At 40.6% G+C, this 576,716-nt stretch overlaps 1 protein-coding gene and 2 pseudogenes across 1 annotated transcript; 1 reads left to right on the top strand and 2 right to left on the bottom strand.

The window, feature by feature from the left end:
- Nucleotides 1-3,077: 3,077 nt before the first annotated feature.
- LOC136880859 (kinesin-like protein CG14535) lies at nt 3,078-356,025 on the bottom strand. The gene is made up of 15 exons (XM_068229150.1): nt 355,988-356,025; nt 354,976-355,162; nt 151,475-151,735; nt 118,820-118,913; nt 77,576-77,773; nt 44,181-44,399; nt 39,974-40,112; nt 30,183-30,345; nt 27,020-28,316; nt 24,014-24,147; nt 22,304-22,439; nt 19,183-20,107; nt 15,444-15,685; nt 10,589-10,759; nt 3,078-3,313 (listed from the first exon to the last, which is right to left on the bottom strand). Exons 1-15 carry the CDS (start codon nt 356,023-356,025, stop codon nt 3,162-3,164), a joined length of 4,356 nt encoding a protein of 1,451 aa, XP_068085251.1. The 3' UTR covers nt 3,078-3,161.
- Nucleotides 186,317-186,435, bottom strand: LOC136881347 (5S ribosomal RNA; annotated as a pseudogene).
- Nucleotides 356,026-356,976: 951 nt separating the features above from the next.
- Nucleotides 356,977-358,518, top strand: LOC137502184 (uncharacterized; annotated as a pseudogene).
- Nucleotides 358,519-576,716: the final 218,198 nt, after the last annotated feature.

Below are 576,716 nucleotides of genomic sequence, written 5' to 3' on the forward strand. Positions count from 1 at the left end.
ATATAGATAGCCCTACCTATACGAGATTAGAAAAAATTTATGTGCAAATATTACAAGGAAGAATTAGTATTCAAGTTATAATATCTTGTCAAGTTTTCACATGGAGGTCAGTCACTTTTTTTGTTATTTTAAAAAACGTTTCTATAAGATTCACCAATATACGCAGAAATTTGTCTTTAAAATAATATTACAATAAAATATTTACTCTTCATTGACCCTAAATTCCACATAGCTACAGCCTCAAAATGCCATCAATTCCCTTTAACGAATATCATTTGGAAAGCAGACAGTTTTGAACGTTTTCCAATCTGTGAAAATATATTTATGACGCGAAGAATTTCTTCTACAATGAATAAAAGACGTTTGTCATGAGCGTCGTTATCACTGTCATCACACTCGAAGGCAAACGAATTTGTTGAGTAATAATTTGTATTATAACTTTCAATTGTTTTGAAATCTTATATTTTTAATTCGCTGTGTGATCAGTATCTGGAGTATTTGAGGATTACCTCCTGGAAGTAGTATTACTAATCTAGCACTTATACTCAGTATAATTCAAATAAAATATTTCTTCTGAAAATCGTTTGTTGATACGTTGCAAAAACATGTTTTGAGATTGTTCATCCGTTTCGGGTAATACCATTTGAAAGCTAAAATGAAACGTGAAATTTAATTTAGTAGCATGCCATTTCGATAAAATTCTCAATAACATTTTCAGTGGTAAAACAATCGAATTTATTAAGCAGAAATATATGTTCCCAACGCACCCGAAGAAAGAGGAATGTAAAGCGTAAGGTAGAAGTTTATAGAAAATGCTTTATAGACCATGCATGGAAAATGTTTCGCGCTACCTCTTCCATAGTTTTTGAACATGCGTTTTATTTGTACTGTACAGTACTCTGTAAGTCTGAACTTTTGGTTTTGCAAATAAATATTACCAAGATCAAACTCGCAACGTCTGTCAGCTACTGTGACTGAGCGTTGTATAAAACTCGCTGGCCACATCCTACACACGCCAGAATACTATCTCCCAAAGATGGCTAATAATAATAATAATAATAATAATAATAATTTATTTTACGTCCCACTAACTACTAATGACGGTTTTCGTTGAGGCCAAGGTACCGGAATTTTGTTCCACAGGAGTTCCTTTACGTGTCAGTAAATCTACCGACACGAGGATGACGTATTTGAGCGCCTTCAATAGCACCGAACTGAGCCAGGATCAAACCTGCCAAGTTGAGGTCAGTAGGTCAATGCCTCAACCGTCTGAGCCACTCATCCCGGCCCGCGAAGGTGGACACCTCCTGGAGGAAAGAGGATAAACGCCAACTCCGAAGATCTTGGAGTCGAAACATTCAAAGAAGGTATCAGAACAGTTAACATTTCTTGGGATGATGTTGAAACTGGACGACCGGCAACGCGAAAATACAGACTGTTCAATGTGCTTTACATTGGACCTTATTGTTGTTATTATTATCATTATTATTAATAATAAAATAAATATAGTTTTCTGACCTGGTCTTTCTATGATGCGTTACTAACGACACGCTAAATCTGTTAGCTGCCGTCGTTGGTGGCCGGGTTTGATTCCTTGTACTGCCAGAGAATTAAGAATGGCAGGAAGGCTGGTGTGTGGTTAAAATGGCACGTGCAGCTCACTTCCAGTGGGGGCATGCCTGATAAGTTACCACCTCGGGACGAGAACATGAGTTTAGAATTTTTATGTGCTAAATTATAAACTCACGTTCTAACGCCTAATTATCTAAAGAATATCGATCTGTATCACTAATTTTGGTGGACTGTATTACGGTAATTAACGCATATATAAAGGGATATACTGACAAGAAAGTAATAATACAGTTTACTGAGAAAAAATCATTTTGCTGCGTAACATTTCTGTATTGGTGATAATATCTTTAAGAGGATATATTTTAGATCTTTTTAAATGTATTTCATTGAAAAGCAATTTTCTTCCTGGATACATCTCATAAGACAATAAAGAAAAAATATCTAATTTATATTTCACGAGATGTCTTACTTTCCGTAACATGCTGAAATATTGTTGTTAGAAACTATTCCATAATATTGAAGTTGCAGTTCGGGATACAGATCTCTAAAGAACGAATCCACGTGATGTTTCAGGTGACATTTCGAGCAGGGTAAGAAAGTCAGCTGAGAAAAGAGATTCCAGTACACTCTCTTGAGTACCGTCGACTTGTTCGGGTTCCAGAATAGCATCGGATGTTATGCATATTTTTACTTTAGGCGTATCTGAGTTGTCTACTGATGTCTATTGAAAAAAGTTACTGATAGGCCACTCACAAGTCAGAATAAGTAAAGTACAGTATAGTATAGTATCACGGACGAAGAATGGTTTGATTATTGATTATTTTCATGGATCGTATTTAAGTAATTCTTAATGAAATTTTACGGATATATTATCCACCGGTCAATACAATAAAATGTTACCAGTAAAATTGAATGGCATGCATAAACATTTATATCTAAGGACACGTTTTGATCGTGTTAAGGTCATCTTTAGTTTGAAGTAATAAGACATTCCGTTACATATAGAATAGTAGTACATGATGATAAAGCTAATAGGAGAGAAAAAAATTAACAATGAAAACTAAATTTAATTTAAAATATGTGTCATGCATGAATCAAGTGGACTGTTTTCAAAGGAAATATAAAATATACTCGGTCGTCTGTCGGAACAGAGTGAAATTTAAACTCCGTATTTCTTCAATGAAGAATAAAAATATTGATCAGGTATCTGAAGGTAAATAAAAATACCAAGAACGAGAAAAAATTGAGGAAACTGAATTATTAAATGAAATGCAGAAACATGTACCCACTCTCCCTCTCTCCCCCAGCCTTCCAGAGCTGAAGATGACCTTAAATCAGGTCGAAACGTGTTCTTAGACATAATGTTTAGACAGGCCATTTAATTGAGCGGTAACATTATTTTTGGTATTGAACAGGTGGACAATATATCAGCAAGATGTTATTAAGAATTTTAAAAATATATTTACGTCAATACGGAACGGAACCGAAGATGAAATTTATCACATGTAATTGTGGAATAGTTTTCAGAATTTCAAACTATGTCACAGAAAACTAACAGCTTGTTTAGCACAAATAATTAATTGGGATTCTCAGTCTCCTGGTTTTGGAAGGATATCAAAACAGGTGACCATGAGGATGTGGGATTTGCAAGCCTCCACTCTCTTCCTTAGGATGTCTGTTTCTCTCTGTAGAGCCTCAATGAAGCTAGGGTCTCGATGGTTCATGCTGGCTTCCACATGGACTGAAATCATAAGAACAAGAGTGAAAATATAAATTCAATTCAATTGGTGAAACATCTCAGAAGAGTGTTTATAAGCTGAAAAGAAGCAAGAGAATAAAACAGGAAATTTATTTATTTGTTTTTCTTTTTTACTTTTTCCTCAATTAAGTGTTGTTGCTAATAACTACTCCATTGTGCATTCAAGGAGGCATGAAGTGCACTCGAGGAGATTATCAGTGGATATCTTTACACCACATTCCAAACGGACCTTTGTGACGGACCCCTTCATCATTATTTATGAGCTTCATGTCCGTACTGATAGATTACACATACAGGCCTATGGAAAAGAAAGGATTCCACCTGATCAATACAATTTATTTTACTTGTAGTTCTTACAATACCGGTTTCGGCCTATTTAGCCATCATCAGCTGGCTAATGTTGATGTTTTGCATATATTACATTACAATATCTGACCTCAAGGTCATTTATATTTACGTACCGCAATTTAAACGATAAATCGTAACTTTAGACATATCCGGATATGCCAGTCAAAGATGGGAACTGCCTTCAGATATTGTAATGTAATCTACGTAAAATACCAACATTAGCCAGCTGATGATGGCCAAACAGGACGAAACCGGTACTGTAAGAACTACAAGTATAATAAATTGTATTGAACAGGTGGAATCCTTTCTTTTCCATATATGTAGGACCCCTTCATCTACAGTGGCTTGTGAAATTCATCAAGTTTCTTTGTGTCTAAGCATGGTATGTGACTTCCGGTGTGTGATATACAGGGTATATCAGAACTACGCCGACAGAAGGAAAAAAAAAAAATCAGTGATGCTATTCATGTTATATTAAGAACGATGGTGCAATCGGATTGTCGGAGAAAATTTTTATTTTCGAAGAAATGAGATTTTGTTTGCTATTTGCTTTACGTCGCGCTGACATTGATAGGTCTTATGGCGACGATGGGATAGTAAAGGCCTAGGATTGGGAAGGAAGCGGCCATGGCCTTAATTAAGGTATAGCCCCAGCATTTGCCTGGTGTGAAAATGAATAAACCACGGAAAACATTCTTCAGGGCTGCCGACAGAGGGGCTCGAACCCGCTATCTCCCGGATGCAAGCCCAGGGCTGCGCGACTCTAACCGCACGGGCAACCCGCCCGGTGGAAATCAGATTATTTTGTTAGTTTGGCGAGCGATTCAAATTGACGAACTCTCCTTATTTGTTATGACAGAGCACAAACCGCTATCATACTTAAGGGAAGAGAAGGGAAGGGAGGGGAAGTGGAGTAAATGATGGAGACAGAGATAATGTTCCGCGCGTATGCACAAGTTTCCTCGTTCGACTCGCACACGATTATTCTGGTCTCTTTCAGGTAATATCCACAGTTAGTTTTATTAAACAGCCGTAACTGCACACACTGTAATTAAGACCACGGTAGCTAAAAAGGGACGGTAGGTGGCATGTGCAACCGGCCGGGGTGACGTCAGCCGACCGTGGACCGTCTGCCAAGCACTGCAACTTACTGCAAATCAGCGTGCCGAGCACCCCGCTTATGTTCCTCATCACAATTACGTGTATGTTGTAATTAAAAAATTTCACATCAAAAACACTAAGATATTGCATAGAACTATTAGTTTTATTATTTTGTTTGTGTGCTTTCGTAAATATTGCAGATATACTTTTAAATCCAGAATAGTGAGACCTTTTGCTAATATGTTTAAAAATCATTTTTAAATCTTCCAATATACCGTAAACGTTAGTATTTACAGTTCCCAATCCTACACACGTACATATTAAATAAATCAGAACTTAACAATCAAGAAATAATATTAACCGAAACAGGCTGTGGATTTTCAAGGTCTAAATATTATCGGCACACTTTATCTTGGTGCATTTACACCCTAGTGCTGAATCGGTCGACCTCGGCAATCTTCGAGATTCGTACTGGCAACTTTTGAAACACAAACTATGAATTGCTTAAGCATCGTTGTGTGACATCTGGCGTACACTTTACGTACTAGTACTGTTGTTGTTTACACAGCAAAGCCAAACTATAACATTCATGCTAGGAACAAGATTCGCATCGAGAAATGTTATATAATGTTACGTAAAGTTATATAATGTGTATGTGACATAGTTGTTGGTTTAAGATAATAACGGTTTAGAAACTTCATATCGATAGATCATATTCTCGATTCAATTCAGATTTCATTTTCATTCAGTTGGCAGCACTATCGGAACCGGGACAGCTCCCTCCTTACTCGTCACCCCCGTACACAAATGCACCAAGATAAAGTGTGCCGATAATACAACACACAAGGTTAAATACTGCATGTTGTTACTTTTCCTGAAAATAGTAAGCACTGTACCAACATCATCGCTTTCTTATTGCTAACAAAATATAAAATAATACTAAACGTAATAATAATAATAATAATAATAATAATAATAATAATAATAATAATAATAATAATAATAATAAATATCCAGTAGAGCATGAAGGCCTATTTGTCAAAAGTATATTAGGGCTGGGATGGTTTTTACAGCCTGCCACCACACAGCACGGCATTTTAACAGCACAAAGATGACAGAATACACTGGAATTCATTTCATTCACGAACGATATGCACAAGTTCGCAAGCCTCGAAAGTAATTAATTAAAGAAACAATGCGCAGACCGCAGACGAACAGCAATGCACCGAAATTCACTGCTTAGAATGACATCACCGACACCAAAGAGTATATAGACTGATATTAACACGCCAAACAATACGTAGTATAATGGGAGCGACGGTCCAGTGACGTCACGCAAACGGCAGTCTACTGCGCATCCGTCTCGTGACCCCTACCGTCTCTCTTCTAGCTACCGTGATTAAGACACACTTGTCAGGTTAGGAATGTACACATCGTTTCTCCTCTCATCTGTTGGTTGCAGTAATGTTCTTTATTATGTAACATGCTCGAAGATGAAACGCTACCGCCCCTCAACTTTGTAAACGGAATGTAATACTGAACGAAGGAAACAATATGTTCAATGGTTTGATTACAGTAGACGTTCAATATTCCCCGTCCTACTTCGATGCACAGTTCACAGCGGCGCAATAGTGATTTTTGGACTCTGTTCAGGATGTGTGGTGTGTCGCGAAAGACCTGGAAAGCTGCCTGTATTCTTGCTACAAGTTCAACTTCTCTTTCTAAGGGGTTCGCATAGTAGTAAATATGTGCAGAACATACTGTACTCTGCCTAATGAGGCTGGGAAGCGACTGTGCGAAACAAACCAGAAACTTGTGCATTCGCACCTCTGTCTCCCACTTCCCCTCAACAATCTGACGCACAGCAACAGCCAGCGGCTGGTTTGCTGGCATAGCAAATATGGCAAGTTCGTCAATTTCAATCGCGCACCCGGATGTAACCACATTTTCTCCGCCCATTCGATTGCAGGCATTGTTTTTAACGTAACGCGAAGAGGGCCCCTGATTTCTTTTATCGGTATAATTCTGATTTTCCCTGCATACGCGCATGCGTGATTATATCATTTTTATTTGCCTCCCGGTGTACAATTACCGTCGTTTGGTTAACGAGTATTTCGAGGAGAGAACCCCCATGGTTACCCGGGAGGTCTAAGGGAAGAACTTCCATCCCTAGTTTAAACCTATGTCTTCATTTCTGAAAGGTGCCCTTAATCACAATGGCAGTGGAATATACCACGTGTTTCACAGAGAAGAACTATATATCTGCTTCCACAGTTTTATTTCTTTATTTTATTAAACGTTCATGTGCTGGTCACATCAAAAGAAAGAACTATACCAACTGTGACTAATTTATTGGCATTTTTCTAGAAGTTTAGTGGCATTTCCTTTCCACTCTAGCCGTGCAAATTTAAGGTGCCTTGTTTAGTATTGTGGGACTTTAATCATAACATTTTCTCTGATAAACTGATTCAATGAGCCATCACTCTGATCAATGAGATGGACCGTAGTTGCCTCTTATTTATTTATTTATTTATTTATTTATTTATTTATTTATTTATTTATTTATTTATTTATTTATTAACTTATTTGCTGTTAGTGTATACATTTAGATCATTAAAGCTTTCATTTCTAAAGTGAGATGCAACCAACGAGAGAAATTCGTGCCATCCGTGCAAAACAGGTTTGCAAAATGTAGGCATTTCCTACGAGACACTTAACGATTTCCTTTAATCGTAATTTGTTGTTGGATTCCTTCTGAAACATTCGTTACTAATGAACTTTGGTGTGCTTTAGTATTTGTATTACTTTTTGAATAGACATGATATGGGCTTTTGGGCTTATGCCCTGTCAGGAAAACAAGGTGAAACTCTTTATTTTCGCAGAGAACTTTGTTCTGCGTCTTCAGAAGGAACGCTCGACTACTCACGGGGAAGACTTCTACAATAATGAGGGTTTGAATTAGAGATGGGCACTATCGACTGATAACTATCGAACTAGTCGATAGTTTAAACTATCGTAACAGTCGACTACTTTAAAAACAAGTCGACTGAATTCAGTCGCAGTCCCCGTCACACATCTCTCCACGTTTTACTGTCCAGTCAGCACAAAACAAGTCGACTGAATTCAGTCGCAATCTCCGTCACACATCTCTCCACGTTTTACTGTCCAGTCAGCACAAAACAAGTCGACTGAATTCAGTCGCATTCCCGTCACGGATCTCTCCACGTTTCCCTGTCCAGTCAGCACAAAACAAGTCGACTGAATTCAGTCGCATTCCCGTCACGGATCTCTCCACGTTTCCCTGTCCAGTCAGCCCAAAACAAGTCGACTGAATTCAGTCGCATTCCCGTCACGGATCTCTCCACGTTTGACTGTCCAGTCACCACAAAACAAGTCGACTGAATTCAGCCGCACTCCCGTCACAGCGACGCGGAAGCGAATGGAACTATCGGTTTATGGTCACATCGGATATGTAATAATTATATAATGTTAACTTCATATGTACCTACTTAGTATGGCGATTTCCTCTTGTCGTTTATGTGCTCTTTATTTCGTTACATATTTATTTATATTAATTATTTTATTCGAAAATAAGGCATAACTATAAAATAATCTGCATAACTATAATAATAATCTAGAAAATACAGTAATAGTATGTTTGGCTATTCTCATATATATCTTGATTGTGTACTACAGCAACAAGTTATACATATCATTATTGTTAGCTTTGTTCGGGAATAGAGCCTCGTTGTCGTCTTTCTACGTTTCACTGTCCATTTAGCACCAAGAAAGGCCATTCGTATTATGTTGGTTCGTATTAAGGGCATCTCTATATTTATTAGCCCCGTGTACGGACGAGTGCGTAAATCGGATTTTAATCTGCGCAACTGTGAATTCCTCGATAGTGTGATTATATAATCCGGGATTGGGGTATGCGCCCAAGGTACAGTACTATTGTGGCATTTGCCAGGAATAAATGTAGAAAACCCCATGGAAAACTGCATTAAGGATATGGTATCCGCTGTCAGTGAATGGAATAAGAACCTGGGATATCCAGGTGGTGCAGCTTCTTATTCCTAATGTGGAGCGGAGTGGACTCCTCGGTTGCGAACGTGAATACATTTGTAAGTCACTCAATATTAATTTTTTTCTAATGGGTGTCTATACAAGTGATCTCTAATTATTGGTAAATTGCGTTAAAATGAGTCGAATTCGTAAAAGTACGACTCTCCTCTTTTGATACGGAAAGTTTCGACTGGAAACATTCGAATGTTTTTCATGGACTGACTCCTTGCGTTATATCAAGACCGACTACAATATATTATTGTAGTCGGTCTTGGTTATATGAATACTTTCATTCGACTGAAATCATTCGACTGTTCAGTCTTCTCGACAGGAGGCAATGAATACTTTTGTTCGACTGAAAACATTCGACTATTCAGTCGATAGTTCGAAGGGACTATCGCCCGACTAGTCGATAGTGGTCTTCAGTCGATAGTGCCCATCTCTAGTGAATTTAAGAATGCTTCACCGTTGGAGCTGCCGTGGTTCGCTCATTCGTCACCAGGTGGCTCCCTGTATGCTGGCACAGCGCTCCAACAGGGAGCTGTCGACAACATTAAGTTCCAATTAAGACGTTCTATCGCACCGCACGTGCGGGAGAAGTATCAGAGAGCAAATGGGACGAATGTGGTAACAGACACTCTCACATCATTATCATCCTCCAGTTTTCTCCACGCACTTTCTCTCCATACTTCACCTCTCTTCTATTCTGTCCTGGTGTCTTTATTGCATTTCATTTTACGTTATTAGTTTTTATTTATTTCTGCTACCACACACAGTAGGTCGTCTTTGCATTAAGACAGAACGGACAATGCCGAAACTTGATGAATAAAGGCCAGCGCTTCAACAACAACAACAACAACAAACACCAACAACACCAACAACAACAACAACAACAACATGTCCAACAAGCATAGTTATTTCCATTAAATGATTTATTTTTCTGTGAAATATACAGTGAAACCCTATTTCCTACTTATAGTCTAGTGAAAAAAACGAGTCTTTTATACAACTGGACAGTATAAGCAACAGAGCATGATTTATCATTTCAGTAAAACAGTTAAATAGTTCATAACTTTCCTACGAAGAACATGCAGTCAGGTTTTTAAAAAAAAAACTTCCTGGAAAACTTGATACTTGAACATTTGAAACTGAGCTGAAGTTGAAATACGAGAGACTTGCTCAATATTACTATACTAAGAGAACTGCGAACATCGGGCACGCATTTAAAGTGAAGGAATCATTCTAAAGTTGAAATAGGGCAACAGATAAACAGGTTTCCGATATCAGTCATTTATTGTTTATTACCAGTTTCCGAATACACTAGTGGAGAGTGGCAAATATAATTGTGTACAAATTCAAACCCCCCCCCCCCCTCTTTCATCACTTATTCCCGCAACCACAGTGAGCTGGAGTCTGGAGGGTAATTGACAGAAATGATTTCATAGTACATTTATTATAAGAACAATTATTAGTTACCGGTAGTACACATTGACTTAATCATATAATACAACCTAATAGGAGTCAAATACAAACCCAGTTCAAAATAGGTTAAAGTTAGAATTCAATCTCGTGACCACACTGGAACATTATAAATATGATAATGCTTGTAGTTTCAAGGGGCCTAACATCTAAGTCATTGGCTCATATTAAATATGATGTTTTGCATTTATTGTTTGATTTAAATCAAGCTACTGAAAATCTACACAGATATGATAAGGATTACACAAAAGGAAACTCACTTACGTTCGTAGCTCCATCTATTGGAGGGTATAAGTAGGCGATGTTTGGCCGCTTTTAGTTCCTTCTTGAGGTCGTCCTGTTCTTGTCGCAACTTTCTAATTCTTTCTCCTCGCACCTCAGTCCACCTCCTTTCCAGCCTCTCCACATCTTCTCTACAATATTGTAGAACAGGCACTGAAAACATACAAACATGCCTGTATCACCGGTCAATCAATCGCGTTGGGCACTGAATTTAGTGGTATTCAGTGTTGTTTTAAACAACAATCAACTGTGTTAATTCCCCCTATAACTCGTACTTACTGGTTTAATTTGGAAATTTTTTATAAATATTTATAATAGTTCTTTTAAACCCGTCCTTTACGAGCTAGTTGTTATACCGGCTACTTATTCACAGCCGAGATGAGTGGTAACAGAAAAGAGCACACCTCAGTTTCCAATAGTCAATCAGTTCAAAAATTTTGTAAATTTTATTGCGGCTAAAATAAAGACAGTTCAGAAAAGAACTGTACCAGCGGGAACGGAATCTGAGAGATCTACAAGTTTGATCATCCACCGGTTATACCTTAGGCAGAGATAGGTTTTTTGAACAAGTGCAAATTTTGTACATTTTTCAAATGAATAAATTATTAAAATTATTGTTCACGCCTGATGGACAGGTACAATCTTCAAACTTCACAGGCTTGTCTAAGTTGAAAAGGTCTGTAATTTTAGCCTGTAACTTTCTGTCATACCTTTCTTAGTTATACCATAGATTGAGCTAGAATCTTAGATTTGGTCTAATTTTCGCACATTTTTCATGTATTATTATTTTCTTCTTCTGCTTTTCCAACACCTGTGGGGTCGCGGGTGCGAACTATGCCACACATGAGGATTTGGCACTGATCTATGGCCGGATGCCCCTCATGACGCCAACCCCATATAAAGGGATGTTATCACCATTGCGTGTTTATATGTAGGTTGGTAGTGTGTTGTTTTTTTGTTTTGTTTTTTTTTGCTAGGGGCTTTACGTCGCGCCGACACAGTTAGGTCTTATGGCGACGATGGAATAGGAAAGGCCTAGGAGTTGGAAGGAAGCGGCCGTGGCCTTAATTAAGGTACAGCCCCAGCATTTGCCTGGTGTGAAAATGGGAAACCACGGAAAACCATGGTAGTGTGCTGTGTTGTCTGAAAATGAAGAAGAGAGTGTTGGAACAAATACAAATACCCAGTACCCGAGTCGAGAGAATTAATCAGACGTGATTAAAATCCATAACCTGACCGGGAATCGAACTCAGAAACCTGTGAATCGAAGGCCTCAACGCTGACCGAGGAGTCTGACTTTTCACACACTCTTTAACCTTTTACAGAATTGTAAAATTTGGCAGAGTTATGGCAGTTGGTTGTGCAATATGCCTAGCAGATTTGATGATTCAAACTACCTATAAGTATGTAAGAAAATTAAATAATACGCGGATGTACAAAATGTACCTAGAATTTAAAAAGCTACTTAAGGTATTACCGATCGAGAAACAATGGAAGGTCATGGCATCAAACTAGTAGATACCTCAAAATCTGATACAGCTGGTGACATCCGTTTTTTTTATATGACTTGCAGTTTAGCCACAATGGAACTCCAAAAAGGATCCTAACCAAATTTAAAGTTGCGTCCGCAATTTTTAATTTTTCGTGGGTAAGTTATTGAACATTTGCAATTTTTTGGAATTTTCCCGTCGGTTACCGGATAAAAGCTATAAGTTTGCCGAATTTCAAGTTTTTATCTCATCAGCAAATGGATAAACATTAGTGAGCGAGTCAGCCATGTGGATATAAATCGTAGCATATAATAATTCGTTTTGTTCTGTTCCATTCTTAAGCTTTTATATTATTTTTGAAATGTTCTATGTACTATGTACTGCCTTTTATATCTGGAGGTGACCTCTGTAAAGGGCAATGTTGAAAAAAAAATATTTGTAAAAATCATATTTCTAAGTGTAACTAATATTTATTTATTTAACCTGTAATATCTTATATCCCTATTGATAGTTTAGAAGTGAACACGCTGAATATCAGAGCGGACACGGGTGTCCGCTTGCAGAGGTTAAAAGTAAGTTTTCGGTCCACAGAGCAAAATTTTAAAAAAAGAAATAGAAGAAGAACCGGCGCCCAACGTGTTAATATTAGTTTCGTTACGTTAGTGAGATCTTACTTTCAACAGTTTGAAATATCACCTTCTTTTCGAATAGCGTAGGACTGCCTATGACTCATATTTCAGCTGGAATTGAGTTCCAAGAATGTTTGGTACCAGGTATAAATAAGTTGTTGTGTATGTTACTGTGGTAAATGGGAATGGACAAGAAGCATCGTGTGTATGACCTTGAGGAAGCTCCACCTGAAGAGGAGTTGTATTTAAAGTTAATTCTGAGTTAGCCTGGTTTGACTATTTGCAGAATAATGATGAAAAGAGAAAGCATGGCACTTACGTCGTTCAGTCAATCATAGTCAAGACAGCTGGGAGAGGAAATGAGTGTGGACTCTGATATTTAATACGAATCGAGGGCAAAGTATTGTAGGCTCACTGTAGTTCACATAAATATTGGTGATGTTTTACTCTGAATTAACTGGAATACAGGGCCAATTGATGCCCGACTGGAGTAAACGAGATAATTTTTTCGGTGATAAAAATTAAACATTTGAACTTTTTTGGAATTTTTCCGTCTCTTACAGGAAAAAATCCATCAGCGAGACAAATTTGAATTTTCTATAATTGCAGCTTCCATTGCAGTATCATTTATAGTTGAGACAGCACGGAAGCTACTGAGATATGGAGGATGCTGAGTAGTGACAATTTGACATGGTAATCTCTTTGGCTCGACTGCAGACAAGTCCGATAACTCTCATAATCAGCTTGCGTGATCGCTCCACGTGACTTCCACCGCAACACTACTAAACAGTGAATGCACTTTATAATTACTCGCTAACACTGACACCAACACAGCTGACCTCCGTAACAGTAACAACAACCACGACTGTAACAATTAACCGACACTCTCTCAACCGTCACATCTCTGCTCCAAAAACACTATTCCAACATCAACTACTTCTGTCCATGGCGTGGCCGCTTTATATATCTGGCAATGAAGTACTGGCATCTTCGGAGTGTGCTCGGAGTAGAAATGTTCTAGTTTCACCTGCCCTAAAGCCGGCAAGGAGGTCCCCGACCTGACTCACTCATTCCTCCAAGGAAATACTAAAGGGGGCATCGAGAGGTCTGGCAATAGAATGAGCACGTAACAATACGTCTCATTCTGGCGCCACCTTCGGTTTCTGCGGCTTTCTTGTATCCACGTAATCTCTCGTGGTGCTATTGGAGGATTCTACCAGCTTGCGGGCTGACAATCTAGCATACAAATATCACTTGTATTAATTACAAGTATAACGATGAAGAGGTGGAACTATATGTTTATGTGCTACTATCCTTTTCTGACAGAGAATCAAAATCATGGAAGTACAAAACATAATAGTTATCTTGATTACTGTGAGTAACAACAAGCCCATCATTACTAAAAGCATGAACAGGTGGTAAAGGAAATCAAAGAGGAATTTGGAAAGGGAATCGCAATTCAAGGAGAGGAAATCAAAACTCTCAGATTTGCCCGTGATACTGATATTTTATCTGAGTCTTTTGAAGATCTGGAGAAACTACTGAATAGAACGGGACACATTCTTGGAGAAGGAGTGAATGAAATGAATAAATATCCTCAGCCTGTTTCCAGTCATTCAACCGGGTCATTTAGCGGCGAGGATAGGAACTGTGCCGGCTGACGAAGCCCGTCACACTCTTCTAGGGCAATGATTAATGACTGACTGATGAAATGAAATACTGGAGAGTGTCGCTGAAATGAAAGACGAGAGGAGTAACCGGGGGAGAATCTGTCCCACCTCCTTTTTGGCATAAACCCCACATGGAATGATTGGAATTTAAGCCTCGGTACCCACCGTTGAGAAGCCAGCGCGCTATCGTCTGAGCCACGTAGGTTCTACTCTTGGATAAGGACTACAAGATGAGAATAAGTAAATCCAAAACAAAAGTAATGGAGTGGAATAGAACTAAGTCAAGGTTTGCAGTAAATGTTAGATAGATGAATATTTTCACTTGGGTAATATAATGACTAACGAGGGCAGAAGTAAGGAGGACATAAAATGAAGACTACCACAGGCAAGGAAGACCTTTCAAAAGACAAGAAATTTGCTCAAACACGGACAGGAATTAGACGGATGTTTTTGAAAACTTTCATCTGGATTGTGGCATTCAATGAAAGTGAAGCATGGGGAATAATTAGCTGCAAAAGAAAGAGAATAGACGCTTTGGAAATCTGGTGTTACAGAAGAATGCTGAAGGTGAGATGAATAGATCGAATCACGAATGAAGAGATGCTGAATCGAATTGGTGAGAGGAGAATTATTTGGCGAAATTTGACCAGAAGAGGGAGAGCCCAGTTGGAAACATTTTAAGACACCGAGGACTTGTTCAGTTAGATTTTAGGGAACTCTGGGCATTAAGAACAGGAGGGATAGACCGAGGAATGAATATGAAAAACAGATTAGAGTGGATGTAGAATGTAGGAGTTATGTATAAATTAAAATATTTTCACAGGATAGGGAGGCATGGAGAGCGGCATCAAGCCAGTCCGTAGACTGATGACGGAAAAGTCCACAAATACCAAACAGTAATTTTTTTGCTCAGACGGTTTATATTTTTTCGTAAATGTCGTAAAGTGTTCGTATTTCTTGAATTAGTATTCACGTATAATATAAACAGTTGTAGTATCGTAGGGGAGGGGGGCTGATTATACACATCTCCACTGTACACATTATTTACCCTTATTAACACCTCCAGGATCATGTAGCTCAGACTGCGATCCATTATCTGAGTCCTGACTGGAGACAAAACTAGAACTCTCACTGTCTCGAACAACACTGTTATAGCCCGAGCTCTCGCACCCTGGCCGTGACGAACACTTCAGTTGCAGTGGTAGAGGGCTCACCTTGCAGGGTCGTGGACTCCCAGAGTCATGTCCACTGTCATATCCTTCAGGCGCCAAGTGTGGAGATGGCTTCAGTCTGTCATGACAAGAAAAAATACATGATAATACATTTTAAAATTCTGACGAGGGAATTAACGCAAGTTGTGATCACGATTGTGATTTACATTGATGGGAGTGACATGTAGCTTATAAAACTGCACGCATTACGTGCCATCCTCAGTTATATGAGCATGTACAAGTTCACTCAACGAGTTGAACAAAGGGTAATAGGTGACTGTTGCTAAAAAATTTGAGGCTGAACATGTCCTAGACGTTTTGGATGCTTTAAACAGAGGTTCTATTAAGAGATGGTGGTCTTGATGAACACTTGCTGCGAACAATCCTCCGAATCTCACAGCTTTTCAACGTTAGAAGTTTGCTGACATGGTGTCTGAAACCTGTCTGGTAAGTAAGAAGCTTGTGGCTTTGAGTTTCGTTGAGGTGGTTTAATTTTGTTGAAGCACACTCCCAGTGTGCATGCGCCTTTTCAAACCACATACCAGCCGTCTTGTCAACTATAAATCTCTGCCACTACCGGGAATCAAACTTGGTTAATAGCGCTAACCGTCATGCACAGGAGAACGGCGAAGTAACCATATCCAGCTGCAGTCCAAGAATAAGGAAGTACACGAAGACCGGAGAAATTGTGCATTAAACTCACCAACAATGAAATCGATTATCTCATCGATGATGAGAAGTAAACATTGTTAAGGATGACGTGACCTTGAGTCCACTTCAGTACCACCTTCGCTACGGAAATTGTAGCACATAGAGTGGCGAATGGTAATGTGCACACGTAGAAGGGGTGATCCTCACCGGAGGTCAGATAAAATCTACGTAGTAGAGTCACTAAGTTCGTGGACTGGCCGTCTAGTATCGCTGTGGTGCACTATAGTGGAGAGTTTTCACCATAGGATGTTGTCATGACAGTTCTTCGCTAGTCCCGGGAAGTGGCAGTTGTGTGCATACAGTATAAGCAGAACTGCGGTCACTGTTGTGAATGGTAGTTGAATGCCAGCAGCGGAAGTTGAGAATATCCTAGTTTGTGCAATGGGAAAATTTCAAGTTCTGCCAAAAATTAGACAAATCCGCTATAGAAACGTTTGAGATGATTAAATCCAAATCGCCAGGATCACTAGGATGAGAAAAAGACGCGAAAAGGCATTTTAAAAGTATGTGTTCCTCGAACTGTTAGCGCTAGTCGAAGAACGTTCATAGGTGTACACTGTAACAGTATATCACGGTATGTGCCGAACGAGTCAACCAAAAGAAGAAACTCTTTCGCTGCCTGTAGGAAGGCGTCTAGAAAAAATTGCATCATGATTAGACCAAACTTCGAGAACATTTGAACTAATTCCTTTTTTGCCTCTATCATGCGGAACGTCTAAATATTTTATACAGTACTGCTGTCACTATTTCTTAGTCAAGTGACTTGGATGTGATCTATTTCGACCACAGCTTACATATCGTCACTGCGCCTGCGAAAACCACTATGTGATAATGTTGTGGGATAGATACTGGCCGCAACACATACACCACAAAGAGCGAAAATACTTTGAAGTTCCTCGCATAATATTAAATTTTAGATGACAGAACCTACCTGCCAAAGTTCTAAGCTAAAATATTTCACGTCGTGGTCTTCGCAGTTCCTATTGACATATTTAGTGTTTTCATTTACCGGTATTTATTTATTTATTGGTAATTTTTATGAAGAAGATTATATGCATGGGGATTTTGGTAATTATGATATGATGTTAGGAATTGTTGCTGGTTGGAACGCACAACTTAAATTACGATAATACATACGCTTTGTTCATTTGGTATTTCTTTCACATAAACCTCAATTTACCTCCAATCGCGATCGCAACTTACGCCAACTCCCTCGTTAGTTCAAAGTTTTGTTTACTGATAATTTATCAGTAACATAGAAGTACAATGAGACTTTACCCCTGTGGTTTCTAAAGTTTTGAACCAATATAACTTAAGACGTAGACTTTCACGATCACTAAATGGCATTATAATACTTAATTTCGATTAAACTTCTGTCGTTTACAAGGAAAAATATTTTATTCGTAGAATCATTCGTGAGACGATAGCAATTGCTAAACACCCGAATAATTTTAACAAATGTGATGGCTATATACCGAGCAGTCCATGGATATCCTCCATAGTTAACTATCCAACATATTTATTCTTGATTCTGGAGGCCTTAAAATGAACTACATTTCTGACAGGGTCTCTCTATTTTAAGTCTGGCTACTATAGAGTGACACACGCCAATAAAATCTTTCTTATTGCTCTGAAGACAATCCTGGTCACAGGTTCGAAACGCATGAGCATATTATAAGCATCACACGACCTAATATCCTCATAATAAAGTATTATAATGTCAATGTAATTTATATCGTGATACTGAGTTGAGCTTGAGTTGATAAATATAATCGGATTAATATCAATGTGCTCAGAAAAAACACTAGAAAGCACGTTAGATGTTACCTAATGGGAGGACTGTTTAGTACGTTGGAACTTAGACAAACTATAAATATGCATTTTCAAATCACAATTAGTCTGTGTGTCTGAATATAGAGAGGCAGTAAAGGCAGTCATGTGATTTCTTATAAAACATTTGATTTTATAAATTTCACTTTCAATAAGTAGATTCTCCACCCCAGCGTGAAAACTCTACCACCCTGAGCATCGAATCAATAAACTTTCCCTTGGTAAATTTATAAACAGCCACAAACAGTATATTCATCTGATAATCATCTGATTCCAAAGTAACGGGAAGCGCTTGTAATGCTGCACTCGCCACTTGATCATACAGAAGACATTACCAGTATCTGACGATATAGTAGGCCAAAAAGTGGAAAACTGTTATGCATTAAAATGGAATATCATGCCAACTCTACTTGCAGGTTGTAATTTTCATTCTCTCATGTTCTTATGAAGTAAAAAAGGTCGCCCTCCCTTTGGCATGTTTATAAAATAACAATTTCGCTTTAGCACTTTGTTTCGGGCAATTTGCAATGTAACTGCTATGTATTTAACCCAATATTACTCATTTTACATTTTACGATGTTGCACACTAGAGGAAGAAAAAGAAATCAATAGTAACAAGTTTATCAACACTGCATAGTGAATTTGTGCTGTGAAACATAGACGCTTCTCCTAGCACGTTCAATGTGTTCGGATCTTCATCATACCTTCAGAGACTGATAGTTTGTATTGTGAAACCTGTAACAATTATACACTATACATGATAAAATTTGGTTATAAGACTGGTTGTAAACATGTCGACTTTCACTTTCTGAGTGGAATGCAAAGGTGAACGAAATGGCCTACTTCAAAAATATGACGTGTTCGATGGAAACAGCGGACGCTTATACGGAAAGCTAGATATTGAGTTCAGAATGATTTATATTTACTTGTATATTACCTCACATACTGGAATGTAAAATTACATCCTCCTCTATTTAACACTGAAAGCTCGTTACAACTAGATCAGAAATATAAAGTTCACCTGAAAATCCTAACCTGGAGCAAGCCTTATCGAACAGGCGTCGATGCAGTCGAGATGAGGCAGATGAAGGTAGCGTTGGTGGAGGAGTTGAATGCATTTCGTCCTCATCACCATCGCTATTTGCCTTCCCTGTCACCGTACGAACGTCATCTCCAGGTGAAACATTTTTCCATCCCTCAGTCTCTTCCTCATGGTCAGATGTTGATGCTCCGTTGCCAGGTACTCGTTCAACCTCCTTCAAGTTGGGATTCGACGCTCCATCTGGATGCCTCAGGGAAGAAATATTACACCCACCATTTGGAATTTTACTACAGAACTGGAATGGATCATGATCACAAATAGTACCACTTCCAAATCCATTGCGCGTTGTAAGGTGGTCCTTGTTATGAGATGGAAGAGAAGGATAAAACAGATTTGAGCTACTAGTTCGATTGAAACTCATTTTACAATTATCACAGATTTTACTTTGATCTTCTGAATGTTTATAATGGTTATAAACAGGCTCACTGTAAATGCTGTCGTTCTCAGTATAACCCATTTCGGCACTGGGTGGGTCATTAAGACACGTGTTTAGTAGCATATCAGAAAGCGACAAGGATTGATAACGTGATGGAGGACGGTACTGAGGAGATTGGATTTGGCTGGCCACTTTAGGCACAGTTGTACGGCTCACTTTATTTTTATACATTTCGTGTAGCTGAGCAAGACGGTCGAAGTGGTTCTGTTGCTCTATTAGCTTCCGGTGATCCATTTCCGCACGTTGCTTCCTCTTCATTTCGTCCGAATACATCCTGGGATTAGAGTGACGTTCCATGTACAAATCGGGAAGATCTTGGAGACTGAAGGGCCGATTGTAGAAGACATGATCCGGAAGAGGAGGGAGACCATATCTGTGGTGGGACATAGACCTCTCCATATCAGTAGCCACGGACATTGAATCTGTAAGAAAAAAGAAACATATTACACCACCATCATGACCTAAAATATAAGTTGTATCCAAACAATTGTAACAGTCGTCGGAGAGTAATTCCTGGGATCAAAATAAAACAAAAAAAGGTAACTATGAACATATGTCCTGCAATGCGTTGTTATAAAGTTAGGGTACATGCGATCGAGTTAGATGACGTACACGTATGCACAGAAATGGTGTTCCGGCATAAAACATCGACACTGCACCACCCCTGTACTGAAAAGGGGGAGGAAATGAAGGGGCATGTGTTGAAGGGCACTCCATTACTGAAAAGGAGGGGAAGGGATTAAACGGATACAATAGGGTTGAAGACACAGTGTGTGTATTGCTGTACAACTGTCACTGTGCCATTTCAATCACAACAGTCTTGTAGCGGGCTGTCTACCTGCAGCAATGCGTTAAGCGAGGAGGTAGGACTTCATGCTTTGTTTAGATCGGGACACCATTTCTGTGCATGCGTGTACGATGGGCACATGTCAAAGTGTCCGCCCTCACATCCTCAACATGAACTGGTAAAGCCGCTCAGTGATATCTGGGTCCTGGTGAACAGCTACGCAGGCGTTATTGAGACGCTCTTCCAAGTCGTTGATGTCGCTAACTAGAGTAGCGTACACCACACTTTTCATGTGCTCCCACAGATACAAGCCGTGTGGACTAAGGTCAGGAGACCGGGCAGGCCAATGCACTGGACCTCGCTGGCCCGATCCACCGTCGTGGGAAAGTGGTATCCGGACACCATCACGTAGGCTGAAGTGCGCTGGAACCACAACATGCATGAATCACATGGTACGGCAAATTGCTAGGGGCACATTTTCCGGTAATACAGACAACGTTTCCCTCAAGAAGGTCAGATACGCTGGTTCATTCAGTCGTTAGGGTGGCTTATATGGGCCTATCAGTTGATCACGGATAATATCACACCACACATTGCTTCGAAAACGCTGTTGATGATAAGCGATAACCGAACCATGTTTTTTTTTTCAACTGCCCAAATGCATATGTATGCAAGTTTATGATTCCCTCTCTTCCAAAGACGACTTCATCGGTAAACAAAACGGACGACGGATGACCAAAAATCGTTCTGACAGTGGCCGTGTGCAAAGTCTGTACCTCAGTAACAACGCATTGTGCGATACATATTCATAGGGTTTTTTTCTTTAGTTTTGAACTGTATGGGAAATAAATCGTAGAGTAACGACTTCTACGAAACAACTCACATTAAATGACACAAGGTGATAAATTTATCGGCTTATGCTGCCTAAACCATTCGAGATATCAACGAACTATTTGCGTACGATTTTTTTTTTTTTTTTTTTTTTTTTTTTTACAGTTTGCTTTACGTCGCGCTTGTACATATATGTCTTAAGGAAAGGGATATGAGTGGGAAGTACACGGCCTTGGCCATAATTAAGGTAAATCCCCAGCATTTGCCAAGACTGAAAATGGGAAACCACTAAAACCATCTTCAGGGCTGTCGACTGTGGGATTCGAACTCCATTTTCCGAATGCAAACTCACAGCTACAAACCTGCGCGAAGCCACGAGCTTGGAGGGGAAAGGAGTGGAGGAAGATCGTTGAATTTGAACTATTGCTGTGCTACTGGGAGTAAAATGAAGCTGTGTTTCACTAAGGTAGTCACCCCCTGGCCTTCTGAGAAGAGAAGGACAAGCGCGCACAAGAGCATTCAATCACCAGGAGCCGACGTGACTTCCCTCTCACTCATGCTGAAGCACGTGGACTCGTCCCTATACAAACTCATTTGGAGCACAGGTAAGGTTTTGTTTCATCAAATAGGTGCTGGCCTTCTGACCCCATCTTGGCATATTCGATCCTGACTTATCCCGGTGGTATTTGAAGGTGCTCAAATACGTCAGCCTCGTGTCAGTAGATTTACTGGCACGTAAAATAACTCCTGAGGGGCAACATTTCGGCACCTCGGCGTCTCAAAAAACCTAAAAAGTACTTAGTGGGACGTAAAGCCAATAACATTATTTTATTAAGTTCGAATATTCGGCCAGATTTGTGACACTGACGCCGAGCGTATAGCGATTATATGGTCAATTTCGCTGTTCTATGGTATGTATGGCTACCAAAGTCAATTCCTCAATAAAATAAAATACATTGCGGACAGTTATTTATGGTGAAAGAGAAGTAGGACAATTTACCTGTGAATGTAGACACAACGGTGAGGTTCTCTTGACTGAGAATACGTAATGGATGCTCTTCGATACTCTCCTGATCTACTTCTGGTAGAGGGTTCTCTATCTCACCCATACACAGTGCAATGTCCTCTTCAGTAACCTAAAATACACATGCAAAAGGGAATGTTACTTTTAAAGCAATCATAAATATGATATTTAGCTACCTATAATATATTACAAGCACACTGATGATGCATTCTATATGAAGGAAATATAAAATAAACCCCGGCACTTTTTAGTTTTGGAGATAATAATTCCTTAAGTATATGTGGATATTTCTCGATTTGAAAAATAGTCTTCGAGAGAAAATTGAACGATTATCTTATAGATGAACAGTCTGCTCGATCATACGTTTCCTTTTGTGTCGGTTCGGACATTATCTTCTCAATATCTGGAATATAAAACCTATTACGGTCCCAGGCTTTCCAAGACTGCTATAGTACAATTATATGGTCAACAGATACGGGAGTGACAAGTGGTCAGCGTGTTGACTTACTCTGCGATATTACTCGACTTTCTGACTGGATTCGCTGTTTCTCATACACTGTGGAAAATAATTACTACACCCTAAAGAATAAAATTCAATTGAAACGACGGTACAGCAGAATGTTTCGTAATGAATCGAGAAATTCTGCCACGTTTTAATAACAACTGTTTCTTTTGAATCACTATTTTTCTCTTTATGAAATTAATCATGTAATCCAAAAAATATATTATTATCTTTTGAAATGTGTCTGGCAAGATAAGTAGTAAAAAAAATGAAATGTCGTATGGCTTTTAGTGCCGGGATATCCCAGGACGGGTTCGGCTCGCCAGGTGCAGGTCCTTCTATTTGACACCCGTAGGCGACCTGCGCGTCGTGATGAGGATGAAATGATGATGAAGACAACACATACACCCAGCCCTCGTGCCATTGGAATTAACCAATTAAGGTTAAAATCCCCGGCCCGGCCGGGAATCGAACCCGGGACCCTCTGAACCGAAGGCCAGTACGCTGACCGTTCAGCCGACGAGTCGGACAAGATAAGTAGTAAGTTATACAGTATGATATAGATATTCTACAAACATTGACTTGACATGTTTTTGGAATTACCCAGAGTGTAAAGCATCGTAAACCACCATCGTTCGTAATAAAAACATCTATGCAATATTATTCAGATTAGTGAAAGACTAATAAGGTATTTCCAGTTCTTGAAGTGTTGCCAGGAGTATTTTAGAGAAATAGGTCAGGTCAAACATTATTAGATATTCAAATATTTCGTAAAGATGTAAATTACGGCAAGGAAAATTCATATCAATAATAAATATATTTCGAGGGATTCTGTTGTGTCAGTTTTAAACGTGCTTGCGAATCCTTTCAATATGACTCTGGAGTTCGATGACCAAAAAGCACGGATAGTGGTGGTGTTGATTAACGTTTTAAATGGAAGTTCATCTAGATAACCACCTCTTGTCATCCCAACTTGGAAGTATTTTAAAAGGACTGACTATGCAAGTCTATGCTTACTCTTCACTTATCCATGTAATATAGTACAGATATTTATATGATAGATTGTTTCGTTTGACTAAATTATCAGTCTAACTCTAATTCTATAACATGTGAGACATTCAGAAAGCCTTTCTATTCTTATAACAGTATAATTTAGAAATAAAACAGAACAAGACAAGAAATACCTGAAGACACGAGTCCCTCATAGGAACTGCTTCATATGACTCCTCCACCTCAATGATTTCAATCTCGTCATCATAATTTTCTTGTTGGTCCTCGAAAATTCTCAGTCGCATATCCAATCTTCTCTGTGATGTATCTGTTAAAAAGAGTAATAATCGTCATAGACACATTTTTAAATGCTTAGTTTAAAACAAAATAACATTTACTTTTTAAGACTTCCATTCATTAACATCTGAAAACCTATCCTGTCTACTACTCACATAGTGACTGTTGGTAGTTAGAATTTCAGGGGCTTTGATAAGGAAGTCTGTCTCTCTCACTCTCTCCCTCTCTCCGAACTGGTAAACTGCGTGTTTGTGATATGCATTCCACTTCTGACATGAAGGTTTTAGTCAGCCTTCTCTTTCCAGTTATATTCCTCAAGTTCCGTTTCAGACCCTCCAAATATCCTTAAATGCATCGTAAAACTAGGAATCGAACCCTGAATTATTATACTATACCCTAGAACACAGCAGTGACATAAATTAAAACTAAATTGATTCGTATAAACATCTCAATGTATATGAAATATGTTATCTAAAATTTACATACTATCTATATACAGGGTTTCTCATATAAACTAAGACCGTCGAAGCGGCATTTTTACTCTCCCATTCGTAAACTGTAGTATGGGATGCGCGCGCATAGTTCTTGACCTTACAAGCAGCCTGCACGAGTTCGATCTCGTGAGCATCAGTCGCCAGTCTGAATCTCAGCTGTTAACGTGGTGCGGCAGTTAACACTGCAAGACCGTTTTCCTGTATGTTAAAGCTCTGGTTTCATCTTCATGGTCGTATGAACAGTCATAAATCTCGCTATTGGTGTGTAGAAAATCATAACGGTGTTTATGAAATCCCTCATTATGACTGGGGTTTGGTGTGCTGTTAGTGCAAGACGAATAATTTGGACTTTTTTTCCGAAACGATAGTAAACGTAGAGAAGTACCAAGATGACATTTTGACGCCGTTCCTTCATCAGTAAACGGAGGAAGAAAAATTGCGTGGGGGTTTTCAATAAGATTCAGCCCTCCTCATACAGCAGAAGATTCCCTTCTTACAATCTCGGAAGTGTTTGCAGACAGAGTGATCAGTGCTGGTCTGTTTACCCCTCGTTCTCCAGATCTAACAGTGTGTGATTTTTACTTGTGGGGTATACAGAAAGAAAAAAGTGTATCGGATAAATCCTCACACATTGGAAAAACTAAAAGAAAACTTTACGAATTAAATCAGAAGGATTACAGTGACAGAACTCACCCGCGTCAGCCAGAATGTGGTTACCAGATACAATGACTGTCTAACCCAGGAAGAACGACACTTCCAGCATCTTTTATAAGGTAAGATATCATATGAGACTGTATACACGCTTAAAGCAGGGCGGCCGCGCGTGACATAAGTTCGGCTGAGGCAGCTGCCGTAGCGCAGGGTGCAAACACCGTGCGTTGGGTCTTAGTTTATATGAGAGACCCTGTATATATATTTTCATTGTATATTCAGCATTCAGTACGCAAACCTTTGAGAACTGTTAAAATTAATGTAATCCTCAGAAAAATTTTTAAAATTCATAATTTAAAGGAACTAAGCACGCGCTTCATTAATCGTCTATTTGGAGCTACATCTGTTGCTTTGTTCACTTAAATAGAAACAGAGTGTAGCCATCGTCCTTCTCGTTCTCCTCCCTTCCCCCACCCACCCTCCTCACTCCCTATTTGACTTATTTCCATTCCTCCTACGTAACCTATATTCCATCGCCTCACTTGACGCCACTACTGAAACAGGTTTATACGTAGAGCTTCCATCGAGTTCTTTCCTAGTTTTGGATTTATCTCCTCATTTCGAGTACCCCTATGCTATTGATCCTATCTGTTTATACCAGCAACTATTCTCGTTACCTTCATGTCTAATATCCTCAATCCAGCCAGACTTAACTCTTTTACAGTAAATTTGTTCTGATAATAGACCGATGCAAATATAATTTCGTCTAAAAGCATATTTTTAATAGTTCTGCAAAATATAGTAAAATAATACTTCAAGTAAGAGGTAACATAGGCTCTACTGGAGAGTGGGGTTGTCCAAATATCATCATTAAGATTTACTATATAATTGGCTCTGTTCTTTAAGTAACTACTTACTGTAGTATAAAATCACAGCAAAGAACCAGCATTTGGGTTGTTAGGCCTTGTGCGTGTGCAATGTTTTGGCCAGAATGTGCCATTTGGGCTCATCAGTTGGACTGGCATGTTGCTCAGCAGTGGCAGACTACTACTGCTAGTTTTCATTCTATACCACGAAGGGAGATTTGAAATGGTGATTTGAGGTGCGGAGAAGGTGAAGGGGTTGGTATCCGTGGCCTATGAAAGTATTTGTTCCGACATTCGCCTTAGTGAGGAGAATGGAAAACCGTGGAAAACCATTCTATGGTCAGCGGACGGTGAAATGTCAGACTGCCAGGCATTTAAAACTAGCCGCTGTTAAGCCGAAGTCTACCCTGTTTAGTGAAAACTGATTGGGGGGTGCACAATTTTCATTCCGTACCCTGTTGGGGTCCGGCGGGCCCCTAGACGGTTACGCCTTCTTTCAGATTAGGAGATTTGTGGTGATGATGTGATTCGTCGAGAAGGTGAGGTGGGTAAAACCGTGGCTGAAACTAGGAGAACAGGAAACCACGGAAAGCTATTCTCAGGACACCCGACGGTGGGGACCAGCCCCTCCACATCCCTAATGCCAGGCTAGCCAAAGCTAGCCGCTGTTAAGAAGAAGCCTATTCTACTTGGTAGACTGATTCCATATTCCCACCTTGTTAGCGCATACGGATAGGCAAATTCTTAAAAAAGGATGAACTCTCCGTAATCAAAAATTTGTAAACCTTATAGGCCTAACAATCCAAAAGCTGGTTCATTTGCTGTGAATTCACGATCTGTGTCCGTGGAAGCCTTTATTGGCTACGTGCAGTATTACTGAATATATAATTACCTTTGCACATTCCACTGTTGTGAGAATCGCACAGTACAGGATGTACATCCTCACTGTATTCATCCTCCTCTTCTGACTCCACCTCCTCTCTTGCCTCTTCGTCTTCATTTACATCCTGTTGATGCTCTTCTTCTACCTGGCCATCACTTGCTTCATCAACTGCAGATTCCACTTCACTGTCTTCGTTTGGAACTAGAATACCCTCACTACCTATCTCACCACTATTTTGACAATCAGTTGTTATATTTTGTCTTACTTGCTCTGTCCTTTCAACAGTTTCCCTTTCCAACTCTAAATTCTCTTGTTCACACGGTTCTTCTGTTCTAGTTTTCTCAGTTACTTCTGAAACCTCTAAAGAATCCACTTTGGTAATCACCTGAACATCTTCTGAAGGGGTAGCACCACATCTTTCTACATTCTGGATCTGACTGCCTTTGGTTGAAGGCTGTTGGGAAGCACCTGTAGTCGGAGGTCTCTGAGAATTCAGACTCTTGGATGGCAACTGCTTCTCAGCCTCTACAGTCTGGTTTTCTACCCACTTTCGAATCATACTTTTCTTATGACTGTCCATGAATCCGTAACTTCCACCTGAATGTCCACTTGCTGACTGTTTTAGAGTCTGCAACGGGCCATCAATCCATGTTTCTTTCTTTTTATGTCCGTCTTTCAGTAAATTCCTTGCCTCTGCTACTTTGGACTTGGATATCCTCGGTCCATCTATCCACTGTTCGTCACTCGTTGATACAGAACTTGGGACTGTTATTTTAGAATTTTGGGACGGTATTTGTTGATCTGCTGCAGTAGCTGACACTATCCTGTTGCCAGAATGTTTATTCATAGTTCTAACTGGGGATGACTTACAGCTAGTATTATGATTAGATAAGGTTCTTCCGGCACCAGGTGAATGTGTTGAAGTTTTTGAACTGTTCCTATGGGACGGACTACCTTCAGTTACACTTGGACAATTTTGTTGACTAGAAATTTTGTTCGGTGCTGAAGTCGAATGTTTTCCGGTATGCGTTGGAATATTATTATTAGTGGGCTTATTTTCAGCACTAGATCCTCTGAGAGCCTTTCCCATAGCACAGCGGTTGTCACCAGAATTGAGACTGGGAATGTAGACAGGTGGATGTTCCCCATCTGTGGCATCATCAGACGGCCCCACGTAGATGACAGTGTCAGCGGATTGTTCACTGCTCGATGGATCCACATCACTGCTGCCTGTTGATTGACCATTTTCTTGTGCTTGAAGTCGTGACACTTCTTCTCCTGTGTTTGTAGCTGATGCACCTATAAACTGAAGAAGAAAACAGTTTTTAATAATTATAATTTCAATGAGCAAGGCGAGACTGAATTAAATAACACTGTGTTAAGTTTTAATTTCCCCTTAAATATAAGAAAAGCAACAATAAAATCTACAAAAAATAATAATACATTTCATATTTGACAAGATATTTGATTACTTCTGATAAAACAGAAACCACTACAGCATGGATTAATGAAACGCGGAAAGATATGGAAAGGTTAAGCATTTTGGAGGTTCACATAATGGACAGATATAAATGTACGTACGCGGTGAAAATATGAAAGGGTTTCAAGCGGAAAGAACGAAAAAGACCGGAAGAACCTGGACAGAAGATCAACAATTTTACAATATGCTTTATGTTGTACCGACCCAGGTAGGTCTTATGGCGACGATATGATAGGAAAGGGCTACGAATGGGAAGGAAGCGACCGTAGCCTTAATTAAGTTACAAACCCAGCATTTGCCTTGTACGAAAATGGGATACTACAAAAATTCATCTTTAGGGATGCTGACAGTGGGGCTCGAACCCACTACCTCCCGAATGCAAGCTCACAGCTGCGCGAAGTAGCGTGAACCTAATTGATCAATTTACTTGTAAAATAAGAATAAGAATAACGTTTTAAATTTCTTATTATTTCTTAATCCGTTTACCCTCCAGGGTTGGTTTTTTCCTCGGAATCAGCGCGGAATCTTACCTCTAGGCCCTCATGGACAGTGTCCTGGAGCGTGAGAAATCGGGTCGGGAACACAACTCGGAAGGATGACCAGTACCTCGCCCAGGCGGCCTCACGTGCTATGTTGAACCGGAGCCTTGTGGGGGGTTGGGAAGATCGGAAGGGGTAGACAAGGAAGAGGAAATGAAGCGGCCGTCGCCTTAAGTTAGGTACCATCCCGCCATCTGCCTGGTGGAGAAGTGAGAAACCACGGAAAACTACTTGGAGGGTGGCTGATGTGGGAATCGAACCGCCCCCTCTCTTCTCAGTTGACCTCCCGAGGCTGAGTGAATCCCGTTCCAATCCCCGCACCACTTTTCAATTTTCGTGGCAGAATCGGGAATCGAACCGAGGCCTCTGGGGTGGCAGCTAATCGCACAAATCGCTACATCATAGAGGCGGGTTTTAAATTTAAAGTGATTAAAATGAGAACACCAAGTGATCTGTACTGGAAATCATCAAAGATATCCGTTAGGAATCAATCGTCGTTCCTCGAAATACCGATATGTGACACTGTTAAGGGGACAAATACTGACCTGCAGTACATTTATCACAGAACGAACATAGTTCATGCAATACTGAATCTTAGATAACAGAACCTCTCTGGTCAGAGTTCTAAGCTGAAGTATTATCACATAGCGATTTTCCTACACGCAACGACGATATATATTGTATTTATTACTTTCTCAAGAAAACTATTGAAATGTCGTATGGCTCTTAGTGCCGGGATATCCCAGGACGGGTTCGGCTCGCCAGGTACAGATCTTTCTATTTGACTCCTGTAGGCGACCTGCGTGTCGTGATGAAGATGAAATGATGATGTAGACAACACATACACACAGCCCCCGTGCCGTAGGAATTAACCAATTAAGGTTAAAATCCCCGACCCAGCCGGGAATCGAACCCGGGACCCTCTGAACCTAAGGCGAGTACGCTGATCGTTCAGCCAACGAGTCGGACAAGAAAACTATTAATGGGCTATCATTCGAGTAAGGAATAAATGAAACTTTTGATGATGAGGTTCATTTTCCATTATTAATTACTTCTATATATAAAATAAAGTTATTTTATTAGTTCGATTTCCAAAGAATAATTTTACTTGAACGATAAACACGATACATTTTATCTACAATATCAGTTTTACCTTTATCTTGCGACGACGCATTCGATGGATCCGAGATGCGAGCTGAACTGTTGACAGCGTGTCTGTGTAGTGCTGAGCGTAAGGAGACACGTGAGCGATCATTGCCGCATGACATGTTAACGAGCTCAGACACTCCTTCAACAGCTGAGTGATCTTATGTTCTCTGAAACATTAAATAAACATCGATATTAACAAAGGGGGAAGAAATTACTTATGTACAAATTAATAACAATAGTAATAATAATAATGAGCCTCCATGGCTCAGGCGGCAGCACGCCGGCCTCTCAACGCTGGGTTCCGTGGTTCAAATTCCGGTCACTCCATGTGAGATTTGTGCTGGACAAAGCGGCGGCGGGACAGGTTTTTCTCCGAGTACTCCGGTTTTCCCGTCATCTTTAATTCCAGCAAAACTCTCCAATATCATTTCCTTTCATCTGTAATTCATTTATCATTGCACCAGAGGAGTGCGACAGGCTTCAGCAGTCGGAACAATTCCTATCCTCGCCGATAGATAATGGCTTCATTCATTTCATTCCTGACCCGGTCGAATGAGTGGAAACAGGCTGTGGACTTTAATTTTTTCATTTCAATAATAATTGTACCGGGCGGTACACCTCTACTCTGTTTATTTAAAAGTTGCGCCAGTTGAAACTCCTCTTCTGGAGGAAGTCTGAACTTTATCTACACTATTAATCTACTAATTTCTCAGAAGATGTCACTACCTGGAAATTTTTGAGTTTGTGAACTGTGTCATTTTTGATGTGGTTTTGTTTCGCTTGAAGTAAGAAGTGTGAACTTTCTCTTCTAGAGGACACTACTGAAGATCAACAATAGTGCGACCTAGTGCGGAGTCAAAGAACTATTTTGTTGGAGAAATTTTTATTTCAAGAGTTTGTTCTTTGTTAAATTTCTTTCTGTCATTGTTTAAGTTGGCTGTATACCCCTCCTTTTCCCCTTAGTTTGGATCTAGCCAATCCCGAATTTCTTTAATTAATTTTCCACCAATAATGTGTTTCTTTTTCCTCTATGTAGGGGTTTCTTTTCCCTAGCCAATAAAAACATTGTGGGCGGGTGTTTTCATTCCCCTAACGCCTAGAAACTTCCGCGAGAGTATATAAACTGCTGATTTTAGGGTCTCTGGGCCACTTCTGTTCCATCTTTCAGTGTATTAAGTACATAGCAGGAGGCGGGAAGCGCCTCTTTCCTCGGCGGCGGTCAACAATAAGGTAATGGCCGATTAATAAATTCTTTCTTTTCTTGCTCAGCAGTTTAACTTTCGGGGCGGGTTCTAAGCGTTCAACCATGTAACCTTTTCCTAAAATGTAAAAACAACTGGTATCTATTCTATTTTAAAACGACATATCGGGATAGAGAGTGCTTAACCCTCTCGATTTCCCACTCACATTGTCTTGAGGTGAACTTATTCTCTCAACCAATTCTTCCGTAATGTAATGTAAATTGCTATTAAGTCACCTCTGTAGTATGGGATTAGCCCTTGTAATAACGGCCTAGTGCCAAAGTAGGTTTTAAAATCAAAATGTATTAGGATTGCAAGTTCGCCTCCTCTCAAATTGTTTTAGAGGTCATTCAATTAACCTGCTTTTCATTTAATAGACCTCAGTAGATTGGGTATTTTTACCTCTGTGTATATGTCCTTGGAGGACAGCTTAAAGGTAGAATTCTGAGTGGCCTGTGATAGGCTTGTATTTTAAGGGGAAGTAACCCTTTCTTGAAAGTTGTGGTTTCTGCCTCAAGGAGGCTTTTTCGATGTAATTGGAAACTGGTGTTTCTGACAGGATTGGGGGTTTTCGGCCCCTTTGTTGAATGGTTTATATTGTAAAGTTGGGCTCATTGCTCAAGACTTATATATCTGATTCTTGAAGCCCCGAAGGGGGTAACCGTGTAAGTTGTATATTTCGAATCGTGTTTCTGCTACTAAGTACCTGTTCTATTTGTTGTTACTTAATTTTGAAAAGAAAATATAACCTGGTTAAATTTTACTTAGTTTCTCTTCCGTAGCTTGAGACCCGTTCACGCCCGCACCTTCTTTCTCCTCTACCTACCACTAAAACGCGGTAACAAGTGGTAGCAGAGCGTGGTTGAATGGGTCTCAATTTAGCCCCTTTTGACGGCTAAACATTGTTTGTTCCGAACTCTAACCATTTTCCCAGTTGCTGGAATTTTTTGAGTTTTTCAAAATTGTTCTGTCACCATGCCCGGCCCTCGCGATGTTCTCCTTCTTAACTATTTGCGCAAGGAGGAGTTGATCTATGAATTAACTATCAGAAATGTGCAATCTGGAGGCACGGTTGCAATCGACACTAACAAGCTTAGAGAGTCCCTTGATTTGCCCATTTCCATCCCCAATTTGGGAGAGAAAGAAATTGACGACTCTCTTTCCACGATCACGGAGAATATTACTGGGCTAGCTTCTGTAGTTAGTTTTTTTATGAAAATGATCCGTCTCCAAATCAAATTAAGCGTGTGCAAGGCAGGCTATATCATTTTTCGAATAGAGTTAATGATCTGTTGTCTCTAAAGGTGAATGACGTTCAGAGGAAGGAAGCTAATACGCTCCTTGAAACTATTTCTGAATTGTCTAGTAAAGTCACTCTATTGTTAACTGGGGAAGTTCCTCCCAAATCTGATCAACCCACCATAGTGAATCCAGGTAGTGAGGAAGCGCCTCCCAAGGGAGAAGTTAATAGGATAACCGTTGCTGCTCAAACTATCCCTGCCCCATTGGACAACGAATCTGAACATCGTGCATCATTGAGTAACATCCGTTCTGAATTGACTTCCTTGCCATTGAAACCTTTACCTACTATGTCACCCGGATTTAGTAGCTTGCCTCATCCATTAGCAATGTTGCTCAGAGGTATATCCAAGTTTTCGGTTAATACCACCAGTGACGTAATTTCATTTTTAAGATTTCTAGTGGAATTTCAGGATCATGCCCTTGTGTTTTCTCTTTCCCCATGTCAAATTTTGCAAATTATCTATCCTTATGCTATTGGTGTTCTATCTGACAAAATAGTTAGAGCCATTGCCGAGCAATCTTCTATCGAGGATTTCCATGCCCATTTGCTAGCTAACTTCATCCCGGCTAGGGCCAGGTCCTCCCTTATTCAGAAGTATTATTATCGTGTACAGCGTTTGGACGAAAACTTGGCTGATTTCATACAGGACATTAAGTTTTATACTAGGGTGTTTGCTCTTCACTTCCCTGAGGATCAAATTGTACAAGCTATTGTGGAAGGTATTTCACCATCCTATAGGTCATATTTGTGTTTCGCGGCGTGCCCGCAAACTTTCTCGGAACTTGAAGCATTGGCAGTCTCAGCGGAAGGAGTTAGATACGCCGATTCTTTGCGTGTCGCGAAAGAACCCCCGCCTTCCTTTAGTAACACTCGGCCTCCACCTCGCCGACCAGTCAATCCCCGTAAATGTTATGCTTGCGGGTCGCCTGACCATCTGCGGAATAAGTGTCCTCTGATCAAGTCAAGTGGGACAAGGAATGGAGCAGGGTCATCACAAGGCTGTTTTAAGTGTGGGGCCTTCTCACATATCGCCAAGAATTGCCCAAACTCAAATAGCACCCCCTCCTGCTCAACTTCTGGTGCAAATTTCAGCTATGCCAATAATAAAAAGTGACTAGTGGCGCCGGCTGAGCCGACTAATCCATCTTCCCGAGACTCAGCCCCTAGTAAACAGGTTGTAAATGCAGAGAACGATCAGCCTTCAAGTTCATCTTTTGAATGCCCTAAAGAATGTCTTAGGATTGCGGCGGATACCCCCGCACCTGTTCCTTTTCTTAAGATTGAGGTAAATAACGAGCCTATAACAGCTCTCTTAGATTCAGGTAGTGTTTGTTCGATTATTGCGGCTGAATGGTATTCTAAATTGAAAGCTGTTTGTAAACTCCCTGACTATGACTCATCTCCTGTTAAATATGTTTCGGCTAATTCATCTCCATTAGAAATTCTAGGTTCCTTACATGTCAAAATTCGGGTTTTTAAATTTACATGGAAAATCAAATTGTTTGTGGCCAAGCATTTGTCTTGCCCCATCATACTGGGAGCGGACTTCATGTCTCACACGGGTCTTGTGCTCGATCTTCAGAGTAAGTCGTGCACATTCAAATTTGCCTCTAATTGTAAAATCCCTCTATTAAAGTGTAATTCTGCATCATGTTCATCTATTTCGCCTACCCAGGATGAGATGTTGTTAGACCTTAGACATCTACCTGAGGAGCAGGCTGATAGTATTCGTAAATTGTGTCAGTCGTTTCCCGAGGTGTTCTCTGATACTCTTGGTGTTACTGACCTTATTGAATACAAAATTGAGGTTACGGATTCGATTCCTGTCCGTTTTCCACCGTATAGGCTATCTCCACCTAAAATGAAGGCTCTGAAGGAAATCATCGATCAGATGTTGAAGGACGGTATTATTAGGCCCTCTAAGTCAGCGTATTCTTCGCCTATTTTTCTAGTACCGAAACCCCAAGGAGGCTTCAGGCCTGTCATTGATTACAGGGCTCTCAATCGGAAGGTGGTGTTACAATCTGTGCCCCTTCCCGACCTTCATTCTTGTTTTTCATGGTTTCGTAAGGCCAAGTTCTTCACCATCTTGGACTTAAATCAGGCCTATAATCAAATTCCCCTTGCCGAAGAGTCTAAACACCTTACAGCGTTTGCCACGGATTGGAATTTATACGAATACAACCGCGTGCCTTTCGGGCTCCCCACGGGGGCAGCTGTGCTCACTAGGCTACTAGATAGGGTCTTTTCCGACATCAAATTTGAGTACTTATATCACTACTTGGATGATGTCGTCGTATTTTCCGAAACCTTTGAAGAACATCTAGACCATCTGCGAGAAGTTCTCAATCGCCTTCGTAAGGCTGGGTTAACTGTTAAGTTGTCCAAGGTTGCCTTTGCTAAGCCCTCTATGTCATTCCTAGGGCATATTGTGTCACCCGATGGAGTAGCAGTCGATCATTCTAGAACACAGGCCATCCGTGATTTTAAACCTCCCAAGGACATTAAAGGTATCGCCAGGTTCATCGGTATGGTGAATTTCTTCAGGAAGTTCATTCCTAATTTTGCTAATAGAGCGGCGCCCTTAAACCTTCTACGTAGGAAAGGCATCAAATTTGAGTGGGGACCTTCTCAACAAGCCGCTTTTGAAGACCTTAAATTAGCTCTCTGTAATGCCCCTGTACTTGCTATGCCTGATTTCTCGAAGAAATTCATCGTCCAAACCGACGCGTCGTCGTCGGCGGTAGCTGCAGTCCTTCTTCAAGAGACTGAACGAGGGAGGCGACCCATCGCCTATGCGTCTAGGACATTGTCAGCTCAAGAAGCAAAGTACTCCATATATGAGCTTGAAGGTTTGGCAGTCTTATTCGCCTTAGAAAAGTTCCGTCTCTATCTGGAACACGTCAAATTCGATCTGGAGACAGATAATCAAGCCTTAAGCTGGGTCTTAGGTAGGCCGCGTCGTACTGGTCGTATAGCCCGTTGGGCCATCCGTATTTCTGCCTTCCAATTCGATGTACGACATATCAGAGGTACTGAAAATGTTGTTGCTGATGGACTCAGCCGTTTGTTTTCTAACGACGTCGAGACCCATGAACCTGTCGACAGTTCATCACCTTCCGAGTCCATACTATCTGAGGTTAATGCCATCCTAACAGATGCTCCCATGCTCTTTAGGGATATCGAGAAATACCAACGTGAAGATCCGACGCTGGCTCCGATAATGGAAACCCTTTCTTCTGGGGAACATGTCGTCCCTTATGTTCTGAGGAATGGTGTTTTATGTTGCCCTTCGAGGCATGACAAGATGATGAAGGTTGTCGTTCCAGCTGTTCTTGTGCCTATGATCTTCAAGTATTATCATGAGACCCCATTAGGAGGGCATCTTGGAATCTTTAAATCCCGTGAAAAAATTCGTGAAATGTTCATTTGGAAAGGTATGGACGGTGAAATCCGTGAACTTGTAAAAGCTTGTAAATCTTGTTTGCTTAGTAAACCCACCATGTCCACCAAGGTAGGCCTTTTGTCTTCGCATCAAGCGTCGCGCCCCATGGAACGCCTGTATATCGATTATGTAGGACCCTTCCCCCAGTCAAAGGGTAATGCTAACAAGTTCATCTTTGTGTGCGTAGATGGCTTTACTAGATTTTCTTGGTTATTTCCGACTAAGCTGGCTACCGCTCAGTCCACCATTACTTGCCTAAATTCTATTTTTGCTTCTTTTGGTCCGTGCCAATACATTGTATCTGATAATGCTAAAGCTTTTACATCAAATCTGTTTCGTAAATTCTGTTTTGACTTGTCCATCTCTCATGTAACTACATCTGCTTATTACCCTCAACCATCTCTGGCTGAACGGGTTAACCGTAATCTCAGGTCCGCACTTATTGCCTATCATCATGAAGATCATTCTAGGTGGGACACGTCCCTGCATTGGTTAGCTTTTGCTTTGAATTCGGCGGTTCATGAATCACACAAATTTACTCCAGCTTCTTTGATGTTTAAGTTCGTTCCCAACACGCCGCTCTCTAACCTCTGGTCTCTGAATGACATTCTGCCCGAGACAATAGATCCGGATAATATTAAAGATCTTTGGAAGAAGGCTAAAGCCAACCTTAAGGTATCTCATGAAAAGGTTAGGGAAAGGTATGATCGTGGACGGAGACCCACCCCTTTAAAGGTAGGTGACCAAGTAATGGTCAAAAATTTTGTTCCCGCGGGCAAGCTTGCCCCCAGATTTCATGGGCCTTGTATCATTCTCGATTTTCTTACGCCGGTTACCTTATTGCTAAGTAATCCAGCCACCGAGAGGATATTTAGAGTTCACCTGTCCCAGGTGAAACCGGTGTAATTTCTGTGTTAACTTGCTTCATATTATTTTGAAAGGATATGAAGGTTATATTTTTTTTTTTTTTTTGAGTTTCACTTTTAAGGCATTCTGCCCCTTCTGTAATATTTTGGTTTTAGATGTAAGCCTTGTGTAAAACCTGCCCCGACCCGTTAAACTGCCATCCTGTTCTTGCCACGGCCATTACCACGCTCCCGTCTCCTGCTCCACCTTACACTGTGGCTTCATAATAGTAAATGCCATGGATATCTACACGCCGCTGGCCCCTCAACCTCTCCACAAGCCTGTACCCTCAAAGAAGATGATTGTCCAACACAATTCTGCCGCCTAGCTTTAATGTTTCAGCGCCCCCGCAGCCGCGCAGCGCCGTGCAGCGACTGGGGAGGGGGATGGGCCCCCTCCTCTCCAGCGAAGACGACATGTGCCCGGCGAGCCGGAGCTCTCCTCCCGGCCAAGGCTGATGTGCGGCGCACGACCTGCTACTTGCCCGCAGCCTGTATATGTTCACCGCGGGCGCGGCGTGTTTCAACTCCTCTGCTCCCCTCATAGTGCGGGCGAGCGGTATCTCAGGGTACTTGAGGGGTCCGAGCGGCCTCCTTTGGACGCCAGCTGCAACGGCCGGTCTGGCCACCTCACTTCATCAACATCAACTACATGAACAGTTACTATAAGTAATGATTACACTTGGGAATTCAACAACAATATTTGGTGGACATTGCCAAATTTTTCATCACTTTCAAGTATTAAAAGTTTATCTTCAGAAATTCAACTTCTACAAACAGAAAGACTTTACTTCACCTGCAACAACAAATTGTGAAACTGAATCACACAACATTCTGAAAATCTTGTAATCTATTTTCATATTCACTTTATAACTTGGAACTTGTTTCAAACTGATTTCATGTGTCACCCCTGGAGGAACTTTTGGGGGGGGAGGTCTGTACCGGGCGGTACACCTCTACTCTGTTTATTTAAAAGTTGCGCCAGTTGAAACTCCTCTTCTGGAGGAAGTCTGAACTTTATCTACACTATTAATCTACTAATTTCTCAGAAGATGTCACTACCTGGAAATTTTTGAGTTTGTGAACTGTGTCATTTTTGATGTGGTTTTGTTTCGCTTGAAGTAAGAAGTGTGAACTTTCTCTTCTAGAGGACACTACTGAAGATCAACAATAGTGCGACCTAGTGCGGAGTCAAAGAACTATTTTGTTGGAGAAATTTTTATTTCAAGAGTTTGTTCTTTGTTAAATTTCTTTCTGTCATTGTTTAAGTTGGCTGTATACCCCTCCTTTTCCCCTTAGTTTGGATCTAGCCAATCCCGAATTTCTTTAATTAATTTTCCACCAATAATGTGTTTCTTTTTCCTCTATGTAGGGGTTTCTTTTCCCTAGCCAATAAAAACATTGTGGGCGGGTGTTTTCATTCCCCTAACGCCTAGAAACTTCCGCGAGAGTATATAAACTGCTGATTTTAGGGTCTCTGGGCCACTTCTGTTCCATCTTTCAGTGTATTAAGTACATAGCAGGAGGCGGGAAGCGCCTCTTTCCTCGGCGGCGGTCAACAATAAGGTAATGGCCGATTAAAAATTCTTTCTTTTCTTGCTCAGCAGTTTAACTTTCGGGGCGGGTTCTAAGCGTTCAACCATGTAACCTTTTCCTAAAATGTAAAAACAACTGGTATCTATTCTATTTTAAAACGACATATCGGGATAGAGAGTGCTTAACCCTCTCGATTTCCCACTCACATTGTCTTGAGGTGAACTTATTCTCTCAACCAATTCTTCCGTAATGTAATGTAAATTGCTATTAAGTCACCTCTGTAGTATGGGATTAGCCCTTGTAATAACGGCCTAGTGCCAAAGTAGGTTTTAAAATCAAAATGTATTAGGATTGCAAGTTCGCCTCCTCTCAAATTGTTTTAGAGGTCATTCAATTAACCTGCTTTTCATTTAATAGACCTCAGTAGATTGGGTATTTTTACCCCTGTGTATATGTCCTTGGAGGACAGCTTAAAGGTAGAATTCTGAGTGGCCTGTGATAGGCTTGTATTTTAAGGGGAAGTAACCCTTTCTTGAAAGTTGTGGTTTCTGCCTCAAGGAGGCTTTTTCGATGTAATTGGAAACTGGTGTTTCTGACAGGATTGGGGGTTTTCGGCCCCTTTGTTGAATGGTTTATATTGTAAAGTTGGGCTCATTGCTCAAGACTTATATATCTGATTCTTGAAGCCCCGAAGGGGGTAACCGTGTAAGTTGTATATTTCGAATCGTGTTTCTGCTACTAAGTACCTGTTCTATTTGTTGTTACTTAATTTTGAAAAGAAAATATAACCTGGTTAAATTTTACTTAGTTTCTCTTCCGTAGCTTGAGACCCGTTCACGCCCGCACCTTCTTTCTCCTCTACCTACCACTAAAACGCGGTAACAATAATAATAATAATAATAATAATAATAATAATAATAATAATAATAATAATAATAATAATAATAATAATAATAATAATAATGTTATAACTTTATCATTTCAGTAACTACTTCTTTACGGTTTTAAGGGAATCCCAAGTTCCGGGATTTTGTCGTACATGAGTTCCTTTACGTGCCAGTAAATCTTCCGACACGAAGCTGGCATATTTGAGCACCTTCAAATGCCACCGTACTGAGCCGGGATCGAATCAGCCAATTTGAGCTCAGTAGGTCAGGGCTCTACGACACGCTATTTGCATGCGGAGCAAATGAACTAAATTAATAAATAACAAAAACAACGTGTCGATAGGTCGACGATTGATGAGAATATACAAATGAAATGCGGCGGTGCTGAAATACTTCATTGGTATTAAATTCATAATAGTAAAATGAACCATGCACTTTTAACACTGCAACTCTAAAATTTTAATCGTTTTGTACTTACCGGTGCGGTAAATGCTTCTGCCCGTTGAAGATGGCCAGCAACACGTTTCCCAGACCGGACAGAGGAATGCCTCCACTTGCTTTCCCTCGCTCACAACTTCCAAGATCTATGAGGTGAAGACGGCTTCGTCCACCAGCCACTAGCACAAGGATTACACAACAGTTATTGAATTTGAAAAACTACCGATCATTAAAACAGATTATCACTTTAAGTAGTTGTAGTTATAGGTCATAAGCATATTGAAAATTATTCAGGTACAAGATATCTCGCCTAATAGTGTACTACAGGATGGTCGGATACAACGTGAACAGGGTATATGAGTGTTAGAGGGTTGGTCATACTGATAAACAATTGAAAAAAATAATTAGACATCTCGCGCCGTTGTCACTTTATCAGCTGCAGAAGTCAGCCAATCAGATCGCTACCCGGACGACTTCAAATGGGCTCTTCGAGGCGGTGTTGCTAATTCTGCACGTGGCTTATGACCGGCTTGAGAGCACCAATAGAAGAGATAAACTTCTCCAGGGGAAGGACTTGAACAAGAACCTCCCTGCTGATAGACTCGGCTCATAGCAAGCACACTAGGGTGACATAGGCTGAAACCCACAGTGTGTTAGAGTTTGTGCAGATTTAGCAACACCGCTTCGTAAAGCCAATTTAAATTCGCCCGCGAAGCGATCTAATTGGCTAACTTCAGCAGCTGATAAAATGACAACAGCATGAGATATCGAATTTAAAAAAATATATATATCAGGGTGACCAACTTCTCAACGTTCATATACTCGGTTCACATTGTTTCCGACCACAATTGTATACGAAAAAGACAATAATGTTAAATTCTAAATAATCATCTCTGAGTAAGGTCTGAAAGTCCTTGGAGGAATGGAATACCATCAATACGTATCATACCCATAATTTCGACACTAAATGGAAATTTGAGCGTATCTTATTCTATCTCCAGAAGGTAAATGAGTGCTCATTTATAGTGTATTTTAAGTAGACCCCACGACGCTGTGCTTCACCAGAAATTCCATTTTTAAATTTCTCGTCTTCCTGCGGGGGGGACGACGACTACGACTACGACGACAACGACGACGACGACTTAGGTTCTTCCAGATGAATGATGAACACCTGTCCGTCTCGAGTAGGCAGCTCACTTTAAGGAATGTAGCAGACTGATTTGTCTGTAATGTTTTTGCAATTGTGCGAATATGTTACTGTACATTCAGTGACGTACTAAACGTGGACTTGTTTCCAACATTATGTGCATTTTTAACAAAAGAAATCAATGACATTAAACATTGGATACTAGAATCTAAGCGAAGTTCTCTGTAATGTTAATCCGAAGTTTTTGAAGGTATTACTGGGAACGGAAATATTCGTTGTCTACTGCAGGGCCTCTCAAAAGCCTAAAATCTCACACGTGCAAACCGAGGCGCAGATGTTCTGTGCACCGTGCATCGGTCCGACTCGGCTCGAAACCAGCGTTTTTTCTCGGGGCGACTCGCTAAGCTCTCGGAAAGAGAGAGACAGAGCTATTGCTTAAAATCTAGGAGTGGGGGTCTACACTCTGGTCATCCCAGCGAAGGCGTCTCTAACAGGTTGCGCCGCGCAATGCACCGTTGCACGCACCCTGAGAGGCCCTGGTCTACTAACGGCTATAAGGCAAAGAGTTATAGAAATAATCTTCTTACTTTCTCGTACCGTTTTAGTTTTTAACTTCACTTGATACCGATCAACCTTTCCCTTGGCACTGACACATTAAAAAAAAAATATCGATATGACTGTATGTATCTCCTACAATGGGCATTAAAGGAAAAAAATATGTTTTACTGTCGCAGCCTTTATGTTAATCGATGGTAAGTGGAGTTCATTGTAGAAACCACCTGAGTATATTCCGATTTTTATTGGGCAGTTTTAATCTACAAGACCACGTTACAGGCCGAGAAGAACTGTAGCTTTTAGTAACAGATCTCCCAGACAGTCACTTTGAAGTGTCGGATCTGTTTCTCATTCTCTTCTAATTAGTGCTGTCCCATTGCACTTCCTCTAAAACCAGTAACCACCCCCACCAGCGGCACACAGAATTTTGAAGAAAATTAGCCTATATAATTCAAATCATTACCTATCCATACGAGATTTCAATGAGCAATCCAATATGAAGATTACCCTGACATACTGTAACGTGGTTAGCTCTGGCAGCATAGATATTTTTTCTAATCTACGCACTACTGTAGGGCCTACTTCTAAATTGACAGTTCGTAAAACACGTGAGCAATACCTTCCCTATATTGCCAGAGCTCTACTGCTGCAAGAACAGCTGATGCAATACGAACGCGTCACACGGCCCGCGTAAAATGTAATACTGCACTCAGAAAAACTAATGAATAACGTGTGAAAACAAATTCACAAAAGCTACAAAAGCATCCGGCACTAAAATGAGAATGCATTCTTAACAATAAAAATGAGTAAGTAGCTAACAAATTACTCGCAGCTAAGAGACGGCACAGGAAGGAGGTGATGGTTTACAAAGGAAACACTACCCATATCTCGAAGTCACTTTCATTGTACTTGTCTTTCTCGAACTACACTGAGACATGGTATACACAGATCAACTAGATACACTAACCAACAAACGGATGTAAATAAAACTACACTTATACTGAACTACTACACCTATAAACAACTATCACCGGACGAGTTGGCCGTGCAGTTAGGAGCGCACAGCTGTGAGGTCGCATTCGGGAGATTGTGGGTTCGAACCCCACTGTCGGTAGCCCTGAAAATGGTTTTCCGTGGTTTCCTATTTTCACACCAGACAAATGCTGGGGCTGTACCTTAATTAATGCCACGGCCGCTTCCTTCCCATTCCTAGGCCATTCCTGTCCCATCGTCGCCATAAGACCTATCTGTGTCGGTGCGACGTAAAACAAATAGCAAAAAAAGAAAAAAACAAAAAAAAAAACTATAGACTATTGTACTAAATCATGCTAATCAAAACTCTAAACTACACTATGGTAGATAGTAAGACTAGAAATAGCAATGTGAACAACAAACATTACTAAAGAAAATACAAAAGCTAAAATACGAAACACGCCGAGAGAGATAGGCTAACCACGTGGTGAATGTAGGCCTACACAATACAATAGGCAACTAGGTGTCGAGATCCCATTTAATCGATGTAAATCAGCATAAACGGCAGCTTGGGATTGGTTGGATGTCTGTGTTTTCAATCAATCAATCAATCAATCAATCAATCAATCAATCAATACTGATCTGCATTTAGGGCAGTCGCCCAGGTGGCAGATTCCCTATCTGTTGGTTTCCTAGCCTTTTTTAAAATGATTCCAAGGAAACTGAAAATTTATTGAACATATCCCTTGGTAAATTATTCCAATCCCTAACTCCCCTTCCTATAAACGAATATTTGCCCCAATTTGTCCTTTTGAATTACAACTTGATCTTCATATTGTGATCTTTCCTACTTTTAAAGACACCACTCAATCTTATTCGTCTACTAATATCATTCCACGCAATCTCTCCACTGACACCTCGGAACATACCACTTAGTCGAGCAGCTCGTCTTCTTTCTCCCAAGTCTTCCCAGCCCAAACTTTGCAACATTTTTGTAACGCTACTCTTTTGTCGGAAATCACCCAGAACAAATAGAGCTGCTTTTCTTTGGATTTTTCCCAGTTCTTGAATCAAGTAATCCTGATGAGGGTCACATACACTTGAACCACACTGTATTTCCGCGCACAACCACCAGATAGAGCCAAAATCTGCCAAAACGTCAATTTAGAAGCAATAATGTTTAGAGTATAGGGCAAGAAGCTTTCACATCCCAGTATTCATATGACATAGCGATCCTCTTTCATGGTTTAACCTTCAGCTGTATCTTACTAAGAAAATATGCTGTACTTGTTTTACAGTGCATGCACTACAGAATGTTCTGGAAGTTCTTATAATTATTCATTGCTGATGCAGAACAATATTGTTGGTAGGATTATAAACTATGCACTATTAAATTTCTACCAGTTTAATACATCACTACTCCACATTTTCAATACAAAGCTGCAATTACATAAATAATAATTATAATTTATCATAAATTTAGTACAATTGTATTTCAAATGAATACCATGTTATTTATCGTCGTAATACCTAGATGCTGTATTATATTCCACAATATTTTTCCAGTACTCACCTCCTCCTCTGCCAGCCACGCTATACTGGTACACATGTAAAGTGTATAGCAGATGAGAGTCCTTCCCTTCAACTTGTCCGAGACTCCGAGTGTTGAGTGCAGCATCAAGGTAGAAGGCAGCCTTTTCAGCCGAAGGAACACGAAGTTCACTCTGATTCTGAAGTTGTGTGCCAAACAGAGGGTCATCTCGCAGGTACACGCCTGGAGACTGCTCGGAATCTGAAAGAAAGGTTAACTCTGTTGATAGTCCGGAAATGTAGCCTAACCATTTAAAAAAGCAGACATGCCAACTTGTAAAAGTAAATAACGGGAGATTTTTTCAGGAGATTTTTTGCTGCATATCCCGACATGTTACGACACATCACTGATGGCGTAACTTTGAAGAATATTTAACACATTATACTACTCAATTACGTAATTTCTCTTATTAATTACTTTATAAATACTCCATGTATCTGAGCTTCAGACCACGACTCTTCATTGTAACTGCCTTAGGCCTCTTCATACGTACATTTGTGAACTAGATTTATGCTCGAAGCACTGACCTTGTTGAACGGGTTTTAAGATTTAATTTTCTTCAGAATTCTATTTCGGGAGGCTTTGATATGAACTGAGATTTTGTCCTTGAAAATATGCTAAATAATAGCTCCACGGTCGGCATTGTTATGTGGAAACGATAAAATAAAAAGCATTACGTCAGAGATTCCGTCGTATTTAAGAACACCACCAGCTGATTGCAACTGTCTTGCCAGTGCCTACTTAACATCAATTCTCTCCATCTTTTAAAGAACAAGGAAAAAACCTGGATTTTCTAAAATTACAGGAATACTAAATCTGTTCTCAAAATCGGGAGATAAGTCTCTGCGATCAGGAGAGAAGGAGGAAGAGCAAAAAGTAGAGAGCCTCCCGCTTAAATCGAGGGAGTTGGCACGTCTGCAAAAAATTGTAATGCGGTTTCACACAAATAATTCGTAAAAGAATAATCTTCACCACAGGTTTGTCATAGGTGATTTATTGGTACGAGACTAATTAGAATATGTGACATTTATTTCCTAACAACTAATTAACAATAATTTAGTCACTCAGTATATTTTGTATTACACTAAGTTTCCCCCTATAGTAAGGCTTAATGTCCAGAGATAGCCCAGTATGTTTCCTTCTATCTTAAATTGTTCGTAATATTCAAAATGTGATTTTACTGATAATACTTCGGACTTTGAAACTCGACATTTCCTGTAGAAGCTATGGAGACACAGCACATTATTGTGGAAAAGAAAACGTTAAAAACATATTGAAAATGAAAACCTACAACCTGTTTTCCAGTCATTGACGGGTCAGGGATGTAATGAATGAAACATATACAGTATAGGCTGTTATTACAATGGGGTCGCCACTCACAAGATGATTTCTTAATGACTGATAAATGCTATGAAATCATAGAGGAGAGTGTTACTGGAATGAAGGATGACAGGGAAAGCCGGAGTACCCGGAGAAAAACCTGTCCTGTCCCGCCTCCGCTTTGTCCAGCACAAAACTCACATGGAGTCACCGGGATTTGAACCACAGTATCCAGCGGTGAGAGGCCGACGCGCTGCCGTCTGAGCCACGGAGGCTCTTTTAAAAACATGTTATGAAAGATAATTCAATTTATACATATGTATTTGGTGTTTCAACGTCACCCCCGCGGTATAGGGATACCGTGCCTGCTTTTTACCCGAAGGCCCCGGGCTCGATTCCCGGCCAAGTCAGAGATTTTTACCTGGATCTGAGGTCTGGTTCGAGGTCCGCTCAGCCTACGTAATTATAATTGAGGCGCTATCTGACGGTGAGATGGCGGCCCCGGTCTGAAAAGCCAAGAATAACGACCGAGAGGAATCGCCGTGCTGACCATACGACAACTCGAAATCTGTAGGCCTTCGGGCTAAGCAGCGATCGCTTGGTAGGTCATGGCCATTCGGAGCTGTTGACCAATGGGGTTTAACGTCGCACTAACACATCGAAAGTTTCCAGCGAAGCAAGGGTGGAGAAGGGCTGGGATTGGGGAGGTAGGTGTGACAATGAGAAACCATGGAAAACCATCTCCATGGCTGCCGACGGTTGGATTCGAACCCACCATTTCCCGAATGTAAGCTCACAACTATGCAACACTATCAGGGCAGCCAACTAGGTCGGTAATAAACTGATCTAAATTGATTGATTGTGAATTGTTTGTACTGTATACGGCAACATTCTGTAATTGTGAGATAATAATCATTTTGTGTGGCTATTTCTAGCCGAGTGCAGCCCTTTTAAGGCAGACCCTCCGATGAGGGTGGGTGACATCTGCCATGTGTAGGTAACTGCGTGTTACTGTGGTGGAGTATCAGTGGCGTGTACTGAGGGCTATCAAGGCTATCAGTGAAGCCCAAACCTCAAATGCGAACGATGGAAATCTAAAGCACATTATAATGTAAGCATCTGACACATTGTTCATTTACAGACCTTGAAAGCAATGAGAAAAAACGCCGCACATATTACTGAGAACAAGGCTTCGGAGACTGATACTGCACCCCAGACTGTCGTCCCTCTCCCCTCCACACGCTGCACGCGGCTTGCTGCTGTATGGCTGAGAGGTGCGCGGACCGGGGAGGATAGGTTTGCTAGGCTTCGGTCCGTCAGATCGCCACTGCTAACTATCAACCATGCGTTACTCATCGTATTTACTTCCTCACTTCATCCTTCTGACTTAATTATATAGATAACAGAGTGCTGGTATTTCACCCCCGTTTACTCTTTGTAGAAAGACACTGCAGGGCTGCTGTTATAGGAGAGTAATATAGTTTTATTTTTATATGGGAAGATCTGCTAAAATGAAATGCAATCGTTCAGGTTTAGTGTTCTCTTTTGTTGGTTGGAATCGAACCCATGATCATGGGTCAGACACCACCACTGATCTCCTGAGGAAGCCAATTAACCAGTGAACGATGGGTACGACCGCTGTAAAATTCAACATTTTTATTTAATAATAATAATAATAATAATAATAATAATAATAATAATGGTGCATGGCATCTGTATAGGTTTGGTGGTGACCTAATGAAGATAAAATGAATGATGAAGACGTCATAAACACGCAGTCCCTAAGCCAGGAGAATTAACAGTATGAGGGGGATGATTCTGAAAATTGAACTGGGGCCATCGGACCAAAGGCAAGTATTTTATCCATTTAACCACAAAGCGGGACTTTAATTTGCTAAATTTCAGGCTACTATCTCGACTGATCAGGTGTTGAGTATTGGCAATGGCAGAGGCCAGGGCAATAGCTTGTGAAGCAGCTTTGACAACACAGCAGGCTTCTCCGTTGGCTATCGGCTGCAGCTCAAAACGCTTAAGGCTTGACGTTCACTAAACCAACTATCGATGAGGGGTAACCTAAGTCTAGTGGTAGCCATCGTCTTGATCCCAGCATACGCCACTGTGGAGGATAGTGTTATGTGTTGTATGCGAGTTGCAGGGATGTTGTGGACAGCACAAACACCCAGCTCCCGGGCCACTGGAATTAATCAATGCAGGTTTAAATCCCCGACCCGGCCGGGAATCGAACCCGGTACTCTATGAACCGAAGGCCAGTATGCTGACCATTCATCCAACGAGTCGGACAATTGTCAGATGAATCGATAACTATTACGAATTGTATTTGTGGGATGAAACGTGTAATTGTGAGATGAATCGTAACTATTACGAATTGTATTTATGGGATGAAATGTAATTGTTACGAATTGTAATGTTGTGCTGAATTATAATTGTGACAAATAAATTGTGGCCATTTCCCTGGATCCAATTTGAAAAAATCGTGTCCATCTAGGCTACATATTTTCACCCAGTATTTCTTGGTGGTAAAAAGAAACCCAATTAGACTACCTTTACTAAGGGTAGAAACTAATTCAAATAAAGAGTGCAGTTAGGCACAATAGTAAACTCCAAGTCTGAATTAAATAACTTTCGATGTGTGAACTTTTTAATATTCTCTCAAGAATTCCTGCTGTGTGCACTTTAATAGCAGAGAGTTATGAACGGATGATTTAACCTGACATTTTCTTGTATGACAGAGGTCTATGCATACAGGACTGAAACCACATTATCACCTCTCTTCACTTTTATACCGATGAGTTACAAATAATGACCACCACCCTAATATGAGTTGATCCTCCACGTGGTTTTAAAACCATTGGGATAATTTTACTCATGGACTCCAGGTATGTCTAAATGAATGAAGAAATGTTTAGGGCTGTAGGTTACCAGGATGTGTTTGAAGTATGTGGACCTGTGACGCAACAAATATTTCCCATTATACAGACAGAGATGAAAAAATTGCACCTGAATAGCTAGACATTTTCTTGAATGTGGAATATCTTTAAATAGTATCCGTCACTTGAGGAATGAGCTTCATCAGAGATCTTTTGATAGTTGGTGGCATCTTCCTCATACAGGCAAGAGGGTAGAACTGTATGAAGACTATTCCATGGCTAGTTCGTGGATGACCGAGCGAGTTGGCCGTGCGCGTAGAGGCGCGCGGCTGTGAGCTTGCATCCGGGAGATAGTAGGTTCGAATCCCACTATCGGCAGTCCTGAAAATGGTTTTCCGTGGTTTCCCATTTTCACACCAGGCAAATGCTGGGGCTGTACCTTAATTAAGGCCACGGCCGCTTCCTTCCAACTCCTACGCCTTTCCTATCCCATCGTCGCCATAAGACCTATCTGTGTCGGTGCGACGTAAAGCCCCTAGCAAAAAAAAAAAAAAAAGAAGTTCCTGGATGAGTGAAAACAGAGACCTTTCGTATTCCAATGATTCTAATGTGATTAAAATTACTTGCAACACATCGGCAGTGAAAGTAGTTCCGAGGCAGTCACTAAACACCATCCAATGGCGCTGTGCGGGGTGTGAAGAAGCGGAGACACATTTAGGAAGAGTTATAAAAAATAATACTCGACATCACAACTTTCGTTCTTACACCGTGACTGCTCTACAGCAAGTTCAGGAAAGTCTAAAAAGAACTTCACTGCATTTCGGAAGAGGGTTCAACTAAGCGTTGGGATATTGTTGCCATTAACCCGCAAGGAGAAAAAAATATCATCCAATGGTTCTCACAACAAGCTTTGAGAAGAGCACACAGTAGACGCCACTGGTGGACCAAGAGAGGAAAGCTGCTTACTGCCTTTGTCTCCCTCACATATGTGAAAGCTACAATACCATTGGATACACATGGGAAGTGAAGACTCTTCTCTTGGGAGCCAGCGGAATCTCCTTTAAAGGCAAGCTGCTTTCCCAAGAAGCTACGATCCACTCTGGCGGGTGTACAATATTCACCCATAATGATTCTTTTTCCATTTTAACTATGCATTAGCATTTCTGTAAGTCGTATTTCAGTATATACGTTCTTCTTAACATGCTTATGTTTTTGGGCTGGGGGTCTATCTAGAATTAGCCTCATCAATTATTATTCGACACCATTGTAACCATAGCAACCACTGTTCGTCCATGTATACTAAATCAGTAGCGTCAACTTCTCACCGTGCGCTTTCTTTATGTAACTAAGAGCTTGAGAACATCTCGTATCAAATAAACCCCGCTCTACTGCTCTGTCCAGGATTCAAATACTTGAACTGGCCGGAAAACGAATCCTGGGCCTAGGAATGAGAGAGCCACGCTAACTCTACAGCACAGGGTGTCTGTTATTATTATTATTATTATTATTATTATTATTATTATTATTATTATTATTATTTCAGATATGTCTCTTTATCTCTCCTATGGGTATACAGGATGTTTCAAAAATAGAGGGCATTATTTCAGGTATTTGTTATATGAAGAGAACGAAAATAGTTCATTACATGTGTCCGGGAATGCTTCATATCCGAGTTATGGCCTTCACAACACTGAACTTAACCGGAAAGTTTTTCTTTCCGCAGGTCGTTGCCGTGAAAGGAGACATTAAGAGGACATTCTGACGGTTCATTCCGAGGCGCAGGTTACATTCAGTGTTGTGTTTTGCGTTCGTCTGTGCTTCATGTACTCAACTCAGCATCTGGCAGAGATGCACTTTATGTACGGTAAGGCGGACGCAATGTTGCGCTGGCTCGTCGTTTGCACCAGGAGAGGTACCCAAATCGACGATGTCCAAATCGGAGGATATTTGTACGTCTCTATAGCCGTCTGTGCGAGCATGAAGAATTTCACTCTCATGGTTTGGGGAGGGGACGACCACGATCTACAACTCCAGCTGTCGAGGAGGAGATTCTGGACGTTGTGGACACGATACCTTCTATCAGCACACGAAGGATAGCTTTGCAAGTGAATGTTCCTCATACGACTGTCTGAAGACTGTTGAAAGAGTATCAGTTGTATCCTTATCATTTGCAACTTGTACAGGCCCTGTCACCAGCAGATTAACCTGCACGAGTTAGGTTCTGTCAGTGGTTCTTGCAGCAGTTTGGTGCAAATCCGAACTTTCCTGCCTTAGTATCATTTACGGATGAAACATGGTTCACACGAGATGGCATTACTAAGTTCCACAATCAGCATGTATGGACACATAAAAACTCACATCCAACTGTCCAATCTCATCGCCAGGTGCGGTTCTCCATCAACATGTTGGCCGGTATCATTGGTGATCAATTACTTGGACCCCATGTACTTGTAAACAGACTTACGGGGCAGGCGTACACAAACTTCCTGGAAAACGCAATACATCATATTTATGACGACACTACACTGATCTGTCGTCAACACGCTAACTTCATGCATGATGGCGCTCCTGCACACTTCAGTTATACGGCTCGCCGGTACTTGGAACGAATGTTTCCTGATCGATGGATGGGTAGATGTGGCCCGATTGCTTGGCCTCCACGCTCACCTGATTCGAACCCTCTCGATTTCTTCTTGTGGGGCCATTTAAAACATTGCTGTATTCGTCTCCGGTGCCTGATATGGCAACTCTTCGGAATCGAATTGTGACATCGTGTGAGGACAGACGCAATACTCCTGGAGTTTGGAATCGTGTTCGGAGGTCAATGAGACATCGATGTAAGGCCTGTATTCAAGCAGGAGGTGGACATTTTGAAGATCTTCTGTAATGACAACGACCTGCGGAAGAAAATCGTTCCGATGAAGTTCAGTGTTGTGAAGGTCATAACTCGGAAATAAAGCATTTCCGGACACATGTTGTAATGAACTATATAGATTGTCTATATATAACAAATACTGTACGTACCTAAAATGATGCCCCATATTTTTGAAACACTCTGTATATATATATATATATATATATATATATATATATATATATGGCTTGTAGTGCCGGGAGTGTCCGAGGACATGTTCGGCTCGCCAGGTACAGGTCTTTCGATTTGACTCCCCTAGGCAACCTGCGCGTCCTGATAAGGATGAAATGATGATGAAGACGACACATACACCCAACCCCCGTGCCAGAGAAATTAACCAATGATGGTTAAAATTCCCGACCCTGCTGGGAATCGAACCCGGGTCCCCCGTGTCCAAAGGCCAGCGCACTCACCATTTAGCTATGGAGCCGAACTCTCCTATGGGTGAAGTCAAAGGATGCACTATCTACACCGCCTGCATTTCGTAACAGGCTATTAAGAAGGGAACAAGCAAAGAGCCAGTACTCGCTCTTTTGTCTTGTACGAAACCGAAAATTTACCTACGATTCAATGTTTTTTCATGCAGTGGAGAAAATATACGAGTGAGAAGATTTCTGTGTCGCACATGTGGAGCTAGCCCTATTTTGTGGCTGGATGCCCTTCCTGACGCTGACACTATGTGAATGCAGGTGTTCACTATTGCATGTTTCTCTCCCGGCTGGTGGTGTGATGTTGAAGAGGAATGAGCTGTGATAAACAGAACAATCCGGTCTCCGAGCCGTAGGAATTAACCATATACGGTTAAAATCTCCGCTACGGCTGGGAATCGAAGCCGGGTCCCTTTGAAATGGGGGCTAGTAGGCTGACCATTCACCCACCGACGCAGACTTGTTGCAAAATTCCTACACTCTATACGTATTTAATGAATTGGTTGATATCAGGAATATTTGGCGGCCAGGATGGAGCGCCAAGCTTCTTTCATGCTCCTTAAATATTTGTTTTTTAAATTTGCAAGTTGCGTTACGTCGTACCGACACAGATAGGTCTTATGGCGACGATGGGACAGGAAAGGGCTAGGAGAGGGAAGGAAGCGTCCGTGGCCTTAATTAAGGTACAGACCCAGCATCTGCCTAGTGTGAAAATGGGAAACCACGGAAAACCATCTTCAGGGCTGCCGACAGGAGGATTCGAACCCACTATCTCCCGAATACTGGATACTGGCCGCATTTAAGCGACTGACTTATCGATCTCGGTCTTAAATAATTATCAAACAACCTCTGCAATGTAGAGGTTTGAACAATTCTGCTGAAAGATTCCACTTCCATGTCAAAGACTGTAATCAACCTGCTTTCAAGGATGCTTTGGAATGTGAAATGCGACAATATACTGTGCAAACAAATAATATTTGAGCGGAAATACAATTTCTATATTCCAGTAATGTGAAAATCTAAAAATTCTGATTTGCGTCTGATACTAAAATCCTTGACAAACTTTGGTTTTAACTTATATTATGAACTGTATCGAAACCAAATTTCAGGTGAAATTTGTGACATAAGAGACTTTTTATTCTTCTATGTAACAAAACAGCACAAAGTACAGGAACTTTGAAAGCAAATTAACCAGGCCCTGAAAATGTATAAGAAGGTTAATATTTAATGATAGCCTCTGAACACTTAGATATGATGGATCTAAACTGTAGTATATGTCCAGCTCTGCCAAACCATGCGCATCATAACCGGTACACTTCGTGTTACACATGTCCAGTGGTTACCGGTGCTTAGTAATATACTACCTCCACATGTCAAAAGACAGAAAGTTCTATCTTGCCTTTGGTCTAATAAGGCACTACTAATTCAGGAAGATGTCAAACAGCAAAGCACACGTCTTGAACATCGACAAGCTGCTTGGAAGACTTCCATGCAAATAACATCCACCTACTTCAACTCCACCATCAACTGGTTAAAAGAGTGGCCCCTCTCTCCACCAGGAGGAATAGTGGATATTAATAATCTGTCCACAAACTGGAGTAGGGTAAATCGCATCAGATGTCGAATGGGTAGAACATCATCTACTCTACACAACTGGGCATGGTCAGATTCTCCTTGTTGTTACTGTGGGGGGTTTCAGCAGACAGTGAGGCATATCGTACAAGAATCCTCATTTCGAGCTTTCTCAGGCAACATAGAAGACCTCACCAACACCCGAGGCAGTGGTGTGGATAAGTGGACTGCATATTTACCTGTACGTCAGCCTGCATTGCAGACACTTACTGTGCAAATACATTTCTATATGGGTTGTTTAACTGGATTAATTAAAAATTATCTTTCAAAGTTGTTGCTTTGTTTGTTATATTTCACATTAACTGTACAATTAGTTTGCAATAGATTCTCATATATACATCATACGCCAAATAAGAACTGTAACATTTGTGAACTTCTGACGACATTACCACAAATTTGTGTACCGAATTTACAGTGGATCAAGGTTCTATTATTTTGTAAACACAGAAAACATACATACCTCCGTTTGTTTTAAGTGTAAGCATATCAATCTTTTCTCTATAAATAAAGGCGTTAGCAAAACGTTTGTAAGAATGTTTTTATTGGTTAACCTTCACATACAGGTAAACATGACTAAGAATATTGCGTCATTAAGAAATAAATATAAAAACAAAACTCATTTTGTAACTATCCATTAAAAATGAAGTGTTAAGAGATATAAACAACATAAACTAGGCATATAACCCCCCCCCCAATACTCTGTTCGAAATCATCAATGCTGTTATTGAAAAAAACAATGATACGAACAACCAGCAGCTGACAATATATTTCAATTATGACGACTGTAATGAATTTTTAACACGAGTCACAAATGGGGAAAATTAATTGGATTGCATACCAGCACAACTGTCACGGATTGTGAGAATTAAATGAAATGGATGGAATGTAAGGGCACAAGCTAATCCCAGTCAGTGATTCCCGAGGTCAGTTTATTTTTCCGTTGTAGCTCAGGCAATAGAGTTCTCTTGACGGATAAGCTTTTATTTTGGATGATTTAATTGGTTAATTTTAAGGCACCTTTTCCGAGTGTGGAGATTTTCCCGTGTCAACATTTACAGGAGGATGTCATCTGTAAAGAGAAAGTGATGACTGCCGAACAGATGCGGAAATAGCAGCGTGGAATAGCAGAAGGTTGAGTTAGGAATGGTTGTGGAAGTAAGGAGAGATTGAAGAAATTTACTAAGAAAATGAATTTAGTAAACAAGTCAGCTAAGAACAATGTGATGGCAAACATATTGACAGTCATATGAATTTTAGAGTAAAATGGGAGAGAGTGTATAGGTACTTTAAGGAAAAAACAGGTTCCAGGAAGAACATTCCAGGGATCATTAATGAACAAGGGGAGTGCATATGTCAGGACTTAGAGAAGGCAGAACTAATTTGCATTAATAATAACACCCTTTCTTTCTGTGTACGAATAGTCAGTCTGTCTTGTGTTAAGCATCATTTCATGCATAATTAGCTGGCATCCTTTATCTTCCTCTCGGGCTGTTGTTTTTCAGTTATAATCTTCATCCACACCACTGTAACACGAGTAATAATGTGTCTACATCGCAGGACAGAAAAAAAGAGCAGATGGTGGCGATTATTGTTTTAAGAGGAAGTACAACTGGGCAACCATCCTCTATTAACATTAATCAGAGGGAAAAAACTTGAAGGGATCCGACACTTCGAAAGATAAAGGTATCGGTCAAAGAAAGACAAGGGCCTCGAAGTACGTGAAAATGGCAGGCTCCCCAGGCCTCTACATGTAATACCGTCGGAGTCGGAAAAGAAGAAGCGTTCACCAAGGGAGGTCAGATAGGATAGATGAAAGTGAGGAACCAGGCACTGGCAAGTGGAAGCATGCGAACGTGATTCTGGTGCTAGCATCACTCAACGTGACTGGTGCTGCAACAGTGCTAAGGCCCTCGTGGTCGCCAGCCCACAGGCTGGGGATACCATGGATGCATACTACGAGCCCCACACACAGGAGGAAGGAAAAAGAACAATCTCGCTATGGCAAAAGACTACGTTCATTAACATACAACAATATGTCCTTATCTGTTGTACTTAGCGCATCGAATTTGTTCTGCTCCCAAGCGCTTTTTAATGAACCAGGACGTACGAGTCTTGTTCAATGAAAATAACGGAACTGCCTCTGTGGATCAGCGGTAGAGTGTCGGCCTCCGGATCCCAAGATAGCGGGTTCAAACCCGGCAGAGGTAGTCGGATTTTTGAAGGGCGGAATAAAGTCCATTCGACACTCCATGTCGTACGATGTCGGCATGTAAAAGATCTCTGGTGACACATTTGGTGTTTACCCGACAAAATTAATTAAATCTCAGCCATAGACGCCCAATAGAGTTTCGGTTTACTCGGTCTGCCATCTAGTGGGGGCCTAGGGTAAAACGGAACGTCGAAATTGACGAGCAGACAGCCAGATGGCGTCAAATTGAAATGTCTGCACACGGTAGCTGAGGCCATACGATTATTATTATTATTATTATTATTATTATTATTATTATTATTATTATTATTATTATTATTATTATTAACGGAACTTCGAAAATCCTGTGCAAATCCGAAGTCTAGCGGTTTCGAGCAAATGGCGCTGTGGAACTCAGTGGTACATTTTCTAAATAGCTGGCCACCTGCCGCGCATTTCTAAAACAAAGTCTATTAAAACAAGAGTTTTCTCTTTACATAGCTCAGACTTGAAAAATAATGGTGTTTCTGTATCGGTCGTGTCCACAGTAACGAGGAAATACACTTGTTAATTTCCCGTCATGTCAGTCTGTATGTATGTACTGTACATTTTGTTTGTATGTATGTATGTATGTATGTATGTATGTATGTATGTATGCACCGGCATCACGAGAAAATGGATGAAGGGAATTCAATGAAAATCGGTATGTAAAGTTGGAGAACGATGCACTACAATCTAGGCTATAAATAACTTTATTCACTCTGAGAGAAATGGTAGTTTAGGGGAAGGCCTTAATTTAATTCTCAAATATTTATGTTATGAATGGTCCTATCGATAAATACTACATAGCTAATATTATACAGGATTAAATGTACGAGCATTTATGCCTTATACATGTTTACCGTACCGGCTATGATAACAGAGGTATTCGTGAATTTCGATTTTTATTGCCAAGTCCATATCAAGGCCGAACTACGAGAAAATGGGTGAACAGAATTTAATGAAGATCGGTATGTAAAGCCTGGGAGTAATGTGCTACAGTCTAGGACATAAATAATTTGTATTCACAATGGATGAAATTGTAGTTTATTTTTTTAAATTCCTAGAATGTGTTATTGGTTATTTGCCGTAACAAAAGTTACTGGTGATGGTTTTTGTCATGATTGTCTTAGGGTGTAAAACCGCGAGGTCAGCGGTCTGTTTCGGCAGGGAAAAATGTGAAAATTATAAAAAATATGAGAAAAATCGTAAAGGAACGATGCTTGTTGAATGAGACATGAAGGAAGGAAGGACTGCCTTCACATTAGATGCTCTAATATCCCACAGTGGGAAGAAAACTAAATGTGAAGGTCTACAATATCGAAAACTCATAAAACTGATCAAAAATAACATTACATTGAAAATGTTATTTTTGTGATGTGATTTGTCTCGTCTGCTGCCGTTCATCTCCGATAGATGGGATGACTGCTGTGTCCCGAGTATAACAGCCTGTCTGAATATCGGAAGAAAGTAACTGGGGAGTTAGAGAACTTTGCACATTCTACATGATCGTCGCGTCAACGACGCGTACTTAAGCTAGTAGGCTATATTTTGAGATTGTTGAGGTGTCTGAATACTATGAGCAGCCTATCCACAACATTCGCTTCTGATTCAAACCGGGGAGAACGTTTATAGAGACACAAGGTGGTGAGGGAGAAATTCTCCAAACTACCTGAAGATCAAATAAATCACCGCAAGTATTATCCCAAATTCTTGGGATGTTTGAGAAAAAATATCAGGAAGGAAAGATCAGACTTGTGAATTAACAACTCCTGGAACCTTCACCATGACAACGCATCAGCTCACTTATCACTGTGTTTTCACATCCAACCTACTCACCTGACATAGCCTCGGGAGAGTTTTACCTATTCTCGAAACTGAAATTCACTTTGGAAGGACAACAATTACAATCAAATAGAAATATTGAAGTGGAACAGCAGGAGGAAGAGCGTGGAGTGACTCTAATTGCCTCCCAGGACTGCTTCTAATAAGTAAGAGCGGTAATGAGATCGTTATATTAATGGAGTAGAAGAGAACGTCAAAAGAGACAAAGCTAACTAGGATGCAGGTAAGCCCACTAAACAGTTACTTTGAACAGTTCATTTTTTAACGTGCTACAACACGCAGTCGTTGAATATGTATTTAGCGTGTGGATTTCAGTGACGTGAGTGTCCGAGGCAATTTTCGGCTCGCCTGGTATAGGTCTTTCTATTTGACTGTAACGGGCGACCTGCGCGTCCTGATCTGGGATGATGATGATAGTGATGATGGTGATGATGATGGGAAGAGTAACACCCGGTGTCGGCACATGGTCTACTCCTACGGTTCTTTTTCTTCTTCTTCTTCTTCTTCTCCTTTTCTTCTTCTACTTCTTCTTCTTGTACTGGTTATCAATTTGAGATGTTGGCGATCAGCATGGCAACACATCGTTTATCCCTAACTGATTAGTAAAGCCCCCCCCCCCGAACTTGTACTGAACGAAGTTCTGAAGTTCTTCAGCCAAGATATTCTCCTCCTTATTTCCTTCTATCCTCCCCTGACTAAGCTCGATAGCTGCAGTCGCTTAAGTGCGGCCAGTATCCGGTATTCGGGAGATAGTGGCTTCGAACCCCACTGTCGGCAGCCCTGAAGATGGTTTTCCGTTGTTTCCCATTTTCACGCCAGGTAATGAAGGCCACGGCCGCTTCGTTCCCAGTCCCAACCATTTCCTGTCCCATCGTCGCCATAAGACCTATCTGTGTCAGTGAAACGTAGAGCAACTTCTAAAAACATAAAAAAAAAATCCTCTCCTGGCGAATCAAATATAGTAAAGCAAATTTTTGCGTATCTCTCATGATACTGTATCCCCTAAATACTCCAGTTTACGACATTTTAGTGGAGCCTCTGTGGCTCAGGTGGCAGCAAGCCAGCCTCTCACAGCTGGGTTCTGTAGTTGAAATCCCAGTCACTCCATGTGAGATTTGTGCTGGATAAAGCGGAGGTGGGGCAGGTTTTTCCCGGGTACTTCGGTTTTCCCTGTCATATTTCATTCCAGCAACCTCCCCAATACCATTTCATCTGGCAGTCATTAATCATTGCCCCAGAGGTGTGCGACAGGCTTCGGCAGCCGGCACAATTCTTATCCTCGCCGCTAAATGGGGGCTCCATTCATTTTATTCCTGACCCGGTCGAATGACTGGAAACAGGCTGAGAATATTCATTTTCACGAGATTTTATTGTCAAAAGAATGTATTTCTGATTTCCTAATTTTTTTCCAGAACAGTGTCACTGCTGATGAGGTCTGTCCAAGAAATCCTGAGCATTCGAAAAATAATATTTCATAAGCTTTCTGTTTCTTATTTGACAGTACTGGGGAGACAAAGCATCTTAACAGACTTATTTTACGGTGGAGGAATAGCTCGCGGCACCTAAATATCTTCAACATCCTCAGAAATGCCGCCGTGGACTTTTCTAATCGGCTTAACTTCTCTATTCGGCTTAACTTCTCGATCCGACGAACGAATCACCATCAACAGCGTCATATGCTCTCACTGCGGAGAGGTTTGGAATTTAATTCAGGCTTTTGACATGCAATCTAATTATTATAAATTGTATACCGCCATTTCTCCTGACCTGCCGGCCAATATTCTGAGGATGGAACTTTTTTCTACGGACGGAACTCGAACTGGCTAACCACAGTGCCAGACCATATAGACTTGATGCCTTAACGATCATGGCTACCAGGCCATATTCCCTGTAGAAGAGGTTTCCGACGTAAGTCCATAAGTGGAAGTTTAATACTTACGTCACATGGGAAACAAATATAGGCCCATCATCTCTGATAGTGGACAAAAGGTCTGCGCACGCAATCGAGGGAGCAGGAGCGATCCCGTCGCGAGCTATGAGTACAGCGGGATATGACTCCATTCACACTACAGTGACGAGTCACTGTAATTCACACTGGTGCGTCACTCTCCCGCCTACATGGCGGGATTTCTGCGAACCATTTTCTGTTCGCAGCATGCAGCGTTTTCCCGCGTCCCGCATTCATTGTGACAGTAGCAATGGAGACTGAACTGTTGACAGAGTGCGTTAAGAAACATCCAATGCTTTGCGATATGAGTAATGAAGATTACAAGAATGTAAGGAAGAAAAATATGTTGTAGGATGAAATAGGAAAAGAATTGCATATACCTGGTAGTACCAATTCTTTAATATCATCACTGTCTGTTTATAACTTCTTTTCACACATTTCCCCGTTCGTAAACTTCCAGATACATGTACAGTATGATATATATTAAAACTATCCATACGCTGTTATTATTATTATTATTATTATTATTATTATTATTATTATTATTATTATTATTATTATTTCCGGCTCCATGGCTCAATGGTTAGCGTGCTGGCCTTTGGCCACCGAAGTCCCGGGTTCGATTCCCGGCAGGGTCAGGAATTTTAACCATAATTAGTTAATTTCGCTGACACGGGGGCTGGGTGTATGTGTCGTCTTTATCATTTTTTTTGCTAGGGGCTTTACGTCGCGCCGACACAGATAGGTCTTATGGCGACGATGGGATAGGAAAGGCCTAGGAGTTGGAAGGAAGTGGCCGTGGCCTTAATTAAGGTACAGCCCCAGCATTTGCCTGGTGTGAAAATGGGAAACCACGGAAAACCATTTTCAGGGCTGCCGATAGTGGGATTCGAACCTACTATCTCCCGGATGCAATCTTTATCATTTCATCCTCACCACGACGCGCAGGTCATCTACGGGCGTCAAATTAAAAGACTGCATCTGGCGAGCCGAACTTGTCTTCGGACACTCCCGGCACTAAAAGCCATACGCCATTTCATTATTATTATTATTATTATTATTATTATTATTATTATTATTATTATTACGCCTATTATTATTATTATTATTATTATTATTATTATTATTATTATTATTATCAAATACATTTCAATTGTGAGATATCCCGGTGGATATATGTTCTCACGCTATGGGAACGACGTTACATGGAAAGATAAATTACCTAACGACCATATAGAACTTACGCCTTGACGATCATGGCTACCAGGCCATACTCCCTGTAGAAGAGGTTTACGAAGTAAGTCCATAAGTGAAACTTTAAGACTTACGTCACATGGGAAACAAATGTAGGCCCATCATCTTTAATAGTGGACAAAAGGTCTGCGCACATCAACAAGGGACGCGGGAGCGGGAACGATCCCGTCGCGAACTATTATGACTACAGCGGGATATGGATCCATTCACACCGTTGCGTCACTCTTCCGCCTACACGGCGGAATTGCCGTGAACCATGAAAGCAAGACATTGGAAGAAATTATAACGAAACCAGGAATTTCATGATAACGAAAGGAGAAGTATAAAAAAAGCAATATACCAAAACCATTTTTATTTTCGTAAAATTAAAATAATTTTTTCTACAGCATTTCATTCCCTGCGTATTTCCGCCATGTCATCGTACTGTGGATCCCCTCTACTGAGACCAAGCCTGTCTATTAAAGCAGTTTTATTGCTGGGCAACACAGGGTCACATTCAAATGAACATGAACTAGTATGTGATGGAATTCGTGCTTTATTTTTTCCCCCTAACGTAACAAGTTTGATACAACCTATGGATCAGGTCGTTTTGGAATGTCTAAAAAGAACGTATCGGCACCGCCTGCTACATTCACTCCTGGAAGCAACAGAACGTGAGAAAATCATCACGAACTTTCTCAAACAGATAGCCATGAAGGACGTAATGTATTGGACGAACTTCACAGCGACCACGGGATTGTAGGTTTCGCTCCCGCTCCCGCTTCCCGCGTTGGTGCGTGCAGACCTTAAAGCAATCACTTTTGATACATGATTATAAGGATTAATGGACTACAGTTAACGTAGCACTGGATTACCTAGCGTGTCTCAGGACTGCACGCGGGGAATGCTACAATTTAACTGTTTCATATCCACAGAAATATTTTAATCAACAGCTCGTATCTGAATTTACTACCCGAGACAATTCAGTTATGATCCTTCATAATTGCAACCAGACCAGAGAAGGTTCCTTCAGTGATTCTCTCCAGAACAATGGGAGGTATAAAGACGTAATTAATGCACAAAAGTAATTACGAGACTGGGGAGGCCCATAACGTATAACACATTCAGATAATGGATAATTAATGGAACCTAATAGAAAGCGTTCTGTACAAAGGGAATTCTGTAATAACAATTCATAACAGAATTGTATCATACACAAACTTGAGTATTACTGCTCAAAGGCATGCGAACCGTAAAATATTATAGACTAACGTGCTAATAATAGATATGAGTGTTAACAGAATGCTTAATCGAGGTTATACATGCCTTAAAATCGATACGTCATAAATTAATCAAATCCCAGTTAGGTGTGTCTATGTGTTGGCGCGGAATAAACTGGAGAACTACTATACGGATATTAATGCGGTTTTCACTGTTGTGTGGAAGATTTATCGAGAAAGATTAAAATGTATGAAGCTCAAGAAGAGGTGATTTTCTTGAAGAAAATCAAAGAAAGAACGTCCATCCGAGGGTTTTCTTGGCTTACACTGCCTAAACCGTCAACAATGGATTCTAAGCATGTATGGAAGGTCTGAGTAGCATCAAAAGCTCCCACCCCCAAAGAAAGTCTGCGATAATACGGTATATGCCTATCTATAAAAGATAACCCTCAATAGTTACTTCATGTTATAATACGCAGCAAAAGAAAATCAACTAATAAGAAACCACCTCCCTTATATCAAACAATTCTTATTAACCTCAATAACCTTATTAAGATAAAATTTCCTTTACAAAACTTTATGTACATGCATGGTTTATTGAAAGAGTACGAATGGTTTAAATATTGAACGAGAAGAACGGAACGAGTCGTGGAAAAACGCCTTATGGAGATACATATATCATAAGGAAAATGAAGTAAAGTGATCTACAAGATATTCTTCCAAGGCCGATCACGATAAACTCAAAACATTATTCCTGTGTGAAGTCGGGTTGTATACCTAATTAAAATATGAAAGACAATATTGCTCATGAATTTGTTTTTATTTCATGTTAATGACCTTCTCGCTTTTATTACGTCTGATATCAGTATCGTATATTTTGGAGACAAATATTAGAAATTTGCTGCAACTTGTGTAGTTGTAGAATGTACTTTCACCGCCTATTGTAGCATACTGGTACGTTGGTCATTGCAACTGAATCTAGCTGCAGTGACGTATTAAAATGATTACAAAGTCCAAAGAAGGCGACGCTCTGGCGTCCGATTGACTTCAAGATTTTTAATTTATAAACATCAAAAAAGTCTGTGATATACTTTACTCGCTTTATGTCGCACCGACACGGACAAGGTTTATGGTGACGATGGGACGGGTAAGGGCTAGGAATCGGAAGGAAGTGTCTGTAGCCTTTATTAAGATACAGCCTGGTGCGATACCCATGTATAGAAGAAATTTGTTATTTAACGACTTTAGGCTTCGTAATTTATCTTTGAATAAATTGACTGAATGTCCCTACGTACTTAAATTCTTTGACATTGACAATAAGTTTACTTCGACTTCCAAAATAATCTTAATATCGACAGTCTTAGTTGTATTGGACTAAACACATTTAAACAGCCTATCATTTTTCTTAAATTCTTCCCGGTACACTGTGTTTTATCGCTCCTCGACACCTCAGAAGGCGAAATGGTCTAGTTCAAGAGTACGGAACACTGCTGGAAAAAAAAGTCTGTGATGGGTCTGCTACTCGAAAACAGAAGCAGTGTACCCAAGTATATGTGGGGAAATCCTGAAAAAAGCTTGGAATCCAGAACATAACGCTGGAAAAAATATACTGGATATTTTAAAACTCTGAATGGCTATTTAAAATCACCAATGATACTACTCCTATATGATGATCGCGTAGTGTTTCTTTTCTTTTCAATATTTTTGCGACCGGGCGAATTGGTCGTGCGGTAAGGGGCGCGCGGCTGTGAGCTTGCATCCGGGAAATAGTGGGTTTGAATCCCACTGTCGGCAGCCCTGAAGATGGTTTTCCGTGGTTTCCCATTTTCACACCAGGAAAATGCTGGGTCTGTACCTTAATTAAGGTCACGGCCGCTTCCTTCCAACTCATAGGCCTATCCTATCCCATCGTGATGGTGGTGGTGGTGATTATTGTTTTAAGAGGAAGTACAACTCGGCAACCATCCTCTATATAACACTAATCAGAGGGAAAAATGGAAGGGATCCGACACTTCGAAAAATGAAGATGTCGGTCAAAGAAAGACAACGGCGTGAAAATGAAAGACTCCCTAGCCCTCGCAAACCAAGTTGACCAAGGGAGGTCGGATAGGATAGATGAAAGTGAGGAGCCTGGCACAACTAAGTGGAAGCAATGCCAGGACTCAGCTGAGGGCCCCGTGGTCGCTAACCCACACTCCAAAGTTCAGAGCCCCTGGGGCCCCTTTTAGTCGCCTCTTACAACAGGCAGGGGATACCGTGGGTGTTATTCTACCGCCCCCACCCACAGGGGGAAAATATCCCATCGTCGCCATAAGACCTATCTGTGTCAGTGCGACGTAAAGCCACTAGCAAAATTTTTTTTTTCCGATTTTCTGTTATCGACTAAATGGTGAAAATTCAGGAACCTCATGGTCATTTACGGTTTGTGGACTGATATCTTTTGAATATACAGGGTAGTCGGAAACAACGTGGACCAACAGCATGAACGTTAGAGTGTTGGTCATGCTAACACGTAAATCGAAAAAAATACGTCGATGTCTCTCGGCATTGTCATTTTATCAGCTGTTGGATTTAGCCAATCAGATCGCTTCGCGGGCAACTTCAGATAGGCTTTGCGAGGCAGAGTTGCTAAATCTGCACATGGCTTATGACCGGCTTGGGAGCACCAATAGAAGAATAAACTTCTCCAGGGGAGGGACTTGAACAAGAACCTCCTTGCTGATAGGCTCTGCCCATAGCAAGCACGCCATGGTGGCATTGGCGGAAACCCACTGTGTGTTAGTGTTTGATGTTCATTTCTCTGCATGGGTCTCAAGCGCGACCGAGCCATGAGCAAATTTAGCAACACCGCCTCGTAAGCCAATCTGCCGGGAGGTGTCCGAGGACTTAGGCTCGCGGGGTGCAGGTCTTTTAATTTGACTCCCGTAGGCGACATACGCGTCGTGATGAGGACGAAATGATGATGAAGACGACACGTACACCCAGTCCCCGTGCCAGGAAAATTAACCAATTATGGTTAAAATCGCGATCCTGCCGGGAATCGAACCCGTGGCTAACCATTTAGCCATGGAGCCGGACAGTGGAGAGATGGCGTGGAATGGCATTAGTAGACGAATAAGTTTGAGCGGTGTCTTTAAATGTAGGAAAGATCACAATATGAAGATAAAGTTGGAATTCAAGAGGACAAATTGGGGCAAATATTCGTTGATAGGAAGGGGAGTTAGTGATTGGAATAACTTAGCAAGGGAGATGTTCAATAAAATTCCAACTTCTTTGCAATCATTTAAGAAAAGGACAGAAAAACAACAGATAGGGAATCTGCCACCTGGCTGACTGCCCTAAATGCAGATCAGTAGTCATTGATTGATTGATTGATTGATTGATTGATTGATTGATTGATTGACCCTGTATAGGCCTATAATGGACTAATAATTATAATAGTGATATAAACAAACCCTATTTTTCCAGTCATTATTACCTGAATATGCGAAGGCTCTAACAACATGACGAGACATGACACTTAACTCTCCACTACCACCAGGACCCCCACCCACAATGGTGTACTCTGTACAAGAAAGAGAGGGCAATAGAGAGATAGAGAGTTTTGTTTATTTAATGGCGAGGCTCGGGTGCGACTCCGGGGAACGCGGCAATGAATGTGGTCATAGTTTGTACGATTTATCTCCCAATGCCGGTCGTATTGTTTACATGGGGTAGTAAGTTCGGGAACTATCCCCCACAAAAAGCAATACCATTTGTATTAAAGCGTTAACCATAATTCAATTCTATTCAGTATTTTTCAACTCTCTGGAGGAAAGCGGCAGCCCTCCTATGCGTGAGTTAATTTAAAATCGGATTGCCACTGATTCCATGTTTGTTTATTGTCCATTTTGTTGTTTCGTGACGCATAGGAGGGAAAACGGTGCATCACACTGTTATGGGCTGCAACAGTGCCACAACTCAAAAAATACAAAATACGAAATCGGAGTTATTGCAGATTCCAGCATTGTACGCAAATTTGTTTCATTATTATAAGCCACAAACTTGAGCCTCGGGAGCTCAGGCGGAAGCGCGCCGGCCTCTCACCTCTGGGTTCTGTGGTTCAAAAAACCGGTCACTCCATGTGAGATTTGTGCTGGACAAAGCAGAGGCGGGACAGGTTTTTCTCCGGGTACTCCGGTTTTCCCGGCCATATTTAATTCCAGCAACATTCTCCAATATCATTACATTTCATCTTTCATTCATTAATCATTGCCCCGGAGGAGTGGGACAGGCTTCGCCAGCCGGCACAATTCGTATCCTCGTCGCTAGATGGGGGCTTCATTCATTCCATTCCTGACCCGGTCGAATGACTGGATTCCATTATAAGCCACAAACTCCCGAGATACTCCAACATAATCTAAAAAAGAAAGCAATGAAACAATAGTGAAAGATCGTAAAATATCCAGGTTGTGGCTTCGTGAAGGAATATGAAGGAGCTGTCTATAAATAATATTTTTATTATCTGAACTTCTGTCAAGTCAGTTAGTACTGCTTGCTCTATATTCCATACAGTGTCGTTGTTTGAGTAATCAGTCCATAGACTGGTTTCATGCAGCTCTCAATGCCAGCCTATCCTGTGATAATATTTTCATTTCTACGTAACAACAGCAACCTACATTTGCTCTAATCTGCTTGTCGTAATCATAACTTGGTCTACCTCTACCTTTCTTATCACCGACACTTCCGATTATAGATACGTTTATTATTCCCACAGGGAACCTGATATATTTGTCCCGAATGAGTAAATTTATAATACCAATATAACTGTTCCGTTATTCGACCTTATACATTTTCCAGCTAACTCGTTCCTGGTTGCCAGCGTTTCGCCCCAGTGTGCTAAGTTGGGCTCATCAGTTGATAAATAGCACACCTACCAAGACGCATGGCTAGTGCATACCGTGGAGGCTACGGCGTAGGCTATAAGGAGCCACCGGCAATGCCAAGACTTGGAAGTAAGGAGACGAGTTACTTTACAAAGTGGTATGTTGCGAGCTGTCAATAGACAGATGACCTGAAATGACGTTAGTTGAGACTAAGCTTGAGTGGAGCTTTTAACAGTGGGAAAAATCATAATATGAAGATAAAGTTGGAATTCGAGAGGGAAAAATGGGACAAATATTTATTTATAGGACGATGAATACGGGATTGGTTAATTTATTAAAAGAAACGTTCGAGACATTTCCAAGTTCTGTGATAATAATGTCATTGGTTTTTACGCTCCACTAACTACAATCTTACTTTCAGTTACAGTTCATGTTTCAGTTACATGTTACAATGACTGTACAGTGTAGTTACTCGAAGTGTTCGAAGTGTCGACTGCTTTCTTGTTCATTAAAAACAATTGCGCTTCTACCAAATTATCTAAGAACTTTTTTAATGATGTATTGGTACCTTTTCTTAACTAGGATGATGTTTAAACACAACCAAGTCAGTGGTGGCTAGTTACCACAAATTCTAAACCATCTCGCAAACTGCTCGTTTGTGGACCCATGTTTACTAGGACTTTTTTGCTTTTAGTTTCGTGTACTTACAGCTGTTTCAACTTGCGCTATTAATTATGATACACCCTGTATAATTACGGGTTTTTCCAGGCGTAAGGGGTGGTATATAAACTGTTGCAACTTGCTTTACGTCGCACGGACACAGATAGGTCTTATGGCGACGATGGGATAGGGAAGGACTAGGAGTGGGATGGGAAACAACGGAAAACATCTTCAGGGCTGCCAACAGTGGGGATCGAACCCGCTATCTCCCGGATGCAAGCTCACAGCTGCGCGCTCCTAACCGCACGGCCAACTCGCCCGCTGGTATATAAACAAGCCTCCAATCAGGAAAGAGGCATTTCCGTCAATAGTCATGGTACCAGTTGTAAGAAGTCAGTCAGTACAAAAATTAAGCAATAATTATAACAATAATAATAATGTGTACGAACTTACTGTAGTCCTAGAAAATTCAGTCATGAGTACAGCACGGAAGTTAGACAAAATGATTTTCATTTTTAACCGGATCGACATATTGAAGTGTCACATAGATACGAACATATTTCCGTACATTTGGGAACGGTATGACCAGTTATTCTGCCTTTTTTGTGCCTATTTTAGCTTCCGTAGGCTATTTGATAGTATAATGAATTTTGTAAGTTGCTGTCGATATTTTATGCTGTTATTTACGTATTAAAATGAACCAAGGAAAATGAAGAATATAATTCCAATGTACTGTATTAATAATAAAGAAAAATGATTTGAATTTAATAGGTAACAAATAACATTTACACAAACTATATTTTCATATTACACAAATCTCTACCGAAAACTCGACAAGTAAATGGTCAAGAGGGTTGCTAGGTTCCGTCCTTGATACGTAAAATTAGGTGTTGGTGGTGGTTATTGTTTAAGAGGAAGAGCAAATTTGTAACCATTCTCTGATAACACTAATCACAAGGAAAATGGAAGAGGTCCGATACTTTGAAAAATGAAGGCATCGGCAAAAGAAATGAAAGGACTACGAAGAGCGCGAACATGAAAGACATGAAAGTCTTTCCAGGCCTCGTAAATCTAATACCGTCGAGGTCGGAAAAGAACAAGAGTTCACCAAGGGAGGTCAGACAGGAAAGGTAAAAGCGAGGAATCTGTCACAAGTGGAAGCAACACCAGACTCAGCAAGGGGTACCGTGGTCACCAACCCACATTACGAAGTTGAGAGGCCTTGGTCCCCCTTTTACTCGCCTCCTCTTACAACAGACAGAGGTACCGTTCACGTTATTCTATCATCTCCACCCACAGAGGGATGTAAGATTGAGTATTAAAATGTGATGTAGACGTCTGCTACGCAGTTTACATTAAAGCAAGGCCTCCCAAACTCCCAAAATCCTCACGCGTGCAAAACGAGGCGCAAAGGATCTGTGCACCGTGCATCGGTCCGACTCGGTTCGGTTCGGACCAGCGTTGTCTCGGGGCGACTCGGCTAAGCTCGGATCAACTCGGCTCGGATGAATGAGCGCTGCAGAACGAGTGAGGAAGGGGAAACAGGCGGAGCGAAAGAGACAGACGTAGGAAAGAGAGACAGAGCTATTATTCAAAATTGAGGAGTAGTGGATCTGCACTCTGGTCAACCAGGCTTAGACATTTTACCTTGCACCGCGCAATGCACCCGTGCATACACCTTGAGAGACCCTGTATTAAAGCATATTAATTATTTTTGTCATTATACAATGACTGACTGAGCGAATGCAACACCAAGGAGGAGTGGTTCGAAAGGGATGAAAGTTGGGAAAAAAAAACAGAGACGGCACGGACGAATAATTGATGTTTATTTCAAACCGATATGCAGGTTACACAATGCGCACGGCATCGACTCAGTAGGTTGTAGGATCACAGCGAGCGGCGATGCACGCAGAAACACGTCGAGGTACAGAGTCAATAAGAGTGCGGATGGTGTCCTGAGGGATGGTTCTCCATTCTCTGTCAACCATTTGCCACAGTTGGTCGTCCGTACGAGGCTGGGGCAGAGTTTGCAAACGGCGTCCAATGAGATCCCACACGTGTTCGATTGGTGAGAGATCCGGAGAGTACGCTGGCCACGGAAGCATCTGTACACCTCGTAGAGCCTGTTGGGAGATGCGAGCAGTGTGTGGGCGGGCATTATCCTGCTGAAACAGAGCATTGGGCAGCCCCTGAAGGTACGGGAGTGCCACCGGCCGCAGCACATGCTGCACGTAGCGGTGGGCATTTAACGTGCCTTGAATACGCACTAGAGGTGACGTGGAATCATATGCAATAGCGCCCCAAACCATGATGCCGCGTTGTCTAGCGGTAGGGCGCTGCACAGTTACGGCCGGTTTTGACCTTTCTCCACGCCGACGCCACACGCGTCTGCGGTGACTATCACTGACAGAACAGAAGCGTGACTCATCAGAGAACACGACGTTCCGCCATTCCCTCATCCAAGTCGCTCTAGCCCGGCACCATGCCAGGCGTGCACGTCTATGCTGTGGAGTCAATGGTAGTCTTCTGAGCGGACGCCGGGAGTGCAGGCCTCCTTCAACCAATCGACGGGAAATTGTTCTGGCCGATATTGGAACAGCCAGGGTGTCTTGCACATACTGAAGAATGGCGGTTGACGTGGCGTGCGGGGCTGCCACCGCTTGGCGGCGGATGCGCCGATCCTCGCGTGCTGACGTCACTCGGGCTGCGCCTGGACCCCTCGCACGTGCCACATGTCCCTGCGCCAAACATCTTCGCCACAGGCGCTGCACCGTGGACACATCCCTATGGGTATCGGCTGCGATTTGACGAAGCGACCAACCTGCCCTTCTCAGCCCGATCACCATACCCTTCGTAAAGTCGTCTGTCTGCTGGAAATGCCTCCGTTGACGGCGACCTGGCATTCTTAGCTATACACGTGTCCTGTGGCACACGACAACACGTTCTACAATGACTGTCGGCTGAGAAATCACGGTACGAAGTGGGCCATTCGCCAACGCCGTGTCCCATTTATCGTTCGCTACGTGCGCAGCACAGCGGCGCATTTCACATCATGAGCATACCTCAGTGACGTCAGTCTACCCTGCAATTGGCATAAAATTCTGACCACTCCTTCTTGGTGTTGCATTTGCTCTGTCAGTCAGTGTAAATAGATATTTAATTATTTTACTAGTTCCTAAATATTAAGAGCTTATTTGCCTGCCTATTTTAGCAAAAATAAATGCCTGAACGTCCGGGCTCTAGTCACGATTCTTCCTAACTGACTACGCCATATAATTCATATAATGTTTTGTTGTACATATGGTACACACAGTGCTTATATATTAAATCATTTAGAGGGAACAATGGAGCTTTCTTCATCCACACGTAGTTGAACCTTCCAAGCCAAGAAGACGTTCCCAAACCACTTGGGGAAAACAATCATCTAACGATTAACAGCCAAGAGTCCTATGTTCCTATTCGAGTCACAACATAAGGATAGGAAATAGGACAAACATGAGAATGCAAAAGAACAAGAACATCCCACACATCTTCATACACTGTCATCTTCAAATAGACTCTCTTTCCTTCATTAATTAGGCCAAATCAGTTAAGTAGGAACGCCACCTTAATTTATACTCACGAACTGTCATTGCTGTGGATCCCCCTTGAGATGCTAGTAATGAATCAGAGTTCTTGGTCTCCATTTGAATTCCAAGTTAGTACGGATGAAAGAACGCTCTGTCTTTACGATGTCATACCACTCACCGCAAACAGACGCCTGACGTCTTGATGTTATCAAGTTTGTAGCTGAGTTGATCCGCGCCATATTGGTACGAGGGAAGAGATCAGAATTCTAATGTTGAAATTATCCGGCTCATAAACCGTGGGTCGCCACGGAACAGGTGGAGAGGGGTGAGACGGCACTGGGAGAGGCAAGATGAGCGATCCAGAACAAAGGGGATGGATGAAGAGTGAGGAGCGAAATAGCTCGCGTATGGAGAAGACTGAGTAACATGTCTTTAAACAAATGTCTGACGGCACATAACAATAACAAAGTTTAAGAGTTTCTTATCGTAAATCCATTTCTTTAAGTGGGAACTTTCAGTGATATTATCATTGCACGTACTACAAAACAGTCCTCCGATATGTACTGCACACATCTGGACATACGACACTTCGTTGTAAGTTATACAAAGAGGAAACGTCCAAAACCAAACCAAACTACATGGCACTAGAGCCATTGAAGGACCTTGGCCTACCAAGCGACCGCTGCTCAGCCCGAAGGCCTGCAAAATACGAGGTGTCGTGTGGTCAGCACGACGAATCCTCTCGGCCGTTATTCTTGGATTTCTAGACCGAGGCCGCTATCTTATCGTCAGATAGCTCCTCAATTCTAATCCCGTAGGCTGAGTGAACCTCGAACGAGCCCTCAGGTCCAGGTAAAAATCCCTGACCTGGCCGGGAATAGAACCCGGGGCCTCTAGGTAAGAGACAGGCACGCTACCTCTAAACCACGGGGCCGGCGAAGAAAGGTCCACGCAGGTTTAATTGTGATATTAATAGAGGAATTACCACTGTGAATAGACAGATCTAAGGAATTTATACAGCGTGGTCGGAAATCACGTGAAACGAGTATTTGAGCGCTAGAAAGTTGGTCATACTGATAAAAAACATTGGGAAAAATAATTAGATATCTAGCACCGTTATTATTTTATTAGCTGCTGAAGTTAGCCAATCAGATCACTTGAGGGTGACTTTAGATGGGCTTTGCGAGGCGGTGTTGCTATATCTGCACGTGGCTTATGACCGGCTGTAGAGCGCCAGTAGAAGACAAAAACCTCTCCAGGGGAGGGAATTGAACAAGCGCGCTACGGTGGCATTGGCTAAAACCCACGGTTTGATGCTAATTTCTCGGCATGGCTCTCAAGCCCGACCAAACCACGTGCAGATTTAGCAACACCGCCTCGTAAAGCTCATTTGAATTCGCCCACGAAGCGATCTCATTGGCTAACATCAGTAGCTGATAAAATGATTACGGCGCGAGATATCGGCGTATTTTTTTTTTCAAATTACTTATCAGTATGACCAACGCTCTAATGCTCGTACACTCGGTTCACGTTGTTTCTGATCATCCTGTATATCGTCGTTGCGCCTGGAAATACCGTTATGTGAGACGTTGAGGGATAAATACTGATCCGCATCACATATATCACTTACAGCGAAAATCCTGAACCTTAGATGACAGAACCTTTCTGGTCAGAGTCCTAAGTTGAAAAATTACCACATAGAGGGTTTTCTCGGCGTAACAACGATATGATGATGTTATTTGGGTCATCAGGCCGTAGAATGGCTTGATGCAGCTTTCAATGCCACCCTATCCTTTGTTTACCTTTTTATTTCTATATAACTACTATATCCTACAAAGCAAAGTCATCTCCGTACAGGCCATGAAGGCCCTTGGAGGGGTGGAAGGTAAAGGCTTCCGCAGTCCGTAACCTCGACACTTGATGGGGTAGAGTGGTTAACTCGGCGCCCGGCGACCATGTTCACCTCCGAAACTGGAAATCTCGTTTCTTTAGTTCTTCGACCTCCTGACGGGGAATCGAACCCACGTCCTTCCGGGTGAACCGAGCACGCCTTTATCACCTCGGACGGGCAGCCCCTGCTATATCCTACATCTACTCTAATATGCTTGTCATATTCATGCCTTGGTCTACCTTTACCGTTCTTAACGCCTACATGAATTAACTGAGCAAGTCCTGGGTGCCCTAAGATGTGTCCCATCATCCTATCTCTTCTTATGCTCGCCCCCATAGCATAAAGGTTGGCACTGTTAGCTGTCGTCCTCGGAGGCTTGTATATAATGTATATAGTCTTCAATGAAGCACACTTACGAAACAGTTGAAAACATTAAGTTATTCGCATGTACCGAAGGCCAGTTGCCGATGCATCGAAACTCACAGAACAAAGAGGAAATGACAGAACACTGAACACTTCAGCACTTGGCGGCACACTGCCGGTATCGACAGACAGCTAGTAGGTGAAGGGCGAAGGGCAGTGCATAGTGGCGCTCTTGACGGGGTAGCGAGTCCCTGTCTCGGTCTCGCTTGAGAGTGTTTCGGAACAACTGACACTGGGTGTTCCGGCACAGCGGAACATAATTGTGCAGCGGCAGAGTGTGCCGAAACAAGGACATAATGCCCAACCCTAGTAAAAACTCTCTCCTCAGGGAGTTCAAGAAGGTAATGAATAACCCCGTTACCAATACACGGCGATATCGACGATGTCCATCCGAATCGTCTAACATCTCGAAATCCACCAATAAGAACTGCACCGAGATCGATAGCTGCAGTCGCTTAAGTGCGGCCAGTATCCAGTAATCGGGAGATAGTGGGTTCGAGCCCCACTGTCGGCAGCCCTGAAGATGGTTTTCCGTGGTTTCCCATTTTCATACCAGGCAAATGCCGGGGCTGTACCTTATTAAGGCCATGGCCGCTTACTTCCGATTTCTAGACCATTCCTATCCCATCGTTGCCATAAGATCTATCTGTGTTGGTGCGACGTAAAGCAAATAGCAAAACAAAAGAAATAAAAATAAAATAAAATAAGAACTGCAATAGAACTGAAGAAAACCAACTTCAATATACAGTAACTAAGGAATGGCAGAGAAGACAAGATACTAGGCCTGAGTCAACTCTGCCAAAAATTGGTTCAACGTTGCCAACTGGATTTGAGATTCCTCGTAAAACCTTGACAGGATACGATCGAGTCATGGTAACTGCGCAGATTTCCACTACAAAGGGAAAAGATTTCCTAAACTTAACTACGACTGTGGTGCCTCTAAGCAGACCAAACCAAAACCAAATCCCTTCGCACTACAGCCCTAGAAGGGCATTGGACTACCAAGTGACCACTGAACAGCCCGAAGGCCTGCAGATTACAAGGTGACGTGTGGTCATCACCACGAATCCTCTCGGCCGTTATTCTTGGCTTTCTAGACCGGGGTCGTAATCTCACCGTCAGATAGCTCCTCAATTCTAATCACGTAGGATGAGTGGACCTCGAATCAGCCCTCAGGTCCAGGTAAAAGTACATGACCTGGCAAGGAATCGAACCCTGGGTCTCAGGATAAGAGGTAGGCACGCTACCCCTACACCACGGGCCCGGCTTCTAAGCAGACCATCAAACATAATATCACCGAGTATCCAAAAATAAAGTACATTGGTGACATCAGTGATTTTGCTTGTGCGTTTCCAGAGATGATTATTTACATAAACAACCTGGACATAAAGATACAGTTTGCTTTCCAATCATGTAGGCCTATGTATGTATTGTATCCGTAAAGCCATACACTAAATAAATAAACCTCGGGTCTACTAGGGGTTCTTCAGTCGCTTTGATTACAGAATACTGTAATGTATTCGAAAAGTCGGCAACAACAGGGTTGATCCCGGAACCAATCAACTACGAGTGCATAACGGCTAGTTAGAACTAAAGACCATGCATGCTATCAGATATTAGTACTCCTACTCTTCGTCATGTGAACTGAAAAAGAAAAAGAATTACGCTCAAGGGCTACTGTGCTACACAAGTAGATAGCAAACACTCCCTTGTCCTGACGAGAATGCCATCGAATGCAATTGACAATAATATCAGCGAACGTAATAATAACATAGTACCACATGTTCCCTATGCAATTGTTGTTCTGTTGTGATATAACACATCTCAGATCTTGAGGGTGTTCGAAGCATCTGGTGTGTTCTGCCATTCCCTAGCAGTAAGTGTTTATGTTTACATCCACGAAAGCGAGCGGATTTCTTAAATATAAAGGGATGAAAGTGAGTGAAATGGGGAGGGTTGACGACTGGGAAGGAGGTTGGCCGGGGGAAGTGGGATGAGGGCGAAGGAAACGAGGTAATTTTTAGCGTATGGGATTGCTGAGTGGGGAGAATTTGAAGGGAAAGGATATTTTTCCTTTCTTATTAGCTTTTCTTTGTTTTCTTCTCCTCTTCCGTCAAATCACCCTTTCTAGTGTTTGGGGAAGTTTTCTCTTAAGATCTCGTAGAAACTTCCAAATACAATTATATTGTCAGTTTCAAAAGACATTCATATGTAAAATAGGTTGATCACAATATGGTGCAGTTGAAGTCCAAGGATATTCCACTACCGGTTAGGAGGGTTCAGACTATTGGAGCCCTAGTCTACGTACAGATACATTATACGAACTTCCAATAGTGAAAGTATTGAAATTATGCCTTTCTCAAATTTGAAATATTAACACGAATATGTTTTTGTTTTTGGCTAGAAGTCTATCTGGAAGTAGCGTCATCAATTTTTTCTGACGCCATTGTAACCGTAGCAACCACTGTTTCCGTCATCTATGTAGCCTATCCCGTGGCCTACCCTAGGTCAGTAGCGTCATCTATGCGCTGCTGTAAGAACTCAAGCTTCGTGACAATGAATACCATTTATTATCTGTCGTACTTGGTGGTGAGGCATAAGTTGATATCATGCGACTCAAAGTTTTTAGCATTATAAGGAAGTCGAAATTATGCAAATCTTACTTGGAATTCCTTTTAGAGGATATATTTCATTGCTATGTCTAGGAACCCACCATCCCACCCCGAGAGGTACATTTACTTTTATAAACTAACAAAGAGCAGCACTCGCCATTCGCCATTGCTAAAGTAACTACTTGCATTCCTATTGGCCAACGTGAAAAGAATGTGACATCATTGCCATCAACGATGACAATTAGATTGCATTACCAATCCCGGCTGATTAAAAGCACAAATTTAAAAAAAAACATGTAAAGGAAGCAATGTTAAAAAAAACAGAAATAATTTTATATGAAACTTACCTTAAAGCAGTGACAGATACAGTGCTGCGGAAGCCTTAAGGAATTCATGCACCCTCGAATCCCGGGGAAAGGAGTTATTAAATAGGGATTTGCCTGTCGCCTTAGGCGAAATAGAATGCACCCTTATCGCCCTACATAATGCTATAGAGGATGGTTGCCTAGTTGTACTTTCTCTTAAAACAATAATCACCACCACCACCACCACCACCACCACGGGGATCTTACGCCCCTTGCTTGGTCACAGTCTAATGGTTTTGTCACTAACTGGACCTAACCAACCCAAACCAATGATTTCTCCACCACCCGGACCTAGCCAAAACAAACCAATCACTCTGTCATTGACCCGAATTATAAATTAATTCAGCTATTCGTCACTGTCCAACATACAATGCGCTCCTATCGCCCTACAGAATCCTTACGCCCCTAGACCCCCTTTGCTTGGTCACAGTCCAATTCCAACTAAATAGGTTGGCAGCATTGTACTCACGTTCTCAGCGAGAAGTAAACAAACGACAGTCATTCCGCGCGCAGCTGAATGTAGCGAGTAATGGGTAACACGGCGTCGACTATTGATGGTGGACATTTGAACATCGATCTGAAGTCAGCACCTGGTCAAGAGTTTCTCTTCTTCATTCCTGATACGTTCACCCTCGAATTACAGAAAGACCCAGCCACTTCCACTACGAGAAGTAATAGGCTCCTACGTGCACCGATGCTGTGCTCCGCCTCCACAGAAGACAAACATGTTCGACTGCATTAACTGTTTTAACAATGACGATTTGACCTCTTCTTCGTCAGCAATTAGCTCTTTAGTCTTCAGAGTAGAAACATATATTTTTACACGTTTGTAAGTTGCACTATAGACACCCAGGTGTAACGGTTTTTTTTTGACAATTTTTTTCATGTCACACCGACACAGATAGGTCTTATGGCGACGATGGGATACGAAAGGACTAGGAGTGGGAAGGAAGCGGCCGTGGCTTTAATTAAGGTACAGCCCTAGCATTTGCCTGGTGTGAAAATGGGAAACCACGGAAAACCATCTTAAGGGCTGCCGACAGTGGAGATCTCCTGGATTCAAGCTCACAGCTGCGCGTCCCTAACCGCACGGCCGACTCGCCCGGTATGGTTAGTTATTAGCTGCCAGAAATTTAAGAATAGCAGGAAGGCTGGTGTATGGTTGAAATTATACATGCAGCTTGCTTTCATTGGGGGTGTGCCTGAAAAGAGCTACACACAACCACGGCATAAGGATACGAGGTTACTTTATTAGAATATTCAAGGAAGGGGTGGGGAAGCGGTGAGTTAGCGGGAGGAATATAGTAGAAAAATAATTATCATAGTACTCGACTCACCTGTAGCATGACCCGCTAGGAGATCTTTGAGATGTTGTGATGGTCCTGATACCTCGACGGCGGAAACTCGAACCGAGAACCGCGCACCAGTCTTCTGCTTCTGTTCGTTAATTCCTCGGAACAGCCACGAGATGGCGCACGGGATGATTCCCAGCGTGTTGACGGATTCCGGACTTCCTACCATCGTGTACGTCTTACCTAAAAGAAAATTATAAGCATTCAGTTCTTTTTTGCCCAACATGTGATCTATATTAATAGCGGTGCAAGGTTAAGGCACACAGTGAAATACAATAACTGAAATTAACATTATCCTTTTCAGCACTGCTGTTTCACGGTGAATAAACGTCAGTGGCGGCTGGTGGTTAAAAGGTTCAGTGGTGCACAATTTTTACCAATGATATAATATGCTTACAGGCTAATTTTCAAATCTAGATACCTCAACAATACTTTTTATTATTAAAAATAAAACAAACATTTTTATTTTCAGGAATATTACTACAACGCATCAACATTTTTTCATTTAAAAACTATTTTACCATATTGAAATGAAACACCTTGAGGTAGCCTAATTCCGGTATTGAAAAAATATCCTTTTGTAATATATCTGGTTTCGAAATTAAACGTCGCGTTGGCCTACCCATTCGTTTCACCTCGGATTTTCCCTCGGCATTCCGTTGCGGAAACGGGCTAGACGTTAAAGACTGCACCGAATTCATGATCTGGCAAAATACCAGTAACTGATAAAAATGCACAATAATAAAAACACACATGCTGACACGAATATTTACACAATGAAATCAATAAGCTACTTAGCTTGTACGCACATAACAAAGCTCACGACTATACTGAAAGAAATGGCGGTGTTTATTTTCAAATTTAGAGACATTAGTTATATATCCAACCACGGCCGACTTGATGCGTCGCTCTAGCCAGGACGAATAGCTCTAGCTAGCTCCTTACTGAGCGCAGCGAGGGATCCAACCGGCCGTGATCCCGCAGATGAACTTCCATCCGGTGTCGCTAGATGACACTCCTGTTCTATAACAGACTTTGCTAGTAGTTGGTTACGTAGGGGCACGGCTGATTTGATGCTTCGCTCTAGCTATCTCCTTAGCGCAGCGAGGGATCCAGTCGGCCGTGGTAGGAGGAGTCAGGTTGATAAACCTCCATTTAAGCAATGTATAAGAAGCCACGCCTATCTTTTCCTCTCCCCGCGCACCCCTCTAGCAGCCCAAAAGCACACTTCTAGCAGCCCCGCGCACCCCTCGAGCAGCCTAGTTTTCATCCTACCACAGGTTGACTTCCCGCTGCAAACTTTGCGGCTCCTGCAGTGAACCGGCTTGTAAAGTACCCTGTAGTCAGTATTTGCTCTTTCAAGCTCTTGAAAAGTTTGTCTTGTTGAATGAAAATACAGTAGTTGAGAAATCCAAATGAAACTTTACTCAAAATAAACATAAAAATTTAATGGGGGTAGCGCAAACCTGCAACCTTATGGAGAAACCGCCCCTGATAAACGTTCTTTTCCCGGCTATATCATGAATGCACTGCCTGCTCGATCTGCATCCGATGGCTGCGGCAGTGCATGAATGTAAACAGCTATGAAAACATTCTTCTTCTTCTTCTTCTTCTTCTTCTTCTTCTTCTTCTTCTTCTTCTTCTTCGGCTCGTTGCAGAGCAGGCTTCGGCCTGCAAGTGGCCACGGCTGGTCCGTGGTCCAACAGCTCTACACTCCGACAGACCGTCAGACCGACCGAGCAGAGGAGGTGTGGTCACGAAGTGGGGCTGATCCCCACAGTCGGCTGTCCTGAGAGTGGTTTTAGGTGGTTTTCCATTCTCCTTCACTAAGACGAATGCCGAGACAGTTGCTAGTATAGGCCACTGCCGCCAACCCTCTCACTTTCTCCCCGCCTCTCCTTCACCGTAGCAAATCTCCCTGGCCTGCGAGACGGCGTTACCGTTTAGGAGGCCCGCCGATCCCTTCAGGGACACACCCTTACACACTGGTGATGTCACGGCTGGGAACTGCGTCATACATCTGGAAATGGCACGGTAAAGGTATAAAATGCTCCCTCGGCATCAGATGTGTGATCTTAGAAATCTTATTTCGTATAATAGCTGGAGGAGAGAAGTGTTTTCATTGCCAATGCTAAGGTCCCACCGACCTGTCCCTCTAAATATACTTCCCTTTATAGCAATTGATTACAGCTTATGCGACAGTTTCCATCCATCCCGAGTAAAGAGCCATTGACACTGGCTTAAATATATTAAATATATTTTCATTCTCAGAATCCAACGCAAACATATTCCGTTACCATATACCGAATAATAACAACAACAACAACAATAATAATAATAATAATAATAATAATAATAATAATAATTCATTTGCTGTTGAGCCAATGGTCTGACACGAAACAGTACATCCACTTCACCGGAGCGAACGCACTTCGAGAGGGTCTATGCCATGCTGCCCTGACGTGTTAGACCGATGGGTTGCTTCCACCAGCCGGGACGTGCACAGACCATAAACTATTACACACACACACACACATTAGTTAACAGTAGGTAAGTGGTAGTGGAGGTGATTGAGCCAGTCCCACGGTCTAGGGGTAGCGTGCCAGTCTCTCAACCGGAGACCCAGGGTTCGATTCCCGCCCATAACATTGCGTACTGTCGGAAATGAAATAGGTACGATCCAGAGAGAATGATTATAGAAAAAGAACATACGGTGGGGGAATAATGGTAATGAAACTACGCAAGTTGTTTGAATATGCCTGTAATATGACAAATCCTTTCCTGTACCTCCGTACAAAGGTCACAGATTTGTCGACATAATCCGCAAAGTTATTCACAATGTCGATAGTATAAATTGAGCGTCATTTTTCCTTCACTATGGAGAGTTACGTCGTGTTAGTAGATCATCAATAAATCGTTCAGCTTTACAGACCACTTTATCAATGTATATGGTATGAAAATCTATGGCCACTCCTTTCGTCATTCATAGGCTTTCGAGCATTTGCAGATTGACGATACAACTTTTCCAAACTTGGAGAGAAATCATTTTCTCTCCGTACACAGACACAATCCTCCGGTGAATTGTTCTGTGCTTTTTGCTGCTGAAGAGGTATCACAATACGGACCTCCTCTCAACATCACTTATTCAGTAACTTCACCACATAGCAACTGTCACTGTGCCAACTTGTGTGTGTTGTCTATCGGTGAGACTGCAAACTATCAGATAGGGCCTAGTAAGTTAGAGTGAGCTCCAATCCTTTCTTTCTGAGTAATAAATCAGGGAACATTTGTAATCCTCGTATTATATGTCTCACAGCTAGGGAAGGAAGTATCAACACCATAAATTTGCCAAAAGGAGACTACAGATTTAAGGAACGCTTGCTCTAGGATGATGCCAGACCTTTACTGATGCACCTTCAGATGCGTATGCAAAATAAAAGACACCGCATGAACGCAGCTCTCTTCATTCCAAGTTCTATGCACACAATTGGGCATTGCAAAAAAATGTGACACTTATACACCAACCTTTTTATTTAACATGCATCACTATATTCTAGAGACAAGAAAATGAAGTTAAATCCTTTTCGTAAATGTGTGTAAGACCCCATCTGTTTTAGGGGACTGCCTAGCCGGGATGGTTAAGGTGTATTCAGTTCATCCGGAAGGGCATGTGTTCGATTTCCCGACAGGAAGTGGAAAAGTGTAATAAATGAGACCTCCACTTCCGGAGCGGCAAAAATGAGTTCCCGGTTAATTTCTGGGAGCAAAGGAGGCCGGGTATATTGCTAAGCACTGAATCCCACGCGATGCCGAGGTTACGGATAGTGGAATCCTTCACCTTCCACTCCTCCAAGGGATATCATGGCCTGTACGGAGAAAACTGTAGTTATTTTAGTCACCTAACTATACCCACCAATGTTTTGATTCAAGCATAGCTATGCTCTGTACAAGTCCTTGAGTTTATATAAACACAACAATTTTTATAACATGCGACGTAGTTAATTTCATACGTTCGGTGTTAGAACTTCCATCCCTATTGATAACTTAACCAAATATCTCCATTGCGCAACACTAACAGACGACTGATCACAGTTACATCCGGCAATTACCAAACTTAACTACCGTTCTCTGCTATGGAAATGGAGGGGATTTCCAACAAATCTGAAAATCCATATATAACCTGCATGGATAAAATTAATTATAGTAGTTAATCCCACTTCAAATTGAACAATTAAATTTGCTTATAAATTTGTCATTTGGCTAATAAAAACAAAGCAAAGGTAGAAAAAAGTAAAAGAGCGTGTATGGGAAGTGTGTTGGGAGTGGGGTTGACATCCCCATCGAGACTAAACTACGAGCTGATGAGGGAGAGTTTCTTCATTGAAGATCTTAGAAACCAACTGCAGCAGCCAAATACACACGCACCCTCAATATTTTACAGGTAAAGAAGAATGACATCTGGAACGACTTTTATTCAGCTGACGCAATGATGACAGAAGAGTGGAAGAAATCAAAATATGAATTAAGACATTTAATGATATGTTTTGAGGTTCACGTTCCCACTACAAAGTTTGTATTATTAAAAGAATTCATAACCCTAGTGAGGACTGCAGGTGCGAGTTATGTGAAGAATAGCGTGCTGGATACCATGTAAGACAGTGTAAGAAGATATCAAAATAAGTTCTGTTTAGATTGAAATATACTGTAAACCTTCTAATTGCCATTCGGGTGCAATAATAACAATAATAATAATAACAACTAAGCATACGACTCCATTGACTGGCAATCGCTCTTCCAAACACTGAGTAAATACGGACTGGACAAAAAGACTCAAGAAATCATCAGACTAACTCTCACCAACACAACCTCCCATGTAAAATTCATGGGAAATATACCTAAAAACATTTCAGATCAAAACCGGTTTTCGACAAGGAGATGGACTTTCCCCACTACTCTTTAACACAGCCCTCGACATAATCATCAGAGGATGGGAACAAGCTCTAAAAGCTCAAGTAAATTGGCAACCACTAGGTAAGGGTTATTCTGCCCGAAGGCAGGTCCGAACCTCCGCAGAGGTGTTCCTGAGCCGGAGTTTACGTGCGGTAGGGTGGCCAGTTCCTTCCGCTCCTCCATTCCCTTACCCCCACCAACAGCGCGTGGCAACCCATCCAACTCCTGACCACGCCCAATGTTGCTTAACTTCGGAGATCTCACGGTATCCGGTGTTTCAACACGGCTACGGCCGTTGCAACCATTAAGTATGACAATTTTTTAAAAAAAATCTCGGGTCTCGCTTTCGCAGATGTTCTCGCGATCCTAGCAACAAACGAACAACAGGCAGTCAGCCAAATCGAAACCCTCAAGAAATGCTCAGAAAAATTCGGCCTACAAATCTCCTCCTCAAAAACCACGGTCGTGTACAACCACCGCAACCTCCAGAATTTGAACACGAAATTTGGCACAATCGAAGAAGTAACTGAGTTTCGATAACTCGGAGAAATTGTGGTACCAACAGGAAAAGAACAGAAGGCCCTCGAGGTCCGCATCCAGAAAATGAAGAGACCCCTCGGCCGAAGACTAAACATCTACAACCAAAATGCCACTCAATCTTCACCAAAATTCGACATTACAACAGCGTGATCAAACCTGAAATACTATATGCGAGTGAATCATTGGATCTCCACAGAAAAACATTACTCGACGACATCCTGAAAGAGGAACGTATCATCAGAAAAATTATCGGCCCAAAACTGACTGACGAAGGATGCAGACTGCAATCTCGTACAAAAATCGAGGAGCTCTCAAACCTTGCGGCCGACGACAGAAAAAGACGTTTGGAATTTTACGGACACATCAAACGCCTTCCAGAAAATTGACTGACAAGAATCCTACTAGAGGCAACAGAAAGTATCAAATCAAATAGGTGGACATCGGAAATCCGCCATGACCTGCAAAAATCAGGAATCAAAGTGGCCGACATTGCAGACCGAACCTGCTACAGAACTAAAATCAGCAAGTGGGAAGTAGAGACAGAGAGAAACCACAAGAAGAAGACAGGAGCTAAGTGGACCAAAGAACGAAGAACCAAGAGAGAAAAAAAGATGGCTGCCTGGCAAAGAAGGAAATGCACAACTTGTAAGTGAGCTTTGCGTGATCAGTTTTCTGGTCTTTTTCGGGTCTAATAATAATAATAATAATAATAATAATAATAATAATAATAATAATAATAAAAATATTATTAATAATAATAATAACTTGAAATAGTCTACCAAACGTCACATAGGCCTACGATCTAAGTTACAAGAAAAAATGCCCCTCCCAAAATACTAAGATACGTCACTATGAAACGGTTCTGAAGCCATTAGTTATCCATGCATCCGAAACCCTATTCATAAATGCCAATAAAGGACTCCTCGAAGAACTGGAGAAAATGGAGCGCAGAATAATTAGGGGAATAATGGAATCCGATTACAAAAATGGCATCCAAAGAAAAAGATCCAAAAAGGAAGTCTATAACAACATAGAGAAAATTAGAGACACGATCCGCGAAAGCCGGGCACGATTTTATGATCACCTCAAACGAATGGAGGGAAACAGGTTGACAAAACAGATTTTTAACCTGTTTGATTCAAAAACCTAAGACCACGATGCCTTGGTTTAATAACATCAAGAAGACCTTCAAGTGCTACAGATAAAACCGGCAGAAGTCTTTTTTCGAAAAACATTAATGATGAACGGGCTAAACCGAGACGAACAACGGGAAAGAAGACACGGTGTCCCCTGGACGGAGGAACGGAAACAGACCGACTCAGAAAGAATGAGGGAATTCTGGGCTCAAAAGAAAGCAAAGTTCACTACCAAACGTAACAAGAGTTAACGTGGTCCTCAAATTCCCTAGCGAATAAATAATAATAATAATAATAATAATAATAATAATAATAATAATAATAATAATTAATGTATGAAGGCTTTCACGGCCGGTGTCAATATAATAAAATTCTTCCGGGCTGTTATGCCGTGGTCCACTCCTCTCGCTTCTCCCAGACGTTTCGACTACTGCTGCGGTAGTCATCTTCTGTGGCGTCGTGTAGATACGCTCTCCTGTATCCCGCTGGCGACTGCAAAAGTTGTTTGGGAAGCAGCTGTATTTATATGTAAGTGTGTGGCCTCCAATTGGTTCGCGCTGTGCAAACCGACATCTGATTGACTATCTGAAAGCACGACCTCCGATTGGGTCGCGCCGAGCAGCTTGACGTTTGGTTGGCTATCTGAACACACGACCTCTGATTGGTTCGCGCCGGGCATGGATTCTGACTGGGTCGCTCCGAGAAGTCTGTCGTCTGATTGGATCTCGGAGTGCACGACCTCCGATTGGGTCGTGTCGAGCAATGGATCCTCTGGTTGGTTGACTGTAATGTCCCTGATCTTAGTAAACTTCGGCCGTACGTTATATAAAGGGGTGTACCAGGCCTTGCTGAGTTTCAGTCCTTCCTCCTTTCTATTAAAGTTATCTGGATGTTTATGTATTTCGATTGCTTCCCTGTAGAGACGGGCGTGAAAGTGGGATGTTGTGGCCAGTATGTCAGTATCCTCGTAACGGATCTCATGATTTCCGTCAAGCAGTGCATGCTCCGCTACTGCTGATTTGTCGTATTGCCCCAGGCGACAATTCCTTTTGTGCTCCGTCAGGCGAGTATTGACACTTCTGCCAGTCGTGCCAATATAAACAGCTCCACAGCTGCAAGGTATCCTATAGACCCCAGTAGATGTTAAAGGGTCACGTGGATCTTTGGCAGAACGTACCATGTTCCGTAGCTGTTGGGTCGGCTGAAAAATGGTTTTAACTTCGTGACGTTCAAGGAGCCTTCCAATACGATCCGTGACGTCCCGTATATACGGCAAATAAGCGATACCTTTCTTCCTGGGTTCTTCTCGCTTACTATTCGCTGGCTGTCTTCTGGGGTGGAGTGCTCTCCTGACCTCTTGTACCGTGTAGCCATTAGTTTGTAAGGCTAGATCAAGATGCCGTAGTTCCTTCTCGATGTACTCTGGTTCACAGACACGAAGGGCGCGATCCACCAAAGTCTTCATCATGGCGCGCTTCTGCCCAGGATGGTGATTCGAATTTTTGTTTAAATATCGGTCTGTGTGTGTTGGTTTTCGGTATACTTGATGCCCTAGGGATCCATCATTCTTCCTCTTCACCAGCACGTCCAGGAAAGCTAATTCTCCATCCTTTTCCTTCTCCACAGTGAATTGTATACGAGGATGAATACTGTTCAGATGGGTAAGAAAACCGTCAAGTGCCTCCTCTCCATGTCCCCATATTACAAAAGTGTCATCAACAAAGCGGAACCAACAGCTGGGTTTATTTACAGCAGTCTGCAGGGCTTCCTCTTCAAAGAACTCCATATAAAAATTAGCAATAACAGGGCTAAGTGGGCTTCCCATGGCAACACCGTCTGTCTGTTCATAAAATTCATGTTTCCATTGGAAAAATGTCGTCGTAAGTACATGTTCAAATAAAACTATTGTCTCCTCTGCAAAGAGATGTTGAATATGTTCAAGAGTATCCTTGATTGGTACCATAGTGAACAGCGAGACGACGTCAAAACTAACAAGTATATCCCCCGGTTGTACTCGCAAGTGTCGCAATCTGTTTATGAAATGGGCCGAGTCTTTGATGTGCGAGTCCTTAGTCCCTACGTAAGGTTTCAGTAAATTGCTTAAATATTTTGCGACTTCATACGTTGGAGAGCCAATGGTACTAACGATGGGACGAAGAGGGACGTCTGGCTTATGGACCTTAGGAAGACCATATAGTCTTGGACACAAGGCTTCTGATTTCTTCAGAAGAACAGAAGAAGCTGAAGAAATCAGAAGCCTTGTGTCCAAGACTATATGGTCTTCCTAAGGTCCATAAGCCAGACGTCCCTCTTCGTCCCATCGTTAGTACCATTGGCTCTCCAACGTATGAAGTCGCAAAATATTTAAGCAATTTACTGAAACCTTACGTAGGGACTAAGGACTCGCACATCAAAGACTCGGCCCATTTCATAAACAGATTGCGACACTTGCGAGTACAACCGGGGGATATACTTGTTAGTTTTGACGTCGTCTCGCTGTTCACTATGGTACCAATCAAGGATACTCTTGAACATATTCAACATCTCTTTGCAGAGGAGACAATAGTTTTATTTGAACATGTACTTACGACGACATTTTTCCAATGGAAACATGAATTTTATGAACAGACAGACGGTGTTGCCATGGGAAGCCCACTTAGCCCTGTTATTGCTAATTTTTATATGGAGTTCTTTGAAGAGGAAGCCCTGCAGACTGCTGTAAATAAACCCAGCTGTTGGTTCCGCTTTGTTGATGACACTTTTGTAATATGGGGACATGGAGAGGAGGCACTTGACGGTTTTCTTACCCATCTGAACAGTATTCATCCTCGTATACAATTCACTGTGGAGAAGGAAAAGGATGGAGAATTAGCTTTCCTGGACGTGCTGGTGAAGAGGAAGAATGATGGATCCCTAGGGCATCAAGTATACCGAAAACCAACACACACAGACCGATATTTAAACAAAAATTCGAATCACCATCCTGGGCAGAAGCGCGCCATGATGAAGACTTTGGTGGATCGCGCCCTTCGTGTCTGTGAACCAGAGTACATCGAGAAGGAACTACGGCATCTTGATCTAGCCTTACAAACTAATGGCTACACGGTACAAGAGGTCAGGAGAGCACTCCACCCCAGAAGACAGCCAGCGAATAGTAAGCGAGAAGAACCCAGGAAGAAAGGTATCGCTTATTTGCCGTATATACGGGACGTCACGGATCGTATTGGAAGGCTCCTTGAACGTCACGAAGTTAAAACCATTTTTCAGCCGACCCAACAGCTACGGAACATGGTACGTTCTGCCAAAGATCCACGTGACCCTTTAACATCTACTGGGGTCTATAGGATACCTTGCAGCTGTGGAGCTGTTTATATTGGCACGACTGGCAGAAGTGTCAATACTCGCCTGACGGAGCACAAAAGGAATTGTCGCCTGGGGCAATACGACAAATCAGCAGTAGCGGAGCATGCACTGCTTGACGGAAATCATGAGATCCGTTACGAGGATACTGACATACTGGCCACAACATCCCACTTTCACGCCCGTCTCTACAGGGAAGCAATCGAAATACATAAACATCCAGATAACTTTAATAGAAAGGAGGAAGGACTGAAACTCAGCAAGGCCTGGTACACCCCTTTATATAACGTACGGCCGAAGTTTACTAAGATCAGGGACATTACAGTCAACCAACCAGAGGATCCATTGCTCGACACGACCCAATCGGAGGTCGTGCACTCCGAGATCCAATCAGACGACAGACTTCTCGGAGCGACCCAGTCAGAATCCATGCCCGGCGCGAACCAATCAGAGGTCGTGTGTTCAGATAGCCAACCAAACGTCAAGCTGCTCGGCGCGACCCAATCGGAGGTCGTGCTTTCAGATAGTCAATCAGATGTCGGTTTGCACAGCGCGAACCAATTGGAGGCCACACACTTACATATAAATACAGCTGCTTCCCAAACAACTTTTGCAGTCGCCAGCGGGATACAGGAGAGCGTATCTACACGACGCCACAGAAGATGACTACCGCAGCAGTAGTCGAAACGTCTGGGAGAAGCGAGAGGAGTGGACCACGGCATAACAGCCCGGAAGAATTTTATTATAATAATAATAATAATAATAATAATAATAATTTTTTCCGAGTTTTGTGGATGTGCAGAGGTGAAAGAAGGTGCGGGGGTGAACAGGTCTCAAAATACGAAATTAAAGTTAAGATAAAATTTAACAACGTTATATTTTCTTATCAAAATCGAGAAATAACAAGAATGGCAGGTACAGAGTAGCAAAGCAACCAATTCGAGAGTGTACAATTAGAGTGTTACAGGATTTGGGCTCCGAGAGCCAGACACACAGTTCTTGAGCTATAAGCCCAACATTACGAGATACAGGATTCAACAAAGGGGCAGAAGACCCCAATCATGCCCAGGAGCTCTTGCTCCCAATTACACAGTAAAGCCTCCTCGAGGCACACAGAAATCAAAATTTTTGGAAGAGCAACCCGCTCTCAAAGTTCCAGCCTATCAAAGGCCACACCAAATTCCACCTTCAAGCTGTCCTCCAAGGACATATACACAGGGGTAAAAATACCCAACCTACTGAGGCCTATTCAGTAAAGAAACAGGTCAATTACATGGCATCTAAAATACCAACCTGAGAGGAGGCGATCTTGCACTCCTACTACACTTTATTTAAAACCTACTTGGCGCTAGGCCTCTAATGCAAGGGCTAATCCCATACTAAAGAGGTGACTTATAGAAGGAGACAATTTACATTACATTAGAAGGGGAGAAACGGTTGTGAAAATAAGTTCACCTCAAAGCAATATGAGTGGGAGCTCGAGAGGGTTAAGCACTCTCTATCCCAATTTGTAGTTTAAAAAGATAGAATTGATACCAAGTGTCTTTACATTTTAGGGAAAAGTTACATGGTAAAAGGCTTCGGACCTGCCCCGAGAGTTAAACTGCTGAGCTAGCAAGAAAATAATTTATTAAACGGCCATTACCAGGTGGTTGAACTGCTGTCCGAAGAAAGAGGCGCTTCCCGCCCCCTGCTACGTACTTTACACACTGATAGATGTTACTGAAGTGGCGCGGAGACCCGAAAATCAGCAGTTTATATACCCTCGTGGAAAGTTCGAGGCGTTTCAGGAATGAGGACACCCGCCCACAATCACTTTATTGGCTATTAACGAAAACCCCTACATAGATGAAGAAGAAACACATTATTGGTGGAAAATTAATTACAGAAATTCCTTATTGGTCGAATTCAAAACTGGCGGAAAGAAAGGGTTAATATTGCCAACTTAAACAATAACTGAAAGAAATTTAACAAAGAACAAACTTATGAATTCAAAATTTCTCCAAAAACACAGTTCTTTCACTTCGCACTAGGGTGCATAATTGTAGTCCTTCAGTAGTGCCATCTGGAAGAGAATGTCCCCACTTCTTACTACAGGCAAAACAAAAATACATCGAAAACGACCCAGTTCAGAAACTTCAAAATTTACAAGTAGGACATCTTTTGAGAAACTTGAGAATTAACACAGTAGATAAAGTTCAGACTTCCTCCAGTAGAGGAGTTTCAACTGGCGCAAAGTTTGAATTAGCGGCGTGGAGGTGTACCACCCGGTACAATAATAATAATAATAATAATAATAATAATAATAATAATAATAATAATAATAATAATAATAATAAAGGCCGTGGGAGGGGTGGAATGTAAAGGCTTCTACTGCCTGTAACGTCGGCACTTGGTTGGGTAGAGTGGTTAGCTCTACTCCCGGCCGCCTTTGCACCCAGGAATTAACCTGGTACTTATTGTTGGTGTAGGCTACGTGAACCTCAGGGCTGTGTGCACCTCCGGAAGTGGAAATCTTGTTTCTTAAGTGTTTCAAGTTCCTGACGGGGAATCGAACCCACGTTCTTCTGGGTGAACCGAGCACATCTTTACCGCCTCGGCGAGGCAGACCCTCATTCGACAGATGATGTACGAAATACAATGTATGTGTAGAGTAAGGCAGATTCAACACTTTGTTTTGACTTTCCTTCATTATTCTGCAACCGTGAAAAGAAGCCGAAGAGTTCAAGTTGTCTTAAACTCATGAATACGTCTATTGAAGTTTGACATCAACTTCTAAGTATATCAGGTTGCAATTTTAAGCAATGTGCATTGAAAATTCGTACGAAGAGATAACTAGATGATACAGCTTCACACGTTGATGATGAACAACCGTCACGATGCCTCTCACCATATCATCGTCAGACCGTTGTACGGCAATTATTTTCACTCACTTCGAAATATTTTTTACTAGAAAACACAGTATTTTATTTTAACATTAATATGATTTTAGGTTGGGCTGCTTTCTAGTGTATATACAGTAGGTACACATGGTGCCGTGTTTTAAACGAGTTTCCACTGTCTTTGACTGTTTTTTCGTATTAGATCATAGCAAAGCCCCTTACACACGGATCTTACAGCTTGAATTTATCCGAAAATGTGTGTAAAGTAACGCGACAAAATGTGTGACGGTAGTGTAACCATAGCAACCGTGCAGGCAGTGATGTAAGGTATGGATGGATGGTCAGACAATGTTACCTAGCAGGCTATGTCTTATGGCTGGTTGCCAGCTGAAATTAGCACCCGTTGATGGATGGCCAAGACCGGAGACATATTTTTGATCATTTGATTTTTGCAAAAAGATAAGTGGTTTCTTTTTTTCTCAATATTATTTATGGTCATAAAATTGTGTGCTTAATCAGCGATCATTTTGATGGACGTAGACCTTAAGAGGTGGGGATGTTTGATGACAGCGCATGGGAATGTCGTGTGCTTAATCAGCTGCCGTATTGTTGGTCGTAGTTCACAATGCTACATATTTCTTTAGAATCATCGAACTCTTTATCTCCCTTGTGGTTGGAGTGAAGTGATGCATGTCGAAAGAGGCTACTAGGAGGGGAACATCCGAAGAATCTGTACTCGCTCTTTCATCTTCTAAGCTCAAAGACATATCAATGGTTCTAGCATGCATTTCCAAATAGCGGAGAAATTTACATCATGGCTTTTAGTTCGGTGCAACCCAGCAGTCGCACATTCTTTTGGTGATCGACCAAGATTAGAGTTGTAAAGGTCAATGGTCTCGCATTTCAAATTTCAGGAAACAATACATTACTATAATTTCTTTTTTTTTCTTCTATATATTTCTACAGATTTTAAACGATACCACTGTAATGTTTTACCTTATCGAACACCTGATACCGACGTATCCTGGGGGCCAACAACAATTGCATACTAGCAGTATTGCATAATGGAATCTTAGCCTGTGAAAATTGGAAGCTTCTCACGCCTTCTTTATGGTGTTCGAAGTTTTATATAATATAGCACTGTTGAAACGTGGCAACGAGACTCGAAATCACCTTTGTTTAAGCTCGAAGGTTTCCGAAGGAGAAACGCTGAAGACTTTCATTAACCACAACATTGGCACAAAGTAGTATCAGGTCGTTAGCTGTATGCCCGGCTCGAAGCTGGTTGTATTGTATCTGTATACTGTATACTTTGTATTTACCGTCAGTTCATGAATGTTCATAGTGTTTTTAGAACCTGCTTCAATTTAACTTACACTATTAAATACAAATACACGTGAGTTAGGGAGCCTTCGTGACTCAGGCGGCAGCGCGCCGGCCTCTCACCGTTTGGTTACGTGCTTCAAATCCCGGTCACTCCATGTGAGATTTCTGCTGGACAAAGAGGAGGCGGGACAGGTTTTTCTCCAGGTACTCCGGTTTTTCCTGTCATCTTTCATTCCAGCAACACTCTCCAATATCATTTCATTTCATCTGTCAGTCATGAATCATTTGCTCCACAGGAGTGCGACAGGCTTCGGCAGCCGGCACAATTCTCAACCTCGCCGCTAGATGGGGGCTTCATCATTCCATCCCTGACCTGGTCGAATGATTGGAAAACAGGCTGAGGATTTTCATTTTCACACGTGAGTGAGTACAGTACGACTCCTTGACTGAATGGTCAGCGTTGAGGCCTTCGATACAGGGGACCCCGGATTCGATTCCCGGCTGGGTCGAGGATTTTAATCGCGTCTGATCAGACCTAATTCTTCTGCCTCGGGGACTGGGTGTGAGTATTTGTCCGAACACAACACACCACACTAACAACCACCACAGGAGCATGCAATTGTGATCACTGCCCTCCATTACTGGCGTCAGGAAGGGCATCCGGCCGTAAAACATGGTCAAATACACATTAGCGATACAGTTGGAACTCACAACCCCACAGATGTGGGAAAAATTGATGGTAGAAGAAGAAGAGGAAGAAGAAGAAGAAGAAGTAGAAACGTGAATGAGTTCAAATATACTGGGTTTGATTGCCTGCTTGAATTTTAAGATATGATTGACTCACTTATTGCACCTATTTTCTTATAAGATGTCAATTCTGATATGACAACACGTCAATTGTGAGAGTGGAGAACGGATACATCCCTTTGATCATTATTGCTGGAGTCAGTAATTAGTCCTTGTGGAGGGGAATTGTATAATCCAAGTTAAAACGAGAACTTTGGGAATTAATGACGTTTTTATGGGTATTGGTCACTCAGTGTGGTTGCGAGGGATGGAATGCTCCTATCGATCGTCGTGGTAGCGAATCAACAACGTAAACATTGGTAAAGCATGGAAGGATGGTAGTGGGGGTGACTGTTTGATAAAGTTAATTTACAGGTAACCGCTACTCTCGTCCAGTAGAGCGTGCCGCAGTTCCCAATACTACAACTCAAAACATTCATTTTCTAACTTATTTCAGAAACAATGTTTAGCTACTGCTCTTTTGTGGATTCGTAACATTTTAGTAACCACAGCCTTTAAATATTAAAATGCATGAGGAAATTTTTACGGCGTTTTTGCAAGAGATGTGTTTACGTTAATTTCCTGCTATCCGGTTTATCACAATATCCAAAGGAACTCCTCGGAAGAAAATAATTCTCAGCCACATCATTAAAGGAATAGTATTTCTTGCACTTGTCAAAGAGAAAATTATCGGAAATATAGGTATTAGTATAGGGGGAGAAGAAATAGTAACTTTAAGTATTTGGGAAGTATAACCAGAGATGATATGTATTGCACGACAGAAATTAAGAAAAGAATTGCCATAGCAAAAGAAGGCTTTAAAAAAAAAATCAAAATTACTTTGTGGACCGCTAAACAAAGATTTGAAGAAAAGACTTGCTAAGTGTTATATTTGGAGCATAGCGCTATGTGGCGCAGAGACTTGGACATTGCGAAAGGAAGATGAGAGATGATTGGAGGCACTAGAGATGTGGGTATGGAGGAGAATAGAATGAGTGAAATGGGAAGACCGGGTAAGAAATGAGGAGATATTACGAAGAGTTGGAGAAGAACAGAAGTAAATCACTAGAAGGAGAAAAATGAACTGCGTCGGACATTGTTTGAGGAGGGACTGTTTACTAAAAGAAGGAATAGAAAGAATGGTGAAAGGCAAACGAGGAAGAGGAAGGAAAAAATATCAAATGTTGGATAATATCAAAGTAAATAAATATTCGGACATGAAAAACTTGGCGCAGGACAGGCAACAGTGTAAGAGGTTCATCCCATGACAAGACCTACCATAAGGCATACCTGGATGATCACGATGATGATGATGATGTAATGGATGGTATAATCATAACTAAGGTTCGGACATTAAGCAAAAGTCATATTTTATTCCTGAGGCCATTTTACCCGAAACCTGAGAAATAACCGTAAATAACGGGTTCCTGGTCTCGTTTAAAGCAACTTTATGTTGCATATAAATGCTCAGAATGCTTGCGTAAGATTCATCTGTGGATTTCATTGCGCTGACCATGTTATACCATCGTACACGCGGCTCGGGTGGCTTCGCCTGCAAGAATGACGCACACTTCATACTCTTTCTTTTTGTATAATATTCTTAAAACTTCTCAACCAACCTATGTCCGCGATCGCATCAAACTCCTTTCCACAGACCATAACAGAAAATACCCCCGATCCTGCAGCACCATGTGTTTATACCTTCCTGTACACAAAACAACAATCTACACGAAATCATTCACCATTACCGCAGCCCGACAATGGAATCTCTTACCAGTGGACGTTAGAAGCTTGTCCACAGCTCAGCTTTTAAACATGCCTGTTTCGAAATACTAGGTAAACATGCATGAATCATCAAGTTTTAACCCGAAAACACCTCATCCTATTTCCTCTTCATCATTATTCCCTCTTCCTTTCACATATTATCATCATCATCATCATCATCATCACCATCATATTCTTCTTCTTCTTCTTCTTTCTTACTAATCTCGGTATCTTCTTGAAATATATATGTCTTTGAAACTTTCATTTAAGTAGTATATCCATACTCATTATGCATACATTTTTAATGTACTCTACGTACTATGTGTATTATATAGACGATATGATTTGTCTTTATGTATGACATGATTCTCCCTTAATATCACTACGTATGATTATTTTTTATTAATACTATTACTGTTATTATTGTTAATATGGTTTTCATATTATTGTCATCAGTAGTTATTACTAACAATGTTCTAGGTTAAGACTGGTTGACTGTAAGAAATGGAATACATCCCTAACTTAGCCAGAATAAATAAAACATATTATTATTAAACATAAACATATTCTGGTCATTTTTATTGCATTGGTCATAATTTGATCATTTTTGTGATATAGAGTCATAATTGGTTATATTTTGAGTAATACTGTTTAAATTGAGGCGTCATTTTAAGAAAGTACAAGTTATCTACGTTGATTTTCAAACACAAGTTTTCAAAATAATAGTAGATGTATTTTTTTTTTTTTCGAAACAGATTGGTAGCAGAGTTAGAAGGCATGATTCCGAGAAAGAGATGTTGTACGACCGTACGCCGACAGGTACCAAAAAGCGTGCTAAAACTTCATGTCTTTTTACGAAAACAGGATGAGAACTGCGACTCAGGGTTAGGATAAAGAATGAAAGTTTTAATTTACCTACTGCAGCTCTGCCAGTTTGCATGATTAAATGTGTCTGCCCTATTATAGCTTATCACATTTTAACACGTTTAGTGTAGGTAATAATTTATTACTTGCTACCAATCCCTAAAAACTCAGTCATATTTTACCTTTGGGTCATATTTATGCCCGAGTGCACCAACCTCGGTAAAGAGAATACCACGGTAAACTTCACAATTTTACCAGGGTAAAGTCGTATTTCTGTTGCACCAAGCTCGGTTTCGAGTTTACCGACATTTTACCGCGGTATAATGTTTACCGCGCGTGAGCGAGCGGTTAACTAAGAAAACCGCGTTAAAGTTTATTTGTGCTCTGTGGTTAAAGATTCCAAGATGGAGCTTAACAACTATAGGTTATATCTCCAGTATCTTAATCAGTTTGAAAGAAATGAAGGGAGAATTATAGAAGAGAGACGCGATTTATTTGAAGAATTAAGCGATGTTTCGTTCCAGAGAAGATTGAAATGGTGAACAATTGGAATGCCCGACTGGGAGAAACTGTCCTATGTCGCCTAGAAATCGTCTTTTAATAGCGCTGCGGTTCTATGCAACTGGAACATTTCAAGGAGTGATCGGTGACGTCTGTGATGTTGACAGAACAACTGTATGCCGCATAATACACAAGGTTTCTGATCTACTTGCGTCGTTATCGCCACAGTTCATTCAACTTTCACTTACGCAGCGAGAACAAAGAGAGGTTATGGAAGGGTTTCATACAATAGCTGGGTTCCTTGGTGTATTGCGGGCGCTGGACTGCACTCATGTGCGAATACAGTCTCCCGGAGGTGAAAATGGGGAGGTATTTAGAAATAGGAAAGGTTATTTCTCGCTAAACATGCAAACTGTGAGCGATTCGAACCTCACGATACGAGATATTGTAGCAAGATGGCTAGGGTCGACTCATGTTAGCACAATATTTCACAATTCTCGGCTGAGAGCGCGTCTCGAGACGAGAGAAATAGCTAATGGCTGTATTTTGGGTGATGGAGGTTACCCATGTAAATCCTTCCTCCTTACACCTGTTCAGAATCCCACCTCCCCAGCAGAACAACGATATAACAGAGCCTATATTGCCACAAGGAATGTTGTCGAGAGAAAATATTGTGTGTGGAAAAGGAGGTCCCCTTCCATGTCTTTAGGACTTCGATGTAACATTCAAAACATGTCGAACATTACTTTCCATTTTAAGGAGTCGATAACTTGCTTGCGCTGTCACAAAATTTAAACACGAGGGACAAGTGACTGTCGAAACGATCACTGCCGGCTGGATAAACTAAAGACAAGTGACTATCGAAATGATCACCGCTTCCTGAATACTACTTCGAATTCTTCCGAGGGGAATAATAGCGAGAAAATCAAGCGTCTAGAAACCGCGGTAACGAAACCGGGCGATAGTAATGGTACACTGCTTTTACGACAATACCACGGTAAAAGTTTTACCACGGTTTCGTAAAGGCTGATAATTACCGAGCTTGGTGCACTCGGGCATTAGTGAGATTTTAGGTTATATTTAGCTAGTACTTATGGCATATTTAACTAGTTTAAGGCCATATTTAGCTAGTTTCAGGACATATTAAGCTAGTTTTAAAATCATATTAACCAGCAATTATGGCATATTTAGCTAGTTTTCAGGTCATATTTTGCTAGTTTTAGGATATATTTAGCTAATTTTAGGGCACATTTAGGTAGTTTTATGACATTTAGCTAGTTCTATAGTATACTTAGCTAGTTTAGGACATATTTTAGCTAATTTCTAGGGCTTATTTAGCTACTTTTATGACATATGTAGCTAGTTTGAGGGGACGTTTAGGTAGTATTTATGGCGTATTTAGCTAGTTTTCGGGTCATTTTAGCTAGTATTTATGGCATATCTCGCTAGTTTTCAGGCCATATTCAGCTAGTTTTAAGTATATATTTAGCTAGTTTTAGAGCACATTTTGATAGTTTTAGAACATATTTAGCTACTTTTAGGGCATATTTGCTTGCTTATTTTGTACTTCTTTAGGTGATAAACTTTCAAGCTCTAATCATAATATGAATTAAATAAACGATGTTCAGAAATATTTTCTACAATTTTTCTTACACAGAGTGGCCTATCTAAGTTTATCACCGCAAATATCTCCTTGCTAGTGGGAGATAGCGATAGACAGTCTCCACATAGATGAATAACAATAAAGAATAAATAAGGAAATGTACACGTCCGTTGCCACGATTGCAACGAGACTGAAACTCTTCCTCATGTTCTTGGCTTCTGCCGAAACGGGAAGCTCTTAAGAAACAACAGGCACCATAGACTGAGAGGAATGATAGCTGACTGATTTGGAAATACAAAACAATTCGAAGTATATGAAGAATTAACCTGTACGTCAATTGAACGTTCATTTCATCGAGGGGAGATTGTAGTCATTGAGAGGGAAGTCCAACAAAGGCGTCATTACCGATTCAACAGTCAGATTTGAGCGAGATGAAAAGCAGTCCAAAGAGGTTGATACAGAAAAGAAAGACACTATTAGCCTTGCTTTTGTGACTTGGAACACAAGTATACAATTAATAACTGGAAAGTTATGGGTATGTTGTTTGGTGCGCGCAGAATAATCACAGATTTCTCTGTGAATATGTTATAAAGGTTTCGACTCCTTACTATAGTAAGTGAGAATGAATCAACGTGTAGTAAAGCTAGCGCAGTGAGCTCGCAGTTGCGATCAACAGTATTCTGTGAGAAGGAAGTCAGCTCCCAGACGAAACTATCTTTACATCGGTCTGTTTTCAGACCAACTTTGCTTTACGGGAGTGAAGGCTGGGTTGACTCAGGATATCTTATTAATAAGTTAGAAGTAACAGACATGAAAGTAGCGAGAATGATTGCTGGTACAAACAGGTGGGAACAATGGCAGGAGGGTACTCGGAATGAGGAGATAAAGGCTAATTTAGGAATGAACTCGATGGATGAAGCTGTACGCATAAACCGGCTTCGGTGGTAGGGTCATGTGAGGCGAATGGAGGAGGATAGGTTACCTAGGAAAATAATGGACTCTGTTGTGGAGGGTAAGAGAAGTAGAGGTAGACCAAGACGACGATGATTAGACTCAGTTTCTAACGATTTAAAGATAAGAGGTATAGAACTAAATGAGGCCACAGCACTAGTTGCAAATTGAGGATCGTGGCGACGTTTAGTAAATTCACAGAGGCTTGCAGACTGAACGCTGAAAGGCATAACAGTCTATAATGATAATGAATGTATGTATGTATGTATGTATGTATGTATGTATGTATGTATGTATGCATGCATAATTGGCAACATATAACTTTAAATGGTGCGAAATTCCTAACGAAGGAAATTGTGAAGGTAAATTTAAATCCATTTTATTCTTCATCATTTCCTACTATTAGAATTTGCATTTGGCAGCCAAGTCTCAAAACTGGTCATAATATTCCCCCATGAGAGAGAGAGAAATACAAACAACTAAAGAAGAAAAAGAAGGTAGCCTTACTTATGTTTATCCGGAATAAAAATGTTATATGGAAAATGACAAAAATGAATTTCACTTAGATTTTTCAAATCGGCAAATAACGAGAAAAAACCCTGACGAACGTACATATTTTCGTACGGAACGCCCTCCCCCCTCCCAAATTACCACACAGTTTTGTCACATTCTTGTAAGATCCCCGCCCCCCTTTCGAGTGAGCGTATTTTTTGGATGAATCCTAGTGGATGTTCTCTCTTAAAATAATAATAATAATAATAATAATAATAATAATAATAATAATAATAATAATAATAATAATAATAATAATAATGACAATAAAAATTATAATATTTTTATTTATTGTCATTATTTAGGGCAATGACTTCGGCAGCCGGCACAGTTCCTATCCTTGCCGTCAGATGGAGGCTTCATTCATACCACTCCTGACTGGAATCAGGCTGTGGATTTTCATAGGGCCATTAGAGACCATGTCAAATAACTATAAGGCATTTCTGGAATCCTTTTTTGCAGTTCAAAAGCGTTGCATTTTTCCTTTGGCCCACTGTTTTCTCTCTTCTGTCCAGCCGCTCTTCTGCTTTTACTCATAGTGAAAGCCCTTAAAGTTGTTAATCACTGATCCGTATTTTTATCGGTTAGAGATGCCCTCCTGATTTAGTCCCATGCTCTTGTGGTCCTTCCTTACTTCCTTGAAGCATTTATCTGAGACGTTAGGTCTGTTGTGCAATACATTAAAAATTAACTTCGTTAGTCGAGTTGCATTCATCGTGAACAGATGTCCGTAGAATTTCAGTCGTCGTTTCCTAATTTATTATTGTTGGTTTTACGTCCCACTAACTACTTTTACGGTTTTCGGAGACGCCGAGGTGCCGGAATTTTGTAAATCTATCGACACGAGGCTTGTCCTATGATTTTATAAATACTGAAGCAGCGACAAAAAGTTCTCTTTTTTTCAGACTGGATGAAATGGCTTCATAGAATAATAAGATTAGCATGGAGTATTTGTAAGGTATCTTCAGATTGGACAAAGGCAGTCATTAATTGCAGCTATCTCTAAGCAAGGAAACAGAAAGGATTGCAACAACTATCGAGGTATTTCATCGATTAGTATACCAGGCAACATAGGCATTTTTTTTTTTTTGCTATTGGCTTTACGTCGCACCGACACAGATATGTCTTATGGCAACGATGGGATATGAAAGGGCTAGGGCTGGGAAGGAAGCGGCCGTGGCCTTAATTAAGGTACAGCCCCAGCATTTGCCTGGTGTGAAAATGGGAAACCACGGAAAACCATCTTCAGGGCTGCCGACAGTGGGGTTCGAACCTACTATCTCCTGAATACTGGATACTGGCCGCACTTAAGTGACTGCAACTATCGGGTTCGGTATTGGCATCTTGGAAGGAAGGGTGCGAGCAGTGGTTGAGAGGAAGCCGGATGAAAACGAGTATGGTTTCAGACCACAGGCGGGCTGTCAGGATCAGATTGTCAGTATGCGCCAGGTAACTGAAAAATGTTACGAAAGAAATATACAGTTGTGTTTATGTTTCGTAGATCTAGAGAAAGCATATGAAAGGATACCGAGAGAAAAGATATTCCCCATACTGAGGGACTATGGGATCAATGGTAGATTATTAAAATCAAAGACATTTATGTTGAGAATTGGGCTGGCAATGCAAACGGTCAATGAAAAAATGGGCGGAGAATTCAGGCCCTTATCATGTAATCATTATGCTCGTGAAAGGGAAACTTGGAGCACTTCGTCGTGGTTAAGAGAACAGTTCCTTAAGGGAATTTAAATGATATTTGAGGAATTCTGTCACACACATGTTCGTAGGCCACGTTCAGGGATGAAATCATTTCCATACTCATACATGTTTCTTTTTGTTTTTTGCCAGTGGCTTTACGTCGCACCGACACAGGTATGTCTTATGGCGACGACGGGATAGGAAAAGCCTAGTAGTTGGAAGGAAGCGCCCATGGCCTTAAATAAGGTACAGCCCCAGCAATTGCCTGGTGTGAAAATGGGAAACCACCGAAAACCATCTTCAGGGCTGCCGACAGTGGGATTCGAAGCCACTATCTCCCGGATGCAAGCTCACAGCCGCGCGCCTTTAATCGCACGGCCAACTCGCCCGGTACCCAGACATGTGGCAGTGACGGAAAGGCGTACTGACGTGTGCACGTTTTCAAATGATCTATCTTAAAGTGAACCTCTCTCTCTCTCTGTTTGTGTGTATGCAATTGAAGGAAATTCAGGTAGACATTTGAATCAATGCATTGCGATCCGTCAATGTAGAGTATGCGTGCCACCAGCCGGTCTACCTGTCGCCTGCCTTCAGGCTGTTAGGAGAGACCGTTTTCAGCACGGCACTAAATTAATTGGACGATAACTAAATACATACAAAGACTAGGCGCCAGAAGTCGTTATTGAATATTTCTCTCCATATCTAGAGGATATAATACATTACGTGTGACGTCGCTAATGGGGCTATGGCTCTTTTGTACCCGTGATTTATGACCAAGATCACGCCATGGAAATTGCGTGACTATCCCTTGAGAAACTGGACTGAATTTATTATTTTTAGAAGTTTAGCTCAATTATTATAGCATATTTTAGGTCATTTAAATGGCCTCGACTTGGGAAATGTCAGATTAGCTTTTTCGGATATTAAAATGAAATATTGCAACGTTTGATAAATGCTTGAAACCAAGAAACTTTTACCCTCACCTAAGTGCGACCTACAAGGGGAGCGAGTCCAGTGATAGAGCTGTCACCTCATAGTAACTGGATGAACTGCAAATGATTCCGCCACCACTGGCATTGGGAACAGACGCTGCTGTGATAGTCTACATGTCCCTTCCATCATCTTCGCCGTACGAAGATCCTCTTCTCAATTACATCTGTCAATGAAAGACTTCACCTTTATCCAGGAGAGGGACCCTCGTGAGATACTAGCAGCCGGATCAGTTGAACTAACGGTTCTTATTTCTGTTCTGTTTTTGTTTGCCAGTGGTTTAACATTGCACTAACTCAAGTAGGTTTTTCGTGACATTGCCGTGGTTAAGGGCCCGTACCATGAAACAAATTCGCTCAGTCCAAGGTTCATTGTAACGAGATGTTACTCCTTCTTCTCTCCCATTTTTCCTCCGGACTTAGGACTGGCAATGCAGACGCCAATGAAAAAAATAAATGTGGAGAATTCAGGCCCTTACCATGTCATCATTGTGCTCGTGAAACGGAAACTCGAAGAACTTCGTCATGGTTAAGGGAACAGTCCTTTAAGGAAATTTAAATGATATTTGAGGAATTCTAAATAAATACGTCACCAGATTTTATGTAGCAAGAACATCCATTTCCGTGTTAAGTTTGAAGTAGAGGAGAAGCTAGATTTAACGCTGTTATCGAGGAACATGCTTTATGCCACGTTATAGATTAACCCCGGTAAATGGAAAATGACCTATTGAACCCTTGAACTTACCATTCCATCGTTGGTCGGCCACGGCTGCTACAGTAGAACAATTTAGAACTCTTAAATCTTGGGTCATTGCGGGAATAAATTCGGTCACGATCTTAACCAAACGATGGGGTTCAGAAGAGAGCCTAACTACTTGAAATGAGGAGCAAAAATGTGCTTACTAACTTTTATTAAACTGAAAGAGCACGATAACATCGTTAATTTAATATGCATTCTTGCCACAAAAATATAAAAAATTTAATTATTGATTTTTTGAAAAGTTCCAAACACAGTCACATTACATAACGTCACTTCGTTTCTTCCAATGTCGAAGAGTTGCTTCGGAGAAGCTAATATGTTAGTGGACAGCGAAACTGAAAAACTGAAAAAGGGAAGACCTGAAAACCGGGCACCTATCATTCCAAACGAGAACTGAGAGTTAATCCACACGATCCGTGGAAAATCTGACTTTCAACAAGTAGAACGCCTGATTTTCTCTTAATTAAGGTTATCCACCAGTCAAATACCCTTCACGGACACGGAACATCCGCCGAATGGACCCTTAATCGAACCAAACTGACTATCAGTTGCTTTGGATAGGTTGCGAAATATTATGGGAAAGCATGGTGTTCACTCCAAGTTAATGGCATCATTCACAATTGAAATAAAATTCCACCATGTATTTGTCATTCATGACACCCTTAAGTGATAAGGTAATCCCGATGCTAAACGTGCATCACCCCAAACAGCTGTTCGGAAGGAACCAACAACAACATGATCCGGGAGGATCTTACGTTAAGTCGTTCTAAAGGAACAAAACTGCGAAATGCAGGAAACACTTACTAATCATGCATTTAGAAGAAATGCCAAACACTGAAGTTAATCAAAAAGTGAAAAGTCACTTGAAAATATTATTATTGAACCGATTTTCAGGTTAGAAATGGGTTTATTATGCTTAATAAATTTACCAGTCCACGCTAAAATTTACTACAATTTAAGGAATTATTTCCCTTGAAAAACAATGCTACCAGTACAGATCTCTCTATTTACTGTCTGTCCCAACACACTACCTGTAAAGTGATTACTTACTTACTCTAACTATGAATAAGAATGAAAATACGACAAGATGAAAATAATATAAATTACTGGCTGACGAATCGAAACCGCATTCGCAACTCAAGTCTCATTCTAAAACACTGAGTGTCAATATGCACACTATCAACGAAAACGGACGTCAAGACGAGGAAACAATAAAGTCCGTAAAAATAAATTAACATCTCGAAGTCATACAGCCTAACACGCACGAAGAAACATAGTAAAAATATTTAATCTAGATCGGGTCGATGTCCCACACTTGGACAGCCCTCGTTTGCCAACAGCAGTCCCGTTATCTCAATGAGAGCTTCGCATAGACCCTCTACAGTAAATCATATCGTACTGTAACCGCTACCTTCCTCCAGGCCACTTCACAAAAGAAACAAAAGAAAAACATCTACACTGAGACTTGAGTGTGTACAGCTACCATCCCAGACCTATCGTCGGGCTCACTTGAAATCTGTACACCCTAAACCTAATCATTATGTACATGATGCCTTCCAAATTCTATCGTCGGGCGTGACCTAGGACGTCTCATCATCAATGACTCCAAGAATAAACACGTGACGTCCTAAATCTATCGTCGGGCGTCAAAGTGGGTCGTACTACGTCTCCCTTAACATATCAGGCGAAATGCAATTCTCAAACAACTCTGATATTTAACACTAGATTTCGTCAAACAACTACGCACGACGGAACCCACGTCTCTATTATCAAATGAATGCAAGTCGAAATACAGCAAGTGTCTACCTCTCGAAAAATACAGTAAGTGTCTACATCATTATAATATGTGAACTCAAAAATAAATAGACGTGACGAACGGTTCTCCACCTCGAACACAATCTCAGCCTGTGCACTGAAGTATTAGGGAAGCAAATGAAAATTCCCAACACACGTGTACCCTTTTAGTGGACGCCTTCAAAATAATAATCATCACCATCGCATTCGAAATTCTCAGATCGCCTATCATCAATTCCAACCATCTTATCCATGACCTCTCCAATGAACAAATTAAATATAACCCAACCGTGTGTCCAAAGTACTCTTTGATCCTGGAGATCGTTCATTCTCTTATCATCCATGCGGGCTTTACGTAACATAGATCACTGGATGTGTACTACCCAGCCTTTAACATTTTACAAGAGTCGTTTTCACTTGGAATCTTTCTATAAATTTCACAATGCTTCACATCATAGTCATCTCAAATTCGGATTGATTGCGGAAAACAATACAGCCTGCCTCACACAGCCTGTTCCTAAATACTTCCTCTACAAAAATACAGCTTGTCTCAACACTCTTTCTCCTCGCTTTCCAGCGGTATTACTTCCATCTATCTCGTCTCCACATACATATCAATTCATCGCTCTCAATTCCTTTTCCTTCAAGATCCTTTTTCATACATCGATCCCCTGGTGAAAACGACAACCATTATTAAACACATCTCTTACTTTACTATTATTAAGACTTTCGGACCTCAAGAATCCCAGAGCACACATCGACCTTTCGCAATTCAAGTATACACGATGTCTCAAAATTTCCTTCCCATTAATGACTGTGACTCTAACAAATTTTATTGACATTATCTAAATATGCCTACGATCCTTGTAAAAATAACTGGTTAAATGTAATTTAACAGAGAGGAATTTCCTTATCCCGCGGTAAACATTATTATTATTATTATTATTATTATTATTATTATTATTATTATTATTATTATTATTATTATTATTATTATTATTATTATCGACCAGCATTTCTGAATGCAACTGACACCTGAAATTACGATATTCGCCACGACAAATTTACACTTATAACGTTCACAAATCCGCACTTTGAATGATATCTCATCTCAACACAAAATTTTAAGCGTCGCATTTTACCGTTCTTGACATGAACTTTACACACTGAAATTTTCACACGCTGACCAAAATTTACAACGCCTTTCGCCTGATAATTACGAATATCACCCGACAATCATCTGGAAATTTTGTTTAGGACAGACAGTAACTAACTAACTAACTACAACATAATATAAAATAGACAGACCTGCACATTGGTAACATTCTCAGCATTCTGATTACATCATCACCAGCAACCTCGTACTTAGCCACTCATTTTCACAGATAACATTTCATTTTCAAAAACTCACTCATCCAAACACTACCCTTCACACACACGAGATTAAAATTACCATATAAATAATGCACTTTCTCTGTAACTTGCACCACGAACTTCCCTCGTTCTGCAGTCGACTATAACTGTCTGATGCGTTTCCCAGAGTGGTTTCTCTCCCCGTTGTTTCAATAAGAACAGGTGTTCGGCCGATAAGGGAGTAGAACTATTTTGAATCGCTTCCCCCAGACCCTCTTCACTTACAAGAGTACACGAAATGATAAAAATAAAATCTGCTGTGTATTTTTCAACCAGCCTACACCTTCCCAGTTCGTCTGCAAACGTTCACAGCTTCTCCAATCACTTTTCTTCTTAACTAAGTATATGGACCTTAGCCACGAACATGTATTTAATTATTGTCGGTCAATCTGGCGCGAATTTCTAATGACGACGGGCACAAGCTCCCGCGGCTCCAAGTTCCAGATCGACACTGAAAAATCTACGGTGGGGGGGTTTCTTTTATAATTTCCGGAAGGACGCTATCCCCTCTATGAGGCTTGGTGGTGTAATCTGCTAAATTTGCTTCTAATAGACCAATTTTGATAAGATTTGTCCCAGAACTCCGGACAGACTTGCACTTATGTTCGATGTTAATTTTATAAATTTTCTACACTCACAACAGGAGAAATAAATTGTTTCTGCCCGTGCGTTTCGCGCGTTTTCTTCCTTCCATGACCTTGGCACGTGTAGCTAGTTCGCTGGTCTCACGCTACCATGTACTTGGGCTTAAATGCACTTAAAATTTTCCCTGGTGGCTCTGTCTTCACGGAGGGTGTATGAATAATTTTGCTTATTTATTTCATTATTTACTACATTGTCAAAATCCCTCGTTGTGCAGAATTCCATGAATTAAAAGAATTGTCGGGCACTCGAGCCCCGCCGAGGTGTCCCGGCAATTCACGAGCTCGCCGGGAAGGAAGAACCTCCCCACGCAACATCGGGCTCTTGGGAGCACAAAATGGCTGCCCTCAAACATACAGTAGTTTCTGAATACCAAATAAATATTTGAGACAAATAAAAAATTTTCTCACCGTAGAATTATGGGTTCACTATAAGGCGACAGATTATTGGAAAATGTTTGTAGAAACGACAAGAAACGAAAAATCCAAGGATACGAATACAATTTCTGTTAGTTAATTGCATCAACATTTTCTTCTTCTTCTTGGATGCTGGTGATATGTATAGCAACGAATTCCTTATCTGTAAATGATAATAAAATTTCCTCCCAATTTGTATAAAACCATGTTCTCAATTCTACAGTCAATCATTTCTCCCCCTTCCAGGTCCTGTATTTCTCACTGTCTTCCCCTGAAAAAATTAATTGTAGTAAAACATATCTTCACTTTGTCCTCTTGATATGCACTGAATACTCCAATTTATACAATTATTTTTACATTCAAAAATTCCCTTCTGCTTTTTTATTATTTCTATAGCGGTGTCATTGCAGATGTGTAGACGTACTTGTGTGTGGTGAACATTTTTGCCTAATTTCGTCATTTTTTAAAAGTTATTCGGTATATTTTCCGTTTTTAAATTCCGTCAATAATTTCGCTAAATTTTATTTCCACTTTACAACAATAAAAACGTCCGACCTGTTGGCTGAATGGTCAGCGTATTGGCCTTCGGTTCAGAGGGTCCCGGGTTCGATTCCCGGCCGGGTCGCAGATTTTAACCTACATTGGCCCGGGAGCTGGGTGTTTGTGTTATCCCCAACATCCCTGCAACTCACCCACCACACATAACACTATCCTCCACCACAATAACACGCAATTACCTACACATGGCAGATGCCGCCCACCCTCATCGCAGGGTCTGCCTTAAAAGGGCTGCAAATCGGCTAGAAATAGCCACACGATATTTTTAAAAATTAACAATAAAAGTGAAACCAAAAGGTAGTTTTGCAATATTTTGAGTAAAATATTAATTTTATTTTTACATGAGTACAAAAACATGAGAGTTATGTTTTTGCATATATCAAAGCGTGGACACTTGGAAAAATGTCATTCTGCCACTTTAACAAGCTAGGGTGCTATGCCTAGTCTACGTACACAGCAGTCTGAAAAATATAGTCATACCATGAATTCCACATTATTGGGAGTCATAGCTGTTCTCTTGTCAGATGTTCTATTACAATACGTTGCAAATGACCTCTCAGTATCAACGTCACTGACTGGGATCCATAAATCCTCCACTTCAGTTTTCAAAATATACCGGGTGTATGCATAAGTCTCTTCCGGTTTCACTAACGTAAGAGATGGCGACAGCGAACAGTACGCAGCGTATGAATTTGACACATACGTCAGTTTGTTCGTCTGACATTAACCTACTAACACACACAAGCACGAGTCCGCCAAACACTAGCGTCTGTGTTGTATCGTTCAGTTATCATATCGACGTTTGTGCCTCAAAAAGAACGTCTGTGGCACGCATTGCTTTTCTTATTTAATCAAAAGAAAAAAGGTTGTGGAAATTCCTCATTTGCTGGTAGATACATATGAAAAACACGCTCCTTCGATTGGAACATTTGGGACATTGTTTCGACAATTTAAACATGTTGCTTTGTGTCTGGTGGTACCAGAGCGGTATTGTGTATTATGAACTCTTGAAGCTCGGCATACCCGTTAATGCACAACGCTATCGCCAACAAAGGATTAATTTAAATTACGCATTGATCGAAAGACGACCAGAATGGGCCAGAAGACATGGCCAAGTGATTTTGTTACACGACAATGCTCCGTCTCACACAGCAAAACCAGTGAAAGACACCTTGAAATCGCTTGGAAGGGACATCCCTCCGCACCCGCCGTACTCTCCCGACCTGGCGCCATCAACTCATCGCATCAATGGGGCACGCGCTCGCACAGCAGCACTTCAACAATTTCCAGGATATTGAAAAAAGGCTCGACGAATGGTTTGCCGCAAAAGACAAGCAGTTTTTCTGGCATGGTATTCATGACTTACCTGAAAGATTAGCGAAGTGTGTAGAAGCCGGTGACCAATATTTTGAATAAACAAAAAAAATGAATTTCCCTTGAAAATTGCGTGTTTTCTTTACCACAAAATCCTGCATAAACTTAAGCAAACACTTGGTACCCATATTCTGATTTCATGCAAAGATGAATGGCAGTCACATCAATATTTTTACCTGCTCTACATGAACTACAAACTAGATCCCTAAATACTGTGTATGGTTAGCCAAGGTGTGTGACAAATTAGTTACTAGTTGACGATGGGTAGAACAACAGAAATATCTAACCTACAGTTTAAAGTGTGTGGGCTATGTACTCTGGTCGTAGCTGCAAACATTTATATGAAGAATTCATCGTCACTGAGGAAATAAGAATTAGTTAGGATGCTCACTTGCTCGTTTCTTCAATCGCAGTTTTACGGATATGCCGTATTCCGTTTAGCAGCAGTTTTAGAACACTTAATTAGCCATTCAGTAGTTAAGCCCGTCTGTTCTTATGCTCTTCAATATACTTGCACATTACATACTGCGAAGATGTTTTAAACATATACGACGGTTCACGAAAAACTGACATCTCAAAAAGAAATATGTTTTAAACGTGTGTACTGCACCATGGTTTACAATAAACTGACGGATATAAATTCCAATCAATTTTGGGTCTCAATAACTCTACTGTAAAATAGGACGATTCTGATGTTGACAGTTCTCGTAGGATGGGGAGTTGCTTTATTAGCTGAGAGACTTCATCATTTTCGAAATCATCTTTCATTATGATTCCTTGATCAAAGAGTTATTCCACATAATGTTGTAAATTATTTTTTACCATTTTGCTTAAAGGCACAGTAAATAATATCGCGTTTTCAGCCAAATCTGTACAATTCCACAAAAATTTCCGGCTTTCCGAAAAATAGAAGCTTCTACTGATGCGGTCTGTCCAAGAAATCCTGAGTATCCGAGGATACAACATTTCATAGGTTTTCAGTTTCTGACTCGGTCTCGAAAGCCAAGAACAACGGCCGAGAGGATTCGTCGTGCTGACCTCTCGACACCTCGCTATCTGCAGGCCTTCCGGCTGAGCAGCGTTCGCTTGGTAGGCCAAGGCCCTTCAAGGGCTGTAGTACCATGGGGGTGGGAGTTTCTGACTCTATGTCTGCGTCAAAGTCCTGGCCTCAACCCCCGTAAAAAAGTACCCGGAAGACATTACATCTCTAACGTCCTATTTTACAGTAGAGTTATTGAGACCCAAAATTGATTGGAATTTATATCCGTCAGTTTATTGTAAACCATGGTGCAGTACACACTTTTAAAATATATTTCTTTTTGAGATGTCAGTTTTTCGTGAACCGTCGTAATTGTTAATAAACTTAACCATGATAGGTTAATATTGTGTTTGGTCCGTATTGACTGGTCTGAATGTACAATATAACTATTTATAATAGTTTATTTAAATCCGCCTTGATCAATACACTCATTAAATGAAAGAAACATTTATTAAACCATACATGTTTCGGGAAATCTCAACCATTCCCTTCATCAGTGGTTAGATCAAAGAATAACATAATATGACACAATCTTTTGTTTTACAATTTGAAGGAGTATTGTGTCCCAATACATCATGTCAAAGAGTAAAGAGAACTTATGAAATATTATAAAAATGATCAATACATACAATTTTGGTTGAACTGAATGAGAAACACTATACAAATTTATGATCTTCAAGTTTTTCTTCTTTTCTTCTTCTTTTTGTTCCTTAAATGATTATATGCTAGCCTAAACATGTATGGTTTAATAAATGTTTCTTTCATTTAATGAGTGTATTGATCAAGGCGGATTTAAATAAACTATTATAAATAGTTATATTGTACCGTCGTAATTGTTTAAAACATCTTCGCAGTATGTAACGTGCAAGTATATTGAAGAGCATAAGAACAGACGGGCTTAACTACTGAATGGCTAATTAAGTGTTCTAAAACTGCTGCTAAACGGAATACGGCATATCCGTAAAACTGCGATTGAAGAAACGAGCAAGTGAGCATCCTAACTAATTCTTATTTCCTCAGTGACGATGAATTCTTCATATAAATGTTTGCAGCTACGACCAGAGTACATAGCCCACACACTTTAAACTGTAGGTTAGATATTTCTGTTGTTCTACCCATCGTCAACTAGTAACTAATTTGTCACACTCCTTGGCTAAATGATCAGTGATGAGGCGTTCAGTTCAGAGAGTCGCTGGTTCGATTCCCTGCTGTGTCGGGGGTTTTAATAGCGTCTAATTAATTCTCCTTGCTGGGAGTCAGGATGTTTTTGTTTGTCCTAACACTTTTCATATTCAGACAAAAGACCACACAACCATCCACCACAGAAACACGGAAAAGTGAATACATCTGGTGGTAAAACAGGACCAAGTCCTCGCTTCCAACACAGTTCTAACACGCGACCCCACGGGTGTTGGAAACGTAAAAGAAGAAGAAGAAGAAGAAGAAGAAGAAGAAGAAGAAGAAGAAGATGTAACTAGTTTACCCGATATCGAATGAGGGGGAGGTAACACTATTCAAGAATCGTCGAACACGACCTGATATGTTAAAATTTCAATTGTGACTAATTTAACCATCAAACTGTCAGCTCATGTTTGTGGAGCGTTTATTGTGGGGCGACGTCTTAGACAATGTCGATAATTATTCATTCTCACAACCACACATGACTAAAAAAGTAAGAATATGTGCGTTTTCTGGTTGAAGTTATTAGCTTCATAGTAAGTATACAGGATTAAATGAGAATGTTATACCGTGATCACTTTTTCTTTAATTGCTATTCGTTCGGGGTGTCGAGCTATGAAGATCTTTTGCCCTACTTGCACCGTATGTGAGGAACCTGCGTGTATTATGTATATGTGAAAGGTGGAAGTATAAAGTGTTGAATGTGAGGAAAGGAACGTTAAGGACGACACAAATACCCAGTCCCCGGACCAGGGATATTAATCATTTACAATTAAAAGCCTCTGACCCGGCTGGGAATCGAACCCGGGGCCGCCGGGTGACAGGCGGACGCGTTGCCCCCTACACCGCGGGGCCGGACTACCGTGATCTAACGGGATGGTAGAAAATGATATATGGAAGGCATACGTTGTAAAACACAATACTATCATATAAGATAACACAATAGGTTAGAATACCCACCGCAGTACAGTGGTTTGCTTCTGAATACTGTGAGGCACTCCTGTCGACCTGTTGTGCAAACACAACTGGACGAAGGTCAGAGCAGTACAGTATAGTGAATCACAAGTACACGACCTGATTCGGAAACTTGTTGTTTACAAACGCTCAACACGTATGCGACGCAAAGCAAAGCTCAAAACATTAACTTTGGTCCTCCTGGACAGTAATAGGACGTTCACAGTGTTCTGTTATATCGTAGCTGTTCCGTCCTCTTAGAAAATTTATACAGAGCGCGCACTTGTCCGCGTCTCTATTGAGTGTCCAGAATGCATTTTGGTTTCCGGCAAGAAAACGAGACAGGCTCGAACAAGACAACATGTCGGCTAGAGGGGCATTCGCGGCCACATGGCCTCCAACTTAATCAATAGCCATCCAAGCATTTCAGTTTATTGTTAATGTGTAAATAATTTCTATGCAGTTTGTTAATCATGTTTAATTGTAATAAAAGTTTTATTTACGTGTAATATTAATACATGACTCGGCCCTATGGTCTTATCACGTGCTTAACCAAACTACAGTCCACTACCAGAGTAATCATCGCTGTTTAGTAATACGACATGTGTGCTACAGCATTCAATTCGTCATCCAACATTTTGGTCCATTTCCGGGCCCGATATTACACGGTAAAAGTGAAACGCGTGTGAAATAACCGCAGCATTGGAAACATACAATGCAACGTGGGACTCTTCAGTTTACAAGGTCAGATTCCCTTTAATTACCTTTTCCTTGCATTATTTACATTTGTGTGAGCCAGTGCTTTACAATGGACGAGAACGAAATCGCAAAGCTGATCAAGCAACGGGGTTATCTGAAAGGTAGAATCACAAAAATCAAAACTTTCGTCGAAAAGTACGACACTACTCAAAACCTACCAGACATTAGGGTTAGATATGATGCACTTATTGATTTAGAAAGCAAATACGATTTAGTTCAATCGCAGCTTGAGGTGGAGGATAGTAAACGAGATCATGGGGTAGATAGAGATGAAGTAGATGACATTGTGTACAGTTTGAAGGCAAAAATGCAGGTATTATTGTCGCCAGACCAACACGAAAATGCCGGTAGTACCAGAAGTAACACTTCCAATTCGTCGCATGAAAATATCAACATCAAATTACCCGCGATTAAACTACCCATGTTTAGTGGTAACTATGAAGATTGGATGTCGTTTGAAGATAATTTCAAACTATTGGTGCATGAAAATTCCAGTCTAGCAACCATTCAGAAATTTCACTACTTACTAGGAGCAGTTCAAGGTTCAGCTAAAGCATTAATTCAGAACCTTCCAACTACTGAAACAAACTATACGGTAGCTTGGAACCTATTATGTGATCGGTTTCAAAACAAGAGACTAATAGCAGCAAAGCATGTTAGAGAAATCTTAAACATTGCAACAGTGGAGAATGAAACCGCTGAAGACCTCAGGCAGTTCATCGGCACATTCTCAAGCAACTTACAAGCACTTAAAGCATTGACATTAGATACTCCTCTCGAAGAAGTAATATTATCACAACATATTGTTGATCATCTTGATTATGAAACCAGGAGGGGCTGGAAACTAGAAGCAAACGCCAACAAAAATTCCTCCCTCAAACAATTAACATCTTACATTGAACATCGCTGCCAAGTCCTTGAAAGCATGCAAACATCTGTCAGTCAAGTCAAGGTGCGCGGTAGTAAAGAAAGCTCACACAAGAAACAACCGTCGTCCTATACACATGCTGCATGTATTAACAATCAGTGCTCTTATTGTAAACAAGGTCATGCACCAGGACGTTTTGCATGTGAAGCATTTCTCAAGTTAACAGTGTCAAATCGCATTCAATATGCTCGTGACAACAAACTCTGTTTAAATTGTCTTAGAGCATCACATAAAACGTCAGAGTGTACATCCAGTCACTGTCGCAAATGCAACAAGGCCCACAACACATTACTACATCTTGAAAATCACAAGTCTAGTACAACTAACGAAACTACTTCTAACAACAAGGTGGTATTTGCCAGCGTTCACACAACCACCAAGAATGAACATCCATGTACTCGAAACAAACCATATGTGTTGTTATCCACAGTTATTGTCAAAATCAAGGATCACAGTGGTAAATTTCGCAAGGTTCGAGGACTCTTGGACAGCGGCAGTCAGACTCATCTCATTACTACAGACACTGTCAGCAGACTAAATTTAAAATGTAAAAAAGACACCACTTCTATTGTAGGCATTAACAATTCTTCATCAACTCTGAAACACAGTGTGGATATTCACCTCCAGTCCACAACATCAGATTTTAACACTAACATAAATTGTTTAGTGGTTCCTGCCATCACAGGAGAAATGCCTTCCATGGAGTTAGACTACAAATCGTGGAACCTACCTAATGACATCACACTAGCAGATCCTAAATTCTACAGTCCAGGCAAGGTAGATTTAATCATTGGTGCAAAGATGTTCTTTAACATTTTAAAGACAGATGGGAAAAAACGTGCAGGTGATTACCCGGTATTGCAGGACACTCATCTGGGTTGGATAATTTCTGGTAAATGCCCTCAGTCAAACAGCCATCCTGCATGCAACACAGTCACTTCTCTCTTTGTCAAAAAGGAAGATCAACTCGACACGCAACTTCGTAAATTTTGGGAAATAGAAGAATTGCACACTAAACCTAAAACTCAGGATGAACAACAGTGTTTACAGCAATTCGAGGAAAACACCACACGCACTCCTGAAGGAAGATTCGTTGTCAGGTTACCTCGTAAAGAAACTCGATCACCCTTGGGCAATTCTCGTGATATGGCAGCACAACGATTTCAACAACTGGAAGCAAAATTCAAGAAAAATCCAGTATTGCATGAACAGTATGCAAACTTCATGTCCGTGTATGAACAGTTATCTCACATGAGGGAGGTATGCCTACATGCAACAAATGATTCTGAACATTATTACTTGCCACACCACGCAGTATTTAAACAAAGCACAACTACATCAGTCAGAGTAGTTTTTGACGCATCAGCCAAAACTACTACTGGAGTGTCGCTTAATGATACATTGTTAGTAGGGCCTACTATACAACAAGACCTTTATTCCATTGTGTTGAGATTCAGGACACACAACATTGCATTTACGGGAGACATCACGAAAATGTACAGACAATTTCGGGTTCATGAAAATGACACGCAGTTGCAAAGAATTATTTGGAGGGAATCGCCACAAACAGCTATCAAGACTTACGAACTATTGACTGTCACGTATGGTACAGCTTCAGCTCCATATTTGGCAACACAGTGCCTCAAACAATTGGCAGAAGATGAAGCAACTTCATTTCCACCAGCATCACGTTGGAAGACCTTTGTAGCAAATAGGGTAGCTCACATTCAACAATCAACGAACACTAGTGACTGGCATCATGTACCATCACAAGATAATCCAGCGGACTTGATTTCTCGAGGCGTCAGACCAGCAGATCTGCAAAACTCAACCATTTGGTGGTCAGGACCCGCCTGGTTGTCCACTTCTGAGTTAAATTGGCCGCAGAACAACAATGTTGAGGATTCGCTCGCCATAGCAGAGCAGCGACAATCATCCACACTATTAGTAGTGACACAAGCTGAAACTATTATTGAGAAATTCTCATCATTAATAAGACTGCAAAGAGTAATAGCTTATTGTTACAGATTTTTGCATAACACTAAGCATGCCAGGGACAAGAAAATTGGACCTTTAAATGTTGAAGAATTGGAACATTCATTAGAAGTCTGCATTCGTATTGCACAAAACGCAGCCTTCTCAGAAGAGATTGGAGACCTGAAAAACGGAGGCGTAGTCTCTAAGAAGAGCCAGACAAGGAACCTATGTCCCTTCTTACACAACAATATTCTAAGGGTCGGAGGCAGGTTGAAGAATGCATCGATTCCGTTTTCATCCAAACATACAATACTGTTACCATCAAAACATCACCTGACGACTCTAATTGTCAAACATGAACACTTACAACAAGCTCATGCAGGACCAGAATTGTTGTTAGCAATCCTTCGTCAACGTTATTGGATTCTGAATGGCAGAAATGTAGCCAGACAGCAAGTGCACAAATGCGTAACATGTTACAAATTGAAAGGCGTAACTAGTCATCAACTCATGGCTGACTATCCTGAGCATAGAGTTCAACCAGCACGTCCATTCAGTGTTTGTGGCATTGATTATGGAGGTCCTGTTCTACTTCGCCCAATTAACAAGAGGAGCAATGTCCGTATCAAGGCATACATCGCACTATTTGTTTGCTTCACGACAAAGGCTGTACATTTGGAAGTAGTCAGCAGTCTTACTACAGATGCCTTCTTAGCCGCACTTCGCCGTTTCATAGCCAGAAGAGGAAAGCCCGCAGGTATCTACAGTGACAATGCTACTACGTTTATTGGAGCCGATAGAGAATTAAAAGATCTTCACCAATTCATAGCATCACCGCAGCATCAAGAGGAAGTTGTAAGCAATCTGGCAAACAAGGGTATCAACTGGCATTACATTCCACCTCGTTCACCCCATTTTGGAGGATTATGGGAAGCTGGCATCAAGTCAGTTAAATATCATTTGCATCGAGTTGTTGGAAACTCATCATTAACATTTGAAGAACTTAGTACTGTGCTCACACAAATTGAAGCCTGTTTAAATTCACGTCCACTTACAGTCCTATCCTCAGATCCGACTGACCCTCAACCCTTGACTCCAGGTCATTTTCTTACTGGTAACAGTTTGAATTCCATTCCTGAATCCAATCTGACACTTGTACCCAGCAATAAACTTTCAGCATGGAAACGGTTGCAGCAAATGGTGCAACACTTTTGGACCAGATGGCATAAGGAATACTTAACCCAACTACAAAACAGGCCAAAGTGGGCCTCCCAGCAACCTTGTATACAACTTGGAGCAGTGGTGGTTATCAAGGAGGACAATTTACCCCCGCTTCAGTGGAGACTAGGTGTGGTTGAGGAACTTCACCCAGGTCTCGATGGACTTGTGCGAGCAGTCACCATAAAAACTGCTCATGGAAATTTCAAGAGACCAATAGTGAAGTAGTGTTTTCCTTTTTATGACAATATGATTCCTTACAGTGTTAGTGAGTTGATTGGTGTATAAAGTTGTATTTGTAGTTATACTGTACAGTCATTTAACAAAATGAACAATTCAAAAACTCTCATTGTGCAGCTGTGAACAAAACAAACAATGCATCAGCCTGCACACCAGTGTACAGTTCTGTTTCATTTTATCTATGTTAATTAGTGATTGACGTTCATTTAAGTGCAACATTTATTATTATGTATTTGTATTCTGATGACATTTTGTTTTATGTTAGTGTTATTTTCATTGAAACTGTATTTTGTCTTGATTGAATGCAATCAACAGAGGGGAGAATGTTCCATCCTCTTAGAAAATTTATACAGAGCGCGCTCTTGTCCGCGTCTCTATTGAGTGTCCAGAATGCATCTGGTTTCCGGCAAGAAAACGAGACAGGCTCGAACAAGACAACATGTCGGCTAGAGGGGCATTCGCGGCCACATGGCCTCCAACTTAATCAATAGCCATCCAAGCATTTCAGTTTATTGTTAATGTGTAAATAATTTCTATGCAGTTTGTTAATCATGTTTAATTGTAATAAAAGTTTTATTTACGTGTAATATTGATACATGACTCGGCCCTATGGTCTTATCACGTGCTTAACCAAACTACAGTCCACTACCAGAGTAATCATCGCTGTTTAGTAATACAACATGTGTGCTACAGCATTCAATTCGTCATCGAACAGTAGCAAATACACTTCCTATACAAAACCTTATGTTTTCGGTATAAATTTCCCTTGTAATCAAATTTACATTCATGGCGAAGCATTTATAATGAGATTCAGTCTGACTTAAGCGAAGCAACCGAACATTCTTCTACGTAATTAAGTAACATTTTGCAATAGGTAGAATAGTATTGCAATACGAAGGGTCGTACAAGCTACGTGGGTAGACAATATACAAATGAATCAACAACAGAACGTCGTGTATTTCAGCGGTCTAGCAGACCACACCTCATAAGTTGGGAGCTTACTTTTTTTTTCTCTTTGCTTTACATCGCACGGACACAGATAGGTCCTATGGCGACGATGGGACAGGAAAGGCCTAGGAATGGGAAGGAATCGGCAGAGGCCTTAATTTAGGTCCAGCCCCAGCATTTGCCTGGTGTGAAAATGGGAAACCACGGAAAACCATCTTCAGGGCTGTCGAAGTGGGGTTCGAACCCACTATTTTCCAGATGCGAGCTCACAGCCGCCCCTCCTAACCGCACGGCCAACTCGCCCGGTGGAGGAGCTAATTTCACTTGGTACTTACTATTAATTGAATAATTTACCTACTTAATTCTCAAAACGTATTTCATATTTGGTAGCCTACAGTCTCATCAAGAGCCAGGCAATTCGGATGATTTGACGAACGGATGAAGAAAGGCGAGGCTATATTGGATGAGCTGTTTAAATCAACTTCTACACCTCCGTTAACCCTCTACTGCCCAATGTGACTTTGAAGTCACACATCATTCTGTACACATTTTCTACTGTTAGAATGCAATTGAGCCACTACTTCCCAGTGTAACTTTCAAGTTACAGTATGGCTGTGTGATTTTCAACTGTTTATAGTTTAATAGTTATATGCATAAGCCACCAGGAAGCCCCAAATGTATGGTTGGGAGCATTTCCCAGGGACATGGCGGATAGCTAGTTTTACAATTAAGTTTTGTGTTATTACTAACAAATTATATGCATAAAAAATATAGAAACCAAAGGTAAGCATCTTGGATATCTTATGAGACTGTTATTTTATAAATTAGTCAATTTTCACATATCAGAACATTACTGCCCAGTGTGACCTGGAAGTCACAAACCTAATTTTTGAAAATCAAAAATGAAAATTCAATAAAAACTGCATTTATGTGTAGTTTACAACATATTTACTTAGTATATGGCAGAGAAAATTTTTTTAAACACAACAAAATAATTTGGGCAGTAGAGGGTTACAATTTGCATCCTTCTCTGAGATGCCCACTAAAGTATTAGTCCGGATGATATGTACTGTATATTCCTCACTCAGGAAGTATTCGGACTGTATACTAGTCTCACAGAGCTGTACTTACCAAGTTTGGCGTGTCCAAAACAGAAGAGACATCCATCTGTTCCGTTGATAACAGCGTGGATAACATCGGTAAGAGCATTGGAGCAGATTTCGGTCTGAAACAAGAGAAAAGAGTGAATAAATGTTTTTGCAATTACTCCATTTTGGGTCAATTAGGATAGGAAATCCTGTGATTTACTTGGAGAAGGGATTAAAGAGAATCGGGCTCCTAAAAAGCGATTGAAATATTTATTTTAGATTTCCATCCAAAATTAACGTGAAATTTCCCGATATAGATTTTCTACGTAGTTACATTTGTTACGATCAGTTAAGATAATTCATCTACAAACAAGTGTCTTACTTTTACCAAATTATAGTTAAAATTATTCCAATCTAGTTGCAGAAGTTAAGTTAAAGAGAAACTGGATCAGGTGGGCAGTTTTAACAGCAATAATAATAATAATAATAATAATAATAATAATAATAATAATAATAATAATAATAATAATAATAATGAAAATCCACAGCCTGTTTCCAGTCATTCGACCGGGTCGGGAATGGAATGAATGAATGAATGAATGAATGAATGAAGACCCCATCTAGCGGTGAGGGTAGGAATTGTGCCGGTTGCCGAAGCCTGTCGCACTCCTCTGCGGCAATGATTAAGGAATGACAAATGAAATGAAATGATATTGGAGAGTGTTGCTGGAATGGAAGATGGAAGGGAAAACCGGAGTACCCGGAGAAAAACCTGTCCCACCTCCGCTTTGTCCAGCACAAATCTCACATGGAGTGACCGGGATTTGAACTACGGAATTCAGTGGTGAGAGGCCGGCGTGCTGCCGCCTGAACCACGGAGAATAATAATAATAATAATAATAATAATAATAATAATAATAATAATAATAATAATAATAATAATAATAATAATAATAATAGTCCGACTCCTTGGCTGAATGTTCAGCGTTGAAGCCTTGAGCTCAGAGGGTCCCGGGTTCGATTCTCGCCCGGGTGGGGGATTTTAATCGCATCTGATTAATTCTTCTGGCCCGGGGACTGGGTGTTTCTGTTTGTCCCAACACTCTCCTCTTCAAATTCAGACAACACACTACACTACCAACCACCACAGAAACACGCAATAGTAATTACATCCCTCCACATAAGGTTGGCGTCAGAAAGGGCGTCCAACCGTTAAACAGGGCCAAATCAGCATGTGCGGCGCACTTCGCACGCGCGACCCCACAAGTGTGGGAAATGTGGTGGAGGGATGATAATAATAATAATAATAATAATAATAATAATAATAATAATAATAATAATAATAATAATAATAATAATAATAATAATAATAATAATAATAATGGAAAGATCGGAAAGGAAGCAAATATGAAGTTATGTCGTGCGAAGAAGATGAAGATAGCCGTGATGATGTGTGACCTCCGGAGAGGCCAGATGTTGGTCTTACTATTTAGAGGCCATGGGCAATGATAATGATGGTGATAGTAATGATGAAGCAGAGACAGTGTGAAAATTGGTGATAACACATAGTCTGCTCTTGTCGAATAACCTCAAAAATACGCACATGGTTTAACATCTCAATCAGACGCGCGAATCACTATCAACAGAAACATTATGCCTTCATTCTATATGAAAACTGCAGAGAGGTTTGGAATTATATCCAGGATTTTGGGGACACAATCTAGTGATTAGAAATATTGTATATAATAATGACAACCGGAACAACAACAACAACAACAACAACAACAACAGAAATTTTATAGGTTTAACGTTACAGATCTTAACGGACGCCGCGTGTCAAAATTACGGCATGCAGGAGGAAGTTACAGACGTAGTCAGATTCAAATTTCTCAAATGTTATCTCGGTCAGAATAAACCTGCTATCACCGAGTACCGAGCTCGATAGCTGCAGTCACTTATGTGCGGCCAGTATCCAGTAATCGGGAGACAGTGGGTTCGAGTCCCACTGTCGGCAACCCTGAAGATGGTTTTCCGTGGTTTTCCATTTTCACACCAGGCAAATGCCGGGGCTGTACCTTAATTAAGGCCACGGCCGCTTCCTTCCAATTCCTAGGCCTTTCGTATCCCATCGTCGCCACAAGACCTATCTGTGTCGGTGCGACGTAAAGAAAAAAAACCCCTGCTATCTCGGGATAAGAAAGACAAAAACTGTGCCACTAGTGTTGCGACTTGTTGCTAGATGTCCTGTGTTATGTTATCAGTGGTCCGGCTGCATGGCTAACTAGTAGTCAGCGTGCTGGCGTTTGGTCACAAGGGTCCTGGGCTCGATGCCCGAAAGGGTCGGGAATTTTAACCATAATTGGTTTATTCCTCCGCCACGGGGACTGGGTGTATGTGCCGTGTTCATCATCGTTTCATCTTCATCACGACGCGCAGGTAGTCTACGGGAGTCAAGTCGAAAGCCCTGCACCAGGCTTCTCCGGACGCCATACGCCATTAAAAATTATATCTGTTCTAAGAACTAGCTGGCCGGGGTAACAAGCCTGCCTCTCACAAAGAGGCACCGAGTTGGGTTCGTTTCCCGGCCATGTCAGGGATCCTCTTTTTCATGAATTTGAGGGCTGGTTCGAGGTCCACTCTGCTTATTCATATTCATAGGCTGTGGGCCAGTTTCCACCTTTCGAAGAACTGAATTCTACAATACTGTCTGCTCCAAATTCCACACAAGTATCTCTCGTAAACGATTCGTTAGATGTAAATAAATCAATCGCTATCAATTTGAGTTTAATTTATTGAAAGACCTATATATGATCATTTCATTTTTCAAAAGGAAAATTTGGCACCTTTTCTTTAAATTTTGACATGAATTTATTTAGGTTTCAAGTCGAGAAAAATCTGTTTCTAACCCACAGTTTACGTAACACCTCTTGAACGGTGGGCGCCCATCTCTTTCACAAATTAGTAGGAGTGAATGAATAGTTTTACTGTTGTTAACTTTGGTGATGATGATGATGCTTGTTGTTTAAAGGAGCCTAACATCGAAGGTCATCGGCCTAATGCTAACTTTGGATAATTCAACCATTCATACTTAGCTTCCTCATATTTCATATATTTCTTCGAATTCAAATGGAAATATCCGTCTTGCATTCCTTGACGATTTCAGAATAACCATTTAAAAAACATTCTCTTTATCTCTTTTGCTCTAAAAAGTTCACAACGTATTTCCAGTCATTCTACCTGGTCAGGAATGGAATGAATTAAGCCCCCATCTAGCGGCGAGGGTAGGAATTGTGCCGGCTGCCGAAGCCTGTCGCACTCCTCTGGCGCACTGATAAATGACGGACAGATGAAATGAAATATTATTGGAGAGTGTTAGTGATAAGAAATAAGACAGGGAAAACCGGAGTACCCTGGAAAAAACCTGTTCCGCCTCCACTTCGTCCAGTACAAACCTCTCATGGTGTGACCGGGATTTGAACCACGGAACTCAGCGGTGAGAGGCCGGCGCGCTGCCACCTGAGTCCTGGAGGCTGCTCTTTTGCTCTAATATTACCACATTTAACCTGCGTGGATATACCGTCCCAGTCACATTTGTCTGTTTTATTTTCTTTCCTCGGAGAACTCGTGGAATGGAACAAGTATAGTTATATTTCTCAACAACGTAGTCATTACTTTCTTTTTAAAAAATTAATGCAATAAAAATTTCACCTTTCTGCGATTTACACTTGGACTACACTGGTCATCGTAATGAAACAGTAGAATGAAATTGGTTGGAGACACAGTAATGGGCATTTTTGGCATGAGTAACGATCGTTTACAACAGCTTCCATTTTCTACTACTAGGCCCTACTTCCATCACTGCAATTTTCATTGTGACTGGGTCATGTTTCTTCAATCAATCACTACTGATCTGCATTTAGGGCAGTCGCCCAGGTGGCAGATTCCCTACTGTTGTTTTCTTAGCCTTTTCTTAAATGATCGCAAAGAAATTGGAAATTTATTGAACATCTCCCTTGGTAAGTTATTCCAATCCCTAACTCTCCTTCCTGTAAACGAATATTTGCCCCCTCTTGTCCTCTTGAATTCCAACTTTATCTTCATATTGTGATCTTTCATACTTTTAAAGACACCATCCAAACTTATTCGTCTACTGATGTCCTCCCACGCCATCTCTCCACTGACAGGTCGGAATATACCACTTAGTCGAGCAGCTCGTCTCCTTTCTCCCAAGTCTTCCTAGCCTAAACTTTGCAACATTTTTGTAACGCTACGTTTTCAACTCATGAAGGCATAAGCAGGTTGGACATTGCGGTTAAATGATTGGAAACTGTGAAAGTATCTGCTGTTTACACAAAGGGACTTGTAGTATATAGAATAACAATAAAAATCAGGACTAAACAAAATGAACTATGTTGTATCCTTTTAGTCTTTGAAACTTATGAATGGCCTGAGTCATGGAATGGACATCCTGAGATCTAACGTAAATCCATGTCAACGTAAAGACAAGTAATGATTTCGATTTCCTTATTTGTTGCTTATAGTTAAAATATGTAGGATTTTGAATTCGTGGGATCGCCTATCCTGTAGTTGGGAGCATAATGGATTTTAACTAACATCCTTCAGTAAAGGTTCCGCGTGTGTTAGTGGTGTCTATGTTAATCTCAATTACGTGACAGTTTACAGAGACACGACAAGTTTTACTCAATGTGTTCGCTTAAGCCTAGAAAAGGACAACTTTTGCCCCCTGAACTGTGTAATGTGCATGGTCAAAGAAATACTGTTCCTGAGTCTGATCCTGGAGAAGCAGTTTCAATTGTCGTTCGTTGAGTTTGAGAGAGAGAGAGAGAGAGAGAGAGAGAGAGAGAGAGAAAAGAAATACGGTGTTTTCTTTCAATTGAAGCCTGGACACGAATTTTTAAATGGACATTTTAATGATATTATTAAAACAACCAGCCCTCTGTATACTATGGGATAACTAAATTACCATGCACCAATATCTTGTAATCAAAAGACATCTATATAAGGATATATTGCGAAATGCCACTCACTTATTTACTTATCGTGAAATCTCGGAAACGACAGTACCGATGAGAGTGAAAATTTGTACAGAGATTACTTTTGGATAACAAGTAACAGCTAAGAAAGCATATAAATATCGATCACTAAGGGGGTAAAAGAAAGGAAGTAACACGAATGGTGGGCAATGATTTGGAGTTATAGTGCGTGGGCTGCTCTAACAGTTCATTTTTATGCTGCTTGAAAATTTTCGTATCACTTATCGTGGCTTTTCTTTGAGTTGTGACAGACAGAAAATTCCCGTACGGAGAACAGACGATTCCGCTAATTAAAAATCAAAATACCTCCGTATTTAACCATAATCAGCAAACAAGTATCCAGTATTTGGGAGATAGTAGGTTCGAAACCCACTGTTGGCAGCCCTGAAAATGGTTTTCCGTGGTTTCCTATTTTCACACCTTAATTAAGGCCACGGCCGCTTCCTTCACACTCCTCGCCCTTCCCTGTCCCATCGTCGCCATAAGACCTATCTGTGTCGGTGCGACGTAAAGCAACTAGCAAAAAAAGAAATCAGCAAACAAGAAAATCTAAGATATTGTTTGTCTTTATGTGGAAATGAATTTAAGTTAGATCTCAGGATGTCCATTCCATGAACAGATCATTAAATTTCAAAGACTAAGAAGATACATCATAATTCATTTTGTTTGGCCCTTGATTTTTATTGTTATCCTTTACACTTCCTTCTCTGCCTCTTCTTCACTTTATAAAGAAAGTGAAGAATATGGACATTTCTCGAACAATTTATATGACTGCGAACTGTAGCTGTATCTATTCCCTTTAGAACAATTTTACATCCTATAATAAATGTGTACTATGGTAAGCTGCGTCAGTAAGGATCCATTCTAGTGTATTCTGTACATCTGTATGACAACGCTCATGTCTACCCTAGCCTGTTCTAGTATTTGATGTCCCTACCAATGGCAGGAACCTGTTGCCATAGTATCACAGAGCGCGGGAAGTTGTGGTCATTATGCATACTGATCCACAAGTGTTCCGCTGGTAGATGCGGCTAATGTGGCATCTGTGTCTACTGTAGGTGTGTGGGGGTCTTGAAGTATTATCAGCCTGCGCGGAACATGTATTGCAAACATCCCAAAACGCAATGTGTTAGAAATTTTCCCAGTATTTTTTTCTAAATCAAGTTAATCATCATCAACATCATCATTATCTATCCGAATGAATCCGGGCTGTACCGCATCATTGTACTCAATCCCTCCGTCACTCCTCAGCACGCGTTATGGGCTGCGTTGTCTTCTGATACACTTCTTAAGGCGCCACTCCGGAGATAAAAGGAGATTTCTATCTAATGCATAGATTTTCATGAAACTTTGTGGGAATGCCACTTACATAAAAGTAGAGATATCACGAACAGTTCTTTCATATACGATTAATAGTTTTCCAAAATATTTTTTTTGAAATTTTTATGCCATTTTCTTCATGAAATGTAATTAACGTGTTAATGTAAATTCCTAATTAGGTAGATAATACTTCTTTTAAAAGCACAACGTATCGATTTTTCTGTACATAATTTATGTAAGGAGATATATCGTACTAAAGTTGGTGTCATTTTTACGTTCTGAAATTTTTTGGACTTAAAAATCCCTACTACTTGAAAAAGTTCTTCATCAAAAATGCCATACGCATGTTTCCTAATATAGCTGTGAGACATAAGCCATACAAATTTTGTTACATTTGGCAGAATATAATGAGAGAAAATTGGGATTTCAGTGTAAAATTACAATTGGCAAACAAAGCATTCATACAATGATATATGGTTTTAATTCGGCGGAATAACTTCGCGACAAGAAATAGAAACTCAATCCTTTCAATTTCAATCATTAAACAATTTCACGAAAATGACTAACATATCGAGTTTTGTCTCCGGAGTGTCGCCTTAATGCTATTTTTTATAGCCTTGTCTCATTAACTCCTTTTATGGATTTCGCAAGAGATGAGGTGCCATAATTTTATCCTGTACGGGTTCTTTTACATGCCAGAAAGTATACCGACACGAGGCTAGTGTATCTAAGCACGTTCGAAGAACTGATCTAGAATCCAACCCGCCAAATTCGTCTAAGATAGCCGCCAGTTTACGGTCTCAGCTACTCAACTCTGCCATGAAATTTCATGAACGGGTTCATGCATTTTTAATCCTCAGCTGTTCTTTCATTGGTGTCCCAGATAATCATCAAAGTAGTTGGTGGGATGCAAGAACCAATAATTGAAACCGGGATGTGCTGATGTGTCTCTGTGATGGCGGTTTGATGTCTCTGTGATGGCGCTTTGATGCCTGTATCAACGCTAACGACGTAATTTTTGAACATTCATTGTAAGAAATAATTTCGTCTGGTATACTAGTACGTTATATTTATGTGTGATTCCTGTAATTAATGTAATCATTGCCCCAGAGGAGTGCAACAGGCTTCGGCAGCCGGCACAATTCCTATCCTCGCCGCTTCATTCATTCCATTCCTGACCCGGTCACTGACCGGAAAGCAGGCTGTAGGTTTTCATTTCCTGTGATCAATGTACTACGTAGACTTGTAGAAAATGAGGTCTAACATGGAAATACAGCGTTTCCGGACTCTGGACCATACAAAATGTTTTCTTCTTCTTTTGAGGAATGTGGCCTGAAAGTTGGCCCTACCTTATTATTATACCCTATAGGCCTATAAGAAAGGCCATATAAATATACAGTGTTGATATAGTCGCCTTTAAACCTAGCGACAAGGATGGATTTTTACTCTATCCTACGATCCGATTCGAGACACACGAGGAACAACCCGACGTAGTAGATTCGGAAAAGAAAACGATAAACACCTCCACAACTTAACAAACATAGATGTCACTGCATTTATGCTGGATGCAAGGGGGTACAGTTCTTAAGAAACTGGCCATCGCCATGAGGCATTTCCACATAATAAACAAAACAATGCCCAGCTGGGGAATACGCACTACAAAGGAATCTGTTTCCATCTTAAGACATCTACACTCCTTTCGCATAGTTTTCTGGATGAACACGATTTACCTACCCGATCTCACATGTAGAGTCACCTGAGGAATTCCTTATGTCTGATTTCGTTTTCTTCGCACTCATAACAACTATAATGCACTTTATTTTGCAGTGAATACTGGTTTGTTGGCCTCACTGGTTTGGGGAAGAATAATCTAATCATCATTATTATCATTTCTTATCTCCAGCAAGCCGGGTGCGGTTGTATACAAATCTCCTCCAGTTTGTCCTGTCCATCCACAGATGTTGCTCATAAATGCGACGACAGTCTATATCTCTGATTTCAAGGTTCTTGAAAATCTGCTTCTCTCAAACATTATGAGGTGTTCTTCTTGCTTTCTTTGCAGAAACACTGCGGTCGAAGTATTCTCCAAGAGTCCTATGGGAATACATCATTTTCATGTGACTGTAACACTGGGCACTCTTCACTTCGTGTCTCTTCATCAAGCTTCTTTGCAATTCAAGCTGTTCTCGGATTTCCACCTTGGTGATTTTACCCATTTTTGTTTTTTGAAGACAAGTACGAGCGAACTTCATTTCTGTTCCCTGAAGACGACTCTTTGTTCACACAGTAAGTGCTGCTGCTTTCAGACCTTGTGTCAGTACACAGGAAATACCAGATACATTTTGTAGAAACCGATCTTGAAAAAATAACGGAAATGTTTTATCCCAAAGTATCTGACTGATGTACAGCGTGATAGAAGTGGAAGCTTTCTGTATTCTGTTGTTAACCTCTTGATGTTTGGTACTGTCTGAGGCCAGAACACTACCTAAGTACTGGATGTTGTCTACAATATCCATCTCCTCATCTCCAATTCTTAGGCGAACAGTTGGAGAGTTTCTACTTATCACCAAAGCAACTGTCTTGGTTTTGCTTATTTTAAGACCCCAGTTTGTAAAAGTTTCATACCAAAGATCTAGTCTAGCTTGTACTTTCGCTTCAGTCTCTCCCCAAACCATTACCTAGCAGCAAGAACCAGAGCATTAGTTGTTGGATCCTTTGTTTTGACTCCTTTTAAACTTCATCCGTATGATTATGAAGAGGAGTGGTGAAATACAACGTCCATAATGAACTCACTCTTCGTTTCGAACCAACTTGACCTTCCATATTCCCATATTTGCCTGCGTGGTACATGGTCATATGCTTTCTCGATGTCCTGAAAAACAGTTGTAAGCGTTTTACCTTTCTCCCAAATTTGCACATAGAGCATTGTGGTGGTAGAAATTAGGTCTATAGTTGATCTATGAAGTCTTAACCCATGCTGTTCCTCCTCAAGTGTAGTTTCAGCATATTTTCTAATGCAGCTTTCAAGGTTAGATTGTTCGATTTTGAGGTCATGTGACAGTAGAGTTACACTTCTCTATTCGGTACATTTCCTCCTATCACCTTTTTTTTCAGCAATGGTATGATGACTACTTGCTTCCAGTCATTAGGTATTACGTTCATTTTCTAAATTTTGATGATTATGGAAGAATTTCTCAGCCTCACAGTAGATTCTGAAACTGACCTCTAACTGCATGTTCCCCTGGGTCAATATTTTTGATTTCTTCTTCAAATCCTTTATTACTCTTGGCTGATTACGGTAAACTCAATGTTTAAGATAACCCCACAAGAAAAAATCTGATGGCGTGAGGTCGGGAGATCTAGGAGGTCATCACGTGTGTGGAATGTAACGCATGAACTATTGCGACATCACTCTGATACTTCACAGGATAAAATCTCATAGTCCCAGAATCTACGCAATATGAACAAGGATTTGCTATTTTTTTAAACCACTACTTTTATATGGATCACTCTACATCTCCACTTGTTACAAATGTATGTCTGTGGTTTTAAGTCATTACGGAGAGAATTGGACTCGTAGCATGGGTCGTGTATCAGTAAGACAGTCGATTTCAAACCCACCGTCCCCAGTCTTCTTTATTTTTCACTCCATGCGAATGCTGAGGCTGTAACTTAATTAAGATCATGGCCACTTACTTTCGAGTCTTAAGCATTTGCTGTACTAGCATTACTAAGTGTGGCGTTAAGTGTCCAGTAAATAAAATTAATCTGATTCTGCTATTCTTATCAGTTATCACTAACAGTGTCAAACAAAGGCTGGTAAATACTCTGGTTTTCCCCATCTCCACATACGCAGCTGAAAATTGGACAATTAATAAAGCTGTCAGGAGGAAGACTGAAGTGATTAGACAGCCGAGGTTTAAGAGCACCGAACGAACACTTCTGTCCTAGAAGAGCTCAAGATCAAGGAGAGGCTCTAGAAGAGATTACCCAGGTCTATTTTTCGATACGGTGGCCGCATATCAAGGGGAATTGGAGACATGGAAAAGATGATCTGGAGGGAAAAGTGCAAGAAACAAAGACCCAAGGAAGAGCTCTAGCAAGCTGGATTGACCATATGAAGAAGTTGGTTGGGAGGTCTCTATTGCGCCCTGGAGGGGGTGTGATAAGCGTCATGCAATTTTAATTATTTATGGAGGAATATATATTTCAATTTCAGAAGCGAGAAGATCGTACTTCGTATATTATAAGTACAGACCAGGTCGAGAGGATGTTGTGAAACCTACACGGACTGTTGTCCCCAATAAGATTAAGAAACACAATGAGTGACAGAATTAGAATTGTCAGAAATTGTGACGACGAGGAAAGAGAGAGGATAATTTGTTGCCAAAGTTTTCATAGCCCCGGGCGGAATAGGTAGTGGCAACAGCGCAAAGAGCCGGGTGCAAATTTCTGAGAAATGATGGCAGGGTATCTCCATGTACTAGCGGGAGTTGAACGCGGGGTTGGCACTGGAAGAAAAAAATATGAGCCTTCCCGGTCCCGTGGTGTATGTGGACCAATAGTAAAATTCATCGACCAGTCGCAGGTACGCCAACTTCGTATTGTAAGAAGCACTAGCGAGGCTAACTCCGCGGATTAAACTGATAGAAGCGAGTGAGTTATCAATTCAGAATAAGGTGGAATTTAGGAGCCTTATTATATTATAAAACTTATAAAAAGTTAATAATTGCGGGAGATTGCATGGTGTAATTCTGAAAATTCATGGACGCTATTTCGCTGATTGGCTGGAGGCAAAGGACTCCACAATAGAGTGCGAAATCCCGAGCCGGGATACGGCAGCTAAATTCGCAAATATATCCATTACCAGCGAACGATAATAGTTGAGAATTGGTATAGAGCCTTTGAGAACATAATTACATCATTGGATATCAAATTTAAGCCACGGGCCGAACCGCAAATGGTCGTATGAAGATATCGGGACTGCGCGTCCCAAGATGACCTCCGGTGAACTCGGAAGAGAAAGGATACAAGTATAAATATGAGGTCGTGGACAAGGACTGACAACTACTTCTGACAAAGTGTCGGGGCTGATACCACGCCTGGGGTGCGTGACAACTTCTGATATTTTGTTCGAGCCGTGATTACGACAGGGAGCGTGTGTGTACTTACTCGTGGAGTAGGGTTCGAAGTATTATATTGTTACATAGTACAGTGATTCATGACGTGATGTAGCTCATATTACAGTCTTGAGCAGTATACTAGTATGAAGTGTTTCAAATAGACAGGACTCAGTAAAGCATAACTTACGGAGTGTGAGATTCTACCAACAGATTAGGAAGTACGTTACGTGAGAACGGTCACGAGGGTTCGGTGTATTTCACCCAGTAATAGTCGATTATAAACTGATACCTGGCCAGCTACACGAACGTGAGACGGGAAAATCAAGTGCGCGCCGGGCCGTTCGAATGTGATATCGAGGTGTCACAAGTTCCTTAGTGCCGGGGAAGGAATGAAGAATATGTGTATGAATTAGGCGGGTCAGATAAAGGCCAGAAGTGTAAAGTTTCAGTTCAATATTCGTGTGTGTAAATTTGTTAAAATGTTAAAAATTTAAATCTTGAAAATTAATATGTGTAAATCTGAAAAGTGCATTGGATTACTTCTTCAAGTTGGCAACCAGTAGGATGCAGGGCTAAGACTTGACGGGGCCTGTGCTCTTCGTCCAGCTTAGCAGACTACAAAAAACAGATGAGTAACCTTTTAAAATATTTGTAGATTGCTATCGTTAGGGGGAGGAAATCATATTAATTTATCATGTAACTTAACTGTGAAACGAGCCGTTTCCGGCTCGTGTAAATTGAAAGAAAGATAGACAAAGGGACAAATTAATATGTACATAATTAGATCAAGCACTCATCATAATTTTGATTATTAAATAGAGTAGAGTAGGATTGATTTGATCATTCAAGTGCTTGAGTTGTTTGATATGATATGGAGCACGTTTCAAGTAAAGATAATGTTAATATTCATTTAGAGGTGCTTCCAAAGTGTTTTTCCGTTATCGGATGTTTTATAGATATTAAGACATGTTAATATAATCCAGAGGTAGGGTTGCCAAGTGATTTAAATTGTGGGACGGAATGAAGTCCATTGATTTGTTTGTAAATACCGCGAAGTTCGCCAGTGGACAGAAATAATAATAATCAATAGAAGGGTCGGAGTAGTTACATTAATATTGGGTAATGTGTAAAGGCGTGTTAATAATAATCTTTGAGAATAAAGGCACGGGCCTAGTTGGATAGAATGATTGCAAATTAAAGTAATTTAAATGTGGAGATCACATGTGCCATGAATAATTAATTTGGGCATTGAATCCGATTTTAACACTAATTGTTGATTTAACGTTTTTCGACTCCATAATAATCATAAATAATTTGGTAGAAACGAGATAGGTACTTTGATAATATGGTAACGCTATGTTTGAGGCCCAGAGGGATTTGAGCCAAAAGTTGAGATTTGGATTTTTATGGGACAGAAATCCGGCCCGAAATGAAAGTGAATTGTACTGATGTTAATGAAGAAATAGATGGATCTTAAGGCCTACATAGAGGTTGTATTTCTATACCGGTGTATTGAGTGGCAGAATAGAGTCCACACACCGAGGGTTAATTAATGAAAATGTTTTGAAGAGTTCCGATGGATAAATGGACTTCAAAATGGAAAAGGAAAGAATAATTTAACACTTGCAGAGATTGGAGGTATTTGTCCAACTGCGAGGTGTTATGGGATTTGAGAATTGTCTTAGGAGCATATGGTCTCCATGAATTAACGACAGTACGAAAATAAGGTTGCGGGTTCGAACACTATCATGTCCCGACCGATGTGAATTCGGATCTTGGTGATTTCTGTTTGGGAGAGAACGTATGTGACTAAATTATAAAGATGGGGAATAAAAATAAAGATTCTCGAAAGCATAAGAATATTAATAATAATAATATTCCAAGTAAATCATGTCTGGATTGATTAGTGCCAAAATAAATCGGAATTGTAAAAGGGGTTATGCGTTAAACATATTAAGAGTGGACTACCGTGTAACAAGCGAAATTATTTTTTTAAATTAATAATAATAATAATAATAATAATAATAATAATAATAATAATAATAATAATAATAATAAATATTTGAAGAAGGAGAAGAAGAATAAAAATGAAGCTACTTTTTATTTATTTTTAGACGAGAATAATAAGAGCGAGAAGTTGAAGTATTATAGCGAGGATGATTACGGGTTACGATAATCATGATCTCCACTATTAATAATAATGTTGATAATAATAATAATAATAATAATAATAATAATAATAATAATACTTTTTATTATTAATTTTATTTTATTTCATTTTATTATTTCGGATGCTGATGATGAATGATACTAGGGAAGTCAGCTGGCGAATTAACGTAATAATGTCAAGTTGTTGTGAATAATAAGTTAAGTTAATAGTTGTAAATTGAAGGCAAATCCCTACATCTGGACCATTAGGTTAGAGTCTCTTTGTCGTTTCCTTCAACTAACGATTAGCATATCTTGGTTAGGAACCCGGGGAGAGTTTGTAGTTTCCCGGGTTGGACTCATCTCAATCAAAATGGAGGCGATAACATAGTTCATGTGATCGTGCCCACTTAGCCAACAGGTAATTGGTCCACGACCAAATATGGTCATGGTGTAAACGAAGGTAAATATGATACCGTCAGGTATCAACGGTTCCAAAAGGAGAAACAATGAGAATCTCTCTGCTGCCCATATACCCTTCACAGGGTGTGATGGCATGTCATGTGCGGTTGCAGAACCATCCTGTGCTAGATGCGTCGCTTGATATAGTGTACCCGCTCAAAGCGGAAGGGTGGTCAAAAGTGATAAATATTATGTAATCATTTTTCAGGAATAATTTGCCAAGTTACCGGCAAATCAAGGGTTAACAGATTTTGATTGCATGTAAAAATTAATTTGTTTACTTAAATAAAATGCTCCTTTAGCATTTGCAAGGAAACAGTTCCAGGTTCTTGTTCTTGCAGAATAGTAAACCCTTGGTGACCGTTTAAATATCCGTCCCCATCCCTAGGATGGAGCCTTCATAATTTCCCTTTGATCTGAATATATATATAATTTGTGTGTTTTATGAGGAGCCTAAAGTTAAAGATTAGAGTGTCCCGTTCAACCCTGTAGTACTGATTGGATGGCGCCCTTACATTTAGTTTGAGAGCTTACATCTCAAAATATGTTTTTATTGTTTATTAGTTGCGATATATTCGGACCGTAACACTCCCTGAGATAAATGCTGGTTGGGACTCAGGCTTTGAGCGGGTACACTATATCAAGCGACGCATCTAGCACAGGATGGTTCTGCAACCGCACATGACATGCCATCACACCCTGTGAAGGGTATATGGGCAGGAGAGAGATTCTCATTGTTTCTCCTCCAATACATTTAGGGTGAGAATTCGTTTTACAAGTTCACTGTCATAGGCGTGATGCATAAAGTCTGAAATCATTTACCCCAGATAATAAAACAAGATAATTCAAAAAGTTAAAGTTCTCAGGGGAAGATTTTTTAAATGCGAAATCACCGATTCACCAAATGCTGTCAAACCATTCTGCGTTTTTGTTTAATTTTGTTTAATTTAAAATATTAATGAAGGTTCTGCTTTGAATCTATGTTCTATGTCCTATGTTGACTAGGCATTATTTTCTGATGTGAACCAGTCAAAACCAAAGTGGCGTAAGACACATATGTGTATTGTTAGCTGGTAAGATTTAACAAAGGTAGTTGCGTAAATTGACAACCGATAATTCATTTAAAATATAATATCCACGTACACAATACCAACAGAAAATAACCTACACTCAAGACAAACTGACTTATCTGGTTGAAGCCACTTTTATTAACAATGTTCAGAATATTAACAAAATAATTCAACTTATTCTGTTCTTACCGGTGACTGTCTTGCATTCCTGAATAGTATGGAAGTAATATTTGTGTATTTCTTCAGTATTATGATGAAATAACCTACCTTGTTAGTACCAAAAGATAAAGAGCATTGATCTCAATAGGATACTACGAAAGTTTAAAAAAAGGCGAAAAACTGACTTATCTACATTTTTTCCGGGATGAGTGAAAGTTAAATCCTCCAGTCTTTGAAAATTGGTCTGAAGGGAAGCTTTAGATATTCTCTCTTGCCGTTAACTTTATATGGGCAGACTTTATAGTCTTAATCTCGCGTTTGTTAAGAATTCAGACACCAGAGGAGACAGACGACTGTATAAATTTCATTGTAGTAATAAATCTGTCATCGCCTGACTAAGGAACATTGTTAACTCTATATCAAAGTTATAATACGTGCATCTTCTTCTTTATGATTTTCCAAAATAGTCCAGTTTTGTCGAGGTGACTGTTAAAACTGCGAGAAGGGTGTGCTGGGGAGAGAGCGTTCCCTTGATGACGGTAAAACTTTAATAGAAGAGACGAATTGCTGATCTGAGATACTGGCTTACAAGGTGTAAATCCTCACCATTCGTTCGTGTTACGGGATATCGCAACATCAAGACACCTCACAGTCGATTTATGGCCGTCTCTACTCAATTCCCCTCTCGCCTTCACCCTCCTTCCTCTCTTAGAGGAGCAGAGCAACAAGGACGCTAATGGACGTTACGCCGTCGTCGTGTCGTGCTTAATGCAGACCGACCCCCTTATAACCACAATTACCTCCTTGCTATGCATACGGCTGATATAACAGTGTATGTCTGATGAAGCGCAAGTTACACTAAAATTTATGCCTCATAATGTCAAGTCTGATAATTCAAGTTGTTACTAATTAAATAAAACAACTCCTCCGAACAGACTACGAGGGTTTACACACAGAACTACAGCTATAGGTCATTCCATGTTAAGAAAACAGTATTGAACTTATGACAACAGGGTTGCCACATCGAACGGCTCTGCTCAACACCATCACGGGAAAACCGTGACATATATATTGTGAAACTCAGTACTTAAGTTCAAAATAACAGAAGAAAGAAACAAAGCTGACATTTTAAAAATCTAAGGTACTAGGGTTGTAAAAGGGGATGATGGGGTGTATTTATATTTTACAGCAACATGGATAAACTACTGCATATTAAACCACAGTACTGAAGTTCAAGGCAAACTGGGAGAAAGTAGACAACCTATAATTTGTATAGCGTCGGGTTGGGGGGGTACAGTTAATTCCATTTAATACATTTGCCCAGGCAACGCCGGGTACTACTGTACCGTCATACCGCCCCACGAATAGAATGGTGACAATTGACTGCACTTCTGAAAAACTGGTAAAATGTGGCAAAAAATGAGCTTAAGGAACAAAAGCTAAAGAACAAAACCAAGCACAGATAAAAATCATAGCGAATTCGTGGATCAGTGCAAGTTATGCCGAAAGGTATCGCTGCACAACACAGCATCAACATTTTCAGTCTCAACTTCTGTACAGTAAAAGAACATTAGAACACACACAGAAATACACAGATGACTTCTCTACAGCAGAGATAAGCTGCCGGCGATTCACAGCATAACTGATTACGCTATGCATGTATCAGAGCAAACTCAGAAGGAAAATGAAGGAATGCAACAAAGTGATGGCTGTTTCCGCCATTGTGCTTCCTCCCTGCAAATGTATTTATATGGCTGTTCCCGTCATTGTGCTTCCTCCCTGAGCATGTATTTATTTGGCTGTTCCCGTCATTGTGCTTCCTCCCTGCGAAGTATTTATTTGGCTGTTCCCGTCATTGTGCTTCCTCCCTGAGCATGTATTTATTCGGCTGTTCCCGTCATTGTGCTTCCTCCCTGCGAATGTATTTATTTGGCTGTTCCCCTCATTGTGCTTCCTCCCTGCGAATGTATTTATTTGGCTGTTCCCCTCATTGTGCTTCCCCCATGCGAATATAATTATGAAATAGAAAAGCTTCAGCAGTTATTTTAATAATGTGAAGTACATTATAATATTCCTTAATCACGAGGTATTATGAGTGTCTAAGAGGGGGGTGTGTTCACTCCATAAGAGCAGTACTGTTTTCTTAACGTGGAATGAGGTATAGTGACAGTGAACCGTGTCGTATTATACGTGCAATACAAAGGCGAGATTACATAAATCACATTTCTCCTAATTCTACGCACTATACGTTTCCACTACCACTATCAGCATCATCATCATTTGCTCAACACAAAAGCTGGTGGACAACATGGAAGTAGTGTATTGGCAATCTTCTTTCAGCCAGAAGTTTGTTTTTCAGGAAAAAGTCATACGTGTCTGATGCTATCAAGGAATATTTCTCTAGGTCTTCCTCTGAGAATTATGCCTTATCAGGTGACCGATGAGTTAAATTTCTCTTTTCTCAATGATATCAACGAAGCTCGTCTTCAGTCTTCTTCCTTTCCGACATTCGTTGCCAGCACCACATTTCAAACGCTCCTAATCTACCCTTCTGAGCCTTTCTGCTTGCAAGCTAACGGGGTCCAAAATATAGGTTATCGGCCTCTCATAATGGTACCTATCGCTTGGAAAGTTGAACCATGGTATTTGTCATGGTGCGGTACTAATCAAAAGTATCGTAGACTCGTGGTATTCCACACACTATGGTACTACTGACAGGTAGTGAAATTCGCACATGTAATACAGACCTATGGTGTTCCGCACATAGCGGCGCCATTTACAGGCAACGCAAACCTATGGTTTTCATCACATAAGTGTACTAACCACAGGGACTCGTACTATCCCGTGGTGTTCCTTATATAGTGGGTACTAATCATACGCCAGCCAGAACCCTAGTGTCGCTCATATTGTGCTACTAATCACAGGTACCGTAAAAGCCTGATCGCGCGGTGCTACTGCGTGCTACTAATCACAAACCTATTTGGTACCTAACATAGTGGTACTACGCGCAAGTAATAGCGACCCATGGTGTTCCCCGCGTGGTAGTACTAATCACAAGTAGTTTCATGGTTCTAATCTAATCATCCCATGGTCGCCCCTTTTTGTCGCCTCTTACGACAGGCAGAGGATACCGTGGGTGTATTCTTCGTCTGCGTCCCCCACCCACAGGGAGTGTGAAATGTTCTATTATGATATGATTCTTTGAAACATGTCTATGATCCAATAAACGAACTATGGGAGGACGAGATCGGCAAACTTGTGTGTTTTAATCACAGGCAATTCCAGGCTTAAGTCAGTATCAGAGTATTTCTCATTCCTTACGCAAAGAGTGACGAAGTGACAGTAAGTATTCGTTATCCTTGTCTCACTGTAATGGCCGGCTCTGTGGTGAAGGTGTACCATGCCTCTTACATGAAGGACGCGGGTTCGATTCCCCGCCAGTGTTAGGGATTTTTACCTGGATGTGAGGGCTTGTTCGAGGTCCGCTCAGCCTACGTGATTACAACTGAGGAGCCACTGACGGTGAGAAGCTTCCCCCGTCAAGAAAGCAAAGAATAACGACCGAGAGAATTCGACAACACGACACCTCGTAATCCGCAGGCCTTCAGGCTGAGCAGCGGTCGCTTGGTAGGCCATAGCTCTTTGTGGCTGTTGCTCCATGTGGTTTGGTTTGGTTCGGCCTCACTCTAATGGATATAAGTTTGAATAAATTGTTAAGGTATTATACTGCCTGGCTCCTTTACTAAATGGTGAGCGGATTGAACTTCGGTACAGAGGGCCCTGGATTCGAATCCCAGACGGGACGAGGATTTCATCTGTGTCTGATTAATTGCTGTATGTCGGTGACGGGTTGCATGTGTTTCTCTTAGTACACTTATATTTATCTACATACAAAACTCAATTCTACCAACCACTACAGAAACACGCAATTGTAAATTCAGTCCTCCACATAGGGTTGGCGTCAGGAAGGGCACCTGGTCGTAAAACTGGGCTTAATCTACATTCGAGCTGTCCTCAGATAGTTAAAATATGGCCAAGAAGAAGAATCAGTTGAGCTGAACTGGTAAGGGAAACTCCCTCCTATGCTCAAAGTTGTGGGATACTATTCCTACACCGATTGGGGCGATTGGCATTTAAAAGTACAAATGAGACTCGTGGAGGTTTTTAAAAATTTCAATTAGGAATATTGATTTCCTTTGTGCTGCCCTTCGTAGGGAGAGAAGATACTGTAGATAGACTATAACTATTGACATTTATCTGATGGAGGCATTGCACAAAGATACACTTCTTTCGATACGCAGAGAGAGAGATTCCTGATACACGCAGCAAAATTATTGATTGTGGTTAGAAATTAGGCAATTGTTTTCACGAAGTAGTCACTGCCAAATCTTAGAAAGAATTTCAGTGTTTCAATGCAGTCATCCCTAACTGAAATTATTTTTATAGACACATCTGTGTCCAAAAGTGACTTAGGCAACAAATTAGAAGAAATATAGGTAAGAGAAGGAAGTAAAGAAAAAGGGAAACGGAACATCAAATGACGTTAGGAGTAGAAAGAAGGAAAGGAAAGAGAAATGTAATAAAGGAAAAAACGAAAAAACAAAAAGTAAGGGGAGGAAGGAAAGAGACACGTAAAAAATATACAAAGCAAAGTAAAGGATGGAGAGGAAATAGATGGAAAGCAGATGAATAAGGAAGGATGTAGAAACAAAATAGCACACAAAGTAAGCGAAAGAACCAAAGAAAAGCTTAATGAAGAAAATAACACAAAGAAAAAGAAATAAAGAACAGGAAAAAGGAAGGATGAAAATAATGACACTAAAAGAGGGAATAAAACACAGAAAATGTAACAAACGAGCAAACAAACAAAACGATGCAAATGAAGTAGAAAAATATCATGAAAAAAAAAGCAAAATATTGCCTTAATATTATTGTTGATTCTCCATGTGAGATTTGTGCCGACAGCTCTGCACTTCGGCCGGCCGACAGAGCAGAGGAGGAGTGGCCACGGCTCTATCCTGACTGTACGACTCTGTACTCGAGAAACGGAGACATCGTCGGCTGTCCTAAGAATGGTTTTTCGTGGTTTTTTTCCATTCTCCTGCACCTAGACGATTGACGGGACAGTTCCTAGCATATGCCACGGCCGCCAACCCTCTCACCTCTTTTGCACGTCTCTTCCGACACAAATCTCCCGGCCTGAGAGACTGCGTCACCGTCTAGGAGGCCCGCCTCCCCCTTCAGGGGAGGAATGAAAACATTTAGTAGTAGTGGTTGATCTGTAGGGGCTGCCTGGTTGAGGCGGTAAAGGCGTGCTCGGTTCGCCCGAAAGGATGGGGGTTCGAATCCCCATTAGGAAGTCGTAAAATTTAAGAAACGAGATTTCCACTTCCGGAGGTGCATATGGCCCTGAGTACCAGGTTAATTCCTGGGGGCAAAGGCGGCCGGGCGTAGAGCTAACCACTCTACCCCATCATGTGCCGAGGTTAACAAGGGTCTCTATGGCCTGTACGGAGGTGACTTAAAGTAAAGTTGATCTGTAACTGTTTAAATAACGGCACGATTATGATTAACACAAAGACACGCGCAAGCGGCCATATTTTTATTTTCAAAACCTAATGAGACATACCTATGCACGCAATATACCCTATGAAGGAGTTGGCGGAATTGGCTCCACCTTTTTGTAGGTTACTGTCTTTTCCATGCGAAGAACAAGTATAACTGAAAATATGAAACATAATTAAAATTAAAATGAAAACATTTAGTAGTAGTATTTGATCTGTAGGGGCTGCCTATACACATAATGAATATATATTCAGCCAAACGTGGGTCAATCCTGTAGAGTGCAAAGCCGATTAGAACCAAATTAGTAGCACAGATTTATACAACTTGCAAGATTATTTCTAACAAGTGGAAAAATAACTAGTTTTTCATAACATGTAATATTTAAAACGAAAGATAAACAAACCAAAAAAACATGGCGCTGCAGCCCTGAATGGGCTTGGCTAACCAAGCGACCGCTGTTCAGCCCGAAGGTCTGTAACTGAAGAGACCTTTATTCCAGACTTGTAAAACCATGTTTGCTATTATGATCGATAGATAGCTCCTGAAGTGATCTTAGTCTGAGTGCACCTCGAGCTAGCCCTGAAACCCATGTAAGAATACCCGACCTATCTACATATCGAGCCTGGTGGCTCCGGACAAGAAACAGACTCGCTAACTCTAAACCACGAGACTGATACTTGTAATATCTACACGAAATATGTTTTTTTCTGCACAGTTCAAAGGTTTGCCTTATGCCGGGTGGGAAAAATTAAACTGGCCCAGAAAATGTTAATAGGACTGATGCGAGATTGACTCTTGTTAAAAAACAGCACAAAAAATGTTGGAAATGGCCACATCTGAAGAAATGGAAATCTGAGGATGCAAAAATTCTGACTCCACTTCACTCAGAAACTACCGGCAGAACTCAACAAGCAAAGATTCGTCTGGACGCTTTAACGTATGCACACAGTAAATTTGTAAGGATAAATACAGATGCAGGTCCTTTTTTTATGATGTTTTGACACAGCGCTCTCTTAAGTCCCACTCGCACAGATGAACTGCGTTGAGATTTCGTCGGACTTCATTCCAGGCTTTCCTTCACTCGAGCAATGCTTTCTGGTGTTGGGAATCTTTTCGGATAGTTACGGTTCTTACTCGCTACAGAGGCCATTTCACCCATTTTCCCACTAAGTTTTGCATTGCAGACTTTGCTGGAGGTTTTGCCAAAACACTTCCAGGCTTAAACTCTTGCGCAAACAATTCCGCACAGGTTTTTTCCCCCCCAAGAATCGTGCTTCACATAACACTCGACAACGAACACGCGCTGTTTTATCGCGAGCACCATTTTGTGTTGCATTCAAAATGGTCAGTAAATACGTCTGCTGCTCTCACTCACACAGCGACGTACTCGGGAGATGCGCACGCGCAGAAATGTGACAGCAACCGATTGGTGCATCGAAATCACGGTTTCCAGCATTTCCTGTGATGGGCAGATTTTACGTTCATTAACAAGGGTCAATTACGCGTCAGTCTTATACATACTTTGCGGGCCAGCTTTTCTCTATCCACATTCGAAACTAGATTTATATCAATTTTTGTCTCTGTTTGTTATGATACCACGGGAAAACGACTTAATAGAATTTTTCAAAACTCTGCAAAGTGAACTATCACAAACGTACGGTTGGGAGAGTTTCATATATCTGAATTGCAATAAACGCATACGTGACTGCCACAAATACACAAAACGAAGACAAATTTTCTCCTCCCATTCGTTGTGCACTTGACATTGTTGGTATCGTTAGGGGTGCACAGCTGTGAGCTTGCATCCGGCAGATAGTGGGTTCGAGCCCCACTGTCGGCAGTCCTGAGGATGGTTTCCCGTGGTTTCCCATTTTCACACCAGGCAAATTCTGGGCTGTACCTTAATTAAGGCCACGGCTGCTTCCTTCCCACCCCTAGGCCTTTCCTATCCTGTCGTCGCCATAACATCTATCTGTGTCGGTGCGACGTAAAACAAATTTAAAAAATATAGTTGTAGGCCTAAATGTCGGAAGCAGCAAGGTGGATGCTGGATACAGTCCTGTCAGCATAATCCTTCGAACGTATTGCCATGTACACTTATTGGATACGTTATGACAATGAAAATCTACAGCCTGTGTCCAGTCATTTGTTCGGTCAGGAATGGAATGAATAAAGCTCCATCTAGCGGCGAGGATAGGAATTTTGCCGGCTGCCAAAGCCTGTCGCACTCCTCTGGGGCAAAGATTAAGGACTGACCGATGAAATTATATTGGGGAGTGTTGCTGGAATGAAAGTTAAGGGAAAACCGGAGTATCCGGAGAAAAACCTGTCCCGCCTCCGTTTTGTGCAGCACAAATCTCACATGGATTGACGGGGATTTGAACCAAGCTACTCAGCGCTGAGAGGCCAACGCGCTGCCGCCTGAACCACGGAGGCTGCATGTTATGAACATAAAGTGTAAAATTTGTAATCACTACTAGTTTATCGCTGTGTATCTCCATCACGAAGCAGAACAGGGCAGGCATTGAGGCCTTAAGGCACGTACAGAGTAGTGTTACGAAAATTTTGCAAAATTTGGGCTGGGAAGACTTTGTATAAAGGAGACAAGCTGCTCGATTATTAAATGTTATTGTTTCTACGTCCCACTAACTACTTTTTGACGGTTTTCCGGAGACGCCGAGGTGCAGGAATTTTGTCCTGCAGGAGTTCTTTACCTGCCAGTAAACCTATCGACACGAGACTGACGTATTTGAGCACCTTCAAATACCACCGGATTGAGCCAGGATCGAACCTGCCAAGTCGGGGTCAGAAAGCTAGCGCCTCAACCGTCTGAGCCACTCAGCCCGGCAGATAGACTAAGTGGTACGTTCCGAGCTGTCACTGGAAAGATGGCGTGGAATGACATTAGTAGACTAATGAGTTTGAGTAGTGTTTTTAAAAGTAGGAAAGCTAACAATATGAAGTTGGAATTCAAGAGGACAAATTGGGGCAAATATTCCTGTATAGGAAAAGGAGTTAGGGATTGGAATAATTTGCCAAGGAAGGTGTTCAATAAATTTTCAAATTATTTAAGGAAAGACTAGGTAAACAGCAGATTGGGAATCTTGTCCCCTGGGCGACTGCCCTATATGCAGATCAGTGGTGATTGATTGATTGTTTGAGTGACTGATCGATCGATCGATGCAACAACTCCACCTCAGACTGGTCTCTCTCCACCGCTACAATGCCACCTCGGCCAGTTCCATATGCCATGCAAGCTAGGGTACCCTTTTTGGTAATTCGCATATCTTTCTGCAGGCACTTTTGTGGCATTTAAGATATGTCCATTTTACAAAAATCTCTACCTGTTCGAATTTTGAACCAATTTACCGAGTCAGTTAAGTTCAGGGATAGTCAGTTGGTCCCCTAGGTTATACAGGGCGTTCTAAAAAAAGTATACATGTTCCTAGAGAGGGTAGTATCTGACAAAATACGAATAAACGTTCCTAAAATTGTATGTCCGGAAACCAATACCTGTTGAGGTATGGGCCAGCTAAGTGGAATCAGGATATATAAAAGCATATTATAGAACAGAAGTTACCAAATATACGAAATATATTTCACGAACTGTGTAATTATAATGAAGGAATAGCTCAAAGTAAACCCTATATCAGCCAAACGAACAGATGCCTATGCTAGCGAACATACAAACAACAGGTATGTCATTACTAGCACCGCTATTTCAGTCACTTTCATGTTGTCAAAGTCAAGGATGAGACCAAGACGGCCAGTGGAAGTAATAACTTTTTCTATCCCATACTAGCACACTAGGTCTCGCCACAAAGGTATTAAGGATATTAAGGAATTCAAATAATTCTTGGAAATATTCAGTATCCCATCAAAAATAGACAATGAACTTAGTACATATATCCCTTAAGACACGGTTACCAATAATTTTTTGACTCTCTCTGGTGATATAGTGCGAGAGAAACGCACCAGAAAGCAGAGTATGTGAGACATTTTGTGGGAATGTTATTTCCTCCCTTGAACCCAATCCACGTGGATATTATCCCTGGCTGGCGGCCATACGCTGAGGCAGCGGTCCTTTCTTTATACCCTCAGGGCTTACTTATCGGACATCTCCACTAATTCTGTAGAGAAAATCTCCAGAGTCTACATTTATTTCAGATGTTGCTCCATCTGCTCCACCAATTTTTCGACTTCAGGAATTGCAGAGTTCTTTTATCACTACATTAATGTAATCAGGCCTTCTAACACTTCTTCTGACTGTAAGATATCATTTGATTCCATATGTTTTAAATGTTCATGCCTGAAGTGACGAATTAGAATGACTCACAAGAGATATACATTCATTTACATTTCCGTTTGGAAAAAGAGAAATTTTGAAAAATAATATTTTCGTATTTTCTCTCTTTTTTCTTTTCTTGTCTTTCCTCAGTTGATTTAGGCTCGGCAGTGTCTGTGGATTATGCTCAGTTTTACGGACAAATGTCCTCCCTAGCGCTAACCCTCTGTGGAGGGATATAATCACTAGTGTGATGTGTGTATTAAGACGATTAGAAATATACAACCCCCGAACTAAAGGAATCAACCAAACGCAGCTAAAATCCCCAAAACGTCCGGGAATCAAACCTAATGCCTGATGTATACCTTCAGTTTTTTTTTCTTTCAGTTCAATATTTCACAAGAAAAGTGTCAAATCTTGCCAAAGATTGCTCAACATTGCTGAAGGTTTGACAAGATTTGAAACGATTTGGCAAGGTTTAATATCTTTCTTTTTTTCATGGAGGAAAGGCAAACACCAGTTGAGATTCTTGGACTAGCAGTGGGATACATACTTAAAAAGAAGATAAACGTGCAATGAACCATAATATATACGAGGGAAATAACAATGTGGTTACCTTCAACATAATTTTTGCAATGAATTTATTGCTATAATACCATTAGCAGAAGTTATGTTATATTGCACTTACATTAATAAAAATGATAACATTGCAACGGAAATTCATGACTTATTACTGGACCCCGGTTTCATATGCAGTAATAGGTTGGAATGTAAACTAATTTGGTTAATGGGAAGTGTCCTCTGGCCCACTCTTCCGTAATCTAGTGAGAGTTACATAAAATCCAAGAATTTTGATGGTCCGTACCCCTACTGTTTATGCAAACCACATAGCATAACTGTTGTGCAGGGTAATCTATACCTGTTCCCTCTTCAGTAAGTTTGCATTCTAACCTATTACTGCATAAACATCCGGGCCCTCGCTTATTACATGAATATGTATTAGGAATTCTATGATAATAATAATGCAAACATCGTAACCAATCGATCGTTGCAGACAGTGTTTACTTATAGGTTACAGTACAGTAATAAACATAAAAGCTGTCCACTTGCTTGAGATATTTCTCTTGCAATCTCCTCGTATGCTGCCGGTTTATTCATTTTATTGTGGTACTCTAGGGAGTCCAGTGAGTATAGGGAGGGATATTAATAATAATAATAATAATAATAATAATAATAATAATAATAATAATAATAATAATAATAATAATAATAATAATAATCGCATGGCTTCAGCTACCGTGTGCAGACATTTCGATTCGTGGCCACCTGGATGTCTGCTCGTCAATTTCGACGTTCCGTTTTACTCTAGGCCTGCTAGATGGCAGAGTAAACCGAATCTCTCTTGGGTGTCTAAGGCTGAGATTTAATTAATGTTGTCGGATAAACACCAAATGTGTCAGCAGAGATCTTTTACACGCCAACATCGTATGACAAGGAGTGTCCAATGGACTTTTTTCCGCCGTTAGAAAATACGACTACCTCTGCCGGGTTTGAACCCGCTATCTTGGGATCTGGAGGCCGACACCCTATCATTGATCCACAGAGGCAGCTATAGGCAGGGATGTGCTCCATACTTAGCAATTAATACACACAGAACATCCTTTAATGAAGAAGAATACATTTTTGTTGTTTGAATTCCCGTCCTGGCAATCCCAGCATGCCTAGCGGCATAGCGCGCAATGTTAATATTCGAATTCCATTGGTCAATTTTGTCACCAAGACTTGGCAATTCTTTGAATGATTAGAACATGTTTTCATTCACTTTTGAAGACTTCTCAAGACTTGTTAAGTATTACAAGCGATTTGACAAGTAATCTTGTGAAGTATTGAACATTCTTGTGAAGTCTTGTGAAGTGTCATGAAGTCTTGTGAAGTCTTGTGAAGTCTTGAATTTGGCACAAAACGATCATTTACAACAGGCTAAAGACACTCTGAATCGAAAGCCACTAAATCGGCCATTCAGCCACGGAGGACGTCCTTTCTATAACACATTTACCCTACTAAAAGTCCATTTTCGATCAGACCATGAAGGACGCAGGAGAGGAAGGTTAAGACTTCCAATACTCCTAACCTTGGTTGTACATGGGACAGAGTGATTGTCTGTAAGCCGGACAGGTTTTTCCGCAGTTTAGGATGAGTAAGCCTCAGATTCTCTCCAGAAGTAGAAATCTGGTTTCAAAATGTTCTACATTTCTGACGGGGGAATGAACCCACGTCTTTCCGATTGAACCGAACACATCTTTACCAACCCGACTATGGAACATCTAGTCATCATAATCTTTGCGTTTTCCCCCTTATGTGATGTCTGCCTTCATGCAATGTTTCCTCCACTTCACTTGTTTCAAAGCGTTCCGGGGGCTGAGTTTTGTGAACTTCATGTCATCTCTCACCCTGTCCAGCCAGCGTGTTTGAGGTCGCCCTCGAGGTCGGTGACCCTCTACGTTCAGTTGAAGCAGTCTTTGAAGCTTCTAGGAAACCTCTAATGATCATACATATCTCATTAAATTAATATTTGTAACCAAGTCAATTTAAAATTAAAGTCATTTTTAGAGGTGCCTATTAAAATGCTTTTACTAGCAAGACCTAGTGTTTACAGTGCACTATATCTTCTTGTACGGGCTAGAACAAATCTGATACTTTCATTGACCTGTCTCAGTCTTATCCTTGGCTTTGACAATATGAAAGTGACTGAGGTGTGAGCCATCCCAGTAATGCCATTCCTTATGCAGCCAGTCCCTGCTATGAATGGTGTGAAAATGTCGCTCATAGGGTCGGTTGATGCGATCATTTCAATGGTCTTGGCAAGCTGACCAGTAGTAGCAACTTCTGGCTCAGTAAGAAAAGTAACGGAACACTAACCCACTCCTTATTTCTCTAGTACGCCTATTAACTGACGACTAGATCACCTATGACGGCCGATGGTGGAGCGCTGAGGAATGAACCGGCCTCCGGGGTGAGGAATAATAATAATAATTTCGTGTGGCTATTTCTAGCCGAGTGCAGCCCTTGTAAGGCAGACCCTCCGATGAGGGTGGGCGGCATCTGCCATGTGTAGGTAACTGCGTGTTATTGTGGGTGAGGTTAGTGTTATGTGTGGTGTGTGAATTGCAGGGATGTTGGTGACAGCACAAACACCCAGCCCCCGGGCCAATGGAATTAACCAATGAAGGTTAAAAACCCTGACCTGGTCGGGGATCGAACCCGGGACCCTCTGAACCGAAGCTCAGTATGCTGACCATTCATCCAACGAGTCGGATGGGCTGAGAAATAACATACATAATGTCTAAAATATAATATATCTGTATTAGAAAGAGAGAAACCTGGAAAAACCCATTACCGACAGTCGATACCATGGCCAACATTCCAACTTTCTATCTCTTAATATTGCAGTTTTCCCGTTTAATCGTGGAACATAGTTAACATAATAAGCTCTTAAGAGCAGCCTGTAATCACTGCCAACTCATGTCCAGTTAGAATTAAAATAATAATAATAATAATAATAATAATAATAATAATAATAATAATAATAATAATAATATCATATGTAAATGGCATATGGATTAAGAGGAAAATTACATAACCGTACACAGCAACAGGTAAATGTACTGATGGCGCACGTAGCAGACGCTTGAAATTCTATGGTCACATCTGTAGAATGGACAACAATAGATATACCATACTAAAAAACTATTAACTATAATCAATTCAAAGAAGGTTTAAATCAATGGGCAAGAAGAAATTAAGCAGGATTTAAAAGAAATAAACGCTATAGAGGATACCATAACAAATCGCAAAGTCTTTGGAATTCTGGTTGCAATCACAGATTCGTGGAAAAAAACTATAAAAAAATACTGGAGAACAGTGGACGGAAGAACGGATAAAATACCATAACGAATTCGTGAAGAGATGATGGGAGGAGTAGAAGTACTGTAGAAGAAAAAATCATCAGACCAAGTTCATAAGTTCAAACGTGCGCTTTAAATTGGGCATAACGAAATAATAATAATAATAATAATAATAATAATAATAATAATAATAATAATAATCGCATGGACTAGGCTACTGCGTTAAGGCATTTTATTGTGATATCATTTAGGCTGCATGCACTTCAATTTCGACGTTTCGTTTTACTCTAACAGAGGGCAGAGTAAACAGGCTTTTTGTTGGATGATTTATGGGCGAGTTTTCATTCATTTCGTCCAATTGACATCAAATCTGTCACAAGATATCTTTTTATATTAAGACATCATTCGATATAGCGTCGATTTTCTTTGTTTTGTTTTTTCACCTTTCAGTTCGACTTCCTCTGCAGGCTTGAACCCGTGATCTTGAGATTGTGAGGCCAACACACTCCACTGATCCACACAGGTGGCTATAATTAATTACCTTCATTACCATAAAACTTGGAAACTATCTTTCCTGGTGATTTCTCCGCTTTCACCTACGCTGAAGTATTGTAAATGTTTCTGGTAATGGCCTGTAGTGGGTAGTATCTGATCCAGCACGGGAAGGGTCGATCTGTCAAAAGCGGGTTGTCAAGGATGGCCTGCCCTGTGTATCTGAAGTGATAAGCCAAGGTACAGAAGTGTCCAGTAATTGGGTTCGTTACGTCACATCATGCATAGGACAGACGAGAGGGAATGCTGCTGCAATTATTGCTCGCTCAGACATTTTACAACCGAGCACACCGATCAGTCTCATGCCAGAACAGTTTAATTCCGAACAATCACGGGGAATCCTCTCGGGAGGTAACAGAAATTGTATTTTTGACAAGAGGCTCTTGGTATTACGCAGAAAATAATAGAACTTCCGAATTAACGCACGTTTTCACAGCGCAATGTTTCAATTTAATTTAATTTAATATTTACTCTTGATTGGCGACGGTCATAACTAGCGTTCGAACGTTTATGACCTAAAATTGTACAAACTATGCAAGCAAATATGCCATAAAACTATTTAAATATATCCGAAGAAGGGTCACATATGACATCGAATTTAGTAATAAGTAGCAAATATGCCCTAAAAACTAAATATGCCCGAACAAAATGTGGAACGGAAATGACGTCACAGATGTTTCACAGCAACGGTGACCTTGAGAGGTGCACAGGCTGTAGATTTGTATAAACAGAATGTGTTGAAATAGAAGGTACTAGTTTAAGATACGTAGTGTAGACCACGGCCAACTAAATCTACGCTGTATCAAGCCGGCCGTGGTGGTACTAACATTAAGATGAATAGCCTCCCTCTTACCCTACACACTGTACAACTAATATGTAAATCCACAACCTCCTGTTATGGCTGGTGATTATCTGAAATTAGCAACAGTTGATTGGTGACCATGCCCGAGACTCGTAAAATACATTTATGCTCGACGGTGCCGAAATATAAATATTATATGCCAGAAAACTGAATCTCAATCTGGCTCATTATAGTTCAAGTTTCATTATGATACAGGTTCTGCACCAATCAGAGTTCATATTTTCATTATAATACAACTGTTTGACGAATTAGGTAAGGATAGCATCGCACCTGCGCTGCACGCACTAGCTTCGCACTTATTTCCAGAATCAAACATGCCGGACACACATCAATGCACCTTCTACTTCTAATATTCCACAACCACACAGAAAATTCCCGAAAATTCACTTCACCAACTGTACAATAAAGGATTTGTATTTGAAATAAAGCTAGGTTATGATAACTTTCTATCATTGAAAACATATGACATTGTCAAGGTCTCTGATCCACTCACGGAATTATTGCCATTGCCATTATAGGCTTGTTACTTAATGTACTAATTCATGGTCATCTAATTTTCCCATTGCAATATAACCAACACTAATGCTCACATGCCCATTTCACGTTGTTTCTCACCATCAGTATGACAAAGCAAGCTTGTCATTTTGTCAGATGATTTGTATAAAGATAATAGCCGCGAGTTTAAATTTAACGTGGAATCCAAATCATTGGGATGCGATTTTCCATTTCAAGAATCCCGAGTGGCTTGCCGAGATTTAAACTACGCCATCATGGTAACAATCCAGTGACAATCCTACTCGGATCATACGACCTTACAATATTTCTCTTATATTACTAGGTTATCTCTTTATAGGGAAGTACTCTGGGACATTTCAAAAATATTTTAGTTGTACTATTTGTTGTCTTCGGGATGTGTAGAATGTAAAATGAAGCCATAAGAGATCCTGAAGGTGCCTAGTTCGATGATATTGGGTGGTACATGTATGTACCGGAGACCATTCAGTGAAATTTTACACAGAGTTCAGTGGTACACATATGTGCCACTTTCTCATCGAAGAAACAATTGAATATAATAACTGCGAAATAATGTGCATCAACATAATATAAAAGGCAGTATATTACAAAAAGTAATAAAACCCTAAACTTCTGTTTATCTCACAATGATCACATTTTATAACACAATTAAATTTTTTATTGAATTGTTACTTCAAGTCTACATTTCTTAAACCAGAACTACAACTCAGTTTTCGTTGCGTGTGTACACTCTTCACATTATAACATCGTAGCGGCAAATATCCTGCAGGAAAGTACTTTGCCATTCAAATCAAAGGTATTCAATCTACTTATATCAAATGAGTAATCTATATATATATAATAAGAGTTTTGTCTGTACATTGCTCAGAATTTGAAAAGAATGGTATTTCTGTATCGGTCATGTCCATAGTAAGAAGAAAATGTACTTTTTACTTTTCCGTAATTTCTGTCTGTCTGTCTGTCTGTCTGTCTGTCTGTCTGTCTGTATGTATGTATGTACACGCATCACGAGAAAACGGCTGAAGAGAATTTAATGAAAACCGGTATGTAAAGTCGGGGGATGAGTCACTACAATCTAGGCTATAAATCATTTTATTCACGCTGAGTGAAATGGTAGTTTAGGGGAAGGCCTTAAATTTATTTGTCGAATATTTATATTATTAGCGGCCCTATCGATAAATACTATATAACTAAAGTTGTATAGAATTAAATTTCCAATCAAGTATGTCTTTACATTTTTACATGTCCTCGCACACTCCCGGCACTAAAAGCCATACGCCATTTCACTTCGGTAAACAATCTCTAGATAGTTGTGCAGTTAATAAGTTTATAACGCCTAAGTAATTATAAAGTAACTTGCTTTGGCATGAGTTGAATGCAAATAGAGTAAAATGTATTTTAACCTCCAGTGTTGGCAATGCACAACTTTCCCGCGAACTAAAGCTCTTTGGTACATTTGTGTATCACATTTTAAACACATGAATGTCGCAGATGCGTTCTCGCGGGAGCTGCGATAATTAGTGAAGAAAACAACTTCAGACCACTAAGTCTCTAATGAAGACATGTTTCATGCAAGATATGAGCCTTAAAAGCTAATATGTACCAGTAACCTATAAAGGGTTATTAGGGTATCTGTATACTTTTCTACTGATTCCTTACCTGAGAGTCATCCTGGGAGAAGATCGCATCGAAAGCGAACATCTTGGGGGCAGCTACACCCACACGGCGATCCTCAGGAGCGGAGGATCCTCCACACAGTGCTGGGTCGAACAAAGTCACCTGTTTCTTCCGGGCGTCGATACTGAAGAAGGAAGACGAGGATGAGAACTGCGTTGTAGTCGTAGCAGGGATGCCATTCGCATCTGAAGTGGAGGTAGTTGAAGGATTCGACCCACCACATACTCTCAACATCACCTTCACCTAGAACATAAATAAAGAAGAATGTTGTGGACTATTATCAATGGATCAATGAATTAAACGGAATTCCATGCAGATAGATACGATTCTGAAATATAAACGTAAAGCCTAAAATTACAGGCCAATCAGTTTGACATGTGTTGCATGTAAGTTTTCAGAAAGTATTATTTCTAATTATAGGCTATATATTTGCGAAATTAATAACTGGTTCGATAGAAGGCTCGGATTTAGGAAAGATTATTCCACTGAAGCTCAACTTGTAGGATTCCAGCAAGATATAGCGGATATTTTAGATTCAAGAGGTCAAATGGACTGCACCGCGATTGACCTGTCTACTGCGTTTCATAGGGTAGATCACGGTAAACTACTGGCAAAAATTGAGTACATTTTGTCTAGAAAAAAGGGTGACTGAACGGGTGGCTATATTTCTAGAAAACAGAACTCAGGGAATTTGAGTAGTTGAAGCATTATCTGATCCCGAAATCACTACGAGAGGAATTCCTCAAGGCAGTATCATTGAACCTTCATGTTTTCTTTTATTTATATTTATTAATAACTGGAATCAGAGATAACGCTTCTTGCTAATGATGTTATACTGTACATAGTAATAAATAAGTTACAACATTGTGAGCAACGGGTAAAATACCTCGACAATGTTGTGAGATAGACAGCAGGCAATGGTATGATAAATGGGGTTAAAAGTTAGGTTGTGAGTTTCACTAATAAGAAAAGTTCTCTCGGTTTTCATTACTGCGTTGATGGGGTGAAAGTTATTTATGGGTACCACTATAAGTACCTAGGTGTTAATATTATGAAAGATCTTCATCGGGGTAATCACATGAACGGGATTGTAAATAAATGATACAGATCTCTGCACATGGTTATAGGGGTAGTTAGGGTTGTAGTAAGGATGTAAAGGAGAGGGCTTATAAGTCTGTGGTAAGACTCCAACTAGAGTATGGTTCAAATATATGGAATCCTCACCAAGATTACTTGTTACGAGAACTAGAAAAAACCCAAAGAATAGCAGCTCGATTTGTTCTGGGTGATATCCGATCAAAGAGTAGTGTTACAAAAGTGATGCAAAAATTTAGGCTGGGAAGACTTGGGAGAAAGGAGACGAGCTGCTCGACTAAGCAGTATGTTCCGAGCTGTCAGTGGAGAGATGACGGCTAATGACATTAGTAGACGAATGAGTGGTGTTTCTAACAGTAGGAAAGATCAAAATATAAAGATAAAGCTGGAATTCAAGAGGAAAAATTGTGGCAAATATTCTTTTATAGGAAGAGGATTTAGGGATTGGAATAATTCACCAAGAGAGATGTTCAATAAGTTTCCATTGGCACTGGACGACTGGCCTAAGTGCAGATCAATGTTGATTGATTGATTGGATTGATTGACCGATTGACTGATTGATCCATGTAAGAAAGGGTTGCGTGCGGTATGCTGATACGTTCTGTTTTTCAGTGTTTCCCATGAGTAAGGTATTGTGTAGAGTTGTAGAAAATGAATTCTAACATATAAATGAAGCTTTTTTGGACTCATGTCGATATAACACGTGTGAAGAATGTGTCCTCAAGGTTTGTCCGTACCTCATTGTTACATACGGTATACATGGAAGGTAAATGACATTTTGAGAAAAATTAAAATTAAGTCGGATAATATATTAAATGCAGTACTGTGTCCTTATTCCTTTTTGAGCGAATATACATGGCGCTGGTGAAGAATGTTACGCACACCAATGATTCCATTACAAATCAGCTCAACCTCAGAATCAGATTATCACCAATATGCAAACAAAGAATTTTACAATACTTTGAACACACTATGCGACGTTTGAATGACAACATAGGAAAACTGTTCATTCTGGGAATTTTTCTCGGCAAGAAAGACCGTGGGCGAGTTTCTATTTGATGCTCAAATATTATTAGGAGTATAACTGGATTGAACGTATTTGGAGCAGAACGTCTGGCCGAGGGCCACAAGGGATGGAGACAATTGACCAAGAGCCTTCCCTGAGATCACGATCCTTAGAACTGAGGGAACAATGAGAGAGAGAGAGAGAGAGAGAGAGAGAGAGAGACGGCGCATAACCGTGCTCCTATCCTTCGGCACCCAGCGTCTACCACACAAGTTTCAATACCTTTTTTCCACACGTCTTCTAGGACTGAAATCAATAAACGTAAATCTTATAGGCCCTTGCTGTACCATCTCTACATCATTGAAAAACCTTGTCTGGCACGGGTCCCGTACGGCTGCTCCATATTCCAGGAATGGCCTCGCGGTGGACTGTCCAGTCCCTTCCTTCGGGACCTGCTGCCCTTAATCAACCTCATCACGAAATGTAAGGAAGTATATTTTTTATCAATTACACTCCTTTCATGAGTGTCCCAGTTTAGATCTTTATTCAGGTTAGGGTTGCCACTCCTTTAAAGGATAAAAAAGGAAAATATTTCAGTCACACATTTTTTAAATAACTTATACCTTCTTCTTCTTCTTCTTCTTCTTCTTCTGCTTCTTCTTCTTCTTCTTCTACTTCTTAAGACGCCGTCTCCGAGCGGAGGTTGGCGATCCACGTAACTAGTTCTGATCTTAACAGCGCAGAATGGAATGCCATTTCTGATGTACAGCAGGGCCATCTTCGAAAGTCTTTCAGCCATGAATTTCTTCTTCTCCCAACAGATCTCTTCCCCTGTATCTTCCCTTCGATAATAAGCTGTAATAACTTATACCTCTCACCTCTCATGATATGTCCTAGGTATTGCGTTTTCCTCTGTTTTATGCTGCGCAGCAGTTCTTTTTGCTTTTTCATCCGACGAAGGACCTCGACATTTGAGATTTTCATTACCCAGGATATCCGCAAGAGACGACGATACTGGAACATTTCGAAGGCATCAATACGTTTTTCTATGATTGGATCCAGAGTCCAGCTTTCACATCCATATAGGAGAACAGAAAATATATAGCAGCGGATCATACCTTCATCATGTTTATTAAATGCTATTTTCGATCATAAATCACTCAAAAAAATCTTATATGTCTTGAAACTGTAATTGCATCGTAACACTTTGCTATTTCGAAACATTTTGACTTTATCTAGCAACCTACTGTTATTTTTTAGTAGGTTAAAAAAAACATTTTGCAGGACATGCCGAAATTTATCACAATTTGAAGCTCTGATTTTATGACTTCGGATTTCTAACATCCGAACATCATACAATCACATGAATAGAACCATTTCTGGGTGGCCGTGAAAGCCATTTTTTATATCCGAACATCACTCCATTTGATTATTTCAGGGGATTTCAGGATAATAAGAAAGTCACTGATTCTTTTAGACTAATACGCTTTTCACTAACATTTCTCCCTTCGTTTGTCGCAGGAATGTTTTACGGCTGTTTCTGAACCTGCGAATATACATGACATTAATTTATTGCCGCAAACGAAATTTGTATAACTGAGGCAAAAATATCAAAGATAATAATCAAAACACTGCGTATGTTTATCATGTTAAGGGGATTAGTTGTTAAGGGTTCTAGTATAAACAAGAGCCAAATGATAAAAAAAAGGAAGAAAGTGTTGTACGGGAAAATAATAAAACGTAAGGCTAAATTAACAGTTAAAATACTTGAGAATGCGGGAAAAACGTACAACTTGGCAACGCTAATTCAGCTGGACTTCTCAGAATTTACGCAAGAGCGTCCAATCAAAGACAATACTGAAAGCCCCCTTGCTCAAGCTTATGAAACTGCATTTTCCTGAATTAGTTTTCAGTTTGTTAGTGAGTGCCCAGAAATTCTAATGTGGTAACCTTGGGACTGGCGACCTATCTCCCGTTGGAGACAATTCTATATCGCGTTCTACTCACCCCTTTATGTGCATTACCTCACTAGTACTCCCCTACCTGGCTTCGGCCTGAGTAGGATTAACGGATATGGCTAATGTAGCAGTAATGGCAATTGACAGGTGTCAATCATCCACTGAGAGTCATCAACGGGACAGTTGCCCGCTTCTGATGGGGAGGACCATTTGAATTGCAAAGTCTCTATTTATCTGACCACTAGGGGTACACACTCTTTTAGGGGCAAAATACAGAGTTGCGGGGGTTGAAAGTAATCCAATTTAAGTCTGGTTCAGTTCCCTAAACCCAATCCTGTGCATGTGTATGATTATAACATACATTGCATACGAGTTACAATACAAAGTTCAGTTCTGGCGAGATATAGCGTTAGATACAGATTTCAATAATTTTAAACTAAGAAATGTAGAACTAGACGCGACCGTGCTAGTTACAGAAGATACGTAAGCCAAAGATTATCGAACTAGGGTCCGCGGTAATATTTCACAGGGGTTTCACAGACACTTAAGAAGGAAATGTGGTATCCAAAGTACCTTTGGAAAAAACGTATGATGATAAATATGTTACCAGTGATGTTTTTACGGCCCGTACTTACAGGCATGATACTGTACAGGCTTTTGGGCTTATCCCGTATCAAGAAAATAAGGTGAAATCCTGTGCGTTTCACAGAGAACTGTGCTCTGGGTCATCAGAAGAAAACCTCGATTGTCCGCGAGAAAGGCTTCTTAAGCAATGACACTTTGAAATTTAGACGTTATAATAGAAGTGGAAATGGTACGTTCATTCGCCACCAGATGGCTCCCCGGACGCGGCACAGCGCTAGCGTTCGAAGCGGAAGCTGACCGAACCATCAGAATCAGTATACATACACCGGTCAATGTCATATGTTACGTACACATACTATGTGCCCCTCTTAGACTGATGTGTAACCGAACGTGTCGTACGGGCCATATAGATGTAGCTTGCATTCTGGAGATCGTAGGTTCGAAACTCATTATCAGCAGCCCTGAAGATTGTTTTCCGTAGTTCCCTATTTTACACCAGACAAATACTAGGGCTGTTATTATGGCCACGGCTCTTCTTCCCCAGGCCTCCTCTTTAAACAGTAATCACCACCATCACCACCACTTGCCTTTTCTTATCTGATAGTTGCCGAAAACTTATATGATTAATATATAAAAACCACATACAACCTACCTTTTAGTTTTTACTATGATGTGTGTTTACTTAGCAGTAAATATAAGTGAATCTCTCCCGGTTGATGTATGTGACAGCCCTCTGACGATTGTGGCAAGTAATTCTGACATGTATATAGACAAAGTGACCTATAATTCCATGGAAACTAACCCATGTATATAATAAAATATATCGGTGCCAAGAATTGTATTCAAGTTGACAATTACCGGACTGTACCTTTGTCAGTCTCAAGCAACAAGTCTCTTGAAAAGCGAAACCTTATTTTAAGTTTTATCACCCAGTACATGTCAAGTGAATTGCTGCGATTTAGCAGCGGGCGACCCACAGAGAGGCCGTCAGACTAATCTTCCTTCTCGCAATCGTCTCAACATAATAATATAAATTATATGTTTCATGGTACCTACATAACCTCTGATTGTGATTCACTCATCTCATTTGAGGTTAAACAGTTCTCTCGGCAGTGTTTAAAAATGGCCGGTTCAACATCAGTTTTAGACAGTGTCTAAGTGATAAATGACGTCTCTGCAATTCGGCACCATACTTAGGTATTGTTTAACCGTAGACATCGTCTAAACACCGTTTCTGCCATCGGCCCAAAACGTTTGGGAAACACTGCCCTAGAGTATGATGAAATGAGGCCTCTTTGAAAAAAAAAAAAAAAAGAGTCTTCTATGTCTCTATCATGGCCATCCATCACTACTTGAGATCACAGCCTTCACGGTTGCTAGATAACATCACGTCGCATATGTTGTATCGATTATTTCGTGACGCAATTTTTCCGATGACTCCCAGCTATAAATATATTTATGTCATAACGGAATATTTCGCGGTGACTGATAAGAGAGTCATGTGGATAAGCTGACCTTCAGCTACAGCAGATAACATAGCCCTGTGAACGTGATACAAGTACTCAATTTAAACGATATTTTGTCACACATACTTCCGGGACAGCTTATGTGATATATCGGTGACAGAAAAATTTTCATCTACCTGTTACCTACGGGGATGTTAAAGGTGATAAACCATACTTTTTATCATAATATATGTATGACCACAGTAGAGAGAATACCTACTGTATCTAGCAACTATGCTTGTCAACATTATAACGTACCCTCACCGTAAAATATGGCATATCTGTCTACCTGTTCTCCGGCTTCTTCGGCTGTCGTCGTCTGCTAGCTGTTGCTCCGTTTATTTCCACTTTAAACACCGTCTTTATAGTCTACTCTGTCTCCTCGCCATGTTGATTGTGTTCTGTACGTTGCTCCCTCCCTTACCTGCACCGTTCTACGTCATCTTACCACGTCACCGATCCTTCTAGACCTTTCTCTGCTGACTTGCTATTCCACTATATAAGGGAGTGTGATTGCCCAGCTCGGGCTTGTTTCACCGTCTCTAAAAGCGGACTGCTTACTCCTGCACCTCATCCTGTGTTTTAGATTCGGCCGTGTGACGGCACAGCTTTAATCTCGCACCTAACCGACACAAAAGAGCAAATCGGCTGACACCACGATGAAAGTCGGCCGCCCCAATATATCCACCTGCATCATCCTGGATGTCGACACTGCAATTTCCATAGACTCAATCCTCTCCGATCTCCGCACGACTGGAGTCTACCATGCTATCCGGCTATATGACGGACTCGACCCAGTATCTTCCGTTCTTCTCTACTGCAACACTCCAGCTGCACGTGATCGCCTTCTTCATACTGGAGCATGAATCTGTCGTGGCCTCCATAGAGTGGTCACTTCTCCTGAACGTCTTCTCACCGAGCTCCAGGCCACTTCATCTGCCAGCGCTGCTTCGACTACCGTCTCCACGCCACCTCCATACTGAAACCGTACAGTGCCCTGTACAGCTCATTGAAATCATAGGTGCCTTTCTACCCTGTTAAAATCACTTCTAAACGTCGCGTCATTGGTAGGATTAAGGGCGATGGGGATCGAGCAGCGTCCGGTCAGAACGGAACCCGCGAAAGATCGCCTGGAAAACAAAGGGAAGGTTGGACAGGAGCCAAGCCCCCGTGAAAAAGCCCTCTCAACTCGCAGACAGAGTTGGAGATATGACGCGACGCTACAGTAGTCAAACACGCCCCGAGGTGTGGCCTAGTTTCCCAGGGATCCAAACTAACAGAAGGAACTTCCGGCTTTTTATGCACGTTTCACGGGTGCCAACGTTTTTTGGCGCGTAAAAATTATAAGATATTTTGATCTAGACATGGGAAAATTATGGGAGGCACACCAATGAATAGAGCTGAATTTTCTGCGTATCCCAGACTAAAAATATGGAATACTTTACTCCAGGGACGAAAGGAGGTCACCAGATGTCCAGATTTAACAGACTGCAAACACGTGTGGATGTGAAGCGTCCCCCAAGCTAAGAATCGCGTTCAAAGATGACTCCACCTCTCAGATGACGCTAATGGAATAATTAAAGGCGGGAGTGAAATTACGTGAAAACTGCCGATCGTCGGCTGATCACATCTGGTACAAATAAGATAGGAGAGAGAGGATTACAATACGCACCATTTAAATGTTTTGAATTCCTGGGATGAAAGTAGCTGGTGTCCTTAATGAACCGTGAATCGTTTACGCCCATCGTCTTCCGGTGTGTAGACCATAAAGGCTGGGCTGGCCCTCGCTGGAGACAGTTCCTAGCGGGTCGCTGAGAGGGGACAGTGTGTCACATTGTGCTCCAGTTTTTACAGTCCGAAACCTATTGACCGCATACTAAGACAGTGTTACTGTGTCCGTCGCTGCCGTGAAATACAAAAGCCTTAGTGAAGTGTAGACGGGAAGCCATGCGAGCCTTGGCGAATGTCTCTGTGCCGCATGTCAAGTAATTAAGCTGCGAGCATAATTTATAAACGAGTAGCGGGAGTCGGCTATGGACAATACCGGCCTAAATGAGTCCGTGGTATTAATAAATTGGGATCACCCAAAATTGCCACTGTAAGTCAGGGTTCTCAAGTCTCGTGAGCCACCCGATTCATGCTGTGAAGGTATCCGCCTGTATTTAGAATGACCTGCCCGTTTATTGTGTAAATTCTGTGTGTGTGTCGCGGTAAACAGAGGACCGTGTGACGAGTTGTGGAGTGTTACCCCTTTGGATTACTCTGAGATTTCAGCAGTGAACGAGCTATCCAGGATGTCGGACTTGCGTGGACGAGGATCGAAGGACAGCACGCCCAACTCCAGCGCCGAGGCCATGCAGCAGTAAGCTCCGCCATGGGTCTCCCGTGGAAGGAAAAACCACGGCCACCAAACAGATGAGTGATGTCAAATATAAATTTTTAGCACGTTAATGTAGAACCGGTGGTAGGATGAGCTTTCCTTTCTAATACCAAAATGTTGTAAAATAATGCATGTCCTAATATGGAAATTTTATTGCTTGATCATGTTAACGTAAAGTTCAAGGGAGCTAACCCCCCGGACGACCCTTTTGTTTTTTCTTAATGATTAGTTTTTCGTGAGGGGTTCTCCTTAGTAATATCTAGAATATCCTAGCAAGTATGGGAAACAAGGATAGGAGAGTATTTGAGTTCCCCTAGGGGTGGTTGGAACAATAGTGTGGAGATCCAGGAAAAACCATGTCTAAATGTTGTTAGTTAATGTCCAAGATGGCTAGCGTATATGCTGGGGAAACTCATGGGTCAGTCAGACAATGCATATGTAACGTACACATATAATGATTGCATGTGCAACAAGAGAGAAGAGATCCTGACCGAGAGAGGTACATAATTGTGTTATTTAGGTATAATTGTGAGGGACAGTTCGCGAGTTTCCCGTGATTCTTGATTATTTAACCAGAAATATGTGGAGTTTTTTAGTCTGCAACCGGGATGCGACCCAGGGAAGCCAGAGTCTTATGTATGGTAGGAATATAAATATATATATAGAGAACGTTTGGGCGGTGAGCGGAAAGAATGAGAAGCGTGGAATTGAGGAATCATGAGAGTCCTATGCCCAAGGAAAGGAGATATGCGATATGAGACGTAGTGAGAGGGCCGAATGCCCAGATAGTTTTACGATGAGATGATTCGGAAGTGATAGTGCCCACAGTCGGCGCTCTACGGTAAGAATGAGAAGGTAAAGAATAAATGAGTAATTCTTGGGAATTCTGCAGTAAGATGAATAAACAAATGAAGTGGGCCATAGGTATGTGTCTCAGAGAAAGGAGCGCTGGCCATGGTAATTGAGAGAAGAATCCGGCGTTGGCAATGAATGAGGAATGGTAGTACTAAGCGAATGACCATCCCTTCTTTTTTGTGAGTGTTTGCTCCTCGCCCTTCGCGACAGAGCGGTCTTCCCGTGCTATTTTAATAAGGCTCGAGGCTCTGGGCCACCATACCGTGCTTGCTGGTTTGTTTTAAATGGTTCGGCTAAGAGCACTTCTGTCAATGATAATATCACGGTGATTTAGAAGGTAATTAATAAATGATTATGGATCCCCCCCAATATCCGGTAATATGTGACCGTAGCTAGTTTAGGGATTTTCAGGAATATACCTCTCAGTCGGAGTCACCTAGTTCTAGCCCAGGTCAGATTGGGCTGGGGCAGAAGATACTGATAACCATGTTTTTCTTACAGGAATAGCTCCCTTTATGCATGACGTGTATATATGTGTGTGTTTAGTATTTAATGTGCATTTATTTTGAGTTCAAACAGAACCGATGTTCAACGTTGTTTTGTCTTGGTGACAGATAAGGGAAGTCCGGGGTTTTAGCTAAATGGTATGTGTGTTTTGTCTATGTACTATGTAGATATCACTGATAATATGGAAATCATGTAGTGCAGGAACCGGTTAATTACGTGCTAAGAACAGGATGTACTATGTATAGGGACATCAGCTCATCTCACGGTGAGATCGACAGAATATTAAAAATGTAATGAAACGATATGAACTAATGAGGGAAAGATGGACGATAGTGGTCGCAAAACCTCAATTATACCTTTGTGCAGACGACCCCTTCAGGCGAGTCAAAATTTAAAGTGTCAATCATTTTCTTTTCCTCCCGTATGCGGAGAATTCATTGTATAGGATTGTAGGTTTTTTATGTCTTATTTTGAATAAATTAGTCTTCGTAACCCCTATTATATGATTCTTGTCATTTGTAGCGGTGCTAACCAGTATCCAGTAGACAGTTGAACGCAGGGGATCCTACTTTGAGATTAAATAAAGCTCCATCTTAAGTATTTGTTCTTTTTTTTTCTTTCGAACGTACCACCCCCAAGTGCTCGACCTGCCGAGGCCAGCACAGAAAGTAGGGGGGGAGCGGTTCGAAGCTCGTTAGGTATTTTGAGCCACTCTTCACTCTAGTCTCATTCGTGGGTGTTTACCATGTTATGTGGAGGCATTCTTATGCGCGGGTCATCCATTTGAGGCCAGGAAAGGTGTGTAATACATCCCCCGCCACCATTCCCACGCCACGACGTTCGTTCTTCCCATGCACCACCACTACCACCACCACCACCACCACCACCACCACCACCACCACCACCACCTCCCGAGCACCCCACTCTTTCTTCACAACTCCTACCACTACTCTGGTTACATCCCACTCAACCCCTCTAATGACCGCTACTCTCCCCACTCCTCCCAGCCCTACCCACCCTCTTCAACAACCCGCATCTCTACCCTCACCTGCAGCAGACACGGCACGTCTCTCGTCATCACCACCACCAACAGACTGCACTTGCGTCATCCGCGGCGTGGATCCACTCCTGCAAGCCGAAGACATCGCCCAGGCACTCCGTATGGCAGGCACGCCTATTCGACGAGTATCCCGGATCTATCACGCTTTCGGACCTTCACGCCTCGAGCGCCTTCACCTACCGACCCCTGCGGATGCACACCACCCCATCGCCACTGGACTACATCTTCACGGCCGCTACCATCACATCGAACCGTCTCGCTCTCCTCCCCAAACTTCTAACTGCCCTACCACGTCCCGTCGCCGTCCCCGGCCCACTCCTTCTTGCCCAACATCTCGACCGCCCAACCTCTTTACCCCACCATCGCTCCTCTTCCATTCCTTACTCACTGCTTTGTTCAACTTCTCTTCCTTCTTTCACATCCTCGCCCTTCACCTTCCACCTCCAAACCTAGCATAAACTTTTCCTTTGTGTCATCTCAGTTGCACAGAATGTACCCTACTCCTTACACTGTAAATCGTGACTATTCTCTCATATGCTGTACCACTGTATCTCATTGTAAATAAAGCTCATTCTATCTTTACACCCCCTTAGCCAAGAGGACACCTCCCCGCATCTCCTTTTCTAGTTACATATCATATTTCACCCACCTCCTTCATCTAACGCATCTCCTTTCCCCGTCCAATCTCCTGGCCAGAGGGAGGGCGTAACCCTTCAGGTGGCCCGCCCCACCCCTTCAGGGTGGGGAATGAAAATGTTCTCGAACGAGCGAACGAACCCAGCTCGCCAGTCAGGCATCGAGCAAGAAACCTCGTTGTGGAGGGAGCAAATTCACTTCGATCTGTCTGGTCCGCTCGTACAGCTGTGCTAGTCAACGTCCTGCTGCGTGAGTAATAATAATTTGTTCTAACTCTCAAGGTTATACAGGAACTTTTACTTTGGCCTTCAGCCAGCTGCGGCAATTTTAACTTCTCGCCGTCGCCAAAATGCATTTTTCTATGCCCTTTTCTGAAAGATTTCTTGGCATAGTAGACTGAAGGCGTGCCTGATCTTGTCCTATATATTTTGTTACGAGTAGACTAAAAACTGGGAAAATCAAATGACAGTGCTTTTGGGAACACTGTATACCTTATTTTGGTGCAGCATACGTACTTAAAGAAAAGTAGACGTACTCTCCTTCCCTTTTCTCCCCCCATTTCCTTTTTTTTTCAGTACTAATAATCTTATTTTTTATAGTTCGTGAAATGTTTCATGTCTATACAAATACTCTGTGTGTAACCCTGGTGTTATTTGTAATTTATCACGGTGGCCTATTAGGTATCTAAGCTAACAACGCAATCTTTGCTATGGCTTTTATTATATTTGTGCTTAGCGCCACTTTTCTTTTGATGGCGATATAAACGCTTTATTGTTGTATTCACTAGTCATAACTCTAGTCACGATCCTGAAGCGATAAAATTTTTATACTGCTGTTAAAATAGGCAATAACGATCTAGTTACATATCATCTTTCACCCACCTCCTTCATCTAACGCATCTCCTTTCCCCGTCCAATCTCCTGGCCAGAGGGAGGGCGTAACCCTTCAGGTGGCCCGCCCCACCCCTTCAGGGTGGGGAACGAAACCTTTTTGCTTGATTGATGTTTCCTCCAGTGCAAATACTGAAAGCGTGAAAACTTAATATTTTTATACTTCTGTTTAAGTAAATGATAACGATTACTAAGATTTGTCTGCTGTTTTAGTCAAAGCTTTCGCTTGAAATATGTTTACTGTAGTGAAAAATTATGAGGGGACAAAAATAGGCTATGTTTGGTCATTTTACTGAGAATCTTTCAAAATATAATATATTGTTAGTTTGTTGCTGAGAAAGATGTATCAGTTCTTATTTTCCTTAAATCTTTTTTCCTTTTTTCAAACCTGTACCTACCACTGTTTACTCTGGATCACCAGTACTGCTTTCGCGTTACTCTGCTGATTGATCAATATTTGGTCTTGTATCCCGAACTCGCAAACATATGCTTGGTGTGTGATATTGAATAGAGGATAGTATTGTCCATGAAAGTCTCTTGCGCGTTGCAAAGACAATACTACCTTTGTAGTTGATGTTTCCTGGCTTCATTTCAGATGTTTTTCTCCGCCTTTCCATGTACCTTGAGTTCAGCCTTTGCTATTTCAAAATTTGAGTGTCAGTTTAAACAGCTTAGGTAAATGTTTGTTCTATTATAACTATTTTGACCCTATGTGTTAAAGTGTGACAAGTTTGGTAAGAGTGCTTTCTCCTTTTCAAAAAATTAGCCCAGCCATAATACCTGCCACGCACCTTTACGAGAACTCCTTATCCCATAAGTGCCCACTTTATTATATAATCCATACTTATAATAATAACAACTAAACCATTACAACAGTTAGCTAATGTTTCTTACGTAGCACGAATCGATCAGGGCAGTCCTCAGCGAGCAAATGAAGCCCGTTTGAACACATCACATTTTTTTTTTCGAGATGTACTTGGCCGATTTTCGAAATCATCACGGTGCTGAATTTGTAATATTTTTAGATTTAAGGCTATGCATACAAAATAGTGTGCTACCGTTCAAAAAAACAAAGTTAGCACCTTGATCTCAGAAAATATTAATGTCATAAAATTGTACTGTACGTTCGATCATTAGCCCATTGTTACCAATACTGAAAGTGAAAACAAATTGTCAATATCTTTAGTCGTTCATGAGTTATTTGTGGTAGACAACTTGGCTGAATAACACTGTAGATGTGAGAAATCTTTGTATTAAGTTCATAAATTTCTTATTTGTTGCTAGCGAAGAAACTAAGAATACAATATGTCTCAGTTTTTCAGTTCCATTTTCTTCAATCTTCTTTGCACTTAGGTATTGTAATGAGTACCAGCCTCCAGTTGTATGTTGTACTTGTATAATATTATGAACACTCGTCATATAAGTTAGTAATTTTATTTTTAAACCTACATTAAGTACTGTTCAGCATTGGTATCCCGGAGACACGACACGGGTAATCACATTCCGTTTGTTAATTTATTGCACACATGTTAACAATCTTTTTCCTATGCATTATTCAAACTTTAAAATTATAAAGATGAATAATATTGTTCCCTGCTTCTAATGTCCCGAATCTTCTAAAAAGTACTACCCGACATCGTCATCATTTCAACAAGGAAGTATTTCCAAATTGGCCGCCCGCGACCAAAGAGTGACCGTGACGATAATCATATGCTCGTGCTTTCTGTGAGTGAATCACAAATAAAAGTCAGAGATATTTTTGTGCCACAGATACGCCGGTCACAGTTATTATGTAATATCATTTAAGCTCATCTCTACCGTCCAGCTCCGTGAGTAAATGGTTAGTGTGCTGGCCTTTCGTCACAGGGGTCCCGGGTTCGATTCCCGGCAGGGTCACGACTTTGAACCATAATTGGTTAATTCCCCTGACACGGGGACTGGGTGTATGTGTCGTCTTCATCATCATTTCATCCTCATCACGACGCGCAAGTCGCCTACGGGAGTCAAATCAAAAGACCTGGACCTAGTGAACCTAAGTCCTCTGACACATCCCGGCACTAAAAGCCATACGCCATTCTAATTTTAGCTCATCTCTAGTTGTGTGTAGTATATGAGTTGCAGATATCTTGGAGGACGGAAGAAATCTTCACCCCCGGGCCAAAATGTACTCATTTAAGATTAAATTCCCCGACCTGGCCGGGAATCGAACCCGGGACCCTCTGCACCAAAAGCCACTATGCTGACCATTAAGCCAAAGACCCGAACACGGTTTAGTACCGTTATGTAACAAATATTTTGACATCGACAAGTACAACTGTAGGAACTTGCTGTGCGTTCCTTCGCCTTTAAATTGCAGTGTAGATGTGCACGGGAGATAGAAGACAGGAGCATGATTGATGATGGAAAGTACAGCACCACTTTAAATCTCGCCTAGTAACACCTCCCCTTTTCTCTCCCGTCATTCCATCACTTACTCACTTTATTTCCTTACTTATATTTCACCGCTATAAAGTGCACCTCGTAAAATTTCAGTCAAGAGGGAAAAAGTTTCTCTAGTGTTACATATTTCTTTTGCTCCTGCATCAGGCTCTTCACATGAGTGAGATATGCAGACGCTATTCCTTTAGTGGAATATTGTGCATCCTGGTGGTGGTTTGAGAATGGTAATTTACTAAATGTGAGCTTGAAGCTCAAGGATTCCCATGACATATGGGCTACGGCAGGCCATTCCAACTCAGCGTTTGAGGGTTAGGCTACGGTCACACATGCGCGATTTCCCGTTGCGTTACTGTGTAATTTTGACGCATCTGGACGAGATACAAGGTGGGATGATGATGGTGGTGATGATGCTTGTTGTTTAAAGGGGCCTAATATCTAGGTCATCGGCCCCTAATGGCACGAATTGAGACGAAATGGAATGACAATTTAAAAGTCCAAAATCATGCACTGACCAGAATTCAAAAAGTGATGATGAAAAATGAAAGAATGAATGAATGAATGAATGAATGAATGAATGAATGAATGAATGAAAACGAATTTTAAAAAATCAGTGGATCCGAACCGCAATGCCCAACCTTCCCAGAAACAATCTTAAAATAATAGTGTATACTGACCAATGGACTGCTTCTAAAGTCCTGAATCAGTGATGCTTGTTGTCTACTGGCCCTCATAATGGTACTTACCGGTAGTAAAGAAGAACCATGTTGAAAAGAAATGACGTATGGCTTTTTAGTGCCGGGAGTGTCCGAGGACATATTCGGCTCGCCAGGTGCAGGTCTTTTGATTTGACTTCCGTAGGCGACCTGCGCGTCCTGATGAGGATGAAATGATGATGAAGACAACGCATACACCCAGCCCCAGTGCCAGCGGAATTAACCAATGATGGTTATAATACCCGACCATGCTGGGAATCGAACCCAGGAACCTGTGACCAAAGGCCAGCACGCTAACCATTTAGCCATGGAGTCGGACAAAACCATGGTATTTCTCATGCTGCGGTACTAATCAAAATTACCGTAGACTCACGGTGTTCCACACATTATGGTATTACTCACAAGTATTGTACGTGCACAGGTAACATAGACCTATGGTGTTGCTCACATTATGGCGCCACTCATAAGCAACGCAAACCCATGGTCTTTCTCACATATGTGTACTAATCACGGGAGCCGGTATTCCTGCGGGGTTCCTCACATAGTGGGTACTAATCACAGGCAAGGTCCACACCCGTGGTATTCCTCACATACTGGTGCTAATACAAACCTATTGTGTGCCTAACATAGTGGTACTACTCGCAAGTAAAGGCGACCCATGGTGTCCCCCGCGTGATGCTATTAATCACAAGTGATGATGATGATGCTTGTTGTTTAAAGGGGCCTAACCTCTAGGTCATCGGCCCCTAATGGTACGAACTGAGACGAAATGTTATGACAATTTAAAAATCCATAATCCTCCACTGACCAGAATTCGAAAACGTGAGGACGAAGAATGAATGGATGGATATGAAGTTAAAACAATAAGTGGATCCGACCCGTAATTCCCCACATTCCCAGAAACTAGCAATAAACAATAGTATTACTGACCAAGGGACTGCTTCTAAAGCACAATTCGATGATTCTTGTACTCGACACGGGTCCAAAATCCAGGTCGTCGGTCCCTCACAATGGTTCTTATCGCTAGGAAAGTAGAACCATGGTATTTTTCATGTTGCGGTACTAATCAAAAGTAGCGTACATTCGCGGTATTCCATACATTATGGTACTACACACAGGTAATGAAATTCGCACATGGAATACAGACCTATGGTGTTTCGCACATTGCGGCGCCATTTACAGGCAACGCAAACCTATGGTTTTCATCAAATAAGTGTACTAACCACAGGGACTAGCGCTATTCAGGTGGTGTTCCTCATATAGTGGGTACTAATCATAGGCAAGCCAGAACCATGAGGTCGCTCATATAGTGGTACTAATCACAGGTATTGTAAAAGCGGGCAACGCACTCTTTTGCTACTAATCACAAAGCTATTTGGTACCTAACATAGTGGTACTACGCGCAAGTAATAGCGACCCATGGTGTTCCCCGCGTGGTGGTACTAATCACAAGGAGTTTCATGGTTCTAATACAATCATCTCTTGGTCGCCTCTTACGACAGGCAGGGGATACAGTGGGTCTATTCTTCGTCTGCGTCCGCCACCCACAGGGGGTGCTGCAAGGTGGGTGTCCACACTTGCGTGTTTGCACGGCGTGATTTTATTAGTGAGTTGTATATTGTGAAGCACCAAAGAAACGCCATTGCTCTGTATATGAAAGGAATCCCATTAAATAATAACCCCATTGTCGCGCTATGTGCTGCGTTGGTTGTTCATTGTCCTCGTTGTCGTCGTCAGGTTAAATATAATAATGTTATTGGTTTTACGTCCCACTAACTACACTTTTACGATTTTCGAAGACGCCGAAGTACCGGAATTTAGTCCCGAAGAAGTTGTGCCAGTAAATCTACCGCCACCAGGCCGACGTATTTAAGCACCACTTCCGAGGTGAGCTTGTGGTGATTATTGAAGATGAAACACAACTGGGCAATCATCCTCTATTAGTACTAATCAGAGGGAAGAAATGGAAGTGGCCCGACACTTGGAAAAATGAAGGCATCGTCCAAAAAAGGACAAGGGGCACGAAGCGAATGATAATGAAAGGCTCCCTAGGAGTCGCAAATCCAATACCGTTGGGGTCGGAAATGAACAGGAGTTGACTAACGGAGGTTGGACAGAATAGACGAAAGTGAGGAGTCCGTCACAATTAAGTGGAAGGAATGCCAGGACACAAGCTAAGGGCCCCGTGGTTGCCAACCCACGCTTTAAAGTTAAGAGCCCCTGAGACCCCTTTTAGTAGTCTCTTACAACAGGCAGAGGATACTGTGGGTGTTATTCTACCGCCCCCAGCCTCAGGGTTATCACTTCCGAGGACAACCTTTTCTGAGCTAACGAAAGTCATAAAGAATTCCTCTAAAATATTGATGCCTCCTCTTGACACTGACCCTGAGAGGTGTCTGCATGACTCTCCTGATAAATTGTGCAGCCATTAACCCTCAACCCTGTCTTAATGGTTCCTCCTGTCTTCTTAACTTCTCACTTCCTTGTAGAGTTGTAGGAGCATGTAAGACGAGTGGACATTTCCCCGCGGTAGACATTGCGTGCGCTGTCTGTCAACTGTCAAATAACCTCAGACCAACCCCCATCCCTGCCCCTACATTCACGTGAAGCTCTAATTGTAAAACGTTTGGTGGATTTATCTTTCATAAGGTCGCTCCGTGTTCATGAGAAGAAACCGTTACGTAGTGCGAATTATTTAGAAAGAGCTTTCGCGATGTATAAAAAACAACGTTAAGATTAAGAAGCTGCACAGTGCGAGGATCTGAGGGTGAAATCTTGACACTTGCAATGACGAATATAACTGACATTGCCTTGTGTCAATCCTCTCCGTCTACAGACAAATATTGGCACATAAGCCAAGCGGTATTTTCCTCAATTAGAAATCCGTTTAGGAGCCTCCGTGGCTCAGGCGGCAGCGCACTGGCCTCTCACCGCTGGGTTCCGTGATTCAAATCCCGTTCACTCCATGTGATATTTGTGCTGGACAAAGCGTAGGCGGGACAGGTTTTACTCCGGATACGCAGGTTTTTCCTGTGATCTTTCATTCCATCATATCATTTCATCTGTCAGTAATTAATCATTGCCCCAGAGGAGTACTGCATGTATCGGCAGACGGCACAGATCCTATCCTCGCCACTAGATGGAGCTTCATTCATTCCATTCCTGGCCCGGTTGAAACTGGGAACAGGCTGTGGATTTTTCATAGAAGTCCGTTTACTACGCAAATCATCAAGCACTGTTACAAAAATATGTCAGTCCGCCTCTGTGGTGCAGTGGCTAGTGTGGTTAGCCGCCACCCCTGGAGGCCCGGGTTCGATTCCCGGCTGTGCCACGAAATTTGAAAAGTGATTCGAGGGCTTGATCGGTGTCCACTCGGCTTCAGGACGTCAACTCAGTAGAAGGATAGGGGTTGGGGGTTCGATTCCCTCCTCAGCCATCTTCGAAGTGGTTTTCCGTGATTTCCTACTTCTCCTCCAGGCAAATGCCATGATGGTACCTACCTTAAGGCCACGGCCGCTTCCTTCTCTACTCATTATCTATCCCTTCCAGGGCCTATGTTGAGCTTAGCAGGTGAGGCCGCCTGGGCGAGGTACGGGTCCTTCTCACCAGTTTTATCCCCCAGACCCAAAGGCTCACGCTCCGGGGCACTGCCCTTAGGGCGGTAAAGGTAAAGGATCCGACGGAAAACCAGCTCTGGAAGGTAAACGGATTACGAAAGAAAGAAAGAAGGAAAGAAAGAAAGAAAAGTATGTGAGATAACTGAAAGTAGCAGCGAGAAATGTCTAAAGAAATTATTAGGTGTCACTCGAATCCAGGCGAAGAATTTTTTTCGGTTATGTCGGACCGACACAGATAGAAACGATGTGATAGGTTGGCCTTAATTATGGTACCGCCCAGAATTTGATTGGTGTGAAAATAGGCAACCACGGAAAACTATCTTCAGGGCTGTCGATAGCGGGCTTCGAACCCACTAACTCCGTAATGCAAGCTGACAGATAGGTGAGCTAAACGACGCAGCCACTCACTCAGTCCCCAGCTGAATAATACCCGGTTACAAGTTCACAACTGCTATGAAGTAGCACCCCTGCGCAGTTATGTTTAGGAGTGACGAAAGTGTTCGAGAGGTGAACAACACGCTATTTCGTGCTTCATTCTGGGGAATAGATCGTCCGTATGATATCCATACTCAAGTGTTTCATATCTGTGTCGAGGAATGGCGGTCTGTTGGGGAGGAGCTCATTTGAATCCATCAGTACTCACAAATACGCACACAAGTTACTGACAGATGCCGATCTGAAGTGTCACAGAGGCAACAGCACGACAGACTGAGGTGATGATTCGAACCCTTATGAGACAAAAGGTAGAGAACATGACACTCGCACATGTATATATTTATCTATATGCTGTATATAAGCCAACGGCCGTAGCCGTGTTGAAACACCGGATCCCGTGAGATCTCCGAAGTTAAGCAATATTGGGCGTGGTCAAGATTTGGATGGATTACCACGCGCTGTTGGTGGGGGTAAGGGAATGGAGGAGCGGAAAGAAACTGGCCACCCTACCGCACGTAAACTCCGGCTCAGGCACACCTCTGCGGAGGTTCGCCTTCGGGCAGAATACATCCTTACCTTACTCTACATAAAATAATATGTCCTGACTGACTGATTCATCATCGCCGAGCCAAAACTACTGGATATGAAGAAATGAAATTTTGAGGATACATTTATATTACAATGTAGATGCTCACTAAGGGGGTGAAAAGGGGGGATGCATTTTAAAATGAGTATCTATATCTCAAAAACTTAACAGTTTAAAGACGTGAAAGTTGGTATTTGGAATATTCTTTAGAAATAAAGAAAAACTTTTTGTTTTCTGAAAATCCACTTAAGGGGGTCGGGTAGTGAAAAGAAGTGAAGAAAGCGATGAATTATTGTTATGAGGATACTTATATATCAAATACTGAAGATGTTACAGATGAGAAAATTTGTATTTTTTTATCTCTTGTAAAGGTACGTTTTAAAAATAAAGTAACGTATTTACTGTCCTGCAAAAACACTTAAGTCTTGGGGGTTGTAAAAAGGACTGAAAAAGAGGTTGAATTCTTTTTACGAGGATAATCACATCTCAAATATGGAGATGTTGCAGACATGACAATTTGTATTTGGAACCTGCTTTAAAAATAAAGACGCGTGTTTTTTGGTGAGGGAGGGTGTGGAATCAACTTAGGGGGGAGGGGGGTATAAAAGAAGTTGAATTATTTTTATGAGGATAAAAATAAAAAGTGCACTTAAAACAATACACCCCTAAGGGGGTACTGTCTAGGGAGAGGGGGTGAGGAATGATGACAACAATATGCATTTATATGAAAACTTTTGAATTATAAAGTTATAATTTTAAATGGTATCCTAGGTATTAAATAAGAGAAGGTTTGAAACAAATTTAACCGCGCAGAGAGTTAAATGGGGGTTAGAACTGAAAACAATTAATTTCATTCCTTCTTCCGAAACGGTTTAACGTACGAAGACAAAATTCCAAATAGCGGTAATATTTTAAATCTGTGAAATAGGAAATATATTTTAACATTCCGCCCCTAAAGTAAACGAAATTATCCATTCCGCCAAACCCGTTTGACGCACATAGCTGTAATTTTACGAGAAGGATCTTTCCTTCATGTCATAGGTGTAAAATACCGTATACTTCAAAATATTTCTCCCCTAAGGGGTTTAGGTTGTGGTTGACCATCAAAAATACAATATCTATTCTTTCGAAACCGTTTTGGGCACGAACTTTTTTTTTAAGAAGGGTGGTCTTCTATATACTAGATGTTAATAAATATTTAATAACATTGACCCCTCAAAAAAAAGTATTCATTCCTCCATTACTGTTCGACGTACAAAATAAAAATTTCACATGTTGGTCGTCTTTAGATCCTAGATGCTCAATAAGATAGGGTTTTTAACATTCAAATTCTTCCGTATGGGGTTCAAATGAATGTTAGATCAGAAAATAAATAATCACTACGAATTGAGGGAGTATTTTACAGGGTCGTCTGTCAGTGTACTCTCCAAAATATAAAACTTATAACTTTCAGTTTAAAACCGTAGCGAGCCACAGGTATCGTGCTAGCTTTTTATAATTTGCTTTACGTCTCACCGGCAGAGGTACAGTAGGTCTTTTGGTGACGATGGGATAGGAAAGGCCTAGGAGTGGGAAGGAAGTGACCGTAGCCCTAATTAATGTACAGCCCGAGAATTTCTCTGATGTGAAAATCGGAAACCACGGAAAACTGTCATTAGAGTTGCTGACAGTGGGGTTCCAATCAACTATCTCCCTAATACAAGCTGATAGCTGCGTGAACCATACCATTTGGTCACTTGCTCGGTTTTGCCTAATGTGCTCCTGTACTTTGCCTATTCGAAAGATATCTGTAATCCTGCCTTTTCTGTGGTTTTCTTCAGAAATTATATCTCTTTGATCTCATTCTGCCGAGAAGACCATGTACTTTGCATTGGTAGGCCATTCAAACATGCCCAGCCTTCTTGCGGCCTATTCTCATACTTTTATGTGTACTATACTGGCATTATTATAATGTTAAATTAAAAATTATAAGTTTGATAAAGTAAATCTTAAGCTTTACTTGCATGATGTCAAGTTTCTGGGTATTAATGAGCAGATGAGTGCATGCACATGAAGAATTACTATGCATGATGAGCATGGTGGGATGTGCGCTGCAGGGAAGAACAGAGTAGAGCCCAGCGGTGATAGGTCATGAATTGTTCGTTCAAGCTTCTGGGAATCGATAAAAGAGCACATGGCCTACTTCAGCAAAACGATATTGTACACGTCTGCTCTTCATTTAACAGGAGAGTATCAGTTCGTGACCTAAAACACTTGGAAATTATTTTCTTTGGACGCAATGAGTAACAGAAATCGAAATAAATGATAGGAATTAAAATTCAGTGTTCTGCACAGTTTGTCATAATATTCGCAATGCACGGATAAACCCAGTAACTCCCGTCGTCTCCAATGACAATTAAGTTCTTCTCAATCTTAAAGTATGGTAATGCTGATGGAGTAATCTAGTTTCATTTTAATTTCTATAAGCAAAATAAAATTCACTACAATGTTTACAAATAGCAGTACTAAATATTCGATTCACCACCTTATTTGGCCAAATTAAACAATCTATCCATGCCGGGCTGAGTGGTTCAGGCGCTGGCCTTCTGACCCCAACTTGGCAGGTTCGATCCTGGCTCAGTCCAATGGTATTTGAAGGGTGCTCAATTACGTCAGCCTCGTGTACGTCGATTTACTGACACGTAAAAGAAATAGTGCGGGACTAAATTCTGGCACCTCGGCGTCTCCGAAAACCGTTAAAATACTTCGTGGGACGTAAAGAAAATAACATTACTATTCAATCAATCCGTGTGTTGTTTATATGAGTTTTCTCTTCTTTGCCGAACACTTTATTACGCTTTGCCCTTCTGAAACACCTAAACTTATAATGTAAAGTTAGTGTCCGACTCCTTTGCTGAATGGTCAGCGTTGAAGCCTTCGGTTCAGAGGGTCCTGGGTTCGATTCTGTCTGGGGGACTGGTTGGTTGTGTTTGTCCCGACATTCTCCTCTTCGTATTCAGACAACCACCCCAGAAACACGCAATAGTGATTAAATCCCCCCCACATAGGGTGAGCGTCAAGAAGGGCAACCGGCCGTAAAACATGCACAAATCAGCACGTGTTACCCAGTTCGCACCCGCGACCCCAAATGATGTGAGGAAGAGCGGTAGAAAAAGAAGAATATGTAAAGTTAGTGACATTAACATTGCCCCGTGGTGTAGGGATAGCGTGCCTGCCTCTTACCCGAAGGCCCCGGGTTCGATTCTTGGCCAGGTAGGGAATTTTACGGAGGTTTGTGGATCTGGTCCTGGATCGAGGTCCAGCCACCCTACGCGATTACAGCTGAGGAGCTATTTGACGGTGAAATGGAGGTGCAGTCCTTGAGAAGGGCTGACATGATTCGTCGTGCCGACAATTGCAGGCCTTCGGGGTCAGCAGCGGTCGGTTATTAAGCCATTAAAACTTGTGTCCGGGATTTGAGACAACAATATATAGCAAAATACTTAAGCTTTGAAACAAAATTGATAACATTATTTTTCTTTTTGCTTTACGTTGCACCGACACAGATAGGTCTTATGGCGACGATGGGACAAGAAAGACCTGGGAATGGGAAGGAAGCGGGCGTGGCCTTAATTAAGGTACAGCCCCAGCATTTGTCTGGTGTGGAAATGGGAAACTACGGAAAACCATCTTCAGGGTTGTCGACGGTGGGATTCGAACCCACTATCTCCCGGATGGAAGCTCAGCCGTGCACCCCTAACCACACGGCCAACTCGCCCGGTAATTGTTTTCGGAATATAATGTTATGGTGATGGTTGTACTATCAGTTAATGTTTTATAAGGATTTAAGTCTTCAGACTGGCCAGAAAGTGAACCCAGAAGTTCGTTGTATAATGTGAATTGAACTAAAACCCTCTCGATTCTTTCTTAAACTAATCGGTAACAAAATATTCTTATACCGGGCGAGTTGGCCGTGCGGTTAGGGACGCGCAGCTGTGAGCTTGCATCCGGGAGATAGTGGGTTCACACCCCACTGTCAGGAGCCCTGAAGATGGTTTTCCATAGTTTCCCATTTTCACACCAGGCAAATGCTGGGGCTGTACCTTTCCTATCCCATCGTCGCCATAAGACCTATCTGTGTCGGTGCGACATAAAGCAACTAGCGAAAAATATATTCTTATGGAGACATTCATGCAAGGCTCTAGAAAGATACTACTACTTAACTGTTTTAATTTCTTCCAAGAAGGGGGAGGCGGGCCTCCTAGACGGTGACGTCGTCTCTCAGAACAGGAGATGCTCGCAGAAGGTGAGACAGTTGGTGGCCGCTGCCTATACTAGGAAATGTCCCGAGATTCGCTTTAGTGCAGGAGAATGGAAAACCATGGGAAACCATTCTCAGGGCAACCGACAGTGGGGATCTGCTCCTCTCCGTCTCCTGAATACAGAGCCACGGTAGAGCCGTCGTCAGAGTAAACCGAACCTCTCTGGGCATCTATGGCTGAGTTCTAATGAATTTTATCGGATGAACACCAAATGTTTTACCAGAGATCTTGTACAGGCCGACATCGTACGACATGGAGTTTCAGCCTTAAAAAATCCGAATACCTCTGCCGGGTTTGAACCCAGTATCTCATGTCTTAAAATATGCTTATACGAAAGGCCTATCTCTAAATCTTCTCATTTTTTGGTGTAATATGTTCCACATCCATTAATGTAATTTGATACCTGGAGCGTTGGCTTCCTTTCGTTTCTCAGCCTTTTAAACAGGTTTTTATATTCCTATGTAGGTATATTCATAATGTGGAGAAGAAATAGGAGAAATTTAAAACAAATCAAATTTTACTGAAGTTTTGGTATCCTCCGTTTCATTATGTCCATCCAATCAACCCTCGCGCTTCTTTAATCTCTCACGTCCACGAACAGATATAGATAGATATGGTTTATTTTAACTGGCAAAGTTAGGGACACGTTTCCCTGTCTTACACTTACCCAGTAGAATACATAAATAACATAAGAATTATATAAAATACTGAATAAATGAAAAAAGAGACGAACAAATTACTATGATACTATGTTATCCCACTGCACATAATAATATCTATTATAATACACAATATAAATTAACATTTTGCTTCCTACGAAGAAATTAACATACAACATACAATGAATTTAATAATAATAATAATAATAATAATAATAATAATCTAGATAAATCTACTAGTATTTACAATTAATTTGTATAATACCCCAGTACAACAATGATAATAATATAGATGGCGTTGCGTTCCATAAACTACTTTTACGGATTTCGGAGTCTGCATCGTGCCTGAATTTTGTCCTAGGAAATAGAATTCCTGTAATTCCCCTCGTACGTATTTAAATATGAAACGTTGGATTCATAAGTTACGATCCTTTGCAGTCTTCAGTGTGGTCGTAATGAGGTAAACATTAGAGAACGCAGGCAATAAAGGAGAATTTCAACTCTGTCTCCTAACTACAGGTTACAGCTGCAGCATCAGTGTCTGAGTAGCTTGCTGTTTACTTTCCATTACGTGCATTGCGGCTAAGCTTTTCTCCCTCTGCAGACATCATGAACATTTAACGACGGGGAGTGATAACAGGAGTCAGGTGCTCGGTAATTATAGGGTTAGGAGATCCGGCCTTGTGTTGAGAATCTAGCCTGCGTATCTAATATTCAACTCACTGATACCTGTACCAAGTGCTGACTCCAACGTCAACTTTGTGAAACTCGTGCTCTCATTTACATTCTACAAGTAATAATGATATTGTATTTACGTCCCATTTACAACATTCTGACAATTTCCGGAGACGCCGAGGTACCGGAATTTTGTCCCGCAGGAGTTCTTTTACGTGCCAGTAAATCTATCGACACAAGACTGATGTATTTGAGCACTTAAAAATGTCACCGGGCTGAGCCAGGAAGGACCTGTCAAATTGGGGTCAGAAGGCCTGCGCCTCAACCGTCTGAGTTACTCCGCCCAGCTACATTCAACAAGAGGGGTAAAATTATCGGGCAAAATAACTATTTGATTAATTGCAATTAATTTCAGGCCTTTCGTGCACTTTGTGTGGTGGACGTGGTGGTGGTGATTATTATTATTATTATTTTAAGAGAGGTACAACTGGGCATCCATCCTCTATTAACACTAATCAGCGGAAGGGATCCGACACTTAGAAAAAATGAAAGTATCGGCCAAAGGAATACAAGGGCTACGAAGGGCGTGAAAATGAAAGACATCGTAGGCCTCGAATGCTCTAATACCGTCGGGGTTGGAAAAGAACAAGAATTGACCAAGGGATGTTGGATAGGATGGATTAAAGTGAGGAACCTGGCATAAGTAGTGGAAGCAACACCAGGACTCAGCTAAGAACTCCGTGGTCGCGAACCCACACTCCCAAGTTAACAGCCCCTGAGGCAACTAATGACATGAAATGGCGTATGGCTTTTAGTGCCGAGAGTGTCCGGGGCCATGTTCGGCTCACCAGGTGCAGGTCTTTTGATTTGACACCCGTAGGCGACCTGCGCGTCGTGATGAGGATGAAATGATGAAGACGAAACATACACCCAGCCCCTATACCAGCGAAATTAACCAACGATGGTTAAAATTCCCGACCCCGCCGGGAATCGAACCCGGGACCCCTGTCACCAAAGGCCAGCACGCTAACCATTTAGCCATAGAGTAGGCACCTTTTACGGCTACCTTGGGTGTTATTCTACAACTCCCACCCACAGGGGGAATATCAATTGTGTGTATTGTTGTGTTTCTAGGAACTGTCAGACAATCAGGAGGAAATTATCATCATTTTATTATGTACAGCTCTTTCGCTGAACGGTCTACACAGTGCTCTTCGGTTCGGAGGGCCTCGGATTCGATTGCCGGTCAGGGCGGAAATTTTAACCTTAAATGGTTAATTCTCCTGGCTCGGGGACTGGGGGTTCGTACTGTTCCCAACATCCCCACAACTCACACACCACACACAACACTGTCCGCTACATTAACACGCAGTTTACTATACACGGCAGATGCCACTCGCCCTGATTAGAGGGTCTGCCTTACAAGTGTTACAAAAGGCTAGAATTAGGCAGAGGGGCTCTAAACTTGGGAGCGTGGGTTGGCGACCACGGGGCCCCTAGTTGATTCCCGGCATTGCTTCCACTTACGTGTGTCAGCTTCCTCTCTTTCGTCTGTCCTATCAGACTTCCTTTGGTCAACTCTTGTTCTCTTCGACCCCGACGCTATTAGGTTTGCGAATCCTAGGGAGTCATTCATTTTCACGCCCTTCGTGGCCCTTGTTTTCCTTTGGCAGATACCATCATTTTTCAAAGTGTCGGATTCCTTCCAATTTTTTCCTCTGATTAGTGTTATATAGAGGATGGTTTTCTAGTTGTACTTCCTCTTAAAAGCAATAATCACCACCACCAGCATGTCTCATCAATGGCGACAACACGCTGCAGAAAAGCGTCTCCTTCGTTGCAGTATCTGTCCAGATGGATGCCAGCCAGTGCATGTCGGTGCCATTTCTGTACGTCGGTGAGCTGATGTGGAACCCAACGTGACGAAGTTTTCCTCTTTCATCAGTAGGCTACGTGCCACACCGTTTGATGACTGCGGCCAATCTCTACGGATAATTCCCGGACAGTCCATCGATGATTTACGGAAATAATACCACTCGCAATGTCCATCTGATCTTGAGGAATAGACGGCCGACCTGTGCGGTGCAAATCCGCAGTCATATTCCGACCCGCACGAAAGCCTTGACCCATCGTGCAACTCTCCTTCAGGCCTCTACAACATTCTGACGCATTTTTGCCACGGGCAACCTTGATTTTAATCCAAGAACGCTGATCACCTTTTGAAAACATGCTTCAGAATGGCAACACCACTCAACTAGATTCCCGTCAAAATTACACTACACATCATCAAACGCTCCCATGTCGTATTTCCGAATGACTGATCTTTTGCAAGTTTCTTGACTTCTTCTTCTTCTTCTTTTCTTCATGGGTCCTCTAAATATTAGTTCCTAATTTGCGTCGACCTCTAAGATCTTTTGCTACCATGTTTTTCCTTCATGCCCACCCAGATATACCCGCTCCCTTCACAAAGCTGCAGGTCTTGGGTCTTCTTGAATTTTTTCTCCCACTTCACCTGGTAGTCCTAGAGTGGAAAGTCTGATTCTACCCAGCGCCTCAAAATTGAAAAGTATGTGTTCAGCTGATTCCTCTACTTCATTGCATTTCCTTCATATGCTGTCTCTTATTACTCCAGATCTATATAGGTGTGTTTTCAGATGGCACTGTCCTGTCTACAGTCCTACTACCCATCTTATATTTTCTCTGCTGAGTTTCAACAGTTCTACAGTCCTACTACCCATCTTATATTTTCTCTGCTGAGTTTCAACAGTTCTTTAGTATGTTTCTTGTTTGGTCCTTTTATCAGTTCCTTTGCAAGCCTGCATCCTGGACCATTTTTCCAGTTTTACATTTGTTTCTTTTGCACCCATTTTCCTATGTAGTATCGGGCTTGTCCACAGAAAGTCCCGCATACAGGTTCTGGGTCTGCAAGATGTGTTTCTGCCCCTTTCCCGGCCAGTTCATCTGCCTTTTCATTTCCTTCTATACCTGCATGCCCTTAACATTGTCGTACTTTGAGAGCTTCAGGAGAAGTGAGTGACAATACCACACAAGTCTGGATATTATCCGGACTGCTTCTAGTGCTCTAACGGCCGCTTGGCTGACCGTAAAAATGAAGATGTTCTTATTAAGTTTCTGGACTACATTGCCACTCATTTATTTACAACCCTCTTATGCAATAGTGCGACTTATAACTGCTAGTACTGCTTGTGGGTGCGGGATGTAGTTGAAGGGCACACCTACGGTATCCGCTGCCTGTCGTAAGAGGCGAATGTAAGGGGGCGACCAAGGGATGATACTTTTGGATCCAAGAGACAATCTGTGATTTGTACTACTACATGTGCCTGGTTATGCTCCCTCTTAAAGCAAGAATCGCTACTACCTGAATTCGTACCGGTACTGCCTCCAGCTTGATCTGTTATTAATATCATCGGGAAGGGTTCCTCGGACCCAAATAAAAATAAAGGCCAAAAAGGTTAACTTAAAAAAAATTGATAAAACATCTCCGCCCAAAAAAATTATACAGGACTCTCTTAAGGTACGCGGCAGCTGTAATAGCTTATATTATAAGAAGTCTATTATTCAATAAATTTACACACTTGTTACCTATAAAATCAACATAATCAACATAATCATCCATAAGACAAAACTAATTAAATAAATCTTAATTCTATTATTCTGCCAATCCTGGATTATACAAAAAAGGTTGATCCATATACAGCGTCACTAATAGTAAAAGGAGCTCATTATAAGGTGAGATAAGTCGTAACATAGTAGATGTACTGGAAGGTGTATCTAGAATGCAAAATAAAGCTTAAAGTGGGTGTAGGTAAGGTAAGGGTTGTTCTGCCCGAAGGCAGGTCCGAACCTCCGCAGAGATGTTCCTGAGCCGGAGTTACGTGCGGTAGGGTGGCCAGTTCCTTTCCGCTCCTCCATTCCCTTACCCCCCACCAACAGCGCGTGGCGACCCATCCAACTCCTGACCACGCCCAATGTTGCTTAACTTTGGAGATCTCACGGGATCCGGTGTTTCAACACGGCTACGGCCGTTGCCACTATGGGTGTAGTACCATTATAATTATGAAGGACACGATGAGTCTGTGTTGCCTGTGGATTGTCCCATACACCATGAGTCTACATTGCCTAAGATTAGTACCACCATGTCTGACTCGTTGGCTGAACGGTCAGCGTACTGGCCTTCGGTTCATAGGGTCCCGGGTTCGATTCCCGGCCGAGTCGGGGATTTTAACCTTAATTGGTTAATTCATACGGCAAGGGGCTGGGTGTATGTGTTGTCTTCATCATCATTTCATCCTCACCACGATGCGCAGGTCGCCTACTGGCGTCAAACAGAAAGACCTGCAACTGGCGAGCCAAACCCGTCCTGGGATATCCCGGCACTAAAAAAAGCCATACGACATTTCATTTCAGTACCACTATGCGAGCTACACCATGAGTACACTTGGCCTCTGATTAGTACCTTTCTGTGAGGAACACCATGGGTCTATGTTGCTTGTGAGTAGTACCCTCATATGAGGAACGTCTTGGGTCTGCGTTGCTTCTGAGCAGTGCCGTCATATGTGACATACGCTGGGTCTACATTATCTGTGATTAGTACCACCATGCGAGCAACACCAAGATTCTTCGTTACTTGTGATTAGTACTACTACAGGAAAAACATCATGATTCTATTTAACCAGTGATTATTACTATTATGAGGGGCCGGGGAACTGGATTTTGGACCCCTTTGGACCCGCATCATCCCATAAAATAAAGCATTGTGAATCGGATCCAATGGTTATTTTGGATTCATGGTCATTTTTCATCAGTATTCGTTTTAGATTCCATTTTCATTATTTTTAATTATCGTTCGTTTCTTTGCACAGCGTAACATTAGGGCCGATGACCTAGCTGTTAGTCCCCTTTAAACAACAATCATCAACATCAGAGAAATCTTTTTAAACTCAATGACTAGTGGTATTCAGATGTGAGTGTATCCGGAGGCAGGGCAGGATATTCACCTCACATATGGGGTTGTGTAATAGCACAGCTAGTAACATTGATTTCCTTTCAGTAGTTCTATGGGAACTTACCTCAATGTGGTGAATTTATTCATAACAGGTACGGCTACCGAGTTTCAGGTTGAAAGTACGGCCGTGTAAAGAGGGGGAGTGTGTAACCGCAGTGAAGTAGGCAAGTCGCAGCCGCCCGTGTCGCGAGGCAAGGAAGAGCTGTCAGATGGGAGCTGGTGAACGTGGTGCATTATGGATGAGGTTAGAAGTCGCGAGGTGACGGTAGACAGCTGTGTTAGACAGAGCGGGGGCGAGACTGTAATTACTGCTACTACTATTGCATGTTACAGAGCTCAGTCTTCGATCTCCGTGCTGAGAGGATGTTTGAAGGGAGGGAATATTTCATAGGATCTGCGTGGTTATGAAGTGATGCAAGAGATTGTTGTTGTTGTTGTTGTTTTGGTCATCAGTCCCTAGACTGGTCTGATGCACCCCTCCATGCCACTCTATCCTGTTCTTGTCATATTCATACCTTGGTCTACTTCTACCGTTCTTACCGTCTATACTTCCCTCCAAAATAACTGAACATGCCTGGGTGTCTTACGGCGTGTCCTTTCCTTCTCTTCTTCTCGTCAGATTTCGTCTAACCGTTCTTCTCTCACCAATTCGATTCAGTATCTTTCCATTCGTAATTCGATTTCCCCAACTCACCTTCAGCATTATTCTGACACCACATTTCATTATGTTTATTTTTGAGCTTTCTTTCTTTCTTTCTTTCTTTCTTTCTTGATCCCTTCACCCTCCAGGGTTAGCTTTTCCCGCGGACTCAGCGTGGGATCCCACCTCTACCGCCTCAAGGGCAGTGTCATGGAGCGTGAGACTTCGGGTCGGAGGAATTCAACTGGGGAGGTGGACCAATACCGCGCCTAGGCGGTCTCACCTGCTATGCTGAACAGAGGCCCTTTGCTGGGATAGGAAGATTGGAAGGGATAGACAAGGAAGATGGAAGGGAGCAGCCGTGACCTTAAGTCAGGTACCATCCTGGCATTAGCCTAGAGGAGAAGTGGGGAACCACGGAAAACCACTTTGAGGATGGCTGAGGTGGGAATCGAACTCCCCTCTACTCAGTTGACATCCCAAGGCTGAGTAGACCCTGTTCCAGCCCTCGTACCACTATTCAAATTTCGTGGCAGAGACGGGAATCGAACCCGGGCCTCCGCGTGTGCCAGTTGATCACAGAAACCACTACACCACAGAGGCGGACGCCCACGGTTCATTTCCGTACAATGCCGCGCTCCAGTATTCAAAAACATCTTTCTAATTCGTATAACAATGTTCGAAATGAGCACATTTATTTTCTAAAGAAAGGCCTTCTTTGCCTGTGCTAGTCTGCATTTTTTGTCCTTCTTACTTCTGCCACAATTTATTTTACTACCGAAGTAACAATACTCGTCTACTTTCTTTAAGACTTTATTTCCTAACCTAATATTTCCTGCATCATTCGTTCGACTACACTCCATTACTTCCGTTTTGGACTTACTTATGTTCATCTTGCACACCTTCTCCAAGACTTTGTCCATACCATTCAGCATTTTCTCCACCTCTTCTGCAGACTGAGAATAAAATAATATCATCGGCAAATCTCAAAGTTTTGATTTCCTCTCCTTGGATTGTATTACCTCTTCCAAATTCCTCTTTGATTTCCTTTACCGCTTCTTATATACAGTAGATTATAAGAACGTTTTTGACTGCAAGGTAATGCACACTTTCTAAATGCTATTAAAAATACAGGGCGTTAATTTTAACACTTGACCGATGCGTTTGCCAGTCCGTCACAATCTGCTCGTGCAGCACGCACTCTCGGAATCCCCGCTTCAAATACTGTGTATATGAATTGTGCCGGCTGCCGAAGCCTGTCGCATTCCTCTTGGGCAATGATTAATGAATGACAGATGAAATGAAATGATATTGGAGAGTGTTGCTGGAATGAATTACAGGGAAAACCGGGGTACCCGGAGAAAAACCTGTCCCGCCTCCGCTTTGTCCAGCACAAATCTCATATGGAGTGACCGGGATTTGAACCACGGGACCCCAGCGGTGAGAGGCCGGCGCGCTGCCGCCTGAGCCACGGAGGCTCTAACTTCGTTGCTTTGTGTGCATAAAAAATCTAAATCCCTACTTGTGCTAATATCGGGAGAGATTTTTTCGACCGTTGTTCAAGATTTGAATGAATTCCGTCTAGTTTTTCTCTGTTGAAATTGTTCGTTTACGCTTGCGTTTCTTGTTTTCCCCTAACCCACCACTGTAAAATTTATTTGCAATTTTGCGAATTGCTGTTCTAGGAGATGGCACTTCGCCAGGGAAGTTACGAACAAATTCAACATGCACCCGACGAACAGACTCGTATTTAAAACTATTTTTACACACGAAGATGCGCTACTGTGATGAAAGCATCTTTTCAAATGAACAATCCAGGGCTTCGAACTTCGACTGAGCACTCGCCATCGTAGGGTAAGGACCGGCTTTCATGGACAGAACCGGTGCTATCGCGCGCCTGGCAGCGGAGAACTGAAAAGGTCTATCATCGGTCAAGAGTTAAAAATAAAGTACTGTTCTGCCTATTTCTCTTGTTCAACTGTAACCTCAATAAATCTCCTTTAACGTAATATTGCACTAGACTAATTTCAGGCCTCTCTATCAACTGTGCACATAAAATTACACATTTCGTTTGCAATGAGAAACAAACCAACGTTTTCCGTTGATACTGAACGTCGCATGACGTATCCGATTTGCGTTCTTTGTCTGGGCTTCTTTTAGCTACATATTACACAAATGCAATTGAAAATATCTTCCTAACCACCCAGTATAAGAAGGAACATAAAAATTGCATGCAAATCCGGGAACTTTAACAAGCCTGTTGGTAACCCAAAATTACACCCGCTTTCACAGAACTGCAATTCATACGACAATCATTCGTTTGTTTGGTCCTTTGTTTGTTTGTTTGTTTGTTTGTTTATGATCTAGCTACTCTTATTTAGAACGCCATTCGGTCGGTTCTGTGTCAGAAAATTCAACGTCAATGAGGCGTGGTTTAGATGGTGTGTACATTTTATGTGCAGTAAAATGATCTCATTGAAGCGGTAATGTTCATTAATATCCCAGTTAAAACTTCCTTATGGTATTTTGATATGGTGTAAGCGCACAAAACTAGGTTACCATTGATTTGGATATTGCATGGTTATTTACCAACAAGACATCAATGATGAGTCGTCGTTCCTGTAACACATTTCACGTATGAAATGCCTAAAAAAATATATATCCTCAAAAAGTATGGATGCGGTTTTCTTTCTCTCCAAGCCTTTAAACAAACAAAGCACTTTTGAGCCTCTTCTAATCAACTGATAGCTGTCCTCACGGGGTTTAGTTAGAGTATTACATGGCCAGCATGACGGGTTGTTAATTATTTTGACTGGGCTCAGCGGCTCAGACAGTAGAGCGCTGAACTTCTGAGCACACATTGCTTGACTGGATTCCATTTGAGACTTGTGGTATTTGAAGTTGCTCTCATGTGAACAGATTTGCTGTTGCAAAAAAAAAAAAAAACAAAAAAAAAACCTCGGGTGAGACTACATTCTGGCACGTCGGTATGTCTGAAAACCGTAATCGTAATTAGTGCGAAGGAAAACCAATAGTTCAGTAATAATAATAATAATAATAATAATAATAATAATAATAATAATAATAATAATAATAATAATAATAAACCCAAGGCGCAACAGCCCCGAAGGGCCATGGCCTACCAAGCGACCGCTGCTCAGCCCGAAGGCCTGCAGATTACGAGGTATCATGTGGTCAGCATGATGAATCCTCTTGGCTGTTATTCTTGACTTTATAGACCGGGAAAAGGAAATTGAGCCAACGGCACGCGGTGTTTCACGGCAGTCATCCATGCAAGTACTGACCACGCCCAATGTTGCTTAACTGCGGTGATCGGACGAGAACCGGTGTATTCAACATGGTATGGCCGTTGGCAATAATAATAATAATAATAATAATAATAATAATAATAATAATAATAATAATAATAATAATAACTGCAGAAATACTTTGGAACTATTAGTTTGTTATACACTGAAATCACATAATATTCAGAGTATGTGTAAGTATGTTGAAGACTATTTTCCTTGAGAGTGTCTATTGCATGAAAAATAATTTATCAATTTCCTTCATGTCGCACCGACAAAAATAGGTCTTATGGCAACGGTGGGATACGAAAGGGCTAGGCGTGGGAAGGAAGCGGTCTTAAGGTACTGCCCCAGCATTTTCCTGGTGTGGAAAAGGGAAACATTTTAAAATTTAAAGTTGTTAGAAGTCAGTAACGTATCCATATTTTAATATTTTGATTTAAATTATGGAAGGAAAAATAAATTTAAAATGATGGTCCATACAGTAAATATAGTACATATTAGCGCTTCAGGATGAGAGACTGATATTGAAGAAATGGGTGAAGAGTTGTTGAAGAATAGTGTTGTTTGACGTATCATTATTTCTTGTTAATCTTTAATACAAGATGTAGTCGGCTTTTAAATCATTCTGAAATATTTAGTTAAATCTCTCTTCCAAGTAAACTAATAATAATATTATTTGCTTTACGTCCCACTAACTACTTTTAAGGTTTCCGGAGATGCCGAGGTGCCGAAATTTAGTCTTGCAGGATTTCTTTTATGTGCCAGTAAAAGTACCGATGTATTTAAACACCTTAAAATAGCACCGAACTGAGCCAGGTTCGAAAGGTCTGCCTGGCCGAGGCGGTAAAGGCGTGGTCGGTTCGTCCGGAAGGGCGTGGGTTCGAATCCCCGTCAGGAAGTCGTGAAATTTAAGAAACGAGAATTCCACTTCCGGAGGTGGTGCACATGACCCTGAGGTTCGCTCAGCCTACAACAAAAATGAGAACCAGGTTAATTCCTGGGGGCAATGGCGTAGAGCTAACCACTCTACCCCTCAAGTGCCGAGGTTACAGTTAGTGGAAGCTTTTACCTTCATGGCCTGTACAAAGATGACTTTGCTTTGAGCCAGGATCGAACCTGTCAAGTTGGGGTCAGGAGGTCAGTGCCTCAACCGACTGAGCCACTCAGCCCGGCTCCAAGTAAACTGTTGCACCTTATATGAGAAACTATTCTTCAAGAAATTTCTAAGCGTAAAATACGTTGAAAGCCTATTGTATTATATCAGCGGCAAAATAACTCTAGATTAACATGAGATATGATGTGCTGTGTTTCGTAGAGCTGTGTGTTGCTCAGGTAACGGTAACTCTGGCCAATGGGACGTAGCACTTCCCTGTGATGTTTCCATGGTAACGTCCGCCTGAAACCACCGTTCACAGCAGGCTGCCGCATTCTTTAATCTCTGTAAAGCAGGTACTGTGCCGCGAGTGGTCTGAATTAAAACAGAATAAAGTGAAAACAATGTTCAAAGGAAATGTATTCGAAGTGACAGTGAAGCAACAAGACCATCAGTCTCCAAGGAAGTTTGTATGATTACCTGGAACCATCATCTTTACTCATAGGTGAAAATCGAAGGATAGCGATGTCGAACTGTTCGTATGAAAATGAAAACAGACAAGTATTTATTATCGAGGGACGTTCAGACATTCTACAACACTTAAAACTTAGTTTCAGAGAACGCTATATCCCACAGTTCCTAAAAAGATAACCCTTTGGGGGTGTGAAATTCTGGCTAATGAACAAAATGGCATATGTAACTAAGCATATGTGTTTTTCTTTCTGAAGCGAAGATCTACAGGGTGAAGCTGGTACACTACCGACAAACGTTCGGAGGTTGTTCAGGGATACCTTCTGAATATACTGGTGCAAGGGATACATGGTCTCCGGTGGCTAGTTTAAATAAATAAATAAATAAATAAATAAATAAATAAATAAATAAATAAATAAATAAATAAATAAATAAAAGAAAGTTGCCTTGTAAAACACATACAGGTTATGCAGGGACAATTCTCAGTTTAACTCATCAGATGAGCAGGTTCTGAGGAGGATTAGGATAGGTTATTTCCTAGTTTATTTCGTGAGAACGTATTACTGCCTATTGTACACTTGTGTAGTCTTACTTCCGAGTGGACGCAATTGTGTTTTTCGATATCAACAATTCGCGAAAGCGTATTATTACATTCTTGATACTTATACAGGTTTTCCCCAGGGAGGGTTGAGATTCCTTCTTTGTGAAAGCGTACTTCTGCACATTTCGTTCTTGCATAACTTCTCGTCTGAATGTTTGTTGAGGTGTCATTCATGTTCTTGAGCTTCTCCCGACGTGAAAATCCTCTATTACAGAATTAACTCTTGCGTGTCCTCTTTTCACTATGTGTTCCGTGATGATATATAAGATCACCACTTCATGTGAACGTCTTAATGTCTATTTCACCTCTGTCTTGTTGCTTCCCGGAGTGATCATAAGATGTACCATCATGATTCCCTCTTGGTGGAGGCGTACTATTGTATGGTGTATATTTCATCGCTGTCCTGAGGACAAACTGTAAAATACTTTACACTTGCGCGGCTTCTTTCCAGAGTGTGCGCGATGATGCTTTTTATGTTCATCACTTTATAAAAACCACTTGTTGTATTCTTGGTACCAGTGGCGTGCGGTGAATTTATTCATTACCCCAGCTGCAAAAAGGTGTTTTTTAAATATAAACAATCGTATCCCCACTACACTCTCTAAAGTCAACATTACCATCTTATAAGGCTGATTTTTTCGTGGAAAGTTCTACCCGAGAAAGATCTTTCAAGAATATTTTCAACCACACGCTCGCACATACTTCCAAATTGATATTGACGGCAGTGGTGACACCATAATAACGTAATCTATAGCAGATTTTAAACAATGTACTTACAGTTTCATCCGCTGACGCTTCGTGATAGTACAGTCATGGTTTTCAAAAAAATACACTGGGACTAACTATTTTTTACTTAAAAAGCCTAACCTAATCAGCAAAATTTAACTGGTATTTTACCGTCGTTGAAGTTTTATAGTTTCACTCGCATACTAAGTGTACGTGCATCAACGACAAACGAGGGAAAATATTTCTCACGACATATAAACACACGTTGTATTCATGAAGAATGCCACAGAACTCGGGAAACCTTCACCTTAATCCAAGAGGAACAATACAAAAATTCACTATATACCACCATCACAGACAACCATTCGCGCTTAACTCTGTGTTCATGCTGGGCAACCTAAATATTTTTCTGCGGCTATCGGAACACATATTCTACACGTGTCATCAATGAATTGCTCGAAAATACTGTTTACATGCCGAAACCCAAGACTAAAATATATTCTTGTATATTACAATTGATTTCATATACTGGCTCTTTTTTATTAGCAAGAAGATGTGCAAGTGGCTATATTGTTAAGATGTTGATATTTTTCTTGCAGACTCTAGTGTGTGGCGCTGAATACTTCGAGTGTCAAGTATTAAAACTAACACCCCTTATCTAAGCTAGCTGGCCTGTCGTCGTAAATTGCTGCCAGGGGAGGGGCCACAGCTCCGCTTCGAGGAAGCTTCAAGTGCATGCGTCACCCAAGCGACCTTAAATTTCGCTGGGGGGTAGCTCTCTATCGCGCCGGCAACAAAAGCCAGCTCGCTGGAGAAGATGAACTGCGGTAGTGCGAGCGGATTGTCGAGACAGCTGTACTTGGCTTGACTTAGATGTTCGCAATTTTGTAAGAATTATAAAAAGCGTTCTAAGGAATAATTAGAAAATGTCAATACAAAGTTCCTTGCCCCAGAAGCGATGGGGTAGATGGGGTTCAGTGCACGCCACTGCTTGGTACTTGTACTATTTTATCTCGGAGTGATCAGTGGCTCATTACAGAGTAATAATTTACTTACTATTTATTCACTGTTTTTTACCCCAAACATCTTTGTTTATGTGAAAATACCTTCAAATCAGTCAAGGTAAGGTAAGGGTTATTCTGCCCGAAGGCAGGTCCGAACCTCCGCAGAGGTGTCCCTGAGCCGGAGTTTACGTGCGGTAGGGTGGCCAGTTCCTTTCCGCTCCTCCATTCCCTTACCCCCACCAACAGCGCGTGGCAACCCATCCAACTCCTGACCACGCCCAATGTTGCTTAACTTCGGAGATCTCACGGGATCCGGTGTTTCAACACGGCTACGGCCGTTGGCAAATCAGTCAAAAAGCCTGCAATATGCAATAACCAAATCGTACAACACAAAACACAAAGCAATGCAGAAGCGTGTAAAAATATGCAATAACCAAAACGTACAGCACAAAACACAGCATAATGCAGCAGCCCTCTCACGAGACACGTACACTTTCGTCACAGTGCGCTGAATCTGTTCTGTCAGTGTACTGTTGGTTGTTCTGATTATGGTTTTCTGTGGTTTCACTTCCAGGCAAATGCCCGGACAGTTCCAATTCATAGGCCACAGCCGTTTTCTTCAACCTCCTTACCCTATTTCTTTCACCATCATCCATTTCATTTTCATTAGCTCCTCAACTGAGGTTAGCGTTAGGAAGGGCATACCGTCGTAAAACGTGCCGTATACATTAAATTCACCTCTTCGCCGATCCCGTATCTAGAAACAGGACTACGGGACTTAACGTGCTTGAAAGGCCTGTGGCCTGCTCGACGACCGCTCCTCAGCCCAAAGGCCTGCAGATTACGAGGGGCCGTGTGGTCAGCACGACGCATCCTTTCGGCCGTTATTCTGGGCTTTCGAGACCGGAGCCCCCATTTCACCGTCAGATAGCTCCTCAATTCTAATCACGTAGGCTGAGTGGACCTCGAACCACCCCTCAGGTCGAGAGAAAAATCCCTGACCTGGCCGGATATCGAACCCGGGGCCTCCGGGCGAGAGGAAGGCACGCTACCCCTACACCACGTGACCGGCAGAAATATAATATGCTAAGGATAATTATTCCTCTTATACCTCTTTTCCCACACCTGTGGGTGCAAACTGCGGCGCGCATGTGGATTTGGCCCTGTTTTACGGCTGGATGCCGTCCCTAACGCCAACCCTATGTGGAGGTATATAACCACTATTACGGGTTTTTGTGGTGGTTGGTAGTGTAATGTGTTGTATTATGAAGAGAAAAGTGTTGGAAGAAACACAAACACCCAGTTCCCGAGCCAGAAGAATTAATCCGAAGTGATTAAAATCCACGATCCGGCCGAGAATCGAACTCGGGATCCTCTGAACCGAAGGCCTCAACGCTGACCATTCAGCCAAGGAACCGGACGTATAAAACAGACGTCATCACGTAGTTGCTCTAGGGAGCCGGTGTTACATGCTCCGGTCGGGGCGGCTGTTTGTTACGTGACAAGAGAGCAGCGGACAGGCGGGTTGCATACCGTGGCGGTACTGTACTTGCCGCTCGGAAATGTTACCATCTGAACAACAGCACTGAAATACATACCGGTACATAAAGAAATCATCTCTGAGGAATTATGAAACATTGTAATACAAATAGAGTTGAGCAGGGTAATGTGAAAATATGTACGTACATCCTCAAAAGTGGTATTTTTAAGTTTTTTTAGTAACGCTATCCTTTCTCGGCCTTCATATTTTTCATACTTGTCGACATGATATAAGGAACAACAGCGCTGAAAATTAAATTTTTTAATGTAATTCAATATTTTGTTACATATTAAACATTTTGGGTGTTATTTTCTTGAAGTATCAAATACTCTTCTTCCCAAGAAGGTTTGAAACTTGTTGGCGTTGATGGCCAACGCTACGCTGAACTCTCTTCCATAGTAAATGCAACATTTACCGACTAGGCTTGAACGTCGTGTGGTGTGAGGATAAAGGCGGGAACACACGTGAGTTCGTCGTGTCGTAATTTAACCTGTCCAGAAAGATGTGCTGTACCTTTGCGGCACTGATCTTCAGTACGTACTACGTCATGCACTTCCCCTACTTGCTCGCTAACCTGCTCTCGTTCCTCAAGAGCGGGGAGCAAACTGGCTCCAAAGGCATTTCGCTCTCAGTTGACAAAATGACTACCGGTGCGAGATATCGAATTAATTCTTTCCAAATTATTTATCAGAATTACCAACCCTCTAACGCTAATATACCCGGTTCACGCTGTTTCCGACCACTCTGTATAATTTCATGTGGCTATTTCTAGCCCGGTGCAGCCCGTGTAAGAGAGATCCTCAGTCGAGTGTGGATAGCATTTACCGTGTGTTTTGCCGGGATGATGGGGACAGTACGAACACCCGACACCCGAGCCAAAGGAATCCGATTTAGAGGATCCCGAGTTCTATTCTCAACGTGATATTGGATGTTTACCTGGTCTGGTTACATTCCTCTTATTCGAGGACGGGGTGTCTGTGTTTGTCTCAACACTTTGCTCTTAAAATTCATATAGCACATCGAACTACCAACCACCACAGAAACACTGACTGATAATGTCCCTCCTAATGGGGTTGGCCTCAGGAGGGGCATCCGGCCCTCTGTGTGGGAAAAGTAGGTTATTGTTGTTACGTGCCAGCCCTGTTTATTTAGCCCCCTTCGGCATTTCTTGGAAGGAACTATTGAGTCAGCTAGGAGCTACCAGCATGACAGTACAGTGGCAGCCTCTCCTCTATATCGCTCTCTTCGTCTGGTTTCCCCATGTACCTTGTGGAACACGAAATGAGAATCGAAACAGACTTTCAACGTATTAGGTCGTGTTACATACATGTAGTACGTGTTGAAGACATGTTAAGTACAGAACAAAAATGGCCATCCGGACACCAGTGGGATCCGAACCGCGAAATCGGGAGGTTGTGGGTTCGGATCCCACTGGTGTCCGGATGGCCATTTTTGTTCTGTACTTAACATGTCTTCAACACGTACTACATGTACGTAACACGACCTAATACGTTGAAAGTCTGTTTCGATTACAATGCGGTCGTGAAAATTCAATATTCAACGAAATGAGAATGTTCTTATTTGGGCCGAGCCCTGAAGAATCTAGTACTCTATCATCAGGATATATAAAGGAGGCTGGTCACGAACAGTCAGTCAGTAGTTAGAGCAGGATGGCAGTAGTGCTGTCTGTCGGTCGGTGTTGTTATGGTAGGTGTCCTACCGGAGCCAGTGTTAGGGTATCGTCGGTGTTTGAGTGTCGTTGGAGTACGGTGTGTTTACTGCCTTGCAGTACTGAGTGGAGTACCGTATGTGCACCAACATGGAGTCAGTGTGTAGAACAACTGGTGTAAGTAGAATTGGAACAGTGTTAATTGTCGTTGTTGTGAGGAGTATTGTAGTGCTAGTTAGCACTGTTGAGCTGTTCTTATGTGGCCACTATGTAATTGTCAGTGTTAAGTAGTTCACTGTGTGGGGCAGCTATGCTGTCTGTGAGTTAACGGAATTTTCTGCGTGTGAGTTACCGGAATTATTGGGAGTCGGGTGAAGGAATAGTCGTCGTTTATGGTGATAGTCAACAGCCCTATATTCGAACCTGTCTACGTGCGGCTGCTGTGCGGAGGGACTGAGCGTGCGAAGCCAAGTGAAAGGCGAGCCGTCAATCAGGATTATCATCGTCAGGTAATACCAGCGAGCCGGACTACCTACTATGAAGAGGACAGAGACTTTGTAAATAGACAGTAATTAGTGGAGTGTGGTCGTGTGTGTGTATGTGTAGTGTTTGGGTCATTCTGAATTAAATCAGATCGATAGAACAGTGAATTAATAATAATAATAATAATAATAATAATAATAATAATAATAATATGTCCAGTTATTGAAAAACCTATTGCAAGTTAAATATGATGTAATGAAAGGACATACATAAGCAACTCCAATTAAGGATGATTTGTTTGCTTCTTGTGAAATTTATGGCGCGTCCATGTCCACATAAAAACTGACTACTTTAAGCTATGCGTTGTAAAATTTGATGGTATACAAGATAATATTAAGTTCTGTGTTATTGAGTAGCATTTATTAAGCCATAAAATGGAACCACCTGGGGCTCCCTCACCTGGCACTGTATATATTCTTCGATGTTAAAATCGGTGGTTCATTCACCCTATTATTAATTTTTTTTTTTTTTTTTGCTATTTGCTTTACGTCGCACCAACACAGATAGGTCTTATGGGGACGATGGGACAGGAAAGGCCTAGGAGTGGGAAGGAAGCGGTCGTGGCTTTAAATAAGGTATGCCCCAGCATTTGCCTAGCGTGAAAATGGGAAACCACGGAAAACCATCTTCCGGGCTGCCTACAGTGGGGCTCGAAACCACTATCTCCCGGATGCAAGCTCACAGCTGCGCGACCCTAACCGCACGGCCAACTCGCCCGATCATCCTTTTACTAACAAGCGGACAATCCCTACTCGTCACCACCGATTTCGCTCAAATTTATAGAACATGCAGGGCTTGGCTAGAAATGAAAGTACCCGAAGTGGGAACTCCAGATGGCCAAGCGTATAGAAAATAAAAATGAAAATAAAAATGTTGACGCGACTCACGCACCGTATAAGCAACTTACATTAGTGCGCACGCCGAGCAGTAGTTGGCGTAGCGGTAAGAGCTTGGAGTAGTAATTCGATGGTCGTGGGTTCGACTCGCCATGTGGAGAATATTTTCCTCAATTTTCATATTATTCATTTATTTTAATTTATTTTACTTATGCAAAAGGCGTATAGGACGTCATTTTTTAATGAGCGCACAATTGTAGAAAATTTGGAGTTGCGAACATTCCTGAAGTGTTCAAACAGAAATTATTCTTTTTTTCTCCTTTATTGGCTATCTCCCCTCCATGGGGAATGTGCCATAAACGTGAATAGTCGTTTCGCTGTAAGATTCATTTACACCTGACAAGTGAAGGTTGCTCCTGGCGGCTGGACACAAACAAGAGATTCTTTGCGCAGGTAGACAATGACAATGAAATCCCAAACTTTTTACCTTTTCTATGCCTTTTGCGTATAAATAAATAAAATGAATTATTCACCTATTTGCGTAATTGGACGAGTAGGGAATGCCCCCTTGTAAGCGCTGATATATTACATCTACACACAGGAAATGGAAGCCACGGAAGGAGTGAAAGATAAAAGCTTCCACTTTCTGTTACCTCGGAAATAGATGGGATAGATTGGTCAGCCCATCCCTCCTAACACAATTTTCTGGCGCAGGCTGTGTGAACCATAGGACCAAGTACCTATCCGGAATGGTTTTACAAAATATCTATTTTCTACATTGTCTGAATTCGTAGCACTGGATCCTACTTGCTGGACTGAACATGCCTTTAACCCTTGCGCTCGGCAGCCTTTACGAATACATAAAAGGCATTTCAAAAGTTGTAAACTGAAAGAAGAGAGCATTAGAAAATAATACAAATTGCTATGTCGTTATAATGGACATTGGGTACGAATGGGATGAGCAACTTTATGATGAACCTGTGTATACAGTGGTTTGTATTCAACACGTTGTCTATATTTCCGGAGCGCTAGTGTTATTGACGCACGGGCCACTGTAACGTCATCCTTCCAGCAGAATGCCGCTTACCAGCTTCACACAAACTCCATTGTACCAAAGCAGTGGACTCCTCTTCATTAAATATGGATGGAGAAATGGCGACTCTGATATTTTTATACCTCATTTCGTTTCAAGTCAGAACAAATGACATTGATTCTCACAGATAGCAGAGAAGTGCCGAACCTTCACGACGACCATGAGCTGATTATGGTCGGCAATATCAGTACAAGGGAAAAGAGGAGCGAGGTTGTTTGCTGCTGGGTATTCATTGAACAAAAATGTACTGTTAAATTCCAATAGGAAGTCAGTTAAAATTATAACTACTTTCTTTGTTTCTGGTGTGAAAATGGGAACCACGGAAAACCATCTTCAGGGCTGCCGACAGTGGGATTCGAGCCCACTATCTCCCGGATGCAAGCTCACAGCTGCGCGCCCCTAACCGCGCGGCCAACTCGCCCGGTTAACTTTTTTAGAACTCAAATGCTCAAAAAACACTTTTGACTTGATCAGCGTCAAACTTTGCACAAACGTGTGTCCAGATATTGTTCATAATTTTCAGCATTCATTTTTCAAAAATGGTTTCAGGTATAATGAAAAAAAAATGATTTTAAGGTACGACCTCACTTATACACGTAAGTGGTTTTTAAATGCAAACTTCTGATTAATAATTGATAAAGTACTTCAAATTAGTCCCTTGATATTCCTCAGCTTGGCAACCTTCAAACATGGAAAATAATATGTGGTGCACCTGAATCATTTTGAAATTCTTTTTTCTTTTGAAACAGAGCTATAATTTCGAAACGAATAGCTTAATTTGAACCAAATATCGATCTTTCATAATTGAGGATTTTTTGGCCCACGTAGGGGTAACTCACACTGTCGATTAAATAAACTCACAGAAAACATACATGCTCCACACAGTGCACTTCTTGTCACTGACAGCTAAACAGCAACAGCTCAATAGTGTTAACCAGCACTACAATACTCCTCACAACAATGACAATAAACAATGTTCCAATTCTACTCACACCAACTGTTCCACACACTGATCCCACGTCAGCGCGCACACACACACAGTACTCCTTGAGTACTCCAAGGCAGTACACATACAGTAGTAGTCGCATCGGACACTCATAACGATGTGATTAATGAGTAAGTATTTAGACCAGTGGTCCCCAAAGTGGATGGGAGTGTATTCGGGGGCGTGTCGAAAATTGAAATTTCGTATGATGATACAAACTGCATGTCATTTGTTTAACAATGTTTGCTATCCACAGAATCTCCATATGCCAGGTGAGAAGGTGCTAGCATTAGGGCCTAGAGACACAACAACATACCCAGAGAGGAAGCTAGGTGGACCGAGGTTAGGGAGCTTTCTATCTGTAAATTCATCCGTCTTTTATTCAATGGTAACGACATATTTACAGTACCATAACTGAAGAACATTTTCAAAGTAATCCAATTAACTCCTATTGGCCTCGTATATACAACCGAGAACATAATATCTTTTACCCACAGGTAATATAACAGAAACACAATTAGTACTAGAATATAACATTTGAAAAATACATACTAAAAAGAAACGGCCTTCAAGTGGCCATAGGCCCCTGGACTACGAACCCGGCACATTCACACAGCACAGCACACACAGAAGCATAACTCTAACCCAATTACACACCCATTCGCGGCCACAAGCATTAACCTTTCACTCAATATACACATGCAACATTCACTCACGACTTACGCTCCGATGTTTGCAGCCCAGAAGCCGCGGGTTCGAAAGAAACCCCCAAAATAGATGCTCTAGAGAGCAACAAATAAATAATGAGGATCAAACGCTGGATACAACCAGCCACCAAGACTTCGCTTGAGAAGGGAAGAGGAAGGGACAGGAGGGCGAACAACCAATGTAGAAACAGAAAACTCATAGCGCAGGCGCACTTCAAGTGTCTGTAAGAGTCTTTTGAGTCTGAGAGCGTAATTAGAAGTTTCTCGTTATACTTTTTTAAAATACATGAAAACATCTGTGATACAGGCAAGAAGATCTTCCACTCCTATTCAAAACAAACATACTTTCATGGAAACACACCATCTTACTTAGAATTTCACAAATGCTGACCAGAAAGGCTACCAATTATAATCGCAATATTGAAAGATGTGTTCTGACAGTTCATAGAGGGTGGTCCATTTACTGCCTGCCTGGGAGGGAAGAAGGGTGTAGGGGGTATGGTTGCCGTGGAAACGTGGGTGGACACATTGCGGTTGGCATGGAGATAAACCTGCTAACCAGCGAGTTGCCAAACCTTTCACTTCTTAGTTATCTACAAGAGAACGCAGCGATTTGAACGAACGAACAAGTGAACCAGATGCGAGGGAAAGGAGAAAGGAATGCAGGAAAGTGGCATCACCATGCAATAGCACATGCAATGCTCCTCCCTCCAGCCCTATTCATCAAAACACTTCTTTTAATATTAAGGGTATAGACTCTGCCAGCACGAATTCGGGAATTAGGTATTCGACAAGAAAAAAAGTGCGTTAATATCAAGACGATTACGGTACCTAAAACTAGGTTTCACTAACATTCTTATGAATAACCAGGAACGGCCACAATGTGTTCTTTGCTTGGATGTTTTAGCCAACCATAGTTTAAGCGTTTAAAACTTACAAAATACTTCCAGACAAAACATCCAGAGCATGTGAGTAAAGCTATCGATTTTTCTGAGTGTCATGGGCAACAATTGGAAGTAAATATCAAATTTCTAGGAAAGTATGCTACATTCCTAAGAAAGTACCAAGAACATCCCTAGAGGTTTCAAATAGCAACTAGCATCATTTCCTGTCACAGGCCACTAATTATTATTATTGTTATTGTTATTATTATTATTATAATATTACGTTCTTGTTAGCCAGATTTTTGCAATTCTGAAGCGTAGAGGGGAAGGAGGGAAGGAGAGAAAGAAAGAGGTGAGGGTAAAGTGGGGACGCGAGAAATCATATGCTCCAGAGGGAGGCGGGGGCGCAATAAGTTTGCGGAGGACTGATTTAGACTATGACCACATAGTTTCCTCAGCGCTGAGAAGCAGGAATTGAACTGCCTGTGGAGGCACCACATCCTATCGGGAAAACAACTGCACCTACAAGCCAATCCAATAATTCCTCAGTGATACCGCCTCGTTGGTACGTAGACCTTTCATGGGATCTTCGACATACTAGAGTTTATACACCTTTCGAGAACCTGATAAAATCTTCATTATCGGACTTCTAACACTGCAAAGTAGCACGGATAGCACACCAAGAAGTTTCGAATTGATAGTCACAGTTGGACACAAGATGTTACAACTTTGAAAGCCGATTCTAGTTTTTGTGGCGCTTCCGTTGACTATGTCTGGCCACTGGAGTGGCATACCAGGTCTTGTTTATTACTTTCCATGATCTCTAACCTCTAACCTATCTTTAGCGTATGGTCAACGTCACATTTTATAAGGACTCTAGGGGTTTCCTGAGTCCTTTAACTTAAAGAACGGGAGAGAAATTAATTCCAGTTTTGCCCACTGTCGAACATAGAATGCGCTGATGTGCCACCTCTGAATTCACATAAGTTGGCAAGCCTGGTGTATTAACTGTACGTTATCCGAGCTGCGGCATATTGGATATTTGATCTATCTTTAGCGTGTTGTCAACGGAAGTTACGTTTTATCCTGGTTTTGATTTCAACATACGGATCCCATTCTTGTGTTAGGATATTTTGGTTAATTCAAGTTCGTTGTAACAGAGTAACCACTGCTATCAAACATGGCATTTTACAATTTACAATTTCTTTTAAGTCGTGCAGTGCTCTTACACATTACAACACTTTACCGCTGCTACGTTTTCACACATTTTACAAAAAATTGTTCCGTCAGTAATCTTTCACATAATTTCTTAATTATACACCTTCACTGAACTTCACCTTCGCCATGATGGGGTTCAATGCAGTGTTAGAAGTGTGACCAATCTGCTGAAATTCGTTAGTGGTGAAAGTGGAAGGAAGAACTGGGCAGGAGATGACATGAGATTTCCACGATTGCCAATTGCTTCTGAGCTAGATTTATCTGGAGTGACCTTTTCAAAGGCGAAAACACACTATCGTCACGTCCCGTGAGCTCACGCGTATCATGTCGCAATCCAACCTGCCCAGAAAGATGTTCCAAAAGACGTCCGTACAACAGCTCATTCTTGAAATCAGGTGTTCTGAACCTGCTACCTGTCTGTTCGAGAAAAGAAAGAAAAATATATGTACTGAGAGGTTCCTAACTGCATTGACTAACTTTACAAATATTGATATTTATATATATAACTGCATTTAACTTGAAAAATCTGAATATCTGCATTTATAATGGAACATCTGAAAATTAACATTCATTAAATAAAATACACACTCGTCGAACCCTGTACTCACACTTACTTGTTACCTGCTTACTTACACATACGTTATTTGAAGGGCGCCAGCTGTCACTCAGTACAGCAATAATAGAATGAGACTCTTGACTATCTCTAGGGTGTGGGGTAATAAGCTTACTTTTGACAACATACCATATAAGTTCTGGGAAAAGGAGATTGGCGTTCGGTTTCCCCATTAATTTTGAGGTTAAGATATTTGACTGTAAATGAAATAAAACTATGAATTCGTTTGATAGAACAATATATATTCTTTAAATAATATATCAAAAAAATAGTGAGTCTTGTTGCGATAAAACAGATGAGAATGTGAAATTATGACATTGCAACTGAAAGAAACTAGGCATGAATTTGAATTCTTCTTGACCGGACATTTAACAATTTATACGAAATATTTCCCTCACTGATTCACTTGACTGTACCTTTAACACTTTGAGTGTAATTACGACGTAATCCATTGCTCTGGTGTTTACTGTAGATGTGTCACGCCTAACGTGGTGATACATCCTTGAGACTGCTTCTTCTCCATATCCTCTGACTTCTTTGTAAGTCAATATGGTATGACCTCTTGGCAGGTCCAGGGTTGCCCTCTCTGACTCCTTGGTAAGCCTTGCGTCCGCGTCTTCCACTAAGTGACGGACCAACCATTTGGTCTCACTCTCTCAATGACCAATAATGGCTCACTGAGTCTTCACCATCTCTCGTTCACACTGGTTGGCTGACCACCTAAGGCCTCTTGATCTAGTAGACTACTTCACTGTACTGCATCCGTATAAGTAATGACTGACGCTACAATATGGAGCTACCTTATATAGACGTTGGTTGACACAGCTACGTAATCTCCAGAAATAACAATGACATACTCCCACCTACGCGACAGATATTACATACAGTGGTGAAATAGCCCTGCGGCGATTGAGTCCGTGCGCGCATTGCTAAATAAATACAATGACGTAGCCAAGGCGCGGCGATGACTTGGCAGAATCTCCACTGGTGTCGCAATATAACAACGTCACTTCCAATCTCTGATATATACAACAATTCTCACTGTACAGGTATTGAGTGTTATACTACACATACGTATATATGTATACATCTAAGTGCAATCTTGCAAGCAACAGGCAATTGCAAAATTGAATAAAACGGATAATTACAATAATAGTACAATATCACAGATAACATAATAATAATACTGACATAATAATAATAATAATAATAATAATAATAAAATACAGATAAAATCATACAATAATAAAAATACAGATATCATCTTGTAACGGGATTTGAACCGTTACAGTACAACATTATTTTAAAATTCTGTGTTTGAAACTCGACACAGATAATAAGTTCCTTGTTAACGACGCGTGAATTTAAAGAAAAATGATTAAATTATAACGAAATATGACCGACAAAGAGAAGTCTTATGGAGAGGAAGGGTTATGAAATGACTAGGAGTGGGAAGGAAGCGGCCGTAGCTTTAAATACCCTAATTACCCTAATTAAGGTACATCCCCAGCATCTGCCTGGTGTGAAAATAAGAAACCACGGAAAACCATCTTCAGTCTGCTGACAGTGGGGTTCGAACCCACTATCTCCCGAATGGAATCTCACAGCTAGGAAACCCTAACCGCACTGCCAATTCGCTCGGTGACATGACATTTCATGTACAAAAACCTTATCGTTCCTCTTGATTTTACTTTATATAAAATCTGAAGAAATGAACTCAACTAGTAAAGTCGCAGAGAACCACTTTTATCCAATTCCTCACCATTCCTTTCCTTACATCAAAGTTAAAAGTGCCTATTTCAACATCTCATAAGATAGCCATTTTCCCCGTAATCTGATGTCTCTTCTGCGTCCTTCTGCTCTTTCCTCCATCTCCCTAAAATGGTCCAAGTTTTTCTGCCATCAACCTCTCATATTAAAAGGATTCGTCGTTCCAGTTTCATAAAACTGATGTAGGTTTTGAAAAATGAGAATATAGTCTGCTGTGGAGTTCGCTTTCTCCCTTTCCCATTGCAGTGCATGTTGCTGCCAGCGTGCTCACTGACTTGGAAATGATGGGTAAGTCCCCTGTAATGCCTGGATGAGCCCATTTTCAACACAGCTGCTACCTGCACATTCTCGTCCCAATAATATCGTATTATATATTTTTATTGGAAAAAGTCAGCGAATTGGAAATAAATTAAAGCGCATTTTCTACGTGTCACTGAATTCGAGGTTTATATATTTAAAATACCAACGGACTGAACGCTGAAGGGCATAACAGTCTATATTAAAGATGTATGATGCATATGCTCTTCTTACGAAAATAATTCGTAATGCTGTTTGGATCATCATTCAATAAACTAGTTTTAAGTGGGAGTTGCAACTAACGGTAGCTTAAATTTTGTAAAGTTCAATTTACTATTAACGAAGCAACTGTATTTTTTTTTTTGCTATGGGCTTTACGTCGCACCGACACAGATAGGTCTTATGGCGACGATGGGATAGGAAAGGCCTAGGAGTTGGAAGGAAGCGGCCGTGGCCTTAATTAAGGTACAGCCCCAGCATTTGCCTGGTGTGAAAATGGGAAACCACGGAAAACCATTTTCAGGGCTGCCGATAGTGGGATTCGAACCTACTATCTCCCGGATGCAAGCTCACAGCCGCGCGCCTCTACGCGCACGGCCAACTCGCCCGGTCAACTGTATATTAGGCCAAGTTTAGAAATAATTAAAAAAATGTTTCTTTTTGTTACTATCCATTCATTTAGGGGTAATGTGTTTGCAAATAAGAAGGAATTTCGAAAATAATTGATAGAGTGTAATATTTAGAGCATGGGACTTTTTCGAACCCAGCATTCAGTTTCACGTCACCGACATAACTACGTGTTAAATATCCCTTCCAAAGCACTGAGACATACCTTTTCGATAATTCGTCAGTATTCAAAAATAATGAAAGTGATATGTTAAGAATTTTTTTCTAACAGGAAATAATTTCAAAACTCTACCTTCCATTAACCGAAAAACAGGTTTTATACATCACTTCGCAAAGCCTACATCCTTGGGTCCGCTTCTTGAAGATATTTGTATCCATTCTGAAATGAAAGTGACCGAGGTATGAGCGATGCTACTGTAATAATACCATTCCTTATGCAGCCAGTCCCTGTTATGATTGGTGTGAAAATCTCGCTCATAGGGTTGGTTGGTGCATGCATTTCAGTGGGCTTGGCAGACTGATATGCAATAACATCTTCTGGCTCGGTGAGGAAAGCAACGGGAAACTACCTCACTCATTTCCCTAGTATGCCTCTTCAGTGACGCCTAGGCTGTATATGATAGCCTTTGTTGGAGCTGTGGAGGAACAGACCAGCCTTCGGGCTGAATACCCAACATACATACATACATTCTGGAATGCCCCTTTTGTATTACTGTGTGATCATTAATGTGGAAAAATGGCATTATACGAGAGAAATAAAATCCAAGCACTTGGCCTAAATGGGGTTAGAACATGTTGCATATTGATATGCCTATGTCACTTATCCTGGGGAATAACGAGATAAGCCAAAAAATTATTCTCAGGGGAAGCATTTTTTTAAACAATAGGAAACCACAGATTCTTTTTTTTTTTTTGCTAGTTGCTTTACGTCGCATCGACACAGATAGGTCTTGTGGCGACGATAGGACAGGGAAGAGCTAGGAGTGGGAGGGAATCAGCCGTGGCCTTAATTAAGGTACAGCCCCAGCATTTGCCTGGTGTGAAAATGGGAAACAACGGAAAACCATTTTCAAACCACAGATTCACCAAATGTTGTCAAACCATTCTGTGTTATATGAAACAGTTTTTTTAAATTAATGGTTTTGGTTGGATTTGAAAATGATTGAGTATCTGTTTCGGATCTTGAATGAAAGAGGCTTGTCGTACATTAAAAAGGCATTATTTTCTGATGTAGACCAGCAAAAGACAAAGGGTTTAAGTCACATTTGTCTATTGTTAGCTAGCAAGGTTAATAATTCTTTTTAACAGAAACAGCTGTATAAATTCACTGTCAATATTTTTTTTTCTTCTTCTTCTCCTTCGGAGAATCTGTCTTGAGACAGGTATCGAATGTACATCCTCCATCGTTCTCCGTCCTGAGCATCTTGTTTTAGTGGTTCATAGATTCTAGCATGTTTGCCATCTGTTAACATTCGAAACTTTCTTATTCCCCTTCCTCCATCTATTTTTCCCTCCATCACCCTCTGGTGGAGGCAATTTCTACGTAGTATGTGACCCAACCAGGATATTTCCCTCTTACCGTTTTCATCAGGTGTCTCTTCTCTCCTACTCTTCTTGGCACTTCATCATTTCTCACTTTATATGTCCAATTCACTTTTTCCATTCTTCTCCACAACTATATTTCAAAAGTTTCCAAATATACTGTATCTTTCTCTCTTAATGTCCACGTTTCAGCTCTGTATGACACCACAGTCCACACAAAATACCTTGCAAACCTCTTTCTTAAATTAATGGGGATTGCCTTAGGTCAGGGATGGCGAACCTATGCCACGCGTGTCACTAGGTGACACGCGAACACGATTTCGGTGGCACACCACATGCATATTAACGATTTTATGTACGTCTTGTACTATAGATTATACATATCTCGTGCATCGTGTGGTCATATAGTGTCAGGTATAAGAAATAAATACCGAAAATGTAAATTCTAGTTCCATTCGGACATGCATTATGGCAACACTGATAGGTCCGGAAGTCAAGTGAGATAAATGTCAGATGCAGCCGACGAGCCATTTGCTCACCCACATCAGTGAAGTTTAACTTGTTTGTGGTTGCCAGCATCGCGTAATTTTTCTTAGTCAATTACTGTTTACTGTTTTGAATTTTGTAAGACAAATAGTTGCCAAGGGATTATCCCAATTTCGAGATTTGGAGAAACTATCACACTTTATTTCAAAACCTCATACTGTATTGCACAAATGAGCGATATGAAGGTCAGTTTGTTGAGTGGTTCACAGTTTAGAAATGGACTTGACTGAATTTCAAGAAAGCAGCAGGTACATGGCTGAACAGATTCGTACAACTTGGTGTAACATTGATGAAAATCGAGGTTGATAGTGAATACTCTCTCCAGAAGCCGGAGAACTTAATATTTGACCAGTGGAACAGCCTGCCACAAATGATGTTTTCGGCCATGAAGAAACTTGCTACAGTGCTACGTACTTTGTTTGCGAGCAGCTGTTTTCTACAATGAACGTTGTGAAGTCAACAGTTAGAAACCGTCTTGGTCCAGATCTAATAGTTTCTCGTGTGTTACTGAAGGAAAAAGGTTATAAACCTAACATAAATGACATGACTACTAAGTATATTTGCGGTATTGGCAAAATATGACCATGAAGCATGCAATGAAATGTATTATTTTTACAATGTATATATGTATAAGTAATAACGTATTAAGAAACACAATTTTGAATTAGGGATGAAAGTCGGTGTAGGTGGTGGTGGTGGGGGAGGGTGGATGGTAGCAATTACAAACGAAAATAATAAGTGGCACAGTAGACAGTTGAGAATAATAAACCAGACTTAAAATGGCACCCTAGTTGGAAAAGGTTCGCCATCCCTGCCTTAGGTGATAAAAGCCCCTCACTATTCATTTACAAGATAATAATGTTCACGTCCACAACAACCACAAAAAAGTATTACGCAAAAAAAAAAAAAAACCGACTCATCTACTTGAACCCACTTTTATTAACCGTAGGCTACTCAGAATATTAACAAGTTAACTTATCTGGTTCTTGCTGGAGACTGTTTTGTATTCTTGGTCGAACAGAGTGGCTCAGACGGTTGAGGCGCTGGCCTTTTGACCCCAAGTTGGCAGTTTCGATCCTGGCTCAATCCGGTGTATTTGAAGGTGTTCAGATACGTCAGCCTCGTGTCGGTAGATTTACTGGAACGTAAAATAACTCCTGCGGGACTAAATTTGGACAAATCGGCGTCTCCGAAAACCGTACAAGTAGTTAGTGGGACGTAAAGCAAATTATATTATTATTTTTTATTCTTGAATATTCTGGAAGTCAAATTTGGCCATTCCTTCAGTATTATGACGAAATGACTTATCTTGTTAGTGTCAAAGAGTGGAGAGCATTAACCTTAGTAGGTTACTGCAAAAATTAAAGCAAAAAAAAAAAAAAAAAAAAAAAGAAAACGAAAAATTGGACTTTTCCAATTTTTCCCGGGATGAGTGAAATTTATTTATTTATTTATTTATTTATTTATTTATTTATTTATTTATTTATTTATTTATTATCCCTTTGCTAATGATTTAACGTCGCACTAACAGGCTGAAGGTGTTCGGTGACAGAGAGATGAGAAAGAGCTAGAATAGGGAATGTACCGTCCGTTGCCTTCATTGTGTACATCTCCAGCATTTGTTTGATGTACAAATTGAAAAAAAGGAAAACCATCGTCAGGTTTGCCGACAGTGGGATTCGGACCACCATCTCCCGTATTTAAGTTCACAGCTACGTGATCTTAACCGCAGGGGCAGCTCGTTCGGTAACAGAATATGCTATTCACCTTCCCAGAGGTTGCCCAGTAGACAGAACATTTCGAACAAGAGTTATAGTAGGCCTTTATCTTAGAACAGGGCCTCTCAAACGCCCAACCTATCACGAGGCGCAGGGGTGTCTGTGCACCGTGCATCGGCCCGACTCGGCTAGGTTCGGGCCAGTATTTTGTCTCAGAGCGACTCGACCAAGCTGGGCTAAGTTCGGCTCAAGGGGCGGACAGGCGAAGAGATCAAGACAGGCAGGCGTAGGGAAAGAGATAAAGACAGCACTATAGCTCAAAATCAAGGAGTGGGGCTCTGAACTCTGGTCAATCTAGCGCAGTCGTCTTTTGCACCTTGCACCGCCCAATGCACCGGTGCATGCACCCTGAGAAGCCCTGTCTTAGAATCAGGTGGTAAATAAGATTTATATATGTCAGTCATGTAGGGAAATGATTTTCAGGCTCTGATAGGCTAGAATGCAAACGTATTTGAACAAGGCGCACGTATGAACTATCCATTCTACGGGAACGTAGGGGAGGGGGATACCTTTTAGGGGTCCTGATATTTAAGATCGCTCATATTTATGCAAATCTCACTGCAGAGCCATTCTACAGATAGAAAAAAAACTTGCGCCTTGGTTAAATATATTTGCATTTTAACTCATTATAGTTATACAAGTTAATCCCCAAAATAGTAACTGAATCCTTCACAGCTCCTGAAACCTCCATGCTCACAAGTCCGATATGAACAGCGTACAGAACTGTGCAAATATGGAGGTCATTGTCCTCTAACTCCAACCATAAGACGCACTACTTTTATTGATATTAACTTTTATTTTGCTTTATATAAGGCATGATCAAAAAGTTTCCGTTTGTGGGCATTGCTGCAGCGGACGTACAACGTAGCGCGACTCCGATGCGGGTATATAAGTACGAACATATAGGCAATGATGATGCTTGTGGTTTAAAGGGGCCTAACATCTAGGCCATCGGCCCCTAATGGTTACGAAATGAGGCGAAATGTTATGATAATTTAAAACTCCAAAATCCTCCACCGATCAGACTCGAAAATGCAAAGACGAAGAATGAATGGATGGATATGAAGTTAAAACAATCAATGGATCCGACCAGCAATGCCCCACATTCCCAGAAACTAGCGTTAAATAATAGTATTACTGACCAAGGGGCTGCGTCTAAAGCACAATACTGAATCGAAGATGCTTGTAGTCGAAACAGGTCCAAAATCAAGGTCATCGGCCCCTCAAAATGGTACTTATCGCTAGGAAAATAGAACCATACTGTTTGTCATGTTGCGGTACTAATCAAAAGTAGCGTAGACTCGCGGAATTCCACACATTATGGTACTACTCACAGGTAAAGAAATTCGCACATGTAACACAGACCTATGGTGTTTCACACACTGTGGCGCTATTTACAGGCAACGCAAACCTATACTGGCAACGCAAACCTATGGCAATCCTCACACAAGTGGACTAACCACAGGGACCCGCACTATCCCGTGGTGTTCCTCACAAAGTCGGTACCAAGTATAGGCAATGCAGAACCATGTCGCTAATCTCATGGTGTTGTGCATATAGGGGTTCGAATCACAGGTACTGTTAGAGCCGCCAACGTACTCTTATTGCTACTAATCACAAACCTATTTTGTACCTAACATAGTGGTACTACGCGCAAGTAAAAGCGACCCATAGTGTTCCCCGCGTGGTGGTACCAATCACAAGTAGTTTCATGGTTCTAATTGGATCATCCCTTGGTCGCCCCTTTTAGTTGCCTCTTACGACAGGCAGGGGATACCGTGAGTGTATTCTTCGTCTGCGCCCCCCCCCCCCCCGACAGGGGGTTGTATGTTTGGTCCGCGAGAGCTATTTTATTTCTATCAAATCCGCCGGCAAGCCGGTTAGGACCCCTCTGTCCGCCACCTGGGACGCGCCACGTGGGTGTATCACCTCTCCCACTGCGACTCCAGCGTAGTAGGTTTGTGGACATGTAGGCGAATGGATTAGTGTGGAAATCGTGTCATGTCGATGTGCATGCGTTAAACGCGGCCACGTGAACTATGGCAACGTTATTACCAAATGCGTCCAAACAGGACCAACATGCTGTTATCCTGTTCTTCGCTGCCGAAAGTCTAACACCGGTGGGCATCCAACAGAGAATGAAGACTGTGTATGGGGCACCATGTCTGTCGAAAAGCACCGTTGTGGAATGGTGCACCAAGTTCCGTTCGAGTCGCGTTTTGACAGAAGATGCCGGTCGATCATCCATTACATACATCAACGCGGGCGGTGGGTGAGGCGATGAGGGTGGACCGCTGCATAACCAATCGTGCCTCAAAAAGGCCTTGAAGGCTCGGAAGAGGATGTGCAGCGGACGGTTACGGACTTCTTCACGCAGCAGGACATAGCGTTTTACCACACGGGAATCTTCAACCTGGTTTGTCGCTGAGATGAGTGCCTCGATGCTACGGCGATTTTGCCTGATTGGCATCCCGATTCAGAACTGCATGGCCGCCGAACGGGAACTTGTCGCCCCTTATGATATGGAATTGTGGGTTTGCGGGTGTCGCATTTATCTTTGAATTTCAGAGGTCTCAATCCTAATTGTACGGTCAATTATAAAACCATGAGTCGAGCCGTCTGGAATGGATATCATATTTATCTGCTCACGTGAGACATTAAGCGCAAGTCCATGTACTTTACGAGTTCGTCATTATAAGATACATATAAAGCATCAGCGATCAAAGTCTAATACGGTGATAGCGAGTATTTCTAAGGACTTCATCATGTTTTCAGGCATCCAAAACGTGTGCATGCGTTTCTATTTTGCTGTGGCAACGGTGAAAGAGATTGCCATCTTCGAACCTCCCCGGACTGAATAAACTTTAGCAATGATTTTGAGTGAACCCCTCCATTCATTTTTCGAAAATCCCTGAGGATTTGTCACCCATCTGTTGGGTGCAGTATGTTCTTTGAAAAGAACAACTACTTTGCCCTTAGTAGGTAAGGAACACCGCCTTTCATATTCAGGGGTAGGTCTTGTCTCAGCCGACGGATACTTACAAGTTCTGAATCGAATATTTATTGTATGCAGACATTGGTGTTGCGACATGGATATTATTAGCACTGATCAGGGCATGGCATACATTAATGTGTTGGAGGTATGCTTCCCAGGTAGCTCCGTAGTTCTTTGGGTAGTTCTAATATTTCTTTCAGCGTGGTTCTTATTAGTACATCAGCATTCAAGGGAAGTTTCGCTGGTAGTCTTTGCAATGGTGATATCTGAGGAGGAAACATAAGAATAGAAAATCTTTTTTTAAATCCTAATAATTACTTGTAAACATGTTATCGAATTTGCATAAACACGTTGAGCATCACATTGTCTAGTTTGAATGATTCTGCAAGACCACGGTGGTAAATCGAAAAATTTAAGACACGAAATGTCCACTTCTGGACTTACACATGCCCATGATGTTCACTCAGCCTATACCAAAAATGAGTACTAGGATAATTCTTGGGACAATGGCGGCCAGGAGTAGAGCTAAGAATTGTAACCCAGCAAGTGCCGAGGTTACGGATAGTCGTAGCCTTTACCTTTCACCCCCTTCAAGGTCCTTTGTGGCCTGTATGGAGAAGGATTTGCTCTTGTAAAACTACGAGGTCAGGGCTTGAGCAAAGTTGGAGTTTCGCGAATGTCTCGATGAAAACGAACAGTGCTTCGAAATTAAAGTATGGACAATGACTAAGTAGAGCCTGCATGGCTCAGGCGCCACCGCGCCGGCCTTTTACCGCTTGGTTTCCGTGGTTCAAAGCCCGGTCACGCCATGTGAGATTTTAGCTGGAAAAGCAATGTCGGGACAGGTTTTTCTCCATGTACCGCGGTTTTCCTTGACATCTTTTTTTCCAGCAACCCTGTCCAGTATCATTTCATCTTTCAGTCATTACTCATTGCCCCACGGGAGTGTGACAGGCTTCGGCAGGCGGCACAATTCCTCTCCTCATCCCTAGATACGGTTTGATTTATTCCATTCCTGACCTGGTCGCATGACCGGAAACAGGTTGTGGATACTGTATTATAATGACTAAAACATTGTTATTGTAAATACTCGTCTCGTTATCCGCTGTCCTGCAATAAATAAACTTTTTCAACAGCTGCGCACAGACACTAATTTGCATTCACATGCCATAGTCTTATTACTAAGCGTACTACGTCATAAGAATTATTTTTTACCTACCGTGCCACATATATGTCCGAGTTGTGGGTAAATAACAACGCAATTTATGACGATATCAAGCAAGGCATTTCACTGAATGGGAACAGGATTTGCAGATGAATACAGCGTTTCGTAGTTTAATGTGAGCGTGCCTATATATAGTTTTCCATTAATTATTCTTTAATTGCTCTTAATTAAGAAATATATTCATGCCGAAGACTTTCAGAATATCCCTTATTAAAGTGCGAGTACGGCGTAATTTCCTTTTTGAACGACGTTCAGTGAATTCAGACGTCCTCGTTTTGTTCTAGTCGGTCGGTGGATTTAATTAAGAATTGTACTCCGTTACGGTCACGACTGCTGGAGCACAGGTTAACAATATAACGTAAAGTCACGGGTTACGGTATGAAAAAATCTGGTCCAAAAGCTAAAACTTATATGCTGATGACATGATGCTGGGGCTTTCCAATAAAAATGACCTACAAGGAGCTCTAGGAGCTGCAGAAATGAGTAAAGAAAAATCGCCCCACCATCAATTTGGAAAAGACAATCCAAATGGCATTCCGGAAAGGAGGAAAAACACTCTTAATGGAAAAATTGCCAATCATTGTTGGTACCTTCGAATTGCCCTGCAAACTACTACAATGTAATTTAGGTATCATATTCAAGAAAGAACTGCAACAGCCATAATAATAATCCCAACCATAAAGAATCTTTAAGCTCTAACACCACTAAATCTCCAATACTAACTTATGGACTAGAACTGATCTGGGATCGTCTAGACATCAGAGATTTTGAACAAATAGAAAGGAATAAAACCCGCTTTATCAAACATGCACTGATAGTGGGAAGATCAACACCAATAAGAATGGTTTATGTACTAGCCAAGGATACATTTTACGCAGAAGACCTGAGAAACAAACTGTTACTACCAGCTAAAGAAAATGAAAATCTACAGCCTGTTTCGAGTCACTCGACCGGGTCAGGAATGAAATTAATGGAGCCCCTATCTTGCAGCGAGTATAGATTTGCGCCGGCTGCCAAACCTGCCGCACTCCTCTAGGGAACTGATTAATGACTGACAGTTGAGATGATAATGGAGAGTGTTGCTGAAATGGAAGATGACAGGGAAAATCGGTGTACCCGGAGAAAAACCTGTCCCGCCGCCGCTTTGTCCACCACAAATCTCACATGAAGCGACGGTGATTTGAACCACGGAACCCAGCGGTGAGAGGCCGGTGCACTGCCGCCTGAGCTACGGAGGCTACACCAGCTACAGGACAATATACAAAACATCTGGAGAGAAGAGAGGCTAAGAGTAAAGAGATGGACCAAGACTTATACGCTACAAGAGTAATGATGGAGAGAAAATGGACGGAAGAAAATCAGGTACTACGACACGCCGTGAGTATATACACAATTCACGGTTTTCATCACAAATATGCGCGACAAAATCGTACCACAATCCCAGCGAAATTTGTGAATGTAAGATGTGCAACTGAGAATGTGACAAATACGACCTACAAAGTACAGCAAAAGAAACAATGACATTAACTGAATACAGTGAGATGTAACTATTTTGTTTGGCCTGCAATAAATTCTTTCAGACTTTAGAGCGAGTGTTCTCCTATTCCATTTGCTAATCGTCCACTACCAAAGTGTTCAGTGTCTAATAAATCTTGTCTACGTCAACCTAACCTTCTGTTTCCTCCTTCACATAAACACGTAATGGCCTTTATTGAATTTACCTCGTCAGATTATGCCCACATTTATACTGACGGTGCAAAGTCTGAAGATTCTGTTGGTTTTTTACAGAATTTTGTGTTCAAACACAGAAATATGACTTTTCTTCCATTGAAGCATTCATCTACACCGCTGAATTTCTCTCCATCTGGGAGGCACCGTATTACACATAATGAACTTACGGCACCTTCGAAAAAACACACGAATACACTATTGCGTCCATGACATATTAGCATAAGGCCACACAGAAATCAGATTTAAGCTGGGAGCAGTAACAAGGGAAAACAATAAGGAAAGCAGCGTTGAGCTGAGCTGGACAGGAAGAAGTACTTCAACAGCAATTGTACAGACAACATGCCGCTAGTGCTATCACGATTTGCGAGGTTATTATCGCTAAGCGAGGTTTCTCCTGTGTGGACTGATCTGATTGACAGCCAGATAAATTAATTTACGACGGAAAGAACTCGGTGATTTTAATAATTTGCATTAAGAATTACGCAACTGAAATGAACGATTTTTTAAACACTTGTGATCTGTCTGTAGAGACATTTGATAAAATGACACCCAGGTTGCAGAGAATGGAACTGAATTACAGAAAAACCATCACAGCACAGGAGAGGCTTGTTGTTACCTTGAGGTAAGTAAAATACCTGCATTTCTTCTATTATCCTGGTCTAGAAAGCCAAGGATAACGGCTGAGGGGATTCGTTGTGCTGACCACACGAAACCTCGTAATCTGCAGGTCTTCGGGCTGAGCAGCGGTCGCTTGGTAGGCCAAGGCCCTTCAAGGGCTGTAATGCCATGGGGTTTGGTTCTTCTATTGTATTTAAAATATTTTATTGATGAACTAAAAGAAACACAGTTTTGTACAAAGTAAGACAATACGGATATTAGATCATTAAAGAAGTATAGTTTAACAAAGGTATAAAATGCACATACTGAATAACGTATGGATGGAACTTCGTAAAAATTAAGGAAATTAAACGTCAATACAGGAAACTCGGTCCATAAGAAAATTACTTTACTACAGAAATGTTATTATTGCATTTTTTGATTAATTGAAAGGAGCATTGTTCCATACAAAGAAAATACCTACAGTATATTATTGTCCACTGTTTTGAACATCATTAGCAACCTCAGTCAGGTAACGTTCCTGTCTTTAAAAACTGATAAATTCAATTCCTCTGTTCCAAAAGACATATTGAGCTCGGAACAAAACGTTCACAGCTGAGCAACAAGAAACAAACGTATCTGACTTGAAGCGGCGTTGGACGATAAACGTTTAAAGCAGTAGATTCGGTTCTGCTCTTTGTCTGGCGATATCCATGTTTAACTGCTGGCTTGAAAACCACGCGCTCAACTACCCAGGAACGCCTGTTAATGCTTGCTGCTTAAAGACGCTTTCTGTGTGGTTTTACCCTTAGAATTACCGTTCGTCGCTAGGAAAGTGTGTGTCATTCTTATGGGTGAAAGGACACTCAGGACTTTCATACAATGATCTGCTCGACAGCCTGGACAAATAAGGAGCACGCACCGGCTTATTCCTTCTATTACGTTTCCAGTGAACTGATCTGTACTTAAATAGCAGAAAGAAAACTTAAGTTGAACAGGCAGCTCTGTGGGAACTGGACAGCTCAACACAGAGGTCATTACTATGCCTCCATTCAGCCAGCTTTTTCGCACAAACCATGGCATAAAATCATCAGATGGATCAGAGGCCAAGTAACTACCATCATCCGAATGAGATTCAACCATATTTCATTCCCCGCTCACCTCAACAGGATTAGAGTCCTCCAATCAGCGCAGTGCCCGTATAGTATTAGACACACAGGAGATGAGAGCCACCTCATCTTTGAGTGCAGTAGAACTATATCTTATAGCACAGAGTTGTTCGACACCCTTGTGCACCTTCAGGTTACCGTGCAATAGCAAATTATCTGACGAAAACTTTACAGAAACAGAAGTGTTTATCTCAGGTGTGTTCTTTCTTACTTTTCGTTCTATTCTAGACCCCATCTGTGAAATGTTCTGAGAACAAAGGCCATCAATAGAAAAAACTCTCTTTCAGAAAGTGAATAGCACAAGGAAATCCTACACTTCGCAATCAAAAACTCTACCTCTATGAGTTTGTTCTTTCGCATGCCTAGCAGAAACTATCCTACCTGCTATTGCCTATTAAAATTAATAAATATACCCACTATATCAATATCTCCTTGATTCCTTCAGGAACTCTTTTATAAACCTCGGGTCTTTCAGTTTATCCCTTTTATAGGAAAAAGACTAATAATTCCTGTATCTATTTCAATCTATAACTACTAGGTTTACTACGACAGATTGATCCAGGAGCTGACCTCCAAGCGATGCGATATCTGGTCTGAGTTTTATTCGACGGAAATCATGATGCCATCAGATTGGATGAACTCTCAACTACGAGCTACGACACGGTCACTCGTTTTGTGGTACACGGGTTTCATCACAAGATCTGCCTAAGGAAATTTACCACGAGCGAAATCCCCAGTGTATCTGCGGTCTATGCGGTAGGAATTGTGATAGCTATCACACCCTTATCCGTCCTCGGATAAAAGAATCGCTGAAAAATTTCTGTTGCGATTAATAGTTACTTTCCATTGATTTTTTAATAATTCCTTGAAAGATTCTTTGCTGAAATTTGCAAAATATCCTAGTTCAAATTAGGCTCATGTCATTTTACTGTAACTGAAAGGTTTTGTGAACTGTAACTTAATTTAGTTTTATGGCCATTGTCTGCAATAAAATATTATTATAAACCTAGGTCAATCTGGTGAGTTGAAAAGTAGGGCTCTTAGAAAAAGTAGTGCGGAACAAAATGATGTCAATTCACATGAACATTCCAATTACTGCCAAACACTGAGGGTTCACCAACACTTACAAATCTCTTTTTTAATGAACTGATTATGATTCTTCATCTTCTTTAGAGACGAACATTTCCAAAATCTGTCCGACTCCTTGGCTGAATGATCAGCGTTGAGAACTTCGGTTCAGAGAGTACCGGGTTCGATACCCGGCAAAGTCGGGATTTTAATCGCGTGTGATTAATTCTTCTGGCTCCGGGAATGTTGTTCCAATACTCTCTTCTTCATATTCAGAAAACACGTCACACTAACAAACACCACAGAAAACACACAATAGCGATTATATCCTTCATCATAGAGCTGGCGTCAGGAAGGGCATACGGCCGTAAAACAGAGTCAAATCAACTTGTGCGACACAGTTCCCACCCACGACCCCACAACTGGGAAAATCTGTAGAAGAGGAAGATTTCCAAAATCTCAACACTGTTCACATTAACGCTTGGAATCTTTAGATAGTGGATGCCATTTTATTTAAAAATTGCTGCTCATTTCCCTCACCGGGTCTTTTCATAAAATTCATGGTTGATGGTTCTGACTGTAACTTGGTGCGGTGACTTGTCAGTACGCTAATAAATTAATCACGTTCACACTCTCGAGATTAACATTTTCATAATTCCTTTGCTCCCCTCTTGTGGTGCTCACTGAAGCTCGAACATTTTCGAGGAGAAATTATTGCACGAATACTTGAGAACGGTGAGGTAAGGGGCGTGACCGTCTTGAGTGAGCAGTGAAGGTAGCGTTCAATATGAAAGTATTTCATTCCAAGGCGAGAGCATAAAAAAAGTGTGATAATTCTGAGGGAAAAGCACTTTAATGAATTTGAGCCAGAATTTCTTTTATTTGAATCCAGGAAACTATGAGTATCCTCAGCCAGTAATGCCAACAATAGGTGCATGTCCCCAACGATGGCCATACGTTTGATCCGGAGACATTTCGTCCAATTTTAAGATTCGGAATAATAATAATAATAATAATAATAATAATAATAATAATAATAATAATAATGTTTCTGGCTTTACGTTACACTAACTACTTTAACGGTTTTCGGAGATACCGATGTGCTGGAATTTAGTGCCGCAGGAGATCCTTTACCAGTCAGTACATCTACCGACACGAGGCTGACGTATGTGAGCATCTTCAAACACCACCGGACTGAGCCAGGATTGCGCCTGTCAAGTTGGGGTCATAAGGCCAGCGCCTCAACCGTCTGAGCCACTACTCCCGGTTATAAAATTTATCCATAAGATAAATTCGTTCAAATATTTGTATCTCCTGTGACATTGTGCTCAGTGTATTTTCGTTCAAAGGTAATTATGTTAGGAGTATTTTCGTCCAGCCGGCCTGGTGGGCATCGTGCCTGTCTCTTAACCGAAAGCCCCGGGTCCGATTCCAGAACAGGTCGAAGATTTGTACCCGGAAGCTGCTTCGAGGTGCACTCAGCCTACTGGATGTGATTACAATTGAGGTGGGATAGCGACCCATGTCTAGAAAGTCAAAAATAACGGCCGACCCCACGACAACACATCATCTGCAGGCCTTGCGATCGCTTGGTCCTTTGGGGCTCTCGCACCATGGGGTTTGGTATCTTTTCGTCCAAAATTATATCACCAACATAACAACCTACTCTTTCAAAGAAACTCTTAACAATGTACAAAGATGTGAGAAATTTAACGTGGTTTTCATGAATATTCCTTGCACAAATATGTGTATATATATTCCATATTTAATTACATCATCTTCCTAATGCAGAACTCACTTTCAAATTTGAAATAATGAAAACCTACAACCTGTTTTCCAGTCATTGACCGAGTCAGGGATGTAATGAATGAAGCAGATATAGGCTGTTAGTACGATGGGGTCGCCACTCCCAAAGTGATTTATTAATGAATGATAGATGCTATGAAATGAGAGTGGAGAGTGTTGCTGGAATGAAGGATGACAGGGAAATCCGGTGTACCCGGACGAAAACCTGTCCCGCCTCCGCTTTGTCCAGCACAAATCTCACATGGAGTGACCGGGATTTGAACCACGGTATCCAGCGGTGAGAGGGCGACGCGCTGCCGTCTGAGCCACGGAGGCTCCTTCACTTTGAAATTTATAGCTCTGAAATATTTCATTCCCAAGTCATTGTTTTTACAATCCTGATAATTGTGAACAATCTATTCTAGCTGGGTTTGGTTCCACACGTACTTTTTCTTCAAAAGGTATTTATTTTGTACATCTCCGTATCTAACAGTGCAATTGCTGTGAGAAGCAATAACTTAGGATGAGAAGTTAAAGAAGAAAGGCCATTAGACAAAGTAATGTTGAAGAAATGTTAATCGGACTGGACACTAGCACTGCATGGACAAAATAACATTTGAAAAATATCTTCGCGTTTAATACTATTTGACATAAGATATTGGACCAAACGTCTAGGAATGGTTCCACGCGTAGGGATTTGATTTTTGCTGTTGTGCGGGGTTGTAGGGACGGATTTCTGAATCCACCTGAAAAGCTAGTGAATTTTTGTACAAATAATGAGATCGAAATTATGAAATACAGAATAAATACATTTCACTTCAACTACATACTGCGTTCATGTGGATAGTGCTTAATGTATCGAACGTTACGAAGACATTTTCAGTCGGACAAAGTGAACATGCATAATTTACTTTCCACTTATTAGTATTGCTGAGTACATGTAGAATATGTCGAAGAGATGTTACAGTAAGTACCACCCGAACACCAGAAGGAACCGAACCGATTACCTCCAATTACTCGCTGCATGTTCCACGTACTGAGGTACAAGTTTGGCAATACTGCCAGCACAACTGTAGAGTGAACATTAAATATGCATTTGAACTGGACCACAGTGTTCGACAAGCACGCACTCTACAGTTCTAGTGGGAGTTGTGCCAAATCTCCTCACGTATACTTCCAAACTTGGTGAAACGCTGCATCATCCAAGCTATCAAAGCCTTTGATACCCAATACTACCAGACACGAAAACAGCCGAATACCACACGACTGGTTCGGCTTCGCATTGACAGCATGTGCTGAATGTGACAATCGGCTGTTGTCTTGAATCGCTGGTGAGATAGCTGCTTGGCTAGTTCCGTGACAACATATACGGATAGATCCACTACATCGACCTAAGGTGAACAAGGATACCCCTGATCATCGGAGGTATTTTCATGACTTCACTCACCAATATCCGAACACGCAAATTATCTTTATGCACGGTTCTAAGATACCAGGTGTGTAAGTCTTTTCCGGTTTCACTAAGAGATGGCGCCAGCGAACAGTACGCAGCGTATGAATTTGACACATACGTCAGTTTGTTCGTCTAACATTAGCCTATCAACACACAGAGGTTGAGTCCGCCAAGCACTAGCGTCTGTGTTGTATCGTTCAGTGATCATGTCGACCTTTCTGCCTGAAAAGGAACATATGTGGCACGCACTGCTTTTCTTCTTTAATCGAAAGGAAAAAATGCTGTGGAAAGTCGTCGTTTGCTAGTAGAAACATATGGTTAACACGCTCCATCGATTAGAACAGGTGAGACATTGTTTCGACAATTTAAACGTAGTGATTTCAATGTAAAAGATAGCACGTTTGTGGTCTACCAAAGCGCGCACTAAAACGAGCAACTGCGAGTGAAGCCCGGCGAAACCGTTAGCGCACAACGCCATCGCCAACAAATGATGAATTTAAATCACGAATTGATCCAAAGACGACCGGATCGGCCAGAAGACATGGCAAGGTGATTTTGTTACACGACAATACGCCGTCTCACACAGCAAAACCAGTGAAATAAACCTTAAAATCGCTTGCGTGAGCCATCCTTCCGCACCCGCCGTATTGCCCCGACCTAGCAAAATCTGACTGTCACCTCTTCGCATCAATGGGACACGCGCTCGCAGAGCAGCACTTTCTGCAATTTCGAGGATGTTGGAAAATGACTCAAGGATTTGTTTGCCGCAAAAGACAAGCAGTTTTTTCTGGCAAGGTATTCATAACGTACCTGAAAGATGGGCGAAGTGCGTAGAAGCCTATGGCTAACATTTCGAATAAACAGAAAGTGAATTTCCATTGAAAATTACGTGTTTTACCACAAGAACCGGAGAAAACTTATCCATACAACTGGTAGGAGAGAATGTTGGAAGATCTTTCGTTTCCGATTGTGTAAGCAACCAAGTCTCGCTTCCCAGTGGAGGATAGATAACTGAAGATCTGTGCTCTCTTACCTTCTAAAGAGGGAAGATCCCCCTCTCCCATTCTTTCAGTGTGTTCTGTTGGTGAAAAATTTACCGTGGACCTCGTCGTCACAGAGTATGTTGATCTATCTGGCCTAAGACGGAACCTCGGCCTACACATTCGAACCCATACCCGCCGATGAGAAGAATACTGCTATATCGTCATTATGTGTGGGAGTGGATTAATAAAGTCCATATATATTTCAACGTTCCCTGTTGGTGTGTTTGTGTTCTCTTCGGCTTAAGAACTTTTATCAATTCGTTCCTTGAATAAGTATCGTATTTTATTTTAATTTTTATTTCCGTATAGCTATTGATGATGCTTGTTGTTTAAAGGGGCCTAACACCCAGGTCATCGGCCCCTCATAACGGTACTTATCACTAGGAAAGTAGAACCATGGTATTTGTCATGTTGCTGTACTTATCAAAAGTAGTAGAGATTCGCGGTATTCCACACATTATGGTACTACTCACAGGTTATGAAATTCAACATATAATACAGACCTATGGTATTTCTCACATTGCGGCGCCATTTACAGGCAACGCAACCCTATGGTGTTCATCACATAAGATTACTAACCATAGGGACCTGCATTATCCCGTGGTGTTGCTCATGTAGTGGGCACTAATCACAGGCAAGGCAGAACCATGGTAGGTATCATCTCATGGTCCTGCTCATATGGTAGTACTAATTACAGGTACTGCAAAACCCGACCGCACGGTGCTCCTGTGTGCTACTAATCACAAACCTATTCGGTACCTATCATAGTGGCACTACGCGCGACCCATGATGTTCTCCGCGTGGTGATACTAATCACAAGTAGTTTCATGGTTGCAAGACAATCATACCTTGGTATCCCCTTTTAGTCTCCTCTTACGACAGGCACGGGATACCGTGGGTGTATTCTTCGCCTGCGTCCCCCACCCACAGGAGGTTGTGTGTTTGGTCCGCGAGAGGTATTTTATTTCCCCCATGTCCGCCGGCAAGCCGGTTAGGACCCCCCTATCCGCCACCTGGGATGCACCACGTGGGAGTATCACCTCTCCCGCTGCTACGCCAGCGTAGTAGGTTTGTGGCCATATAGCTATTAAGAGAGGATAGTTTCCTAGCTGTACTTCCCCTTTACACATTTACCACCAGCACCACCAGCAGCAGCAGCAGCAGCAGCAGCAGCGTAGAGCATCTGACGCGAAATCAGAAAATTGTAGGTTCGGTTCACCACAGGCGTCTGATTGGCCATTTTCGTTTTGTACTTTAGATCATTTTTGCTATTTTGTTTTACGTCGCACCGACACAGATATGTCTTATGGCGACGATGGGAGATGAAAGGCCTAGGAAGTGGAAGGAAGCGGCCGTGGCCTTAATTAAGGTACAGCCCCGGCATTTGCCTGGTGCGAAAATGGGAAACCACGGAAAACCATCTTCAGGGCTGCCGACAGTGGGGCTCGAACCCACTATCTCCCGATTACTGGATACTGGCCGCATTTAAGCGACTGCAGCTATCGATCTCGGTGTACTTTAGATCACTTCCTGCAAGTACTACAATATGTGTACTCAACATGACCTAAAAGTAAAAACTTATTTCAAGTGAAATTCGATCGTGAAAATGAAATACTCACTTAAACCACTGCAATTTCACTAGTTACTTCGAAGTTCTTCCGATACTTCGAAAACAATAAGAAAAATGGTGGTGTCATAATGACATTCTTGGATCTGAAAAGATTATGATTATAATATGTACACCCTTTATAATATTCTCGGGAAATAGTTCGACTTTAAAAATACTCCAATTCATTTCCAAATATGTAAAATACAACTGAACAAACAGAATTGAAAAGGGGCGAGAGGAATTGAGACCGGGAGTGTAGTGATCCATTGGCAGCCCTGACTGTAAGCTCTGTACCTGCCTGGTCCCATCCCACACTGTCACAGTGAAGCCTTGCGGACTACAGGACTAATTAGTTCAGTTAAGCCCGGCTACAGTCGGACACAGACTGTCATCGCACCCTCGTCAGATTTTAAGAGATTAAAGCCTGATGGACATAACGAGGTGAGGGAACTCATCAGCAGACCTACAGTTCTTTTTATTATTTTATTTGCTACCACAATCAATAATGGAGTTATTAGTGGAGGGAAAACGAAAGATATCCTGGAAGTGATTATAATACGTAAACCTGTCGAATTTTAAAATCCTGAATTCATCTTCATGGACAGTCCAAAATCAAGATGTTATACTAATTTCAAGGGAATAATATCAAAGATTATAGATTTAATTACGAACATTTTCTTGTTAACAAATATCCAAATTTATCATATAATCTTGGTTTTTGTTTGTTTGTGGCAGATTTTCTTAGAGTATTTGTAGGAGTTTGACACAGCAACAACTGATTCATGATCAGACCCTGACATACTCTCATCTACCTATGTATAGCCGCTTAAGAAACAAAAAAAATGAGTGGATGGTATATTATTAAATATTTTATACACTTAATTCTGATATTATCAAAATATTATTTACCAAAAGCAAAGTAAAGTCATCGCCGTACAGGCTATGAAGGCCCTTGGAGGGGTGGAAGGTAAAGGCTTCCACTATCCGTAACCTCGGCACTTGATGAGGTAGAGTGGTTAGCTCTACGCCCGGCCACCTTTGCCCCCAGGAATTAACCTGGTACTCATTTTTGGTGTAAGCTGAGTGAAGCCCAGGTCCAAATGCACCTCCGGAAGTGGAAATCTCGTTTCTTAAATTTTACGACTTCCTGACGGGGATTCGAACCCCAGTCCTTCCGGGCAAGCCGAGCACGCCTTTACCGCCTCCGCCAGGCAGCTCCTAAATTTTACGACTTCCTGACGGGGATTCGAACCTACGTCCTTCCGGGCGAATCGAGCACGCCTTTACCGCCTCGGCCAGGCAGCCCCATATTATTCACCAGTCATGTAAATAAAAATCCTATGGATATCCATGACGTACGTTATATCTACAGGTTAAGTTGTTTCTGAGAAATTATCTCTTTTTTTGGACCAAGTCAGTTGGCCGTGTGGTTAGTGTCGCGCAGGTGTGAACTTGCATTCGGGGGATAGTGGGTTCGAAACTCACCGTCGGCAGCCCTGAAGATGTTTTTCCATGGTTTCCCATTTTGAAACCAGGAAGATGTTGGGACTGTACATTAATTGAGGTCACGCCCACGACCTTCCCAATTCCAGACCTTTCACGCATGTTTAATCCGTTTAAATTTAAATAATAGGCAAATGGTTACTTCTATCACCTTATAAACTCCAGCATGTGTGTCTAAAATTAAGATTTTTACAACAAGAAAATTAGGCCATATGTATTATGTTTATGCTTCCGGAAAATTCCGCTTTTACATGTTACAGTAATTATTCCAGAACAACCGCCGGCCAAGTGTTGTTCGGCGGGGTATTTGAGCTGTTCTTGGTGAGTTCTGCTAATTCAGACTGGAAAATAGTTTGTACGAAGTTTACAGCTTAAAAATTACATGTCAACGAGGTCAAATCAGTCATTAACATCACCACTATCGACCTGTCACTTGTGGGTACGTAGTGCTTGTATGTAAATACTATTGGAACAAGTAATCTGGTACCGTACAATTTTAATTTAAAGAAATGCTATTAATATAATAACGCCAAGCACAGCTGTGTTTGATTCTGCTCATTTTTAGTAACTAGTCTACCGTATACTTAAAATTTGCAGGGTCCCTCTTCTCATTTACTATGCAAAGTAATCTGTTCATGTCTGTCTCCTACCTTGCTGACGTGAAGGGGAGAATGGATTTTGCTGGACGTTTCAAGTACCACGAGATAGAGAACAAAAGGGAGGATTCCAGAGAGAGAAGTGATGCAAAAACAATGAGTTAACACGACAGGCGATATTACCAAGGTATTTACGAAAGCTACTGTGCTCTAATGGCATGAAAAATGTTTGTATTCTTTACGAAGACGAAAGACAATGAGTTGAAGGAGGTGGGGGATGGAAACATATTAAATATCCTTAAATACTACTGCTTTACTACCACTCACATTGTAATTGTACAATGTAAATAATACCTATGATTCCATTTTAATGTTACCAGGCTACATGATTTTATAAATATTTCTTTTAATTTTATGATATCATATTTCTTATCTATATAAATAAAGTTGTAGGGTTCTGCTGTCTGTAATTTCGTTTGTTTTGCCAACTTTTTCAGATGTTTCTCCGATTTAGGTCAACACAAGAACGTATCAGTAGTTTTTAGCTTTCGTGTCTGTCTGTCTGTTCCACCATCGCGGCGAAACGGCTGGATAGATCTAGACTAATCTTCATATATAGAGATACTCGTCCAGGGGAAGGTTTAGATATGCATATGATTTAAAAATCACTTAATAGAATGTGGGTTTATAGGGAAATCGCAACAGTTTTCTTCTATTTTCTCTTATAGGCCTAGTAATGATTTTCTATAAAATCCGTGGACTACATGTGAAACGTCTTTTCATTTTAAACAACGTTTGTTATGTACATAATTTCTCTTGATCACTGGACACTTTCCTTTGAGGCAAAATTCGGGCCCCGGAAAATATCGAAAAATGGAGGTGATTTCAAAGACAGTTCAGACCTTCGTTTCGTGGTAACTTCTTTCTAAACGGTAAGTCATTTCACAAAGGAGATTACTCAATTACTGCTCAATTTGGAGAGATCTTCAACTTTGGTCCTATGCCTTATTGTCGTACTGTATCTTGATTCTTTATACTTTAGATAACGCAGCATTTCTCAATTATAATCAAATCTCTCCAACTCGATAGTGAGCGGTATTAGGAAAGGGGGCCTGTCATTATAATGAAAACTGTCCATCCCTATTGTGAATGGCAGTTGGCAAGTGAGGCTGCCGTTATTGTAGTAACTCCAGAACTCGATTGTGAATGGCAGTAGGAAATGTGGCCTACCATTACCATAAAAATTTCCCCAACGTGTGTCTTTCATTGGAAGCAACGTATGGGGTCCCCACAATTTTGTTTCTCGGATAGCGCTAAGAAACATGCAAATTAATATAATCCTACTCACTGCATGTACATTAACTTACGTGGAACTCCGCATACAAGATAGAATACCGTAGCGGAGCACGGGTACATTCGGTATTTCTTAATATTCTTGTAATTGTCTTTTTCGCCTTGACTGTGTTAACGGGACTGTCAACCTCACACCTCATTCAGAGTGACAACAATCAAAAATAATTTCCCTATGCATTTGTCTGCCTCCTTGGATGAATGGTCAGCGCTGAAGCTTTCGGTCCAGACGGTACATGGATCGATTCCCGGCCGAATCGTGTGACTTTTTTCTTCTGGCTTGGGGACTTGTTGGTTGTATTTGTCTGAGCAAACAACAGAAAACACACTACCAAGCCGTACAGAAACACGCAATAGTGATTACATTCCTCGACATACGGTTAGCGTCAGGACCAAACAGGGCCAAATCCATATGTGCGACACAGTTCGCACCCTGGACCCCACAGGTGTAGAAAATGCGGTAGTAGTAGTAGTAGTAGTAGTAGTAGTAGTAGTAGTAGTAGTAGTAGTAGTAGTAGTAGCAGTAGCAGCAGCAGTAGTAAAAGAAGAAGAATACGGTGGAGGAGAAGTAGTAGAAGAAGATGATTCGTAGTTTCAATTGTGTTACAAAATGGTGTCAAATTTCGTTTTGGAAAAATTAAGTGATTGTAAATATCAATAAATGAAACTCATATTGGTAATCTATACTAATATTATAAAGAGAAAAATGTCTGTATATTTGTTTATAACGGACAAAGTCAAAAACTACTTAACCTATTTTAAAAATTCTTTCACCTGTAGAAAGCTACATTAACAGTGTGTAACATGGGCTGTATTTTATTTTAAAAACAATCAGAGATCGCTACGATAATTTTAATAATATGACCCAAAGTATAAAAAATTAGCCTATAAAAGTCATTATAGGCCAATATAGATGAAATATCGAATTTGTTGCAGAAGGACGAGGCAAAGCTCATTTTAAGCCTCAAGACGCGAAGAACAAAACTCGGTAACGTCCTGCGGGCCCCGAAAATCACGTTTAGGGGCCTAAAACCAACCGTTATGGAGATATTGCCATCACACTACTCGACTATAGGAATCAAATGAAGAAATGACCAGCCGTAACCATGGCAACGCCAGTTCAAGGATTCTACAGTAGCATACAGGCCTGGTGCTTGAAGTAGGCGCGTGCGTAAATGTAGGCTAGACCAAGGAGAGATTCTGCTACACATATTATTGCCTGGAAAAAAGCACTGTGGGGTAACCGACCCTTATGGGTAGAGGTGGGGAGGGGGCGGCATATAAAAATAATCGAAAATATTATCGAATCCATACGTTTCGGGGTCGCTGATATGAAGAGTGACACTTTGCATGCCGTTGAAGTCCAAGTTCAGCCCCCATCGGCATGGAGGGTGAGAAGCGGCGTGGGTAAAGTCCAAAATGGCCCAGATTACAGATTTATGTGTGTGCACCTCTATGGACGGGAGTGGAAAAGGGGGGTGAAGTATCAATCAACGTCAGAATAACGAAATCTACACAAATTCGCTTCACACATAATTAACAGGTAATAAAATACCTAAAAGTAGACAATCAGTAGAATGCCCGGGTAGCGCTGGTTAATATAGCTAGGTATTGATAATATCTCCGGGTGATGACCATCCATCGATACTTCACATCACAGCCTGCAAGACCACATCGACTCCGATAAGACAGCCAATTAAGTCGCACAAACAAGTTTCATCTTTGTTTCTTACTAAAAATACGTTCGGCTCCATGGCTAAATGTTTAGCGTGCTGGCCTTTGGTCACAGGGGTCCCGGGATCGATTCCCGGCAGGGCCGGGAATTTTAACCATAATTGGTTGATTCCCCTGGCACGGGTACTGGGTGTATGTGTCGTCTTCATCTTCATTTCATCCTCATCATGAAGTGTAGGTCGTCTACGGACGTCAAATCAAAAGACCTGAACCTGGTGAGCCGAAGTCCTCGGACACATTCCGGGCCTAAAATCCAGGCCCTAAAAATATCATATCTTTAAGTTTCAGTCTGCACACTTACAAGGTTAATTAACAGAATAATGTTAAATCTTCAAAAAGCGTGAGTGAAATAAGTACTCTATTTGCAATATGGTATTTGTGAAGTGGGACTGACAGGAATCTTTCTTCTAATGTTTACACAGTATGTCAGCAAGAAATAAAATAATAAGTGAGGAAAGAAGTAGCCTGCGAGATGATGATGCTTATTATTTACCGGCTATAAGGCCCTAGAAGTAGCAAGAACATAAACGGATCAATGATATCGCACACGGTCTTGGCTAATAAATGAGATGTTCTCCCTGGCCTTCCAAACTGTAAAAATCGTTGAGTGTGATACACCCAATTTCTTGGAGACCCTGACGTTTGTTTGTTTACAGACTTCGTAATCGAATTTTCTTCAATATTAAACACTTTCCCTTTCCTTTTGGGGATCATTGTATCTACCTAGGTGTTAATATAAAGCAGGGCCTCTCAGGGTGCATGCACTGTGCACGGTGCAAAAGACGACTTCGCTTGGTAGACCAGAGTGCAGACCCCCCACTCCTTGATTTGGAGCAATAGCGCTGTCCCTCTCTCTTACCCCACGCCTGTCTCGCTCGCTCCCCTTGTCTCCCTCTTCCTCACTTGCTCCGTAGCGCTCCAAATCCGAGCCGAGTTGAGCCGAGTTGAGCCAAACTTAGCCGCATGGCCCAGAGACGAAGCGTTGGTCCGAGCCGAGCCGAGCGGGACCAATGCACTGTGCACAGGAGCTCTGCGCCGCTGTTTGCACGCGTGAGATTTTGAGCGTTTGAGAGGCCCTGATATAAGGAAAGATCTTCATTGGATTAATCACATAAATGGGATTGTAAATAAAGGGTCCAGATCTCTGGAAATGGTTATGAGGGTATTTAAGGGTTGTAGTAAGGATGTAAGGGAAAGGGCATATAAGTCTATGGTAAGACCCCGATTGATGATGATGATTATGATGCATGCTGTTTAAAGGAACCTAACATCTAGGTCATCGGCCCCTAATGGTACGAAACGTAATGACAATTTAAAAGTTCAAAACCATCCACTGACTTTAATAAAATATATGATGAAGAATAAATAGATGGATATGAATTTAAAACAATCAATGGATCGGACCCAGAAACTAGCATAAACAATAGTATTACTGACCAAGGGACTGCTTCTAAAGCACAATCCTGAATCGAGGATGCTTGTTGTCTAAAGGGGTCCAAAATCCAGGTGAACTTCCCTTATAATGGTACTTATCCCTAGTAAAGTAGAACCATGTTGCGGTACTAATCAAAAGTAGCGTAGACTCACGGTGTTCCACACATTATAGTCTACTCACAAGTATTGTACGTCGCACAGGTAACGCAAACCTATGGTGTTTCTCACATAACGGCGTCACTCATAGGCAATGCAAACCCATGGTGTTCCTCATCTAGGTGTACTAATCACGGGTGCCGGTTTACCCGTGGTGTTCCTCATATAGTGGGCACTAATCACAGACAACGTAGACCCACGGTGTCGCTCACATAGTGGTACTAATCACACGCAACGTTCAGACTCGTGGTGTTTCTGAAAATGTTACTAATCACAGACTGAAAACCCACAGTGAACCGCTCTTTGCTGCTACTAATCACAAACCTATTGTGTACCTAACATAGTGGTACTACTCGCAAGTAAAAGCGACCAATGGCTATCCCCGCATGATCGTACTAATCACAAGTAGTTTCATGGTTCTAATTCAATCATTCCTTGACGCCTCTTTTGTCCCCTCTTACGACAGGCAGGGGATAGCGTGGGTATATACTATTCTTCGTCTGTGGCCCCACCCACGGGGGGTAGAGCCCAAAAAAAAAGAAGGAGGGACCCGTCACTTCGAAAAATGAAGTAACGGATGAAGAAAGGCAACGGCACGAAGGGCGTGAAAATGAAAGACTCCCTAGGCCTCGAATGCTCTAATACCGTCGGGATAGGAAGGGGACAAGAATTGATCATGGGAGATGGGACAGGATAGATTAGAGTGAGGAGTCTGGCACAAGTAAGTGGAAGCAATGCCAGGACTCAGCTAAGGGCCCAGTGGTCGCCAACCCACGCTCGGAAGTTGATAGCCCCTTGGGCCCCTTTTAGTCGCCTCTTACGACAAACAGGGAATACCGTGGGTGTATTCTTCAACTGCGTCCCTCATCCACAGGGGTAAGAACCCGACCAGAGTATGGTTCCAGTGTATGAGACGCTCACCTGGATTACTCTGTTAAAAAACTGGAAAAAATCCAAAGAAAAGCAGCTCTATTTGTTCTGGGTGTTTTCGGATAAAGAGTACCGTTACAAAACTGTTGCTAAGATTGGGCTGGGAAGACTTGGGAGAAAGGAGACGAGCTGCTGGACTGAGTGGTGTGTTCCGAGCTGACAGTGGAGAAATGGCGTGGAATGACATTAGCAGACAAATAAGTTTCAGTGGTTTCTTTGAAATTAGGTAAGAACACAATATGAAAATAAATTTTTAATTCAAGAGGACAAATTGGGGCAAATATTCGTTTATATAAAAGGGAGTTAGGGATTGGAATAACCAAGGGTGATGTGCAATAAATGTTCAATTTCTTTGCAATCATTTAAGGAAAGGCTAGGGAAATAACAGATAGGGAATCTGCCACCTGGGCGATCGCCCTAAATACAGATTAGTAGTGATTGATTGGTTGATTTATTTAATCACACTTCCTTACTAAAACGAAAATCTACTGAAATCGAGAGTTTGAAAATTTTTACATTATTTTCAACAATCCCCAGACGCGTAACAAACAAAAATCAACATTGTACGTTATAGTCGATACGTTTCTCAGAAAATGTGATATTAGTACGCCGTTTTATGCGATAAGTCGTTATAGGCGATGTCGCAATAAACGGTTTCGACTGTATGTCCGTCAGTCATGGCCATCCATCAATACTTCACATCACAACCTGCAAGGTTGCTAGCTAACATCGCGTCGCACATTTCGTACAGCTAATTTCATGATGCAAATGGTTCATATTTATTTCGAAATCGGTCTGATTTTTGCCCCAAGATGATCACGAGAGAAGCTAACATTAAAATCAAGTTCGTAGAGTTCATGGTCCAAAATTATTTTCTAATAGCACATGATGATATTAAATGCGTAACATCACACAAATATGTTACAGAAATTGAACCTGAAATATTTGTCCCAAATGAGTAAATTTATAATACCAATACAACTGGTCCATTGGTCTATTTGAGGTTCCGTATGGAAATCGATTTCTGTAACATCTGATGGCCTAGCAGGCATCACTTTTTGAAACAGATACAAAGTCTCTCATAGTGCACTGGCACTGCCGGTGGCTCTAAGTAGCCTACGCAGTTTCCTACACGGTATGCACTTGCCATGCCTCTTCGTAGGTGTGCTTGTTACCAACAAATGAGCCCAAATTGGCATACTGAGCGGAAACGTTGGCAACTGGAATGAGATAGCCGGAAAATGTATTATGTCCAATAATGGGCCAATTATTTTTGTATCATATAAAAAATCAAACGTTTTTAAGGACTTTGGGCATGAAGATAAAAGGACTGGGGTGGTACCTACCTTGGCCGCAATATTAGGGTACAAAATTTGTTAGTGCGGAAATGTAAAAGTTACGAAAAACGGTCTTGAATACTGCCGATACGATGGTTGGGTTCTATACAAACGAATACTACTTTTACAACCCAGCCGCATCCGCGTCGGTCGGCAGGTGATGAAGAACGAGAGATTGATCGAAACATCTTAGGGGTGAGTTCGACATGTACATTTTGCTGGAGAAATCATGAAAAATTCAATGCTAATGCATTCTGTTTGAACGTCACTCTTCAACAATTTTATACTAACGTGTTATCGAAATTATGCAACTGAATTTCATCATGAACCCTCGCTTTTGTACCTCTGTCAAATAAAGGGTGGCAGCTGCAACCGCCCAGAAAAGCCGTTCTTAGAAAAACAATTACTAATAAATACGTGCATACATACATTACATTACACATATTCATTGTAGACTGTTATCCTTTTCAGAGTTCGGTCTGCAAGCCTCTGTGAATATGCTAAACGCCGCCGCAATTCTCTATTTATAACTAGTCCTGTGACCTCGTTTAGTTTTAGATCTTTAAATCTTTAGAAACTGAATCTAACCAACGTCGTCTTGGCCTCCCACTACTTCTCTTACCATCCATAACTAAGTCCATTATTCTCCTAGGTAACGTGTCACTCCATTCACATCACATGACCCCACCACCGAAGCTAATTTATGCGAGCAGTTTCATCCATCGACTTCATTCGTAACTTAGCCTTTATCTCCTCATTTCGAGTAACTTCCTTCCATTGTTCCCACATATTTGTACCAGCAATCATTCTCGCTTCCTTCATGTCAGTTACTTCTAGTTTATGAATAACTTATCCTGAGTCCAACCAGCTTTCACTCCAACAAAGCTGAAAAGAAACCGGTGTGAAGATGATTTCGTCCGGGAGCTGACTTCCTAATTACTAACAAATATTTCAAATGAACCCTCCGCAATGGTGCTGTCAATGTCGATTAATCTTTGGCGTTCTGTTCCAAGAGACAGGTTTGGACTCGGCTGCAGCTGGTGGAATTTGAGGGTGTTTAATCCTTTCAGTGCCAGACCTAGGTCTAGATACTCCAGATATGCCCAGAGTGCAAGACCGATGAATTTTTCAGGTTCATATTTAAGAGATTATACGAAGTACAGTTACTCACATTTTCACCTTAAACTTCCCAATTTGTTACTAAAAGCATGAATTTAATAATAGTATGGATTTATACACTTCAAATTATTCAAATAAATTCAAAACACTAAAATTTGACATGAAAAAGGCAAGATTTCAGAACTGATAATATAGATATCAGAATTCAGTTCTTATATGTAAAATTACAACTATACTGCAATTCATACATCCAAGGGGATATGAACAGAAAATGTAATACATAATCGTTCTGTAGATCAAGCGTTGTTCTGTGTTGAACGTATACACGGCACCTACGAATGTCGTCGTCAATTTCACGCTCTCTATCAACACGCTGTCGTGCAGTTATATAATTAGCATTGCTTCCGCCTTCAACTTGAGAAGAAGTAATAAAATATTCACCTGAATAAACATAATCCTTACAATTAGTTAAACTGTTCACAAATTTCTTGTTATTGTGCTCCAGTGTTTATCAGTGTCAGCACTCTACGCGTGTAGCGGGCCAGTATTCTCAAACCAGTAACAACGGTACTGATTAACTGTAGCCCATGCCTCCTTAAGCGAAAGAATAAAGAGGGAATGAAATATATTAAGATAATTAGTCTTAAAAAGGTACAAAAATGCAAAACGGGGAGAAAAGGGAGACAGTTTAATATATGGTTGTGGTGGCAGAAAATTACTGTCAGCTGTGAAAGTACGAGAATAATGTAGGGTTAAAAGTTCTTCCAGATGTTTACTTATCTCCCTTTGTTTTGAATACAAAGTAAATGTCTTGTTTTGAAATTTGTCTAACACTTGTAGATGCTGTAAAGGCAACCTCTAAAAATAAAAGTTCACCAGTAAAATGATTTTACGAGCCACATTTACTACATTCCTCATCAAAGGAACAAGAACTATTCAGAGAAATGTGCACCTCTTTTAAACGCCGTCACTGGCTACATAAAACTGTCAGCCGCGAAACCCTTACATTTTTTCATTTTCCTTCCTTCTCTTCTACTGTGATACTGAATATTTCTCTGCATATTATTTGGAGTCCTCACATTATTTCCGAATAAGATTGAACTCATTATGCCCCATGCTATTTCTAACATCATCAGTCTATAGACAGGTTTGATGTAGTGCTTTGGTCTACCCCTACTGTTATCTCCACCAACAGTTTCCTCAAAAATTAACAAAACAAGTCCTGGATGTCTCAAGATGTATCTCAATAATCATTCTCTCCTCCTCGCCAATTGTTTTTCACTCTCCAACTCCATCCAGCATCTCTTCATTTGTGAACATCTACATATAATAGCTTCAGCATTTGTCTGTAACACCATATTTCAACAGCTTCTATTATCCTTTATTCTGCACTATGTCTGATGAGAGTGCATATTATGTCTTCCCTAGTTGTTAAAATATATTATACTACCCGGCTGGCTACTTGGCTAAATGATCAGAGTTCTGACCTTGAGTTCATAGGGCCCCGGGTTGATTCCCGGCCAAGTCCAGGATTTAAAGTGCATGTAGTGAATTCCTCTGACTAGGTATTCGCACTTGTATTCAAACATTTCTCTTCAATTACACTCAATACGTCGCACTTGCAATCCTACAGACGCACGCAATGGTGAGTGAATACATCACTCTAAATATAGTTGCGTCAGGAAGGGCATCTGATCAGAAAACTGGGCCAAATCCACGTAAATTAGAAGAACACCAGGAAGAATAAGAAATAATGATGCATTTCATTTCTCGCCTTAGGGCTGCAGTACTTCTCGTCTTAAGCGGTATAGCATGTGACCTACTCAGCCCGGCGGATTTAGTTTCGTATTTATATGTCTAGAGTTTTACAATAAATCTGATTACTTCATTAAACATGAAATATTCCTGGTGAACGTAATATTTCAATTAAGCTATTCCTAGTAAGAACTTTAAATTGCCATTATTTCAACAAATATTTCAGGTTGCACATTTTCCACCTTCGGATGGCTCAGTAGTATACTGTAGTTAGTTAGGCGTTTCTCTCCTACATTGAAGGTTGTGCAATTATCGCCCATTCAGGTGTCATTACATGTCCCTTTCAGACCTGTGTCATCATATTCACCGGAACGTAAATTATTATTATTATTATTATTATTATTATTATTATTATTATTATTATTATTATTATTCACCCCATTAGGACTACGCAGAGTACTTTAAGTCGTGGGCTTAAATTTCTTTGTCCCCATATTTCTTCCATTCTTTTTCTGTAGGCTTCCTTTATTTTTTCAGGCCAAGTTGTTCCGGTATTCTTCTTTCGTCTTTCCTCGTGGTCAAGTTGTCATTTGTGAATTTTGGATCAGAAGATTACCCGGCTGTTATTATTATTAGCCCTTGTACCCGTTATTTCCTGAAAAAAAACACTTCCTGATATATCTAAGATATCATTAAACACAGCTTTCACTATCAATACCAATGACTTATCTTTAGAAGAATTTTTGCTTCTTTCCTAGTGGTTTCACGTCTCATTAACACATCACAGATTTTTCGGCGACGCAAGAACAGGAAAGGGACAAGGGACAGGAACGGGAAGTAGCAACCGTGGCCTTAATGAAGGTACAGCCCCAGTATTTTTCTGGTGCGAAAACTGGAAACCTAGAAAAACCATCTTCAGGGCTGCCGACGGTGGGATTTGAACCCACAACAGCTAAGCAACCCGAAAATTTCTGCCAACTCACTCAGCTGGGAAGGAAGAAGAGAAGGAGAAAGAAGAAGAGGAGAAGGAGGGGGAAGAAAGAGGAAGTAAATCCTGGCTTAGTCGTTTAGACAGTTTCCTGAATCCAACTTACTGTGTTCGATATCGATTCACTATTATGTCTCTCTGTGGTGGTTGGTAAAATATTTTGTTGTATGAAGATGAAGACGAAGAGGAACAACACCGAATCAGAAATTAACCATAAGCTGTTAAAATCCTGGCTGGGAATAAAACCTTGGTTTCTCTAAACAGAAGGACAGCACACGGACCACTTATTTTTTTCCAAAAAGACAACCTCATATAATCATAACATTTTCAAAGCTTGATCTTTGATTAATGGACTCTTGACAACAGATTCATTTCCCTGTCATGTGAACTTCAACCCCAGTTTTCTGTGGAAGGACACACACACTCGTGAGGCATGTGGAAGTGAGACAGAAATCCGAGCTAGAAACTGACAGGGAGCCAGGCGTGAGAGGCGTAAATTTTTCATTTCTTTGTTTTAGAGCTGTCACGTTTTTGTTTTGTGGCTAGCAGCATCTTCTCTTTGTTTGCGCGCAACATGAGACTGCAACAGACAATGAATCATTGAATACGGCTCTCTTCTGCGTAGAAATAAAACCACAAGGACCGAAAGGGCGCGCTATTTTGTTACATTCATCGCACCTTAGATTGGCTGGTGACGGAACGGGTGAGAAACATTGTGTTACTCCGTACTCCTCTTAATTCAATATCTAGTTTGCGAATAAAGCGGAGTGGCCTCCTTCGTTTGAATATGTTGTTTCCATCCCGGCATAGTCCGGTAGTATTTAAGGTGGTCAAATAATCCAGCCTCATGTCCGCAGATTTACTACGACGGTAAAGAAGCCTTGCAGAGCAAAATACGGCACCCCGATTTTCCAAGAATCGTAAAAAAAGTAGTTAGTGGGACGTGAATTCAATGAACGTTGCTATAGAACCACTGATAAAACATTACTGGTAATTTAAAAAATTAAAAAAAAATGTTGGTTTCCCTTCCGGAAAATCAAAAGATTATAAATATGTACCGGTACTTCAATAATGAAACTCAAATTTATAACGATTGAATTATTTGCATCTAAAGAATCAATTTGGAGAGTTATGTGATTTGGAGACGGCAAGTGTAGGATTATTTACAGGGGTTAGACAAGACTGTAATCTTTCACCTTCGTTGTTCGTAGAAAATTGCAAGGAGGTATTCAGTTAGGTGGAAATGTAGTAAGCAGTCTGGTCTATACTGAAGACTTAATCGTAATGGCGGATTGTGCCGAAAGTCTGCAGTCTAATATCTTGGAACTTGAAAACAGATGCAATGTGCATGGTATGAAGATTAGCCTTTCGGAGACTAAATTTATGTCAGTAGGTAAGAAATCCAAGAGAACTGAATGTCATATTGGTGATACAAAGCTGAAACAGGAAGATAATTTCAAGTGTTTAGGATGTGTGTTCTCCGAGGATGGTAGTATAGTAAGTGAGATTGAATCAAGGTGCAGCGAAGTTAATGCAGTACCGAGCTCGATAGCTGCAGTCGCTTAAGTGCGGCCAGTATCCAGTATTCGGGAGATAGTAGGTTCGAACCCCAATGTCGGCAGCCCTGAAAATATGGTTTTCCGTGGTTTCCCATTTTCACACCAGGCAAATGCTGGGTCTGTACCTTAATTGAGGCCACAGCCACATCCTTCCCACTCCTAGCCCTTTCCTGTACCATCGTCGCCATAAGACCTATCTGTGTCGGTGCGACGTAAAGCAACTAGCAAAAAAAAAAAAAATAGTTAATGCAGAGAGCTCGCAGTTGCGATCAACAGTATTCTACGAGAAGGAAGTCTGCACCCTGACGAAACTACTCTTACATCGGTCTGTTTTAAGACACACTTTGCTCTACGGGAGTGAAAGCTGGGTGGACTCAGGGTATCTTATTCATAAGTTAGAAGTAACAGACATGAAAGTAACAAGAATGATTGCTGGTACAAACAGGAGAGAACAATGGCAGGAGAGTACTCGGAATGAGGAGATAAAGGCTAACCTAGGAATGAACTCGGTGGATGAAGCCGTTCGCATAAACTGGCTTGGGTGGTGGGGTCATGTGAGGCAAATGAAGGAGAATAATGGAGACGACAATTACCTAGGAGAACGATTGACTCTGTAATGGAGGGTAAGAGAAGTAGAGGGAGACAGTGGTTAGACTCCGTTTCTAACTATTTAAAGATAAGTAGCATAGCATTAAATGAGGCCACAGCACTTGTTGCAAATAGAGGATTTTGGCGAAGTTTAGTAAATTCACAGAAGCTTGCAGACTGAACGCTGGAAGGTATAAGGGTCTATAATAATGATGTATGTATGTAAGTGTAGGATTCAGTGCAGTGAAAGAAAGAAAGAAAGAAAGAAAGAAAGAAAATGACTCGGAACTTATGAAATTACTACTAATGAAATAATCATCTTTCTCTAGTGAGGCCCTTTTGATAAATGAACCTTTGATATGTTTCCCAGTCATGGCCATACATCAAAACTTCAGATCACAGCCTGGAAATCACATCGACCATCCGTACACTAACGCCCCTCTTTAAGAGCACCAATTAAAAAAGGAAACTTAACCAGGGGAGGAATTTGAACACGGACCTTCCGGACTCGCGCCATAGCAAGTACTTTACCGTGGAGTCATCTGAAGATCACGGTGTGCTTCTGTTTGATGATTTCTTGGTATGGCCCTCAGGCCGGTCTTAATCCACGTGCAAGTTTAGCAACACCGCATTCAAAGTCCATTTAAATTCACCCACGAAGCCACTTTATCAGGTGATAAACTGATAACGGTGCGAGGCATTCAATTTTTTTCAAATTATTTATCAGTATGACCAACTCTCTAACACGCTGTTTCCGACCACCCTGTATAATGTCTAACGTGTATACAACTTGAAGACAAGTAACCTCCTTAAGAATTACTGATGAGATGAATAGCTCACGTGTTAGCAGTAAGTTAGACTTCAGAACAGTGCGTAGGATGTGCTATTTCTGGAAAGGTGTGAAGCAATAACTTACTCATTTTACAACATAATAAGAAGAACAAGAGCATGTGTTGTTCTAAATACTCTCGAGAAAGACACAGCATTCCCCAGTGATCCACGTTAGTGAAAACAACTAGCGCTCCTATCCGTCGTTTTAGATTCGAAATTAAAACACAAGCTAGTTTACGGTACGTGTGGTTAGGCGTCAGTCTTCTATCTCTAAACTTTAAACATACTCGAGTCTTTATCGTATTATACTGTTTGTACTAGACCAAGTAGCCGCCTCTGTTGATCAGTGGCAGAATGTCGGCCTCTGGATCTCAAGATTCTGGGTTCAAACCCGGCAGAGGTTGTCTGATTCTAATGTTGAAAACATTTCTCATCAGACAAAGTAGGGGTCTCCATACTACGAAAAACGTAAAATTAAGCAATTTTCTCCGTTATGCCGAAAGTTGAAGGGCTAAAGGGCCCGGAGAGGTTCCAAATTGTGAGTCTTGGATAGCTCTATCAAACTGAAAAAAATATTCGAAAATCACATCCGGCCTAAATGCAGTTCTAGTAAATCAGCCTAAAATCAATTGTTTCTTTACTCCTTTTCTTTATAACACAAATCCTAGCCAAATTAACTTGTTTAAATAATTCTTCCTGTAATGTGTTTCTTGGTTCAATAACTTTAGGTGTTTTAGATTTTTTTTAATGTCCACACCGTGTGTAGTTGTAATGGCTTAAGTGAAACTCTGCATTGACTGACATTAGCGACCGTAGTGGTAGGAAAAGACAAACTGCTAATCTAATCGACCGATCAAAGATATTTAAGAAAAAGGGTGGTAATTTTTAGGAATAAATGAAGTATATATTCTCGTATTTTATTCACCTAAAATTCCTAGCTCACATCCCTGGGATATTTTTAACATTGAGTTGCTTGCCTGAAGGGGTAGGAACTGTGTTTCTGAAGGGTGGATGAAAGTCCATTCGACACTATGTCGTACGATGTTGGCGTGTAAAATATATCTGGTGACGCATTTGATGTTTACCCAACAAAATTCATTAAAACTCAGCCATAGACGCTCAAGAAAGATTCGGTTTGCACTGTCAACTAGTAGGCTTAGAGTAAAACGTAACGTCGAAATCGACGATTAGGCGGCCAGATGGAGTCACAACATAATGTCTCCGCACAGTAGTTGAAACCATACGATATTAAATAACAAATCTTTTTATCAGATATCTAAACCTTCCGTCCTGTCATTTTATCCTTAATTTGATTGTCGATATTTATTATGCAGGGGAGGAACAGACCTAAAAATCTTCCAGGTCATGTGGTCAGCATGCATGTAACACCCAACTCGAAATGAATGGTATTATTATTATTATTATTATTATTATTATTATTATTATTGATTTAAGCCCACTAAGGAGCGCTGGTGACTAGTTCTTCCTCGATGCTCTTCTTTGTTCCCAATATCTCTTGAGCCCTGCTGATAATTTCTCCTTTCTCTCCTGTGAAAGGGGCTTCCGACTTCTAGGAACTCTAGGTGGTGGGGTCCAAGACTGTACCATAGCACAAAATTTGGAACGATCTTCTATATCAATATCTGAAATCCCAGCCGAATCCAAGTCCTTCTGTACTTCATTAAGCCACAAGCTTCCAGTCTTGTAGCTTTTAACCAAAGAAAAGATCTTCTTGGTAAGCCTGTTGCTGTCCATTCGTTGTAGGTGTCCATAGAACTTAAGCCTCCTACGTCGCATGCTGGTATTGGCTGATTCTAACTGTCGATACAGCTCAGAGTTCGATTTAAGTCTGTAGGTTCCATCTGGGAGCAATCTCGGTCCATGAATTTTCCTGAGGATACGTCTTTCGGCTTTCTCTAGATCATCCATGGTGCCTTTTTTGTTCATCAGGAGGGTCTCTGAGGCATACAAAAACTGTGGTCTGACAACAGTTTTGTAATGACAGATCTTAGCATTTTTCGAAATGCACCTCTTATTATAATGGTTGTGGGATAGTTGGTACGCTGCATTGAGTTTGTTACATCTTTCTAGGATGGATGTACCGTCTCTACCATTGGGGTGGACCCATTCACCAAGATAGCGGAAGCGATTGACTTTCCCAATCGTTCCATGTATGGTCGTCAAAGGGGGGTTATCGGGATGCCGAGTCTCAAAGTACTTAGTTTTGTCATACGATATGTGTAATCCAGCCTTCACCGCTATCTCGTGCAAGGCTTCAATAGCAATGACAGCATCCTTAGAGTTGTTGGTTAGGATTGCAATGTCATCTGCGAATGCTAGGCACCTGATCTCAATCTTTCGAGTCCTGGCTCCAATGGCAACTGGTTTGATTTCTAGATTCCTCAGTGTACATTCCCAGTTCTTGATGACTTTATCAAGCACTAGATTAAACAGAATGGGTGAGAGGCCATCACCCTGCCGTACTCCAGTTTTTATCTTGAAAGTCCGAGATAGTTCTCCCCTGAACTTCACCTTAGATGTTGTATCCGTAAGAGTCTGTTGGATGAGGGTGCGTGTGTTGTAATCAATCAGTTTACCGTCCAAGTTTGGTTTCTCCCTCGCACTCAGCGAGGGATCCCACCTCTACCGCCTCAAGAGTAGTGTCCTGCAGAGTGAGACTTTCAGTTGGGGTACAACTGGGGAGAAGGACCCGTACCTCGTCCAGTCAGCCGCATCTGCTATGCTCAACAGGGGCCTTCGTGGGTGGATGTGAAGATTGGAAGGGATAGGCAAAGAAGAGCGAAGGAAGCGGCCGTGGTCTTATGTTAGGAATCATCCCGACATTTGCATGGAGGAGAAGCGGTAAACCACGGAAAACTACTCCAAAGATGGCTGAGGTGAGAATATAATCCCCTTTACTCAGTTGATCTCCCGAGGCTTATTGGACCGCGTTTCAGTCCTCGTACACCTTTTCAAATTTCATGGCAGAGCCGGGAAACGAACCCGGGCTTCCGGGAGGGTGGTAGCAGCTGATCATATTAACCACTACACCACAGAAGCGGACACATGTGCTCACCCATGAACGCTCCAGAGAGATTCGGTTCATCCTGTCATCTAGTAGGCTTAGTGTAAAACGGAACGTCGAATTTGACGAACAGACAACCAGATGGCGTCACATCAAAATGACTGCATACCAGAGCTGGGGCCATATGATATTATTAAGTTTATTATTATTATTACTGCTATACCAATTAGTAACTATGCTTAGTTGTGCGGTTAGGGGCGCGCAGCTGTGAGCTTGCATTCGGGATATAGTGGGTTCGAACCCCACTATCAGCAGCCCTGAAGATGGTTTCCCGCGTGGTTTCCCATTTTCTCACCAGGAAAATGCTGGGGCTGCACCTTATTTAAGGCTACGGCCGCTTCCTTCCCACTCTTTGCCCTTTCCTATTTCATCGTTGTAACACCTACCTGTGTCGGTGGGGCGTAAAGCAGATTATTGAAAAAAAAAAAAAGTAAGTAGGCTGTGAGATTTTTTCAGCTTCACTTCCGTTAGATTTTCACGTAGCAATTTTTCGACTTATTTCCTCAGCACTACAATTTAATAGCTCATGCAGGGAAATTACTTCCTGACAAGAGACATTTGCTTAATTGAAACATACGTGGATATATGTACTGGAAACATATTTCCCAAGTTGCTTATGCGGACCATGGCTCTGTAAAAATGAACCAAGAAAATGAGCACGATGTAGCACGCACAACTACCGCCTTGGCTGACAGAGGTGTTGGTGGTGGTGGTGCTAACTATTTTAAGAGGAAGTAGAACTAGGCAATCATCCTTTAATAATAATCGGAGGGAAAAATGGAGGGGGGCCAATAATTCGAAAAATGAAGGTATCTTCCAAAGAAAGACAACGTTCACCGAGGGCGTGATAATGAAACACACTCTAGGCCTTCATACGTAATACCGTCGGGGTCGCAGTTGACCAAGGGACGTCGGATAGGATCGATGAAAGTGAGGAGCCTGGCACTATTAAATGGAAGCAATGCAAAAAAACTCAGATGTGGCCACCTACCCACGCTCCCTCGTCTCTTTTAGTCACCTCTTACGAAAGGCAGGTGGTACCTTCGGTGTAATTCTACCGCCGCTACAGGTAGGAGATAATCATGACTCTTTGAAAGTGAATGAAAATCATTAACAGGTGCACAATTTAGTACGCATGGCTACAGTTTTGGCTGATAGAGTCTCCACGTTAGAAAGCACTCCATAAAAACATTAACAAGGCGTACAGTGAGTTGCGGGTAGTGTCGCGTAGTTATGAGATTGCATTTGGGCGATGGTGATTTTGAATCCCGCCGTCGCCAGCAAAGACGATTCATTTCAATGGTTACCCATTTTCGCACCATGCAAATTCTGGGGATGTTCTTTAATTAAGGCCACGGCCACTACATTTTCAATGCTAGCTCTTTTCGATATTTCCGTCACCGAAAATCTTTGATGTGTTAGTGAGCCGTTATACCACTTCTTTCTGTAAACACGACACCCATTACGACAGTATTATGTCCAAGACTGAGAGACGTAAAAAGCCGTGTCCTTGTCCGTATAAGAACAACGAAATAGAGCGTAAGTCGGGAAGGCTATTTTGCATGTCCTATTCTCCCACTCGTACGTGTTGCGGGCAACCATACCTTCCAGGGGATGCTTGCTTTCTGTGTCGAGAAGTGTACCTACGTCTCGATTAACTTCCTTAATTCTTTTCGGGGACGACAAAGTGTTGGAAGTTTACCCCGCAGGAGTAATTTTATGTTGCTATAGAACTCCAGACGTGAGACTCAGGTATTTCAGCACCTTCAGACACCAGCAGAGAGACCGCCCCAAGAGCTCTTAAGTTGGAAGCGTGGGTTGGCAACCACGGGTCTCTTAGGTGCGTCCTGGAATTGTTCCCACTTACTTGTTCCAGACGTCTCAATTTCACTTATCCTATCCGACCTCTCTTGATAAAGATTTGTTTTTTCAGACCCCGACGATATTAAGGCATTCGAGGCCTAGGGAGTCGTTCAGTTTCACGCTCTTCGTGGCTCTTATCGTTATTTGGATGATACCTTCATTTTTCGAATTGTTGGCCCCCTTCCATTTTTCCCTTTGATTAGTTTTAATAGAGGATGATTGCCCAGCTGTACTTACTCTTAAAGATATAATCACCCCCAATATCACCACTATTGTGCGGATCAGAGATCGACCCAGGCAACCTGGGCTTAGAAAGTCAGCTTTGTTCCAAATAAGCCGCTCATTTCATACACTTGCCAACAAAATAAATTTCAAGAATCCAGACAAAGCCAGGAATTCGGATCTGCTTCTGAAATCAAATCCTTCTCTCTTGTCCTTTCACCGTCATTGCGACTGTCGATATTTATTCTGTTGACGAGTAACAGGGCTGTCTCGGCAAATACCCCTCATGGTGGAGGTGGTAGTGATAGTGGTCAGCAAGCATGAAACACCAAACTCGAAAACAGGGGGAATGGAGGGTGTAGAAAATTTACAGGGAGTCGGCAATTGGAGTATGATTTAAGACCGAGCAGTGCTGCAGGCGAGCTATGGACATGAGAAACCCATATAGCGTGATGGCGTAGAGGAATTCTCGTGCGGGAAGGAGGAGTTTGGTAACTCATGTGAGATAAATTCATATCTTTCCCTTAGAAAATGTATACGAAACACTGGAAATTCATCTGTGTAAATAATCAACATTACCACGTTATTTATTTATTTAATTAATTTATTCATTTATTTTTTCATTTATTTATTTATTTACTTATTTATTTTTCTTTAAATTGCACATGTACAATCTAGGGGTGGTAGATGGAGAGAGGGCAAACCCCACATACATGGAGGTGCCTCCACCCCCACGTGTATGTTTACATAATCTTTCTGAATATTTACACATGTGCAGGCAATTTTAAATGTATATATTTACACTCCAAACACTATACTATAAGAATAATAATTATCTTGATTTATGCTATAAATATTAGAGTAAGAAGACCCAGTAATTTATACCCTCACTCATATCCCTGTATACACACTCATTCCACACCACTCTCACACCCGCATGCATACATATTCGCTCACACTGAACTGTACTTGCACGCATCATTCTGGAAATTATAATTTATACAAGTTATATACATCACACATAGGTTTTTATTTTCATATACATTTTCTTTACTGCGCGGAGGAAGTGAGGAAGAAGAAGCAGATTTACTTCAGATGGTAAAAGATTCCAGAGACGAGCAGACCGTGCGTAAAATCCATTTGAATATGAGATTGTTCTGTTCCTTTACCTCATTTTTCGAGGGGTATGGGCTTCATTTTGGGAATCTTGAGAGAATCGGCCTGGAAATCCTTCTTACACTGTCAACAGTGAAACTAAACATTTATAACTGTATATATGTGTCCAACTAATCTTATGTACCTGGGGTGGGGTGTGAAGTGAGATTAATATTCGTAGCGAGTTTTTACGACGTCGATCTCTTCAGAAGATTCATGGGATAAAATGAATGACGTGATATCATATGATAATAGAAAGCGAGAGGGTGAAACCCGTTCCGGCACATAGCCTACTCCCGTCGAATTGCACCAAGTGGTCTGCTCAAGGCTTAACGTCCCCTACCCTGCCGGGCAACATTCTGATGGTGAAATTGTTTTCGACTAACGGGACTCGAACCGTTTAGACTTCAACGCCTTAACGATCACGGCCACCAGGCGGGATGATAATAAAACACAAAATAACAACAGTCTCAGTAAGTCACGTGGTAGAATAGAAAAACTAGTTTGGGACCCCAAGAAATATCAGTTGTACCGGGCTGTCCATCTCCATGGCTAAATGGTAAGCGGGCTGGCCTTTGGTCACAGGGGTCCCGGGTTCGATTTCCGGCAGGGTCGGGAATTTTAACCATCATTGGTTAAATCATCATTTCATCCTGATCACGACGCGCAGGTCGCCTACCGGAGTCAAATCGAAAGACCTGCACCTGGCGAGCCGAACATGTCCTCGGACAATTCAGGCACTAAAAGCCATACGCTAGTTTTTTTGTACCGGGCTGTGAAAATGGGAAACCACAGCAAACCCTCTTCAGGGCAGCCGACAGTGGGATTCAATCCTACCATCTCCAGAATGCAAGCTCTCACATGCGGGAAATATATTTCAAATACTTTAAACAACAGTTATATTCGCTATTATAATTCTAGAATTAATATTCCTGAATATGGTACAGTAAAATTTTTTTATGAATTTTGAAATATTGCTATAGAACTCTATCTGAATCAATAAAAGATAAGAGAACTATTACTCACTGTACATATGATCATCAGTGCGATCGTCTTCGTCTTACCTGGAAAGAAAAGGAAAGACAAATAATTTTTGGAAGACATGGAGACATCCAAAATAAAGTGGAGTAAGGTACTACAAGAGGTCTATCAAACATCTCATTACATCCAAGTATTATTTTCCAAATATCACTTATATAATAGAAGAATGATAACTTATTCTTATAGTGTATTCTAACTTATGAAAGAATGCAATTAATGATATACAAATAATAACACAGTGATTGGTATTGTTCCCCAGTATTTTTTGTTTTGTTTATTCAGTTGTAAACAATCTTCACTAGCGAGTTTCTCTTTACCACACAAGATCAGCCCAATGTATTCAACAGTATCACGATCATAATCTTCCTCATCACTGAGAACAGATGCTTCATCTCAAATAAATTTTCTAGGAAATTAAGAGACCCGTAGCTAAGGTACAATTAAAATATAAGAAGAGGAACGAGTCCTTTCGAAACGAAAGTAATGCAAAATTTCTACATCAGCGATGAAACAATGTTTACTGTAGTTCAGTTATTATCAATCAATCAATCAATCAATCAATCAATCAATCAATCAATCAATCAATCAATCAATCAATCAATCAATCAATCAATCAATCAATCAATCAATCAATCAATCAATCAAAATTTAGGCTATTACCCAAGATAGTCTCGTTATTGTCGACCCCGACTCCTTGGTTCAATGGTCAGCGTTGAGGCCTTCGGTTCACAGGGTTCCAGGTTCAAGTTCCGGTCGGACCGGGGATTTTAATCCCTTGTGATTAATAATTCTGGTACCGGGCGAGTTGGCTGTGCGCTTGGGGGCGCGCAGCTGTGAGCTCGCATCTGAGAGATAGCGAGTTCGAATTCCACTCTCGACAGCCCTGAAGATGGTTTCCCGTGGTTTCCCATTTTCACACCCGGCAAATTCTGGACCTGTACCTTAATTAAGGCCACGGCCACTTCCTTCCCATTCCTATGCCTTTCCTGTCCCATCGTCGCCATAAAACCTATCTGTGTCGGTGCGACGTAAAGCAAAATAGCAAAAAATAATTCTGGCTCGGGGAATGGGTGTTTGTATCTGTCCCAACACGCTCCTCATCATATACAGACAACGCTCCACTCGACCAACCGCCACAGAAACACGCGATACTAATTACATCCTTCCATATAGGGTTGGCGTCAGGAAGGGCATCCGGCTGTAAAACGGGCCAAATAAACATGTGTAACATAATTCTCACCCGCGACCCCACAGTGTAGGAAAACGGTAGAAGAATAAGAAGAAGGAAATCTTATTTTCGAATTGTTAGGAACTACAACATTCTGATATATCCGATGAAACTTGTCTCCTGCACGTGCATAAGAACGACTGGCGAAATAATGTTCAAGAATGAACACTCCTTGCTCGTGAGAAAATCACATGCCTGTCAAACAATAACCAAGGCCAAACTGCAGACTTCGTGTGACCGATACACGACGGATGGCATTTCTTCTCGTTATTTATACTCCTGCAGTACCATCGAGCGGTAGGCCTTGATTACGGTACAGTCCCAGCATTTGCCTGGTGTGAAAATGGGAAACCACGGAATACCAACTGCAGGGCTGCCGACAGTGGGATTCTAACCCACTGTCTTTCATAGTAGGAAACACATCTCACCTCATCTAATATTTGTGTCATTTAGCTAATCTTGCTCGCCCTCTATAATTTTTTCCCTTCATGGAAGCCTCTATTATTTCTTCAAGAACCCATCATGTCTAACTGTATGGCGTATTACATGATCCCGCCGTCTTCTATTGTGTCATAAAACACTTCTCTGTCCTGCCCTTCTAAACGCCTCTTCATTAGTGACAATTTCTCTCCAACTAATTCCCAGCACTAAGTTTGAAATGCAAGTAGTCTCTTTCTTTTCCCCTTTCACCTAATATCCATGTTTCACTTCCATATATAGCAATACTCCGTACTTAGGTCTTCACCAGTTGTATCCTCATATTAAGAGTTATGGCTTTTGCTGTAAAGAGTTTCTTCTTATTATTAAAAGCCTTATTAGCTTGAGCAATCATACTCAATACATCACGACACATTTTTCCATCACTCTTTATCACACATCCTGTAATGTTTCCTTTCCAATTATTAACTCTGTACGTTTTATTTTTCGTCTTCTGCATACTACATTTTTTGTTCTATATTTATTTTCATGTTATATTCCTTTTCCAGTAATTTATTCATCACACGAAGAATCATTTGTAAATCGTCCTCACTTGCAAATAATGCTATGTCATCGGCAAATCTTAACATGTCAATTTTATTCCCGTGAATAATTATTCCATCTGAGCTACGGTGGTCTAAATAATATTTGTCTTCTTGGAATAGATCTGTCCTTTAAACTGCTTGTCAAAATAAATAAAAGAAGATATTCCAAAATAGAAATAAGTTCACATCCTCAGTCCTCCTGCACAAGGTATATGTCACCCTCCCTTCCAACATCCCTCTTGCACTTGGCAAAAAGGAAACAAAATAAATTAGCCCCGTTTTGATTAGTGGCCTGAACTCAATTTATAGTTTCACATTGTCGGCAGTGCAGCGCAAGGTACCGTCTGGCGATTTACGACTCCCCAAAATGTTTTACGAATTAAAGCCTTGCCCTTGAAATATATATCTGGTGCGTCGCTCCCCAGCCGCCCTAAATTCATTTGTAATAATAATATCTCATCCTGGCTGATAAATTGCTACAGAGCATGGTGTAAAACGTACATCAGAAAAGCCCAATTAAGCTAGTTGATCCCATCATCAAGAGCTTATCAATCATTTTCAGAATAAATCGTACTTTTATGCTAGGAATTAAATCAACTGGACATACGTATGTTTGTAAAAGGTGTAATCACTTGAGCTGTTGGAAACACAGAACAGCCCCATTGAAAAGGTATTTTTTTTTTTTTGCTAGGGGTTTTACGTCGCACCGACACAGATAGGTCTTATGGCGACGATGGGATAGGAAAGGCCTAGGAGTTGGAAGGAAGCGGCCGTGGCCTTAATTAAGGTACAGCCCCAGCATTTGCCTGGTGTGAAAATGGGAAACCACGGAAAACCATTTTCAGGGCTGCCGATAGTGGGATTCGAACCTACTATCTCCCGGATGCAAGCTCACAGCCGCGCGCCTCTACGCGCACGACCAACTCGCCCGGTAAAAGGTAAATTAATTGATATTTCAGGATAGAATGGATGTAAGGATAAACAGGACGTGCGACAAGTCAGTACGTTTCCTCTTTCTATGCTGAAGAAATGCGAATAATTTTACTAATGACTATAGTCTCTTAGAAATGTTGTTCTTGATATCGACTTTCAGCTTATTAAGGCGTTTTGATAACATATAGATCATACCGGAGTGAGGTTAAGTATAGAACTAAAGTGGACAATCGAAGATGGTTTTCCGTGGTTTCCCATTTTCACACCAGGCAAATGCTGGGGCTGTACCTTAATTAAGGCCACGGTCGCTTCCTTCCAACTCCTAGGCTCTTCCCATCCCATCGTTGCCATAAGACCTATCTGTGTCGGTGCGACGTAAAGCAACTAGCAAAAAAAGTGGACAATCGGACACAAGTGGGATCCGATCCACGGCTTTCTGTGTTTGTGTCGGATGCTCTACCGATTCAGCTATGGCGTCCAGGATATTCGTCCTGCTCAGCGGCAGTCGGCCCATAAGATCACAAGGTAACATGCCCTCCAAATAATATTTTACTTTTTATTTCTCAATACATTATACACATGACACTGGTTTTTAGCTCATATGAAAGATAACTAATATTTCTAAACTGTGAAATCTGGCTTAAGGGTACATGGTTAAATGTATATAACAGCTCCCGGTCAGTCCCCGTGTGACCGTAGAGCAGACGTTTAAAGTACATGGTCTACAAACGTTGCCGTTGGCTATGTTTCTTGGAGAAGAGGCCTGCTGTAATGAGAGAGCCTCGGTCACAAGCAGTGACCGATAAGGAAAGCAGGTGGTACTCTAAGTAAAAGAAAGCTACACGGTTCACTGTATTGTATTTCCGAATGTGCTACTGTCGAAAATAATGCTAGAAGATTGCCAATGACTACTAACGAAAGAGAAAAGTGTTTATCTGCATTAAATGGAATAGAAACATTCATGAAAAGTGCAAAAATTTATTGGCTGTAATTGAGAGATTTGCTACAGCTAAAGAAGGACGGGTGAGTTTGACGTCAGTATCAATTATTAGGTAAGCCTAGGTACGTTTTGACATGTTTTCTTCTAATGTTTATACTGTATATACCTGTGCGAAGCCCACCTTGTGGCCTTTATCGTTAAGGCGCTGATGTCTAAACGGTCTGACACCGAGGTTAGCCGGTTCGAGTCCCGTTGGTCGAAAACATTTTCACCATCATGATGTTGGCCGGCAGGGTAGGGGAAGTGGTGGTATACACTTTCTAATCACTAGACTGCGTGCCAAAAGCCTGGATTAAATTCTAAACCTCTCCGCAGTGATTTGTTCGTCGGGTGGAGACGGTAAGCCTTGAGCAGACCCCCTTGGTGCTATTCGACAGGATTAGGCTATGTGCCGGCACCGGGTTTCACCCTCTCCCTACTATCATAATATATCACGTCATTCATTTCATCTCATTAACTCCTCTGATGGGGTTGACGCCAGGAAGGGCATCCGTCATAAAACCCGCCACGATAGATTCATCTGACCTCATACCCGACCCCGTAGGGAAACGGGACAAGGGTTGGACAAACACTGTATTTACCTGTGTAAATACGCGTTGGTATTATATTATTCGTGTTTGTATTTAAAGCATAAGGTGATCTTCCCATGTGAAACTTCACAAGCCGCCACTGGTCATGTTAGAAACTATCTGAGTTACAGCTCTGATATTGATGCCAGCACAATTGTTGAGTGCTCACTTATCTCCCACTGTGGGCGGATTCAAGTACTTGATAAAGTACAGTATTAACTTCAATATTCTTATTTTGTATGACAGTAAAAGAATACGCCTGAGATTCTGAAACGCTGACAAGGAAACTGGACAAAATGTGTTGCTCACCTTGACATTCTATACCTTTAAACTTAGAATTTCACTGCTGACATCGTCGTTATGCATACGGAACCCAACTAGACTACGATCTATGGGAGGTACGAACCTGTCTGGACCATAACCTAGGAAACCATTAGGACAACAGTCTACAAGCCTGGAAAATACCTTCAATATCAGTTATTACCGATGACAACAGATGCACTGTGGAAATAAAAAGAAGAATTTCCCTGTGTAAGAAAGCCTTTGAGGAGAAGAAGCAGCTCTTAATTAATAAATCCTTAGATACCGAACAAAAGAAATTGTTTATCAAAACATTCATTTGGAGTGTGCTGCTATATGGCTGTGAAGGATGGACTCGCTTGAAGGAGGACGTGAAACGACTAGAGGCAGTGGAAATGTGGCTATGGAGGAAGATGACAAGAACTAGCTGGATTGAGTAGAAAACTAATGAAGGAGTGCTTAGAGAAATAAACACCCAGAGACATTTAATAACAACGATAAAAAGGAGAAAAGCGTCAGTTTATGGTCACATTCTCCGGCATAATGACTTCATAAAGAACTTGTTCGAAGTCAAAGTGATGGGAAAGAAAGGCAGAGGGAAACCACGGAAGAAGATAATTGAAGAGGTAGTTGAGATGATGGGATGCCAAGGTTATGGAGAGATGAAAAGAATCGCAGAGAGAAGAGATCAATGGTTGCAGCGACAGAGCAAAGCCTTTAGATAATGATGGATGATGATTCATATTCATACACAACTTTGCGAGGGAAGAAGGGTCCGATTATATGTAAGATATGACTTGGAATGACTATGCATTCTACAGGAAATTCGTTGGTGAATTTTTAGGGAAATCTGCAATGGAGTTGGTCAGGAAATCGCTGGCAGTTAAACAGACTTTTGGTCCAATATTCGCCATTGCAGAAAACGATATATTTTTTTTTGTTAAGGGTTTTACGTCGCACCGACACAGATAGGTCTTATGGCGACGATGGGATAGGAAGGGCCTAGGAGTTGGAAGGAAGCGGCCGTAGCCTTAATTAAGGTACAGCCCCAGCATTTGCCTGGTGTGAAAATGGGAAACCACGGAAAACCATCTTCAGGGCTGCCGATAGTGGGATTCGAACCTACTATCTCCCGGATGCAAGCTCACAGCCGCGCGCCTCTACGTGCACGGCCAACTCGCCCGGTACGATATAAATTATACGGTGAGCTGTGTTCTGTGATTTCTCCCATTCACGTCTAATAGGTTGGTAGAACTTCACAAGCATCAAATGTTCACTTGTCAATCAACTCATCTTCAAAGCAACATTGTAACTGAAGCGAATCAGATCTTTCATTCCATTACCAGCTGTAGACAAAGTTGAAATATCAGACAAGTTATAAGCTTAAATAAAAACAGCATCCGTTAAAAACTCGACCAAATTCTTTTAAGGCATTAGACGCACCCAGTGTGTATTCCCACGGGTACCGTTTTTGCAATTCAACCCTTCTATGACTCACAAACTCTTTCTCATTGCACGTAACATTTGGCATACTTCTTGAATGGCTAATCTTCTGTCAGTAGTACAACATGGGGCGTGCAGTGTGCAGATGTGCAGGATATTTTCGTACGGTTTCCCTTCAAAATAACAAAGTTGGTCTGTGAAATAGTGAACCTGCGAAGTTGAAATCTTGTTAGACAGGTGAGTACTAATATAGGGTGAAATGTGAAGAAGTGAAAGAATAACAGGGAGAGGTAATAAGAGAGTTGGGGTGCGGAAGAATTCGGAGACGACGAGTGGAAAGTAGGGAGACGGTAGGGTTTGGATGAGACTGACGATGCAGAGATGAGAGAAGTAAAAGGTGGCTGCTACAATCTAACCGAAGATTCAGTTTTCTTTTTTACGTACTACGTAAATACATATTCTTGATTATCGTATGGAGGAACGCAGTTATGAAGTTCTTGTCGTTGCATCGCGCCAGTAATCACTTTGTTGAATCTCCTCCTTTATCGCTCAGTTACAAATCACTAAGAGCCTCGTTCCATCCCTCGAAGAAAATTACTTCCTCCTCTACCACGTTCCAACTTCAAATAACTGCATAAAATTTAGGAGACAATGGGTGGTGGGAATAAAAATGAGCACGCACTCTTTACTCGCGAATTTAGAGCGGGCACTCGCAATGAGGTAAATAAAAACCGCCTGTCGGAAGCAGTCACTCACAGCAGACCTGTGACCTTGAGCACACACTCCAGTCGCTCGAGTAGCAGATTGGGCACTCAAGATTTCTGGTGAATAAAGATAAAGCTGACAGTCTTTCCGGTAAGCGCCTGCTCATGTTTCCTTGAGCTAACTCAGTAGGTGACTCCAAATGATAGTGTCAAGTTCAATAGCATGACAGAGATAATGGTGGTGGTTAATCGGAAAAGAAAATTATATAAACTTCGCAGCGAATCATCTCAATTTGATTACAGAGTGTTATAAAGGTCCAGTAAGGAACATGCTGAAGAGCCTCCGTGGCTCAGACGGCAGCGCGCCGGCCTTTCACCTTTAAGTTCAGTGGTTCAAATCTCGGCCACGCCATGTGGGATTTGTGCTGCACAAAGCGGAGGCGGGACGGGTTTTTCTCCGGGTACTCCCGTTTTTCCTGTCATCTTTCATTCCAGCGGCCCTCTCCAATATCATTATATTTCATCTGTCAGTCATTAATCATTGCCCCAGAGGAGTGCGACAGGCTTTGGCAGCCGGCACGATTCCTATCCTCACCGCTTCATTCATTCAATTACTGACCCGGTCAGATGACTGGAAACAGGCTGTGGATTTTCAAGGAGCATGCTGAATGGTTAGCGGAGCATTTCCTTGGGAACTCCAAAGAAACAAGAGGTGGTGCACTAACAAATGAAGAAAAAATATAAATCTGCCTGCGTTATGTTGGTGACCCTGGGTTTCAGAGTGGAGTTGGTGAAGACATCTCGGAGAACTGTGTCAAAAACATTTTCGCAGGTTTTGACATGAACAGAAATTACAGCAGATTATTAGATAAAATTATCGACATCTAAAGGCCAAGTTCTTATGATAAGGTGATTTTAGATTCGCCATGATAGCCAGAACATTGTCAGAACTATCCGGTATTTTCAACGGTCTCGTCGGTTTCATTTGCACAATCGAAAGTAAAGACTCTAATATCCCGTAAATTATGTGTAAATGCCTGTGTGATGGTGTTGTATTTAGAGTGATACTTTAAGTAGTAGTTGTAGCTTTCAGTCCAAGGCATTTTATAATGTTAAGGAAATGGAAAATACTTATCTGTGAATTTGTTTGTGACCAGCTGTTGTGCCCGTCCCTGACGGGTTAGCTTTTTTGTACATTTGACCTTTGTGGAAAAAGTATCATCATAATCCAACAGTCACTCATTATTTTGTACTTTTTATGAAAGATAAATGATAGGTTAGAAATAGTTCCTTGGTAAGCGAAAATGTTGAGTAAATACAGCCAGATGTACGAAGACGTCTCTACAACAACTCACCACTTTAGTTATTTATAGACTCTTGAACTTTAACTTTCACAGGATCACCATTGATATTCCTCTTATGTTTCACTGTATCAAAAATTTATACTGCAAACAAATTGAAAATCGTCGTTGCCGAGACAAAACCTCTTATGTGATAACATTTTTGGAGATATACTGACCCGCAGCACATACATTATGAAGAGCGAGAATGCTTTGACAATATGCACACAATAATGCACCTTAGATGACAGAACCTTACCGGCCAAAGTTCTAAGCTAAATTATTTCACATAAGAGGTTTTGTCCCGACAGCGACGAAATAGTATTCTAAATAAATTTCGTCGTCAACAATGTTCTTGTAAAACTAACCCTAACAGAGATATATTGAGTTTTGTGTTTTAGGTTCCTTCTAAATCTTCCCCTTCCTGACGATTTTTTCTGAACCAAATATAGCTATGTATTCTAAGGATAAATACCAATTTTAATGAAATTCCCTTCATCCGTTTTCAATTGACATACAGAAATCAAAGTAATAGTCAATTTGGCATCGTGATGGTGTGAAACTAATACAAAATGCACTTTTCCTCAATGTTAAGGAAAGTACAGACAGAACTCTTATAATTTTATTTATATCGATTGATTGAAATTATTGTTATGCTATCTGGCTCCATGGCTAAAAGGTTAGCGCGCTGTCTTTTGGTCACAGGGGTCCAGGGTTCGATTCCCGGCAAGGGCGGGAATTTTAACCATCATTGTTTAATTTTCCTGGCACGGGGCTGGGTATATGCGCTGTCTTCTTCATTATTTCATCCCCATCACGACGCGCAGGTCGCCTACGGAAGTCAAATCAAAATACCTGCACCTGGCGAGCCGAACCCGTCCTGGGATCTTCCGGCACTGAAAACCATACGCCATTTCATTTCATATTGTTATCCTACACTACTCGCAATATAATATTATAAATTCTATTTTGTAAATTTGGAGTAAATTTCTTAGTGACCGGACGAGTTGGTGGTGCTGTTAGGGGCGTGCAGCAGTGAGTTTGCATACGGGAGATAGTGGGTTCGAACCCGACTGTCGGCGGACCTGAAGATGGTTTTCCGTAGTTTCCCATTTTCACACCAGGCAAATGCTGAGTATGTACCTTAATTAAGGCCACGGTCACTTGCTTCCCACTCCTAGGTCTTTCTTATTCCATCGTCCCCACAAGATATAAAGCAAATTGTAAAAATATACATATATTTTTAGTGATAGCGTTGTAATTATGTTACACACTTCATGTAATTAATATTGATAATCATTCATTGCTCTGTTCCTTGTGTCGATGAATTTCATGAAGGCAGAGAATTTAGATAAGGAAAGTCCAGTAATCGCTCTTCCAAATAAAACAGTTTCAAACCCGTTCAAGAATTGAGCATTCTACATAGTTTATGATCACATTAAAATAGCAAGAAGGTAAAGCACGTTTTCTTGTTAGGTTAATGTTTTATGATTTGTCATTTGATCTGAAATAGTTTACCATGACCATCCATCATCATCATCATCATCATCATCATCGTCGTCGTCGTCGTCGTCGTCGTCATCATCAAGATTTAATGTGCCTGAATCTAACTGGGTAAATCTAAGTTATAACTACAAGATGATATATTTATACGGTGCAACGTCACACAGAAATAATCTCTGTGTGTCTAGGCCAGTGTTTTGCAAATTTACATCTCGTCCGAGTTTAATCATTCTATCTATATTCATTATTGTTCCTGTGAGTTCTGACAACACTACAGTTTCCTAGTATGTTGGCTACAAACACACATCTGTAAGGATAGAGACCGCACTGCGGCCCAACATTATTTTAAAGTCCAACGAAATCGGACTGTTTCTGTGAACTGCACTGAGTATGACGTGCCTGGAGAGATCACTTTTTCTGGGTTAATATTCATACACATATTAAGAACAAATAAATTGTGATCAAGATAACATAGGTCACTGCAAAGGGATTGAAGCCCTCCCTCATGTTCTTTGTTTCTGCCTGAAAGGGGAACTATTGAGAAATAACAGGTACCATAGGGTCACGAGCAGTATTGCAGAACTTGTCAAAAAATGACAGATTTGATGTTATTGAAGAAGTGCACTATATCTCCAGCGATGGATCCAGTAAATGTGCACACATCGTCAGAATCGACAGGAAGAGAAAACAAAATCGGCGTTGTTATTGATCCAACAATAAGGGTTGAGAGTTATAGTTCACAGGCCAAAGAAGTTGATTCTGAAAAGAAAGGACACTACGAACCCTGTTTTAAGTATTTTGGGGAAAAGTATCACATACCCGCCAGTTGCTGGGAGGTGATTGGTTTGCTCTTTGGTGCGCGAGGATGTCGCAAAATGTTCACTTTATTTCTTCCTTCGTTCTGGTATTCCTGTTTCGTTTTTAAAATATATCTGGTTAGGTGTTTTACGTAATTCATTGTCGAATGGCAAATCACCATTCATACGGTATGTGTAAAGAAAAATAAAGTTTTTCAGGTCGGGGATACCTGTATAACAGAGGAATTTAAAACAAATATGTAAGCTCATTTTATCTTAAGATAAATGGTGCGAAAATTATTATCTATTAATGCTGTTACGGTACTGGACCCCTTGTTCTAGGGCAGCTATCCATTGTGGATTTTCCCTCTCAACAATAACATTTTTGGATATTCGTGAATGTCAAGGGAACAGCTGATCCGTTCTTCAGCTCTTAATTCCACTTTGTTCGACCAAATGCATCTCCATGGTGCAGGCCAGCGATCTATAAATACGTTTAATTGCTTACTTACACTTCTCATTTGGCCGCCCATGTCGTTGCCGGCCGTCAATTTCTAAACGGTAAGTGGTTTTGGCAACTGTGGAGGGTACCGTCCTTGGAAAATATCCAAACCAGTGAAGTCAGATTTCTCTCATCGTTTCTGATTGATGACACACAAAATTGCTTCCGAATAGTGTCTCTCATGAAGAGAGATACCCAGTATCCATCACACCTTTCGCATCTCCATGGCATGGAGATGGCTCTCGGCGCAACAGAGCTGGTAACTGCCCAGCAGATCAACCAACGATTTCAGCCGGACTGGCATTCGTCTGTCACAGAGCGATTATAACGATGATAATAATGGTCTATCACTCGCTGACGAGTAGGATTTTCTTCTTCTATACTCAGTAAATCTGGGTTCTTAGATAGCTGTAGAGGCCAATCTTGGAGCCGCAGATTCCAGCGCACTGTTGAACTGAGAGGGGCTGTGTTGTTTTTATTCAGAATTTCCTGTTGTTTCCTAGCACTGAGCTTGTCAGTTTCGGTTTATGACGTAGTTGCTCAAAGCACTGAGTACCTTCTAAGACAGACTGGAAGCTCGAGTACAGTAGCTTCACAGATGTCAGCTTTTATTTGGCATTTCTTTATGTAGGTCTTCAGTGTATCTTTGTACCTCTTCTGTGGCCCTCCGTGTGTCTTTGATCATCATTTAGCTGGTAGTACAGAATTATTATTATTATTATTATTATTATTACTATTATTATTATTTATTTATTTATTTAGCATATGATGCTTACAAGATGATAAGAATTACAATTTACAGCATTAGGACCACTTTTCAAATATGGATAGAAAGGTCTGCAATCCCTCTAAATCCTTCTGGAGATGCTGAGTGGAATTCACCCAAGGAGCTTGGATATGCACGTAGAGGGCACTCCTGCACAATATGCTTGATAGTTTGCAATTCAAAACCGCAATCAAACTGGGGAGAATTTATCCAACCCCATTTATATAGGGCTGCACCAGTTCGACCAGCACCACATCGAATCCTGTTTAACCTTGACCAGACTGTCCGAGGTAGATTAAAGCCAGCAAACATTGTAGTGGGATCACTGATTGAAAGTAGGCCATGATGTGTGGAGTTTAACCATTCATCTCTCCAGGCATTTCGGAGACTGAACATGGTTGACGTAAGATCTACAGCCGTCTTGCAGGCTGGCCTTCTTGATTTCAATCTCGGTATAGAAAGACGTTTGACACCATGATGAATCAGAAGAGCATCATTTTCGAAGATCCTACACCACAGGCGAAAAAGAGCTTGCTGTCTCCTGAGATGGGGTGGAGCGATGTTACATAGTACATGCAACCACTGGGAGGGAGTAGAGCGCAGAGTACCAGAGATGATACGAATTGTTTGGCGAAGATGAATATCCACTAGATGGCAGTGAGAGTTATTTAACCAAGTTCCTGCACAGAATTCGATTTGGCAGACGGAATACAGGCATACGAACACTGTGGCCTGTGCAACGGAGTTGGTTCTCTATGATCATCGCTGCACTCTCAGTATCCTTCTCAGGCAGTGCTGGTGATATTTATCGAGGCATCGCATGTGCCTTCTGTAGGTAGTCCATGTTTCACACTCAAATGTAAGGGATGGCGTAACAAGAGCTTGGTACACACAAAGCTCTGTCTAAGCAGTAAGACCCTTACACGAAGGTGCTCAAAAGCCATACTAGCACATGTCACAGTGTACACTACTGAAGTACCGCCAGCGCATTCAGGCCGCATTATGCCTATTGCACACGGTAAAATGTTTCGTAAAATTTGTTGTACAATTAATTTGATAAAAATTTGTTAAAAACAATTTGTCCTGCTCACGGTAAAATTATTTTATAAAATCCGTGAAAGCATCAGGATGGCCATCTATGAACTCACTTCTGAACTAATATGTGTATGTGCTGCCATCTATCGATAAACTTTTAAACCAAGAATCAGCTTTTCTACTTACAGTGTGTTTGAGGGTATGGCTCCAACGAACAAAGCAAAACTTGCTACTTTAGTTATTATATGTTATACAGTGGTAAAAAGGAAGAAAAGAAATGCCAGGAAATGCTGGACTCGGGATTGGATCAAAAGAAAAGAAGAAGGTAGAGGATTGTTGTCCTTAGTCGAAAATTAGTTGAGGTTAGAAGACCAGTATTCATATAGGAATTCGGCGATTGTGTTTTATGCCCCTCTTCTTGCATTTCTGTTGTGGCAAAGTGGCGTTTTAACTTAGTACAAATAAGGATATTTCTGGTATTCTTCCAGTGAAGCACTAACAGCTTCTTTGGCCACCCAGATCCTGCCATTTTAGAAGTATTTGTTTACAATCGAGCTTCACAATCTTCTCACGACGTAGCGCCAGCATCATCGTGATGTCAGCTTCGCTGATTGGTTCGTTTCGTAATATTAATTTTACGGAATAGAACATATCCTATTTTATGAAAAGTTTTATCAAAGATTTTATAAAACTTGAATTTGACCGTGAGCAACAGAAATTTTATAAAATTAAATTATTGTACAATAAATTTGACAGATAATTTTACCGTGAGCAACAGGCATAACTCTTTCTCGCAAGTCGCAACTGAGATATGGTAGCCAAAATAACGGAAAATATCCATCTAAGCGTTGTGTTATATTTTAATTTATGTTGTGTTTTTAATTAATTTCACTCCTCAAACCTGACTCATACCAATTGCTTGATCATAACGCTAGACTGTGCCGAAAACATGGAATTGTCGCATGGAAAGTAGAAAGCAAGAAGTTACAATATTAGGAGCAATTTGATTATTTTGGAATGTGGAGAGGAGGGCAGTATACTGGAGTAAATTGGTAGAAAGTACTCGTAGAGTAGAAATGGAAGGAAGGGAAGTGGTGTGACCAGCCCCGAGGCATAAGAGTAGCGTGCGTGCCACTTACCTGGGGGCGCCGAGTTTGATTCTCGGCCAGGTCACGGATTTGGATTTTTACCTGGATCTGAGGGCCAGATAGAGGTCCACTCAGCTTATGTGATTAAAATGAGGAGCTACATGATAGTGACATAGTGTCCCCGGTCTAGAAGGCTAAGAATAATGACCAAGAGGATTCGTCGTGCCCAAATTACGACAACTCGTGATCTGCAGGCTAACGGGATGAACAGCGGTCGCTTGGTAACCCATGGCTCTTCGAGTCTGTAATGCCATGGGTTTTCTTTTGAATGGAGTGCAGTAGAGTGTGGAGGAGTACAGTGGATTAAAGTGGAATGGTATGAAGTGGACCGGGGTAAAGCCAAGTGGCATCGAGTAAGGTAGAGCGGAGCTGAACAGAGTGAAGTAGAACAAAGTAAAGTCGAACTGAGCAGAATGGAGTGGAGAAACGTGGAGTAGAATGGAGTGAACTAGAGTGGAGTGGAATGTAATGAAGTATAGCGAAGTGGAATGGACTGAAGTAGAATGTGATGGAGTAAATTAGAGTGGAGTGAAGTGGAATTGAGCGAAATGGAGTGGAGTGGAATGGAGTGAATTAGTTTGAAGGAGAATATAATGAAGTTTAGGTAAGTAGAATGGACTGAAGTAGAATATAATGGAGTGAATTGGAGTGGAGTGAAGTGGAATTGAGCGGAGTGGAATGGAGAGGAGTAGAGTAGAGTAGAGTAGAGTAGAGTAGAGTAGAGTAGAGTAGAGTGGAGTGGTGTGAAACAGAATGGAGACCAGTGAGGCAAAGTGAAGGAAAATGAAGTGAAATCTAGTGGAGTGATGTGAAGAAAAGTAGAGAGAATTGGAGTTGTGCAGACTAGAGAAGAGTTGCGTGCAAGGGAGTGAAGTGAAGTGAAGTGAAGTGAAGTGAATTAAGTGAAGTGAAGTGAAGTGAAGTGATGACCACAGTACTCTACCACTGCTTCTACATATTGGATCCAGTTTTTAAATGTAAGGGGCGGTTAAATAAAAAAGAATTAACAAAAACATTATTCTTCTTTTGATCGAGTTAGTTGGTCGTGTGGTTAGGGGAGCGCAACTATGAGCTTGCATTCGGGAGATAGCGGGTTCGAATTCTACTGTCGGCAACCCAGAAGATGGCTTGCCGTGGTTTCCCATTTTCACACGAGGCAAATGCTGGGGCTGTACCTTAATTAAGGCCACGGTCCCTTCCTTCCCATTCCCAGCCCTTCCCTCTCCCATCGTCGCCATAAAACATATCAGTTCGGGGCGACGTAAAGCAAATTGCAAAACAAAAAGAGAGCTACTTTTGATGGTTTTCGGAGACGCCGAGGTGCCAAAATCTTGTGCCGCAGGAGTTCTTTTAAGTGCCAGTATATCTACTGATAGGAGGCTGACGTGTTGGAGTACCTGGAGGATCAAACCGTCTGAACCACACAGCTCGGCTTTTATAAGTAATGTTGGAATAAATACTAAGAAAATTATTCTCTTTTGCAGTGGTAGTCTGGATCAAGTAATAAATATTATACACTGACTGACAGAGCAAATGCAACACCAAGAAGGAGTGGTCAGAACTTTAAGCCAATTGCAGGGTAAACTGACGTCACTGAGGTATGCTCATGATGTGAAATGCGCCGCTGTGCTGCGCAAGTAGCGAACGATAAATGGGACACGGCGTTGGCGAATGGCCCACTTCGTACCGTGATTTCTCAGCCGACAGTCATTGTAGAACGTGTTGTCGAGTGCCACAGGACACGTATATAGCTAAGAATGCCAGGCCGCCGTCAACGGAGGCATTTCCAGCAGACAGACGACTTTACGAGGGGTATGGTGATCGGGCTGGGAAGGGCAGGTTGGTCGCTTCGTCAAATCGCAGCCGATACCCATAGGGATGTGTCCACGGTGCAGCGCCTGTGGCGAAGAAGGTTGGCGCAGGGACATGTGGCACGTGCGAGGGGTCCAGGCGCAGCCCGAATGACGCCAGCACGCGAGGATCGGCGCATCCGCCGCCAAGCGGTGGCAGCCCCGCACGCCACGTCAACCGCCATTCTTCAGCATGTGCAAGACACCCTGGCTGTTCCAATATCGACCAGAACAATTTCCCGTCGATTGGTTGAAGGAGGCCTGCACTCCCGGCGTCCGCTCAGAAGACTACCATTGACTCCACAGCATAGACGTGCACGCCTGGCATGGTGCCGGGCTAGAGCGACTTGGATGAGGGAATGGCGGAACGTCGTGTTCTCCGATGAGTCACGCTTCTGTTCTGTCAGTGGTAGTCACCGCAGACGAGTGTGGCGTCGGCGTGGAGAAAGGTCAAATCCGGCAGTAACTGTGGAGCGCCCTACCGCTAGACAACGCGGCATCATGGTTTGGGGCGCTATTGCGTATGATTCCACGTCACCTCTAGTGCGTATTCAAGGCACGTTAAATGCCCACCGCTACGTGCAGCATGTGCTGCGGCCGGTGGCACTCCCGTACCTTCAGGGGCTGCCCAATGCTCTGTTTCAGCAGGATAATGCCCGCCCACACACTGCTCGCATCTCCCAACAGGCTCTACGAGGTGTACAGATGCTTCCGTGGCCAGCGTACTCTCCGGATCTCTCACCAATCGAATACGTGTGGGATCTCATTGGACGCCGTTTGCAAACTCTGCCCCAGCCTCGTACGGACGACCAACTGTGGCAAATGGTTGACAGAGAATGGAGAACCATCCCTCAGGACACCATCCGCACTCTTATTGACTCTGTACCTCGACGTGTTTCTGCGTGCATCGCCGCTCGCGGTGGTCCTACATCCTACTGAGTCGATGCCGTGCGCATTGTGTAACCTGCATATCGGTTTGAAATAAACATCAATTATTCTTCCGTGCCGACTCTGTTTTTTCCCCAACTTTCATCCCTTTCGAACTACTCCTCCTTGGTGTTGCATTTGCTCTGTCAGTCAGTGTATATACTTTCAATTTGCTTTACGTCACACCGACGCAGATAGGTATTATGGCGACGATGGGATAGGAAAGAACCAGAGGTGCGAAGGAACTGGCCATGGCCTTAATTAAGGTACACCCCAGCATTTGTCTGGTACACCACGGAAAACCACTTTGAGGGCTGCCGACAGTGGGGTTCGAACCCACAATCTCCAGAATACAAGCACGACCATCTTTCTCGTTAACGTGAGATATAAAACAGGGATATGCTTTAGAGAATTGACAATGTAGGTACGTTCTTATTCCAGAAACTGACATGTTAGTCCTGAGTCGCAACTAAAATACTGAACTCACGAAAGAATACAGTTTGGGAATTTGTCTCTTTGTGTCCGTCCAGCCCCCATAAAGCTGTGTCTGCAACACAGTGAGCTGTCATGATTTATTAAGTGTGTGCACACTCCAATCAATGAGCTGCTTCGGAAGAGCAGGAGTGAAATACGAATACGTGAAATTGACAGGTTTAAAGCATGTCTGCATATCCACGGAATGTATTCGACTTGCAAATGAATATGTATACACAGTTCTGTGCTTACTCTTCTGATCCATATGGTAGACATATTTTACATTTTGTAAGTTAGAAAGAAACATTAACCTCATGAATATACTCCAATACAAGTGTTTCGAACATGTCTGTTATTAAAGCTAAAGTGAATCTTAAAGACTAGGAGCCCATAACTGTAATATTATCCGTTCAAGAATTATACCACCCCCCACCCCAACAACGAATTTAAATCGTGTAATTCTTCAAATAATTTTAATCCTTTTAGTATTAAGTGGTCAGTGTCTAGAGAAACGGTAGTTTCTCCTAAAAAATAGTGCGGGATGATCCGGCGGCCCCGTTCTTCATTCCCAACAATACAATGGCAGCACTAATCCCACTCTGAAAATATAAACATTTTTCTCTGTCTGTTCGTCTGTAGGATTACAGAAACTATCGTATGTTACAATATCTTGTTTATTTACGTAAAGACTTCCACAGGCTTATGAGGTAGCTAAATATATGAATGATGATGAAAATGATGAAATACAAAAGTTTGTGTCACTGTGTGATTCTAAAGAAACCCTCTGTGGGTGAGGGCGGTAGAATAACACCCACGGTATCCGCTAATCACCGTGAGAGGAGACTAAAAGGGATCCCAGGTGATCAATTTGGGAACGGAGGTCGGTGAGCACGGAGCCCTTAGCTGAATCCTGCTATATCTTTCTACCTCCCTTGGTCAACTCTTGTTATTTTCATTGCCCGACGGTATTACATTTTCAATGACTAGGAAGTTTTTAGTTTTACGCACTAGTCTTTCTTTAGCCGATACCTTGATTTTGGAAGTGTCTGATACCTTCCATTTTTCCTTCTTATTGGCGTTAATACAGGATTGTTGTCCAGATCGGAGTCGTTGTCTGAATGGTCAGCGTACTGGCCTTCGGTTCAGAGGATCCCGGGTTCGATTCACAGCCGGGTCGGGTATTTTAATCGCTTCTTATTAATTCTTCTAGCACGGGGACTGGGTGTATGTGTCCATCCTAACACTCTCCTCATCATATTCAGACAACACAGTACACTACCAACGACCACAGAAACACGCAATAATGATTATATCCCTCCATATAGGGTTGGCGTCAGGAAGGGCATCCGGTTATAAAACAGGGCCAAATCCACATGTGAAACGCAGTTCGCACCTGCGACCCCACAGGTGTGCGAAAAAGTGGTAGCAAACAGGACTGTTGGCCCGATATAATTCCTCTTTAAAAAATAATCACCAGAATCACTAAGAAGAGTCTAAATGTAGATTTACATCCAAAATGTAGATTTTCTCTACGGTGTGTATTGTTGTCATTGTATTCATTTGAAAGAACATACTATCGAATTATTATTATTATTATTATTATTATTATTATTATTATGATTATTATTATTATTATTATTTGTATCAATTTAGGAAGGCTCAGCTTGTGCCGGTAACATAATGGGCTGACTCGGCCTAAGCAAGGAGTCACCCTCTTGATTATGAAACTACAGATACATATATCTACAAATATTTACAACAGAATTAATTACAATATATACATTTATACAATAAATACAAACAACTTCAAACAACTTCTTATCTCCCCGTTTTGCGAATTTGTTCTTCAGTATTACTGGAACTGCCGCCTGGAACTTCATGCTGTTTGGCGTAAGTCAGAGGAAAAGTCGTTCCTAGGAACTTTCTCACAATGTGGCAAGTGCTCAGGAGGGTGGCTTTCTGTAGTTCTACGTATGTGTGATGATGCAGATTTAATGCGGCCAGAGAGCTGTGCAAGCATTTTGGAATAACACCAGTACATGATATTACTATTGGAACTGTGGTGACTGATTCTAGTTTCCACAGGCGTTGTATTTCTATTGCCAGTTCTGTGTAGATTGATATCTTTGTGGCTATTGTTGTTTGCAGATTGGAGGTGTTTGGACAAGCAATTTCTATTAGGGATGTTGACCTTTCTGATTTATCGATTAGAATATTATCTGGCCTATGGTTGCTGAGCGCGACATCGGTTATGACTTCTCGGTCCCATAGTAGTTTGTATGAAGAGTTTTCGAGAACGGGTGGAAGTGTATATTTCCAATATGCAGTTGATGACTGAAAAAATCCACATTTTACAGAAAGTTTCAGATGAATGATTTTTGCTAAATGAATATGTCGGTGCTTATAATCGGTGTTGGCCAAGTGTGGGCAGCCAGAGATGACGTGCTGTGTGCTCTCTGTAGTTCTGGAACTGCGGCGGCAGTTGTCTGAGACAACTGTTGGATCATTCATGATAAATCTACGGTAGTTCCGTATAGCAATTACTTGATCTTGGATGGCCAGAACAAATCCTTCTGTTTCTGGGAAAAGACCGGAGTAGGTCAGCTAAGTGTGAATAGGTTTTCGCTTCCACGTGGTCATATTCATCTCTTTTGTAGGTGGGGTAGAAACAGGCATTTCTGGCGACGACAGATTGAGAGGTGTATAGTTTATATCAGTTCTGCAAACAGCATGATTAAGACACGACTTATCAGCTCTCGAGTGGAAATATTCTCTTAGATTTGATATCAGATTGCTGTGTAAATTGACAATGGATAAGAAGCCCCTACCACCTTCTGATCTCGGGAGTGTAAGACGTTCAGTTGCAGATTTAGGACGGTGCATATGGTACCGGGTGAGTGAACTTCTGGTTTCGTTTGTAACTGCTGAAGTTCTGTTTGGATCCATTTTATGATACCAAAGGAGTATGTGAGCAGTGGTACGGCGTACGTATTGACTGTTTTGGTAAGATGTTTAGCTGTCAGTTTTGATGATAGTACCTTGTTGAGGCGTGTTATATATTGCTGCGTGGCATTTCTCTTGATGTCGGCATGTTTCATACCAGTACTCTGATGAAAACCGAGATATTTGTACATGTCTTCTTCCTTCAGCTGTTGTATGGATTCGTCGCTTAAATTAGAAGGTGTCCCTCGTGCTGAGTAGGATCCTCTGATGACAGTTTGGGCTATGCATTTGTGCAATCCAAACCGCATGCCTACATCTGAAGAAAACGTCTTGGTAAATGAGAAGAGATGTTGGAGATGGGGTTTGGTAGAGGCATACAGCTTAATGTCATCCATATATAGTAGGTGGCTGATTTTGAATAGCTCTTCTCGCTTATTATGAATGATAAATCCATACCCACTTGTGTTCAGTAGGTAGGATAGTGGATTTAATGCCATGCAGAACCATAATGGACTTAGTGAGTCCCCTTGGAAGATCCCTAGTCGTGTTGGTATGGGTCTTGTTGCAACACTGCAGTTTCTTAGAGAAACGTGAAGTGAGGTGTTCCAGTCTGTCATTACTGTATTCAGGAAGTGAATGATTGAGGGGTCAACTTTATATAGTTCCAGAACATGTATGAGCCAAGTGTGTGGTACAGAATCAAAGGCGTTTTGATAGTCAATGAAGCACGTGTATAGGTTCCTGGATTTATTGTGTGCTTGTTCCAGGACCACAGTGTCGATAATCAATTGCTCCTTGCACCCCTTGGTATTCTTCTTGCAACCCTTTTGCTCCTCGGCAATGATGTGGTTTTCCTCGCCATGTTTCAGAATTCTGTTGGCTCTTATAGATGTAAATATCTTATATAGAGTAGATAGACATGTTATAGGCCGATACTTCGCTGGATTTTGTACATTTTCATCCTTTGGTTTCAGATATGTGATGCCAGTGCACAGGAAAGCTGGGAATGTTGCCGGGTTGTCTAAAAATTTCAGGAAATGTTGAGTCAGAAGGAAATGAGTACATGTAAATTTCTTGTAGTAATAATTGTGTATACGATCAATGCCTCGGGCCTTCCAGTTCTGCAGTTTCTTGATGCTCTGTTGTATTTCTCCGATCTCAACAGCCTTGATTGACATATGCTTCACTTCATTAGTTCTATCTTTCAGTTATCTAATCCAATGGGCTTCCGCATTGTGATCTGTTGGGTTCGCCCATACTCCCGACCAATAGCTGTGAATTTTTTCTTCGCTGGGCGTATTTCCATCTTGTGATGCATCTTGCGTTCTCTCGTTCAGATTGTTGTAGACCTGTTTGACATTGCTTTCGAATATTGCGTTCTCTGATTTTCTCTCTGTGGTGTTTTGGTATCTTTTGAGGCGCTTGGATAATGCGGACAACTTTTGCTTCATGGTTTCGAGGGTTTCTTGTAGTACTGTGCTTCCAGGTTCCTCCAGACTCTGCCTTGAACTGATTTTCAGAGTTCAAATAATTTTGTTATTTAGGCATTTCCCTCTTACTCCATTCTTGTATTGCTGCAGGTGATTCACGTCCTGGCGGATCTGGATGATGCGTTCTTTCAGGCGTTTTGCCCAAGGTGGTTCTCTCAATTTTTTCTTGACAGACTTAGTGTTAGGCAAAAATGGCTTTCCACTGTTCAGTAGTACTGCGGCAAGTGCTGCACAGTACATAGCAGTATGTACGTCAGGGAACGTCTGATGCTCTTCCAGATATTCTGGCAAGATTTTCGAATTAAGATCTTCAATGATTTTTCCAAACTTTGTGGATGATTGCTGCCTTGGCAGTTTGGGTCGTTGTGTAGGCTCGGCACCAGAATATTCTAGAAGGGCTTTGTAGAATAATAATAATAATAATAATAATAATAATAATAATAATAATAAAAGAAGACCAAAGGAGCGTGGTTTACCGAGGTGGAAAATCACTTTGAAAAACGGGGATCAAGCGTGATGACATCCAACATTGCATGAATTATTATTACTATTATTATTATCACTAAAAAGAAGCATTCATATCCAGGATTCTACAGATAGGATAACAAAGTCCTGTTACGAGCTACTACAAGGCATGAACTTTTACGTAAAGCAAAATTTCGGAAAAACTAATTATCTCGGGCAATACAAAATATCTGGGCGTAACCCTTGACAGAACTCTCACATTCAAGAAGTAATGCATGAATTGCAAACTCAAAGTATCTTTTATTTTTTTTTTGCTAGTTGCTTTACGTCTCACCGACACAGATAGGTCTTATGGCGACGATGGGACAGGAGAAGGCTAGGAGTGGGAAGGAAGCGGCCGTGGCCTTAATTAAGGTACAGCCCCAGCATTTGCCTGGTGTAAAAATGGGAAACCACGGAAAACCATTTTCAGGGCTGCCGACAGTGGGGTTCGAACCTACTATCTCCCGAATACTGGACACTGGCCGCACTTAAGCGACTGCAGCTATCGAGCTCGGTACTCAAAGTATCGACAAGGAATAACTTACTTCCTAAATTGGCTCGTTCACAGTGGGATAGTCAACCGCAAACTCTCCGTACATCTCCAATGGCATTTTGTTATTCCGTCAAAGGATATGCATGTTTTGTTTCGTATTCATCATCCCATGCCAGCAGGTGGATGTGGCCCTCTACGAGACATGCAGGTTAGTGACTAGCTGCATAAAGTCTACTCCAGTTGACAAACTCTATATTGTCTTGCAGGAATTGCTCCACCCTGTATTCGAAGGAAAGTAGCTGCAAACAGATAGGACTATAGCGGAGCAACGAAGTGCTCATCCCCTGCATGGCCATACACATCCAGCCCAGACACTGAAGTGAAGAAGTAGTTTCCCACGAACGTCTGACGAACTAACTGGATCACCTGACACTGCAAGAGTAAACTTTGGAAAACCAATGTCCCCGTCATCCCAGGAGAGATGACAGTTGCAGAACGTCTACCACCTGGATGTCATGAAGACTGGTCTGTCTGGATGTCCTTGAACAGACTGAGGACAGGAGTGGGCAGATCCAAAGTCAGCCTAGATAGCAACATCAAATATCACTGCAGCCAAGAACAAACTTTGCAGCATATGCCCCAGTGTTCATTGGGTCCATCTTCCTGCACTGAAGATGATATTTTTTTCATGCAACACAAATGAAATGAAATGGTGTATGGTTTTTAGTGCCGGAAGTGTCCGAGGACATGTTCGGCTTGACAAGTGCAGTTCTTTTGATTTAACGCCCGTAGGCGAACAAAGCGTCGTGATGAGTGTGAAATGATGAAGACGACACATACACCCTGCCCCGTGAAAGCGAAATTAACCAACTCTGTCGGAAATCGAACCCGGGGCCCCTGTGACTAAAGGCGAGCACGCTAACCATTTATCCGTGGAGCCGGACCATGCAACATAGAATGCACGTGATGTTGTTCTCGTCGAGATCGGTGTGAAATGATTTGATTTTTATCTGTGTTATAGTTTGTTACGTAGTTTAGTAAAATGCATAGAACTGTGTAAATGGTATTTCTGATTTAATAATAATAATAATAATAATAATAATAATAATAATAATAATAATAATAATAATAATAATAATAATAATAATAATAATAATAATAATAATTGTACCGGGCGGTACACCCCTACGACGCAAGTTCAAATCTTGCGCCAATTGAAACTCCTCTACAGGAGAAGCTCTGAACTTTACAACTGAACTAATTCTACTGTTTATCAGAAGATGTCAATGTGTGTTTTCAATTTGCTTTTGTTTCATTAATCAAGAAGTGTGGACAAGTTCTAACAGATGTCTATACAAAGAAAGTACGGTAATGCACTCTGGTGCAATGGAATGAACTATCTGGAAGAAATTTGTTATTCATAAGTTTTGTCTTTACTATATTTTGTTCTGTTATCTTTGGGTTGGCAATATTAATCCTTCCTTCCGCCAGGTTTGAACTTAGCCAATCCAGAATTTCTTTAATTCATTCTCAGTCAATCATGTATGTCTTCTTCGATATGGATATGTTGCTCTAAGCTAACCAATAAAAGTGAGAGGGTGTGTCTACTCATTCCTGAAAGGTCTCGAATTTTCCACGAGGGTATAAAAACTGCTGTTTTTCTGGTCTCCTGGCCACTTCAGTAACATCTAGCTTAGTGTGTGGATATATAGCAGGGGACGGGAAGCGCCTCTTTCTTCAAGCAGCAGCTCTTCAACAAGGTAATGGCCTTTTAACATCTGTATTTCTTGCTAGCTCAGCAGTTTAACTCTCGGGGAGGATTCGAAACCTTTAATATGTAACCTACCACTTAAAATGTAAATTCCTCTTCGGTTTATGTGAAAACTACAAATCTCTTTCACTGTAAAGCGGGGATAGAGAGTGCTTTACCCTCTCGAACTCCCCTTCATTTTGAAATTGAGGTGACTACGTTTTTGTAACCGTTTCTTCTCTTCATTAATGTATTAAAGTTTCTCATACGAGTGGCCTCCCTAGCTTGGGATTAGCCCCTGTATTATCGGCCTAGCGCTACATAGGTTTTAATAAACTTAAGTGTAGGAGTGGATGTTTTCGCCTCCATTCAATTTTGTATTTTGGGCCATTTAATTAACCTGACGTTTTGTTTTCTTCATGTGAAGGCCCTGTAGGTTGGGTATTAAATGCCCCTGCTTCCTTGTGTGCCTTGAGGGCAGTTAGAAGTGAAATTTGTTGTGGCCTTGGATAGGCTTATAAAATTGAGAACAGGTCCGCTCTTTCTGGTACTTTGGAAAGTGCCTCTAGGAGGCTTAACATTGTAATTAGGACCAAGTGCTTCTTGGCATGATGGGATTTTCTGCCCCTTTGTGCAGTGTTTTACCTTGGTAAAGTTGGGCTAATAGCTCAAGGATTGTGACTGTGGGGCTCGAAGCCCAAAACCTTGTAAAAAAAAACCCTGAACGGGTAAAATTATTTTGTACCTGCCTTTCGTTGTTATTTCACCTAGTGGAAATTGTTAAATGTTGTTATCCGTTATTTGTTGATTTTGAAAAGAAAATATAACCTTTGTTAAAGTTTTAAATTAACTTTAATTTTGTAGTTGAGACCTATTCCAGCCCGCACCTTCTTTCACGTCTGCTGTTCCACAGATATCTTGGAATAATAATAATAATAATAATAATAATAATAATAATAATAATAATAATAATAATAATAATAATAATCTCGAAATCTTATTAAGAGGGGGAAATATCAGTTACTGCATATAGAATTAAGTAATTTAATAGATATATATTTACCAGATATTGTAATAGGAGTTGAATCATGCCTGAGAAATGATATAATGGATGCAGAAATTTTCTCACGGCACTGGAGTGTGTATCGTAGAGATAGGATAGGAAAGGTGGGAGGGGCAGTTTTCATTCTGGTGAAAGAAGAATTTGTAAGCTACGAAAAAGTTAAAGATGAGACACATGAAATTCTAGGTGTAAGGCTCATTTCTAAAGATAATAGGCAACTTGATATATTTGGAGTGAACAGATCGGGAAAGGGTAGGACTGATGCGGATTCGGAATTATTTGATAGGATAGTCAGCTATGTGGGAAACGACATGGAAAGAAATGTGATTGTAGCGGGAGATCTGAATTTGCCAGATGTGAATTGGGAAGGAAATGCGAACGACAGGAAGCATGACCAACAAATGGCAAATAAGTTAATATGGGAACGACAGCTGATTCAGAAAGTGATGGAACCAACCAGAGGGAAAAATATCCTGGATGTGGTGCTGATAAAACCAGATGAGCTCTATAGGGAAACTGAAGTAATAGATGGTATTAGTGATCATGAAGCTGTTTTTGTGGTAGTTAAAAATAAATGTGATAGAAAGGAAGGTCTTAAAAGTAGGACTGTTAGGCAGTACCATATGGCTGACAAAGCAGGTATGAGGCAGTTTCTAAAAAGTAACTATGATCGGTGGAAAACGGTAAATGAAAATATAAACAGACTCTGGGATGGGTTTAAAGAAATTGTTGAGGAATGCGAAAACAGGTTTGTACCTTTAAGGGTGGTAAGGAATGGTAAAGACCCACCTTATTATAATAGAGAAATAAAGAGACTAAGAAGGAGGTGCAGACTGGAAAGAAATAGAGTTAGAAATGGCTGTGGAAGTAAGGAGAAATTGAAGGAACTTAGTAGAAAATTGAATCTAGCAAAGAAGGCAGCTAAGGATAACATGATGGCAAGCATAATTGGCGGTCATACAAATTTTAGTGAAAAATGGAAGGGTATGTATAGGTATTTTAAGGCAGAAACAGGTTCCAAGAAGGACATTCCAGGAATAATTAATGAACAAGGGGAGTGTATATGTGAGGATCTTCAAAAGGCAGAAGTATTCAGTCAGCAGTATGTAAAGATTGTTGGTTACAAGGATAATGTCGAGATAGAGGAAGAGACTAAGGCCAAAGAAGTAATAAAATTTACATATGATAACAATGACATTTACAAAGAGATACAAAAGTTGAAAACTAGAAAAGCGGCTGGAATTGATCAGATTTCTGGGGATATACTAAAGACAGTGGGTTGGGATATAGTACCATATCTGAAGTACTTATTTGATTATTGTTTGGTCGAAGGAGCTATACCAGATGAATGGAGAGTTGCTATAGTAGCCCCTGTGTATAAAGGAAAGGGTGATAGACATAAAGCTGAAAATTACAGGCCAGTAAGTTTGACATGCATTGTATGTAAGCTTTGGGAAGGCATTCTTTCTGATTATATTAGACATGTTTGTGAAATTAATAACTTGTTCGATAGAAGGCAATTCGGTTTTAGGAAAGGTTATCCCACTGAAGCTCAACTTGTAGGATTCCAGCAAGATATAGCAGATATCTTGGATTATGCAGGTCAAATGGACTGTATCGCGATTGACATGTCTAAAGCATTTAATAGGGTGGATCATGGGAGACTACTGGCAAAAATGAGTGCAATTGGACTAGACAAAAGAGTGACTGAATGGGTTGCTATATTTCTAGAAAATAGATCTCAGAGAGTTAGAGTAGGTGAAGCTTTGTCTGACCCTGTAACAGTTGAGAGGGGAGTTCCTCAGGGCAGTGTTATCGGACCTTTATGTTTTCTTATATATATAAATGATATGAGTAAAGGAGTGGAATCGGAGGTAAGGCTTTTTGCGGATGATGTTATTCTCTATAGAGTGATAAATAAGTTACAAGATTGTGAGCAACTGCAACGTGACCTCGAAAATGTTGTGAGATGGACAGCAGGCAATGGTATGTTGATAAACGGCGCTAAAAGTCAGGTTGTGAGTTTCACAAATAGGAAAAGTCCTCTCAGTTTTAATTACTGCGTTGATGGGGTGAAAGTTCCTTTTGGGGATCATTGTAAGTATCTAGGTGTTAATATAAGGAAAGATCTTCACTGGGGTAATCACATAAATGGGATTGTAAATAAAGGGTACAGATCTATGCACATGGTTATGAGGGTGTTTAGGGGTTGTAGTAAGGATGTAAAGGAGAGTGCATATAAGTCTCTGGTAAGACCCCAACTAGAGTATGGTTTCAGTGTATGGGACCCTCACCAGGATTACCTGATTCAAGAACTGGAAAAAATCCAAAGAAAAGCAGCTCGATTTGTTCCGGGTGATTTCCGACAAAAGAGTAGCGTTACAAAAATGTTGCAATGTTTGGGCTGGGAAGAAATGAGAGAAAGAAGAAGAGATGCTCGACTAAGTGGTATGTTCCGAGCTGTCAGCGGAGAGATGGCGTGGAATGACATTAGTAGACGAATAAGTTTGAATGGCGTCTATAAAAGTAGGAAAGATCACAATATTAAGATAAAGTTGGAATTCAAGAGGACAAACTGGGGCAAATATTCATTTATAGGAAGGGGAGTTAGGGATTGGAATAACTTACCAAGGGAGATGTTCAATAAATTTCCAATTTCTTTGAAATCATTTAGGAAAAGGCTAGGGTGCAACAGATAGGGAATCTGCCACCTGGGCGACTGACCTAAATGCAGATCAGTATGATTGATTGATTGACCTGGAAAGAACAGAATACCTTTGCTGGTCATTATCAAGGACTGGACAGGTATTCTATCAGCAGAAGGAATTTTAGAACAGCTGTAAACAGCAGTGAACTTGTCAGATTGATGGACAACATCAAGAAGATCTGATACAGCACGTACAATTATTCATGATTAAATTAATTACTTCGTAGAAATAAACTGTGGAAGGGTGAAAGAGAGATTTTGTTCCTTTCTATATTTTTCAGTAGATAAGTATTAATTATGTTAATCACTGCCCTACACTGAAAAGGCTAGGAATATGGAAATTCACTGCTATTGTATTCTGTATACATCCACATGTACGCGCTGCGATTAACTCCCAACTCCCGCAGTGGCAGAAAAGTTTATAACCATATTAAATCCTCTTCTGTTGATTTTTACGATGTCGTAAATTAAATAATGAAATTAATCTAGATAAAAAGTACAAGCGTTTCCGAGCAGGCATATATATGGACTGTGAGAGTTTTCGTGTATATATGAGTTTTGGCTCTGTCATAATTATTGCGTATTTTATAGTGTGGAACGGATAACGAGCGGGTCCATTTTAATATGGTGCGTGGGTGGAATGTGCCCCATAATCGTGTTAACTACTGGTCGTATGGAACCTTGATTAAATACCGTACTGCTATTATACAGAGGCTAAATTTCTTCCTCCGCAATAATGCGGTCATGATTTTTTTCAGTAGGCATATGTGGGGTAGTCGTATCTCGTGGTGTTTTTTAAATGTGAGATAATGTTTGTAGCATGTTGAATCAGCATAGTTTGTACGTCATCTAGGTTATGATTGAGGGAAACAGTGTGTGAAGTACGAAATGGGTTGTACAAGGAATGTTTCGAACGAACAGGGACGAGTTTCTCAGAGACTACTACTACTACTACTACTGATTTTACGTTCGAATAACTAGATTCATAATGGTTTCGGATATGCAGAGGTACCGGAATTTTGTCCATCAGGAGTTCTTTTACCTTCCAGTAAATCTATCGACACAATGTTGATGTATTTGAACGCGTTAAAATACCTCCAGACTGAGCCAGGATCGAACCTCCCAAGTTAGACTCAGACGAAAAGCGATAGTCCACTTGAGCTACTTAGCCCGGCAAGGTAAAGTATTGGCCGAGCTTACAAGAACTCGGCAACCTATACCTGCTCTGGTGAAAGCGAACGCACGAATTTGGCTACTGTTGCAAAAATCATCCTCTGAGGAAAGGCACGATTAGGCATCCAACATGGCGTGGATCACATGATGTTACTGCGCGCAACACAATGCAGGAACTAAGGAACTTAGGTTCGGCTAGTGACAAAAGAATTGGTTAAGATTTGTTAGCTCTGGCTAGTGACAAGACCATTGTGTGTATTGGATAGATCCTTCTATTAACAAAACAACTGGTTAAGATTTGTTAAGTCCGGATAGTGATAAGACCGTTTTCTGTACTGGTTAGGTCCGTCTAGTGACAAAACAATTGGTTAAGATTTGTTACGTCCAGCTAGGATAAGACCATTGGGCTGCGGGCAAACAAAGCGGTCCACAGGCTCTAGTGAAAATGATAACATACAACCTGTTTTCCAGTCATTGACCTGATCATGGATGCAATGAATGAAGCAGATATAGGCTATTAGTACGATGGGGTCGCCACTCCCAAAGTGATTTATTAATGACTGATAGATGCTATGAAATGAGAATGGAGAATGTTGCTGGAATGAAAGATGACAGGGAAAACCGGAGTACCCGGCGAAAAACCTGTTCCGCCTCCGCTTTGTCTAGCACAAATCTCACATGGAGTGACCGGGATTTGAACCACGGTATCCAGCGGTGAGAGGCCGACGTGATGCCGTCTGAGCCACGGAGGATCACGGACTCTAGTATCCCCTGTAATTGTATTGTTTGTTGCCTGCATTGCGATGACTTAAGTTCTCCTCAGAAATTTCGGCCTTAGATGACCCAACCCCTTGTTCCTGATTCCTGAGGAGAGAGTTACCGAGTACGTGCATGGGATTAATCGACTATTTTCCCCAACCTTAATTCTTGCTACCAAAGTTGCTGAGATCGAGTCCGCCCTACTGGCTTCCTGAGTGAGCATCGGTATCCCCTGTGGTATAACACATCCACTGTATTACACGCCTTTCATAGCAGGTGACTAAAAGGGGAATCTTTACACGTTATCGCCTTGAGAGCTTGGATCGTTGACCATCAGGCCCCGAGCTTGAGATCGACATTGCTCTCACTCACTTAATGCTAGGCTCTTCTCTTTTATCTACCCTATTCGGCATTCCTTAGACTCTGTTGAATACCCCATGGTTGACAATGCACGTTTCTTCAAAAAGATTAAAAAGTATTTTAATTTCTTAAAATTTTGCTTTTATTTCGCATCAATACATGAACAATTTTCCTCCGAAATTTTGGCTAGTAATTCCTTTCTGTCTTAGTCACTAACGTAGTATGGCTTATCGCCTATGTCACCGGGCCTTATGCCCCATTAGGTTTTATGGCAAGCCATGTCATGGGATTGCCTGAGTGATTCAGCATTACAGAATATTTCTATTTAATCATTTTAAAATGTATTCTATGGTCGCGCAGTGTGAGGTTCTGTTCCTGTGTTCTAGTGTAGGCCTTATGGCGACGATAAGATAGGAAAGGGATAGGAGTGGAAAGGATGCGGCCGTGGCATTAATTACGGCAAAGTCCCAGAATTTACACAGTACGGGAAGCCCGTGCAATTTGGACCGATAATATTTTCGGTATTTGCAAGTTTGGTCACCCACTGTCTCAGGCAAGATCAGCAAGACACCCGAAGGTAGCTTTCTTCCTCGAAGTTGCTGAAGGCTGAAGGAGGAAGAAGAAAACAATCTTAATACTCACATTTCTTGTAAGCTTATACGGTGACAAGTAAGTGTAATGTCAAGTAGTTATTCCAGCCAAGATAGTGTTTAGCTTTTACAAGTAATGGTGAAATATCTAGAGAATCTTTAACATAGTCTCATTTATTCATTTTAAGTACTGTAATTTGTATATGAATTAGTTTTTGATTAAATTTTCGCTTGTCGTGTCCGAGAGTGTGTAATTTGTGCCGCTGAAACAATTGTAATAATTACATGTCTTCATAGTTCTGCTTGGGATTCTGAAAGAAGGTGTTTTATAACTTGAGGCCCCGCGATGTAGGGGTAGTATGCCTGCATATTACCCGAAACCCTCGAGTTCAATTCCCGGCTATGTCAGGAATTTTCACCTGGATCTGAGGGTAGGTTCGAGGTCACTCAATTTACGTGATTACGATTGAGGAGCTATCAGACTGGCAGATGGCGGCTCGATGGCAGGCCATGACCAAGTGACTGACACAGACGTCAACACTGCCCAAAAGAAGAAGAAACGGTTCACAATAGACGAAAGAAAATATAAAAAATAGTTTACATTGTATGTGACAAGTAGTACGATGACGATTGGATTCAGTACAATAATAATGGAAAAAAAGTGGGGCTCTTGAAAACTGCGCCAAAATTCAGGTTGAATTGTTTTATCATTGTTCTACATGCCAATTGTGACGATCACAATTCATAGTGTCGTATTTTTTTGCTTAGTATTTCATATTAAATACATTAAATAACTCACAAGTCTTTACATTTAACAGTCCAAATTACACGATCACCTGGTCCAAGTTACACGCTATCGGTTTAAATTACATGATAACAAATTTTAGAATAAAATTACTTTTAAACAAATCCTAAAAATAATATTAACATTTATTTTCACCAAATAATTTGAAACACTGTATTAATTATCTTGTGTAAAATTTGAGAAATTTTCAGTACTGTTAATAGAGTTATGAACGTTTAAAGTTACGTGGTTCAAAATACACGAACTTCTCCTATGAAAATGGGAAACCACGGAAAACTATGTTCAGGGTTGCCGACAGTGGGGGTCGAACCCACTATTTCCCGAATGCAAGCTTACAGTTGCGCGCCCCGTGAACCGCAGGCCAACTCGCTCCTTCGATGTATATCATTACAGGGACAGTGCAGATTGACTCATTGATTTTTTCAACGTTTCATTACTAACCATATTATTTTAAAAAATAGACATTCGGTAAAGGCATTCGACTGTAACTGTTCATTTATGTGAACAATTCGCACCCGTGAACCGAAATGGTGTAGGATGAGTATCAGAAGAAGTATAAGATTAAGAGTATATATTATAGTTAACCTAGCGCTGTCTGAACAATTAAGTAAGAGGTTATCGGAAACTTTATTTAGACAATTTTGATCATCAATGACACAGCTACATTCTCTCTAATGCATTGGTGTCTACATGAAGGGAACCATCACACAGAAAATCGTACGTAATTGTGTAGTGTTGCTTTGCTTCTGCTGCGAAGGTTTCCCCTTTCTTTCAACACCAGCAGGCTCTCCGGGAGTCTTATCAGTCACGGAAGGGAAAGCTAATTGCACCACTTGGCTGGCTGAAGTACAACAAACCCCACTTTGTTATTTGCTAATTTAAAGAAAAAGAAATGTGGGGAGCTTAAGAGGAAACATTTTCAGTACGTCGGGGATTGTAAGGGAAATATGGTATAAAAACAAAAACAATATCATTTCTTTTGAGAAGATAAGCATACAATTAAGTTCTCCAGAAGGCAATCATATCCAGGGAAGATGAACGTAGAAATGATTTATTTAAATGGTAGACAACGCCAGAGAATTTAGAGCTTAAAAATAATTGTATTTAATTGCGTTCTTTTTATATTTTCCGAAAGAATAATTTGAAAATAATTCATTTCTACCTGCTCCCATCAAGTACATATTCAAGAGAAGTGAGAAAGAAAAGCCATCCAAATATACACTTCGGTTTTCCAACTTACAGTTCCCTCACAAGACGTGCTGAAACGTAGACCATGACAGAGAAGTATAAACGTAGTGCAGGAGAAAGAGAAAGTCTTCAGTAAACCAAAAATTTACAGAGTATAGGAATGCATATAGAAAGCTACTGTCAGAAGCAACCCTGGGAGACACGAGGGACAGAAGAAGAGGGAACAATAATTGTTTGTTTTTTGTCTGTTTTCTACTGTGACATTAATTCGTAAATTTAAATGCGCCCCTTTTTTAAATTTCCAATAAGATAAATGCGTGAACGTGATAATGATAAGTGTTCAGACCCATATGAGCTTTGGTGCTTCCCCAATGTACAGAGACATAAACATAGACTTTCAATTGAAAAAACTCAGTTCTTGTCTAAGTGATATAGTCATCTAGTCACAGGTTTTTCACATTTCGAGATAGCGGGTTTGATCTTGGTTTAAGACGGTGGTATTGAGGATATCTGAATGTGAATCCGTGTCGTTCTCTTCTAGCATATTAAACAAATCCTGCTGCACAATATTCTGACAATCTACTGTACAGTCTCTTAAAATCTACAGAAATTTAAAGAAATTTGGAGAAATACTTGGAATGTATAAAGTCATTAAATCATCTTTTTCAATACACGACGGTTATTATTGATTTAAAGCATATACTACATGGACGTGGCTTGACATTTATCACTGTTCGGTACATTGTCACACTTCTAAATTCAGTTGAGATGACGAGCAGTCAGCACACCTCGTCATCCGTTTTATGTATTTTTATTAGTGTACTTTTTCTGTTCACTACGCTTTTATCTCATTGACTCTCTTTTAGTTCGTGTTTGCGTATTTTAATGTGTTATTTTAACTTCTAATTTGAATCATGTGTATATCTGTGTACTTCAAGGCAATGCCTTATTCAATTATACTCTATATTTTCTATAATTTTATTACTTATTAGAAAATAAAGCGTTGCGAATTATATACACTGATTATTTTTATCTCATAATCATTTTTCATCATAATTTGTTTTGAATTCTAGTCAGTGGATATATTTTAAAATTTTAATTATCATGTCGTTTCGTTACATCTCGTACCATTAGGGACCGATGACCTAGCTGTTAGTCCCATTTAAAACACAAACATCATCAAATTTAGTGAAGGTTCTAAACCCAATACTGATCTGCGGTTTTTATTGTAACGCTTATGTATGTACGTGAAGAAGACAAAGCGAAAGGATAGATTATTACCGGGTGGGCCGATGACCTTAGATGTTAGGTCTCTTTAAACAACAAGCATCATCAAGCATCATCATCAGATTAATTACGGAATGTCGAACACATGAGAAAAGACTCTAGCCTGAATGCAAGAAGTGATGCGAGGAGGCATGTTTCTTATGGTATCTTGCATCACATCATCCCCTACATGCTGCAACTAGTCCTACAGATATGTTGACATGGTGTGTGAAATGGCGTATGGCTTTTTGTGCCGGGAATTACGGAGGACATGTTCGACTCACCAGGTGCAGGTCTTTTGATTTGACGCCAGTAGGCGACCTGCACATCGTGATGGGGATGAAATTATTATTAAGACGACACATACACCCAGTCCTCGTGCCAACGAAATTAACCAATGGCGGATAAAATTTCCGATCCTGCAGGGAATCGAACCCGGAACCCCTATAACCAAAGACCAGCACGCTAAAGATTTAGCCATGGAGACAGACGTTGACATGGTGATCTCATAATTATGAGGTCGTCTGAGTTTTCATGCATAATTATGCATTATGTGTTATTTTTATACTAAGTAGTACACTTTCCCCACCCCCTAACTAAGTAGTACACTTTCCCCACCCCCCTATTCAACTTTTCAATCATGTCACGTTTTTTAAACATAACAGCCGGAAATACAGCCCTAGTTCCAAAAGGTTCTCCTTTCACCTCGTCAATATCCTCGCGTACCAACCACCGTTTATTTCCCACAGGACCTCTCCTTCCAGGCTGCTTTACCCGAGTACCTCTAGTGTCAACCTCAATACATACGGTTCAGGAAGTATACTACACTTGCGCTTCGCAATGCGTACCCGTAGGCAGTAATGATCTTTAAATGTTAAAACTTGGAATAGTATTCACTAAAAATCGTTTATATAAATTCCATTACAGTAAACCATATCACATATGATTGTACTAGTTCCAGTCAAATATTATTGGTAAATAATGTATGATTCTTAAGTCAAGTTGAATTTTGAAGCATGACATTTTTCTCACCAAATTTAAACGAAAAGTACTTTTTTTTTCTTTTTTTTAAAGGTTGCTTTACGTTATAACGATACAGATAGGCCTTATGGCGATGATGGAACGAAAAAAGGGTAGGGGTGGAAGGGAAGCGGTCGTGGCCATAATTAATGTACATTCCCAGCATTTTCCTGGTGTGAAAACGGGAAACCACGGAAAATCATCTTCAAAACTGACGGTAGTGGGGGTACGAACTCATTATATCCCGGATGCAAGTTCACAGCTGCGCGCCCCGAATCGCATGGCCAACTCGCTTTCTGTTTCATCTGTCTCCAGCAGAGAAGGGTCATGATATGAACATAACGTTCAAATTCAAGAGAAGAAATTGCGGCAAATATTTGTTAATAGGAAGACGAACTAAAGTTTGGAGATATCCGTAAGGTTTCCAAATTCTTAGGAAACATTAAGAAAATATTAGGCATGAAACTATGGAATCTGCCACCAGGTCGACAGCACTAAATGCTGGTCAGCGGTGATAGATATATTAAATAAATGTTTACTAACGGGTAAGGTCAGAAATATTATCTTGAGAAAGATCATAGCAGGGAACAAAATAAGATGTTGATTCTTTGATACGAAAGCACGTTTAGTTCTGTTCTTCTTCTTTTTTAAAAATCGTAAAGTGCACCAGACATTCCCGTCGAATAGAATGTATACCCGAATTAAGTGTTCATTTAACTCGCTTCAGAGTGTACCCCACTTTATAGAACGCACGCAATTTACCTGTAGTGCCAAACGATGGGTGAAGCAACGAGATTAGCGATCCAGGCAGCGCGATGGCAGGTAACATGGTTTCATACTCACTGACGACATATTGTTAAATGCTGGACGTCACTTGTCATCAATATGTTACGAAGCGGACACACACACGGGCAGTGAAATGTTTATCTAAAGCTGCATCAACTACGGCGTACATTTTACAGAGAATTTCCTATTTTGGGAACTCGTAATTGATAAAATGGTAGAAATACAGCAGATGTTCCTATAACATTCGAGCATCACACGTGCACGTATGTCAGTTACAATCTATGTAACTCAATTCCAGGGTAGATGAATAACTGCAGTAATGTGGTTGCCGGCGGTAGAAGAGTGGTTGAAGGTCACAGAAGACATTCGAGAAGCAATGGACAACAGGGAAGTTCCAGCTCTAATACTTGTAGACTTGATCAAAGCTTTTGACTCTAGTGACATTGACATTTTCCTCTCGAAATTGTATTCCATCTATTTCTAGGACAGTGCCTTCCTTTGGTTACATATCTACCTGCATGGCCGTCGGCAGTGTGTTACAGATAGGATAAACAAATCAACTTGGTGGTCCGTGCAGTGTGGTGTCCCCCAAGGGTCATTTTAGGGCCCCTTCTATTTTCTATTTACGTTAGTGATGTCACCCGAAACCTAACGCACTGCAAATACCATACTTACGCTGAATATGTTCAAATATACCTCCACACTTGTCCAGATCCAATATTTTCGGTCACATACAAAATCAGTCAGGAACTAACATAGTTTTCTTCTTGGCCTCTTAAGAAGTGATATTACGATAAACCCATAAAAACCACACGCCATCGTCCTTGGATACCCGAAATTACTGGCGAAGATCAATCAGCTAGAGATTCCATATATAAGGTTATGTAATTCTACCATACCATTCATGTCATTAGTAAAAGTCCTAGGCGTTACTTTCGATGATGGCATGCAATGGAAAACGCATATTGCGAACATCGCCCAGAAAAAATTATCTGCATTGCACATGTTGCGTGGATGTAAATACTTATCTCCTGAAAAAATCAAAAAGTTCTGGTAGAAGTTCTGGTTTGTCCTCATTTCAACTCCTGTGACGCGATTTATAGAGACGCTGGGTGCAAGTTATTGAGCAGATTACAACGTGGTCAAAATGCATGTGTGAGATAAGTCTGAAACCTACGGTACGAAAACCATGTAACTCCTTCATATAACCACTTATCTTGACCCCGAATAGAACTCCGTTCCACTGCGTATACCTTATGCCATCTCCATAAAGTCCTTCATTCTTCACAGCCATTTTACCATCCTTCATTTTTCAAATACCTCTTATCACAGTCTTAACACCAGATCTAGTAATAATTTCATCCTTGCTTTACATACCCATATAACTGACATCTACGGTAATTCATTCGCAGTAATTGCCTGCCGTGATTGGAACCTCCTTCCCAAAAATATCAGAGGGTTAAGTGCTGTTCCTATTTTCAAGGAAGCACCTTGGAGACATTTTATGCAGCAGTAAGGAACAGTAAGGAACTTGATGCTGCTAGTGAAAACCATTTCTTTGTCATGTATGTCTTGGTAGAAGATTAGTTTAAAATTCTTAATACTGAGCTCGATAGCTGCAGTCGCTTAAGTGCGGCCAGTATCCAGTATTCAGGAGATAGTGGGTTCGAACCCACATTCGGCAGCCCTGAAGATGGTTTTCCGTTGTTTCCCATTTTCACACCAGGCAAATGCTGGGGCTGTACCTTAATTAAGGCCACGGCCGATTCCTTCCCAGCCCTAGCCCTTTCCTGTCCCATCGTCACCATAAGAACTACCTGTGTCGGTGCGACGTAAAGCCAACAGCAAAAATAAATTCTTAACCTTTTTTCTTCAAAAGATTTTTAATTTTTCTGCTTTTCTGCATGTAGAATTTTTCCTTTTATTATATCTAATTTATTTCATCTTAAGTTAATCTCATTACTCATCATCATTGTATTACTTTTAATTTAATTCGTATTTGTTATAATTAGTAAAGCAATACAATGTAATATATGTATATTTCAGTGCCTGGTTAGATGGAAGAGAAGGCTGAAGGCCTTAATCTTGCCAGGTAAAATAAAACATTGCTTGCTCGCTTACATGCTTACTTGCTTACGTACTTAGTTTTTAGCATGCTGGCTCAAGTTCAAGGACTACAATTGTTGAATTTCATATGATTGCATCCGTGCTGACAAAATATCCAATTGTCAAGTGAAAAGATCCACATATTCAACACTTTTTATATCATAAGTTTAATTATGTAATATTTTAAGGAACACATCTTTCGTCTTCAATAGAATCATCTTTAGTTCTTTAAGAGAGCATAAAATCAAAAGGATAACATCTCAAATTATTTTTGCAGAAATAGTTTTTAAAATCCATCTTAAGAAACTTTTGTGTAAAAACAATTTTAATTTTAAGATCCATCTAAAAATCTGTTTCTGCAAATATATTCGTAAGTGTTATCCTTGTGATTTTATGGTAAGTCTTACAAGGAACTGAAGACGTCTCCATAGAAGAATCACCATTATATTTTAAATTCATGTGAGAGTAACTCATATACATTACAAGTTTCGTGTTCATCACACCATTAAGAATAAAGACTTTAACCATTTTCAAAACTCTATCTGTAAAAGTAATTTAGAGTGTTATCCCTGTGATTTTAAGACGTTTAAGGGACTGAAGAGCCTCCGTGGCTCAGGCGGCCGCGCGACGGCCTCTCACCGCTGGGTTCCGTGGTTCAAATCCCGGTCAATCCATGCGAGATCTGTGCTTAACAAAAAGGGAGGAGAAGACAGATTTTTCTCCGCATTCTCCGGTTTTCCTTGTCGTCCATCAGTATAGCAAAACTCTCCACTGTCATTTCAGTTCATTTGTCAGTCATTAATCATTGCCCCAGAGAAGTGCCACAGACATCGGCAGCCGACACAAATCCTATCCTCGCCGCTAAATGGGGGCTTCATTCCTACAATTGTAGACTCGGTTGAAACTGGAAACAGGCTATGGATTTTCATTTTTCATTTTCTCTTCTAAGGAACCGGATCGAGGTCATACTTCGACTACATTCTACGAAAACTATACCCTTGAAACTAACTTCGAAAGCTGTATTTCGGAGGTGATCAATATCCTTTTTCTTTTGCTAGTTGCTTTACGACGCACCGGCACAGATAGGTCTTATGGCGACGATGGGAGAGGAAAGGCCTAGGAGTTGGGAGGAAGCGTCCGTGGCCTTAATTAAGGTACAGCCTGGTGTGAAAATGGGAAACCACGGAAAACCATCTTCAGAGCTGTCGACAGTGGGATTCGAACCCGCTCTCCCGGATGCAAGCTCACAGCCGCGTGTCCTTGACCGTACGGCTAACTCGCCCGATAATGATCAATATAAACTAATTCTTCTTCTTCTTCTTCTTCTTCTTCTTCTTCTTCTTCCACATCCTCATCGAATGACAGCTGTCATTCTATCTGTTTTTTCTTGTCAGCAATTCGAAAGAGAGTGAGGTACTGAGTCCATCCCATTTCTATTTCATTTTCTTTTAAGTTTGCTTTATGTCGGACCGACACATAGATTTTATGGCGACGATGGAGTAGAAAAGAGTTAGGAGTGAGAAGGAAGCGACCGTGGCATTAGTTAAGGTCTGATGTGAAAATGGGAAAACACGGAAACCCATTTTCAGGGCTGCCGACAGTGGTGTTCGAACCCACTACCTCCCGAATGCAAGCTGACAGCTATATGACTCAAACGGTGCAGCCACTTGTTCGGTAGTCCATACTATCCTCGTAGATTCCGTAGCCAAGTTATTCTCCTTCTTCCTCTACTTTTTCCTCCTTCACCGACTCGATAGCTGCAGTCGCTTAAGTGCGGCCAATATCCAGTATTCGGGAGATATTGGGTTCGAACCCCACTGTCGGCAGGCCTGAAGATGGTTTTCAGTGGTTTCCCATTTTCACACCAGGCAAATGCTGGGACTGTGCCTTAATTAAGGACACGGACGCTTCCTTCCCACTCCTAGCCCTTTACTATCCCATCGTCGCCATAAGACTTATCTGTGTCGGTGCGACGTAAAGCAACTTGCAAAAAAATTAATTCCTCCTTCAATGCCATCTTGTAGATAACCTGACGGAGTCTATACTTGTCACTTTGAATGATATGATCAAAGCACACAAGATTTTTATTTCCTATTTGATGTTGGGCATGATCTCTAGCTTTTCTTTTTCAGGTGTGAGAGAACTTCAGTGTTATGTATTCTGTCAAATCATGATATTCTGAGCAGGCTTTGGTAGCACCACATCTCAAAGGATCGAAGTTACTCGGTGGTGTTGTCTGATAGGATCCGAATCTCAGCACCATAAAGCAAGACAAATAATACATAAGCACGCAGTATTAGAGAGCGAGATTAATTTTAATATATCTGTGATAGAGGAGTCTACACATTCTCTTGAATTCAGACCTTGTCTTTTCAATCCGGGACCTAATTTCAACTGTACTGTTGCAGCTGTGATAAAACAATGTCAAATTATGTAGTGAAATTAATTTGGACTAGTCCGGCTCCATGACTAAATGGTTAGCATGCTGGCCTTTGGTCACAGGGGACCCAGGCTCGTTACCCGGCAGGGTCGGAAATTTTAACCATGATTGGTTAATTTCACTGGCACAGGGGTTGGGTGTATGTGTTATATTCATCCTCATCACGACGCGCAGGTCACCTACGGGAGTCAAATCAAAAGACCTGCACCCGGCGAGCCGAACATGTCTTCGGACACTACCAGCACTAAAAGGCATACGCCATTTCATTTTAATTTCGAGTAATAAAGAAATGAAATGTGTTTCTGACTCCTTGGCTGAATGGTTAGTGTACTGTCCTTCGGTTCAAAGGGTCCCGGTTTCGATTCCCGGGCGGGTTGCGGATTTTGATCGCGTCTGATATGTTCTTCTGCCCCAGGGACTGGGTATTTGTGTTTCTCCCAACACTTTACTCTTTATATTCACACAAAACACCTCACTGCCAACCACCACAGTGATTGCATCCCTCCACAAAGAGTTGGAGTCAGGAAGGTCATCCGGCCGTAAAACATAGCCAAATACATACGTGAGAAACAGTTCGTATCCGCGACCCCTCAGGTGTAGGAAAAGTGGTAGAGGAAGAAGAATTTTTTATTACTGAAAGGAAAACAACAAATATATTCACTGAAAGCTGACTGAATTAGAAATAAGAGAATTTTATAAGATCCCATAGTAAACCTGTTTGTCAGCTTATAATTTCAAGTGCAATATCTGATAATCGATCCCGATGCTCTCTTCGCAGTTAGTGGTTATCCCTTACTGGGAGTGAATGCATGAATTCTATCCACTCAATCATTAAATCATTCACTAGAACAGGATAGTCTCTCCGCAGCTGCCGCAACTTCTTAGCTATAGGCCGAGTGCATTTAATTAATCCATTCAACATCCATTCATAAATTCATCCATCCATCGACTCGTTCAATTAGGAATGCTCTCTCCTGAGTTGGTGGTTATCCGTGACTGGGAGAGAAATATATATTCATTCTTGCATGCATGAATAGAATTCAGTCACGGAATCATTCATTAATTCATTCACTCATTCATTCATACAGTCATTCATTTATTCAATTCATGAATAGTGTCTCTTGAATGTGAAGGAGAACTCTGTACAGACTTATGGCATATTAAAAAATAATGTTCGATCCCGATTAGTGTATGAAGCTTATTATGTTGTCTGTAGAAACGTCTGTTCTAAAATATATCTAGTTAAATTATTATTACAGCAGCTGGCTAAGTAAAGCGTCTTGGGGAGTGACTGGTGAGATTTCCTTCTCGCCAACAGTTGAGTGCCAGCCGGCCACTTGGGACTCGAGAAGTTGTTAGCTTAGTTGTGGCTGAGAACAAGTATTTACACTCCACAATGCAAATTGTAATTAAGGGACAGACAAAGCGTCAAGACAACACCCAGAAGAGTAAACAGTGCAAATGCCTAACCCTGTGTACAGTACACCTGAAAAAAGTGGGAGATCTCTACTCGTTCATTATTATTAGACATTTAAATTCATCATTTAACGGATTATTAATATAAATTTACAATTATTGTTATTTTATCATATCCTAGTGGAGTCGCAGGTGCGAACTGTGTAGCACTTGTTGTGTGATCCCGTTTTACGGCCAAATGCTCTTCCTGATTCGAACCATATGAGAAGGGATGTATTCACTCATGCGTATTTCGGTGGTATAATAATAATAATAATAATAATAATAATAATAATAACATCCAAGTTTAAATTCACGGGGGAAACCTCGGATCCCTGTGAAATCAAAACGGAGTGAGACAAGGAGATGGACTCTCACCTTTACTCTTAAACTGCGTCCTTCCGGACTTGCGGACGACCTGGCAATATTAACCCGAGATATTTCAACAGCCCAAAATCAAATTGAACTCCTGAAAGGAACTGCGGAAAAAGTCCGCCTTGAGATATATTTTGAAAAGACAGAATACATGGTCTGCAACAAACAAGTACAAGACCCGTGCGGACAAAATATGGCAAAATGAAACGAGTATCACAATTTAAATATATTGGTGAAAGAAGTCAGGAAAATTGACTCGAAACGAAAGCCAATGAAATTAGATGCGAAAAGATGGAAACTGCACATCAACTAACCCAAAATAACTATAACAAAGAATGTATCACCAAGCAGACAAAACTGAGACATTACAACGCAGTCATTAACCTATAATGTCTTTATTGATAAGAGACGCTAATTTTGAACAAGAAAGCAGACCATGAAAACACTGAGGAAAAGAAACGCAAAATCATAAGAAAAATTCTGGGATCAAAACTCACCGACGGAAAATACCAACTTAGAGGCAGACATGAAATCAAACAAAACATAAATATTCACAGTGGCATTAGAAAACGCAGGCTAAGATTCTACAGACATATTAAAAGAATGCACTTCCAGACAGACTCATAAAACAAATAGTCGAGTTCTACGAAAACAGGAGTAAAGATAAATGAACCACAATGAAATGGATTGTCGAAATCAAAACCGATTTGAAACAGGCAGAACCTACAACAGCAAATTTCCAAAACAGGGTAATCTTCAGATCCAAAATTCACAAACGGCAAGTTGATCAAAAGGAAAGACCAAAGAAGAAGACAGGAACAACCCGCTCTGAAGACAGAAAGAATCCCACAGTAAAATAATAAAATAAATAACTGCAGGAAGGAAGGCAAATGCACGCCTCTCAGTACTTGGCGCAGTCCTAACGGGCTCGCGTCGGTAGATTAACTCGCTCGTAAATGAATTTTTGCAGGACAAAATTCCGGCATCTCGGCGTCTCCTAAAACCGTAAATATATTTACTTGGATATAAATCCAATACATAAAAAATTTTTATATATTATTTTCCCCTCATGGCCCAACAGCCCCGAAACACACGCACATATACAGGGTGTTTCAAAAATAGGGGGCAGGTATGTATTTGTTATATGTAGACAATCAGAATAGTTCATTACAACATGTGTCCGGAAATGCTTCATTTCCGAATTATGGCCTTCGCAACACTGAACTTCACCGGAACGTTTCTTTCCGCAGGTTGTTGCTGTGAAAGGAGACATTAAGAGGACACTCTGATGGTTCATTCCGAGGTGCAGGTTACATTCAGTGTTGTGTTTGGCGTTCGTCTGTGTGTCATGTAGTCAACTCAGCATCTGGTAGAGATGCACTTCATGTATGCGAAGGCGCACGGCAGTGCTGCGCTGGCTCATCGTTTGTACCAGGACAGGTACCCACATCGACGATGTCCAGAGCGGAAGACATTTGTACGATTCCATCGCCGTCTGTGCGAGCATGGAAAATTTCACTCTCCTGGTTTGGGGAGGGGACGACCACGACCTGCAAATTCATCTGTAGAGGAGAATATTCTGTACGTTGTGGACACGATAGCTTCTATAAGCTCACGAAGGATAGCGTCGTATGTGAATGTTCTTCATACGACTGTCTGGAGACTGTTGAAAGGGTATCAGTTGTATCATTATCATTAGCAACGTGTACAGGCCCTGTTACCAGCAGATTACCCTGCACGAGTTAGGTTCCATCAGTGGTTGTTGCAGCAGTGTGGTACAAATCCGAACTTTCCTGCCTTAGTATTATTTACAGATGGAGCACTGTTCACACGAGATGGCATTACTTATTTCCACAATCAGCATGTATGGGCACATGAAAACCCACATGCAACTGTCTTCTCATCACCAGGTGCGGTTCTCCGGTATCATTGGTGATCGATTAGTTGAACCTCATGTACTTTTAAACAGACTTACGGGGCAGGCGTTTAAACTTCCTGGAAAACACTATACCTCATGTTTATGACGACACTCCACTGATCCGTCGTCAACACGCTCACTTCATGCATGATGGCGCTCCTGCACACTTCAGTCGTACGGTTCGCCGTTACTTGGATCGAATGTTGCCTGATCCATGGATAGGTAGCGATGGCCCGATTGCTTGGCCTCCATGCTGACCTGATCTGAACCCCCTCGATTTCTACTTGTGAGGCTATTTAAAATCATTGGTGTATTCGTCTCCGATGCCTGATGTGGAAACCCTTTGGAATCAAATTGTGGCATCGTGTGAGGACATACGCAATGCCCGTGAAGTTCAGTGTTCCATAACTCGGAAATGAAGCATTTCTGGACACATGTTGTAATGAACTATTTTGATTGTCTACATATAACGAATACACACCTGAAATTATGCCCCCTATTTTTGAAACACTCTGTATATATAGGAATATATATACTGTATAAAACAATGTAGGATGTGTAACCGATCCCACCGTCCGCTTCGAATCCTCTGCGAGTCAACCTGATGATGTTGATCGTGAGAAGAAGTGAATATACGAGCCCACAGTTCCGTTATGCAAGGTAGCATACAAACTGAAAAGGATAGAAGTCATAAGCTTGCTAATCGGGAATGGGGGGAAGATACCTCAAAAATTCGTTGTTTCTGCAAGACATTCCACCTGCCAAAATCTTCAATTATTGTGATTGCACTTTCTGACTAGAATTCGTCAATAATTTTTTTTAAAAAGTTGATGATCTTCTATAAAATTCAGTAGACTTATTTGTTTTTCCATTACACAGTATTTTTTTGTATTAACTATACTTTGTCTTTCAGGTAATCTCTAAATTGAGGGAATGTTACTATGTGGTAAGTATAGATAACAGTAATAATGTAGCCGGACGCGGTGTAGGGGTAGCGTGCCCGTTTCTTGCCCGGAGGCCCCGGGTTCGATTACCGGCTAGGTCAGGGATTTTTACCTGGATCTGAGGGCTAATTCGAAGTCCACTCAGTCTACTTAATTACGGTTTAAGAGCCTCAATCGTCTGAGCCACTCATACCGGTGGGGACGATTATTTAAATTTGTATGTTGCTCTAGAAAATTTCAAAAACTGCAGCATTTAAATCAATCTAAGGAACATAAATTTCTGCTTGAAATGTGTAAACCTGGGGAGTAAAATGTATATAAATTGCCCTATTGTGTTTTCATATTCAATGTTTAAACTAAAATCGATCTCTCTTATTCTTTCGTTTACTAGTTTGAAGCAATGGAATATTTCCTCGAGAGATTTCCTTTGTACCTTCCCCTCGCCACCCCATCGTTTTCCCAATCTTTTTATATATACGTTGTGGAAAATCTTCGTCAGCTCGCCGTCTAGATTTAGCGAGGCTACCTCTTATCGGAAGGGCCTGGGTTCTATTTCCAGCCGGGTTTGCGATTTTCACCTTGACCTCACGGCTAGTTCGAGGTCCACACAGGCAGCGTTACAACAATTGAGGGGATATCTGACTGTGAGGTAATGGCTCCCGTGTAGGAACCTAAGAACAACGGCCGACAGAACTCCTTGCTGTGACCATGGGTCACCTCGTAATCTGCTGGCCTTCAGGCTGAGGAGTGGTTGCTTGGTAGGTTAAAGCTCATTAGGAATTAAGCGTCATGTGATTTGGTTTATTTGTTTGGTTTGAATATATACCGTTAAAAATTCTCATGGTAGCTTATCATTTAAAATCTCTCTATTTATGGCTTTGTTATCCTTTGAGAAATAATTCTGAAAATGAAACGCAGAAGTTGGCGTACCTTTCGGTGGTTATGCATGATATGTAAAAGAAGCAGTGATATCTATAATCCGGCAAACTCTGATAAGTCCATAGGAAGTCATTCCAAGGATAACTGGCAGACAGTTGGTGACATGCCTTTACTGTCACTTACAGGGAATAACAAAACATGACATGTATGAATTCTCATACTTCGACACTCCGTTTGCAGACAAAACGTGGCATGTCAATGTGATGATGCTATAGTAAGAAACAATGTTTTATGCTACAGCATACATTTGCACAATGTGATAACTGACTGAGCCTGTATATACAGAGCAAACCAAATCCCATGGTGCAACATCTCCTAAGGGCCATGGCCTACCAAGCGACCACTGCTCACGAGGCGTCGTGTAGGCGGCGCAACGAATAGTCTCGGTTGTTATTCATGAGCTTTCGTCGCCATAAGACCTATCTGTGCGACGTAAAGCCAAAAAACAAATCTTGAGCTTAAACTATTAGAGTCAATAAGTTCATGGTCTGGCACTTACAGTGTAGACAACACAATGCATACCTATGTACGTACTGAAGTCAATATATTCGTGGACTGGCACCTACAGTGTACACGTATGTACGTACAACAGTCAATATGTTCGTGGACTGGTGCTAACAGTTCAACAATCACTACTTAGGTCTATTGACCTGCCATTTCACGTCTTTTTCCAGTCGTGGTGATCCTGGCGATTTCGACTTGATTTGACAAATTTTTGACTCAACTTTGAATTTGTCCGTTGCACCCCTGACATTCAACTACCCTTCACAACAGAGTACGTAGTTCTGCTTATACTTTATGCATGCAACTCTCTCTGGCTGGGACTAGCGAAAAACTGTCACACCAACCAACACCATGTGGTGAAAAATCTCAGCTATAGTGAACCACAGCGACACTGGACGGCCAGTCCACCCACTTAACGACTCTACTACGTATATCCAGTAAATATAATTTAATTTCACCATGAAATGAGTATTGGGAAGAAGACACAATTTCTTGGTAATAGTTGACGGTGCACCTATTTCTTCCGTCGTATCTAATACACTTGAGATTTATAATGGGCCTAATACTGTACTCCAAAGATGAATGATTTATTGAGTCGCCTCCCACTTATTTATTTTTATACTTCGACACTCCGTTTGCAGACGTTTTCCTAGTAGTGAGTGATCACGTCTGCCACAAGGTAGTACACACGTTCTGAATCGTCGCAGGGGGATCGTAATTAAAATCATCCCTCTGAGACTATTCCGATTTGTTCTCTAAGACTACCTTGGGCTAAGGAAGTGACTTACTCAATGGAACCACAAAAGCAACCTAAAAGAAAGTGAAACAATGAAGGTAGACATGTAAGACTCTGGAACGAAAACGATCAACGAAATAGTATTGTATATTACCTGGTAGTATCGTTACATTAATCATATTTATCAGAAACTGGTGAACTAGATTTTTCTTACTATTTGATTTACGTCACACCGACACAGATAGGTCTTACGGTGACGATGGGATAGGAAAGGCCTAGGAGTTGGAAGGAAGCGGCCGTGGTCTTAATTAAGGTACAGCCCCAGCATTTTCCCGTTGTTAAAATGGGAAAACACGGGAAACCATCTTCAGGGTTGTCGAGAACGAAGTTCGAACCCACAATCTCCCGAATGCAAGCTGATAGCTGCGTGATGAAAGCTACGCAGCCACCTGCTCGTTGCAATGAAGTATGAAATACATTTTGAGTCTACATAGGTTTACCTGATTTATATGTTATCCGAAAACGTTTAAATCTGTGTTCTCTAAAAGAATAACACTTTTAGACATGTCAGCCCTTGCCGTTAACCTTTAGAATCAACTTCAATATGTGTAGGATTTTGTATTGTTGAGCGAAACCTAGATTTTTACAATTATTCATGAAACTCCAAATTGGTATCTTCCCCACAATGAAAGTCCTAAGTCTGTGACAAATTCTTGTTACGCACCACGAGACAAGTCGTCTAAAATTAAGTAAATCTGATGACCAACCCCAGGGGAGAGTCGAGTTTGAGTTGAAGACTGTTGGAGTGGTTGTTGGTGTGAGAGCCTTTAAGGATGACAAGTAGTTGCGTCAAGTGCTCCGCACTTTAATTATTCTCATCTTTTGTGTATTTTATCCCGTCTTCTTCAACGCAAGCCTTCAACAATAATTCCTGTCGAATATGCAGTCAATTTAAGTATAAATATGCTCATTACAGATGTACGCAAGCCATTCCAATTTTTATATAAACATACGTCATGAATTTCCTTTAAGGCCAATGATTCTGACATTCATTGTTTTCCAACCTTTCTACTGAACCGATTAGCTCTCAGAATTCTCTGTTCATGCCCTAATTTTGAAGAGTATGGATATCTTAGAACCTTCCGAATCCTGTAAAATAATCTAATACATTCTTGAGAGTAATTAAATAGGTCGGTAGAGAAAGGAACTAAGTAATTTTGTCTAAGTTTTCAGGAGAAAAAGAACTCAGCTGTGAATAACATACTTCGCTGAACACATTAATTTTTTACCATTTGGTACATAGCCTATAGCGGTTATTACGCACTAAAGAGAACTGATGTATTTAATCAGAGTTTAAAGAAACCATTATTTTTTAAAGTAAGAGAGTTCCATTCTCCGGTGGCTGTCGGAATTGAACATATTTCAAGTAACTTACTCGTGAAAAACACGCATCTTTTACCATATAATTTTTTGATCAAATAAGTGAAAATTAACATAAATGAAACTAAATCAATTATTATGTCGAATGATAACCATCTAATTTGAAAATAAATTACACTGTACAAAAAATCTTGTTACTTTGCTAAGCGTTTTTTCAAAAGAAAATTCTTGTTCCAAAATATGTTCAAAACACATCACAACCAACACGACTGAATCATCACTACTTAGCGACTGGCAACTTCAGTATCTTGTAAAAATTGTTGTGGGTCTGCTTCTTGAATGTACATCATAAATTTCCGAATGTCATCGATATTATTCTTGTTCATCTTCACTTGTACGTTTTTGCAAACCTTATTTTTTACTTAAGTTAGAGGGATGATTAACGTGCATTCCTTTATGGCCCTACAATTATATGCAGTTTTTATTGAGTCATACACGTATTTATTAAACAGTGATACTCAGAAGCTTTGTTTCTGATTGTGGCGTACACCCCTGTGTACTGCTCCCCTAGACTGTACGTTTTTCTTGTAATAACAAATGTCATAGCCAATCCTGTTTGTCACTTTACGGTGGAAAAAGGAACTATGCCACTGACATAATCCCTTTCTCCTCATGATGATGAAAGTTGATATGAGTTTTCTCCCCTTAGAATACGACGTACATATTTCCTTTCAGCATAGGACGATGCGTCTTGTTCATTGTACTTCGTGAAAATACGAAAACGTGCAAAAAGTAATTTAGTTCCTTTCTCCACCGACCGAATCAATTGGAGATAGGGGAACGCAATCGAAAAAAATCTTTATATTAAACTGAAGCATGATTTGAGATTTTGGACATGATAATAAGTTACAAGTCAAGAAAGGGGGGTTTAATTCTTTATGTACGCAGAGAACTTTGTTTTGTGTCTTCAGAATAATTTCGTCTTGATTTCTTGACATGGTAAAAGCCCAGAAGCTTCTTAGCAAGTATTCAATTGCGGGCCGTGAAAGCATCAATCTAAATATGATTTGAAATTGTTTGCGTAATCTCATCTAGATAGAAACCGTGTTATACTCTGAAGTATCCGTTAAATAATATTCCTTATTTCTGCAGGGCATATAATATTTTATTTGACAATATGGCGTACGTCATTCGGAGAGGCTTGGTGCCGGACTTCCGAGTTGACGCCCTCTGTGAGGATGCGGCCCTAACTAGGATGAAATATAATGCTGAATACGGCAGAGAAACCCAAAGGCTATAGCAAGTCTTTCAGAATTGGAGTTCCATTTGACAGTCTCAAACTGGTAAATAACCCTGATTTCTGGCCAAAAGACGTATTAGTTAGACAATACAATTTTCGAGGCTCAAGGTACAATGGGGTCATCCTGGAAAACAACCACTAGAAATTGTATCAATACTGCTCTGGAATATTGAAGGCCTAAAAAAACGCTACCTCAATAATGCCGATCAACATATTAACTCAAGACATCATAATATTAACAGAAACTTTTGTTACAGAGAATATTAACACTTTTGGTTATTACAGCATGCATACCCTAGCTAAACAAAATCACCGTTGAAGATCGAGTGGGGGAATAACATGCATGTTCAAAGCAAAACTGGCCCCCGTGAACGTTATTTATAAATCGGACAATGTGATAGTTATTAAACTTAAATATGTGACAATTATTGCTGCCTACTTCCAACCAGACGTCCAACCAGAAGTCACTAAAGAATCACTAAGTGAAGCTATAAACAAAATTAAGAATAACGAGTCAGTGATCTTAGCAGGAGATTTAAATTGTATAACGATAATCCATCAAGGAAAAGCAATCTAGTTATCTCTTACTTGCAGGAAGGTGGTTTTAATTTAATCAATTCGAACACAAATCCAACATACTTCTGTCACAATGGCAGCAGTACAATAGATTTGTTATTTAATAATAGCCTAAGTGAAGTTCACTCGCGGAAAATAGAAGACATATGCCTAATACCTTCCAGTAACAGCTACATTTAAAACAATACCCAGATACAAGTCTATAAAACAGAAACATTCCGAAAATTTCTCACGGAAAATTGTAATAGAGAAGCTACCAATTTTGGAAGAACAAAGCCGTTAGGTGAAGCAACTAAAGACATAGAAGAGAAACTCAAACAAGCTCTTATATCAATCAGGAAAAGCACCAGGCGAGCTCAAAAGTGGTTTGACCAAGAGTGCTACAAGCTGAGGGAGACGGTCCTTGAATGCCTACATAAAGCAGGAGAGAAAAGTAACCCGATTGACATGAATGTATATACAATAGAAAGGAGAAAGTACAAACAGCTTTTGAAACAGAAGAAAAAGGCATTCATTGATAGGGAAGCAATGAAAATTGCTGAAACAGCTCGCAAAAACCCATTCCATTCGCAAACTGCTAGAAGACCTCATTTCCCAAATGATATCCCAATGAAAATTTAGGCAAATCATTTTTCACGCATCTTGAACAGAGAAAACCGGCCGGTGGCTATGGAGATGAAATAAAATACGGATAAACACATGGAGTTTCAATATTTCACGGAAGAGGAAGTAAAAGCAACCATAACAGAACTGGCAAATCAGAAGGCAACAGGTCCAAACGGCATTCTAAACGAACATATAAAATTGTTTATGGAAGCGTTTTTAGGAATATGGGTGACATTATTCAACACCTGTATGGAAAACAGAAACTTTCCATATGAATGGAAAGCATCCAATATTAAAATCCTTTACAAAGGTAAAGGGGATACGGGATCTCCAGATTGCTACAGAGGCATAGCGCTAGAGAATAACCTGTTAAAACTATTTACCAGTTTACTGAAAAGGAGAGGAAGAAATCAATGACAAGATTCCTGATCAACACTTTGGTTTCCGGAAAGGAAGATCAACACTCAACGCTGTAGCAAAATTTGTTGGATAACATAGATTAAACTCTACGACACCCTGAACAGAAATTCTATGCTGTCTTTGTTGAATATAAGAAAGCTTTTGACTTGACAAATAGAGAAATTCTAATGCACAAACTAGAGCTGTTGGTAGGACAAAATAACAAATTGGTGACTATTATAAATAATATTCTGACCTCAAACAGAATTATGATAGATGGGACAACTAGCTCAGAAAGCATCGCTCAGACAAATGGAGTCTTACAAGGAGACCCATTATGCCCACTACTCTTTAATGTAATAATTTCAGATATTGCCACTAAAATAATGCCTAGGAACTCCCCAGTATTACTATATATGTATGCTGATGATATGGTCTTAGGATCCAATAATAAAGAAGAATTACAGATAGAAATGGACAACCACGAGAAATGGGCAAAGGAAAATGATTTTACTATTAACATTAACAAGACGGTACAGATGGTCTTTAGAAAGGGTGGAAGATTAGCCAAATCAGATAACATACTTCTCACAAATGAGAAACTGGAAATTGTAAATCATTTCAAATATTTAGGAATACATCTACAAACAACCAGAAAGCCATTTAGAATACATACTAAAGGAAAGAGCATTAGCAGCTATTCGTAGTATTCAAGGCATCACCAATCCAGAGTTACTGGACATTAAAACAGCGTTATTCTTATTTCACGCAAAGATAGCACCGACCGTAACATACGGCATATATTTAATTTGGACACACCTTACATCCAGAGACCTCGAAACATTAGATCGTGTACAAGCAAGTTTCTTGAAAAGGGCACTAGCCGTTTCAAAATTTACTCCTACAAGATTAGTTTATGAACTCAAAAGGTTTCTTCATCGAGGATCTTAAATTGCATCTACCAACAACCAAAGCTTCAGAAAAACACCTAAATGGTAGGAAGGAGAAAAGAACAAATATCTTGGAGGAATTTTATTACACCGACGCAATGATAAATAAGGAATGGTCTCAAACCAACTACGCTCTTAGACAAACAGTGACTCGGTTTGCTGTGCATGGATTTTATCATCGTATATGTAAAACAAAGTCCTTTCACTCACCGGATGAACACTGCTTTTGTGAACTTTGTGGTAAACAATGTGGGAGATATCACCTACAGGACTTCTTGAAACGAACAAAATCTATAGTGAGATATAGTGAAGAAAATTAATTTGTATATGTATTTATTGGCCATTGGCTGAATTATAACATAATGCTGAATACGGCAGAGGCACCCAGTTCCCGAGTCAGAGGAATTAAGCCCTCAAGATCGCCAATCCTAACGCAAATTGAACTCAGGACCCCTTGAACCAAGACAAATATATAATCAATTCAGCCACGGAGCCAGCAAAATATCTATTATTATTATTATTATTATTATTATTATTATTATTATTGATGATGATGTTTGTTGTTTAAAGGGGCCTATGACCTCGATGGTATGAAATGAAATGGCAACAAAAAGTTCAAAATCATCCACTGACCAAAATAAGAAAATGTTATGAGGAATGAATGGATGGACACGAACCCAGAAACAAAACAGAAAAACAAGGAAAACAAACAAAAAACAGTGGATCCGACTCAAAAAAGATCATGAATGATAGTGTTACTGAACAAGGGACCACTTATAAAGCATAATCCTGAATAGAGGATGCTTGATGTCTAAAGGGGTCCAAAATCCAGGTCTAAGGCCCCTCAGAATGGTATATGTCGCGAGTAAAGTAGAACCATGGCATTTGTCATTTTGGGGTACTAATCAAAAGTAGTGAAGACTCACGGTGATCCACACAAGATGGTACTACGCACAAGTATTGTACTTCGTACAGTCACGGGTGCCGGTATTCCCGTGGTGTTCCTCACATAGTGGGTACTAATCACAGGCAACGGAGACCCACAGTGTCGCTCATATAGTGGTACAACTCACAGGCAACGCCCAGACCCGCGGTGTTGTTCACATGGGTACGACGCACGGGTACTGGAAACCCACACGAGAACCTACCCTTTGCTGCTACTAATCACAAAACTATTTCGTACACCCATATAGTGGTATTACTCGCAAGTACAGGCAACCCATGGTGTTCCCCGCATGATGGTACGAATGAAAAGTAGTTTCATGGTTCTAATTCAATCATCTCTTGGTCGCCCCTTTTAGTCGCCTCTCACGACAGGCAGGGGATACCGTGGGTGTATTATTCGGCTGCGTCCCCCACCTACAGGGGGTAAAAAGAGAGAAAAAGAAGAAAGAAGGGCCACGAATGACGTGAAAATGAAAGACTGCCTAGGCGTCGAATGCCCTGATACCGTCGGGGTCGGAAAATAACAAGAGTTAACCAAGGGAGGTCGAACAGAATAGACGAAGGTGAGGAGCCTGGAAAAAGGAAGTGGAAGCAATGCTAAGACTCAGCTAAGGGCCCCGTGGTCGCCAATCCACACTCCCAATTTGAGAGCCCCTTGGGCCCCTTGTAGTCGCCTCTTACGACAGGCAGGGGATACCGCGGGTGTATTCCACATGTGCGTCCCCCACCCGCAGGAGGTATTATTATTATTATTATTATTATTATTATTATTATTATTATTATTATTATTATTATTATTATTATTATTATTATTATTGGTCAGCTTTACAGAATGAATAGGCAGTTAAACTAAACACATTTTTGAACTCCACGTAAAGAAATGAAAATGAAAGCAGCATTTTTCAAAGAAGCCGAAGATGATTTGGAACTACTCAAACAAAAAATTTCAACTACCTAGGTAGAAGAAATGAGGAAAGCAATATTTTACGGTAAATTTCTAGAGAAAGCCAAGAGAAAATAAGGCAGTAAATGGACGGAAGAACGAAAACAACACCGAAAAAGGATGAAGTTTTGGAAAGATCAAAAGAAAGAAAGAAAGAAAGAAAGAAAAATACAGTTTCATCTGGTCCTAGGATTGCTTAATCTAATAAATAACAAAAAATAACAATAAAGTAAACTCGTGTTCTCGTGCCGAGGTGGTGCAGTTCTTCTTAGGCACACACCCAATGGAGGTGAGTTGCTTGTATCTTTGTTTCATTTTTAATATTTTCTTTTATTGCTTTACGTCGCACCGACACAGCTAGGTCTTAATTCGACCATGCTATAGGAAAGGGCTAGGGGTGGGAAGGAAGTGGCTGTGGACTTAAGGTACAGCCCTAGCATTTCCCTGTTATGAATACGGCGAACTACGGAAGACCATCTTCAGGGCTGCAGACAGTGGGGTTCGAACCCATTATCTCCTGAATGACAGCTCATGGCTACGTGACCAAAACCTCGCGGCCACTTTTTCGGTATGTACCATTTTAACCACGTGCCCACCCTCCTGCAATCCTTAAATCTCTGGAAGTGACGGATATCGAATCGGTGCCACGGAAGACAGAAGCTAGTAGTGCTAACGTTACGCGAAGGTGGCGGAAATATTAATAATAATTACTCACAAAAATTAAACACGACAACGGTTTGGATCAAACAAGTCCAAACTGATCTGATTAACTCTAACATCACACCTGCAGATATCGAAGATCGCAAAACTTTCAGACATAAGATCACTCAGGAGAAAATGGACTGACGAACGTTGAGCTAAACATAGTGACATGAAAGAATTCTGGAAGAGCAAAGAAAAAAACAACAAATTAAAATTTGCTTTATGTGATCCTTTATGGGTCGAAACGAAGTAAATAAATAAATAAATAAATAAATAAATAAATAAATAAATAAATAAATAAATAAATAAATAAATAAATAAGGTAGCAGGTAGGGACCCTCTTCGGAGGCAGCCCTGCCCAGGGAGTGGCGCCCCTGCCTATGTGAGTCCCAGAGCACACTGACCCGGTGTGTATCATCTGGTAAGGGTCCCAGCTCAGGGTTACGAGTGAAGATCTCAACGGCAGTGAAGGCGGAGATGAAGATCATTGGTACGGCGGAACTGGCGGATGAGGCACCCTCGCTTTTTTGGGATAGTAATAAAAAGCCTGTTTAAAATCCAGGTGCGTCTGAGTGGTATCCACCGGCTTCCTGGTCCGCGTCTGTCACCTTGTAGGTGCGGCGGCAATACCAAGCTCCAGGAACTAACAATCCCTGGTTCTAAGCACCCAGCACTGCTGGATTTCCTATTACAAGCCAAACGTGATTCGTGAGCGTACTAACAACATTAACCCAGGTGGTATCCAATCCACCCGTCGCATTGAGACGGCAACCAGGCTTTCGGATTCTGGAGAGCCTGGACAACCACGAAAACATGGGAGAGAGTCGGAGCTCTCTGGTAAACTATCCCACAAAATCCCCACGTACATTGGTACTTTGATACAACCAGGAAAATTACTAAATTTAGTCACAGAACTTGATCGACAAAAAATTCTTATCGTTGCGCTGCAGGAAACTCGATTTACTGATGATGCCACCTTGGATTATGGAAATTACCGTATATTCAAAAGCAAAACAAACCAAAAGATTCTAAATAGGACCCCTTTATTTGGCATGAGCTTCGTAGTACATAAAAGTATACTGAACTCGATCCAAGAAGTTAATTCCATCAGCAATCGCCTAATGACCATGAGGATTCAGTGTGCTAATAAAAATATACATTAATAAATGCACACGTCCCTACAAATATAGACAACAAGAAGAATCCCCAAAACGTGGACAAATTTTGGAACAGACTTGAAAAAGTGATGTCAAAAATTCCAAAGGATGACGTCAAAATCCTCTTAGGCGATTTCAATGCACAAATCGGCCGAGAAAAGGAACACAGGAAAACTGTCGGACTCTACCCGGCGCACAAATGTACGAACAAAAACGGCTCAAGGCTCACTGAACTATGTCAACAGTGCAACCTTAAAATCATGTCCACATCCCTCAGGAGGCATCCCAAGAAACAAAAAACCTGGAGGTCCCCCATTGAATCCATTGGAGAATTTCAGATTGATCATGTAGCTATCTCGTATCAGCTACTGAAAGAGGTACATGATGTGCAAGTGAGAAGAGGAGCAAACGTCGACTCTGATCACTATCTCACAAGAGTTAAAGTAAAATTTACTCCAAGAAAATACCACCCCAAGAAAATCCAACAACAGAAATTTGACATAAAACAGATTCCTGTTACGGATCTAAAAGAAGCATGGGAAAATCAACCAGCGAAAACATGGGAAGAATTCCACACCAAAATCATACAGAAGGTACGAGAAATGGTACCCTTAAAAAGGAATGCAAAACACCCCTGGTAGAACTCAACATGCAACCAAGCCCTAGAGATAAGAAAATTCGCGTTTCAGAAATACAACAGTAGAAAATCCCAGAAAACTCAACGAGAATTTTAGGAGACCAGAAAACAAGTATCCAAAACCATCAGGCAAGAGAAAAGAAAGCACCTGAAAGAACAACTGGAGTCAATTGAAGAAAACTTTAGAAACCACAACACAAGGGATTTCTACAGAACATTCACAGAAAAAATCCGAGGATACATTCCACAGAACTTATGTTTTAGGAAACAAGACGGAAAATTGGCGCTTACTAATAAAGAAAACTGCCAAGAACTTGCACGGTACTTCTCAGAACTTCTTAACTGCCCCGAACCCACTGAAAGATTTCCTGAAGAAGCATCCAGTTTCACTCACCCAGAATCACCTCCACCAAACCAGCAAGAAATTCAGAGCCACATTAAACGACTAAAGAACAACAGAACCTCAGGAAGAGAAGGGATTGTTGCAGAATTCCTTAAGAATCTTGGTCCAAATTCACTCAAGGAACTTACAGAAATCATACAGAAAATCTGGAAAAATGAAAAACTCCCGGAAGACTGGAAATGTGCCTTGATTCACCCACTTCACAAAAAAGGAGACAAAACTGATGTCAACAACTATAGGGGAATCTCCTTCCTTGAAGTCGGCTACAAAATTTTCTCTGCATGCCTGTTGAAAAGAATACAAGTACAACTAGAGCATAAAATTGGTGAATATCAAGCTGGGTTCCGCCCTCACAGATCATTCACTGAACAGATCTTCAACCTCAAAACCGCTCTAAAATTCAGGGCCCTCAGAAACCTTCCAATCATCTGTACCTTCGTAGATTTCAAGAAGGCTTATGATTCAGTTGATCGTCAATCTCTGTTCAGCATCCTGAAAGTTCAGGGACTAGACTCCAAAACGCTAAACTTGACCAAACAGACCCTCACTGACACGAAGTCAAGAGTGAAATTCATGGGAGAGATGTCAGACGAATTCCTGATAAAAACTGGTGTCCGGCAAGGAGATGGACTATCACCCCTCCTCTTCAACCTCGTACTAGATAAGGTGATGAGGGAATGGGAAAACGAACTGAAAGCACAAAATAGCTGGAACCCAGTAAACATCGGGACACGAAATAACAAGCTTGAAATTCCATGCTTAGCCTTCGCGGATGACCTGGCCCTTTTGTCCAGCGATGAAGTCACAGCAATAAAGCAAGTTGAAATTCTCCAAGAATGTGCCCGAAAGGTCGGACTTCATATCTCCTTCCAGAAAACTGAATTTTTCTGTGCAAAACTAGAAATCCATAGTCTCAATACAAAATACGGACAAATCAACAGAGTCCCTCTCTTCAAATACCTGGGCGAAATCCTCGAACCAACCGGACAAGAGAAAAAAGCCCAAAATAACCGTGTCCAAAAACTCAGAAGAGCTTATGGGAGAACAAGAGAAGTCTACAACAAAAAATGTATGTCTCTCCACGTTAAGATTAAACATTACAATACTGTAATCAAACCGGAGGCTTTATATGCAGGGGAAACTCTAACGCTTCATAGAAAGGGCGAACTGGAAAATATCCTAAAAGAAGAGCGAAAAATCAAGAGGAAAATTTTAGAACCAAGACACACGGGAGAAGGGTACCGCCTCCAAGCCCGGAAATCCACAGAAAAATTATCTAATATTGCGGCAGACCTCAGGAAAAAAAGGCTAAAATTTTATGGACATGTTAAGAGGCTTCCAGAAACTAGACTAACCCACCAAGTTCTTGAAACAGTTGACAAACTGAAGAATTTTCCTTGGATACAACAAACAAAAGCGGACATGAAGAAAGCACAAATTCTCTGTGAAGACATTTTGAATCGAAATATATATAGAAAGAAAATTGACAATTGGGAAGTTACTCCAGAGAATGAAGTACCAAAAAGAGCAGGTACCAAGTGGAGGGAAGAAAGGAAAAGGATCTTTAGTCAACAGATGAAAGCATCCTGGATCCTCCGCAAACGAAATCATAAATAAAGCTTCGTGTGTTCCGAAAGGGACCCTTCACGCATAATAAATAAATAAATAAATAAATAAATAAATAAATAAATAAATAAATAAATAAATAAATAAATATCATTTTACTCAGGTTTCTTTGTCGTGAAGATAAACTTCGTCTTAGGAGACGTGAGTTATTTGTGAATAACGGTGAACGTACTGGGATTTCAAATAATGAAATGGCGTATGACTTTTAGTGCCGGGAGTGTCCGAGAACAAGTTCGGCTCGCCAGATGCAAATCTTTCTATTTGACTCCCGTAGGCGACCTGTGCGTCGTGATGAGGATGGAATGATGATGAAGACGACACATACACCTAGCCCCCGTGCCAGCGAAATTAACCCATTATGGTTAAAACTCCCGACCCTGCCGGGAATCGAACCCGTGACCCCTGTGATCAAAGGCCAGCACCTTACCCATTTAGCCATAGAGTCGGACATTTCAAGTAATTATTATGAAGATGAAAAGTGTAGTGTTTTGGTGGACAGTATATCTTCTACTGCTGTAATGTGAAACTAAGAGGCTGGTTGTGTGGCGGGACGGTATAGACTATCGTAAAGCATACGTCGCTCTGTGTAGCGGGACTGTATCTAATGCTGACTCGTTCTTGATTATTGCTCGGTAGGAGAGCAGCTTCCGAGCCAACCTCAGCGGTACACTCAAATAGTCATCCTTCTGCTCTGTTGAAGTTTGTTATTTGAGGGTATTAAAATGCACCAGCAGCACGTTAAAGAATTCCTGTGGGGCGGAATTCTGAACACCTCTTAAAACCTACAGCAACTGAAGGAACGTTTATTATTATTATTATTATTATTATTATTATTATTATTATTATTATTATTATTATTATTATTATTATTATTATTAAAACAAAAATTTTACAGTCTAATTTACATTATTCATTAAACAAGACATGACTGATTTATTGAGTAAAATGTGTGCGAAAGGCACATTTTCATTCTAGAGTGGGCATTCATCTAACAACAGTGTCTTGAACGTCAATAAACTGATGTCCCGCTAAAATATTGATTCAAGCAACTGTGTCCCAACAATATGATCGGGGCCGATAACCTAGAGGTTAAGGCTCATTAAGCAACAAGCATCATCATCATCACCATCACCAATATGATCACGGAATAAATAGGATGCAGCCCTGTAGAATCGCACTATGTTTACATTCACATTTGTTACATCAAAAGTTTAATCACCAAATGAATCCTCCTATTTGTTAAACATTATTTATTGGGAAAAACATAGATTCTTCTTTTCTTCTTCTTCTTCTTCTATCGCTTTTCCCACACCTGTGGGGTCGCGGGTGCGAAGTGTCTCTCACATGTGGATTTTGCTCCGTTTTACGACCGGATGTCCTTCCTGATAGAACCCTATATGGAGTGATATAATTACTAATGCGTATTTTGGTGGTGGTTGGTAGTGTAGTGTGTTGTCTGAATAAGAAGAGGAATGTGTTGGGACCAACGCAAACACTCAGTCCCCGGGCCAGAAGTATTAATCACCAGGCGAGTTGGCCCGGTTAGGATCGCGCAACTGTGAGCTTGCATCCGGGAGATAGTGGGTTCGAACCCCACTCTCGGCAGCCCTGAAGATGATTGTCCGTGGTTTCCCATTTTCAAACCAGGAAAATGCTGGCGCTCTACCTTAATTCAGCCAATAAATCGGGCTGGAAAAACATATATTTATTTTGTTTCTTAAATACTTAATAATAATAATAATAATAATAATAATAATAATAATAATAATAATAATAATATCTTCACCCATTTTAAAGATAAGAAGACCCAGCCAACTTGGTTCAAGGAGGTGGAAAGGGACTTATGGGAGGTGGGGATCACTTATGAAGATATACAAAGACTCAACCCACTCTTGAGGACTCTAAAAGACTACCAGGCTTTCCAGGAAAGACTAAAGATGAAGAGGAGAGACGTTTACGTGAGCAAGGAAAGGGCAACATCGGCAACGATGAAGGACCACTTGGCAAAGATCAAGACCCAGATAAGACAGCTGAAAGAACATAGTGGTTAGTAGGCCGAAATAAATAAATAAATAAATAAATAAATAAATAAATAAATAAATAAATAAATAATAATAATAATAATAATAATAATAATAATAATAATCTCCACCGCAGTTGGGTCCTCCAAAGTTCTCCATTGAATATGGGTTCTGGACACATGATGATAATGATGCATAGTTTGTAGTTGGTGAGAGTCTGTGTAATATACCAAACCCATATAAAAGGACTGATCTAACATACCGTAACCATAACCCTGTGGCTCTACAGGCCTTGAAGGTCTTTGGCCTACCAAGCGACCGCTGCTCAGCACGAAGGCCTGCAGATTACGAGGTGTCATGTGGTCAGCACGACGAATCCTCTCGGCCGTTATTCTTGGTTTTCTAGATCGGGGCCGCTATCTCACCGTCAATAGCTCCTCAATTGTAATCACGTAGGCAGAGCGGACCTCGAACCAGTCCTCAGATCCAAGTAAAAATCTCTGACCTGGGCGGGAATCGAACCCGGGGGCCTCCGGGTAAGAGGCAGGCACGCTACCCCTGCACCACGGGGCCGGACTGATCTTACATGTGTTTCAAAAACCGACACTTTAGTCTTCCTTGAAATATATTTCTTCTACGATAATGAATGTATTTGCATGAATTATAGGTACTGTACATCTGCCTCCGCAAATCTACCTTTATCCTGGAGTTTAGAATTATCTCTCATTTTCTTCATTTTAGTTACATTTGCGTATGTAGGACCCTGGAACTTCTGCTTCTTCTTGTAGTCCTTTAACTTATTTTTAATATCATAAATTCTAGAGGAGAGTAGATATATATATTTTTTTGCTATTTGCTTTACGTCGCACCGACACAGATATGTCTTATGGGGACCATGGAATGGGAAAGGCCTAGGAATAGGAAGGAAGCGGCCGTGGCCTTAAGGTACAGCCCCAGCATTTGTCTGGTGTGAAAATGGGAAACCGCGGAAAACCATCCTCAGGAGTAGATATATCTATTCAGAAAACGCTTAACCTTGAATTTTCTCTCTCATTATCCATTTCATTCCTATTTTCATTCTTCCTAAATCAATAGTTTTTTGTAATTAATAACTTCGTCATCTTATAGGAGTAAGAATACATATTCGTAACTACATGACGTAGAATAAGGAAATAAATAAATCAAGTGACTTCATGGGTAATCAGAGACAACGCGGTACAGAAATTTCCATTCTCTCATCATTCCTCTTTCATCCCTAATGCACTTGATATTCTCACAACCAGAAATAAACTTTGTAAGAAATGAACGGTAGAACACACAAGTCTAATTTCTTCCACATGAAATTTTACGTCAACATTTTATTCCGTAAAAAAATATACAGTTACTTAGTATGGAAAATTCCGCATCCAGGTATTACAGCAGTACAGACGGCTTTGTAAAGAGTAATGCAGCCAACAGTGACAGAGCGCAGTACTGAATCATTTAGTGGGAGCTGGGACAGGAAGTGAGGGTGGCTGGCTACAGCAGGCTTCCGTTATACAGAATACAGCTCACTTCCATTGCCTAACCAGGAATTACACTCTCCGCCTTACATCAACTATGCCATACAAAATTCAACTTTAAAGAATTACTTTGTTTCTCAAACATAATTCACAGACAAGTAATTACTATATAAACACAGCAATTAAAAAGTAAAAATGAAGTGTAAAATGTAGATTATTAAAATTATGTTTACCGGGAGAGTTGCCGTGCGGTTAGGAGCACGTAGCTTGCATCCGGGAGATAGTGGGTTCGAACCCCAATTTCAGCAGTCCAGAAGATGGTTTTCCGTGGTTTCCCATTTTCACACCAGGCAAATGCTGGGTCTGTAATTTAATTACGGCCACGACGACTTCCCACACCCAGCCCTTTCCTATACCACCGTGTCATAAAACCTATCTGTGCCGGTGCGATATAAAGAAAATTGAAAAAACTGTTTCTTAAATATTTATTGATCATTATTAAATGTTACCAGGTTAGAGAAGTTCTGTGGAATACGTAGTTTTATTCCATCCAAAATATGAAACCTACCGCTCAGTGATCTGACCAGTGGCGTTTCAAAATCTCAAGTGCCGGCCTACAAAATCAAAACAACATAAACAGATTAACCATGCAACGGTGAAGAGGTTTTTTACAACTTGCTTTATCGCACCGACACAGATAGGTCTTATGGGGACGATGGGATAGGGAAGGGATAGAAGTGGAGGCGAAGTGGCCGTTGTCTAAATTAAAGAACAGCCCGAGCATTTGCTTGGAAAGAAAATGAGAAACCACTGTAAACCATGGAAAACCATCTTCAGAACTGCCGACAGTGGGGTTCGAATTTACTATCTCCCGAATGCAAGCCCACAGCTGCGCGCCCCTAACCACGCGGGCAATAAGCTCGGTTTTAAGAAGAGTAATGGGGCCAGATTGATCCTTGATAGATAACAACATTGATTTGAACAATAACCGACATTCCTGATTCTCAGCGTACTAATTCAATGGACTTACAGGAGAGAAATTTCACCTACTTCACGTAGGCTTTAGGTGCACTGAGTTACCTCGTTACCCTGTTCACCAATTTTATTGATAATTCATGAAAAGTAAGTATCAACCTCTTTAAGTTCATATGCATGTGATATGTGAGTTAGACATTTGCTATGAATACAGAACAGAGAGTGATACCCTGTTGGTGAATTGACCAAGGAGCATGAAAACAGTGAGTAAGGGGAGGTGTAAGTAACCCTATCCTCTTCTGGAATCTGCAATTCAAATGACAAATCCCAAAGCACCAATCTACAGAGCTACTGCATGCCAATTTCCGAGTTTCAATTTCAGTTTGCTGTCTCCTCTCCACTCTTATTTTAATGTTTCTCCCGTTCACTATAAATACACTACCTGGCGTTAGTTGTAGGCGCATTCCCCTCCGAATAAACTGTACACAGTACTAAATCCCTCAGGCATGAGATGCACGTGGGGTAGAAGTCTACATTGTTCAAATGGTTTGATGCCGAACTCTCACTAGGCTACATTGCGGATTCAAATCTCGATGAATCTATGTTAAATTTTTACACGAAAATACGGTAACCGGGACAGGTTTTTTGGGTTTATTCCAGTCATACTCCATAATTAGTTACTTCTCACTGTATCGGAGGTGTGCGATGAGCCTTGCCAGTCAGCACGTCCCTATAAGATTTTATCTGTTGAGACTTCATCATTCCACATTTGTGTGGAATTATGAAATGTACACTGACTGACAGAGCAAATGCAACACCAAGGAGGAGTGGTTCGAAAGGGATGAAAGTTGGGGAAAAAACAGAGTCGGCACGGAAGAATAATTGATGTTTATTTCAAACCGATATGCAGGTTACACAATGCGCACGGCATCGACTCAGTAGGATGTAGGACCACCGCGAGCGGCGATGCACGCAGAAACACGTCGAGGTACAGAGTCAATAAGAGTGCGGATGGTGTCCTGAGGGATGGTTCTCCATTCTCTGTCAACCATTTCCCACAGTTGGTCGTCCGTACGAGGCTGGGGCAAAGTTTGCAAACGGCGTCCAATGAGATCCCACACGTGTTCGATTGGTGAGAGATCCGGAGAGTACGCTGGCCACGGAAGCATCTGTACACCTCGTAGAGCCTGTTGGGAGATGCGAGCAGTGTGTGGGCGGGCATTATCCTGCTGAAACAGAGCATTGGGCAGCCCCTGAAGGTACGGCAGTGCCACCGGCCGCAGCACATGCTGCACGTAGCGGTGGGCATTTAACGTGCCTTGAATACGCACTAGAGGTGACGGGGAATCATACGCAATAGCGCCCCAAACCATGATGCCGCGTTGTCTAGCGGTAGGGCGCTCCACAGTTACTGCCGGATTTGACCTTTCTCCACGCCGACGCCACACTCGTCTGCGGTGACTATCACTGACAGAACAGAAGCGTGACTCATCGGAGAACACGACGTTCCGCCATTCCCTCATCCAAGTCGCTCTAGCCCGGCACCATGCCAGGCGTGCACGTCTATGCTGTGGAGTCAATGGTAGTCTTCTGAGCGGACGCCGGGAGTGGGAGTGCAGGCCTCCTTCAACCAATCGACGGGAAATTGTTCTGGTCGATATTGGAACAGCCAGGGTGTCTTGCACATGCTGAAGAATGGCGGTTGACGTGGCGTGCGGGGCTGCCACCGCTTGGCGGCGGATGCGCCGATCCTCGCGTGCTGACGTCACTCGGGCTGCGCCTGGACCCCTCGCACGTGCCACATGTCCCTGCGCCAACCATCTTCGCCACAGGCGCTGCACCGTGGACACATCCCTATGGGTATCGGCTGCGATTTGACGAAGAGACCAACCTGCCCTTCTCAGCCCGATCACCATACCCCTCTTAAAGTCGTCTGTCTGCTGGAAATGCCTCCGTTGACGGCGGCCTGGCATTCTTAGCTATACACGTGTCCTGTGGCACACGACAACACGTTCTACAATGACTGTCGGCTGAGAAATCACGGTACGAAGTGGGCCATTCGCCAACGCCGTGTCCCATTTATCGTTCGCTACGTGCGCAGCACAGCGGCGCATTTCACATCGTGAGCATACCTCAGTGACGTCAGTCTACCCTGCAATTGGCTTAAAGTTCTGACCACTCCTTCTTGGTGTTGCATTTGCTCTGTCAGTCAGTGTATATAAATATGCAGGACTGCCTATCCGAGGCAGTAAAGCTCTGGGAGATTCACCTGGAGGGACACGGGTTAGATTCCCCGTCAGGAAGTTAAATTTAGAAACGAGTTTTCCACTGCTGGAGTAACACATTGTTTTCAAACTCACAAAAAATGAGTACCATGAACTCCTGTGGGCAAAGGTGGCAGGTCTTAAAGGTAATCCATCTTTCACACCCAGAGTCAACGTTACGGATAATGAAAGTCTGTACTTTCCGCCCATCGAAGGGATTTAATGGCCTATGACTTTGCTTTTACGTAAGTACCGTATATATATATATACAATTAAACACTCATCTCGCATTGTATTAGGTATACCAGTGGAGGTATGGTATTGTATTTGTCTGGAAGAATGTTCGATCAAGAAATCTAACTGGAAATAAAGGCATAAAAACTGTCAAGATGGCATTCCGTAACGTAGGTCGTGAAGCAGCTGAGGATAGGATATATATATATAGGCCATGAACCCATTATGTGACAGTCAATGCCTTCAAATATCTGGCACTAGCATTATAAACCACACCTAAATCGTTCTGAATGCATATAAAGTCTGGAGCAACAGCTGCCACAAAAGCCATGTTTGACATTAAGGGAATATCCATACTCCCATTAGAGACCGCCATGATATCCGATGCAAAAATATTTCCCATCGCTATATATGGAACAGATATCCTATGAGAAAGGCTGACCGTCAAGGATCCAAGGATAATGGAAACAGTTAAATCATGTTTTTTTGATAGCTGCCCTAGGTATATCGATACATACGGGATCGAGACTAGCCTATGAACTAGCCAAAACGCCTTTATTGGTAGAAGACATGCGAATGAAGTTTACCTTTCCATACACGGACAAATGGCAGAAATTACTGAAGAAAAAGAGAGGAAGAGAAATAAGATTTGGCCCAGCTTCTGCACAGCGGGAGCCATGATGAATTGATAATGATCCGACACCAATCAAGAACTTCAACATCTTGTGAATTCGTTGGCAATACATGGATATTATTATAAAATCTTCAAGAAAAAAATGTTTTCTTGACCGAGACAGCAAATGTATACGTGGACTGTGTGAACAACCCTGTGATTTTTACCATGTTACTACATGTAAAAACCGAGTAAAATCACTGGTGGAATTTTGTTTGAAGTGATCGGAATGTAAGTCTGGACACAGTGTGGTAACTCATGACGTTATGCACAATTTGTGTGGATTTCAGAAAATTCAATAGTAAGTACGAGGGCAAGTCAATAAGTATCTGCAATTTTGCTCTAATTGCTTTTAGGTTGGGTCTATGGCGTTGTGTGCTCACAAGCCACTAGATGGCACAGTTGTCTAAGTTTGTGGTAGGTGTCAGCGTTATCAAATCAGTACAACATGCGCTGTTGCGACGTCAAGATGGCCACGCTACTCTCGGTTTGCACCAAGGAAGAACAGCATTCCATAATCCATTTTTTGTGGTCTGAGGATGTACCAGGAGTGGAAATTCATAGTTCATTTCCTACCAATAGGGGCCAATGACCTAGATATTAGGCCCCTTTAAACAACAAACAAAAACTAAGGTCTCTAGATGGAAATAATATAATTTCACCGATTGCAAATCTCAAAATAATTTTAGCTATTTAGGATTTTTCAGTCGTGAAATTACCAGCTTTTCACCCCAGTGTAGCAGTGGGCTCATCAGTTGGGTTGCTACACCCTTCAAAGACGCTGGCGACTAGTGCGGCGTTGAGACACCACTACAAGACTCTTATGTAGGACAATGCAGTGACAGTGCACTAGGGGAAGCATGTGCCTCCACTTGTATAAATGCCTGCATTCGGCGTTTATGTAAAAAAATTAGATTCCTAGAACGAATCCATCCAACTGATGAGCCTACTGCTACTCTGGGGCGAAACGCTGGTAATTTCACAATTGAAAATGCCTAAAGAACTTAAATGTTTTTAAGTATATTCTAGGCTGTACAACGGTTATGCTATGAGTTTTGCATGAATATGAGGGGTTTGGTCCATCGAAAACGCCTAGAATGTTTGTTACCCTCGTTGCGTTACGGAAGAGCGTGCTCCTTGACACTTCCTAACAACCAAATTAGCTTGCATTCTAACACATTACTGCCTAAAATTCCGGCTCCAGATCTAAATGGTTACCGTGCTGGCGTTTGGTCACAGGGGTCCCGGGTTCGATTCCCGGCAGGGTCCGAAATTTCAACCATAATTGGTTAATTCCGCTGGCTCGGGTGCTGGGTGTATGTGTCGTCTTCATCATTATTTCATCCTCATCACGAAGCGCAGGTCGCCTACGGTAGACTTAACCTCAGACACTCCCGGCACAAAAAGCCTGGGGTCTGGTATTTATTTGTAATACTGAGTTAAACATGTTTGGGGTACTTACTTCTGCTACTCATCGCATTCGAATTGTTATATTGTTGCAAGGAGTATGGCGTGAAGTGGATGTCGCCGCTCGTATTAGCGTGAGTCAGATTGATGTCTCTAAAGTTTGTAGAAAAATCATGCTGACACAAATGCTTGCTGATAGAAAATATACGGGAATCCCACGCACAACAACTCGCAATCTCCTACAGGCTACTAACCACACATTTGCAAGTACATACCCCAATACTCAAAGTTGTGAGTATTCTATATCACAAGAAAATGGTACAAAAACAAAGCAGCCCCTTGTTTAAAATTTAACCTTACGCCACTGCTCATAGTTTTTTCAATCATCACGAAATTTAACTGATGTATACCCTTAACGTATTGTAAGAATTATTCAAAATGTCATAAATGTAGCTTAAGTAGTTTCGGAAATATTCAAGATTTATTGGGAACTAACGTTTCCACTCACTACCCGGTTCCCTTAAATGATTTTAAGATTTGCAATCGATGAAATTATGATTTCCTTCTAGGAACCTTATTTTTGACACAATATACTTGATACTCGCTTCAGGAAGTTTCCTGACTAAAAATCCGCATTCTAGTGATGATGTTAAACTGATCAACATACAGTATGTCTCCGATCGGAAAATTGTGGAGCCTGAGGTGAGTTTAGCGTCACTGTGCGTCTCGGGCGTTGCCCTGTACAATTACATTACACTGTACAATACAACCTGTGACAATAAAGTTCGGTGAATGAAGTCAGAACGGTTGATCCGGCAACACTGGCGACACACGACTCTGCACCTTCGCAGCAGCAGGTTTTGACCACCTGCTCTCAACGTTGTTCAGTTTAGCATCGTGTGTGTGCCCTGTAAGTCTTGTTTGACACAGTGCGTGTTTACTGCATTGGTTCTGAACTGCGAACTAGAACATGAACGACCAAAAGATCAATGTTTAGTTTTGTTTTAAGCTTGGCAAGTCACCTAAAGAAACGCATGCGATGCTGGTACGTGTTTATGAAGATCAAGCACCGTCGTTGAAGTGTGTGTATGAGTGGTTCGCCGGTTTTCGAGGAGGCCGGGAAAGTGTTTCTAACAGCCCCCGTAGCGGAAGACCGGTGACCTCCGTCAGTGACGAAAACATTGAAAAGGTGAGGACATTAATCACGAACGATTGGCGATTAACTGCGCGTATTATAGCGGATGAACTGCAGGTTAACTGTGAATCTATGCGACAAATCGTTACCCAGAATTTAGAGAAGAGGAAAACGTGTTCCCATCTTGTGCCACATCACTTCACTGACGATCAGAAGCAGGCACGTTTAGAGGCTTTACAGCATTTTGTCGAAACGGCGGATGCGACACTAAATTTCTTGAACTGTATCGTCACTGGAGATGAAACCTGGTGTCTCAGGTACGACGCTGAAACGAAACGCCAAACCATGGAATGGCGTACTCCGGGATCCCCTCGTCGGAAAAGGGTCAGAGCCGAAAAATCACGCATCAAAACGATGCTCATCTCCTTTTTCGTTAGTCAAAGAGTTTTCAGGACATGTATCGTCCATGTCAGCAGTGCATAGTTATAGGAGAAGACTATTTAGAAGGGCAGTAAGGTCATTGTTGTTCATCTATGTTGATGGTACAGGACTATTCACCGAACTTTATTGTCACAGGTTGTATTTCTGGTGTTATAAAAAAATTAAAATATCTGAGCCGGAACTTGGTATTTGTCACACATTAGTATTTAAGTTCGTGACCCGAGGTTTTCCGAGCAATGAGACTTATGGCAGCATAAACTGTAGTAATTAATGTCGTGAAAAAAAAATCCCAAACAGTCTTGTATACCGTATACGATTTTACACAAATTTTTTATTTTTTTTATTTTTTTGAAAATAAGTTTCCAAGCCCCTATTCCTCATTTCCGTTGTCGTTCAAGTAAAATAAGCTTCTAGAAATTAAGACATTTTTTGAAGAATTTTTAGACTTAATATGTGCGTTTTCTAGTCCGTTCACATGTATTCACATTAAATTTTAACTATACACCTTTTATTGTGAATGTTATTTCTATGAAACCAGTTTAATAACTTTCTCCAAAGTTTACAGGCAATAACTCCATTGTGCGTCGGAAGCCATGAAGGTGGTTCCCTGCAGTTAATCATTTTTAACCCACACAAATATCGCTACCTTATTAGTCTTAACACTTTCCCATCTCATCCAGTAGTCGTCGAAAACTTTCGTGTGTCTGTGCGACGTTAAACCAAAAGAAATATATTTTCCGTGCCACCTTATGCTCACCCTATCGACATGTAACGAACATTTTTGTCAACAATTAAAGGTAATTTCAACTAACATCCAAGTACATCAGTGGCTTCACTGCAGGTACGGCAAGGAATACCACCGAGAATTATATCTGAGGACGTCAAAAACAATCTTCTAGTCTGGTGTAGGGGAGATTTTTCTGTTCCAGACATCTGAGGGACTTGCTAATCAGCATTTGAATTAACTACGTCTCTTCAGTTGTCAACAGAAAGCCAAGGAGGTGCTATAAATACACTTTAATATTTCCTTTGGCTTGGTAGATTCCTTCTTAATTAATAAGAGCTACGACAACAGTGGTGCGCTGTATATTAAATAGCATATATTATACATTCTTATATTATATTAAATATAAGAATTCGCAAACTCATAACGTATAATAATATTTATAAGTAAACAATCGTCTTTCTGTCTATACTTCCTGAACTTTATACTTGGTATTGATGTCATATAGCAGGGCCTCTCAGGGTGCATGCATTGTGCACGGTGCAAAAGACGACTTCGCTTGGCTGACCAGAGTGCAGACCCCCACTCCTCGGTTTGGAGCAATAGCGCTGTCTCTCTCTCTTTCCCCACTCCTGTCCCGCTCGCTCCACCTGTCTCCCTCTTCCTCACTTGCTCCGTAGCGCTCCAAATCCGAGCCGAGCTGAGCCGAGCTTAGCCGAGTAGCCCAGAGATGAAGCGTTGGTCCGAGCCGAGCCGAGCCGAGCCGAGTGGGAGCGATGTACTGTGCAAAGGAACTTTGCGCCGCAGTTTGCACGCGTGAGATTTTGGGCGTTTGAGAGGCCCTGTCATATAGGGTAACTAATGTCCTATGTCGGGTTAATTTTATTTTATGCCTGTCCATTTGTTTGCTACAGCATCACGGGTAAACAGTTGGTTTGGATTAAGTAATAATTAGAATTTAAGTAGGATCGTGGCTAAACAGGCTATTTCAGAACTATACTGACAAACATATAGGGCTGCTCTTCGTGTTAGGTTAAGAACGATGGTGGAATAAGATTGGCGAAGATTCTTCTTTTCGAGGAAATTAGTATTCATTGTTATTTCCGGGCACGCGATTCAAATTGACGAACTTGCCGTAATCTCTATGCCAGAGAGCCAGCCGCTCTCTGTTGCTGTGCGTCAGAGGAGGGACGGGAAGGGAGGGGAAGTGGGAAGCGGGAGACAGAGGTAATGCACAAGTTTCTCGTTTGTTTCGCACAGTCTTCCCAGCCCCCAGTAGGCAGTGTACAGTTTGTTCTGTATAAATTGACTACTATGCAAACCCCGAAGATAGAGAATACAAACTTATACCAAGAATACAGGCAGTTTTCTAGGTCGTTCGGGACACTCCACTCATCCTGAACAGAGTTCGAAAGTCACTGTTACACCATTGTGAATTGTGCATCGATGTGAGAGGGGGCCATATTGAATATCTACTGTAATCAAACCATTGGGCGTACTGTTTCCTTCGTTCAGTGTGTCATTCCATTTACAATGTTTTGAGTGAAGGAATACACAATTGTGGGGTGGCAGCGTTGCATCTTCGAACATGTTAAGTAATGAATAATGTTACTGAAGAATGAAAGGGAGGTGGAGAGAGTGAAGTACGGGATATCGGGCATGAACGAAACACGCGGAGGGGAAGGTACTTGCTTCCCGTCTGCCCGCACGTCCCCCCATCCTGGCTTGACAACGATGAGAGAGGGGAATGAGGGGAATCCTTGAAGGTAACAGACGTACTGTGTATATCAACTCATTGAGGGTCAAAACAAGTGTGTCTTAAATTACTGTGTGTTCTTGTACTGTGTGTGCAGTTACGGCTGTTCGGTAATAGTACTGTGGACAATCATGTGCTAGTCGAACGAGAAAACTTGTGCATACGTGAAGAATATTATATCTGTGTCTATCATACACCCCACTTCCCCTCCCTCCCGCCCCTTTTCTGTCCTGAAGCACAGCAGCGGCTTGCACTCTGGCATAACAAGTAGCGCGAGTTCGTCAATTTGAATCGCGCGCCAGCAAGTAAAAACGTAACTTCATATTCTCGAAAAGAAAAACTTTCTCCGCCAATCCGATTGCAACGTAACACGAACAGCATCCCGTATGTTTTGGTCGGTATAGTTCTGATGCCCTCTGTATACAGTTTTTACAGATCAGCAAACGGGATCTTTATAGGGAGCCTAGAACGGAAAAGTGGATGTTTCTTCCATACGGTTGGCTTTACAGGAAAATCGTTCATTACTTTTTCTTGCTATTTGTTTTACGTCGCACCGACACAGATATATATTATGGCGACGATGGAAGAGGAACGGCCTAGGAATGGGAATGAAACGGTCATGGCCTTAATTAAGGTACAGCCTCAGTATTTGCCTGGAGTGAAAATGGAAAACCACGGAAAACCATCTTCAGGGTTGCCAACAGTGGGATTCGACCCCACTATCTCCCGGATGAGAGCTCAAAGCTGCGCGCCCCTAACCGCACAGCCAACTCGCCCGGCAATTGTTCGTTATAAAATTTATTTAGAATATTATTCAAAACTTCTTTATACAATATATTGTTAGGGAAATTAGTGGTAGTCATTTGAAATTTGAAATCAGAAGCTTTAACTAACTCTGACTCCCTGGAACATCTGTCTGTTACTTTTGAACACTAACCCCACATATGGTTTTTATACCAGTACTTTATGGTCTGCGTGAAATGGCAGGAGGGCAGACAGGAAGGTTTGAACTGAAAGTGAACTAAATGCATTAATATCTCCATTTATATCATCAGCTTATTCTAAACATCTGCAGCCAATTACCGATGCTGTATGAAACGTTATTTCAACCACTTATCTCCTGAGCATTCATGGTCTTCGAGACATACTGGCGAGTCGAAAGGAAGAGAAGAGTGGAGGTTGCTACTTGCGTTACGCCGCACCGACACAGGTAGGTCTTCTGGCGACGATGGGATAGGAAAGACGTAGGAATGGGAAGGAAATGGCCGTGCCCTTAATGAAGGTACAGCACAAGCATTTGCTTGATGTGAAAATGGGCAACCATGGAAAACCATGTTCAGGGCTGCCGGCAGTGGGGTTGAAACCCACTATCTACCGATTACGGGCTACTGGCCGCACTTAAGCGACTGCAGCTATCGAGCTCGGTAAGTGGAGGAAGACGAGTATTCTACCCAACATAAACGAAACCTCGGAACATTAAGACATTAAACTAATACCTAGCCAAAGTCCCAGCTCTGCATGGTCGTCAAGAATTTAATCACGCACATGCTAAGAGGTTGCCCGATCAACGACTGTTACAGGAACTAGTCTAGAAAAATATAGTTATGGATAATACATGGAAATAGTACCTGTTAACTGTCGCCTTGGTATTAGATTGATTAATTAATTAATTTATTAAAATTCGACCAAACTTTAAATGATGGTCTATAATAGAATAGGACACTAGAAATATTACTCTACATTTAGCAATGCTAACGAAGTTGAATGTTTTAAGTTTAGTTTCGCAGTGTATGACAGTATTTCACATGCTTGCAAATAGAGACCAATTCTCTTAGTGTGTGCTCATTTATATGAGTTACACCTAAAATATCCTAAAATATCTTTGTATGTTAGTATTTTTTTACAGGTATGTTTATAGTGTTATAATTTACATTGTATTTGCTGTGTGTTTGACAGACTGAAAAGCCTTTGTTACATTTAACTAAGTCAACACTGGAAAACATGGCGTCATTCTTAACAACAACAAAAAAAACTAAAATATCCTTTAAGGGATAAATAAGAAATACAGAGATACCTCGAAATTGTCTGCACAGTGGCAAGACGAAGTATGTATCCATAACTAAAGCACGCGGGACCTGCCTTTTTTTTCGAAATTTATTCTCTTGCACTTTGTGGAACGAGCTGCAAGTAATTTGTCAGTGCGTCACATGGAAAGCAAGGTAGCATGTAGTGTCTTAAATCAAGTGAACGGCGAACGAGACACGAATCCATCCAGGACCAATACATCACGGAGAGAGGCGTACATCATGGCAAGGTCGAAAAACAGGCCAAATTCATTTATTCCTTTAACGTCGCGATCAGTCTTTGAAAACTGAATATACTGTGCATTAATGATCGTAGGTTTTCGTGGCCCATTCTATTAACATTTATTTCTTTATGTTAATACTGTGCATTACTGTGTGTGAATGTTGTCAAAATTTGCATCAATCATTGTAGAAATTAAGTAAACCTGAAAGAAAAAAATGATATAAGACTCAAACAAGCGAATCATTTCAAGTATTTAGTATAAGAATTCACTAAGAAAAATGGAATAAAATTGCAGCAGAGCAAATGCGATGAACTCTCGGGTATGACCAAAAATGCATTTAAAGCAGTTGATTGTGCAAATGAATTCTAATTACTAACCGTAGTAATTAACGTATTTCTCTTTTATATCCTTCTAAAGTACTCACTGACTCGTGCTAAATTCATTTATAATCATTATTCAAATAGATGTGATTCTTTTTTGTTATACTTTTAGTTTAATTAATTATAACAATTTAGTTATTAATTAATAGCATATTTATTATTTCTATTTTACACTCGTGTGTATATACAGTTTTTTAATATATTTTTGTGAACACTTTTAAATTCAAACTTACCGATCTCGATAGCTGCAGTCGCTTAAGTGCGGCCAGTGTCCAGTATTCGGGAGACAGTGGGTTCGAACCCCACTGTCGGCAACCCTGAAGATGGTTTTCCGTGGTTTCCCATTTTCACACCAGGCAAATTCTGGGGCTGCACCTTAATTAAGGCCACGGCCGCTTCCTTCCCACTCCTAGCCCCTTCCTGTCGCATCGTCGCCATAAGACTTATCTGTGTCGGTGCGACATAAAACAACTTACAAACAAAAATTCAAACTTAATCATAACTGAAATAAATTTATTTTTGTAACTTTTTAGTTTAGTTACATATAAATAATTCAGTTAACTTAGTTATTAATTACTTACTCAATTATTTTATATTATTAATTGATATTAAGATTTAATATTGTTTAGTAGGCAAGAAAACATGTTTTACATATATATATAAACGTTATTTTAATAATTTTAGTAAATATGTAATTTTAATGCAGGTAATTGCATATAGTCGTTATACGAACAATACGAGCATCTGACAGTGCTCTTCCTATACCTTATTCTCCTTACGACTGGTCAAGCCTGCCAGCCGCATATGGGTATGCAGTCCATCAGAACGATTTTCGTTGTGTTAATTTTCCTTTGCTAATGTGTAAAGGAAAATTAACCTTACCTTACCGTACCGTACTATAGGAATGTATGTTTGTATGACGTATCTACACATTCCTATATACAGGGTGTCACAGTGATATTACAAACTTTCAGGGATGATGAAGGATGACAAATGGATCCATTTGAGATAAGCAACCACATTCCGGAAACGACTGAGTGAATAGTTAACCAAAATTCTACTCAATAAAGTTCGTTTTCCTGCACAAGTTTCACAAACTGTTCTATTTACAACAAATGTTCGAAATGGAGTCCCACTGCGTCAATGCAGGCATGGCATCGTGGCACTAATCTCCGTCGTACCCGTTCGAATATCCCCAGTGTCGTTTGAACAGCGTCACAGGCAGCGATAATTCTTGCCGAGAGATCCACTTCAGTCTCCACAGGTGTCTCATAGACATGAAGTGTATAGTATAGTAGGAGGTATCAGACCGATTTTTGCTTTAAATTCTGACCGCCTGTCGCAGTGGTGTAGTGGATACGGCGTTGGTCTACTAATTCCGAGTTAACGGGTTCAAACCGTTTGTGGTCGGAACTTTTAAGGATGTTTAAAGGTGATAACCCCATGTCGTTGGATCCAGCACGTTAAAGAACTACTGAGGGACAAAATTCCGACACCCCGGCGTCTACTAAGAACAGACGGACGTTCAACATCTTGGATAATTAATAACTTTTGACTCGAACATTTTTGGACTACGGTTCCTTATGTCAAATTGACCCATTTTCCGTCCATTTTGTAATATCACGGGCACACCCTATACATATATGTATATATTCACAGAATAAACAATTCCCCAGTAAGGAGGTCGCCCATGAGGACAAAGTATACAAAATACGTTTACTACTACTTAAATGATTATTCAGTATGGATAATCAACCTTTCGAGACTTTGAGGATCATATTTTTCGTCAACGACTCTGGTATTTTGTATCTTGAGCAGAATTCTTCGAAAAACTTAGGAATTGTTTCTCTTGCACTTATCACGTGGCGTACAAATTCGATGTTATCCAGTGCGTATTCACGACGGTAGAAGAGGATAGTTGGTCGTAAATGCTTTTCTGTTTCTCGTGTACTTCACTGCGCTGGTTACCGTGCGATTCAAACCGAACCATAGGGTCAACGATATATCCATTGTTTTTTTAAAGGGGCTGCCTGGCCGAGGCGGTAAAGGCATACTCGGTTCGCCCGGAAGGACGTGGGTTCTAATCCCCGCCAGGAAGTCGTACAATTTGAGAAATGAGATTTCCACTTCCGGAGGTGCATATGGCCCTGAGGTTCAGTCATCCTACACCAAAAATGAGTACCAGGCTAATTTCTGGGGGAAAGGCGGCCGGGCGTAGAGCTAACCACTCTACCCCATCAAATGCCGAGGTTACAGATAGTGGAAGCCTTTACCTTCCACCACTCCCAGGGCCTTCATGGCCTGTACGGAGATTACTTTGCTTTTTGTTATTTTTTAAGGCTATCATATCATTCCTACGTGCACTGCCGCTCTCCGGCAATTTACAAACCTCTTCGTGCACTGTATAAACCAGCGTCTCGCAATGACTGAGCGTTGGAGCTTCGTGCCGCATGTTGTCTATTAAGTCGCCGTGTTTCACGATAGGGACAGTATCCCAGGACATCAGAAAGAATGTCTATCTCGTTGTAGCAATGCCGACAACGGTTAGAGTCCTGGGACGTATCTAACGGCGGCGACGTTAGCTGTCATTTTTGGAGCATCAAGGCAGTAACTATAACATATTCCATCATGTTTCAACTGTTCATTGGAAGGTTTTCTTTAAATAAGATAACACCTTTTCCCTTTTGAGGAAGTAGACACCATTTTTGGAATTCGTGATCTCTCATTAAGTGTCTTATTTTCTTAAATCCAAAAGACCATTCTTGGAATTTAATAAGCTGACACAAGGTGAAATGTGCACGTTTTGTAGGCATTTGTTACTCTCCCCAGAGAGACGCCTGCTTCCCAAAATGTAAGGGTTTCCATTTATTTGTTGGGTAGGAATGGCACTAATCTGTTGCAGGACAGCTTTCCATTGTGATAACAGAAGTCCTAGACCTTTGAACTTCCGGTGTGTGTACATCATACTATCAGATGTGTCGGCAGGAAGGCAGAGGATTTCTTTCAGCGTGCATTTTATCATTTTATCGCTGTCGTTCACAAATTTCAGAGGAATACCGTTCATCGCAACTGTTTGAAAAGAATACATTCATGTTGGGCATATGGAAGCCTGTGACTTGATAGAATCTGATGATGTTCTTTTAAGAACGAAACCTGTGAATCTTTGGTTATTAGTGTGTATTTGTATTCCCTGTTTAATAATGTGTTTTTACAGGTATGTTGTAGGGGACTATTTATATTTAAATTGGGTATTCTACAGACGGAAAATTTTTTGAGTTACATTCTGAACATACACTGTACCAATGTAATGAAATAACATTTCGGTGCTGTTTGGTTTGCCGCATACTATATATCGAATTAGTAATGCACAATGAGTTGTGTCTATATGATTCTTCTCAACATCCAAACATGGAGTAACTTTCTACAGTGCGTTACAGATCAATCAAATAATTGTCATCAAAATGAAAAGGACTCATTGTGACACATGTAATTATTGTGCGTACAGGAAATATTACGGGCTTTTAAATGCAGTCTCATTCCGATCACCAAACAATTCGTATCAAACTCAAACGAGATACCAGCAACAATACAACAGGAAATTAACTAGCACTGAATATAATAGTCAATCAAAACAAACCGGAGGTAAATCAATTTTAACTGTGTGGTGTTATACAGCAATAGTGCGCCAAATTACTGCACTCCACTCAAAGAATCACTCTTGTTTGTGGGTTCAAATTACCTAAACAGGATTAATTTACCAATCTAAAATGACACTAAACGAGGCTATTTACCTCTGACAAACAAGTACATATTATACATTTGGTTTAACTTGGACAAGCAATGCAAAACCGCATCGTATGTGCATACTGGTTTCGATATTACCGTATCTGACTAATCTGTTATTTTAGTAGGTGACCTGTAATCACATTAAACCAAGCAATGTGAAGCTGCTCTTGACACAGCAGGGTATCAAAAATGATTAATCAGTGTTATCGTCATTCCAGCGCCAGAGTAATGCTAAAATAGGAGCTATATTCTCATCACGATCAGTCTGCTAGCATTCAATTTTCTAGATATCAAACTCAAATTTCATCCCTATGGTGAAATGTATTATTTGCTTATGGCGACGATGGGATAGGAAAGGCCCAGGAGTTGGAAGGAAGCAGCCGTGGCCTTAATTAAGGTACAGCCCCAGCATTTTCCTGGTGTGAAAATGGTAAACCACGGAAAACCATCTTCAGGGCTGTCGACAGTGGGGTTCGAACCCGCAATCTCCCGGATGAAAGCTCACAGCTGCGCGACCCTAACCGCACGGCCAACTCGCCCGGTGAAATGTATTATTATGGTTTGTTCCTCTCAGTAGTATCCATCCTTTTCCGGTCAGTCCGGCTTTGTAGCTAAGTGGTAAGCGTGCTGTCCTTTGGTACAGGGAGTCCCAGGTTCGGTTCCCAGCCTGATCGGGGATTTTAACCTGAATTGGTTAATTCCGATGGTCCGGGGCTGGGTGTGTGTGCCGTATTCAGATTACAGGCCTACAAAACATGCACATTTCAACTTGTGTCAGCTTATTAAGTTCCAAGAATGGTCTTTTGGATTTAAGAAAATAAGACACTTAATGAGAGATAACGAATTCCAAAAATGGTGTCAGCTTCCTCAAAAGGGAAAAGGTGTTATCTTATTCAAAGAAAACCTTCCAATGAACAGTTGAATCATCCTCACAAACATGCAGGTCGTCTATCAGGCGTCAACTCTAAAGATCTGCATCTGCCACACGCCATTTATTTATCCTTTTCCAAAATTGTTGTTTTTATAAGCTAGAAGTGCTTCCCGCCTCCAAATAAGAGAATGGAATTGTAAACCAATTCGAATGCTTGCAAAGATAGTAGTTTAGTAATGTTTTATTTTACGTGGCAAGAAACACAATCTAAAATGATACCCGAATTATTTATTATTATTATTATTATTATTATTATTATTATTAGGGAAAGGATTTTAGGCACGAATGAATTAGAATGCGAACGTATTTAACCAAGGCGCAAGAGTTTTTTACCCGCGCAACGGTTCTGCAGGGAGATTTGCATAAATATTAGCGATCTGAAGTATCAGAAACCCTAAAATATATGCAACCCACTGACAAAACTGTACAGCGGGTAGATGATACTTGGGGTCAGAAAGCTAGCGCCTCTCAGTCCGGCATTATTATTATTATTATTATTATTATTATTATTATTATTATTATTATTATTATTATTAAATTAATGTAGTAGTTGAGAATTTCTCTGCATAATCTTTCCGTAACCAAAGTTTGAACAGGATTTTTCCATTTTTCTTTATAACCATGTGTATATTGTACCTACTGCTGGTTTAGTTTGAGCACCTTCAATATTGTTTCATTTCTTTCTTGATACCATGGAGTATATTCCGCTATCCTTCTCATGTATTTAATTTCATTAGTAGTAATTCTATTCATTGCACATGAATAGTCCTGCTAAGTTTTATGTATACGTGCGCGGGTATGTCTTTGAACTAAGGATGACTTCATAACCTGATTTATAACTTCCAAAGATATTGCATAAAATGAATTTCATTACAAATCCCGTATTGTCGGTAGTATAATTTTTAAAGGTACAGTCAAAGGTTCCACCTTTACAATACTAAAACGTTTTTGTTTAATTAGCAATTAACAAATGTCGGAACATGTTTCGTCCTTCTTGGCTGACATCAACAGCAGAAATACTTGCAAGATAAGTAAAATTGACAAATATACATTAAAATACGATTGGTATTACCAAATACGTCATGTTAAAATGCATGATAAAATTTTGAGATTGTTCTTAAAATGCTGGAACACAATTGTTCTTTAATTCTATTAAAATGAAGATAAAACTATTTAACACAGGCAATAGTCTCAATAGAATACGATGATCAAGCTGTTCTTGTTAGCGTGAATATGTGCTGTTGACGATTCTTGGTTAAGTTATGAGGCAGGCGGAATATTTGACTGTAAGTGTACACAAGAGGAAAAAAATCGTCGTTGAATATTCTTCCTTGTCTAATTAAGAGAGATTAGGATCGATATGTGTGTTAGTGTTGACGTCAACAGTTTTCCCTGATTTCCCGTGCTTCATTTCCATTGCATATGACTAGTCCTTCTAAGTTTTGCGTATACGTACGCTTTGAACCAAGGATGACTTCATAACCTGATTTATAACTCGCAGAGATATTGCATAAAAACATGTAAGAAATAATAATAATAATAATAATAATAATAATAATAATAATAATAATAATAATAATAATAATAATATTTTTACTATTAAAAATAGCGTTATGCGTACAAATGACGTATCAGTTACAGAAACAATTTCTCAGGCAGCTTAATTAAACTTACGGACATATTGACTGCATATTCTTAGCGAATTTTGTAATGTCTGAAGTCACCTCTTTTCTCTCCGTTAGAATTGGTAATACCGGGCGAGTTGGCCGTGAGCGTAGAGGCGTGCGGCTGTGAGCTTGCATCCGGGAGACAGGGGGTTCGAATCCCACTGTCGGCAGCCCTGAAGATGGTTTTCCGTGGTTTACCATTTTCACACCAGGCAAATGCTGGGGCTGTACCAAAATTAAGGCCACGGCCGCTTCCATCCAACTCCTATGCCTATCCTATCCCAACGTCGCCATAAGACCTATCTGTGTCGGTGCGACATAAAGCCCCCAGAAAAAAAAATAAAGAATTGGTAATACATTAGCGCATCCGGGATTTAAAGCGAAGGTGGGCATTTTGATTCTTTCTCTTGCAGAGCACGAAGAATTCTGTATACGGAGTTACAGTAAAATCCTCGACCCAGACAACAGCCGAACCCAGCGGCCCTCTGAGCCTAACCCGTATAAGTTGACGATCCAGCCAAGGATACAGATCCAAAAATGTCAATAGTAGAACATGAAAGATTTGAATGATATAGGAGGCTTACATTTCACAGTTTTAAGACGTACAGGGTGGTCGAAAACAACGTGAAGCGGGTATTTTGTAAGAGTGGTGGTCTTTCTGGTAAATAATTTGAAAAAAGGATCGATATATCGTGCCGTTGTCATGTTTTCAGGTTCTGAAGTTAGCCAATCAGATCGCTTCGCGGGTGAATTCAAATCGTCTTTGCAATGCGGCTTTGCTAAACCTGTACGGGGCTTAAGATCGGCTTCACTAATCGAAGAAAAACTTCACCAGGGATTTGAACATTGAGCTGACAGGATCGTACCATAGCAAGTACGCTAGGGTGACACTGGCTGAACCCAAGGTGTGTATGCGTTTGATGCTGATTTCTCGGCGTGGCTTTCAAGCCGGTCTTAACCCTTTGGATGCCGACCCATAATAGGGCGTCATGTGCATAGAATGCCAAGCATGTTTCAATGGATTTCCCATTACTGTATAAAATTTGTTATTTACGTCTCATTTTAAAAGATATGGAGGTGAAATTGGGTATGTGAGCTTGATATACTCCAAGGAATATAAACATGTGAATTGCATTTCAAAAAACAAAATTTTGTGGAATATTGTGCACAAAAATAACATTATTTTTTATTTAAAGAAAGGAAAAACATAATTTGAAATTAATTAGCACATTTTACACTAAATCCAAAGTGACAATGTGAAGATATTTCATCTTAACTCTTATCGGGGATGATATATACCAATTTATATTGTTAATGTAGGTCTATTTTCCCATTTATAAACAAATTTCCAAAAACATTGAACATGTGGAGAGAAAGACACCAACAGTGTAACCTGTCAACGACTGGATATTTTATGAATTTTGGGAGAGTAATAGTAATCATTTGAGAGAACTGTGTTTAATACTAGTATTTTTTACTACAGAACAGTTTAGAAGATCAGAATAACATACAAAATCAACTAATAGTGTCTGGAGTGAAAGTGTAAAGAACAGATTGAAATATTCTATGGGTGGAGGGAGCATCAGGATGAGGTAGGCCTACATGTTTTGGTCCTGGGATTTGATAAAAATGGTGGGGATGGACAACATTACTTTCAGGGAATATGCATTCAGTCCAATAACCATCTAATTCACTGTCACTGACATTTTCATTAGCACTGTTACTATAACTCTTTGATGTTGCACGAAATGTTGTAAGCCCATTAGCCAATGGCACGGCTTCATCCTCCCTGGTGCGCTATCTGAAGACCCCAAAAACATCATAATTATCAATTTCGCTAAAATTAGAGTCGCTTACATCTTCAAAGCACCCCAAAAGTTCCTCAATTTCTTCTCCCGAATTAGGCCTACGTGACGACATGCCTTGTTGTGATAAATGTACTATTTACAACTTTACTACGACCTAAATAAATTGCTAAGTAACTATAAATACAGTAGAAATAATAATAAAGTTAATATATTGCGATAAGTAACTCAAATGCGTCAATTAGAACGTAAAATTATTGAAAACAAATCACAAAACGCGGACATAAAAAAACAAGGAGGCTGCCATATTGGATCATAGACGTCAAGCGCTCACAGATCATGCACTCAAAATCGACGAGTAAACTAGCAAAAATGAAGCTATGTCAGTGCCATCTAATGACATAAGAAGAATTACAAACATTCTACCTTCTTTCTACTTGATTTGTGGCGCAATATAGCGCCTTACTGCATAACTACACCACTTATACGAGGGTGCCGATCGAATCGGCATCCTGGCATTTTTCGTACAGAATGTAAGTGCCGATGCATCGGCACCTTGGCACTGTAAGAGTTAACCTCCTCAGTCCTTATGTAGCATATGCACTACATGTGGTTTTGTCTTCTTACAATAAAACAAAATGATTTAAGGAAAAAAGTAATAGTGGTAGGAAAGTCAACCCTGAGTCCTGATGTAGCATATATGCAACACAAAAAAACACCTTAGTGAAACGCACTAATTTTCTATGGTGAACTTTTTAAATTTATTTGAACAAAATATAACACATCGAATGCATCAACAGGGTCGGGACTGAAGAGGTTAAGACACGTGCAGATTTGGCAACACCGCTTCGAAAAGCCCACTTGAATTCACCCGCGAAGCGAACTGGTTGGCTAATTTCAGCAGCTGATTAAATCACAACGGCGCGAGATATCGAATTATTTTTTAAAATGTATTTATCAGAATGACCAACATTCTAACACTTATATACCCGGCTCACGTTGTTCCCGGCAACCCTGCACGTGTTATGAAGGAAATTTCAGGTCTCACTAATTAAAATGGGAATAAACATTGTGACTGCATCGTAGCAGATCTTCCTCCCCTGATCACCACGTTTCCATGCCTTTTCTCAGGTAGTACAGCATTTTCAGAGCTTTTTTTAATGTGACAGTAACACAGAAAGAGTCTCGGTAACACTGAGATAGGAAGGAGATAGAACTGAGAAGTTAACAGATCGTAGCTCGCACATTCCTCTCGTGTAAAATTAGGATATCACATACAACCTTCAGATACAAGCGCACAGGTGCACGTCTCGTACGTAGAAACCATCTCGCTTGGAGCAGGACAGTGGTCAGAATGGTTTTCGTTATTCCCTCATCGATGAATCCCAAGCTCATCAGTAGCACTTTCTATTATCTGATTCGGTAGTCGATATTTCGATCTCACATCGGTATTGGTGAGGATTGAAGCGAAAGCTTAAAATTGTACAACACGAGCATTGTTCTATAATGAAACGCCTGCAGAAGGAAACGTCATTAGACGAGGAACAGTGCAGTTATTGATTGTCTTCTCATGTAGTACTATTGAGTATAGGTCTTCGTAGACACGAAATTACATGCTCTTTTCTGTAATTCACATCTACCTTCTGATTTCTTGCCCTGGGATTGGACGAGGTAATACAATCATGTAAGTTACTGTAAGGAGCCTTCACATCAAAGCACTGATTATACGGAACAACAAACACATGTTTGATAGTTGGATGTATTATTGAACATACAGGGTATCAACCACTACTGATCTGCATTAAGGGCAGTCGCAGTCATCCAGGTGTCAGATTCCGTATGTGTTGTTTCCTTAAATGGTTTCAAAGAAGTTGGAAATTTACTGAACATCTCTCGTGGTAGGTTATTTCAATCCTTAACTCCCCCTTCCATAAACGAATATTTCCCCCAATTTCTCCTTTTAAATTCTAACTTTATCTTCATATCGTGATCTTTCCACCTTTTAAAGACACCACTCAAACTTATTCGTCTGCCAATGTCATTCCACGCTATCTCTCCACTGACAGTTCGGAACATACCACTTAGTGGAGCATCCCGTTTCCTTTCTCCCAAGTCTTCACAGCCTGGTCGAAAACAACGTAAACGGAGTATTTGAGGATTAGTGGATTGGTCATACTAATTCTATGTGGTGGCGTCGTATTTTAATGTAAGGAAAAATGCACTGTAAATTGTATTATTAAGGCATGTGCATTATTTAAGGTAGGTGTGAATTTGTATATGAACGTATTGTATTTACGATCCTAAGATAATAGTAATTGGACTGCTCAATCTACTATGTCATAGTGTAAAATTTTTAAGTATTTAAGGTACGAGTGAATTTGTATATGATGATGCTGTAATGTTAAGCTAGCAGTAAGCTCAACCTATACTACTGTAAGCCGTAGTGATAAGAATTACAAATACTTGTGTGTAAATTTGTATATGATGATGCTGGGTATAGAATGTTAATATTATTATTACTAACAAATACATCGCAATTGGAAAGTATCCTGGTAGCAATGATCACTTACAGTTGTGTGATAATAAAGTTAAAATATAATTACCCCAAAATAGCAACAACAACAACAACGAAAAAGTGTACAGCAAGCAATTCCATGGAAAGACAATATTACAAGATATACTACTAGTTTAATAATAATAATAATAATAATAATAATAATAATAATAATAATAATAATAATAATAATAATAATAATTGTACCGGGCGGTACATCCCTACGCCGTACTTTTAAATCTTGCGCCAAGAAAACCTCCTCTATAGGGGACACACTGAACTTAAAATTAAACCTCCTTAATCTTTTGCTCAGAAGATGTCACTACCTTAATTTTGTGATTATGAAGTTGTCAGTACTGTGTGAATTTTAACGTGCTTTGTTTTCCGTTCTTCAAGAAGTGTGGACATTCTCTCATAGATGTCTCTGCAAAAAAAAACTATGATCATGCACCCTGGTGTGAAGTTAAGGAACTTTTAAGAAGAAATTTTGTATTCATAAGTTTGTCCTTTACTAAATTATGTTCATTCATTTTTGGATTGGTAATATTGACCTTTTCTTTCCGCCAGTTTTGAATTCAGCCAATCTCTAATTTCTGTAATTAATTTTCTGCCTATCACAGGTTTCTTCTTCGATTTTGTGTGTAACTTTTCATCTACCAATAAAAGTGAGATGGTGTGGCTTGTTTATTCATGAAAGGTTTATAAACTGCGTATTTTCACGTCTCTTGGCCATTTGATCAACGTCTATCTAAGTGTGTGGATGTGAAGCAGGAGGCGGGAGGCGCCTCCTTCATCAGGTAGCAGGTCTTTATTTCTTGCTAGCTCAGCAGTTTAACCCGCGGGAAATATCCGAAACCTTTACCATGTAACCTATCTTCCTAAACATGTAATTTTCTGCCGGCTTATCTAAAAACTTAATTAAATCTGTAACTGTAATTCGGGGATAGAGAGTGTTTTACCCCCTCGAGTTCCCCTTCATTTTGGTTTGAGGTGACTACGTTTTGGTAACTGATTTTCTTCTCTGTTTCAAAATTTCTTTCTTATACGGGTCACCTCCATAGTTTAGGAATAGCCCCTGCTTCATCGGCCTTGTGCCCGTTAGGTTTTAGGAAGCTACATAGAGGAGTGCAAGTATCCACCTCCTTCCTTTTTGTTCGGGACATTTATTTAACGGTTATTTCTTTTACTCGAAGGCCCTGTAGGTTGGGTACGAGATACCCCTGTTTCAATTTGTAAGCTGGGCCATGGAAGGCCAGAAAGAGTAAGACATTTTTGGTGTTGCCTTGACTAGGCTGGAAAACCTGAGAGCGTGTCTGCTATTTTCAGGTTTTGTAAAAGTGCCTCTAGGAGGCTTGATATTGTAAATTAGGGAGCAAGTGCTCCAGGTATTAGGGGATTTCTGCCCTTTGTAAATTTATGATCCTCTGTAAAGTTTGATCTGGAAGCTCAAAGATTGTAAAAACTAGGGGCTGGTAGCCCAAGTGTGTTAAGGATTTGAAGTCTTGGATTTTTCTAAAGTCTTGTTTTTAATTTGCTTGTAATTGTTATCTCGCTGTGAGAATTTGTTAATTTGTTGCTTTCCGAAAATATAACCTTCCATTTCAGTTTAAATTCTTTCTTGACAAGTAGTTAGATCCATTCACCCCGGCACCTTCTTTCACCTCTGCTGATCCACCAAACCACGGTAATAATAATAATAATAATAATAATAATAATAATAATAATAATAATAATAATTAGAGCCCGGATTTTTATGCATTAATAGGTTATAATGCAAACTAACTGAAGTGAGCAGCAAGTATAGTCTATCTTTACAACGTTTATACTATGGGGTTTGCGTAAACATTAGGGGTACGGCACATCAGAACCCCTATAATTTATGTTGCTCTTGATATATTATGGAAGAGCGGGTGGCCGACACTTCCTACTAACCAAATTAGTTTGCAGTCTAACCTGTTACTGAATAAAAATCCGGCCTTTAATAATAATAATAATAATAATAATAATAATATGAAAAAACAATTCGATTTCTAGCGCCAATGTCATTTTACCAGCTGCTGAACTGAGCCAATCAGATAGCTTCGCAGGCGAATTGGAGTGGGCTTTGCACGACGGTTTTACTAAATCGGCATGTGGTTTAAACTGGCTTGAGAAACATGCCGAGAAATCAGCACCAAACACAAACACACACCGTTTATTTCAGCCAATGTCACAGTAGCGAACTTAGTAAGGCGTTATTCTGTCATCTCGAAGGTCTGCGTTCTTCGAATGGCGCTCCCAAGCCGGTCTCAATCCACGTACAGATTTAGCAAACCCTATTTGAATTCGACCGCGAAGCAATCTGATTGGCTAACTTCAAAAGCTGATAAAATAACACTGGCGCGAGATATCTAATTGTATCTTTCAAATTAGTTATCAGTATCACCAACCATATAACGCTCACATAACCGGTTCACGTTTCATCCGACCAGCCTATATAGATTGGGCAACTTAGCATTACGATTCGTCAATATTTTTTTAACAAAAAGTAATTTTGAAAAAATAATTTTCACAAAGAGAACTTTGGTAGAGCGGCACAAGATATTAATGTATAAAATTAATTTTAAAATGTTCGGAAGAATAATTTCAACGAAAACATGTTTTAAACGGAAACCACCTGTTATCTTTAAGATAATTGAAAGCAGCAGAAAACTATATGAATAATGTTGTTTGTTACAATGCGATAGGTTAATTCAATCTCATCTAATTGTAATACGAATTTGACTCCTGAGATACGCTCCTTAGCAGTTAAAATCATGAGTCTATCAGAGAAACTCGGATGAAGGAAAAGCAGTGATAATGTAATTTCTTCTTCTTCTCCTGCTTATTATGATCTTTATCGGGATCACTGTAAGTACCTGGTGTTGATATAAGGAAATATCTTCATTGGGGTAATCACTTAGTGGGATTGTAAATAAAGGATACAGACCTCTGCACGTGGTATTCAGGGGTTGTGGGTTAAGGATGTAAAGGAGACGGCATGTAAGTCTCTGGTAAAACCCCCAACTAGAGTATGGTTCCGATGTATGGAACCCTCACCAGGATTACTTGATTTGAGAAATAGAAAACGTCCAAAGAAAAGCAGCTCGATTTGTTGTGGGTGATGTCCGACAAAAGGGAAGCGTTACAAAAATATTGCAAAGTTTGGGCTGGGAAGACTTGGGAGAAAGGAGACAATCTGATGGACTAAGTGGTACGTACCGTGCTGTCAGAGGAGAGATAGCGTGGAATGACATTAATAGACGAATAAGTTTGAGTGGTGTTTTAAAAAGTACGAGAGATGACAATATAAAGATAAGGCTGGAATTCCACAGGACAAATTGGGACAAATGTGTGTTTATTGGAAGGAGTTAGGGATTGAAATAATTTACATGTTCAATAAATTTCCAAATTCTTTGCAATTATTTAAGAAAAGGCTAGGAAAACAACAGACAGGGAATCAGCCACATGAGCGACTGCCGTAAATGCAGATCAGTGTGTTTGCCGACATTGGTTTATTATTATTATTTTTATTATTACATTTATTTTATTATTATTACTTCTCCGATATAAACAATCATATTAGAAGAAATTAATCTAGGGTTACAGTTTTACGAAATGTAATGAACTATTATGTAAAATCCTCAGATAATATAGTTGTTTAAATACATAGTAGTTGCTCCAAAAAACTCACGAAAGCAGAACAACAAAACTGCTTTCTCGACATTCCCGCACTGACACTTGTAATTGTCTGCTGAAAATAACTCTCGAACTAGCCATGTCCGCTAATGAACTCGCTAGAGATGTAAGACTCCTTGAATAATTTGGGTTCTACTCGCTGAAACACTGTTTGGAAAAATAAGTTTCTCCTGTTGCTACCTTTTTTTACTGCTGGTTCAAATCATATTCAATTCATTTATGTTCTCTTTTAACAAAAGCTAAAGGAATTGCGTTGAAGCCGCAATCCTCATTTTGTGCTGCAGATTTGGGAAAGTTGGTCTGCTCGTTCATTGCCTTCTATACCTGCATGGACTTTGATCCACGTGATGCATATATGTGAGGAGCTGTTCGGGCCTAATCTTCTGATATTTACAGCAGTAGGGTTGGAATTGTATTTATCATTAACTGCTTCCACTGAGGCCTGAGAATCACTGTACAGTATATCTTCGCTGATTTCACAAGGTCAGAGTAGTATGAACGATTTTTTAAATAAATAAACAAACATAGCATTACATGTACATGCCAAAATTTTATTATCTTTGTTCTTGTAAGAATTCTGTACTGTATGGAATACCTTTAAACGGATAATTGTAAACAATCAATTATGCAATCAAATGTTTTAAGTCATATCCGTCCCGCACTCAATTGTAATAGGCCGCGTAATGAACGGATAACATGGCGCAGTAATTCTGATGTAATCCTACCGCAGGCTGCTTGTATGCAATTTTTCATGTTCTCCGGAGCTGTAAATGCTGAGGGGTCTATCTCCAGCGTCAACTTCACATTAATATTACTTGGGAGTGAATTAACGTACTGAATTGTAACAAACGATATAATCTCTTTTCTTTTGCTTTCCATTATCCTAAAGATGCTAGGCAGCTTCCATTTGAAAATGCGTAAGTTGCTGTCGAAAATTATACCTCCGTATATTTTTAATTAATTGTATTCGGTAATTTAATGATGCCCTATTCTAAAGCCCTATCTGTGAAAGGTGTCTTGTCAAAATTTCTCCTTGTTAATTTAACTCCTCGGACTTCAGCGTTTTCGAAAATCGTAAACGCTACTAATGATGTTCTTGATGGTTATTATTATTATTATTATTATTATTATTATTATTATTATTATTATTATTATTATTATTATTATTATTATTATTACTATTATTATCATTTAGAGGGGCTAACAGCTAGGTCATCGGCGCCTAATGATACGAGGTGAAAGGAAATCAAACAATAATTAAAACATAATGTGTCCACTGACTACAATCTTAAACGAGTGATGATGTAAAATGACTATGAATCCAAAACTGTCAGTGGGTCCAGTTCACAATGCAGTATTCTCCGAGATGATGCTTATTGTATAAAGAGGTCTAAATTCCATGTCACCGGCCCCTCATAATGGTACTAATCACTCGTAAACTGGTAAACACCCATGGTGTTCCTCATGTAGTGGTACTAATCACAGGTAACGTAGACTCCTAGTTAAACCCATAGTGTTTCCCGTAAAATGGTACAACTCACGGAAAACGCAGATCCATGGTGTTCCTCACAGAATGGTACCATTCATATGTAATGCGGACACATGGTGTTCCTCATATAGCGGTACTAATCACAAGCGCTGCCCACCCACCCGTGGCGTTCCTCACACAATTGTACTAATCACAGGTAACGTAGACTCATGGTTTTTCTCACATAGTGGTACTAATCACAGTAATGTAGACCAACGGTGTTTCTCATATAATGGAACAACCAACGGGTAACGCAGGCTCATAGTGTTCCTCCCATAAGGGTACTACCCACAGGTGATGCAAACTCATGGTGTTCCTTACATGGTGGTACTAATCAGAGGGAACGCACAAACCCATTGTATTTCTCACACAGTGGCATTTATCACAGGTATCGTAGACCCATGGTGTTCCTCACCTGATTGTATTAACCGCAGATAATCTCATGGTTCGATATCCAAAATCCCGTGGTCGCGCCTTTTAGTCGCCTCTTACGACGGGCAGGGAATGCCGTGGGTGTATTCTTCGCCAGCAGGGGGTTAAACTATTTTTATTATTATTATTATTATCACCAAGCAGATTGGCCACGCGTGGTAACACGGGAGTTGTTCAGCTCTGCTGACGTAAGGTTGAGCTAACTGAGGACGTTCAAGTACCACCGGACAGAGCTGGAATCGAACCCACCAACCTTGGGTTAAGACTAGCGCTTTACCTTCTGACCTATTCATCCCAGCTTTCTGCTTATAGCTCCTGTTATTTGCGTCATAATGTTAATTATGCTTGAAAAATCTAACACAAAACTGGTGTCATAAAGAAGTCCATTCACATGGATGAATATAAACTGGGAACAGGTGAAAACACACAGTCCCAGAGGGTCGCATCATGATCGCGAAGCTGGAACCAAATACCATCACCGCAGTATAGCCAAGAACAGACAGCAGCAATTTAATTCAAACTTGAGTGATATTCAGTTGAATGGTTGTGTGTGGCCGGTAAGCGTGGAATGTTTCCCATAAATCCCTATCGCTGTGCCAGCAAACAAGCGGACGACCACAGCATAAAGCAGAGTGGATGAAGTGGTGGGAGGGTATGTGGGGGGAAAGGGGGGGGGGGTGGAAACGCTTGCTTCCTTTCAAATTTGTCCTCCCCAGATTGAATCATTTAGCCAGCAGATGCGTCTTTACTCGGCCAAGATGGAATCGTTACATGATTAAATCACGTGCAGGCAGGAAGGTAGGCAACCCTTCCTCCACTGACGAGAATCAACTTCTAATCTCGTTTGTTCATTTCTAAGGAGCAGTGCAAAGAGAGAGCTATATTTTCTGATTTCCTCTCGAGATATCATGTTCGTGCCAAGCCAGTATTGGAAATAATGAAAGGATCTGCCTAAATAAGAGACGGAGTAGAATTTCTAGGTGAACGACCCCAATAACTTCAGAGAGGATGTAGGGAAAAGAAAGACCGAAGATAAATTAGGATAGCGTCTACATTTTTAAGTGTATGTAGGCCCTATGTGAAATTTTTTATGCACATTTTGAGAACAGCGTCTGAAATTGTGGTACATATTAGTGCCATATAATATTGAAAAATTAAAAATACATTTAGAATAAAAATTGTTAACATATTCAAAAATGTATGGTGTATTTCCTTCAAAATGACTGTTTTTGCCTGATATTTTAGTCACACATTTACTGTAGGTAGCCTCAACTTAAAATCTTGTGAAAAATATTTTTTTAAGTTTTTAATTGCTCAAATTAAAAATTTACATTTAACAATTGTAAATTCTCTTTTAAAATGTCCTTATATAATAGCTATATTAAATAACGAATTGAAAATCTGTTGCACAAAACTGTGCACGTGACCATTACCAATGAACCTGCCGTAATTCATTGTTCTACGTGCAGTAGGTCTTGAGAAACTTACATACATACATAATCATTATAGACTGTTATGCCTTTCAGCGTTCAGTCTGCAAGCCTCTGTGAATTTACTAAACGTCGCCACAATCCTCGATTTGCAACTAGTGTTGTGGCCTCTTTTAGTTCTATACCTCTTATCTTTAAATCTTTAGAAACCGAGTCTAACCATCGTCGTCTTGGTCGCCCTCTACTTCTCTTACCCTCCATAGCAGAGTCCATTATTCTCCTAGGTAACCTATCCTCCTCCATTCGCCTCACATGACCCCACCACCGAAGCCGGTTTATGCGTACAGCTTCATCCATCGAGTTCATTCCTAAATTAGCCTTTATCTCCTCATTCCGAGTACCCTCCTGCCATTGTTCCCACCTGTCTGTACCAGCAATCATTCTTGCTACTTTCATGTCTGTTACTTCTTTTTTTTTCTAGGGGCTTTACGTCGCACCGACACAGATAGGTCTTATGGCGACGATGGGATAGGAAAGGCCTAGGAGTTGGAAGGAAGCGGCCGTGGCCTTAATTAAGGTATAGCCCCAGCATTTGCCTGGTGTGAAAATGGGAAACCACGGAAAACCATCTTCAGGGCTGCCGATAGTGGGATTCGAACCTACTATCTCCCGGATGCAAGCTCACAGCCGCGCGCCTCTACGCGCACAGCCAACTCGCCCGGTTCTGTTACTTCTAACTTATGAATAAGATATCCTGAGTCCACCCAGCTTTCGCTCCCGTAAAGCAAAGTTGGTCTGAAAACAGACCGATGTAACGATAGTTTCGTCTGGGGGCTGACTTCCTTCTTACAGAATACTGTTGATCGCAACTGCGAGCTCACTGCATTAGCTTTACGACACCTTGATTCAATCTCACTTACTATATTACCATCCTGGGAGAACACAAAATCTAAATACTTGAAATTATCGACCTGTTCTAGCTTTGTATCACCAATCTGACATTCAATTCTGTTGAATTTCTTACCTACTGACATCAATTTAGTCTTCGAGAGGCTAATTTTCATACCATACTCATTGCGCCTATTTTCAAGTTCCACGATATTAGACTGTAGGCTTTCGGCACAATCTGCCATTAAGACCAAGTCGTCAGCATAGGCCAGACTGCTTACTACATTTCCACCTAACTGAATCCCTCCCTGCCATTTTATATCTTTCAGCAGATGATCCATGTAAACTACAAACAGCAAAGGTGAAAGATTACAGCCTTGTCTAACCCCTGTAACTACCCTGAACCAAGAACTCATTCTACCATCAATTCTCACCGAAGCCCAATTGTCAACATAAATGCCTTCGATTGATTTTAATAATCTGCCTTTAATTCCATAGTCCCCCAGCATGGCGAACATCTTTTCCCTCGGTACCCTGTCATATGCTTTCTCGAGATCTACGAAACATAAACACAACTGCCTATTCCTCTCGTAGCATTTTTCAATTACCTGGCGCATACTAAACATCTGATCCTGACAGCCTCTCTGTGGTCTGACACCACACTGGTTTTCATCCAGCTTCCTCTCAACGACTGATCGCTCCCTCCCTTCCAGGATGCCAGTGAATACTTTGGCTGGTATACTAATCAGTGAGATACCTCGATAGTTGTTGCAATCCTTCCTGTTACCTTGCTTATAGATAGGGGCAATTACTGCTTTTGTCCAATCTGAAGGTACCTTACCAACACTCCACGCTAATTTTACTACTCTATGAAGCCATTTCATCCCTGCCTTCCCACTGTACTTAACTATTTCAGGTCAAATTTCATCTATTCCTGCTGCCTTATGACAATGGAGTTTATTTACTATCCTTTCCACTTCCTCAAGCATAATTTCACCAACATCATTTTCCTCCTCCCCATGAGTGTGGCTGTTTGCAACACCACCAGGATGATTTCCTTTTACATGGAGAAGATGTTCAAAATATTCCCTCCACCTCTCCAGTGATTCCCTGGGATCTATTATGAGTTCACCTGAATTACTCAAAACACTGTTCATTTCCTTTTTCCCTTCCTTCCTAAGATTCTTTATTACTGTCCAGAAAGATTTCCCTGCTGCTTGACCTAGCCTTTCCATGTTGTTACCAAAATCTTCCCATGACTTCTTTTTGGATTCAACAACTATTTTTTTCGCTCTGTTTCTTTCATCTACGTACAAATCCCTGTCTGCCTCGGCCCTTGTTTGGAGCCATTTCTGATAAGCCTTCATTTTACGTTTACAAGCTGCTCTCACTTCATCATTCCACCAAGATGTTCGCCTTTTCCCATCTTTACACACAGTTGTTCCTAGGCATTCCCTTGCTGTTTCTACTACACCATCCCTGTATGCCACCCATTCACTTTCTATATCCTGAACCTGCTTACTGTCTACTGTTCGAAACTTCTCACTAATCATATCCATGTACTTCAGTCTAATTTCCTCATCCTGGAGATTTTCTACCCTTATTCGTTTGCAGACAGATTTTACTTTCTCTACCTTAGGCCTAGAGATACTTAGTTCACTACAGATCAGATAGTGGTCTGTATCATCGAAAAATCCCCGGAAAACTCGTACATTCCTAACAGATTTCCTGAATTCGAAGTCTGTTAAGATATAGTCTATTATGGATCTGGTACCCCTAGCCTCCCATGTGTAGCGGTGAATAGCCTTATGCTTGAAGAATGTATTCGTAACAGCTAAACCCATACTAGCACAGAAGTCCAGCAAACGCTTCCCATTCCCATTAGCTTCCATATCTTCCCCACATTTACCAATCACCCTTTCGTATCCTTCAGTTCTATTCCCAACTCTCGCATTGAAATCGCCCATTAGCACTATTCTATCCTTGCTGTTGACCCTGACCACGATGTCACTCAATGCTTCATAAAACTTGTCCACTTCATCCTCATCTGCACCCTCACATGGTGAATACACGGACACAATTCTAGTCCTAATTCCTCCAACTGACAAATCTACCCACATCATTCGCTCATTTACGTGCCTAACAGAAACTATGTTCCGTGCAATGGTATTCCTGATAAAGAGCCCTACCCCAGACTCTGCCCTTCCCTTTCTAACACCCGTCAAGTACACTTTATAATCTCCTATCTCTTCCTCGTTATCTCCCCTTACCCGAATATCACTTACTCCTAGCACATCCAGATGCATCCTCTTTGCTGACTCAGCCAGTTCTACTTTCTTTCTTCCATAAGCCCCATTAATATTGATAGCTCCCCATCGAATTCCATTTCGTTCGCCAAGTTGTTTAAAAGGAGTCCCTCGCCTGTCAAATGGGAGTGGGACTCCGTTACTCCCATAGGTCCGAGGCTTGCTTAAAATGTTCTGAGCTCGGTCGATTCATGAAGCAGGATGCTACCCTACTTGCACATAGTCCAAGTGAGGATCTCTCCTCTAACGGGTTATGGACCAGCGGTGGATTGTATAGTCCTAGCCGCCTGAGCACAAGGAGGGCCAGGACTCAGAAAATGTCCGAGATGCCCACTCCCATTCCATAGCAACTGGTATCCCGACTCTCAGGACCACTTACTAGGCCACTCAGCCGTTGCCCATGGTTCACGAACTAGGACGTGACTACAGTAACCCACAAACATGAACTTAAATGTGAAAAAAAATGTAAGTTATGAGGAACTTTGTTTAAAGTTTTACGGTATATAATACATGTATTAACGCAATGTAAGCCTGGCTGAGTGGCTCAGACGGTTGAGGCACTGGCCTTCAGACCCCAACTTGGCATGTTCGATCCTGGCTCAATCTGGCGGTAGTTGAAGATGCTCAAATACAACAGCCTCATGTCGGTAGATTATACTGGCACGTAAAAGAACTCCTGCAGGACTAAATTCCGGAACCTCGGCGTCTCTGAATACCGTAAAAGTTGTTGTTGGGACGTAAAGCCAATAAGATTATTACATGATGCTGTATAGGCTTTGGGCTTATGCCGTGTCAAAAAAATAAGGTGAAATTTCGCAGAGAACTGTGTCCTGCTTCATCAGAAAAAAATCTCGACTGACCACGAGAAAGGCTTCTTAAACAATCACGTTTCAAAATGTAGACGTTATAATACAAGTTGAAATGGTATGATCATTTGTCACCACATAGCTCCCCGGACGTGGAACAGTGCTAGCAATAGATGAACACACTCTATCGTCGGGTCATGATGACATGTTCCGAGATGCTCGAGCTCTTACCCACACTAGACACTACAGGTCCAGGATTATACGGGAAGCTGTTTAAATACGTAGAAATCCAAACAATTTCAAGTGGACACTGGCTATCAATTAAGTAATACGTGGTAGCCAGACATGAACGATTTACGTAGGTAGTTCCCTTCCCTGTCCCTTCACTATTGTAATTTCGTCTCGGTGTTTTCCAAATTCGTACATTCCTCATCGCCAGATGTTTCATTCCAGGCTTGTGTCAATGTCATACACCTGTCAATGTCATATCTTACGTACACATGTTATGTGACCCTCTTAGACTGATTCTGATGGTTCTTTCAGCTTCCGCTTCGAACGCTAGTGCTGAGCCACGTCCGGGGAGCCATCTGGTGACGAAAGAACGTACCATTTCCACTTTTATTATAACGTCTTAATTTCATAAAGTCATTGTTTAAGAAGCCTTTCTCGTGGACAACCGAGATTTTCTTCTCATGACGCAGAGCACAGTTCTCTGCAAAACGTAAAGAATTTCACTTTATTTTCTTGACACGGCTTAAGCCCAAAAGCCTATACAGTATCATGCCTCTAAGTGCGGGCCGTGAAAGCATTAATGGCAAGATTATTACAAACACAATGCGAATGGATTGATTGATAAAAAGACTAAAAAGCCACTTTTCCCTCTGCGATAATGAAATAATCATAAAAATGTCTCCCTGTCATGGCCATCAATCATAGGCTGCTCATTTCAGATGGCAACCAACCATGAGACATAGCCTACATGGTTGCTAGGTAACATTGGCTGACTAACTTACATCACTACCTGCGCGGTTGCTATGGTTACACTTCCGACACACATTTTATCCCGTCACATCACACAAATATTCGGATGATTCCCAGTCATAAGACATATTTATGTCAAAACGTTTTGACTGTCATTGGCAGTTATCGTCTTTAGCATAACGGAAGATTAGCATGGTTCTTAGCGTCCATTCAAGCAGGTGTTATAATGAGCAGAATTGTCCGCAGATTGTTCACATGCATTCACTGGACACTTAAAATATATGTAGAGAATTGCCAACCTTTATTTATCATCATAAAATGTCAGGGATTGTGAACCAAAATTAGCACATACAAAATGTTACGAATTGATGCACTAAGTAGTTCGATGTCTATTAGTCTGAAGCCACTTTTTTTTTAGTTTTACTGTTGTTAATTTCTGGTAAAATGCTCTGATGTCCTCGTTGTGAATGCACTCTCATTAACGTTTACCGAGACAATTCCATTCACTGTATTTACACGTTGAATCCGACTTATTTTCACTCCTTTAAGTACTCTACCAGTAATTCTACCCATATTCACATTAAAAATTACTATAAAACTCCATTACAACTAAAAATAAATATACTATACAAAATAAAACAATTCTTGCAAGAAAGACGTGCTTATTTATTGTATGATATCTCCTCAATAAAAAGGAGTTGGAAACTTTCTCTGCCATGTTGTTTACTGCCTTCTAACATTCAGGATAAAAATAATTCCTTCAAATTGCCGTCAGAAAGGTAAGATGTATTTCTGTTCACTGAAAGTGACATATCGGGCGTGGCACCATAATCTTTGTAAGTCTTTAACAGGCCTGGTGACAGCAGAAGAAAAAGTGCGGACAAGGGCATTCAATTACCAGGAGCCAACGTGAACCCATCCGTCGCAACTATCGAACTGACCGTAGCTCCCATTTCACTCACGCTGCAGCACAAGAACTCGTCCGCATACAAACTCATTTAGTGCGCAGCTAAGGTTTTGTGTCAACAAATAGACAGTAATCTTGAAACTATTTAGTATTTTTAAGCCAAAGAAAGAAAATAACTTATGTGGAAATTTCACCTATATCTAGCCGCTATATTTCCTGGTTTCCTCTCCAGATATCATTTTTATGCCAACTGAGTATTCAAAATTATAAAAGGATCTGCCTAAAGATGATACAGAATAAAATTTCAAGGTGAAAGACAGTAGTAACTTAGGAGACTTGGACGTGAAATATGAATGTTTTAATAATGTTATTTGCTTTACGTCCCACTAACTACTTTTTAAGGAGACGCCGAGGTGCCGGAATTTAGTCCCGCAGGAGTTCTTTCACGTGCCAGTAAATCTACCGACACGGGGCTGTCGTATTTGAGCACCTTCAAAGACCACCGGACTGAGCCAGGATCGAACCTGCCAAGTTGGGGTTAGAAGGCCAGCGCCTTAACCGTCTGAGCCACTCAGACCGGCATGAATGTTTTATGCTCCCTCTGTAGGTTCGTATTTAATAAACTACTTTTTCCAAGACTACTTAACTTCGTTCGCCTTTTAACATCAATTAGTGGGGGGCGGATATATGCACTATATCAATTATATCTCCTGTAGTCTTTTGCCAGGCATGTTAAGAGTAAGTTATCACATTTAAAAATCGTAATTTGTGCCACATTTTTTTCAGGAGATTTTACAAGTTGCTTCAAAAGATAAGCTAATAATAGCCCGTATGGAGAAACTTTATTTTATAGGAATATTTAAGGATACACAGTAACAGGGCATTGATACATATTACTACTCAACAAAATCGCCATTCTTATCCAAGCACTTGTTCCAGCGGTACACCAAGGCATTTATACCGGCCAGCATGAAAGAAAACTGCATCCATTCCCTGAGGCCCTGTCCTGATGGTATTATGAACGGAAGTAGAGTCTACCACCCAGGTGCTTCTTCAACGATTCAAGGAGATGGAAGTCCCTGTGTGCTAGGTCGGAGCTATAGGAAGAATGGTCTAGGTGCACGATTAGCTCACCAAGGGAGTGGCAGTGAATGCTACCTGTTGGGATACGATTAATATCTGATGGCACATACCTTCAAGAAGTCACGAGCTTGGAGGGTAAAGAAAGGGAAGGAAGGTAGTGGAGAGCGTAACTACTGCTGTGCTATTGGGAGCGAAATGAAGCCTTGTCGCACTAATATAGTCGCCAGCTGGCCTGGTGACAGCAGAAGAAAAAGCGCTGTCAAGGGCATTCAATTACCAGGAGCCGACGTGAACACTTTCGTCGCAACTAGCGAAGTGAACGTAGCTCCCCTTTCACTCATACTGTAGCACATGGACTCGTCCGCATACAAAACTCATTTAATACGCAGCTAATGCTTTGTGTCATCAGATAGATTATAATTGCGCTCTACCTTGATACACTTTTGAGCGGTTGCTCGTAGCAGTTAGCAGAAATGTACCTGAACTCCTCTTACCGGGTGTCGTGTTGCTGAACGACAACGCCAGGCCACACGCAGCCAACAGCACGCGTGAATTATTATATATCTGCTTACAATCTCTTTTTCAATCAAAATATTAAAGTGTGTCAGGTCTATCTGTCTAATAGCAAGGACTCTATCTATTTCATAATCTCCACGTAGTAAAGTCGCAAGGCGTAAGGTCAGGAAACACTGTAGATCACTTAGCAGTATCATATCTATTCATGGAAATGAGCGACTTTGCGAACGATCACTCCGTAGTAGTCTGATGCACCATCTTGTTAACAGATGATTGGAGCATCGGGTCTTCAAAGGTCGGATAATTTTCTAAAGTAATAAACTAGCATATCCCTGTAATTTGCAGCATTCATAGTGTCCTAAAAAAAGTACCGAGATAGCACATTAACATTGCACATACCTGCCCAGACTGTGACAATAGGAATTCTTTACCCTATTTCATACTGAAAATATTTCCCAGCAGACAAAGTAAGAGTCCCCACACTACGAAAAACATAAAATTAAGCAATTTCCTCAATTGTGCCGAAAGTTGAAGGGCTAAAGGGTCCAGGAATATTTCAAATTGTGAGTCTTCAAACTGTGAGCCTTGAATAGCTCTATCAAACTTTAAAAAAAGAAATTAAAAAATCACTTCCGGTCTAAATGCAGCTCCGGAAAAAAGACTAAAATCGCTCTTTTCTTTACTCGTTTTCTTTTTTATTCAAATCCCAGCCAAATTAAGTTATTTACATAATTATAATGTGTTCCTTGGTTCAATATCCTCATGCTGTTCTTTATTTTTGAAATGTCCACATCGAATATAGTTACAAGGGCTTAAGTGAAACACTGCATGGACTCACATCAGCGCTCACAGTGGTAGAAAAAGGTAAACTGCTAATCTAATCGACCGGATAACGTTGATTAAGAAAAGGATTGTAATTTTTAGGAATACATAAATAATGTACTCTCATACTTTTTTATATGGTTTTTAAGTGACGTGCGGTGAACACACTTGTTAACCCAGCTGAAGAAAGAATTAGAGCCCCACCACATTACACATTACAAATTGGTACTCACGGCAGCGTCGTAACATAAGCTACAACATATCTTAAACAATTTACTCACAGTTTCACCCGGTGACGTATCGTAATCATACAGTTGTGGTTTTCACAGAATTGTACTGGGACGTTTTGTTTTTTGACTTAAAATCCTACCCTAAACTGAGTGAGCGATGACAGACATGGAAAAGTACTCTTCACGATGAATACTACTGTTATATTACAAAGGAATTCCACAAAATGCACGAAAACTTCACCCATAACACAAGAACAACACTAAGAAAATTCGCAATCCGTACCACCATTACAGTACGTGTGTACAGCAACAAAATACGAAATCTTTGTACTTTGCGCTTGTTTGTGTTCATGGTAGGCAATCTAAATATTCTTCCGAGTATATATACACATTTCTTTACACATACATACATACATACATACATACATACATACATACATACATACATACATACATATATGCATTATAATTACCGACTGTTATGCCTTTCAGCGTTCAGTCTGCAAGCCTCTGTGAGTCAATAAATTATCTCAAAAACTTTACACATGCCGAAATCCAAAAATAAAATATATACTTTTATTACAATTGATATCATAAAATAGCTCATTTTTACTAGCAAGGAGATGTTCAAGTGGATATACTGTTAACATACTGACATTTTTTCTTGTAGCCTGGCGCTGAACACTTGGAGGGTTAACCATTAAAACTAACATACCTTTCCCAAGCTAGCTGGCCTTTCACTGTTAAGGCGCTGTGAATCTCGAGGGTGGCCCACAGCCCACACCCCGCCTCCCCAGGACAAACAGGCTTTTTGGGGCATGCGTCAACACACCGACTTGAATTTCGCTGGGGTAACACTCTTTCGCACCGGCAAAGAAATCCAGCTCGCTGGACAGTGCTGAACTGCTGTAGATCGAGCGGATTGTTGAGGCTTGATTTACCTGTTGCAGTTTTTAAACTTTATAAAAGAATTATAAGAAATAACATGCAAATTTAAATACAAATTTCTGTGCCCCAGCAGCGCTCGGGTGGCTGGGGTTCAGTGCCCGGCACAGTTGTATTTACCTAAATGTTGTACCTCATATCCCTCGGATGTTTTAAACATTGAATTGCTTGCCTGGAGGACTAGAACTGTGTGTTCAGAGCCAGTATACACAATTATATCTGATTTTACTACCATTTAACTTCCAGAAAACCACGTGTCCTCAGATCATAAAATACGTCACATCAGGAGTCAGTTCGTACAGGCATTCAGTTCAATGCCACCGTGACATTGCGGTAACAAATAATGCCACTCACTGCTTATATAGTAAAGAGTAAGCTTCAATCTGCCTTTTCAGTGATATCTCACGTCTACAAACAGGTAGCGTCTCCTCAACTTCCTTGATACAAAAGAACATTGTACCCCCTGCATTGTAAAAGGCTAGGTAATGATGAAGGGAACTAATTAGCGAGAAGAAGAAGAAGACCAGTGTTTCATTCTCCCTTGTATAGAAGCTTCCACTTTGAATTCTCAATAATCGGATTATTCTAAGGAAGGAAACCGCTACTAAACACAAAGTCTACCTTAGCGATATCAGCACGCGTTCATTCTCCTTAAGAAAGTTGTCACTCCAAACACTCGTCGTAAAAATTAAAAACAGATACTTGAAGGAAAGAAGTCTGCATCATGGAAGGATAAAAATAAGTATCAACAAGGTACATACATGTCTTCTATCCATGCGCAATATTTTGCATTGTAACCTTCAGTCGCTCCTCGGTTATTTTATTTAACGGATGAGGAGAGATAGTCGTCTTAAAGGACTCAGTTCTCATCATCACCATCCCTGAAAAATATGAAAATACTGACATTTTTTGGAATGGTGCATGATCAAATGTTAGCGTATCCTTGTATTATTTATTTTTTGTTTTTATTTCCAATTTAAGGCTTGTCCTTCCTTTTCTTATCTTCCCTGAACCTCTTCATTCTTTTGTTCCTCGTCTTTCTCTGCCCTTTGGAAATTATCCCTTTGGGACTCCTTGCTAGTGGTTACTCTAGAAATGATGTTAAACTGTCGAGCCTTCTTCTTAACTCTCTTCTATTGTGGATCATCTCTAGCGTAATACGAAATTTTTCTGCATCCCTCGTGACATCATCTACCCACTTGGAAGTGGCCGTTAATCCCATGATGTATCTGAAGATCATTTTTGGTCAGTCCTTTGTCATATACAGTTTTATTAATAAAGTGTCTGCAGAATTTCTTTCAGCCTTCGGTTCCGCACTGCATCCATGATCTTCTCAGTGAGAGCTTATCACTTGTCCTTTTCTTTCAAGTCCCATCATTAATCTTCTGTGGTCCTAGAATTTTCCTCAAAATCTTCCTCTCCTTCTCGATTTCTGGCAGCTCCCTTAGAATGAATTAATTAATTAATTAATTAATTTAAAATCAGACATTCTGAAGCGAACAATCCTTCTGGTTTTATTACTGACTTACAATGTCGGATTTTGGCCTTGTACGATATTGTTATACCTGTCATAAGTTAACTTGAAGGCTATTATTATTATTCTTATTTCCGAATTTGGCCGCCTATGGACCGCAATGAACTTAAGGATTTCTCTTCTTCTTCTCCTTCTTCTTCTTCCAGAACCTCTTCATTCTTTCACTTCTGATCTTCCTTTCTTTTTCAGATATGACCAGTTTGAGTGTACATTTTGGTGGTTTCTCCTGGAATGTTTTGATGCTGTCCACTCTAATTCTAAATTCTTTTCTCTTGTGAACCATATCCACTGTAAGTCCACTTTCTATTGCATCTCTTTTTACCTCTTCCACCCACTTCGTCGAAGCTTTTAGTCCAGTGATATACTTGATATTTTCTTAGTTAGCCGTTTCTCATCCATTCATTCTAGATGCCCATAGAATTTTAGCCTTCACTTTCGCATGATGACAGTGATTTTTTCGGTGTATTTAAAGAGGTCATCATTTTTTCTATTCCTCCACTCCCCATCAGCATTTTTCTGTGGTCCTAAAATTTTCCTTAAGATTCTCCTCTCCTTCTTTTCGAGATTTTGAAGCTCAACCTTTTTATTCATTGTCAGGCTCTCTGAAGCGTAGAGACCCTCTGGCTTTACCACTAGCTGTAGTGTCTAAGTTTCGCCTTGTAAGATATTGCTCTTTTGTTGTATCTGTTCTGGGTTAACCTGTAAGCTAATTCTAGTTTTCTAATTCTTGCCCTAATCGCCTCTTTATCCAATCCATTAGGTTCTATCCATTCCCCCAGATATTTAAATTTCTCAGTTCTTTTTACAGTCCCATGCTTCACTTCTAAGTGTCTCTCCCCTTGATGTCCATATTCCATGTATTCCGTCTTCTCATATGACACTTTGAGACCCGTTTTCTCAGCGATCTCATGTAGAGTATTCAGCATAATTTGGGCACTTTCTCGGTTGTGAGCCAAGAGTGCAAGATCATCCGCGAAAGCCAAACACTTAATTTCTAAGTTCTGTCCTTTACTCCCTAAATGTATTCCCTTTATTCCTTTCACTTCCAAGGCTTTTTCCCATGTTCTAATGATTTTTTCTAGAACAATGTTAAAGAGAATTGGTGATAGGCAGTTCCCTTGTCTGACTCCTGTTTTTATTTCAAATGGTTCAGAAATTTCACCGAATAATTTGACTTTTTAGAAAGTTTCTGTCAGGGTTTATTATTATTATTATCATTATTATTATTATTATTATTATTATTATTATTATTATTATTATTATTATTATTACGGAAAATTCACAGCTATTCAAGTCATTAATATGGGCATTTAACACACTTCAGCCCAAAGACATTTGACACATGAAACAGAAATTTCTTCAAAATCTCTTTCAAATATATACGAATAAAGTTTCTGTGTAAAAATCCATAACATTTTTGTAAAAATAAAGAAAATAGAACATTGATTCCAAGTGGAATGTGAAATAATCACTCAGGAACAGAAAATATGGAAGTTAATGATTCCAATTTGAACCATAGACCTAAAGAATTCCAGTGAACATGAACAAATTTCACATATTAATCCATCTGTGTAAACTAGAGAGGCGCGAAATGATAACAGGATAGGAATGTCGAAATTCAAGTTCACGTCACACATCTGCATTACGGTTGTCGAAGCCATATTATTATGTACTAAAAAATCATTTAAACCAATTCGCAAGGAAAATTATGATAATAGTAGAAATACTGTACCCCAATATTGGCAGTTCTGAAGATTGTTTTCTATGGTTTCCCGGTATATGTCCTGGCAGTCGTAGGGCACAACTAAAAGGCCAAGAGCCTCTCAACTCGGGAGCGAGATTTGACGGTCTCGGTTACACTAGCTCAGTCTGGCATCGTTCCCACTTACTTGTGTCAGGCTCACTTTCATGTTTCCTGTCCTGCCTCCCATGCCACTTCCGACCTTCACGGTATCAGATTTGCAACGCCTAGAGAGTCTTTCGTTTCCACGCCCTTCTTGTACCTTCCCTGAATTTTGCCGATATCTTCAATTTTCTGCCACTCATGTTTAACGTCTCCCTACCACATCGAAGATTTTCGACGACGTAGTGATGGGAAGGGACGCACAGCCTCATAATTTGCCTGATGTAAAAATGGAAATTCATGGAAAACAATCTTCAGGGCTGCCTACAGTGGGGTTTGAACCGACTACTTCTGAATGCAAGCTCACAGCTGCGCAAACATATGTCTCTTGGTCTTGCAGAGTTGAGAAGATGGTTGTCTAGATGTACTTCCTCTTAAAACAATAATCTCCATTAGAACTTATTCTTATGAAGAGGTTGAAAGAATGGACCCAGGAAGAAGAGCTACGATTATATCGACGTTGGAGGAGAGTAGAAAAACGTCTCATGGGTCTACATAGCGACTTATAAAAATATGGGATCTAGACAGGAGACGTACAAAACAGAAAGGTGTGAGGACGAAGACTGGCGTCGTGAAGAATCTGTCCGAGGAGAAATCAGCGAGAACAACAAGGATATTCTCAGAAGAGGAGTGAGCTAGGGGGAGCCAGAGAATGAAAGAGTATTGGGGAACGGGTAAGAAAGAGAGGGAAACGGGAGAAAGTACCGCGAGTTGTATAATCGGAGCTCAGAATTGGATGAGACGAATTTAATTGTATTCGTGTCAGAAGCACTTACAATAACTGAAGTCAATATGGTAATATGTATATGATAAGTGAACAATATAACATTGAATTGAGAGTTCCTTCACGCTATTGCCACCCAGAAGTTAGCAACATCGATTGCATTTGGTGTAGCACAAATCAGGTCTTCCAGAGTACATGATGTTTGACACTGACTACATTGAAACAGGTGGGAGGACGTCTGCACTTCGCTACATTCACACAGCGGCGACTCCGTACAGAAACCCCATTTCATTAAGCTATTCTTGCATTTAGTAACACGGTCAGATGAGACGAGTGACGAGGTACATGACAGTAACGATGATTATAATTAGAAAACTGTAAGAACGGATCTGAACAAAGAGAAAGCATATCATTTAATTTCAATAGCTCTCTCTGCGGTACAGTGGCAGAGTGTCGGCCTCCAGATTCCAAGATATCGAGTTCAAACTTGCCAGAGGTAGTAGGAATTTTGAAAGTTTGGAAAATTTGAAAATGAAAAGTTGACGGCATGTAAGAAACACTCAGATGATACCTTTGGTGTTTACTCGATACAATTCATAAAAACTCAGACATAGACGCCCAAGAGAGATTCGGTTCTCTCTACCACCAAGTAGATCTAGAGTATAACGGAATGTAGAAATTGCCGAGGAAACAGCCAGAATACGTTAAATTAAAATTCATGCACACTGTAGATGTGGGCATAGATTATTTATTTATTTATTTATTTATTTATTTATTTATTTATTTATTTATTATTTATTAGCTATTTACTTTACGTCGCACCGACACAGATAGGTCCTTTGCGCCCATGGGACAGGAAAGGCCTAGGGATGGGAAGGAAGTGGCCGTGGCCTTAATTAACGTACAGACCCAGCATTTGCCTGTTGTAAAAATGGGAAACCACGGAAAACCATCTTCATTGTCGCCGACAGTGGGATTCGAACCCCCTATCTCCCGGATGCGAGCTCACAACTGCGTGCCCCTAACCGCACGGCCAACTCACCCGGTTATTTATTTATTTATTTATTTATTTATTATTTGTCGACATTGGTCATCTTAGCACCACATAAAATAACCCACAATATTCATTTCGGTTTGTTTCCTGCTTTCATTCTGGCATCCCAATACTACTTCATTTTTCACTGTGCTTTTCCCTCCTCTCTTCTGTCCAGGTTTAATTCCGTTCCTTCTTTTTTTCTTCCTGGAAAGCCTTGAAATTCTGTATCAATCCCCTAAAAGTTGTTCTGTCTCCTGTATTATATCTGGTGTTATTCTCATCTCTGCCATGTCTCATTCTATACTTTTCATCCACTGACTGTCAGCCTTACTCTTGTAAACATGATTAAAACTTTGGTTTGTGAGTCTACAGTTATCCATCCTCATTATGTGACCAAAGAACTTAATTCTCCTCTTCCTGATCGTATCAGACATTCTTTCAGTAATTTTATCATTATTATTATTAATTTTAATTTATATGAATTTGTTCATATACATTACTTCATTACTGTATTTAGGAAACAAAATGTCCATTTATTTTGTATATTTCATGTGTAGTAGACAGGTAATTTATGTAGGAGCTGATCACAGTAGCAATTTTATTCTTCACTTTCCTTGGCATTTCCTAATACGCTTATTTATCTAGAAATCTGGCTGCAGATCTATGTCTATTCAGGTTGTCACTAGCTTCCGGTGCTAAAGTTTATGAAATCGAATTCGGGCACAGGCGTTTGATATTTACGATGGTTATTCAAGAGACCTCGACGATATATTTACTGACGCATTTTAAAGTCAAATTTCGACGGCTCTTAAGATCTTTTGGAGTTAATCACACGGCATCTGTCTCGAAATAGGAAGATAGTCTATTAGAGATGAGAATTACATTTCATTTCAGCTTCCTGCCTAAATGTGCAAGGTAGCAGCAGCCTTCGGCTTAGTGGGCCCAGGGCTCGATTCCTGTTCTGGCTGAAGAATTTAGCCACGTATGGTTCTTTCATTTAGCTCGGGTAATAGGTGTTTTGTTCATCTTAATGCACTTTTTAATTTAGAGTGTTTTCCATATAAAACCTGGCCGCTCATGATTGTCTGAGCCAAGGGTGGCCGACTGGGTGACTTCCCTCAACACCCACGCCCCGCGAAGATCCACAGTATTTTGAACAACAGCGATAGAAGTCCGAGTCTGTCAAAAGAAGAGGTATAAACGAACAAAAACTTCAGATAAGAAATGATCGCCTGGTTATACAATAAAAATAAATAAAAATAAAAGGGAACTGGGTAAATCTGATGTGTCAGCACTGTTGCAGAGTTTCAGTTCTAGAATTGGTCTCTTCAGGCGTCTACTAACTCAAAATCGGAGACATTGATGCACACGGATGACATAATTGCCTACCGTAAATTGTTCCCGAGTGCATAATAGTTTACTTGAATGAGAGGTTTTAAACTGATGCGTAATAGCAAAGTGGGACGGTGTCCACGATATTTTGTCTCTTGAAACAGCAATCATCACCATCATCGTGTAGAAGCAACGTCTTATTGGACGAGGAAAGCAACGGGAAAAATTCCTCATATCTCATTTTTAGTACGTCTCTTCTGAGCCCTGGGATTCACATGGCATCTGACAGTAAAACTGTTCAATGCCCGACCATACTTCGGGAACACGATTTTAAAAGACACTCACACTACTTCCTTCATTCGATGTAGGAATATTTATTGTCAATCTTTAAGAGAGAGAAATATATTTATTCCTGCTCCTCCCATCTGGAGGCTGCCAGAGACAATAACGATAAAACTGGTTGAGAATATTACAAGTTCACAAAAAGTACAGAATATGAATGTAAAAGTCATTAAAAACAAAGCATACGTGTAATAGTTAAAGCCAACAAATATATAAATATAAAGAAAAATCTCTCCTTCCCAAGCAAAGGAGATAAGAAAACTACATAGATAAAAAATCTACATACAGTGAAAATATGTTTTCATTGTTAGTGCCTCTAGCCCAATATCCTTGATCATTTGCCATCTAAATCTCTACAGACATTCACAACTCCTTCTGTGATCGTGCCTCTTTCCACTATCATTAATTTCAGTAGTCCTATGAATTTCAGATGCCATTTCTGAGCAAAACAAGGAACTCTGAGTACATCGTTTTTAGATTTGTTTTTCTTTTACTAATATCTTCCGAAAGAAAACTGTCCAAAGAAATACCTGATATCAGAATTTGAGGAAGGATCAATTAATCAGAATTGTTCTCGTGTTATGGTATTTTAGCCTAAAAGTACAAAATCCAGTGAAATACAATGAACAGTACCTTTCCAACACCGCTAACTTCTCTGACGCCGATCCTACGAAGTAACGCTGGAGGAACTGGCGGTGGTGTTCGATGGATAACAGCGCTGAACCCTGTGACGTTCGTTGTGGATCCATCCACATCTTCTCCTGTAGATTGGCGTTTTCGGCGATGTGGCGAGGATGACAGGTTGAGCTTCTGGGCCGCCCTGTAGACGAAAAGATAATAATAATAATAATAATAATAATAATAATAATAATAATAATAATAATAATAATAATAATAATAATAATAATAATAATAATCAGTATACCAGGCAAAATGTTCACAAGCATCTTGGAAGGAAGAGTGCGATCAGTGGTTGAGAGGGAATTGAATGAAAACCAGTGCGGTTTTAGACCAAAGAAGGGCTGTCAGAATGAGGTTTTCAGTACGCGCCAGGTAACTGAAAAATGCTACGAGAGGAACATACAGTTGTGTTCGTGTTTCGTAGATCTAGAGAAGGCACATGACATATTACCGTGGGAAAACATGTTCGTCGTACTTGGGGACTATGGAATTAAGGGTAGATTATAAAAATTAATTAAGGGCATTTATGTTGACAATTGGGCTCCAGTGAAAATTGATGGTAGAATATGTTCTTGTTTCAAGGTACTTAGAGGGGTTAGACAGGGCTGTAATCTTCCACCTTTGTTGTCCACAGTTTTCATGGATCATCTGCTGAAAGGTATAAAGTGGCAGGGAGGGATTTCTTATTATTATTCTTCTACCTCTTTTCCCACACTTGTGGGTTCGTGGGTGCGAACTGTGTCTCACTTATGATTTGGCCCTGTTTTACGGCCGAATGCCCTTCCTGACGCCAACCTTATATGGGAGGATGTAATCACTATTGCGTGTTTCTGTGGTGGGGATAGTGTAGTGTGTTGTCTGAACATGAAGAGGAAAGTGTTGGAACAAACAAAAACACCCAGTCCCCGAGCCAGAAGAATTAATCAAACACGATTAAAATTCCCGACCCGGCCGGGAATTGAACCTGGGACTCTCTGAACCGAAGTCCTCAACGTTGTCCATTCAGCCAATGAGTCGGACTAAAGTGCAGGGTGGGATTTATTTAGGTGTAAATACAGTCAACACTCTGGCCTATGCTGACGACTTGCTCCTTAATGGCAGCCTGTGCCAAAAGTCTGCAGTCTGATATCTTGGAACTTGAAAATAGATGCAATGTGCATGGTATGAAAATTTGCCTTTCCAAGACTAAATTGACATCAGTAGGTAAGAAATCCAAAAGAAATGCATGTCAGATTGGTGATACAAAACTGGAACACGTAGATAATTTCAAGTACTTAGGATATCTGTTCTCCCAGGATGGTAATATAGTAAGCGAGACTGAATCAAGGTGCAGTAAAGCTAATGAAGTGAGCTCGCAGTTGCGATCAACCTTATTCTGTGCGAAGGAAATCATCTCCCCGACTTACCTATCTTTACATCGGTCTGTTTTACGACCAACTTTGCGTTATGGTAGTGAAAGCTGAGTGGACTCAGCATATTTTGTTCATACGTTATAAGTAGGGGGCGGATTTCTATGACCAGTCATATTTTTTCCCTTAACATTATATCTTATAGTCTTGCATTTTCAACACGTTTCCAAGCATTATAATCAAAATTAAACATGTTTTATTGGGCATATAAATGCATATTTAGGCTTTCTTAAGTTTTATGGCATATTTTCAACAAAATATCATTATAACGGCATATTTTGGTAATTTTCATTTTAATTTCGTATTATAAAAATCAGAATAAGCTCTAGAAATTATTTTTCAGGATAGACTATATACTATATACTACTGAAGAACTATTATAAAGTAGTGTATATGGAATGTTTCTAACAGGTAGGAGCTATTGTTTGCTAGCTGGGTCAATTCCTGGAAACCGGGCAATCGTTTACACAGAAGCAGAGGTAATTCTGCAGTTATTTGTCATTGTTCTTATCCCTACCCTTCCCCTTCCCTCTTCCACCTTCAACACACTGAATGACCTTGGTCATTAGGGAGCTTCAGTCATTCATTTCCTTTCAATATGCCTAAAACGAAAGTCTCAATTTGTGGAAAGTTGCGAAGTTTTGTTCGCGAGTTCGGTGAAAACATATTCAGTACGGATGGAGTGATATTATTCTGTAAATTGTGTGAGGTAAAAGTTACTGCCGAAAAACGCTTCTCTGTGCAACAACACTGTAATACTGTAAAACATAAGAATTGTGTAACTAGATATTCTGCACTCGAAAATAGGCAACGTCTGCTATTCGAAACCCCGACATCAAGTTCTGAGAGTTCACAATTTTCACAAGATCTCTGCAAGATGATGATTTCTTCTAATATCCCCTTAAAGAAACTTAACAGCCGAAGCTTCAGACAGTTTCTTGAAAAGCATCCTGTTCCCAACGAATCTACTCTCAGGAAGGACTATCTGACCCCTTGTTATGAAGAGATGTTGGATATAATAAGGCGTGGCGTGGGAGACAGTAAGATATGGGTTTCAATAGACGAGACCACAGATGTGGATGGAAGATATGTAGCAAATGTGATCGTTGGCACGCTGAAGGAAGACCGGCCTGGAGATACATTCCTCCTGACATGTGAAGTGCTAGAGAAGACAAACCATTCCACCATTGCAGTTCTCTTCGACAATTCAATGAATCTGTTGTGACCAAACGGGGCAAAGAGAGAGCACGTTTTTCTATTTGTAACTGACGCTGCTCCGTATATGGTGAAGGCAGCCAAGGGACTTAAAATGCTATACCCGAAAATGATACATGGGACATGTCTTGCACATGCCCTGCATAGGGCAGCTGAAGAAGTTAGAAGTAGCTACCCTGAAGTTGATAAATTAATATCGAACTGTGAGAAAGTGTTCGTCAAAGCTCCGCTTCGCGTTCAGAAATTTCAAGGAGGAGCACCTTCACTATCCCTACCTCCCCAGCCAGTTACAACGCGATGGGGGACTTGGTTTGATGCCGCAGTGTACTATTGCAACAACTTAGATGTCGCGGAGAAGATCGTGAAGTCTTTTGATCCTACACAATCGTCCTCCACAAAAACCACTCAAGATTTATTTTCAAGCACTACATTAAAAGGGGACCTGGCTTACATAAAGTCCAATTTTAATTCTTTATCTGGAGCAATCACGCAACTGGAAGTTTCAGGTGCAGAACTAAGCGATGCACTGGATGTTCTAAAGTGCATTGAACAGGAATTAAAGCATGCGAAAGGAACAATAGCATCTAGGGTGTGTAGAAACTTAGAAAATATACTGGAAAAAATAGCGGACTTGTGTACCTGCGTGGAATAAGTTGACATTCTTTGTGGAAACCCTTCATCTGCAGATTTCCAGGAATTTTCTCCAAGTGAGTTAACTCTATTCAAGTACGCTCCCGTTACATCATGTGATGTCGAAAGAAGTTTTTCTCGCTACAAGACGATACTCAGCGACAACAGGAGGGGATTCTCATTCAACAATCTTAAGATGCATGTGGTCATAAATTGCAACAATTCTGATAATGGAGACTAGATCAGGTATGAATGTTTCATTCAAATAACATATGTTTTGTGTATAAATTAAAACTGATTGAATATTGAACAGTGAAATTAACTGCAGTGTTTATGTCTTCCACAGAGTCCGTCCTTGCCTAGGAGTATGCAGTGTAACCTTAACGAGTTCATGAAATATTCATCATTTTAGTTGATTTTGGGTTAAAGATTTCGAAGAATTAAAATTTTTTAAACTGTAAATTAATTGCAGCCTGTAGCAATCGTAATAAAAGTGCTTCTATGTAACGTAGATGCTATTCATTAAGTCATATTTTGAATTTTATAGGACATATTTTTATGTTTCTTAGGTCATAAGTGCATACATATTTCATACATTTTTAGGTCAGAGAAATCTGCCCCCTAGTTATAAGTAACAGACATGATAGAAGCGAGAATGTATGTTGGTACAAACAGGTGGGAACAATGGTAGGAGGTACTCGGAATGAGGAGATATAGACTAAGTTAGGAATGAACTCGATGGATAAAGCTGTACTGAAACCGGATTCGGTGGTGAGGCAAATGGAGGAGGAGAGGTTACCGAGGAGGATAATGGACTCTGCTATAGAGGGTAAGAAAAGTAGAGGGAGACCAAGAAAGCTATGGTTAGACTCAGTTTCTAACGATTTAATGTTAAAAGGTACATAATTAAATGAAGCCACAGGACTAATTAAAAATAGAGTATTGTGGCAGCGTTTAGTAAAATCACAGAGGCTTACAGACTAAACCCTGAAAGGCATAACAGTCTATAATGCAGATTTATGTATGGTATTATCATCATCATCATCATCATCATCATCTGTTTACCCTCCAGGTTCGGTTTTTCCCTCGGACTTAGCGAGGGATCCCATCTCTACCGCTTCAAGGGCAGTGTCCTGGAGCTTCAGACTCTTGGTCGGGGGATACAACTGGGGAGTATGACCAGTACCTCGCCCAGGCGGCCTCACCTGCTATGCTGAACAGGGGCCTTGTGGAGGGATAGGCAAGGAAGAGGGAAGAAAGCGGCCGTGGTCTTAAGTTAGGAACCATCACGGCATTCGCCTGGAGGAGAAGTGGGAAACCACGGAAAACCACTTCCAGAATGGCTGAGGTGGGAATCGAACCCACCTCTGCTCAGTTGACCTCCCGAGGCTGAGTGGACCCCGTTCCAGTCCTCGTACCACTTTTCAAATTTCGTGGCAGAGCCAGGAATCGAACCCGGGCCTCCGGGGGTGGCAGCTAATCACGCTAACCACTACACCACACAGGCGGACATGTATGGTATTATAATAACAATAATAACAATAATAATAATAATAATAATAATAATAATAATAATAATAATAATAATAATAATGATTATTTTCCATCTCAACATACAGCCAAATGTTGGAACTATCGAGCAGCTTCATCGTATTCTGCAACCGCAGTTTAACAGGCTCCCATTACCAAACGCCAGATGGACTTTCACTCTCTAATAACGTCCACACTCTTTTCATCCCTCCTTCCTAATTACTTGTAAGATTAGTTCCCGACTTATGGCCATCAGTAGTCAAATTAAAAGAATACAATACGGCAATTAAAATACTGTATACTATTCATACGGGTCACAGACAAGAATCAGAAAGAAAACCTACGAAAGGGAAGATCAGCAGAAACAGCAAACGGGTTGACATCATTTTTTAGACGGAGCCAAGTGTTACAGGAAGAATAATGAAAAAATCTCGCTCCAGATGAAGAAAACTGGAATGACCTCGCTTGGAGGAATAAAAATAGAATGTGAAGCAAAGAAGATCCTTACGTTACAGGTGAATAGGAAAATGCTATAAGCAGGTCCAGGATTTTGTTGACCGAAAAATGTTTAAAAAATGATCTATAAAATGACGCCAACATTCCAACAAAATGATCCAGAACCTTTAAAAAATGACAATTTTAAATGAAGTGTTTCTTTTAGAATTGCTGTACGTCGCACCGACGTAGATAGGTCTTGTGGCGGCGATGGGATAGGAAAGGATTAGGAGTGGGAAGGAAACGGCCGTGGCCTTAATTAAGGTACAGCCCCAGCATTTTCCTGGTGTGAAAATGGGAAACCACGGAAAGCCACCTTCAGGGAATAGATTTTTAATTGAGTTGCTATAGCCTATATTCATGTTAACGGATACTATATGAAGCTCTTGAGTTTTTACCATGTCAAGAAAACAAGGTGAAATTATTTACGTTTCGCAAAGACATTTGCTCAGCGTCTTCAGAAGAAAATCTCAACTGTCCACGAGGAAGACTTCTCCAACTGGAAGTATCTCTCCTGGAATGCGGATATTTTCACCTGGTGAACACCGTTCCTTTAGACCCCACATTGACAAAGCATTGCGAAGATCCTCAAGTGCCCGTATTCATCCTCACTTAAGGCGACACCCCGGAAATAAAACGATATTTTAACTAATGCATAGATTTTCACGAAACTTTGTGGGAAAGCCACCTACATAAAAGTAGAGATATAACGAACATTTCTTTCATATACAATTAATAGTTTTTCCAACATAATCTTTTGAAATGTTTAATTCTATTTTTTGATGAAATTTAATTAACATGTTAATGTAAATTCGTAATTAGGTAGATAATACTTCTTTTAAAAACACTACGTATCCATTTTTCTGTACATAATTTATATAAGGAGATACATCGTACTAAAGTTTGTGTAATATTTACGTTCTAAAATTTTGGACTTAAAAATCTCTACTACTTAAAAAAAGTTGCAATAAAAAATTCCATACGCAGGTTTCTCAATGTAACTGTAATACATATACCATACAAATTTTGTTACATTTGGCAGAATATTATGGGACAAAAATGGGATTTAAATGTAAAATTACAATTGGCAAACAAAACATTATTACAGTGATAAATTGTTTGAATTCAGCGGAATAACTTCGTGACAAGAAGAAAAACTCAATTCTTTCAATTTCAGTCATAAAAGAAATTCACCAAAACTTTTATCTCGGGAGTGTTGCCTTAAAATACAATGATATACAATACCACACGTGTAAATGCTTCAGAAACCCCAAACTTGTAAGAAAATGACTGAAGAAGTATCAAATATTCTAATAAATTTCATGACATGACCAAATAATGGCGTATAATTTTAGAAAATGGCATAAAAATACAAGATGGAAAAAATGACAAAAATTGGCCTAATAAATTAGCATTTCTGCAATGTGGGATCTATAACCAGGATTTCTGTACAATTTATCAATTCCTGTTGTGAACCAGTTAAAAGATGGCTTGTCATCAATATCCTATCCCTGCTCGTAAGACAATGGGTGAAAGAAGTCCATCAGCATAAAGACAGAATTGGGATCAAGACAGAAGGTATAGGAAACATAGGAGTGTTCAGAAGAAAATTTGTGGAGAGCTAATAGAATCAGAAGTATTTTCTTGGAAGAAGAATGACCAAGAGGAGGCCATTTAATCAAGAAATACAACTGAAAGAGAAAAGAACAAGAGTGCTGTTTAATCGTAGATCATAGATAAATGAAATGAATGTAAATAAAAAGGTAAATAGGCTAACCTTTCATCAGAATTTGTCAGACTCATCCATATTCATTTCGATGGGTATTTTCTCATATTAACAGCGTGATTTTAAAACATATCTAATTTAGTAAAGTTTACGAATTCGAAATATGCTGGATTCAAAACGAATTATTTTCATAAGCTCTCTGGAGGGAGAGCTAAATCTGAGGGAATGTAGGGAAACTGCAGGTAGCAGAACGTTGAACCTTCACAGCGGAGACGAGAAGATTTATCCAATTTCACAGAACTGTGAACCCGTAGCGCATGTGAAACTTTAACTTATTCGACCCTCCGGGCACCAACTGTCTCATTTCACAAATAGGACTAATTATAACAGTTTATTTCATGTTATTTACATCAATTAGCTGATAATCACTTACCTCTATACGGCACGAGTTCATTTAGGTTTTAGAGCTCACGTACGAGATATTTCATATAAATATTTATTCGGATTAAGGCCACAGCCGGAAGGTAAACTGCTCTTCCTACCTAACATATTTCATGGAATGTTGAAGTGATCTCTTCTAAATAAGAAAGTACTCACGAACTATTGGAGGTATGTTCTTAAAAAGTGAATGGTGAAATGATTATAATTAAACATTCCAAATACATTTATTTCGTTAAGTTCCATTGCAATTTTATTGACAATTTGGAATTTTGAAGATAAATAATTAAAAAAACGCCAGAGTACTGATTTTTCACATAGAAATACTTTATAATTAGAGAGATATACTGTACTGGCAGTTACCCGTAGCTTCGCTTGCGTGGATTTCGTCATCTGATAAAAATGATCGCTCCTCGGTACTGTACTAACACATTATCTGAAAATCCCTAAAGTATAAAAACTCACCGAAGAATTGAATTTCATTTACCCCAGAAAGTCTTTGTAAACCAATTTTGTTCTATTGCCTTTTGGGTTCTAGGATGCGACATAGAACTGTAAGTGTGAGAAATATTCTTCTCTCAAGTGGAAAAAAAGTTTATTTTTAAAGGAGATTCCAAATACCTATTCCCACTTCGTAACATCTTCAGTTTTTGAGATATAATTATCTGCATAAAAATAATTCAACCCCTTTATCAGTACGACCCCCACCCCCCATCCGCCTAAGTAGATTTTACGAAAACAAAAAAATACATATTTTTTATTTTTAAAGGAGATTCCAAATAACTATTTTCACGTTTATAACATCTTCAGTTTTTGAGATGCAAGTATCATCGTAAAAATAATTCAACTAATGTCTCAATTATTCCCCTCGATGTGGATTTTCCGAAAAAAAAAAAGAATCGTGTTTCTTTATTTTTAAAGGAGATTCCAAATACCAATTTTCACGTCTGAAACACCTTTAATTTTTGAGAGATAAGTATCCTCATACAAAAGAACTCAAATAATTTTTCAATTCTTTCACCCCTTAAGTGGATTTTCCGAAAACAAAAAAAACGTATTCCTTTAGTTTTAAATGAGACTCCAAATACCAATTTTCACGTCTGTAACATCTTCATTTTTGAGAGAATTCCACTCCCTTTTCAGTCCTTTTTACCCCTATCTTAAGTGTTTTTCCGGAAACAAAAATATGTGGCACTTTATTTTTAAAGTGGATTAAAAATACAAATTTTCACGTCTGTAACATGTTAAGTGTTGAGATGTGCTATCGATACGCTAATTTTAAAAATGCATCCCCTTTTTCAGCTCCCCTTAAGCGAATTTTCCGAAAACAAATTACCTGTCTTCCTTTACTTTTACAGAACATTCCGAATACCAATTTCCACGTGTGTAAAATGTTATCTTTCTGAGAAATACTGTAGATATATATGGTCTTTTAAAAAACTCACACCCTTTGTCAATGCCGTTCACCCCTATTAAACTGGATTTTCTAAAAATAAAAATATGTGTATTTTTAAAGAAGATTCCAAATACCAATTTTAACGTCTGTAACATCTTACCATACCGATTGGGAACGAACTTTGACTTAAACGGCATTCAGAGTGTCACAGTTCATCTCAGCTACCCCAAAGACTATGAATTAGTCACTAATATCGTAATTTTCGGATTTTTAAATTTCACCCCTTCCTTTAGGGGTGATAGGAGTTTCTTGCCCCTACAGTAATTTTTCCAGATAGTAAGTTATATGAGTGTCAAATTTGGTTGAAAGCTATGCTGGAACGTACACACATTCACCTGTAATCTCTGTAATTTGCGACATTTTATCACCTCACCTCCTGTGCCATGGGGACAGAACTTTGGACTTTTCAATTTTATATACTTATATAGAAGATAAAAGCAGAAATAAGTTTTAAGAAACACATCATAATCTTCACATACTGTAGGGTAGGCAACCCGCTTACAGGACTTGTCTTGTGGTTTGCTTATCTTCCCCTGTTTTATTTTTCACCTCTTAGTACCGAACTACCAATCAGATTTCGTTCAAACCACTTCATAATCCCTCACAAATGTAATAAGAACAAACTGTGAAAATTTCAGCGAAATCGGTCCAATAGTTTTTGAGTCTATTCATTTCAAATGTACCAACATCCAATTATATATATATATAGGCCTATAGGTGATGAAAAATTCTGGGACCTTAAATGAGTCTTGCTCATTGAATTCATGTGTAGAAACGCAACCATGCCGGGCTGAGTAGCTCAGACGGAAGAGCGCTGGCCTTCCGAGCACAACTTCTCAGGTTCGATGCTGGCTCAGTCCGGTGGTATTTGAAGGTGCTCAAATACTCAGTCTCGTGTTGGTTGATTTAATGGCAGATTAAAGAACTCCAGCGGGACACAATTTCGGCACCACGGCGTCTCAGAAAACCGTGAGAGTAGCTAGTGGTACGTACAGGAAATAGCATTATTATTATTATTATTATTATTATTAAACACAATACTAAACGCTGACGCTTACTATGCTACTATAAGGCGTCTTCGTCCAGCTATTCCCAAACGTCGTAGAGTCATGCTCTCTTGTAGAATTGCTTTTGATGATGATGATGCTTGTTGTTTAAAGGAGCCTGGCATCTACGATGGGTCATCGGCCCCCAGAATTATTTTTCTCCATGAAAATCCTCGACCTTACACCGCCAGGAAGAAAAAGTACTTGCCGCGGGAATTTCACTGGGAATTTTTTTCACATCCGCCCTGCAGCTTGAACTTCGCACCGTAGAATTTTTGTTTTCGTAGATGAAGGGGAACTTCGCTGGAAAACCATTTGTCAATTATGACGACGTAAAGGACACCGTCAGGTACTTGTTAAAGAAGCAGACGTTAACTTTATATGACCAGGAATACTTAAATTAGTATTTAATTACGATTAGTTCGCAAATGTCCCAGGTGACTATATGAAAATATATGTTAAGATAGGGTACTAGACAATATTTATATATTAACATTTTTAGTAGTATAATGAAAGTTTTTATGGCTAAGCACTCTTTACTTTTTCAGTCGACTTCGTGTTATGCTCTTTTCCAAATTATGGAAATCGGGAAACGACTTCCTTATTCCTCTTAGTCTACGCCAGTGAGTTATTTATACCTTAACATTTCAATACAGTCACAGACACATTTGATGCTGCCAATAGTTTTGTACCTTGTTATCAATAAATAATGTCCCTCCCCCCTGACGCAGAGCACCAGGTGTAGACGTTGTCAACAAGGCCAAATTTATCCTATTTAGGGAATCGCTTGGTGGGTGGATCCTTTTTCTCCGCTAACATGTTAAGACCGAGGGATGGAGCCAACCAAAAGGGGAGATTACGGGATTACATCGAAAGAGTGAACGGGACTTATAAGTATGATGGATCACAACGGATAACCGTTGATGAAACAACGGGAAAGAAAACCCTACTCAAGAAGTGACAAAGATATGACACAGGATAGATAATCCCTCCCGTGTAATGCACTATTATCTACATCGTTTTAGTAAGCCATGGTGTGTATGGATATTTACAAATGTTCATTATGTCTGCTTTATCCAGAGGAGCTAATGAAGATTTTTAATATTACTACTTGTATTTGTGATTCGTCTGATCGAACAGAAATTTCCTTTTCAGTGTCGAATTGCTGACAGTGAGAATTTGTATAAGGAATTCTATCAAACATAAATTATTATAGAAAAATGTGGAATATCTTATTGCATTCTCATTTTTACTTCAACTGACTACTTTAGACCACGAGAGAAATACTGTAATATTTCCTCTCCTCATAGAATAGCTTTTGTTTAACCGAGTGTCAAGCAGGCGAGGTTCCAGATTAATTCGTATACAATCAACCTCAATTCTTTCAAATGCTTATTGATCTACTGTTGACAATCACTCTTTAGTCACCTTTGAACTTCCTCTTATAGCATTGGTAAAAATCTCTATGAAAAATGTGTGTATTGTTCATGCCCATTATACACAGAATGAATAATCTAAAATGTTCATCTCAAGTAACTCATACTGCGTTAAAAATATCGAAAACCTCTTTTCACTTTCATTACCAAGTGTATCAAAAGCGAAATTGCAGTACCTCATTAGTCAGGTGTAGGCCGCAATTCCGGAGGAATATTATGCCTTAAAATCCATCGTTCCCCTTTTCCTTTATATGCTGTGATATTAAAAGATGTTAAGCCATACAGTGTTCTACTAAGGTTAGGTTTAATGGAGAATCCCACCTCCCAATACTTGTATTGTTTTTTATTGCTAGTCTATGTAATTATGTAACATAATCCAGCTTAGAATGTAATTACAATATTAAAAAGTACATGTTTCATTCTAATGTAAAACATCTTCAGCTAAAAAGGTACAAAAATTAGCATAAACGAAATAAAGAAGACATAATAATAATAATAATAATAATAATAATAATAATAATAATAATAATAATAATAATAATAATAATAATAATAATAATAATAATAATAATAATCACTGTAGGACTTTACCCTGCTTACAAAAGAACCAATAAAAATCGAGAACGTTTAATTGGCTTCTGCGAGAATTTTGATCTAAAATTGATGTCAACCCATTTCCTGGCACTTCCACAAAAGAAAATGACATGGAGATCCCCGAACATGCATTTAGGAGAATTTCAACTAGACCATGTGGCTATTTCCAAGAAAAACCAAAAAGAAATTATGAACGTTAAAGTCAAAAAGGGAATTATTGACTCCGACCACCACCTATCTCTTGTTAAAGTAAAGTTTCAACCCAACAGGAAGAAAACCAAAACAATCAGGAACCCAAGAATCGACCCTGAATTTCTGAGACAGAACTCAGACAATTTCCTTGCGAATATCTCCAACGATGCTCCTTCAAACTGGCTAGAACTCAAGGACACACTCTTGAAAGCTTCACAAAACATCAGCAATCCCCCAAGGAAACGCAAACACAGGTGGTGGAATGACACCTGTGACAAGGCCATAGAAGTCAGAATTAGGTCCTGGCTAAACTGGAGTTCCCATAAAACTGATCAAAATCGTGATGAATTCTTCAAAACACAGAAACAAACCTCAAAAATCATCAGATCTGAAAAAGGAAAATATGATCAAAACAGACTGGTAGAAATAGAATATGATTTCAAGAAAAACAATACACGGAACTTCTACAGAACATTCAGAGAAGAATTATCCAATTACCAGGCACCTAGTCTCTGTTTCAAACGTACAGATGGGACTTTGGAAACAAGTAATAAGGGAAATTGTGAACTCCTAGCAAACCATTTCATGGACCTTTTAAACTGTGAATCTCCAAAGGAACAATTCACCTATGAAAAACCAACACCTAATCCAGATTCAGAACCCCCCACATTACAAGAAGTCAAACAAATAATCAGAGATTTAGAAGACAACAAAGCACCAGGAGAAGATGGAATAATCGCTGAAATGTTGAAAATTGGTGGTGACAAACTGGCCCAGAGTATTCAAAAAATCTTACAGGACATTTGGTTTTCTGAAGAAATTCCGGAGGATTGGAAATGCGCATTGATTCACCCACTTCACAAGAAAGGAGACAAATCAGATATTAACAACTACAGAGGAATTTCTCTCCTCTCACTCGTATATAAAATCTTCTCTAAAGCTCTACTTAATAGATTAGAGAAACAAACAGACCACCTGATTGGAGATTATCAGGCTGGATTCCGAAAAGGGAGATCCTGCGCAGAACAAATCCTAAACCTAAAAACCATACTACAGATTCGCAAAACCAAACAAACAGTAATCACCTTTGTTGACTTCAAAAAAGCGTATGATTCCATAGATCGGCAGACCCTGTTCAACATACTAGAGGAATTTCAAGTCGACAGGAAAACGAGGGAATTGATTAAACAAACTCTGACCAACACAACATCAAAAGTTAAGTTCTTGGGAGAAATTTCTGAACCGTTCGAAATCAGAACTGGCGTCCGACAGGGAGATGGACTATCCCCACTACTATTCAATTTAGTTTTGGAAAAAGTGATTCGTGAATGGAGAAAAGAAACTAAAGGTATAAACATTGGCAGACTTCTTAAAGACAAAATTCACCTTGACTGCTTAGCTTTCGCAGATGACCTTGTGATCCTTTCAAACAACAGACAAGAAGCAATCCAATCCATAGAAAAGTTGAATGAAATAGCCGCAAAAACCGGACTTCAAATTTCATTTGAAAAGACGCAGTTTATGGAAGGAACTAAATCAAGATTCGACAATCAACCATTAATCACCAACTGTGGAATAATTTCCCAAGTAGACAAATTCAAATATCTAGGTGAAATTATTCAGCCAGCAGGGTTAAATCAGGAAGCTAACAAAGAAAGAACTGCTAAACTGCAAAGGGCTTACAAAATCACATGGAACAGATACAACAAAAGATGTATATCAAAAAATGCAAAATTACGACACTACAATACAGTCATCAAACCAGAGGCACTTTATGCATCTGAAACACTGATCATTGGCGGCAGGTCACAAATGAAAAGCATTGAGAAACAAGAGAGGAAAATTCTCAGAAAAATCCTAGGACCAAAGTTCGAAAATGGAATTTGGATGAAAAAGAAACCACACGAAATTTTTCAATTCACAGAAAAAATCACAGATACCATCAGAAAGAGACGACTAAAATTCTACGGACACCTACACAGAATGGATAACAACAGGCTGACAAAGAAAATTCTAAATCTAGCTCTAACCCTGAAAATCCGCAACAATTGGTTAGCAGAAATTCATGAAGATCTACAAGAAATGGGTATTGAGGACGAAACCATTCAAGATAGAATGAAATTTAGAAGCTTAGTAAACAAACATAAATTTGCAGAGAAACCAACAAGAAAAAATACAGGCTGGACAGAAACACGCAGAAAGGAACACAGTGAAAAAATGAAGAAATATTGGGAAGAAAAGAAGAAGAAACATTGTGCAAAATAAGTTCAAACACGCTCCACAGCTGGGCACAACGAATCAAAAAATAATAATAATAATAATAATAATAATAATAATAATAATAATAATAATAATAATAATAATAATAATAATTAGAGCCCGGAAGTTAGGCAAAATGCCTTTTTTCTATTTTTGTGTCAAACAGAGACAAACATGTTTCCGTATGTTTGGTAACCGTAGTACCAATTTTTATTTTGCCTTTATTTGCCTATTTTAGCTTTGGTTGTATTTTTGATAGTTTAATGCCTTTTTTTCCTACTTTTGATTTGTTGTGCATACTTTCTACTGTTATTTATTACACCCATAACTCTAAAAATTCACAGGGAATATTATATATTTAAAGTAATCAATGGAAAGAAAAGGAAATATGATTCCGATGTACTGTGTTAATAATAAAGAAGACAATTTCAGTTTAATTTAATATGTAAAAAATAACATTTACACAAACAGTATTTTTATATTAAACAAATCTCTACTGAAAACTCACTCCACAAGCCAAATGGTCGAGAGGGTTTTCAGATCCCGTAAGATTAAGTGGTGGTGGTGGTGGTGGTTGTTTTAAGAGGAGGAACAACTTGGTAGCCACCTTCTATTAACATTAATCAGAAGGAAAATGGAAGAGGTATGACACTTTGAAAAACGAAGATACCGGCAAAACAAAGGGAAGGGCCACGGAGGACGTGAAAATTAAAAATTCCCTAGGCCTCGAAATCCAAATACCGTCGGGGTAGGAAAAGAACAGGAGTCGACTAAGGGAATTCGGGTATGAAAGATAAGAGCGAGGAATCTGATAAGTAAGTGGAAGCAACACCAGACTCACTTAGGGGAACTGTGGTCGCCATCCCACACTCTTAATTTGAGAGCCCCTGGTGCCTCTTTTAGTCGCCTATTACGACAGGCGGGGGATACCGTTGATGTTGATCTATCACCCCCCACCCTCAGGAGAACATAAGATTAAGTAGTAAAATGGGATGCAGATGTGCATTATGTAGCTTACATTAAACCATCTTTATTATTGTAGTACCCATTTTTGTCATTATAAGTGCCTATTTAAATTATTTTACTGCCTATTTCCTCAATTTTAAGTGCTTATTTGCCTGCCTATTTTGGCCAAAATAAATGCCTGAACTTCCGGGCTCTAATAATAATAATAATAATAATAATAATAATAATAATAATAATAATAATAATAATAATAATAATAAGATAAAATGGTCCTTCATATTGGGTTAAAACCTCAACAAGTCAATGTTCGAGTGTGAGATAAAAAATCTGACGTAAAGTATATTCTTTCTTCAAAAGCTGGAGAAGTATGTAGTTTTAGGATCTTGAGGATAGACTTAAAATGTAAAATTCTAAAATACGATGATGGGGGGAAACTCCTAAAGAATAAACGAAGTTGAGGTTAATTTTTTTGTTTTAAGGTTTTAACATATTGTGTGTCCTTTTTAGCTGAAGATTTTGCACATTAGGAATTAAACATGTACTTTTTAATACTGTAATTAGATTTTAATCTGGATTTTGTTCCATAATTACATAGACTAGCAATAAAAACAAAACAAGTATTGGAAGGTGGGATTCTTCATTCAACCTAACCTTAGTTGAGTTAATGCTAATACGAGACAAAAATGAGATTTTTAAGTTGTACTTTAGCCAACCAGGCAAAAGGAAACGATCAAACATCGTACAGTGTTTTCATAGTGTATTTACGAGCCACAAAGAGCAAATAACTAGCTAAGATGAAATTCTAAAAGAATTTAATTATATAAAGTCCACCTGTTCAATACTCTTCTGCCATTTAATAAATGGGCTGTAAACAATAACAAAAAAGTTATATATAAAAATCCCAGATAAAATACAATCAAAAAATGCAATGAGAGTTTATGTTTGAAATGTACGTGGCTTCAGTATTAAAAATACACTCAACAAATACAATGGGAACCTGTTAAAAAGTGTGGTCAACACCGACCCAACTTGATCTATACAAGCATAGGGGTGGAGGAAAGAGGGCATCCTGGCTATACTTGTATTCTCCGTGATGCAATATAACGGATTTTACAAAAACTTCATTCCGTTTCCAGAAATATGACAAATTAAAACAACATCTGTCTTCACAATTCTTTAAGTATTTCCTCCAGACAACCAATATTGAATTAAATACGGTTGGACCCACACTTACAAATAAATTCGTCCAAGTTTGAATCCATGTATTTTTAATAGATTTCCATTGCATTTGTTGAGTGTATTTTTAATATTGAAGTTTGAGCTGATGATGATCCCTAGGCTAGGTCCAAACATGTCCCAGGTAGTTTTTTTAAACAACCATGTAACTTTTTATACAGACTATTTATTAAACGGCAGAGGTGTATTGAACAGGTGGACTTTATATTATTAAATTCCTTTAGGTCCGCCTCTGTGGTGTAGTGGTTAGTGTGATTAGCTGCCACCCTCGGACGCCCGAGTTCGATTCCCGGACCTGCCACGAAATTTGAAATATGGTACGAGGGCTGGAACGTGGTCCTTTCAGCCTCGGGAGGCTAACTGAGCAGAGGGGGTTTCGATTTCCTCCTCGGTCATCCTCGAAGTGGTTTTCCGTGGTTTCCCACTTCTCCAGGCAAATGCCGGGATGGTACCTTACTTAAGGCCACGGCCACTTCCTTTCCTCTTTCTTGTCTATCCATTCCAATCGTCCCATCCCCCGACAAGGCCCCTGTTCAGCATAGCAGGTGAGGCCGCCTGCGCGAGGTACTGGTCATCCTCCCCAGTTGTATACCCCGACCGAAAGTCTCACGCTCCAGGACACTGCCCTTGAGGCGGTAGAGTTGGGATCCCTCACTGAGTCCGAGGGAAAACCCAACTCTGGAGGGTAAACAGATAAAGAAAGAAAGAAAGAAAGAAAGAAATTCCTTTAGAATTTCGTCTTAGATATTTAAAGTCAATACGGAACCGGAATTAAGTTCATTACTTATAAAAATATCTACCTGTCAGAAGAAAATGGAAGAAATTGATACTATCGGCGTATGAGGAAAAGTCGCGGCAGTTTGTAGGTACGGCACTAGTAACTGATACTACACTCTTAGCTACAAACATCAGTCGCGACTGATAATGCAAGCTGTCTGAATCAATGTATATTCATCATCAAAGTGTTCATTATGCAATACTTGCAGTAAAACTGTACCTAAGGCACAGTTTCACTACCACTTTGAAACTTCACAACAGCGCCACAGTTCGACTAAAAGTAGACGCATGCGCAGTAACTATGCTTACCCTTTTCACTTTTTACGTCACATCCACGTGACTTCTCGTTAGGCGACCATAGCATGTATGGTAACCCGGGGTAATTAGAACATTATCATATTAGGAAAATAAAATACAAAATTGATTGAGTAATTAGAAAAAAGCTCTTGCACCAATTGAGTAACACTCTATAGTGTGTGGGAATGCAGAAATATCATCAGTTACTTTTGGTATTTATATAGTAATGTTCTAATTACCCCATGTTCCAATTACCTCGGGTTTCCCTAGTGTTTGTTTTGTTCGCCTTTTTAGTGATTGATTCGGAAAAGCTCCATGTTTAGTATTCGATGCACATTTAAAGACCTGTTACCTGCTTTGATGTTAAATGTTTTAAATCTTGCAGTATTGTCCACATGCATATACGGGCATGTAGGTAAAATACCTAGCTGTCAGTAGAAATAGTAACTTCATACGTAGCCACCTTGTTGCTGGTTGATTCGATTATGAACCATGGCCGGTATACGAAGCACATTTAATTTCTCCAGACGTACTAACTGGATTTTTTGTATATTCCCAAACTTAAATTTCCAATGCTCATATCTGTAACGGTAGGTATAGGAAACGGTGTACTTTTATTTTTTTTAAACACGGTTAGTACAGACATTGCAGGAGGTATTGCCATGCTAGAAATCTATTGCAAGTGCGATTTTGAATTCCTTGGTAAGTAAGAGGAGTAGAAAATGTCACTGAAAATCTAAAACATCGAATCCGGAATTTGTCACAATAAAAATGTACCACGAACGTTTCATCACATCCTTTAAATCACATGGGTAGTTCGTCACAGAAGCTTTAATGTCACAACCATGTCATGTCACTCTGCTAGAATATCATTATTATTTTAGTCACATGAACATCTTCAGTGAGGCTCAAAATAAGATTGATAACAAATCCAAAATATTATTTTTGGAATTCAGTAAACACCAGCAAAATTACGTCTAAGGTTTCTCAGATATTGTAGAAGTCTGCCTTCTGCTTCATATTCCTGGTACATTCTAACAACTCTTTCAACTCGTCGATCTAAATCTACGTAAACTTTCTTCTTCTTCCTGGGGGAATGGCCGGTTTCTAGTCTTTAAATATCCAGAGATATCTCTGCATTCTCATTCTGTAAGCAATGCAGGAGTTTATAAACTGGAGGATGATCCTGACCAATAATTTTATTTATGCGGCTGTGCCACGCCTCACTCGTATTAGTTGTTCGTGATAAATTGGGTAGTACTGTCTCATAGCAATTCCATGTTGCGGAAGAGAACAGAGGTGCCCTTCGTTCTCTGCCATACCGTCTTCTGAAAATATAATTTACTTCTAGGTAATCACAAATCATATCCTGTACATCGTCATCAACTTCAATTCTCAGGATTTCAAATGCTTCAGGTACCCTACTGGCAGGTACGAAGGGCAAGGCTAACAGTGACTGGAACTGCGCACATAATTCCGAATTTTCCTCATCTTGATAGTGTTTCACTAATCCTTCCTTTTGTATCCTACTGCAGAGGCTTTGAGAGAAATGAAAGAAACACCCAGCGATATTATAACTTGCTTCTCTAACAGCTGACGTGCATGCAACTTCCTAATCAGAAGAGACATACTGTAATATGGTTGAAGTCTTCATTATATTTTTCATAACCGTTGTGTATCAGGACACGAAAAAAATTCATCGTACGCTACTTTATTGCGTCTATTTGTGAGGGCAAATACTACATGGAAGAAGACATCATGCACTCTGCAATGGAAACTATACAGAGTAAAGCGAAATTCGCGCACTCGGGCGTCGCAGCGCGACTCCTCACATGCCACCAATAAAAAAATGTATCTCACAAAAGTTCGTCCTGCGAGTATATCCGCCAGAAATGGAAAGTTGAAGAGTGGCAATCTGGCAACACTGTAACCAAGTGTAGGTTAACTATCTCTGTCAGCACATATTAGTCGTGATGTACAACTGGTGCAGTGATTAGAGTTTTTGGTTGGCATGCAGGAGTTCGAGGGTTCGATCCTGGGTTGAGGCGCCCTTTTTTATTTGCTAATTTCCATCGGACATTACATACTGTAATACAGTAAGACGCCGTTTCTTAGGTCACATGTATCCTACATTTACAAAATTTAGTAACGCTGAAGATCTTGTAACGCACCTAGTAGATGGAATGGTGCGAATAAATTCAAAGCGGACCAATGAAAACGAATGTTCGTGCCTATCTAGGATCGTAGTATGTAAGTGCAAATGGTTCCTAGAGGACCCGCTGCAATCGCTGTTGACGATTAAGATGCCAGATACCATACCACCTGGACTACATTAACGAAATAAAAAACATACGCCTCAAACCAGGATCAACCCCTCGACCTCCTGCATGCCAACCCAAAACTCTATCCACTACACCAGATGTACAGCACGACTAATATGTGCTGACAGAGGTAGTTACCCTACATGTGGTTACGGTGTTGCCAGATTGCCACTCTTCAACGTCCTTTTTCTCCCGGATATACTCGCAGGACGAACTTTTCTGAGAGATATTCTTTTAATGCTGGCATGTGAGGAGTCGTGTTGCGACGCCCGAGTGCGCGAATTTCGCTTCAACCTGTATAGTTGTGCTGTAATTTTGGGAGCAACTCGAACGTACCTTCACATGTCCAATATCTCTCTGCCTTGATTATTCGTGAGTTACGGTCTGAGCTGATTACCACTAGCCCTACCCGTGTGTCCAGGTGAAGTAGCCATCGTTCTCCATCTTTAGTTTCTTTATAAATTTGAGGCATATCTCCTAAACCTTCTATTGATGTTGGTTCGGGAGATAAATTTTTGGTTCGTATGCATCTAAGAGTCCTCCACAGCTTTACCTTTTTGGAAGTTTCACTTGACGCAGAAGCCAATGCTTTTTTGTACTGTGGCAGAAGGTGGTTCCCTAGATCTCTTAGCTGAATTTTTAGTTTCTTCCTTAACTTCGGAGGATTTACAAGAGCACCAGTCAGGAGAATGTGTATGTTCTTCCTCAGACAACACTTGTGTTCCATTTACATCACTTGCAGTAACAATCATGACACCACAGGTTTCCCCACATACACACCTCCATCTCATTCCCTTTTTCATTAGTCTGTGTTTCAAATACACGTAACCTTTATAAATAAATTTCTTCCCTCCACTGCCAGTTGTAATAAATCTAGTTTGATGGTCCATTTCTGCATTTAATTATACTTGTAAATTTCGCATGAATGAAACTGTTACTGATTACCATGGATTCATCAATAATCAATATACAGTATAATAACTAGGAAAATCATATTTTTATTGCGTTCATGTGAGATTCATCAAGAAGTCTGTGTTACGTTCTAGTACGACAATCTGGATTTCATGACATTACGTCTGTGTGACATTGAAGTAATGTGTGACAAAATGTCCGCTGTACGTTTTTGCTCTGTGACAGAAACGCCGAGAATCCTAAAACATAACGTGAAATTTAAAGTGATTGGTCATTAAGCATTAAGCATCTTGGGGGCTGTTAACTACTGTATGTCGCAGGAAAAAATATACAAGTCTAATTTGTTTCTCTTCACGAAAATAATATTTGAGGTGTTCTACACCCCTTCTTACCTCTCAAAAAGCCCACCTGAACTACATCTCTGATGGGCCTTGGCGTGCCAAGTAACGGTTGCTCAGTCTGAAGGGCTGTAGATTACAAGGTGGTGCATGGTCATCGCGCCGAATCCTTTCGGCCGTTAAACCTCGCACTGTAGACCAGGGCTGCTACTTCATCGTCAGATAACTCTCCAGTTTTTAATAAAATAGGCTAAATGAAACTGGAACCAGCCCTCAGATCCCGGTAAAAAAATCCAGGACAAATCTGAGAATCGAACCCGGGGACTCCAGCTGAGAGGCAGTCTCGGTAACTCTAAACAACGGAGCTGGTATGTGTTACAACTCATTAACAATTTGGAATGTTTCCACAATCCATCATGATAACATTAGAACCTACTTTTGTTTTATTTTTCACTGTGCTCTAAATATACATATTCCATGATAAATGAAAATCGACAGCCTGTTTCCAGTCATTCGACCGGGTCAGGAATACAGTGAATGAATCCCCATCTAGTGGTGAAGATATGAATTGTACTGCCTGCCGAAGCCTGTCGCACTCTTATGGGACAATTATTAACGACTGACGGATGAAATGAAATGCTACTCAGTCGTGTTTCTGGAATGAAAGATGGCAGGGGAAATCGGAATAACTGAATAAAATCCTTCCCCGCCTCCACTTTGTCCAGAAAAAATCTATAATTGAGTGACCAGGATATGATCCAAGGAACCCAGCGGTGAGAGGCTGGTGCGCTGCCATCTGAGCAACAGAGGCTGATATTGTATGATTAATGCAAAGCATTATTTCGTAAGTTTTAAGTATGTTAAGTTATACTGTACTTGCACCTAAGCCTTCATTTTTCATCTGTCTCTCCTAACAAGTTGCGGATACAGTGGCAAGAAACATGAATTGAAGCATGTTGAGGTCGCAAAGGGACAGGAAATGGTGAACCATCAGATGGCCTGTCAACCACTAAGTGACCGCAATGCACCTTAAAATGATAAGTGACCCCCTCGTACTGCATTAATCCATCACTCAACTAACGACATTATCAACACTTCCATCACACAGCCTGGAGCTCTCGAGGAATACTACCGCACTGTCACACGAGCAGACCGCACTACGCCTGAGAGGTTAGGTGACCCTCCCTACTCCGCTAGTCCATCACCCGGCTAATGACATTATCAACACCTCCATCTCTCACCCTTCCTCAATGGAGAAAAGTTCAACACACTGAACTGTCAAACTCAATGTCACGAATATGAAATATTAATTAAACCATTATGAAGGATATCGTTCTTCTTCCAGCCATTCAATCCTAGAGAGGAATTTTCACTTTAAAACTTCGTAATGTTTCGGAAGTCCGGCCCCGCTGTGTAGGGGGCAACGCGTCCACCTGTCATCGGGTGGCCCCGGGTTCGATTCCCGGCCGGACCAGGGGTTTTTAATTGCAAATGATTAACATCCCTAGCCTGGGGACTGGCTGTTTGTGTCGTCCTTAACGTTCCTTTCCACACATTCAACATCACAATTCCGTAATTCGACTTACACGCAGGTTCCTATCATATGGTGAAAGTAGTAGCAAAAGATCTAAAGAGGTCGACGCCATGAATTTTTGTTTTTAATTAGGAAGAAAATTCGACCTTAAACCCCTGCACCAAACACAAAATAAGGCAGTGTGGCTCCCTTTACATCCTAAATAATAATAATAATAATAATAATAATAATAATAATAATAATAATAATAATAATAATAATTGTACCGGGCGGTACACCTCCACGCCGCTAATTTAAAAATTGCGCCAGGTGAAACTCCTCTGCTGGAGGAAGTCTGAACCTTATATACGCTATTAATTCGCTACCTTCTCAGAAGATGTCACCACGTGGAAAATTTTGAGTTTTTGAACGGTGTCATTTTTGATGTGTTTTTGTTTCGCCTGAAGTAAGAAGTATGAACTTTCTCTCCTAGAGGACACTACGGAAGATCAACAATAGGGCACCCTAGCGCGGAGTCAAAGAACTATTTTGTTGGAGAAATTTTTATTTCAAATGTTTGTTTCTTGTTAAATTTCTTTCTGTTATTGTTTAAGTTGGCTGTATACCCCTCTTTTTCCCCTTGTTTTAGATTTATCCAATCCCGAATTTCTTTTAGTAATTTCCGACCAATCCGATGTATTTCCCCCCCAACTTGGATATGTTTCTGTAACCTAGCCAATAAAATAATTGTGGGCGGGTGTTTTCATTCCCCTAACGCCTAGAACCTTCCACGAGAGGATATAAACTGTTGATTTTTGGGTCTCTGCGCCACTTCTGTTCCATCTTTCAGTGTGTTAAGTACATAGCAGGGGGCGGGAAGCGCCTCTTTCTTCGGCAGCGGTCAACAACAAGGTAATGGCCGATTAATAACTTCTTTCTTTGCTAGCTCAGCAGTTTAACTTTCGGGGCGGGTTCTAAGCGTTCAACCATGTAACCTTTTCCTAAAATGTAAAAACAACTGGTATCTATTCTATTTTCAAACGACATATCGGGATAGAGAGTGCTTAACCCTCTCGAGCTCCCACTCACATCGTCTTGAGGTGAACTTATTTTTCTCAACCAATTCTTCCGTAATGTAATGTAAATTGCTATTAGTCACCTCTGTAGTATGGGATTAGCCCTTGTATTAACGGCCTAGTGCCAAGTAGGTCTTAAGCAAAGTGTATTAGGAGTGCAAGTTCGCCTCCTCTCAAATTGTATTTTAGAGGTCATGTATTAATCTTCTTGTCATTTAACAGACCTCAGTAGGTTGGGTATTTTACCCCTGTGTATATGTCCTTTGAGGACAGCTTAAAGGTGGAGTTCGGAGTGGCCTATGATAGGCTTGTATTTTAGGGGGAAGTTGCCCTTTCCTGAAAATTGTGTTTCTGCCTCAAGGAGGCTTTTGGGTGTAATTGGAAGCAAATGTTCCTGGCATGTTTGGGGGTTTTCGGCCCCTTTGTTGTATGGTGTTCATTGTAAGGTTGGGCTCATTGCTCAAGAATTATGTTTCTGACTTTTGAAGCCCCAAATGGGGTACCTATGTAAATGTATTTTTCTATCGTGTTTCGGCTACTAAGTACCTATTCTATTTGTTGTTACCTAATTTTGAAAAGAAAATATAACCTTGTTAAATTTTAAAATTAATTTCACTTTAGTAGCTTGAGACCTATTCACCACCCAGCACCTTCTTTCATGCATAACTACCACAAAAACACGGCAACAATAACAATAATAATAATAATAATAATAATAATAATAATAAGTACAGGAGTCAAACAAGGAGATGTGCTCTCGCCGCTTTTATCTAACTTGATCTTGCACAAAATTATCAACCAATGGGAAGGAAAAGTAAAAGGAATTCAGTTAGGAAGAACGTGTGTAAACAGAGCAATCATATAATATTTGGAATATTCAGATGACCTGACATTACTTACGAGTAACAATAGACAAGAAGCACTGGAACATTTACATGAAATTTCTATCAAAACAGGTCTACAGATATCATAGGTAGGAGAAAACACAGTATATGGAAAGAAAATATAACAATAGAGAAGTCATGCACACAAAATATAGAAAACACAGAATATGGAAAGAAAATATAACAATAGAGAAGTCATGCACACAAAATATGGAGAGATCACAAGAGTAGGAAAATTCAAGTATCTAGGGGAATATGTACAAATAGGAGGCTCAAATAAGGTACCGAACACAGACAGAACAGGCAAACTTCAGAAAGTGTACAAACTCACATGGACAAACTACAATGAAATAAACATATCAAGACAGGCCAAACTGAGGCACAATACAGTTGTACTAAAGGAAGCCCTTTACGCTTCAGAAACAACCACAAGTGGAAAATCATGTACCATAGAGACAGAAAAAATAGAACGTAAAATCCTCAGGAAGATTTTTGGAGCAATACACAGAGATGGTATATGGATGAAGGGACCAACTAAAGAATTATAAGAATACACAGACAGACTCACAAACATGATCAGAAAACGCCGACTAATGTTCGATGGGAACCTACATAGAATGCACAGCAGCAGACTCACAGAGAGGATTTTTGATGTAGCTAGTAGCTCAATAAAGAAAAACAATTGGCTGAAAGAAACATAAGATGATCTACAACAAGCAGGTATCGACAAGGCAATGATAAATGAAAGAAACATATTCAGAAATAAGATGATGAATGCGAAATTTGAATCAAAATGGAGTAAAAAACAGGGAATGTATGGAATGAGCAAAGTAAACAAGAACAAAGCCAAGGAATGAAGAGATTTTGTGAAGTGAAGAGGAAAGAAAACATGACGAAATTAAAGAATCATGTAATATTTAAGTTCAACCACTGTCTTAATGGCAATAATGTATAATAATAATAATAATAACAATAATAATACCATTTCAATTTTAGAAAACATTCAACCACACTAAATGGATGGAATTATTTTTCTCTTAACACTAGAACGTTCAACCTGAGTCAATTTGATTGAGCTGATTTTGGAGAGTTTGTTTTATAATTTTGATGTTGATCTATGAGAACTTCCTTTCTTGACTCTTACTCAATTTTCAAATATTTCACTGTTACAAAATCTTAGGTTTATAAATACTGAACTTTTCGAAAAAATATCTGTTTATCTAGAACGCCTAACATGGGTCATTTTGACCCACGTCTTTGTAAGTGAATTAAATTTTACTGTAGGCATCTCTGGTTGTGAAATAATTCGTCACCGTACTTACTCGGTCGACAATGGCATTAGATGCAAGCAAAGCAAAAATGCTTATATTTATTTGTTGTTTGGCAAGATGTGGTCATTGTCTGCTTGTTGTAAAGATGCCTTGTAATCGTTTGCGTGAAGATGAAATTCTGGAAGAACTACAGAATATTATGGAGGGAGAATCTGATGGAGGAAATGTCAGTTCGGGTGAATCAGACGATGATTTCGTTCTTCTAGCAGACGAAGCATCCAGTGATTCTGAATGCGAAGAAATGGAATGCACAACAAATGAATATAAATCACGAACGATACAGAAATATAAAGAAATTGAAAAAGACACCTCTCTCCCTCTCTTCGTTGTAATGTTCTTTTATTTTCTCACTTCATCTCCAATTCATGGATGTAAATTCAGTTTTGCTGACTTCTTGATAGGATTTCTAACAAACCTATATTGTTGTAATTGTAATTTGTGACGAAGCTACTCATTTTTCCCTATATGGATGGATCTCCAATAAATATTACTGCTCATAAATATTAGTTCTTTAAATTAAAAATGATATCCACAAAAATCATTACACCAACATTTCCTAGCTTGGGCCAAATTGATCAGGTTAAGCTTTAAAGGTAAAAGCAAAATACGGGCGTTGGAGTGTTAAAGAGGTTACTTAACATAGCATTAAATCTTCTGAAAAATTATAATGTTGTTCTGTCTTTATTTCACATAAAAACATTTCGAGCTCCAAGCTCAAATTTGGCAAGCTTATATCTGCCACTTCCAGTCAACGTACAGGGCGTTCCCAGATAGGTGGAAAGTAATCGAATGGTGGATACTACACCAAAACAACACAAGTCCCATTAAACATACACTCTATGGTCGACTATTTACGAGCTACGCCTGTTTTATTTCTTAGCTGGAGTGGGGAGTAGTTCGTATTTATGATTAAGTTAGAAGTCAACTGCGTTATAACGAACATTGAAGTACTTCGCCAGCGTGTGGAACAAGGTTTCCGAACGATAATTTAAAAATAAAATTATTCATTATAATTTATTTGTTACACAATCCACTTGAAATGAATGGTGTGTGCACTCAAAAAATTATTAAACTAAGACATGTTTCAACCATTTCAACCATCTTCATTTAGTATAAATTTAAAACAAAAATCTTAACATTTCCGATGTGAAAAATGTGGACAAAGAAACATGGCTAATGGAAAGGTTTATTGTTGACACCGTCAAATATTTCTAAAACCATCATGCAGTGTTTTTCACGGTCTTCATAACATTCTAATGTGAGAAAAAATTTAGTGAACACTACTAACCTTTTTTTTTTTTACGAACCCTCATTTCTCACATTAGAATTTTAACAAGGTAATGCATGATGTTTTTAAAGTTATTGAACAGCTGAAATGAAATGACGTATGGCGTTTAGTGCCGGGAGTGTCCGAGGACAAGTTCGGCTCGCCAGATGCAGGTCTTTTTTGATTTGACACCCGTAGGCGACCTGCGAGTCGTGATGAGGATGAAATGATGATGAAGACGACAAATACACCCAGCCCCTGTGCCAGGGAAATTAACCAATTAAGGTTAAAATTCCCGATCCTGCCGGGAATCGAACCAGGGACCCCTGTGGCCAAAGGCCAGCACGCTAACCATTTAGCCATGGAGCCGGACATTGATCAGTTTAATCTACCCCGAAATGGGGCCGATGACCTAGATGTTTGGCCCCTTTAAACATCAAGCATCATCACCATGTACCCCGCAAAACGGTTCTGCTATGCGCTTTGCATAAATATTAGGGAACAGGCCTAGCAGAATCCTTACAAATTATGTTACTCTCGCTACAATACGGAAGAACAGGCTAGACGACACTTCCTACTAGCCAAATTAGCTTGCATTCTAACCTAATATTGCTCAAACAAATTACTAATTACTTATCACATTCTTTTAAGCGGGCCATGCAGCGAAGTGAAGCATAAATCAATGCAGAAGAAAATGTACGCTTGATACCCTCACTGTACCAGAAAGTACCAGTGCAATACGACCATCATCTTGAGCAGCGTCTTTTGTAACATCCAAATGCACTGTTTATGGACCACTATTGTCTTGGCAGCTTTCATAAAGCCAAGGCCATAAATTAGACAGGATTTCGGTGTAAACTATGTTTTGCTCTGGGCTGAGTCAATTGACATATAGAATACAGCATTCATCAAGAAAAAACAACAGGTTGCCTTCGGAGGTACACGAGTGTAACTTGATATAGTTTTTTCAGATTGTTAAAGCATGTTGAGCACATATAGAACATTCCGAGGAGATATTAACGCTAACTTACACAGGGAACGTTTACAGGAATCAAGAACGGAAAGCGATGGGCACATCGTAGCCTCTTTAACATTACCAGAGTAATCAGTATCCACAAAAAGTAGAAGTTTTCGGAACTTCTTCGCACAACAACAATTGTTTCAAATATTCTCTCTATAATTTACTTTTAACCCCGTACTTGAAGTACTTACTGAGCCAAATCAAACGACGTGCTATTACGGCGGATTCCAGAGCTGCACTAATTGAGGATCTAACGTTTGAAATACAATAAGTCCTTGTTAACATATTTTTTAAGTAAGTGGGTAAACGTAAAAAAAAATTTAAATGAAGGTTTTCGAATCATTTTATATTACTTGCTTATTTGTCTAATGTTCCAAAGAGGGTTTTGTATAGCAAGACAAAAATAAGTGATACATTTATTTTCACCTTTGTAATGTGTACATGTTACATAACGGTTATAAGTGCAGGGTATCAAAAAATTTGAAGCTTCAATAAAAATCGTAGGGGCCATATATCTGTATACTTATTATTTCAGCAACATTTTTGTAATGCTTATTAGTCTTATACATAACAATGTCCACCTAATGTTTCTTTTTTTAATGTTTGTGTCTGACTGTCTGTCTGTCTGTCTGTCTGTCTGTCTGTCTGTCTGTCTGTCTGTCTGTCTGTCTGTCTGTCTGTCTGGTTTCTAGAACCCGGAAACGGCTGGATATATTTCAACCAAACACCACATTTGGAATCTACTCATTCATAATTGTGTTTTCAGGTGAATGATACTTTCAGGTCATCGCCAGGAGTCAGGAACATCAAATGGTTGCTCTGGTTCATAAAAATAAACTGAGCGGACTGTGTCTGGAAATTACGAACAAACTATGATGGAAATGTGAGGCTACAATACTACATCCCTTCCTATTCTTCACATAAACAGTGCATCTCGGGAAAATGATGATTTTAATTTCAGTACAAACATGACAGTATTCTTAGAAGAATTCACTGTTAGCATCGGCAGATAAAAATCCTGATGAAACACTGTATGTTCAGTATGTTCAACTATATTGGAACAATGACCTGTAATCCCAAGGATAGACTGGATTAGATTAAATCTTAGATTAGTTTACATTAGATTTCATTATGTTAGGCTAGGTAATATTAAGTATTAACTACTTGTAATTTCACGAAAAGTATATCTGTACTTTTGGAACTGGACTATAGAATAATTTCTTGACAATTCGCGCTGCTGTAATTGGAATCAAAATCCTGTAGCAAGCAAGAAATTCAAGTAAATAAATTAAATAAATGCAGTTTTGGCTTATGACTGTCCTCCCTCGCCAGTATCATTGTTTTCTAGAGTGCTAAAAACAGTATATCCATAGAAGTAAAACTCTAGCTTGAAACATAATCATCTTCCACTTCCAGCACCTTACATAATGAATACTGGGAAACTCATGTACCATTTCTGTTGTCAGTCACGGACATGTAACATTGTGAGTGAAAGAAGATGTGAAACATTTTGGGGCTTGAATGTTAGCAGCACCTCTTAATTTAGTCTTATTGAAGAGGACGGGGTGTTTTATAACAATAACTCGGTTTTGCTCGTTGAGGGCTCGGCCCCCAAACCCCCATTTGCTATTCATTAGAAGTGATCATTTGGAAAATTACTGTGGCAAAGGGGTACGTCGTGTCGACAAATGGATTACGCAACCATACGGCACTACTAGTGGCCTACATGTTTGTTCCTAAGACATTTTCTCGCATATTTTCGATGTATAGCATGGATAGAGGTAAACGCATCGATCTGGGGAAAATTTGGTGCGTTTCTTATTTGTTGAGAAATTATTTTAACCTATAGCCTTGAAATTTCGGAGGCTTATAGCAAACGAAAACGATGTATAAATGTGGCTCTTTGAAGTTTTGTCGATTTCCACCGGGTACACATTAGATTGATTAAAAAATTTACATTAGGTTTAAAATTGAGTACAGTTTCCTCATATTCCTTTCGTTATATCACACTCACACGGCAGATAGAATAATGAAATTTGGCTTGTATATGGCACACAGACTTAACAATGAGTCTGTCGAATTGCATGGTTCTATCAGTCATATAAGTGTGCCAAACAGTAAAATTAATGATAGAAAATGCACACAATTGGTATAAATTGGAAAATGCAACTAAGGCATAAAGGCTCGATATATGATTAAAGGGCCCAGGGCAAATGTTGAAGATCTCTTCATGACGGGCAACGAATGTGTAGTCCGCTTTGCTATACGACTTACCGTTTAGCCTTAAAATTCCTCGCAACGATGGCCTGCATCGGCCTGAAAAATGCCTCAAACGTTTCGATATTTTTCGGAGGTAAAAGTCAAATATAGGAACATTTTGTAATTGCTCCATCGTATACATGGTAAAAGCGATAATTTTGCCAAATTTAAATCTCGTAGCGCATCCGGTATTTGCATCCACCCTTTTTGTCTGTGTGTGGGGGGGGAAGGTGAATACTAAATGTGAACTTTTTGGAATTGTTCCTTAGGTTACAGCCTCATAGCTATCTGTTTGCCGAAGTTCAAATTTCTTGCTCGTCTGTAAGTGGGTAAACATTAATGTGAGAGGGTGATTTGGTGAGTTAGCCTTCTGGCTTTATATAATAATAATAATAATAATAATAATAATAATAATAATAATAATAATAATAATAATAATAATAATATTTAATAAAATATTGTTTTTATGTTACGCTAAACAATTTTACGGTTTAAGGAGGAGCCGAGATGCCGGAAGTTCGCTCCACAAGAGTTATTTTACGTGCCAGTAACTCTACCGGCACGAGGCTGCATATTTGGGTACCTCCAAATACCACCGGACTCCGGACTGAGCTACGATCGTACCTGCCAAGTTGGGCTCAGATGGCCAGCGCTCTACCGCCCGAGTTACTGAGAATGGATTGGACATTGTTAGTGGACAAAGAAGTAAATGAAGCACCCATGCCATCTGTTATGTCAGTTTTGAACTTTTGTGGACATATTGCTTTATGGATACCAGTTCCTTATTTGTTCACCACGCGGCACGGCGATTTTTCTCTAAAATGGTAGCCTTATTTCATTACGCGATGACATAAAACCAAAATCAGACTCTCGTTACTAGACACAATGGTCCTTCCTTATTATAACGAGGTACTGAACAACGTCGTCGCACGAATTGTCAAGAAATCATTCTCTAATCCATTTACAAAACTACAGACATACTTTTCATGCAAATAGATTAGAAAGCAGGCTCAAATTCAACAAATACATCTACATGAAACATTTGACTTTCTACGAGGGAGAAACTTCATTTTCCATGGATACCGCACTGTTATAAACAGAGAAGTAGTCGCTGCAATATTAGTATCAGATAAATTAATGTAGACTGTTAAAATACGAGATAACTGCTGCCCATCGAGTGGCCACTACTTACCCCGGAGATAGTAATATGCGCAGTTTTGACAGCATACCAATTACCACGTAAATATTCACAAGAGCTTGACCTGGTGTTCTGCACGCGATCATCATAATAACCGTTATTAGCGCTCGAAGCACCCACGATTTGCCCAGTAAATGTTACTCAGGTTTCAGATTGACTCCCTTTGTGGTTTAAACGGTTGTAACTGCCATATTTCACAGTTCTAGCACCAATAAATATGTCATTGGGATAATTACATCGAAACGAGCTTAATAATAAGCAGTCTTACAAGAACGAATTTCCCAAGAGCCTTCGTTAGTTGGGCGCCACGTGGCGACTAAATACAACAAACATTTACTTCAGATACGGCAACAAAAATTGTTAACTGAAAAGTGGAAGGGCACATTTTTGTAGACAACTTTGATGCTGATTTGTTATTTTACGATGTTCTTTACGTCGCAGACACAGATAGGTCTTATGGTGGGGACGGTAGAATAAAACCCATGGTATCCCCTGCCTGTCGTAAGAGGCGACTAAAAGGGGCCCCACGGACTCTGAACTTTGGAGTGTGGGTCGGTGAACACGCTGCCCTTAGCAGAGTCCTGGCATTGCCTTCACTTACTTGTGCCTGGCTCCTCACTTTCATCTATCCTTTATATAATAACTCTTGTCAACTCTTGTACTTTTACGACCGCGACGGTATTATGTATGGAGGCCTAGGGTGTCTTTAATTTTCACGCCCTTCGTGGCTCTTGCCTTCTTTTATCCGATACCATCATTTTTCGAAGTGTCGAATCCCTTACATTTTTCTCTCTGATTAGTGTTATATGGTTGCCCAGTTGCACTTCCTCTTAAAACAATAATCACCACCATCAATTCTTATGGCGACGATAGAATAGGAAAGGTATAGGAGTGGGAAGGAAGCGGCTGTGGTCTTAATTAAGGTACATCCCCAGCATTTGCCTGGTATTAAAAATGGGGTTCGAACCCACTGTCTCCCGCATGAAAGCTCACAGCTGCGCGCCGCTAACCGCACGGACAACTCGCTACGTCACCTTTGGTAAAATTCAACACGTACATGTTTACTTTTGTAATTTGATCTTTACAATAAAATAGACTCAAATTCCGAGGTGAGCTAAGTGATTACAGTAGTTGTGACCATTGACATAGAAAAGTATCATACTTAAGGGGACAATCTGGACATAAACATCGATATTTCGGACATTTTTACGAAAATAAATGGATGTCTTAAATTGAAAGGATTACGTTTCTTCTCCCTTGTCATGTAGTTACTCGGTTTAATTAACACTATTTACCATTTTAACAATGCCCTGTTTGCACACAGCAGAAACTACTTTGTTCAATAAAACAAATTTTACATATTGAATCCTATTTTTGTCTCGTAATATACCACCCAATATAACAACACTTGTGTCGTATGTGCATTGCCGTTAATTTAGGAAGCCTGTGTATGGAATTTTTGATTGTTGGATTTTTTCCGGCAGTAGGTTGATGATCTTTAAATCCCAAATGTTAGTACATAAAATGTACACAAACTTAAATCGAATATAGGCCTATTTCGGATGATACATTATGTATAGAAAAATTAATAAAAGATGTTTTCCGAAGAATGTATATCTACCTAATTTTAATTCTACATGAAAATTACAATCAAACTTCACCATGAAAACACAGGAACTGTAATTTTCAAAATGCATTTACTTATTTTCAAAACTGACAATGATATGTCTTTATTTTTATTTAGGTGATATTCTCACTAATTTTCTTGAAAACCCATTCATCAGTTAAAAGCATATTTTTATCTGCAAAAGCCATTTATAAGTGGCTACAGCTCAGGCTGGATAGGAATCAGAGAAGTACCATTGGATCATTCGCCTAAAATTAAAATAAGAGACTTCGGTGAAGTAGAAATTTCAAGAATAGCCGGCAGACAGATTCAAAATTGCTTCTCATTTTATAACACAAGTATAGATAAATCCGTCACCATTTTTTCTTTATTGTTACAATTGCTTAGTCCTTTACAGAATCACGTAGTACAGTATTCACTATAGGTGGTTTATTGATCACACTGAATTCCTAACAGAGTTCATCTCTGCCGTATAAATAAAATCATAAGTGACACATATCTGTATATTTATTATTTCCGATGGTTATTAGTTTCCTACATAACAATGGTCACCTAATTTTCCTTTCTTTTAAATGTTGGTGTCCCTTTGTTTCCTAGAACTGGGAAATGGCTGGATATATTTAAACCAAATTCCGCATTTGCAATCTACTCAGTCAGAATTGTGTTTTCAGGTGCATGTGACTTCAAGGTCATCGGAAGGAGCAAAGATTTATAGGAAGATCAAAATGATTGCTCTGGTTAATATTAGATCTGTCATTATTCCTGGCGAAGTTAAGGCTCAAGGTCCTCTCTTACACACAACATTAAATTATACAATTATAAAGATAATGAAACTCATAACGGAAAAAGTAAAATAATCTAGTAGTAATAACAGTAACATCTTCATAGTAAAAGTTATAGAATACACAACTAACAAAAAACATTTTAAAAGTAACAATGGTAATCATAAATCGCATTCTATACATATAAGTAGCTAATAAATGTCTAATGTTAAGGAAAATGTGCCCGTTCACGCACTCCTTCACACCTCGCTCTCTGTCAGAAGCCTTGAACATGGTTTATCGTAATTTCCCATTTCCACATTGGGAAAATGCTGTACCTTCATTAAGGCCATGGGCGCTTCCTTCCCCATCGTCGCTATAGGAAACTATCTGTGTCGTTTCGACGTACAGAAACTTGTAAAAAAATTACACATAACTCATTATATGAGTCTGTGTGGCAAAACGTGTTGCGAATTGTAATTCTGTGCAGAATTCTTACTATGTCAATTTTTTTTCTGCTATTGACTTTGCGTCACACCAACTCCTGTAGATATTATGACAACAATGAAATAGGACAGGGCTAGGACTAGGAAGGAAACATTCCTGGTCTTAATTAAGGTCTGTCCCGACATTTGCCTTGGGAGGCAGTAGGAAACCACGGAAAGCCATCTTCAGGGTTGTCAAGATTGGGGTTAGAACCCATTATCTCCCGAATGCAAGTTCACAGCTACGTGAACCAAACTGCGTAGTCATCTCGTTCTGTGACAAAAAAATTGTGGCTAGTTTCCCAGATGTCGTATAGTAGATAAATCTAGCTACTAAATAAATAAACATTTCAACCAAACCGGACATTCACTGTAGGATTTCCGACGGCAAAGTTAGTGGCGTTCCGTCAAGTATGGTCTTACACAGATAATCTTACCAAATGATGACCCTCAACTATTTGGTATATCCCCACGCAAATCAGTTTATTCGAGATTACTCTAGTGAGAAGGACAAGGGGAAATTGGTAATGAAATGGAAGAGAGTAGTCTGCTTATAAATTAACAGTGTGATGCGAAACTACATACTCAACTCCAACCCTCGGGCCGGATTATTACAAATGATACACACAAGTAAAGGCATCATAATGATATGGACTATCAGAAATTCTGTTGATGAAGGTGTCTCAGCTGCATAACCCTGAGAGTACCAACGGAGATTACTTTGTACCTACCTTCCCCATTATTTACATTTTAAATGTGTAAATGGTCTTTAAAAATATGGAAATAGTATTTATTGGTTTTTATACATTCTTATTATGTTTCAGTTCTAATATTTGCATTCAAAATATTCCATTTCCATTGGTAACTAAAGAGACAAAATAATATATATTGGTTTCTACCTACAAGTATGTTTAAAGTCTCGTGGAACGTTGACAATTATTGTGGTTCATATTTTAACAACAGCGCTGATTACATTATTAATTTATTATTTCGCTTTTGCACATGGTTATTTGGTATTTCGGAGTGTTAATTTTCTCTCTGCTCTTTTAACCTCTGTTCTATTTCAGTATCGCATAATAAATATACATATTTATCGTTTTCTTTCTAGTTGCATCTATTTCTAGCACGAGCTCAACCATTTTAGTAATCTATTGTAAATGTGAGGATGAGCGTGAAAGTTATCCAAATCAATTCTCTGAGTGATACATTGATGTGATTGTTGAAAAGAACAAAATACATTTCAGATTACTGTTATCTTGCACATTTTTGCAATAAATTACAGCACAATTTCCCCATAACTAAATACAGTTTTGTTGTGGTCACAAAATATCTCCCCGTCCACTGGCAAGCAGAACATGGTATTTGAAACAACCTGGTATTTTTAGGGTTAAACTAAGCACTAGGGAGGAATACCACACGGTGATTTTTGTACCCCTTTCCCTTTTCAATGTCTTCCCCATATCCATCGGAAAAATAACACATCTATTTTAAAATATCATCAAAATTACTTAGATCGTTCTTTGTCAGGATAGACACACTCCGAGTTTAGATTCCAAATCGATATATAGTGCAGTTTTCTAGTCCTGTGCGGAGCGCTCATTAAACGAGTTAGTGTAAGAACAAATGTAGGTCATATGTAATGGAACTTGGTTTTAACGTTATCTAATAAACTTATTTGACAGATGTTACACGATAGCGGAAAACAAATAGTTAACATCCTGAATCAATTTTTCGTAACTGAGCACTTCAACGTCCTAGAGCAGAGATGGCGAACCTTTGACACGCGCCCACAAGTTAATAATAATAATTTCGTGTGGCTATTTCTAGCCGAGTGCAGCCCTTGTAAGGCAGACCCTCCGATGAGGGTGGGCGGCATCTGCCATGTGTAGGTAACTGCGTGTTATTGTGGTGGAGGATAGTGTTATGTGTGGTGTGTGAGTTGCAGGGATGTTGGGGACAGCACAAACACCCAGCCCCCGGGCCACTGGAATTAACCAATGAAGGTTAAAATCCCCGACCCGACGTGGAATCGAACCTGGGACCCTCTGAACCGAAGGCCAGTACGCTGACCATTCAGCCAACGAGTCGGACGTCCCACAAGGTGACACGCGAGCACGACTTCAGTGGCGCGCTAGACAACATGCTAACATATTTTAATGTTTTTGACATGTAATAAATAGGTCGAAAATCTAGTAACATAGCAGATTTTAACATTACGTTTTAATAAAAAAAACGTATCTCACAATTAATTCTATGGCTATATTTTTTATAAATTTTATTAGGTAAAGGCAAAAATATATCTTTCTTAAAATGCACTTGTTTCCCTTGAACTGCAATTTTTCACTGATGTTTGAAAAATAAAATAAATGAAACATTCCGTCGAATGGATTTAAAAGTAATGCAACCTAACACCGAAGTCAGTTGAGGGGTTTCACGATGATTTTAAAGGGAAATTGCCGATGGGATACTAGACAGTGAAAAGTAATAAACAAGACCTTAACTGACACGCTAGTCGAAAAATGTTTGCCATCCCTGTCCTAGAGGAACAGTCGTGAGATTATGAAGAAGAGGCAGAAATACTGTATTTTAATACCACTGCAATTGTGGTGTGCGGGTTGCATGCATAGGATGTATTCACTTCAGGGTTAGTAATCGCCTGCGTTGAATTACAATACTGACCCGCTAGGCACCGTCAATTAAACTGAATAATGGTGCAAAAACTAGGTAACAGCGTTGCCAATTTATCCATTTTATAGCTAGTTCTAGCTATTTTGAAAATTAAATTGCTACAAAATTTTGAGTTTAGCTATTAGCTATATTTTTTTTTATAAATTTCAGTTGAGTGAGAAATTTTGGCTTTCTTTCATTTTGATATTTTTCTTTACGATTCATGGATATATATTTTATATTGCCAGTGTGAAATAAAATCGAAGATCACATGTAAAACCTTTGAGAGAGCGGCCGATCCCTTCACGAGTCGGTATCAGCGAACAACAGGCTTCTACACTACAAGCTCATTAGTCGTACGCCAGGCACAAGATAAATGTTTGTTTCAGAACATCGTACTCTACTCGCAAGTGACTAGGAATAGTATCATGAACATTGAGTTTAACATACGCTCAAGATGAACAAATGTTACTCTGAAATTGACCGATGAACTGCGATCACACCTTCCACACGATATAAATACTACGCAAATGACAAGCATTTTGTTGTTCTTGGGGAAATCTTAAAGCACCGAATTATAAGTTGTTGATATCGCACGTCATCTTGGTGTTGTTTATGATAATATAGACTTACTAATAACCCAGTGAAAAAATATTACTTATACCAAATAGCAAAATACTTAAATACATTAGAGTTTTGGGTTGAGATAGATGATAGTGAATAAAATCACTACCAAGAACTTGTATTCATGTCATTTCCTTTATTAATTTCCTTTATTAAGATTGCCATATATAATGCTGATGTAGAACCTGTCTTTGGTCACGTTAATATTGTAAAATAAAAATCAAGAAAGAGAATTATAACATAAACATTAGATGCCATTCTGCTTGTAAATTTTGGCCCCAGAAAAACCAATAGTTATTGCTATTCATACAAACTCTTACAATATGCTTAACATAATTGGCACCACAACCGTATACACTTTGGCGCGTTCTGCTAAAACTGCTACTGCGTCTTCTGCTATTTCTCTTAGTGCTGTTGGAGACGAAGAGCAGGATCAGGAGACCTTATTTTTTCAATAATTGGGTGAGTTCATCTAGCCTTTTTGTAAGCTATTTCAGTCTGTAATTTTAGCTACTTTTAGTTATATTTTTAACACAGGCCAGCTACATTTTGTGTTTGTGAGTTGGCAACACTGCTTTAACACACTATCCTCTTGTCAGTAAATTTACTGACCCGTAAAATAACTCTGTGGGACGAAATTCTGGCATCTCAGCGTTCCTGAAAATCTTAAACGTAATTAGTAGGGTATAAAATAATAATAATAATAATAATAATAATAATAATAATAATAATAATAATAATAATAATAATTGTACCGGGCGGTACACCTCCACTCCGCTAATTTAAAATGTGCGCCTGTTGAAACTCCTCTGCTGGAGGAAGTCTGAACTTTATTGACAGTATTAATTTTCTACCGTCTCAGAAAATGTCACCACGTGGAAAATTTTGAGTTTTTGAACTGTGTCATTTTTGATGTGTTTTTGTTTCGCTTGAAGTAAGAAGTGTGAACTTTCTCTTCTAGAGGACACTACTGAAGATCTACAATAGTGCAACCTAGTGCGGAGTCAAAGAACTATTTTTTTGGAGAAAATTTAATTTCAAAAGTTTGTTCTTTGTTAAATTTCTTTCTATCATTGTTTAAGTTGGCAATATTTACCCCTTTCTTCCCCTTGTGTTGAACCTTACCAATCCCGAATTTCTTAAATTAATTTCTATCCAATCAGATGTATCTTCCCCCAACTTGAATCTGTTGCGGGGTCCTATCCAATAAAGAGTTTGTGGGAGGGTGTTTTCTTTCCCCTAACGCCTAGAAACTTCCGCGAGAGTATTTAAACTGCTGATTTTTGGGTCTCTAGGCCACTTCTGTTCCATCTTTCAGTGTGTTAAGTACATAGCAGGGGGCGGGAAGCGCCTCTTTCTTCTCCAGCCGTTCAACACAAGGTAATGGCCGATTAATAACTTCTTTCTTTGCTAGCTCAGCAGTTTAACTTTCGGGGCGGGTTCTAAGCGTTCAACCATGTAACCTTTTCCTAAAATGTAACTTCTCTTTTCATCTATTCTCTTGTAAAACGACATATTGGGATAGAGAGTGCTAACCCGCTCGAGCTCCCACTCACATTGTCTTGAGGTGAACTTATTTTCTCAACCTATTCTTCGTTAATGTAAAACAAATTGTTCTTTTCTTAAGTCACCTCTTTAGCATGGGATTAGCCCTTGTATTAACGGCCTAGTGCCAAGTAGGTCTTAATCAAAGTGTATTAGGAGTGCAAGTTCGCCTCCTCTCAAATTGTTATTTTAGAGGTCATTTAATTATCCTGCTTTTCTTTTAATAGACCTCAGTAGATTGGGTATTTTACCCCTGTGTTTATGTCCGTTGAGGACAACTTGAAGGTGGAGTTTGGTGTGGCCTGGCAGAGGCTTAAATTTTGAGAGCGAGTGGCTCTTTTGAAAATTCTGGGTTGTATGCCTCATGGAGGTTTTTCAGTGTAATTTGGAGCAAGGGCTCCTAGGTATAAATGGGGTTTTCTCCCCCTCTGTTAAAACTTGTGTTTGAGGTAAAACTGAGCTGATTGCCCAAGCATTGTGAAGTCAGGGCGCGAAGCCCAAATTCTGTAAATATTGTAACTAATCCCTTTTGAATTGCTACTTTGTACCTGCCATGCTTGTTATTTCTTTGTTTTCGAAAAGAAAATATAACCTTGTTAACTTTTAAATTAATTTTACATTGCACTATAATTTCGTAGCTTGAAACCCATTCACACCCGCACCTTCTTTCACCTCTACCTACCACCAAAACACGGTAACAAGTGGTAGCGGAGCGTGGTTGAATGGGTCTCAATTTAGCCCCTTTTGACGGCTAAATATTGTTTGTTCCGAACTCTAACTATTTTCCCAGTTGCTGGAATTTTTTGAGTTTTTCAAAATTGGTCTGTCATCATGCCCGGCCCTCGCGATGTTCTCCTTCTTAACTATTTGCGTAAGGAGGAGTTGATCTATGAGTTAACTATCAGAAATGTGCAATCTGGAGGCACGGTTGCAATAGACACTAACAAGCTTAGAGAGTCCCTTGATTTGCCCATTTCCATCCCCAATTTGGGAGAGAAAGAAATTGACGACTCTCTTTCCACGATCACCGAGAATATTACTGGGCTAGCTTCTGTAGTTAGTTTTTTTGATGAAAATGATCCGTCTCCTAATCAAATTAAGCGTGTGCAAGGCAGGCTATATCATTTTTCGAATAGGGTTAACGATCTGTTGTCTCTAAAACTGAATGATGTTCAGAGGAAGGAAGCTAGTACGCTCCTGGAAAATATTTCCGAATTATCTAGTAAGGTCACTCAATTGTTAACTGGGGAAGTTCCTCCCAAATCTGATCAACCCACCATAGTAAATGCAGGTAGTGAGGAAGCGCCTCCCAAGGGAGAAGTTAATAGAATAACCGTTGCTGCTCAAGCTATCCCTGCCCCATTGGACAACGAGTCTGAACGCCGTGCATCGCTGAGTAACATCCGTTCTGAATTAACTTCCTTGCCATTGAAACCTTTACCTACTATGTCACCCGGGTTTAGTAGCTTGCCTCATCCATTGGCAATGTTGCTCAGAGGTATATCTAAGTTTTCCGTTAATACCACCAGTGACGTAATTTCATTTTTAAGATTTCTAGTGGAATTTCAGGATCATGCCCTTGTTTTTTCTCTTTCTCCATGTCAAATCTTGCAAATTATCTATCCGTATGCTATTGGTATTCTCTCTGATAAAATCGTAAGAGCCATTGCCGAGCAATCATCTATTGAGGATTTCCATGCCCATTTGCTAGCTAACTTCATCCCGGCTAGGGCCAGGTCCTCCCTTATTCAGAAGTACTATTACCGTGTACAACGCTTGGATGAAAACTTGGCTGATTTCATTCAGGACATCAAGTTTTATACTAGGGTGTTTGCTCTTCATTTCCCTGAGGATCAGATTGTACAGGCTATTGTAGAGGGAATTTCACCTCCCTATAGGTCATATTTGTGTTTCGCGGCGTGCCCGCAAACTTTCTCGGAACTTGAAGCATTGGCCGTCTCAGCGGAAGGAGTTAGATACGCCGATTCTTTGCGTGTCGCGAAAGAACCCCGCCTTCCATTAGTAATACTCGGCCTCCACCTCGCCGATCAGTCACCCCCCGTAAATGTTATGCTTGCGGGTCGCCTGACCATCTGCGCAATAAGTGTCCTCTGATCAAAACTAGTAGGGCAAATAATGGAGCTGGTTCATCACAAGGCTGTTTTAAATGTGGGGCTTTCTCACATATCGCAAAGAATTGTCCCAATTCGAATAGCACCCCCTCCTGCTCAACTTCTGGTGTAACTTCCAACAACAATCAAAAGTGACTAGTGGCTGCGGCTGAGTCAACTAATTCTGCTTCCCAAGGCTCAGCCCCTGGCAAAAAGGTCGAGAATTCAGGGAACGATAAGTCTTCGAATACATCTTTTGAATGCCCCAAAGAGTGCCTTAGGATCGCGGCGGATACCCCCGCACCTGTTCCTTTTCTTAAGATTGAGTTAAATAACGAGCCTATAACAGCTCTCTTAGATTCAGGCAGTGTTTGTTCGATTATTTCGGCTGAATGGTATTCTAAATTGAAAGCTGTTTGTAAACTACCTGACTACGTCTCATCTTCTATTCAATATGTTTCGGCTAATTCATCTCCATTAGAAATTCTAGGTTCCGTACTGGTCAAAATTCGTATTGTTAAGTTTACTTGGAAAATTAAATTGTTTGTGGCTAAGCACCTGTCTTGCCCCATCATATTGGGAGCTGACTTTATTTCTCACACTGGTCTTGTGCTCGATCTCCAGTCTAGGTCGTGCACATTCAAATTTGCTTCTAGTTGTAAAATACCACTATTAAAGTGTAATTCTGTGTCATGTTCATCTATTTCGCCTACCCAGGATGAGATGTTGTTAGACCTTAGACATCTACCTGAGGAGCAGGCTGATAGTATTCGTAAATTATGTCAGTCATTTCCAGAGGTGTTCTCTGATACTCTTGGTGTTACTGACCTTATTGAATACAAAATTGAGGTCACGGATTCGATTCCTGTCCGTTTTCCTCCTTATAGGCTATCTCCACCTAAAATGAAGGCTCTGAAAGAAATTATAGATCAGATGTTGAAGGATGGTATTATTAGGCCCTCTAAGTCGGCGTATTCATCGCCTATTTTTCTAGTCCCGAAACCCCAAGGAGGCTTCAGGCCTGTCATTGATTACAGGGCTCTCAATCGGAAGGTGGTGTTGCAATCTGTGCCCCTTCCTGACCTTCATTCTTGCTTTTCATGGTTTCGTAAGGCCAAGTTCTTCACTATCTTGGACTTGAATCAGGCCTATAATCAAATTCCCCTTGCCGAAGAGTCTAAACACCTTACAGCGTTTGCCACGGACTGGAATTTATATGAATACAACCGCGTGCCTTTCGGGCTCCCCACGGGGGCAGCTGTGCTCACTAGGCTACTAGATAGGGTCTTCTCCGACATCAAATTCGAGTACTTATATCACTATTTAGATGATGTCGTCGTATTTTCAGAGACTTTTGAAGAACATCTAGATCATTTGCGAGAAGTTCTCGATCGCCTTCGTAAGGCTGGGTTAACTGTTAAGTTGTCCAAGGTTGCCTTTGCTAAGCCCTCTATGTCATCCCTAGGGCATATTGTGTCACCCGATGGTGTAGCAGTCGATCATTCTAGAACACAGGCCATCCGTGATTTTAAACCTCCCAAGGACATCAAAGGTATCGCCAGGTTCATTGGTATGGTGAATTTCTTCAGGAAGTTCATTCCTAACTTTGCTAATAGAGCGGCGCCCTTAAATCTTCTTCGTAGGAAAGGCATCAAATTTGAGTGGGGACCTTCTCAACAAGCCGCTTTTGAAGACCTTAAATTAGCACTTTGTAATGCCCCTGTACTTGCTATGCCTGATTTCTCGAAGAAATTCATCGTCCAAACCGACGCGTCGTCGTCAGCAGTAGCTGCAGTCCTTCTTCAAGAGACTGAACTAGGGAGGCGACCTATCGCCTATGCCTCTAGGACCTTGTCGGCTCAAGAAGCCAAGTATTCCATCTATGAGCTCGAAGGTTTGGCAGTCTTATTCGCCGTAGAAAAGTTCCGTCTCTATCTGGAACACGTCAAATTCGACCTGGAGACAGATAATCAAGCATTAAGCTGGGTCTTAGGTAGGCCGCGTCGTACTGGTCGTATAGCCCGCTGGGCTATTCGTATTTCCGCCTTCCAGTTTGATGTTAGTCATATCAGAGGTACCGAAAATGTTGTTGCTGATGGACTCAGCCGTATGTTTCATAACGACGTCGAGACCCACGAACCGGTCGTCAGTTCATCACCTCCCGAGTCCATACTATCTGGTGTTAATGCCATCTTAACAGATGCTCCCATGCTTTTTAGGGATATTGAGAAATACCAACGTGAAGATCCGACGCTGGCTCCGATAATGGAAACCCTTTCTTCTGGGGAACATGTTGTCCCTTATGTTCTGAGGAATGGTGTTCTATGTTGCCCATCGAGGCATGATAGGATGATGAAAGTTGTCGTTCCAGCTGTTCTTGTACCTATGATCTTCAAGTATTATCATGAGACCCCATTAGGAGGGCATCTTGGAATCTTTAAAACTCGTGAGAAGATTCGTGAAATGTTCATCTGGAAAGGTATGGACGGTGAAATCCGGGAACTTGTAAAAGCTTGTAAATCTTGTTTGCTCAGTAAACCCACCATGTCCACCAAGGTAGGCCTTTTGTCTTCGCATCAAGCGTCGCGCCCCATGGAACGTCTGTACATCGATTATGTAGGACCCTTCCCCCAGTCAAAAGGTAATGCTAACAAGTTCATCTTTGTGTGCGTAGATGGTTTTACCAGATTTTCTTGGTTATTTCCGACTAAGCTGGCTACCGCTCAGTCTACCATTACCTGCTTAAATTCTATTTTTGCTTCTTTTGGTCCGTGTCAATATATTGTATCTGATAATGCTAAGGCTTTTACATCTAATTTATTTCGTAAATTCTGTTTTGACTTATCAATCTCTCATGTAACTACTTCTGCTTATTACCCTCAACCATCTCTGGCTGAACGGGTTAACCGTAATCTCAGGTCAGCACTTATTGCCTATCATCATGAAGATCATTCCAGGTGGGACACGTCCCTGCATTGGATAGCTTTTGCTTTGAATTCGGCGGTTCATGAATCTCACAAGTTTACTCCAGCTTCTTTGATGTTCAAGTTTGTTCCCAACTCGCCGCTCTCTAACCTCTGGTCTCTGAATGACATTCTACCCGAGACAATAGATCCGGATAACATTAAAGATCTTTGGAAGAAGGCTAAAGCCAATCTTAAAGTGTCTCATGAAAAGGTTAGGGAAAGGTATGATCGTGGACGGAGACCCACCCCTTTGAAGGTAGGTGACCAGGTTATGGTCAAAAATTTTGTTCCCGCGGGCAAGCTTGCCCCCAGATTTCATGGGCCTTGTATAATTCTCGATTTCCTCACCCCGGTTACGTTGTTATTAAGCAATCCAGCCACCGAGAGGATATTTAGGGTTCACCTGTCACAGGTGAAACCAGTGTAAATTTTGTGTCAACTTGCTTCATATAATTTGATAGGAATATGAAGGTTATATTTTTTTTTTTGAGTTCAACTTTTAAGGCATTCTGCTCCTTCTATTTTATTTTATATGTAAGCATTTCTTGTAAACCTCCCCGATTGTTAAACTGCCTTCCTGTCCTTACCTCGGCCATTACCACGCTCCCGTCTCCTGCGTCAATACACACAGTGGCTTGACTTATGCCATGGATATTTGCACGCCGCTGGCCCCTCAACCTCTCCACAAGCCTGTACCCTCAAAAAAGATGATGGTCCAACACAATTCTGCCGCCAAGCTTTAATGTTTCAGTGCCCCCGCAGCCGCGCGGCGCCGTGCAGCAACTGGAGCTGAGGACGGGCCCCCTCGGCCCCAGCGAGGACGACGTGTGCACGGCGAGCCGGAGCTCTCCTCCCGGCCAAGGCTGATGTGCGGCGCACGACCTGCTACTTGCCCGCAGCCTGTATATGTTCACCGTGGGCGCGGCGTGCTTCAACACCTCTGCTCCCCTCATAGTGCGGGCGAGCGGTATCTCAGGGTACTTGAGGGGTCCGAGCGGCCTCCTTTGGACGCAAGCCGCAACGGCCGGTCTGGCAATCCCACTTCATCACCATCTACTACATGAACAGATACCATAAGTAATGACTACACTTGGGAATTCAACTGCAATATTTGGTGGACCTTGAAATTTTTTTTTCTTCACTTTCAAGTATAAAAAGTTATCTTCAGAAATTCAACTTCTACAAATATAAAGACTTAACTTCATCTGCAACAACAAATTTTGAAACCAAATCAACCCCAAATTAAGAAAATCTTATAAATTTTTTGGCAATCAATCTTCATACCCACAGCATAACTTGGACCTTGTTTCAAACTGATTTCATGTGTCATCCCTGGAGGAACTTTTGGGGGGGGGAGGTCTGTACCGGGCGGTACACCTCCACTCCGCTAATTTAAAATGTGCGCCTGTCGAAACTCCTCTGCTGGAGGAAGTCTGAACTTTATTGACAGTATTAATTTTCTACCGTCTCAGAAGATGTCACCACGTGGAAAATTTTGAGTTTTTGAACTGTGTCATTTTTGATGTGTTTTTGTTTCGCTTGAAGTAAGAAGTGTGAACTTTCTCTTCTAGAGGACACTACTGAAGATCTACAATAGTGCAACCTAGTGCGGAGTCAAAGAACTATTTTTTTGGAGAAAATTTAATTTCAAAAGTTTGTTCTTTGTTAAATTTCTTTCTATCATTGTTTAAGTTGGCAATATTTACCCCTTTCTTCCCCTTGTGTTGAACCTTACCAATCCCGAATTTCTTAAATTAATTTCTATCCAATCAGATGTATCTTCCCCCAACTTGAATCTGTTGCGGGGTCCTATCCAATAAAGAGTTTGTGGGAGGGTGTTTTCTTTCCCCTAACGCCTAGAAACTTCCGCGAGAGTATTTAAACTGCTGATTTTTGGATCTCTAGGCCACTTCTGTTCCATCTTTCAGTGTGTTAAGTACATAGCAGGGGGCGGGAAGCGCCTCTTTCTTCTCCAGCCGTTCAACACAAGGTAATGGCCGATTAATAACTTCTTTCTTTGCTAGCTCAGCAGTTTAACTTTCGGGGCGGGTTCTAAGCGTTCAACCATGTAACCTTTTCCTAAAATGTAACTTCTCTTTTCATCTATTCTCTTGTAAAACGACATATTGGGATAGAGAGTGCTAACCCGCTCGAGCTCCCACTCACATTGTCTTGAGGTGAACTTATTTTCTCAACCTATTCTTCGTTAATGTAAAACAAATTGTTCTTTTCTTAAGTCACCTCTTTAGCATGGGATTAGCCCTTGTATTAACGGCCTAGTGCCAAGTAGGTCTTAATCAAAGTGTATTAGGAGTGCAAGTTCGCCTCCTCTCAAATTGTTATTTTAGAGGTCATTTAATTATCCTGCTTTTCTTTTAATAGACCTCAGTAGATTGGGTATTTTACCCCTGTGTTTATGTCCGTTGAGGACAACTTGAAGGTGGAGTTTGGTGTGGCCTGGCAGAGGCTTAAATTTTGAGAGCGAGTGGCTCTTTTGAAAATTCTGGGTTGTATGCCTCATGGAGGTTTTTCAGTGTAATTTGGAGCAAGGGCTCCTAGGTATAAATGGGGTTTTCTCCCCCTCTGTTAAAACTTGTGTTTGAGGTAAAACTGAGCTGATTGCCCAAGCATTGTGAAGTCAGGGCGCGAAGCCCAAATTCTGTAAATATTGTAACTAATCCCTTTTGAATTGCTACTTTGTACCTGCCATGCTTGTTATTTCTTTGTTTTCGAAAAGAAAATATAACCTTGTTAACTTTTAAATTAATTTTACATTGCACTATAATTTCGTAGCTTGAAACCCATTCACACCCGCACCTTCTTTCACCTCTACCTACCACCAAAACACGGTAACAATAATAATAATAATAATAATAATTTTGAAGCTCATTGACAAATTTCACATGCTGACTGAGACTGCAATTTAAGGACAAGGACTTTAAAAACTTGGAAATTACCAACATAGTACATTTTAATGTCTGAGAACGATTTCTTAGTATACGTAGAGTTCAAAGGATCTCAACAGGCCTTAGTTCTCTGAAAATAAGCGATAGTAAATTTCAAAACTTAAAGATTCGTACTAATTGAATAGCCTACGTTACGGGGCAAGACACTGTGGGCAAAGTGCCTGACTTTCGCTGAATAATTTCATTAATTGGGCCAATTTGTCTAGCCTATTTTTAAGCTAATTCAGTGTAAGGTAATTTAGCAACTTAGTGCTACTTTTTGTGTTCCTGAGTTGTCAACACTGCTAGGTAAGCACTGTATATTACTAAGAACTCTCTGTCAATAATAACCATAACAAACCAGGGCATGATAGCTGAGTGACATTTTCCGCCGGATTTTCACCAAGGTGGCCGCGGTTTGAATCTAGGACAACGCGAGTGGTTTTTAAACTTGTTACGCCCCTGTGGTTCGGATTCTACGCTAAAACTTGGAGAAAAAACATGTAAAAATGCAAGATTCCTTGCTTTGTTTTAGCAGTTACAAACACAATTTGTTGACAGAAATTGTTCCAGGTGCTCCGTGGTTCAGAAAGTGTTAACAAGCGTGTGGGTTGAATGGCTGGACAAGGAATTAGCTAGAGCAGAACTTAACAAATTTTGAAATTTTATTTCTTTCCTTTGTTTTACTTTAAAATTGATAGATAAAGAATCTAAAAAAAATAACAAGCCAATAGAACAGATTCTTAATGAGTCCCAACATCAGGTAAAAAATCTTGTGACAATTAGCAGGCAGTTATAGAAAAGAGCCTTATTGCTCTTGACAGGTACAAATTTTACAAAACCACAATTTGCTCGGATCATTTATACTACATAGGAGTATGTGCTCCAAAAATAAAGTGTTCATGCACAGTTGCCTCAATGTGGGTTTATCCCTTTTCAGTAGTTACTGTTCCCAGGTTGAACTAACACAAGAAAAATTTTACACTCTGAAAAGAATATACAGGGACATAATAACCTATACTACGTGACCTTAATGGAAAAGAGAAGATTATACATGACCAGCCATAAACAAAAGGCAAGGAGGGGAAACTCTTGCACTCCTTCAAGAACTGGTTAAAACCCAAGCGGTCTTATGCCCCATTTATACAGAGGCTAATCCTATACTATACCGGGGTGATTAAATAAGAAACATTAGTGTGAAAAATATTTACGAAATTTAAAGGTTTGGAAAACTTGAGTCACCCCATGCAAGGTTGAATGGGATACGGTAGAACAGGGCTTCTCAAACGCCCATAATCTCCCGCGAAACTAAGGCGCAGAGTTCCTGTGCACAGTGTATCGGTCACACTCGGCTCGGCTCGGATCAACGCTTCGTCCCTGGGCTACTCGGCTAAGCTCGGCTAAACTCGTCTCGGATTTGGACTGCTACGGAGTAAGTGAGGAAGAGGGAGACAGGCGGAGCGAGCGAGACACGCGCGGGGAAAGAGAGAGACGGCGCTATTGCTCTACATCGAGGAGTGGAGATCTGCACTCTGGTCACCTAAGCGAAGTCGTCTTATGCACCCTGTGCCGCGCAACGCACCGATGCCTGCGCCCTGAGAGGCCCTGTGGTAGAGGGTCAAAACTCTTCGTTCACTTACGTTACATATTTCCCAATAAGGAATAGAACATAGCCCACAGACTTGTCAAAATTCTACATTTAAACCACCAGTTGTTACAAAATTACATTACCTAGAATGAGATTGAAACCTTCGCCTTAAACTATCCACAGGGTCTATCACATACCTAAGTAAATTCTTCCATTAACTTGTGCCGCTGGATCTGCCTAACGAGGAGCTCGCCTCTGCCCCCCTTCAGATACGACGTACTTCCAAGTACTGGGGCAATTCAGACAACACGTCCCTAAGGCGCCCTGCTATAATACTACCACCAGGGTAAGATTCCATTACTCTTTACTCATAGGCTGGATTCCTATACACACCTCGGTTTTAATTGGCTAGAGAAAATATTTCCAATAAAAAAAAGGACGCACTTTATGCAACCAGATTTTAAAGTGGAAATTGAACTTAAGTTTTTGAGAGCTTTATTAACATCGGCGATGAACCAGCTAAGTGTTGACAACTTCGAAATATTAGAAAATTCTCAGAAACAGGTTTATAACCATCAAAAATAAATATTTATTTATGAAATAATTAGAGTTTATCCCGCTAGAGGGAGCAAATGAACCGATTAACAGTCGAAGAAGAAAGTTTCTTGTAGTTGCCAAGTTCAAGTTTGTTTACATAGATGGCCTTAGAGAAAGTGCGCAGTTTAACTAGCCGGTCAAGTTGTACAGAAATATTTAAAAAGGTAATCAAAATCACGGGGTCAAGGAACTGGAAACAAATCTCTCAAAGGATAGGGCATGTAAGTTATAACATATTTATAATAAATACCGTATATTTATGACCAGTCGACTCCTTTGCTGAATAAATACCGTAGTGGCCCTCGCTTCAGAGTACCCTAGTTTTGATCCCCGGGCAGGCCGGGGATTTTAGCGAAGCCTAGTTAATTCCCCTGGTTCAGGTGACTGGGCTTTAGTGTTCGTATTAATACACATCTATATATAACACTCACTGTACCAACCACCATAGAAATACGCAACAGTAATCACGGTCTTACACATGTAACTGGCGCCAGGCAGGACATCTAGCCGTAAAAATGGGGTCAATACATATCTACAGCGAACTTCACGTTAAAAAAATGAAAACCTACAACCTGTTATCCACTCAGTGACCGGGTCAGGGATGGAATGAATGAAGGCCCCATCTTGCAGCGAGGATAGGAATCGTGCCGGCTGCCAAGGCCTGTCGCACTCCACTGGAGCAATGATTAATGACTGACAGATGAAATGAAATTATATTGGAGAAATTGCTGGAATGAAAAATGACAGGGAAAACCGGAGTACCCGGAGGAAAACCTGTAACGCCTCCGCTTTGTCCAGCACAAATCTTATATTGAGTGACCCGGATCTGAACCACGGAACCCAGCGGTGAGAGGCCGACGCGTTGCTGCCTGAGCCACGGAGACCGCTCCCACAGCAAACTTCAAGTACATGCGAAAATATTAGGAAGACAGAGTTCGTTTATTTATGACACGGTCCCAGATGCAGTAATATGATAGATTAGATTTTATGAAAATTCACAGCCTGTTTCCAGTCATTCAACCAAATCAGGAATGGAATGACTGAAGCCCCCTATCTAGCGGCAGTGGTGGGAATTATGCCGGCTGCCGAAGCCTATCGCACTCCTCTGGGGCAATGATTAATCACTGACAGATGAAATGATAGCCTATTGGAGAGTGTTTCTGGATTGACAGATAACAGAGAAAAAAGGAAAAAAACCTGTCCCGCCTCCGCTTTCTCCAGCACAAATCTCACATGGAGTGATCAGGATTTGAACCACGGAACCCAGCGGTGAGGATCCGGCGCACAGCCGCCTGAGCTATGGAGGTAGGTAAGATTTTAACCTTATTTAAGTGTCCTTTAGCCATGTGTTTTCCAACATTTTTGTCTGAGGTGCCACCTCTCTTATTCCTATTTCTTATGTAACACCAAAACTTACGTTATAAAGACAATGCAAAGAGCCCGTTTTAAAGATTGAGTTGTATTCTGGAAAGTAATATATTATTCTATACGAGTTAAGTAGAAATTTATTTTAGTATTAAAAAGTGAGTAGGATATATTTAATAGTCACTGGGTGTAGTGTCCGCGCTACGGCTATGGAGACAAGCTCAGCATTCGGGAGATGCTTGTCCTCACCTTTCGTTCCCAATGATATGGGCAACAAAATTCCTGATGTGGGTGTTGGCCGCCAAAGTGAACCATCAGGACTGAAAAGAAACTAGTATTTCATACTGATACTAGTACCTTTTCAGAACTAAACCTTCTTCATATTCTCATTTTGAAACCCTAAAATTGGGTTATAATTAAGCACCAATAAGCAGTGTATTTTCACCGTTGAATATATCACAAACTACTGAATTTACATTCAAGTATTTCTTACAATAGGCAGCTATAATAAATATTTACTTAGTATAATATAATATTTATATCGGAATTGAACTCACCTACTACTATGAATTGCATGAATCCACAGTAGCCTGGCTGAGCGGCTCAGACGCTGGTCTTCTGAACCCAACTTGGCTCAGGCTGGTGGTATTTGAAGGTGCTCAAATACGTCAGCCTCGTATCGGTAGATTTACTGGCACGTAACGAACTCCTGCGGGACTAAATTCTGGCACCTCGGCGTCTCCGAAAACGGTAAAAGTAGTTAGTGGGACGTAAAGCAAATACCATTGTTATTTATATAAATCCACAGCTTTCGTTGTTGCTCTTGTTTTCTTCATTGGGAATAAATAGCAAACGATATGTTTTTATGATAACCGCATCCTACAACGCAACAATCTGTGTTGCCTTAATGCTGTTTAGGTCCATCAATTTCAGCTTCACTCAAATGCTTCAAGCAGCACCCACCAGTTAGTTAGCACAGCCGTCACCAGAGGAACATGCATGGTGCCATTAAGGCAAGAGATTTGCGAAATATCTGCGAGGTACCAAGTGTCGATTTTGTCTAATATGAACTCTGCGAGGTAAGGCATGTGTTCTGAAGGTCTTTCTTGTCGCGATAACACTCAATGTAGACAACAAGGTGGTTAATTAAATCTTCATGACCGGAATAGTACATCTCACCTGCAGGCTGATTTATTTTCTCAAATGGAAATGCAAATATTATTCCATCCCCATCCAGCACTCTCCCCAACCAATAATAGACTTGGCAACTTGCCAGAGGAGTGAGCACCCGGGACGTAGTGAGTGGCTGAGGTTTCGAGAAGACAACTAATACAAGTCTTGCTATCACAGCTACTCGCTGAAACTGTTATAGCAGACAGGCTTCTACTGGTGAATGCTTATACAGAGTGTTATGTTTGTTTCTAACTCTCTGTGAAACACCTCCAATAATATATGAGAGACGGTTTACGTCTAGGAATTAGGGAAATGATAATATGGTTGGTTGTATATCCCCAGTAACTACTTTTACAATTTTTGGATATGCCGAATTGCTGCAATTTTGTCCGGTATAAATTTATTTGCTTGTTTGTAAACCTATCGATACGAAGATGGTGTTTTTGAAGAACTTGAAATAACATCTTGGAAAAGCAAGGATGAATCTGCCAACTTTGACTCATAAATTAAAATGAAACGTCTTGTCACCGTGGCTCGGATTCCATACCAAACTGGAGATTCTGTAGCTATCAACTCATAAGGTCAGCGCTTCTACGGTTTACAATAACTTCCTGTCGACTATTTCTATTTATTCATCCCATAAATGTCATATTTAGTTGAACATGCGTTTAGGGTAGAATGAGACTACTCCTCCTCCTTCTACTACTACCATTACTAAAAAAATTAATTCCTCCCCTGAAGGGGGAAGGCGGGCCTTCTAAACATGACGGTGTCTCTCAGGCCAAGAGATTTGTATCGGAGACGGAGATGTGCGGAGAAGGTGAGAGGGATGGCGTCCGTGACTTATACCAGGAACGGTCCCGGCTTTTACTTTATTGCAGGAGAATGGAAAACTATTCTCAGGACTGCCGACGGTACGGATCAGACTCTCTCCGTCTCCCGAATAGAGAAGTGTAGGGCCACGGGAGAGCCGTGGCCATGTCGTCTCTGTTCGGTTGGCCGGTCGGAGTACAGAGCTGTCGGACTACGGACCAGCCGAGATCCACTCGGCATCCGCCGACCGAAGAATGATACGTTATTCTAACCAAATTTGAAGTACTGAACTTTAGAAATAACGTGTTCAAGCCACGCTTTTCCAGCAGATGAAAAATTTCAAAAATAATTAATTATTAAATCGGTCATCAAAATACAATAGAGAGTTGAGTGGTTTTGAGGAATAATCAAAGAAGTAAACTTGAGTTTTACATGAACGTTAATAGCTACAGGACCTCCAGTTTGGTATGGAATCTGAGCCACGGAGACAATACGTTTCATTTTAATTTCACGATATTTTCAGATGAGTGCAAAGATGACAGGATGTAAGCTTACAGAGATGGACTATTTTGTGATGGCATTCATGTGTATTTTATTTATTTATTATTTATGTATCTGACACAAGATATATGGTTTTGCCGACTGACACGCAATAGCACATGATCAATTTTAGTACAAGAGTTCACGTACAGTTAAAGAGAAAAACAACACTGGACTAATCTACAAACATATCCAGACTGCCACAAATTATGTACTGTGTACTCCATACAGATGGTGTCACACTATGGAGAAAAATATGAAATAATGCATGTCACAATTTAATCTTGGAGTTTTTTCCCAATTTATATTTCTGCCACCGGTTTACAAATTGAGATCTGAAATGTACCCTCGCACCAAAGAAGAGGCCCATCACAACAATCTTCCTTAGAGTATATGATTAGAGAAAAATGGGGTGGAAGGTACATAATTTTGAAATCATTTAATCAGCAAACAGAAAAGAGCAAAAAGAGACAAGTCATATTTTTACCTTAACATTATATCATGAAGTCGTATATTTTCAACACGTTTTCAAGCATGGTAATAAAAATTAAGCAGGTTTCATTGGGCATATAAATGCATATTTAGGCTTTTTTTAGTTTTGTAGCATATTTCGAACAAAATTTCATTATAACGACATATTTTGGTAATTTTCATTTGAAATTCATTATTTTTCAAGAATTATTTTTCAAGATAGACTGGAATACACTTTTACTGAAGACCATTGAAAAGTAGTGTATAGAATGTTTCTAGCTCTATTGTTTTTTGTATGTATGTTCAGTCTTCAGCTCTAAGGCTGGTTGGATCCTCAACAGCTCTGCCATCAGCTGTCATAGATGGCCTAGGCATCACTGAAGAGGCGTACTAGGGATTTGAGGAGTGAGGTAGTTTTCCGTTGCTTTCCTCACCGAGCCAGAAGCTGCTATTACATATTAGTCTGCCAATCCCACTGAAATGCATGCATCAAACGACCCTATGAGTAACATTTTCACACCATTCATAGCAGGGACTGGCTGCATCAGGAATGGCATTACTAGCATCGGTCATACCTCAGTCACTTTGATATTGTCAAAGCCAAGGATAAGACAGAGACAGATCAATGAAATTAACAAAATTGCTGTACCCCATACCAGAAGACATAGTGCACAGTAAACACTAGGTCCTGCCAGCAAAGGCATATCTTGTGTTTTAGTTGAGTCAATTCCTGTAAACAAGGTTATTGTTTTCACGGAAACAGAGGCAATTCTACAGTAATTTGTCAGCAGATTTCCAGGAATTTTCTCCCGTTACACCATCTAATGTTGAACGAAGTTTTTCTGGCTACAAGACGATACTCAGCGACAAGAGGAGAGGATTCTCTTATGTGGCCATAAGCAGCAACAATCCTAATAATGGAGACTATCTCATGTATGAAAGCTTCATTAAAATAACACATATTTTGCGCGTAACGGAAAACTGACTGAATATTGAACAGTGCAAGTAACTGTAGTGTTTATGTCATCCACAGAGTCCATCCTTGCCTAGGAGAATGCAGTGTAACTTAAATGAATTCATGAACTATTAAACATCATAGTTGACTTTAGGATAAGGATTTGGAAGAAATCAAACTACTTTATATCTGCATTAATTGCAGCTTGTATCAATCGTATTACAAGTGTTTCTCTATGTAATGTAGATGCTATTCATTAAGTTATATTTGGAATGTTATAGGTCATATTTTTATACTTTTTAGGTCACAAATGCATACATATTTCATACATTTTAGGTCATAGAAATCCGCCCAGAGTTATAATGTATAAGAAAGTTGTTACGTAAACTATATTACTAGTAATGTTATTACCAAAGTGTATTATTTATACTCATTTTAAATAAGAAATAAGTTTCATGCTATATTCGGGATTGTTTCAAATTAATAAAATGTAATTCATTAGTATTCCACCATTTTAAAATACTATCTGGGGCCAATGCCCTAGATGTTAGGCCCCTTTAAATAACAATCATCATCATCATCAGCATCATCATCAGCAGCAAATACTAGCTGAATAGCCCGCGATTGAACCCTTCTACTAGGACTTACTGCTCTACCTTGCGAGCCACTCATTCCCACGATGATACTTTGTAACACTCACAAATGTAGCTGGGCTGAGTGGCTCAGACGCCGGCCTTCTGAACCCAACTTGGCAGATTCGATCCTGACTCAGACCGGTGGTATTTGAAGGTGCTAAAATACGTCAGCCTCGTGTCGGTAGATTTACTGGCACGTAGAAGTATTATATTATTATTATTATTATTATTATTATTATTATTATTATTATTATTATTATTATTATTCCCAAGAAGAAGAAGAAGTATAAGAGGCTTCATGCACGACACCATCCTGAAGTAATACGAGAGCGGTTCCGGATCGGAGATATACGTTGTGGGAGAAAGGTGTGTGGTTTTTAGTGGGTGAGAGTCCCACACACTTGTGAAGTGCGGACCCTCATAAGCGTCTTATTAAAAATTTTCCACATTCCCTCGTAAAAAGTATATTATTACTATTATTATCATCACCAATGTAAACGACATCTCACTAAAATTTGTTACTGTCCTTTCTTTCATCACTGACACAATGCCGAGATGGTGATGGTGACCAGATCTATACGACACAGCTTCTGTGAACGACCACTAACAAACCTCAAACTTTCTCTGTTCCCTCACATCTCTTTCCTTGAGCTTTGCTAGTCACAAGGAGAGATGTTCAAGTGTAACACAGCACCAGACTCAGCTCATATAGGGACAGAAAGATATAAAAGTAGAAGTTTTGATCCATCCACTTCCCTTCTTGCTTTTATATCGTAAATCTCTCTCTCTCTCTCTCTCTCTCTCTCTCTCTCTCTCTCTCTCTCTCTCTCTCTCTCTCTCAGCTTCCTGAGCGTTTAGAAAATTTTCCACATGTTCATCAAATATTGTTCGTATGCACGTTTGGAAATATATATATATATATTTTTTGCTAGTTGCTTTACGTCGCACCGACACAGATAGGTCTAATGGCGACGATGGGACAGGAAAGGGCTAGGACTGTGAAGGAAGCGGCCGTGGCCTTCATTAAGGTACAGCCCCAGCATTGGCCTGGTGTGAAAATGGGAAACCACGGAAAACCATTTTCAGGGCTGGGGTTCGAACCTACTATCTCCCGATACTGGATACTGGCCGCACTGAAGCGACTGCAGCTATCGAGCTCGGTCGTTTGGAAATATAAATCCGTGTAAAGAATTGATTTAGAAAACGATCCCTGCATCTATGGAAGCACAGTACAGACTATTATTCTTGATTCATTATGCCCAACTAAGATAATGTTATTTGCTTTACGTCCCACTAATAACTTTTACGGTTTCCGGAGACGCCGAGGTTCCGGAATTTAGTCCCGCAGGAGTCATTTTACGTGCCAGTAGATCTATCGACATGAGACTAACGTACTTGAACACCTTCAAATAACACCGGATTGAGCTAGGATCGAACCTGCCAAGTCAGAAGGACAGTGCCTCAACCGTCTGAGCCACTCAGCCCGTCTGCCCAACTAAGGAGCACGCTTGAACTTATTAGCACTTTCTTCGTTTTTCCTCTTCATTTCTCACTACCTCTTCATCCTCTCGCTGTGTTCTTTTTTTACACTGTTCAGTCCATCCTGTATTTAGTCATGTAGACTTTACAGAAAATTTGTGTTTGTGAAATAAGGTTGTGAATTTTATTCTATCTTGAATGTTTTTTTAATAATTCCAATTTCATTTAGGTCTTCATTGATTTCTTTATACAATGATTGTGATTTTTCATTGATAAGGCTAAGTTTCAATTTTCTTTGTGAGCCTGTTATTACCCAGTCTATAAAAGTGGGCATAAAATTATAACCACAGTTTCCTTATTGTATCTGTGTGGTTTTTTTTCTGTAACTTGATCAATTTCATGTGATTTATTTTTCATTGAATTCCATTTTTGCATTTTGGCCCGAGAATTTTTTCGATCATCTTTATTCGATATTTGCCACCAATTATAATAGTTTCAGACACATTAAGTGCTTATGTTTTAACTATTGTTTTAGTGTCGTAATTTTGCCTTCTTTGTTATAGTTCTTTTATTGTATCCGTTCCAAGTAATTTGGTATGTTCTTTGAAGTTTTGCAGTTCTTTGTTAGCTTGCTGATTTAACTCTTCCTATTCAATAATTTCACCTGGACACTTAAATTTGTCTATTTAAGCGATATTTCCATATAGATTATTATTATTATTATTATTATTATTATTATTATTATAGCGAGAATGATTGCTGATACAAACAGGTGGGAAAATAGCAGGGGGAACTCGGAATGAGGAGATAAAGACTAAATTAAGAATGAACTCGATGGAACACATAAACCGTCTTCGGTAGTGGGGTCATGTGAGGTGAATGTAGTGAATGAAGTATTATGGAAGGGGATAGGTTACCTAGGCGAATAACGGACTTTGTTATGGAGGGTAAGAGAAACAGAGGAAGACCAAGACGACAATGTTTAGAATCACTTTCTAACGATTTAAAGATAAGAGGTTTAAAATTAAACGAGGCCAAAAAATAGTTAAAAATAGAGGACTATGATGGCAGTTAGTAAATTCACAGAGGTTTGCAGGCTGAAAGCTGAAAGGCTTAAGTCTATAATGAATATGTGTGTATGATTTTATGATTTATAGTTTTTTTTTCACGTCCCATCGACAAAGATAGTTCCTATTGCAAGGATGGGATAGGAATGTGAAGGAAGCGCCCGCGGCCTTATTTAAACTACAGCCCCAGCCGGAATTTCTCTGATGTGAAAATGGGAAACCACGGAAAGCCATCTTCCGGATGCTAAGAGAGGGGTTCGAATTCACTCTCTCCCGAATGTAAGCTCACAGCTGCCGCATCATCATCATCATCATCATCATCATCATCATCATCATCATCATCATCATCATCATCATCATCATCATCCATTTCTTCTCGGGTTTCCTCGGTGTTGATTTGCATAAGGCGGGATTACTATCGTAGCCTATTATTAGGTTTAGTCAGGCTCCATGGCTAAATAGTTAGTGTGCTAGCCTTTGGTCACAGGGGTCCCGGGTTCGATTCCCGGCAAGGTCGTGAATTTTAACCATAACTGGATAATTCCGCTGGCAACGAGGCTGGGTGTACGTGTCGTCTTCATCATCATCATCATCATTTAGTCCCTACCACGACGAGCAGGTCACCTACGTCCGTCAAATCAAAAACCTACAGCTTGCGACCCGAACTTGCCCTCGGACACTCCAACCACTAAAAGGCATATGCCATTTCACTCCGTTACGTTTAAATCTTCACAGTATTTTGTTTACGTTGCATCGACACAGATAAGTCTTATGGGGACGATGAGATAGGAAAACCAACTTCAGGGCTGCATAACATTTAACTGACAGAAGATTGGGTTTAAATGGGACTAGACGGGGACGTTTTGATTGAATCTGGTACATATTCATATATTACAAGCCTGATGTAGAATTTAGACAACTGTAGCCTATTGCTTGCATATTTTAAACTGCAATACTGCATCATATTCCAATATTATTCCTTGTATAATCAATTTCCCGGTAGAACGTAGGACATTGTTCGTCCAAATTCGTCATGGATACTACATCAGGGAGAGAATATTAATTTCTCTTATTCCATGTCCGGTTCCATGGCTAAATGGTTAGCGTGCTGGCCTTTGGCCACAAGGGTCCCGGGCTCGACTCCCGGCAGGGTCGGGAATTTTAACGATCATTGGTCTATTTCGCTGGCACAGGGACTGAGTGTGTTGTCTTCATCACCATTTCATCCTCATCACGACGCGTGGGTCGCCTACGGGCGTCAAATCAAAAGACCTGCACCTGGCGACCGAACTTGTCCTGGGACACTCCCGGCACTAAAAGCAATACGCCATTTCATTTTTTCTTGTTCCATAGTCTACAAAACAATCAGCAGCGTCTAGTTGGTCACGAATATCCCACATTAATCTCTGAATTAAACGAAAAGACAACGGTTAAGGGAATCAGTGATACGATTAGATCTTTGTTATTTTTTTTGCTAGGGGCTTTACGTCGCGCCGACACAGATAGGTCTTATGGCGACGATGGGATAGGAAAAGCCTAGGAGTCGGAAGGAAGTGGCCGTGGCATTAATTAAGGTACAGCCCCAGCATTTGCCTGGTGTGAAAATGGGAAACCACGGAAAACCATTTTCAGGGCTGCCGACAGTGGGGTTCGAACCTACTATCACCCGGATGCAAGCTCACAGCCGCGCGCCTCTACGCGCACGGCCAACTCGCCCAGTACGATTAGATCGTGGATGGTAGTATTAAGTGTTTAAGTGAATGGCAAATAGGCAACCATACCTTCACAACTTTTTTGAAAGTGAAAAACTAAAAGATCTGATTCTTAGGAAAATGAAAGTTAACGACAAAAAAACGAAGGGTATGAAAATGAAAGAGTTTTCAAGATCCCACAAACATCATGCCCGAGGTTGGGAGGCAATATTAAGGAATCTAGCACAAGCGAATAAAATCATTGTCACACTAAGCTTAAATATTTAATAATAATAATAATAATAATAATAATAATAATAATAATAATAATAATAATAATGTTAATGGTTTTTATGTCACATTAACAATTTTTACGGTTTATGGAGATGCCATGATGCCGGAAGTTTGCCCTATAGTGAGGCTGAAGTATTTGAAAACCTTCAAATACTACCGGACTGAGCCAGGATCGAATCTTCCAAGTTAATATACTCCACCCAGCAGCTGGGGTGCAAAATTATTCTTCAAATTTTTTAAAATCCTTCGGTTTTCAAACTGTGAACGAACTGGTAGAAAAATGACATATTTCTCATGGTATTAAGAGGAATAAAGAGAATGCCCTTTGAGGTAATATAGCTTGGCAATTTTAGCAGGGGAATTTACAATAAATAATCACGTACTTCAAACTAATAAACTCGATCATTTATTCTCAGAAAGATATTGTAGTACCGAGTCATACTGGTTCATATCAGACGTTTCATGAGATCTCCCTTCCATTACTTACAGAGTTAATTATATTTAAAACATTCAACTATTTCTCATCTTCCTTTTAGTCATGATCTCCATTTTCTTTTTTATTTCTCCACGTAACGTCAACCCCACACACCCAGAAGAGCTTTAGTGTCCAACAGAACGAAGAGAGAGCCTACTTTATTGGCCGTTAGTGGATTCTGCGTGCGTCTTGAGAGGGCAAGAAGAAGAGGATCAGCTACACCAAAGCGGATTAAAAGCCTATCGTATTTCCTTAGCCTGTTCCTCATTGTGTGCACTTAGTGATAAAATGTTCGTGATCTGAAATAAATGCGTAACATCAAAGAAATATTAGAAGAGTATAATTCTAGTTGTTTAAGTTAGCTGAGACTGAGAGAAACTATTTTAAATTCGAATCAACTTGGCGAGTTGGCCGTGCGGTTAGGTGCGCGCAGCTGTGAACTTCAAACCCCACTATCGGAGGCCCTGAAGATGGTTTTTCCGTCTTCTCCCATTTTCACACCAGGAAAATGCTGGGGCTGTACCTTAATAAAGGCCACGGCCGCTTCCTTCCCATTCCTAGGCCTTCCCTGTCACATCGTCGCCACAAGACCTATCTGTATCGGTGCGACGTAAAGCAGCTAGCAAAGAAAAATCGATCCAGAGATTGAAAACGTATACCACTTTCTCTTACCAAAGGTTACCAGTTGACAAAGTGTAAGATATTATAAAAATTAAAGAGTATTTTTCAACTTTAATTATCATGGTAATTCCTCGCTAATTCCGGTATAAAAGATTTTGCATTAGTTATTACTAGCATTTACCCGCAGCTTCGCCCGCCTATATTAATTCAACCGTTAGATGTTTTTATTTAAAACCAAATGAGCATTAGGCCTATAAATATTAACACACATCATTTTTACACAAATTGCATGAATTACATTATTTTGAATTATATTGCTACTTTCAGTGTTTAAAATATTGTGTTGATGGATGGTGCAAATAATATTGAAACAATAGCCATATTGTATTTTTTTAAACTCACTTTTTCCTTATAGAGCTTCCCGATAAACTATATGAAGTGTCCTGTTTGGAGCTGAGATGTATAGAGTGTTTGCCTTTCCAACTCTTGAACAACTCATGCACAGTTGACCATGGGAGAACCACCGTTTCCGAAGATTGAGACCTGCAACTTTAAGGGATTGTCGTTATGCCTTGGTGAAGCATGTAGCGAAACTCAAAGAAACAGGGAACTGCAGACGTCTAAATTGAAACGGTATATCCGAAAAGATGCTTTGAATCTCAGGAATGAATACTACATCGCCCGCGGCATGTCCGGTCATGATGGTGTCTTCAATAATATTCGACATCACTTCCTGGACTGAGAATCGTGTTCCGTTTCAAAGGGAAGGAGGATTCACATTCATGAGAAGGATAATCGGTACCACAATCTTCAGCTCAAAGATGTTTGAAGGTACCCCAGGTGAATCCAAGTTGTTCAAAAGCTTCGTCATGTAGTTGACAGCCTCTTTTGTATTATATGTCATGTCGATAGACTTGTACATTTGCAGAACACCGAGTAATACTTGTAAAAGTTGCTTGTTCATGACGTTCACAGCTTAGTTTCTCGGAGCTCTCTGACACAGCCATGCATGAAAATTAAATTTTAAGTGAATGAAATTGATATCGACTAATATTGAGCTTTACCCATAAAACAAATAATTGAAACGATAAAATGTTATAAAATGATTAATGAAGGCAAAAGATTCGTCTAAGAATACACCTCTCTTAACAGTTTCAAATCTCTGCTTATCATAGATTTGCCTAGACATCGCACAGGTAAACACAGAAAAACAGATCCGTATATTACCTACTGAATATGGCTCCCGGTGTCGGAGGACCGAAAATGGCTTCCTGCGCAATGGTCTTCAAGTGGCTCCTTGACTTGTATTGCCTATCTTAAATACGTTGCCTAGCGACAGTGAATATATGCATTTAATCTTGGTGACTGCACGATGGATTATTATTATTATTATTATTATTATTATTATTATTATTAACATATTTTCGTTGGCTTTTAAAGAAATGCAATATTTTTCCTGTACTATTGAGACGATGTGGAAGATTTTGGTACAAAACATACCTTTCAACTCCCTCAGGTTTAAGAGCTTGAGGTTTCTGAAACATACACGTTAGCGTATTATATACATACTGGGGACCCGTGCGAGAAATTTCGCATGTTCATAAAATATGTGGTGGAGTAGCCGCCTAGTGAACTACTGCTGAACTAAGGAATACATAAATCAGTACAATATTATACAGTCTTACTCACCACTAAATGTAATATTCGATATTTTAACATTTATGGTATCCAGTTGAACGGAAGCAAATGCCTAGAGCATTATTATATTGACGAATGTTCCGGAAGTAATTTTTGTTTTTACTATCATTCGTTTTTTTACTAATAATTAAGGCATATTGTACACCCTTGCCTTATAACGACATAAAACAGGCGTCCCAGCGGCTAAAATGTGAAGTGGAAGGCAATGATGGCGCGTATTATTCTACAGCAACAGTACTTGCAAATCGCACACATCGTACAATTTTTAAACTCATTTTTTTTAAATATCGATATTTATGAAATGAGAGTGCAATTTGTCACTGCTAATTCTCTTTCTTTTGAATGCTCATTTGTCACGATCGGTTACTTGTGAACGCCGCAAAAAGGGACCTATACTACTGAAATAATATATATGATTGAGTGTAGTTGTAGCTCTGAGTTGTACTTGGACGTCTACAGATCTGCGTACTCTTGAGAAAGCTACACACATTTCACTGAAAGCATTTTCACTAAATAGTTCAAGTATTATGGTATTCAGTGCAGTATTCCTATAACCTATATCTGGTCCAATCGCGATGACAAGAATTTCGGGTGGAAAAGGAAACAGGTAACGTTTAGGCGAAGATTTTGGCCAACCTTGAGGGTGAAGGAGAAGTAACCAAGACGACGTCACATGTGTTTTTCTTCCAGGAGGTGTGGTTTCCGACGTTGCGCACTCAGAGGCCACTCCCAACTCTATTTTTCGGGAACTGATTAAGATATTTCTATGGTTAAACATTCTTGCTATACTAGCTTTTCCTAATCAAAGGGAGCAATTAATTAATCGTAATTTAATTGCGATGAAGCGTGCACGATGCAATTCCACCCCAATATCTGGCATTTAATTATTTGATCAGCGCTGATAATAATGGTATAAGAACGGCTTTCCAAACGCCCTTGCGTTTCTGATAATCATTATTATTTAATGTCAAGTTATTTTTACTTCGTTTTCAAGGATAATAATAATAATAATGACAAATAATAATAATAATAATAATAATAATAATAATTGGTAGTAGTAGTAGTAGTAGTAGTAGTATTTAACAAGACCTATATTGACGGAGGATAAGGTCAAGAAATTACAAGAAAAGTCTACAACATTCGGAGAAGAAGCTATGCAAGAACGAAGAGTGCAAGTTTACGCCTTTACCTAGAAACAACCTGAACCCTCCCTGGGATAAAAGTGTACACCTGTCATTTATGCAACAGTGCGTTTTCGCGAATTGTTGTTCCAGAAAAACACAATTGCATTCACTCGGGGGTGAGACTACACAAATGTACAATATGTGGTAATATGTTATCATGAAAAATCTACAGATTAACCAATATAATAATGCTCTTCAGGACCTGCTCACCTGATGAGCTAAACTGAGCACTGTCCCTGCATTGCAGGAGGCCATAGCCCTTAGGGGATTCATACGGCTAATTTATTTTTTATTTTATTTATTTATATTGACGAAAATAAGGGTAATTCTTTCTTACAGTGGTTGAGCGCGATGCCATTTGATAATGAAGTCTTAGTCGAGACCGCTAACATTTCAGCCAGACCTCGCACACAAGAATGACAAAGAAACTGGAGAATTGATCCTCAATGATTTGACATCCGTATTACGTCTGTTGCCTTGAAGAAGGCGTGTGGTTCCTCCCTTCATTCCCCTCTCTATTCACTGTCGAGCCAGTGGGACGTGTGGGTGGGCTGGGAAGCAAGTTTGTACCTTCTCCTCCGCGTGTGTTTCGTTCATGCTGGATATCCTCGTACTTCCACTTCCTCCACCTTCCCTCACTCTTCAATTATACGCATGTGTTAACAACGCGTCTGATGGATGAGACCAATGAGATAGAGTGTGTGTAAGCAGATACTGGGTGTTTCTGCGGGATGTACTGATTTCTTGCCTGAAATGAATATTTCGGGACACGAGATACTGAAGATTTCTAGTCTACAAGTTTAACCCTTGAACGTTCCCGTTTTCACCATATACATTATCTGCAGATGGCAACATAATTCACGATGTACATAGTTCGACCTCATGCCGATAGATATAGCTGTGTACTTATGGCATCATGGCAAATGAGACAATAACTTCGTTGAGAGAAACGTATGTCGTGAGAGGTTCATTACATTTTTCTTGTAAATAAGACATGACAATCTTTAACTGGTACCAATTTCAGATGTTGAAACTTTCTCTTTTTCTCAATATCGCTGTGAAAGACAAACAGAATTAGGAATTTTATTCCATTGATTTATGTAGTTTCTAGATATTGTATAGAATACAGTCTTACTAACTTTCGAATTATTTGACTATGTAGTGTATGTTGTTGTAAAGTGTAAGAGAAAGCTGTGAGCACTAACTCCGCCACATACAAAGGCATAAAGTAAAATGAAGTATGCCTCTGTGGTGTAGAGGTTAGTATGCTAGCTGCCACCCCCTGAGGCCCGGGTTTGATTCCCGGCTCTGCCAAGAAATGTGAAAAGTGGAACGGGGTAAACTCAGCTTGATTAGAAGCTGGTTCGATTCACACTTCAGCGATCCTCGAAGTGGTTTCCCGTGATTTCCCACTTCTTCTCGAAGCAAATACCGGAATGGTACCTAACTTAAGGCCATGGCCGCTTCCTTCCCTCTTTATTGTCTATCCCTTCCAATCTTACCATCCTCCCACGAGGCCCCTGTTCAGCATAGCAGGTGAGGCCACCTGGGCGAGGTACTGGTCCTCCTCCCAGTTCTATCCCCTGAACCGAAGTCCCACGCTCTAGGACATTGCCCTTCAGGAGGTAGAAGTGGGATCTCTCACTGAGTCAGAGGGAAAAAGCAGCCCTGGTGGGCCGGAGGTAAACAGATTAAGAAAGAAAGAAAGAAAGAAAGAAGGAAAGAAAGAAAGAAAGAAAGAAAGAAAGAAAGAAAGAAAGAAGAAATAAAATAAAATAAAATTGATGATAACAATTCTGAACCGTTGTCAAAGCCCGGTGGAACGCTTGTTACTTCACGATTTTAAAAGCCTGAATAGTTTGATGTAACCAGTTTGAAGTGAGATGGAACACAGTGTCTACAGTTGATAATTAATATTTACTAATCTACCTCCATGAGGAAAGCAACGGGAAACTACCTCACTCCACATTTCCCTAGTATGCCTCTTCAGTAGCGCCTAGGCTATTTATGACAGCTGTTGACGGAGCTGCAGATGATCAAACCAGCCTTCGGGCTGAATACCCAACAACATCTACCTCCAATATACTTCTTGACGTCCGAGAATATCATAATTCACACCTTGTTCTGCATTTTGTAAACATATATTGCATGGAGTTCTCGCTACTTGAAGCTGAATTCGCTTTGAGTGCGGCCTGGAGACAGATGAGGCTGAATCATCTCCGTTTCCACAACCCTCTCTCTCGAGAGAGAGACGATTCCCCTCGCTCACTCTCGTACTCAATACCGACCTTCGACTAACGGTAATCGATAGTTGTTAAGTGGTACGATTATTACTCTATCTAATACCATCCACTCTAAGACAGCGAAGTCCCCACCAATATTCACGATAAAGAACGAGGACGTGAAGTCGATTCATTTAAATATCTGAAGGAAATTTGTGAAGATTTTTAGTAAGCAGACTTGCAGACTGATTCAACGACCATAGTGATTTATTGAAAATAAGTCTACTTTCTTCTTCATATTTCAGAACTACAAAATTATGGGTTTTTACAGGAAGTGCCTGGCAGAAGAAATAAGAACAATGATCAGAACATGATGAAAAGAGAAAACATATTTGACCACAACTCTTCCATATTGTACCCATCCCGGGCATATCAGGGTACCATTTAAATAATTCAGCTTCACAAATAAATAAATAAATATAAATGGAGTTCTTTGAATGAGAATCTTCGGAAGTTACATCCCGGGCTCGAAGTTCCATCCTCCCTACTTTCATTGCGTCAACGGCTAAAGTTCAGAAGCATTCGGGTAATAGAATCTTTGTAAAAGAAAATGGGCACTACATTAAATACAACGAAAGTAGGGTTCTCTATAATTTAAGAGGAATACACTACAGTAATATATTAATGAGAAGAGTTTTGTTCCCAATATTTACTGAAAATTGTATTAAACTGATAGAACCACACGATAAAATACACGAGATAATGCCATATTATTACACATAACAAATAAACAATAGTATGTGAAATCATTTGTATACAGTATGCCTCAACGTCTTTGTCAGTTCATACGCTGTTTTGGCTATCGCTTGGCATACTTTGAATCACCTTAATAGCGAGTGTAATACTATATTCACTTCACACAAATGCAGATTGTATTTATCACTGAGCAATGATACTCGTTGGTATCTATTCATTGAATGAATTAACCATAAGGTGTAATGACACTATCTCATTAAGCCATATTATCAGTTAGCCGTCATGGTTATGAAATTTAGGAAGATAATCGGGTACATTTTATCACCCACGAGATCACATCGCCGCACATCGAACACATGGTCTATTTGACCACATTTGTTACATATTATATTGAACACATAAGTTATAAGTTAGGTATTTGAAGTGCTCCCCATGAGGTACTATCATCCCGTTAACACAGTAATTAAAACTGGGCGGACCGGGCGAGTTGGCCGTGCGCGTAGAGGCGCGCGGCTGTGAGCTTGCATCCGGGAGATAGTAGGTTCGAATCCCACTATCGGCAGCCCTGAAGATGGTTTTCCGTGGTTTCCCATTTTCACACCAGGCAAATGCTGGGGCTGTACCTTAATTAAGGCCACGGCCGCTTCCTTCCAACTCCTAGGTCTTTCCTATCCCATCGTCGCCATAAGACCTATCTGTGTCGGCGCGACGTAAAGCCCCTAACAAAAAAAAAAAAATAATAAACTGGGCGGGCTTTTCCTCTTGGTGACAATTACAACTTGACTTTTCATCCCATTTATCGTTTTACAATTACTGACGACTGCTGTCACTTCTGTCGCCACTAGATGGCATTACGGCACCATTTATAAAAATTAACCCGTGAACGAGGGGTACACAGCTATTATTAACTAGCAAATGTACCCGCGCTTCGTTATGGTATTCTACCTTGTATACGGATTTCTACGTAAATTACTGTACATGCAGTGAGTAAGATTGTATTAAATTGCATGCCTCTTAGCGCTATCCGAGAAACGAAACGGGGAGGACGCCATACTTTGTTTCCGATATAAGGTGTGCAGTGGGGAGATTCGATGATAATGGTCGGCCACATTTCCTACTGCCATTCACAATCGAGTACAGGAGTTCCTACTGTAATGTCAGGCTCACTTGCCAACTGCCATTCACAATAGATGGGGAGTTTCCCTTAAATAGTATAAAATAAAAATGAAGAAAACTGTTCTAGTTTTCCTATAATACCCCGTCCATTGAGAGATTCTTAACTCATATGCGTATCAAAACCTTCCCCGGGATAAGTATACTCTAAATATGAAGTTTGGTCGAGGTCTATCCAGCTGTTTCGCCGTTGTGGTTGAACAGACATACGAACAGATACGAAAGCAAAAAAAACACTAATACGGCCTTGAGTTCGCCTAAAACGGATAAATATCTGAAAAAATTGTCAAAAACAAAGAAATTACTGACGGTCCCCTACCACTTTATTTTTGTATATAGATAAGTAATGAAAAAGTAACGGAGAAAATAATCTGAATTGCAATACAATAGCTATATAAAGTAATAAGCTACTATAGTGATAGAAAACGTCATGATATACACATTAATTCAGGTATTCATACGCTGATGTTAAGTTATATCATGTCTGGTTTGGTGTGTCCAAGTAATTCCGACCGCTAGAAGCCTGCGGTCTAACTCTTAGTTAATTGAGTTGGTCGGAACAACATTATGGGAGGTGTGCAGAGGAAGGAAGAGAAACGCTCGTATTGTCAGGTCACGTCGTGAGGAGGGAGGAGGTAGATTGGTGAGAGGAAGGAAAGACGTGCCCGCTACAAACTTGACTTGGCGTTCCGCGTTACCACAACAGAATGAAACAGTTGTGCCATACACGTGCTAATTACAAAGTTAAATTCTGGCCAGATCTGTACGACTATGGTACTAACACCGGGTTGCAACAAAAGTACCATATAAATAATTTAAGCTTCCGTTTTTCAGTGGATGTTTTCGGGTCCGAAATGTGATATTTATCAATTGAATAGTTAATTTGAACATTAAGCACGGAACTTGGAATATCCCATGAACGGCCGCCAGCTAAATAACAATGAAGTATTTTTCTGTGTCATTCAGATGGCGGTGCATTTGAAGCAAAACGCGCGAAAAAGTATGACTGACTTAAAATCTCTGGTACCATATCTGATTTGATTAGTTTTTGTAGAAGGTTTAAATAGCCTCATCATCGCAGAATGAAATAAACAGAAATAATAATAATAATAATAATAATAATAATAATAATAATAATAAGAGCTAGGATTTTGATGACAGGTCATTTTGTAATTGAGTCGCAACAGACATTGCTAACTTGTACAGAAATCCTTATCATAGTTTCCACATTGTAGAAATGCTATTTTATTAGGTTTTTTGGCATCTATTACCATTTTGTGTTTTTAGGCCACTTTCTAAAATTATACGTCATTATTTGGTTATTTTACGGAATTTATTAGAATATTTTACACTTTTTCATTCACTTCCTTACACATTTCAGGCTTTTGAAGCATTAACGTGTGTTGTATTGGAGATTATCGCAATGTTAAGTGGCGATGTAAACGGAGACTTGAGGATCTTCACAACGCTTTGTCAGTATGGGGACAAAAATATACTTTCTTTACCACTTGCGTCTTGAAAATGTCCCCATTCGAGGAGAAACACTTCCAATTAGAGAGTTTCTTCTGAAGGTGCGGAGCAATTTCTCTGCGAAATGTAATTTCACCTGTTTTCTTGACATGGCGAAAGTACAAAAGCTTATTATAATGTCTATAACATAAATTTCATTTAAAATTTCTCATTCTTTATAATTTTCGCATCTTTTTATTGGATTTTGCCGTCATTTTATAGATCATTTTAAACACTTTTTGGTCATTAAAATTCTCGCCATGATAATAATAATGAAATAACACTTTCTATCCCGCATGAATGCAAGATCCACAAGACAAATGGAAATAAGCAGATGGGAACAGGGTGCGTAAGGTGCTGTGGAATGTATGAACAATGCCGAGTAGACCAGGTGTAGGATATACAACGAGGAAACTGTCACCCTTGTAATTCTTTAATAAGTGGACTGATGAAAGGAAGGAGGCTCACAGAACGAAAATGCGTGAGTACTGGGGAAGAATTAAAGCTCAAGGATGCAAACGGTTGAAATAACGTGGTCCACAGCAGGCCGAAACGAAGAAGGAAATAAGAAGAAGAATTTGTTTTTTGCAACTGGCTTTACGTTGCACCGACATACACAGGTATTATGGCGACGATGGGATATGAAAGGCCTAGGAGTTCGAAGCAAAAGCCGTGGCCTTAAGGTGCAGCCCCAGCATTTGCCTGGTGAAAATGGGAAATCACGGAAAACCATCTGCAGGGCTATTCACAGTGGGATTCGAACCTGCTATCTTCCGGATGCAGGCTAACAGCCGAGCGCCCCTAACCGCACGGCCAACTCACCCGGTATTATTAATAATAATAATAATAATAATAGTTGTAATAATGTTAATAATAATTTTTACGTCCTACTAGTGACTTGAAATAATTTATAAAAAGTAAACTGACAGGGAATCTGCCACATTGGTAAATAAATAAATAAATAAATAAATAAATAAATAAATAAATAAATAAATAAATAAATAAATAGCCTTGTAAATCCCCTGAGAGCTGTGGCCTCCTGCAATTCAGGGGCAATGCTCAGTTTAACTCAACAGGTGAGCAAGTCCTGAGGTTTCGGGAAAACGTATTACTGCATATTATACACTTGTGTAGTCTCACCGCCGAGTGGATGCAATTGTGTCTTTCGAGATCAACAATTCACGAAAACATATTATTACATTCTTGATACTTGTACTATTTTTCTCCTGAGAGGGTTGAGATTCCTTCTTTGTTAAAGCGTACTCCTGCATATTTGTGGAATATTTGTGGAAGCGTATTTTAAATTCTTGAGTCTCTACCCATGTAAAAAATTATCTGTTACATGCTTGACACTTGCATGTCCTCTTTTCACTATGTGTTCCGTGATGACTTATAAGATCACCAATTCATCCGATCGTCTTAATGTCTATTTGATACCTGTCTTGCTACTTCCCTGAGTGATGAGATGATGACCAACGTGATTCCCTCTTCATGGAGGCGTGCTATTGTACGTTGTGTAATTCACCGCTGTCCTGAGGACGTACTGTAACACAATTTACACCAGCACGGCTTCTTTCCGCAGTGCCTCCGATGGTGATGTTTATGTTTATCACTTTAAACAGACCGTTGATGTGTTCTCGGCAAATTTTTTAAAAATGTTTTATCCCAGAATGATCAGGAAAGTGACTTTCAGATTTCCCTCTTTGTAGAAGCGCATTGTTGTATATTTCACCCTTGCACAATTTATATAATATGTATTTTAATCGACCTAGCGTATCATAGGGCTTGAGTGGATAACTCGTATAAGGTTGGTGATCTCTGCACCCTATTTTTCCTAGGTCTTTCCACTCTTGCATAATTTTTTCTGTTCTTGCTCATTGTTTTTCTCCACATTGGTGGTAGCCTTAAATTGAGATCAGTGGTAAAGGACTCATTTTCTCGTACACCTCATTTGGTTTGAAGAATTTCTTTATTGATTTTAGCGATGAACACACGTTTCCATATTGTGCCCATCATTTGATAATGTTTTGCGTTTCAAATGAAAGTTGTTTGAAAACATATACTTTAACAGCGTATCTCATGGTGTGAAACCACAAGGCATTTAAACACATAATCTAGCGTCAGTCCTGCCCGTACATCCCGTCCGGTTTCGCCCATTAACCCGCTCACCCTTAGCCCGTCCCATCCCGCCTCAGTGAAATAGCGGGCTGCTTCAAGATGATCCCATATCACGGGGCCTAACTTTCCGTGCAGAACTGTAGTTCTGATACTCTGACAATCATGTCCTGTACCCACAATGTCTCGACTGCATACTAAAGTTTCTGCATGGCGTAAAAGTTTTATGTCGATGAGTGTATATTGGTGGAATTTAGGCTCCTTGGTTGAATTGGCCAGCGTTGTGGCCTTCAGTTCAGACGGTCCTACGTTTGATTTTCGGCTTTACCGAAAGTGTTCACGCTGGGAATTTCGCGCCCTGGGTGCCCAGTACTGTAATCGGGCTCGCAGGCAGACGACGAGCATAATCCTATTCAGCCACAATGACGTCGTGGTTATGTCTCACGCCGTGAAGACCGGGAGAAGTTCTCGCAGTCAGCCTTGATCACTCCGGTGATATCTGAGGTTGAAATGGAGGCAAAAAATAATGAAAGAAAGAATGAAAGAAGACAGAAATCCACGTGATTTTCAATTTACGTTTTAAGGAATATGATATCTATGCTCACCGCAGTTTGTGAATATTGACCGGATACAATAAAAGAGGCCTACAAACCTCAAATCTTTGCACTGTTCGTAATGAATTACAGTGCTCAGTATTATATTTCAGGAGGTACTTTTTGAAACATCTCTAATACAATACGGATAAGCTGTGACTTGTGGTTGCCTGGATTTAAATTATCTGATAAACTCACCAAAAATCCAATCATGCTTACCGGGAACAACACCAGTTATCATTTAGAAAATTTATTTGAAGACATACTGTACATTTATTTGGTAGATAAATTTATATTGTTGTATAATCATTTTTACCGGGAATAACACCAGTTATCAGTTATATAATTTATTTGAAGACATACTGTACATTATTTGATAGATACACTTATATTGTTGTATAATCATGCTTACCGGGAATAACACCAGTTATCAGTTAGATAATTTATTTGAAGACATACTGTACATTTATTTTGTAGATACACTTACATTGTTGTATAATCATGCTTACCGGGAATAACACCAGTTATCAGTTAGATAATTTATTTGAAGACATACTGTACATTTATTTGGTAGATACATTTACATTGTTGTATAATCATGCTTACCGGGAACAACACCAATTATCATTTAGAAAATTTATTTGAAGACATACTGTACATTTATTTGGTAGATAAATTTATATTGTTGTATAATCATTTTTACCGGGAATAACACCAGTTATCAGTTATATAATTTATTTGAAGACATACTGTACATTTATTTGGTAGATACACTTATATTGTTGTATAATCATTTTTACCGGGAATAACACCAGTTATCAGTTATATAATTTATTTGAAGACATACTGTACATTTATTTGGTAGATACACTTATATTGTTGTATAATCATGCTTACCGGGAATAACACCAGTTATCAGTTAGATAATTTATTTGAAGACATACTGTACATTTATTTGGTAGATACATTTACATTGTTGAAATATCGTGCTTACCGGGAATAACACCAGTTATCAGTTAGATAATTTATTTGAAGACACACTGTACATTTATTTGGTAGATACATTTACATTGTTGTATAATCTTGGATTGTAAATATCTATCCTCTCCCACGTGATGAAACTCCTTCGCTATTTAGAGGCTAGCTATTGTCATCGGACGCCTGATAATATTTAAATACTATTTTCAGAAATTCAGTGAATAGTGAAAGTCATACAACACTGTGCAAAATCAAGTAATGAGTTTGTTGAATTATTTAACTAAATTAAGTTTTGCTTAATGAATTACAGGAATTTTACTTTATCGCCGGCCTCTCAGCGCTGTGTTTCATGGTTCAAATCCCAGTCACTGCATGTGAGGTTTGTGCTGGACAAAGCGAAGGCGGGACAGGTTTTTCTCCGGGCACTCCGGTTTTCCCTGTCATCTTTCATTCCAGCCAATCTCTCCAATATCATTTCATCTGTCAGTCACTAATCATTGACCCAGAGGAGTGTGACAGACTTCGGCAGCCGGCACAATTCCTATCCTCGCCGCTATATATGGTCTTCATTCATTCCATTCCTGACCCGGTCGAATGACTGGAAACAGGCTGTGGATTTTCACTGTCATTTACATCCAAGGAATTGTAAATTGTACGCTTAAACCCTGGATAAAACTGACAGATTATATCGAGCGCTATATAAATCAAACCGGAATATCTTTAAAATGTCGGTTCTCTGGTTATTATAATGCTTTATTTAATAGTGTACGGTACAACAATCAACATTCCGCTGAGTAATGGCGGAGAGCTTCGTAGTCAAAATCGAACATCATCGCTCCACATCCCTCTCAAGTGTATTCACTCTCTCGCTTCACTATGACGTATGATTGCTACGTAAGCTGCCTGCATTTAAGTCAGGCCCCACTAGGCTATCCTCAATGGGCATTCAGCTGAGCACCTCTGGGATATACGCTGGATTGTAACTGTATACGGTTAATTACACTACCAATCATCTCAAGAATATAGAATAGAATATAGAATAGTCGATAAAACCAACCACACAGAGTTGGCGCTAGGAAAGGCATCTTGCCGTAAAATTCAGTCAAATGAATGTACATACTGCACTTAGCCAAAGAAGTTGTGAAACAGCGAAAAACAAAGAAGGAAAGAAAGAAAGAAAGAAAGAAAAGAAAGAAAGAAAAAAGAAAAAAAGAAATGATAGTGTATGTTGATGAAAGGTCTGAATAGTGAATTAGTGAATAGTACACTATTTTTACAATGTGAACAATTGAACAATTTTCCTCAAGAAAGAAAATGAAAATATGTATTATACAACGACATGAAGTACCACTGCTGAGAGTTTAATGTGTTGTTTTAAAGTAGATGTATGTATGTTGGGTATTCATCCCGAAGGCTGGTTGGATCGTCAACAGGTTCACCATTAGCTATCATAGATGGCCTAGGTGTCACTGAAGAGGCGTACTTGGGAAATGAGGAGTGAGGTAGTTTCTCGTTGCTTTCCTCATTGAGCCAGAAGTTGCTATTGCACATCAGTCTGCCAAGCCCACTGAAATGCATGCACCAACCGACCCTATGAGTGACATTTTCACACCATTCGTAGCAGGGACTGGCTGCATAAGGAATGGCATTACTAGCGTCACTCATACCGCAGCCACTTTCATATTGTCAAAGCCAAGTATAAGACTGAGACATGTCAATGAAAGTAACAATTTTATTCTAGCACATACCAGAAGACATAGTGCACTGTAAACACTACATCTTGCCAGCAAAGGCCTTTAAAGTAGATACTTTATTTTAATTTTCCGTATTGTAAATTCAAGCATTTGCTTAGGAATTTTGACGTGTTTTATTGTTGAAACCATTTCTTAGCAGACAAGGTCGGACTCCCCATACAACGAAAAACGTAAAATTAAGCTATTTCCTCAATTTTGCCGAAGTTGAGGGGATAAAGGTCCCGGAATGGCTTCAAATTGTGAGCCTTGAATATTTCTATCAGACTAAAACAAACAAATTCCCAAAAATCACCTCCGCTTGTTTCTTTGCCCGTTTTCTTTTTTATTCAAATCCTAACCAAATTAACTTATTTACATAATTATTTCTGTAATGTGTTCCTTCGCTCAATATTCTCCGGTTGGGTTTTTTTATTTTTGAAAAATTTCCATACCGAATGTAGTTAAAACTCTGAAACTCTGCACTGATTCACATTAGCGCTCGTAGTGGGGCTTAGGTGAAACAATTCATTGACTCACATTAGCGCTCGTAGTGGTAGAAAAAGGCAAACTGCCAATCTAACAGACCGTATAACGACGATTAAAAATGGATTGTGATTTTTAGGAATAAATAAAGAATATATTCTCATACATTATTTTATTTACCTAAAATTCGTAACTCATATCCCTAGGATGTTTTCAACAATGAGTTGCTTGCCTGAAGAACTAGAACTGTGGATTTTTTATTATCGATGACGAAGAGAATAGATCTATTTCTCGAAACATAACGTTGGTAAGTAGTATAAAACAATTTTATTGACGGGCTGTCCTTTGTTAACCACAGGTTGGTGAATTATTAATTGCCAGTGCGGATATAATAAGAACCGAAAATGGTCAGGTTCATTAATAAGGTGTAGTTGACATTACTCGTTTTAGAAGACAATAAACTGCTCTTCTTTTCATTGCGTTTGTCTTGCCTTTGTTAATATGAGTCAATCTCTTGCTCTCTCTCTCTCTCTCTTCGGCCCCATTAAGTGATGTCGCACATTAAACGAGACGCTGGCAGGAGATATAGGTGTCAATGAAGCTCTGGTTTCTCTCTTCCAAGGAATGTTTAAACTGTTCTGGGAGGTGAAAAATGAGGAGCATCATTACTGGAGAGGAGAGATCCTGAGGAATTGATAACCTGACATCTTCCCTGGGAGAAGGGAAGAGAAGGTTAGCAGATAAAGTTGGCTAATATTAGAATTAAATATTCTTACTGCTGTGCCATTCGTTTGTTCATCCATGAATTTTTCCATCCATTCTTTTTGACTACTATAACTATTACTAAAAGGTTTTCATTTATCCCCTGAAGTGGGAGGCGAGCCCCTTAGACGGTGAAGCCGTCTGTCAGACCGGGAGATTTTGTTACTGTGAAGGAGATGCTCGGAGAAGGTGAGGGGGTTGGCGTCCGTGTCCTATACTAGGAACTGTCCTGGCATTCGCCTTAGTGCAGGGAAATGGAAAACCACGGAAAACCATTCTCAGCACAGCCGACGCTTGGGGCCAGCCGTGAGGTCCAGCCCTGTCCCGTCTCCCGAATGTAGAGGCGTAGAGCCACGGTAGAACCGTGATGAGCCCTCATCCGCTCGGTTGGCCGGTCAGAGTGCAGAGCTGTTGGACCACGGACCAGCCGTGGTTACTTATGGGCCGAGACCCAGTCTGCATCTACCGAGTTCTTTTTGACATAAATATGTCTTATGGCTGGGGTGTGGAGGTCATACGAAAATTTGTGTAACATGACACGAAAAAATGTGTGACGAAAGTGTAACCACAGCAACCGTGCAGGCAGTGATGTAAGTTACGGGGATGATCAGACAATGTTACCTAGCAACCGAGTAGGGTATGTTTTATGGCTGGTTGCCATCTGAAATTAGCAGCCGTTGGTAGACGGCCATGACCAAGATATATACGAGGTGTGATTATCTTTTGCCAAAAGACGGGAAGCCGTTTGGGACCGTTGGCAAGGCGTTGTCTGTGGATGACAGAGACGTACCGTCCTACTGCGCGGAGTAAAGATGCCACGTCAGGAAATCGGAGGGCTCGGAGAGGTTCCTTCAATTTTGGAAACAGGTCGAAGTCACAAGGACTCATGTCTGGTGAGTACGGAGTTGGTTCCAAGACCCTACAATGCTACCATTGCAGAGCTTGACACCTTGGCCCATCGTGCAAACGTTCTATACGGTAACGCATTTTCGCCACAGTCTTCGCGTAATCTTCCGTAACATTCTGATGCATTTTTGCTACTGCCAACCTCGATTTTAATCCACGAACGCTGATTACCTTTTGAAAACATGCTTTAGAGCGGTGAAATCTACGCTCTTCTCTTCAGCGCCACACGGCAACAATACTCCCAACTAGATTTCCCGTCAAACGCACACACCACATCGACAACAATGCCACTTGAGCGCTCCTATATACTATTTGCGCATGCCCGATCTCCTGCGAGTGTCTGGACTATGTTGGTAATACTTTATTTACAGCCCTCGTATTTATGATCATTCGATTTTCGCAAAGGGATAAGTGGTTTATTTTTTCTTTGTCTTCCTTACTGAACGAGTTAGCTACGTAGTACGGTCTATACTGCAAGCTTATACTCCGTTAACACGCAAAACTTCATTCTCATAATTAATTTATAATTTAGTCTTCAGTTCAAATGCTCTCCTGCTGCCGTCCCTACTTACTTATATCATCAGCCAATCTCACTATTTGCATGACTGTGAAAGCAGTGGGGAATCTGCAAAGCACACTCTGCAAAATTGCTTAGCTGTAACAAGGAGATCCAAAGCGCACCACATGGAAGCACGTCTATAGGTACTTAAAATACTTAATTCTGGCTGTCGTTCACAGCGACACTGTGGAAACGAGAAGGTTGGGACAGCTGAAATTGGTATCAGTTATAGATCGTTATGTCTTTTTCACAGGAAAAAAACAATGGATCCCTCACAACCGCAACTTTTATACTATTTAAAAATACCTTTCTATCAGCCAAGTCGTCACATATTCGTCATGATAACAGATATATTGAGCCGTATCCTGACGGCCCATAAGAGACAATTAGATATATATATTTGCCATATTAAATAATGATATTGATATAAATTTCAGTCAGGCATTGTAAAAGTAGTAGGTCGCAGGATAATTGAGACCGGAAGTACATGGAGACAAAGTCACTGAATATTACGCGATACTTCCTTGTGACCGTGGGAAAGGTTCGGCGTTACCAGAAGTTAGCACATCTCGGCACGTGTAGAATACGTTGGCCAAGAGGAGCATTCAGCCAATTAGGAGGCGAGGGTATGGCCAATATGAAGTCTGGACCGCGCGGATTCAAAATCCCAGGTTGACCAACATGGATATCTGCAGAAGAAGACACCGATATAGAAGAATCGGTTCTGTTAGTTGATGGATTTCCACAGGTCTGAAAGTGTGAAATAATAAGGAATACGCTATAGAAATAATCTGAGTCATTTTAAGTCATTAGGAGTGTGTTTATGTTAATTTTAATTAATATAAAAGTCATTGTGAATTACAAGCACGCTGATTGGTTGATTCTTTAAACATACGAGAATCCCCTAGCGACAACTGCGTTAGCTAAGCCTCGTAAGCGTCCGAATCATTGGGAGCGTCATTCTGATTGTGTGAGTCGCCGGGAGTGAACGTCGTTCTATACTGCTCTTATATTTGTGCGCGAATGTTGCCACGTGGGTAGACATATAACAATGTATGGTCTTTTCGACCGAAAATAGTGCATTTAGTTGTGAAGTTTGCTAAGTAAACTGGTGCAGTGATAAACTGCCGATTACATTATGACGCAAAGTTTTACTCTAAAGTAATAGACGGTAATATCAGCCACAGACTGGCGAGTGAAGGAGAGACGCTCGGCTGCATTGTATTTTCAAGAGTCGGTCGCGTATCGCGAAGGACTTTAGTCCGAACCGCGAGCCGCTCTAACTAACTGTGTTAAACTCTAAATATTTGTGTTCTTAATTTTACGTGCGTTTGTTCTGTCAGATCAATGTTGGCTTAATTCACGGCTGACAAGGGTTTATTCGGCACATGCATATAGAGCGGTGAAGAGGTATTTACTTGAAGTCTTCTGTGTTGCAGTGTAATGGAACTTTCATCAAGAAGATGGCACTGCTCATAGAAGAAAGAAGATTGTTTCCTTGTGTTAAATCCGTGGTGAAAATGGAGTAACCTAATACCGGTGCGGGGATGTGAGCCGCTGCCGATGTCCAGGGAGTTGTCAAAGATAAGACGCATGTTTTTTTTAAAATTAAATGGGATGTTATATGAATTATGTTTAATACTAGTGAAGATTAGTGTAGGGATTTTCTTTAATGGCATTTTTTGCCGGACGGCATGTGTTTCTTTTACATTTGTGATGCTGTGAATATGGATAGGAGGAGAATGCATGATTTCTCTATTTTTCTTTTACTTTACGATTAGTTAGATGAGATATTGAGGGATACGTTAGGATTTATTTTGTTTTTGTGTCATTATGCATGTTACTTAGCTTAGGATTATTCCGATATTCTTCTATGTTAGAGATAGGAGGTTTAGATTGACAACATCATCCACTTTCCGAGTTAAACACTTGCTGCGTTGAGAGTAAATACAATTTTTCCATTTAGAAAAGATTAGTTGCATGACGCATGTTATTTCAGGAGCTGTGACGGGTGGAGCTGTATTGCAACGTTGACTAGAAAAGGATTCTTCAAAGTGGGTTGGAAACTGTTTCGTACAATGATTTCAGTGGGAATCGAACCTGGATTTACAATGAGAAAGGTTGATGAGATTGTAAGAAATACAAGAGAATTTAATGCATGCTGATTTATGAAGTGGGTTATGCAGGCTGATTGCATGCCTGATGGTGTGATAAGAATTGTATGTAGTGAGAATAGTACTGCAATTGCATTCTGAGAGATTATTGAGAATCAGAATTGTCGCGAAATTAATGTCAGGCCAGTGAGTCTGATGTGTGTGTTGAATTATAATAGCATGCTAGGAAGAAGTACAATTGTATGTGAATTTCCAAGCAGTTGAGGAAATACGAGCTCGCCTTACAGGTTTACTTATCAGCCGAATTTATATAGCCAGTGTGAAATGAGGTGTCGTTTCCGTAATACAATCTTGTCGAACAGTGACCAAGCCCTCAGTGCAGTATTGAGTTTTAACATTTCTTTTCAGCTCACAGCAAAGCAGGAAATATGTGGCAGATAAACCCACTTTCCAGTGCGCAAATGCAGCAGAGGAACGCAATGTTTCCCATTGCTTTCCACATGTTTATCACAGGATATCATTTGTTTTCTCTTACAGGATGGTGTTTTGTGCTATTTCATGTTGTTTTGATATGTGGTCTTGATGTTTAATGGGGAACAGCACGAGTGCTGAGTGAATGTTTGTGGTCAATCTAGTTCTTACTAGATCCTTTTGGATGAACCGCGTTTTATGTCGAGTCAGTGTAGTATATAAGTTTTCCCTTTCCTAATCCAATGTAGATATTTGAGATATTTTAATGCTTTTACGATTATTGTAAATATAGCGTAGATAAATGCCACTAGTATTTTTCATAGTTCATATAATGTCACATTGCGTCTTAATTCTCGTTAATGTTAATTTTTGCGGCAATTCCTCTGAATTTCAATCCGTATCATTGTGATAGTCCGCCTCTGTGGTGTAGTGGTTAGTGTGATTAGCTGCCACCCCCGGAGGTCCGGGTTCGATTCCCGGCTCTGCCACGAAATTTGAAAAGTGGTACGAGGGCTGGAACGGGGTCCACTCAGCCTCGGGAGGTCAACTGAGTAGAGGTGGGTTCGATTCCCACCTCAGCCATCCTCGAAGTGGTTTTCCGTGGTTTCCCACTTCACCTCCAGGCGAATGCCGGGATGGTACCTAACTTAAGGCCACGGCCGCTTCCTTCCCTCATCCTTGCCTATCCCTTCCAATCTTCCCATCCCCCTACAAGGCCCCTGTTCACCATAGCAGGTGAGGCCGCCTGGGCGAGGTACTGGTCATACTCCCCAGTTGTATCCCCCGACCAAGAGTCTGAAGTTCCAGGACACTGCCCTTGAGGCGGTAGAGGTGGGATCCCTCGCTGAGTCCGAGGGAAAAGCCGAACCTGGAGGGTAAACAGATGATGATGATGATGATGATCATTGTGATATATAAAATCGTGCTACTCCATACGAATCAAATATGTATACGCATTCGAATACGAGTATGAACATAAACTTTGGACAATGATGTGAAGTCATTTGAAGTTCACAAATATTTAATGTTGTGTTTGAACTTTCTTTTTGCATTGAATTGATTGCGTACTTAACGTTTTGTTGTCCATTTTCTTTTCTTTTTTTTTTTTGACAATTTTATACTCATTTCTTTTTCATTGGAAATTAATTTGTGATAGTATGATTCGGGGTTATTTTATTGAATAAACTCATCCTACCCCATATTATTGTTTCTCATTCTAGTTAAACCTCCATTTCCTGTCATATACTTGTAATTAAATGATAAACTTCGACATTTAGACTTGCCCTTCGACAACCAACCCATTTCTCTATCCAAACCTGAGTTAGTAGGATGTTTAAACATGAATGGAGGCATCGTCCTTGAGGGTTATTACCCCTGGGTACGGTACAATATGAACCGGCATGATATCGAACTGCGTACATCCTGGTTTCTGTTGCCTTCCATATATAATATTTGAGAGGCGTAAACTGGTAACAATTATGGGGTACAAGAACAACGCAATAATGACCAACATACCTGAACTGTTCAGTGAAAAATACTATCCTTCAGTGAACTTAATCTTCTTTTGCCATTTTAGGGCTTATCTCTATCGTTAAGCACGGGATAGAGCGGCCCACCTGGTGACTGTAGTCGTTAACGCGCCAAGTTTATATGGACTGTCTCCGTGGTTAGCCGGTTCGTTTTTTCTATTTGCTTTACGTCGCACCGACACAGGTATGTCTTATGGCGACGACGGGATAAAAAAAAGGCCTAGGAATGGGCAGGAAGCGGCCATGGGCTTAATGAAGGTACATCCCCAGCATTTGCCTGGTGTAAAAATGGGGTAACCACGGAAAACCATCTTCAGGAACCCACTATCTTCCGATTACTGGATACTGGCCACACTTACGTTACTGCAGCTATCGAGCTCGGTATTAGCCGATTCGAGTCCCGTACGTTGAAAATATTTTTTTTTACCATCAGAATGATGGCTGGCAGGGGAGGGAACGTGGTGTTATAGAATGTACCATCCCCTTCTCTTATTGGTCCTAAAATCCTCCTTAGTATTTTTCGTTCCTTGAGCTCTAGCTTCCTCAGTGGACCTTTTCTGTTCATCAGAAGACACTTAGAGGCGTACAGTACGGATAGTCTTACTACTGAATTGTAATGTTGGAGTTTAAGGTTCTTAGAGATGCACTTGGATGAATAGATGCTCTTACAGGTATGGTAGAGCCTTTCCAACTTGGTGCATCTGGTGTCTATTGCTATGTCTCATTCTCGGTTGCTGAAATCCACTCCTCTAGGTACTTCACTGCAGGAACCTTACGAATGGTGGTATTTTCCAATGGCATTGTAGATGGGACTCCCTTTATGTTAGTCATGAACTCAGTTTTCTTTGTATTGACCCTCAAGCCGGTTTTAGCTGCTATGGTATAGAGGCTCTGTTGCTGGTGAGTAGCTTCTTCTATGTTGTTGGCTAATAATGTAAGGGCGTCAGCAAAGACCAGGCAAGGTACACTGAGATTATCTTTCTTGTAGTCAATTTTCAGTCCACCTCCTGGAGGTAATGTGGCAGCCCATTCCCTGATGATCTTCTCTAGAACGCAAAAGAAGTGAATGCAAGAAATTCCATCACCCTGTCTAACTCCCGTTTGGATAGAGAAACTCTCTGAGAGCTCACCCCTGAACTTTACTTTGGAGGTGGTGTTCTTCAGCGTAGCCTGGATTAGTCTGGTGGTCTTCTCATCCAGGCCTAACTCCCATAGGCTGGAGAAGAGGGTCTGCCTATCTATTGAATCATATGCCTTCTGGAAGTCCACTAGTATGACTACCGATTGGTGTCCGACACGATTCTTGTACCTCAGGATTGTCTTGAGGTTCTGTATCTGTTCTGTGGAAGATCTATTTGCGCGAAAACCGGGGCTGATATTCACCTAATTGGGAATCCAGTTGACTGACCACTATGGTTTGCAGGGATTTAGAAAAGATCTTGTACAGGGCTACCGATATTAGAGAGATGCCTCTGAAGTTGTCGAGGTGTATCTTACTACATTTCTTGCGTAGAGCATGGATCACCGCTGAGGTCCATTCCTCAAGTTAGGTCTCCGTTGCCCAAATATCCTCTATGATCTGATGATAGATAGATAGATAGATAGATAGATAATGCCTTTATTGGTGGCGAAGTTAGGGCTCAAGCCCCTCTCTTACACTTAACCACTAGACGAGTATACATGTACATAACTTATACAGTACTTACAAATACAAATAAAACAAATAATATTAATAGCAAAAACAATAGTAATAATATTAAAAATGACAACAAAAGAATCCTTAATTTTAAAATACACAAAGTAAAATCCACTGCAATAATCCGTTCATTCATCCCATTCATTCTTTCATTCACTCAACAATTATCCAGCAAGTCAGCAGGATCTACTCAACAAATACTCGCGGCACGCCACTTTAAACTTGCGATGAGAGGGATTGTCCCTAATGTTCGCAGGTAGCAAATTCCATGCCCTGGACGCGGAGTTTATAAAGGAGCGGTTGTAAGCAGCAGTACGGTTTACAGGTATGGTAAGAGAGGAGCCAGATCTCGTATTGTGGTCATGATATGAAGAGAGGTAAGAAAAAGGCGAAGAAAGATAGTTGGGAGTATTAGTGGAAAGTATTTTGTGCAGAAGTGATAACATGTGCTGGTGCACTCGAAGCCACGACAATTCCTTATAATATGGTGATATGTGAGCATCATATCGCAGATTAAATATATATCTTACGCAGCTGTTGAGGCTCCGGTCGAGTTTCTTGTTACTGTCGCAGGTAATTTCAGTCAACACAGTGTCACAATAGTCAAGTATAGGTAGTATAAGAGAGTGAATTAGTTGTACTTTAAGTCGAACCGAGAATGCATTGCAGAATCGCTTCAGAGGATATAAGCATTTGTGTACTTTATTACATGTGCTTATTACCTGTTGAGTCCAATTTAGGGTCTCAGTCATAATAATTCCTAAGTTAGTCACTGAAGTAGAGTAGGGTATGATTTCATTGTTTAAAATTATTGGAGAGATGTCCCGTTGCTTAAGGGAATATAGGTTTTTACTGGTACCAATAATAATAACTTGAGTTTTATTCGGGTTTATTAGTAAACTGTTTTCATTTGCATAGTCACTAAGATGTTTTAGGTCGGAATTTATTTTAGTAATTGCAGTATCTATATCACTCGGTTGATGGATGTTTTGTATGGATTGTTCGTCAGCATGTTACCACATCTCCGCTACTATACCGTGTTCACTTGAGGCCTTGTTGTTCTTTAGGCTCTTGATAATCTATAAGAAAACATAAAGATCCTGTAATACCGCACTATGCGAGCCCCACCCCCACTCTTTTATCACTACGTGATCAGATAACGCTTCACCTACTCTCATACCCTGAGCTCTACTTTCTATAAATGTAACCACCCATTCAACCATTCTTTTGTCTAGTCAGATAGCCCTCATTTTCATCAACAATCGCCAATGCTTTACCCTATCAAAAACTTTGGACAGGTCAATAGGGATAGAGTCCATTTGACCTCCTGAATCTAAAGTATCTGCTATGACTTGCTGGAATCCTATAAGTTGAGCTTCAAAGGAGTAAACTTTCCTAAATCCGAACTGCCTTGATATACTGAACAGTTTCGTATATATACCAATGGATGAGTTGTTCATGTAGTCCGACTCCTTGGCTGAATGGTACTGTCCTTCGATTCAGAGGACGCCGGGTTCGAATCGCAGTCTGGTCGGGAATTTAAATCGCGTCTGATTAATCCTTCTGACTCGGGAACTGGGTGTTTGTGTCTGTCCCAACACACTCCAATTCATATTCAGACAACACACCAAACTACCAACCACCAGAGAAAACGCATTAGTCATTACATCCAGCCGGACTGTGTGGCTCGGATGGTTGAGGCGCTGGCCTTTTGACCCCAGCTTGGCAGTTTCGATCCTGGCTCGGTCCGGTAGTATTTGAAGGTGCTCAAATACGTCGGTCTCGTGCCGGTAGATTTACTGGCACGTAAAAGAACTCCTGAGGGACTAAATTCTGGCACTTCGGCGTCTTAGAAAATCTTAATAGTAGTTAGTGGGACGTAAAGCAAATTACATTCTTAATATGTAATAATATCCCTCCAGATATTGTTGGCGGCAGGAAGGGCAACTGGTCGTAAAAGAGCGCCAAATCCACATGCGCTACATTATTCTCAACCACAATCGCACATATATGGGAAAAGAAGTATAATAATAATAATAATAATAATAATAATAATAATAATAATAATAATAATAATAATAATTGTGCCGGGAGGTACATCTCAACTCCGCGCACTTAAATGAAGCGCGTGGAAGAACACACAATCAGTCAATACTGATCTGCATTTAGGGCAGTCGCCCAGGTGGCAGAATCCCTATCTGTTGCTTTCCTAGCCTTTTCCGAAATGATTTCAAAGAAATTGGAAATTTATTGAACATCTCCCTTGGTAAGTTGCAACAGCTATTCTAAGAAGTTTGGACTTTTCTCCATAGATGTCTGTATTAAAGAACTGATGTCATGCACTCTGGTGTAAAGTGGAACAACTAAAATTTTAAAGAAATTTTGTGCTTATAAGTTTTCTGAATTGAATTGAGTTTCTTTGTTTTTGATACTTCAATTTTTGCAACACTACTTACTTATCCCGCCAACTTAGGATTCTGGCCAACAAAAAAAATTTGTGTATTTATTTTTCTGCCAATCATTGGTTTCTTGTGACTTTTCGACTGTCCAATAAAAGTGAGAGGATGTGTCTGGTTTTAGTCCAGAGCCTTCTCGAACCTTCCTCTCGGGTGTAAAAGCTGATACTTTTTCGAGTTAACTTGGCTTAATTGATCGTCGTGCTATTGAGTGTGTGTGTTAAGAGAGGAGGCGGAGGCCTCATCCATCGGCAGGCAGAACATCAGCGAAGGTAATGGCCACCATTTTTCTATCTCTGTAGTTATCTCCGCAAGCTGACTCGAGGGAAAGGTTCCAATCTTTAACTATGTAACAGTCCATTTCCTAAAATGTAAACTTCTCTTTCTTCTCATGTAAAAGTTCAAGTAAATCAAGTGTACTAAACTGAAATTCGGGTATAGAGAATGTGACACCCTCTCCAGTTCCCTATCAACTTGTATTAGAATTGACTATGTTTTGTAAGCGTTTGCTATCTGTAGCCTTGTATCTAAAATTTCCTCCATCTAGTCACCTCTGTAGTGTAGGATTAGCCTCGGCATCGCCGGGCCACTAGCCTAAGTAGGGTTTCAATCTTTGACTTCAAGGAGCGCCATTGTCCGCCTCCATACATGTTGATTATTGTTCCAGTAATTTAACCTGTACTTTTCACGAAGGCCCGGTAGAATGGGTACTAGATAACCCTGTGTAAACTTAAAAAGTATTTGATATCGTCTTGTAAATTGTAGGTTGTGCCTAGAAAGTCTTGAAAGTGTAATTTTATTGAGCAAAGATGCTCTAATCCGAATTGTAAAATTTAATGGTTGCCTTGAGTAGGCTGTAAGGGTTTGGGAGCGTAGTCTCTTGGGTAGAATTGTAGAGCATTGAGGCTCTTTTCTTCAAATGTAAAATATATTTCTGTGGTGCCTTTGGAAGGCCGTAACCTGTAACCGTTGGAGCAAAGTGGTCTTGATAATCGTCTTTTAAATATACTGTAAAAGAAATTGGGAGAAATGTCTCCTTGACTCTCTGCCTAAACGCAATATTAGTGATGTTGGGACCTTTGTAAATTATGAGCTGGTAGCTCAAATTGTAACTTACCAATTCATGGTTTGTCCGTTTTATTCTATTTTGTACAAAATTACCTCTGTACCTGAAATCGTGTTTGTTAAAATTTAATATCTGAAAAGAAATATATCCTTTATTTGTAAAGTTTTAAATTAATCTCTGACTATCGTAGATAGACCCATTCCAACTAAAACCTTCTTTCACCTCTCTGTTCTACGGAAACTCCGTAATAATAATAATAATAATAATAATAATAATAATAATAATAATAATAATAATAATAATACTTCGCCTCCTTGATGGTAATATATCCTACGACATAAACGTAAGTTGTACGGTAAATTCTAGGGGCATCACTGCTATAGCAGTGTGCCAATCATGCTATTAAGGGATTTGACTCCAGGAGAGAATTCAATCTGAACGTAGCTGGGACTCAGACAGGTTCTCAGCAATTAGAAGACTAATGATTGAGCGTGCCGCTCACATCATCAATCATCATTAGTACCGTCCCCTAGTCACCCCAGACCTTGCTGTAACTGCTACAGCACGTACGACTGAGGAAAGGGCTCCACACGATTTATGGCATTACATTTGTCACCCAAGGCGAATTTCTTTCATTTTAAGTTGAGGACTACGCAGTTTTTCTCGTACTATGACCACTGTTTCAGTTTTATTCAATATGCTTGCCGTAAATCCTCCCCTCTCCCACTTGTTACGTGAAAACCTTTTCTCCAAATACTTACTGGCTGTTCTTTTATTGTTGAAAACACTCTTTAGCAGACAACGTAGGGCTGATCATAATACGAAAAAAACGTAACATTAAGCAATTTCCTCAATTGTGCCGAACGTTGAGGGGTTAAAGGGAACGAAAGGGCTTCAAAACACGAGTCTTGGGTAGCTCTATCAAACTAAAAAAACAACAGCCTAAAAACGCTTGTTTCTTTACTTGTTTTCCTTTTTATTCAAATCCTAGCCAAATTAACTTATTTACATAGTTTTTCTGTAATGTGTTCCTCTGTTCAATACCCTCAGGCGTTTATTTTTTTTTTCGAAAAATGTGCACATCGAATGTAGTTATAAGGGCTTAAGTGAAATAATGGATTGACTCATTAGCGCTCGTAGTGGTAGAAAAAGGCAGACCGCTAATCTAATCGACCAGATAACATGATTAAGAAAAGGATTGCAATTTTAGGAATAAATAAAGAATATATTCTCATACTTTATTTACCTTAAATTCGTAGCTCATATCTCAAGGGTGTTTTCAACTTTGAGTTGCTTGCCTGAAGGACTAGAACTGTGGCTTCGATTATAAGCACTAGCTTCGTCACGTAAATCTTCATTGTATACGGAATTCTAGATAAAGTAGCCTACACGTTGTGAGTGAGATTTTATTAAATTGCGTGGCTCTTAACATAACCTGAGAAACCACACGGACAAGTTACATTACGTCCATTTTTAATTTTTAACAAGTTATTTTACATCGCACTGACACGGGTAGGTTTTCTGGCGATGATGGGATAAGACAAGGCTAGGGGTGGGAAGGAAGCGGTCGTGGCCCTACTTAAGGTACAGACCCAGCATTTGCCTGGTTTTGAAAAGAGGAGAGCACGGAAAACCATCTTTAGGGCTGCCGACAGAGGGGTGTGAACCCATTATATCCCGAATTCAAGCTCACAGCTACATGCCCTAACCACATGACCAACTCGATAGATATAAGTCGTTTCTTACGCAAAGTCTGAGTTGGGGAGTTTTCATTATAATGGCCGGATCGCTTGCCCACTGCCGTTCAAATTGCGTTCTCAAAGGGTGTTGCTGCAGATAAGTTGTTTTATGAAACTTCCTTTAGGCTATATTTTTCTTTCGCTCCTCTGGCTACAAAAGCACAAGGCTGTCATTTGAGCTTTGACGTAAAAAGGCTATGTAAAACTGGCCACGGGAGAAACCATTCCTTAAATCCACCGCAGCAACTTTTTAAAGACTGGCCCCGAGCTTTGTTTATTGTCCTTGCGAAACATACTTTGACGGGAAATTGCACTCGTTTGAATAGGAAGTGGTAGTCGGAGGGAATCAAAGGAACAAAGGGGATGGAAACTGTTCCTCCCGCACCACATCCTGTGAAGATGGTTGCTTCGATCGCGTTACTAAGCAATGTCTTCCTTTGCACTCTGGGCCGTTATAAAACTTAGGAGACATAAGATTCCGTAGCAGAATCATTGTCGCTCCAAATTCAGAGAGAGATTGTGAGGTAGAATATCCGGTGGATTTAAAGTGGAAGGTCTCCACAGGGTAGTGGACCACGTCCTCCATTTCCACTACAGAGTCATCACAGTTAATCTCACCTAGTAGAAAGTTTTTTCCAATAACGAATTATTGATGCTTGCTGCGGTTTCGTTCTTAGACGTGAGAATAACTCTCTCCTGTGAGTCGTTCAAACCAGGATAAATAATATCACACAAAATTTTCAAATAACTGCACAAAGATTTTCTGGAATATGGACTTCGCCACTTTACATCGTCAATTTTAAGAAGTAAGTTTGAAGACTCTTCAGCCATCAAATTGCCGTCAAGCTGGATTCTCACATTGATTGGCAAGGTTAAGGGCACAGGTACAATAACCTGAAGCAGGTTTATACCTCATCAGTACGTGTACCTAGTGAGGCTGTGGTGGTGGTGGTGGTGGTGGTGGTGGTGGTGGTGGTGGTGGTGATTACTGACATGACAGGAAGTGTCTGCCGGAAGTCTCCGGCCAGTAGAACTGTCATCAGATGTTTACGACTCCGAATATCCGGGAAAGTCCTGTCCAACCCTTCAATTCGTTTCTTGTGAGATGCAGTAAACTCATCTCAGACAATCAACTTGCATTCTTCAAGTACCTGAGCAGTATCGCTCTTTCGTCTTCTTTTTCTTCTTCTTCTCTTCTTCTTATTATTACTCTCTTTACCCTCCACGGTCGGTTTTTCCCTCGAACTCAGCGAGGAATCCCACCTCTATCACTTCAACGGCAGTGTCCTGGAGCTTCAGACTCTGTGTATGGGGATACAACTGGGGAGAATGACCAGTACCTCGCCCAGGCGGCCTCACCTGCTATGCTGAACAGGGCCTTGCTGGGGGATGGGAAGATTGGAAGGGATAGACAAAGAAGAGGGAAGGAAACGTCCGTGGTCTTAAGTTAGGTACCATCCCGCCATTTACCTGGAGGAGAATTGGGAAAACACGGAAAGCCACTTCCAGGATGGCTGAGGTGGGAATCGAACCCACCTCTACTCAGTTGACCTCCAGAGGCTCAGTGGAACCCGTTCCAACCCTCATACAACTTTTCAAATGTCGTGGCAGAGCCGAGATTCGAACCCGCGTCTCCGGGGGTGGCAGCTAATCACACTAACCACTACACCACAGAGACGGCTTCACTCTTTCTTATAATATTAAATGTAGGAGTGTCGGAGAATTTGATTAGGACCTATTTAGGCTGTCTGCAAATCTATTTCGACGTTCCATTTTATTCTACCAGATGGGGGAGGAACCGGAATTCTATTTCCGAGTGTTTATTTTGATAGGCGAACACCGAATGGTTTGTTTTTGTTTGTTTTTTAATTTGTTTTACGTCCCACCAATACAGATAGGTCTTATGGCGACGATGGGATAGGGAAGGGCTAGGAGTGGGAAGGAAAGCGACCGTGACCTAATTAAGGTACAGCCTCAACATTTGCCTGGTTTGAAAATGGAAAACCATGAAAAACCATCAGCAGGGCTTCGAACCCACTGTCTTCCGGATTCAAGCTCAAAGCTTCGCGCCCTTAACCGCACGGCCAGCTCAACCGGTAACACCGAATGTAACACCAGGGTTATTTACATGACGTTGGTCCGTTCAACATATAAAGTCGACCGGACATTTTTAACCAATCAAAGATGTCACTGCCTCAGTCACGTTTGAACCCACAGTTGTGGGATCGAAATACTGAGATGTACTGGAAGCCAAGGGCAAGTAGTTCTTACCTTTGAACACCGAACTCAGCCAAGATTGAACCCGCAATCAAGGGACAAAAGGAATAGAATTGACCAAACGCGCCACAGATATTGGTTCTATCCACAGGGTGTTAACAAAAACGCACCCCATATTCCTACAGGAGGTAGTATTGCTCAAACCTAGAATGAACGTTCCTACAACTGTATGTCCAGAAACCAAAACCTGTTGAGATACGGGCCACTTTACTTGTGACGAGTAAGTTATGCGTAGTATTCGTCGGTACAGGCTGTCTTCCTGTTGAAGTTCGTTGCTTATATCTGAGTGGTTGTGTTTGTAGTACTCTTATGGTAGTGTTGGCATATTAACAGTACAACGGCCGTCTACGTCAGTCATTTGAAGTTTTCTCTTTTCTTTACAATCTGCTTTACGTTGCACCGACACAGGTAGTTCCTCTGGTGACGATAAGATAAGAAAGAGCTAGGAGTTGGAAGGAAGCGACCGTGGCCTTAATTAAGGTACAGCCCCAGCATTTGCTTGGTGTGAAAATGAGAAACCACGGAAAACCATCTTCATTGCTGCCAACAGTGGGGTTCTATTCCACTATCTTCCGAATGCATGATTATAGCTACCTGTCCCAAACCGCACAACTACTTGCTCGGTAGAATGTTTTCTCCACCTATCCATCTATGTATCCGTTTAGGTAACTATGATTGCGTACAGTGTGAACTTGTACCAGCACCATGGAACAGGTTTTGACAAATATTACCTGCTATAGGAATATGGGACACTTTCTTTTAATCATCCTATATTAGCCTATAGCTATTTGGGTGGTGTGATTAACAGAGTGGTTTAGATGCTGGTATATCTACATGGAAGGTTGAGGTTCAAACCTCAGTCTATTCCTGGTTGGATTTTTTTCCTGTAAAATCACTTGGGTGATGATGAAGATGGAAAATGATTGTGAAATAAAAACAACCAGTGGATCCAATTCACAATGCCTTAATTACTGGGATGATTCTTATTATCTGAAGGGGTACAAACTCCAGATCACCGGCTAATCATAATGTTGCCAGTCACTGGTAAAGCAGAACCATGATGTTCCTTCCACAGTGGCACCACTCACAGGTAACAAAAACCCACGGTGTTTCGCACATAAGGACACTACGCAGACTCATGATGCTCCTCACATAGTGGGACCAACCACGGACCACGTATACTCATGGTGTCGCTCACATAGTGGTACTAATCATAGGCAATGTAGACCCTACGGTGTATCACACACTACGTTAACGCCCACGGGCAACACAAACACATGATGTTCCTCACAAAATGTACTACTCTCACGCAACGCAGACCAATGGTTTTCCTCACATGGTGTTACTAATCACGAGCGCCAGTCAAACCCGTGGTGTTTCTCACATAGTAGTACTAATCACAGGCAACGTGGACCCATGATGTTTCTCATAAAATGGTACTGCTGATAGGTAACCCATCCTGAACACAGTGGAACCGACCAGTGGAATACACACAAAAACACTTCTCACAAGCAACGTTCGGAACCCTAGTGTACCTCACACAATGATACTGCTCCTGTATAACGTAGACCCATGGTTTCCCTCGCAAGGTGGTACTAGTTGCAAGTAACATCGACACATGGTGTTCCGCACATAATAGTGCTAATAACAAGTAGTCTCATAGTTCTAATGTCATCACCCCTTGGTCGCCCCTTTTACTCGCCTCTTACGACAGGCAGAGTGTACCGTGGGTGTATTCTTCATCTGCGTATCCCATCCACTGGGGGGGGGGGTAAAATCACTTGTCATCAACTCAGAGCCCAACCAAAGTGTGACTCCAGAACCTAGAATAATCTGAAGAAATTTCTCTATTTATCTATCTGTCTACCCACCTGTACGCAGGGTGGTCGAATACTACGTGAACCGAGTATATTAGCATTAGAGGGTTGGTAATACTGATAAATTAATTTTTAAAAAAATTCTATATCGCGCCGTTGTCATTTTATAAGCTGCTGAAGTTAACCAATCAGATCACTTCGCGGGCGAATCCAAATGGACTTTGCGAGCTGGTGTTGCTAAATACAACCTGTGAAAATAAAGTTCGGTGAATAGTGCTGTATTATCAACATAGATTAACAATGCACGGCAGTGACCTTACTGTCCTTCGAAATAGTCCCCTCCCATAACTATGAACTGCTGAGATAAGCGATAAACGTCCTGGAAACTTTGCAAGAAGGCTTCTTTTTGGGATGGTGTTCAAAACCCTCGTCAGGTTTCGTTGGATGTCAGGAATATCGTCAAATCTTTCCTTTCAAAGCGAGTTTGATGCGTGACTTTTCGGCTCTGGCCTTTTTCCGACAAGAGGATCCCGAAGAACGCCATTCCATGCTTTGCCGTTTCGTTTTAGGGTCGTACCTCAGACACCAGGTTTCATCTTCAGTGACAATATAGTTCAAGAAATTTGGTGACGCATCCGCCGTTTCGAAAAAATCCTGTGCCTACTTCTGATCGTCAGTCAAGTGATGTGGCACAAGACGACAACACGTTTTCCTCTTCCCTAACTTTTCGGTACCGGTAACGATTTGTCGCACGGATTCACGGTTAATCTACAGTTCATCCGCTATCATGCGCACATTTAATCGCCGATCGTTCGTGATTATTGTCCTCACCTTCTCAATGTTTTCGTCACTGACGGCGGACGCTGGTTTTCCGCTACGGGGGTTATCAGAAACACTTTCCCGGCCTCCCCGAAAATGGATGAACGACTCGTACACACACTTCAAAGACAGTGCGTGATCTTCATAAACACGTACTAGCATCGCATGCGTTTCTTTCGGTGTCTTGCCAAGCTTAAAACAAAACAGTACATTGATCTTTTGGTCGCTCATGTTCCTGTTCGCAGTTCAGAACTAACGGACTAAACACGCACTGTGTCAAACAGGTCTTACACGGCACACACACGATGCTCAACTGAACAACGTTGGGAGCAGGTGGTCAAAACCTGCTGCTACGCAAGTGCAGCGTTGTGAGTCGCCAGTGTTGCCGGATCGACCGTTCCGACTTCATTCACCGAACTTAATTGTCACAGGTTGTATGTTTGTAGCTTAAGACCGGCTTGAGAGCACCAGTCAATGAATAAAACTTCGCCAGGGGAGGGATTTGAATACAGAACTCCGAGCTGACCGGATCATGCCAAAGCAAGTGCGCTACTGTGACACCGGCTGAAACCCAGGGTGTGTTTGTGTTTGATGCTGATTTCTCGGCATGGCTCTTAAACCACGTGCAGATTTAGCCACACCACCGCGCAAAGACCATTTGAATTCGCCCACGAAGCAATCTGATTGGCTAAATTCAGCAGCTGATAAAATAACGACGGCGCGATATATCGAATTATTTTAAAAAATTAATTTATCAGTATGACCAACCCTCTAACGCTCATATACTCGGTTCGCGTTGCTTCCGACCAACCTGTATATTTACTTATTTGAGCAAATTCTAACACCAACTTGATTAGCCAAGATCGCGAAATTAGTTCTACAGGTTATACTGTCTAAATGAAGATATTTTCTAGTTACTCTGTCATTTTCTTAGAAAGTGAGGTGGATACTTGTTGGTATTACCAATTTCTTCCTGTCTATGTTGTCAGTTATCCCCACTATTAAAACAGTATTCAAGTCTCTTCCATTCAGCTTCTCAAGGGAGTTTCCAGTCTGTTTCTAGTAAGAAGCTGTTCTATGTTCCCAATATCATGGGTTGTTTAGCAGCAAAGCACTAACTTAAAATAAAATAGTAATAGAAATGTGGAGGCAAACTCGTAAGAATTTTTGAAGAAAAGAATATACACAAATACACCATAAACCATAAGAGAGTGTGACTGTGGTTTTTAGGACAAGAAAGATTCTGGAAAATCCTCAGCGAAATACGGAGCTAGCTGGCAGAAGTGTCAACAGACTCTTCACCCTTTGTTATATGAGAAAGAAGGGACGCCAGATATTGCTGTCATCGCTCAAGGGACAGCCTCATCCCTGTCCGAAGAAAAGAACCTCCTCGTCGGAGAATGGAAACTAACCTCCTTTATAAGTCAATGCACAGGATAAGGTGCAGGAGACGTCAATGATATTTTGCCCCTCACTCGATGTCACCTCCCACGCCTTCCGCCTTTCTTCTCTCTCCCCACTGCACGGTCAAACCTACGACATGAAAATCTTCCTTCGTTTCAAAACGGAAGTTTCGCTATAGTAAATAGATTTCTTTGTCATGCGTTTCATCTCTTACACAGCACAAGTCACTGAATATTTACGTTAAATAGAGGAAGGTAGCCTAATACGGGGTACATTTTATGTCTATTGAAAATTTTCAAGATTATCATATATTCGTGTCTATGAATAGTACAGATTGGTTCAGCAACTATTTCTACACATTGTAGAATGTAATTCATATTCATAAAATACACATTTCTAACTATAACGTTTTTAAATTATTGAAACTGGATTCCTATTATGGGGTGGTGCTTAATATTGGGTGATGGAGGTACCTGGTATGGGATTGGATTTCTAAGTTAAATACATAAATAACCGCAGAGAATTGCACAAAATAATGCATTTATTCAACAGGATGAGTGCACAGACTCGACGTTCTGGGTTCAAAACCCGACAAGGTTACATTTGCTTACTGTTAGTGTTTGAACATTCTTATTTCCTTTTGTCCATGGTTTCTTCACAGAGTTATCAGGCCGAAGTATCACTTGAACAAGCAGTGCGTGCTCACTCCAAACATTACCTACACCATATCCAAGTTTCTTCCTGACGGTCGTCTGAGAAAAGGCTTGCGCAATAGAGACACTATGCATCTTCGTCATGCTTATTTTCGTTTGTTCACTTCCCCTGTTCTTTGAGGCGGTAGGGACATGCTTTGTTTTATGCAGCATAAGCTGATCTTTGTGCGGTGAACTTGCAATATCACCAGATGTTCCAGCTCTGGACGAACTTGTGACTCCCAATGTGGTCGGCTGCTCGTTCAACGTTGTAATTTATTATAAATAAAATAAAAAACTGAATTATTATTATTATTATTATTATTATTATTATTATTATTCAGCTAGTACAGTACACAATGAATAAATGGAAACCATTCATACCAAAAGAAACAACGCGAGTTTCCTAATGTGGGGTACCCCATAATACGACCTCCTCACTTCACCCTAATAGGTAACTTGCCAGGTTGTGTTACTCAAGCTTTCAGCTAAAGTGTAATTGCAGTTAGGCCAAGATCTAAAGCAGCAACTGATAGCTTTATGTTCTTCCTGTCACTCAAAAGGAAGTTTTTTGCGAACCTTTCTATGTGTCTAGGGAAAGACGTCAGTATCAACAAATTATCTCGAGGAGCGGATTTCTTTGTTCAGTTCATTATAGTGGTTCCTTCGCTCAAGAATGCAGGGGCGTACTGGCAGAACGCGTTTTATCATGCACTTTTTTAGTTCATTTAGTCTCAACCCTATTTCAGTACCTCTCGGCAGAGATATGTAAATACACCATAATAGGAATCACCCCATATAAGAACAGCTTCCTCTACAGAGAATAGGTTCCCCAATCAGCCATTGCAGTACTTCTTAGAATAAAAACAGTATGATAACATAAAATAATATAAGATTAGAAAATACATTCTTGAAGGAAATAGATTTATATTGTTACTTGGGTAGTAAAATATCTAACGATGACAGAAGTAAAAAGGACAAGAAATGCAGCTAGCACAAGATGTTTTGGGCTTCCGCATTTGGAAGCAATTTATACGTATTTTGTACGATTTAATTTATTTAAACTCGTTAGACATGAAGGTACATTTAAGGAATAACCTTTTAAAAGTGCAATCTTTGACGCACAACCAGTTCTCCTCTCCGCGTTTTCGTAGCATGTGGCAGTACAGTTGGTACAAATGTGGCTATGTTAACAAGAAACCTTCACAATTTGCTAATCCAGTCGATTATTGTTTCAAAGAAGAGCCTTCCTATAATCAATGCAATACTTGTGAAAGCGACAGCGCTGTAAAATGTGCATGGTGCACACAGTATCAGTGTCTTGTCCACTTTTTTGTAAACAATCACTATTGCAGTAATTACAACGAGTAACAAAAACTCGGGCGTGAATTTTTCAAACCTTATTGGCATCTTTGTTCAAACATCGTCCTTTGTATACTTGTTTCATGTGCTGTTTTCATATTTACGTTTTGCACATCTGATCGGGAAGTTAAGGGGAACGCGCTAACTGTACGCTTTCTGGCTGCTGGCGCGGCTCGACACAGCCCGGTTGTCTCACGTCCGCTGCTTCGCTCCTCCCTACATCTCCGCCACACCCCGATTCTCCTGCGGCACTTTTAATTTTACGACTATTTATGTGTCCTATTTTGGCATTTAAACTTGCGCTGGGCACATGTGGTTTTCACCTTAGCATTCTACTGCCTCCCACGAATATTCCTACCAAATTTCAACCGAATCCGAGTGAAACACGTGTATGTGTTCCCTCGTAAGAGACTAGCCTTGAAGGTAGACTTCACTCCTTCACTCAGAATGACAATTCTAATATAGACAAGTTCCAATTGTGGGGAATGTGGAATGGAGTTTGCTCAAAACAAACGAACCAAGTCTTTACACCATGCTTGAACAAAACCGTTGGCAAGCAGCTGAAAAAATTTTAAAGTCTGGACGTTTCAAAGACCACCGTTGCTTAACATTCTGCTAAATAATCATAGAGAACAAAGGTGATGATTATACAGAGTGTATTAGAACAATACCGACAAAAAATTCATGGAACTATAGTGCAATCGGATTGGAAGCGGTGGGAAGGGAAGTGGGATGTATGATGGAGATGGAGATAATGCTCCACGCATGACTTCTGTCCCCCACTTCCCACTTACCCTCCCTTCCCTCCTCTGACGCACTGCAACAGGTAGCGGCTGACTCTCTGGTATAGCCAATGCGGCGAGTTCGTCAGTCTGAATCGCGCGCTCGGAAGTAACAAAGTGACCTCATTTTTTCCAAAAGGAAAATATTCTCAGTCAATCCGTTTGCTCCATCGTTCTTAACAGAACACGAAGAGCATCCCTGATATTTTTGTTGGTATAGTTCTGATACATCCTGTAGAGTACACCATATGAACTGATAGAACAGTGTTGCCATGTCTCCCGAGATTTCAGGAGATCTCCCGACTTTTTTTGCAACACACCAGAAAACCCGAAATTTCTTCTAATCCAAATTTAAGGAAAATTAATGATAATGATTATTGGTACATAATATATTTGTGCCGAAGATCTCTTTCCTAGTCTCACTGTGTGACGTTTCATTGATAACATCACTCGTTAGGTTCATCCCTCCTTTCATTTTGGGGTCGAATTACGTATCTCTCCCCTCTTATTGAACTCAAAACTCACGCTTGATTGCATCGTTCGAAGGTAAATCACCGACCCGTGTACAGAACACAAAATCTGCATCCTGCTTTGACTTCAAAATTGGCATACAATTTCTGGGAGAACGAGAAGAAGAAGAAGAAGAATAGCCAGAGAGTACGGCTAAGTAAAATTTTATATTTTTCTCATAATAACTTCAAATGACTATTTCATTCTGTAATTTACTTACATTATAAGACTTCAGAGCTCGAGAACCTACCGAAATTTTCACTAAAACTCCCAAAATGTTTACGTACAATCTACCGACTTTTTATTTGTAGACCTGGCAACACTGCGATAGAAACTCGGGCGTAATTATGTGTGAATATCCGAAAATGAGATAATGCCTGGAACTTGTAAATGTAATACCATAGTTGTCTGAAGAGAACAAAAATTAAATTTACTGAGGGAGTTCGGATAGGTAAGATCGGAGTGGAGAGGCTGTAAATAAATAAACGAAAGCAATGGCCGATTCAGCTAGGGGGCCCGTGGTCGTTAACTCACGCTCCCAAGCTGAGAACCCCAACAATTTTACCCCGTTTAATCACCGAGGATGCACGGTAAGTGAGTGGCAACTCACTAAAGCGCCTACGGTCCGGATGCTGAGCTAATCCATATGGGATTATAGAAATAAAAGGCCACATTTTTATCTAACATATTCCTGAAATTACCGCCGCAGAAATCCCACGTACAGTATACTTAGAAAAGGTGTTTGTAGTGGTAATTGTTTTAGGAGGAAGTACAACCAAGCGACCATGCTCTATATAACACTAACCAGAGAGAAGAAATGGAACGGATCCGACACTTCAAAAAATGAAGATATCGTTCAAAGAAAGACAAGGGTAGCGAAGGACGTGAAAAGGAAAGACCCCCTAGTGTTTGAATACTCCAACACAATTGGGGTCGGAAAATGACAAGAGTTAACCAAGGGAGGTCGAATAGGATACATGAAAGTGAGGAGCCTCACCCAAAGAAATGGAAACAATGCCAGGACTCAGCTAATAGCCCCGTGGTCGCCAACCTACGCACCCAAGTTCACTACTCCTGGGGACTCTTTTAGTGCCTCTTAGAACAGGGTGTTATTCTACCGCCTACACCCACACGAGGTACTTGGAACATGTATTCTAAGAACAAGATTTCAAAATCTGATCAATGTTTCAGATGGCCTTGGGTTCTGGGGTCCGGGGTTCTATTCTCGACAAAGCTAGGGATTTTAACCTTCATTGGTTAACTCCAATGGCTCTGGAGCTGGCTGTGTGTGTGCCTTCATCACTAGAGTTCATCATAGGTTGGGCTCCATCCTCACAGACGCCCTGATCGCCTATACTTGTGGTTTTCAACTGTTTGAGCCCATGGCTCCGCTAACCACCAAACTTCTTTCTTTTGGCTCCCTTGTGCGATACCCAGTGAAAAATCGGCATTTTAACATTTACTCTAAGAATGTGTCCAAAAAATACTAAACGACGTACAAGAAAAGACTTGTACACACGAAGTGTAATATCACAAACCATTGCTAAGTTATAAAAAACTAAGGCGATAATGTTCTTCTATTTCTAATGCTTTTCAAACTTAAAGACTAATACAAGAATGAAAGGAAGATTATACAAGAAATTAAATATTATGAATAAAATACATTTTCAATTTTCTTTATAAGTTGACACAGATGTTTTCTTCGTCGTCATACTAAACCTCCACGGCGCCCCTAGAGGTTGATCACGTCGCCCCAGGGAGCCACGACGCACCGGTTGAAAACCGGTGATCTATCCGGTGTCAACTTGAAAAACCTGCACCAGGCCTATTCAGAGGCCGCACTGCGTTGTTATTTTCACATCATCATAGTTAATACTCCAAGAAATCCGGTGTTGACAACTGTGAAAACTACCGCACCATTAGTTTAGAATCTCACGCCTGCAAAATTTTAACGCGTATTATTTACAGAAGAATGACGAGACAAATTGAAAGTGACTTGGGAGAAGATCAAATAGGCTTCATTAGAAAAGGCATTCGATAATGTTGATTGGACCAAGCTATTTGAGATTCTGAAGGCGATCGGGACCAATACCAAGAACGAAGATTTATCCACAATTGTATAGAAATCAGTCTGCAGTGGCAAGAAACGAGGGCTTTGAAAAAGGAGCAGCGGTCCAGAAAGGAGTGGGGCAAGGTTGATATTTGTCTCTCCTCTTTCCTTTTCAATATTTATACAGAGCAGGTGGTAAAGGAAATCAAGAAGGAATTTGGAAAGGGAATCACAATCCAAGGAGATGAATTCAAAACCCTGAGATTTGCCGATAATATTGTTATTTTATCTGAGACTGCAGATGATCTGGAGAAATTGCTGAATGGCGTGGCATACAAGATGAAAATAAGTAATTCCAAAACAAAAGTAATGGAGTTCAATCGAACGAAGTCGGGTGATGCAGGAAATATTGGATTAGGAAATAAGTCTTAAAAGAAATAGTTGAATATTCTTACTTGGGACGTAAAATAACTTACGCTGGTAAAAGTAAGGAGGACATAAAATGCATACTAGCACAAGCAAGGAAGGTCTTTCCCTCAGAATATAAAATGACTCACTTCAAATATTGATATAGGGATTAGAAGGAAGTACTTGAAGATTCTTTTATGGAGCGTGGCATTGTATGGAAGTCAAACATGGAAGATAAATAGCTCAGAAAGAATAGAAGTTTTCTAAATGTGATGTTACAGAAGTATGCTGAAGGTGAGATGGGTAAATCGAATCACGATTTAAGAGATACTGAATCGAAATGGTCAGAAGAGATCGATTTGGCTACTTTTGACGAGAAGAAAGAACTTTAACGATATGTCATTTTTTTTCATTAATATTGACTATCCAAGAGTGTCTACATTTTTCTAGACCCTCTGTAGAATTATAGGACAAGACACCCACGACTTGTTCAGTTGGCTTTTTTAACGGAAGTGGAGGCGGTAAGGACGGTAGGGCTAGGCCAAGATGTGAATATGATAAGCAGATCAGAGCAGATGTAGTATTCAGAAATTACGTAGAAATGAAATGATTAGTGGAGGATAGGGGGGCATGGAGAGTCGCATCAAACAAGTCTATGGACTGATGCCTCAAATAACAACAATTACTACTCAACTTACGCTCCCGATACAGAACCTTCAAATTCTGGACAAACATCAACTGTACAGTGCAACAAGTAGAGGACGTGGGTAGGCTACATGCTAGGGGGAGTTTCCAGTTACCATAAATATATACCGAGCACGTGTTGTTACAGTGTCACTCAATTAAGGGGGAAGCAAAAACATTCGCCGAGTGGCGTGTTCCGAATGTATATCGTAATGAAGTGCACATGTGTGCACATGGCACATGCTAGATATATTACTGTATTACTCTGAGTAAATAATAATACTCCAATCAGTAGAGGGATAACTACAGCTTGTCATGACACTGAAGAAAGTTACACCGAGCAAGTGTCTACGCTGTTTGAGTCACATAGCTATTACTTTGAATTCGTGAGGTAATGGGTTCGAACCCCACTGTCGACATTTACAGATCCTTAATTAAGGCTACGGTTTCCTCCTCACCGTCGCAGACCTGAAGGTGGTTTTCCGTAGTTTCCCATTTTCACACGAGGCGAACACTAGGACCGGGTGCTCATCACACTGCTCAACCCCTATACCTGGCCATTTCAGTGTAACTTACTGCTACAACGCTTGCACATGAACAAATGAGTCTATCTTCACAAACCTTGTACTGATTATGGTGAAATTTACTGGAGGCCTTTGGCAAGAGTCCTAATAATGTATCCTGGTGTGGTATCTGCTCAAATCTATTTATGCTCATTTTATTTCTGGGTTTCAATGAGGGGATCAGTTGAATGGATGAAAACCATAACGGTATAAGTGACTTTTTTTTTAAATGAGTTAAATGGAGGATGTAACTCCGGGAGGATGTATCCTTTCACCAGCAAAGAGATACAAGAGAAAGCGGTAATATTCTGCGCTCTAGTGATGGATGGTATAACTACAAATAATATGCTTTATATGAGTGTTAAGATGATTAAATGCCTTTTTCTCTGAATGACCAAAATGCTACTTCTACCGTTATGATTTTCATCCATTCAGTTGACCAGTAGTCTTTCCAATATGACATTTTTACCTGCCCCATCACTATAAAGAAAGAAAATAATTTTCGCAACTCACTACTAGTTACATCAACCCACTTCAAGCTCTCTGGGGATATTTTGTGTGATGAAGCAATTTGCTGGTGATACAATTTCGTCTGCTCGGCTACAAATTAAAAGAAATCATCACAAAAAAATAAGCCCTACTACTTCGTCAACAATGTTTTGAGGTTCATAAAGACATACCGTTATACCAGAAACTCCTGGGAAATCCTCTAAAGTCTGTGAAATATTATTTTCTATCGATTCATCAGAAGAAACAGATATATAGCCCACTTCCATTTACACTTAAAACATCACTTTCAGCCTCGTTCACGACAACCTCTACTTCACGTTGTTTTGGTGCGCGAACATCATTATTATCAACCGAGACACTTTCGTCAGAGTAGCTTTCAACATCGAACTCGTGGCCGTCAACATCACTGGGGCAATCTGCATATAATTAATTAAAAATCTCGTCTGCGTCTAAGCTCGTGTTCAGTCTGGGAAGCGCCATCTTACCCACCACATGGCTCCCTGAATGATGTAAACATGAGGTCGGAAAACTTAGCAGATGAATCACAAAACAGAAGATGAACGTACAGCAAAGCTAGAGTGGAATAAACAAAAGCTTCAAGACCGAGATTCTAGTAACCTTGACCGCCTGTTAGTTTCGACAGATGTCCCCGAACGTACGAGTCTCGTGTCCGCAATGTGTTAAATAAACCGCGGCCGCTTCCTTCCCACTCCCACCCCATCATGGTCATAAGAACTACCTGTGTCAGTGTGACGTGAAGCAAATTGTTTATGATTAATAATTGATTTCGATACAAGAATTGGGCTGAGAAGGCCTACTTCACTCTCTACAAATCTAACTTCAGAGCTGAATGGTCAGCGTTCTGATCTTCGAAAACTCACACACGACATTTCCCTTCCATTACAATGACTCGGAAATTGCTTCCCACAGCAGACATCACCCAAACTTTTTGTATGGCCTGCTTCATAAGCACTGCACTAGGTTGTAATAGCTCCGCGTAATAATTAATTAATAACTATTTGGTGTTGGAGTTGAAAAGTGGTAGATTAGGAGCGTCACACACATACATTCCTTCTTTCAACCTGATAGCGTTTGACCAAAATATCTGGTTGTTTCACAAGTTAAATTTAATTTAATTTGAATGAATCATAAGACATTTCCAATCCGATTCGTCTTTAAAAGGATAAGAATGATAGAGGTAAACGAGCAGGCTCATAGTGCGTACGGGAATGATAATATCGTAATCATAGCCATGTAGACTACCTGTTTTAGATGTAATACGAATCATAGGGATGTGAATTTTCGCGTCACACTTGCATTGACCAGTATTCGAACGGCAGTCGCCTTGGTGAGGTGGCAATGTCAATACAATTGAGCTATCACGCCCTTCAGCGGCTGACGAAGACTAGCAATTAAAAACGAAGAACTATTTACGATACCCTAGTATTATGTCAAATATCTGAAAAAAAATCCAGGAGTATCATAATTATCGTACGGGTGGCAGTGAACATTATGATATGCATTATCGATGGAGAAAATTGTGGTAGTCATTACAATACGTTTTCAAGGGGAAATGCAACAAGTGAGCCCCATTTCTTAAATCTGACTACAGGAAAAAGAGAGACAACACAAAAAGAGGAACATATCGGCAAAAGAAATGCAAATGAAATAAGGGACCGGAAGAGAAGAAAGAGTTTCTAGAACTCAAAAACTTAATAATTTCAGAGTCAGGGTACAAAAAGTGTTGACGATCAAAGGTCAGCTAGAAAGGATTAGAAATAATCATTCATTCTGTAAGTGGAAAGCAATGCCAGCATCAGTTCTACGCTCAGTGATCGCCAATCCACTCTCTCAAGCTGAAACCCGTTCGTGACCACGTTATCCTTTATATCTTTTCAGTGCATTCTAATTATTCAAAATGCTCTAATACTGATTTCTAAATTGTTAAAATAGGCACATGAACTCTTGTATTCCCCAAAATCTTGATCCCTGAAGTTAATACAAAATAAGTAAATTAGGTTCACTTGTAAGATTGTTAACATTATGTTTGAAGATTAAATTTATTGGGGTAGTTAGATTATCATCGTACATAATGAATATTAAATGTCCTCTAACTCGCACTACATTCCAGTAGAATTATTTGGTCCAATAATCGGATGGAAGACTTATTTTTACACCTTGCTTTACGTCGCTGCGACACAGATAGGTCTTATCGCTACCATAGGATAGGAAAGGGCTAGGAGTGGAAGGAAGCGGCCGTGGCTTTCTTTAAAGTTCAACCCCAGCGTTTTCCTAGTGTGAAAATGGGAAACCACGGAAAACCATAGCCAGCGTTGCCGACAGTGTACACACACAAGGCAAATGCTACGGCTGTACTTCATTTAAGATGACGGTCGCTTCCTTCCCACTCCTAGCCTTTTCCTTTCCCATCACCGCCGTAAGACCTATCTGTGTCGGTGCGACGCAAAGCAAATAGTAAAATAATTTTGTGTGGCTATCGAAGCCTATGTGCAGCCACTCTTAAGCTGACTCGCTATGTGCATTTAGTGGACGAAGATGTTATGTGTTGTGTGCGGGTTGCACAGAGGTATAGAGTCAGCACATACTACCAATCCCAGAGCCATTGCAATGAGCCATTCACGATTAAAATCAGATAGCTTGAACGAGAATTGAAACCACATCCTCTACGACCGGAGGCTAGAGCACTATCACTCAACTAAGGATGTTAATAATAATACAATTTAAATTTAATTCATACGACATATTATTATTATTATTATATTATTATTATTATTATTATTATTATTATTATTATTATTTACATCGTTATGTCCTACTTAGGAGCTCAATTTAACCAGCTTAGTTGATGTGTTGGCCTCCTCTTCCCAAGAAAACAAAAAAGTCTTCATTCTCTCATGAGCTTCTTCCTTCGTTCTTCTGTCCAATTTATAGTGGCTCTGGTGTTGGGTTTGTCTTCAAACTTGTGATTGCCGATTTTAGTTCTGAATTTACATCTGCCCTGTATAATGTCTTCTGAGATGTTGATTTCCTGGAGATCTGTTTCAATTTCACGAAGCCAGCTGTTCTTGGTTTTAGATGAAAGGGACAGGTCGAGAATTCTTTTAGTTAGTCTGTTACTGTTCATTCTGATAATGTGTCCATAAAATCTCAGTCGTCTTTTCGGAAAAGTGTGAGATATATTTTCAGAATGAAAATATATATTTCCTGGGATGATTTTTTTCCTTATTTGGTTTAATAATCATTTGGGAGACTTACTTTTTACAATTTTCTTCACGTCGCTACGACACATATATGTCTTCTGGCGACCATAGGATAGGAAAGGGCTAGGAGTGGGAGGGAAGCAGCCGTTATTATTATTATTATCCCCCCAAGGTTCTCATACTTTTATAACTAGTTCTCCCTTAAAATATTGGAGAGACTGTTAGTTCAATTGCATACATCAAAATTAGTAACGCGTAATCTCTATAACGATGGTTAAATTACTCGATTTTAGTGTACATTTCTGGGTGAATACGTCAGAATATATCGCTTTCCTTTTGATTCTATATTCTCTCCTTGGCATAACATTAATTAGACTTAAACTCTTAGAATACACCGTTTGATTTTTTTTTTTTTTTTTGTATACATACTCTTGTAGTATTGCAAGTGCATAGCATTTAAATATCTATCACCTAAGTTTTCTCTCTTTGCTGCTTTTTTAAAAGTATTTTTCTAAATAAAATTTAATTTTTACCAAAACATCCTAGTAAAATATTTCAGCAACGTTTTTCAATTAAATTCAATTAAATTTAATACAAATGCATCACACTGCAAGGCTTTGAAAAATACAATTAAAAATCAAAGTTTAAAAAATCTCGAGGTTCAGAATATTCAGATGAAGGGTGAAGGCTCCAAGAATTATTCTCCAATAATTTCCGACAGGTATTGTTTTTCTCTCTTTTTTCCCTAAATTCATATATAATATTTTTTGAAGATATTTCTGTCTTAGTTTGTAATATTTAAGAAATGAAAAAGTGATTATAATTTCAGACTTACATGGACAATTCGGTCTGGTAAGATGGCACAAGTAAACAATCACAACTGGGGGCGGTGTAGTAAGTTACAAGCGATACTCATTCACACGCGCGTTACACGACACTGGTTGTAATAGAGGCGGGCCGCCGCACGGTTCCTCTCTGACAAGCCCGCTCCGACTGAACACCACCACTATCACTCCCGACCAGCTGAGGGCTGCCAGAATGCGCTGCGCACTAAAATACCTATTTCGGCTAAATGTCTGCTGATTTTGAATAATTTACATCTTTTCTGATGTTACGTAATTTACATTCTATGGACAGCGTACTTATGGGGTCGAGTAGAATTAGCACTGGCTTCTCATCGAGGTGGTCTCGATTCGATTCCGAACAGTTCACGTTGGAATGAAGAAATTAAAAACCGAGCGAGTTGGCCGTGCGGTTAGGGTCGTGCAGTTGTGAGCTAGCGTTCGGGTGATACTGTGTTCGTACCCCACCGTCGGCAGCCCTGAAGATGGTTTTCCGTGCTTTCCCATCTTCACACCACGCAAATGCTCGGGCTAAGCCTTTTTTTTTCTGCTAGTGGCTTTACGTCGTACCGACACAGATAGGTCTCATGGCGACAATGGGATAAGAAAGGGCTATGAGTTGGAAGGAAGTGGCCTAGTGTGAAAATGGGAAACCACGGAAAACCATCTTCAGGGCTCTCGACAGTGGGATTCAAACCCACTATCTCCTGGATGCAAGCTCACAGCTGCGTGCTCCTAACCGCACTGCCAACTCGCCCGGTGTGTACCTTAATTAAGGCCACGGCCGCTACCTTCCCACTCCTAGCCCTCTCCCATCCTTCCGTCGCTGAAAACTTTCGATATGTTAGTGCGACGTTAAACAAGTAGCAGAATAAGATAATAATATTTTTCGCCCACACTTGTAACAACTTTCCTTAATACGAAAAATTTCAAGTACTTAAACCGAAATGTAAATAATAGTACGATTATCTAGAGTATTATTATAATTGTAATTATTATTATTACTGTAAATTCTATTCATTTCTTCGTAGGTATTTACTGTATTTCTTTCTCTCTTTCTTTCTTTTTTTCTTTCTTTCTTAATCTGTTTACCCTCCAGGGTCGGTTTATCCCTCGGTCTCAGTGAGGGATCCCCCACCTATAGCGCCTCAAGGGCACAGTGTCCTGAAGCGTAAGACTTTGGGTCTGGGCATGAAACTGGGGAGGAATACCAGTACCTCGCCCAGGCAGTCTGACCTGCTATGCTGAACACGGGCCTTGTGGGGCGGATGGGGAGATCGGAAGGGCAAGGAAGCGGCCGTGGCCTTAAGTTAGGTACCATCCCGGTACTTGCCTGCAGTAGAAGGGAGAGACCACGGATAACTACTTCGAGGATGGCTGAGGAAGGAATCGGATCCCCCTCTCCTCAGTTCATGTCCTGAGGCTGAGTGTCCCAGCCCTCAGACCACTTTTCAAATTACGTGGCAGAGCCGGGAATTGAACCCGGGCCTCCGGAGGTGGCAGGTAATCACACTAACCACCAATCACAGAGGCGGACATTTACTGTATTTACGAAGCAAAATGTCAATTTATTTTTTGTGTAGCATATTATATATAATTTATGTACAGTAAGATAGTATAGTAGTTTGTTTAATTTTCTCATGATGGCTACGTATTTACTGGTTAGGTGTAAGACAGGGATAACTGTCCCTAACTTTGCCAGCTGAAATAGACTATCTGTATATCTATCTATCTAGTTTAACACATTTACTTCATGAACGATTCGCCTCTACTTAAACTTTTAATATGTTACAACGCTATAAACAAATTGATGAAAAGAATGGAAACCTACAACCTGTGTTCCATTCATTGACTGGGTCGGGGACGAAAGGAATGAATCATGTATAGCCTATTAGTACGAAGGGGTCGTCACTCCCAAAGTGATGTATTAATGACTGATGGATGCTACGAAATGAGAATGGAGAGTGTTGCTGGACTGAAAGATGACAGGGAAAACCGGAGTATCCGGAGATAAACCTGTTCCGTCTCCGCTTTGACCAGCACAAATCTCACATGGAGTGAGCGGGATTTGAACCACGGTATCCAGCGGTGAGAGGCCGACGCGCTGCCGTCTGAGCCACGGAAGCTTCCAGTCAATTGATATCCAGTCTATTTCAAATATCGCATTGTATTAAACAGCTCCAGCTCACGGAGTTCTCTTTCATTAATTCGTTCGTTCGTTCGTTCGTTCGTTCGTATACCCTCCTTCGTGTACGTTGGCAAGTTACGGTACTTAACCCCATTTTTGGTTGTGGGTCAACTTTCTGAATCAAATTTTTCGAAAGACTATTATTCCAAGCCAAGATTTCCTACATCCAGTTCACCGAATAAATATTTTTTAAGGTTTTTTTCCTGTAAGTCATTAAAACCGAATTCATTTGAAATTCACCTCATTATTCCCGAATGATGCGAATAATAATAACCGATGAAGACATTCCGAATGTGAAGTTGTGCCCTAGTTGGAGAAGGAAATCCAGATGACGATAATTTCCTTCTTTGTAACCTGTGTAGTTCTTAACACTAATATTTTCCTCTGAAGAGTTCATTGTTTTCTTGGCATTGCTTTTACTCTCCGCCCCATTCTGAATTCATTTACAATAACTACAAAATTCTGACGCAGGAAATTAGAAGTCTGAATGATGGCTCCCCACAACTATTTGATATTTCTTATGGAACCCATCACTTACTGTATTTTATGGTCCTGTGCCCTTTGAGAAGTGTCGCCTGATATTGATTCCATTGATAAAAATATTTTCATCTTTCTTTTGTCCTTAGATTTTTTCCACTTTTATTTTCTATTTAAGGACGACACATACACCCAGTCTCCGAGCCAGAGGAAATAACTATTTAAGGTTACAATCCCCAACACAGCCGGGAATAGAAACGGAGCCTCTTGAACCAAATGCCAGCGCGCTAAACATTTAGCCATGGAGCCAGGCGTACACTAGTGTATACGTACAGTGGGTAGCGAATAAATACTGCACGTCGTGCTGTGCCTACGATAATAATTCTAATGTTAATACTGTCATGTGCTTTACGTCCCACTAACTACTTTTACGTTTTTGGAGACCCCGAGGTGCCGGAATTTGGTCTCTCAGAAGTCCTTTTGCCTGCCAGTAAATCTACCAACACGAGGCTGACAAATTTGAGCACCTTCAAATGCCACCGGACTGAGCCAGGTTGGAACCTGCCAAGTTGGGGTCAGAAGGCCAGCGCCTCAACCGTCTGAGCCTCTCAGCCCGTCGTGCCTGCGATAAAACGGCGTCAAAGTAATCCAGAGCAGGTAGCACTTCGTTGCAAGCGTGTATTCGTAGTTCTTCAAAATTATCGGAAACATCTGCCATCGAATTGGAAAGAATTCGGAACAGCAATATTCGGAAAAAATGCTCCGGATGAATGGGTTTCGGAAAAGAAATAAATTCGGAAAAATGACTTGTTGGAAAGTTGGTTTCAGAGAAAGGGTTATTAATGTTATTGCTTTTTACGTCCTTGATGGGTTTTGCCGAAGTACCGGAATTTTGTCCTACAGGAGTTCTTTCACGTGCCTGAAAGTCTATCGACACGGCGCTGGCGTATTTGACCACCTCCAAATACCATCGGACTGAGCCAGGATCGAACCTGCTAAATTGGGGTAAGAAGGCCAGTGCCTCAGGCTGGCGAGAGAAAGGATTAACAACGCCGTTTTCACCATAGATTTCTTCCCTGCGACCATTCGTTTGGTATTGTTGATGGAGTGATAAGGAAACTTGAGGAAATCAAGAAATGTTCAGGTTAGGAAGAAATGAATCAAGAAAATTCCGTTAAATTTTAATGACTGTTGATCTTTATATATGCAAGTTATTACCAAGGAAGAAGGCATACAGTTTTCAGATATACAGACAAAATATAACAGGATGACTGAGAACTCACAGGCGTTGAGTGTATGTGTGATAGACACACTCATAATAATAATAATGTTATTTGCTTTACGTTCCACTAACTACTCTTTTAAGGTTTTCAGAGACGCCGAGGTGCCGGAATTTAGTCCCCGCAGGAGTTCTTTTACATGCCAGTAAATCAAAGACACATTGACTCTCGTTATGTGTGGGAATATTTCCGTATTTTGTCAGTGGTTTAATGTCTCAATAACACATCAAAGGTTTTCGGCGACGCCAGAATGGGGGAGGCTAGAATTAAAAAGGTAGGGACCGTGGCCTTAATTAACGTACAGCCCCAGTATTTTCCTGGTTTGAAAATGGGAAACCACGGAAAAATCTTCAGGGCTGCCAACGGTGGGATTCGAACCCACCATCTCCCAAATGCAAGCTCACAGCTACTAGAACCTAACCGCACGGCCAGCTAGCTCGGTCATTCAGAAGAAAATATAGTAATCACTTTCCCTACAGAACTCTCTTACAAGGACTGCCTCCCCCATAAATCAGTTAGGAGATACTAATGCCAGCTCAGTGGTTTAATGGTAGCGTGCCTGCCTCTTACCTGGTAACCACGGGCTCTACAATCTGCTATTTCACTGATTTTACATCGCACGGACAAAGATAGGTCTTATGGCAACGATGGGATAGGAAAGGGCTTTGAGAGGGAAGGATGCGGCCGTGGCTTTAATTAAGGTACAACTCCAGCATTTACTTGGTGTGAAAATGGAAAACCGTGGAATCAACTATGTTAATCGTTGACTGAGGAAGAGATACACCAGACCCGGTCAAGATAGTAAAGTAAAGGGTTGAGGATGCCGTCATATTGAGTACGTTCGTAAAGCAAAACCCTTAATGGGCTGTATGTGTCATGTGTCACAAGTTTGTTTTGATGTTAAGGATTTCTGTCTGTAATTTCCAGTGATGGAGAAAATTAATAATGAGCATTAGCCTATACAGGCATTATACAGTTTTTAATGAAAATGTTGGTACCATTTTCAATGAAATATTATTTACTTGCATGAGGGTATTACTGAAATAAAAGCGAAATGGTCCTAGTGTGTCAATATAATATGTAATAATACCGGATAGTGTTCACCGCTCCTTAAGATGAAAAATCAATGAAAAATCAAGCACGATATCCTTTAATAATTATCTACATTACACTCATGAGTCCGAAAAATCTTCCTTCTGAATAATTTGTCCGTTTTTGAGTTGAGATACTTCCATACTCGATGCTTCAATTGTAATTATAATTCAAATTAAAATATTGGCGGAATGAAAGAAGGTCTTACGCCCCTGCAGTGCAGGCAGCACACAAAGCTCTTGACAGTCCCTATGCCAGGCTTGAGTCTCCTACTTAATTAACGTTATGTCGACCTTTTTAATTCCTATATAATTAAAATTTATAATTTACTTGATAGCTTCATTTCTCTAATTCCAACTTAGTGACGTCGTAACAATGTCATTTATAGCATTATTTATGGCTTTTACCCGGAGTTGTTTCAATTTGAACTCTCTCCTCGCTTACAATGAATTTTACTCCACTTAGCGAAATTAAATTACTGAAGTTTTCCTCCCCTTTTATAATTTGTAATTCATGGATATCAACAGGAGAAAAATTACTCTAAAATAAAAAGGGTTGGAAAAAATCAAATCAAAGTCAAATTATTTCGGAAATTGTTGAAAATATTGATTACATATTAGGAAAGTGTACGAGGCCACCTAGCCGAGCCACTAAATATCTGCTTGGAATAGATGGAAGGACCTGGGTTCGATTCCTCCTCATCATCATTATTATTAGTGTTCTGCCCTAGGGCAGGTCTTCAAATGGCAACTCTCCATGCAATCCTGTCACCTGTTACCCTCTTCGTGTCCACATAATTGGCATCTATCCTTATGCTATGAACCATTTGGTATCTTCTTCTTCTTCTTCTTCTTCTTCTTCTTCTTCTTCTTCTTCTTCTTCTTCCATTCACCGTTCCTTCCACAACATCCATCAGTAAATAGTGTCCACGAAAATTGTGTTTCCTCCTCCTGATCACCTTTAGTATTACTCTCTCTTCCCCCACTCTCCTCAGAACCTCCTCATTATTCACTTTCTGTGCCCACTTTATACCCTCTATTCTCCTCCAAATCCACATCGCAAATGCTTCCAGTCTTCTTTCTTCACCGGGCTGAGTGGCTCAGACGGTTAAGGCGCTCGCCTTCTGACCCCAACTTGCCTGGTTCGGTCCTGGCTCAGTTCGGTAGTATTTGAAGGTGCTCAAATACATCAGCCTCGTGTCGATAGATTTACTGGCACGTAAAAGTACTCCTGCGGAACTAATTCCGGCACCGCGGCGGCTCCCTAAAAGCGTAAAAAGTAGTTAGTGGGACGTAAAACAAATAACATCACCACCTTCTTTCTTCCTTCCTCATTCTTCAGTGTCCATGACTCAGTTCCTTACAATGCCGCCCTCCATATAAAGCACATTCTTCATGAGGTTTGTACCCATGCACCCACAAAGACGCCTCACCTCCTGCCTGCATCTAATGCCTTTATAATTCCCTGATATTGGAGAGCACTTGTTCCCTATCTTCACAGCTGTCCTTACTTGCCTTAGTCTTATTACCATAAGTTTTGTCTTTCTTATTCTCATTTCGAATTCCTCACAGGTCTTATATAAATCTTCCCTCATTCCAAACATAGCTCTTCCACTCTCTGACTATAACACCATATATATTTATTTATTTATTTATTTATTTATTTATTTATTTATTTATTTATTTATTTGGGAAACCAAAACAGCGAGAAGCCGAATTACAGAGTTCCGCATTGAAATACATATTTACAATAGAGTAGCACAAGGCAAGCATAAAGAAAAGTGGAAGAATAATGACGAAAAACATCTAACGATAAATATAGAGGAAAAAATTAAAAACTAACATAATTAGAGACACAACATACAAAAACAAAAAGTAAAGGCTAAAGAAACGAGAAAAATTGTTGAACGTAAAACGAAGAGAAGAACTTATAGCTAGATCAGCATCTATCCTCCTACCACCAACCCGCACTCCCTTTCCCTTCAATAAAATTCTGAATAATATGCTCCAAACACACGTTGAACAGTACTGGGGAGGAAGAACAGCCTTTCCATACTCCCAATTGTGCTTTCCTCTGTCATCTCATTCCCAATCTGCACTCGCATTATCTGTTGTAGGTATAGATTCCTAATCAGCCTTCCTTCTCTCCAGTCAGTTGCATTCCTCCTTAAAATGTCCTAAACCATTCAAGTCTCATAAAATGGCCACATAGTTGACTGTGGAATCAGATTTAATTAGTCCGTCAGTAGTTTGGGTGTACCTGCCGCACAATATGATGTATGAAATACTAACCAATGAAGATAATTCAACCAAATTTCGCATTCGTGCTATTGAAAGTTATGCCTTACCCATTCTTCATTCCTTGAGTGGCTGCGGGCTACGGTACAAATGTTTCATTTACATTAAATTAATTTCAAAGAGGGTGGATCAACGTACTATAAAAACATTGCAAGTTCGAACGGTGGCAGACACTAAATTTTTCGTATTTCTAAAACACCGCTGTATCCATGAAATGGATATATATCACGATTGGGGCCGATGACCTTCGATGTTAGGCCCCTTTAAACACAAAGCATCATCATCATCATCATCATCATCATCATCATCATCATCATCATCCAATCACTACCGCTCCTTTTTTTTGGTCATCGGCCACGCGCGTTTGGAATTTCATAGTGCGGCATTTTCACACTCACTTTCTTCAATACTCTTCACACTCGAATAACTTTCACTGTTGCTATCACTATCCTCGTGAACGCTAATTCATTTTCCACAACGTCATTTTTGACATAATCGTCATCTAAAACACTGTCTACAAGCGCTTCCAAACTCTCGTCATTGTCACTATGTCGGTTCTACTGCATAATGAATACTAAATACCGATGAAAATAAACCGTTGTTCCACAATAGCAGTGTCACGCAGAAATACAGATACCATTGTTTACCAACAGTTCGTGTCTCTAGTTCCTCACAGTGTGTATTGTGAGCATTTCTATTGCAAAGAGAATGTAATATACGAAGATGAGCGAAACACTTCGTCACTGCGAGCAGAACTCGTCATTTGATTCATGCGCCAAAACACAGCGTGCAACGGTAGTTCGTCATATTATGATGCGAATGGGTTAATTTATTCCACTGTACTCTCTCAAAGGCTTCCTCCAAGTCACTGAAAACAGTATAAATTTCTCTCTCTCTTTCAATTTATCTCTCACCTATCGTTCTTAACAGTCTAATTGCATCTCTTGTCCCTTTCCCTTTTCTAAATCCATACTGTTCCTCCACAATATATTTGTCCAGACTTTCACAAAGTCTTCTATTTAGCACCTAAAGTAAAACTTTTGCTGCATAAGAAATAAAACTGATTCAAGAAGTAGAGAATTTTTGAAATAACTTCCGCAGAGGCACACAGCTGTTGAAAATGAGTACCAGGTTAATTGTTGGTGCTAAAGGCAACTACGACTGTACAGCTAACTATTTTATCCCACTTGGTTTAAAGGACGTAGATAGTGGAAGCCTTTTTATTCCACTCCTCCAAGAGAAGTAATGGCCTGTCAACAGATAACTGTGGTGATATAAGAAGGTACAGGTTAAATAATATGATAGGAAACTAAAAATTAGACCTACTGTACTTCTGAAAAGGCAAATCACAACGAGGTTTACAAGGCATATAACATAATAGATTAATGGTGGCCATGCATACAACTAAACAACCTATCCCACCAAGTGCTGAGGTGAAGGTTAATTGACTTGTAGTTCTCCAGGACCATCCATTGGATTTTATTCCCCACATGGACAAGATTTTGCCTTATTTTATGAACAACAGTACTAGTGGTTTCTGTTTATTCAAGTTAACATTTTTAGAAATTAAGAACAATTTTGATGAACCTACATTCTTGAGGAATGTGCGGGAAAAGCTGTAACTGTTACTTTCTAGAGATTGAGTTAGGGAACACTCATTCCTTTTCAAGTGATAAGTGCACTCATATAATAATACAGGTTCAGTAGCTATCCTCTCTATTGTCTTGATTGGTTTCTCGTTTCCGCACAGCAGATTTTCTTTTAAATTGAGACTTAAGAATGTTAGATGTATTTCCCATCAACAACACAATTGAAAATAAATTTATGTCAGGTCCCCACTCTTTCCCGCCTTGCAAGTGGATATCCATGGTTTCCATGCCGCTGAACACAGTATTCAAATTCTGTATATGAAGCAATAATAATAATAATAATAATAATAATAATAATAATAATAATAATAATAATAATAATAATAATAATAATAAAATTAGTAGTTAGGCAGTTGAGGTTCGTAATGCAATATACTTGCATTCGGTAGATTTATATTCCATGGTGGTTGTTATTATTATTATTATTATTATTATTGTATGCACAACCCTTGCCTAGTTTCTCTACGGGGTCGGGTATGAAGCGAGATTAACCTTCGTAGTGAGATTTTACGGCCGGATGCCCTCCCTGACGTCAATCTCATCACAGGAGTTAATGCAAAAAAATTAATGATGTGATATATGATAGTAGGAAGGGAGAGGATGAAACCCAGTGCCGGCCCATAGCCCTCTGCTATCGAATAGCGCCAAGGGGTTCTGCTCAAGGCTTTACATTCCTATCCGACAGACGAATCACTATCAACAGTGTAATATGTCCTCACTCCAAATGAGCACCACGAAGAGGTTTGGAAATTATTCCAGGGTTTTGGCACGCAATCTAGTGATTAGAAATTGTATACCACCACCTCCCCTACCCTGCCGGCCAACATTCGGATGAATACATTTTTCGACCAACGGGACTCGAGCCAGCTAACAACGGCGTGAGACCATATAGACTTCACGCCTTAACGATTATTATTATTATTATTATTATTATTATTATTATTATTATTAATGGATTCACCTCCAGATAACTACATTCTTATTGTTTTCGGAGACGCCGAGGTGCCGGAGTACTGTCCCATAGGAGTTCTTTTACGTGCCAGTAAATATAACGTCACAAGGCTGACGAATGTGAGCACCTTCATATACCTCCGGTCTGAGCCAGGATCGGAACAGCCAATCTGGGCTCAGAAGGCCAGCTCTCTACCACCTGAGCTATTCTTCCCGGTTGGTATTGTGCCCTTTAATCACTTATGGGTGTAGTATAAATTGAACATTAGCTATACAATAAATCTCCGTCCCTTATCAGCCGATTGTTCTGTGGATTATTAGAGGAACGTAGAAGTCTTACATTTTAAATTTCAAATCCTTAAAGAGATGAGGGAGGCTATGTTATAAATAGCTACCGTTTACTGAACACCCTATGCCAGCCAAGTGGGAAGAATCAAAGTCCGGAAGTAAGAGGCAAGTGCTTCTTCTACTGCGAGTAATTCGTGGCCGTCAAAACAGTTCTCTCTTTCTTGGCCACGATTTACGAGTGAGTGAGCCGCCGATATTTCTTTCTAGCAGCAGCCAGACCACAAACTGCGGTGAACTTGATACATCTCATTCTTCTCTTCTGTCTTCTTCCTTAGACAAGTTCAACCTGCACCTCCACAACAGATTTATGTCTCCATCGGACTAGCCTCCTCCGGACACACTTTCATCAGTGTTATTCCACTTTAGCTCTTCGTCGCATTAGATTTCTTTTTTTCAGCTTTCTTAACAGCTGTTCGTAGTGAAGGGATACGATGACGATGATTCAATGTCAGGGTCACTAGCATGTAGGTCATAAATATTACGACCGAGCTCGATAGCTGCAGTCGTTTAAGTGCGGCCAGTATCCAGTATTCGGCAGATAGTAGGTTCGAACCCCACTGTCGGCAGCCCTGAAAATGGTTTTCCGTGATTTCCCATTTTCACACCAGGCAAATGCTGGGGCTGTACCTTAATTAAAGCCACGGCTGCTTCCTTCCAACTCCTAGCCCTTTCCTTTCCCATCGTCGCCGTAAGACCTATCTGTGTCGGTGCGACGTAAAACAGCTAGCAAAGAAAAAAATAAATATTACGAGAGAAAGACGATGGGTCAGGGCCTCAGAAGAAATAAGGTTTCGGCTTACAGAAGCAAAAGAAGAAAAGCAAAGTTACCTCCGTATAGGCCATGGAAGCCCTTGGAGGTGTGGAAGGTAAAGGCTTCCACTATCCGTAACCACGTAACCACGGCACTAGATAGGATAGAAGGGTTAGCTCTAAGCCAGACCGCCATTGCCCCCAAGAATTACCTGGTACTCATTTATGGTGTAGGATGTGTGAACCTGAGGGCCATGTGCACCTCGGGAATTGGAAATGTCATTTCTCAATTTTTTTCGACTTTCTGACCGGGAAACGAACCCACGTTTATCCTTGTGAAACGAGCACGCCTTTTCTGCCTCGGCCAGTTATTCTCTAGGTTAAAGAAGAGGAGTTTTGTAAAAAAATATTTGGCTTGTGTCAGACCAAACAGCCAACTGGATATTACAAAATGCTGGTTTGAACTTAACAATTCCTTAGAATTCATTGACATAGATTGGAATACATATTTAAAAAATACACATACAGTATACTGCACATTTTCACATTATAATTACATAAATATCCATATATAATCATTCAGATTTGTAGGCCAGTTTCTTATAAATCGTTCCTAATAATAGTATACACTTTTCTATCTTAAGTCACCAGTAGTGTTCTGATGCAGGATGGTAACTGTTGCTTAGCGTGGATCGGAGATATGACAAACACATTTTGGTATTTGTGGTAATGAGTACATTCAAAAAAACAGATGATGTATGTCCTGAATTGATTGGCCATCACATGTAAGGTATGGTGTGTCCATTACATTGATACAATATAGATGACTTCTGAAACTTCCATGACGAACGGCATTCGAGTGATTATCGAGATGAATCGTCGTTGAGTATTCCATTGTGCGAACAAAGGACATCACGGGAGATTCTGTTCAATTATAGAGTAATATTTACCTTTATTGTCCTTTGTTTCTTCCCACTTCTTTGTCCACCTATCATAGGCTCTTGTGTATATAATTACTGTATAATCCATGAATTTGCTGATAGTATTCATGACCTGGCCACTGACACATGCTTCCTTCGCTAAGGCATCTACGTATTCATTATGTGGTATCACGAAATAATAATAATCGTATGGCCTCAGCTACAGCATGTACTTTCATTTGATGCCATTTAGACTGCCGGCATTTCAATTTTTTGCTCTTTGCTTTGCGTCGCACCGACACAGACAGGTCTTATGACGATGATGGGATAGGAAAGGCCTAGGAATGGGAAGGAAGCGGCCGTGGCCTTAATTAAGGTACAGACCCGGCATTTGCCTAGTGCGAAAATGGGAAACCACGGAAAACCATCTTCAGGGCTGCCGACAGTGGGGCTCGAACCCACTATCTCCCGATTACTGGATACTGGCCGCACTTAAGCGACTGCAGCTATCGAGCTCGGTACATTTCAATTTCAACGTTCCGTTTTAGTCTACTCGTTTGCATAAAAAAAAAATTAATCTCCTCTAGAGGATCCTTGTCTAAGATTTTATTTATAGTACTGAGTAAGTTCCAAATATGAAATCAGATATCTTTTTCATGCCGAAATCGTACAACATGGAGGTTATTCCAAATATGAGACTACCTCTACAGGGTTTGAAACCGCTATCTTGGGGTCTGGCGGCCGATTCGCCACCACGCATTCACAGAAGAAGCCGTGGGAAAAGGAGGTGGCAATGAAGAATTAAAGGAATCCAACACAACTATGAGAATGTGAAAACCGACTTGGAATGAGTGGATAGTAAGAACGCCTCAAAAGTGGTCAATATCGGACATAGCAGTCTAGCAGTGTTCTTCAACGTCACATTCTTTGCGCTGGTTCTTTCTTCTCCTTGCTCTTTTATTTTAATAATAATAATGATGTGATGGTTTATCTCCTCTCATATTCAACTACGCCCTGGAGAAAACAGTAAGAATTTGCAATGAAAAAATGAAAGAACAGAGGTGGTGAAGGGAACTGTGTAGTATTTGCAGCTGATTTTGCCATACCTTCAGAAAACCTGACAATTGCAGCAATACAAGTCAATCTCTAGGCAGAAATAGCCAACAGGACAGGTTTAATAATTTCTGTGAAAAAAATTACGAATAAAAAAAATCTCCAGAATTTTTAAGAACAGAAATTGGTCGAATAAAGAAGACAAAAAAATCAGATATTTGAGAGAAACAGTACAAGGAAACGGCTTAGAAAAACTCCGCCTTAGAAGAAAGGATATACAAGATGGAAAGATCAAACGGTACAACTAGGAATATCTACAGTAAAATTGTTTCTAAAAACCTCACAATACTAACTCCAACACAATAGTCAAACCGGAAATCCTATACGCGAGTAAATATCTAGTACTGAATAAATTAGAAGTACTGCAGAGAAAAATTATACGGAAAATTACTAAAAACTACAGAACTCTGGAAATCAAGAAGTAGGCTAATGACGATGTATATCGGAACATAGAAAACATAACAGAAACAATGCCGCGATTGATAGTTTTTGGATATTTATACAAAAAGAATGGAATTTTTTTTTTTTGCTAGGGGCTTTACGTCGCACCGACACAGATAGGTCTTATGGCGACGATGGGTCAGGAAAGGCCTAGGAGTTGGAAGGAAGCGGCCGTGGCCTTAATTAAGGTACAGCCCCAGCATTTGCCTGGTGTGAAAATGGGAAACCACGGAAAACCATTTTCAGGGCTGCCGATAGTGGGATTCGAACCTACTATCTCCCGGATGCAAGCTCACAGCCGCGCGCCTCTACGCGCACGGCCAACTCGCCCGGTAAGAATGGACAACAGGTTAACCAAACACATCTTCAAATATCTTTGGAATAACAATTCAACAATAACATGGATTCATGACGTCAAGAAAGATTTGGAAAGAAACAATATAAGAGAAGTAGAAGAAACAACAAAGAGAGAATTTTAGAAAGAAAGTGTTAAAAATGGAAGGATTCCAAGTTCGGGAGGGAAAGAAAACACGCACAAGAAGGTTCAAGGAGAGGAAGCGGAGGAATAGTGAGCAGATAAAGGAGTACTGGAGGAAGAAGAAGCAACAACAAAGGATGAAGCATTGAAATTGTCACGTAGTACATGGAAAACATTATTATTATTATTATTATTATTATTATTATTATTATTATTATTATTATTATTATTTATACGTTCCACTAACTACTTAAATTTTATTTGAAGACGTCGAGGTGTTGGAGAAATAGTCCAAAAAAAGTCCTTTTATTTGCGAGCATTTCTACCGATATGAGTCTGTCGTATTTCAGCAACACCAGACTGAGATGAGATCGAACGCACTTTCAAAATATACTCCAACGCCCTTGGCCTCTTAAGAAGCATGTCTTAGCACGCAGGGGTATAAAGTTGGAAGCACGCTGCTACTTGGAGTGGAGGAGTCTAAACAAGTTCATTCAAGAACGAAGGGTTCCCCTTCTCATACATTTGTCAGCGCCACTATCAGATGCTGGCGTCGTGAGGACCCCACCCGAGGTCAGGCCGGATCTTGAACATTAAAAGAGAAACACACACGACACGGTATCTGTTCTCGATCTCAGTACAGTCAAGTTAGTGATGAGTTTTACTTCGACCATTCAATATGGTACAAAAGTGACCGAGCTCTGCTTTCGGGGGATAGAAGGTTCGAAACCTCACTGTTGGCAGTCCTGAAGGTGGTTGTCCTATTTCAGAGCTGGTAAATGCTGGGGCTGTACCTTAATTAAGGCTACGACCGTTTTCTTCCCACTCCTATCTCTTTCCTTTCCCATCGTCGCCGTAAGACGATGTCGGTGTGACGTACAGCAAATTGTAAAAAGAAAAAAATCAATATGGTACAAAGTAACTGAGCTCTGTTCTCGGCTAACGAGTGGGTTGGAACGCCACTGCTGGCAGTCTCCACAGTAGTTTTCTGTGGGTTTCCATTTTCACTTCCAAGCAAATGCTGGGACAGTTCCTATTCAAAGGCCTCCGCCGATTCCTTCCACCTCATTACCCAGTTTCATTCACAGCCATTAATTTCATCTGCACTAGTTCCTCAACTGAGGTTGGCTTCACGAAGGAGGCATCCGGCTGTAAAGACATGCCATTCAGGGGCATAACGAGTGCGATACGGGCCGGCATTCCAAAATAAAAATTCGGGCCTCAAAAGTGTGAAAACCTATCAATAGCTAATGTAATTTTAATTACAGAAGATAAATCGGTTTACCCTCCAGGCTCGGTTTTTACCTCGGACTCAGCGAAAGATCCCACCTCTACCACCCCAAGGGCAGTGTCCTGGAGTTTCAGACTCTGGGTCGGGGGATACAAATGGGGAGGATGACCAGTACCCCGCCCAGCCAACCTCACCTGCTATGCTGAACAGGCGCCTTGCAGGGGGGGGGGCTGGGACGATTGTAAGGGATAGACAAGGAAGAGGGAAGGAAGCGGCCGTGGCCTTAAGTTAGGTACCATCCCGGCATTTGCCTGGAGAAGAAGTAGGAAACCACGGAAAACCACTTCCAGGATGACTGAGCTGGGAATCGAACCCACCTCTACTCAGTTGACCTCCCGAGGCTGAGTGGAACCAGTTCCAGCCCTCGTACCACTTTTCAAATTTCGTGTCAGAGCCGGGAATCGAACCCGGTCCTCCGGGGATGGCAACTAATCACACTAACCACTACACCACAGAGGAGGACAATTTTAATTACCACAGGTAAAAATATGGCGTATGGCTTTTAGTGCCGGAAGTGTCCGAGGGCATGTTCGGGTCGCCAAGTCTTTTGATTTGACTCCCGTAGGCTACCTGCGCGTCGTGATGAGCATGAAGTGATGATGAAGACGGCACATACACCCAGCTCCCGTGCCAGCGAAAGTAACCAATGATGGTTAAAACTCCGACCCTGCCTTGAATCGAACCCGGGACCCTTGTGACCAAAGGCCATCACGCTAACCATTTAGCCATGGAGCCGGACATAACAGCATATGGAAGTAATGTAATATGTAGTCAAGTTATATGGTACGTCGGCCATGTTTATTGATGTACAACGTTCTTGGAGGGAAGCCAATTTTCAAACAAAAATTTCCCTCATTTGCTTGAATATAGGGTAACCTTTTGGTGCCAAGATATTGCTTAAGATGATATACAAGCTTATTCCATGAAAATCTCAACTTTTTAAAACATTGATATATAACGTTCTTTGGGGACAGGCCTCGTTTGACGGAGTTCGGGTTCGCTCTGTAGATCCTTGGTGGATTAGTTAAATTTACTTTCAAAATACACCTTACAAAGGAACATGGACCGAAACGTATTAATGGATAAGAAGCAAAAAAAATGGTTTGCGCTTTGTTTGCAAAAGTCTGCGGTGTAACAGAAGGAATCGTTCAAGAAGAGTAAAAATCTCTTGAAGTTATTGATTAAATCGTAACATGACCCTTCGCATATTCTGTAACAAGAGTATGGAGCTAGGTTATAAACTGTATTCCTCTCATTTTGTAAAACAATTCAGGCAGGAGACTCAATCTAAACAAGAGGAAAGCAATAATTATATTCATTACCGTAGAAACATCTCCCGAAGAGAATTCTCCCCCACGTCATTATATCAAGAGCTGCCCGTCGGAGGGTCCGAACACGTTATTGTCGATAATGGGTAGAGTTCATCGCCCTCACCGCTGAGGTAAATAAATGAGCAGAATAAAGAAGTGCCAATGAATACGTAAATTTTCATGGGAGAAATGATCAACTGAAGTCAGTCTATAACCAATATTTTCATCTCAGAGCACACCATATACGTTCTCTCATGGTGCATGATAACCCTAGCACAGAATCAGTGCTTTTTCTGGCGGTACGCAGCGGTACCTTTCCGAAGTTTTTCAAAAATAAATGCGATTTATTGACATATTCCAGCGGATGGTATTGTGATCACGAACTGAATTTTCAATTTTGATTCTCGCAAGTTGGTGCCATGCTTACATGCTTCACAGGCTTCATAGCTTGGTAATGCAGTTGGAAAGAGGAAGTTATCCTCACGTTCCGATTGTTTCCAATGTAAGACTATAAGTTCTATATCCGCTCTGCAACATGCAGGTGTTAACGTGAGTTTTAAATACATCTACTTGAAGTTAAATCAGTGCAATCATTGTACAAAATGTGTAAAGTACGTATTTACTTTACGTCAATTTATAAAACAATCCACAGGCAGGCAATTCAATGTTGAAAACATCCTAAGTATTTGAATTACGAATTTTAGTTAATAAAATATAATGAAGTGTGAGAATATATTCTTTATATATTCCTTAAAATTACAATTCTCCTTTTAACCATCGTTATCCGGGCGATTAGTTAGCAGTTTGCCTTTTCCTACCACTACGAGCGCTAATGTGAGTCAATGCATTGTTTCACTTAAGCACCACTACGAGCGCTAATGTGACTCAATGCGTCGTTTCACTTAAGCACCACTACGAGCGCTAATGTGACTCAATGCGTTGTTTCACTTAAGCACCACTACGAACGCTAATGTGAGTCAATGCATTGTTTCACTTAAGCCCTTGTATCTATATTCGGTGAGGACATTTTTCAAATAATTAAAAAAACACCCGAGGGTAATGAACGAAGGAACACATTACAGAAATAATTATGTTAATAAGTTAATTTGACTAGGATTTGAATCAAAAAGAAAACGAATAAATAAACAGGCGATTTTAGGCTATATTTCCGGAACTGCATTTAGCCCGGAAGTGATTTTCGAAATTTGTGGGTTTTTTAGTTTGAAATAGATATCCAAGATTCACAATATTAAACCATTTATGGTTCTTCAGCCATTCAACTTCCGGCAAAATTGACGAAATTGCTTAATTTTACGTTCCTACGTTTTTCCCTAATTTGTCCACTTAGAAATATTTTCAACATTAATAAGGAAAGCTGAGGAAGTGGAAATTGTGAAATCTACTTGTGATCTAGTAAAATACAAAACTAGCACCGACAATATAAGTGGTGACGATGATCACAAAACAAAGGCCGACGGTTCAGTGGGTCGAAAGGAAGGAGACTCTGATAATGACTACATGGTGAGTGCCAGTACTATCCTCCCAAAAAAAAGAACACTGCATAGAACTATATTGAAAATAACAATGATGGAGCTTTTCGAGTTGAGATTATTATTATTATTATTATTATTATTATTATTATTCCTGGCCTTGGTCCTGGCTCCACATTTAGATTTGGTCCAGTTTTATGGCCAGATGGCCTTCCTGACGCCAACGCTGTGTGGAATGACGAATCCAATACTGCGTAACTCTGCGTTGATTGGTAGTGTGATGTGATGTGTGTATTAAGATGAACATAAAAAGCTCAGTCTCCAAACCAGAGAAATCATATAAATGCAACTAAAATTCCTATCCTGAATGGGGAATCGAACCCGGCACCGTCTGAAGAGAAGGCTTCTACGCTCATAACTCAACAAAGGAGGCGGACAAAGTGAAATATTCAATTATAGGCAGAAATGTATTAGTGGTTTTGTTAATATTTCATGAGAAATTTAAAGAAATGATAGAGAAGGGAATTTCAGAGCTATATAATTTAATTTTTAACTGTCCTTGAAGAAACTAGGGACATAAAATATATTCATTGTGGAAGCAACCTGTGTTTGAGCGCTGCAAAAATGTTAACACTAAATCACTGTTTGAATACAGGGTGGTCTGTAAGAACGTGAACCGGGTATACGAGTGTTAGAGAGTTGGTTATACTAATAAATCATTTCAGAAATGTAATTCGATATCTCACGCCGTTGTCTGGACTACTCTTGGTCATCCTCCATACAGCTCGGACGTTTCGCCCTGCGATTTCCATTTGTTCGGACCGCTTAAAGAAGCTCTAGTAGTAGTAGTAGTAGTAGTATTTATTTATGAACAAACAGGCTTTCCGCCCCATTACATGTTCACAAAGCAATAAGACACAATATTAATAATTATAATAAAAAAAAAAAATAATAATAATAATAATAATAAAAATAATAATAAAATAATGATAATAATAATATAATACATAAAAATAAAATAATGATAATAGAGATAATAGGAATAAATAATAACAAAAATGATAACAATTCTGTAGCAGTCCTCGGCTCGAGGATCCAGCAAACTCATCACTTGTCCTTATGCCTACAGCAACTTTCGTCACATTCCTTTTCCCTGACCTACTCCCGATCAATACCAAAACATCGACAGTCAGCACTTACATTCTTAAATACCACTTTTATTTCAATGCATTACTACCTCTCATGTTGCAACTTGACCATTATTTAGCCATGCTTGATCTCATTTTAAAACCCAAGCCATGCTCAGCATTACATTTGCTATCGCAACCACCACTCATTCCGTGTCCTTGTGGATTCAGCACATACGTCATCTTCATTGTCCTCTAACTTACTCTCTGTCCAAACCATAACAACCAACATTCCGCAATTGCCCTTCAATCCATCATACACTACATTTACCAACCCGCACTTAATACAATCATCTCTCCAACTCCAAAAGTTTCAGCAATAAATTAAACCATCTCATTACCAAACCATCTTCGCCTATACCAACACTTCTCCCACACCACATTTTTTTTTTTTTGATAAATCTAAACTAATTCAGCAATAAATAAACCATCTACATACCAACTCCCGGATTCAGATACCACCTCTTATCCACAATTTCCATTCCAGATCCACCTCATATACCTTCCACAATACACCACTAAATCTAAATTTACAACATCTCAGATTTACAAAATAACACCGCTTAACACCGCTTCTCACCATATTTCAACCATAGTCCTCAATAACTGCGACCATTTTATACCACCACTTCTCCAACACCTCATTTCAGCAATATGACACATCTTACCTTAATCGTATCTAGATACCAGGCCATCTTCACCTTAAAATACCAAACACTCATATACCATCTCTTCACCAACACCACATTCCAATCTCTACCATCCAAAACTCTTGTCCCTCTTAACACTCACTTAGTTAGCATTAAATAAACCTCCTACCCAACCAAAAGCTAATACAGCTACCCTTCAATACCAACACATCGCTTCATATACCACCTCTCAATCTCATACCACACTATCATGCTATCCTCTCTCTTATATACATCAACAATAAATATACCACTTCACCATTGCCACATTTCGGCCTTCACAAATAATTACCATCATAACCTAATAAATTTACAGTGAATAACAATTACTGACATATCGTAAGACTTACCAATCAGCGTCAACTCCAAATATCACAATAAATATATCACTTCACCCTTACCACGTCTCAGCCTTCACAAATTATTTACCATATTTCAGTCTTCACAAATAGTTACCATCCTAGCCTAATAAAATTACAATGAATAACAATTACTGACATATCATAAAACAAACAGACCATGCCATCCTGTCCTCTTACCCAACTCCCCTAACTAAATACTCAGTCCCTATACACACTAAACCATTAAAATTTTAACCTACTATCTCCTTCCCTTATACAGATAACTATTCTACCCCCCTATTCCCCTGCCCACCCTCTAACTCACTCTCCTTCATTTTACTCTCGCAGGCCTTTTTTGTCGCACAAAAATACCTGTTCAATTCACCCCCTTTTTCCCATTGTTTAAGAATCCACCTCAGTATTGCGTTCTCATCCCCTCTCCCCAGTACTTCCCGATTCTCGGCACTCAATAATCTATGTCTTAACCCCCTCGTTCCCTCACAGTCTCTTAGCAAGTGAAACTCATCATTCACATCTCCACAAAGTACACACCTTGTCTTATCCCTGCCCTGTAACCAGCCCTTATTCCTTGGCAGACCTAAAAGCCACCACATCATCCCATATCGATTTGACCTATCAACGTATCTAATATTCAACCCTGCTATCTCCTCTATTTTCGTCAAAACAATCAGCGAATTTCTTAGTCTGCTTTCCCCCAATAATTTCTGCCTATGGATATCCCTAATTCTCCTTTCTAGTATTTTCATCCCTCTCACTTCTGTCTTTGACCAAACCTCCCCCCACAGGTGCCCTAATCCTATCCTCTCTAAATATCCTTTAATTTTTTCTAACCATCCACCCTTATACATGCTCTTAAATTGCTGTACATATGCAGCCTGTAAAACTCTCCCACCTTCCTGTCTTTTTAAATTCATCCAATATCTAACTATTCTTTTCACACCCTCTGATTCCAAATCCTCCCCACACATTAATTCCGCCCCTACATTTGCTGTACACCTCGGTAAGCCCATCACTAACTTAGCAAAACTACTAACAATCTTTCTTAGTTCCTCTCTTTTTTCATCCAGCCCCCAAACTTCTGCTCCGTATAATACCCTCCCCACTATTACCGACCTGAACACGATTCTCAGTGTTTTATAACTGATCCCCGGGAACTTGAGTAGCGAATTTCTGACTGAGGCTAAGGCTGCCAAGCCTCTATATTTCATTCTTTTGATCTGGTCACTCCAAGTTCCTTTATCATTAAAAATAACTCCTAGATATTCCAGCTTCCTTACCTGTTCCAATCTTTCTCCCTGTATTACCCAATTCCCTTCCATCTTTCTTCTTTTGTTCACCTGTACTATCAATATTTTAGACTTATTTCCATTAATTTTCAATCCCCATTTCCTCGCAAATAGCATCACTGACTCTAAGGCCCTATTCATCGCCCCTGAAGTTAACGTCATCAATAACACATCATCCGCAAATATCAGTCCTGGCACTTCCAAACCATTAATTACCGGTACAGCCCAATTTCCTGCCCCAAACCCCTCTAAAATATCGTTTATAAATAAAATAAACAGTATGGGCGATAACTTGCAACCTTGTTTTAAACCCACCTTGGACTCCAATGGTCCACTCATTCTCTCTTCTCCCAATTTTACACAAAACCTGACGTCCCTGTATATTCCTTCCACTGCCCTCAACATCTTCTCCGAAATCCCTAGCCTACCTAATTTCTCTCGTAGGGCCTCTCTATTTACCTTATCAAAAGCTTTCTCAAAATCTATTGCTGCTACATAAACCGTACTTCTATTCATATTCTTATACTTTTCTAAAATAGTCTTTACTATCATTATATTATCCACTGTTCTCTTCTTTTTCCTAAATCCCCCTTGGTAATCTGTCAAAATTCCATTTTCTTCCGCCCACCCACTTATTCTGTTCGCTAGCACCCCCGTATATATTTTACTCAGAGAATCCAACAGAGATATACCCCTATAACTGTTCACATCGTTCCTACTACCCTTTCCCTTGTATATAGGGCATATAATTCCTGTTTCCCATTCCCTAGGGTAATTTCCTCCCTCGAATATCCTATTGAATAGTTTCACCATGCCCTCTATCATTATCTCATTTTTACTAATTTCCTTCCAAAACTTATTATTTATACCATTACACCCCCCGGCCGACTTCGCTCTGGCTCTACTTATCACTCCCCGGATTTCCTCTCTTGTGATTTCTTTATCCAAGTCATAAATTGCCACTCCCCTATTACTCCAAATTACTTCTTCTCCCGAACCTCTCCATCTATCACCCCCCTTTTTTCCTAGTAATTCCTCGAAGTGCCTGACCCATTGCACTTCCTCAATACTCGTTCTCTCCATATTCCTTCCACCCTTAATAATTCTATTAATCTTATCCCAGACTCTCTCAAAATTGTTAGTCTTGCAGTCATTATTTATGGCTTCCATTTGTTCCTCTAACCACGTCTTTTTTGTCTCAGAAATTTTCTTTTTATACTCCTTCCTCAATCTACAGAAAAACTCCCTTTCTTGGCTTCCACCTTTCCTTCTATATTCTCCTAAAGCGTCCATCACCCTCCTCCGCAATCCTTCACACTCCCTATTAAACCATTCTTCTCCCTCTTTCTTATTTCCTTTTCTAGCTTTCACCTTCTGCGCTATCATCTTTATTGGATGTAGCAACAATTCCAAGGCTTTATCAGTATCATTCTCTTCTAACGCCCCTTCCCACCCATATTTCAGAAGATGTAACTCCTCCTTTACTACCCTATTCCAATCCCGGCCTACCTTCTCTGTCCATTTGTACTTATTATAACCCCTCCCTCGTTTATCCTTTGTCTCATTTTCCTTCATTGTACGCTTCTCTACCTCTCTTTTCAGCATAACCCTCACCGGGAAATGGTGTGACTCAATCCAATCTCCTATTTCCATACTTACAACTTCCTCAATCATCCCTTCCGAGCTCAGAACCATATCTATCACACTACCCCCTTTCTCCGTAACATATGTCAATTTCCCCGTCCTGTCACCCTCTATCCACCCATTCAGAATATACAAGTTTCCCACAGCACACATCTCTAGGAGCTTCTCTCCATAACTATTTGTAATTTTGTCCTCACTCCTTCTGCTTTCTAACAAACACATTCCATCCTCCCTACTATAAATTGGGCTCTGTTCTCCTATTCTCGCGTTCCAATCCCCAAATAACAACATATCCTCCTCCCCTGGATACATTCCCCTTATCCTACCAATATCCACCAATAACTCTTCAAAAAAATATTTATTTGCATATTCTGAATTACTAGGATGACAGTAAACAAAAGCTAGATTTATTTTCTTCCTCCGTCCCTCTCTCTCTCCCAAATTCAATCTCAGCCATATGGTTTCCATCATATCGGTCTCTATATCCTCTACTCTTTCACTAATTTCTTCCCTAATTAGAACTATCATCCCTCCTGGTGCTCGTCCCTTATTCCTCTCTTTTCTTCTATATTTATATTTTATCTCAAACCCCTTCCATGTAATCTCCCTCCCTGTTTCCAACCACGTCTCTAAGAGTGCCACAACATCGAAACTTTCAATTACTTCCCTAACTTTCTTGTTTCCTAATTTGCTCCTTACTCCTTCAATATTCACACATCCTATCTTCCAAAATTGTTATAACTTTCCCTCCCTCCCTTCTAGGTCTCCCACTCTATTCTTACTTCTAGTATTTATCGACCTCTCTCCCTCTGTATCCTCCATCCCTTTACGTACTTTTCCCCATATGTCTTTTAAGCTCTTACTCCTGACTTTACTCATAAGTTTTTTACCTTCTTGTCGATCTGTCTCCTCTTGACCTTTCTTTTTCGCTACACCACTGCACCCTGCACTCACCTCTTCTTGCTGCTCACCCCCACTCTCCCCCTCACTATTTTGGACATCTGAATCCATCTCCCTTTGTCCTTTCTTACTCACTGCACCACTACACTCTCCTCTCCCAGTTTCTTGCTGTCCACTCTCACCGTCCACTTCACTATCTTGGTCTTCTGTCTCCCGGCTGCACTGCCCATTCTCTTCCGAGATGCCCTGCTCTCCTGCCACGTCCCTCCTCCTCTTCTTTTCTTCTTTCTTCTTCCCATCTTGCCTTGACCTCTCACCACTCTCAACCCTCTCGTTTTCGTCCATTTCCTTTAGCTTAGAAACTGAATGAACTCTGACCCATCGCCCGTTCGTCACCTCCAACCTCAGACCTCTTATTCGGGCCTTTAGCCCCTGGTTCCTCGCTCTCCAAAGGTGCCTATTCAAGATCTTCGCGTTTTCACTTCCTTCTCTTCCCATGTCTCCTTTCACCCCTATTTTCCGCCCTTGTAAATTCTTGCTGTTTCTTAACACAGAATCTGCCATTAGGGTTGAGAACAATGTAACCCTAATTGGCCTCCGACCTTTGATTCTACCAACTCTCTCTACATCATCAATGTCTACCTCACTAAAGTTTACCTTCATAACATCACGTATAGCTTCCACCACCTTAAATATCAGCTCAATCTTGCTCTCTCTCGCCCCTTCCTCAATTCCATATAAAAATATGGCTTTTTTCAATCTCTCCTGCCTGTACCCCTCCGCTTCTTTCTTCATCTTCATCACCTCGTCTTTCAGATGCCTCACTTCCCCTCTCAATAACTCGATTTCTTTCTCGTTATTGACCACTCTCCTGCTCGATTCCTCTGTCTTCGTTTCAAGCCATTTCTTCATGTTCCCTATCTCCCTTCTCTGCTCCTCCATCATGTCCTTTATTTCCTGCACCTTATCCCATTGACACTTTTCCTGCATCACTTCACTTACAACCACCCTGAGTGCGGCCAAATCCTCTGCGCTAAATTTTCCACTGGTATTTGGGCCTGGGTTCACTTCCACCCCCCCAATAACCAGTAACACTGCTATCACTGTCACCACCAGCACCGCTTCACTCATTTTCAATCCGTCCGTCACCAATCCATTCCTGACCTCCTTCTTCTGCCTTGCCTGCCATTTCCCAATAGCGGCCCGGTACTGTTCAATGCCAACCATGTTTACAGCACGCACTTCGCTACGCAACCTCTCTCCTCGACTGCTCGAGCTAGACTGTGTAAAGAAGCTCTAGGAGGGCAACGATTTGAAGATGACGAGTGTGGAAGACTTCGTGCGCAACTGGCTGGTGACACGACCCTGTTCTTTTTACGATGAGGGCATCAAAAAGCTGCCCATACACTGGGACAAATGCATTTCCAAAGCAAGAAACTATGTGGGAAAATAAATTGTAATTGCCTTGTGTTTTTCAATAGATGAACTTAAATAAAAAATAAATCCCGTTTATACTTGATCCACCCTCGTATTTAGTTAGGAGAATGCAGTTACTCTTTTTATAGTCTCGTCAACTGAAGCAGCAGTTGTGCCTCTTGCGGCCATATCGGACGTGCTTTAGACAATGGCCTTTGTAAGCGGTTCTAGAGCAGGAAATGAAATCCCACTATCAGCACTCCAGCTCATTATACAGTCTTTAACACCCTTACCTGAGATGGGCACTTCTCTATAGTAAAGATTACTAAACTACTTTACATGACAAAGTTCACACTAAGTTTCATATTACGGTTCTCATACCGCATGAGATTAGTTATAATCTTAATTTTTACGACAGGAATACTATTCAATAGAATTACATGAACTAAAGTTCATAAAAATAGAGGTAATAAAATTCAGTAAATCTCGCCCTGATAAAATGAAACTAATTACTACTTATAAATACAAATCAGGATTCACATAGCTAAAATACCAAATAGCTTAATCATTATTCACTTCACACAGCGAATATTCAGAATTTACTTTTCGAGAATTATTGTCACATTCAGTTAAGTTGCACAATACTTCACTTGATTTTGTTCGTAAAAAGTCAGTATCACATTTTTTTAAAGTAGGTTGCTTATTTCCTTAAGAACAATTTCGTGAATAATACAGTTTACGATAAGTCTAGATATTCACCCGGCCCCGCGGTGTAGGGGTAGCGTACGTGCCTCTTCCCCGGAGGCCCCGGGTTCGATTCCCAGTCAAGTCAGGGGTTTTTACCTTATCTGAGGACTGGTTCGAAGTCCATTCTGCCTATACGATTACAACTGAGCATACATCTGAAGGTGAGATTCCCTCCCCCGCCCCTGTCTAGAAAGCCAAGAATAACGACCGTGAGGATTAGTTTTGCTGACCATATGACACCTCGTAATCTGCAGGCCTTTGGGTTAAGTAGCGGAGTGGTCGCTGGGTAGGCCATTGTTTTGGTTTGTTTTTTTTAGATTTGAAAGTGCGTGTAAAGCTATAATTCTCATAATTTGTTAAATATCCATGTAGACATGTGTTAATTCTTTGATGTTTGAATTCTCTCGACTAACTGTAGGCCTACCTATTCATGATTATTTTTCTAAACTTGGATATTTTATGGAAATATAAACCTGTTGTATTCATATCGTTCCTTGTACCTGCTTATATTTTAGGGTTACTTTTTGAAGTTTTTAATTAATCAAGAAAACGCACAATAAGAAATAGATGTTTGGAACTCTGAGTAACGATACACAGTCGGTCAAATCTTCCACAATAGCAGTCAGAAAAGATTTTCTATCTCCAGTTTTAAAACTATCACGATAAAAAAATTTGAAGAATGAAAAAGAAATAAATACGTTCTACATATACATCCTTTATTACTGCGTAAATTTCTGACTAACTTCTGCGTCCGAATGAAGTGGCGATCGAAGATTCAAACAGTGGACCCTGCTCATGCCGGACAACACTAAGATGATGATTAACGCGTAAACTTAAAATAATATTAATATACATGACAACTACCTTTAACACTTGTTATAAAATAAAATAATACGGTTGAATCGAGACTCCAGTTCAAGACCTAACTGTGTCTAGAATAGCGCTTCTCAAGTTGTGATATGCGAACTCCTAGAAGGACACGCGAGATTTGTAGGGGACGAGGTGAGGTGGTACACGAGCAGCTTCCAAAGGAAAATTTGAAGAATATATATGAAACGAAATATTAAGAAAGCGAAAATATAGATATTTCAAAAATATGCATTTTCTGTCGTAGCTTGAACTTTCCCGTTCTCAATTCTGTCATAGCCTACATTTACCAATGTAGAAAGTATCTACGATGGCCGCGACACTTCGAAGTTGGAAAATCTGTGCTAATGTTGGCTATCTTGTAAGCGACTAAAATAGTTTACGTAGTAGGCCTTAACAATTATTTCAAAACACTTCATTGACTTTTACAGCGTTGATGAGTATGATTTCAACAATAGCGAGCATTTAAAACTAGCAAGTGTGTTTAACATCAAGAGTTCGTTGTCACGTTCACGTGAGACAGGGGCGCGAATTCAATAATCTTAATGGTTTTACGTCCCACCTTTAATGTTTTCGGAGAAGCTGAGGTGCCATAATTTTGTCCCGCGGGAGTTCTTTAACGAGCCAGTAAATCTACCGACACGAGGCTGACTTATTTGAGCACCTTCAAATACCACCGGACTGAGCCAGGATAGAACCTCCCAATTTGGAATCAAAAGACCAGTACTCTACCGTCTGAGCTACTCAGCCTGCGGACGGACCACTTTAAATTCTCGCAGAATTAATTTAGGCTAGCCCCTAGCGTTTAGTAGACTGTCGTACAAACAGGGAATGCTGCATACTACTTGAAAAAGATACAGAGTTTTAAAACACTTGTGATGTGTTATGGAAAATGGATTTCATTCCATGACTGTGTCTTATTGTTTACAAAGTGTATTTTAAAAGAACTGTTTACTAATCAAGTAATCTGAGTAACGATACACAGTCGGTCAAATCTTCCACAATAGCAGTCAGAAAAGATTCTCTATCTCCAGTTTTAAAACTATCACGGTAAAAAAATAATTTTAATAATTTTCCAGGTACTCAGAAGATAGCGCTGATTAGGCGAGGGGCGAGGAGGGGGTAGTCGACGCCCCCTTCCCCCACTTTGTTGATAAATCTTCATATATTTACCCGGCTGAAACTAGAAATGGTAGGAATTATTCTAACAATCAATTTGTACAAGCCCTGTTGTCTTATAAGCTAATTATTTCCCTTTTCTTTAATTATTGAGACAATTATTATGTTTCGTAGATCTAGAGAAAGCATATGACAGGGTACCGAAGGAAAAGATGTTCGCCATACTGGGGGACAATGGAATTAAAGGTAGATTATTAAAATCAATCAAAGGCATTTATGTTGACAATTGGGCTTCAGTGAGAATTGATGGTAGAATGAGTTCTTGGTTCAGGGTACTTACAGGAGTTAGACAAGGCTGTAATCTTTCACCTTTGCTGTTCGTAGTTTACATGGATCATCTGCTGAAGGGTATAAAATGGCAGGGAGGGATTCAGTTAGGTGGAAATGTAGTAAGCAGTTTGGCCTATGCTGACGACTTGGTCTTAATGGCAGATTGTGCCGAAAGCCTGCAGTCTAATATCTTGGAACTTGAAAATAGGTGCAATGAGTATGGTATGAAAATTAGCCTCTCGAAGACTAAATTGATGTCAGTAGGTAAGAAATTCAACAGAATTGAATGCCAGATTGGTGATACAAAGCTAGAACAGGTCGATAATTTCAGGTATTTAGGTTGTGTGTTCTCCCAGGATGGTAATATAGTAAGTGAGATTGAATCAAGGTGTAGTAAAGCTAATGCAGTGAGCTCGCAGTTGCGATCAACAGTGTTCTGTAAGAAGGAAGTCAGCTCCCAGACGAAACTATCTTTACATCAGTCTGTTTTCAGACCAACTTTGCTTTACGGGAGCGAAAGCTGGGTGGAATCAGGATATCTTATTCATAAGTTAGAAGTAACAGACATGAAAGTAGCAAGAATGATTGCTGGTACAAACAGGTGGGAACAATGGCAGGAGGGTACTCGGAATGAGGAGATAAAGGCTAATTTAGGAATGAACTCGATGGATGAAGCTGTACGCATAAACCGGCTTCGGTGGTGGGGTCATGTGAGGCGAATGGAGGAGGATAGGTTACCTAGGAGAATAATGGACTCTGTTATGGAGGGTAAGAGAAGTAGAGGGAGACCAAGACGACGATGGTTAGACTCTGTTTCTAACGATTTAAAGATAAGAGGTATAGAATTAAATGAGGCCACAATACTAGTTGCAAATCGAGGATTGTGGCGACGTTTAGTAAATTCTCAGAGGCTTGCAGACTGAACGCTGAAAGGCATAACAGTCTATAATGATAATGTATGTATGTGTGTATGTAATTTAATTTAATTTAATTTAATTTCGTGTGGCTATTTCTAGCCGAGTGCAGCCCTTGTAAGGCAGACCGTCCGATGAGGGTGGGCGGCATCTACCATGTGTAGGTAACTGCGTGTAATTGTGGTGAAGGATAGTGTTATGTGTGGTGTGTGAGTTGCAGGGATGTTGGGGACAGCACAAACACCCGGACCCCGGGCCATTGGAATTAACCAATGAAGGTTAAAATCCACGACCCGGCCGGGAATCGAACCCGGGACCCTCTGGATCGAAGGCCAGTACGCTGACCATTCAGCCAACAAGTCGGACTATGTATGTAATTATTAGAGGACATTCGCACAAAATGTCGTTCGTCGCGGCTAACCGATTTGCACAGCGCCGCAGCAAGTTGTGGAGACTTTGCTTGTGCTGTGAGGAAGGGTAGCAGGAGTATAATTGCTTACCACGGTCATGGACAATTATATGGTTCACCCGCTTGCCGAGCGCATTCGTCAGTCTGGCGGTCTCTTTAGTGTATGTTATGTCTTAGTGTGTAGTCAGATACTAAATGATTTTTAATTGTATAATCACACCATACTTCTATTCAATTGTAATACATATGTAATAATGTTCCTTTGGTGAAAGTTTTATTGTATAGTATTGAATCAAAATCACAACAACAAAAACAATTGCCGCACTGTCCGGCTCCATGGCTAAATGGTTAGAGTGCTGGTCTTTGGTTACAGGGGTCCCGGGTTCGATTCCCGGCAGGGTCGGGAATTTTAACCATCATTGGTTAATTTCGCTGGCACTGGGGCTGGGTGTATGTGTCGTCTTCATCATAATTTCATCCTCATCACGATGCGCAGGTCGCCTATGGGTGTCAAGTCAAAAGACCTGCAACTGGCGAGCGAACATTTCATTTCAATGCCGCACTTACGTTGCTGAACTGTCAACCTTTACCTCTGTGTCGAAATTCGCTCAGATAGCATCAACTTCCCATTTTGTAGCTTTATTTCTTCTTTCGGTTTAGTTGTATATAACCCCCACCCCGGTATATCCCACAAACCCGGGTACATTTTTTGTCCTGTACACCCCCCTCCCCTCCCTTAATTCCAATTCCCAATCAGCGTGGCTGCTACTGTACTGATAGACCCTATTTGCAATCTTATTATTTAGAGAAATTTTATTGACAGAGTAGGTACTATGTTAAACATTACTACGAGTGTGTGTGTGGGAGGGGAGGATACAAACTTAAAGAAATTTTGAGAAACTCTGCTCTAGAGAAAACTGTTATAACCCAGGCTAAATATACAGATACATGAGGGAATTCAATATCAACTAATTGCAATCATCTTTCAGTAGAATTAGTGATAGTCTGAGATAAATAAGTAATCAGGTGTAGAAACAATCTTAGGACAGTCGTTGAAGTTCGCCTTGACACTGGATCTAACCATCTCACTTCTAAAGGAACGTGTTTTAGCATGTTCGGCTGTGTGAAGGTGAATCCCCCACGCTGGACTACTCACCGAGATGTAAACGCAACGCTATAACAGTAAATAAGTTTAAATGCAGCGCGAAACCAAAGAAAGTGTGTTGCCTGTCACTATTATCGTACAGCCTCAAGACTCCTGTCTATTTTTCTTCCCCCTCACCCACACAAAGTACCCGCTTCATTCCCCTCACTTACGACAGCTTATTTTTAACCACGCGTGTTGGCGGCCTTTATTATCACAGCAAGCTAACTATACAGGAATGCCATATGGGTACAGGGGGCAGCTCCCTAAGGGTCGAGAAGTAGCCCTATAAGTGAACAAGGGTGTTGAAGAAAGCATTTAGAGTAAGGGGAGATCAGCTTGACAGCTGCCCCGGTGGTCCCTAGCTAATAGTTAGCCAGTAGGCGAAAAAGTAATGGATCATATGTAGGAATCCCTCTTCCGTCCGACCGCAAGAGAAACTAACAGCACTTGCACTCAGGATCTCTTTCTTCCTTTTGACATAGCAGCTTGTTGTTTATTTTAAGACTATCTAGTGCACCGGATGTAAAATTCTTGGTAAAATAGTCCAAGCTATAAAATTGCATGTTTATGCTAGAGTATAGAATCATCATCATCATCATATTATTATTATTATTATTATTATTATTATTATTATTATTATACATAATCATCATAGACTGTTATACCCTTCAGCGTTCCGTCTGCAAGCCTCTGTGAATTTATTAATGTCGCCACAATCCTCGATTTGCAACTAGTGTTGTGGCCTCATTTAGTTCTATACCTCTTATATTTAAATCGTTAGAAACTGAGTCTAACCATCGTCGCCTTGGTCCACCTCTACTTCTCTTGCCCTCCATAGCAGAGTCCATTATTCTCCTAGGTAACCTATCCTCCTCTATTCGCCTCACATGACCCCACCACCGAAGCCGGTTTATGCGCACAGCTTCATCCATCGAGTTCATTCCTAAAGTAGTCTTTATCTCCTCATTCCGAGTACCATCCTGCCATTGTTCCCCCCTGTTTGTACCAGCAATCATTCTTACTACTTTCATGTCTGTTACTTCTAACTTATGAATAAGATATCCTGAGTCCACCTAGCTTTCGCTCCCGTAAAGCAAAGTTGCTCTGAAAACAGCCCGATGAAAAGATAGTTTCGTCTGGGAGCTGACTTCCTTCTTACGGAATACTGTTCATCGCAACTGCGAGCTCACTGCATTAGCTTTACGACACCTTGATTCAATCTCATTTACTATATTACCAACCTGGAAGAACACACAACCTAAATACTTCAAATTATCGACCTGTTCTAGCTTTGTATCACCAATCTGACATTCAATTCTGTTGAATTTCTTACCTACTGACATCAATTTAGTCTTCGAGAGGCTAATTTTCATACCATACTCATTGCACCTATTTTCAAGTTCCAAGATATTAGACTGCAGGCTTTCGGCACAATCTGCCATTAAGATCAAGTCGTCAGCATAGGCCAGAGTGCTTACTACATTTCCACCTAACTGAATCCCTCCCTGCCATTTTATACCTTTCAGCAGATGATCCATGTAAACTACGAACAGCAAAGGTGAAAGATTACAGCCTTGTCTAACCCCTGTAAGTACCCTGAACCATGAACTCATTCTACCATCAATTCTCACCGAAGCCCAATTGTCAACATAAATGCCTTTGATTGATTTTAATAATCTACCTTCAATTCCATAGTCCTCCAGTATAGCGAGCATCTTTTCCCTCGGTACCCTGTCATATGCTTTCTCTAGATCTACGAAACATAAACATAACTGCCTATTCCTCTCGTAGCATTTTTCAATTATCTGGCGCATACTGAAAATCTGATCCTGACAGACTCTCTGTGGTCTGAAACCACAGTGGTTTTCATCCAACTTCCTCTCAATGACTGATCGCACCCTCCCTTCCAAGATGCCAGTGAATACTTTGCCTGGTATACTAATCAATGAGATACCTCGATAGTTATTGCAATCCTTCCTGTTCCCTTGCTTATAGATAGGTGCAATTACTGCGTTTGTCCAATCTGAAGGTATCTTACCAACACTCCATGCTAATCTTACTACTCTATGAAGCAATTTCATCCCTGCCTTCCCACTATACTTCACCATTTCAGGTCTAATTTCATCTATTCCTGCTGCTTTAAGACAATGGAGTTTATTTATCATCCTTTCTACTTCTTCAAGCGTAATTTCACTAACATTTTCCTCCTCCTCATGAGCTTGGCTGTTCGCAACACCACCAGGATGATTTCCTTTTACATTGAGAAGATGTTCAAAATACTCCCTCCACCTCTCCATTATTATTATTATTATTATTATTATTATTATTATTATTATTATTATTATTATTATTATATTCGTTAATGGTCATTTGAGGCCACGTTAAACAAAAATCATACATTACTGTAAGCTTTCTTTGCAGCCCAAAATCTTTGTAATTTTTCTCTGGCAGCCGGTCTTCTTTCGTCTGTCCATCCCTTATTCGTTTTATGTCCGTCATGGAAGGCTCTGAAGCTGTCGATCACTGATCTATACTTTTCTCGATTTAGGATGCCTTTCCGATTTAATCCAGAATGCTCAAGATCCTTTCTTACATCCCTGAACCATTTGTCGGAAACTTTAGGTCTACTGTCAAGTGTTTAAATTTTTTTTGTCATCCTTTACTCGTCCATTCTAAACAGAAGTTCATAAAATTTGAGGGTTTTTTTCTTCATTGTCTCAATGAATCTATCACTTTCTTTGTTTATATCTCCCCTTCCTCGTAACCTATACTGGCCATTCACGATCTTGAGGACGATCTTTCTCTCAAAGTTCTCGGGTTCTCTTAGTCCTGACATTCCTGTCATTCGGAGGCGTTCACTAGCATAGTCGTACTGTTTTGATTACTTTGCTGTAATATCTTAGTTTAGCTCACCTTGAGATGGCTTTTCTCTTCTATAGAGCATTATTATGTCCTACGAAAGTCAGTGGCTATCTTCTCTCCCCTTGTGTAGTTTCCTTTTCTTTCGCTAGTTTTAAGCTGTACGATTTCTCCGAGGTACATGAAGCTGTAAACTCTATCTGCAAGTGATGAGAGGCTGTTTTGATATTGGCCATATATTTGGTTTTTCCAAAGGAAATTTGGAGTCCTGATTTATCTGCTTCCTGCTTTAGTATATTTATCTGCTCTGTAGCTGTGTTGGTGTTTCTAGGCGGGATCGCGAAGACATCATCATCATCATCATCATCATATTATTATTATTATTATTACGATTAAAACTCCATCTGTTTCATTACTCTAATTTATTTCAAAATGACATAAAAATGCACACAGACACACACACACGTATTTAAACACAAACAATTCTAACCAGTTACGAATGGCCACACTAATCACCGGTAAATTTACAAATCTCTCTTCTATACACACACCAGGGAGTCCCGGCCGGTTGTTACCTGGGAACGGCTATAATCCTTACTTTCACTTTCCCAAAGTCCAGTCACCTCCTACAGCCGTTGTGCGTAGACAGCTGGATTCGAACACAGTGCCACTGGCTATACAACACACGACGACTGTTTGTTGGTTCGACTCCAATTATAGTCCAGTACTTCACACAGTCCCGCGCAGTGAAAAGCTAAACAGCTCAACAGTATTCAACAGCAGGACGATACTCACAACAGCGAACATTAACACAGGTCCCTTTATCCTCGCACTCACGATTGCGCGTTTCCTTGCTGGCTCACGGCCATCCTCAGTCTTGCGCTCTGTCGCCTCCAGTTCATGCACTAACTGGTCTCTTCGAAACCACAACAACAGCTCCTCGTTCAGACCTCGGTGGAATACTAGCGACAGCCTACGCCTCTGTCGCCCTCAGCCCAGCCACCAAACCCCAACTCACCGAGTGTCACACTGACATCGAGTCCAACAATGACTGACTGTCAGCGGCTAGCCTCCCCTTTTATAGCTTGCCTGATGTGATCCAGAGATTTCATGATGTCACTAGAAGCAGAACATTCCCGTTGAATCTCCAAGAAACTCACAGGTAAGTCGGCCGACGACAACAATACACGAAAAGGCCGGCCCCACCACACAGGACGGCTGGTAGATTCCAGGTCGTGTGAGTCACCAGCCCCTTCCTGGAAGTACTCAAAGGAGCTACCACGGGGATGGCACGAAACATTATTATTATTATTATTATTATTATTATTATTATTATTATTATTATTATTATTTCTTTTGTTTCCGAAGTTGGCCAACTACGGACCGAATAAAAAAATTAAGGCTTCTTGGCCTTTCTTCTCTTCGTAAAACCTCTTCATTCTTTCGCTTCTTCATCGCATTTCGACCACAAAAACCTTTATTTCTTAATTTATGGCTCTCCTTGCGGTGACCTTGATCGACACAAGTGGTGACTACTATATCCCAACCCATTGCCTTTAGTATATCCCCCGAAACCTTATCAATTCTGACTGCTTTTCTAGTTTTCAACTTTTGTATCTTACCGTAAATGTCATTTTTTTACCCCACTTTTATCTGTGCCTTTAAAAGATTAAGGAAAAGATTTTTTTCTTCTTGAACAGATTTTTAAAATTCTGTTTAATCAGAAGTCAACAATAGTCAACAAATAAATAAATATGAGGGTTGGGGAAAAAGTCATGGCAACTATTTTTTTTTCTTGAAGATACCAGTCCGGTCGGAAAATGTGACATATACAGACGAAAGGACAAGGTGTTAACTACATGTGTGGACAATGAATAGCACTGAAATATCGTAACACACTATTTTATTACGGTAGTATAGAGGGCAATATGGCCTTTCCGGTGCAAAAGAATGACAACACAATACACATAAAGTTGGCATGACAAACCTGGGCCTAAAGACCCTCAAAGTAGTCCCCCGCTACTGACACCACACGCTGCCAACGATGTGGGAGGCGCTGAATACCATCTGCCTCAGCATTTGCCGCACCATGTGTGAATCAGGTCACCTGTTGGCGCACAGCATTAGAAATGTCCTCTCGTGTTGCAAACCGCCTACCACGTAGTGGTTCCTTAATCTTTCGAATGAGATCAAAGTCACAGGGCGATTGTCGGGAGAGGACGGTGGATGCTGCAATTCTTCCCATCCCCAACGTCGCAGTAGCTGCCCTACACACTCTGCTTTATGTGGTTTTGCATTGTCGTGCAGGATTATTGCACTGTCCACAAGATCCGGACGTTTCTCCCGAACGCCACGTAGTACCTGTCACACGAGGAAGTCCCTGTAGTACTGTGCGGTCACTGTTCTGGCATGTGGAACAAAGTGGCAAACAATGACACCCTGACGTCAATTCGACTGGGGAAGGATTCTGACGGACCTCCTGCCTCCTTGGTGATCCAGCATGTCGCCACTCCGCGGACTGACGTTTCAGTTTTGGTTCGTATGCCCTGGCCCAAAATTCATCGATGGCGATTATTCGAGACAAGAATTGATCGCCGCCCTGTTGCCAGCGTGCAAGGTGGTCGGAGAATTTTGCATAGCGCATCCACCTTTGAACTTCCGTCAGTGCATGCGGTATCCCCCGCGATGTGAATTTGCGCAGTTGCAGCTCATTATGCAATTTCCTGTGGACGGTGGGTTTCTCGATGCCACTTGCCCTCTCTATCTCCAGTAGTGTCCATCGTCTGTCTTCATCCAGGAACTGCTCGATGACGGCACGTGCCACGTCGGTCCGCACACTGACAGGTCGTCCCGAATGTTGTTCATCACTGGTTGACACACGTCCTTGCTGAAACTTTCCTACCCACCGTGCTACTGTACGGTATGGTAGGGCGTTATTCCCAAGGGCTTCCACTAATTCACTGTGACATTCCATCGCATTTCTCCCTCTAAGAACGGCTATTTTGATGTAAGCGCGCTGCTCAACACGGGTTACTTCCATCTCGCACGACACTCACCAACTGACTGATTTCACAGCCCTCGCTGCGCTACTACCAGCTATCACAGAGCCATATGTTGTTCTGCATACACACTATGCCTACAGAACTTCCACACGACACATATACATTTGTGATCCTTTCACATATCTACAAGAAAAAATTAGTTGCCATGACTTTTGCCCCACTCCTCGTAATACGGAAATCACCAGTAATTCATATCCGAGGAACAATGACCAACCTGCAGCTGTGAAATCAAATTAACGTTTCAACAATGATGTTACAACAGTTTAAACTAAGTTCAGTAAGTACTGGCTTGACTTTAACATTTCCACTTATGGACTGCGTACTCTCTTGTTGGCTGTGTTAGTGTTTTACCAGTCTGGACAAGGACGTTTTTTGTTTTTTTGTTTTTCACAACACAAAATCATGCAGAAAAGGAGAAGTTGTATGCACTTTTAGAAGAATTCAAGATACAATTTATTGAAACCTATGGAATCATTCTTCGATGTGCTGTCTGTGAAGTAAATATTGCAACTGACTGTCAAAAACATTGAAATGAAATGTGTAATCCAATGTAAGAAGTCCATTAATTTTCAGAACCCAGTAAATAGGATAAGGAAAGTTCACTTAACTGGTTTCAACCTCAATAAATTTGATTTCATCAACACCGTTTTGCACCGATTTCGATGTATTTTCAGAACCTTGTTTCCTCCTTTTCTGACCATACTTCCCACCTTAAAATCCTGTCCCTGATGATGATGATTATGATGGTAGTCCATATATTGCACTGTACAGGTATACCGAAAATTGATACATCTTAGAAAGACGACTTATGTCCTGCACAATCACTGCAGTCCGGTGTAGCGCCGAAAAAACATCAAATACGGTCAGGGATAACTAAAATACGAACCCGCACAATTGTGCGTACTCGGTCTGAAAGGGATAAACCGTTTTTCGAATCTAATATGTTCGTAATGTACTGAAACAACGTGAGGTTTATTTATAGAGATACCACCATAGCCCCTTAAGTTTCTTAAATGTTCTTATGTGCCTGAACCTATTGCGGATAACCTAGTGTTGCTGATAAACACTGTATTCGTTTGGCCTCGTTATAAAGGCTCAAGTAAATCTCAGGTCTTCTAGTTCGTAGACCATACTGAAGTTATTGAGTGATCACATTCCTGAATCTGGTGAGTGAGATATTTCCGTCGGTATTCACGTAATTGGCAACCGAACGACTTCCACCTCACTCTCGGGGGATGCTAAAAGTCCTGTGTGGTTGGGTGGCAGATGTAGACCACACAGCTCACATTTCAGGTTCAAGAAATAACTTACCCCTCTATAACCATTAGTTGAGTGTCAAAATAATGTATTTCCTACGCTACTATAAGAGATTATTACCTGTTTTAAGCAAAACAATATTAATATTCACGTTCGTTCATAATAAACATATATTTTTTTCATAACTTAAACCAGATATGTGTAATAAAATGGTATTCTAATAATAATAATAATAATAATAATAATAATAATAATAATAATAATAATAATAATAATAGCACCGGGCAAGTGGCCGTACGGTCAGGGTCCCGTAGCTGTGAGGGTGCATTCGGGAGGTAGTGGATTCGAACCCCACTGTCAGCAGTCCTGAAGATGGTTTTCCGTGTTTTTCCATTTTCACACCGGGAAAATGCTGGGGATGTAACTTCAATAATTCAAGCGATCAATCTGATCTGTATTTAGGGCAGTCGTGCAGGTGGCAGACTGCCTATCTCTTGTTTACCTAGCCTCTTCTTAAATAATTGAAACGAATTTGGAAAATTATCGGATATCTCCCTCGATAAATTATTCCAATCCCTAACTCCCCTTTTCTATTAAAAATATATTTGCCCCAATTTTTCCTCCTGAAACTAATGTAATTCCACGCCATCTATCTACTGACAGCTCGGAACATACCACTTAGTCGAGCAGCTCGTCTTCTTTCTCCCAAGTCTTCCCAGCCCAAACTTCGCAACATTTTCGTAACGCTCCTCCTTTGTCGGAAATCACCCAGACCAAATCGAGCTGCTTTTCCTCGGATTCATTTTCAGCTCTCGAATCGAGTAGGCTAATCCTGGCGAGGGTTCAATACACTGGAACCATACTCCAGTCGGGGTCTTACCAGAGACTTATATGTCCTCTCCTTTACATCCTTACTAAAATGAAGGCCACGGCCGCTTCCTTCTTATTCATAGCCGTTCCCTATCCTATCATCGCTATAGGACCTATCCGTGTTGGTGCGACGTAAAATAAGTTGTAAATAATAATAATAATAATAAGAAGAAGAAGAAGGGATTAGTTGGGATGGTGTGTAATGTAATGCAATGGAATCCAGGCAAAAAAAAAACTTGAACTGGCCTTCCAACTAACAAAAGATTCATACAACAAGAAATCCCTGTCATGGGGGTTCAAACTTAAACAGTATAAAACAGTGATTAAACCAGAGGGACTACGCGCAGCAGAAACACAAAACATGAACTTCAAAGGTCAGGTGCAGAAACTTGAGCTAAAAGAAAGGAAAATTTTAGGAAAGATCAGAGGGCCAAAATTTCAAGATGAAATGAAATGTCGTATGGCTTTTAGTGCCGGGATATCCCAGGACGGGTTCGGCTCGCCAGGTGCAGGTCTTTCTATTTGACTCCGTAGGCGACCTGCGCGTCGTGATGAGGATGAAATGATGAAGAAGACAACACATACACCCAGCCCCCGTGCCATTGGAATTAACCAATTAAGGTTAAAATCCCAGACCCGGCCGAGAATCGAACCCGGGACCCTCTGAACCGAAGGCCAGTACGCTGACCGTTCAGCCAACGAGTCGGACAATTTCAAGATAATAAGGTAATACACATCAAAAATGAAACACACTACAAGAAAATTGAAAACTCTGAGATACTATGTGAAAAAGAAAGATAAATTGGTACGGTAATTTCCTTAGAATAAACTCTAATAAATTACGCAAATCTTTGACTTCTTTCGTAGCCGCAAAAAAAAAAAAAAAAAAAAAAATCCAACTGGTTTATAGAAACTGAAAAGACCTAGTAGAGTTAAAAATTACAGAAAACTCACTATTCGATCGAACATCTAAAGTACAGGCAATAACTGAAGACGAAAATATAAGGTTGAAAGCAAAATCTACTTTAAAAACCATATATCGGAAGATGAGAGGAACGAAGATCAGAAAGAAAGAAAAAATAGTGGGCACTAAGAAAAGAACAACACACAGAGAAATGATTGATTCAACGTACCCCAAGAGGGTGAAACGAAATTAATAATAATAATAATAATAATAATAATAATAATAATAATAATAATAATAATAATAATTTTCTTTGTTGTTGTTTAGGCCTACTGAGGACCACGGCGCTCGTATCTGTTCTTCGGTAAAGTTGTTGCTTTCTTCTTCTTCCAATACTCCTTCATTTGCCGACTATGAGCCAGCTTTCTCTCTCCTGTCCAATTAATAATAATAATAATAATAATAATAATAATAATAATAATAATAATAATAATAATAATAATAATATGTGAATTAATAAAAGGAGACTGGTTCGTGGGCACACAAAAATAATGAGTCCAGGAAAAAACAGCTAAGGAGATCCTTCCATTCCACGACAATATGAAACCCTAAGTTCAATGGGTGAAAGGAGTATTTATATTTTACTGTTTGACGTAGAGTATTGCAATCTAGACACATCACTCGAAATAAACTTTTAACGTATTATAATGTGTTCAGTAATACCAAAGAGATGTTAGGTACAGAACAAAAATGGCCAACCGGACAACAGTGTGATTTGAACTTTCCGATAATTCTTAATACCATCCTTGTCATCATCGTCTTAGAAATGCATTCGAACCTTGAGAATACATGCTAATTACATTAATAGGACAGCGTATATCCGTGCAATTTATCGTTAGTCCTCGGAGCAAGCGCGGTGAAGATTTTCAGGCACTTAAGGATAATAGACATTCACGAGTCAGTAAATCAGCCGGTCCCATTTCAGTGAGACAAACCTATTTAAATGCTGCAGAACGCTAGGAAACACGGCACATTAAAAAGGGACGGGATCCTCTCGAAGGAAAGAGGGGGAAGGGCAACCATTTCTTCTTCGTTACCGAATCACATCTGGAAGATAACAGTCTAACCCCGTCTCGATCCTCCCACAGAGATAAATTACACTGAAGTACAGGAGGTAGGGGTATCGCTTCACTTCTCAGATCTAAATGCTGATATCAAGACAGACAAACTAAGATAAAAGAGCATACCTTTCTGTGCTGTTCCTTATAGCGTAATATTTGTAATTCAATTTTGTTCACCCACTGTCCTAAATACCAAATATGTCATATTTTGTGCTCTCGCTAATTTTTTGGACGAAAGAATGATGACGATGATGATGATAATGATGATTGTAGTTTAATGGGGCCTAAGAGCTAGGTCATCGGCCCCCAATGGTACGAGGTTAAACGAAATGAAAACTCAAAACTCAAAATATATTCCCAGACCAGAATCTAAGACGAATAATGGTGAAAAATGGTAGTGAAACAAAACGATCAATGTATCCAATTCACAATGCCTTAATTACTGGGTTGTTGCTTATTATCTAAAGGGGGAAAAATTCAGGTCACCGGCCGCTCATAATGGTACAAATAACTGTTAAGTAGAACAAATGGTGTTCCTCATATAGTGTTACTAATCACAGGTAACGCAGACTCATGGTGTTTCGCGCATGGTGTTATTAATCACAGGTAATGTGGATCCATGTATGTCAATCAGAAAGGCACAACTCACAGGTAGCAAAAACCGATGTTTCTTTGTTTTTCACATAAGGGTACTACTCACAAGCAACGCAGGACCATGGTGTACTAATCACGGGCGCCAGCCAAATCCGTCGTATTTATCACACAGTGGTACTAAACACAGGCAACATATAAGCATGGTGTTGCTCATAAAGTGGAGCAGACCCATTCTGAACACAGGAGAACCGACACATTCCAACGCAGCGTATGGCACATGGACATTAGACTGCGCAGGTGAATGACCGCACCCCAGCCACGGTGAAATACACACGTTGGTACTAACCACAGATCCTTGATGTTCCTCACATAAGGGTACTACTCCTAGGTGACGTACATCCGTGGTGTTCATCACATGGTGGTGCTAATAACAAGAGTCTCGTGATTCTAAAATCGTCATCCCTTTGTCACCCCTTTCAGTGCCTCTTACGACAGGCAGGTGATACCGTGGGTATATTCTTCATCTACGTCCCCCACCCATAGAGGTAGCAAAAGAAATCATCGCCGTGTAATTAGTGAGCAGTACAGTAACCGCTGCTGAGGGGGACTACTTTATCACAAATGTGCATTCTTACAGATCACAAACAAATAAATTCATCTTCTGTTTTTCTTAACTGATCATTGTGTTTATTAATCGATTGGCAATAAGCAGAATCCAGATGAATAACCATTCCATGCATGTAATAAATAATAGTTACCTGTGATACGTTACCAGTGATTATTACCACTATATGAGCAACACCGTGGTTCTGCTTTAACAGTGATTTGTACCATTATGAGAGGCCAGTGACCCGGATTTTGGACCCCTTTATATAATAAGCATCGTATGTTGGGAGGAACTTCCGTGTTTATAATATTTTCCTTTCAAATGTTGGAGATCTGTTACTTCAGTTTTCTTCAAAGTCACTTCCGAATAACATGCACGTAGAACAGAAAAACTCATTCTTTGACTCACAGCCACACAAGCATTCGTATTCTGTATGCATCCCTTGCTGGGACCTACGCAGATATTCGCGTCATTTATATTGCCCAACTTCTTGTGGTTTTAAATAAGGTGATTTATCCGCACGCTGCATACGATAGATTTCATTTTAACTACACCACAATGAATACACTGCCTGACAAAGAAAGTTAAGCACCAAGAAGGAGTGATCCAATATTATGCCATTTCGATATACATACATTCCACTGATGTGTGAGCAAATGATTGGATTTACAAGGATCTGTAATCTGTAGAACGCCCACCAGGGTGCATTTGTTTTGGCACCGTCCTGTTGGTAAGTTGTTACCAGTCAGCTGATGTGAGTTACACAGCTGAGCAAGACGTGCAGAGAGGAATACGTACAGTACGAAGTATCCACGATGCCTCACAGACGCGTTAGACAGCCTATCCACCAACTGACAGCATTTGACAGAGGCCGCATTCTGGGACTGCACGAGGCTGGTTGGTCGTATCATGCAATTGGCAGGCATGTGGGCCATTCACATGTCATAGTGGTCCGATTTTGGACTCAATGGCTACATGAGGGCACTCAATCACGTCGTGCAAGTTCAGGTCCACCATGAAACACCACCCCGAGGGAGGATCGTCGTATGGTGCGTCAAACATTGTGGCGTCCCATAACTTTGACAACCGCCATCCGTGAACATGTACTGAAGACTGCACAACACCCCGTGAGTTCCCGCACATTGTCCTGACGATTCTCATCCGCCAGAGTGGGGTCCTACAACCCCATGCGTCGGTTACCATTGACACCACAACACCAACGCCTGCGTTTGGAGTGGTGCCTTACCCGCGGGGGATGGACAGAGGACGACTGGTGCCGCATCATATTCAGTGATGAGTTCCGTTCCTCCATAACCTCTGATGACCATCAGGTACGGGTTTGGCGGAAGAAATGGCCTATATTGTGGAAAGACACACAGGCATAATCTATGGCATCATGGTGTGGGGATCCATAGAATATGCGTTCATCTCACCTCTAATAGTGCTTCGGCAGACTTTGACGGCACAGCGACACGTCACAGACATTCTGCGTCCTACCCCTTATGGCACAGCAAAGTGGGCAGTGTTCCAACAAGATAATGCACGTCCACACACACCGCGTGTGTATATGGACTGCCTAGAGCATGTTGGGTTCCTCTCGTGGCCACCAAGATCCCCGGATTTCTTCATCACTGAACAAGTGTGGGGTGATATTGGAAGTGGGCTCCGTCCCAGTACCAACCTGCGGGATCTGGAGGCACAGCTGCAACAACTGTGTACGAACTTGCCTCAGGAGAGAATCCAAAGGCTGTTTGACATCTTCCGAACTGCATAAGGGCATACTTGCAACCGGGAGAGGGGGGGTGTGTTGCGACACCGTACTGACCTGGCGCCAACACTCCACCTGTACCTGCCAACGGCCTTGTCCCTTTCATCCCATATTGTAAGCAGTTCAGTAAAGGCGCATGGTCTTTCAGCATATGTAATTTCATTCACTTTCAACCACTCCTTCTGGTTTCTTAACTTTGTCAGGGAGTGTATTATTTAGTTGGATATTGACTAATTTCATCAGCCAGCATAACGCGCTTCTCAGACGACAGATTTGAAGGACATACGTTATAAACAAATATTGCATTTGGCATGATAAGCCTTCGTGTATATTCGTTAGCAGGGGATGGCTTCGTCAGTGCCCAAATCTCCCATTCTGTGTGTGTTAAGAAATAGTAGACCGAGCTCGATAGCTGCAGTCGCTTAAGTGCGGCCAGTATCCAGTAATCGGGAGATAGTGAGTTCGAGCCCCACTGTCGGCAGCCCTGAAGATGGTTTTCCGTGGTTTCCCATTTTCACACCAGGCAAATGCCGGGGCTGTACCTTAATTAAGGCCACGGTCGCTTCCTTCCACTTCCTAGGCCTTTCCTCTCCCATCGTCGCCATAAGACATATCTGTGTCTGTGCGACGTAAAGCAAATAGCAAAAAACAGAAATAGTAGGTTCTACACAGACGCGAACCAAATGTACCCAAGAAAGAGTCTGCAGAGATGGGCAGACGCTCAGCATGACCGTCAACAAGTTAGGGGAAGTGAACTACAAATCACTTGAAGACATTGTCTCGCTAGCTGCATGCTGAGGCTAGTATTAAAACTGAGTGCACCATAATTCAAAGTATCACTACTTTTAAAACCATTCAACTTAGCTGGAGGGGCAGCTGTGAGGTTACATTCGGGAGATAGTGGGTTCGAACCCTACCGTCGGCAGCCATGAAGTTGGTTTTCCGTGGTTTCCTATTTTCATGCCAGAAAAAATGCTGGGGCTGTACCTTCATTAAGGCCACGCACGCTTCCTTCCCACTCCTATCCCATCGTCCCCATAAGACCTATCTGTGGCGGTATGACGTAAAGCAAATTGAAAAAAAAAGGAAATCCTGTAGCACAAAAAGTATCTTCTTTATCACCTAGTATCACAAAAAGTTTCCATTTCTTATTTCATTGCATCATGTTTTACTTCTCCACCGTATATAATAAAACGTGTGTCGCCCATTAAGTTTTATATCCCTTCCAGTACATTCCCTGTTAGAGCTGCTCCCATGTACTTCTATTCTCTCTCTTTAATTTCCCTCCATCTCTTAATGTATTCATTTGATATTTCTATCTGCGCTCTCTCTCTCTCTCTCTCTCTCTCTCTCTCTCCCTACATTCCTTGTCATACCTTCTTCATGCTTTAATTTTTCTGAAGAGGATGCTGTTTGAGGGGGTGTGAAATTTGTACGTCATTGTATGTGCGAGCGAATTCTCAAAGCGATGGACGTGGTGAGTTCTAACAACTCTGAGAGTGAGATGTGTAGATCCTTTGAAGAGGTAACTTGCGCCTACAAGAAGCACTACATAAAATAGAAGCGGTATTCTCATATGATCAGTAACATACAGTAGCTATCCAGACATCCACGAAGTCGTAAAATTGTTCGTTCAACAAGTAAAATGTCTGATTTTAGAAAAGTGAAATAAATACAAGTAATGAATTCATCCTGTTCTACGATGGGATTAGCATATACAGGGTGATTCACCTAAGTTGTCCACCTAATATATCTTCTGATCCGTTGAAGATATAGACATTCTGATTTCAAATTCTCAAATTGTATTAAGGGATTCATGTAGCACTGACCAGCTCCTTTCGATCACATGCGTAACTAACGAGAAACATGTAGCAACTTTGTTCACTTTTAATGTGATTATACTAATTTTACCAAATAGAACAATTAAGAATAAGGCGAAAAATTAAGTGATGTGCTTACTTTCTAAATCAGACGAGTACTTTTGGATATATTGAAGGGTTTCAAATGTCTGGGTATGAGACCGAAAGTGACACTTCACTCCCTGTGATGTCCAGTGTATTGTACTCCTGCCTGAAACACGCTTTGTTGAAAAACGCACATACCCAACGTATTCCATACCTAGCATACTGTGATGGTATTGTGCAGCCAAAATGTTTGATGGTCAGCCACACCCGTAAGAATAAAATTAGAAAAGACGTTCACAAGAAAAGAAATGGGCGAGTTTTGTTTCATTGTAAATTTTAATGTGTATGTTAATTCAATGTTCTCAGCTTCGAAAAAATGAAATAGTACAGTACTTATTATTTCACCACGATCACTGCTGTAAACTCACAAACGTCTATCGATCTTACAAGTTCGCTTTAAGAATGACCAAAGACCCCTTTGTAATCAGTAGCAAGTTTGTCGTGTATACAGACAGATAAGTGGCAGCCGGGACTCGATTCCGGAGTATCAGGAAAGAAACAACCCAGTATAGGAATATATCAAGTTGTAATAAGGTTTACGTTTTAATAACATGTAATTATACTTAATGCTATTATATTTTATGAATTCATTAATGAAGGAAGTAATAATACATTTGGAAGGTTAATGCTCACAACCACCCATCCCTCGAGCTAGAGACATTACCTAAACGTGGATAAAATCCCGGTCCCATTCCCAGGGCTTCCTAAACCGAAAATCAGTACGCCAACCATTCAGCTAAAAAGCCGGACTGTTAAATGACGTCCTACTGAGCATTAACCTTCCAATTATTATTATTATTATTATTATTATTATTATTATTATTATTATTATTATTATGATTCATTGTGCCCAACTGTGGAGCGCGTTTGAACTCATTTTGAAAAATGTTTCTTCTTCTTTTCTTCCGAATATCTCTTCATATTTTCACTGTGTTCCTTTCTGCGTGTTTCTGTCCATCCTGTATTTTTTTTTTGTTTTTTTCTCTGCAAATTTATGTTTGTTTACTAAGCTATTATTATTATTATTATTATTATTATTATTATTATTATTATTATTATTATCATTATTATTATTATCGGTAAACCGTGGGACCTTGCCGCAGTGAGAAGGCTTTGTTTTGTCCTAATGAAGCAGGTGGCCGGTACGTAGGTGCAACGTTAAAGGTTCGATATCTGTCGAGAGACCAGACAACAACAAAAAACTGGTTCATTGAAAGTGGGTTGAAGATTTTCGGAAGTTGCTACGGCGTAAGTCGTCCGGCCCCGCGGTGTAGGGGGCAACGTATCCGCCTGTCACCCGGCGGCCCCGGGTTCGATTTCTGGATAGGTCAGGGTTTTTAATTGTAAATGATTAATATCCCTGGCCTGGGGACTGGGTGTTTGTGTCGTCCTTAACGTTCCTTTCTTCACATTCAACACTCTACACTTCCTCCATTCCAATTACAAGCAGGTTCATATCACATGGTGCAAGCAGGCGTGAAAGATCTATATAGGTCGACGGCCCGAACAAATAGCATTACAAAAAGGGCGTAAGTCTGGATGATTGACCGAGAAAGGCACCACAGTTCAGGCAGAGGTAATCGAAATCCATAATCTTACTGATGATACTGGTATTTTATGAGGGTCTCTGGAAGATTTGGGGGAATTTCTAAAGGCCTACTGTACATAACGGTAAATACAGCGTGGAGCCGAACTCCACCGACAAACGTTTAGCGGTTCTTGGGAGATATCTTCTGAGTATATTGTTACAAGCGACCCGTGTCTGTGGTGGCCTGTTACAGAGTAATTGCATTCCATTTAGTTTGTTGTCCGAGTTAGCTTTGTACCTGCATTACACCGAAAATAATAAATGTTAGTTCTTGACAAACGCCCGGTGTCAAAATTTTGTTCCGCAGGAGCTCTTTAACGTGCTGGAAGCCAACGATGCCGTGGTCACGGTGGTCGAAATTTTGAACAGTAGCTGTAAGTTCTGCATTTGTTATGTACTGTACTGTACTGTACTGTAACAATACACAGACAGAACAGATTGAACACACTGTGACAACAATTGTACATGTTTCATCTGAGGGTTGTTGCATTATTCTGTGTTTCGTCTGAGGTGTGTTGCCTTACTCTGTGTTTCTTGTTGTACGTTTAGGTTATTGCAAATTACAGGGTTTGCATTACTCTGTGTTTCGTGTTGTACGTTTAGGTTATTGCAAATTACAGGTTTGCATTACTCTGTGTTTCGTATTGTACGTTTAGGTTATTGCAAATTACAGGCTTTGCATTACTCTGCGTTTTGTGTTGTACGTTTTTGTAATTGCAAATTACAGGCTTTGCATTACCCTGTGTTTTGGTTATTGCATATTACAGGCTTTGCATTACTCTGTGTTTTGTGTTGTAAGTTTTCGTTATTACAAATTACAGGCTTTGCATTACTCTTTGTTTTGGTTATTGCATATTACAGGCTTTGCATTACTCTGTGTTTTGTGTTGTACGTTTAGGTTATTGCATATTACAGGCTTTGCATTACTCTGTGTTTTGTGTTGTACGTTTAGGTTATTGCATATTACAGGCTTTGCATTACTCTTTGTTTTGGTTATTGCATATTACAGGCTTTGCATTACTCTGTGTTTCCTGTTGTACGTTTTGGTTATTTTATATTACAGGCATTTTAACTGATATGCAGGTATTTTCACAGAAACAGGGATGACTGGGGTAACAAATCATAATTAAATTATTACATTACATTATTATATTATTACATTATTACTCTGTAACAAGTCACCGGAGACCACGGGTCCCTCACATCAATATACTCATAAGATATCCTGAACAACCTCCGAAGGTTTGTCGGTGGAGACTGGCTTCACTCTGTACACCAATATAACTCTTGGCATGTTTGAGCACCTTAAATTCCACCAGACTGAGCTGAGACCGAACTGACCACCTTACGTTCACAAGGCGACCGTTCATCCAGTCCGAAATACTCAACCCTGGATATTATTATTAAATAATACTAAATAATAATAATAATAATAATAATAATAATAATAATAATAAAACCTGATTGTTGGCACTTTGATTCTTCAGAACTCGGAGTCTTCTACTGTACCGATAAAGCTCTGTAAATTCCTTTCAACACCCAGACGACAACTGAAATCATTGGAATAGATGTGTGCTAAACTACAAACCTATAGCTTGAGAGACAGAGATGATCCACTAATATTTATTGACTGATGAATAATATTACAAACGTCACAAAGAATTCCATTTGATCTGTCAGCCCAGAACGTCCGATTAATAGTTCTACAGTAGTTGTCAAAAATTGTAGCGTCTCAATATCTTGCTCAGCGTGTTAAAGGGGAGCTTTTTTCCAGTATAACACCGGGTGTCAGATTCACTCCCTTCAGATTTATGAAAAATGGCTTTCGTACTGGGAACAAAATATAGCGAGGGCAAGGCCCAGGCTACAGAGAAAGCCCCACCCTGAGAGCGATGCATCAACCGAATGACGGTGAGCGTCCGAGGAGCAGAAGGAATACAATATTGTGTGTTGCGTCGCATAAGAGAAGAAGAAACATTGCCTTTAAAAACTCACTTTTTATAAAATTAGAATTTTATTTTCATGCTTCGCTTAATTATGCATAAGAAAGCAAGTGCTGACAAATGTGAAAACTACCACGCTGTTAGTGTAGTATCTCATACGTGTAAAATCTTAAAATATTGTTAACCGAAGAGTGAGGCTCCGAGACTCAGGTGGTAGCGCACCGCCCTCTGACAGCTAGGTTCCGTGGTTAGTTAGTTGGTTAGTTAGTAATGTTGTGTTTTACCTGACAATATTAAGGTCTTCAGGCCTTTTCTTCCATCTAACCAGGCACTGAAATATATATATATTACATTGTATCACGTTACAATAATAGATTTATTAATAATTAATAGTAATACAAGAATGATGAGTAATAAGATTAAATTGAGATGAAATAAATTAGATATAATAAAAGGATAAATCCCGGTCACTCCATGTGAGATCCGTGCTGGACGAAACGGAAACGGGACAGGTTTTTCTCCGGGTACTCTCCAGCGGTGATCTCCAATTTCATTTTGTTTCATATGTCAATCAATCATTGCCCCAGAGGAGTGCGACAGGCTTCAGCAGCTGGCACAATTCCTATCCTCTTTGCTAGATGGGGAGCTTCATTCATTCTATTCCTGTCCTGGTCAAATGACTGGAAACAAGCTGAAAATTCGTTCATTTTCTTTAACTAAAGAGTAGAAAGGCAAGTTGAAGCATAACTGGGAATGTAGAAACACGTGAAAAAATAATGACCATAAGTTTGATCTTAGAAGGCTGAATAATAAAGAGATCAATCTCGCTTTTCTTATCCGGAGGAAGTGTTTCATAATGATGATTGATCCAAGAACTTTGAGGCACTAAAAGTAATCGGAATCAGATCTAGCAAAATAAGGCATTTCGAAAGCGATAAGTATAAAATACAGAGAGATAAGGGACGTCTATAATTTGAATAAAAATTCAACAAATTGTACTAAAAACGGAACTGCAGCGGTAAGAATCGAGGGATATCAAGGAAGAGGGGATCCTGCGTGCAGCTGAAAAACAACGAGACGTCCAATGAGGCGAAATGACTGAAGTACCTAAACTCAGAAACACATCAGATAAGGTGAAAAAAGATGGCGAGGATGAAGGATTATGAGTAGACTTTTTCTAATCATTCGAGTAATATTAGGTGTTACTGTGGAATAAATCTATAATAGTTCTTCCTTCTTCAATGGCAGCTTGTGACAAAAAGTGCTGGACTAGGAAGGCAGTCTGATTCGCACAAGGAACAGTGGAAAATGACTAATGCCCAGTTTCTTTAACTCTGTGTCACGTTTTACATAACAATAATGTTAACTAACAATTGCTATTAATTTAACACTTCGGTTAAAAGTACCCTGTTTCACACATACATTTCCAACATTTGTTACGAAAGAGATCTTGAAGACAAATTAACACATTTCCGTGATATTTATGAACATCGTTTGGCAGTGAGAGTCAAGCGCATATAGTGGTGTACTGGAATTGTATTATGTCACACATGGTTGACATTATACAGGGTGTTAGGGGTATACGTGCAGATATTAAGCTAGTCGGCAAAGAAAAAGACATATCACAATATATGCTATGTACTTTTTACCTTGTCCTATTAGTTTGCCCTTAACTGAGCCAAATATTTCAGGACCTAATGTGTTTTGAACGGCCGTAGCAGGGTATGCCGGTTACGTCATTCTGTCCACGCGTAGTGGAAGTACAGTAGCAAAATATAGGGCTTGTTGAACCTGTTTCTTATCGCAGGCCAACGCATGTTGTTGTGCACTTCCCCTAAAGGCTTGGCAAGTAGGAGAGGATGACTCACGTGCCAGCCACTTGCTGTACTTGAAAACCGGTCTAGGGTACTCTGTATGAAATGTACACAGAATCCTTACAGTGACCTCGAAGATACGTACCAGCACATACATGCGAATCAAGTATTGTGTAGGTGTGTGTGATTTATAAGACGTCAATGGCATTACTCAGTGATCCAAGCTGACAAAATGAAAGGAAATAATTAATAAGTAAATGAAAAATGAGCGCAACATTTCGGTGCTGTTATTGCGACAAACTACGATGAATTTCTGACAATAGACAATGCGAGTTGTATATGCTTATTCATAAACTTTTCAGGTCAATGAAATGACGGTGGACACTGAAAGAAAAGGCTGTAAGTATTCAGTCATATTGTTATTAATGAGACAGATTTCAAAAACCGTAGTTGCAACCATGCGTGAACATTGCTCGAAGGAAAAATAGCTACTGTTGATTTTTTTTTGCTAGTTGGTTTACGTCGCACCGACACAGATAGCTCTTATGGCGACGATGGGACAGGAAAGGGCTAGGAGTGGGAAGGAAGCGGCCGTGGCCTTAATTAAGGTACAGCCCCAGCATTTGACTGGTGTGAAAATGGGAAACCACGGAAAACCATCTTCAGGGCCGCCGACAGTGGGGTTCGAACCTGCTATCTCCCGATACTGGATACTGGCCGCACTTAAGCGACTGCAGCTATCGAGCTCGGTCTACTGTGGAATTGCCGCCGGGCATTTCTAATAGAAGGCTTATTCTTCTTTTTCCTAATCTGTTTACCCTCCAGGGTAGGTTTACCCTTGGACACAGCGAGGGATCCCACCTCTACCGCCTCAAGGGCAGTGACCGGGAGCGTGAGACATTGGCTCGGGGGATACAACTGGGGAGAATGACCAGTACCTCGCCCAGGCGGCCTCACCTTCTATGCTGAACAGGGACCTTGCGGGGGAATGGGGAGATTGGAAGGGATAGACAAGGAAGAGGGAAGGAAGCGGCCGTGGCCTTCATGACGTTACAGCCCCAGCATTTGCCTGGTGTGAACATGGCAAACCACGGAAAACCATCTTTAGGGCTGCCAACAGAGGGGTTCGAACCCACTATACCCCACTCATGAGCTGTGGAACATCTCCATTCAATAGGACAAGGCGATTTCCAGCACCGGTTCTAATTAACATCTAGATGGGTGTAGTTGGAGGTCGGTTACATCTTTTTATTAATGTTATCTTGCTCCTGTAGAGGCAGTACGTTACTGGAGCTTTCAGAGGATGTGTCGCTTCGACTACGCCGAACCACGTGGATTTTACACGATGGTGCAGACATTTCCTCAACGGTAGACAGGACGATGTGGAACTATCAATTGGCCAGCCCTTATTCCAGTGGATTGTTATGTCTGGCGGGACATGAAACACAAAGTATACTGAACTGAAGTAACCTCTTCGGATGACCTCCGTAAACATATTCTTCCGGCACCAGAGGATATTCTGAACAACACAGGTTCCTTGTCTCGAATGCGTCGCAACTGCATTCGGAGAAGTGAAGCCTGCAGAGAAGCCCAGGGTGGTCACTGTGAACAATTGCTACGAGTTTCGCTTTGGTATGTCAGATGTTACGCCATTTCTGCACCGTAATGGCTTGGGAGTACAGTACAGTATCGATATAGTATTTTGAGTCCCGATAGTTCGATATTCTCATAAATCCAAGCAGTGAAATTCCAAGCAGTGAAATTGAAGTACCGGTAACAAAAATTATAAATCGAGAGTTTCAGTGCGCGAGTGACTTGTACGTGCCGAAAGCTGAACAGAGCACAGGGAAGACGTGCTTGTTAAAACTCTAGACATTGACCTTGAACGTATTTTGGCAGTTCCTCAATTCTACCCTGCATGTGGTTTTGGTTTTTTACGTGTGTTCGAGCAATTTATATTTTGTTTCTTATTCACTACGAGTTAAAACAAAAGGCACGCGCTTTTAAGGGCCGATGACCTTAAAACAGCAATCATCATCATCATCATCATCATCACATCATCATTATTAACACGTATAAAACTTCAATAAAATGCTTGTGTTATATTCATCACTACTGAAATAGGAAAAAATTCAATCAAATTAGTTATTTCATTCCCAGACCTCGTGGAGGAGTGGGTGGGCCTTCAGCTATGCGTGTAGCTCTTGGGCCATGTAGTAAGGAAGTAGAGTTGTGAGGATGAAATAATTCAAGTTGGACGTATGTCTTGTACATACAATAAATTGAATTGAATACGTTAGTAAATATGCTTGTTGTTTAAAGGGGCCTAACATCGAGGTCATCGGCCCTGTTAGTAAATACCTGACCGCGCAGAGAGATAACCGCAGCAACAACACGGACCCCAGAGGAGGTCCGCAGAGCACCCCACCCAGGGCAGAGGTCCCCCCAAACACCCCGTTTATTGAGTAAATTTTCATGGTATGATGTTGACATAGTACAATGTTGACATAGTACAATGTTGACATACATACATACATTGGTAAATAAACAAACAAACAAACAAACAGAGAAAAGTGGTTGGCCTTGAACTTGCTGGGCCGATTGAGACGAGTTCTTAGTCCAGTTATGTGAACAAAACAAGCACTGAGGTCATTGACCATGCTACACTCTTAAAGGCTACAGAGCAGATTAAAGGTGATGTATCACAAGGTCAAACATAAACATGTAACAGAACGTAACGTAAGATGTAATTGTGACACATGAGAAACGAAAAAAGTAAAAAGTAAAAAGAGGAATAAGACGAAAATATGAACAGGTGAATAATAATAATAATAATAATAATAATAATAATAATAATAATAATAATAATAATAATAATAATAATAATAATAATAATAATAATAATAATAATAATAATAATAATAATCAGACGAGGAAAAGAGTAATAAGAAGTAGTTCAATATGAGTAGTAGCGATAATAATAAGACTGAATAATAATAATAATAATAATAATAATAATAATAATAATAATAATAATAATAATAATAATAATAATATAATAATACCGGTAATGTTATTTGCTTTACGTCCCACTAACTACTCGTACTGTTTCTGGAGGCGCTGTAATTTAGTCCCACATGAGTTCTTTTTACGTGCCAGTAAATCTACCGACACCAGGCTGACGTATTTGAGCACCTTCGAATACCACCGGATTGAACCAAGATCGAGCCTGCTAAGTTGGAACCAAGAAACCAGTGCTTTAACCGTCTGAGCAACTCAGACTGGCCACTTTTATTTTGATAAATTTATTAAGCACTGCAAAGGAAGCAGTACGTTATACTTTATTTTACCATTACACATATGCTTTTCGTTTGTAAACACTAAATAATAATGTAATTTTTTACGTCCTAATAATTACTTTGACGGATTTTGGAGACGCCGAGGCGCCGGAATGTTGTATTGCAGGACTTTTTTAAATGCAAGTAAATCTACAGACACGAAACTGGCGTATTTCACCACCTTCAAATACCCCCGAATTGAGCCTCCATCGAACCTGCCAAGATGGGATTAGAATACCAGCGAACTATCGTCCGAGGTACTCAGCCCGGCATTAGAGCTTGGAATACGTTGGTCGTGCGGTTAGGGGCGCGAAATTGTGAACTTTCATAGGGGAGATACTGGGTTCGAACTACACTGTCGACAGCCCTGAAGATGGTTCTCCGTGGTGTCCCATTTTCACATCAGGAAAATGCTGGAGCTGAACCTTTATTAAGGCCACGAACGCTTCCTTCTCACTTCTACACCTTTTCTGTCCCATCGTCACCATAAGACCTATCTGTGTCGGTGCGACGTAAAGCCAATTTTGAAAATCATCATATTTAGGACATTATACAACTTTCGAGATCCGTAGTTATAAACGATGAGAAGTATTTTCTGGGCAGACATTATTGGCGAGTAGTCAAAAATAATAATAATAACAATAATAATAACAATAATAATAATAATAATAATAATAATAATAATAATAATAATAATAATAATAATAATAATAATAATAATAATGGTATTTGCGTTACGTTTACGGTTTTCGAAGACGATGAGGTCCCGCAGGGGTTCTATTTACGTGTCACTAAATCTACCGGCACGAGTGTGACGTATTTGAGCACATTCAAATACCACCGGACTGGGCCAGGTTCGAACCTGCGAGGTTGGAGTAAAAAGGCCAGCACCTCAACCGTCTGAGCCATACAGCCCGGCAAGAAACACGAAATGTAGGTACGTACATCGGTAGTAGCCTTCAGCTGTTATCGTAGTTCAGTTGCTCGTAAACATAAAACCAGTTTAGCAAGTATATTACGTAACATCTCGTTACAGTAGTACATTTGCTCCGAAACATAAACAGAAACCGGTTTGGCACGGGTGGCGCGTGACTTGCCTGTTATCAACGGAAAGCTATTCATTCTCAGAACAAGGCATACTACCTATTCTAAAAACATCGTATCCCTTTGCTTTCGAAAATAACTTCCGCTGATTACTAAAAGTTTGATATATAGTGGTTCGTCACATCGTTCTCTATTGCTACAAGAAATATCTGCACGTATACACCTAACACCCTGTATATAGGTTATGGATAGCGGAGATTTCGATGGCGTAAACACGTGCAGTAAGAGGCAACAGAAGCGTTATTACAATGAATATGACACAAACGTTATTATAGATTTAATATGAAAGTATGCGGGTGCGCTTGAAAAATAAAAGAACGGACGGTTATATCGTAACATCTATATATATATAAAATAAGAGTTTTGACTGTACATTGCTCAGAATTTGAAAATAATGGTATTTCTGTATTGGTCATGTCTATAGTAACAAGAAAATGTAGTTTTTACTTTTCCGTAATGTCTGTCTGTCTGTCTGTCTGTCTGTCTGTCTGTCTGTCTGTCTGTCTGTCTGTCTGTCTGTCTGTCTGTACACGCATCACGAGAAAACGGTTGAAGAGAATTTAATGAAAATCGGTATGTGAAGTCGGGGGATGAGCCTCTACAATCTAGGCTATGAATCATTTTACTCACGCTGAGTGAAATGGTAGTTTAGGGGAGGGCCTAAAATTAAATTCTCAACTATTTATGCTATTAGTGGTTGTATTTTAAAGAAAATGGGTATACAAAGTTAGGGAATAAGTTGCTACAATCTAGGCTATCAATAATTGTATTCACGCTGAGAAAAATGGTAGTTTAGGGGAAGGCCTAAAATGTAATTCTCAAATATTTCTTATTAGAGGTGTAATCGATGAATGCTACATAACTAAGGTTATATAGTATTAAATTTCCTATTATTCATGTCTTATACATTGTTACCGTACTAGCTATGATCACAAAGATATTCATGAATTTGGATTTTTGTTACTAAGTCCATATCAGCGCCGAGTAACGAGAAAATGGGTAAACAGTATTTAATGAAAATCGGTATGTAAAGTCGAATAATAAGAAACTACATTTTACGGTATAAAATATTTTACAAATCACAGAGTCGAAAGAAAACTAAATGTGAAGGCCTACAATATAGAAAGCTCATAACATTGATCAACAATAACATTACATTGACCATTGTTTGTCGTGATTTACATTGTGTCTTCTGTTGCCCCTCATCTCCGGTAGATAGGATTACTGCTGCGTACAGAGTATTTTTATTTCATTTACGTCACACCGACATAGATAGGTTTTATGGCGACGATGGGATAGGAAAGGGCTAGGAGCGCCTTAGGCCTTAATTAAGGAACAGGCCCAGCATTTGACTGGTGTGAAAGTAGGAAACCACGGAATACCATCTTCAGCGCTGCCGACAATGGGGTTCGAATCCACTATCTCTCGGATGTAAGCTCACAGCTGCGCACCGCTAACCACACGATCAACTCACCCAGTCGTACAGAGTGTAACAGCCTGCCTGAATATAGATGGGAAGTAGCTGGGGAGTTAGATAACTTTCTTCTTTAGCATGCCATTCCCCTGGTTCATAAATTTTCTTATACTACTGGTACGTAACACACTGGATCATCATAGCATTCGGGCTATTCAATCCCTACTCTGAGGCACTGATTGGAATGAACAGTGTGCATATTTAGCGGAATAATGGCAGATGAGTGTTCATGGCAATCTGCGGCCTGGTCATCCCAGCTCCGGAACTTTGGACTATTAGATGGGCACCGCAATTTAACCGTAGCACTGTTCGTTAAAAGTGATAAAACGTGCTGCTTTCCATTTGATCGAGTATTTTATATAACATTGCTTTTAATCACTACATTCCTTCTGACGACTTCAGGTAGGAAAACCACAAAGGCAGTCTTTCTGAGAATCCCGTAGCGAAGCACGGGTACATCAGCTAGTTCAATATATTTTTATATGAGTGCAATCTAGGGCTCCTACAGCCCCGGGAAAATGTGATAATTGATATGCATCTCGAACGATTTTCGGGCATTCTTTACTATGGGCAAAGTAAAGTTTTTTCAATGCAACGAAAACTATTTGAACAATTCTTAACAGTCTTGTTTTGCACTCATGACCGTAGTCGTCTACAATTAAATGAAAAAGTCTAAAGCATAATATATAAGAACTATAACCTACTCCTGCACTGGAGACACTAATAAATTGCAATCTGTGGGAACTCCAACCTATTTTCAATTCCTTCTAGTGAAAATCCACAGCCTGTTTCCAGTCATACGACAGGGTCAGGAATGGAATGAATGAAGCCCCATCTAGCTGCGAGGATAAGATTTGTGCCGGCTGCCGAAATCTGTCGCACTTCTCTGGGGCAATGATTTATGACTGACATATGAAATGAAATGAAACGATATGATATTGGAGATTGTTGCTGGAATGAAAGACGACAGGGAAAACAGGTGTACCCGGATAGAAACCTTTCCCGCCTCCGCTTTGTCCAGCACAAATCTCACATGGAGAGACAGGGATTTGAATCTCGGAAGCCAGCATTGCGAGGCCAGTGCGATATCGCCTGAGCCACGGAGGCTCAGATTCTTCTCATATCTTGTCCATTATGGCTTTGGTAATTACAGTAAGAACCATTCTTTGTAGAAAACGTTTTTCTGACAACTCTAGAAAGGCATCTTTTCTTTGTATAGCCATACTTTGGCTGAAGCGAACTCATAAACATATCAGATAAGGTGAAGAAAGACGGCAAGAAAAAAGGATTATGAGTAGTCTTTTCCTGACCATTCGAGTAATATTAGGCGTTACTGCGGAATAAATCTAGTTCTTTCTTCCTCAATGGTAGCTTGTGACAATAAGTGCTGGACTAGGAAGGCCAGTTTTTATAAAGTTTCGACAGAGCAGCATAGTTTCAAACTTACATCTTTTAGATTATGTCATTTTGAAATGTTAACAGTTGTTAATGGGTTTAACACAGGGCTGGTGTCATGTTAATTTAACACAAACGTTAAACATTTGTTAGTGTTAACAATTCCGGACCGGGCGAGTTGGCCATGCGGTTAGAGGCGCGCGGCTTTGAGCTTGCATTCAGGAGATAGTGGGTTCGAATCTTCCAACTCCTAGGCCTTCCCTATCACATCGCCGCCATAAGACCTATCTCTGTCGGTGCGACGTAAAGCCACTAGCAAAAAAAAAAAAAAAAAAATGAAAGGAAAAAAAGAAAACAATTCGGTATGAGACAATCATTTTGTTAAATTGTGTGTTATGTCTACTTAACAGCAGTGTTAACACTTAACATTCCTGGAAGAAACTTTGCCTGAGAGTTCAAAATTATGTAGGCCTACATAGATTTTTGTGTTATTTTCCGATGTTCTTTCTCAATTTTTACGGGGCCTGCACGTCTCCAGGTAATAATTCGTTCATGGTAACAAAGTACCATAAGTCAGAACATGGTGATAGTAAAATAAATAATGAAACAAGCATGGGAGAACATACCCGAAATCGAAGGAAAGTGTGTTGATGGGGTAAAAGTTCCTTATGGGGATCACTGTAAGTACCTGGGTATTAATATAAGGAAAGATCTTCATTGGAGTAATCACATAAATGGAACTGTAAATAAAGGGTACAGATCTCTGCACATGGTTATGAGGGTGTTTAGGGGTTGTAATAAGGATGTAAAGGAGAGGGCATATAAGTCTCTGGCAAGACCCCAAATAGAGTATGGATCCAGTGAATGGGACACTCACCAGGATTGCTTGATTCAAGAACTGGAAAAAAATTCCAAAGAAAAGCAGCTCGATTGGTTCTGGGTATTTCCGACAGGAGCGTCAAAAAATGTTGGAAAGTTTGGGCTGGAAAGACTTGGAGAAAGGAGACGAGCTGCTCGACTAAGTGGTATGTTCCAAGCTGTCAGTGGGGAGATGGGGTGGAATGACATTAGCAGACGAATAAGTTTGAGTGGTGTCTTTTAAAGGAGGGAAGAAGATAAAATTGGTATTCAAGAGGACAAATTGGGTCAAATATTTGTTTATATGAAGGGGAGTCAGGGATTAGAATAACTTACCAAGGGAAGTGTTCAATGAATTTGCAATTTCTTTGAAATCATTTAAGAGAAGGCTAGATAAACAACATTTAGGGCATCTGCCACCTGGGCGACTGCCCTAAATGCACATCATTAGTGAGTGAAAAAACAATTTCTTCACATTTGCAGAAGTTATTTAAGTTACAACCGGTTTACATAACTTCTGAAGTGGTGCTATTTAAGTGACATGCCTGCCATTTTCAACATTCGAACTATACTGATATCTGGAGAGCCTCCATGGCTCAGATGGCAGCGCATCGGCCTCTCACCGCTGGGTTTCGTGGTCCAAATCTCGGTCACTCCATGTGAGATTTGTGCTGGACATAGCGGAGGCGGGACAGGTTTTTCTCCGGGTACTCCGGTTTTTCCTGTCATCTTTCATTCCAGGAACACTCTCCACCCATTTCATTTCATCTGTCAGTCATTAATCATTGCCCGAGAGGAGTGCGACAGGCCTCGGCAGCCGGTACAATTCCTATCCTCGCCGCAAGATGGGGCTTCATTCATTCCATCCCTGACCCGGTCACTAACTGGAAAACATGTTGTAGGTTTTCACTGCTCTCTGGAAACGAAAGCGAAATTCTACTCAATTGAACTTATGGCTGACTTAATGTAATTTTGTCGGGCGATATTGAGTGCGCCACCATGGATCTTTGACATGCCAGCAAAAATAGCGCAGAGTGCCAAGATATTTAACTGTCCTTTTAAAAAAATTATAACCTTAATCGCGATCGAACATTTGAACTTGAGATCATTACTCGGATATACTACCACAGCGCTGCTCATCTCATGGATGGTGTGGAAGGGCGCACACGACCTACACAGTGGAACGAAAGAGCTAGCACACGGGTGTCAAAACTTGCCCGCCGTAAGCGTAGTGCCCGTGCCAGAAACACCTGTGCACGAGAGCGCAAGTCTCCTCGCCTCTGTCAGCTTGTACACGCATGCACAGAAATGGTGTCTCGATCAACACTGCCCCACTTCAGTACTGAAAAGGAGGGCAGGGAGTAAAGGGGTAGTATGTGTATTGCTATACATCCACCACTGTTCCCATTTCAATCACAACAGTCTTGTAGCGGGAGGTCTACTTGCAGCAATGTGTTAAGCGAGGAGGTGGGGGAGGCGGATGATATTTATGTGCATGCGTATACTTCCGCACGTTGCAGACTCAGGGTTGTGCACGCCTACCGGTGATGGGCTCCAGTTACCTGTTTTGGTCTACAAGTAGACCAATGGTTGCAACTTTCAGCTGCATAGGCTGTGGCATAAGAACTGACACAGTAATTTGTCGGTGTATGTTTGTGTACGTCTGTATCAACATGGTTGCTTGAAGAGATACTACTTTTATCATAGCCTATTTTCTTTCGTATAGGCTTATAAAAATGACGTTTCGCTACACAAGCGATATAGCAGTGGCATAGTATTCGGTTTTATTCTGCTTCATAATTGTTCATTGAAGAGTTGAGCATGTTAAACCCCTAAAATATAAAAGCCTTATTTTGTACTCCATTGCTTAAGGCAACCTATAAAGTAATTACTTATTTTCTGTTCCACTGTGATTTAAAAAAACATGTTTTTCGGCACATTTATACCAACGCCGTACTGAACACATTTAATTATGTATGTCCTTATATGAAAGAATATACACATGTATTGTACGGAGTACCATAGTTACGAGTCCAGCCCCGTGGTGTAGGGGGCAACGCGTCCGTCTGTCACCCGGCGGCTCCGGGTTTAATTCCCGGCCGGGTCAGAGGTTTTTAATTGTAAATGAATAATATCCCTGGCCTGCGTGTTTGTGCTGTCCTTAACGTTCTTTTCCTCACACTAAACACACTACACTTCCGCAAATCCAATTACACGCAGGTTCATATCATACCGTGCAAGTAGGAGCAAATGATATCTATAGGTCGACGTCCCGAACAAATAGGATTTAATAAATTTAAAAAAAATAAAAAATCCATAGTTACGAACGTATAATTTACATCCTCCAGGCTTCAGCTATCTGATAACGTCCTGGGCCAGCGCTCGTAGCAGCTGTTTCTCGTGCACGTAGAGTTGTCAGTCAGCTCACACGACCTTGGCATGCCTGAGCTAGTACATTGTTGCCTTACATAATGTGTCCGGAAAGTTTGTGGTACCGGCAGTCGAACAGGAACACTCGTTAGTGGTGGCTGGTGTTCAGGTAGGAATTCTTACCTTTCTTCCTTTTTCAGGTTGCTTTACATTGAACACACACAGATAGGTCTTATGGGATAATGAAGAGTTAGGAGTGAGAACGAATTGACCATGGCCTTCATTAAGAGATAGCCCCAGAATTTTCCTGGTGTGAAAATGGGAATCCATGGAAAACCATTTTCAGGGCTGTCGATCGTTGCATTCGAACGTGCCGTTAACCAGATGTAAATTTACAGTTACGCAACCCGTACCGTGCAACAAACTCGCTCAGTAAAGTAATATTTCTACTTGTGGATGAAAATCCACAGCTTGTTTCAAGTCACTCGACCGGGTCAGGAATGGAATGAATGAAACCCCTATGTAGTGGCGAGGATAGGAATCGTGCCGGCTGCCGAAGCCTGTCACACTCCCCTGAGGCACCTGATTAACGATTTAAAGATGAAATGAAATGAAATGAAATGATATTAGAGTTTGTTGCTGAAATGAAAGATGACCGGAGAAAAACTTGTCCCACCTCCACTTTGACATGGAGTGACTGGGATTTGAACCACGGAAACGAGCGGTGAAGGGCTGGCACGCTGCGACCTGAGCCACGGATAATGAAGTACACTTCGCGAACCAATGTAACGTAAAATCACATCAAACACAGATGAAAATGATACATATTATGTGGTTGCTGCATGCTCTGTTTTATGTCCCATATGTGGAAGGAAATCTGTGAAAGTAAATTGGATTCCGGTTTTTCACTATGCGTATGACATTGTATTCTGAGGGAGACAACTGTTTACCATTCCATCCACGTCTTACGAGCCTCTGCTTCCACAGTGACGCTACGTACGAGACACAAGTTACAGCTCTCAATTTGACTGCAGGCCATTCTTTTATCGACAGCTGTTCTCTCAAGTTTCTCCCCCGATACTTCGAATGCTTTTATAATATTGAACTGGGTGTCATGTCGTTCATTTTGCCCTTAAGGAAAGATTAATCCGCTAGTTCCCAGTGCAGAGATTCATGTTTTCTTTACATTCATCATTAATTTGATTTTGCATCAATTATTATTTTCTTTAAGCATGAATACTGACCATGTACCTATCCTACATTGAGGTCAAGAAACCGCAATGTTGTTCATATCGTTGAAAGCAGACCGCAGTCTCCTGTTTTTAGGTACAAAATTAATTCCAAATATAAAAATTAGTCCACAGGATAATAAGTGAAATGTGAAATCATCTGCCTCGGAAATGAAACATGATTTATAGGAGGAAGGAAGTGAAGAGATCATCGTTAAAGCTCACGAAAGTTCCACCTTCTAGGGAACTGAGTGATCCATTTTTTATTATTTCATTTTTTATTTATTTATCTGTTTTGCTAGTGGTTTAACGTCGCACTACAACATCGAAGGTATTGGGTGATGCGATGATGAGAAAGGAATATCGTACGATTGTAAACGTAACGAGCGTGGTCCTCTGGCGAATATTTTGGACCCTAAGATGTTTCGAAGGAATCTTCTTTCTCATTTTCCAAGGACTGAATCTGCGACCTTTCTAAGTGTTTCTACACCATAAAGGCATTCCGTTTTGACTGAATGGAAAATGAAAACCTACAACATGTTTTCCAGTCATTGACCCGGTCAGGGATGTGATGAAATGATTATATATAGCCTATTAGTATGATGGGGTCGCCACTCCCAAAGTGAATTATTAATGACTGATAGATGCTATGAAATGAGAATAGAGTGTGTTGCTGGAATGAAAGATGACAGGGAAAACAGGAGTACCCGGAGAAAAACCTGTCTCGCCTCTGCTTTGTCCAGCACAAATCTTACATGGAGTGACTGGGATTTGAACCACGGTATCCAGCGGTGAGAGGCCGACGCGCTGCCGTCTGAGCGACGGAGGCTCCCTCCGTTTTGACTACTGTTCAATAATGTTTTAAACTGGTTTGAATGGATTGGCACAATATTATTATTATTATTATTATTATTATTATTATTATTATTATTATTATTATTATTATTATTATTATTATTATTATTCCATGTCTTGTCTCTCACCCTGGTTCCGTCACATGTGATACGATACATGTGTAGGCTGATCTACCTGACCCAATTATCCCTTTCTTGAAGCTAAATATACACTTGCGGAAAAAAATATCCAAAAACGAAGAAGGGGTTATGCTGGATCAACGAACGTTGGTAGGCGTGTTTATACATCTGAAAGATGTCATTAATTCAAACTTTCCGCAAATCGCATTAGCGTGGCGCTAGTAGTGGCCCCGTAACGTTGCACATCAGCTGTACTGTGAGAGAACGTTAGTTACCTGTGAGAATGGACGAAGTGACTGTGAGTGGGTCAAGAATGCCTTTACGAAAACGAAGAGGCCAGTATCAACAGATCACTGCGGTTGAACGAGGCCGTATAATAGGGCTACGTGAAGGTGGATTTTCCTTCCGCGCTATTCCACAACGACTTTCCACAATGCATGCGTGCATAGCAGCAGTAATCACGACAAGGTACACTCGCAAGAAAATCGGGCTCCGGATGTCCCCGTGGCACCACTGACAGGGTGGACCGCCGTTTTCGGCGGATGGCTGTGTCAGAGCGGACTGTGTCTGCAGCAACAATTCGAGTGGCAGTTGGCACCATAGTGATACAACAAACTGTTCGAAATCGGTTGCTTGAAGGATAGCTCCAAGTCAGACGCCCTGCGCCGTGCATTCCACTTACCCCATACCACCATCGTCTGCGACTTCAGGGGTTTCAAGCGGGAGCTCATTGGGGGATGCAGTGGAGGTCCGTTGTGTTTTCCGACGAAAGCCGGTTCTGCCTTAGTGCAAGTGATGGCCGTGTGTTGGTTAGGAGGAGGAGGCCAGGTGAGCGCCTGCATTACACCTGTCTGCGGCGTCGACACACTGGACCTACACCGGGAGTTCTGTTCTGGGGAGCCATTTCCTATGACAGCAGGAGCACTCTCGTGGTTACCCCACGCACCCTGACTGCAGATGTGTACGTCCGTCTGATGATTCGACCTGTTGTGCTGCCATTCATGAACAGCATTCCCCCGATCTGTCCTCAGTCGAACACGTATGGGACAACTCCAGCGTCATCCTCAACCAGCTTTAACCATCCCTGTATTGACCGACCAGGTGCAACAGGCGTGAAACTCCATCCCACAAACTGACATCCGGCACCTGTACGACATAATGCACGCACGTTTGTATGCCTGCATTCAACAGTCAGGCGATTAGACCGCTTAATCATTGACCAGCATGACACATTTGGCATATATTTCCTCAAGCGGATATTAATCTGTAGTCTTGTACCTTTAATTAAATATGTTACCTCGACAAATACATTGCCAAAATTTCCGTATTCTACAATCCTAATCTCATTGTGTTTGTTTATTTTCTTTCCGCCAGTGTATTCCTACAGTATGGTGGTTGGTACTATAGAGTCATACATGTGAATGAAGAGGTATGCATTAAGTCGAACATAAACACCTAGCTCCGAAGCTGACCCGGCAGTCACTACGTTGATCATTCATCCAAGGACTGAATTATTTTTATTGTATTCGGTAGAGTTGCCTACGCCTTATGGATTGCGTAATGTAAGTTTGCACTCAGGAGACGATGAAGTTAAATCTCACCGTGACGTCAGCAGAACCAAAGAGGAATTTCCATGCTGTACCTTAACAGAGGCCATTGGCTACTTCCTTCCCACTCCTAGCCCTTTCCCATTCCATTGTCATCACGGCAACGTATTACGGTAACGTTAAACCACTTGCAATTGTTGTAGTTCCAACGCCGTGGTGTAGGGCTGGCGTGAAAGCGTTCTACCTTGAGGCTCCAGATTCATTCACGGCCAATCCAAAAAAAAACATTCTGGATTAACGGGAAGATTCTCAGATAATCGTAAGATCGTTTTGGTTTGCTTTTTAGGACATAAATACGTCTTATGGCTGTGGATCGTCCGAAATTTTGTGCAATGCGACGTGACAAAATGTGTGACGGAAGTGTTACTTAGCAACCGTGTAGGCAGTGATGAAAGGTATTGATGGATGGTCAGACAATGTTACCTAGCAACTGTGTAGACAGTGATGTAAGGCATTGGTGGATTGTCAGACAATGTTACCTAGCAACCGTGCAGGCAGTGATGTAAGGTATTGATGGATGGGGAGACAATGTTACCTAACAACCGTGCAGGCTGTGATGTAAGGTATTGATGGACGGGCAGACAATGATACCTAACAACCGTGCAGGCTGTGATGTAAGGCATTGATGGATTGTCAGATAATGTTACCTAACAACCATGCAGGCTGCGTCTTATGGCTGGTTGCCATATGAAACTAGCAGCCTTTGCTGGATGGCCATGAACGGGAGACATATTTATGATCATTTGATTATCGAAAAGGGAGAAGGAGTTTTGTTTTAACTTCGTGTATTAGTAGAAGACTGTGTATAATCTATATAAATAAAATCGTAAGGACCGTGTGTCTGTACATTGATTATTTTGGCGAAATTTCCGTACAGTTATTCGTTTCAGGTATAATAATGACCATCTGCATAATTTTTAGCTTTGGTGTCTGTTTGTCTGTCTGTTTGTCTGTTTGTCTGTCCTTCTATAACTTTAAAACTACTGGATATATTTCCACCAAACTTCATATTTAGAATCCACCTGTCCTTGGGTAGGTTTTAGGGCAAATATTGTTTCAAAATCCCTGAACTAAGTGGGGGTTAATACGAAACCGAAACCGTGATTTTGCACTCCCTCAAAATATACACAACCAAACTTAATGGAAATTAATTTCTAAACTTTTTTTTCTCATGTGCATCATTTCGATACCAGGATTAATAACGGAGATATCATTAACGGACCGTTTTTCGATACAAGTTCCACCGGACTTAACGCAAGAGCGGGTGCGCGTAAAGCGTATTTATTACAACTTGAAAACTACCGAGATATTTGAACCAAACTTTATATTTAGCATCCACCCTTCCAAGGGTAGGTTTTAAGGTTTATACCATTTCAAATTCCCGGAATGGACTGGGGTTTTATATGGGAACGAAATGGTGATTTTTACTCCTCCACAATATATAAAGTACAAGACCAACCTGACTGGAAATCGATCAAACTGTTTGGAGATCCAAATTCTAATTTCTTTTTCTCATGTGCATTTTTCAACGGGAGGATTAATAAGGGAGATAACATGAAAGGTCGGTTTTCAGGCTAAGTCTAGCGGACATAGCCCAAAAGGTGTTATGCGTGGAGCCGATTCCTTATCTGTCTAGATAAATCATATCGTAACGACCGTGTGTCTGTGCATTGACTATTTTGGCGAAATTTTCGTACAGCTTTCCGTTTAAGGGGTAATAATGACCACCTGCATATTTTTTAGCTATAGTTTCCTGGAAGCCCTAAATTTTACCCCCGCCCCTCGCCCAAAATCAAGATTGCCTCACAATCTGCCACATGACCTGAATAATTGAAATTAAGCAAATTTATACGTTTTAGCCGGTAACCTACGTAAAACTTCCAAGATCTTTAAATATTTCACTTTTTATAGGCAATTTAATGACGGTACAGACCTTCGTTTAGAGGTATTTCGCGACTAAACGGTAAGTTCTATCACAAAACGGATGGCACGATCTCCGTTCAACTTCGAGTGATCTACAACTTTGGTCCTGTGATATTTTGTCCTCTCTCTCTCTCTCTCTCTCTCTCTCTCTCTCTCTCTCTCTCTCTCTCCCTTATAGGGTAGATTTGGCTGTATATTTCCATGGTTCGTAAATTTTGTGCTTTTTACACGTGTATTACTTAGTTTGACACACTTATAGGAAAGGTAGAGTCATCGAATTTGGCACGCACATTGACACGACCAATGGCTATATGCGAACCCAATTTCATGATTCTAGCTTCCACATAAGTATGTGAAAAATAATGTAAAATGATGAAAATGTACCCAAATTTCACCCCATTCAAATATTGTAACTCAATCGAACCCATAAAAATGTGAGATACGAGAAAATGTTTTAACACCAAACATGTAGAGGGATAAAAGGGACGTCTGAGGGTGCAAACCGTTTCTTGGTATGATGTACCGTTTAGGAGCAGTAAATCTAGAAATGAAGGTTTGCATTTTCAAACGTGCCCATGCTTATCTGTCATCTATATAAATATAATCGCAACGAGCGTCTGTCTATACATTGGCTATTTTGGCGGAATTTCCGTACAGTTATCCGTTTCAGTTGTAATAATGACCATCTGCATATTTCTTAACTTTGGTGTCTGTTTGTCGGTTTGATTGTATGAGTTTTTATAACTTGAAAACTACTGAATATATTTCTAGCAAACTTGATATTTAGAATCCACCTGTCCTTGTGTAGGTTTTAGGGCCAATATTATTTCTGAATACCTAAACTTACTGGGTGTTTATCCGAAACCGGAACCATGATTTTGCACTTCCTCAAAATATGAACATCCGAAATTAATCGAAATCTACAATCCTTAATCAAAATCTATTTCTAAAACTTTTGTTCTCAAGTTAATTTTTCGACAGGAGGATTAATAAGTGAGATATCATGAACGATTGGTTCTGCAGGTTAAGTCCAGCGGACGTGCCAAAATATGTTGTACGTGGAGAAGATTCCTTATCTATCTATATAAATAAAATCGTAATGACTGTGTGTGCCTGTACATTGACTATTTTGGTGACATTTTCGTACAGATCCGTTTGAGGGGTAATAATGATCGTCTGCATATTTTTTTGGTTTAATTTCCTGAAAGTCATAATTTTACCCCCTCACCCAAAATCCAGACTGCAGCATAATCTGCCAGACAAGCAAGAAAATTGAAATTTGGCAAAATTATACGTTTCAGCCTGTAACGAACGAAAAACTTCACAGATCTGTAATTTTTTTATTTTTTATCCCCAAAGAATATCGAAATATGGAAGCAATTTTAATGATGGTGCAGACCTTCGTTTCGAGGTATTTCGTGGGATAAACGGGAAGTCCTATCACATAACGGATGGTACAATCTTCGTTGAACTAGGAGTGATCTTCAACTTTCGTCTTACGAGTTTTTGTCGTATCTGTATCGCTTATACGTTAGATTCGTCTCTATTTCTCGATTTTAAGTAAATGTGGACTCTTTACCTATATAATTCATACTTTCAATCACTTACAGGAAAGATAGTATGATCAAACTCTACACGAACATTGGCCCACCCAGTACCCATATGTGAGCCAAATGCTATGTCACATAATTATCCGAAAAGTAATGCAATGTAAGATAACCTTACACAAATTTCAACCTATTCAACGTTTCTGACTCAATCTGACTCATGAATAGATGAGATGCGAGAAAATATCATAGGACCAGCCATTTAGATCGCTAAATACAGCGCATTACGGTACAATCCTTTGTCAATATGATGTACCGTTTAGCAGCAGTTAATCTGTAAATGAAGGTCTGCAATATTGTAAACATGCATATACTTTCGTATGTCCATCTACATATATTCATTGATGTCGATTTGTAGCGATCGAGAAAGGGTGTGTCTGCTATTGTAATCAGTACTCCCTACACCGACTTTGACTGCTGGCAGTAGGAATAGGGTTCTTCTCCAACTCCTGTGTAACTGGCATTAGTAAGGAGGGCCTACCATTTTAATGAATAAATCACTTCTCGATTTGTCTTGCAGAAGGCAAGGGATCATGCAGTTTTGTTCGAAAGTCCCCTACCCTATTGTGTTTGGCTCTAGGCCAAGGTGGCCGCCATTATAAACAAATGTTCCAATCTAACATTTGACAAGCATTAGGCATAGTGGCCTGCTATTTTCATGGAAACTCACTAATTCTGTGGGATTGGCAGTAAGCTGGCTGGTAGCAGTAAAAAGGGCCTGTCATTATAATGATAACTGAACAACTCAATTTTGATTGGTGGTAGGGAAGTTGCCTGCTATTATAATAAAAACTCCTCAACTGTAATCTGTCTGAAAGTAGGAAATGGGTCTGCCATTGTAACTAAAACTCCCCAAATCGTTTGTGACCGCGCAGTAGGTAATGGGGCCTGCAATTATAATGAAAAGTTGCCAACTCGATTGTGAATGGCAGTAGGCAAGTGAGCCTGCCGTTATCATCACAACTCCGCAACCCTCACTTTACATTGGAAACAGCGTATGGGGACCTCCATGCTATTTCTCGCATAAGGCTAAGAGACATGCTATTTTAAAACAATCACATTTACTGCACGCACAGTCTTTACGTCGATATCCGTATACAATGTAGAATACCGTAGCGAAGCACGGGTACATTTGCTAGTCGCTAATAAAAGTAATGAGTGCCTGGCATTGTATGTCCCTCGCAATTAATATTTTAGCAGACTTCACTGTAATTATTATCAGAATATAATTCACTTTCCTTGTAGATAATATCCCTGTGGATAACCACAACAAATATTATATATTTAGGTTCATTTGTTTCTGAGAACTGTGTACCTTGGAGGAACTTACACAATGCCATGCGCTCATTCTTTGTCCAGCTCCGTGGCTAAATAGTTAGTCTGATGGCCTTTCGCCCAAGGGGTCCCGGCTTATATTCCTGACCGCACAGGGGATGTTAAAAATTCACTGTTTATTACCGGTGGCTCGGGGTTGAGTGAGTGTGTCCTCTTCAGCATTAGAATTCATCATGTATAGGGCCACAATCCTTACAGATGCGCAGGTACCCTAAAAGGCGTCTACTCGAAAGTCCTTCCTGCACCGAGCGTCTCCGCAGGAAATACGCCATTATTATTATTATTATTATTATTATTATTATTATTATTATTATTATATTTATGTAACTGAGTAGCTGTACATTATAAAAAATAGGTGGCAAAAGAAAATAAGAGAAAACAAAACCAGCACTAATTTAACCAATGAAGGATAGAATAGATCTTTGTCCAAGAATATACAATATTGTGTAATATCTAGGACAAAGAGGGGTGGGGGAAGAAGTAATAATTAGTAGTAAATTTAATAAACACTATTGGATCTAAGTATAATTTAATGTAGCAACAAATACAAGAGTCCACCTCTGTGCTGTAGTGGTTAATGTGGTTCTCCTCCTCCTCTTACTTCTTCCTTTCCTATATGGATTTGGCCCTGTTTTACGGCTGGATGCCCTTCCTGACGCCAACCCTATATGTAGGGATGTAATCACTATTGCGTGTTTCTGTGGTGGTTGGTAGTGTGTTGTGAGTGTTGGTACGGACACAAACGCCAGTCCCCGAGCCAGAAGAATTAATCAGAAGCGATTAAAATTTCCGACCAAGTCGGCAATCGAACCCGGGTCCCTCTGATCCGAAGGCCAGTACGCTGACCATTCAGCCAACGAGTCGGACTAGTGGTTTGTGTGATTACTTGCCATAAAATTTGAAAAGTGGTACGAGGACTGGAACGGTGTGCACCCAGCTCCAGGAGGTCAACTGATTAAAGTGGGGTTCGATTCCCACCTCAGCCATCCTCGATGTGGTTTTCCTTTATTTCCCACTCCTTCTTCAGGTAAATGCCTGGATGGTACCTAATTTTAAGCCATGGCCGCTTCCTTCCCTCTTCCATGTCTATCCCTTCCAATCTTCCCATCCCTAACAAGGCCCCTGTTCAGCATAGCACGTGAGGCCACCTTGGCGAGGTACTGGCCCCAGTTGTATCCCGAACCAAACGTCTCACGTTCCAGGATACTGCCCTTGAGGTGGAGAGGTAAAAGGAAACCTGCACGGTAAAGTAAGAAAAAACAACAGATGAAAGGAACGTACCAAGGAAAATTCAAATTCATGTACAGCTAATCCGGAGATACTGTAAGGTGGTGGTGGTGATTATTGTTTTAAGATGAAGTACAACTAGGCAACCGTCCTCTATATAACACTAATCAGACGGAAAATATGGAAGGTGTCCGACACTTCGAAAAATGAAGATATCGGCCAAAGGAAGACGAGGGCCACGAAGGGCGTGAAAATGAAAGACTCCCTAGCCCTCGCAAACCTAATAGCTTCGGGGTCGGAAAAGAACAAGAGTTGACCAAGAGAGGTCGGACAGGATAGATGAAAGTGAGGAGCCTGGCACAAGTAAGTGGAAGCAATACCAGGATTCAGCTGAGGGCCCCGTGGTCGCCAACCCACGCTCCAGAGTTCAGAGCCCCTGGGGCTCCTTTTCGTCGCCTCTTACGACGGCAGGGGATACCGTGGGTGTTATTCTACCGCCCCCACCCGCAGGGGGTAAATAGTGTAAGGGAACATTCTGTTATTATTACTATTATTTCTTATTCTTATTATTATTATTATTATTATTATTATTATTATTATTATTATTATTATTATATTAATGTTATTGTTTCACATTCCATTAACTAGTTATGACTGTTTACGGAGACATTGAGGTGACCGGATTTCTTTCCCGCAGGAGATCTCTAACTTGCCAGTAAATCTACCGACACGAGGCTGACGAATTTGAGAACGCTCAAATACCAACGGACAGAGTCAGGATTGATCCTGCCACTTAATCCGGCTTTATTCTATTATCACAAACTTAATTATGAAACACTGTCACACCTGGAAACTGATATTTGTCTTGTTACTGCCAGTCGCGTGTCGAAATAATTAATCATTCAAACTTCGTGATATAATTGGAGGAGTGACAAACATCATAAAATATTGTTGAATGTCTCCATTCATCATTTAAGAAATTCATAGATGGCAGCTGAAACGTTATCTGCTTATAACACCGTGTCTCTCAGTGAGTAATGACCGACGTTTGGTGCCACATTTTTAACCAGTTCTCATTATGCTTCATTAACGTTCATCGAAATAATACAGCGTGGCACAGGAAAAACGAAAGATTATGCAGTAACGTAATTTTCACAAATGAACACAAGAAAGCATGTTTTTATTGACGAACAGTATGCCACTTCTGTTTCCATTACGAAATGTCACGAACTGTCACTTTACTTCTTAAGGAAGATATCGGAAAGACGTGCTCCATTTCGGCGTTCACATTCCAATAACCTGAATGTTCGCTCTAGAATGTTTCGGGGAAAGGCAGTGATTTCGTCTTCAACGTTTTGCTTCAGTTCGTGGATAGTTGCACGACGTGAGCTGTACACTTCACTTTTAAGATGTCCCCACAGGACGAAGACCCGAACACTATAAAGTTGGCGTCTGACAGGTAAGGTTGGAGGAAGGAGCACTGCACGTGCCATTTCACGATGTTGCCACATTCCAGCATTCCTTTCTACATGCTCTTACCCCTCGCTTCCGGCTCACTTGTTCCCTCCTTCATTCTGACCGCTGTGATCTGTTGTAGACTACCTGGCCAGGCGGTGTCGTCCCATTTGCGATCACTCTTATACAAACAATCAGGTTCTTGTCAGTGACAGTGACAGGTTTGGCAACTCCCAGCAAGACGAGCTGCCCTGAAGTTTTATCTCCATGGCAACTGCAGTCGCCCCACCCTCGTTTCCATGGCAACCACACAGCCACTCCCTTTATCCCGCCTCGGCAGGCAGTAAACGGACCTCCCTCTAAGAAATGTCAGATGCCAACTCTTATTATTAGCAGTATAAGTTCAGATGATATCGCAGGCCATGGAATGACTCATCTTCCAAACAGCGAACGGCTTCCGTCTATTGTCGAGTAGTATATGGCGTGGCACTGTCCTGTTGAAATCACGTGTTCCCGATGTTCAGAGCGTGCAATCTCGGTGTAAAGAAGGTTTCAAGCATGTAAACATACCGAGCGGATGTTACTGTTGTTGCAATGCCATCTTCACTTTCAAAAAGAGTAAGGACCAATGATGCCATGACATGAAATAGCACACTATACTGTCACCTTGACGCTATGAAATGGACGCTCGTGCAAATTTCTGTGTCCAGTAACGAAAAATCTGTTTGTTTACGTGTCCCTTAAGATGGGAATGGACTTCGTTTGACACCCGTATATTGTTAAGGAAAATGACGTACTCATTGATTTTAACTAACACCAGTTCGCTGAACTCCCTACGCGACACAGGGCCTCGTGGATTTCATCTATGCACAACGTGTAACTTAAAGGGGTGGAACTTCTTTTCTTCATGGGGTCTCTAAATATTAGTTCCTAATTGGCGTCGACATCTAACATATTTTGCTAACATGTTTTCCCTTCATTCCGACCTAGATATACCTGCTCTCTTCACAAAGCTGCAGGTTATTCTTATTGGGTTTTCTTGGATATTTTTTCTCTCTCTTCACCTGGTAGTCCTAGAGTGGAGAGTCTGATTCTACCCAGCGCCTCACATTCGAAAAGTATGTGTTTAGCTGATTCATCTGCTTCATTACATTTTCTACATTTACTGTCTCTTATTACTCCAATTCTATGTAGGTGTTTTTTTTTCAGATGGCAGTGTCCTGTCAACAGTCCTACTACCGATCTTGTATTTTCTCTGCTGAGTTTCAACAGTTTTTAGTATGCTTCTTGTTTGGTCCTTTTATCAGTTCCTTTGCAAGCCTGCATCCTGGAGCATTTATCCAATTCTCCATTTGTTTCTTTTGTACCCATTTTCCTATGTTGTGTCGGGCTTGTCCGTACAGGTTCTGGGCTTACAAAATATGTTTCTGACCCTTTCCTGGCCACTTTATCTGCCTGTTCATTTCCTTCTATACCTGCATGGCCTAGTACCCATATTATTTTGACAATGTTGTACTTTGAGAGCTTGAGGAGAAGTGAATGGCAATGCCAGACAATTGTGGATATTATCAGGACTACTTCTAGTGCCTTAATGGCTGCTTGGCTGTCCGTAGAAATGAAATGTGGGGTGGAACATGAATTCGTGCAGAATTCTTCGTATGCTTCGTCGCTTAATCCCTAGCGCAGGTGCATGTTGTCGAACGGAGTGACGAGAGCTCCTCTCGATGGAAACTCGATTAGGTGCACGTACATTTCGAACGCTTCCTGGAGACTTTCATTTCAAGGCTGAACCAATTTCTTCAAAATTACGCACCCACGTTGTAATTGCATGAGCAGATGGCACACGTCCATGACGTCCACGGTAGTCATGCTGTCGAAATAACCGTTGCGTAGCAGTCACACTATCACCCTGCTTATAATATGCTCTCACAGCGACTGCATGTTCCGCACCAATCCAATGTTGCATGATTACTAAACGCCAACGCGTTCACAACAACTACACATCGGTTCCGGAAACCTGCCGGCACTACAGTGTTGAAAATACTAACTTTCAAAATTTTCCGTTTCCCTGCACCAACATATTAAATTCTGGTTTACGTCGCACCGATACAGATATGATGGCGACGATGGCATAGGATAGGGTTAGGAGTGGCAAGGAAGCGACCGTAGCTTTAATTAATGTACAGCCTGCCTGGTGTGAAAATGCGAAACCTCGGAAAACCATCTTCAAGGCTGCCAACACTGGGGTTCGAACCCACCACCACCTGAATGCAAGCTTAAGCTATTGTAGAATGGAGTTATTTGTACGGTGATCGGTCCATGGAATTCTTGACATCCTTCTCCAGCAAAACATTTGAGTTGCCGTGTAGGCATTAGTGTCAGGTTCATGGAAATCTTTATTACTTTTTTATTATTATTATTTGCTTTACGTCGCACCGACACAGATAGGTCTTATAGCGACAGTTGGATTGGAAAGGCCTAGGAGTGGGAAAGAAGCGGCCGTGGCCTTAAATAAGGTACAGTCCCAGCATTTGCCTGGTGTGAAAATGGGAAACCATGTAAAAACATCTTCAGGGCTGCCGACAGTGGGATTCGAACCCACTATCTCCCGGATGCACACGGCCAACTCGCCCGGTCTTGGAAATCTATTGGGCCTTGTTAATTTTTACATTGCCACCTTAAGCCAGATCGCATCTTTGTTTTATCTCTTCTCCTGACGACCTGGAATTTGTTATCAGGACATCCAAGGTGAAAAAAATTCATTGACAATCGATCAACCCACTTTATTTCTGGATGGTTATTATTCTGGCTGTCGACTATCATTATTTCCGTTTTCCAGGTGTCCTTTTTCAATTAACTGAATGAGTTCAAATAATTCTTCTTAATAACAATGTTACTGGCTGTACGTCCCACTAACTGCTTTTACGTTTTTCGAAGACGCCGAGGTGCCGCAATTTAGTCTCACATGTTTCTTTCACGTGCCAGTGAATCTATCGACACGAGGCTGACGTATTTGAGCACCTTCAAATACCACCGAACTGAGCCAGGATCAAACCTGCCAAGTTGGGGTCAGAAGGCCAGCGCTTCAAACATCTGAGCTATTCAGCCCGGCATAATTCTTCATGACTGTTCGCTAACAAAGCTGTATCGTCAACAAAACACTAACTGTAAATTTCGTGGTCATTATCTGCAACATCACCTTCCAATCCGTGTAGTTCCATTTAAAACAAAAGCTTTGTGTCAGTATCCCCATTATTAATAATTCCAAGGAATAGATATGTAATTGTTTTAACAGCTCTTTATCACAATTTAAGAATACGAAAGAGATTCCTCCGAGCGAGTTGGATGCGAGGTTCGGGTCTTTGAGCTGCTAGCTTGAACACAGGAGAAGTTAGATTCAAGCCTCAACGCCAGCATCCATCTTTATTCGATACCATCGTCATAAAACCTGACTAAGTTGGTGCGGGTAAATCCAACAGCAAAATAAAATAAAATAATTAATTAAAAATTTACACAAGATGGAGAGAGTGTATAGCACCACTAAGAATTATTACAACAAGAAATAAACAAAGACAAAGTCACCTCCGTACAGGCCATGAAGGCCCTTGGAGGAGTGGAAGGTAAAGGCTTCCACCATTGTTAGCCGCGGCACGTGGTGGGGTAGAGTGTTTAGCACTACGCCCGGCCGCCTTTGCCCCCCAGGAATTAACTTGTCACTCATTTTTGGTGTAGGCTGAGTGAACCTCAGGGCCACATGCACCTCCGGAAGTGGAAATCTCGTTTCTTAAATTTTACCACTTCCTGACGGGGATTCGAACCCACATCCTTCCGGGCGAACCGAGCACGCCTTTACCGCCTCGGCCAGGCAGCCCCTATTAGAACAAGAAATACGGTGAAACCAGAATGTCTTTACGCAAGTCAGTATCTAATTTAGAACTATAGTGTAGGGAAGTAATGTATGTGCGTGTGAGTGTAACACATGAACTGGCTTGCCGCCCCACCTCTACCTACTTCCCACCGCTCACTCCTGTGTATGCTGTGTAATACATATACGACTGGGCTTCTAATTTTGATATAACTGAATAAAATATTCCTACTGAAGTCGTACCAAATTTCAATCAGATCGGAGACTTCCAGATTGAAGGATTTCCTTTTTAGATAAAGTGAAAGTACTAAAAAGAAGTATAATGAGAAATAATGTAGATCGAATGAAAAGAACGAAACAATGGTAATTAAGATGTAATAGGGGAATATAACAGAAACAATAAGAAAAAAGGAGACTGCTATTTTTTTGGAAATACAACTTATCTATAAAATGGATGATAAAACAGATATTCAGGTACCTTTGGGAGAAAAAGTTAGTTACGAGCTGGATACAAGAGATCAAGAAAGATTTAGAGAGAAATGAAATAAGAGGAAACTATAAAAAGAGAAATGTTTAAAAAGAAAGGTTTAAGAATGGGAGGATATCAAGGAAGATTCATAAAATGACCCTCGTCCATCAGTTGCTTTCTTAAAACAGCCCCACCTATCTATCGTCCAATTTTAGGCTTCTTTCTTCATTCAACGAAATTAACACTCGTTCCGGATCACTACTTGAAATAGCACCGCGGCGAACAAATACCTACAGTCACTCATTCCTGGTCTCTGCTTCGAGGTTATGAAATATGATCCCGGAAGATATTAAAAAGTCTTGTTCCTCTAGGAGATTCAAAACCATGAATTCCTCTAGAGTACATACAGTTGATTCGAATTGATGTAAAAGTGAATTACGAGTGAATGAAACCAAAAATTACGTACTAGATTTTAGGCTATCCCATTTACGTTCCTACTCCTCTCATTTAAGGCTATGCACTGTTCCTAGAAGTAGATTGCATAGTAACATCGATTTTAGTATATTCAGATTGTAACATAGTAACATTCAGTTAATTTATTTTTGCCTTATATTAGAATACGTTTTCCTTTAAGGTACTTAGTAGATATATTCTTTAGGTATCAAGTTGATATCTTTTTGGTATTATCCACTCTCTATTTAACCCTTAATTTTTCATCAATAGTAATCGTAATTAATTGTATTATTGTTATTTCTTATCTGACTTATTTATCTTATCTCGTTAACTGTAATTGATTACCATTATATTTTACCCTAATGCTCTTAAAATAAAAAAAATATATGTGGTTAAGTGTAAGAGAGGGCCATCAGCCCTAACTTCGCCACTTAAAAAAGGCAAATAAATAAATGAATATATAAATACATTAATTAATTAATTAATTAATTAAAGGAAACCCGATCCAGAGTGATCTGAGGAGAGAAGAATAAACAATAGTGCAATGATGAAGAACGGAGGAGGAATCAACACGGAAGGATGAATTGAAATTGGCATGTGGCTCCTAGCAGGTCTCAGGGACATAAATAAATAAATAAATAAATAAATAAATAAATAAATAAATAAATAAATAAATAAATAAAAATAATAGTATTTCGATATTTTTAAATGATACGCGGGTTTGTTAGAAGTCTGATTTTTTACTGACTCACTCTGTATAATAAGCACATTTAAAGGAGCATTCAACGCGAGCAGAATACGAAGCGAAAATATAATATTCAACGTTGCGCTACCGCTGTTATATGAAATAAAGTTCCAGGATATTAAATAATAAGAGAACTCGAACGTAAATACAAGTAGAAGATAATGATAAAAGCTTTATAGGAGAACATGAAAGTAAGGACGCCAGTAAAATATGGTAATTAGGAGTATGAAAACCTTCCACAGAAGAGAGGAATAAATTCATAAGCAGACAGACTTTTACTAATTAACATATCTTGTGGTATTCTTACCCACAATGCAGAAAGTATAGTTAAAATGTGTGAATAAAACACACACTCTTTAGACAGTATATCGAAAATGAACTACTTATTTTTTAATTTCCGAGGAACAAAGGAAAAATTAAAACAAACAGTAGCAGTCATTATATTCTTTTGAGATGATGTCGTGTCAGACGACTGTAAAGGCACATTTCAAAAGTTCATACGGCATAAACCTGTATGTACATTTATCTGCAATTTAGAGCTTCTTTCGCTTTCTTTGACGTAAATAACGAATATCCTTTACCGCTTAAAACATCAGTATTTTACGAGCACAAGACTGGACTAATTTTTCATTCTTTTTCAGTACCTACGTGAAGCAAATATTAAGATATAAGTGTCATTGTTCTCGATAGAGATAATCTCATATCCTACATTATATTTCCTATACTGGACACTGGCAAAAATTCTGTGAAGTTTTATATTCCATTTTAAATTATTTTTTAACTGTCTGTCTCTGTTATCGTTCCCTCAGTTCTGAGGATCGTGATCTCCGAGGAGGCTACAGTTCAGTTGTCTCTACCTCTTCCGGTCCTCGGCCAGACATGCAAAACAAACAAAGAGGTTCAATACAGTTTAAAAAAATAAAATCCACAGCTTGTTTTCAGATCTTCGACTGGGTCAGGAATGGAATGAATGAATCCCCCATATAGCGGCGAGGATAGGCACTGTGTCGGCTGCCGGAGACTTTCGCTCTCCTCTGGGGCAATGATTAATGACTGATAGATGAAATGAAATGATATTCCAGAGTGCTGTTGGAATGAAAGGTGACAGGAAAAACCGAATGCCCGAAAAATCCTCTCCCGACTCCGTTCGGTCCAGAGAAAAGCTCACATTAAGTGACCGGGATTTGAACCGCGGAATCCAACGGTGAGAGGCCGGCGCGCTGCCGCTTAAGCCACGGAGGCTTAAACCAAGTTATATTCTTTACAATGTTCGACCATCGAGCGGTAACTCGTCCATGATCCCTGTTACCGCAAAAAATTTCCAAGAATGATCAGGTTTTCAATGCTTTTTTCGGTAGAGGTATTTTTCAAAACGGAATTTTTCAAATGTGGCACCACGTGGAGGCCAATAAAATATTGCTTTTAAACTACTGACTTCTTTTCTGATTTTTAGGGTAGTAGAGAACATTTCTACAAAAATGATTAACAAAAAGACTTTAGAGAAGACGTTATGTGGTAGAAGATGATTATGGTACTTTCGATGAATTGTAAAGCAGTGATCAGGTCTGACATTTAAAAATAAGAAACGGAGGGATTAAACGAACATGTAAGAGAAGAACGTATCGCAAGCCCACCCGTATATCAAGTGTTTCAAAATTATAGGTACAAACTGCAGGGGAATAGAACACTGGATTAAGTCCTAATAAACATACTGTATTTACGCGAATAATACCCGCCACCGTATTTACGCGAATAATCCCCGCACCCTAACTTTAGGTAGGCTTATTTTGAAAAAAAAGGAATGCCAAATTTGACGCAAAAAAACGCATCGCAATTTCGTGCCTCAATTTTTTTTTTAATGTGCGGGTATTATTCGCGTAAATGCGGCAGTTCCAGAAACCAACCCTTTCCAAACAATTTACGTAATCATATTTGATAACTATTTTTTTGCTAGTGGTTTTAAACGTCGTTCTAACACATTAAAGGTTTTCAGCAGAAGAATGATGGCGGCCTAAGGTTTAGGCCAAAAAGTTTCCTGATGTGAAAATAAGAAACCATGGGAAACCATCTTCAAGGTTGCCGACGGTGAGATTCGAACACATCTTTTGCAGCCATTAAAATGTTGTTCAAGGTTTATTTTCCAGTAAGTAGGTTCAGCAGATGCCTTTGCTGGCAGGACCTAGTGTTTACAGTGCACTATGTCTTCTAGTACGGGCTAGAGCAATTTTGTTACTTTCATTGATCTGTCTCTGTCCTATCCTTGGCTCTTTGACAATATGAAAGTGGCTGAGGTATGAGCGATGCTAGTAATACCATTCCTTATGCATCCAGTCCCTGCTATGAATGGTGTGAACATGTTGCTCAGAGGGTCGGCTGGTGCATGCATTTCAGTAGGTTTGGCAGACTGATATGTAATAGCAACTTCTGGCTCGGTGAGGAAAGCAACGGAAAACTACCTCGCTCCTCATTTCCCTCGTACGCCTCTTCAGCGTTGCCTAGGCCATCTATGACAGCTGATGGCGGAGCTGTTGAGAATACAACCAGCCTTAGGACGGAAGACTGAACGAACATACATACAGGTTCAATACTGTTTTGCACTTGAGCAGATGTCATAGTAACTCACATGTGTAACTAAGAAGTGGCCGAGACATCCATTTCATGTACACATGTGCCAAAGTCTATATCATAGATGATGATGATGATGATGATGATGATGATGATTATGACGATTATGACCGAAGAGTGGTGGTGTTTCAAAGGAAGTATGCACAGTGACCACTAATCCTTATTCTGAATATTACCGAACAAGTCACTGCGCGATTTGGGCCACGTAGGTATTAGCTTGCATTCGGAAGATAGTGGGTTCGAACCCCACTGTCGGCAGTCCTGAAGATGGATTTCCGTATCTTAATTAAGGCCATGAGCGCTTCCTTCCCACTCCTAGCCATTCCCTATCCCATCGTCGCCATAAGACCTATGTGCGTCGGTGCAACACATAGAAAATTCTAATTTTTAAAAATCAAAAGTATATTTTGACTTGTACAATAACGGGGAGTCTAGTATATTACATGCATGGTAACTATTTTCTTCTGTCATACACGACACGGGCTTACTGAATTAACAAACCATAAGAATATAATAATAATAATAATAATAATAATAATAATAATAATAATAATAATGGCTGCCGATTATTTGCGAACGCGGACTATATGCATGATCAGATAGCAAAAGTAACCCAGCATAAAACAGCCCATCAGTACCAACTCCTTAAGTACTCAACACCTTACAGCAGGGCCTCTCAGGGTGCATGCGCTGTGCACGGTGCAAAAGACGACTTCCCTTGGTTGACCAGAGTGCAGACCACTCACTCCTCGATTTGGAGCAATAGCGCTTACTCTCTCTTTCCTCACGCCTGTCTCGCTCGCTCCCCTTATCTTCCTCTACCACACTTGCTCCGTAGAGCTCCATATCCGAGTAATTTGAGCCGAGTAGAGCCGAGCTTTGCCGAGTAGCCTAGAGACGAAGCGGTGGTCCGAGGTGAACCGAGCGGGACCGATGCACAGTGCACGGAGCTCTTGCGCCTCGATTTGCTCGCGTGAGATTTTGGGCGTTTGAGAGGCCCTGCCTTACAGGATACACATCAGCGTCAGTCCTTGAAAATGAGTACTGTAGACTTTATTGAGATGGAAGGATCACCGCTGACAAGACAGTACTTTGTAATACACGAGACATCGTGCTACTTGATAAGACCAAGGAAACCTGTTACATCATAGAAACAGCACATCATGGTTTCCACGAACTGCAGGCAACACACACACACACACGCGCGCACACACACACACACACACACACACACACACACACACACACACACAGAATATCGAAGTGCACTGATTTCTCGGTGGAAATTAAAGCAATGTGGAAACCCAAGAATATGATCAGTGTTATCACAATACCTGTAATCATAGCGCGCAAATGCTCTTGTTCCAAACACATTGCATAACAGCCTCAAAATTCTCAATATGAACCCTCTCGGCAACATAGAACTCCAGAAAGCAGTCATTATCTACCTGTCACGTCTTCCGGAATTTTCGACACATATGTCTTATGGTTGGGGTGAACTGAAACTTTGCGTTTTGGAAGTTAGTGTGATGGAAGTGAACCCTAGAATCCGTGCAGGATGTGATGCACGCTATGGGTGGATGGCCAGGTAATGTTACCTGGCAACCATGCGGGCTATGTTTTATGGCTGGCGGTAATCTGAAATTAGTAGCCGTTGATGGATGGCCATGGCTGAGAGACGTAATTATGTTCATTTTATTTTTAAAAAGGGAAATTTTTGAAATAGAACACCCACTGCATGAATCCACCATGTGAATTATAAGTAGTTTTGTAAATAACTTTTATGAAAATATATGTACATAATTGCATACCGTACCTCTTCCTTGCTTCTGGTACCAAAGTGGTCCAATTATAATATTGTGAAATTTCGTGAATATAATAATAATAATAATAATAATAATAATAATAATAATAATAATAATAAATATTTTGGAAGATTTTGGAGTGGCCGATACGTCAACAAATTTGATCAAACAAACTCTAACCAACACAGTGTCGAAAGTAAAATTTATGGGCGAGATCTCAGAACCGTTTACAATCAGAACGGGTGTCAGACAGGGAGATGGACTATCCCCACTCCTCTTCAACTCTTTTTTGGAAAAAGTCATTCGAGAGTGGAAGAAGTTGTTAGTCCAAGAGGAAACAAAGGAAGATCAGTTCAGACTTGGTCCTAAGCACAAAGGGGTGTACGTTAACTGCCTGGCCTTTGCGGATGATCTGGCCATTTTTTGCTAACAACATAGATTCAGCAGTCAACAAGATCAATAGGCTGTCAGAAGTTGCCGAAAAGGTAGGATTCCAGATTTCTATTCCGAAGACAAAATATATGACAAACATCTGTGATGGACCTGAATGGATGATCACTAATCTTGGAAAAATCGGTCGTGTCAAGAATTTCAGATATCTTGGTGAAGTCATCCAGCAGAATGGATTAGAAGAGGAACCAATTAATGTCAGGATGAGGACAAAGAAGTGACAAAGAATATCTATAACAAAACGTCTATGAGTATAGGGGCCACGTTCCGACACTATAACACAGTTGTAAAACCTGAGGGATTATATGCGTCTGAAACTTTGACCTTAAGTAGTAGGCCTACAGGTCAAGCTGACCGGCTGGGAAAAAGAGAGCGCAGGATACTAAGAAAAATCCTACGTAATAGGTGGGTTGATGGACAGTGGCGAATGAGACCAAATGAGGATCTGTACAGCAAGACAAAACCTCTCAGAGCGTCAATTAAGAAGAGACGGCTATTACTTTACGGTCATCTCTTGAGGATGGCTGATGATCGACTAACAAACAGAATATGGAATTTTATTCAACAAGGCCGAGATGGTTCCAGGAATGCGAAAAAGATCTGAGGCAGATCGGTATTTCAGACCAAGAAATTCATGACAGGAACGCATTCAGAATATTGGTGAACAACTACCAAGGTTTCCAAATTGCAACAACTTCCAGAAGACGGAAAGGACACTTGTCTGAAGAGCATAAACAGGTACTCGTCGCTGAGCTCAGAAGATACTGGCAGGAAATCAAAGCCGGAACAAGAACAAGAACTAGACACTGACATGAAGTTGGTTGTTGCCACGCAGTCCATAGAGGCTCAACTCGACGTATAAATAATAATAATAATAATAACAATAATAATAATAATAATAATAATAATAATAATAATCAAGGATTATAATAATACCATGTGCTGCAGATTGCCTTGTAATGCAAAGGAAATGCCATATGGAGAAACTCGAAGTCAAAGAAAGAAAAATTCTGAGAACCATCCTGGGCCCCGTAAATAAAAAAAGGCGAATATCGACAACCACGATCTCTACATCGACGTGCAGACAATAACTGACTTGATGCATAAAAGGAGAATTGTGTTTTATGAACACAGAACGTATGAGCCCAATGAGATTGACAAGCAATATCTTTACCTACTCTCTGAGAAAGAAAACCGAAGACTCCTGGTTCACGGAGGTTGAAAGGAACTTGCAAATGGTGAGGATTACGTGTGTGGCGTTATCCCGGAGCCGTAATCCGATTAAGATGAAACTCAACGAACACCAGAGTTTCCAAGAAACAGGCAAGACGTGGACTGAAGAAAGGAAGCAACAACATCGAGAATACGGGAGACATTACTGGGCAAATGTTAAAGCGTGAGAAAGAAAACCGTTGGATTAACGTGATCCATAGCCGACCGAAACGATACTAATAATAATAATAATAATAATAATAATTATTATTATTATTATTATTATTATTATTATTATTATTATTATTATTATTATTATTATTATTATTATTATTAGGGAGCGAATTTGTAAGCATTAATAGGTTAGATTTCAACGAGTAGAAAGTTCCTCAAGCTCGCACAACGCTCCCGTTTAAAGAGTTGCATAATAATTAGGGGCGAGCCACTTGGAAACCCCTAATATTTATGCAACTATTCCTACTGTGTGTCCGTGTCGGCTAGAAAACTTCGACTGGTTGCATGGAAACCCGCTCTCTATTATTATTATTATTATTATTATTATTATTATTATTATTTGCGATAACGTGTCGTAAAGTAGCCTACTCTTCATACTTATTTAAAAATGTTATGTATAATTATAGGATTATTTCATTTTCATAAATAATTACAACCAGAGAGAAATCCAACCGAAATATTTTATTTTATTTTAATTTTCTTCGTCTTCAATTCCCAGAGTGAAATATGCAGTCTACACTCTACAGTCCCTCACTGGGGAGGTCTTGTTTAAATGCTCTATAGATAAGGACAGCCCCTGGTGCCGTTCTCTGATATTTTTGTGTTGATGGTGACCACAAGGACTACACTACAAGGAAGGGCAGGCCCTGGTGCTAATTTAATTTGCGCCAGGGAGCGCGGTACTACAAACATACTGGGGTTGTCGCGGTGATCGATTGCACTCGCCATGTCCTCTGGGGATCCCCCGCCGCCTCGCTTCTGCGGCTACAGTCAAAGAGATCGGGCACGGAATAAAATAACGTATGCATAGAAACAACATCGGTGAACGTATGCGTGTTTCGGTCTCTGAAGGACTCACAATTACAAGTTCAAAAATTGAACGAAATATATATAGGACAGTATGTTTACGAAATAGACTACATTCCTGATATATATATATAATTCTATAAAATGACGAATTTCGTATGTCTTTCATTCCATCGTGCACAAATATATCCAATGATATAGGGAACATTCACGTAGAAAAGGGTAATTATTGAAGCGTACAAGTCTATATTTCATGATGAGAGTGCCAGAGGGCAGCAGTTTCCAGGTGAAGGCGCAGGGCTATCTATCGCTCGTTAGACCAGTCCTGGAATATGGAGCAGCCGTATGGGAACTATACCAAACAGGGCTCATCAACGAATATTAAGGTACTGCATGTACTGTACTTAAGACGACCCTCCGGAGATAAAAAGATATTCTTACCTAATGCATGGATTTTCACGAAACTTTGTGGGAGTGTCACTTACATAAAAGTAGAGATATCACGAAAATTTCTTTCATATACAATTAATAGTTTTTTCCAAAATATTATTTTAAAATTTTTAATTCAATTTTTTCATGACATTTAATTAACATGTTAATGTAAAGTAGTAATTAGGTTGATAATACTTCTTTTAAAAGCACTACGTATCGATTTTTTCTGTACATAATTTATATAAGTTTGTGTAATTTTTACGTTCTAAAATTTTGGACCTAAAAATCCCTACTACTTGAAAAAATTCTGCAATCAAAAATTCCATACGCAGGTTTCTTAACGTAGCTGTGTGATACATATACCACACAAATTTTGTTACATTTGGCAGAATATTATGGGATAAAATGGGATTTAAATATAAAATTACAATTGGTAAACACAATATTATTACAGTGAGAATTTGTTTGAATTCAGCGGAATAAATACGTGACAAGAAAAAAAACTCAATCCTTTCAATTTCAGTCATTAAAACAATTCACCAATATGACCTTGTTGTTGCTTCTTGTTTAAAGGGCCTAATGTAAAATGACCAAAATATCGATTTTTACCTACGCAGTGTCGCCTTAATGAGTTTAATTCTAGAATTAGTACGGCAGAAATGATAGAGAAAATTATTTGGGAGACACCGGAGGCTATCAGGAAAAGAAAACGATTATATTCCACATACAATACCTATACAATTAGCCTAGCTTGGGGAGGGTTGTAGAAAATCCTGGTTACATAAACAGGACCGATTATTTACATAAAGTAAAAGATAAACCGCCGGCCCCACGGTGTAGGGATAGCGTTCCTGTCTCTTACCCGGAGGCCCCGGGTTCGATTCTTGACCAGGTCAGGGATGTCAACCCGTACCTGAGAGCTGGTTCGAGGTCCACTCAGTCTGTGTGATTACAATTGAGGACCTATGTGATGGTCAAATAGTATCCCCGGTCTAGAAAACCAAGAATAACGGCTGAGAAAAATCGTCGTACTGACCATACGACACCTCATAATCCGCAGGCCTTCGATATGAACAGCGGTCGCTTGGTAGGCCAAGGTCCTTCGGGGATGTTGCGCTATGGGATTTGATTTAAATAGCCCTCCGAAAGCAATATATGTTAAATGTTTGTTTGTAAATTGGTCCGACTCTTTGGCTCAATGGTCAGCGTTGAGGCCTTCGGTTCAGAGCGTCCCGGGTGCGATTCCCGGCCGGAGCGGGGATTTTAATCGCGTGTGGTTATTTTCTTCTGGATCAGAGACTGGATTATTATATTTGCCTCCTCTTCATACTCGTTCAACCGAACATACTACCAACCACCACAGAAACACGCAGTAGTGATTACATCACTTTTCATAGGGTTGGCGCCAGGAAGGGCATCCGGTCATGGAACAGGTCCACATGTGTGACACAGCTCGCATCCGCAACCTCAGAGGCGTGGAAAAATTGGCAGAAGTATAATATTATTCACTTGTAAATTAGTGCATTGGTAATTGTAATGTATGATCTGCAACAGTCTTATGGCCTTTTCTCACAAACGTAAGAAGTTTCAAGGAGAGAATCCACTATCCTGAACATTTTGTGTACGATCCTATGTGATAGCGTCGTTTTTATCATGCTAAGATACACACATAAAAAGAAGTGTTGCATCACCTCGGACCAAAGAGTTCCCGACTCTTTACAAAAACTTTTGCTTTCAAAATTTGAGTTAAAGAATACAGCACACACCAGTACGTTTAATGCCGAGTAACATGCTCCCTTACATTGACGCGTGCCCGAATTAGACTTCCTAGACTGTCCACTAGTTCAATGCATCTCGGTTCAGAGCATCCCGCTTTCGATTCCCGGCCAGTTCGGGGATTTTAATAATTTCTGTTTAATTTCTCAGGCTCCGGGACGGGGTGTCTGTGTCTGCCCCAACACTCTCCTCTTCATATTCCGACAACCCACTATCTCCCGAATGAAAGTTCAAAGCTTCGCGCCCCTAACTCGCTCCGTGCTTAGTAGAGGGAATAGATTAGTTAGAACGTGTAATAAGAGTACTAGTTATGAAAGAATGTTCGCATGTACTTCGATTCGGAATGTGAAAAACGGTCCTTAAAACTTCCGTTTGTAGAATGAAAAACCTTTCAAAATATTAATTTGCCACATAACCCTGGACAACTATCCCATAGCTCAAGTGACGGTAGATAGTACACTTTCAGTAAAATCTACATTTTTTATCTTACGTAATAAAAATATTCCGGAAGTTATTATTTACAAAAATAAATAACATTATTCTTCCAAGACATTTTTCTATTTAGAACAATTCCTAAGAATTTAGTGGGATATGTTGTTTGAAGGTATGTGTCATTTAGATGAATATTTATATCATCATTATAATCCATTTTAAAATCCAATTTCACCATATTCGTTGCCTGAGGATTCACCACAACGAAATTGGAAGTGAAAATTCTGCTAATGCGTTATAAGAATGCGTTAATATTTTGTACCATTGATTCCTTATATTTTCTGAATGTAATAACAGATGTGTCATCTACATATGATACAATAGTAGAGTTTATAGTTCTGGTACTTCAGTGACATATATGAGATAGAGGAAAGGTCTCGAAACAGCATCCTATAGAATACCGCTCTTTGTTATTTCAAAGGAATATCTGACTTTGTTTACCTTGTAATATAATTTATTACAAGCACTGCCTACGCTGTTGTAAGTTAGAAGTAGTAGATCTAAAGCGACAACACAAACGCCCTAGTGTTCTAATCTCTTTAGCAATAGATCATGGACTACACTATCAAAGGCTTTAGAGAAGTATAAAAACTGAAGTAATCAAATTATTATAATGAAGACTATTTATAACATTATGAGTAAAAGCTACTAGAGCAGTAAAAGTTGGTGAACCTTTGCTGAATCCGTGTTGAAAAATTCTAAGAAGATGAAGTTTCCCAAAGAGCTATTTTCTACAGAAGTTTACCTAGGCCTGTAGTTGCTTATATCATCAACTGCTCCTGTATTATGAACAAGCTTACTGATACTAGTTCCCTGATATTCTGGGAAGGTTACATTCATTAGATATTCCGTCCCACCTAGTTGAAGGAGAACACAACAGTACTCTAAAAGGAATTTACTGGACAAATTTGCTGCATATTAAAGAGAGACGTCAAATAAATAATTTATAAGGCGATACGATTTGTACAAAGTTTGGCACTGATTAGTCCGTACTAAAATACGTTCATATTTTATGTCAGCAGGTTTGGTTTACTGCTAAGCATCACAGACGTGGTACACCAAGGACTATTCCTCCCTCCGAGCTACTCCAGGCACAACAAAATCAATTCAAAGTTATTTCCTTGTCTCGATACATCTCTATTCAAATGTGGATACAGTAATTCTCTCATCAAACGCTTGGCATTTCCTTTTTAAAGGAAAACTTTTATTTGGCTTCTCCAAGATTAAAATCGCATCCTCCGCAAGTTGCTCTTCCCAAAATCCATTTAGAAATGCAATATCGACACTAACAGGTGAATGCTACACTCACACTTCTTCCACTGAAGTATTTCTACGGGATAGATGAATCCACAGTATTTATAATCAGTATCAAATACTTTTCTAATAATGTGACTTTGATCGCAATTCTATACTCTGTGTAATGGTATCTCGCTTTATAACACTCATAAGTCAATGGCAAACGTTTATCTTGTTGCAGGCCGTCCACTTCATGACCGTATAGATGAGTACAATCATCAAATTAATTTAAAAACCACTTAATCGATACTTTATTTTTACCTTGGGCAAAATTAAAAATACATTAGCACACACAGAACATGTTTCGACCACTTAGTGATCATCTTCAACTGTATAAAGATAGCTTAGATGAAAACATTTGGAGAGTAAGCACATTAAACCTTAAAACTATGTCCCATGGGATCCTAAAAACTATTGCTGTAGGTGCTCTAAAAGAGTGACATTTAAGGAAGATACGCAATAAAAAATACAAACAACAAATACCCGAAGACCGGAATATACTGTACATAGACTTCTTATTCAAGAGCAAGTGTTTTTTAAAAAGTGCCTCACCATAGACGCTTCAAGATATTTTTCAAATATGTCTATTAGTAGGTAAGTTTTTAAAATCATGTAGACGCGATATTTAAGTATCCTTCTCACAAATGCCTGAAGACTGTTACAAACATTGACTTTTTTATTCATGCCACCTAGTGTTATTACGAAAAGTCTATCACCACAGATGCTTTTAAATATTTAATAACCTTTTAAACACAATTGTAGACGCGAATTGTGATTTAGGTAACATCCACACATATTGCCTTACACCCCAACCTCTCCCAACGCACCCTCCTTTCTTTTAGAGCATCTAGAGCAATACTTTTTAGGATCCCATGGGACATAGTTTTAAGGTTTAATGTGCTTACTCTCCAAATGTTTTCATCTAAGCTATATTTATGCAGCTGAAGATGTCCACTAAGTGGTCGAAACATGTTCTATGTGTGCTAATGTATTTATAACTTTGCCCAAGGCAAAAACAAAATATCGATTAGGTAGTATTTAAATTAATTTGTTGATTGATACATTTATCTAGCATCAAAACTGGTAAAACACGAACGGATGTTTCTTGATAACAATTATCTGGTCATCAAACTGTCATAATCCTTGGTTCACAGATGTACGAAGATCAATTAATGCATTCATTCATTTAACCATTAATATGCCGTCCTTTGTCAGTTGTCAGGAATATTCGTCACGGCTTTCTTTGCTTCCCTCACTAATTACAAATGTTCCCAAAATGTCCTTCATAATGTACTTTGTGAAAAGGTTACACAATAATTAGATCGGCGTAGATGATTCATTTGACTTGCAAACGTTAGGGACACTTCTCCTTGTTCTCACACATTACCATTAAAACCATTTCTGGAGTAAATTGTAACTGATTTTAACTCCTACTGACTGTACTATGTAATATAAAATATGTAAGTTCACATAGCATTCTAAACTACAGTAGTTTATGTGCAGGAATAATAATAATAATAATAATAATAATAATAATAATAATAATAATAATAATAATAATAAGCCCTTAGGATGGTTTTTCGTGATTTCCCATTTCCACACCTGTACCTTAATTAAAGCCACGGCCGCTTCCTTCCCACTCCTAAGCATTTAATATCCCATCGTCGCCATAATACCTATCTGTGTCGGTGCGACGAAAAGCAAAAAAAGGGAAACTAAAATAATAATAATAATAATAATAATAATAATAATAATAATAATAATAATAATAATAAACAGGAAAGTTACAAGGTGTACGAGTTTTACTGTCGTTCGGCAAACTTTTCTCATGGAGATGTTCTGAATACGCTCATTTAAAAATTTCACTTTTAGATATCTCTCTGCTATCCGATAGAAAGAGGTTCAACCGAGCGGAGAGGCTGCGTCTGTGGAGCCGAGCTCTGCATTCCGGAGACGCGTGGGTTCGAACGCCACTGTCAGCTGTCCTGAGAACGGTTTTCTGTCGTTTACTATTTTCACTTCCAGACAAATGTCGGGAGAGTTCCTATTCATAGACTATAAACTATGCCTTCCACCTCCTTGCCCATTTTTCATTCATCATCTTCATTAGCCTCTCAACTGAGGTTGGACTCAGGAAGGGCATCCAGCCGTAAAACTTGCCATATACATTAATCTCACTCCATCTCCAACCCCGTATCAAGGAATGGGGCTAAGAGGTAGGTAAACAAACATCCATAATAGTGAAGAATATGATGACTTGAGCCCAGATGTTGAAGCATTTATAGGTCAGAATGCAAAGATACAGAAGCAAGTAACAAGTATATACTAGCCCGGACAACAGTTCTGCTATAAGATTTGCATACACATTAGGAGCCCAGCTTATTAGAACCCCTTACGGTTATGCTGCTCTTGCTACAATACAGAAGAGCGGGCTTGCGAGACTTTCTCCTAGCCAAATTTAGTTTGCATTCTAACCTACTGCATTGTCCGGCCCCGTGGTGTAGGGGGCAACGCGTCCGCCTGTCACCCGGCAGCCTCGGGTTCGATTCTCGGCAGGGTCAGGGTTTTTAATTATAAATGATTAATATCCCTGGCCTGGGGACTGGGTGTTTGTGTCATCCTTAACGTTCCTTTCCTCACATTCAACACTCTACACTTCCGTTATTTCCAAAATACACGCAGATGGTGCAAGTAGGGTCTAAAGATCTTTCTAGGTCGACGCCCCGAACAAATAGCATTTAAAAAAAGAAACCTAATGTATTATTGACTAAACGTCCGGGCTCCTATGATGATACATGTAGGTAATCAGCCCCATGTCAATACTCAGCACCAGCAATACTCCAACAGCTTTCATGCTGTCACAGCATGGAAAGTACAGTTACCTGTGGTCTGCGCCAGTGACAGAAGAAAAAGCAACAAGCGAAGATCAGAAGGAACAGCTAAAAACCATTGAGAAAATCAACCACTAAGGGTTAAAAATAATCACAAGTACGAAAAAAGGGCAATGTTAAAGAATGACAGGCGCAGTAATTTTTTATTAATTAATTAATTAATTAATTAATTATTATTATTAATCATTAATTAATTTTATGCCGTTGGAAATATAATGAAAATCCTTTCCTAAGTTGTTCTTATACTTCCAAGAAATATTTTTCTAAGAATAAGTCCGCCATGAGCAGAAGAGTAATTCCTAGAACACATCATTAATGCAAAATAAGTTAACTTGTTCAACCTGCCATGGACCAGTTACTATGCCATGCTCCTCACTGAGGACTGAAAACCGCCAGCAGCTTGGCTACTGAACTTTTCCAAATCTGATTTGCGTACTTGTTTAATTTATCGCTGGTTACCCTCCAACCGTAGCTTTTGTAATCTGCACTACACAATCCTGTTAGATTATAATTTCTTTTGCCCCTTATTCCTTTCTTTCGTGAGTTTTTCTAGTTATTCTTCCCTTTATAGTAACACATCGATCGTCATGTTACAACAGAATAAACTGAAAATGAAAAGAAATAAAAGGGATTAAGAATTGCAAGAGTCAGGAACAGTGAGGGTGGATAAAATGGGGTTGATATTCATCAGACAATTAGCCCGAACCTGCAGGGTGAGTACGGGTTAGCTAAGTTGGAAATATGAGGGCTTGGTCAATAAAGGGCTGAAGAACTTCAATACGTAATACATTAAGCCTCGATGAATAATTTTAAATTTAATTCACTGTTTAGAAATGTGATATTATTATTATTATTATTATTATTATTATTATTATTATTATTATTATTATTATTATTATTATTTGCTATTTGCTTTACGTCGCACCGACACAGATATGTCTTACGGCGACGATGGGATAGAAAAGGCCTAGGAATTGGAAGGAAGTGGCCTTAATTAAGGTACAGCCCCGGCATTTGCCTGGTGTGAAAATGGGAAACCACGGAAAACCATCTTCAGGGCTCGAACCCACTATCTCCCGATTACGTCACGTCCCCATAAAATCTATCTGTATAGGGCACGACGCAAAGTAAATAAATAAATAAAATAAATAATTAGATAAATAAATAATAAATAAATATATCCACCTGCTAGTAGGAGCACGTGAAACTGTGTGGACTTTATCACAGATATCTCCCCTTCGTTACGATTTGCTTTACGTCGCACCGACAAAGATGGCTCTTACGGCGATGATGGGATAGGAAAGGGGTAGTAGTGCTAAGGAAACAACCGTGGCTTTAATTAAGGTACAGCCTCAGCATTTGCCTGGTTAGAAAATGGGAAACCACGGAGAACTATCTTCATGGCTGCCGACAACAGGGGTTAAACCCACTATCTCCCGAATGCAACCTCACAGCTGCATGACTCTAACCGCACGGTCAACTCGCTCGGCAATAACATTATGACACCCATACCTCAGTGTTTCATATTGTTAAAGCATACGATAAGAGTGAGACAGGTCAATCGAAGCAAGAAACTCGTTTTGCTCATCCCGAAAAACAATATGTCTCGCCGGAAATAACCGGTAATACCGTTATGAAAAACTGATATTTAATTATCATTTATGGTATGTTAAAAAGCACTAATGACTGTAATGTGGATTATATTATAAAGCGCTTATCAAAGAATTTTACTCTCTTCCCTTGGTTTCTCTTGATAAGAAACTAGGGGAAGAGAGTATTTTGCTCTAAACACTAGGGTTATGAATTTCTGTGATCCCATGTTCCAGTGCCATAGGACGATGAACCTTTGCACAAAGGTAAAGAAAAAGAAATTATTTCTTATTAATTCTTTAAATGTTCAGCCCCAAACCAAAAATTATTTTTCCGTATACAGATGCACGTACAAGGTAACCAAATCAAAACATTTTCTTTAGCAGTGATATATTTAAATTACAATAATATAATTGTATATCACGTAGTTTTGAAGCACTCAGAAATTTATTGTTATCGAATAACACACAAAATTAGAAAGAATCACAAAACCACAAACTAACATATCGGTTGTACAAGTACCAATAGTTGCAGAATAGAATACTCCCATCCTCTAGTTAGGCCTCACCTGAAAGTTGCCCCAGTGGGGACACGTTTTTAGCCTTTCTCCGCAACATTTTGGGCTGGGTGACTCGCCTTTTAAATTTGTATCATTTTTCCAATTCGCTTTTAATTTCATTTCCTGTACGATTTATATCGCTTACTTCAGCTGTATTCCATCCGTCCGCGGAGTGACTTCAAATGTTTATATATGCTGTAATTCACGATTATTTCCTGCTATCTATTGGTCCGCCTCGGACCAGCCTGAGAGCGAGCCTCATGTTTGGCTCGTTCGGTGTCCTAACCGCTCCTGCTGCAGCTTGCCTTGTAGCGTGAACTTTGTCCATTGTCGAGCTTCAAGATGAGTGGAAGCTTAGTGCTTCCGCTCCTCGCGAGAGCCTCTCCGCATAGGAAAGAACCTGGATAAAATGTGAAGGATATGGGGCTAAGGCCCTGCAGTGTTGTATTCTTCAATTTAAAATATGTTTTTGCCTGGAGTGGACGTTCTTTATTTATTCTCCTTAAATCAAGTTCTCCAAGTATGTAAGTAAACTACATATCAACTGACGCCATGCGGTAGTTTTCTTCTGATGGACAAATGTAAGTTTATCTACAAGAATTTTATATTCTACCTTTTCTTCCGGGGCTGGATTGACTCGTCTCAAATCCTTAATTCAATTTGTGGACATCATCCCGTTCTACGATCACCTATTTTGGTAAACCTTCATTTCGAAAGCATGTGGAAATTTCACAACAGGAAAACTTCCGGATTACAGACTGCACCGTTCAAAACAACTACTTGTGGGAGTAATACTTTTGGATATTTGCTATAAAAAAATTTACTGTTTCAAATTATGTTAAAGATGTTTGGTGGAAATTAATAATGTAAAGGCATCTCTCAATAGGTTTGAGATCGTTAGGTTATCTCCGTGGATCGGAATCTAGGTCTGTTTTAATTCTATCTTTTCTGTGTTTCTTTGCCTTTGGTACATTTTTCCCGTTGCTTCGGTAAGACTGACTCTTGTTGACGTTTCCATGGCAACCGTTGCCGATGGGAACGATTGTTTTGAATTATTAAGGATGTTTGTAGATGGTCTTGATGATTGATGGATTTTGTGACGAGCGTGGCATTAGGTGTGAAGCACTGGCTCTTTAATCATCTCCTTAATTGATTCGTGATTTAATTGTGGGAGGTTTTCCTTGGCGGACTGTGTTGCCTGGTGCTTTATGTCTTCGGGTTTTACGTGTGCACCTGTTATGTTTTGGCTGCTTGCTCTGATTAAATATGATTGAACTCTAAATTTTTGGGACGGGGCGTTAACTTAAATTGTGTTATCTCTCTCTCAATTTCTATGTGTGGCTAATTTATGGGGTTGATTGTTCCCCGTTTGTGTTATTTTATTTGGAGAGGGCCTTCGGTTTTGGTGTATAGTATAGCTTCTGTGCAAGTTTTTATTTCTAGTTGCGCTTACCTTGATCCTGTTCAGGGGTGAATCTCACGGTCTCACTTGAATACATTTTCACATTATGTATTAAATTTATACCTGAAGAATGAAGTTTTTAAAAGAATTACTAATATACAAGTTAATCCTTGCAAGTTTAAGGTAATTACTCGAGTCTCACTGGCGAGCAGTAAAATCAGTTCATGGACATTATTCAAAACTATTATTATACTGTAATTGATCTGGCTTCAAGTTTATCTTTTAGGTTATCTTTGTTTAGAGGACGTCCCTCATTTCAAAGTATCCTTTGTTTCAACTAGGTTTTATTTAGTTAATCAATTTATTAACTGTTGTTTAATTTCAAATTTTTGTTGACCAATTACCACTTAGGTAATTAATCTAATGATTTTGTGTAGGTGCACCTTTTAACCTTTATCTAATGGTTTTCTTAACTATCATATGTAATCTTTGGTCGCAGTAATTAAATATTTTATTCCCTTTAAAGGAGCTAACAGAGTTTTTCTTTCATGTTTTCCGCTACTTACTGCCGTAAAAATCTTTAGGTTTCGATCTAAGTTACCTCTGATTTGTGCCCCGTTACTGAATTTCGGTGAGTATTTGTTGCTTCCTTTTAATGTTTTTCATGGTTGCTTGCTGCCTGTGTTCTTGTTTACTTGTACCAGTAATTGCCGGGACGACTGGTACGAACTGGGAATTCATTAAGTTCGATACATGCATTACATTCTCCTTCTTACAATTATTTGTCTATTACAACGCTAAATATAATTTATTTTGTCCTAGACGTTAACAATGCTATATAGTCTGGGACAACATGTATCTTCGTCGTCCTTGGCTTACCAGTAGTTGCATTGAGCTGTAATAGCTGAATATGAGTATTTTGCACATTAATAACATAGCGAAAAGTTATTATTTTTTGCTAAACAAAATTAGTCAAAACTGTGGCTTAAAGGTATTTTACAGATTTTATAAAGATGTTGAAGACACTGCCTGTTCTGCACACTGATTTGATCTCGGAATTTCCAATCATGAAGGTTCCTGATTCCAAAAATTTTTCACACTATTTAATGCTTTTTAATGACCCTGCAAGGTTCTCCATTTTCCGATAATCATCTGAATTGTACTGTACATTTGGTCGGTAAACCAATAGTCAGCCCAACTGTAAGATATAAGTCTACAATTTTTGAGCAGTGAGGTAGTATTGTTTGGGCTTCCATCCGGCATTACGTAAGATAGGTAATAAAATGACTTCTTCAGTTATTCAAGTGATTTACTAGATTACACAATTATTCAGAAAATCAAAAGCTTATACTGTTATATTTTAAAATGAGCGATTGTTCTAGAAATATCTTGACACATGCATTAAATTATAAAAGGAAATGAAATGGCGTATGGTTTTAGTGCCGGGATGTGTCCGAGGACTTAGGCTCGCCAGGTGCAGGTCTTTTGATTTGACGCCCGTAGTTGACCTGCGTGTCGGGATGAGGATGAAATGATGATGAAGACGACACATACACCCAGTCCCCGTGCCAGGATAATTAACCAATTTTGCTTAAAATTCCCGACCCTGCCGGGTATCGAACCCGAGACCCTTGTGACCAAAGGCCAGCATGCTAAGCATTTAGCCACGGAGCAGGACTATTAAATTACAGAAAGTAATACTTTCTTAGCAGGCTTCAGACAGTTCTATAAATATCCAAAATACTCTAGAAAGATCCAGAACGTTTTAGGTGTTTGAAGAAATTTTGTCAAGTCTCGCGAAAGTAACAGGGATGTATCTTAAAATTAAAATTCAGTAAACTCAATCGTCAAAAATTACCAGTGTTTCGCCCAGAGTGTGGCAAGGGCTCATCAGTTGGATACCGCACCTTTTCCAAGACACTGGCCGGCTAGCACGCCGGTAGCGACACTACTGCAAGCCATACATGTGATAAGCACAATGCAGTGCCGACGTACTAGGGGAGAATTGCATCTCCACTTGCTATATTGGCCTCCCGGGCTAGCATGAGCAAAATATGGCTTCCGATTGAGAATTTTAATTTTAGCTATCTCAATCGGAAGCCATATATTTAGGGATGTATCTTGTAGACATGACTGAAATACGATTTTAGAAATTTCATATTAGGGGTGATTTTGTTAAAGCCAAAGGTAATTAGGGGCTTTTTTTTATTACTTTTGAGGAAAAGTTCATCATTTCATGACACAGGAAATTAATTTTGTTACAAAAGTCAAAAAGTCGAAACCGTACTAGTCACAAAGTCACGAACTGGTTAATGCACGAGAGCGTGAGCTGCATCAAACTAGTACATTGGCCGAGGAGATAAAGAAGAGCATCATCGCCATCATCTGAAATATTGTGAACGAATTTAGAAACGCAACGAAAGCAATTGTATTATATTTCACGGAACCGTAGATTAATTCAACTAAAGAGAATAGAGGGGGAGAAAACAGGTATACAGTCTAATTTGGGGAATTTCTCTTTCATATCAGCTCAATTCTAGTATTGATGAAAATATTTGTTTTTGTGATGTTTGTATGATGGTAAAAGAACCGAAAGAAACGACTATCCGCTTGTGAATTCCATTATCTGCTCTCTCTATAGCCGTTTCCCGTGCGACAACTTCTCTTCTCCATGGATGAAAATAGCGTGTGTTACACTTCTCATTCTGCATCGATGTATGCGTCATCAGTAGAGCCCGGAATTTTATGCACTAATAGGTTAGAATGCAAACTTACTGAAGCGAGAAGCACGTATAGTCTACCTTCACAACGATTATGCTATGGGGTTTGCATAAATATTAGGGGTACGGCCCATCAGAACCCCTATAGTTTATGTTACTCTTTCTATACTATGGAACAGCGGGTGGCCGGCATTTCCTACTAACCAAATTAGTTTGCAATCTAACCTATTACCGCATGAAAATCCGGGCTTTAATCATCAGTGTTTCTCCATCTCTTTGTTATCGTACTACGCAACAAAATGGGATCAGCCTGCAAAAGATTTCCCAAATATTCAGTAACAAAAGTCGACAGCATTATTGGTTCCGGTAGAGAAGTAGTTGAAGAACTTGAACGAGCAAAGAGTTCAGATCTGAGGTAAAAATAAAAGTAAACTCGTGTCCTAATCCCGAGGTAGTGCAGCTCTTTTCAGGCACACCCCAATGGAGGTGAGCTGCATGTAACCATTTCAACCACATACCAGCTCTCCGGCCTTTCATAAATTTCTGGCAGTACAGGGAAACGAACCCGCCCCCCTCCCCCCGAGGACAGCAGCTAATAACACAAACCGGACAGGCGGACAGATCTGAGATAAATAAAATAGTCGAGATGGCCAGATCTAGAATCCTCCTTAGTCAATCTATCGACCCAGGCAGTCTACTCTTAAAACGGGTCTTACAGTAAGATCCGAGAAGCCGTAGACTTGTTATGAACATCTCGGCCCTTGGCTAACTTACGACCTGTTTTGACTGGTTACCTCCCCACTATTAGGCCTATTCCAATTAAATAACAATCACTAAAAATTAAATTAAATCACTCTGGAAAAGGCCCGTTTGTTAAGAAGCGAAGCTTTCTTTCCTCCCCAATAGACCCATGGTGTTCCTCAATTAGAATTAATAACAGTTCATCCCTGCCATGGGGGTAAATTTTTCCCTCCATGACACATCGCTTTTACCCCGCCAGTGTACGTGTTGGAGATTTTCAGACTCATCGGCATTTCACCGAAACAGACGAGTAGAAGAGTACAGCTTTCTCCTTGGGCCTCTCATGCACTCGCTCTCAACAAAAACAGGTACAAAACTACAGCCTTATTGCGCTTATTACAAGAGAATTATAACACTAAATATTGTATTCTATAGAACTAGCATAGCGCATGTCAATCATGTTTACAGGGTGACCGAGAAGTTAAGAATGAAACAGTGTTAGAGGGAGAGAGAGAGAGAGAGAGAGAGAGAGTACAATTCATTTTATTGACATTTTAATTCTACTGTGGCAGGAAAACCCCTTCATGTAGCTTATTCATTAATAAGATTATTATTATTATTATTATTATTATTATTATTATTATTATTATTATTATTATTATTATTATTATTGTGATAATGATGATGGTTGAAAATGAAATGGCGTATGGCTTTTAGTGCCGGGAGTGACCGAGGACAAGTTCGGCTCACCAAATGCAGGCCCTTTGATTTGACGCCCGTAGGTGGCCTGCGCGTCGTGATGAGGATGAAATGATGATGAAAACGTCACATACACTCAGCCTCCGTGCCAGAGAAATGAACAAATTACGGTTAAAATTCCCGACCCTGCCGGAAATCGAACTCGGGACCCCTGTAACCAAAGGCCACCACGCTAACCATTTACCCATGGAGCCGGACGATTGTTATTTAAAGAGGACTAACAGGTAGGTCATTGGCCCCTAATGATACGAGGTACATCGAATTGAAAAAATTAAAACTTGAAAATGTATCCACTGACTAGAATCTAAAACAAATGATAAAAAAAACATGAACCTAAGAAAACAATCAGTGGATCCGATTCACAATGGCTTAATTTCTGGGAAGATGCTTGTTGTACAAAGGGGTCCAAAATCCAGGTCAACGGCCCCTCATAATAACACTAATCACTGGTAAAGCAGAACCATGATGTTTCTCCTATAGTAGTAATAATCACAGGTAAAGGAGAATCATGGTGGTACTAATCATAGGTAATGTAAACACAGGGTATGTCTCACATAACGGAACTACTAACAGGTAACACAGTCCCATGGTGTTCCTCACGTAAGAGTAGGCCTACTATGCCTACTCACAAGCAACGCAAACCCATGAGGTTCCTCACAAAGCAACGTACATCCGTGACATTCCTCATATACTGGTACTAATCAATGGCAACGCATACTCATGGTGTTGCTCGCATAGTGTTACTAATCATAGATAATGTAGACCCACGGTGCATCACACATTATGGCACCATCCACGGGCAACACAGACCCGTGGTGTTCCTCACATAGTGATACTAATCACGGTCAATGCACAATTCCGTGGTGTTCCTCACATATTGGTAATACTCACAGGTAATGCAGACATATTCTGAACACAGTGGAACCAACGTATTGGAGCGCAGCGCTTGGCACCTATTCCAGCTAGACGCTGGTATATCTGAAGCCGAGCGTCCGCTCGCCCACCTGGGTGGAAAGCACACAATGGTACTAATCACAGGAAACACCCAGACCCGTGGTATTCCTCACATGGTGGTACTAATCACAAGTAGTATCATGGTTATAATTCCATTATCCCTTAGTCACCCCTTTTATTCGCCTCTTACGACAGGCAGGGGATACCGTGACTGTATTCTTCGTCTGCGTCCACCACCCACAGTTCATATAATAAGATCAAGTTTTAATAGCACACTAACTACATTATTTATTATTTATTCTTCCTCAAATGATTGAGGTTGCCAAACCGACAAAGAATATACACAATATAAATGTAGTACCTAATCTAATTACAGTACAGAATAAAAAAAACTATAATTCAATTGATAATGTTGAGAAAACAATACTAAGTCACAAAGAACCAGCAGATAAATTACTTTGATTGATTTGATTAAATGGGTGGAGCGTACAGGTGATGCCTCAAGTTCTATATCGAGGCTTTCAATGTTTGTTTGACCCAAGTCACAATGGTCTCATTCGGCACACCAAAACGTCGTAAATAGGTGACCAGTCATTGAGGAATGGTGCCCCTTTCACCCATCATGAGCTCTATGACCTCGATGTCCTCAAAGTTGCATTTATTGAGGTAATAGGGAATGGTTGCTGAATACATCCTCTTTATTTCTTCGTCTATTTGAGCAGGCTCTAGTGCATGTGATTTGAACGAAACATTTTTGGCTTCCGGGTTTGAAGGCGACCATATCGATTCGTATTGTTCCCCCGTCAACTAAAAGTCCATTAACTTCTTCATGTACTAGATATCCTTTTCGACGTAGCATATCGGCCAAGGAAGACTGGATGTGATGACGTCTGGTGTTCCATAGGAATTAAACATAAAGATGTAAGGCGTGAACAAAATGTTTCCATTTGAGGGCGTTGCTGCAGCGGACATGAAACGTAGCGCGACTCCGATGCGGGTATATAATCACGAACATGTAGGCAAAGGGATCAGTCTGGCAGTCGTGTCGTGAAGAGGTGCGTGCGTTAAATGCGGCCACGCGAACTATAGTGACGTTATTACCAAATGCGTCCAAACAGGACCAACGTGCTGTTATTCTGTTCTAGATTTAAGTCTATGCTCCCGAAGGACAAAACCGGTGGATATCCATCGGAGAATGAAGACTGTGTATGGGGCAGCAAATCTGTCAAAAATCTGGGATGGTGCACCAAGTCCCGAGTGGGTCGCGTTTCAACACAAGACGCACGTCGATCTTGGAGGCCGGGCTCCTCCATTACGGACAACAAGCGGTGCGTTCAGAAAGGCCTTGAAGGGTCGACCCTTCCTGTCGGACGAGGATGTGCAGCAGGACACGGTGTTTCACCACACGGGGATCTTCAACCTGGTGCCTCATTGCTCACGGCGAGCTTGCCTGCTTGGCATCCCGATTTAGGACTGTACGGCCGCCGAACTGGAAGTTATTGACCAACCCTTACAGATTTAAATGAGGATTGTGCTTGTATAGACACCAAATAGAGTAATATAAAAGCATAAATTATAAGGTTTGAAACTAAAGCATTATTAATTATTTTGGACTATAAGTATACAGGATGAAGCGTAATTCGCGCACTCGGGCGTCGCAGCGCGACTCCTCACAAGACAGCAATAAAAAAATGTCTCTTACAAAATTTCGTCTTGCGAGTATATCCGGCAGAAAAACGACGTTGAAGAGTAGCAGTCTGGCAACACTGTAACCAAATGTAGGGTAACTACCTCTGTCAGCAGAAGTTAGTCGTACTGTACAGTTGGTGCAGTGGATACAGTTTTGGGTTAGCATTCAGGAGGTCGAGTGGTCGATCCTGGGTTGAGGCGTATGTTTTTTATTTCGTAAATGTAGTCCAGGTTGGTATCTGGCATCTTAATCGTCAACAGCGATTGCAGTGAGTCCTCTAGAAACCATTTGCACTTACATACTACGATCCTAGAAGTGGACGAACAATCGTTTTCATTGGTCAGCTTTGAAAGGCGCCCTTTCCACGTCGCGGGCGTGAATTTATTCGCACCACTTCATGTACTAGATGTGAAACCTGTTTGTTTCAGCTGTCTACTTCTTATTAATCTAACCAGGTATTTGTTGTTTCAGCGTTACTAAATTTTGTAAACATAGGACACATGTGATCTCAGAAACGGTGTCTTACTGTATTACAGTAGGTTATGTCATCTGGAAATTAGCAAATAAAAAATGCGCCTCAACCCAGGATCGAACCATCGACCTCCTGCATGCCAACCAAAAACTCTACCAACTCTCCAACTGTACAGCATAACGGTAAAGTGCTGACAGCGATAGTTACTTTACATATGGTTACGGTGTTGCCAGATTGCTACTCTTCAACGTCCGTTTTCTACCGGATATATTCGCAAGACGAAAATTTGTAAGAGACATTTTTTTTATTGCTGGCATGTGAGGAGTCGCGCTGCGACGCCCGAGTGCGCGAATTACGCTTCACCCTGTATAACAGTTATTAAAACAACTTCTGGTTGATAGACACAAGATTGCGTGTTATTATCCCGTTGCGTACTCCTCCAGGAAGAGAGACGTTAAGGACTGCTTTTGCTGAGTACAGTTATTTGTGAAACGGTGTAGATTAAAGAGTTAAAATACACGATGCCGTGCAAACAAAACATTTGTTAAATTTAGTGGAACGATGGATGGGAATTTGAAGAATAATATTTGTAAACCTGTTATCACTGTTATGTATCGACTCTGTAGGTTTAAATTCATTATAAAGGTAGAATGGGGTCCTCGTTTTCAGAATTTTGTGTGGAGAGAGAGAGAGAGAGAGAGAGAGAGTTAATATATGCCTACAAAAACTAAGTCCGAATATCCGCCACTCCGCATGCGTGACGAATTGTATTCTTTAGCAATTCATTAGGAACAAGGAAATGAATGACTTCATGCTTGTGAAGCATGGTTTGGCTTCATGACTGAAATGTCAGTGTTCTGGCCTTCGGATCAGAGGGCATTCATCTCAAACAACACAACTCTAGCAACCAATACACAAACACGAACAGTGGATACATGCCTCCATATAGGGTTGGCGTCATGAAGAGCATCCTGTAGTAAAACTGTGCTTTCCCAAATAAATGTCATCCCTAGAAAATTCAGCAAATCATAGTAAGAGAAATAATGAAAATCTTAAGCCTGTTTCCGACCATTCGACCGGGCCAGGAATGGAATGAGTAAAGCCCCCATCTAGCGGCGAGGATAGGAATTGAACCGGCTGCCGGAGCCTGGCGCACTCCTCTGGGCAATAATTAATGGCTGACAGATGAAATGATATTGGAAAGTTTTGCTGGAATGAAAGATGACTGGGAAAATCAAAGTACCCGGTGAAAAACCTGCCACACCTCCGTATTCTCTAGCACTAATCTCACATGGAGTGACCGGGATTTGAACCAGGGAACCCAGCAGCGGAGCCAGAAGATGAATAATATTAAAGTAAATCAATAAATACAAAAAAGTATTATATGAGATGTAACCTGCAATGAGTAAAGCTTTAATTTTTATCAGATCAGGTAAACAAGTTGAATACAAGACTAATTATTGCTTCAGAGTGTACGTTTTAAGGTCCCCCTGTGTCCCCGGGCAATGGCAAACTTGCAGATGCAATAATGCCTTGAATTCCCCGTTTATGAACTGCCCGTCTGCATAAGAACCACTTAAGCCTCCCTGAGCCATGCTCGGCCACTTGGGAGAGGAGTTAGCCAGACGAGGGATGTAGTGGTTTGTGTACACACTAGCTTCGAGCATTGTTAATGAGGGCTGGCATCTCATGAGCTGAGGTGAGGTGAGGATACTCAAGTGATGCTTGGTGTAGTCGCTGTAAGAACTGTAGATCACATTCTCAGAAAAGGATGAAAACAGCCCTTTCTAAGCACTTCGCCAAACCAGCAGATCTCCTATTACTTGAGTCTTCCCCGCTAGAAAATAAAATTCACAAGTAGAAAAAGTAATGTGTTCTTGTTGCTGATTAATTTTAAGGAGTAGATAAAATTTCAGTTAGTAATTTGTGTGACAAGGTCTCCCTAATCTCCGATGTTCCTTTTCTACAATAACGAATAGAAAACTAAGCGTGTGCGTGTGTAAAAAACCAAATCCCATGGCGCAACAGCCCCGAAAGACTATGGCCTACCAATGTCCCACCTTCCCGGAAACTAACTCAAAACAATGGTATATACTGACCAAGGGACTGCTTCCAAAGCACAATCCTAAATCGATGATGCTTGTTGTCTTAAAGGGGTCCAAAATTCAGGTCAACGGCCCCCCATAATGGTACTTATCGCCAGTACAGTAGAACCATGGTATTTCTCATGTAGCGGTACTGATAAAAAAATGAAATGGCGTATGGCTTTTAGTGCCGGGAGTGTCCGCGGACAAGTTCGGCTCGCCAGATGCAGGTCTTTTGATTTGACTCCCGCAGGCGACCTGCGCGTCGTGATGAGGATGAAATGATGATGAAGACGACACATACACCCAGCCCCCGTGCCAGCGTAGTTAACCAATTAAGGTTAAATACCCGACCCTGCCGCGAATCAAACCCGGGACCCCTGTGACCAAAGGCGAGCACGCTAACCATTTAGCCACGGAGCCAGACAGCAGTACTGATAGCAACTAACGTTTTCTCCCGGTGTTCCTCATATTCTGGTAATACTCACAGGTAACGAACAGGTAACGCAGACCTATGGTGTTTCTCGCATCATGGCAACACTCATAGACAACGCAAACCCATGGCATTACTCACATTGTGGTACTAATCACAGGCATCACAAACCCACGGTGTCGCTCATATAGTGATACTAATCACAGGCAACGCCCAGACCCGTGGTGTTCCTCAGAGCGCAGACCCATGATGTCCATAACCAGATGCTCAAACACCTCAGTGAGGATGGCATCTTCATCACCTTGGGGTGTTCCAGCCGAACGTGGACAGAGAGGAGCCTCCGCCATAGTACACGGGTACTGTAAACCCATAGTTATCCACCCACAGACACATGGTGGTAGCCTACTAATCGCAAGAAAAGTCGACTCACGATGTTCCTTGGGTACTAATCACAGGTGGTCTTATGATTCAAAATTCAGCATCCCTAGGTCGCACCTTTTAGTCGCCTCTGACGACAGGCAGGGGATATCGTGGGTGTATTCTTCGTCTGCGTCCCCCACCCACAGGGGTAAACAAAACACAAGTCATCACTGGTATACGTGATTACCTGCGTGACCCTTCGGACGAGGGCATACCACACCAGAAAATATTATTAGGGCCCATTTGACTCATTACCATTAAGGAAAAGGCAGTAAAGGAAATCAAAGAGGAATTTTGAAAGGGAATCACAATCCAAGGAGAGGAAATCAAAACCATGAGATTTGCCGATATTGCTATTTTATCTGAGACTGCGGAAGATCTCGAGAAGCTGCTGAATGGTATGGACGAAGTCTTGGGTAAGGAGTACAAGATGAAAATAAATAAGTCCAAAACAAAAGTAAGGGAGTGCAGTCGAACGAAGGCAGGTGATGCAGGAAATATTAGATTAGGAAATGAAGTCTTAAAGGAAGTAGATGAATATTGTTACTGGGGTAGTAAAATAACTAACGATGGCAGACGTAAGAAGGACATAAAATTCAGACTAGCACAAGAAGGAAGAGCTTTCTTAAGAAAATAAATTTGCTCAATTCAGACATTGATATAGGAATTATAAAGATGTTTTTGAAGACTTTCGTGTGGAGCGTGGCATTGTATGGAAGTGAAACATGGACGATAACTAGCTCAGAAAGAAAGAGAATAGAAGCTTTTGAAATGTGGTGTTACATAAGAATGCTGAAGGTGAGATGGATAGATCGAATCACGAATGAAGAGATACTGAATCGAAATGGTGAGAGGAGATCAATTTGGCTAAATTTGACAAGAAGAAGAGATAGAATGATAGGACACATCTTAAGACACCCAGGACTTGTTCAGCTGGTTTTTGAAGGAAGTGTAGGTGGTAAGAACGGTAGGGGTAGACCAAGGTATGAATATGCAAATCAGATTAGAGCAGATGTAGGATGCAATAGTTACGTAGAAATGAAAAGGTTAGCACAGGATAGGGTGGCATGGACGACTGCATCAAACCAGTCTGTGGACTGATGACTCAAACAACAACAGCATTAAGCTGCTCAGAAGAGCCTCCGTGGCTCAGGCGGCAGCGCATCGGCCTCTCACCGCTGGTTTCCTTGGTTCAAATCCCGCACACTCCATGTGAGATTTGTGCTGGACAAAGCGGAGGCGGGACAGGTTTTTCTCCGGGTACTCCGGTTTTCACTGTCATCTTTCATCCCAGCAACACTCTTCAGTATCATTTTATTGCATCTGTCAGTCATTAATCATTGCCCCAGAGAAGTGCGACAGGCCTCGGCAGCCGGAACAATTCCTTTCCTCACCCGGTCATTAGTGTACTAAAATACTTATTTAAGATATTAAATATAGGTCTAACGTACCCTCACAAATTTTGACTGAAGTGATAAAATGAATCACTTGCATTGAACGAGATTCGGAAAACGATCAGATGAGTGAAATGCTAGCGATAAGGTCACTCAGCCATCGGTTATCTGCTTCTTTCATATGTAGGAGTATAGTGATTATTACACCTCAGATTTGTAGGGGGTAATAGGTTAGAATGCAAAGTAATTCGGTTATAGGAAGTGACATGCAACCCGTTGTACCATAATGTAGGAAGAGTAGCATAAATTCAGGGAGATCTATAGGTTGTACCCCTAATATTTATGCAAATCTCATAGCATAACCGTTGTACAGTGTAGGGTATACCTGTTACTGGCTTAAGTAAGTTTGCATTCTAACCTATTTCCACCTAATAGTCCGGACTTTAGTGATTATTGTGGACAAGTTCAAAATAAGGAATACTGTCATACCATTTTACTGAACAGGAGTATGCTAAACATTAGAAGAATCGACGTGTGTATTTCGGTTAAGAGGATCAATTGGACAAAAATGTCTTGTGCAAAAAATATGAACGTTCTTAAACTAAAGCAATGGAAAATTATTAATTAATAGCACACATTTCTCAACAATATCAAACTAAATTTTATTTACCAGGTGAAGACAGGACTACACTTTAGTTCAAATTTTTATTTTACAGATATTACCGAGCGATTGGCTGCACGGTATGGGTCACGTAACTGTCATCTTGCATTCGGGAGATAGTGGGTTGGAACCCCACTGTCAGCAGCCCTGAAGATGGTTTTCCGTGGTTTCCCATTTTCACTCCTGGATGTACCTTAACTTAGGTCTCGGTCTCTTCCTTTCCACTACTAGCCATTTCCTAACCCATCAACGCCAGAATTTTTTTTTTTTTTAACAGATACTGTAAATAGGTGCTAAATCCAATCACAAGTCTTGACTTCGGCAGAAAGAAACGTTTCACAAGTTTGGTTCTGTTTTACACCTTTACTTTCATTGTAGTTTTGACGTACTGGTTTTCTCTCATTTACACGTGTTTCTGTTCCATTGCTATCCTGCAAAAAATGTTCATTGTCTTCTGTGGGATGTTTACCATGTTCTCTTCGGCTAGTTCTCCGAACGACTGTTACAAATATTATTGCGCCTTGAAGCTCCATTGTTTGTAACTTATTTTTACAGCACCCAATCATTAATCCAAGCAAGGTCAATATTATGTTACTGAATGTTCGTAAAGGCCATCGGTAGGTAACAGTCACACTATAGTTTAGAGCCATCTGATCGACAAAATCAACTTCGTACTGGTTTCATTAGACAGAAAAATGCAAGAAAAGATAATTACATATAAAGGTTTGCAAACAACTGTTATAATAATGTAAATAAATCTCTGAAACCCACATGGGAAATATTTGGCATGTTGGTCTTTCTGGGTAAATCTAATTCTAAAATTCTCAAATACTATATAAGGCTTCCCATAAATAAATAAATAACGTAACTTTTTCCGACTATACCAACTTAAATATACCTTCAATGTGAAGCTTAGAAATGGGGCAGTTTCGCTCCTTCAGTTCTTCTAGCGTTAAAATTGTAGAAATATTCCCCCTTTACGGTAGGCTTCCTGCTTCTCTTCAAAACCACGATGAGGTACTGACTAACTTTGTTTCTGCACAAAGAGAAGAGCCTATACAGAACCGAGTGACGTAGGGTTGAGCAAAGGAACTCGAAATCAAGCACAACGAGAGAAAAAGAAAAAGGGAAAGTGGGCAAAGGAGGAATAGCTTTGTTTAGTAGGCACAGTGGCAGAAGGGGAAAATTGAGAAGGAAATTCCGTCGCCATGATTACGGACACACTTGGTTGAGATGAGGGGAAGTGGTTCTCACCACTTAAGGCTCCGTGCTGTAATTAAATCGGTGAGATAAACAACCGAGCGCACAAACGGGAGGACTTCAAAAACTGTAAAAGACAGACGACCATACTCCACAAGACCTACAACTGAATTTTAAAAATAAGTTTCTCCCACATTCAAATGCCTCAACAGAGATGTACAATTAGAGTCTTAATCGTACCAAGCTGTCATGATAGCTGCATAGGCTATGCTGTACAGGACCAACGAGATGTGAAAGATCACGGAATAAATCATATTTACATAATAATAATGTTCGTCTCCATGGCTAAATGGTTAGCGGATTGGCCTTTAGTCACAGGGGTCCCGGGTTCGATTCCCGGCAGGGTGGGAAATTTTAACCTTAATTGGTTAATTTCGATAGCACGGAGGCCGGATGTATGTGTCGTCTTCATCATCATTTCATCCACATCACGACGCGCAGGTCGCCTACGGGTGTCAAATCAAAAGCCCTGCATCTGGCGAGCCGAACTTGTCCTCGGACACTCCCAGCACTAAAAGCCACACGCCGTTCATTCATTCATGACATAATAATAATAATAATAATAATAATAATAATAATAATAATTCGGCTTTACGTACCATTAACTACGTTTGAAAAGAAGAATTACAGTATACGGAAAATACTCTGTCCGCTAAAATCTACAGAACTCTGGAAATTAAGAAGTAATGATGTAATATATCGCAGCATAGAAAACATCGCAACATGTAAAACATAACAGAAACAATACGGAAGAGGCGACTGATATTTTTGAACATTTATACAGAATGGATGATTGCGTTGTATGGAATCCAGGAAACAAAATATATATTGCACAGATCGAAAAAATCCAAAAGAGATAGTGAAAATAATTACATTTCAAATGAAACTGTAATTATCCACATATAGCATACAACGAACTTCTCCTAAATTTTGAAATAGAAAGCTTGGAAAAGAGGAGACAAAAGGATGACATGAAGTTTCTGTACAAAACTGTAAATTATATTATTGACAATCCTGACTTGTTATGCATCTTGAGCTTCCACGTGTCCCGCTTTAATGCAAGGACAAATGCAACTTTTCATTACAAAAAAGTCAAAACAAGCGCTCAAAAAGATTCCCCACTTTACAGGCTATGCAATGTCTACAACAGTGCAGTTCAAAAAAATAATTCTGTAGACTTCTATGTACCTCTAGACCTGTTTTTACAACAATTCACCATCTCCGTGAAAACTCGCCAATTTTTAATGCTGATTTGAACCACAAAAATATTATAAATATTCTACATTGAGCCCTATCCAATAAATGTAATTATAAGTGTTAGAGCTAGAAGAAAATAATAGTTTAGGTATGAAATTACGATTTTTATCTTTTAAATTTTTATTTTACTCTTTCTTGTAAAGATTAAATTAGATTAGATGTGAAATACTGTCCCTTTCTCATAGTAAATATAATATTAGAATAGTTCAGATATGAGGTTATTAGACTAAGTCTAACACCTTGAGTGCCACGTGAGACCAACGTTGACTCACAGAGCTTAATGCCAGTCGGGCCGCGTGAGTCCGCTGTGGACTCACGCGCACTCTCCAAGTCTCAGGCCCCGTGGTGCCATACCGTCATCACACTTGGTATGTAAACGTATGTTAAATGAAAGTAGGTGGCCACTACGTCATGAATCTATTCTTGGCCTGTTCATTTGCGAGTCCGATGTGGCACAACGTAGCCTGGACGTCACTGTAATATATCGACCACAATAAATAAATTATGATGACATTTTTTATTGTTTTCAGATCGTGTCATGTGTATAAATAACAAAAGATTGTACTGTACAGTGTACTCATTGTTCATTGTCTCTTATCAGGGTCTATAGACGAATTGAATATATAGGGCATAAAAATTACATGAACTTTCTAGAAGAAATATTTGTAACTTTGTCTCATTCTCAATCATACCGCAAAGTGGTACACTTCTTGCATATGAATTTAAAGTGTAACAAATGAGACTTTCTGAAGAAATATAATTCTAACTATGTTTCACAATCACACTACAAATTTGTGCACTTTGAAGAAACAGTCCAAACAGAAGAAATTTTCACAGGCTGATCATTTGAACTTAGACTGCAGAGTCTTCTTCATGGCATATTGCCTTCCTAATTCCCGATGGATCTCTTCATAACACTTACTGCATTTTAGGTCTTCCCTGCCAGCCTACATCATCCAGTCGGTGGGGTAATACCCATTTTTTGGTACTTGTTGGGGAATGTGAAGATCTTGGATACCGGTACCTGTTAACTGTTCAACAATGTCCTCTTTGAACTGGGTAACAGATATACTCTCATTCCCAAGTTGATTTGAAATATATATGGCATTTACTATACTTGTGTCGATCAATATCTCAATAGCCATTTTTCTGTACCATTTTACTCCCCGTCTCAGGGAAGTACTATAGCTCTTTTTATGGTCTGGTAAATGAATGTACGGTTTGCATTTGTTATACTCTATAACATTCCGTGACTTTTGCATTCACCATCCCTCCTCTGAATAGTGACCATCTCACCAGTGTGTTTAGTTGTCAAAATTAACACGTCTCTTTTATCATGCGATTTCTGAACAACCACACCAGTGATACTTTCACGGGCTCTTGTCTCTCCTCTTGCTAACTTGCTTTTAGTAACATCGGTTGGATTATACTTCCGGTTAGATTTCAATGTTCCAAAGATATGAGTTTTATTCTTTAGTAGTTCATCAGCTAATGAGACAGACGTATACCAGTGTGTCAGGAAGGTGAGAACTGTGCTAGGATACGTGGTGACACATTGGTCTCACGCGGCCTATACAGCTGGAAGGTAGTGTCAGTGGCCGCGTGAGACCAATGTGTCACCACAATTTCAACACAATGTTATGACTACAATTTTGGCCCAAGATGACTAAAAGGTACTTTTCTGTAATAAGATGCGCTATTTTATACTCTATAGTAAAAAAAAAAGAAAGAATGGCCTGGATGGAATTTTTTTTCACTGCATATGTGGCACCTAAGGTGCTAAGCATTAAAAAAACACATGTAAACATTTGCCACTGTAATTGGGATTAGAAATCCTGTGGTGCGCAAAAAATAAATAAATAAATAAATAAATAAATAAATAAATAAATAAATAAATAAATAAATAAATAAATAAATAAATAAATAAATAAAAATAAATAAATAACGAAACAGATCTTCAAATATCTTTGGAACAATAAGTCAACAACAACCTGAATTTATGAAGCAAAGAAGGATTTGATGAGAAATAATATAGGAAAAGAAGAAGAAAAAGAAGAAGAACAGACAGGGAGAATTTTAGAAAGAAAATATTTAAAAAGGAAGGATTATAAGGTCGGGAGGAAAAGAAAACAGGCTCAAAATGGTCCGAGGAGAGCAAAAGGAGACAGTGAGAAGGTGAGGGATTGCTGGAGGAAGAAGGGAAAAAAAAGGATGAAGCATTCAAATTGGCACGTAGTACGTGGAAGACCCTAACGAAGAAAGAAGAATTAATACTAATACTACTACTACTACTACTACTACTACTACTACTACTAATAATAATAATAATAATAATAATAATAATAATAATAATAATAATAATAATAATAATCCACAGCCTGTTTCCAGTCATGTGACCGGGTCAAGAATGGAATGAATGAAACTCCCATCTAACGGCGAGGATAGGAACTGTGCCGGCCGCCGAAGCCTGTCGCGCTCCTCTGAGGCAATGATTAATGAATGACAGATGAAATGAAGAGATAGTGGAAAGTGTTGCTGGAGTGAAAGATGACAGGGATCACCGGAGTACCCGGAGAAAAACCTGTCCCGCCTCCCCTTTGTCCAGCACAAATCTCACATGGAATGACCAGGATTTGAATCACAGAACCCAGTGGTGTGAGGCTGACGCGCTGCTGTTTTAGCCACGGAGGCTTAATAATAATAATAATAATAATAATAATAATAATAATAATAATAATAATAATAATAATAATAATAATTTAGTTTTACGTCCAGATATGCCAAAATGTTGTCCCATATGAGTTCTTTAACGTGCCGGCTGACGTATTTGTGCACCTCCAAATACTACTGGACTGGGCCCTGATGGAACTTGCCAACTTAAGCTCAGAAGGCCAGCACTCCACCCCCTAAGCTACTCAGTCCGGCTTATAGTGTATTTACACAATGCATAATAACATGACCCCTAAATAACTAACCCCTCTAATTAAATAAATAAATAAATAAATAAATAAATAAATAAATAAATAAATAAATAAATAAATAAATAAATAAATAAATTCCGGTAGCTGGCGATTTCCTTAAGATATAATGATGGTACGGTTTCGGCGTGGTGTTGCAGCTTTCCGTAGAGTTATGCGGGCTTTCCTTATAATATAGTTTTACTTCCATCCGGTTCCTTGCAGTGTTACCAATAGTAAAATGTGATTTCCCCCAAAAGGGCTGCATTAAAACTAACAGAAACCAGATATATTACATACGGTCAGTGGTTGAAAGCCTGCTGCACTTACAAATAACAGCGTGTGATAGTGTGGGTAAAAATATCAACCAATCCTCAGCTATCAAATCCTACCCACTCTTATACTTTCTCAAGAAAGAAAAAATCAGTGAAATAGTTCCCTATTTTCAT

This window comes from Anabrus simplex, chromosome 9 (assembly GCF_040414725.1).
Source record: "Anabrus simplex isolate iqAnaSimp1 chromosome 9, ASM4041472v1, whole genome shotgun sequence".
Lineage (NCBI taxonomy): Eukaryota > Metazoa > Arthropoda > Insecta > Orthoptera > Tettigoniidae > Anabrus > Anabrus simplex.

Excerpts from the sequence above, each read along its gene's own strand:
- LOC136880859 (XM_068229150.1), bottom strand. The coding sequence starts at position 356,025 with ATGGACAACGTTGAGGACTTCGGTTCAGAGAGTCCCAG. Across the intron at positions 355,163-355,987 it reads TTCGGTTCAGAGAGTCCCAG|GGCGGCCCAGAAGCTCAACC; the intron begins GTTCAATTCCCG and ends TTTCGTCTACAG. Across the intron at positions 118,914-151,474 it reads TCTCCCAGGATGACTCTCAG|ACCGAAATCTGCTCCAATGC; the intron begins GTAAGGAATCAG and ends CTCTTGTTTCAG.